The 455,290-nt window shown below is 56.5% G+C and overlaps 152 protein-coding genes across 152 annotated transcripts; 80 read left to right on the forward strand and 72 right to left on the reverse strand.

Moving 5' to 3' along the window:
• Positions 1-727: 727 nt before the first annotated feature.
• On the reverse strand, positions 728-1,988 carry BKCO1_250001 (uncharacterized protein; the record flags this gene model as incomplete). Its single annotated transcript, XM_020273202.1, has 3 exons — positions 728-1,643; positions 1,700-1,816; positions 1,867-1,988. The coding sequence occupies 3 exons, from the start codon at positions 1,986-1,988 to the stop codon at positions 728-730; spliced, it is 1,155 nt and encodes a 384-aa protein (XP_020130329.1).
• A 442-nt stretch (positions 1,989-2,430) lies between these two features.
• Positions 2,431-3,079, forward strand: BKCO1_250002 (ormdl family protein; the record flags this gene model as incomplete). The annotated part of the gene is made up of 3 exons (XM_020273266.1): positions 2,431-2,563; positions 2,609-2,967; positions 3,029-3,079. 3 exons carry the CDS (start codon positions 2,431-2,433, stop codon positions 3,077-3,079), a joined length of 543 nt encoding a protein of 180 aa, XP_020130331.1.
• A 4,244-nt stretch (positions 3,080-7,323) lies between these two features.
• Positions 7,324-12,842, reverse strand: BKCO1_250003 (chromatin remodeling complex subunit; the record flags this gene model as incomplete). The annotated part of the gene is made up of 4 exons (XM_020273277.1): positions 7,324-8,114; positions 8,483-8,756; positions 8,804-12,406; positions 12,591-12,842. 4 exons carry the CDS (start codon positions 12,840-12,842, stop codon positions 7,324-7,326), a joined length of 4,920 nt encoding a protein of 1,639 aa, XP_020130330.1.
• A 434-nt stretch (positions 12,843-13,276) lies between these two features.
• BKCO1_250004 (rna family) lies at positions 13,277-14,912 on the forward strand (the record flags this gene model as incomplete). The annotated part of the gene is made up of 3 exons (XM_020273288.1): positions 13,277-13,628; positions 13,685-14,010; positions 14,064-14,912. The coding sequence occupies 3 exons, from the start codon at positions 13,277-13,279 to the stop codon at positions 14,910-14,912; spliced, it is 1,527 nt and encodes a 508-aa protein (XP_020130326.1).
• A 505-nt stretch (positions 14,913-15,417) lies between these two features.
• On the reverse strand, positions 15,418-16,929 carry BKCO1_250005 (phospholipase d transphosphatidylase; the record flags this gene model as incomplete). The annotated part of the gene is made up of 1 exon (XM_020273299.1): positions 15,418-16,929. One exon carries the CDS (start codon positions 16,927-16,929, stop codon positions 15,418-15,420), a length of 1,512 nt encoding a protein of 503 aa, XP_020130325.1.
• A 500-nt stretch (positions 16,930-17,429) lies between these two features.
• BKCO1_250006 (exosome complex exonuclease rrp4) lies at positions 17,430-18,561 on the forward strand (the record flags this gene model as incomplete). Its single annotated transcript, XM_020273310.1, has 2 exons — positions 17,430-17,629; positions 17,709-18,561. The coding sequence occupies 2 exons, from the start codon at positions 17,430-17,432 to the stop codon at positions 18,559-18,561; spliced, it is 1,053 nt and encodes a 350-aa protein (XP_020130328.1).
• Positions 18,562-22,945: 4,384 nt separating this feature from the next.
• BKCO1_250007 (cytochrome p450 oxidoreductase) lies at positions 22,946-24,317 on the reverse strand (the record flags this gene model as incomplete). The annotated part of the gene is made up of 3 exons (XM_020273321.1): positions 22,946-23,149; positions 23,210-23,435; positions 23,494-24,317. 3 exons carry the CDS (start codon positions 24,315-24,317, stop codon positions 22,946-22,948), a joined length of 1,254 nt encoding a protein of 417 aa, XP_020130327.1.
• Positions 24,318-25,503: 1,186 nt separating this feature from the next.
• On the forward strand, positions 25,504-26,476 carry BKCO1_250008 (nadh-cytochrome b5 reductase; the record flags this gene model as incomplete). Its single annotated transcript, XM_020273332.1, has 2 exons — positions 25,504-25,732; positions 25,824-26,476. The coding sequence occupies 2 exons, from the start codon at positions 25,504-25,506 to the stop codon at positions 26,474-26,476; spliced, it is 882 nt and encodes a 293-aa protein (XP_020130333.1).
• Positions 26,477-28,052: 1,576 nt separating this feature from the next.
• Positions 28,053-29,152, reverse strand: BKCO1_250009 (aliphatic nitrilase; the record flags this gene model as incomplete). The annotated part of the gene is made up of 2 exons (XM_020273343.1): positions 28,053-28,926; positions 28,986-29,152. 2 exons carry the CDS (start codon positions 29,150-29,152, stop codon positions 28,053-28,055), a joined length of 1,041 nt encoding a protein of 346 aa, XP_020130332.1.
• Positions 29,153-29,926: 774 nt separating this feature from the next.
• BKCO1_2500010 (uncharacterized protein) lies at positions 29,927-31,207 on the forward strand (the record flags this gene model as incomplete). Its single annotated transcript, XM_020273203.1, has 3 exons — positions 29,927-30,070; positions 30,123-30,480; positions 30,543-31,207. 3 exons carry the CDS (start codon positions 29,927-29,929, stop codon positions 31,205-31,207), a joined length of 1,167 nt encoding a protein of 388 aa, XP_020130318.1.
• Positions 31,208-31,644: 437 nt separating this feature from the next.
• Positions 31,645-33,181, reverse strand: BKCO1_2500011 (15-hydroxyprostaglandin dehydrogenase (nad(+)) protein; the record flags this gene model as incomplete). Its single annotated transcript, XM_020273214.1, has 2 exons — positions 31,645-31,821; positions 31,886-33,181. 2 exons carry the CDS (start codon positions 33,179-33,181, stop codon positions 31,645-31,647), a joined length of 1,473 nt encoding a protein of 490 aa, XP_020130309.1.
• A 1,482-nt stretch (positions 33,182-34,663) lies between these two features.
• Positions 34,664-35,335, reverse strand: BKCO1_2500012 (acyl-n-acyltransferase protein; the record flags this gene model as incomplete). The annotated part of the gene is made up of 1 exon (XM_020273225.1): positions 34,664-35,335. One exon carries the CDS (start codon positions 35,333-35,335, stop codon positions 34,664-34,666), a length of 672 nt encoding a protein of 223 aa, XP_020130319.1.
• Positions 35,336-36,005: 670 nt separating this feature from the next.
• BKCO1_2500013 (5-methylthioadenosine s-adenosylhomocysteine deaminase) lies at positions 36,006-37,674 on the reverse strand (the record flags this gene model as incomplete). The annotated part of the gene is made up of 3 exons (XM_020273236.1): positions 36,006-36,798; positions 36,866-37,262; positions 37,455-37,674. The coding sequence occupies 3 exons, from the start codon at positions 37,672-37,674 to the stop codon at positions 36,006-36,008; spliced, it is 1,410 nt and encodes a 469-aa protein (XP_020130310.1).
• An 844-nt stretch (positions 37,675-38,518) lies between these two features.
• BKCO1_2500014 (lysine-sensitive aspartokinase 3 protein) lies at positions 38,519-39,298 on the forward strand (the record flags this gene model as incomplete). Its single annotated transcript, XM_020273247.1, has 4 exons — positions 38,519-38,567; positions 38,621-38,682; positions 38,738-39,043; positions 39,119-39,298. 4 exons carry the CDS (start codon positions 38,519-38,521, stop codon positions 39,296-39,298), a joined length of 597 nt encoding a protein of 198 aa, XP_020130374.1.
• Positions 39,299-41,373: 2,075 nt separating this feature from the next.
• On the forward strand, positions 41,374-42,474 carry BKCO1_2500015 (d-isomer-specific 2-hydroxyacid dehydrogenase family protein; the record flags this gene model as incomplete). Its single annotated transcript, XM_020273258.1, has 1 exon — positions 41,374-42,474. One exon carries the CDS (start codon positions 41,374-41,376, stop codon positions 42,472-42,474), a length of 1,101 nt encoding a protein of 366 aa, XP_020130320.1.
• A 528-nt stretch (positions 42,475-43,002) lies between these two features.
• Positions 43,003-46,186, forward strand: BKCO1_2500016 (glycosyltransferase family 90 protein; the record flags this gene model as incomplete). Its single annotated transcript, XM_020273262.1, has 4 exons — positions 43,003-43,040; positions 43,100-43,859; positions 43,922-44,071; positions 44,147-46,186. The coding sequence occupies 4 exons, from the start codon at positions 43,003-43,005 to the stop codon at positions 46,184-46,186; spliced, it is 2,988 nt and encodes a 995-aa protein (XP_020130322.1).
• Positions 46,187-47,158: 972 nt separating this feature from the next.
• BKCO1_2500017 (nrps-like enzyme) lies at positions 47,159-50,473 on the reverse strand (the record flags this gene model as incomplete). Its single annotated transcript, XM_020273263.1, has 3 exons — positions 47,159-50,029; positions 50,094-50,151; positions 50,205-50,473. The coding sequence occupies 3 exons, from the start codon at positions 50,471-50,473 to the stop codon at positions 47,159-47,161; spliced, it is 3,198 nt and encodes a 1,065-aa protein (XP_020130321.1).
• Positions 50,474-52,146: 1,673 nt separating this feature from the next.
• BKCO1_2500018 (general amino acid permease agp2) lies at positions 52,147-53,977 on the forward strand (the record flags this gene model as incomplete). Its single annotated transcript, XM_020273264.1, has 4 exons — positions 52,147-52,649; positions 52,703-52,963; positions 53,014-53,307; positions 53,353-53,977. 4 exons carry the CDS (start codon positions 52,147-52,149, stop codon positions 53,975-53,977), a joined length of 1,683 nt encoding a protein of 560 aa, XP_020130324.1.
• A 536-nt stretch (positions 53,978-54,513) lies between these two features.
• On the forward strand, positions 54,514-55,550 carry BKCO1_2500019 (phytanoyl-dioxygenase family protein; the record flags this gene model as incomplete). The annotated part of the gene is made up of 2 exons (XM_020273265.1): positions 54,514-54,772; positions 54,850-55,550. 2 exons carry the CDS (start codon positions 54,514-54,516, stop codon positions 55,548-55,550), a joined length of 960 nt encoding a protein of 319 aa, XP_020130323.1.
• A 1,482-nt stretch (positions 55,551-57,032) lies between these two features.
• On the forward strand, positions 57,033-59,235 carry BKCO1_2500020 (siderophore iron transporter mirb; the record flags this gene model as incomplete). The annotated part of the gene is made up of 6 exons (XM_020273267.1): positions 57,033-57,271; positions 57,329-57,546; positions 57,621-58,034; positions 58,125-58,377; positions 58,443-58,565; positions 58,656-59,235. 6 exons carry the CDS (start codon positions 57,033-57,035, stop codon positions 59,233-59,235), a joined length of 1,827 nt encoding a protein of 608 aa, XP_020130396.1.
• A 3,403-nt stretch (positions 59,236-62,638) lies between these two features.
• BKCO1_2500021 (uncharacterized protein) lies at positions 62,639-64,573 on the forward strand (the record flags this gene model as incomplete). The annotated part of the gene is made up of 1 exon (XM_020273268.1): positions 62,639-64,573. One exon carries the CDS (start codon positions 62,639-62,641, stop codon positions 64,571-64,573), a length of 1,935 nt encoding a protein of 644 aa, XP_020130397.1.
• Positions 64,574-65,484: 911 nt separating this feature from the next.
• Positions 65,485-66,422, forward strand: BKCO1_2500022 (uncharacterized protein; the record flags this gene model as incomplete). Its single annotated transcript, XM_020273269.1, has 3 exons — positions 65,485-65,747; positions 65,815-65,828; positions 66,094-66,422. 3 exons carry the CDS (start codon positions 65,485-65,487, stop codon positions 66,420-66,422), a joined length of 606 nt encoding a protein of 201 aa, XP_020130398.1.
• A 519-nt stretch (positions 66,423-66,941) lies between these two features.
• Positions 66,942-68,105, reverse strand: BKCO1_2500023 (uncharacterized protein; the record flags this gene model as incomplete). The annotated part of the gene is made up of 1 exon (XM_020273270.1): positions 66,942-68,105. One exon carries the CDS (start codon positions 68,103-68,105, stop codon positions 66,942-66,944), a length of 1,164 nt encoding a protein of 387 aa, XP_020130399.1.
• Positions 68,106-70,369: 2,264 nt separating this feature from the next.
• BKCO1_2500024 (glutamyl-trna amidotransferase) lies at positions 70,370-72,874 on the reverse strand (the record flags this gene model as incomplete). The annotated part of the gene is made up of 11 exons (XM_020273271.1): positions 70,370-70,503; positions 70,562-70,642; positions 70,691-70,779; positions 70,828-70,986; positions 71,036-71,151; positions 71,209-71,406; positions 71,462-71,558; positions 71,609-71,708; positions 71,756-72,174; positions 72,227-72,612; positions 72,662-72,874. 11 exons carry the CDS (start codon positions 72,872-72,874, stop codon positions 70,370-70,372), a joined length of 1,992 nt encoding a protein of 663 aa, XP_020130400.1.
• A 3,325-nt stretch (positions 72,875-76,199) lies between these two features.
• BKCO1_2500025 (phosphorylase superfamily protein) lies at positions 76,200-79,682 on the forward strand (the record flags this gene model as incomplete). The annotated part of the gene is made up of 10 exons (XM_020273272.1): positions 76,200-76,471; positions 76,526-76,745; positions 76,804-76,854; positions 76,915-77,229; positions 77,282-77,435; positions 77,495-77,860; positions 77,912-78,512; positions 78,570-78,893; positions 78,968-79,447; positions 79,499-79,682. The coding sequence occupies 10 exons, from the start codon at positions 76,200-76,202 to the stop codon at positions 79,680-79,682; spliced, it is 2,967 nt and encodes a 988-aa protein (XP_020130401.1).
• A 619-nt stretch (positions 79,683-80,301) lies between these two features.
• On the reverse strand, positions 80,302-82,210 carry BKCO1_2500026 (nedd8-like protein; the record flags this gene model as incomplete). Its single annotated transcript, XM_020273273.1, has 7 exons — positions 80,302-80,448; positions 80,508-80,699; positions 80,771-81,242; positions 81,302-81,413; positions 81,467-81,723; positions 81,779-81,820; positions 81,876-82,210. 7 exons carry the CDS (start codon positions 82,208-82,210, stop codon positions 80,302-80,304), a joined length of 1,557 nt encoding a protein of 518 aa, XP_020130402.1.
• Positions 82,211-83,265: 1,055 nt separating this feature from the next.
• BKCO1_2500027 (calmodulin) lies at positions 83,266-84,239 on the forward strand (the record flags this gene model as incomplete). The annotated part of the gene is made up of 6 exons (XM_020273274.1): positions 83,266-83,268; positions 83,338-83,394; positions 83,441-83,492; positions 83,622-83,747; positions 83,906-84,118; positions 84,205-84,239. 6 exons carry the CDS (start codon positions 83,266-83,268, stop codon positions 84,237-84,239), a joined length of 486 nt encoding a protein of 161 aa, XP_020130403.1.
• A 2,969-nt stretch (positions 84,240-87,208) lies between these two features.
• BKCO1_2500028 (uncharacterized protein) lies at positions 87,209-87,787 on the forward strand (the record flags this gene model as incomplete). The annotated part of the gene is made up of 1 exon (XM_020273275.1): positions 87,209-87,787. The coding sequence occupies one exon, from the start codon at positions 87,209-87,211 to the stop codon at positions 87,785-87,787; it is 579 nt and encodes a 192-aa protein (XP_020130394.1).
• Positions 87,788-88,216: 429 nt separating this feature from the next.
• On the forward strand, positions 88,217-91,252 carry BKCO1_2500029 (sulfatase domain-containing protein; the record flags this gene model as incomplete). Its single annotated transcript, XM_020273276.1, has 3 exons — positions 88,217-88,473; positions 88,529-88,855; positions 88,924-91,252. 3 exons carry the CDS (start codon positions 88,217-88,219, stop codon positions 91,250-91,252), a joined length of 2,913 nt encoding a protein of 970 aa, XP_020130395.1.
• Positions 91,253-93,028: 1,776 nt separating this feature from the next.
• Positions 93,029-94,706, reverse strand: BKCO1_2500030 (fmn-dependent dehydrogenase family protein; the record flags this gene model as incomplete). Its single annotated transcript, XM_020273278.1, has 6 exons — positions 93,029-93,513; positions 93,663-93,730; positions 93,819-94,096; positions 94,152-94,274; positions 94,370-94,488; positions 94,559-94,706. 6 exons carry the CDS (start codon positions 94,704-94,706, stop codon positions 93,029-93,031), a joined length of 1,221 nt encoding a protein of 406 aa, XP_020130315.1.
• Positions 94,707-95,864: 1,158 nt separating this feature from the next.
• Positions 95,865-97,853, forward strand: BKCO1_2500031 (tryptophan 2-monooxygenase; the record flags this gene model as incomplete). Its single annotated transcript, XM_020273279.1, has 1 exon — positions 95,865-97,853. The coding sequence occupies one exon, from the start codon at positions 95,865-95,867 to the stop codon at positions 97,851-97,853; it is 1,989 nt and encodes a 662-aa protein (XP_020130314.1).
• A 507-nt stretch (positions 97,854-98,360) lies between these two features.
• On the reverse strand, positions 98,361-99,773 carry BKCO1_2500032 (secretory lipase; the record flags this gene model as incomplete). Its single annotated transcript, XM_020273280.1, has 1 exon — positions 98,361-99,773. The coding sequence occupies one exon, from the start codon at positions 99,771-99,773 to the stop codon at positions 98,361-98,363; it is 1,413 nt and encodes a 470-aa protein (XP_020130313.1).
• Positions 99,774-101,098: 1,325 nt separating this feature from the next.
• Positions 101,099-102,158, forward strand: BKCO1_2500033 (rta1 domain protein; the record flags this gene model as incomplete). Its single annotated transcript, XM_020273281.1, has 3 exons — positions 101,099-101,285; positions 101,360-101,452; positions 101,521-102,158. 3 exons carry the CDS (start codon positions 101,099-101,101, stop codon positions 102,156-102,158), a joined length of 918 nt encoding a protein of 305 aa, XP_020130312.1.
• A 143-nt stretch (positions 102,159-102,301) lies between these two features.
• Positions 102,302-104,330, reverse strand: BKCO1_2500034 (het-domain-containing protein; the record flags this gene model as incomplete). The annotated part of the gene is made up of 2 exons (XM_020273282.1): positions 102,302-102,705; positions 102,755-104,330. 2 exons carry the CDS (start codon positions 104,328-104,330, stop codon positions 102,302-102,304), a joined length of 1,980 nt encoding a protein of 659 aa, XP_020130446.1.
• Positions 104,331-105,629: 1,299 nt separating this feature from the next.
• BKCO1_2500035 (uncharacterized protein) lies at positions 105,630-107,225 on the forward strand (the record flags this gene model as incomplete). The annotated part of the gene is made up of 3 exons (XM_020273283.1): positions 105,630-106,536; positions 106,592-107,090; positions 107,174-107,225. The coding sequence occupies 3 exons, from the start codon at positions 105,630-105,632 to the stop codon at positions 107,223-107,225; spliced, it is 1,458 nt and encodes a 485-aa protein (XP_020130445.1).
• A 508-nt stretch (positions 107,226-107,733) lies between these two features.
• BKCO1_2500036 (trichothecene 3-o-acetyltransferase protein) lies at positions 107,734-109,404 on the reverse strand (the record flags this gene model as incomplete). The annotated part of the gene is made up of 1 exon (XM_020273284.1): positions 107,734-109,404. The coding sequence occupies one exon, from the start codon at positions 109,402-109,404 to the stop codon at positions 107,734-107,736; it is 1,671 nt and encodes a 556-aa protein (XP_020130317.1).
• A 2,728-nt stretch (positions 109,405-112,132) lies between these two features.
• BKCO1_2500037 (pre-mrna splicing factor) lies at positions 112,133-116,491 on the reverse strand (the record flags this gene model as incomplete). The annotated part of the gene is made up of 3 exons (XM_020273285.1): positions 112,133-115,643; positions 115,728-115,821; positions 115,885-116,491. The coding sequence occupies 3 exons, from the start codon at positions 116,489-116,491 to the stop codon at positions 112,133-112,135; spliced, it is 4,212 nt and encodes a 1,403-aa protein (XP_020130316.1).
• A 604-nt stretch (positions 116,492-117,095) lies between these two features.
• On the forward strand, positions 117,096-118,158 carry BKCO1_2500038 (mitochondrial large ribosomal subunit; the record flags this gene model as incomplete). Its single annotated transcript, XM_020273286.1, has 2 exons — positions 117,096-117,957; positions 118,019-118,158. 2 exons carry the CDS (start codon positions 117,096-117,098, stop codon positions 118,156-118,158), a joined length of 1,002 nt encoding a protein of 333 aa, XP_020130311.1.
• Positions 118,159-118,478: 320 nt separating this feature from the next.
• On the reverse strand, positions 118,479-120,158 carry BKCO1_2500039 (small nucleolar ribonucleoprotein complex subunit; the record flags this gene model as incomplete). The annotated part of the gene is made up of 2 exons (XM_020273287.1): positions 118,479-118,814; positions 118,875-120,158. The coding sequence occupies 2 exons, from the start codon at positions 120,156-120,158 to the stop codon at positions 118,479-118,481; spliced, it is 1,620 nt and encodes a 539-aa protein (XP_020130407.1).
• Positions 120,159-120,453: 295 nt separating this feature from the next.
• On the forward strand, positions 120,454-121,032 carry BKCO1_2500040 (uncharacterized protein; the record flags this gene model as incomplete). The annotated part of the gene is made up of 3 exons (XM_020273289.1): positions 120,454-120,760; positions 120,820-120,912; positions 120,968-121,032. The coding sequence occupies 3 exons, from the start codon at positions 120,454-120,456 to the stop codon at positions 121,030-121,032; spliced, it is 465 nt and encodes a 154-aa protein (XP_020130387.1).
• Positions 121,033-121,125: 93 nt separating this feature from the next.
• Positions 121,126-122,466, reverse strand: BKCO1_2500041 (peptide chain release factor 1; the record flags this gene model as incomplete). Its single annotated transcript, XM_020273290.1, has 2 exons — positions 121,126-122,127; positions 122,197-122,466. The coding sequence occupies 2 exons, from the start codon at positions 122,464-122,466 to the stop codon at positions 121,126-121,128; spliced, it is 1,272 nt and encodes a 423-aa protein (XP_020130388.1).
• Positions 122,467-123,032: 566 nt separating this feature from the next.
• On the forward strand, positions 123,033-124,926 carry BKCO1_2500042 (gamma-glutamyltranspeptidase; the record flags this gene model as incomplete). The annotated part of the gene is made up of 2 exons (XM_020273291.1): positions 123,033-123,197; positions 123,265-124,926. 2 exons carry the CDS (start codon positions 123,033-123,035, stop codon positions 124,924-124,926), a joined length of 1,827 nt encoding a protein of 608 aa, XP_020130385.1.
• A 551-nt stretch (positions 124,927-125,477) lies between these two features.
• Positions 125,478-126,386, forward strand: BKCO1_2500043 (uncharacterized protein; the record flags this gene model as incomplete). The annotated part of the gene is made up of 1 exon (XM_020273292.1): positions 125,478-126,386. The coding sequence occupies one exon, from the start codon at positions 125,478-125,480 to the stop codon at positions 126,384-126,386; it is 909 nt and encodes a 302-aa protein (XP_020130386.1).
• Positions 126,387-130,041: 3,655 nt separating this feature from the next.
• On the forward strand, positions 130,042-131,945 carry BKCO1_2500044 (ap-3 adaptor complex subunit mu; the record flags this gene model as incomplete). Its single annotated transcript, XM_020273293.1, has 2 exons — positions 130,042-130,082; positions 130,142-131,945. The coding sequence occupies 2 exons, from the start codon at positions 130,042-130,044 to the stop codon at positions 131,943-131,945; spliced, it is 1,845 nt and encodes a 614-aa protein (XP_020130390.1).
• A 1,425-nt stretch (positions 131,946-133,370) lies between these two features.
• BKCO1_2500045 (bromodomain associated protein) lies at positions 133,371-134,495 on the forward strand (the record flags this gene model as incomplete). Its single annotated transcript, XM_020273294.1, has 2 exons — positions 133,371-133,671; positions 133,825-134,495. 2 exons carry the CDS (start codon positions 133,371-133,373, stop codon positions 134,493-134,495), a joined length of 972 nt encoding a protein of 323 aa, XP_020130391.1.
• Positions 134,496-135,475: 980 nt separating this feature from the next.
• Positions 135,476-136,948, forward strand: BKCO1_2500046 (rad51 family dna repair protein; the record flags this gene model as incomplete). Its single annotated transcript, XM_020273295.1, has 2 exons — positions 135,476-135,538; positions 135,629-136,948. The coding sequence occupies 2 exons, from the start codon at positions 135,476-135,478 to the stop codon at positions 136,946-136,948; spliced, it is 1,383 nt and encodes a 460-aa protein (XP_020130373.1).
• Positions 136,949-138,885: 1,937 nt separating this feature from the next.
• BKCO1_2500047 (ent-kaurene oxidase) lies at positions 138,886-144,519 on the forward strand (the record flags this gene model as incomplete). Its single annotated transcript, XM_020273296.1, has 9 exons — positions 138,886-139,185; positions 139,295-139,331; positions 139,400-139,491; positions 139,634-139,718; positions 139,780-140,293; positions 140,388-140,554; positions 140,644-141,047; positions 141,509-142,038; positions 142,095-144,519. The coding sequence occupies 9 exons, from the start codon at positions 138,886-138,888 to the stop codon at positions 144,517-144,519; spliced, it is 4,554 nt and encodes a 1,517-aa protein (XP_020130389.1).
• Positions 144,520-145,611: 1,092 nt separating this feature from the next.
• BKCO1_2500048 (phenylacetaldoxime dehydratase) lies at positions 145,612-147,397 on the forward strand (the record flags this gene model as incomplete). Its single annotated transcript, XM_020273297.1, has 4 exons — positions 145,612-146,798; positions 146,896-146,987; positions 147,036-147,104; positions 147,207-147,397. 4 exons carry the CDS (start codon positions 145,612-145,614, stop codon positions 147,395-147,397), a joined length of 1,539 nt encoding a protein of 512 aa, XP_020130393.1.
• A 207-nt stretch (positions 147,398-147,604) lies between these two features.
• Positions 147,605-148,205, reverse strand: BKCO1_2500049 (uncharacterized protein; the record flags this gene model as incomplete). Its single annotated transcript, XM_020273298.1, has 2 exons — positions 147,605-148,080; positions 148,139-148,205. 2 exons carry the CDS (start codon positions 148,203-148,205, stop codon positions 147,605-147,607), a joined length of 543 nt encoding a protein of 180 aa, XP_020130392.1.
• Positions 148,206-149,451: 1,246 nt separating this feature from the next.
• Positions 149,452-151,183, reverse strand: BKCO1_2500050 (uncharacterized protein; the record flags this gene model as incomplete). Its single annotated transcript, XM_020273300.1, has 4 exons — positions 149,452-150,336; positions 150,388-150,638; positions 150,687-150,725; positions 150,778-151,183. 4 exons carry the CDS (start codon positions 151,181-151,183, stop codon positions 149,452-149,454), a joined length of 1,581 nt encoding a protein of 526 aa, XP_020130414.1.
• Positions 151,184-152,427: 1,244 nt separating this feature from the next.
• On the forward strand, positions 152,428-152,703 carry BKCO1_2500051 (uncharacterized protein; the record flags this gene model as incomplete). Its single annotated transcript, XM_020273301.1, has 2 exons — positions 152,428-152,545; positions 152,600-152,703. 2 exons carry the CDS (start codon positions 152,428-152,430, stop codon positions 152,701-152,703), a joined length of 222 nt encoding a protein of 73 aa, XP_020130413.1.
• Positions 152,704-153,791: 1,088 nt separating this feature from the next.
• BKCO1_2500052 (fad binding domain protein) lies at positions 153,792-155,646 on the forward strand (the record flags this gene model as incomplete). The annotated part of the gene is made up of 3 exons (XM_020273302.1): positions 153,792-154,057; positions 154,107-154,301; positions 154,356-155,646. The coding sequence occupies 3 exons, from the start codon at positions 153,792-153,794 to the stop codon at positions 155,644-155,646; spliced, it is 1,752 nt and encodes a 583-aa protein (XP_020130308.1).
• Positions 155,647-155,754: 108 nt separating this feature from the next.
• Positions 155,755-157,501, reverse strand: BKCO1_2500053 (uncharacterized protein; the record flags this gene model as incomplete). The annotated part of the gene is made up of 3 exons (XM_020273303.1): positions 155,755-156,402; positions 156,461-157,008; positions 157,066-157,501. 3 exons carry the CDS (start codon positions 157,499-157,501, stop codon positions 155,755-155,757), a joined length of 1,632 nt encoding a protein of 543 aa, XP_020130307.1.
• Positions 157,502-158,666: 1,165 nt separating this feature from the next.
• Positions 158,667-160,708, forward strand: BKCO1_2500054 (major facilitator superfamily transporter; the record flags this gene model as incomplete). The annotated part of the gene is made up of 12 exons (XM_020273304.1): positions 158,667-158,898; positions 158,966-159,047; positions 159,102-159,148; positions 159,196-159,302; positions 159,351-159,420; positions 159,467-159,534; positions 159,580-159,682; positions 159,730-159,913; positions 159,964-160,026; positions 160,073-160,285; positions 160,359-160,610; positions 160,669-160,708. 12 exons carry the CDS (start codon positions 158,667-158,669, stop codon positions 160,706-160,708), a joined length of 1,461 nt encoding a protein of 486 aa, XP_020130411.1.
• A 1,128-nt stretch (positions 160,709-161,836) lies between these two features.
• Positions 161,837-163,919, forward strand: BKCO1_2500055 (c6 transcription factor; the record flags this gene model as incomplete). Its single annotated transcript, XM_020273305.1, has 5 exons — positions 161,837-161,899; positions 161,963-162,054; positions 162,116-162,985; positions 163,035-163,614; positions 163,668-163,919. 5 exons carry the CDS (start codon positions 161,837-161,839, stop codon positions 163,917-163,919), a joined length of 1,857 nt encoding a protein of 618 aa, XP_020130410.1.
• A 513-nt stretch (positions 163,920-164,432) lies between these two features.
• Positions 164,433-166,307, forward strand: BKCO1_2500056 (glycoside hydrolase family 32 protein; the record flags this gene model as incomplete). The annotated part of the gene is made up of 2 exons (XM_020273306.1): positions 164,433-165,894; positions 165,961-166,307. 2 exons carry the CDS (start codon positions 164,433-164,435, stop codon positions 166,305-166,307), a joined length of 1,809 nt encoding a protein of 602 aa, XP_020130306.1.
• Positions 166,308-167,002: 695 nt separating this feature from the next.
• Positions 167,003-168,675, forward strand: BKCO1_2500057 (sugar transporter; the record flags this gene model as incomplete). Its single annotated transcript, XM_020273307.1, has 2 exons — positions 167,003-167,215; positions 167,296-168,675. 2 exons carry the CDS (start codon positions 167,003-167,005, stop codon positions 168,673-168,675), a joined length of 1,593 nt encoding a protein of 530 aa, XP_020130412.1.
• Positions 168,676-170,640: 1,965 nt separating this feature from the next.
• Positions 170,641-172,207, forward strand: BKCO1_2500058 (glycoside hydrolase family 28 protein; the record flags this gene model as incomplete). Its single annotated transcript, XM_020273308.1, has 4 exons — positions 170,641-171,313; positions 171,398-171,460; positions 171,532-171,881; positions 171,968-172,207. The coding sequence occupies 4 exons, from the start codon at positions 170,641-170,643 to the stop codon at positions 172,205-172,207; spliced, it is 1,326 nt and encodes a 441-aa protein (XP_020130409.1).
• A 1,196-nt stretch (positions 172,208-173,403) lies between these two features.
• Positions 173,404-175,459, forward strand: BKCO1_2500059 (glycoside hydrolase family 79 protein; the record flags this gene model as incomplete). Its single annotated transcript, XM_020273309.1, has 7 exons — positions 173,404-173,632; positions 173,692-173,791; positions 173,853-174,299; positions 174,351-174,410; positions 174,461-174,492; positions 174,548-174,765; positions 174,866-175,459. The coding sequence occupies 7 exons, from the start codon at positions 173,404-173,406 to the stop codon at positions 175,457-175,459; spliced, it is 1,680 nt and encodes a 559-aa protein (XP_020130408.1).
• Positions 175,460-177,018: 1,559 nt separating this feature from the next.
• BKCO1_2500060 (amino acid permease) lies at positions 177,019-178,823 on the forward strand (the record flags this gene model as incomplete). The annotated part of the gene is made up of 5 exons (XM_020273311.1): positions 177,019-177,370; positions 177,429-177,709; positions 177,767-177,966; positions 178,029-178,606; positions 178,654-178,823. The coding sequence occupies 5 exons, from the start codon at positions 177,019-177,021 to the stop codon at positions 178,821-178,823; spliced, it is 1,581 nt and encodes a 526-aa protein (XP_020130379.1).
• Positions 178,824-181,151: 2,328 nt separating this feature from the next.
• BKCO1_2500061 (serine endopeptidase) lies at positions 181,152-184,258 on the forward strand (the record flags this gene model as incomplete). The annotated part of the gene is made up of 8 exons (XM_020273312.1): positions 181,152-181,649; positions 181,709-181,772; positions 181,823-181,925; positions 181,980-182,037; positions 182,091-182,147; positions 182,197-183,698; positions 183,757-183,844; positions 183,908-184,258. The coding sequence occupies 8 exons, from the start codon at positions 181,152-181,154 to the stop codon at positions 184,256-184,258; spliced, it is 2,721 nt and encodes a 906-aa protein (XP_020130380.1).
• An 878-nt stretch (positions 184,259-185,136) lies between these two features.
• On the forward strand, positions 185,137-187,507 carry BKCO1_2500062 (peptidoglycan binding domain containing protein; the record flags this gene model as incomplete). The annotated part of the gene is made up of 4 exons (XM_020273313.1): positions 185,137-185,341; positions 185,391-185,770; positions 185,821-185,914; positions 185,973-187,507. The coding sequence occupies 4 exons, from the start codon at positions 185,137-185,139 to the stop codon at positions 187,505-187,507; spliced, it is 2,214 nt and encodes a 737-aa protein (XP_020130381.1).
• Positions 187,508-188,140: 633 nt separating this feature from the next.
• Positions 188,141-188,532, reverse strand: BKCO1_2500063 (uncharacterized protein; the record flags this gene model as incomplete). Its single annotated transcript, XM_020273314.1, has 3 exons — positions 188,141-188,233; positions 188,301-188,366; positions 188,434-188,532. 3 exons carry the CDS (start codon positions 188,530-188,532, stop codon positions 188,141-188,143), a joined length of 258 nt encoding a protein of 85 aa, XP_020130382.1.
• An 871-nt stretch (positions 188,533-189,403) lies between these two features.
• BKCO1_2500064 (amp-binding enzyme) lies at positions 189,404-192,614 on the reverse strand (the record flags this gene model as incomplete). The annotated part of the gene is made up of 5 exons (XM_020273315.1): positions 189,404-191,098; positions 191,155-191,575; positions 191,634-191,737; positions 191,789-192,006; positions 192,056-192,614. 5 exons carry the CDS (start codon positions 192,612-192,614, stop codon positions 189,404-189,406), a joined length of 2,997 nt encoding a protein of 998 aa, XP_020130375.1.
• An 867-nt stretch (positions 192,615-193,481) lies between these two features.
• BKCO1_2500065 (enoyl-hydratase) lies at positions 193,482-194,557 on the forward strand (the record flags this gene model as incomplete). The annotated part of the gene is made up of 6 exons (XM_020273316.1): positions 193,482-193,668; positions 193,713-193,843; positions 193,904-193,933; positions 193,992-194,108; positions 194,165-194,342; positions 194,424-194,557. The coding sequence occupies 6 exons, from the start codon at positions 193,482-193,484 to the stop codon at positions 194,555-194,557; spliced, it is 777 nt and encodes a 258-aa protein (XP_020130376.1).
• A 337-nt stretch (positions 194,558-194,894) lies between these two features.
• BKCO1_2500066 (uncharacterized protein) lies at positions 194,895-195,737 on the forward strand (the record flags this gene model as incomplete). Its single annotated transcript, XM_020273317.1, has 3 exons — positions 194,895-195,062; positions 195,132-195,239; positions 195,312-195,737. 3 exons carry the CDS (start codon positions 194,895-194,897, stop codon positions 195,735-195,737), a joined length of 702 nt encoding a protein of 233 aa, XP_020130377.1.
• Positions 195,738-197,106: 1,369 nt separating this feature from the next.
• Positions 197,107-198,003, reverse strand: BKCO1_2500067 (inosine triphosphate pyrophosphatase; the record flags this gene model as incomplete). The annotated part of the gene is made up of 5 exons (XM_020273318.1): positions 197,107-197,178; positions 197,236-197,297; positions 197,389-197,570; positions 197,667-197,740; positions 197,821-198,003. 5 exons carry the CDS (start codon positions 198,001-198,003, stop codon positions 197,107-197,109), a joined length of 573 nt encoding a protein of 190 aa, XP_020130378.1.
• A 1,108-nt stretch (positions 198,004-199,111) lies between these two features.
• Positions 199,112-200,190, forward strand: BKCO1_2500068 (aquaporin rerated other eukaryote; the record flags this gene model as incomplete). The annotated part of the gene is made up of 3 exons (XM_020273319.1): positions 199,112-199,477; positions 199,529-199,829; positions 199,877-200,190. 3 exons carry the CDS (start codon positions 199,112-199,114, stop codon positions 200,188-200,190), a joined length of 981 nt encoding a protein of 326 aa, XP_020130383.1.
• Positions 200,191-201,720: 1,530 nt separating this feature from the next.
• BKCO1_2500069 (nad dependent epimerase dehydratase family protein) lies at positions 201,721-204,427 on the reverse strand (the record flags this gene model as incomplete). Its single annotated transcript, XM_020273320.1, has 5 exons — positions 201,721-202,623; positions 202,684-203,112; positions 203,330-204,080; positions 204,139-204,216; positions 204,279-204,427. 5 exons carry the CDS (start codon positions 204,425-204,427, stop codon positions 201,721-201,723), a joined length of 2,310 nt encoding a protein of 769 aa, XP_020130384.1.
• Positions 204,428-205,410: 983 nt separating this feature from the next.
• BKCO1_2500070 (uncharacterized protein) lies at positions 205,411-205,823 on the reverse strand (the record flags this gene model as incomplete). The annotated part of the gene is made up of 2 exons (XM_020273322.1): positions 205,411-205,691; positions 205,739-205,823. 2 exons carry the CDS (start codon positions 205,821-205,823, stop codon positions 205,411-205,413), a joined length of 366 nt encoding a protein of 121 aa, XP_020130303.1.
• Positions 205,824-208,059: 2,236 nt separating this feature from the next.
• On the forward strand, positions 208,060-209,110 carry BKCO1_2500071 (carbohydrate esterase family 8 protein; the record flags this gene model as incomplete). Its single annotated transcript, XM_020273323.1, has 2 exons — positions 208,060-208,579; positions 208,650-209,110. The coding sequence occupies 2 exons, from the start codon at positions 208,060-208,062 to the stop codon at positions 209,108-209,110; spliced, it is 981 nt and encodes a 326-aa protein (XP_020130302.1).
• A 741-nt stretch (positions 209,111-209,851) lies between these two features.
• Positions 209,852-210,311, reverse strand: BKCO1_2500072 (uncharacterized protein; the record flags this gene model as incomplete). Its single annotated transcript, XM_020273324.1, has 2 exons — positions 209,852-210,174; positions 210,239-210,311. The coding sequence occupies 2 exons, from the start codon at positions 210,309-210,311 to the stop codon at positions 209,852-209,854; spliced, it is 396 nt and encodes a 131-aa protein (XP_020130301.1).
• A 1,847-nt stretch (positions 210,312-212,158) lies between these two features.
• Positions 212,159-212,707, reverse strand: BKCO1_2500073 (cupin domain protein; the record flags this gene model as incomplete). The annotated part of the gene is made up of 1 exon (XM_020273325.1): positions 212,159-212,707. The coding sequence occupies one exon, from the start codon at positions 212,705-212,707 to the stop codon at positions 212,159-212,161; it is 549 nt and encodes a 182-aa protein (XP_020130300.1).
• Positions 212,708-214,266: 1,559 nt separating this feature from the next.
• Positions 214,267-216,390, reverse strand: BKCO1_2500074 (phytanoyl-dioxygenase family protein; the record flags this gene model as incomplete). The annotated part of the gene is made up of 5 exons (XM_020273326.1): positions 214,267-215,105; positions 215,157-215,670; positions 215,723-215,845; positions 215,896-216,136; positions 216,188-216,390. The coding sequence occupies 5 exons, from the start codon at positions 216,388-216,390 to the stop codon at positions 214,267-214,269; spliced, it is 1,920 nt and encodes a 639-aa protein (XP_020130299.1).
• Positions 216,391-217,752: 1,362 nt separating this feature from the next.
• Positions 217,753-220,598, forward strand: BKCO1_2500075 (p-loop containing nucleoside triphosphate hydrolase; the record flags this gene model as incomplete). The annotated part of the gene is made up of 6 exons (XM_020273327.1): positions 217,753-219,048; positions 219,100-219,466; positions 219,520-219,747; positions 219,797-220,000; positions 220,053-220,337; positions 220,390-220,598. The coding sequence occupies 6 exons, from the start codon at positions 217,753-217,755 to the stop codon at positions 220,596-220,598; spliced, it is 2,589 nt and encodes an 862-aa protein (XP_020130298.1).
• Positions 220,599-221,729: 1,131 nt separating this feature from the next.
• Positions 221,730-223,176, forward strand: BKCO1_2500076 (mynd finger family protein; the record flags this gene model as incomplete). The annotated part of the gene is made up of 4 exons (XM_020273328.1): positions 221,730-221,842; positions 221,958-222,175; positions 222,238-222,829; positions 222,897-223,176. The coding sequence occupies 4 exons, from the start codon at positions 221,730-221,732 to the stop codon at positions 223,174-223,176; spliced, it is 1,203 nt and encodes a 400-aa protein (XP_020130297.1).
• A 1,200-nt stretch (positions 223,177-224,376) lies between these two features.
• BKCO1_2500077 (uncharacterized protein) lies at positions 224,377-225,186 on the reverse strand (the record flags this gene model as incomplete). The annotated part of the gene is made up of 1 exon (XM_020273329.1): positions 224,377-225,186. The coding sequence occupies one exon, from the start codon at positions 225,184-225,186 to the stop codon at positions 224,377-224,379; it is 810 nt and encodes a 269-aa protein (XP_020130296.1).
• Positions 225,187-226,232: 1,046 nt separating this feature from the next.
• Positions 226,233-227,099, forward strand: BKCO1_2500078 (uncharacterized protein; the record flags this gene model as incomplete). The annotated part of the gene is made up of 1 exon (XM_020273330.1): positions 226,233-227,099. One exon carries the CDS (start codon positions 226,233-226,235, stop codon positions 227,097-227,099), a length of 867 nt encoding a protein of 288 aa, XP_020130305.1.
• Positions 227,100-228,379: 1,280 nt separating this feature from the next.
• Positions 228,380-229,287, reverse strand: BKCO1_2500079 (uncharacterized protein; the record flags this gene model as incomplete). The annotated part of the gene is made up of 2 exons (XM_020273331.1): positions 228,380-228,876; positions 228,957-229,287. The coding sequence occupies 2 exons, from the start codon at positions 229,285-229,287 to the stop codon at positions 228,380-228,382; spliced, it is 828 nt and encodes a 275-aa protein (XP_020130304.1).
• A 563-nt stretch (positions 229,288-229,850) lies between these two features.
• On the forward strand, positions 229,851-230,449 carry BKCO1_2500080 (carbohydrate-binding protein; the record flags this gene model as incomplete). The annotated part of the gene is made up of 2 exons (XM_020273333.1): positions 229,851-230,307; positions 230,370-230,449. The coding sequence occupies 2 exons, from the start codon at positions 229,851-229,853 to the stop codon at positions 230,447-230,449; spliced, it is 537 nt and encodes a 178-aa protein (XP_020130443.1).
• A 1,416-nt stretch (positions 230,450-231,865) lies between these two features.
• BKCO1_2500081 (alcohol oxidase) lies at positions 231,866-234,098 on the forward strand (the record flags this gene model as incomplete). Its single annotated transcript, XM_020273334.1, has 4 exons — positions 231,866-232,257; positions 232,416-233,264; positions 233,331-233,407; positions 233,461-234,098. 4 exons carry the CDS (start codon positions 231,866-231,868, stop codon positions 234,096-234,098), a joined length of 1,956 nt encoding a protein of 651 aa, XP_020130444.1.
• Positions 234,099-234,357: 259 nt separating this feature from the next.
• On the reverse strand, positions 234,358-238,422 carry BKCO1_2500082 (histidine kinase-group i protein; the record flags this gene model as incomplete). Its single annotated transcript, XM_020273335.1, has 4 exons — positions 234,358-234,659; positions 234,758-238,117; positions 238,170-238,312; positions 238,388-238,422. 4 exons carry the CDS (start codon positions 238,420-238,422, stop codon positions 234,358-234,360), a joined length of 3,840 nt encoding a protein of 1,279 aa, XP_020130441.1.
• Positions 238,423-239,975: 1,553 nt separating this feature from the next.
• BKCO1_2500083 (uncharacterized protein) lies at positions 239,976-240,950 on the forward strand (the record flags this gene model as incomplete). The annotated part of the gene is made up of 2 exons (XM_020273336.1): positions 239,976-240,494; positions 240,549-240,950. The coding sequence occupies 2 exons, from the start codon at positions 239,976-239,978 to the stop codon at positions 240,948-240,950; spliced, it is 921 nt and encodes a 306-aa protein (XP_020130442.1).
• A 3,154-nt stretch (positions 240,951-244,104) lies between these two features.
• Positions 244,105-245,244, reverse strand: BKCO1_2500084 (uncharacterized protein; the record flags this gene model as incomplete). Its single annotated transcript, XM_020273337.1, has 3 exons — positions 244,105-244,389; positions 244,452-244,646; positions 244,699-245,244. 3 exons carry the CDS (start codon positions 245,242-245,244, stop codon positions 244,105-244,107), a joined length of 1,026 nt encoding a protein of 341 aa, XP_020130439.1.
• Positions 245,245-246,937: 1,693 nt separating this feature from the next.
• Positions 246,938-251,209, reverse strand: BKCO1_2500085 (zinc finger protein; the record flags this gene model as incomplete). Its single annotated transcript, XM_020273338.1, has 7 exons — positions 246,938-249,029; positions 249,092-249,352; positions 249,405-249,510; positions 249,558-250,139; positions 250,198-250,599; positions 250,651-250,867; positions 250,919-251,209. 7 exons carry the CDS (start codon positions 251,207-251,209, stop codon positions 246,938-246,940), a joined length of 3,951 nt encoding a protein of 1,316 aa, XP_020130440.1.
• Positions 251,210-251,789: 580 nt separating this feature from the next.
• On the forward strand, positions 251,790-254,878 carry BKCO1_2500086 (helicase-like transcription factor-like; the record flags this gene model as incomplete). Its single annotated transcript, XM_020273339.1, has 9 exons — positions 251,790-252,020; positions 252,070-252,668; positions 252,728-252,832; positions 252,890-253,104; positions 253,163-253,196; positions 253,244-253,419; positions 253,475-254,318; positions 254,385-254,721; positions 254,789-254,878. The coding sequence occupies 9 exons, from the start codon at positions 251,790-251,792 to the stop codon at positions 254,876-254,878; spliced, it is 2,631 nt and encodes an 876-aa protein (XP_020130437.1).
• Positions 254,879-255,643: 765 nt separating this feature from the next.
• Positions 255,644-256,192, forward strand: BKCO1_2500087 (camp-regulated phosphoprotein family protein igo1; the record flags this gene model as incomplete). Its single annotated transcript, XM_020273340.1, has 2 exons — positions 255,644-255,667; positions 255,923-256,192. The coding sequence occupies 2 exons, from the start codon at positions 255,644-255,646 to the stop codon at positions 256,190-256,192; spliced, it is 294 nt and encodes a 97-aa protein (XP_020130438.1).
• Positions 256,193-256,599: 407 nt separating this feature from the next.
• Positions 256,600-257,964, reverse strand: BKCO1_2500088 (protein phosphatase type 1 complex subunit hex2; the record flags this gene model as incomplete). Its single annotated transcript, XM_020273341.1, has 2 exons — positions 256,600-257,407; positions 257,465-257,964. The coding sequence occupies 2 exons, from the start codon at positions 257,962-257,964 to the stop codon at positions 256,600-256,602; spliced, it is 1,308 nt and encodes a 435-aa protein (XP_020130435.1).
• Positions 257,965-258,567: 603 nt separating this feature from the next.
• BKCO1_2500089 (transcription initiation protein spt5 protein) lies at positions 258,568-260,210 on the forward strand (the record flags this gene model as incomplete). The annotated part of the gene is made up of 4 exons (XM_020273342.1): positions 258,568-259,116; positions 259,163-259,596; positions 259,655-259,778; positions 259,833-260,210. 4 exons carry the CDS (start codon positions 258,568-258,570, stop codon positions 260,208-260,210), a joined length of 1,485 nt encoding a protein of 494 aa, XP_020130436.1.
• Positions 260,211-261,195: 985 nt separating this feature from the next.
• Positions 261,196-266,599, reverse strand: BKCO1_2500090 (tyrosinase; the record flags this gene model as incomplete). The annotated part of the gene is made up of 6 exons (XM_020273344.1): positions 261,196-261,366; positions 261,536-261,863; positions 261,984-265,409; positions 265,472-266,160; positions 266,217-266,344; positions 266,401-266,599. The coding sequence occupies 6 exons, from the start codon at positions 266,597-266,599 to the stop codon at positions 261,196-261,198; spliced, it is 4,941 nt and encodes a 1,646-aa protein (XP_020130366.1).
• Positions 266,600-268,148: 1,549 nt separating this feature from the next.
• On the reverse strand, positions 268,149-271,586 carry BKCO1_2500091 (thioester reductase domain-containing protein; the record flags this gene model as incomplete). The annotated part of the gene is made up of 4 exons (XM_020273345.1): positions 268,149-268,953; positions 269,063-270,536; positions 270,589-270,817; positions 270,870-271,586. The coding sequence occupies 4 exons, from the start codon at positions 271,584-271,586 to the stop codon at positions 268,149-268,151; spliced, it is 3,225 nt and encodes a 1,074-aa protein (XP_020130365.1).
• Positions 271,587-272,515: 929 nt separating this feature from the next.
• Positions 272,516-273,688, reverse strand: BKCO1_2500092 (uncharacterized protein; the record flags this gene model as incomplete). Its single annotated transcript, XM_020273346.1, has 1 exon — positions 272,516-273,688. One exon carries the CDS (start codon positions 273,686-273,688, stop codon positions 272,516-272,518), a length of 1,173 nt encoding a protein of 390 aa, XP_020130368.1.
• An 813-nt stretch (positions 273,689-274,501) lies between these two features.
• On the forward strand, positions 274,502-275,341 carry BKCO1_2500093 (peptidase m35; the record flags this gene model as incomplete). The annotated part of the gene is made up of 1 exon (XM_020273347.1): positions 274,502-275,341. The coding sequence occupies one exon, from the start codon at positions 274,502-274,504 to the stop codon at positions 275,339-275,341; it is 840 nt and encodes a 279-aa protein (XP_020130367.1).
• Positions 275,342-275,965: 624 nt separating this feature from the next.
• Positions 275,966-276,661, reverse strand: BKCO1_2500094 (cell wall protein awa1-like; the record flags this gene model as incomplete). The annotated part of the gene is made up of 1 exon (XM_020273348.1): positions 275,966-276,661. One exon carries the CDS (start codon positions 276,659-276,661, stop codon positions 275,966-275,968), a length of 696 nt encoding a protein of 231 aa, XP_020130370.1.
• Positions 276,662-279,709: 3,048 nt separating this feature from the next.
• On the forward strand, positions 279,710-283,445 carry BKCO1_2500095 (uncharacterized protein; the record flags this gene model as incomplete). The annotated part of the gene is made up of 3 exons (XM_020273349.1): positions 279,710-280,784; positions 280,874-281,714; positions 281,765-283,445. The coding sequence occupies 3 exons, from the start codon at positions 279,710-279,712 to the stop codon at positions 283,443-283,445; spliced, it is 3,597 nt and encodes a 1,198-aa protein (XP_020130369.1).
• A 1,582-nt stretch (positions 283,446-285,027) lies between these two features.
• On the reverse strand, positions 285,028-286,095 carry BKCO1_2500096 (proline utilization protein; the record flags this gene model as incomplete). Its single annotated transcript, XM_020273350.1, has 1 exon — positions 285,028-286,095. The coding sequence occupies one exon, from the start codon at positions 286,093-286,095 to the stop codon at positions 285,028-285,030; it is 1,068 nt and encodes a 355-aa protein (XP_020130372.1).
• A 1,926-nt stretch (positions 286,096-288,021) lies between these two features.
• BKCO1_2500097 (major allergen alt) lies at positions 288,022-288,489 on the forward strand (the record flags this gene model as incomplete). The annotated part of the gene is made up of 3 exons (XM_020273351.1): positions 288,022-288,096; positions 288,146-288,324; positions 288,381-288,489. 3 exons carry the CDS (start codon positions 288,022-288,024, stop codon positions 288,487-288,489), a joined length of 363 nt encoding a protein of 120 aa, XP_020130371.1.
• A 1,076-nt stretch (positions 288,490-289,565) lies between these two features.
• On the reverse strand, positions 289,566-293,258 carry BKCO1_2500098 (uncharacterized protein; the record flags this gene model as incomplete). Its single annotated transcript, XM_020273352.1, has 3 exons — positions 289,566-292,447; positions 292,501-292,938; positions 292,997-293,258. 3 exons carry the CDS (start codon positions 293,256-293,258, stop codon positions 289,566-289,568), a joined length of 3,582 nt encoding a protein of 1,193 aa, XP_020130447.1.
• A 1,684-nt stretch (positions 293,259-294,942) lies between these two features.
• BKCO1_2500099 (reverse transcriptase) lies at positions 294,943-295,674 on the reverse strand (the record flags this gene model as incomplete). Its single annotated transcript, XM_020280097.1, has 1 exon — positions 294,943-295,674. The coding sequence occupies one exon, from the start codon at positions 295,672-295,674 to the stop codon at positions 294,943-294,945; it is 732 nt and encodes a 243-aa protein (XP_020130364.1).
• A 2,133-nt stretch (positions 295,675-297,807) lies between these two features.
• On the reverse strand, positions 297,808-299,667 carry BKCO1_25000100 (uncharacterized protein; the record flags this gene model as incomplete). The annotated part of the gene is made up of 1 exon (XM_020273204.1): positions 297,808-299,667. One exon carries the CDS (start codon positions 299,665-299,667, stop codon positions 297,808-297,810), a length of 1,860 nt encoding a protein of 619 aa, XP_020130348.1.
• Positions 299,668-303,608: 3,941 nt separating this feature from the next.
• BKCO1_25000101 (uncharacterized protein) lies at positions 303,609-304,241 on the reverse strand (the record flags this gene model as incomplete). The annotated part of the gene is made up of 1 exon (XM_020273205.1): positions 303,609-304,241. One exon carries the CDS (start codon positions 304,239-304,241, stop codon positions 303,609-303,611), a length of 633 nt encoding a protein of 210 aa, XP_020130349.1.
• Positions 304,242-304,935: 694 nt separating this feature from the next.
• On the forward strand, positions 304,936-305,637 carry BKCO1_25000102 (uncharacterized protein; the record flags this gene model as incomplete). Its single annotated transcript, XM_020273206.1, has 1 exon — positions 304,936-305,637. One exon carries the CDS (start codon positions 304,936-304,938, stop codon positions 305,635-305,637), a length of 702 nt encoding a protein of 233 aa, XP_020130346.1.
• Positions 305,638-306,587: 950 nt separating this feature from the next.
• On the reverse strand, positions 306,588-307,139 carry BKCO1_25000103 (uncharacterized protein; the record flags this gene model as incomplete). The annotated part of the gene is made up of 1 exon (XM_020273207.1): positions 306,588-307,139. One exon carries the CDS (start codon positions 307,137-307,139, stop codon positions 306,588-306,590), a length of 552 nt encoding a protein of 183 aa, XP_020130347.1.
• A 1,497-nt stretch (positions 307,140-308,636) lies between these two features.
• On the reverse strand, positions 308,637-309,797 carry BKCO1_25000104 (chromo domain-like protein; the record flags this gene model as incomplete). Its single annotated transcript, XM_020273208.1, has 1 exon — positions 308,637-309,797. The coding sequence occupies one exon, from the start codon at positions 309,795-309,797 to the stop codon at positions 308,637-308,639; it is 1,161 nt and encodes a 386-aa protein (XP_020130352.1).
• A 1,558-nt stretch (positions 309,798-311,355) lies between these two features.
• BKCO1_25000105 (uncharacterized protein) lies at positions 311,356-311,880 on the forward strand (the record flags this gene model as incomplete). Its single annotated transcript, XM_020273209.1, has 1 exon — positions 311,356-311,880. The coding sequence occupies one exon, from the start codon at positions 311,356-311,358 to the stop codon at positions 311,878-311,880; it is 525 nt and encodes a 174-aa protein (XP_020130353.1).
• Positions 311,881-314,042: 2,162 nt separating this feature from the next.
• BKCO1_25000106 (uncharacterized protein) lies at positions 314,043-314,492 on the reverse strand (the record flags this gene model as incomplete). The annotated part of the gene is made up of 1 exon (XM_020273210.1): positions 314,043-314,492. One exon carries the CDS (start codon positions 314,490-314,492, stop codon positions 314,043-314,045), a length of 450 nt encoding a protein of 149 aa, XP_020130350.1.
• Positions 314,493-315,854: 1,362 nt separating this feature from the next.
• Positions 315,855-317,453, reverse strand: BKCO1_25000107 (gpi-anchored cell wall organization protein ecm33; the record flags this gene model as incomplete). Its single annotated transcript, XM_020273211.1, has 3 exons — positions 315,855-316,389; positions 316,446-317,310; positions 317,366-317,453. 3 exons carry the CDS (start codon positions 317,451-317,453, stop codon positions 315,855-315,857), a joined length of 1,488 nt encoding a protein of 495 aa, XP_020130351.1.
• Positions 317,454-321,885: 4,432 nt separating this feature from the next.
• On the reverse strand, positions 321,886-323,169 carry BKCO1_25000108 (fad binding domain protein; the record flags this gene model as incomplete). Its single annotated transcript, XM_020273212.1, has 1 exon — positions 321,886-323,169. One exon carries the CDS (start codon positions 323,167-323,169, stop codon positions 321,886-321,888), a length of 1,284 nt encoding a protein of 427 aa, XP_020130344.1.
• Positions 323,170-323,733: 564 nt separating this feature from the next.
• BKCO1_25000109 (c6 zinc finger domain-containing protein) lies at positions 323,734-326,057 on the reverse strand (the record flags this gene model as incomplete). Its single annotated transcript, XM_020273213.1, has 2 exons — positions 323,734-325,389; positions 325,443-326,057. The coding sequence occupies 2 exons, from the start codon at positions 326,055-326,057 to the stop codon at positions 323,734-323,736; spliced, it is 2,271 nt and encodes a 756-aa protein (XP_020130345.1).
• A 1,044-nt stretch (positions 326,058-327,101) lies between these two features.
• Positions 327,102-329,969, reverse strand: BKCO1_25000110 (phosphatidylcholine-hydrolyzing phospholipase; the record flags this gene model as incomplete). The annotated part of the gene is made up of 5 exons (XM_020273215.1): positions 327,102-327,963; positions 328,024-328,766; positions 328,823-329,380; positions 329,437-329,538; positions 329,604-329,969. The coding sequence occupies 5 exons, from the start codon at positions 329,967-329,969 to the stop codon at positions 327,102-327,104; spliced, it is 2,631 nt and encodes an 876-aa protein (XP_020130418.1).
• A 924-nt stretch (positions 329,970-330,893) lies between these two features.
• On the forward strand, positions 330,894-333,367 carry BKCO1_25000111 (uncharacterized protein; the record flags this gene model as incomplete). The annotated part of the gene is made up of 3 exons (XM_020273216.1): positions 330,894-331,161; positions 331,217-333,162; positions 333,218-333,367. The coding sequence occupies 3 exons, from the start codon at positions 330,894-330,896 to the stop codon at positions 333,365-333,367; spliced, it is 2,364 nt and encodes a 787-aa protein (XP_020130417.1).
• An 815-nt stretch (positions 333,368-334,182) lies between these two features.
• On the reverse strand, positions 334,183-337,910 carry BKCO1_25000112 (outer membrane protein; the record flags this gene model as incomplete). Its single annotated transcript, XM_020273217.1, has 5 exons — positions 334,183-334,575; positions 334,682-335,871; positions 335,932-337,038; positions 337,109-337,427; positions 337,506-337,910. The coding sequence occupies 5 exons, from the start codon at positions 337,908-337,910 to the stop codon at positions 334,183-334,185; spliced, it is 3,414 nt and encodes a 1,137-aa protein (XP_020130420.1).
• A 922-nt stretch (positions 337,911-338,832) lies between these two features.
• Positions 338,833-340,999, forward strand: BKCO1_25000113 (uncharacterized protein; the record flags this gene model as incomplete). The annotated part of the gene is made up of 7 exons (XM_020273218.1): positions 338,833-339,175; positions 339,239-339,346; positions 339,398-339,568; positions 339,629-340,036; positions 340,204-340,330; positions 340,398-340,742; positions 340,831-340,999. 7 exons carry the CDS (start codon positions 338,833-338,835, stop codon positions 340,997-340,999), a joined length of 1,671 nt encoding a protein of 556 aa, XP_020130419.1.
• Positions 341,000-342,375: 1,376 nt separating this feature from the next.
• BKCO1_25000114 (sucrose transporter) lies at positions 342,376-344,278 on the reverse strand (the record flags this gene model as incomplete). The annotated part of the gene is made up of 4 exons (XM_020273219.1): positions 342,376-343,133; positions 343,230-344,010; positions 344,068-344,107; positions 344,160-344,278. The coding sequence occupies 4 exons, from the start codon at positions 344,276-344,278 to the stop codon at positions 342,376-342,378; spliced, it is 1,698 nt and encodes a 565-aa protein (XP_020130422.1).
• Positions 344,279-344,811: 533 nt separating this feature from the next.
• BKCO1_25000115 (exported protein-like protein) lies at positions 344,812-345,854 on the forward strand (the record flags this gene model as incomplete). The annotated part of the gene is made up of 2 exons (XM_020273220.1): positions 344,812-344,881; positions 344,986-345,854. The coding sequence occupies 2 exons, from the start codon at positions 344,812-344,814 to the stop codon at positions 345,852-345,854; spliced, it is 939 nt and encodes a 312-aa protein (XP_020130421.1).
• Positions 345,855-346,548: 694 nt separating this feature from the next.
• Positions 346,549-347,286, reverse strand: BKCO1_25000116 (uncharacterized protein; the record flags this gene model as incomplete). Its single annotated transcript, XM_020273221.1, has 1 exon — positions 346,549-347,286. One exon carries the CDS (start codon positions 347,284-347,286, stop codon positions 346,549-346,551), a length of 738 nt encoding a protein of 245 aa, XP_020130424.1.
• Positions 347,287-347,611: 325 nt separating this feature from the next.
• On the reverse strand, positions 347,612-349,519 carry BKCO1_25000117 (uncharacterized protein; the record flags this gene model as incomplete). The annotated part of the gene is made up of 5 exons (XM_020273222.1): positions 347,612-348,015; positions 348,085-348,377; positions 348,608-348,910; positions 348,975-349,089; positions 349,153-349,519. The coding sequence occupies 5 exons, from the start codon at positions 349,517-349,519 to the stop codon at positions 347,612-347,614; spliced, it is 1,482 nt and encodes a 493-aa protein (XP_020130423.1).
• A 6,515-nt stretch (positions 349,520-356,034) lies between these two features.
• On the forward strand, positions 356,035-357,421 carry BKCO1_25000118 (zn2 cys6 dna-binding protein; the record flags this gene model as incomplete). Its single annotated transcript, XM_020273223.1, has 4 exons — positions 356,035-356,365; positions 356,422-356,744; positions 356,812-356,903; positions 356,953-357,421. 4 exons carry the CDS (start codon positions 356,035-356,037, stop codon positions 357,419-357,421), a joined length of 1,215 nt encoding a protein of 404 aa, XP_020130416.1.
• Positions 357,422-357,455: 34 nt separating this feature from the next.
• On the reverse strand, positions 357,456-358,282 carry BKCO1_25000119 (acyl-n-acyltransferase; the record flags this gene model as incomplete). The annotated part of the gene is made up of 2 exons (XM_020273224.1): positions 357,456-357,703; positions 357,766-358,282. 2 exons carry the CDS (start codon positions 358,280-358,282, stop codon positions 357,456-357,458), a joined length of 765 nt encoding a protein of 254 aa, XP_020130415.1.
• Positions 358,283-363,390: 5,108 nt separating this feature from the next.
• Positions 363,391-364,065, forward strand: BKCO1_25000120 (uncharacterized protein; the record flags this gene model as incomplete). The annotated part of the gene is made up of 1 exon (XM_020273226.1): positions 363,391-364,065. The coding sequence occupies one exon, from the start codon at positions 363,391-363,393 to the stop codon at positions 364,063-364,065; it is 675 nt and encodes a 224-aa protein (XP_020130354.1).
• A 277-nt stretch (positions 364,066-364,342) lies between these two features.
• Positions 364,343-366,696, reverse strand: BKCO1_25000121 (kinesin light chain 1 protein; the record flags this gene model as incomplete). The annotated part of the gene is made up of 2 exons (XM_020273227.1): positions 364,343-366,290; positions 366,398-366,696. The coding sequence occupies 2 exons, from the start codon at positions 366,694-366,696 to the stop codon at positions 364,343-364,345; spliced, it is 2,247 nt and encodes a 748-aa protein (XP_020130355.1).
• A 686-nt stretch (positions 366,697-367,382) lies between these two features.
• On the forward strand, positions 367,383-368,407 carry BKCO1_25000122 (nacht and ankyrin domain protein; the record flags this gene model as incomplete). Its single annotated transcript, XM_020273228.1, has 2 exons — positions 367,383-367,816; positions 367,873-368,407. 2 exons carry the CDS (start codon positions 367,383-367,385, stop codon positions 368,405-368,407), a joined length of 969 nt encoding a protein of 322 aa, XP_020130356.1.
• A 2,554-nt stretch (positions 368,408-370,961) lies between these two features.
• On the reverse strand, positions 370,962-372,798 carry BKCO1_25000123 (uncharacterized protein; the record flags this gene model as incomplete). Its single annotated transcript, XM_020273229.1, has 11 exons — positions 370,962-371,382; positions 371,457-371,552; positions 371,608-371,687; positions 371,751-371,852; positions 371,903-371,996; positions 372,049-372,087; positions 372,146-372,174; positions 372,228-372,295; positions 372,354-372,390; positions 372,446-372,465; positions 372,519-372,798. 11 exons carry the CDS (start codon positions 372,796-372,798, stop codon positions 370,962-370,964), a joined length of 1,266 nt encoding a protein of 421 aa, XP_020130357.1.
• Positions 372,799-373,514: 716 nt separating this feature from the next.
• Positions 373,515-375,502, forward strand: BKCO1_25000124 (cytochrome p450 monooxygenase; the record flags this gene model as incomplete). The annotated part of the gene is made up of 6 exons (XM_020273230.1): positions 373,515-373,920; positions 373,995-374,168; positions 374,225-374,571; positions 374,662-374,777; positions 374,824-375,218; positions 375,306-375,502. 6 exons carry the CDS (start codon positions 373,515-373,517, stop codon positions 375,500-375,502), a joined length of 1,635 nt encoding a protein of 544 aa, XP_020130358.1.
• A 4,397-nt stretch (positions 375,503-379,899) lies between these two features.
• BKCO1_25000125 (uncharacterized protein) lies at positions 379,900-380,299 on the forward strand (the record flags this gene model as incomplete). Its single annotated transcript, XM_020273231.1, has 2 exons — positions 379,900-379,980; positions 380,036-380,299. The coding sequence occupies 2 exons, from the start codon at positions 379,900-379,902 to the stop codon at positions 380,297-380,299; spliced, it is 345 nt and encodes a 114-aa protein (XP_020130359.1).
• A 1,758-nt stretch (positions 380,300-382,057) lies between these two features.
• BKCO1_25000126 (uncharacterized protein) lies at positions 382,058-383,650 on the forward strand (the record flags this gene model as incomplete). The annotated part of the gene is made up of 4 exons (XM_020273232.1): positions 382,058-382,201; positions 382,321-382,357; positions 382,571-383,045; positions 383,104-383,650. 4 exons carry the CDS (start codon positions 382,058-382,060, stop codon positions 383,648-383,650), a joined length of 1,203 nt encoding a protein of 400 aa, XP_020130360.1.
• A 1,544-nt stretch (positions 383,651-385,194) lies between these two features.
• On the forward strand, positions 385,195-385,760 carry BKCO1_25000127 (uncharacterized protein; the record flags this gene model as incomplete). Its single annotated transcript, XM_020273233.1, has 2 exons — positions 385,195-385,326; positions 385,383-385,760. The coding sequence occupies 2 exons, from the start codon at positions 385,195-385,197 to the stop codon at positions 385,758-385,760; spliced, it is 510 nt and encodes a 169-aa protein (XP_020130361.1).
• Positions 385,761-389,717: 3,957 nt separating this feature from the next.
• Positions 389,718-390,950, reverse strand: BKCO1_25000128 (the record flags this gene model as incomplete). Its single annotated transcript, XM_020273234.1, has 1 exon — positions 389,718-390,950. One exon carries the CDS (start codon positions 390,948-390,950, stop codon positions 389,718-389,720), a length of 1,233 nt encoding a protein of 410 aa, XP_020130362.1.
• A 1,118-nt stretch (positions 390,951-392,068) lies between these two features.
• On the reverse strand, positions 392,069-393,334 carry BKCO1_25000129 (uncharacterized protein; the record flags this gene model as incomplete). Its single annotated transcript, XM_020273235.1, has 1 exon — positions 392,069-393,334. The coding sequence occupies one exon, from the start codon at positions 393,332-393,334 to the stop codon at positions 392,069-392,071; it is 1,266 nt and encodes a 421-aa protein (XP_020130363.1).
• A 478-nt stretch (positions 393,335-393,812) lies between these two features.
• On the reverse strand, positions 393,813-395,471 carry BKCO1_25000130 (peptidoglycan binding domain containing protein; the record flags this gene model as incomplete). Its single annotated transcript, XM_020273237.1, has 3 exons — positions 393,813-394,636; positions 394,713-395,147; positions 395,207-395,471. 3 exons carry the CDS (start codon positions 395,469-395,471, stop codon positions 393,813-393,815), a joined length of 1,524 nt encoding a protein of 507 aa, XP_020130432.1.
• A 1,125-nt stretch (positions 395,472-396,596) lies between these two features.
• On the forward strand, positions 396,597-397,946 carry BKCO1_25000131 (uncharacterized protein; the record flags this gene model as incomplete). The annotated part of the gene is made up of 1 exon (XM_020273238.1): positions 396,597-397,946. The coding sequence occupies one exon, from the start codon at positions 396,597-396,599 to the stop codon at positions 397,944-397,946; it is 1,350 nt and encodes a 449-aa protein (XP_020130431.1).
• Positions 397,947-398,518: 572 nt separating this feature from the next.
• BKCO1_25000132 (chromo domain-like protein) lies at positions 398,519-400,251 on the forward strand (the record flags this gene model as incomplete). Its single annotated transcript, XM_020273239.1, has 2 exons — positions 398,519-399,987; positions 400,059-400,251. 2 exons carry the CDS (start codon positions 398,519-398,521, stop codon positions 400,249-400,251), a joined length of 1,662 nt encoding a protein of 553 aa, XP_020130430.1.
• Positions 400,252-403,231: 2,980 nt separating this feature from the next.
• On the forward strand, positions 403,232-404,491 carry BKCO1_25000133 (uncharacterized protein; the record flags this gene model as incomplete). The annotated part of the gene is made up of 1 exon (XM_020273240.1): positions 403,232-404,491. The coding sequence occupies one exon, from the start codon at positions 403,232-403,234 to the stop codon at positions 404,489-404,491; it is 1,260 nt and encodes a 419-aa protein (XP_020130429.1).
• A 1,230-nt stretch (positions 404,492-405,721) lies between these two features.
• Positions 405,722-406,632, forward strand: BKCO1_25000134 (uncharacterized protein; the record flags this gene model as incomplete). Its single annotated transcript, XM_020273241.1, has 2 exons — positions 405,722-405,921; positions 405,984-406,632. 2 exons carry the CDS (start codon positions 405,722-405,724, stop codon positions 406,630-406,632), a joined length of 849 nt encoding a protein of 282 aa, XP_020130428.1.
• Positions 406,633-408,213: 1,581 nt separating this feature from the next.
• On the forward strand, positions 408,214-409,320 carry BKCO1_25000135 (glycoside hydrolase family 28 protein; the record flags this gene model as incomplete). Its single annotated transcript, XM_020273242.1, has 1 exon — positions 408,214-409,320. The coding sequence occupies one exon, from the start codon at positions 408,214-408,216 to the stop codon at positions 409,318-409,320; it is 1,107 nt and encodes a 368-aa protein (XP_020130427.1).
• A 693-nt stretch (positions 409,321-410,013) lies between these two features.
• Positions 410,014-413,117, reverse strand: BKCO1_25000136 (tat pathway signal sequence; the record flags this gene model as incomplete). The annotated part of the gene is made up of 7 exons (XM_020273243.1): positions 410,014-410,348; positions 410,408-410,623; positions 410,674-411,416; positions 411,486-411,688; positions 411,739-411,979; positions 412,063-412,951; positions 413,012-413,117. 7 exons carry the CDS (start codon positions 413,115-413,117, stop codon positions 410,014-410,016), a joined length of 2,733 nt encoding a protein of 910 aa, XP_020130426.1.
• A 1,513-nt stretch (positions 413,118-414,630) lies between these two features.
• On the forward strand, positions 414,631-414,921 carry BKCO1_25000137 (uncharacterized protein; the record flags this gene model as incomplete). The annotated part of the gene is made up of 1 exon (XM_020273244.1): positions 414,631-414,921. One exon carries the CDS (start codon positions 414,631-414,633, stop codon positions 414,919-414,921), a length of 291 nt encoding a protein of 96 aa, XP_020130425.1.
• A 794-nt stretch (positions 414,922-415,715) lies between these two features.
• On the forward strand, positions 415,716-416,920 carry BKCO1_25000138 (ubiquinol-cytochrome-c reductase cytochrome c1; the record flags this gene model as incomplete). Its single annotated transcript, XM_020273245.1, has 2 exons — positions 415,716-416,145; positions 416,205-416,920. The coding sequence occupies 2 exons, from the start codon at positions 415,716-415,718 to the stop codon at positions 416,918-416,920; spliced, it is 1,146 nt and encodes a 381-aa protein (XP_020130434.1).
• Positions 416,921-417,339: 419 nt separating this feature from the next.
• Positions 417,340-417,933, reverse strand: BKCO1_25000139 (uncharacterized protein; the record flags this gene model as incomplete). Its single annotated transcript, XM_020273246.1, has 1 exon — positions 417,340-417,933. One exon carries the CDS (start codon positions 417,931-417,933, stop codon positions 417,340-417,342), a length of 594 nt encoding a protein of 197 aa, XP_020130433.1.
• A 691-nt stretch (positions 417,934-418,624) lies between these two features.
• On the reverse strand, positions 418,625-420,391 carry BKCO1_25000140 (high-affinity glucose protein; the record flags this gene model as incomplete). The annotated part of the gene is made up of 3 exons (XM_020273248.1): positions 418,625-418,945; positions 418,996-419,811; positions 419,879-420,391. The coding sequence occupies 3 exons, from the start codon at positions 420,389-420,391 to the stop codon at positions 418,625-418,627; spliced, it is 1,650 nt and encodes a 549-aa protein (XP_020130340.1).
• A 3,891-nt stretch (positions 420,392-424,282) lies between these two features.
• BKCO1_25000141 (uncharacterized protein) lies at positions 424,283-425,005 on the reverse strand (the record flags this gene model as incomplete). The annotated part of the gene is made up of 1 exon (XM_020273249.1): positions 424,283-425,005. One exon carries the CDS (start codon positions 425,003-425,005, stop codon positions 424,283-424,285), a length of 723 nt encoding a protein of 240 aa, XP_020130341.1.
• A 3,266-nt stretch (positions 425,006-428,271) lies between these two features.
• BKCO1_25000142 (ankyrin repeat-containing protein) lies at positions 428,272-429,797 on the forward strand (the record flags this gene model as incomplete). The annotated part of the gene is made up of 5 exons (XM_020273250.1): positions 428,272-428,705; positions 428,755-428,959; positions 429,005-429,064; positions 429,126-429,398; positions 429,462-429,797. The coding sequence occupies 5 exons, from the start codon at positions 428,272-428,274 to the stop codon at positions 429,795-429,797; spliced, it is 1,308 nt and encodes a 435-aa protein (XP_020130338.1).
• A 679-nt stretch (positions 429,798-430,476) lies between these two features.
• Positions 430,477-431,709, reverse strand: BKCO1_25000143 (uncharacterized protein; the record flags this gene model as incomplete). The annotated part of the gene is made up of 1 exon (XM_020273251.1): positions 430,477-431,709. The coding sequence occupies one exon, from the start codon at positions 431,707-431,709 to the stop codon at positions 430,477-430,479; it is 1,233 nt and encodes a 410-aa protein (XP_020130339.1).
• Positions 431,710-432,478: 769 nt separating this feature from the next.
• On the reverse strand, positions 432,479-435,822 carry BKCO1_25000144 (aldehyde dehydrogenase; the record flags this gene model as incomplete). The annotated part of the gene is made up of 8 exons (XM_020273252.1): positions 432,479-433,055; positions 433,130-433,715; positions 433,777-433,973; positions 434,032-434,201; positions 434,502-434,723; positions 434,788-435,281; positions 435,532-435,740; positions 435,806-435,822. 8 exons carry the CDS (start codon positions 435,820-435,822, stop codon positions 432,479-432,481), a joined length of 2,472 nt encoding a protein of 823 aa, XP_020130336.1.
• Positions 435,823-436,893: 1,071 nt separating this feature from the next.
• Positions 436,894-438,561, reverse strand: BKCO1_25000145 (carboxylesterase; the record flags this gene model as incomplete). The annotated part of the gene is made up of 1 exon (XM_020273253.1): positions 436,894-438,561. The coding sequence occupies one exon, from the start codon at positions 438,559-438,561 to the stop codon at positions 436,894-436,896; it is 1,668 nt and encodes a 555-aa protein (XP_020130337.1).
• A 3,766-nt stretch (positions 438,562-442,327) lies between these two features.
• BKCO1_25000146 (uncharacterized protein) lies at positions 442,328-442,860 on the forward strand (the record flags this gene model as incomplete). The annotated part of the gene is made up of 2 exons (XM_020273254.1): positions 442,328-442,753; positions 442,849-442,860. 2 exons carry the CDS (start codon positions 442,328-442,330, stop codon positions 442,858-442,860), a joined length of 438 nt encoding a protein of 145 aa, XP_020130334.1.
• Positions 442,861-443,371: 511 nt separating this feature from the next.
• Positions 443,372-445,514, reverse strand: BKCO1_25000147 (iron transport multicopper oxidase fet3; the record flags this gene model as incomplete). The annotated part of the gene is made up of 7 exons (XM_020273255.1): positions 443,372-443,399; positions 443,515-443,970; positions 444,043-444,240; positions 444,293-444,513; positions 444,564-445,058; positions 445,108-445,304; positions 445,361-445,514. The coding sequence occupies 7 exons, from the start codon at positions 445,512-445,514 to the stop codon at positions 443,372-443,374; spliced, it is 1,749 nt and encodes a 582-aa protein (XP_020130335.1).
• A 723-nt stretch (positions 445,515-446,237) lies between these two features.
• Positions 446,238-447,528, forward strand: BKCO1_25000148 (high-affinity iron transporter; the record flags this gene model as incomplete). Its single annotated transcript, XM_020273256.1, has 4 exons — positions 446,238-446,265; positions 446,324-446,373; positions 446,498-446,958; positions 447,018-447,528. The coding sequence occupies 4 exons, from the start codon at positions 446,238-446,240 to the stop codon at positions 447,526-447,528; spliced, it is 1,050 nt and encodes a 349-aa protein (XP_020130342.1).
• A 1,479-nt stretch (positions 447,529-449,007) lies between these two features.
• On the reverse strand, positions 449,008-449,395 carry BKCO1_25000149 (cytochrome p450; the record flags this gene model as incomplete). The annotated part of the gene is made up of 3 exons (XM_020273257.1): positions 449,008-449,064; positions 449,113-449,256; positions 449,309-449,395. 3 exons carry the CDS (start codon positions 449,393-449,395, stop codon positions 449,008-449,010), a joined length of 288 nt encoding a protein of 95 aa, XP_020130343.1.
• Positions 449,396-450,385: 990 nt separating this feature from the next.
• Positions 450,386-450,812, forward strand: BKCO1_25000150 (cytochrome p450; the record flags this gene model as incomplete). Its single annotated transcript, XM_020273259.1, has 3 exons — positions 450,386-450,442; positions 450,502-450,657; positions 450,720-450,812. The coding sequence occupies 3 exons, from the start codon at positions 450,386-450,388 to the stop codon at positions 450,810-450,812; spliced, it is 306 nt and encodes a 101-aa protein (XP_020130405.1).
• Positions 450,813-451,873: 1,061 nt separating this feature from the next.
• BKCO1_25000151 (uncharacterized protein) lies at positions 451,874-453,271 on the reverse strand (the record flags this gene model as incomplete). Its single annotated transcript, XM_020273260.1, has 2 exons — positions 451,874-452,693; positions 452,763-453,271. The coding sequence occupies 2 exons, from the start codon at positions 453,269-453,271 to the stop codon at positions 451,874-451,876; spliced, it is 1,329 nt and encodes a 442-aa protein (XP_020130404.1).
• Positions 453,272-453,965: 694 nt separating this feature from the next.
• On the forward strand, positions 453,966-455,281 carry BKCO1_25000152 (acid protease; the record flags this gene model as incomplete). Its single annotated transcript, XM_020273261.1, has 4 exons — positions 453,966-454,045; positions 454,120-454,390; positions 454,439-454,621; positions 454,676-455,281. 4 exons carry the CDS (start codon positions 453,966-453,968, stop codon positions 455,279-455,281), a joined length of 1,140 nt encoding a protein of 379 aa, XP_020130406.1.
• Between the last annotated feature and the right edge of the window lie 9 nt (positions 455,282-455,290).

Genomic DNA, 455,290 nt, shown 5'->3' on the forward strand with positions numbered 1-455,290 from the left:
GGGGGGGGGGGGGTAGTAGTAGACGAAAAGAAAGAAGGATAGGTAGGTATTTTGGGCGTGTGTTGCGATGGTGATGACGAAAGAAGGAAGGTGGGTGGGTAGGTAAGTGTAGGGCTGATGGAGATGATGCGTGCCGCACGCGCTAGCAGGCATTACTCAAGTACCGATGCACCTTGTCTTGTGTTGCACGGCCACGCCCACGACCGCGGCGCATGGTAGTTAGTGCTGACGCCGTTTTTTTTTTTTTTGCTGGCGCGCGCGCGTGTTCGCGCGCTCTGTCGATCATTCCCCAGTGGTTTGTCGATCAGTGGGTGGGCGGACATGCTGCTGCAGCAGCACCGTTCCTGCAGGCTCGTGTTTTTAACCGGATGGACACCTTGCCGAATCGAGTCTTTTACATACGCAGAAAATTGGGCATCGGATTGATGCCTGCACGTTGCAATTGGAAAAAGGCAAAGCTAAGATGCCTGGTATCACTCATCTAATCCATGATCCTTTTCACTATTTGCTGTGGAGCAGCTTAACAATAACAAAGCAAAAAAAAAAAAAAAAAAGCTCTTGAGCATTCTGGCGTCCGCGCGCCATCCCATTTCATCCCCAATGCTAAATGGTATTCCTCGTGCAAAAGCCATTACCAACCAGATCATCCCAGTGATACCATACCATGCCACGCTACGACTACTAGTACAAGAAAACGCCATAGACAACCCAATTCTGCAACCATTCTTCATGACGCCGAGTTAGCGGCAGCGGCGGCGGCAGCAGCAGCGGCGGCAGCCCCTCCTCTAGCCGCCTTCTTCCGGCCTCCCCTACCGCCACCGCCGCCGCCCTCGCCATCTTCCCTCTTCCTCTTGCTTGGACGGCTGCTGCCGCCCTTCGGCCGGTACGGCTCATCATCCTTGTTCCTCTTGCCCCGACCACTACCCGTCTCCGGCACAAAGCCATCCTCATCATCCGGGTCGCCCTTGATTGGTGTAGCGGAGTTGGCAGCCGCCGCCGCAGCAGCAGCCGCCGCCGCCGCCGCCTGGCCACGCTTACCACCTCCCCTCCCGTTCCCACCGCCGCCCTTGGCAGGCTTCTCACCCGGCTCGCCCTTCTCGTTCTCCTTGTCCTGCAGGAAGACCTGGGGCTGGTGCTTGCGCAGCCAATTGTAGACCGAGTCCGGGTTGCGGATCTGCAGCTCCTTCTCGCTCGGGACGTCGCGGGCGGGCAGCCGGATCGGGCGGCCCGACGTGTCGTTGGGGTCGTACAGGGCGGGGTCGCCCAGGGCCGTGTCGAGCTCCTTGAGGTACTCCTCCTCGTGGTTCGGGCTGAGGTAGCCGGCGAGGCTCTCGCCCACGAGGTCGTCCGGCAGCTCCGCCGGCGGGAAGTGCGTGTGCGGGACGTGGACGAGCTCGGCGAGCGCGTGCCTGTCGTGCCCGAGCCCCGAGAACTTGGCCGTCAGCGCCGCCTCGCGCTGGGCCAGCTCCTCGGGCGAGATGCGCCCGGCGGCGAGGTCGGCGCGGGCTTCTTGGAGCTTGAGGTGGATGGCGTCCGGGTCCGAGGGCACGTCGGCGTCGCGCGAGCCCAGGTTGAGGTCGTAGCGGAGGTGCTGGGGCACTTTGGGCTGGTCGTTGATGTCGAGCAAGAGGTCTAGGAGCTGGCTGTGATGATGGCTGTCAGCAGGGCTGGCGATGATGGGGCGGGACGTGTTGCGTACTCGTTTTGTTCCTGCAGCCGGCGGGCCAGGGCAATGGCCTTGTGCTCCTCGCGGAAGAGCGTGTTGCTCTCGCGCATGCGCTCGTCGAAGCGCACGCGCATCTTGCGGTACTTTTTCCTGCAATGGTTCAGCGGCACGTCGGGCGGAGCACGAGCGGTGGGACGGACCTCCATGAGCGGATCGAGGGCTTTGCAGGCGCGTCGGCGGCATCGTGGTGGGCTGGGCGCAGCGGGGCGGCGGCAGCGGCGTCGTCGCGCGGATGGGCGGCCATGTCGTCGTGGGAGGCCATGCGGAGGGTGATGCTGGGGCGATGGCGGTGGTGTGGTCTGGACGTGAGGTTGCGGGTCTGGGTGCTGGCTGGGGCTGCGCGCTGGCGTCCGGGGCTGTGATCCCTGCGCGCTCGGCGTGGAAGCTGACGTTCACTTGAAGGGGGGCCTCCACCGTCTCGACCTACTCTTCCCGCCCCCCAGCTCCAATCCCTCTCTCGCCCACCACTCCCGTCGCTGCCTAGCACCTTGGCCGCCGAACTCGCCGCTCGTTACCCCCCGACCGCATTCTCCCGTCCTGCGCTTCCGTCTGCCGGCCAGTCACCTCGCGCATCCCACGCCCTTTGTGCCGACCCCAACGTCCCCTCCACCACCGCCAAACTGTCGCCCATACTCCTCAACCGGACTACCTCCTTCCAGGTAGATCCGCATCCCGGCCATTTGACCACCGCCCATGCCGAAAGGATGAGCCCCGAGAAAGCCGGCCGCCGGCGCCGCTCGTCGAGCCTGATGTACACGGAGCCCCCGGAGTCTCTGGAGCACATCAGCGACCAGGCCGCGCTGCCGAACCTCAACTCGCAATGGGTCAACGCCAAGGGTACGCTGCACGCCTCGACGGCACTCCGCCTGCTAACCTCCGCAGGCGCCTGGGCCATCCACTTCGTCCTCATTGTCTGCCTCAAGATCCTCTACGACATCATCCCCGGCGTGTCGCAAGAGACGTCGTGGACGCTCACCAACATATCGTACATGTTTGGCAGCTACATCATGTTCCACTGGGTGCGCGGCGTGCCCTTCGAGTTCAACGCCGGCGCATACGACAACCTGAACATGTGGGAGCAGATTGACAACGGTGACCAGTACACCCCGGCCAAGAAGTTCCTGCTGAGCGTGCCCATCGTGCTGTTCCTCATCAGCACGCACTACACGCACTACGACCTCACCTTTTTCCTCATCAACTTCATGGCCACCATCGCCGTCGTGATCCCCAAGCTTCCGGCGGTGAGTCTCTCTGCCCCAACCAAAATAGCGCCGCGTAGGACCGCTAACAATCTCGCGGCAGACACATCGGCTGCGCCTAGGTCTTTTCTCCGATCCGCCGGACGAGAGCTAGCCCTCCGAGCCGTACGTCTCTGGTCTTCTTCCTCCTGTATTCTATATTTGAAGAGGTGCTCAAACAGCATGTCATGCATTCCTTTTTTGTCTCCCTTCCCCTCAGCCAACGAAAAAAAAAAAACCACCAGCCCCGGAAGGAAAGAAAGAAACCTTTCCAGAACAAGAACGTTGGGTCCAGGGAAAAAGAAGCCGCCACACCTTTACTCACCTCCGCCTACCGCTACTACTTATTGCTACATAATCGCCGCGCTTTGACCTCGGGCCTTACTTTTGTTGTTGTTGTTGTGAACAGAGAGGGACAGCGCAAACGAAACCCCGCGAAAACGACAGGCAACACGACCGGCTCTTTTTGTCTTTTTTTTCGCGAGAGGGAAGGGGGAGGCTCAGAAATTACCGAAAGAAGAAAAGAAAAGAGGAGATCTGGGTCTCGGTTGTAGCTGTCCTCTTGTGGGGAGTAGATATCGAATCTAGTTCCCGCGATCTGCGATAAATTTTCTGCTTCCATAACTTTTCCCCAGCCAGTGCATGGTCGCAATTGCCGTCTTCCTCTCGTTCTTTCCCTCTCTGACCGCGTGACAACGTTTCTCTCTCTTTTTCCCTTCTTCTCCCGATCCATCCTCCGTCCACCACCATTCCTTCACCGCACCCCGCCGATAAAACATGCGCAGGGGGTACGGCCACTCTATCTGACGCAAAAACGATACCCGGACCACCGCCCGGAATTATTTCCATCAGGGTCCCTCCCGCGAAAGACAGAAAACCACCAAGAAGCGCCGAGAGTGACGCCGGCGCCATCATTCGAGAACCTTTTTCCCGCCTGATGAGTTCTAAGACTCCCGGGTGATCCGGGTGTCGTACGCGAGAGAGATAGTATACGATATGGACAGATATAACGACCGGGAACGGACCACCACCTGCCTGGCGCGCGCGCGTTGTATCAGGGACGCGTATAGTGGGAGGAGAGAGGGGGAGGGGGAGGGAAAAGGGTCTACGGGAACTTGTTTTTGCGTTTGAGAGCCTCGTGCTGTGTGTGTCGTTGGCTTTTTTTTTTTTTTGGAGGTTGCTGTGTCGTTCACTTCGTATGTTCAACCGGAGCTTTCTTGTTTCCTTCTTTCGTCCCTATTTATTTTTTCGGGGCGATGAGAGGGAGCGAAGCAAAAAGAGAAGCATGCGCACACTGTCCTGCCACCGGCATGTGAAAAAAGGGGACTGCGGGGATGGGGGTGGGTGTGTGCAGGCAGCTCTAGGAGGATGCGCTGATGAGGCGCATGCGCTCGAGCGGGCGCACATGAGAACAATAGCGATCGCCCGGAGAAAAACGACTGACCAACTGAAGTCGGTGCAGCAAAAGAAAAAAAAAAATTGCGTGATGATCTGACGAATCTCCGCGTGTTTATTTCCTTTTTCGGTAAGGCGGATAGCGTCACGTACGGTCGAGGGTGGTGCGGGGTGGGGTACGGCGAGGCAGTGTTAGTTTTTGTGGTATGAGGAAGACTGACTTTTGTAAGAGGGGAGGAAAGTGAGATGTTGCCGTGCTGTTTCGAGTCGAGGTATGGGAAGGTGTGTGGTGCGGTGTGGTGCGGTCCTGTGGTGATGTTTCGCAGGGATTGTGACAGCAACTCGTTTCGAGGGAGCGTTGTGTGGGGCAAGGGTAGCTCCATCGAAAGAATAACGGCGCATGGAGGGCTGTGAGTTTTTGGATTAATTGCCGCCGTTTCTCCTATTTCCTTTTTCTGTGCGCGTGTGGGGAGAAGGAAGGGATGCTTGGGCCACTGAGGGGCGAAGGATCTTGTCGGTGTGAGATTGTTGGTCAGGGAGCTTGGAGCGGAATTTGGTGCCTTGCTGCGGACCTGAGGTTCCTTGGGGGCGCGTCGTGACGCGCATTAGGATTGGTGTTCTTAGGGGTTTGGGGCGCGTGAAGTACTCTTGATCTTTGGAGAAGATCCGAAGGATGATTGACTGGGCGATGAGACACCGTCGTATGTACAGTCAGTTCGCAGCAAATGATGAAGAGAAAAAAACGTACTACTCCCGATCGGGCAACCGGTGGTCCGGTATGCTGGTATTCCGTGAGGCATTGCGCTCTTCGTAATCAACGCCAATGTCGAGACATGGCCATAAGCTTAAATTTACAGGGAGCTCGGGGCTGTTATTACCCGCCGTCTCCATCCTTCACGGCATTTGTTCTTAGTACAACTTTTAGTATAACCAGCAAGGGTTGTCTCGGATTACACTTGCACCTGCTTATATCAGCGCCACTGTCCTTTTCTCTAGGACAATCCCAGGTAGAAAAGCGTCAAAATCCCGGGGTATACAAACAATAAGCTCTGCTTCTCTAAGATTGCTACAACATCACTGGAAATCGGCAGTCGGGAACGCGTTCTAACCGTCAAGACTCAAGACTCGTCAGATGCCGACACCATTACTTAATATTACCGTTTGCCTCACTCTATCATGGTTCAGACTCATCAACTTCTCAAAAGCGATGCGTCACTTGACTGTCTAAAAGGAAGGGAATGCGAAAGTTATTATGTTCCGCGGAGTCGAGCTCACTCAATACTTATCTAAAGATCATGTAGCCTTTGCAGTCTTTACACGACCAGAGAGACGGCGTGCTTAAGCTCCTCCTATAATTCCCTTCAAATTGCTGCTCTAATTAATTACAAGCTGGTGTCGTTCTAGAGGTGGTGTGGAGTTGACGCTCACCCACATTCAGCCATTAACGCAAATCCCATGCTGGGTATGTTGGACGCTGGAGCATCTTCCGTGCCCATGTAGCATTGTGGATAAGTGAAAGCGTACGCAGCAAAAAGCTGAGTAGGCCCGAGAGGGCCAAGCCCGGTGAGCCTTCCAATTCCTTTCGGTCGTAGCGCTTTATATCCGCATTTTACTTTAAAAAGCAAGCACAGTTAAAACCCAGATAAAGATTTACGAGTCACAACAGGTCACCACGTTGAAGCGAGAGATTGAGATTAAGGTTAAATCAGTTGATTAGCCCCCAGCACTAAGTGCTGATAGCCCACCCAACCCCGACCTTTGTAGGTAGTCGTCACCAGAGCAGAAGCTCCGTTTTGCTCTCAAATCTAAGCTCCACCCGAAGGCGAAACCCTGCCCGCAAAGGCAAAAGAAGAGAAAGCGATTGATTTAAGAGTAAACCAAGTTGATTGCCCCCAGCACTAGGTGCTGATAGCCCACCCAACCCCGACCTTTGTAGGTAGTCGTCACCGGAGCCGAAGCTCCGTTTTGCTCTCAAATCTGAGCTCCGCCCGAAGGCGAAACCCTGCCCGCGAAGGCCAAAGAAGAGAGAGCGGATGAAGAAAAAAAATCCTGGAGGGGGGGAGGAGGGGTTTTTATGAGTGGCAGGCGGCAGCAGCAGAACTGGTGGCACATGGGCGACCGCGGTGGCGCTAACCGGAAGGGGAAAGGCGCCTGCCGCAGGTGTGGTACTTTGGGAAAGAGCGATCGGGTCTGTCACTGACTCACCAACTTCTCACTCACTCTCATCACTGGCTAAGCCTCGAGAAACCCAATTCGCCGCGAAACCTGTCACTTCACCTCCATCTCACGCTTACTGCATGGCTGTTCGAAACTCTAGTATACCATGGATCCATCATCCATCAACCGACTTTTTCTAAAAGACTTTCGTTACTCCATGGTTTGTTACCACCTCAATTTCTCCACCAATGGCCGATCGAAGCTGTAATAGTATACCGTGGAACCATCATCCACCAAGTAACGTTTCCGAAAGATTTTCATTAGTCCATGATTTTCTACCACCCACTCGTGATTGATTGGAAACGCCTGTATATACCATGGAACTATCATCCACCGAATGACTCTGTCAAAACTTCTTCACTGGTCCATGAAACTTTAACCACCTCCATTCCCGCACCCATGACTGATCGAAGCTATGATATACCATATGACCTTACTTCATGTAAGATTTTCATTAGTCTATAATTATTTCCCACCTCAATCCTCCCACCCATCCCTGATCGAAGCTCCGGAACCCACCCCATGGAACCGGCAACCCCCACCAACTTTTTCGAAAGCAAGCAAGCAAGCAAGCAAGCAAACGCCAAGCCCAGAAACCCACTCCAGTGACTCCTAAACGCCCACCGCCGTAACACGTGCATACGTGTGCAAAACCGCACGCTAGGTCCCCACGGTAAAGCCTCTGACGCAAAGAGCCGCTAACCCAATCGACAGCGTTTGCAGGAAAAAAAAAGTCAAAAAAACTCATCAAGAACCACCGGACCCGGAACCCGCCCTCGCGGGCGCCTGAGACAGAAACCCGCTCAAGGCCGCCGCAACCGCCTCATCATCATGTTGCTGGCCTCCGCCTCCGCCTCCGCCCGCGCTTCCCGCTCCACCGTTGTCTCCTGAAGCGGAAGCCGTCGTCGCACCCGGACGTGCGTCACTCAGCGGCGCGTTGTTAGTCGTCGGCGTCGGCGTCGACCACAACAAGCCGGCACCGCCCGACCGGGCCGAGACGGCATTCATGGCCGCCTGCTGGCTCGACAAGCCGTTGCGCTGGCGGCCGTGCTGATAGTCCAACTGGTCGCGCTGCATCTGCGTCTGCTGCTCGCCCCTCTGCTGCAGCAGCAAGCTCTTCTGATACTCCATCTGCTCGCGCTGGACCTGCGCGGCATACAGGGCGGGGAGGCCGGCGCCGCGGCGTTCCATCTCGGCGGCGAGCTTCTTCTTCTGGACGAGGTTGCCTTTCACGCCGCGGAGGTACTTGACGGCGGCGTCGACGAGGTGGCGGGGCTCGCTGCTGTGCTTGAGGGCCTGCAGCATCTCGCGGACCTGCGTCTCGGAGCCGATGTGCGGGCAGGTGCGGCCGGAGCCGAAGTGCGCGAGGCCGCAGAGGTTGCAGTGCTCGACGCCCGCGAGCTTGAGCGGGCACGCGCCGACGAGGTGCGTGCGCGTGCACGCCGGGCAGGTGCGGACGTAGCCGGCGGCGAGGGGGAGGTCGGACGGGTAGGCGGGGGGAAACTGCGGTTCGGGGACGCGTTGGAATCGTCGGTTGGCTGGGAAGGAAAAAAGAAGCGGACTTCGAGTTAGAATGACTGTGGGACTCAAAAAAAAAAGCATGACCGGGATGGGTTGGATATTATTGATGATGCTACAAGGGGGGCTGCTGAAGTGACACTGCGGGAAAAAGTGGGTTGCTGGTTTTGTGATTATTTTTGAGCAGGCGCCCGCTTGCCAGTAGACGCCTGTTTTTTTGTAGCGAGAGACTTCTTTGCTGCAGTCTTTTTGGCAAGTGCTCTGCAGACCGCGGACTCGAGAGCCTGGTTGAGCTCTGGTGTCAAGATCACCCCGCGCGATACGATCCGAGCACGAGCAGCAGTCATGGCAATGTTGAAGGCAGGCGAAAAAGTTCTAGCAGACTCACCAGTAGGGCTAGAGCGACGTTTTCGTTGCTTTTGCGGTGTCTGGCCAGCTACAGCCAGACCCGAGACCTTGCCGTCGCGAGCCGGTGCAAGCTCGCTAACGTCGACATGGTCATCCGCCTGGACGCTTTCCTCATCGTCGCCGCTTGCCGCTCCGTCTGCGTGGAAGTCCGTATCGCTGTCACTGTCCCCGCCACGTCGAGAGCGACCGTGAGCTTTGGCAGGAGAGCCGGCGGCAGCATCGACACCGTCTCCAAGATCATTGTAGTCGACAAGCTGGGGAATGTTAGTGAGGATCAGGCAAAGAATAGCGAGATACTTACACCACGGTTGCGTTTACCACGCCCGAGTGCTTCTGCCTTAGCTGCCGCCTCCGCTGCCGCTGCCTTTTCACGCTCTTGGAGGATCTTGTCCCAAACGGACGGATCAGGTGGGACCTCCTGTTCGTCGTCCCCGGTGGGCAATGTATCTTCCAGTGCACCGGCATCGTTGGCCCAGACACGAGCAAAGCTGAACTGCGTCTCTGCTGAAGCATCTGTGCCAGTCTTGGTGTTTTCCATCTGGGTACGATCCAAGAGCTGCTCGATGGAGTTATGATCGTATTTGATATCCTGGTCACCGCTGTCGGAGAATAGCTCAGCCGCACCGTGTCGAAGGACGGATTCGACGTCCTTATCCTCAATGTCTTCATCATCCAAGGACTCTACCACGACATGATCCAGGGCCATTTTCTTGCGTCCGATCTGGACGATCTTCTCTTCAGCGCTTGAGCGGGTCATGAGCTGGAAACACAGGACCTTCTTCTTCTGGCCGATACGGTGGGCACGGGAAAGAGCCTGAATGTCTTGATGAGGGTTGAAGTCGGGATCCAAAATGATTACTGTGTCGGCAGTCGCCAAGTTGATGCCGACACCTCCAGCACGGGTAGACAGCAGGAATGCAAATAGAGGCGAATCAGGGGCGTTGAATTCGTCAATCCGCTTCTGCTTCTCTAAAGAACCGATGGTACCATCAAGACGGCGGTAGCCCATCTCTAAGCCATCCATAAAGTCTTCGATGATGTCTAGCATGTCGAGAAACTGGCTGAAGATTAAAACACGGTGGCCCCGCTCCCTTAGCTTCGGCAACATCAGTTCAAGGAAATGGAGCTTTGCAGACGCTTCAACCAGATTCCTATGCGAGATTGCGGCGACATCCGTCCTCTCTTCGATCTCTTGACTGTAGATGAACGGGTGACACAGGCACTTACGTAACTGCATCAAGATGTTGCTGAGGTTGGCTCTCTCGTTTGGTTTAAGCTGCCGATCCGAAGAGAAAAGAGCTTTGAGAAGTTCGGGATTCTTCGCAAGAATGGACTTGTAGAGCTTTTTCTGAAGGACGCTCATCGAGAGTGGTACGATGATCTGTGCCATGGGCGGCAAGAAGGTAAGTACCTGCGCCTTCGTACGCCGAAGGATATAAGGGCGGATAAGGTCATGAAGCTTTAGGATCTTTTCCTTGGTCATCTCCTCATACTCCTCCTCAAGTGAAGCCGCGTCGATTTCGTCATCAAGGAACTGCAGGAGATTAAAGAGCTCGCGAGCGTTGTTTTGCAGGGGAGTACCAGTGAGCAGTAGACGGGAGGGAATCTTGAGAGCGTTCAAGGAGTTGTAGAGTATGCTATTGTCATTCTTAAGCCGTTGGCCCTCGTCAACGACCAGACCGGCCCAGTTGACGCTTTTAAAGAACTTCCTGCAGCTGTCGTCCGCGGCAGCGTCGTAGGAAGTCACCACGATATGACAGCAGAGGGTCTTCTTCCCCTCAGGGAACATCTCATACTGATATGCCATATTGCGGGCTTGAGACGAACCGAAGTAAGTGACAACTCGGAGAGATGGAGCCCAATGCTTAATCTCTCGCCTCCAATTCGGACATGTTGAATTCGGAACCACGACCAAGAATGGGAAGCAACTGTGGTCCTGGATCAAAGTTGCCAAGAACGCGATGACCTGGATGGTCTTACCCAGACCCATCTCGTCGGCCAAGATGCCGTTCTTCTTGGAGTACCACTGGTAGTAAAGCCAATTTAGACCATCGATTTGGTACTTCATCAACTCCATTCCAGACTGAAGGATATCCGGCTGCTTAGACTTCTCGAGCTTGGTAAACGGCTGAGCGCGGGCCTTCTCCAGGCGGGCCTGCAGGGGGCTCTTCTTAGGCACATTGGTGTAGCGGCCGAGCACCCAGTCGTTGTAAGCCGTGACGAAGTCAGTCCAGCGATCGCCGTCCTCAGGAACCGGCACTTTTTCCCAGACGGCGTCTTCGTATCCAAGACCCTTGTATTTGATGAGAGCTTCATCGACTTCCTTGATGCGCGCCTTGTCGATCTCCTCGCTGCGGATCTCGACGATGCTGGTGTACTTCACATCCAAGACGATATCAATACGGAGAAATTCTTCAGGGATTGCATCTTCGGTTCTCATCTTTGGGCCGGTCTCTTTCTTGGAGAAGGCCTTGCGCATGGTGAAGGCTGTCACTCCCCAAGTCCAGGCTCCTGGCATCCATGCTGCACGGAAGTAGGACAGCTTATCCCATTTGACGAGGTAAGCCTTGTCGTCCTCGTCCACGTTCTCGCAAGACGTGCCAGCAATGTAGTTCTCTTCATCCACGGGCTTCCAAGCGATCAACCCGACGACCTTTGCCGGCATCTCCATGCAGTCCTTGCATTGCCAGGCCTGAGAGTACTCCGAGAATCTACGCTCGGCAGTTTCCTCGTCATTTTCTTCAATATCCATGTGGTGAGGAGATTTTGGCGGGAGATGATAAAAATGAAACCCACGCCAGCAGGTTAGGCAGCGGAAGAGAATGTTGAAACGGCTGTTGATGAGAGTCGGGCTGACTTCAATGATTGGATCTTCGCCCTCGTTCTCCTCGCGCTCACGCTGTTCCTGCATAGCCGACTTCCGCTGGCGGAAAGCCTTGCAAGATTTGCTAGACTCTTTACACACTTGGCATCTTCCAAGATCGGGTGCAAGCTGGTCTTTCTTGTGATGGGCGTTGACACAACGACGGCATTGAAGGACGAAGCTTTCATCAGATACCTTCGTCACCAGATGATCGCGGCCGGTACGGTGACCGAGACAGCCCTTGTGGTACGCGAGAATGCATCCCTGGCAGTAAATGAGCGGGCCAATGGTCGTTCCCTGGCCACAAGTGTCGCACTGCTGAACATGCCAGCTTCGGAAGGGATCATTATGATCAAGTTCCTGGAATACCTCACGTGCACCAGTAGCCTTTGGCGGAACCGGACGCTTTGGCTCATCATTTCGGAACGTTTCCTGATCAATGCCCAGCTCTTCCATGTTGTCTTGGTGCCGAGTAGCCCGATCGGAGCGGCGTGTTCCAAAGCGAAGCATCTTGGACGATTGCCCCGTATCCGAGTTTCGCTTCCTCTTCCGGCGAGGGAAGACGTCTGACTGCAGAAGCGCATATGGGTCTGAATCCGACTCATCTTCGTCATCTTGCGAGTAATGCTCTCGATATGTTTGCCTGGTAAGCCGCGTTGCAGGCCGAGGGGCTGGCTGTGGTTTCTGACGGGTGCGCCTGCTGCGCCTCACCCGCTGACCACTGTCGTCGCTGTCTTCACCCATCTCGGCGTCCTCATCATCTTCATCATCGTCCTCGCTGGAAGCCAAGGTAATTGGACTAGCTAGGCGGCTCGTCCGGCGAGTGGGCTTTGTGAATCGCATGCCTCTCTTGCCGCGTCGCCGGCTCTGGCTCCTGCTTGTTGGAGCACTATCCTCACCCTCGTAGTTCAACCTCAGCTGCAATCTCATGTCGCTAGTGAGGTCGAGGTCGTCTTCCGAACTTGACGGTTCTGGATGTTGTTGGAAATGCTCAAGAGCCGTGGGGCCGTTGTCGAGTTCCAAGAGTCGCTCAAATGGTATCTTCAAGTAGATGGTCAGCAGGCGAGAAGAAAAAGTCGAGGGTAGGATCGAAGAATATCTGGTGGAGCAACTGGAATGGATATATTTTAGGCAAGCGCAGCAACATGAGCAGCAGGTGATATGTCAATACATGATCTAGTCACATGTGCTCGATCCAAATGGGCGAACAACTCGGCCTACTCACCCTCTCTGTGTGGGTATCGCCAAACATGACGGTATATTCCAAAGAATCTACGTCTTCATACTCCCTCAACACCTTGTAGATCTTCTCAGAGTCCTCTGGATATTTGTATTCGTGTGGATTCGATACTGGCGACGGTATCACCTGAACGGTGTGCGTCTTGGGCGTGGACGTGCGGGAGTATGGGCGCCGTGATCTTGGTGGAGAGGAGGGTTCCGCGGCGGACACTACCTCCACGTCTGAATCGTCCGACATTGTAGTTGAGCTTTTGGCGCTGATTTAGGAGTGGATACGTTCTCGGGTCGTGGAGTGTCGCTCGCGCGGGGCAAATGGTGTTTGGGAATTGTGCTTGGTGACCAAGAGCAGGCGGCGGGACGGGAGTCGTTGCGACTGGCCTGGCTGATAGCGGATGGTGATAGTAGCTTTCGGGGGCGAGGTGCGGCGCGAATCTTGGAAGTGCTTGTCGCGACCGGTTCACTCCATTGGTGCGTGCGTGGTGAGTGAACGCGGACGGTATGGATGCAGCGGACGTGGAGTGGGAAGACGCGTCGCGGCCACGACTTGTTCGAAATGAGCTATGTATGAGATCGCCGCAGCCGCCGCCGCGTTGCACCGTTATTGTCCGCACGTTTTCTCCAACGCCTCGCGCGCCACTTCCACGCGCTGCACAAGCCCTCGCACTCGGCGCAATGGTTCCATCAGCATCCCGGGCCCGCCAGGCTTGGTCGCGCGAGCTTCAATGCGTCGCAACAGCGCAATGCTGCCCGCGCGGCAATCGCGCAATTTCAACAAACTCCGCCATTGCCCGCGGCTTGCGCGAGACCTCCACGCTTGACCGACGCTACAGTGGAGAGAAAAGACGCCCTCTATTTCGTAAGGAGTTGGAAGAGTACGACAGGAGGAGGGATCCAGTATACAAGGCCAAAAAGCACGCAGAGTTTTTAGAAAAGAGGAGGCTTGAGATGGGTATTGCGCCGGGAAAAGAATTAGACCCCGACGGGGTAGCTAGGTTTCAAGAGTGGCAGATGGGCAGAAAACCAGGTCAGTACAGTCTTCAGGCTCTTGTGGACATACGCGCTTACTGACACTTCCCGTAGAACGCGAAGGAAATAACGACCTGGTCGCCATACCCTACACGACAGCGGCATCCAAGTTTCTATATGGAGTTTCTGCCGTGCGAGCAGCACTCATTGCCAGACGAAGAAAATTCTACAAGCTTTATATCCATGATCGTGCTATCCGACGATCACAGTTTGCGGGCAGAGAAGACCGGAATAATACAGAACATGCGAGGGAATCGAAGGAAGAAATATCGGAGACACTGGTCGATCTTGCGGCGAATATTCCTGGCCTTGAGGTGAAGATGGTCACAGATTCATTCCTGTCTGTCATGGACAAAATGAGCAACAACAGGCCACACAACGTACAACGGATCCTCTTCTTGCAGCAACGACAACTCCACTAACACGGCAACAGGGCGTAATCCTCGAAGCATCCCCACTCGCCGTCCTCCCCATAACAAACCTACGACCCTGTATACGAACCCGCCCCTCGTTCAGCTTCGAGCTCGACAGGCAAAGCCCCGAGGAAAAGCGCATCAACGGCACGAACAACCAACTCCCCTACAACAGCCACGGGTGGCGCTTCCCCCTCCTCCTCTACCTCGACAGCATCGTCGACGAAGGCAACCTGGGCGCCATCATCCGATCCGCGTACTACTTCGGCGTCGACGCCATCCTCGTCTCCACGCGCGGCACCGCCCCGCTCGACGCCATCGCCATCAAAGCGAGCTCCGGCGCCGCCGAGGCCATCCCCATCCTCTCCGTCGCCAACCCCCTCTCCTTCCTCACCCGCAGCGGCCTCAACGGCTGGCGCGTCTACGCCGCCGACGCCCCGCCCCCGCCCCGCGACAACTTCAACGTCACGTCCGACTACGCCGCCCGCGCCCTCGACCCCCCCAACACGTCGCCGCTCGTCTCCTTCATCCGCCCCACCACCCTCGCTGTCCTGCGCGACCACAGCCCCCTGCTGGAGCATCCCACCATCCTCATGCTCGGCGGCGAGAGCGCCGGGTTCCGCCGCAGCATTCGGGACAAGGCGAACTACCTCGTCGGCGTCAGAGGCACGAGGGGCCTCGATATTGGTGTGGATAGCTTGAATGTCAGCGTCGCTGCGGCGCTGATTATGCTGGAGTTGTTGCGGAAGCCGAAGATGGCGGAACGGCTGAATGGGGATGCTGAGAGGAGAGTGAGGGCGAGACGGGCGGACAACAGGGCGAAGGAGAATATCGATGATATGGTGAATAATGATGAGATGCTGTTCTAGACGTAGACAGTGGCGGTTGGAAGATGGAGAGGCTTTGTTGAGATAACTGCAGGGTAGTGTGTGTCACGAATCAACAGTCACTCGAAGTACATGCAATTTTCTGTTCTGTTTGCTATATTACGCAGTTGTGTGTGTGTTGAGGTCATGCTGAATTCGTTGAAGACAGTGTTCGTGAAAAGGTAGAGAGCATACAAATTGAAGGAGAGGAGAACGGGGCTCGGCCTCGTACGAAGGCTATCCACCGTCCTATAGCGAGATTCATACAAAATAAGAAAGGGCGCAGCAAACATCCTTACTCGAAACTTGTAACAAAGGCAAGATGTAGAAACCACGTGCCGCGCCGATACGAACTCCGTTGCTCTGTTCAAATCACACTGGCCGTTGTGCAATAGCACTGTATTACCATTACTCATTCGTAGTCGGAGAGAGGATCATCATCGCTGAATCATCGTCGTGGTGTTGGAAAACACGTCGCACAAGAGAAAACGCCATCGCTATGCATAAATCAATCAGTCAAAGTCCCCGTCCGGGGGAAGAACAGCTTCAGCCGGCCCTCCAAGTTCTTCCGCACGAGGGCAAACAGCTCGGCAGCCAAGTCTGTGGACCAAAACGCGACGCCGAGCTCTTGCGAGGTGTACCAGCTGGCCCTGTCCATGTTACCGCTGCCGAGCACGACAAACTCCTCGTCCACGATCGTGAGCTTCAGGTGCGATTGCACGGGCTCTGGCTTTGGGGCGCCACTGCGAGGTTGGTAGTATTCGATGTGTAGACGTCCGCGGATCGTCGGGTGGCCTGGTGGATCGCGCTCGGTATCGTAGATGGGCGTTTCAGTCGGTAGCTTCATGTACTTTCCGACTAGCGACCTGAGCCGGAGGCCGGTGGTCGTGGCGGCGGTGCCGAGCTGTTCCAGAATCATGAGGCGTTCGCTGGTGACGATATCGACGTCAACGCCGCGAGCAAGGGCGCCCAAGATGGCTTTCAAAACCCAGGGGCAGGTCAGGTTTGGAGTTTGGATGTAGATGGAGAACTTTGCCCTTTTGAAGAGCCTCTGAAGGAATAGGTTCAAAGGGGTGGGCGGCGGCTGCGCTGCGGGAAGGCATGGAATGGGTCGAAATCGTGGGTTGACGTGGTGCGGCGATGGCAAGAAAACTGTGGGGATGGACTCGCCAGCAGTACTGTTCAGGTAGGAGAGCCAAGGTGGAAGCTCCTGCACGACGCTAAGACGGCGATTGAGGGTGGTGACTGGATCTTCCTTGGATTGAAAAGGCGGAAGCGGAGGAAGTTCCCGGCTGCCTCGGCCCCAAAACTCGTGCCAGAACTTGATGAAGTTGTTCACGACTGGACCAGAAAGAGAGAGACAACCCTCGAACCACTCTTCCCAGCTGACATTGCAGCTTGGAAGAAAGACCAACTGGCGGTCTAAGCATACGAACTTTGGGTGCATGACGCTAAAGGGCCGGACGAAGACGCTTTTGATTTCCAGATCGAGACCCGAGAGCTCCTCCGGCGGGGGAAGTCCGAGCTTTGATTCCCATTGCTCGGGCGGATAGACGTAGCCTTGGAGGGAGCCAGTCTGGAGGAGCTTCTGGCAAAGCGAGCGAGAAGAGAAGCCAATGCGGACGCGAATCTTGGGTGCGCCAGAGTCGCTGGCGTGGAGAGATTTGCGCGATAGAATCTTCAGGGACTTGGAGAGCCTCTCCAGGGACGGCGAGCGGGCCCAGAAGCAGGTGACGAAGAGGACTTCGGACTGGGCATTCTCAATGCGCGTCAATGTTTCGGCGAAGATGCTGTCGCCGGTGCCAACCTGGAACGAGTGCACGTGTGACGAGGTCACGAGGCTGTTGGAGTCGTTGGCAAAATAGTTCGGATCGGCGCTGACATTCGAGGAGGTGTGTTTGGAAAGCGAGTACGACCAGTCGGCGATGAGGTCAGTCCAGTTGTTGCGCTCATTTGCGGCCGGGGGGTGCGTGTTGTCGGGTGGCGTCAGCGTGTGCGAGCTGTTGCAGGTGTCGTCCATGACGGAAGCGAGCGTATGGTAGCGAACGTAGGAGTGAGGAGCGATGGCTCCCTAGCTGGAGTTGAAGGCTTGGAATATATGAAGCATTAACATAGCCACTTCTGGATACGAAGCAGAGTGGGCAGGCTGCGCCCGTGAACGGATCCTGAAGTACCAAAAATAGCGACAGCCAACTAGGGCATATCGCGCGTGAGTGTTGCGCAGATCCTGGAGAGCTTGCGTAGTGTTTTCGCCACGGAAAGCGTGCTGCCTGGAGAGGAGCGAGCGGACAGGACAAGCTGGCAAGCGGGAGGTAGGTAAGCTAGGCAATAAGCTGGGCCTATGACGCGACTTGCCGCGTTGCCGTTCCCTTTTGTTTCAGCGCTGCTGCCACACAGCTGCCCCGGCCCGACTCCGGCTAAACTCAAGAATTCCAGCAACACCAGAGCTGCTATCCGCAACTTTCTGCTCTCCACTTCAGACCTGGCCCCACTCGCTCGCTGCTGCGCCCCGCCCAGAAAATGCCAATCACCATCCTGCCGCCAGCTGCCGCGGCGTCCGTGTACGCCCGCCCGGATTCCGACGAGGAGGACGGCGCCTTCGACTCCGATGGTGACGTCGACATGGAAGGTGCGACCCGTGCCTCGAAACGGGCCCGCACTTCGCACAAAAGCATTGTCACCCCTGGAGAGACGGTGACGAATGACCCCCAGTGGATGCGGTATGCCCAGATCAGGAGGCGCACAGCCGTCTCCGTGCTTATAGTGATTTTCGCGCACATGCTAATGACACTGCCACAGAGGTCACGGCACATACGTCCCCGACGACAGCACTGAAATCGTTTCCACGGTCGCTGGCACAGTCCTGAAGACGAACAAGCTCCTCTCCATCACACCCCTCCGCACTCGTTACATACCAGAAATTGGCGATCTTGTCGTCGGCCGCATCGTCGAGGTTCAGTCTAGGCGTTGGCGCGTCGATATCTCGGCCCCACAGCTCGCCGGTCTCCCTTTGTCTGCTATCAACTTGCCTGGTGGTATCCTGCGTAAGAGAACGGCGGTAGACGAGTTGAACATTAGGACTTTCTTCACCGAGGGAGACCTGCTGGTAGCTGAGGTTCAGACCATCCACCAGGACGGGGCTGCGTCGCTACACACAAGAAGCTTGAAGTACGGAAAGCTGCGCAACGGATACTTCTTGGCTGTATCCGGCACGGGCGGCGGCGGCGGTAGACAAGGTGGCGTTGCTCGGTCGAGACGCCAGGTCTTCACGCTAAGCACAAGCCGTGGCGGAGAGATTGACATTGTCCTCGGCGTCAACGGCTATATTTGGATTTCGAAACATGTGGAGCCTCCCAATGCGGGTAAGGATGTGAGCATCACTCGCATAGAAGAGAGCGTGTCGAAGGAAGTTTACTCGAGTCAGAACGATGACATCGACGTTGAGACAAGAAGAGAGATTGCCCGAGTTGCCGGAGTGATACGAGCCCTTGTCGAATCAGGCGTCCGTGTCGATGAAGACACGGTTGTGAAGGGTTACGAGGCCGCCCTGGAGCTGGAGTTCGAGGAGGCGGGCGACGGAAAACAGGGAGCATACTACCTCGGAGGGGAACGGGGAAGAAGGATTGTGGAGATTGCTCTCAGCAATGCTTGACGCTGTTGAGGAGCAACTTCGAAGAACCAGTAAGAACTGCAGGTAAGAGCTATACCCTTGCTCTCAATCAAGAAAAAAAAATTACCACCATCCACTTGTATGCACAGTGGAATGATATCTTCGTCGTACATCCACGTGGCTGGGGAGTGATGTGTCTCATGCAACACCCATGGACCCACGCGGATCCTTCAAGATTGATCCGTACATGTAACAATCTAGATTCGCGGCACAGCCGGCACGAGAGACAGCCATTCGCAATGACGCTCACACCAGTCTGGTTTGACGTCGTCTTACGCGACACAAAAGTTGACCTCCCACCCGTCTCCTCATTTTTTCCATCGGAATCCCTTTCATCTCCTGAACCAGTCTCCGGGGTTTATATTACCTTCGGCTTCTTTTTTTGGTGGCGTACTGCATCTCGATCCGAATTTCCCCGCAATCATTGTTCTTTTTTTTTTCTCGAGTCATTAATGTCTTATTTTTTTTTTTTCAAAAGATAGGGGAGCATCCTTTCTGCAAGAGACACGGGCATCCGCGCAGCCCTAGGCAGGGCAAGCACCATGACGCACTAGTACTTTAGCTACGCGGGGATGGTAAGCCTCAGAGGTCCCGCGCCCAAACTGTGGGGTCTGAACAATTCATCTTGTAGAGGCTGGCTGATAAGTCTTCTGCGCTCCAGTTCCGGACGTTGTTTCAACGGGCCGTCTTCCGCGCGGAATGTTACTGGCCAGCCTTGCGCTGCGGACCGGCCCAGGATGCCGTTTCTTGACAATCCTGGAGTCCCTCCGAAACTAGCGCGGATCTACGAGATCGGTGGAGGATGCGCTCACCGGGCGTCGTTGATCTCCTGCCGAATGCCAAGGGCCAGAGACAGCAGTGATTCCCGTCCGCTGCACCAGCAAGGGCTCATGACCGGATCTGACGAACGTCGGGGATGGCATCGGGCACACTTCCCATTGACCCACGCGACCTTGCAGACTGCAATCAATCTCAGCGGTACCGAACACCTGCACGTCCTGCACCACGTGGGTATGGACGACGAATCTTGCTCCGATACCCCACAGGAGCACGAACCATCCGGAGGGAGAGGCTCTTCGTTCCGCATGCCGCGTACTGCATCCGACAACGTTCCACCGCATGCGCTCCTCCCTCTTCGGGCGCAATAGGAGACGTTGCCGCCCAACGCTAACAGAAGCAACGCGGATCTGGCTTATCTTGACTGTGTTTCTTTTGCCCATCGTGGTGGCTCTCCCTGGTCGCGATCTATAGTTGACTTTTAGATCTGCATATCTTTCGTGCCATCGGCCTGGATTCTTGGCGTCGCAGTGAGCGATGAGCACATCTGCCTGGTGGGGCCTGTTTTGGATTTGCTGGGTCAGCCTGCCTCTTTGTCGCCACATCGAGAGCTCCCTTGCTGGGTTTCCGCTGCCCCGAAATACTTCCTGTGCCACATCCGGTCGGTGTTCATGTACCCTACAGCCCATTGTGCCCAACCGGATGTTCGCCCTGCTTCCCCGACTACAGCTGTGCTACAATGACTACAACACCAAGCCACGGCAAAATATCTAGTTACCGGTCGGCGCATGTCAGGAAAAAGAAAAGCAACGTCAGGGGCAGTGAGCCATTAATTCACCAATGATCGGTTCTCTCCATCGAGCGTCTCTGGCTTGTCTCAAGCCCTCAACCCTCTCAAGGGTCCTACCGGTCGACCTTAAATGTCGAGCAGGAAGCCACCCGTTAGCAAAATGCGCAGCCTGACTCGTCAACGCTTTCAACTGAACCAAACCTGCAGGCATGGCAGAACCTGAGAATGGTATGTGCAAACCACTTTCCAGTAGCTTGTGCTCCACTAACGGCCTTTAGATCCCATGGCTCTTGCCAGTGCGTCAACGCTCAGTGCGATCGTCTTGAGAGATGAAAGCGCACTGGCGTCCTTCCTTCGCACCGACCCCCTTCTTGACGAGACTCACATCGTCGTCGGCATTCGGAACTCAATCGAGTGGGACAACACAGTGCATGGTCGACCGATGAACAAAGGTTCGACAGCCCGGCGGAACTCATGGCCTACGGGAAAGGACCAAGCACGCAGTGTTAATACCAGTCTTCGAGCGTCTGCATCCACGTCGGGTCTCGATTGCCATTTCGTCGTTCCCTCGATGAGTCTGACAAGGCCGAAGAAACGGGCGATGGAGCTACGGCTTGAGCTGGAGAAGATTCCGATTGAGGAGGAGATAAGTTTTGTGGGAGCGTGGGCTGGGTGAGGGTAGGGTATCACTTGTTCCGTCGCCGAAAATGTTCATTGAAATCTGGTGAAATTCAGTAGAACGCCACTTGCTCCCGAGCAGCATTTCTATCGTATAACAAACTATTGCCGCCGTCCATCAGAATTCCAAGCCTGACTGATATCTATATGTTTGCGACAGTGCCGACCCTTGCGCGCGAACGCGAGTCTCCGTAGTCGTGACGGGCGGCAAGTAGCACACTGCATTCTTTCGATTTGTTTTCTGACGGCTGTGCCAAGTACGGAATCTCGGTGATACTCAAATCAATTGTGGCGAGCCTAGAAATCGCTGGCGCAGCTGGCGGACCTTAGGGGTTTTCGAGCGCAGCCGGCCACATCGTGTCTATGCAGACTTAAATACGATCGGTTTGCTAGCCATATTCTAGTGCTGAGAGAGCGACCTTTTTGGCGTTTTGATGGGGTATTGAAGGAAAAGAAGTGGTGCGAGGCTATGATGTATGGTTGGCGGCTACATGTTGGTTGCCTTGCCCGTTGCTTTGGTCACAAGAAGGCAATAGACTCCTTCGAGTGTTGAGTTGACGCTGGGCTACAAGATTCGTCTTTCACCACGGCCGAGTCCGGTAGACGTTGCTTGCATACACCTGAAAGAAACATGCAGAGTATGGATACAACAAGAAGCGGGAGACAAGAAGACAAAGAAACTCCTCACAGACACCCTATCCCCGCCATCTCCAGAAACTCCGCGATCTTCCTTCTTTTGCAGTCGGTACATCGACTACCGCCACCGCCCTCGATAACCTCGTCGGAAGCCCACCGATCATGCCTCTGCCTAACATCTTCCTACCGTCTCCTTCCACCACCAGCGCCAACGATGGCAAGAGTGGCAGACGTCGCCGTGGTGACGACCAATCCATACAGTCGCCCTCGCCGCGTAGCTTCCAAAAGCTGCAAACCCCAACCTCCATGACCCCGACCCCGAGGCCGATACCGATGTCGGCACAGCCTCCTGACACTGCATGGATACTTGAGCAGATCTGCGAGACTCTACAGACCCTGCAACTACAGCATGCGGGCAGCCCCAACCTTGCCCTCGACGGATTCTATCAGCGCGCTCTGGAGCACGTTCGGATGATCGGGGATATGCATGCTGCATGTGGCGATGATAAGGCGGAGCTTATATGGCCCGTAACTACGGAAGAATCCCCAACGTAGACTTCCAGTTGCTCAGACAAGCATACTTGGCTCCGATGCGAGACATGTTCCCCATTGTGAGGGCAGGCGGTCTATTGGGCGTATCTCCATCTATGTAATCGTCATCATCATCGGTCTCCTAGGCTCAACAGAGGGAAATTTTCTCCTTTCGATGGTAACCACACCGAAAGGCACATGCGCACCATAAACCACATCTGACAGCCAAAGGATGAGGTAATATCTACCAAACAGCCCCACCGCAATGAGACGCAGCTCAACAAAGACGTCGTTCATCTTTCGTGGAACAGACGTCGTCCTCAGTAAAGTGTTCATCCCAAAGAATATCGGCGTCTTTCAAGGACATTCCTCCACGCAAATGTCCATGTCCGAAAACTCCACATCCGAACCACACATCGGTCTTAACAGAGACCCCCCATCCCCCGAAAACGCCAGCCTCGCAACTGTGATCTTGCCTAGCAGGGCAAAATACCCACCTTTCGTCCGCCCAGACGGATTCAGCCCTCCCGCCGCACACTCCGCGCGCACCGCCTTCGCATCACCCCGCACTGCCACCGCATGCCATATTAAGGTAATGAACGCGTCTGCCTCGACTCCCTCGTCAATGGACGCCCACTACCAGCTCGGAGAGCCTTCGCTCGGCGGCATGTCCGACAGGATGCACAGACTATCACTATAATGGTCAAGCCTCTGGGCACGGGTCCACGAGTAACGCAGGGTTTACCTTTCAGGCCTACCCTTGTGCTTCACAGATTCCATGACTGTAGCAAGCCTTGGATACACTAAGGGTGAAATTGAAAAGAAAATATCTTTCGAAAAGTGTCTTCATGTCTACCGAACCTAATCGTCGTTATTTGTGCCAAGATCACACTGTGTTTCGACTTGACTTGGGGCCAAGCCGCCAGTGAGTCTATGGGCTGATGCAGCACGAGCTTACCAAGCCAGCTCCGACCCAGCTACGCAGCTTTCGGCCTCAAGTTTTGAACAAAACGCCTCCTCTTCCTCCAGCTTAGACGTTTTCGTCTCGCCAGCGAGCTTCGGAGTTGCAGGCCAGATTTCTACGCCACCCTGCTGTTCCTCTTTCTTCCGGTGTTCCATCAGCTCCTTTCTTACGGATTCCTGGAAGTGCAGCGGACCCTGTTGTTACGCAAATAACGTCAATGCCGGAACTCAACGTCTGAGCGAACAGCTCCTCACCTTTTCCTTGTCCGGATGAAACTCCCCATTCACATACACCCCCGCGTTCAGGTTCCGCTGTGCCCCAACACAGAGCTCTTTGTCCTCTTCCAGAACTTGTTTGTAGAAGTCGCACAAGTCGTTAAACTCCTTGTCGGTGGCGTTCCTATGGCGATACACCTCGTTCTCGATCCTGGTCGTCGTAGCCGAAACAGGTATCATCCGCTGTATGTAGAAAAAGTGGTCCCTGCAAAACCCAGTCAGAAACCACCGCAGACACACCCCTCACCCCGACCCCAACTTACGTGACCGTCACACTCGTACACGGCGGGAAAAACGTGATACTCCGCCTGAACCGGTTGTCCTCCGCGTCCTTATTCACAATCGTATGCTCCAAACACCCCCTCGCCGGCTCGACTCGATACTTGTCCACATCCGACACGCCAGCGATCAGCGGATGGCTCGTCGGGCAATGATAACACTCGTTATAATTCTCCACCACCCCCTTCCAATTCGCCTCCACCTCCATCTCCCACACATGATCGAACGCGAACTCCTCCCCAAAATCAAACCCCCTCAACACCTCCTTCTCATCCGCCCCCCCAAACTCCTCCTCCCACCCCCCTTCCCCCTCCCCCTCCTCCCCCGCCCTCAAATTCACCCACACGAAACCCACCTTATCCACATGCACCTTCACAGGCAGCAACCCCTTCCCCCCCCCCTCAAACCCAGGCACGCCCTCAAACCTCGGCGCCTTCGCCAACCTGCCCCCGGTCCCATACGCCCACCCGTGATACCGACAATGCAAGATCTTGGCGTTCCCCGCGCTGTGCTGCACGACCGGATACGCGCGGTGGCGGCAGTGGTTGTGGAACGCGTTGACGGAGCGCCCATCGCGGTCGCGGATCAGGAAGATGGAGAAGCCGGCGATGGTGAAGGAGAGGTAGTCGCCGGGCTGGGCGAGCCGGATCGTGTGCGTGAGGAGCAGCCATTTGCGGGAGAAGAGGGCGCGGCGCTCGAGGTTGTAGAGCGCCGGGGAGCGGTACCAGGAGGAGGGGAGGCCGCGGGAGGGGGGTGGGGTGGGAGGTTGCTGGTCGGCGGGGGACCAGGGGTTGAGGAGGCGCCACATGGAGGGGGTGTTTGCGCCGGATTTTTTGGGGGGTTGGTGGGTGTGAGGCTGGGCTGGTGGGATGGGTCGGCACGAGACGGGATGGGATGGGGTGGTGGGATGCGGGCGCTAAGAATGTTGTTGGTTATAAATAGCGGTGGTGGGTTGGGGTGTCAAAGGTGGGGTGGTGGGTGGGTGCATCGTGGGGTTTGTGACTCCTCATTCGGTTTATCTATTCACTTTTGCTTTATCTGATCGTCTCCGCCGTACCCCAGAGTTCCCCCACTCTAGCACAGATGCTTTCAAGAGTGCTCGGAAGTGTCGGAAGCAATTTGTTAGGTTGTTAGACATACCAAATAGGAAATTCGATCGGCACATGTGTCAGTTTTCCGAAGCTCAAGCAATGTTATATCGGTCCGGTTTCTAACGTTAAAGTGGTTTATTGGAACCGCCGCCACATGGTTCCGCACGTGAGAGGTGACGCAAGGCAGGTGTGAGATTTGGACTCGGGATGAAATAGACATGGATTCCTGGCGTTCGGGGGTTACGCGGCGCGGCCCGTGTAGATATATGCTCTAATTGGCTGGCTCGGGACGGTAGCACCGAGCACCGGAAGTGACATAAGCGTCGACGCCCGTCTCGCGTGCACCGAAACACCGGGACGCCGAACTGTACCTCGCCTGCGACCTTCGACGCCGGCAAAGGGTTGCACGACGAGATGGACCTATCCTCAGCTCGGTCACAGACTTTCAATGCAGCTGCTCGGGATACGATCGGATTCGCGTCAAGTGACGGTAATGCTGTTGTACTACCCGACGATGGAGTGCTCTATGCCATGCTCACCGCACACCTTTGTCTTTGGCGCAGACGACGTAGTCCACTGCAATGGGACAGCTACTTTCCAAACAGGCAGCAAGTTGTCGTCGGCCGGTCACACAGGCTGACGGTGTGCTGATCGAAACGCCTCTCCGCAATCCTCCAGCGTCCATCTGGCCCCACGCGGCCGACACGGGGGCTTATGGCTTCCCGGAACCCAGCCTCTCGGACCCTCGGCCGACCCGACGGGACGCCGCATGCACAACAAGCCATTCTCAGCCTGCAGCCCAGCTGAGGCACTTAAGTACTCTCCCTCGCTCTTTTCCAAAAATTCCAGCATCCATTGTGACGCCCGTCAAATCTCACCTCCACCCAAACAAACCACAACAGCATGTCTCAGATCCTCCGCCCCCTACGAGCAAACCTCGGCACCGTCGCCGCCCTCGGCGCCGGCGCCACCCTAATCTACGCCTTCGCGAAACCCAAGCCCGCCACCGTCTTCGGCGGCTTCAGCCCGCAATACCTCCGCCTCGAAGCCGTCGAGCAACTTAACCACAACACCAAGCTCCTGCGCTTCGCCTTCCCCAACCCCGACGACCTCTCCGGCCTCCCACTAACATGTAAGCCCCTTCCCCCCAATCCAACCAAACCAAACCAAACCAAACCCCACAACTAACACCCTCTCCCCCCCCTCGTTCCCCCCCCACACAGCATCCATCCTCACCCTCGCCAAACCCACCACCTCCAACCGCCTCCTCCCCACCCTCCGCCCCTACACCCCGCTCACCACCCCCTCCACCCGCGGCCACCTCGACCTCCTCGTCAAGCTCTACCCCGGCGGCCCCCACTCCACCCACCTGCACTCCCTCCATCCCGGCGACCGCCTCTTCTTCCTAAACCCCCTCCCGAATCACCCCTGGCAGCCCGGCCGCTACACCCGCATCGCGTGCATAGCGGGCGGCGCGGGCGTGACGCCGATGCTGCAGTTGGTGCGGGGGATAGTAGAGGGGAAGGAGAAGACGGAGGTGGATGTGGTGGTCGGGGTGCGGGAGGGGCGGGATGTGGTGATGCGGAGGGAGTGGGGGGAGGTGGTGGAGAGGGCGGGGGGAAGGGTGCGGGTGTGGTGGGTGGTTGGGAGGGGGGACGGGGAAGAGGGGGATAGGGAGGGGTGTGTGACGGCGGGATTGTTGAGGGAGTTGGGGGTCGATGGGGGGGAGGAGGGAGGGGGCGGCGGCCAGGAGATGGTGTTTGTGTGTGGGCCGCCGGGGATGGAGGAGATGTTGGTGGGGAAGAAGGGGGGAGGGGGCGGCGGGGGGGTGTTGGCGGAGTTGGGGTTTGGGAAGGAGAGGGTGCATAGGTTTTGAGGGGGGCGGGGCGGGGCGGGGCGGGGCGGGGCAGGGGGGGTTTGTGTGTGTGATGGAGATGCGGCGTGCGTGGGAGCGGGCTGGGGCTGGGTTTGCTGGGTTTTGTGAACATTTGTTGTTTGTCTGCTTTGAAAAGACGGAATGTGATCCTGATTGACACTTATGTGAAAAGTGGCGATTCACTAATCGAAACTGGTATTGTGGCTAACAGAATTTAGCAGCCCGTTGATGTATATATGCTTAGCAAGGGTGTCCGAAGCCCGATCCACGAGCTAGCGTCAAAATCCATGGGCGGAACGGCCTGTATATGGGCTGTTTAGTTAGGGCCGTAGCGTGTTACAGGCGTGGAGGGATTGGAGTTGGAGATCGTTTGCTTTCAAACGCCAAGATGGGATTACGGGGTTAATGGGGGTTAGCCGAAGGTGGCATTACTGGCGGATGAAGAAACCTGGGGATAAGTAGGCGAAAATGGCTGGGACGGGACCGACGGCGGTGCAAGTGTTTTCGGAACTGGTGAAGTGGGTTCAGAAGTGGAGCGCGCGAAGATTGCGGCGAAGAAGGGGTGATGGGAGACGTAGCGGGCACGGTGTGAGATATTCAATCCGTGTGTCGCAAACACGTCAGCGACATGCCTTCATACTGCGGCATTCTCGGGGCTCGGGGCGTCATCATACCGTAAACCACATCAGTGCACACGGCCAAGCTCCAGTCGTGTGACTGGGAGCGCGCGGACGGGATTGTGAAGGTCTAAGACAGTGGAGAAACCCAAAGCGTACCCTGCCGCTTTCCACGACAACCATCTGAGCCAAGCGTGACCGTGATCGACACTTACGTGGAAAGCGCCAATTTATTTGGCAAAACCGATACTGCAGCCAACAGAATCGAGTGTCCCTTGGCACGGAACTTCCCTCTCCCGCGATGGATGTTGGAGGCCCCGCTTCACAGACTAGCGTCAAGGTGCATGTGCAAAGCGGCTTGGACATGGGTGGTAGGTGGGTTCGACAGGGGTTCGTGGCTTTGCACGGTCTGGCTTCCCATGACTTTCCCAATTTCTTATTCCCCGGTCTGTCCCCGGGAATATAACGCTGAACCATACTCTCGGGTAAGAAATGCTTGCTTCGCATGTCGCTTTCAATCTGACTCGACCGAGGCCGAGAAGAGTGCGGACCAGCCTGAAAAGCTTAGTGTCGAGGTGGCTCGGAAGACAGGGGAAACCTTGTCCTTGAAAACCACAGAGACCGCAGGCTTGTTTGCTACAGCCGAAGAATGTACACCGAGCTACAGCAGTGTTGAGGAAGACAAACATGAGGCCAAGGGCTCGGTAAAGTAGGTGAAGCCAGTTCGTACACTGCCTTGGGGAGCGAAATTACAAAACTTTTTGAAGTCTTGCAGGCTTGGTGAGAAGAGTTCAGCCTGAATGAGTAATACTCCATGTCGGTTCAGCAACGATGGTAGACTTCACGCAAACACGGACGATCTAATGAAAAGTGAAACCGAAGTTTTCAGAGCTACCATACTCAACATAGTGCATATGTCTGTTCGCCTATAGGGTCGATCAGCTCGTATCCAGCGTCTATCAACTGGCCTCCCGCCTCGGGCCGGTGACCAAAGCCTTTTTCGGCGGCTCCTCGTCCTCCCTCGCAATAACATGGCTCTTCTGCTTCCTGTCCACGCCCAGCCACAGCAGATCCGGCCTGCTGTAGTGTCCCACATTATCCAGGAAAGCCCTGTTCGCAACGACCTTGGTCAAATCCAGATCGGCGTACACGATGCCCTCCTTGGCCGGGTCGCCACTATGCAGCGGATCCGTCAACTTCCTCCCATCGGGGCCAACAACGCAGCTGCTGCCCCCGCCCGGCGTGTGGAACAACAAGCCCTTGTGCGTGCCCATGACATCCCTCCCCTTCTCGGTGCACACGCCCGTGCAATGCAGCACGTATCCGCCGCCCTCGACGGCATACGTCTGACTCAGGTTCTGGCAGCCCTCGGCGCTCATGCTCCACAGGCCGGGATGCTCGACGCCGGGGTGGGCGTCAATCGGCGGCCAGGCGGCGATGTGGATGACCTCGCCCTGGCTGTAGGTGTGGTACTTGAGCAGCGGCTGCGTGTGCTCCCAGCAGGCCAGGGCGCCGACCTTGAGCTTGCCGACGGCGCCGCCGAAGTCGATCTCGGCCACGTTGCGCAGGTCGTCGCCCGACCCGTCGCCGAAGACGGCGCGCTCCACGTGCGTCGGCTTGATCTTGCGCCGCGTCATGACCACCTCGCCCGCCGGCGAGATGATGGCTTGCGAGATGTACAGGCTGTGCGTGTGGACCCGCTCCGAGAAGCCGAGCACGACGGCGATGGAGTGCCGCTTCGCTGCCGACTTGATCTCGTCCATCTCCGGGGACGTCAGGGAGAGGGAGTTGTAGATGTACTTGGTGGTGAGCTCGAAGTCGACGGGGCGGGCCCTGTGCGGCTGGTCAGAGCGGTGCTGGGGGGGGGCGTGGTTTGGACGGGGGGAACGAACCATATCCAGCCGGGGTAGCCGGTGATCCAGCACTCGGGGAAGGCAATGAGGCGGGCGCCGTTGGCGGCGGCGGTGGCGATCAGGTCGCACGTCTTCTTGACCGTGGCGGCGAGGTCGAGCCACTCGGGCTCGGCCTGGGTGACGGCTACGCGAAGACTGGACGCCATGACACTGTCTGGATACGGATGGGGTGAGATTTGGAGACTGGTGAGCAGGAGGGTCGGTTGGTAGTCCGGGTCCCTCTAATTCGGCTGCTTATCTAGGTATATTTATGGCTGAAGCCAAGGCGGTCAGTCCATGCGGCGCGGCTGCAGCGCCCATTTGCAAATTGGCAGTGCTGCTTGACGACCCTCCCGACGCTGCGGCGCGAACATGGGCGTTGATGCGGCGCAGATCTGCCCGGAAGCGTGCCCGGACCTGCGGTGTACGAGTCGTAACCTCGTATGCTCGACTGCATTGAGCAGCGACTCGGGACCGCTGTCGCCAAGCAAGCCTACCTCAAGGATTTGTGTCTCAGAGGCCCAATAATAGCCCAACTTAGCCTGAGCGCCGAGCAATAGGATTCGCTGCCGCATCTTGTACTGCATGCGAGGAATGGATCGCCAGGAGCACTGCAGCAATGGGGGCCAGCTTCCATGAATCTGGCCATCTCGTCTTCTGATGTCTCCTGATAGGAGTGCTCGGGAGTCGGAGCAATGCGAGGCCTGGTACTCCAGCGAGGTAGCCTCAGATCGAAACTTCGCTTGGAGAATCCTGCGGCGCATCATACGCCCAGTATGAAGTCCCCTTCCTTAGTGCTCGCCTTACGGCTCATGCATCCGGTAGCCGGGAGTTCCCTTATTGCTGGCGCCGCTGCACCGCACTCTCGGATTCCACAATCGCCAGCCACGTCTCATTCTACTCCGCAGTGCAGCGGTTGCGTACTTTGATCCACCACCGGCATGGATTTCACCCCGAATATTGTGGAGATCTACACGCTGTACGGAATCGGCAGCTGTTTGATCTTTGCCCGCATAGCCTGTCGAACGAAGCTCGTCGGTGTTCGCGGTTGGCATCCGGACGACTACATCATCTTCCTCAGCTGGGTAGGTCGCCGATGAAGTCGGTCCCATATCGCAGTTGCTGACCACCAGCCAGGCCTTGTACACGGCAGTCACAGTGGTAGCCCATGTCTTCATCATCGTGGCCGGCGGCAAACACACCTCCCTCCTCACTCATGACCAGCGCCGGTTGATGCCACCATCGCAAGTGCCAGCATGGGTGTACGGATCCAAGATCTTCATGCTGGGCCAGATGCTGTACGCCTCCATCGTGTGGTCGCTGAAGTTCAACATGCTCTTCTTCTACCGTCGCATCACGCGCGGGCTCTGGGTGGAGAAGCTCATCATCCCCACGCTCGCCTTCGTCGCCATGACCGGAATCGCCGTGCTCCTCGTCTTCACCTGCACGTGCCGGCCCTTTTACAAGCTTTGGCAAGTGTGGCCCGACCCCGGCGGTACGTCTCCTCCCCCGCACACTGACTGCCCCCGCCGTAGGCCAGAACTGACACCTCCTCAGACCACTGCGAGCCGCAAAACTACGTCTTCTTCCTGTCCGTCCTCCTCATGAACATGGTGACGGACCTCATCATCCTGCTCATCCCCGTGCCCGTCATCGCGCCGCTGCACGCCTCGCTCCCGCGCCGGCTCGGGCTCTACGCCCTCTTCGGGCTCGGCGTCTTCTGCATGATCGCCGCCGTGCTGCGCGTCGTCTTCGTCTTCGCCCTCAACCAGTCGGGCATCAGCGCCATGTGGTCGATCCGCGAGGACTTCGTCGCCGTCTTCGTCGGCCAGGCCCCCATGGTGCGCCCCATCTTCAGCCGCGGCTTCTGGACCGGCGGCGACCGCAACGACTCGTACGGCAAGGGCAGCAAGGCCAAGAGCTTCGGGAACCGCTCCGCCGGCATCGAACTGGACAGCAATCCCGATCACAGCAGGCATAGCCGCAAGGGCAGCTCCGCCGGCTTTGGCGGGAAGAAGAAGGATCCGTACAGCGTGACGCAGATTATGAGTGAGAGCCAGGAGGAGATTGTGGCGGGCAGAGCGGGCGATCTGGAAAGGGGAAGGGATGCGGCGGGAGACGATATGCATTTGACCGTCGAGGTGAAGAGAGTGGTGCATGTGGAGAGCAGAGAGACTACGCCGGAGAACAAGATGGAACAGAGAGTCGAGGGCTGGGTATAGTTACTGCGGGACGAGGGACAACGCACACGTTAATTTTTCTTTTTTGTATATATCAGCTCGGGGTACTACAGGAGGTGCGGGTTCCTTCCGGAGGGAACCGGCTTTGGAAGGTTTATACACAGCGCGGTCAGGGTGGTGGACGGACATGGGCGGGCAAAGTTTTAGTGCGAGGACCACACACGTCGGCAAAAGTCCGACGGGTGGGCCTATTATTCTGCCTAAGTATTCTGGTAGGATTCTGTTTCAGAACAACGGATTGGTGATGTAGCGAGTCAGCATCCATGGCTTGCCAAGGTGCCCCTGCAGACATGTCGCCCGGAGTTCGGGGGACTGCCTGATTGGGAAACACTGCTTCACAACACAACATCATCACGAACCCGAGCCATAAAGAAGACTACACCATGTCATTTTGAACCCCCCATAGGCCGTTCTGCAGTCTACTTGGTCTGTTCGATCCTCCCGCCCACCAGATAGTCCAGGTACTCGACCACCCCCTTGATGCTCTTGACTCCCTTCGTTTCCAAGACAGATTTGCCCGCCATCATCAGCATCCTCTCGGGTGCAGGCTGCGCCAGATACGGCACGATCCTGACCTTGTGCGCCGCTCTCCAAACCTGCGTCGGCACCAAACATCAGCGTTCTGCATGTCGAGAAAAAAACATCTCCGGAATCACTTACCCTGACCTGCTTCGCGATCGCCGCCATCTCGCGCTCCACCTCGTCGTCCCCCATCTCCTTGGCCTCCCTCCTGAAACTCTTCTTCCTCACCTCGGCGCTGAACATGCGCTGCCGCACCGACACGCTCGTCCTCGACTCCTCGGGTGACAAATACGCGCCCATGCCCAAAAACGCATCGACGACCTGGAAAAACGGCAACTGATTCCCGCTCACGCCATCGCTCTCCACATACGCCCCGTCCACCTCCTCGCCCGCCCCGTACGCATGAAACCCCTGCACCCACCCCAGCCACACCTCCCGCTCGATCTTGCTCTCAACCAGGTTGTCATACAACACCTTGACCACATCCCTCACCCTTTCCCGCATCTCCCTCAACGCCGCCAACACCGCCGCCCGCTCCCCCCTCTCCCACGCCCCCAGCGCCCTCACCACCTCCACATACACCGGTACCGCCAGTCGCTCCGTCTCCGCAAACATGAACGCAAACCAATACTCCGCCCTCTCCACCGCCGGCGCCACCCCCTCCCCAACATTCACCTTATACACCGGCCCGACCTCCTCCCCGCCCCAGTGATACAGGAAATTCGTCAGCGCGTTCCCCGCCTGGCTCCCGAACCCGTACCGCCGCTGCAAATATCCCCACGGCACCCCCAGCGCCGCCGGATACCCCACCGCCTTCTCCTCCTGCGCCACCCGCACCGCCGGGATCGTCGCCCACCGGTACGCATGCCGCGTCATCGCCACGCACGCGAAGAACGCATTAAACACGTCCGCCCGCACGGCTGCCGCGTCCGTCTCGCTCCGTTCCAGCAGCGCAACCACAGCCCCGACGTCGACGTGCGCCTCCAGCGCGGCCGCGAGCCGCGCCCGGAACGCGGAGCGCAGCGCGATGTTGGTGGCGTCGCTGGTGCTGGGATGCGCGGAGTAGAGGTGCGGCGCCCAGAGGTGGTAGGCTTCGTGGTAGCCGCGCAGCGGCGCGGGCCAGGCGGACAGGTCGGACGGGAAGCGCGGCGGCCAGGTGCCGCCGCCGTCGTGGGCGATCATGGCGTGCAGGCGGGCGGCGGGTTCGTGGTCGGCGGCGGCGAGGGAGGAGATGGTCGAGAGGAGGGCGGTGGTGTCGATGGCGGGGGAGGGGTGGTGCGGGGAGTGGTGTTGGGGGGAGCGGCGGGTGGTGCGGGTGCGGGTGGTGGTGGTGGTGGTGGTGGAGGGGATGGTTATGCCGGCGAGGAGGGTGAAGAGGATGGTTTTGAGGTAGCTGACGAGAGCTAGGAGGAGCTTTTGGAGGTTTGTGGACATTTTGGGGTGGTGGTGGTCCGGTGAGGGGACGGTTGTGTTGAGGTGTCTCGAGGTGAGTGTGTGGGTGTGGTCTTCCGGATTGGAATTCTGAACGCCTCTGGGGATTGTGTAGCTCTCTGCCTTGGGAAGTCCATAGCCATAATATAGGAAAATTCTCTGCGTCTTTTTTTCTTTCCATCCTTCACGTGTCAACATCTAGTGTGAAGACATCCGAGTCGTAGGCGCCGTCGATGAACATACAAAAGTCCAAAACAGGAAGCAGCATTCTGTCTGAGACGTCGGCACTCCACTGCCGCTCAGTGAAACGACTGATGTTGACGCGTCTCGGAGCGAGCCGTCGTCCCTTCCGCATTTTTTTGCCGACGTCTTTGTTGTTGTATGGGCCGTCCGGTATTGGCTCACTGATTCAACAAACGTTTCGATTTTGGCCCGTGCTGGGATCTTGCGGCATTGTGGCTCGCTCTAAAGACTCCAAGCGCCTTCGGTTAGCTGTCCAAGGGGAAAGCCCTTCAAAGTTTTCCCTGGGGTTCGTGTTAAGATGCTTGAACTTCTCTGGGCGTGCATCCATCCAACAATGGCTATGACTAGCGCTCCTGTGATTGGACACACACTTCCCCACCACCCACGGTGGACCACGCCACCGCCGCCATGAGTAGTGAGTCATTTCTGAATCGGGAAGACTCAGCAATATAAAGAGTGGAATAATTAGAGCACGCCTTGTCCGGCGCTCTACCATCCTGAATACAGAGCGATGAGGGAGTTTCGGTACGAGTCGGAACGGGCCCACATGCCGAAGCGGAGACTTGAAACAGAAACTAAAAATCCTTGACTCAGGGTCAAGTGTCCTTGAGCCCATCTTCGTTGACATTATTGGGGTTGACATGCTCTGCTGTGGCCTGACTGACGGGCGGCTTTTCTGATCTGTGGAGCTCCCGCGCATCTAGACTGAACGGTCGTGAGAACGCAACCCACCGGAGCGAGTACGCGAGCGGAATCGGAGTTTTAGACGCTTCCATATGGAGTATTGGAAACTCAGCTGCCGGGCTCATCGTCTCGACAACCTTCTCACTAGCAGTTCGTGTTAAACTAGTCGGAGTCGTCTCAAATGCTAGCGCGCTCCACTCCGACAAGGGTGAGAACCAAACTCTTGTCGAGGGTCATAGCCAATAGGAAATTACTGCGAACACCCTGGACATGATGATTTACGTCCAAATTGCGCTAAAATTTGAGACCCCTCCAACCACAGAAAGTCTGTCTAGCTCCTACGCTCTTTTAACCGGCTCTAGATATCTTATTCCTTTCAAGCAACTCCAGCCGGCAATCGGCATCTATCGCAGCAACGCAACGTCCCCACCACGCACCCACCCCGCGCCAGTTCAAAAAAAAAAAAAAGGCCAGAAAGAAAGAAACACCAGAAAGAAAATAAACACCACCCCAACTTCCCCAACTTCCCCAATCTTCCCCTCCCCAAACCCCCCTCCCTCACGCCAACCCCTTCACCATAACCCAATCCACCTGCACCACCCCGCCAACACTAAACCCATGCTCGCCCACCCTCTCAAACCCCCACCTCGCATACGCCCTCTGCGCCCCCCAATTCTCCTCCCACACCCCCAACCACACGTGCTTCCTCCCCTCCGCGCGCGCCATCCTCTCCGCCTCCCCCACCAGCAGCGACCCCACCCCCCTCCCCTGCGCGCCCCCCGCCACGTACAGCCGCTGCAATTCGATGCATTCGCCCGGGTCGAGGTGGGCGACGCTCGGCTCGGCGCGGTTGGAGTTGCGGGTTAGGAGGGCGAAGCCGAGGAGGTGTTGGTGTTGTTCGCCGTTTTTTCCCGTGGATGTGGCGATGATGGTGGTTTTGTCCGGGTGGGCGAGGTCGGCGGCGATGTGGGGGATGGTGTAGGCGGAGTCGAGGTAGGCGGAGAGCTCGGCGGGGGTGACGGAGTGGCCGAAGGTGGCGGTGAAGACTTGGGCGCCGAGGTGGGCGATGGGGCCGGCGTGGGTGGGGGAGGCGGTGGTGCGGATGTGGATGGTTTGTGTCGCTTCGTGCGATTTTGGTCGGGCTGGTTGGTGCTGGGGTTTTGGGTGGCCGGGGGGAGTGCTGCAGGCTGGTGGTGATGTGGCGGTGGTGAGGGAGGGATGCTGTGTCATTTTGGAATGTTGTTTTGGCTCGGGGGGGCGACTTGTGGGGAGTTTCGGATGGGGCTGATGGCTTCGTGGTGTGGAGAATAGGCTGGAGGTGGATGAGAAGACGAGCGTGGGAGTGATGCCTGAGGTATGAATGCTCCCTTTCTGGCGGCCAGTCGGGAGAGGTCTTATACAAAGAAACGGCCAAGGGTAAGGACTTCTAGAAAGCCGAATCCAAAGATGCAGTCAACACTATCGACTTTCGACACTCATGTATGACTGGTTAAGAAGCGCATTGTAGACATCTAGTCTAGCTCAAAGCGGTGTAGCGGACAGCGGCTCGTCAATCACAGGGCGTAGGGCGCAGGGCCAAAGCGTCGCCTTCACTATCGGCATCAGCAACGCTCCAATAATGTCCTTCTCGTCTGCTTGCGCCGGCTGTTATTCTGGCTCAGAATTGGGGCCAGAAATATTTTAGATGGTCTAGCCCTCGCGCCGTTGACAACTGGTTCCTATTCCGGCAGTTGCATGCGATGACATGGTCCAATCGGCATGACTCACCACTGCCCGCAAAGCTTATCATGGCGCGCAAACATCAATCCTGCAACATCGTGCATCTTCGACTTGCATCCCACGATGCCGCTCCATTTTCTGCTTGTGAGTCACAGGATCCCATCACCCACCATGACACAGCCTACCTCGTCGGCCACCTTCCACCCACCTTCCCCGCCAACCCAGCCCTCTCCACAACCTCCTTCCCCCTCCTACTCGCCTCCCGCCAAACGCTTTCCTCGTCCATCGACACCAACACCCCACCCCTCACCACCTCCTTCCCATCCACAACCACAAGCTCCACATCCCTCCCCGTACACGTATACACCACCGCACTCACAGCACTATACCACGGCCGCAACCCCACCCTCCTCGTATCCACCGCCACGAAATCCGCCTTCTTCCCGACCTCCAAACTCCCCACGACGGCATCCAGCCCCAACGCCCTCGCCCCGTTGATCGTCGCCATCTCGAGCACCGTCTCCGCGGGGACGAGCGTCGGGTCCGCGCCGTGATGCGCCGACGCGGGCTTGTGCACGACGGCGGCGAGCCGCATCTCCTGCAGGAGGTCGCACGTGTTGTTGCAGGGCGCGCCGTCGGTGCCGAGGGCGACGTTGGCGCCGGCGGCGAGCAGGCACGGCACGCGGCAGAGGCCCGACGCGAGCTTGGCGTTGGACGAGGGGCAGTGCGCGACATGCGTGCCCGACGCGGCGACGGCGGCGACGTCGGCGTCGTCGAGGTGGACCATGTGGACGAGGACGGTGCGGGGGGAGAGCAGCGAGACGGAGGCGCAGTACGAGGTGGGCGTGTGGGGGGTGGGTGTGCGGGAGGCGAAGAAGGCGCGGTCGGCGGGGACTTCGGCGCAGTGCATGGTTATGGGGATGGCGTGCTGCTGGGAGAGGGCGGCCATTTCGCGGTAGAGGGAGTCGCTGACGCTGTGGGGTGGGGGGTTGCTTGAGCGGGTGCGATGGTGGATGTTTGGGGTGGGGGTTTGTTGCATACCCTCCTGGCGTCCTTGCGCCGAACCAGACTCTGATCCTGCCGTTGGCTTTGCCGTCCCACTTCTCCCACATCTTCAGCGTGCCTAGCAGGCTCGTTTCGCGGTCCTCGATCAGGCCTGGATGCATGGCCCACTTGGGGTCTGCGGCGTAGGTACCGACGTCCATGACAATCTTGCCCAGGCAACCGCGGATGCCGCTCTCCTCGACGGCGCGACACAGGCCGTCGAAACCATAGCGGTCGGCGAACATGCTTTCCAGAAAGCAGGTGGTGCCCGACTTCAGCATTTCGGCGATGCTGAGGCGGGCGGCGGCGTAGCCATCGTCGGCAGTGAAGTTGCCTTGCAAGACCCAGATGCGCTCGCACAGCCAAGATACGAGCTCCAGGTCATCGGCAGCCCCTGAGCGCCATGTCGTCAGATTGGATGTCTGCAAGATTTATTCCCAAGCTCTTTTACGGCGGTGCCGTCTGCATCTCGACCATGTGTGCGAAGTGTGACTTGGGGATGGAAAGCGAAGAAAATGGCGCATTTTGTTGGAACAGAGCCAAGGGTGAGATGGAGATATGGTGGTGACAAAGGATGAGTAACTACCTCTGAGAAGGGTCTGGGCGGTGTGCATGTGAGTGTTGATCAAGCCCGGGATGACGATGCGGCCAGTCAAGTCCGTTCGCTCTTCGCCGGGGTACTTGGCAATCAGCACATGGGACGCGTCTATATCAGCGATAGTGTCGCCCCGCACGAGGATTGCGCCGTCAAGGATGATCTCACGCGCCGGGTTGACGGTGATAAGGGTTGCATGGGTGTAGAGCATTTCGGGCGGGCAGTTGAGCGAGCTGGGCCGGTGCACAGCGCGACCAGAGGGCGAGGGCCGGGCGAAGATATCTCCAAGTCGCGGCGGCCATCTCCGACATGTCAACCGGGGCGAGGCGAGCGTTGACAGCAACGGTTGACTGGAGTTTGGGTGAGAGCACAGGCTCAGCGGCCGGAAGCGGCCCGAGAGATGATCGGGCCCATCGCTATCAAGCGAGGACGATTGCGGCCGACAGCTGCGCTATTTGGGGGTGGCGATAAAGAAGGTCGGAACTGGATTTGGACTTGGATGTGGACGTGGGCTTTGTCCGCGGGGAAGCGTGCGGGGACTGTGCGTCTGAAGTAGGCAAGTGCGTCGCAAGGCCCAGCTGCATCGTCGCAGCCGTGGTGCAGCGGTCCTTGAGCGACCCGGCGGCGGCGACGGATGAGCAATTTTCGAATGCGATGCTGCAGAAGCGGTGCGAGAATAATGATGTGAAGCGGCTGGATTGGGATGGGATTTGCAGGCATCACGCGGAGCCTGGGCAGGTGGCAGGCAGTGTGGCAGTCTAGCGCCCGAGTCATGGCGGTGAAAAGCCCGGGTGCACCTACGTAATGCCACCTGCCATCGCCCAGCCAATTGCGTCCACACCACTGTTGCACCACCACGATCGATCCGCACTCGTACATATTGCTCCCTGCCGCCCGCGCTACCAGATCGCTCTCCCCCATTCCGCTGCCTGCGAGGGCCAGCTGCCGCCACCACACCCGTCGTTCCATCCGCCTCCAACCCCTCCAGGCTGCAACGTGCAAGCCACGGATCCCCCAACAAAACAAGCTCTCGACAGCTGCCAAACTTTGCCACAATGACCCGGCGCATTGTCTACGGCATTGGCCTGTGGCTCACGCTGGCCGGTATGTCTCTGACGCTGCCTGCCAGCGCCGCTCCCGCTGACTGTCCGCCACAGCGACCGCCATGACCATTGCCAGCATTGTCCAGCCGCGCTGGCTCGCCTACGATGTCGAAGGCGTAAGTCTGCAGATTGTCCCAACGCCTCAGCCGCCCCCGCTCACACTCACTCCAGCACGGAAAACATGGCAAGTCGGTCAAGGTATCGTACGGTTTGCACACGCTCTGCGACTCCGTCACCGGCACCTGTCGCGACTTCCCCCAGGAAGAGGACTGCCGTGGCGACTCGTGGTCATTCTGCAGCCGCTGGCGCACCGTCGGCTTCCTCATGTCCTTCGCCGTCGTCATCGAGCTCGCCGTGCTCATTGGATACGCCGTCGTCCTGCTGGGCGGCAAGCAGAAGCGCGACCAGGGCTGGAAGATGATTTCGGGCTGCCTCATGGTCGCCGGCGCCACCTCGTGCGCCTCCATGGCCATCGTGGTACGTGTTCTTGGGACGGAAAAGATTTTCCCCTGTGGGGTGATGTTCGTGCGCACGCTGACAGGGATTCTCCAGGCCTTCCTCTTCGACCACGACGACCGCTTCTTCCCGCCGGGCTGGCGCCTCGATAGCTCGTGGATCCTCTGTACCGTCAGCTGGTCCATCAGCATCCTGACTGCCTGCGGCCTCATCGGCGCTGCCATCGTCCTGCCTGAAGAAGGCGACTACGAGCTGATACCCGAGGGTAGGATGTAGACGACTGTCACGGCCACCTGCACGCGTTTCATAGACATGGGACGGAGTAGTTGGTTTCGTGGAGCGCCGAGTGGACTGGCTTCCACGCTCGCGGGCTCTTGTGCTTAGCGCGCATCTTTCTGGCTGCAAGTCCGCTACGTCTTCAGTTCATGCTGCCGATAATGCTTTCACGCGTCTCCCGGCACTCTCGCGCAATTGTTTTTCTCGACATATCCCACAAAGTATCATTGGTTGGCATTTGGTCCCTTGCAGCAACGTCGGTTCTCCATCGTTTTCTACTGTGTTTGGTCCTTTAATTGTCCGGGAACTCCAGAATGTCCAACAAAGACGCCATGAAAGCGGACATCAACGCTGCGTCACCAAAAAATATCATTTTTGAACACGTCGCTTTATTTCTGTGACTGTTCTCTCGTTTAACTACCCCATCCGTGCCTCTTTTTCTTCGGTCCGAGCTCCGAGCTCTAGCGTATCACGACCAAATCTTGTCTTTCGTACACCACAACTTTTATGGTATAACTGCAGCAGTCTTCAGCAGATATCGATAACCAGGAGTTATAGTGTAACACCTGACCAAGCGTCCAGTTGGCCTAGTTGGTTACAACGTGGTGCTAATATCGAGTTTGGTAAGAGCTGGGATGTTTGGGGATAGAAAGGCTGACGACCTACATTTGTCTAAACATGGCGTCGAATGTGGAGTACCTATAGGGGACCAGCTGGAACACATTGGGCCAGTTCTGACAGTGCGCTATCAGTGATAGGTGGAAAGCGGTGCTCTCTACCTGCACTGGGGTTCAGAGACCACCTACGTATGAAACGACCGCCTAGCTATATGAATGTTTTTATCTTCCTGTAGCTACACTACGCGTGAGCGATAGTCCGGAAAGTACGTATCTTAATCATTTCAATGGGATGTTTCCTAGCAGTATGATCGACACTTCAAAGTGCCAATGGCAGCGATAGCTTGACTGGTGCGCCCTCGTTCATTATACACGTAATCTCCAGTGTTTCGATCATTATCTTCTGTTATTTCAAAGATGAGTTGCTGCGAAACAGACACAGTAAAATAACGATTAGGGCTCTAAGAGGATAGAAGAAGTTGCTGGGGCTTACTTGGAATCTCGACATGGTGCAAGCCCAAGTTTAAAATAGATGAAAACACGTGTAAGCGCACAGAGAGAAGGTGTGAATGTATTACGGAGTGCGGAAGAGATTTGCAATCACAGAGCGAGGAAAAGGCTGGGACACTTTGGAAACGACTTGAAGGACAAACTGCTATCAGGGCCGCTTAAGAAGGACGGAGAGAGGGTCAGACTCAAGTATGTTTTTGAGATATTCGCGATGCCTATTAGTGGAGGTTGTGCTCCATGTAGGTGAGGCTGCGGTCGAAGAGTAGCGCCGTTGGCAATTGAGAGGCTTGATGGGATTGCCTTTGTTTTCAAGGTTTGCATGGGCTTATGGCGGCCCATATTATTTGTCTCTCGCAAATCAGTGTGGCATCGTCCACACCCAGGATTTACACACAGATATCGAATTTACGTCCGCTGCTATGGGCTATTATCCTGATTTTAGATCTCCAACTGTTCCTGAGACGATAGGTGCTCGAGTTTCTCGAAATGTAGTGATGAGGTGTAGTTGGCTAAAACATCTAGCCCAATGCCTGACCCGTCAATTTGCAGCACCGAGTAGAATAGCCATATACCTAACATACGAGTTGATTTCACAAGTTTTGTTAGATGAGTAATGCCCTGCTCTGACCGAGCTTGGGTTACATACGAGATGAATCTCCGGCATTGCGTTGAGCCGAGGGATATTTTCTTTTCCGTCTTTCTGCCCCGCATTACGCATCCACCTCCGATTGCCGCTGTGCCCCGCCATTTGACGTGATCACCGTTGGTCTGCTACATTCCTTTGCATCTAAACTACAGGTCCCCTCCCCAAAAAACTCACGGATGCAACACGCTCGACATCTTCTTCCACTGCGCCGTCTTCACCCAAAGCGGCTCACTCGGAGAGCCGCCACACCATATCCCCACATCCAAAGCATCGACCGCAGCAGCCTCCACCCACCCCCCAAAATGGCCTCTACAACACCGCAACCCATCAAAATGGCCATCCTGGACGACTACCAAAACCTCTCCGCCCCCTACTTCGCCAACTTCCACCCAACCGAGCTCCAAATCGACACCTTCCCCGACACCCTCCCCCCCAGCGCCACCGACGCCCTCATCGCCCGCCTCAAACCCTACACCATCATCTCCACCATGCGCCAACGCACCCCCTTCCCCGCCCCCCTCATCGCCTCCCTCCCCAACCTCCGCCTCCTCCTCACCACCGGCCTCCGCAACAACAGCCTCGACCTCCCCGCCTTCGCCGCCGCCTCTATCCCCGTCGCCGGCACCCCCTCCGACATCCCCACCGCGCCCTCCCCCACCTCCACCCCTCCCCCCCTCCGCACCGGCTTCAGCAAAACGACCCAACACACCTGGGCCCTCATCCTCGCCCTCACCAGCAACATCCCGCGCGACGACCACAACCTCAAACTCACCTCCTCCCCCTCGCCCTGGCAATCCTCCCCCCCTCTCAACACCTTCCTCGCCGACCGCACCTTCGCCGTCCTCGGCCTCGGCAAACTCGGCGTCGCCGCCGCCCGCACCGCCATCCTCGGCTTCGGGATGCGCGTCGTCGCCTGGAGCGCGTCGCTAACGCAAGACGGCGCCGACGCGCTCGCCGTCGCCGCCGGATTGTGGGCGGGGGCATTCGAGTGTGTGGATACGAAAGAAGAGGCGTGTCGCCGCGCGGACGTGTTGAGCCTGCACTACGTGCTGTCGGGGCGGTCGGCGGGGATGGTGGGGCGGAAGGAGCTGGGGTGCATGAAGCGCGGGGCGGTGTTGGTGAATACGGCGAGGGCGGGGCTGGTGGACGAGGAGGCGTTGTGGGAGTGTTTGGTGGGGGGGAGGATTGCGGGGGCGGCGTTGGATGTGTGGTGGGAGGAGCCGATGGGGGAGGGGAGTAGGTGGAGGAGGGAGCCGTGGGGGGAGGGGGGGAGGGGGAGGTTGGTGGGCACGCCGCATATGGGGTATATGTTTGAGGAGACGCTGGATCTGTGGTGGAGGGAGACGGCGGCGAATGTGAGGAGGTGGCTGGATGGGGAGGAGTTGGCGCACAGGTTGGTGTGAGGGGGTGGGTGGTGCGAGGCTGGAGCTGGGGGAGGACGGATGGGGGGTGTTGGTACGGCTTTGAGGGCTGGGTTTGGTAGAGATAAAGTCGCAGGGTCGCAAACTAGCTGTTTATACTTGGCCTAATCGGGAAATCCAGATGTGGTTTAGCGTAGCCTGCTTGTTGCTCTCTGTGGCATTCCGTCCAGAGGCTGAAAGGGGTGAGTTCGAGCGGCTCGAGGTCGAAAATTGGTGGGTCGCAAATACTGGAGCAATAGCACGGTCGGATAAGACTCCGGGTGAAGATCAGTAGGTATGACGCAACAGCGGGTGAAAACTCGGCCACAAAGGGAGTGATCGCCGTTAGGTACAAGCACAATCTCGTAGCTGGAGCGGTGGGCGCACAGCTTCAAAGTCGCACCTCGTCCGCTGGTAGCGTCGTCTATTCGTCCACCCCAATGATACCGCGGCCAGACCCGGCCAGGTGCGCATACTCCGCTTTCTACATCTGAGAGCCACACCGTCGCTCGGCGTCGCGCGGCATCGACCATGGACAGACTCGAGCCGTCTCAAGGATACTCTTCCCTGTAAGCGCGTGCGCATGCTTCTGTTCTCCGCCCTGCTGCTACTGCTGACACTCATGCAGTGGCTTGGTTGTCTGTGTGGCCTATCTCACCTCCACCATCGAAACTTCTCTCGTCTTTGAGCGTCCAACCGCCTCATGGGCCGTCATTCTCGCCGCCGTCTCCGGCCTTCTGTTGCTGCTGCGCCCGATCAGGCTGTTGTTCTCTCGCAACCGTCGCCAAAGTCAGAAGTACAGCGCCATCCCATTGAATGACGTCAGCGGAGATGGCCGCTCGTCGAGCCCGCCGCTGCTGGGAGGCCCATCCAACAGCCAACCGCGGTCGCGGCTGAAACGATGGCTTCATCGCGCATTCCTGGCCGTCGTTCTGACCATCCGCGTTGACATGTTTCGACGGACCGGATCCAAGGCCGCCGGCGGAAGCCTCGAAGCTCTTGTTCCCTTCTTCATCGCCCTTGCAGATCGCTGGTCGAAGGTGACCCGTGGCCATCAGCATCACAACCGCAGACACGAGCACAAAGCGACCAACCAACTGCTGGCTACCAAGCCATCCTCGAGCTTCTGGCTCAGCCCGCTCGCTTATGCCACCGTCTTTTCGTGGTACGGGGCTTTGGCCATATGGTATTCGCCTTCTTCCTTGGCTTCAACCTACATCTCGGACCAACAGCTTGGCTCTTTGACTACAGGGACCCCTCTTCAGATCGTTGGAGCTGCCTTGGATGTGCTTCTCGCCATTTATGTGGCTACATCACTTGAATTGTCTACAAACGCCCGTGTTGAGAGTAGAGATGAGTCGGTACACTCAGTTGGGCTGTCCTTCCTTGTGAGTACCGTTCCTTGCAGTAGCTACAAGTGTTCCCTTTCCAATGCTGATGTATATCCCAGATCGCCACAGCTGCGTGTCTTGTCTTGGGTGCAGCCGACAGTATCGTCCAAGAGCCGGCGCACGTATTCTATCAGCCTGAGAACTTCGCGCCCCGCATCGTGAAAATCGCCTTTGCTGTGAGCTTCATGACTTTTTGTGCGCTTCATACAGTCAGTACATCCTCGAAACTACTCTGGTTCTTTGCTTGCTATTACTCGCGGACTTCAATCACTGACTTTTACCAGATCAGTCACAGCGGGGCCTTGGATGCCTCCCTGCTGATTCTCTGCACCGGCTCGGCGGTCACTCTTGCCGTCAAAACCTGGAATCCCCCAACCCCGTTCTTGGATGCTCCCGAGTTCAGGGCTCTTATTCCTCTGGGATTTGTCGTGGGCTTGATACTCCACTCGCTTGCTGACTTTAGAAAACAATGGCCCGCGGATGCTCAGGGAAAACCTGACCGACCAAAGCGGCGCTGGAGCCTATTCCATCTTTACGGACTTTTCTTTGCCATCCAAACACTGTTGATAAACTGGGGACATGCCGAGATACATGTCCACCCAGTGGACATCTTGATCGACCAAGCAAAGCAGCAACATGACACATGGCTGAAGACAGCATCTGCTAGCACCTCTCTGGCCGACGCCACTCGCAACTACGTCGCTCGATACAACATGACACCGCCACCACTTTTTGACAAGTGGTACGAGTACGCCATAAATCAATCTTCGGTCATCATCGATGAATTTGATGCCATACACGAAGACCTCCTGCCATTCTGGTCGCTTTCGCCCGCCGAGATTCGAAAAAGAACCAAAGAGGCCCTGGCGTCTCCTCTAGGGATTGGGGGTATCCAAATTCGGAACGGAGTGGCGTCAATCACTGGTGACCCTCCCGGAACGCACCGATGGGCACTGGATGGCGTTATCGCAATGATCGAAAAATTCGGTGAATTTCTACCGGATATGGACCTCGCCTTCAATCTCAATGACGAGCCCCGTGTATCCGTTCCATACCAAGAACTCGGCCGGGTCCGGGAAGCTGCCTCCCTTGGATTGGCTAACCACAGAACCAAGAGCCCAAGCCTGAAGGAGTTCAGCAAAAACCGAACAGAAGGCTGGGCGGTGCTTCCCGACGAACCTCTTGATCTAGGCCGCTTCATCACGCTTTCCTTCCAGAACACCTGGGACTTCGGCTCCGCCCACTGTCCTCCCGACTCTCCAGCCCGCACAAACCGCCACCTCGACCCAAACACCTTCTGCGCCTCATGCGCGGCCCCGCACTCGTCGGGCATCTTCCTATCAAACTGGACCTACGCCACCACCGACATATGCCACCAACCGGACCTCGCCCACCTCCACGGCTTCTACCTCAGCCCCTCGGCCTTCGACCCAACCCAACACCTCATGCCCATCTTCAGCCAAAGCAAAGCCCCAGGCTTCAACGACATCCGCTACCCCTCCCCCTGGAACTACCTCGGCAAAGCCCGCTACGACCCAACCTCCGACTTCCCCGACCCGCCCTTCGCCGCAAAGGACCCCACCCTCTTCTGGCGCGGCGCCACCACCGAAGGCTACTCCTCGCACTTCACCAACCCCTCGGGCGCCTGGCGCGGCATGGCCCGCCAGCGCGCCGTCGCCCTCCTCACCAACACCAGCACCCCGCAACCGCTGCTCCTCCACTCATCCTCTTCCTCCCAATCCTCCTCCCCGGCCCTCCACTACGCCCCCATCCCCCCCGCCACCCTCCACTCCCGCCTCTCCCCCTCCGCCCTCTTCACCTCCATCACCCGCTGCACCGACCCCGCCTGCGCCGCGCAGCAATCCTTCTTCGCCCCGTCCGGCACCGGCGGCTCCCACACCCCGGACTTCCAGGCCCACTGGCGCCACGCCTACCTGCTCGACCTCGACGGCGCCGGCTTCTCCGGCCGCTTCGTGCCGTTCCTGCGCAGCGCTTCGCTGCCGTTGAAGTCGCAGTCGCTGTTTCGCGAGTGGTGGGAGAGTCGGGTGCGCGCGTGGTGGCATTTCGTGCCGTTGGATTTGCGGGGGCAGGGGGTGTGGGCGTCGTGGGCGTATTTTGTGGGGTGGGAGGGGGAGCAGGGGGATGGAGAGGGGAGGTGGGAGGGAAGGAGGGAGGTGGCGGAGAGGTTGGCGGGGGAGGGGAGGAGGTGGGCGGGGGAGGTGTTGAGGGGGGTGGATATGGAGGTTTATTTGTTTAGGGTGTTGTTGGAGTGGGGGAGGTTGACGGATGATGCGAGGGAGGGTGGGAAGGGAGGGGGGGAGTGATGGGGTGATGGAGGGGAGTGGTGGATTGCGTTGGTTGGAGTTTTCTTTCTTGTTTCTTTCTTTTTTTTTTCTGTTGGGGGGCTGGTTCTTTTGGGGCATGTTGGGGGGGTTATTTTTTCGAGAGAGAGAGATATTATGGCATCTCCTGGTCGCAGCATCTGCTTGGGACGTTTCACCCACTAATAAGAGAGAGAGAGGCTGTGTCGATTCCCAAATACACTGTAAACCAGACATCATTCGGCATTGTCCAAGAATCAATTACCCGCGCCTCCAATCAGCATTCTCCAAGAAAGGCGGGTCCCATATCACTAAACCAGGGTCAGAGTCAGAGCCGTCCAGCACGTGTAATAGTAGATCAGCAAATGTGGGATCCTGAAGAACAGGACACGAGGCCGCCAGCTGGTCATGCAAGCTCGAAGACAGACGGGACTTATAGGGGATGGTATGTTCGTCTCCCTTTCCGTTTCTTCTCGTGGCTCAGCTTGCGGTTGATTGGCCGAAGCTGCGTCCGTTGATCGGGGTTGTACCAATCTTCCGGTGCTGGATGATTCCGTAACAAATGGCTGTATTTCCCTTTGGTACCGACTTAGGGCTACCTTTGTCCAGAACTGAGGTTGACACTAAGCAACATGTTTAATCGCACGCATGCATCTACGGGTAAGCGACTCACCCTGAAGCGAAGCTTGCATGTGCGATCGTTACTCCCTCTTCGTGTCTGCCTCATCATTTTGATGCAAAGCGAGAAACGACCGCTTCGCTCCAGTCGGGCGTTCCGTAAAAACTTCACCACGGCTCTCAGGCATGTTGATAAAGTTGACAAGCTCCATGAACACTACCTAATCAAGCTCGATTACTACCATAGACTTTTCCCGCCCCAAAAAAACGCCGCAAACAAGTAGATACACACACACATCAACCCGTAAACAACTTTCCTCCTCTCCTCATCGCCTGCTCCGCTCCTCCTCCCTCATCTCAAAACCCCCACTGCCTCAACCAATTCTCCATCAACGCCGCATCCACCTCCCCCAACTCGCCCAAACACCTACTGCTCTCAACCGTATGCGCCGTGCACATCGGCGGCAACGCCCCGCCCTCGACCCTCAACCCCTCATAAAAGTCCAACAGCTTAACCCCCGGCTTCCGCTCCACCTCCTCCTTCGTCAACGGCGTGCGCCTCAACGCCTCTATCCACTCATCAAACGACACCGCCTCCAACCTTACGCCCTGCGCCTCATAAAACGCCACCACGACCGGCACCAACGCCCGCCACGACACCACCCGCGGATTGACGACGTGAAACACATCGAGCGCCACTTCCCCGCGCGTCCGCAGCAACCTGTCCACGCTGCACTCGAACACGACGCGGCCCGCCGCGTCCATGGGCACCCAGTCGACGGCGTCCTGGTTGCCGAGGGCGGCGGGGAGGCGGCCGAGGTTGCGGCTGGTGTGCACGACGGACGGCAGCCACTCGTGGCGGTTCCAGACGCCCTTGGGCGTGCGCGGCCCCGCCAGCTGCCCGCAGCGGACGATGCTGACGGGGACGCCGGACTGGTGCGCGGCGGCGGCGAGGATGCGGCCCGAGACGTGCTTGCTTTCGCCGTAGCCTTGGGGGAGGGGGGCGAGGTCGTTGGGGATGAAGCGTTCGGGGACGGGGGTGGTGGGGTCGCCGCCGCTGATGGCGGGCCAGTTGGCGACGGAGGCGACGGAGGAGATGAAGGTGATGTGGGCGCGGTGGCGGGAGTGGAGGGAGAAGTCGGCGACGCGGCGGGTGCCGGCGATGTGGGTGGGTTCGTAGGACTCGAGGGCGTGGTTGAAGTCGACGGCCCAGGCGTTGTGGATGAAGAGGGTGGTTGTGGCGGCGAGGTCGTCGTAGACGTCTTGCGGTAGGCCGAAGCGGGGTTGGCTGAAGTCGGTGCGCAGGAAGGTGACTTTGCTGAAGTCGGGGGAGACGTCGCGGTCGGTGAAGGATTGGGCTTGGCGCGCCGCGGCGGAGTCGGAGCGGTTGAGGCAGTAGATTTTGGAGACGATGGGCTCGGAGATGAGGTTCTCGAGGATGTAGTTGCCGAGGGCGCCGGTTGAGCCGGTGAGGATCACGGTCTGCTTCTCGGGGAGATCGGGCAGAGGCGCGGCGGTCTTGGGGAGGTCCGCGGTGTACTTCGCGACCATTTCGGCCATGACCTGCTCGCGCGGCCTCGTGGGCTTGGCTTCGGCATCGCCCTCGGAGAGCTTGCTCTGGAGGGCGGCGGCAAGTTTGTTGACGGAGGGGTTGGCGTAGATGTCGCGGGGAAGGACCTTCGCGCCACGATCCGCAGCGTCATCTTTGATGGCGTGGCTGATGGAGCTGGCGAGCGCCATGACCTGCAGAGAATCGACGCCCAGATCGAGGATGTCATGATCGTCGGAATGCTCATCCTTGAACAGCGGTACGGTCAAGGCAATGGCATTGCGGACAAATGTGCGGGTCGTGGGCAGGTCAGCGTCCTTGGCCAACTTTCCCAACTGCTCGTCGAAGCCTTCGTTGGAGTACAAGGCATCAAGCTCCGGCGAGTAGAGGTCGACAGTGGCACGCCTCACAACGGAGCCCTTTGGAGCACGGACGAAAGGCTTCTCCTTCTTCGTAAAGGCAACCTTGTTCTTCCAGACTTGCGCGTGGGCAGGAGCACCCTTGTTGGCTTCGTCGACCGAAGACCACACGTCAGCGAGGAGGTCGCCGAGATCTTGTCCCTCCTGGACCTTGCTCCAATCGGGTTCGATGAGAACGGCCGGCTGGAAACGGCTCTGGCCTACAACGAGAGCGCCTCTGATCAAGGGATGATCTTCCACAGTCTTCTCGAAGCTGACCGGGTTGAACTTCTCGCCGTTGCTAAAGACGATCACGTCGTCACGGCGACCCTTGTATCTCCACAGAGCCTTCTTGGTCGGGTGCTGCTCCCACAAGTCCTTGGTTCTCCATTCGGTGATTTCGGGAAAGTTGGAGAAGACAGATACGTATCTAGTATCGACGATAGGCTTGATGACCTGTTCGTAGAGACCGTCACCGGCATCTTCCATGACGACGCCTGAGTAGGGGTGCCATTCGAAATACTCCCAGTCGGCCGGATCCTCGGGCTCCAAGGCAGCGATGAGCGAGGCTTCCGTAGAGCCGATGATGGAGTTGATAGAGGTCACCTGTCTTACACGATCACCTGCTTCTGGAGCCAGGGGAGCTCCGCCAAAGAAGATGTCGTGGAGAGTCGATAGAGCCTTGAGGCCTTTTTCGGTTTCGCTCATCTCTTCTAGAAGAGCAGGAGGGAACATTCCGACGGAGGCTTTCCTGAGGAGGAGGATCTCACTGAGCAGGTCGGCGCTGAGCGCAACACCGACGGGGAGAAGTACCAAGGGGCCAGTGTAGACGCTGCGGAAAAGGCAGACCATGCCCATGGTGTGATAGAAGGGAGCAGGGATAAACATGGGCTTGCCGTCTGCTGTCGGTCCCATCCAGCCTTCCGAACGGTTCTTGCGGCCGGCGGGAGCCTTCATATACTTTTGGTGGTCTAATTGCGCAACCCACATGTTGGTCATGTAGATTGGCTTGGGGAGACCGGTGCTGCCCGAGGTGTGAATGACTATGACATGCTCCTGGGCGTCCTCACGGCCGTGGCTCTCGAAGTGGCCATGCTGCTCGCCAAGAGCGACCATCTCGTCGAATGTGGGGACCTGGTGGCCATGGATATCTTCCGAGTGCTTCTCGAAAACACTCAGATGGGATTCGATGCCATCGGTGTAGAGGTAGCACGAGGAGTCTGTGCGTTGCAGGAGGTGGAGCTGAGCTTCGTCGGAGTTGCGCAGCGAAAGCAGGAGAGCCTATCGATCATAGTGTTAGTAAAGGCGACGGCAGCACGGAGACAGGCAATGTGGGCAAGCTTACCCTGCGGTTGGTTTTCATGAGGGCGGTCACGACTACGGCGTAGCGAGCATCGTTGACGCTAGAAACATATCTCAGCGAGATTCTTCACCTTCTGATCAGAAAAGGTCTTACCCCAACCATGCTACAGTCTCACGCTGATCCGGCACGGGGCCGATGGTCCTCTCGATCCACTTGCATGTTCCGTTGACGGCGTTTGCGAATTCACCGAAGGTGATGGTACGCCATTCTGCGTGGACGTCGGAGGTACGCGGGACAATGATCCATGGCCTCGAAGGGCAGCTGGCGGCAATGTCATCGACGCGGCGAGGAAGAGGAGTGTCGGCGAAGGGAGAGTGGCCGGCGTAGAAGCTGGAGGGGGAAGTGTCTTGGAGGGAGCCCATGGTGGAAAAAATGGCAGGAATCGTGGCTGTGGTATCACTGAAACTAGGGGTATACGTAGAAGACAAGAAAGCAAAAGTGCGATGGTGGAAGACTGGCAAAAAGCGGGTGGATTCTAGACGTTATATACAGCAGCTCGTGCGAGCTCGTCGATGTGTGCGGTGATTTGAAATGGAATGTGCGAAGGGCAGCGTCTTCCGTGACGTGCCTGGTGCATGGAGCAGCTACCCAGGACACGGGCGACGTTCGGTGGTGAGGTAATTTCTGGCAGACCCATCGCCACCCGTTTCTCGAATCGCCGACCACGGAGAGCTTGGAAGGACCTCGGGCTGGACAGCAGGGCAGAGAAGCGCGAGCCGGTAAGGGTCAGGGTGCCAGGGAGCTCGATGGATGAAGGTCGGGATCAGATGCGGCTCGGAGTCGGAGGCCATGGCGCAACGGCGGCAGCGTCGACGCGTGGGAAGGTCAGGATCTCGCTGGCAACAGATGTCTCAGGGAGCGTTCGTGGTTGACCATGGGCGCGCCTGCGGTCCGTGATTGGGCGGCGGCGGGACAGTGCCACCGCTATCTCCAGGAGAAGCTGCGGTGGTTGAGGGCTAGCGCAGCGTCGGGGGTCAATTCTCCACCTCGGCCGAGAGAGACACGGAGAGGTGATCGCACGGTGAGGTGCTCGAGACGTCAGTAGTGCCGCCGCCCGAAGCTAGCACCTGGCGGGCGGCCACAACCCAGAATTGCAGTGCGCTGCGGACCTGCCAAGCAGCACAAGCAATAGTGCGTGGAGGCTTGAATCAGCCTCAGCGGATCGATCCTTCGTGCCGGCAGCCATGGTGCAAAGAGGCGCATGGGCCGTCCCGTTGTCGAGCTCGCATCTCGCGAGGCTCGAGATCAAGCCAAGCTTCTTCGCCGCGACCCACCGGGAGGGGCGTCGCACCCGCGGACGAGGCAAAAGTTGGCCTCGATGATGTCGCGGCGGGCGGAAGTCGGAAAAGGCTCGCGCGACGCTGGCATATACCTTGGGGTGCTGCTGCTGCTGCTGGGAACTCTCGAGAGCCGAGGATGTCTGCCCGTCGGCATGTAGAAAAGGCAGTTGGCGCCATCGTCCACGCACCCGCGACTTCGCCAGTCACCCTCGGTCACCCTCCAAGACCCCTCTCCGCCGCCGTGTCGCAGCCCTCGACTCTCCTCACCGGCCACCGCAGGACGACGACCCGAAAAGTGGAGCCGCACAGATGTCGGCAGCGAAGTCGAGCGTGCGTGGTGCGATTACTTATCGAGCGGACGTGAGAACGACGTGATGGCCGAAAGCGTCGCCGTGGTGGAGGGCCTGAGTTTGAGTTTTGAGCGACGCGGGGTTCCATGGGTGATGGCTTGGTCGATCCCGCCACCGCCGCTGCTCGAAACATGGCCGTCTTGTTCCGCGCCTCGCTCGCTGCTGTGCCGCCTCCGCCTCCGCCTCCGCCCGCCAACTATCGCCCCCATCTGAGCGTTTCCGGCCTCGCCTTATCTCCGCCGTCGCACAATTCGCTATCTCTCCAGCTCCCGCCCACCCGCCCTTCAGCTGCGCCGCCCCAGCCTCGCGCTCTTGTCCCTGCTGTTCCCCGCCGGCCATGGCTGTCGCCCGTCCCACCGCTCACACCTTTGGCCTCTCGACCGCACCGCCGTCGCAACCTCCGCCATGGCCGCACCGCCGTCCTCGCCCCCGCCGCCTGAGAAAACGTCCGATCTCGATGTTCTGGACCGAAAACCCTCGTTCCGGGCTGCTGTCACTGCCTCGGAAAGTGTCGACCAGCTCCATCGCCGTCTTTCCAACCGCCAGATTCAATGGATAGCCATCGGTGGCTCCATTGGCACCGCGTTGTTCGTCAGCATCGGATATGGCTTGATTGAGGGCGGTCCGGGCAGCCTGTTCATCGCCTTCACCCTGTACAGCTGCATGCTGGGTCTGGTCAACAGCTGCTTGGCCGAAATGGCCATCTTCTTCCCCGTCACCGGCTCGTGGATGCGCATGGCTTCGAAATGGGTCGACGACGCTCTCGGCTTCACCGCCGGCTGGAATTTCTACCTGTACGAGGCCATCTTGATCCCGTTCGAAATCTCGGCCCTCAACCTGGTTCTGGCCTACTGGAGCGACAACATTCCTCTCGCCGCCGTCATCGTCGCCTGCATCGTCCTCTATGCGTATGTCAGAACTAACCCGGATGCGGCCCCCCGTCTTGGCTGATTTCGACTAGCATCATCAACCTGTTTGCCGTGCGCTGGTACGGTGAGGCTGAGTTCTGGCTGTCGTCAGGCAAGCTGCTGCTCATCTTTATGATGTTCGCCTTCACCTTTATTACCATGGTTGGCGGCAATCCTCAACGCGATGCCTACGGTTTTAGGTACTGGCGAACGCCGGGATCCTTCGCCGAATACGTCACCACGGGCTCTCTAGGCCGCTTCGAAGGCTTTCTCGGCGCTTTCTACCAGGCTGCTTTCACCATAGTCGGGCCCGAGTATGCGCGCCTGTCCAAGACACGACTCCGTTGATTCTAACGCGCGCTAGATACATCGGCATGGTCTCTGGCGAAGCCGTGTATCCCCGCAAGACGATCAAGCAAGCGTTCAAGACGGTGTACTGGCGCTTCGGCTGTTTCTTCATTCTTGGCGCCCTCTGTGTCGGCATTGTCCTGCCCTACAACGATCCCAAGATCAACGGGCTCCTGGGAGAGGGCGCGACTGGCGACGCCGGTGCCAGCCCTTATGTCATTGCAATGCAGAACATGGGCATCACCATACTGCCGGATATCACGAACGCGCTTCTTGTGACGAGCATCTTCTCCGCAGGCAATTCTTACGTGTAAGTCGACATGCATCGTTCCATATGGCCTACTCATTTTTCAAGGTACGCGGCAACGAGATCGCTGTATGCGCTGGCTCTGGATGGCCACGCGCCAAAGTTCCTCAGGAAGGTGAACCGACAAGGCATTCCCATCTGGGCTTTCGCCGTCACCATGGTCTTCCCGTTCTTGTCGTTCCTGTCTCTTGGCTCAAGTGCCTCCGAAGGCCTAAAGTGGCTGGCTAACCTGACCCAAGCCGCCCAAATGATGAACTACATCATCATGTGCACTGTCTATCTCTTCTTTTACCGCGCCCTCAAGGCTCAAGGTTACAACCGCAACAGCCTACCCTACAAAGGCTGGTTCCAACCGTATACTGCATATCTCGGACTGATCTTCATGATTTTTACCGTCACCACCTACGGATACACCGTCTTCCTGCCGGGCTGGTGGAACACTGGAACGTTTTTTACATACTACGCCATGGTCTTTGTGTGCATTATTTTGTATCTTGGATACAAGGTGATCAAGAAGTCCAAGGTTATCCAGCCGCATGAGGCAGACCTGGTCTGGGAGAGGCCGATGATTGATGCCTATGAGGCGGCAATCACCCCTCCGCTGGGGATATGGGAAGACCTTGGTAGGGTGATGGGATTGAGGAAGAGGAAGGCTCGAAGCTCAGAGGATTGATGGGAGCAATCCCAAAGATACCACTCGTTCGATTTTGATACTACGAGTCTACTGGCGTCAAGTGGCGTCAAAAGGCAACAAGAGAAGCTAGACAGCATGTAGAAGATGCAAGGAGCAAGAAACACGCTTATTTCGTCGTGTCCATTGATCACCAACTCTCTTTCAAGTATGTGCACGGCAGGATGCAGAAGCTTCGCACCCTCTTAACTCCACCGGGGCGGCTACATTACTACGCGCACAGCTAAATTCATAGGTCTGAGTAGGCTCGTTTCCTTTGCAACCTGCTACGTGGGCCCGGCACAAAATTGCTGGCCAGTTCAGTGCTGGCGTTTCGGAAAGCGGCGCGTTGCGTGACCCCGCCTGGCTTATCGCAAGTCGCCGGCAGTGGGCGGCGGCGTCTGCGGGGCAGCTTCGATCTCTCGCGACCGCGGATCCCGCTACATCATCAGCACTCTAATTCGTCCTACATCCTGCTTGCTCCCCCCCTCACCCCCGCCCTCTTCACTGCGGCATTCTGTCCACGACCTGCGTGCAGCATGGCGGTCACCGAGCAACGCGGCCTGTCGCCTGAGCAGCTCCAGTTCTGGGAAGAAAATGGCTACCTCTTGATCCCGGACGCGCTACCGCAAGAGACGGTCACAGAGCTCCTTGCCGAGTCGCATAAGATGCTGGCAGAGTTCCCCATCGAATCACATCCTATGACGAAATTCTCGACTGGTCAGGGCGAGAATCAGCACGTCGGTGACGATTACTTTCTCGAAAGCGGCGACAAGATTCGTTTCTTCTTCGAAGAAGGTAACCCTACACATATGCCCTTCCCTCCCTTCAACAGGCCCCTGGCAGCTAACGTCCCCCCTCTACCCCCTCCTCAGACGCCTTCAACGCCTCGGGCGAGCTCACCAAACCGAAAGACCGCGCCATCAACAAGATCGGGCACTACCTCCACCAGCTCTCGCCTCCCTTCCGCTCCGTCTCGCTGTCGGCGCGCAACGCGGCAATCGCGCGATCGCTCGGCTTCCGCGACCCACGCGTGTTGCAGAGCATGGTCATCTGCAAGCAGCCCGAGATCGGCGGCGCGGTGCCGCCGCACCAGGACTCGCCCTTCCTCTACACGGACCCGCCGTCGGCCGTCGGCTTCTGGTACGCGTTGGAGGACTGCACCGCGAGCAACGGCTGCCTCAGCTTCGCGCCCGGCTCGCACCGCACGACTCCGGTGCGGCAGCGCTTCGTGCGCCTGCACGAGGCCGGCACGGGCGGCTCCGGCACGGGGTTCGTGCAGAATGCGGGCGAGGCGTTTCCGCCCACGATACGCGAGATGAGGGAGAAGGAGGGCGTCGGGGCGGGTGGGGACACGGGGATTGAGAGTGAGGTGGAGTACAGGATGGGCGAGGTCAAGGCGGGGACGCTGGTGCTGATACACGGGAACGTGCTGCACAAGAGCGAGAAGAACCTGAGCGAGAAGAGCAGGTTCATCTACACATTTCACTGCATCGAGGGCGAGCATGAGTATGACCGGCTCAATTGGCTTCAGCCGCCGGAGGAGGGCTTTTCCAAACTACCGGTAAGCGCATGAGCGTGGCATAGCCGACCTGGAAAGAATCTGGGAGGGACAGGCGCTCGGGCGAGCGGTGAAAATGCAGCACTGAAAAAACCTTACCCTCTCATGAATGTTTAGAACCTTTTCTACGACGCCGACCTCGCTCGCTCAAGATCGGCCATCCGGACATATACCAACAACCCCGTATCTCCGAAGCCGAGTCTGGTTCTCTACCTGTGAAATTTTCAGTTTTCTTTACTGATGGAATAGCGACTGCAAGATGATCGCCATGTTGATGGACGTATCCGTTTACCCTTCCGAACAGCTTGACGCACTACTTTAGCCGGCATCGACACGCAGTGCTCGGCATCATCCGGCGTGCTTCCAGCAAAGTTCGCTGTGGGAGACTTGCCAAAGGGCTAGCCACAAGAGGAAATTCTCGGCCTTACAGTGGGACAACCTGTACAGGCAGTAGTACCGCAGCGGAAGAAAGTGTGCCCAACTGCAACCGAGCTGGAAGTACAGGCTGCTGAATGCCTGGCCTAAAGGAGAACGGACACTTGAGGCTTCATGGTAGCCGTCTCCGGCCACCGACTTCGCGGCTCAAACGACCGTACGCCTTTTCTTCTGGTGGCGTCCATCCATGCGTCGAGCCTCCCGAGCCCTTTACACGGAACCGTGCTCCAGAACAGCTCGGGTCCGGCTCGTTCCTTCACGGATTCGGACGCACTCGGGTTCAGAACGAGGTGCGCCCTTGATCGATGTGCAGCTCGGCTATCGTCAAGCCACCCAATCCCCTTCGCCTCAAGCAGACGCAGCGTGGCGACTGCCGCAGCCCTCCTGCCCGAGCGTCTCTGCAGGAAGCAAAGGTTCGTTTCATGCAGACGACACTGGCAGGCAGCGTGGCCAACGGGAAGCCCCGCTGAGCGGTTTTACGTACCTCTGGGCTGCTCTCAAAAGCGGGGCGGCAGGATAAGATTAGATTCTCATGGATCAGCTGGGGCCGTGACGCGTCGGCGTGCTCTTGACTCGCGACTTGTTGCGGGCGCGACGACGGGCTGGCAACGTGATTGGCAACACTCACACGGCCCGACATCGCACCTGGGCCGGACTCGCCGAGCACCCAAAAATCTAATCAGATCAGATGCCATTGCTTCCTCATGGGGCAGTTCCAGCGCGTTGGACCCGGCCCTGCGGTAACGACCATGTTCGAATCAGCTGCGGGCGCTCAGCCAAGCAATTTGTCGTGCATAGCTCCGACGCGTGCATTTGCGGCCAGCATGCGGCGTGGGCTCTTTGCCTGCCTGTTTCCTGCGCCGCCTCCGCAGCCCGGCTCCACAAATGCTGCTGCTGCTTGTGGGCGCGCCCGGACTCAGCGATTCACAGCCTCCGCATGGCCCTGCCCATACATATAGATCTGCTGCCGCCTTCCCGTCGCCTTTGCTTGGCGTCAGTAACTATCCAGTCACCCTGAAATCCTAGCCCTTGGTATCCCATCCGACTTGAGCCACCGCCGCCATGGCGGACGACATCCACCCCACCACATCGTCTTCGCGAAACCACAATCTTCACAAGTCGCAGTTTGAGCTCCGCTCGCAGCCCAGCTCGGCCTTTGACGACAATGGCAAAGCGGGGTCGTCCATACTCTGGGCCGACAACGATGGAGACGAGCGCGAGCACGTCCAAACCGGCATCAAAGAGGTGGAAGCCATTACACAGACCTGGACGGTAAACGCGTTGGTGATATCTTACCTCATGTACGAGCACCCGGGGTATCCCTACAAAGAAGCGTGCTGACGGCTGATGGGAAAAAGGATTCTCATGGTTTTCTTCGTGGATTCCCTAGAGCAGCAGATCTCGAACAGCCTGCTACCTTACGTCTACAGCGACTTCAAGGCACACTCGCTCGTCACGACCGCCTCCATCATGTCGTCCATCATCGGTGCCGTCGTCAAACTGCCCATTGCAAAGATGATCGACATCTGGGGCCGGCCACAGGGCTACGTTGTTATGATTGTAACGGCGACGATTGGTATGGACTTCCTGAGCCCCCACCCCGTCGACACCCACCGAGGCGTCTCTTGTAGGACTGACGGTATCGTGCAGGCCTCGTCCTACTTGCTGTCTGCAAGAATGTCGAAACATACGCCGCAGCGCAGGTCTTCTACTGGGTCGGCTTCAACGGCATCGGCTACGTGCTTGATGTCTTCATCGCCGACACGTCCGCCCTGCGCAATCGCGGTCTCATCTTCGCTTTCACGACCACGCCTTACATTGTCACCACCTTCGCAGGCCCTGCAGCGGCGCAGACTTTCCTCAACCGAGGCCCCGAAGGCTGGCGCTGGGGCTACGGCGTCTTCACCATCGTCATTCCAGTCGTCACGACGCCCGTCGCCCTGATATTCTTGATCAACAGGAAAAAGGCGGTAAAGGAAGGAAAGATCGAGCCGCAAAGCTGGTGGGAGGACGACAAGCGAAGCTTTCTGCAGAGCGTGCAACATTATTTCGTCGAGTTTGACGGTACGTTTGATGTTCTTTCCCCTGTAGCATCCCTCCCACCGGTACCATTTGATATAAACGGCATATCGATATTGACGCGTTGTCCTACAGTCATCGGCATGCTTCTCATTTGCGCGGGGTTTGCGTTGCTGATCCTGCCGCTCACGCTGGCAGCATACCAAATGAACCAGTGGCGCTCCGCGTCGATCATCTGCATGCTGATCTTCGGGGGGCTGTCTCTAGTCGGCTTTTACGTCTGGGAGAAGTGGTGGGCGCCGGTGCGGTTCCTGCCCTTCCACCTGCTGACGGACCGAACCATACTGGGCGCGTGCTGCTGCTCGTCGGTCGTGTTCGTTGCGTACTAGTGAGTTTTTTTCGTGCTGCTCTTTTCGGCGATGAAACAGACGACTGACTCGAGAGAACCTATAGCTGCTGGGACTACTACTTCACCTCCTACCTCCAAGTCGTGCACAAGCTCGACGTCTCCAAGGCCGGCTATGTCGGCAACATCTACAACGTCGGTTCCTGCTTCTGGGCCGTCATCGTCGGACTGTGAGTTTCCTCTCCCCCCCACTCCCCCCCCACCCTTCCCCCCCACTCCTCCTCCTTTCCCCCATCTAACCCAAGCCACCCCAAACGCAGCGCCATCCGCCAAACCAACCGCTTCAAATGGTGCGCCATGATCGCCATCCCCTGGATGATACTCGGCACGGGCCTCATGTGCCACTTCCGGTCCGACGGCTGGCCCGTCGGCTACGTCGTCATGTGCCAGATCTTCATCGCCTTCTCGGGCGGCACCGCCGTCATCTGCGAGGAAATCGCCGTCATGTCCGCCGTCGCCCACGCCGCCAACGCCGAGACTTCCGGCTCCGGCGTCGCCGTCGTGCTCGCCCTGCTCTCGCTCTTCTACGGCATCGGCTCCGCCGTCGGGCTCGGCGTCAGCGGCGCGATTTGGACGAATGTTTTTCCGGAGAAGTTGAGGGAGTTCTTGCCGGAGGGGAGCAAGGGGGACGTGGAGAGGTTGTATGGGAGTTTGGTGGAGCAGTTGGCGGAGCCGGTCGGGAGCGAGGTCCGGGTTGCGGTCGAGAAGGCGTATTGTGTCGCCCAGGAGCGCATGTGCATCGCGGCGACGTGTATTTTGGTGTTGGCGATCCCGTGCGTGCTGGTGTGGAAGAATTATAATTTGAAGGATGTGAGGCAGGCGAAGGGGACGGTGGCTTGAGGGGAGAGCCGGGGCTTGTGTGTGTAGGTAGGCTTGTGGAGGTGGCGGCATCTTCCTCCCCCTGCTTGAATCCTCTACGGACTGTCTGCTAGGGAGATGGAGTGGGTGATGGGAGTGGGGAGGGTCTCCTCTCTACAAGCTAGTTCTCTCTCGGATGTAATGACCGCAACGAATTTCTTAGTAGATATACCCATGTCTTTTGTTTTCGAGCCTTTGCAAGTGGCAGTAGGTCGAAGAAAATTGCTATGTACATAATGTGTTTGACGGTGTAATGGGTTTGACGGTCTAATGGGTTGTCTAGTTATGAGGCTACCCTGAGTCGTCTCTTGTTGATGACCGAAGAATTCCACGAGTGCCGTCTCATAATCTCGTTGGCTAACCCATTACTCCGTCGAACACGTTACATACCGTCATAGTACGGAGTAGATGATGCCCGAAAGACGACGCAGTCGATTTCACGCACGCTGGATGCGCGTGGTTGAAGAAAATACACGGACAGACATGTGGGGACAAACCACCAGACATGGACATGGAGACGTAGTAGGCTTCAACTACAACCCCTACGGACGTAGGGCTAACGGAAGAACAGGATCAAGTTCCTCTGCTCCCTCCCCATGTACATATGCAACCACACCGTTGCACGTGCTCGTTCTAGCCTCTCAACCATTGTCATTGGCGGGATCACATGAAACCGTTTTTCCCTCTCTCTCCCCCCCGTCAGCCAGCCACGAGTTGCGCAAGCGCATGATATAATATATATGCTTGTTCGATCAAACCGAACCGTCGGGATTGCGGCTTTTCACATGGCCGGTAGCATGGAACCCTACCCCGGGCGGATGAAGTCGATGAGCGACAACGGGGCGGGTTTTCTTTCTTTTTTCGCGCCCTACCCTCCGGTACGCATGAATGCACGCAAGGAGGGAGGGGGATTTTTTTTTTCCCCGGCAGAAAGGATGAGACAGACATCTGCATGCGCTTTGGCCGTTTTTTTTTTTTTGGCTTCGGGGCTCTCCACTCCACCCACGCGAGGAGGAGGGGGAGGTACAAAGTGGCTCCTCATGCTAGGTACCCTCCCGCGGCGCGAAGCTGGGCGTAGCACCTAATCGCCTCGGCACACGAGAGCTTGGGCTGGGCGGCGTCGTCTGTGTCGAGATACACAACCCACCTATCTACGTACCTACCGCTTCCGGCAGTTCGACTCACCGGTACCTCTCCTCTGACACACGTTCCTACGTGCAGCGTATACAAACACGAGAGTACTTGCCTCCTCGGCTGCGAACTGGTCCCGGAGGTCGGTCGGTGATAGCAGGGATCTCGTCGGGGCACCACCGCCGCGATTGGCAGCATGCTCCGTACCTTGCATGCGGCATTGGCGGGTTTCTGCGTGTTCTCGATCGTGGCGCGAAGGATTTTTTTTTTAATCACCGCTGGTGCAGAGGGCGCGAGCACATACATATGTAGGTAAGCGCATGTACATATGCACCTCACCCTACCCCGGCTCGAGGTGATGATGATTCTCGATGGGGAGCGGTTGCGGTTGCGAGTGCGTGTGGAAGGACGGCGGGCGGGCGGACGGCCGCGGGACGTACCGGTGAAGCGATGGCGGCGCGGCGCGGGGCTGCCGTGGGCTGGGCTGGGCCGGCGTGAGCGTTGACCGGTTTCGACGGTGTTCTCCGGTCATTGGCGGGGGGGACGGCGGGCGGCTGGGATTTGGGGGCGGGGATGTGATGGGTGAGTGGACCGGTGGTTGATGCAGGAGAGTGAGTATGCGAGAGTGAGGCGAAGGGCTTGGTTTTTTTTGGTGGTTTCTGATTGTTGGATCATTGTTTGGAGGGGAGGAGGGTGGGCGTCTGGATTCTTCTGGGGTCGGCTGTTGTGCCGCCCTGTTGGTGTTTTCGCTCTCTCTGTTTTTTTTGTTTTTTTTCTTGCCCTCTGGTGCTCGGATAGGCTGTTGCTTCTTGCTTTTGAAATGCGGATGCTGTGCCTCCGCGAGGAAGCATTGGATGGTCAATGCGGCGCAGCTTGGCCTGTGCGCGTTCGGCTGGAGGCGGCAGGACGGCAAGCGTGAAGGGAGTTCGAGAAGTTCTTTCATAAGCTTTGTGCGTGATGCTGAGTTGAGAGAAGGCGGCATGTCCCTGGGCAGTGGGAGAAAGTCGCGCGGCTGGGGCGGTGCTGGCACACTAGGGCGGCGTTGAGGCGGTGCTGAGGCGGTGCTCGGTGTGGTGTGGCGTTAAGTTGTTGCCGTGCACCCGTGCAACGCTGACATTACATAAGCGAGCGCGTGCCGTTTCCCACTTCGCCCGCGTGGACGCGCGCTCTCCCCTTCGACTCATCCACCTCGTCCATCGCGCGCAACCCCCATCCTCATCAACTCGTCCTCGTCGCATCGGCGACATCTGTAACCCGTCTCCCTGTCGCCATTCCTGGCTCCCTTGCACCTCGCATTCGTCGTCTCCGTCGCTGGCGACTGCCCTCGTCGGTCGCGCTGCCCCCGTCGGTCGCGCTGCCCCCAGCCACCGCGTTTCCATCGTCGCATCTTCACCAACACCCCACCGCTATCCGCCATCCGCCATCCCGTCTGTCACCCATCTCCCTTCTTGTTTCATGTGTTTTTCTATCAGCCTCGAGATGGATGGACAAGCGGTTCTGCGGATTGCGATGTCGGACGGGTTGGGATGAAACGGGCGTCTCGGCCCTCTCGCCTTCAACTCATCCCCGACATGTGTGCAATACCGTGGTTCCGCCATCGCCGCCGAACAACAACCGGTAGAGTCTGCCTCCACGTGTCTGTCCTCAAACTACTCCGAGCCTCTTTGCAGCGGTCCGGTTCTCCATCGCGAGGACCACCCTCATACGCTTTGCGGCGGTCGGTCGCGGACAGACAATGGTGTCTGCTCTTAGAAACGCTACAGCGGTCCGGTTTGCTCGCCAATGCGCTGAATCGCCCTTGGACGATCTGCAGCGGTCTCGTTCTTGACGCCGAGTTGCGATCTGCCCCCAGATGGTTCTTGTAGCAGGTTTGTTCTCCAATGTGAGGACTCCTCTCGAGGCTTCTGCGGCGGCTGGATCCAACGGGTGTGGAGAAGTGCCCTCAGATGGTCTACAGCGGCCAGGCTCTCGTGTTGGTCTTGTGAACTACCCTTAGCCGTTCTACCGGTTTATCGAAGGCGTAGATGCCTTCTTTTTGCAGCTGGGTGTCATTTTCCATTATATAGCGTACTAGGTCGACACTGCTTCTGTAGAAGAACGGAGTTGCGAATCTCCGTCGCTTCTACCCAGGCAGTTTGTCTTAGTCTTGTAATAGAGTGGTTCCAAAACAATCACATGCTGACTTCTACAACGTGCCATGTGTAGTATTCTGCGCGTTTTGATGCTCCACATCTAAGCGCGAGCCATTATAGCCATGGAGAGTGTGAGCTTTGACCTCGTCGACTACGTCAACGAGCAAGTGCTGGCCGAGTGGGTGGACTCTGACAGCTGCGAGACTCGCACTCTCGGTTCGCTCTCTGCTATCAACAGGCAAGATGCTGGCTTGGCGTTCAGAGTCGGCCTTGATGCTTCCTTGGAACAGGCATTCATGCGCTTCTCGATGGACGTGTCAGTGAGGGTGTCTGGGAGGCCCCGTAGAAGGCAGCTGCTGCTGGTTCTTCCGCTCCATGTGCTCTCGTACAAAACCCCCGCTCTCGAGTACGATGTTCTCAGGATTTCAGACATCGGCGAGTCTGCCCCCGCCGTGCACGATGCCGGCTTCTCCGACTCGGGATTCGTCCTTCGTGCTCGGTTCGACCTCCAGGAGCCGGGCTACGTGCTGATGCCGAAATCGAATGCCAAAGCGCTGCGTCCAAGCACTTCGACTGCCGCCAGCCACCTAGCCAGCATCAAATCCCTTTCTCAGGCTCTCAGCTTTACCCTCTACATCAAGCCAAGCGACTACGCGCAGCAAGGCATAAGGATGATATACGAACAGCTTCGCAACGACACGCTCAAACAGTATCCCTTGCACTGGGATGCCATGTACGGCGACCACGGTGCCCAGCCGGTCGAATGGCAGCAGTGCGAGCTCGGCGGGAAGGGCAAGGCGGCGGAGCTTGCAGATGATGGCGAGGACGTGGAGCCACCGCCTCCGTACGTGTCGGAACGGCGCGACTTGGCCCCACGGACGCCCAGTCCGCCTTCGTTCGAATTCCCGCCGTCGCCGGCGTGTATTCCGCCATTCTTGCTGTCTCCAACGCAATGCAGCTCGCAGATGGCGTCGCCCGAGGTGCTCGTCGAACGTAGCGTCAGCTACTACTCCTCCCCGCGGGAGGCCCTGTCCGCCACCGAGGACATGTCCACCCATGTAGGCTCCGACGTCTACACCATCCCCGCCACGCCAGACTGCCTGCCCGAGATCCGGATCCTGCTCGAGGCCCAGGCAGCTGCGCGAGAGCGCGAGAAGGAGCAGATAGAGCATGCCCGCCATACGTCAAGCCCGCCAGAGACTTGCCGCAAGCGCCGCGCCTCCACCTCTCCTGCCGCCTCGCCAGGCACCAGCGGGAAAGAAACGAAGCGAATGCACACCGCAGCCGAAGACGAAGACCCGCAGTGCGGCATGGACTTCCTCGCCTCCGCCGCCTCGGCCCTCCTCTCACTGCACCACGCCCCCACCCCGCCGTCGTTCCCCGCGTCTCCCTCCCTCTCCTTCAACATCACCCCCGCCCCCGCCGCCGCCCCCTACGCCGCCCTCCAATCCAAACTCTTCCTCCGCCAGCCCGACCCCCCCATCACCGCCATCCCTCCTCCTCCTTCTCCTCCTCCCCCTCCTCCCGCAGCCCTCGCACCACCACTCCCACCATCCCCCTCCCCACCCCACACAACCCCCAACCCCAACCCCAACCCCACCACCATGGCCACAACCACCTCCTCATCCCTCCCAGCCTTCCTCGCCCCCGCCCTCGCCCTCAACCCCCGCCTCTACACCCACCCCCGCCTCTCCCCGCTCCTCCTCTCCTGCGGCGCCGCCTTCCGTGCCGGCGACTGCCCCCGCTTCGCCCGCCTGCGCGCCCGCCTCGCCGCCGAGTTTTTTTGGGACCCGCTGGGGACGGTGGCGGATGCAGGTCGGACGAGGTCCGAGGCGGTGGAGTGGTATGTTTGTGATATGGAGGGGTTGGTGGGGTGGGTGGGGGAGGTGGATGGTGTGTGGGGGGAACTGGTGGGGTTGGGGAGGGCGGCGAGGGGGGAGGTGCGTGCTGGGAGCTGGGGGGAAGGCGGGGATGGTGGCGGTGGGGGGGAGGCGTATCGGTGGGCGAAGGGGGTGGTTATTGCGGCGGCGGTTGGGGTGGGGGGTGGGTGTGGCTGAGGATTTTCTTTTTGTGCGGATATATACCCCCCTTTCTTGTGTTGGATGCGAAGGTGTTGTTGGTCATGCGTGTGGGTTTGCTGGGTGTGACTTGGCTTGTTGATGCTGTCTGTCCCTGCATCGGAAGCGGGGATCACCTGTATGTAGAGCAGGTGTGAAGCGTGGGTCAGGCTGAATGCGAGTGAAGACTCGTCTTGTCTAATAGATGGTATCGCATGGCTGGGACTGAGAGCGGCTGTCCCCTTGCTGGCTTGAAGCACTACGAGGCTCTCAAGATTTCCCACAATTCACTTTCTCTTTTCTATTTTGAATCTTCCAAGTCTCCGTCTTATCCATGTTCCGCCTTGCTGAGTTTACCGCTCGACTGGCCGTAACCAACCTTTCGTCCTGAAGCGATGGCACAGCCAGGCGCTCTGCAATTACTCGGTACTTGCAGGATCATCCGTGGAGCTGAGACGACGGGCGCTCCAACGCCAAACGTCGCCATCCAATGAATGTGAAGACATGGTGTTGTGACAGGAGGATCCAACAGGCGACGCGGCGTAAGCAGCCTAGTGCAACCATAATCTCTCAGCCACCAACAGAGGAAGGCTGGGCAGCACGTGCAGCGCGTCAATCGTATTATAAGCAGCCGCGTCTCCCCGCATTCTGACGCGTCGCTCTCAGGCACCACCACCATCCTCCTGCCAGCTCTCGCCATCTTTTCCCAACGGCTGTTTACATCACCAACATCGCCAATCACTCTCCCTTGCCACCCCAAAAGACACACGCACACGTGCGCCCATCTCCCTCCCTCCCGCCCGCCCGCCATCGTCCTACTCCCCGCAAAACAACACACCAACATCGACCAGCGTCTCGACCCAGGGTCCATCTCGCAAACACCACAAAAGAAAGAAAAAAACAAAACAGAAATGCCCCTCCCCACCACCCCCCTCCTCCACCCCCTCGCCACCCTCCTCGCCACCATCCCCATCCTCTTCGGCCTCAACGCCTTCCTCCGCCCCTCCCACGCCCTCTCCTTCTTCGCCCCCTTCGCCGACAGCTACGCCTCCCCTGCCGCCTCGCCGCAGCTGCTCGACGCGCTCATGGCCGTTTACGGCGCCCGCGACGTCTTCATGGGCGTCGCCGTGCTGGTGCCGCTGTGGAGCGGGAGCAGGAAGGTGGCGGGCGCGATGTTAGTCGCCGGGGGGTTGGTGGCGGGCGTGGATGGGTGGGTGTGTTGGAGGGCGGGCGGGGGGCAGTGGGATCATTGGGGGTATGCGCCGGTGTTGGGGGCGGTGGGGGGGTGGTTGGTCGTGGGGTGAGACTGAGGAGGGGGGCTGGGCTGGGCTGGGCTGGGCCGGTCGTGTGCGCGGTGCTTGGGATGACGTCGTTTTCTTTTTCTTTTTTTTCTTTTTTTGCGAGGGAGCGCGCGCGTTTGCGTGACAGTTGGCGGCAGCGGCCAGGGTTGTGCTTCGTAACTGGGTGGATGGTCGCTGTTTTGTGGGAGCCTGTTGTATGTATGTTTTGGTTGTTTACAGAATTCTTTGGCGGGAGCATGTCGTCGTTGGCTGGGTTGGATGGCTTGACGGGCGGCAGCGATGGTACACTGCGCACTATCAGGAAGTACACCATCAAACCGGAAATCAACAACTGGTGTCAACTAAGCAAACTCTACGAAAAGCGTCTTGCTTTCTTTCTCGTGTTCATCTGGCCTGATGCTGCGGTGGTGCTGCACCACATCGAAGACCGCACCCTCTGGGAAAACGGCAACATGCCCATGAAGATCAAGAACCAGTTCATGGACGACTGCACCTCGCTTCCAGTAGCCGTAAGCGGTCGTTCCGGACACAGAGATGCCAAACACTGACCCGGTATTACATTTGGCGCTGCATGGATGGCAGCCTCATCTTCCCTCTCTTCAGCCTCCAAGCCCAAGCAGAGACAAATAGAAGAATGTCGAAGAAACTAAATACGAGGGATCCGCCAAAGACGACTGAATGATATTTCCACGCGTCCTCTGGTGTGATTCCAGCCTTACTGACCACGATTGCCCATGGTAGCACCCAGAGGATGTTTGACACTAATGATTGATAGAGATACCAGAGCGGTCGGGTTGCCAACAGGGTTGTGGCCAGCTGTGTACTGAGAGCATAGAATATGTACGTCCAGTCTATCGTCTTTTTTTTTCTTGAGTTAATTGAGGGACGAAGATTTGGAAAATAGGTTCGACGTACCCTCCACATCTTTTCTGTGATGACTGACACCGTCTCTGTGCCAGACAGATAGTACGCAAAGCGGCGAGCTCCCCATCGAGAGAGAAAGATGCACAATGGTACCTCAAAGACCAGGGCTATCGCACAGGACAACAAAGCCGGACGCGTTATACCTAAAAGCTGTTAAGGTTGAGTTCGTTCGCCCATGGTTCAGGAGATGTTGACTGACGGAGTAGATGCTGCGGCGAGACACTCGGCCGTCGCGAGTACTCGCCGACGCTTGCTCTCCACGCACCCCATGCATGGCCAACAAAGGCCAAGGACGTAGCTTCCAGCGACTGGACGGGAACCATGACGAGACCCCATCGAATAGTCGTGAACACGCCCCAAGCCGTTGCGTAATCATTCCCCATGGCCACGATCCCGCTCACCAGCCACAAGTACAGCGCATTTCTCACCGCCGACTCGAGAAACGTCAAAGAGCCAGGCGGCAGCAAAATCGCCAGTGCTCTGAGCGAGAGCCTTGGTCGCTCTTCCGCCGCGCCCGCCGCCCGTACTACTGCTCCATCTCCCCTTCTCTTCCACGTGCGCAGGCTGCTTGCACAAAAGTACACCAGCCCTGCTCCCGCGGCGCTGAGATCGCATGTCAGCCGTATCGCAGCCTGCGTGTTGATCGTCGGTTTGTGTGTCCCGACGTGGAAGCGCGAGATGAGCAGCAGATCCAGCGCGATGTTGATCACGAACTTGATGCTGCTGATCAACAGTGGAACGTCAGGCCGGTCGAGAGCTCGCGTGCTGGCCGCCACGGCCACTTCGACGGCAGAAGCGAGCGCCGAGAACGCGCTGATCCGGACGTACTTGATGGAGGCGGTGCGCGTGCCGCGTGGCACAAAGGCGGAGGTGAAGGAGGGTGCCGTGGAAATGATGATGATGGACACTATCAGTCCTAAGCCCGTTTGAAACACGATCAACGTGTAGGAGAGCGTGAGGCGCTGGGAAAAGGTGCGTGATGTCAGGTTGCCGATGATCAGCCACGATGCACGCGGGAGTCCTTCGTTCAGCACTTCGGCGACAACGGAGATGTATGTGTAGGCGTCGGTGGTGGCAACAAGAGATGTTGAGATGTTGGCAACCCAGAGCTTAGAGAGAGTGGCGTATAACGCGGGAAGAGTAAAGGAGAGGAGATTGAACAGGAGTGCGCCTGAATAGCGCTGGCGGCTCAAGGGTTTGGGTGATGTTGAGTGCGTGGAGATGGGAAAGCGGGTGGTTTCACAACCGCTGCTACTAGCATGCCCGCGTTCCACTTGGATGGCGATGTCGGTTTCTGATGATGGCATCGTTGATGGCCGAGGCGAAACAATCGCACTTGGAGTCGAGAAGGAATCGCCGAGGCTCGAAGTGATGACACTAGCCGAGAACTGAATCTACCAGATATGCGCTCAACACAGAGATTGGCTATGTCGAGGCTTGGTTCGATTGTGCGGGTAGGCTCTGTGAGATGAGGATGAGGAGGACACTGATGAGGGGTCGGTTGCGTTTCGGCTCCCTTGGCAGACGCCACAAGAGTGTGCAACATAACTTGACATGACCCTCGTTTAGTCGTCAAATTAAATGCTGCATCTGGTTTGAGGACAGCGCCGTATAAACGCAGCCTTGTCGAGTCCCTCTGATTTTCGTCAGTGGAGAAGGCAATAGCGTGCAAGGCTGACTGCATACAGCACATGAGCCTTGTGTTTATTCATTTATTGGTGCGGCAGGCCCCATTTCGACTGGCAGCACTCCGCATTCCTCAAACTCTAGCACCCGCCTCGTAAATCAAACCTTGTAATTTTTTGGAAGAAACTGATGTGGTCCCCTCAAAACCACGTACCAGGACGTAGATTCATCTAGATGTTCACCACCCTACCTCAAGCCGTACTACACTTACATTGGGCCGCCGGAGAAGCTCCTACATGGGCATTCACCGATGCTACATCAGCGGAAGACAATCAGAGGATTATGAAAGAATGGATCTGCAGCTGTCCAATGCAGGGCTTGTAAATTCTAAAAACCTGGAAAGATATAGTAACACGTCAAGGGTGCAATAATGGCAGCGATCATCGTCGGCGGCTTCGCTGGGCTGTATGTTTTCGATTTGCTTGAAAGGGTGTTTACGATAAGACTGACCTTATCTTTATTATCGCCGTGGATCTCACGCCCCCATCCTTCCTCTTATTCTCCGTCCGCCCAATGATTGACTGATCCTCTTAACCATCCCTCCGGCCCATTGCTACGTCTGATGGTCACTGAAAATCTGCGACCGAGCGGCGTAACGAGTCCAGGAGGAAGTGCCCTTTGACTACTATGGACGCATCGTCGAGTCACGACATTATGTGTACAAACATCCTCGGTAGCACAAGCAAGAAAAATTTCAGGATTACCTGTTTGACAAAGAGGATGCTGGGAGCTGCTCCGGCTATCCACGGGGTGTCTGGGAAGAGGATGGCGCCGGGAATGAATGATGCGGGCGGCAAGGTAGCTCGACGCCACACCCCACGTTTGCCCCACCTCCCCGCACCTTACAATGTAGTCATGGCCAACAGCATACACCGAGCCATGTCATTTGCTAGCCGTACAGACTTTTGATCCCCCACTTGTATCCGCAACCCTGTAGCTGCCACCGTCTGCGCGGCTGTAGTAGCTTCGGCCACCTAATCACCCGGCTGCATCCTTCCTGCACCACAACGAGGCAACGAGACGCCGCATCTCACTGACAGCCAGATCCATCAAGACTCCCTGCTAATTTGGTTTCTAGAAAGCACTAGTTTTAATGGCACATTCGACAACTTTCCCATGCCGTCATGCAACGACTTCAAGCTCGAGGAGGCCACCATTAACAAACTCGACGATGCCTCGAACAGTGCCGTCTTGACCAGCGTGGAGCTTGCTATTTGCTATTTGCAAAGGATACAGCAGACCGATAACTACCTCTGCTGAGTCCCGAGTGGCCTCCTCAAACAAACAGCCTACTAAGCAGACCCAGGGGGCAACCATGCAGCGCAATTCCGGCCTTCTTCAAATTGCTGCCAGCCTCGACGCACGCCAAGCGAGCCGCACGCCGTGTCCGCGGCCCTCTCCACAACATCCCTAGTCAAAGACAACATTGGTCTATGGGGGGGGGGGGGGCGGGTGTGGGGGGTGAGTGCGGTGGAGGATGTGAGGGCGAAGGCGGGACGGGGAGGGCGAGGCCCAAGTGGAGGGCGTGCGAGGGCGAGAAATGTGACTATTAATGACACCTGAGTGGGTGAGTGGGGTGGGCGTGGTTCGTGGTGTTGATGGCGGGGGAAGTGGTCGCGCGCTCGGGGGTTGTGCACGAGAAATTGCGTTCGATATGGTAACCGAGATGTACTGCGGCCCTACTGATCTTTGGCCGTTGTATCATTGTTTCCAAACCCTCCGCGACCGGTTCAACACCTCCCAACACCCCTGAGCTTGACGCCATCGTGCAGTAGTGGGCGGACAAGGCCCGGCTGAACAAAGAAGATGTAGCATGTCTAGGACGGATAGGCCGTAAAATTGAATGAAGAAATCAAGTAAGAGGAACAGACAACATTGAAGCCGCCTACGCATATTGCTTGCTATCTCCATGTGTTGCGTGCCGTTGCTTGTATGCCAATTTACCAGTCTCCACAACCGTGTCATAACCCATCTGACACATCATGCGAAGAATCAGGTCAGTGAGATCGTAGTCTGAGCCTATTCGCCCCCTATTAGAAACTGCCACTATTTGGAGGCATACTGGTTAGTTTTATACCTTTTGGTCCCATGATCTCCATGTTCACAGGCAGGAGGTGGGCCTGCTCTGTGATCTTCGAGGTATATGGTGTTTGGCCGACTAAGGATACCGATGAGTATCAAAGACGGGAGTTTGGGCTTTACTTACTTGGAAAAGTCAATGCAGGAACCCCAGCCAGACTGGCCTGGTGATCCTCGCGTTGGGACCAGTCATAAGGCGGTAATTCGTCTGGCGGCCTATGACGGTAAGTATTTACTTGACAAACGCGTGGTCATCGAGCTTACGGTCGATAAACATCTCGATAGAACGGACTTAGATCACCGGATGGATAGATCATGACATGGCCTGGCAGTAAAACCTTGTTGTTCAGCCACTCTGCGTAGACTCGGATCCGGCGCTGCGCCTCTTCATGGTCTTCAGCCGAAACCATCTCGCCCCGTTTCCTGATTCGGCATTTCAGTATAATCTAAACGGCGGGGACAATAGCCATACCAGCAATGCTGGATCACTGGATTGACATAAGGCCGCGATCCGAATTTTCTCTCGTGCTCTTCGCGAAATTCCTTGGAAGCGTCCCAGTAGGTTTTCCAAAGGATGTTCATGAAAGCCTTAATCAGATTATAAGTGCAAATGAACCCATATTAGACGAAAGTTTAGATACTAACAGATTGTAGGTAGTCATTCATGGCCATGCCGTTGCGAGGGGGATCATCTTGTTCCCATCTTTCAGCAAGAGACAGCTCAATTCGATTCAACCCCAGGAATTTTTCGAAATCGGAAACGAACTTGTCTCGTAAGTCCAGGGTATCGGACGAAGGCCATTGACTCCAGTAGTCGATGGGGAAAAGCAGTGTCCTGAGTTCCTGTTTTGAGATCAGTGTAATCCAATCATAATTCAAACGTCAGCTATAGTTTCACCTTTCCTGTCTGAGATTTTGAACCCGAGAACCATTCTCTTGTGACTTTTCTGCAAAGCTTGGCGTCTCTGCAGATGAATCCCACAGTGTCCATAGATCTAAGACGGTATTAGTCAATACGACATAACGCGCACGGGTATCATCTTACTTGGCGGCTGGAAGCACACCTCTGAGGCTTGAAACCCCCACCGTCGGCCTTATTGCAAAGAGACCCATAACAGCGGCTGGGCCCCGAATACTGCCACCAGCTACATCGCTTTAGCGCTGGTGGAATATGAATAGATGAAGAACGTACTGTCAGTTCCAATCCCCACGTCCAGCCACGGATAGCCAGCGATCGCAGAACCACTACCTGCGCTACTTCCTCTCGGCGACAAGTACCCGTCCGCCCGCGGGTTCCAAGGACAGAGGAACTCAATCCAATCAGCAGTTGGCTGTTCGCTCGACGCGAATTGAGTACATTTAGTCTTGCCAACAGGCACCGCTCCCAACTCCATCAGCTTTGCCATACACTCTGCCGAAGTGTGGCAAGCCGGAAAGGTATTCAGCCACGCGCGACATTGAGCACTTGTCTTCACTCCTCGAAGGTCGATAACATCCTTGACCCCAACGCGTAGTCCAGCAAGAGGTCTACCAGAATCTTTTGGATAGTGGAGCCGTGATGGAACGGGAATCATGAGCTGCCCATCCCACATGTAGTGGACAGGAATGAACCTTGCATGTCATCAGCCATTGCTCTTCGGTCAGGACCTAACAGTGTTTTTACCTGTCACTGCCCGCTTCTTGCACCAGGGGAAGCTGAAAAGCTTCGAGTGCATCTGGGAAAAGCCTCCATGTCCGGTGAACCTGGAGTCCATGGATGAAGCAAGGTCCTTCGCTCAGGATACCGCTGGTGCTTCTACGATCGACCATGTATATCCGATCACAGCCCCGATTCTGCAGAACAGTACGAACTTCGGCATCTGGGAATTGGTAACCCTTGGCGGCCTTGTCAAGGAGAAAGATGGTGTGTTGAAGAAAGGCTTCCGAGAAGTCCTCATCTTCCAGAAGGCGGTCAATGTGGGACAGTAGTTCGCTACCTGACTTTCCGTGTTGGGAAGATATTACTGTTGCAGGGCAATAACGCCTTGGACCAGTCTCTTTGCAGGAATCCTGCTTTGTCGTTAGCGATTGATTGCACCAATGGACTTCGAATGCTGACAGCATCGTTCTCGTGCTTCGCAAATCCGCACTCCCTCAGGTCGCTATCCATCTTCAAGGGAGTTTGTTCGATCAGAAAATGCTTTTCTCCTAAGAAACAGCTGGTAAATTGGTGGTCCAGTTGAGGCCCTTTGTTGGAAGCCGCATCGCGAAAGTTCGAAACAACCCTTGGAAACCCAAACAAGGAGCTGATAAGGCTCGATAGTGCAGCCATATTGGCTGTTGGGGACAAATATATCACTATTAGTACGATTATGACGATAAAATGAGAGTATCGCTGTTCTGCTTCAGGTGAGAAATGATTTGTCTGCCGGGGACAGAAGCGAGTCCTATAAAACGAGATGACAGAAAAACTATAATTGACCGCACCAATAAAGAACTCTGCTGTTTGTAGTTAGTTCGAAGTGTGACGGATACCTGGAGAACGAGGCTAGGGTTGCACGATCGACAAGGCGGACAACGCTAGAATCTATACACGAGATCCAATACACGTGATGAGCGGGGTAAGTACAGCTGACGTGGCCCTATCAATATTGTATCTTGGTGGCTACCTGTTTCATTTTCGTGCCAAGAGAATGTGCATATGTGCATTAAGCCACCATGTGCCATGCTGATCCTTCGAAGAATAAGCGACCACATGGGTAAAACGAAAGTCCTGCAGGGATAGCCGAGGTTCTCCATTATTTCATATCGCTTGTGTTACAGCATCGAGACTTTGGGTAGCTCATATCAGGCGAAGGTCATCTCCAGATATCAACTTGCTCTGACGACGGTGCATTCCGAACAATTTGGTTCCATGATGGAGAGCCCTAATAGTGTTGGTTTTGACTTGATTACTGATGCAGATGACAACATCATCAGCTCAATCAATTACACAGCTCCACTTGAGCTGTACGACAGAGAGAAGCCGTACTATTGTAACATTCCCGCTCCGAACGGTCGGCAGTCGAACCAGGTGGTTCAGAGCTATCCAAATACCACATTTCACAACATCCGAGATCGACAAAGTCACTTCACGCTGGACCACCACGGTTTCCAAGTCGTTCGCTACGGTGGCATCAGCTTCTGCGAAAATTTCACCTCGGATGCATGGATCGAATGCAAATACTATCCAGTCGTGGAAGACATGTTGCGGAGCGTGCTCGGCTGCCAGATGGTGAAAATATTTGATCACACCGTAAGGTTTTACCCATCACTACTTCCATTCCTGGATCACATGCTGAGGATGCACAAGGTGAGGAAGCGTCAGCGACTACAGATGGGTCCGAAAAATGACAGCTCCATCCGCACTCCCAGGCAACCAAGCCTCTCAGCTCATGCAGGTATGCGCTATCTGGAATGGAATGATAGGCCGCCTCGGGTTCTGACCGTCAAGAGACCAAACATTTCTCAGTGGCGCGAATCGAGTGAAGCTGCACATGGGAAATGAGGCTTCCTCGCTCTTGAAGAGCAGGTGCCAAATCATCAAGTGAGTCGAACAAGGCTGAGGTGTCTCCCAATCGGTTCAAAGAAGGCTGACGTTGGAACAGCGTGTGGCGCCCTCTATTTGGCCCATTGCAAGATGCGCCACTTGCCTTTTGTGATTGGCAGACAGTCAACGTTGAGAGGGATTTTCTGGCTGCGGACCTTGTTTTTCCACACTACATCGGAGAACAGTTCCTCGTCAAGCATCATTCTAACCACCGCTGGTACTTCCTGGACAACCAAATGCCCAACGAGTTCACTCTTCTGAAGTGTTGGGATAACAGCTCCTCTGGCGTAGCAAGATGTAAGCTTTTCTACGTCTGTGCATTGCATACATACTCACATTTCAAGGTGTCCCGCATACTTCTTTTATGAACCCGAGATGCTCTCAGACTACACGTCTCCGAGAAAGCATTGAACTTCGATGTCTGGTGTTCTACGGGCCAGAATGAGTTGTCATCCACCCACAAGTTGCAAATCGTGGTGTAGTGTCTATGAAGACTTCAATGATTTTCCGTTTGTTGACAAGTTTCTCTTCATTTTACTTTGTAAGTCCTTTTCAAGAGCTTTCACAATACCAAAGCATTCTTAGATTGAAATTGAGTAATAAATTTGACTTGCATAACATATTCCACTGTGGTCCCTGGATTCCTCCTCATCTCGAAGATCCAGTAAAGTGGTCACCAGAACTACTTTCGTGTCAACCCCCTTCCGCGTTGGAACTCGTCGGCGGCTGCTGACTTCCAGGTCCACTGCCTCCGCTCCCACTGCCTCCGCTCCCACTGCCTCCGCTTCCACTTCCTCCATTCCCACTTCCTCCTGCGCCGACTTTAAAGAGATGATTGTCTCGAGGCACCCAGTCAAGCCAGGGCTTTGCATTGGGCTTCGAGGGGTCCGGGATCCATCCGATCCAAGGCTGAGCCTTGAGTTGTTCAGTGGACATCTTTTCGGTCTCCTTTGGTGGCCACCAGCTGCGCCAAGGCTGAATCTGACCTGGCTTTGAAGTGGGCTCTTCCATATCCATACTCTGCACACTGTCAGCAGACGGTTCATCAAAATGACAGGTCTTTGATGAGATTGCTTTCAGACTCTAACAGTGGTTGATTGTGGCCAGCGGCTAAAGTGACGGTATGTCTGACCGGTGTAATCGTGGCACAGACTTCGATGTTGATGGGGCAGACTTCGGAGTCTGTGATGCGGCTAGTGTCCACATCCGACCATTTATCGTTTCCGGCACTATACTCGCAATGGGGTGGGAAACGTGTCGCTACTGGGGTATGATGCGGGGTTGAGGTAGCACTGCAGGCACGCAGCAATAACCTTCTATGGTGCACAACTCCGGCAAAGAAGCGGTCAAGAAGCCATCACGCGCACAGATCCACCCATAGCCTTGAAACCTGCTGAAGGAACCTGGTGCAGTATATCTGCAGTCGTTCGGAAATATCAACCACTGATCGTATGTACATCCTGTAAGCGACATTCCTCCAAGTGGATGTTGTGGACATGACATGCACCAATTGCCGGCGAGAGCATTATCTCCCGCCGATCTACATACTGCTTTTCGATCACGAGGGAGCATAAGACGGTATGATTTTGATTCGCGTAATTGGGTGGTGGTGATGGGTAAATCAAGGCAGAAGGCTGCTCGCGTCGACGACTGCTGACGTCTGACCCTGTTGATCTGCAAACACGTAGCAATGGGTGTGCCATGGGTCGCGATAGATATGACCATGCAGATGTGAGCCAAGAGCTGCAAAAGTCAAAGAGCATCCAGAAGATGCGCAGCTTACGCATTTCTGTGGGAATTTGGGGTTCAGCCTCGTCGGGCGTCGGTCGCATGTGTGCCTTACGGCTGGCCCCGCTTCAGCCGCTGCAGGGTCTTCGGCAAATAGTGGCAGAGCACATGCTCTCCACACCGGCATTTGTGTCATGTGTCTGCCTTCTTTGGCTTTTGACAAGGCTGAAAACTCCTCCCAAATGTGATATCATGGCCGATACTAACACAAAATGGAACAATCGCACATGTCACCCTTTTGCTTCTCCAATTCTATTACGTGATCATCTTCGCGCCAATCATGTCCACCATAAACCTCCAAGGTATTCCGAGCGAGGAGGACTTCAAGAGGATCATGCATACCTTGAACGAACATTTCCCGGTTTTCGAGTTCGGTATCGCGCCGCAATCAGCGGGACGACTTGGGGCAACAGTAACATTTCGGCAATGGAAGAGTGACCAAAAAAGTATCGGCAAAGTCGAGAGGGTGATCCAAGCGTATAGAGATGTGCGCGTAAGCTCCGACTTCCGGGGCTTGACGGTGCTATATGCACCTCAAACCCCGGTAGTAGAGTATGTCCCTGGGCTGTTGCAGTACACAAGAATTTGGTTTGACCTGTAAGCTAGCATTGTGGCTGTCCATGGGCTTGGTGGTCACGCCGCCGAAACTTGGATATACAGATCGTCATCCAAACCAGTATTCTGGCTGAGGGATCTTCTCCCACAGTACATGGCGACTGCTCGTATCATGACATTCGGCTACAACTCCAACATCGTCTCACGATCCACTGCGAGCATCAAAACCGTAGCTACTCAACTGCTCAATCAAGTTAGTGCAGAAAGACAGGTATCCATTCTCAGCATCAGTTCAAACACGGGGTGCTATGCTGACATGATGAAATCAGGACTCTCAGCGACCATTACTATTCATTGCTCATAGCTTGGGGGGGCTTGTAGTCAAAATGGCAAGCACACGTCCATAAATATTAATTAGTCGCTGTGCTGACGTCATACAGGCCTTGACAACTTCCAGAAATGAGTCAATAAATCATGAAGTCTTTACCAGCACCAGGGGAATCTTTTTCCTCGGAACTCCACACCAAGGTTCCAAGAGTGCCGATTTGGCGAGGGTTATCACAAATGTTGTATCTGTTGCCAGGTCTACAGCAACGCAATACTTGGACGTCCTCAAGCGCGACTCGAATGAGCTCTTGGAACTCTCTCAAGCTTTCGAACCCTTGACGAGAGACGGCACCCTCGAGCTAAGGAGCTTTTACGAGACGGAGAAGACAAGAGTCATGGTCGGAAAGTTTCGGTGGAGGAGCATCGAGGTAACCTACCGCATCGACTGTGATAGTTTAGATCTACGCTGACCAATTCAAGATTGTTGACAACAGGTCTGCACTCATAGGTTCATCGGGGGAGAAGCGATTCCCTATAGCTGCGGATCATCGGTCCATATGCAAGTTCGACCATGAAAGCAACCAGGGTTTCGTCCAGATCGTGAGTCAAATGAAGGATGTCTGCAGGAACCTTGGTATAGATCTTTTTCATTAGTGTTGCACGTATTTATAGGGGGTTCTGACATGAGGATAGTTGTCAGCTCCGAGGTCAAATGTATCTTTGTCCCGCCCGGTCGCCTCCCTTTGGATGTGAATTTCTTTGGACGCGAAAGTATCTTGCGAGAGATTTGCGATAAAATCCGGCCAGAAGGTACGAATAAATCCCTCAGATGCCTTTGTCTACACGGTCATCCAGGCGTTGGAAAGACACAGTTGGCAGCAAAGACAGCGCAGGACATGACCGGAACCTTTCGACACATTCTATTCGTACAAGCAGACACAAGCCAGAAGCTGCTTCAAAGCTTTCTCGCCATTGGCAGACACCTCAATCTTGCATCTGGCGAGTCTCCAGAACCCACGACGGTTCGATCTCAAGTGCTGGACTGGCTTAGAAAACAAGGTAAGGCGCCATAAAAGGTGTTATGTATGCAGTCTTACTAACATTGCAAAGATCTCCCATGGCTACTCATTTTCGATAATGTGGAGGAAGCTCGTCCTTTGCTGCAATACCTGCCTGAGAATGGCCAAGGGTCGGTCATCCTTACAAGCCGGAATGGCAAGATTGCCAACGGTCTCTCGATGGCATTTTCGGAACGTGCAAGCATCCAAGTAAGTGGTATGGATCCGGATGAAGGACGCAACTTTCTGCTCCGCCAGTTGAAAGATACGAAGGGCGCGGTCAAGGATCAGGATGACCTCCGCGAGATCTCGCTCTCGGTTGCAGAAAGATTCTACTACCACCCACTGGCGCTTAGGCAAGCAAGTGCTTTCATTCGGGAGACCGAAAGCACCATCACCAAACTATGGGACCTCCTTCAAATCAATCCTGCAAATGACCTACAGGTTTACAACTTCCAAGACCAAAGCACACCATACGAAGAAAGCCTGTGGTCTGTGTGGCGAATGATCCTTGCATCCCTAGATCATGGGGCTGCCAAGTTGCTTACAGTATTTTGCTTGTTCGATCCAGATGGGATCCCTGATGAGTTATTCGTACCAGCGGGAGTTCCAAATCAGGGCATTGATGATAGGCACGCAAGTGATCCCATTGAGTCAGTAAGTCACTACTTGCAGTTTCGACATCTGATAGCTGACCGTGAAATATTCAGATACTTCATAGACCGAGCTCCATTGATGCGATATGAAATCCTGATGCAACGTGCCCCGAGCATCATCTCGGTACATCGCCTGGTACAGCGAGTCCGCCTCAACAACGTATCTACAGAAGAAAAAGAGGAAGCCTTTGAAGTTGCTTTGCGTTTGTTAGCGCGAAATTTCCCGAAACAGCATCTTGGGGCGCATTTGCACGATCAATGGGCCAGATGCGAGCTGTTTCTTTCTCATGTACTCGCCATTGACACCATGGTACACCAGCTGAGCCCAGAATTGAAGGATCCTGTGTCATATATCGACATGCTGTGTGATTGTACATGGTGAGTCTTAGTAGCCCGCTCAAGCTATTTTTACTTCCGTCTATTATACGATCCTCAGACTGATGACAGTTTAGGTATTTGTGGGAAATTGAGCAATACGATGAAGCTCTTGGTCGGCTGGAGCAGTTGGAAAAGCTATGCGCTGAGACCATTGGCATTAAAACACTACAAGGGGCGCGTATTTTGGTGAACAGAGGAAGTATCTACGCCAGATGCGACCACCTACTCGAGTCCGGTGCATGCTTTCGCCGCGCTTTGGAAATCCGCCAGCGTCTGCTTCCTGACGATGACCAACTCCTCGCCAACAGCTACATGCAAGTCGGCAACTGGTACACATCTCAAGGACAGTATGATCAAGCCGAACGTCACCTTCGGTCATCCATCAAGATAAGGGACGCTTCTATCCCCGGGCAAACTATAATCTCCCATCAAAACCTTGCCAGATGCTTGCAACTTCAGGGCAAGTTAGATGAATCTGGAGACATAGTCAACAAATCTGCGGAGGTGGAGCGAGCCATGGGAACTTCGAAGGAGGCCCAGTACCACAAATTTGGGTAAGCACAGGATTGCGCCGAATACGGTCTTTGGTAACTGACTTCTTGCAGACGCCTATACATTCAGGGAAACATCCACCTGGGACGCGGCGATTATCGCCTGGCGTTGGATTCTTTCAAGGCCGTGTTCGATGGGCGGAAATCACTGTCAATATCTGCCGGCCCTTTCTCCGCTGCCTGCCATAAAGTAGGAGTCGCTCACCAAATGTTAGGCAACTACGAAGAAGCCCGGTAAGAATTGCTCCCACAAGCTACATCTGGGGTTAAAGCTCACGTTTATAGCGAATGGTTTCTGAGAGAGATTGAGATTGTTGAGACAATTCCTCGCAGAGTCCCCTACATGTTGGTGAGACTGTCCCGGGCACAATGGAGCTACTCTGAAGTTTTAAACACGGCCGATGACTTGGAAAAATGTCAAGAAATGAGTCAGGAGGCGCTGCGGAACTTTCACGAAGCTACAAAACAAGACTGTACAAGGGGATTGACGGACATTGAACAACACATACCGTACATAGATCGCTAGGCCATGCACGTGTTCTCAACCAAATGGAATGGTCCTCACAGGGATGTTTCTGTAGTACCGATTTTGACGTCCTATGTCACTATTGTTGTGTACGGATATAGCAGCAATTGAATTGCATTTTTCTAAGTCTACTAGTCATTACAGAGTGACCTGGCCACTAAGATATCCCGTGAAGCAGTAACAATATAAGAGACAATCTGCAAAGAAACCCTCCTCCATCACACTAGTTACATTAGAGCCTATCGATGCTGTAGAAACACTTGATAGCAAGAACTTTCCCAACTTCAGTGGTCAGAGCCGCGGCGGGAGGCGGCGAACATTCGTCTAATCCTCAAAGAAGAACGTCCTGCCACGTAATGTTTGAGAACAAAGGAACGTCGGCCTCACAAACAGTCCCAGGGGCAGGCATAGTGCCGTTCAAGAAGTACGCCCGAATCGCGTTCGACGTACAGACAGAAATCTGCGCGCTCGATCCATGCTGCAGCAAAAACACATGTCAGCCTCAGACTCCAAGCCGGATAAACAGTTCGTACTCACCCCCGCGCCCCTATGCTCCAACGCCACGCTCCCTTCCAGACTATACGTCAAGTTCTTCGCCGACAGGAACGGCGTGACGGGATCCCACGTGTTGCCAACCAGCAGCACGGGGTTCTTCGTCTTGACGCGGAAGTCGCCCAAGTAGCGCTCCTTGGCCTGCATCTGCCACTGCGCGCACGTCATCAAGGAGCCCTGCAGGACCGCAAAGCAATGTCAGCACAACGTTCGCCCTCCTTTTCCCTGCACACTTCGGCAATACTGACCGCTTTCCAGTCGCCTCCGAGCCTGCTGATGGCTTCCTGCCCGTCCAGCGCCCACGCGATGTCCTCCTTGGTCGACTGCCGCTGCGTCTTGTCGCCGCATTCGATGGCGCTCCAGCTCTCGCCTATGGTGCTCCTCGACTCGCCTGACTGGATGGTTGCGTCTATGATGGGGCCGAATTCGGTGGCGTTGCTCGTGAGCAGGCCGTGGAGGAAGATGGCGAGGGTGGGGTAGTCGGCGGGGGTGTAGAGCGTGTTCATGGTTATGCCCTTGACGATGCTGTAGTCGACGAGGGTGTTGTTGTAAAGGATCGGGTTGTACTTGATGGTGTCCAGGAGGTTGTATACGGATGCTTCTAGTTTCTTCGCGGTTGTGTTCAGGCTGGCTAGGGCGCACTGGGTATCGCCTGCGTCGATGCATGCGGAGAGGAAGTGAGAGAATGTCTTGTCTGTGTCGGTGAACATTTCAATGTTTCTGGAGGAAGGAGAGGGCGGAGTTAGCGTCGTCACTGCAGAGAGAAAGGAAGGACGTACTGTCCGCGCCAGTAGTCGTGCGGGTTGTAGACTGCGTCTAGGAGCACGTTACCCATTCGATCAGGGAACATGGCAGCAACGGTGGCTCCTAGCGTAGTGCCGTAAGAGAGGCCTAAACATCGCGGTCAGTACGACTGCAGACACGTTTGCCACGGATTGTCTCACCCCAAAAGTTCAGCAGCCCGTCGGTGTCTCCGAGCGCATCCACAACCTGCATGAGGTCTCTTGCGTAAAAGGCCGTGCCGACGAGGCCTCCAATATCCTCCGCGTTCTCTTTGCAGCTATCAGCCACCGCTCTCGAGGTGGCCCAGATGGTTCCCCGGGCTACATCCGATGCATTTCCAAGAAGAGCAATTTGAATAGCCTGAGCCCTCGCTTCGTCGCTATCGTAGCAAGAAACAGGCAGCGTGTTTACAGTTCCTCTGCGAACAAGGACATGATCAGTACACTGAGCCTGGAGAAGACGTGTGACCTTACCTGGGGTCAAAGGTGATGAGGTCGTGGTAACCTCCTTCCATGCTATGAAATTATAAGCGCCCTGCACCGGTGAATAAGATAGGGGCTCTCATCTTACGCTTGCATTTGGGCCGCTCCGTATGCCAGCGACACTCTCCCAGGGATGCCGGGTCCGCCAAAGTTGAACAGGATGCTTCCCTTCGCGGGTTGGTTTGCGGCAGGCACCTTTGCCAGTTCGAGAGTAAGCGTTTCGGACGAGTTCGGCTGCGTATAATCAAGTGGGACATCCAGGGTCCCGCAGACCATGGGCAAGGTTGGTTCTTGCGATAGACTGCATGGCCCCCACTGGATTTCTTGGCTCGGATTCTGGGCGTAGCCCAATGCCTGCGGCCTGGCTTGAACCGCAATGGCTTGGACTAAGAGTAGTTGGGTGAGGAAAGGTGCAAAGAGCATTGTAGTTGTGGAATTTGTTGGTTCGAGTGAATGAGTGATGGGACTACAGTAGGTTCAAGCTGGAAGTTATATACCGGACTTTTACACAGTGAGGCTTAGAAAATAGGCTGCCAAGACATGTTGCAGATACGCGTATACAGAAAGAACAGGCAATCCAGTCAGCCGCTATCCCGAATTGGGTACGACACAGACCACCAGTCGGTGGGGTGAAGTCCGACTTGTGCAAGGCGAAGCAGGTCCGCGGACAGGCCCAATAGCTTCGCCCCAAAAGAGCGGCCAAGAAGCGGCGCTGCAGTAGGTCTCAGTACAGAGAGTGCCGAAAGCCGAAACGGCGATTCTTATAGGCTGGGTACTTTGTGGGTGATGCGGCTGAGCTATTAAACGTGATGTCACGGTAAGCTGAGCGGTTTGCGTTCCATGAACGGCACTGCTAGGCTGCAGTGGTGTCGCGTTGCAATCAGGTTCATCGCAACAGCCGACGTGGATGTGGTCTCGGTTTTGCGACTCCCAAAGCTTTAGGTACAGCCATCAGTGTATCCCGATATTAAGCGAGCCGGCCGCGCACTGTGCTGTGAACAGCCAAAACCACTCCTGGTGAGCGCGCCAATGCTGCAATACTGGCCGCCACGACAGGACTCATTGACCAGGCGTTCATGCGACCCAAAGCGGCAGGCAAAGCGCTGATGAGACCCTGCATGTGGTCATGGCAGGGAAAGGCCGAGATGGAACCAAGCCCCTGATCCGGGCTCTGCGCTGGAATCATTCGAAGCATCGATCCTAATAATAGTGGCGCATCGCGAGGCGCCCATTCGCCAGGCGCACTCCTCATGACGTCGGGGCTCGCACGCAATGCATCGTCGGGCACGGCGTTTGCGGAGTCGGTCGCGGGTCGGTCGCGGGTCAGCGCTAAGCAAGAGAAAAGACGCCACACCCCGGCATCCACGTGGAACCTCGACCGCTTGGCTTTCTCCACCGTCTGCCCCCTTCCCCCTCCACACTCCACCCCGTCCCAGAGCTGATCCCATCCCCTTTCCAACACATCAGAACCGCACACCATGGTTCGTATCGCCGCCAATTGCCTCCCCTCTGCGACCTCCACGCCCGCTGACTAGCCCCCCGCCCCCCAGTCCGACGCACTCTCCCCCGAGCAGGTTGAGGAGTACAAGGCCGCCTTCGCCGTATTCGTACGTCATCCCCTCCACCCCCGAGTCGCTTCCAGTCACATGGCAGCCTTCCGCTAACACCTCTCTCCCTCGCCCTCCGCAGGATAAAAATGGAGACGGTGCGACAGCTCCCCCCCGGGTCCCGCGCTTTGCTGCAAAGGCGCCTGTCCGCGCCACTGCACCTGCTGCAAAAATCCCATGATCCGTAACTGACATGCTCTGATATTTTTTCCTTTGCCCGCGAACAGGCGACATCACGGCCAAGGAGCTTGGCGAGGTGATGCGCTCGCTGGGCCAGAATCCCACCGACGAGGAGCTGAACGACATGATCAACGAGCTGGACGTCGACCACACCGGCTCCATCGACTTCAATGGTAAGGAAAAAGAAAAGAAAAACAAACACCATGCCCTGCCCTGCCCTGCACTGCCCTGCCCTGCCCTTCCCTGCCCTGCCCTGCCCTGCCCTGCCGCTGCCCTCTGCCCCTTCCACCCACGTGCTCCCCGCCCTGGCACCGCTGACCAAAGATGCCAGAATTCCTCATCATGATGTCCAAGAAGCCCAAATACGTCGACCCGGAGCAGGAGATCCGCGAGATCTTCAACGTCTTCGACCGCGACGGCTCCGGCACCATCAACTCGTCCGAGCTGCGCCACGTCATGAAGGCCATCGGCGAGAACCTGACCGACGACGAGATCGACGACTTGATCCGTGAGGCCGATGTTGATGGGAATGGGACCATTGATTGTGAGTTTCCTATTTTTCTGTTGGGCGCGGGGGGCCGACTGTTGAGCGTTTGTTGGTCGACGGAATGCTGACTTTTGCCTTTGTAGATGAGGAGTTTGCGAGGTTTTTCAAGAAGGATTAGGGGGGGAAAGGGAGGTTAGGTTGTTGGGTTGAGCAAGCGAGCAAGAGCGCTAAAGGTTGGTGTATCCGATGAAACTGCTGGAAATGCGCGGCTTGCTTTCCTTTGGTCGAGTATCATACCATGGAAAAGGATCGTTCATCGAAAGGCATGCCCTTCGTCTCGTCGGCCTGCGTGCGACTGACACGCAAAGGGCCTCAGCATGCGCGAGACAACCAAGCAGCCGCGTCCGATCTCACGTCTAATTCCCAGCAGCAGAAATAATGGCTGACATCGTGAGCGCTCCGTCTGCTATCAGAGCCGTTTCCTTCGCCAAACCGTAACAGGCAAGGGCGCTTTCCTGCCCGTCGCTTCGCGTGCCGATTGGCATCCCTTGCTCGTCTCCTCATCGTCATACCCTTCATGTTATTTCCTCAAAAGGCACTTGCCACTGCCACACCAGTGACTCTGTATTATCCCATACCAGAAAACACCATAAAAAGACAACTCGAGCCTATCCCCGCCCTTCACCCTCTCTCGCCCGCCCATCAAACAAATACCCGAAAGCGAAAAGAAACACCCCAATCGCAGACGGGCCGTAGCCACCTCAAGGCCAGACGCAGAGGAATCACGCAGACAGCCCGGTAATCCACTACCGCGCCACCAGGGTGTGAGATACTATAAAAAAAAAGGGAACGAAAAAAGCTCCAGCCACATGCCAAACCAACAACTTCGGACGTAGCAAAAGCCCTGCCCCGCCACGGGGACCCAGGGCATGGTGGCGCAGTCTGCGGGGAAGGCCTTTTCAAAAAAAAAAAAAAAACGGTAACGAGGAAGGCGAGCCAACGCCGTCGGGGCGCGGGTGACCGAAAAACGACGAGCGTTGCGGTCAAGAGGAACGAGAACGAGAAAAAGGAAAGCGCAAGTACATACGTAAGCACATACTATCCGCCCTGTTCTATTTTTGTGTCTCTCCGGCGCTACGTCCCGGTTCCGCACTAGGTATGTACTGTCGATTGGCAAGGAACTCGGCACGCCGCTTCTCCATCACCGTGTATCGGTACTCGCACCACCACTGCCACCAAGAGCAGCAATCTTGCCCCCGCCCGTGAGTAGGTAGTCGTGCCCGGCACTTCAAGCACCTACTACACCGCACCACCGCTGCGCTGCATTCCCGGTCCGTCAGTGCGAAAGCAGCGAGACTGCCAGCCCCGCCCGCCCGTCCGCCCCTCTCTGATAAACCGACGGAACCCACATTACTCACGACGGCATGTAATGTCATGTCAAACGGACGTCAGAGAAGCCATATGTGTGCGCGCGTGGAGTATTTTTTTTGTTTTTTGCCGCATCGCACGCAACGCTTCACTTTGGCGCGCACCTACGTGTGCCCTCCCTTCAACGCTTAGGTACATAACCCGCGTGTCGCGTGGACGGGCGGCGCGCGCTGGCTCCCATTTAGAGGTAGATGCTGATGGGAAAGTCACTTAACGCCCGCGGTGGTCGTACGAGAAGAGATTGTTGCATCAATTGCCTGACGGCGAAGAGTGAGGTGAGGTGATCCCTAGTGTGTGCGTGGCTGCGGGATACGGTATGTCTCACTCGCAGAAGGTCGTTCGTAGTAGGGCTAGTAGGGGGAGGGCTGCGAGTCGCCGTAGGTAGTTTCACATGACGGAGCGTCGCAGATGCCTATCGTAAGTTAGCCCGGACCACTGTCGCGGGCTCGGTGGTGCCGGCGGCGGCCGCCGCCGCCTGGTCGATCCGCGGGTTTTTTTCTTCCAGGCTGCAGCGGGTCGGTCAGCTATTTTCGGCGGTACCAGACCAGAGAGTTTTGAGATGATGATGAGAGGTTGCGTTTCGCTAGCGAAGCAGGCGGCGGAGGCTGTGTCACGCTACTGCAGAGATTGGGGGGATTGGTGGTGGAGACCACCCGTTGTGTGTGTGCTTTGGGAAGCGGGATGTTCCACGGGGGCTTGGCCAATTCGACTGCCGCGTATGGATTAAGCTTCTTTCTGTTCCAAGGGCCCCGTGCTTGCAGGAGCTCAGCTCGCTGGCTATTGAACGCACGTAAGATGGTCCGGCGCGGGGAGCTCGTGTTCGGCGGGAGAGAATGCTGGCGCTACTGACGCTGTGAGTGGTCCGGAAGCCGCGGCAAAGAATAGCACGATGACAGGGTGGAACGACACGAGAGGGTGCGGAGAAAGAAGATGCCAGATAACGGGGAGGCGCCGAATTAGCTCGTGCTTAAGCATGGCCAAGCTTTGTAGCGTGCGGAGATCCGGGCCCGATTCGGGCCAGTCCCTTCGCAGTCTCCCCCCTGATTCGTATCCGATTATTGCTAAGCTTTTCTAGCGGCTGCAGCTGCGGCTGCAGCTGCGGCTTTTTTCTGCCTCAGCCGCCATGGTGCAAGCAGCGCCATGGCCCGATGCCAAGTGATTCTTCGCTTGCCGTCAACCAGGGCCGCTCTGCTCGCCGTCTCCTTCGCCTAAAAACATTATTGGACCCCTAAGACTTATCCGTCGACCTTATCCGCGGCGTTGGTAAGTACGCCCAGCGGCCAGCGGCCAGCCCCGCAAAGATGGGTGTGGCCGCCGGCCGCCGCGGGCCTGGCCAGGGAACGAGGGTCCGGGGCTTAGCTCGCGCCCTCGTAATGGCCCAGGCCGCATGCGATCCAAATAGCCCGCCGTGGAGCAAATGTCAGCCACACGAGGCGTTCTTTGCCATTCCCTCGCATCCCCCCCGGGACGGGAAGTGAGGCATTATTGGCCGGCGCGCGAGAGGCCGGAGTCAGCAGGAGTCCAGTCGGGCCTCCTCTCGGAGCAGAGGGAGGGGGGCGAATAATGACAAAAAGAATGCATACATACCCTCCACATCCCACCTCGAGTCGCACAGAACGTGGTCTCTCCACAAACGAAACCTCACATCCCCCTCTGCAACACGCCCCAATTTATTTTTTTCTTTCCCCACTGTTCGCAAGCCCAGCCAGCCAGGCAGCCATGCACGCGACGACCACTTCCCTGCTGTTCCTGCTGCTCGCCTTGCTGGTGCGGCCAAGCCGGCAGGCTCCTTCTGCTCCCCGACTAGTCCGCGGCACCGGATGCAGATGCAGCACGACGGCCGCGGCGGCGTCGTCGCCGTCGTCATCGTCGTCGTCCTCGGTCGGTCAGCAGAACCACCACGTCTTCTGGCTGCAGCCGCCGCCGATGGAGAACCCGGGCGACACTTGCGCGCGGCTGGCGGCCGAACTCGGGCACTGGCTCGACTGGATCGACGGCCGCACCAACCTGCAGGTCGCGTGGCAGATGTACGACGACGTTGTCCAGAACCGCCGGCGGCGTGGCGGCGACGGCGGGCCCGGCGCGGATGAAGCAGCAGCAGCACCGGGGAAGGCGCCGCCTCCTCGCCGGGCGGGAGACGGCAGCGACGATGTGAAGTGCGATATTGAGGGCATGAGCGAGACGGACGACGGCGGGGACGACGACGTCACGGCGTGGCAGATGGTGGCGGTCAAGGTGGGGCTGGGGCTGATACTGGTGGTGGTGGTGTTCGAGTCCGTGACGGCGATATGGAGGTGAGTGAGGATTTAATCCATGCGCTGTGCTGTGGGAGCCGGGCGCTGATCAGACTGGGGAGAAGGCTGGGCAGGGGCCTTGGCGACAGCATCGCGGGGGTGATTCGCATATGACGGCGGGACGGCGGGCGGCGGGGGGTTGGGGCTCGATGGCGGCGGTGGGGGCTCGGGGGCGGGTGGGTGGTTGAGAGGAAGCTTGTTGCCTGTTCAGCCAAAATTAACGTTTCAGCTGCACCTAGCGAGCAGAATCCGGGTTGTGGGTGTGCTCAATAACGGCGCGGCCTGATCCTCAACCTGGGCTGCTGCCCTGCTGCACTGCTGCACTGCACGGGGCAGGCGCGGCCTGGCGAGCCCCTGGCAGCATGGCTACTGTGTACTACTTATATTTCTGGGCTGCCAGACGAATCAAGCGGCCTACGCGTGCTTCTTCACCATGATGGAGCTGTCGTCCATCTGGCCGGTCAGCGTGCTGCTGCGCACCCGGGACCAATTCGCCCTCTTCTTCGTCTCCTCGTTCGCGGCCAAGCTGCTGCACTTCTACAGCCACCGCCAATCGCTGCCCATCCTGCTGCTGCTGCTGTACACGCCGACCTTTTTCCTGCCCGACCTGGTGCTGCTGCTCGTCGGCCGCCTGCTCGTCTACCGCCCGAACAGAGGCCGGCCATGGAAGATTCTCGGCGGCCTGCTCGCGTGGGTGCCCTGCTCGAAGCGCGATTGCTGGCGTCCCGACTGACCGCGTGCGCAGGCTCCTCACGGCGTCGACGTCGACGTCCCAGATCTGCTTCTACCTGACCACGGGTGGCGAGGTGCAGTGGATGGCGGCGGGCAACCTGGCGGCCGACCCGGCGGGGCTGGCGATGCTGCTGTCGGAGCTGCCCAAGTTCGCCATGGTGCTGCTGGCCTTCTCGAGCGTGGCGTGGCTCATCGCGGCGCGCTTCTACGCGGGCGTCTCCTGGGTGCTGGTCGACGTGCGGCTCTCGTTCCGCCAGATGCATCGTTGCCTTAGAGGGCAGTCGCAGCTCAGCGGATACGAGCAGCTGCACGGCCCGTGCGCCCACGACGTGGAGCCGAGGTGCGTCTGATCATTTGCCAACAGGAACCTCCTCGTGTCTCACCTTGGTTGCTGACTTGCCGATCCAGTAAGGCCGACCGCGCCCAAATCCCCTCGCTGCGCAGGGCCGCTTTGGTCTCCGTTGCCGTCATCGCCGCAGCCGTCACCCTGCTGATCCTGCAGTGCGTGCGCCCGCGCTCCGCCCCGTACGCCCACATGTCCGGCTCCCTGCCTATCACCCTGTTCGAGTCGCTGTTCTTCAGCCCCATCAATGCCGATTTTTGCTTGCCCCATCCCACCCACCGCGTCGACTTCCCCTTTGAGCAGTACGCCAATGTCGTCGGCCGCCAGCCACCCCCGGACTGGAAGCCGCTCGCCCAAGAGTGCCGCCGCCGTCACCACCGCCCATCCCCACATCCGCCCCATGGCCATGGCCCGCCCCACCATCCTCCGCCTGGATACCCTCCGCCGCCTCCACCTCCGGACTGGTTCGAAGATGAAGACGGCTTTGGGCCTTGGGACCCGCTGGAGCATGGAGTGCCTCCTCCCCCGCCGCCACCTCCCCCGCCTCCGCCCCACGGTGGACATCACGGACACTACGACCCGTCTTGTGACCCGCTGAAGCTGTCCAATTTGGACGAGAGCCTGCTGCATCCCCTGACCGCCGCATTGAAGCAGGATAAGCCGTCCATCAGGAATGTGCTGCTCGTCACCCTAGAGAGCACCCGCAAGGACATGTTCCCCTTCAAAAAGGCCAGCCACGCTTACGACACCATCCTTTCCTCCTATGGGGCCCCCGAGGCCGCCGAGCAGTTGGACAAGAAGCTGCAGGCCCTCACCACCACGGCGTCTTTCTTGACCGGTGAGTCTACCGGCTTCGAGGACGACGAGGCTTTCAACAAGACCGGCCGTCTGGGCGCTTGGGCATCGCATTTTGCCGCAGACAAGGGCGGCATCAATGTTCAGGGTGCCGTTACCGGCAGTGCTTACACGCTGAAGAGTTTGATCACCAGCCTCTGCGGCATGGAGCCGTTGCCCGTCGATTTCACCGAAGAGGTACGAGGTCGCATGTACCAGCCTTGCATGCCCCAGATTCTGGACATGCTCAACAAGGCCGAGCAGAGCGGGCGTGGCCAGAAGGATGAGGACGGTTTTCTGTCGTCGCCATGGGACTGGGCGTTCATGCAGTCGGTGACGGACCAGTTCGACTCGCAGTACACGCTGAACGAGCAGATTGGCTTCCGTACCATTGTGACAGACGAAACTCTCGAGGACCCCGCTTCGGCCCATTACCCACCTAAAAACCCGCGCAACAACTACTTTGGATTTCCGGAAGAGGAGTCACTGCCGTACCTTCGTGATGCCTTCGCCAACGCGAAGCGCGACGGCCGCCGCCTCTTCGCGTCGTACATGACCAGCAGCACGCATCATCCGTTTGCTGTGCCGGCCGCGTGGGAGGGCAAGGAGACGTACCTAGCCAAGCGCCGCTTCGCGCCCGAGAATTACAACCACTTCGATCAGTACCTCAACACGATCAAGTACCAGGACGGGTACCTAGACTCCTTGCTGAGCATGCTGCACGACGAAGGCGCGCTAAACGAGACGCTGGTCGTCATGGTGGGTGACCACGGCATGACCTTCGACGTGACGGACGGGTCAAGGTCCAACTTCGAGAACGGCCATGTGTCCAACTTCCGCATCCCACTGCTCTTCCTGCACCCGGACCTGCCGCGCGTCACCCTCGACGCCGCCGACGCCGCCACCCCGACCTCCATCATCCCCACAATCCTCGACCTGCTCCTGCAAACGAACAGCCTCAGCGACGCCGGCAGCGCAGTCGCCCACGGCCTGCTGCCGCGCTACCAAGGCCCCTCGATGATCCGCTCGCAGCACTGGCACGTGCCGGTCGCCAACCACTCGTCGCCGCCGCCCTCGTCCCCGTTCTTCCACGACCACCACCCCCACAACCCCTGGGACGACGTCGTCAGCACCAGCTTCCTCGACACCACCGCCTCGTTCCCCACCGCCAACGCCTCCGCCAACACCCACCCCTTCCACTTCTCCATCATCAACCCCGGCGGCTCCCTCCTCGCCATCTCGCAGGCGCACTCCCCCTACCGCCTCGTCCTGCCCCTCTGCTCCACCCTCCCGCTGCGCTTCACCGACCTCGACTCGTCCCCGAACGAGGCGGACGCCCTCGTCGCGTGGAACGTGGAGACGCTGGTCAAGGACGTGAGGGGGAAGCATGGCGACGCGGCGGCGGCGTGGGCGGACCTCGTGCGCAGGCTGGGCGAGTGGTGGTTCTGGGAGCAGAGGAGGAGGTGGGGTTATCATTTGCCGGCGCGGAGCACGGATAGGGGCGTTGTTGAGGGGAGCATGGCGGGGAGGATCAGGAAGAAGCATTGGTGGGAGACGTAGGCTCTTTCTCTCTCTCTCCCTCTCTGGGAAGACCCGGACTTGATTTGCATCACACCGCACCGCACGCGCGCGGTGGTCGTGGGAGTAGGGTTTTGTTTTGTGGAGCATTTTCTATGGGCGTTTTTTTTTGGTCTTCGGAGAGAAAGGCCAGCGTACTACCGGTGCTGGGGAAAGGGCGTCATTGGTGGTGTCGAGCTCGCTTGCATTACTGGCGTATGTTACCCGGAGATTATTCTTTTTTTTTTTAGCGATTACCATGACTACCCACGCCTCGTCTATAGAGTAGAGCCTGACACGATAGAACCGGAATTGCCAGTCGTAATATTTCTTGTTACATGTTTGGCGTGGTGGATAGGCATCTCGAGAATGCACAGTGTAATCTAGTCGTTGCCGCACAACCACTGGCCGATCAACGACGTCGTTATTGAATGTGAGACACAAACGGGAACTTTAATTTCATGCATAACGAAAGAGTGGGGTACAAAGCGCGCGCCAGCCGCGGTGCTTTCTCGGCCTTGTCGTTTTGACACTCTCTCTCAACCGGTTTTGCTTTCGAGCTTCGTCTTGCGAACAATGATGGGGCAGACCGTTTTCCATCTTTTTTTTTGTCTTTTCCGTTTTCCTTTTTCTCGCTTGCTGGTGTCGGAGGACTCCGCGCTGCTGCTGTCTCGCCTCGCTTGCAAGCGTGGTAGTATGCATGCATGCATGCGGGTTGTAGTTAGCGGCGCTGGCGCTGGCGCTTTTTCCTTTCTTGCTTCCTTACCTCCGCGGACTCTTTTTTTGCTCCGCAGTAGTACTCCACATTTTTGCCCGCGGCACGGACACCAGACCAGACCAGGCCAGACGCCAGGGTCACAAAAAAAGCTGGCTGGCTTTCAGGCCCCCCGCGAATCGTGAACCGATGACGTGCGATACCCTTAGCGTAGGGTCGTTATACATGCAGTTTCTGGTCAGCGCGCGCAAAAAAAAAAAAAAAGGCAGGAAAGCACGCTCGGTCGCTCGGCCATGCGTGCATCTCGCGGGGGTTTTTTTTCGTTGCCAGGAAAAACATGGATGCGGGATGCATCGCACATGGGGGATGGGGGAGGGATCAGGACGTTGGATGGAGATATATACGGGGCTTTTGACGTCATTTTGCGCATGGCTGCCTGCTGCGCCCTGGGGCAGCGAGCGGCACGGCGGATGGGTTGACGATCGGTTGTCGTTGTCATACGGACGTATGGGGTGTGATTGGGTAGGGCTGCGGAGCGGTGCACGGACAGGAGGGGGGGGATGGTTTGCCTCTGTTGTTGTTGTCTTCCTTCTGTGGGTTTGTTGGCCGTTGCGTAAAGTAGGGTAATAGGGGCCCAGGGGTAGAAGATCGGGGTGTGTGTGGTGGGGAGAGGTTGTTTCGATTTGTGGTAGGTATACGCGGGTTCGGTCTGGGGACTGCTGCACAGCAAGCAATCTGTCTGTGGCGTTTTGCTTGTTTCGCGCGTCAGGTTCGTGCGACTCGGGGTATTCCTCTAACTACCTGTCGTACAAGGGGAAAGGTCTACTTCGCACCGCTTCCCTCTCACGATATAAACAAAAGAAAGCACTGCCATTCAGAGCCGGCCTCCAGGCCCAGTCCATCCCCGAAATCGTATCCACCGCACCCCATCATAACCACCACCACCGCCACCACACCCACCACAACACAACAACAACAACAACAACAACAATGACATAACCCCTCCTCTCCTCCCCCCCCCAATCAATCCTGATCCCAAAATTCCCCCATCAAGACCCCACCACCTAACCTCCCCCCTCGCCCTCCCTCTCCCTCAACCTCGCCAACCCCCCCTCCACCGCCGCCGCCATCGCCGCATCCTCATCCCAATCCCCCTCCCGCCCCTTCAACACAACCAGCCGACCTGGCGGCCGCACCCTCCCCCCCTTCTCCCCGCCACCTCCCCACCCCCCACCACTCTTTCTCCCCATCCCCATCCCCTTCCCCCTCTCCCTCCTCTCCTCCCTCCTCCCCTCCCTCAACATCTCCCTCACCACCGCGTACTTATCCCCACCACCACCATCATCATTTCCCGCAGCAGACCCAGCCGCAGCAGCCGCAGCAGCACCGTGCCCGGCAGCAGCACCATCGACAGCACTAGCCATGAGCCGCTCCTGCCGCCGCGCCGTCTTGAGGACGAACAGGAGGGGCATGGCCTTCGCGGCGTGCGACGCCAGCAGCGCGGTGGTGGGGCCGACGAGGGCGAGGAGCGCGAAGGGCGTGGCCGAGTCTGTTGGGTGGTGGTGGTTTTTGCGGGTTAGTTGGGGGGGGTCGTTGTGATGGCTGGGACCTGGGTGTAGTTGAGGAGGGGGCGGAGGATGAGGCGGGGAGGGGAGGAGGGGGGAGGGGAGGAGAGGCGGAGGGGCGAATACGGCTTACATGTGAGGTCGTCGAGGTCGGTCAGGGCGGGGACGTAGGTGATTTGGATGGCGGTGGAGGCGACGTGGCTGTGGTGGGGCGGGGCCCGAAGCGGTGGGGCGTGGTGGTTAGTCGGTCGGTTTGGATGAGAGAGAGAGAGGGGCGAGTCGTACGCACCTGAATGCGACGACGTTGAAGAGCCCGGTGATGCCTTTGCCCACCCATCCCACGTCCGGCCCCTGCCGTCGCCCCATCGCCGACGCCACGGCGAAGCACGTCAGCACCGAATCCGCCGCCATGCTCACGCCTAGAAATGCGTACCATGGGGCCATCAGCTCCGAGGTGTAGCAGGCTGCTTGTGCGGCGGTGCGGTCGCGCGACCAGTAGGTGGGGACGGGCGTGCATTGGAAGAGGAGGAGGAAGAAGAAGAGGATGCTGATGGCGGTGGAGATGATCTGTGGGGATGAGGATGAGTGCGCTTGGGGGAGGAGGGCGCAGGGATGGGCTGACCAGGTTGATTGAGACGAGGCGCCGTTTCGAGGGGAAGGCTTTGCGGGAGATGGAGGCGAGGCCGACGGAGGTGCGGCTGGAGGCAGCGGCGAGGATGTGGAAGAGGGTGGTGAGATACCAGACCTGTGTGGACATGGTCAGTTGCGTGGAGAGGATCGTGCATGGAACGGTAGGGGGATGTGAAAGCTGCTGAAATGATACATGTGCTTGGGACGTACTCTCAGGGCTTCGGTGACGTTGCCGTTGTGTGTTGGTGGTGAGTCGAGGTAGTGGAAGTCTTGGTCCAGATCTGCCAGGTGCGCACCGAACCCATTCAGGCATGCGACGATCTGGCATACTATGTAAGCAAGCCAGAATAGCTGTTATTGCGTCAGTAATGCACAGGCATGCAGGTGCGCGGGGTTTACTTGCATCTGCAAGCGCAATGATCAGATCGCTGGCTGACATGCGCTTCTCAATCCTCATCTTTGCATAGCCGTGGACCAATATCATCGGGAGAACGAGAGCAAGAGCAAGACACACGAAGATAAGCACAACCCATCTTCTGTCCTCCATCGTGCCCTTGGTGATGCGAAAGAAGGGCCGACATCCTTTGCATTCCCGAACGCAGGGACGAGCTAAGCTTTGTACTATGGATGGATTACCCCTGTTTGAGACGGCAGTGCTTTTGTGGGATTTAGTAAATTGGCGACACCTGGGAAGAGAACGGGATGCCTTTCTGATACGTCCCTCGCAACTACGCGCGTTGTGTCCCGCGCTCCCCGTGTCGCATCCTTTGTGGTGGGAAAAAGCAAAAGCAAATGTTTACGCGGCAGGTCCGCACTCATGCGAGGTGTCACTTTGCGGAGGACACTACCACGAATGCCATCTCCGAATAGCTGCAACGCCGTGTAACCGTCTTCTGCTTATCAAAGGTGGACTCGGACAATATTCTACAAAGGTGCATCGGATTATCGCAAAATGAGCTAGTGCTAATGTCGCGACACTGTCTTATTTATCTGATCATTCATTAAGCGAACTATGATCTATCATTTGTTACTAGTTCTCCAAACCGAAAAATTTGTTGTTTTTCTCCGGTATCCGCAGTAGTGCCAATCCTATAGGATCTATGATAGTTGATTATTGGACAACAGTGGCATTCGTGGTGATGCGGGGTCAAAAGCATGCATGCAAACGGTATCCCTCTCCACGCATCCCCGCATTCGACGTTATACAACCCGTGTTCAAGTTTATAAGGGGGCAATGACGTTCAATGATATAACCTCTACCAGAGTACGCACACGTGCCTCGCGGCGTATTTTCTAGTACGCAGGAAGATCTAGCCAATTATAGCCTTAGAAATAACACACCGCTGCAGGTGCCCTCCATCAAGCATGTGTCACCCCGCTCTCCACCCTGTCTTGAAGAGCCTATTACGCAGCTTTGATGTAACCACACCGCTTGCAAGGGAATGCAGACCGCCTGCAGATTTCTATCAAAACATACAAATGTTTCCCAAACTGTCGAAGTGTGTGCGCTTTCACTGACTCAACTTCATCTTCTCCGACAATCTCTAGAACACATAACTTCCCACAGCTGGTAAGGAATAGCCTCTCCTCTCCAGATACATCATCTAAACATTGACCAATTACAGTCCTCCTTCCAAGAGTGTTCCAGCCCAGTGCTCTTGCCTAACAGCTCATCCGAACGCTCTATTTCTTGCGCTGCGTCGTCATGCCGCACATTCCGAACCTTCGAAGCTATGAGAAAAAGACACCACATGGAATCCCGAAGCTCATCATTGGACCACCCAGAACGGATAGCACCGACTCCACCGAGAGAGGTTCCGTGTCGGTCAAGCCCCAGGGATACCTTGACAATCCCAGCGTGATCTACTCACAATGGAATCAAAATGCCGGCGGGATTGAAAAACGTCTGGGCTCCTTTGATTCGCCTCCCAAGGTCTGTTTGATTGGTGGAGGAATCTCCAACGTGGTGACCGCCTTCGAGCTTGTCAAGGCCGGTGCAGACGTCACACTACTCGAAGCTACGGGAAAAGTGGGCGGTCGCTTGAAGTCCCTCGCCATGCCGGACTCGAGTGACACCAATAATGTAGCCGAGATGGGCGCCATGCGCTTCCCGCCCTCAGAAGACTTACTGTACTATTATGCCGAGCAAAACGGGTTCACGTTTCTGCCTGACTTTCCAGACCCAGGGGTCAAGCCGACGGTCATCTCGTATCAGAAATCCCAATACCTCTGGACGAACCCCAAACAACCACCACCAGGCTTTGAGACCGTGTACGGCGGTTGGAATGAATTCATCTCCAAGGGTGTTACCGAACACAAAGGCACCGAACACGTGCTGATGCCCTCCCACCAATTGCAGGAAATGCTCAAGTCGCCCGAACTCTCGCAGCGGCGCGCAGTAATTCCTCACTGGCAGAAGTATCTGGAAGTGTTTGCCCACGACAGCTTCTACCAAGGATTGCAGAAGATATTCGGCAAAAAGCACCAATGGGACGTTCCGAACGGCAATGTGTGGACCCAGGATGATTTCTCACGCTTTGCAGCGCTCGGCGTAGGAAGTGGAGGCTTTGGCCCCATGTTCCCCATCTCATTCAACACGATATTCCGCATGATTCCGAATGGCCTTGAAACAGAGCAACAGGTCTTCGCCAAGGCGCAAGACAGCGGACCCCCGAGCCCAGCCGGCATTCAAGATCTGGCAGCAACAATTCTCCAGAAAACCATTGATCTCGAGCGCAAGTTCACGTTCAAACCCAACACTACTGGGGATGTCGTCAACTTGAAGGGCGATCCGTCTAGTGGAGTAACGCATATGACAGTCGACGTCAGCGAGGCTCCGACCAACGGCGGGTCTGCAGCGACCAACACATACAATCTGGTCATCGTGGGCACCACGACACGCGCAATGGACGTCAACATGTCCATCTCGAACCTCGACCCAGAAGACCAACCTTACTTCTCAAACAGCGTATGCGAGGCGATAAACGACATACACATGGCCTCCTCATCCAAGCTGTTCATCCGGACCGCAAAATTCTGGGAGCGCGACCCCCCCGACCCCAACTTCCCACGGCTCATCCTCTCCGACACCAAGCTCCCCCAACTATACACGCTCGACTACGGCAACCGCGACTACGGCATGGTCCTCGTCACATACGCGTGGGAGGACCTCTCCACCAAGATCTCCGCCCAAACCGACCCCATGGCGCTTCTCGCCGTCCTGAAGAAACAGGCCGCAAGCATCATGAAGCACACCCACTACCCAGCGTGGGCGAGCAACCTCGTCCCCGTCAACAGCGGCGACGACGGGTTCCTCGTGCACTGGCAGCTCGATCCGCAGATGGAAGGCGCCTTCGCGCTGGGCTACCCCGGCCAGGATGGCTTGACGCACCGCATGTTCTTTGACTTCACCAAGCTGGTGACGGGCAAGGAGGCGCTGGCGCCCGTTTTGCTGGGTGGTGACTCGATCAGCTTCACGGGCGGCTGGATCGAGGGCGGGTTGCAGTGCGCTATGAATAACGTTTCGGCTGTCCTCAAGGCGTATGGGACTCTTGAGCCGAGGGCGGCGAAGTTCGCGCCTGTCAATTTGATGAGGAGTGAGGACTATGGTTATAAGGAGCCGAGAGGGGGTGCTCGTGGGGCGGTCAGGGATACGAAGGGTGGGGGTGGGAAGGTGGATGAGTTTGTAAGGTAGTCTCGGCCGAGTAAGAGTCTGATAGACGCTGGGTGTTACGCTCATAGAGGCTTAAGGGTGCTTGAGCTCTTAGTATCGGCAGGCGGATAGCCTCACTTGACGATGATGCTCGGGAAAAACTACTAACCAATAGTATATCTGCCTGTTGCAACTCATTGCGATTATAACTATTCCGTGGCGTTGTTGTTTTCTACTGTCGATATAAAAGGGCTTGTTGACGATGGTATGATGTCGTGGTGGACAAGTACATTTGTTGACTCAGGGTTTAGCGTGCCAGTTGAGGGTCTCATTGTACAGCCAGGGATGACATGTGACAACATGTGGCGTGACATGGAGCAATTGCTTGATCAAACCTACTTCGGCTAGCGAGTCGTACATTGTCAAATAGCCTCATGCAAAAGAGATATTGTAACTTCAAATGATTAAATTGCAAGTATGAGCTTCAGCAGCACTTTCATCTACTCAAACCATCAATGCGTTTCTGTCAGTTTCTTGTCCCGGACAACTTTAGAGGCCCAACCCCGTGATATCGAGCTCTGGTGCTGCTCTGACAAATTCGTAATCGAACGGCTTCTTCGTAATCTTCTTGCAACTCCCAGAGGTCGCCTTACCAGCGAAGCGCTCATCGATCCACCTCAGCCACTCCGGCGCCGCTGCCTCCAACACACCGGAATGATCCTGCTTAGGATAGAGCAGCATCTTGATCTCGTTTCCATACCCACACGCAGCATTGAAAGCGCTGATGGTCAGCGGCGCCGGAACAGCCGTGTCATTGAGGCCCTGAACAATGAGAATCGGCCTCTTCGACCTCCCACCATTCGCCGGCGCGCTCATCTCCTGCCACCGCTTCAAGATCGACATGTCCTCGGCCGACCACGCCCTCGCAGGCGCCACAATCTCCTCGGCGGGCAGATCCAGCGTCAAGCCCGCCGTGCCCGCCGCGCACGTCTGCGCGCGATCAGCAAGGCCAAGCCGCGTCCTCATGACCTTGCCAAAAATGCTGTAGCCGAACTTGGGGAAAACGCGCTTCGCCGACACGGCCGCCAGCGGCGCCAGCCCCACGAGCGAGTATCGGTGGAAATCCGGCCTCGTCATCACCTGCGACGTGAAGTACATCCAGAAGTCGTACACCTTGGTCGCGGGGCTGACGGCGACGGTCCCGATGTAGTTCGCAGCCTCGCATGAGCCGCTGCCATGCTCGGCCGCGAGCTTCTCGATGTCCTCGCCGAGCTTCCACGCCGCGCCGCCGCCTTGCGAGTGCCCGACCGAGAGCCATTCTTTCGACAGGACGTCGCCGAAGGCTTGGCGCGCCGCCGTCACCGAGTGGAAGACGTCGGCGGCGTGCGCGTTGAGGGTGAGGTATTTGTGCTCGGTGCCGTTGACGCCTAGGCCGGCGTAGTCGGTGGCGACGACGGCGTAGCCCCGCTTGCTGAGGGCGCTCCAGCTGTCGGCGTACTCGAAGAGGTTGGGGCTGTTGGATACCGCGCAGCCGGGGTAGATGCCGATGGTGCCGTGGGCGAAGGCGATCATCGGGAAGGCTCCGGATTTTGGGAGGGAGAAGGGCATCGCGATGTAGCCGGAAACGGGGACCGGGGAGCCGTCGAGGTCCTGGGATGTGTATTGGATCTTGTAGACGGATACGCCGGAGATGGATGTCATGGTTGTCGGGTCCACGGGCTTCAGCTTCAGGAGATCGCCGGGCTTGGATCCGGCGAACTTTTTGCCGACATTGTAGAAGCTCTGGTCGAAGTCGGCTCCCGTGATCTCGAGGTCGGCCTTGTTTGTCTGTTCAAGGATTTCGTAACACTCTTTTCCGCACAAGAACTTTCCGGCTGTTGTACGGGAGACATCGAAATTGGAGCCCTGCGCTGATAGGACTTGCGCGGGATAGAAGAGTAGGGGGAGTAGGAGGCCATACATGATTGCGATAGAGCTATTAGACTTGTACTTCTTTCGCTGGGGGGATGGGCTGAGATTTATACATCATCCTAGGATCACTTCAATGACGCCAATCATCCCCGTCGCGTACCGGAATGTAGTATTTTTCCCAGGCGGGGAAGGCACCTCTAGACGACTAGTAGAGTAAAAGCCTGTTCACGGCCGCGGATGTGAGGTGGATATCGCTGTTGGTTCAGCGTATGTGACTAAGGGATGCGCTAGTTAACCCTGCTGGAGACCTTTCATGCCCCATGTCTAAAGAATGTGTTGCCCGCGCCTGTAAATTCTCTATCAAGTGTAGCGCCTGAATTTCCAGCTCCGATACCTGTCGATCCAACATCGCCAGCAACGGAATGCCCGCTATCCCTATCCGCACGCAGTAACGCTCTCACCAACAAAAGCATGATTTTTAAAGATAAATCTTATTCAAAGCTCAAATATGCAGCTTGCTTTATAAAATGCCAAAGAATCTGCTTCGAAGCTAATTCTCATACCACAAGTGACTGCTGATAAAGATTGGCAAGAGGTTCACGGAGATGAGCCGAAGTGATGGAAAGTATAGGAGTCCCGAAAAGCTTGCTAGTCTGAATAAGGAAATCTATCCGTAAGTGAAGATCACCGGATAACTCAACCCATTTTAAGTCAAGTGCTTGCTCGCGTCGTGATGACTTAAGCCTTGATGGACCGCATCAAGGGGGGTCGGAGCTCGGCCGTTCACGCGGTCCGGCAAGCTTCCATGTGCTCTAGCCCTAAGCCCTACCATCTTTGCGCAGCGTCTCGATGCTTCATATGGAATAGTTCGTACCTATGAATAACTAACACACTAAATCATTATCCCACTATGATTATACTCGCAAACCCTTTTGGCATATTTGAGTGAGCGGAAAGGAACAGAAGGGGATCTGTACGAACAATATGACTAGTTCGGCACTCGAAGCAGTACTGCCGGGACACATCACCGTGGTGCGGTTTCGAGAATCATCAAAATGTCGCAATTAGCGTGAAACGTTGCTGACGTTGCTGACGTTGACAATACTGATTTGGCCGGTCGGGAATTTGCGAGTACCATGTTTGCATCCGTCCCATTGCCTCAGTGGCTTGCTCGTGGTCAAGATTTTTGACATACACCAAAGAAATGACATAAGTCAAGAGACGCTCTACGGATCTCCGCTAGGCAAGTCGGTGAAATACTTCCGCGCACTTCCGCCAGATCCCTTTTATACTCTGTACTACGTTCCGTATTTCTCTTGTCATCGCTGAGATGTATTCTTCATCGCAATAGCAAATATCTCCAAGGACCACAAACCATGGACGTCGACACAACAGGCTGCGTACCATACCAGCCAGGCGTTGAAACCAACTACGGATACGTCCCGTCAAAAGCAGCCGGCATAACCTTCATAACTCTGTTCAGCCTCTCGACACTCCTGCACCTAAGCCAAACGATTCGAAGCCGACAGTGGTGGACACTCCTCTTCGCCATCGGCGGACTGAGTAAGCAACCCACCCACAAACCACCCACCCACCCCGTCCATCCATCCACTAACAACCCCCCGTCTCCCCCACAGCCGAAGTAATCGGCTGGACCGGCCGCACCTGGTCTGCCCTCTGCCCCTACAACACCGCCGCCTTCCTGATGCAAATCACCACCCTCATCATCGGTGCGCCCTACCCCCCACCCCCCTCCCACCACAACCACCCTCAACCAACCCACCCCACCCCCCCGCAGCCCCCACCTTCTGGACCGCCGCCCTCTACCTCCTCCTCGGCACGCTCACCTCCCTCCCGCGCGCGCCGCCCTCCCCCCTCCGCCCACACACCTACCTCGCCCTCTTCCTCTCCGCCGACCTCGTCTCCCTCCTCCTGCAGGCCATCGGCGGCGGCATGGCCAGCGTCGCCGCGGCCGCCCTGCCGCCCGGCGACACCGCGCCGGGGACGCGCATCATGGTGGGGGGGATATTGTTCCAGCTGGCTGCGATGACGGTGTTTGTGGGGTTGATCGTGGCGTTCGTGGTGCGGGGGAGGGGTAGGAGGCTGGGCGGAAGGGTGCGGTGCGGGGTGGGGGCGATGGCGGGGTGTGCGGGGTTGGTGTATGTGAGGTGTGTGTATCGGGCGGTGGAGCTGCTGGGGGGGTGGGAGGGGTGGGTGGCGACGCATGAGGTGTGGTTTTTGGCGTTGGATGGGGGGGTGATGGTGGGGGCGGTGGGCGTGTTTAATTCGGTGCATCCGGGGGTGTTTCTTGGTGGCGGGGCGAGGGGGGAGGAGAAGGGGGAGGGTGGAGGTGGGCGGGTGGAGTCTTGGGCGGCGGGGGTGGGGGATGATGGCGAGGAGAAGGAGGGAGATAGTAGGCCTGGCACGGCTGTTTGAAGGGTAGCTGGGTTTCGTGGCGGGTAAGCGGGGTTGACTTTGTGCTATCTGATGTATTCGTTTGAGCTCGAGGATGGGTCGACTTTGGTGTTGGGCGTTTGAAGGTGGGACGAGTAATGGAAGATTCTAAAAAGTAAAGCAGCCTACTTCAATGCAACGTTTCTAACCACTCGCTTTGCTTCAGCCCACTTTGTCATCACAACTTCTCCAATGCCAATCCGGTACGAGTACCCTTCCTCATCAGTCCAGACGAGCATGACGTTGACGACTGGGTACGGATACGAAGCCCTGCCATTGCAGTCAAGGAATGACCACTCCTGCCTCCTCATTTCCGTGGGGCTATCACATAAACGAGCCGGGGAGCATACCCATGTCGCCACAGAGAGTGCTAAGAACTCCGCGTCTGTACCGCCATCAAGGACCCCAGGGCCGATCTGGCTCTCTAGTGTGGAAGTGGGCAGATGGTTAATTAATCCAACGGAGTCGCCTCGGTGGTCAAGGATGTTGTAATCTTCTTTTACTCCTTCCGGCGGACGTGAAACCGACACTGCGACACATGAGCCAACATCCGTCACAAGACTGGCTTTACTACTCACCACAACTCACTCTCACGATCTTGAGAACAGCAGTCTGCACCCGACCACATAGTATGCCTGCTTTCCGAATGTCGAGCGAAGCGTATTTATCCAGTTCTGCCTTCTCAAGCGCGTCTTTCGGGAAATCGCGAGGCGAAGGCCATATCCGGGTCGTGATCTCGTTAAGTTTCTCAAATGAAGTTTCGTTGTGATCCAAGTACCCAGGACACGGTTCTTTGAAGAGTCCATTCGCCCACGCGATGGCCAAGCACGTGGCGTCCTTGATGAAGCCTATCCCCGGCCCACCTGGCCATTGACGCTCTGGAATACTCACCTCAACCAAGTCTCTCTCCGCCTCGCTGTATTGCGACCACCGGACCAAGGTTCCGATGAAATCCTGTCCTCCAGCAATGATCTGGCCGTGCATTGAACCCCATGACCAAGTTGGTGCACCCCGGCGCAGTCCAGGCGACACCGCATTCTTATAGGATGGTTTATCGGCCCAGAGAAGTGCCCGATCAAAATTCGCTAAAGGGAGGCCGAATGTAGTGCCGCCGTGGTCGTTGAACAAAGGGTTCAAGATGCCCATGAAGGCGTTGAAGATATCGCGATCATCGCCCAGCGTTCGTTGGGTATATCGAGACAAGTGCTGGTGGTACGACTCCCAGGGTGGTTGGTCGTCAGACTCATCACGCCCTGGGGCATGTAACGCCCCCAGCCATCGAGACACGGGTTCCCTGGCAAGTTTGCTTCCTCTTTTGATGTACTTTCCCTTCCATTTATCGGTGTAGACATCTTCGCGAACAACGACTTCTCCGCACTCGAACCATACTTCTCTGTCCATTATGTACAGCTTCCTACTGGGGAGAATTCCCTCTTGGTACGTCCAACCTCGGGTTGACCATATGTTCGACTCGAGCAGTTCCCACGGCTCCTTGGAAGTTGACTCTGTGAGGCGCAGTCCAAGAAATCTGGACTGATTCTTCTCCGGGCGGTCCAGCGACACTCCGGGAATTGCTTGATCCATACTGCTGCCAGAAGCAACCACCAGCACCGCTTGAGCTGCGGTGTAAATGCTGGCCATCATTCCTATCTGCTCGCTCTTGTCTTCCGCGTCGTCTTGCATGATGCACAGACAATCAGCCCAGAGGTATCGCTCAGAGAGTTCCCTGCACACCACCATCGCATCCGCAATGGTCCGTGGCAAAAGAGTCGGCTGGAGAGATCCGGGTTCTTGAAGGCTTTTGGCGTTAGAGAGCTTTGCTATCAGCTTCGACCGGTCAAGCCCCGAGCCCCAGACGTAGCTCAGCGCCAGGTACCGACAAGGCAGCGTTGGCCGCACTAGTTTGCCCTCATGGACGTCGATGACGCAGAAATTGGGCGACAGGCTCCCTGCTTCCTTGGGGCGGCATTCATCGTGGCTTTGGCGGCACTCGTGGAGCCACGCTGCCGTACGCCTCCAGTCGATTCTCCGAGGAGGGGAGCCGTAGTGGTCTGGCGAAGCACGACTCCCGACCGACGTCGGCGGCAGATCCTCGATGTTGACTTCTATTTGAACCTCCTTGCAGTAATCGTTGTCCAGGAGAACGGTAGCCATCAGAAACCCCGGGTTGTTGGCATCACAGCTACTTAGAATAAACAGCTGGTCCGGGAAGTGCGGCATCAAGGGCGTAGCCAACGCGGCCCAGAACCGACACGAGGGGCAATCCCCGGCTCGCCCAGCCACATCCCTCGTCATCCCGAGAGAGACGAATTTCCAATTTTTCAGTCGCGGAACTGGCTGGTTGTCCCTGTCCGGATCCCTCTCGGCGGGGCAAAGGAACAGGTGCCGCAGTCTCAAGTGTCGGCAAAATGCACATATGCGCTGGTCCTCTGTTGCATGTAGAGCGGCGTCATCACATGGACAAGGGGAGTGGAAAAGCTCCTCGCAGTCCGACCGTGAGAGTTGGTAATCGTCGATGACGTCTGCTCTCACGCTGGCGCAGTGTGTGCAGTTACGAGCCTCCGGGGGGCAGCTGTTGCTGTCGTCGCTTTGGTCGCCAACCATGCTGCCCAAGGCGTCGGGAACGGTCGGGGTTCCAAGAGTGGGTTGTGACTGATTATACGGCTGAATAGGGTGTCCGGCCGCAGACTGACCCAGCTTGTCCGCTTGCAGAGTCGTGGTGATTCTTCAAGACTTTAAAATGTTGTTGAAATATGTTGTGGAGAGAATAGGATTTGGTGAATAGAGCAGCGATGGTGCGAGACCACAAATAACACAGCAAATTTTTGGGACATATTGGCGTAAGCGGGGTAATGGCGAAGCGTTCAGCCCATGACGTAATGCACGCAGCAAATATCATCGCTGATGACCTTTCTTTCGTAGGATGATATGTGAAGATTTATGAGTAGTTCCTCTGTAAGTTTTCTCATGCGCCAGAATATTTCTGGTTTAGCATGATCCACGCGTCTATTTTTACATCACGAAGGGTGTCACGGCGAGGCTGGAGGCTGTCGGAATCGTATCACGGATGCAAGGCTTACACGTTCGGGTGACAATCAGGCAAGATCCCAGCATGCAGCTGTTACACAGCACCAATCTCTTGTTTCATGTAGCACCTGTCAATAATCAACAAAAGAAAATGTACCACGTGCATCAGCCGTATCCGCAGCAATTCAAAGTTCGAGCCCTTGCCATGTAAGACAGCAAGGCTGAAGCTCAGCTCTCTATAAGTAGTACCTCATATCGCGCACACGCCCTTCTGCTCCCGCTGATGTACAGCTCACAAGTATCAGAAATTTTCTCACGCAATCCAGAAGTTCAACCTCCACAGAAACAAAACCATTCAATACTCACTTGTCCTTGAAAACCGAAAGAAGCGTTAACAGATCGTTGGGCCACGTTATCGACCATACAATGGAAGCGCAACAAACAGAGATCCAGCCCAGCGACATTGCTGGAAGCGTGGCGGCGCCGCTGTTACATGATGAAATCTCAACACGGCATTCAAAGTCCACCAATCGATTCTGGACTATTGCGAACGTCCTGGCTTTGGTATGCGTCCTCGCTTCGGTCGCCCTTCCCATTATCCTCTTCGCTCCCGTCTCAGGAAGAATCAAAGCGCTCTATGGTATATGCCGTCCTGATGGCGCTTTCGATTATTTCTTAACCGACCCACAATACTACTCGCGCGGCTTCAGATATTACTTCGTCAGTTTTATCAACCTCTTTTCCCACACCAACATGGTCGCTATAACCATTGTCTTCGGCAAATACAGTTTCGCACAAGCAAAATCGATTGACTTGGCCTGGGACATCGGGGTCGGGCGTATTGGCCAGATGGTTCTGGCCTACGTGTCTTACCTCGTCATCACGCGGACCATGCTACACGCCATGGAAACCACCGCCATTCCTTATCACCTATTCGTTGACCTATCTTTTCTGGATCCATCGTCCATGGCAACACTGTGGAGCATCGTTACCGTCACACCGAAGTCTCAACTGTGGAAAGCTTGGAAAGGGCCTCTTCTTGTTGTCGCCTATATAATAGCCTATCTTACCGCATTTCCAACAATTGTAAGCGCCATGACTGGTTACATCACCACATTTTCTGCTAGAGTCGAGTTTGGGGATGCTTCCGTCGACTACGAGAGCGATGAAATACTCCCAGTGCAATTAAAGATTGGGAATTGCAGTATTTTCAACCAAAGCAATGGCTGCAATATTTATTATCTGCCCGGATCAACGCCGAAAAATGGTTTCTGGGAAATCATCGAAACCGGGGAAACGTTTGACGATACAATTTTCTATGAGCTAGAATCTGGTAATCTTAGATTTCTGGCCCTCCTTGGAAAGCCATTGGCTGATCTCGAGGACAGCATATAACTGCCAACTCGACCCCAACTACTCCAGATCCTGCGGAACGCTGAATATCAGTGATAGCATCCTCAAAATCGACCCACTAGATTCATTGAACATAACGTATTTACCCGGCATATGGGCTTACAACGGAGAGATGTACAACGGTGAGTATATCGAAAAGCATGGTCATTGTCAACCTGAGAAAGAGTACCAGTGGGGGTTTTCATTTCAATTGCTCTTTATATTTTCCATTTTGAACCTGATTTGGGCGGTTTCCTTGTGGTATCTATGGCTTAGCGCTAGGGGCGACTACAATGTCCAGACCAGATATGGAAAGTACCGGGCGGCGGTTGATTTGGTCGGCGTTGCAAAGGAAGCGCTTGGCAATCGAGTGGAAGAGATGTCGAACGCAGAGATTGAGAAAGAGCTCAAATGGAGAAGCACCGGCATCGTCAGATCTGACACTGGAACGCAACGGCTGATTCACTGGGACTGGGCTCGTTTCTATAGGAAAAGGTACAGGCCCCCGTTCAAGACGCGGATGGCTGCCATTGGCGATGGCGTTAAACGCGGCATGGGATACATTAGAACAATACCAGCAAAGATCAGGTTGTGGCGGCGAGGGCTTTGGTCAACACGCCGAGGGCCTAGAGTTGAAGGGAGCGGAATGGTGCTACATGCCCTACAAGCCAGAGAACACCGCTTATCCAGCAGTTCTCGTATGTAGATAGAAAAGCTGATTAGGGAGGACTTCCATGGAAAGAGGGAGCGAACACAAAGCAAGATGAATAGTAACATGTATCGTGAGTGTGATTTTTTAACCACTTGCAACTCTACCACGCCCCCAGTAATTATTTGCCAGCAGTGATGGCAAAAGCCCATGGCGTGTTTCGACCCCAAGTCAAGTGGGTTACTGAACAGTACGGACATCAATACCACCGACATGCACACCCATCAACCATAACAAAAGATGACGGCAAGAACCACTATCATCTCACGTAATTGCCTCCAACCCCCGCAGGCACCGGACCACACACGCCACTCGATCCCCCACCGCAAGAACAACAAAGGGACCACCACCACCACCACCGCCGCCGCCTCCCACCCCACCCCACAAGACCCCAACCCAACCCAACCCAACCAAGCTCGACCCGTCCCATTACCCACCCCTCACCTCCACCCACTCCGCCAACTCCCCATCCCCCCTCAACCTCTCCATACACCCCCTCTCCAACCCCAAATACACCTCCACCCCCTCATCCGCCCCCGCCCCCGTCCCCGCACCCCTCGTCGGATACAAGAAACAATACCCATCAAACACGGCGCTCGCCCACCTCAGCGCCTTCAACCCCCCGAACCCGAAATCCGCCCGCTCGTACGCCCGCAGCACCCGCCACGACGTCGCGATCACGTCCAGCCCCAGCACGACGTCGACGGCCATGTCGACGCTGCCGACGCCGCCGCGCGGGCAGGAAGAGATCCAGCGGAGGGCGCGGGCGAGGAGGGTGGGGTGGCGGTAGTGCGTGATTGTGTGGCGGATGGTGAGGGCGATGGGGCGGAGGGGGGAGGGGGAGGCGGGGCTGGGGGTGGGGGTGGGGTGTAGGAGCTTGTTGAGTGGGAGGGTGGCGCGCGAGAACATGACGCTGTTGCCTGGGTAGGCGGCGGGGACGCCGATGGTGGGGCTGGGAAGGGTGGCCGGGTCGGTGTCGCTGTCGCTGTCGCTGCCGGAGGGGGAGACGGGCGGCGAGGGCGAGGGGACAGCGGCGGTGTTGCTGGTGGTGGTCGTCGTCGTCGGTACGTAAGCGCGGACGTCGATGGCGTTCATGAGGGCGACGGGGCGAGTGTCGTCGGCGAGGGATTCGGGCGTGATGCCGTGCAGGGCCAGGCGCGAGCGGGTGATGCAGCGCCACATCAGCGCCGTCAGGGCGTCGTTCGTGGACACCCAGGAACCATCGTCGTCGTCGTCGTCGTCGTCCGGGATTGCTGCTGCTCCTTTGTTTGGTGGCGTAGTGGAGGAGGCGAGCGCCTTGAGGGCTTTGAGCTTCGACGCCGGCACGTACCAGATCTGGGACGCCATTTGCTCGGGCTCCACGCCTGCTCCTGGCGCAGTACCGTCAGGCATCCATCGCATCGAGGGGACGGCTGGGGTGCGGTAGTCGACGGGTGGAATGGTGGGGTTGGCCATTAGTGGCGTCCGGTCATTCCAGGATGGGTCGAAGGGCGCGGGCGCGGGACCATCGGGATGGAAGATGGACCGCGTGTGCTCGGCCCAGCGCGCGAGGATGTTGTCCATGCCCCGTGCGTCGACGAAGCGGTGGTTGATGGCGAGTCCGATGATCAGACCACCCCGAATTAGGTTCAATTGGACCAATGTGACGGGGATGCCCGACCCGTCTGCGGGTAGTTGGGGGAAAGGCTCAAACCCCGGAGCAAGCAGATCGGTATTCTCCAGCTCACTGACTGGGAAGTGTCGTGAAGCGAGCTCTGCATAGGACGGGTAGTTGGTGCGCCGGAGATCCTTGACGTGGACCGTGAAATGGGTTTGGCTACGGGTGCGCTTGGAGTAACTTTGACCGTTGTCGTCCTCGTGGACGCATCCCGCAAGGAAGCGGTACTCCTTCATGACCCTTTGAAGCCCCGTGCACATGTTCGAGATGATGGTGTCGTCATCCACGGTCCCGTCAAGCGAGTACGTCAAGGTGATGGGGTTGGAAATCTTCCGCATGATCGCATCGAGGATGCTGATGGGATACACCTCCTCCGGTGGGTCCGACGCAAGGTCGGCCACCTGTATCTGGATGGTTCTTGTCGAAGCGCTGCTGTGAGGCATAATGGCGGCTCGTGCTGTCAGTGTGGCAGTACCTTGGAAGGGTGCTTACCGTGGCATTAAATGAAGGTATCTTTATCTTCGCACACGCCAGGCGGGATCGCCCTGCTCTTGCGCGTATGAGAAGCCTCCATCTATGGTGACCGCTGTTTGTACGATAGGGGAAAGTCCTCCATTGAGCCATGGTATTCTGCGCTCGAAAAGGGCCACGATCTCTGAAGTCAGTCCACTTTCTTGGCCCGTGCCCTCATTCCCTCCTCATACCACGATGAAAATCATTCTTCAAGAAGATCTTTGCTTCTGTAGGTAACTGTTCGCTTACTTCTGATATCTCTGAGCCCTGGGCTCTGCAAGGTTTTAGGTGCATCTAGTATGTCAGCCTTGGTGCCTGGTGGTGACGACGCTCCGGCAAAAATTTGAAGCGACCGTTTCAGGGGGCTTGGGCGGAACGTCTTCCCGGATCATCCGCCGCGCCTGTGGCGCCTAAATCATCGATGATCTACAACATAGTACTAGTGGGCTCTCCGGAGCAAATTGGAACTCGTTCCGATAAATCCGAGAAGTTGATCGATGTCGTCTTGGGCGGTTATGGGAAAACGAGCAGACATTTTTGGGATGCTCAAGGGACCATGGAACCCGTCTGAAAGCGCTATTCGGTTGATGACGCGTAGTCACAGCGTTGCTTTGAAGTCAGAAGATTTGCAGTAGACACGTACGATACTTCCAACCAACCAATTACGCCATGAAGTTTGACCAAACTATCTTCCTTAACATCTCGTAGCAAGCCTCCAACTGCTCCGATTGCCATTGAACTTAGTATTCAACCGATTGATGTTGGCCAAACGGACAGCCATGGAGGAGAAGTAGATACGTGCACTGCGGGACTCTGATGTATGTCCACTTCGGGATTAACCCTGCCCCACCTCGAAATTAACTCCCGCCCCGCTCTCACCTGCTGGTGTACTGTGTAAGCACGATATCGAGGCTCTGACGCAAGACACAAGCCTGTTCCTATGGTGATGGTGTAGAACCTCGGCGTTGGCTGTTTCATCGAACAAAATTCGATATTCTTCTTTTAGTGGTATAAATCACCTGCCACCAAGAAGAGTGAGTACTCACAAAACTATCAACGAATTAATACTTGTTGGACTACATCATCAAATGATCGTGATACTCATCATCATTCAACAAGGATCGCGATGATCATGTCATTCAACAAGGGACTCATTCAACAACATGTCGTCATGAACACCTCCCTGGCTAAACGACAACACCTTGTTAAACCTCCCTTTCTTCGCGCGCCTATATAGACCTCATGTAGCAGTAGTATTCAATAATCATCCAGCATTCAGCTTCACTCTCTACAGCCGGCTGTGATCACACCGACCGACAATACTTCATCAAGACGATACATGGTAAGATGTCATCACGATGGCTTGACCTTCGACGGCATTTGGTCACCTCTCCAGCAGGTAGCTAGAGCCCAAACGTGAAGTCTTCATACACCAGTCCAGACAGTCACATCCTTTTAGAGGCCTGGTAGAAAACAACACCTTCCGCACGCACCGAAGGGTGACAAGTTTTTGTCAACCAGCCGAAACACAATAGTGAGAGGAAAAACGAGGGAATCCTCGACTGGCTGCCGCCTCGTTACTCTGCTTGCTATCTGCCTCGGTTCCACTGCCGTCACTCCATACACATCAACATCCACAAGACAAAAACACACATAGCAACCAAAGATACACGACAGATGGGGAGTCTCGAAGCAAACGAACAACCCATCAGACGAGGCCAGTATCGAACACACCGAAAAGCTCGAAACCTGGAATTCAGCCAAATTCTAAAGGAAAACCAGGTGCATCATCGTCGCAAAGAAACTCCACAGCCTCGTACCGGAGATTACACTTCTACACACCATAGCGACGAAAGACGAGTGAGGTGAGAGGAAGCCCTGACAGGAGGAAAACTGCTGCCCCCATGACGTCCAAGAAACATACCAACACGCTGGACAAAAGCACCCCCGTTCGTCCCCCATACCTATCGACATTGACAACACCGACATCAACATCCACAGCGCCGCCGGCATTACAAGTTTCCATCTCTCCCTCCTCCAGGAAACAAGAGTAAGACCATTAAAAGCCTAACACCTACTACCTCCTCCCCTTCGTTCATAAGGAGACAGGTAAAAGTCGAAAGGAAAAAAAAAAGAGAAAAGCCCACCTATTACTGCCCAAAGAGCCCAGACATTCTCCATCCGAAGGCTCAAGGAGAGAGAGAAGCAAACCGACAACCAAGGAAAAAGGAGGAGCGATAGAAAAAAAAAGGTAAAGGGCCTTGTAACACACAATGCACAGGCATTTATCCATTTTTGTACACACTCGACAGTTCTTTAGACGCAACTTCCCCACTGCTCCTTTTTGTGAAGAACCTCGAACGTGGGAATTTAATAAAGAAAAGAGGAAATAAGAGAAAAGAGAAGAAAAAAAGAAAAACAGGGGAAAAAGAGGAAATATAAAAGAAAAGAAGAAAAAGACGCATCGACAGATAGTTTATCCCTAAACACGAAAGTGTAAAGTAACCCTCATCCCAGAAACACCTAGCACGCCGGTCGATATGATTGCTGTGTATGTGGTGAATTTTCCTTTTTGCCCCTTTGATGCAGACAACACGAATAATGTTTCTTTCAAGTCTCCAGTTCAAACCCCAACCAACCTCCACCCCCCATCATCACTCAAGCCTTCGCCCCGCCATCCGGCCCATCGCCACCACCTTCGTCCTTCCCCTCTCCGTCCTTGTCCTTTCCTTTCTCCCTCGACGCCAAGAACATGGCCTTGAACTCCGCATTACTCTTGCTGCCCGAAGCTTCCGCCCCCGTCTCCGGCATCTCGACATCCTTGCCAGCGGCTGATGCCGAGGGGCCCGTGGCCCGTTTGATCCCGAGTCCACCCTTCCCGCCTCTCCGAGCACCCTGCAAGCCTGGCCGGCTGACCCGCGGAGCTGGCTGCATGAGTGCAGGCTTCGAACCTTCCTTCTTCTCGTCCTTCTTCTTGCCCGATGGGCCGCCGCCGCCTATGCGGTCGACCTTCTTCTCGGCCCTTGTCTTCTTCATCTCTGCCACCGTGTCGACGTGGATTTTCCGTCCGGGTTCGATCTCGTAGCCCTCGAGCGCCAGGCTGGCCTTCCCCACGTCTGAGACGTGAGCGAACTCGATGATGGCGCCCTGGTGCTGCGGCATGAGAATGATCTTCTTCAATGCTCCGTGAGACTCAACGATAGAGCGGATGCGTGCATCGTTGACGGTGTCCGGGATGTTCATGAGGGCGATGGTGCGCTCACGGCGGTCGTTCGCGGCTGACGCCGTTCCATTTGTCTCGGCAGAAGCATCTCCAGGAGCAGAGCCGGGTTCAGGGGAGGCCGAGGGTTGGCTGATGACGGTAGTGGCCAGGCGTTTGTTGCCCTTCGGCTCCGAAATGGTAGCGCGGAGGATACGCTGCTTGAAGTCCTTCGCATCCAGGATGTCGGCAGCCTTCTTCGCGTTTTCGGGTGTATCAAATTCCACGAAAGCAACTCCTTTCATCTTTCCACCAATGTTCCTCGGGATACGCACGTTGACGAAACCTTCCAATGCTGATAGAAGATCCTGCACTTCTTGGTCCGTTGCACCATGCTCGATGTTTCCAACAAAGATCTCCCGGCCTTCATATAGAGCTCCGTGGCGCTCTTGTTTGTGAGCAGGATCCGAAATGAGTGCTCGAAGTTTGAGACTCTTTCCCAGCGGCCTGCCGTTCAGAGCCTTCGATGCTCCTTCCGCTTGCTCGGCGCTGGCAAATGTGACGTAACAGAAGCGACGATGGGTGTTGTACTTTAATGACGGAAAGCGCACCGAGACAATCTCACCGTGTTCCTTGAAAAGCTTTCGGATATACACCTCATCGGCCTCGGGAGGATAGTTAGTGACCCACAATGTGCTGCCAGTCCCAAGGGAGATCTGAACGCTTTCGCCTTCGAGAGGCTTTCCGTTGCGGGAGACCGCGAACTGCGCATCTTCCTGCGTCTCGAATTCAACCGTGGCTGCTTGCGTGGAACCATTGGCGTCGGGGATAAGGCTGATGCTGTTAATAATACCGCAGCCGTTGAAGAACTGGCGGACTCTTGTTTGGGTAGCAGAAGACGGGATGTTCCTGACAATGACAGTCGTGTGCTCCCTGTCGCGTTTCAACTGAGCCGCTGCTGACGAAGACGCCTCGAGTTCCATCGGCTCTACGCTTGCCTCCTCCGCTTGCCTGCTCTTCTTCGTGGCCGTCTCCTCGGCAACAGCCTCAAAGTTCCGCTTTCGCTTCCCGTTCGCTGCAGGATCCTCGTAAGCCTCCGCAGGGGCCTCGGTGGTAGCGAGTAACTGCTGTGGGTAAGCTGCTGCAGCTTCAGCAGCTTCTCTCTGTCGTCTGGCCACTACTTCCGCTCTTGCTTTCTTCGACTCGAAGATAGCGACGCGGTACTCTTGAACGTTCTCGTTCTGCTCACAGTGGTTGATGAACATGTCGATGAGTGCCTCTGGCCAATCCATTGTAACGACCTTTGAAAGACCCTGGCGAAGCATGTTAGTAGCTTCCCGGGGTGACTCCAGCGGTTGGTTGTTGTCCTTGTCCCGCATGCACCATTTTGACCAGACGACCATTTCCCAAATGTAGTAGCGGTACCAGAAATCATAGCTGTTCTCCAGGCGGGGAACGAGGGCTCTCCAGCAGTCGCGGGCTGCCTCAGGATTGCCGCTTTGGGTGATGAACTTGATGTTGATCCTCTCCAGGCGATACTGCGGATCACCCTGGAATTCCTTTCCGTATCTCTTCTCGCCAATCTCTTTGACGTGTTCCAGGGCAGATCGGATGCCAACTTCGGCAATGTCGACGTCATCCTCGGAGGAACGAGCATCGAAGGCCTTGCGGCGGAGGAAGCCACACCACGCGATGTAGACCTTGAGAAGCTCTTCCAGACCGCCGACATCCAGCAAGCCGGTCTCGGTGGCGCTGTGCTTGACACTCTCCATCTCGTCGAAAGACCTGCCTTCTGCTTCGAGAGTGAGTAAGCGGTGCGACCAAAGCTCCCCAGACCAAGGACAGTGGCGGGTGCCCCTCTCAAGCACGGGAAGGACCTCGACGCCTGAGCCGGAGTGCTCCATGAGCAGCTCCACATAATTTTGCCATATGGCGGCATCAATGGAGAAGCGAAGGGTGGCACGCTCGAACAAGGCATTGATGAGGTGGAAGCTGAAAACGCCCTTGTTGCGGAGCTCCCATTCTAGATACGCTGAGTAAGCCTCCCACTCGGCATCCTTGTCTGCGGCTTTGACGGCCCTGTCAATCCTCAGCTCATGGTGCTCACGCAACGCAAATTGCTGCTTGGCCTGGCTTGCACGCTTGGTCATGGTCATCATCGTCTCCTCGTACTCGGAATTGAAGTAGCGCGAGATGAAGGTGGAGAACATCTGGAAGGTGTCCTCCCACGTCGCGTGGGGTTTGAGGAGGCGGTCGGTAAAGGCGTTCCGGAGGTGGTGGAGCTTCTGGGGTTCCGGCCGAGCTTCCTGGTCTCTTAGCATGATCTCCATCCAGCGATCCCACACGAGATGGCTGTCGTTCATGTGCCATTGAGTGGCCGGCAGAGCCTGCTCCCAAACGTCCTTCATTGCCTGCCACGAGAAGACTTCCCGGCCCAACATCTTGTCCTCCTCCGTCCAGTCCGCAGGCTCCACGTCGAAGGCAGCCGCCCAGAGCCAGTACATGTAATCACCGTACAAGCGCCAGAGTGTGGAACTGCTGGGCTCTTCCTGAACGGACTTCACGCAAAGCTCCATCAGGCTCACGCGGTCCTCGGTGGAGCGCGCTAGCATCTTCTCGTCGTTTATCCAGGCAACCCAGCTGTCCTCACCTATCGCGAATTTTGCATGCATTGTATGGCGGGCGCGGCGGAGCTCGGAAAGCAGCCCGTAGGAGAAGGGATCGCGGGAGGCGTCCGGCGCGTCGGGGGGGCGGACGTGGTCGCGCAGCCCCTTGGTGAGGAGCTCGACCAGGCGAATGTGCGACGTGTAGTCGTACGAGTTCTCCTTCAGCTTCGCAACCAGGTCGTTGATCTCCTTGTTGTCGGCAGGGGAGAGCGAGTTGGCGTGGAAGACGCGCGGCTGCTCGTGCATGGTGATGTCCTTGGCCGAAGTGGAGGACATGGTGCGGGTGATGTTGTGGACGTTGTAGCTGTGGCGGGGTCAGTAGAGGTTGGCGGGGGAGGGGGGGAGGGGGACAAAGCGCCCGGTGAGGAAAGACGGGAACGCTACTCACCCGACGGAAGGAGCCCGCTGGAAGACCTGTGGCGACCGCAAGCCCTGGCTGCTCTGGCGAGTAGTCTGCTGGTGATGCTGCATCGACGCGAGATCTGCGCGGGTCAGCACTGTTGCCGCCGCAGGCGCGCGCAGCGGATCGCTCGTTCTCGACTCACCTGCCAGCGTATCCATGCCGGGGGTGGAGCCGTGTCGGTGCATGGGCGGCTGCTGCGGGCGCTGCGACGCGGGCGGGGTGCGGGCTTCCGCTATGTGCGCGAGCGGACTCCTGATGTCGCTCGTCGGGGTGCTCGTCGCGCTCAGCATGCCGCGGCCATTGTGCGCCGGCGAGGGACCCGGCGACGGCGCATGCTGCACGTTCTGGTACTGCAGATACGAGTGGGACGCACCGGCGGCCGGCAGCTGGGGCAGCGGGATGTGCTGTGGCGGGGTCGGTTGGTGGTGCGGCGCGTGCTGCTGCTGCTGCAGCTGGTGGTGGTGGTGGGCAAGCTGCTGTTGCTGCTGCTGTTGTTGCTGCTGTTGCTGTTGTTGCTGCTGCTGCTGCTGCTGCTGCGGGTTTTGCTGATGCGGGTGCTGATGCGGTGGCAGCTGGGGCGGCGGCGAGTACTGCTGGACCTGGCTCAGGCCCGACGACTTGCGCGACTTGGCCGGGCGGCCGGGGCGCTGGAGCGGCGACTGCGAGGGCTGGGGGCTGCGCAGCGGCGGCGTCTGCGATTCCTCTTTGGCTGGCGAGTCCTGGGGACTGAGGAGATTTGCGATGTTCATCTTTGCTGGCGTTGAGGACAGGCGCGGTGGTCAGGTCCGGAAGGGGTGCGACATGGCCAGCTCGCCGGCGCGGGGAGGGATTGGAGATGCGTGGTTGTTGTCGTTGGATGATGATGGCTTAGGTCGCGCGCAGACGCCTCTCTGGAGCACTGGCTTGGGCCGAGTGAGGTCAATTGTGGAATCGCGCTAGCTGGGCCACTGCCACACCTGGCCCACTCGTCAGCGGCACACGGCGGGCGCTCACGCGATGCGGCACTCTGCGAAATGGGCTGCACGCGCGGGAAGGATGCGGCTGCCGGAGGTTGCAGCTGGCACGCCCGGGCTGACTGTTGCGCGGTTCCTGGGTCTTGCGAATGGAGATACTTAGGGCGCTCCCGGTAGCCTGGTCTCGCATCACCCGCCGGCCTCAGCAGCGGAAAATCTCTGGCTCAACCTCAGCACACGCGACTCCCACCACCCACCCCAGCCATGAACGTGAGGATGCCCGCGAGACGGCTGGCCCCGCCAGGTGAGCTGCCCATGCCCATGCCCTGCCCGAGCCCAATGCCATGCTCCATGTGGCCCCCCGCCCGCGTCTCCCAATTGCATCAACAGCTTCGCTCCGATGCCGTCGACTCTCCAGCTGACAGCCCTCCCAGCCGTCTCCCTCCCCCTCGCCCCCCGCCGCCCCTTCGTCTCCGACATGTTCAACCGCTTTCGCAAGCGCCAAAAGGACGAAAAGCCCAGAAACGACCCCAACGCGCCGAAGCCCAAGAACCCGCTGCTGGAAAGATACCTCCGCGAAAAGCCCACCGCCCAGGCCTCGGGCCAGCCGCAAGTGAAGCAGGGCTCCCTCTCCTCCGACTCCATCTTCACCGAAGCCGAGCGCGCGCCGACGGCGCCTGCCGCTGCCGCTGCCGCCTCAGCCCCGAAGCGTCACGAAGCCCCCATCACGGAGCTATACCCCGGCCGCGACCCGGCTGCGATGGCGATGGCGCTGCACCCGGACCCGCGGGGCGACGCGCGGTGGGCGCGCAAGATGGTGATTCGGGAGACCAAGTACCGGGGGCGGGTGCAGCGGGCAGTCGCGCTGAAGCGCATCGAGCGCGAGCAGCTGATGCAGTCTGGCCAGATCAAGACGTCGGTCAAGAAGCTGGGCATGCTGGCCCGCCAGATCCAGGACAAGCCCATTGAGGAGGCCATCCTGCAGATGCGCTTCAGCAAGAAGAAGGCCGCCAAGAAGGTGCTCGAGCACCTCGAGTACGCCCGCGACTACGCCGTCGTCTCGCGTGGCATGGGCCTGGGCGAGGCCCAGGGCACCAAGGGCGAGCCGGTGGAAATCGAGTTGAAGGATGGTCGTAGGAAGCTTGTTGAGGATAAGACTGGCATCTACGTCGACCAGGCTTGGGTCGGAAGGGGCACGTACGGCAGGGCGTGGGATGTCAGGGCGAGGGGCAGGGTGAATATTCTGCGGTTACCGACGACGAGTAAGTCACCGAATCAAGGATTCGTCCGTCAAGCGGATTGCAGAAACTGACGTGAATACAGGCATTTCGGTGCTCTTGAAGGAGGAGGCGACGCGCATAAGGCTGTCCGAGGAGAAGCAGCAGAAGCGTGCTAACCGTAAGGTATGGACACAGCTGCCTGACAGGCCAATTCAACAGCAACGCCAGCACCTGCTGTGGTAAATCGTCATTACGACAAGGGCTGATGGCGTACATTTACACGGTCTCCTTGGGTTTATGTCTCCATGTATAACAACACCTGAAACTTTGCAAAACTTCGTGGTATGAATTCAGAACTTTTCCTGCCTTGAAAGGATAGCATTGTTTTTTTGCACGCCCTCTAGATATCACCGGATATCTCGTACAGAAATGATGTGCCCGTCCAAAACGCCAGCGCTATGCAAGAGGTGTTGCCACACTCATTTATCCCGCACACTTATCTTCCACACTCCATGAGACATAGCCCAACCCCACCAGTAAAGAAGAAAACAAGGCCAAGTTGTCTATGCCTGGCTTGTACCGGCCATCAGCATCTCTAGCATGCCCTGCGTACTCCATGCCTGCTGGCTGATTTCAGCATTTCTTCTGACCTTATCGTGCAGTTGATCAACCAGAGCATCAATCTCCGCATTCTGGCCCATCTCCTCAGAGTACAGATCCAACAGCACGAATGCCACATCAGTGGCGAGTTGGATGTGGCGTGGATCGCCGATGTTCTTATTGAGCCACTTGAGGACGGGCTGAAGGGTCATTTCGTTACGGCCGCTCAGAGCCGTCCGCAGTGCGGAGCGGTGGCGAAGAGCTGTGAGGAGGGTGAGAGTATCTTGCTTGGACGGGTTCTAAAGTTGTCGTTAGTAGAAGTTCGAGGGAAGGCAGTCAGGACATCAATGATAACGTACCTGAGCCTCGAGGACAAGATCAAGCGCCTTTTCGAATTGGCCTTTCCGAAGTGCTGTCTCCCACCTGCTCATGTTCTTGATCTTGCCGCGCTCGTTTCCGTCGATGATGATGTCCGCGCCTTCACCGGTGAAATCCCGTCCACGCAGTCTCTTCTCCCAACCCTTGCCCCTCTTCTTGTTCTTGCTGTCATACTCTTCAATCTTCCCTTCCATGAGTGCCTTCATTTCCTTGGCACGCTCGCGGGCTGCCACCTTCTGCTGACCGGATAACCTCGTCTTGAGCGACAGAATACCGTTTTCCATACCGACGGCCAAGTGCTTGTCTTCCCGCTCCGTACCCGATGCGATGACTCCGAGAGACAGAATCGGCGAGGGATACTTGAAGCCAGCAACGACATTCCAGCCAGTCGTCTCAAAGACCTTGACATGGCCGTCCAACCCACCGCTGATGACTCGCTCGCCGTTGTTCGCCAGCGCCAAGCTCGTGACGGTCTTCTGATGGTTGCGCAGCAGCTGCAGAGGGCGACCACCAACCAAGTCGAGCACGGAAACGGTGTTCTCGGCCGAGGCGAGCAGGGTGGTGCCGGACGGCAGAGGCAGGACACTCTCGACAGCCGCGGCGTGCTTGAACGTCATGACGGCCTTCCCTCTGATCCTCGGGTCCCACAGGCGAACCGTCTGGTCATAACTACCGGAGAACAGCAGGCGGTCCGCCTGCCCCGGCATGAATCCACCGCACCTCACGTAATCTTGATGCCCCACGAAAGTTTGAGTGCTCCTGTCCGAGGGCAGATCCCATAGGCGCACGGTGGTATCGTCGGACGCGCTCATGAGCGTCGTCAGTTCGGCCGGACTCCATTTGGTAACATGGACGGGCTGCTTGTGTTCCTTCCAGGTCTTGAGGATAGCGCGCGAGTTGATGTCAAAGGCCTGGATGGCGCCACTGTCGCCTCCGGCCAGCAGCACGCGGCCATCGCGGCGGATGTCACCGCTGTGCGCGCGGTCCTCGACTCCGAAGCGCGTGATGGACTTGACGACCTTGCGCGTACGGCTGCTGAAAATCTGCACGCGGCCGCCCGAAGTGACGGCGAACGTTTCCGGGCTGTTGAGCTGGGTCGACGAGGGTGCGAAGAGGGGTGCCGAGATGTGGGTGACAGGCGATGAGTGCGGCGAGGGCAGCAGAAGCTGCGAAGAGAAGGTCTTCCAGTACTTCTGCTCCGGCGTCAGGGCGGACGGCGCCGCGGGCAGCTTGACGGGCTGTAGCGGCCGGACTTCTGTTGCCATTGTCGCGTGTGGGTGGGAGCGCGGGGCCGGAGATGTGCGTGCGTGCTGGTGGTGGTTGAGGGCTCGCAGCGCGGGAGATATTTTTCTGAGCAATGACGCCGGATCCCTGCAAATCTTGGCGGCGCGCGTGTCAGGGCTCGCGTTCGGTCCCCCAGTCCCCAGATCCACCGCGCACCAGACACCCGTGTCCTGCATTGCGGTCTCTCACGTCCCTGCTTACCAATTTCGCGCGCTATCGCTCCCCGGTGTGCTCGAACCCCCTGTATCATCACCAATACTTCTTCCATACAACACCATGGACCCCGGGGATCCAGCCATGCATGCCGATGAGCCTCAACCTTCCGTCTTCCGCTGGGTTCTCGGCTTCCTGCTTGTCGGGGCGGCATGGGGAATGACCACGCCATTCATGCGGCGCGCTGCCGTCAACTACACTCCACCGTCCCGTCCGTATCTGACGGATCCAAGTGTTCCCTGGTTGAAACGGAAGCTATGGGGTGTCATATTCGCAGTGGCCGATCTCTTGCGGCGGCCGGCGTATGCTGTGCCACTGTTAATAAATATTACGGGGAGCATTTGGTTCTTCCTTCTGCTGGGCTCGGCCGGTAAGTGGAATGCACAGTCAATCTACCAATCCTATGTTGACTAGTTGCGTGCGTTGTAGAACTTAGCCTTATGGTTCCCATCACGAATTCATGTGCGTTCTTGTTTACCGTTTTGGGTGAGTGGCTGGCGGAGCGCAAAGTTATTGAAAAGGGTAAGTGAAACACCGCCCAGCTGGCCTCCACAGCAACATTAACATTCATTTCTAGATACTTGGTTCGGGATGGCACTGGTACTCGGAGGCATTGCTTTGTGCGTGACTGCAAAGAGATAGAACATACTGCAAACCAGCTAGAGATTTGTTCGCCACTCTTATTTTCATCTATGGTATCTATTACTACAATACATCTACAGAGCATCTGCACACTCATTTTTTTTCCTCGCTCTCCTGAATAGCAATCATTTGCTGGACCTCCTGATCGCTCATCCACTGCCTGACACTCTCCATGGCTTTCTCCAGGTTGTCCCCTCCTTCGATCACATCGTCCAAGCCATGGATCGTCAGCCCACTGCGGTGGTCCGTCACGCGCTGCTGTCCCCAATTGTACGTTCTAATCTTATGCTCGCGGCCCATCTTGGCAACGCCTATGACGCTCCTCCGCAAGTTCAGCGCCTCTTCCTCCCTGGATTCCCGTCTCAACTGCGCTATCCTCGACCGCAGCACCTGCCACGCCTTGTCCCTGTTCGCTCTTTGTGACCTCGAATCCTGAATCGCCGCCACCGTCCCGGTCGGAACGTGCGTCAGCCGGACCGCCGACTCAGTCTTATTGACATGCTGTCCACCAGCTCCACTCGCCCTCATGATATCCGTCCGCACCTCCTTCGGATCAATATAGTAATCGCTATTCAGGTCCTCGAAATCCACATTAGCCGCGCCCCCTTCGGGAAAACTCGGCAGCACCAGCACGCTCGCGGAGCTGGTATGCGTGCGGCCCTTGCTCTCGGTCGCCGGCACGCGCTGGACGCGGTGCACGCCGGCCTCGCAGCGGAAGCGGCCGTAGGCGCCCTCGGCCGCGACCTCGAGGATGGCCTCCTGCAGCGGGGCGTCGGAGCCGCGCGGGTCGCCGCCGCCCTCGGCGTCCTCGTACTTGACGAGCTGCGCGCGCAGCCCCTGCCGCGAGCAGTACGCCTGGTACATGCGCAGCAGGTCCGCCGCGAACAGCGCCGCCTCGGACCCGCCCGCGCCCGGCCGGATTTCCAGCATGCACGGGAGCTGCGCGAACGGGTGCTTCGGCACCAGGCTGCTTGTCAGCGACTGCGAGGCGCGGTCGAGCTGGGCGGCGGTGTCGGGGAGGTCTTCGGCGGCGAGGTCGCGGAGCTCGGGGTCGGCGGCGGTGTCGTTGACGAGGCTGCGGAGCTCGGTGAGGGACTGGTGTGGTGGTGAAGGTTAGAGGACGGCGGGTTGCGGCGATTGGGAGGGCCGTTTGGGGTCGCAAACCTCGTTCGCCTTCTCCCATTCTTTTAAGGCTGCGGCGATGGGAGCGGCCTCGCCGGCCTTTTTGGCGGTGCGGGTGTCGAAGCTCTCGACGAGCTTCTCTGAGAGCTGGGCATGCTCGGCGGCGACGGCGCGTGCGCGTTTGAGCACCGCAGATGAAATGGAATCTAGAGATGCGCTAGTGGTTTGGTGACGCACGAATGCGGCGGACCTGGCGGGGAAGGAGGAGCGCAGCAGGCGTCGGCGGCAGATCCAGCCTACGGCGGCGTTCATGGTGGAGGACGGCGGAGAAATGAGTGTCGAGATAAACTACTTTAGCTGAGCGTCACACACAGCGGCCACAGCAGCACGCGTCGGCCCGTGTGTGTGTTTCGGCCGCCAGTCGGCCAGGGCTTGGCAGGAACCGCGGGGCAAGCACTCCCGCGGCCAACAGCTGCTCGTGCGGTTGGCATCACCGCATAGTCTCTCTTCTGTCAGTGCCTTCGACTCGATCCGGTTAATCACAGGTCTGCAGTCGGCCTGCCACCACGATGCCGAGGAACAATCCCGGTCGAATGGGCCGCAACCGTGGAGGATAACGTAATGACGAGGGACCCCCGCATAGGCAGCTGGACCGGAGATATCGAGCTCAAGGTGGGATGCCAACTCTGTGTCCTACCTATGACTCTATCGGTAGAGACGGCATAAACTTCCGCCTTAGCCCCCATCGTTGCCCGTTGCCGCGTGCCGCTGCTTTCATTTCTTCTTATTAGTCCCCACGCCTTCCAATTGCGTTTCTGCGTTGCTCGCTCGATTTGTCAAGATCGTAGACACTTGAAAGTCACTGTGCAGTCTTCAGCATGCCTCTAAATCCGCAGGCCATCTATCCGGCCACGGACCCGGAATTCATCCAGTTTCCCAGCCGGCGAAGCACCGTCCACAGCACCAAGGGCATCGTCTCGTCCACCCAGCCGCTCGCGACCCAAGCCGGGGTCCGCATCCTGCGCCAGGGGGGCAACTGCGCCGTAAGCCGCGCATCGAGTCCCTCGAACAGCAAGAAAACCGACCATCTAACATGACCAAACCACACAGGATGCCGCCGTCGCCGTCGCCGCGGCGCTCAACATGACGGAGCCGGGCAGCACCGGCATCGGCGGCGACTGCTTCTGCCTCTTCTACGACGCCAAGACGAAGAAGGTGCACGCCATGAACGGCTCGGGGCGGGCGGGCGGCAATGTCTCGCTCCAGACCATCCGCGAGGACTTGGGCATCGCGCCGGGCGAGATCGGCAGCATCCCTATGACGAGCGTTCACGCCGTTACCGTGCCCGGCGCGCCGGCCGGCTGGGTCGATGCCGTCGAGCGCTTTGGGAGCGGCAAGGTGTCGCTCGAGGAGATCCTGGCGCCTGCCATCGAGCTGGGCGAAGAGGGCTTCCCAGTGTCGGAGCTGAGCAGCTCCTTCTGGCACAACAGCGAGCAGACCATCAGGAACGCGAGCCCTAACTTTGCTGAGATGCTGAAGAAGGATCCCGCCGCCAAGGATGGCTGCAGGGCGCCGAACCCGGGCGAGATCTTCAAGAACCCGACGCTGGCGAACACGTTCAGGTTGTTGGCTAAGAACGGAAAGAAGGGTTTCTACGAGGGCCCGGTTGCGGAGGCGCTGATCAAGGTCGTGCAAGACCTCGGAGGGCGCCTTACTCTGGAGGACTTGAAGAGGCATGCGGAGCTCGGCAGTGAGCCGGTGGATGCGATTTCGCTCAAGTTTCACGGGCAGGGGGTTGGGGACTTGCACCAGAAGCACATGCACGACGGAGGAGACGAGGGCGTGGAGGTGTGGGAGCACCCGCCGAACGGCCAGGGGATCGTGGCGCTGATGGCATTGGGCATGCTGCAAGAGCTCGAGAAGACGGGCAAGATCTCCAAGTTCACGTCAAGGGACCACAACTCGGCAGAACACCTACACGCCGTCATCGAGACGCTTCGCATCGCCTTTGCAGATGCAGGCTGGTGGGTGACGGACCCGAACGTGGAGAAGGTGCCCACTCAGGAGCTGATTTCACAACCCTACCTGGCCGAACGCGCAAAGCTCTTCAACCCCGCGAGCGCCTCGGACATCCCCGACCACGGCTCGCCGGCGCACAACCACAGCGACACGGTCTACTTCTGCTGCACCGACAGCGAGGGCAACGGCATCTCGTTCATCAACAGCAACTACGGCGGGTACGGCACAGCCATCATCCCGCAGGGCTGCGGCTTCACGCTGCAGAACCGCGGGGCCAACTTCAGCCTGCAGCCGGACCACCCCAACGTCATCAAGCCCAACAAGCGCCCCTACCACACCATCATCCCGGCCATGATCACCAACCCGTCCGACGGCAGCCTGCACTCCGTCTACGGCGTCATGGGCGGCTTCATGCAGCCCCAGGGCCACGTCCAGGTGCTGCTGAACATGCTGGTGTTTGGCCACACGCCGCAGTCCGCCCTGGACGCGCCGCGCGTGTGCATCGGCGCGGGCATGCCGGATCAGCGGAACGAGCAGAAGGCCATTGACCGGACGGTTTATCTGGAAGACGGCATCAGGCCGGATGTGGTGGAGAAGCTGAAGGCGATGGGCCACCAGGTCGAGGTTGTGAAGGGACATCAGCGTGGACTGTTTGGTAGGGGCCAGGTCATCAGGTGTCATGTGGAAGACGGGCAGACGGTGTGGAGCGCCGGAAGCGATCCTCGCGGCGATGGAGCAGCGATGCCGGTGTGATTGATGTACAGTAATAAGAACATGAAGGTAGAAGCCGCGAGATTTCTGATAGAGATTGGTGTCCGTGATGTCCGCGAGATGGATGAGGATTGTGAAACAAGAGTGCAGACAAAGAGGCGCAGTTCTGGTTGCAGGATGACAGGGCCGCCACGTGCCTGTCTGGGGAAAGACTAGGGTTCAACAGGCCGGGGGACGCCGCTTGCGGCCCGTGCGCAGAGGAAAGTCAGACGGGCCTGCTTCTATCCTCTTCACCAGCCGTCCAACTGCACCGCCGCCGAAACTTCTTCAACAACACCACCCTCGCCCGATCCGCTTGTACAGCTATCCTTGACGGTCGTTACACCATTGCCCGTTTGTATCGCAGCAGCTGTTCGGTAAGTCACGCATGGCGCAACCTGCAATCTGGCGCCTTAAGATGAGGGGCATGCCAGGGCTGTGCATCATCATTGACTAACTCGGACCTCCAGCCCGGCGAGAAGATCTACACACAACCCCTGCGCCCCCAGCGACCGCAGGCCGAAGCTACATACACACCGAAACACGCCTGCCTTATGGACTCGATGCGCAGCCTAAACACGTCGCTGCCCTCGGCGCGGCGACGCCCGCAGCCGCCGGCTCAGCTTCTACAAGCCTTCAAGACGGCCGCCCTGCAGGTCACCAACCTGTACAAGGCCGCCGCCACCGACCGCGAAGCAGCCCACGAGGAGGGCTACCAGGCCGCACTGGAGGACATGCTGAGCTTCCTGGACAACGAGAACCTGGGCGTCGGCGACGGCGAGGGCTGGCGGGTGCGGCAATGGGTGACGGAGAAGCTGCAGGAGGGCATGGCGAGCGGCAACCACATCGACAGCGACGACGAGAACACCAACACCAACAACACCACCACCTCCAGCCACCAACACGGCGAACACCAAGCCAAGCCCGCCCCCCAGCGCAGCTCCTCGCCCGTCGTCCCGCACCGCACCGAAGAGCCCGTCGTATCCGTCCCCCCGCCCGCCGTCGCCTCCGTGTCGCCGGAGCCGGCACACGTATCGGCCCCCGAGCGGCCCGCCTTCGACGCCACTCTGCCCAAGGGCGACTTCACGTTCCGCGCCGCCCAGTCCCTGCCCGCCCACACCGACTTGGACATGGACCATGAAGCGGAGGATGAGGGCGACGAAAACAACAACAACAACAACGCCACCGCACCCGCCCAAATCAACGTCTTCCCTCGCCACCACGGCCGCGCCAACCACCACCACCATCGCAGCGGTAACGGGATCAATCGGTCAAACCACGCCAGAGACGGCAACCGCAACAATGCTGCCGCCACCGCCGCCGCCGTCGCCCAGATCAACAGTATTGGCCAGGGAGCGGGTTTGAAGCGGCGAGCGCCGTTTGGCGACTTCTTCGACATCACTGGGGTAGGGAACGGGAAGGATATCTCTGGGGGAGGTGGAAAGAGGGGGAGATTTACGTAATGAGGGGGGGGATTTTCACGTTTATCACCACTCAGCGCGCATGGAACGGTTTTAGAGCATGGGGGGGGAGGGGGATGGGGCATTGTAGAACGTGGTGTTTGCTGCAATGGGCCTTTTTTTATTTTCGGTTAGGGCATTTTTTTTCCGGGTGTTCTTTTGTGTTTTTCGGGGATCTCTATACAAGTCGAGGATATCCATATACCACAGGCAGCAGTGCCGGCATAGGAAGCATATTACGGGAGTTTTTTTTGTAAGGGGCTAACGTTATATTCTTTCTGGGTTGTCTTATTGCAATGTTTGGAGGGGAGGGTTCTGTTCACATCATGTGGGCTGCATTGACGGAAATGTTTTTTTTTTTCGTGAAAGGGACATTTCCTTGGCTTTTGCCCGGAAAGAGGACCCTTGCATCGAGGATAGAAAGGGATCATGGACTACAATGAATCGGATTGTTGGGTTGGAAGGGCTCGGCGATGTCGAACCTTCTTGCACCATGGGAGTCCTTTCAAGGGGCTTTCTTTTTTCTTTCCACCAGCTAGATGTTCGCTTTACCGCGCCACCTGGTTGGGGGATTTGTCCCTGGGGATTCAAATCGAGGGAAGGGATAGTCAGTGGTGGATCTACAATACCCAAATATGTGTCGGTCGACCGGCCAACACTCAACAAACACCATGCTGTCAAGTGCGATTTGGCACCGTCATCTGCACTTTAGCTTCCTATTGGGTAGTACTCGACTGAGTGAGGAGCCCTGTAACAGAAATGAGTATGTGTGTACGTTCCAGGCAAATCAGTGAATGTGAACAACCCGTCCTTTCTCCAATTACACAAATATTATTTGTCCGTGGAAGCATCAACCAGACAGCAGCAATCATCGCCACCCTCCCCCGACGAACCGTCCCCCAATTCCAACAAGCCGAGCCTCCACCGCAACAGAGCAAAAATACATCCCCCCCTCCTCTTTCCCCACAACCCCCAGAATCCCAGAACCCCCAAAAAAACGCCGCCCGCCCCGCCCCGCCCGCGCCCCCCAATAACCCACCACCCAACCCCCTCCCCTTCCCTCCCTTTTTTTCCCCCCTCTTCCCCATCTTCCCCCCATTCCGTCACCCACAACCAACCAAAAATCCAAAAACTCAATTCACGAGCCGATACACCCCCAGCCCGACCAACACCCCCGCCAGCCCCGTTATGCTCGCCCGCCGCGCGCGCAGCCCCAGCCCCAGCGCCGACGCCTTGGCCAGCGCCGCCGCCCGCTCCCGCCGCAGCTGCGCGTGTCCCGACATGTAGCTGTAGATGCCGAGGCCGATGAATGCGCCGGAGCCTGTGGGTGGTGTTAGAGTCGGGCGGTTGGCGGAGGGGGGCGGGCTGTGGTGGGGTTGGGATTGGAGTTGCGGTTGCGGTTGGGTTGCTTACCCATTACTCGGCATGGCGTGCAGTCGTCGATTGCCTGGCGGTCTTCTTGGAGCATCTTGCTGAGTGGGGGTGGTTGTTGTTCGATTGGTAGGTCGGTGGTGCGGTGTTGGCCGGCGGATGGGGTTGCGGTTGCGGTTGCGGTTGCGGCGTCTTTGGACATTTTGGTTTATTAATTTTTTTTTTTTTGCACGCGCTGAATTGCTCTTTGGTGTCGGCGGTTGCGGATGGAGGGGGGAGAGGCGCTGAATGCGTTGAGCGGGGAGAGAGGGATCGCGTGGCGTGGCGTGGTGTCGTCGCGTGGTGGGGAGAGTTCGGGTGAGGTGTGGGACGCGACGCGACGCGATGCGATGCAGCTGTATGTAGGTACTTGGGCGCGAGTCATGTCGGTCTCGGCTGGCTGCGGAGTATAGTGAACGAATGCTTTGTACATATCCAAGAGGCTGGAATTCATTATGACGTAGTTCTTAATGTCGTGTCATGTTGTGGTCATCGGGCACTTGGAAAAAAATATATTTGCTTGATCACTTGCCGGCATCGACAATGTCATTTTAGTGGATGGAATTCTTTTTCCTTTTGGAAGCCAAGAATACAACCCGAACAGAACCGTTTTTCTATGTTAGTCGATGACGGTGGAAGCTTAAGATACGCTGTTACCCCCGGGCCACCAAAGAGTATGGGCAAAAGAGAAGATGAAGTGAGGATGGATGATAAAAACTACAAATCATTGCCTACTACAAAAGAGCAAAAAGTCAGTTCCTTACGGAACCTATAAAACCCCCTTTCGAGGATTTCCCCCCTAAGTCCGAAGACAAAGGTGGTGAGGGTGCGCAACACCTCCATGCCCTAGGCATGCTCCCGCCTGCCAGAAACGGCGGCGGCCGCTCCTTTCGGCAATGCAAAAGCAGCTCTATGTGAAGATAACTGGGACAGTGTCCAGCCACTACTCCATACCTGCAGCAATATATCTGCAGTGCCCGTAGGCGAAAGAAGAAGTTTGCTGAAGTGTTCATATACAACAGATGGGACTCGGACAGATTTTATTACAGATTTGCTGGTGGAGATTAAGGAGAAAGAACGAACAGTGAGAGGAGGAAATTAGGCAGTTTTATGCCTGCACAGTCTCAAAGAACTCTACTCAGAAATGGCAGTTATATCCAACTCGGGCCCTGACGATGGCGACGTCCACGTCCTCTCAGTCACTCCACTCCCCCGCCGGAAGGACCTCATCGACAACCGCGCAGGATCCTCCCCCGACGACATCGACGCAGACACCAATGACGCAGTAGAGCAACCCACTGAAAAGACCGACACCGTCTGCGTCTGCAGCTCCACGGCCACCAAACAGTCCGCGCTGCTTCCTCCCGCCAGGACGTGCTGCCAATCCCGCCTCACCACGCCCTCGCCCACACCATACCCCAGCGCCACGCTGTAGTTCTTCTCCATAGAAACGATTCACCGTCTCCTGTGATCCGATAATTCTGGAAGCCCGACGTGACTTGGCGAAAAAAGTCGCCATCCTCCCATGTAAAATTCAAAGCCTGACGGTTGAGGTCGGTGGAGAATGCCTGCAGTCTTGTCGCTCAGACAGAGTTCTCATGGCTTTGGTCAGCGGAAGGCCGTGGTATCATCTCACAACCAGATCCAGAGCTTCCAAGCACACGGTAAATACGAAGTAGTAGATGACAAGAGGTAACGACCTGGATTTTCGCAGAGATGATGGGTCCAATGTTGGGAGACCTCTTTGTCTCGAGGGATCTCTCTGTCTACTTGTTTGATTGAGTGCGGGTTTGACTGGACCTGATGACGGAGAGCGGGGTCGCGTTCCCAGGCTGTAGATGGAGGGTTAGTCAGTCGGTAAAGCATGGTTGCAGACTTTACTCACTGAGCCGGACATGGTCTCTGAATCTCTCTGCAGATGAGGGTGGTATAAATTAAGGACGTAGGAACATAGCCGCGGAGAGGTGCGTTTGGGGGTATGGGGGTTCTTAGAGTGATCGGAAGCTTATTCTACGCGCGAACGGTCAAATGGCAATCGTCCAGTGGGCGCCGTCAAGATGGCTGCTAAAGGACGTCCTGTGGATGCACGAGTCATGGCGGTCGAGGGTCCAGGGCGGCGACATCATCGGCGGCGCAGCCCACCCAAACCACCAAGGCGAGCCATCTCGGAGAGCACTCCTGCAGCAACCCCCGCTCCTCTCCTCGCCCGGCGCATGCATGGGGCGCGCTCGTTCACCCGCTGCCCGCCATGAGCCAAGTCGAGGCTCTGTACATCTTCGATGAGCACAAGTACGTCGATCCACCGCCCCGCCGCCCCGTCGACCGCCGCGCTCACCAATACTCCCCAGCAACCTGATCCTCGAACACGTCTACTGCGCCCGCCCGCCCGCCGCCCTGCACCTCCTGCCGCTCTACCTGCAGCACCCCGCCCCGCGGCCCTCGCTGGTCTACCTGCCCTCCACCAATCCCCCCACCCTCGTCCACTCCATCATCCAGGACCGCCTGCTCTTCCTCGCCCCCTCCAGCGTCGACACCGAGCCGCTGCTCGTGCTCGAGTTCCTCCACCGCGTCGCCGATGCAATAGAAGACTTCCTGGGCTCGCCGCTGCTGGCCACCAAGATCGAAGCACACTACGATGTCGTCGCCCAGCTGCTGGGCGAGATGTGCGACGCCGGCATAGTCGCCAACACCGAGGCCAACGCCCTACGCGACCTCGTCGAGGCCCCAAGCGTCATGAAGAACCTGCTGGGCAACATGGGGCTCCCTTCGTACGCCCCCCCTCACCCTCTCCCCCCACAATCCCACGCTGACACGCCCCGCCCCGCCTCCAGCTCCTCCCCGGCCCTCAACCCCGCCAGCACCTTCGGCCGGCCCTCCCTCAAACCCACCCTCACACCCCCCGGCAGCAGCCCCACCGCCTCGCCCGTCCCCTGGCGCCGCGCCAACGTCCGCCACACCTCCAACGAGCTCTACGTCGACGCCGTCGAGACCCTCTCCGTCACCTTCTCGCCCTCGGGCGCGCCCATCTCCGCCTTCGCCAACGGCAGCATCGCCTTCACCTCCAAGGTCAGCGGCATCCCCGACCTCATCCTCCGCCTCGACGCCCCCGGCGGCATCGCCCACGTCGTCCAGCTCCCCGTCTTCCACCCGTGCGTCCGCCTCGCCCGCTGGCGCGAGCGCCCCGGCGAGCTGAGCTTCGTCCCCCCCGACGGCCGCTTCGTCCTCGCCGGCTACGAGGTCGACCTGCTCGGCCCGGGCTTCCTGCTCGACGCCCAGAACCTCAAGCAGGGGACCAACCGCCCCGCCCTCAACATCCCCGCCAACGTCGAGGTCAAGACGAACCTCGGCCCCGCCGGCGCCGACTTCGAGGTCCGCCTCTCCCTCTCCCCGCGCTTCCGCTCCACCGCGTCATCTTCGTCAGGATCAGGCGGCGGTGGCGCGTCCGGTCGACCTGGCGGCGGGCTCGGCAGCCGCACTGGATCCGGGTTTGCCGGCTTGGGCGGTGGTGGTGGTGGACACAGCGGCACGTCGGCCGCGCCGCAGCTGTCGGACGTCACGGTGCGCGTGCCGCTGCCGGCCGGTGTGCGCAACTTGGCTGACGTGCGCCCGTCGCGGGGGGAGGTGACGCAGTACGCGCCGGGGGACGGCGCGCTCGAGTGGCGCGTGTCGTCCAAGGACGTCGCCGCCCTGCTGCAGCTCGGCATGGGGGCCGTCGCGACGCTGCGGTGCTCGGTCGTCGGCGGCGGCGGCGGCGGTTCGCTGGACGGCGACGACGAGGCGGATGGGGAGGGGGATGGCGCCGCGGCGTTGGTGCTCGGCGGTGGGAGGTATGACTATGATGAGGTGGATGGCTCGGCGTCGGGGAGTGGCGGTGGTTATCAGTCTGGCGGCGTGGTGGAGAAGGCGAATGGGACTGGCGCGGCGCCGGACGTGGACGCCCGGGCGGAGAGGAGGAGGCAGGCCAACAGGCTGCTCATGCCGAGTAGCGCTGCGCTGAGCTTCCAGGTCAAGGGCTGGTTGGCGAGCGGTGTTAAGGTGGAGAGCTTGAATCTGGACCAACGGAAGTCGAGGGGGTTGGGGGCTGGTGTCACGCCGTATAAGGGTGTCAAGTATTTGACTGTGAGTAGGGACGGCGTGGAGGTGAGGTGTTGATGGCGGAGGAGGATATGGTTGAAGGCATGGCATTGTTTGAGTGGCAAGTGTACGTGTGATGAAGCCTTGAACCCACGGCCCTGATGATGCGGAGATGGCTTGGGAGAAAAGAGGCTGGATGAGGCATTGAATCGCGATTGAATCAAATGAACATATTTCTCGCTAAGATTATTGATCCAAACGGCCCTGTTTGAATTCAGGATACGATATCTGTGTGCAATGGATATGGTCCTAAGAATTCGCTGTTTCGGCCGATGGGAGAGAGATGCCGCGTGAACCCGGCAAAAGTCCCAGCTGCGGCGGTACCAACCACATCAATGGCCTACATGCAGCAAAACGCACACGGACCTATTTGCATCCAGAGGAAACTGCGGATATTTGTAATGGACTCGGAGTCGGGATGGTACAATGGCTTCTATACTGCTACTGCTGACGCAATCGGGGGTAATCTCCATCATCTTGATTGGTCCATTATTCTACAAGGTCGCAGACCAAAGGTCCAAATCTCCCCTTCCCTTCCTCCCCCAGCTCCTCCCAAAAATAGCTCCCGGCGTTTACATGTTGGGATCACTGGCGCGCGCGCGACGAGGAAATTGACAGTGGGGGGCGAGATGGCTTATTGGCCCAGAGCCTTGGCGCGCTCGTCTTCGAGCTTGGTGTAGAAGTTGTCGCGGTGACGGACGGCGGGGACGTGGTAGCCGTACCACCAGCCGTAGCCAGTAGCGGTGCCGAGGCCTGGATGCGCGGGCGGCGCTGCTTGTTAGCGGGATGGAATGATCTCGGGAGAGGGAGCTTCGTTTGGTGGGCTCTGGATTGCGATTCGCGCGCGGGGGGATTGGAGGATGGAGCGGCCGCGGGGAGGAGCTCGGTCCAGCGCGGGATGAGAGGGAGCGGTTCTACGTACCGAGGGCGACGGAGAGGTCGAGGACGAGGCCTCTGCGGAGCATCTGTTGCGGGTGTGCGGGTTAGCCCCAATTGCGGGGGGAGCAAGGACAAACGGTGGGCTGCAGGGGTGGGGGAGGCATACTCCAGTGATGGGCTTGACCATTTTGGCGGCGGGGAGCGGAGAGGTTTCGCGGAGAGCGGGCGTTGGGGTGTGGTTGCGGTGATGCGGGTGGTGTGACGCGCGATAGCTGGGGTTCGTTGGTCAAGGTCGCAGTTGCTTCGCACCGGCCACAAGTAATGCCGAATCGCGAAGGAACGACCTGGGCAAAGCAGGTGGCCCAAGCTGCGCGCCCGCCGCCCGCCGGCGAACTGCAGCTCTGCCTCACCACACTCTCAACCTGCACCATGCGCGTCACATAGCGCGAAAAAAACAAACATCTTCCGCCCGTTCTCGCATCCCGCCGGACTTCCGCCCCTTTGCACACCATCCGTCCTCAATCGCTCGACCTTTACACGCCCATTGCAACGCGAGTCTGCGCAATGATGCCCGGACTGCGCTACCCCGATGCTTCTTCAACGCAGAACCACGCCGCCGGCTCCAAGCGCCCGCTCGCTCCGGACGATGAACAATACGCACTCTCTTCGAAACGCCGTCGCGTCGTGCGCCACGGTATCCGACATAAGCAGGCCTGGCGCGAGGACCCATCCATTGCCGCGCCGCAGGACGAGGCCTTCTTCCAGGCCCAGATTCTACGTGCCTGCTCAATCAGCTTGACGGCCGTCGGATTTGAGAGCGCGAAGCCCACCGCGCTGGAGGCGTTTCGCGGCCAGGTTGACGAATGTACGTGTTTTTTCCTTATGTCCACAGCGGTACCAATTGGGGAATGAGCGCGCCGGCAGCAGTGCTTTGGGACGGACTCTTCTGTGTTGAACTGCGAGGCTTACGCATCTGTTTTTCCCCAAAAAAAAACAGTCATGCTCCACTTCCTCACAGATGTGCGCGTCTCGATGGAGCACGCGCGCCGCACAACCGCCACGCCTTCCGACTTCGCCCGCGCACTCGCCCACACCGGCTACACTGCGTCGGACCTTGAGCCGCAGCTCGCGCTGCCGCTGCCTGCTGCCATCGCATTGCCGCCCGTGCCCGACGCGCCGCCCGCGGAGGAGCCCCCGCCGCGCCTCGAGGCCGTCCTGGGCGCCGAGCTGTCGGGCGCCGCCGACAAGAACGCCCGCGCGTACATCCCTACGCATCTCCCTGCCTTCCCCAGCAAGCACACCTGGCAGGCCACGCCCGTGTACAGCTCGCGCGAGACGGACCCGAGGAAGATTCGCGAGCGCGCGACGCAGGAGGGTATTCTGGCGGAGCAGGCGCTGAGGAAGCTCATGGCGGCGAATCGGACGGGGTCGAGCAGGAGGCGAGGCAAGGATACTGGTGTTGCGGGTGATAAGAGGAGGTCGCCGCCGGCGAGTAAGCAGATGTGGGAGGATGCTATGCGCGAGATCATACGCGAGGATGAGATGAAGCGGGGGGACGTGATCATGGGCGGGATGGATGACGAGCAGAGCGGGGACAAGACAAACGACTTCGTGGTGGACACGGGTCTGCTGGTGAACTACGATAAGAAGTATTGGCGGAAGGGAGTACAGTCGACGGCATGGTCGTAAGACGGGAGATTCGAAACCAGCGGGTCGAGGCGCCGAGTGGGGATGAAGGGAAGTTCAACGAAGGAAGGCAATCGATGAGACAGTGGGAGATAAACATTTTTAGCGCGGCGTTCCTGGTGTTTGGTCTTGTGGATGGCGTGTGTCAGGTGGCGTACGGTCCATCATTTTCTCGGGACAGGAGAACCAATAGCTGCATCAAAGCGGACGAAGATACCACGGTCGAGGTGTGATGGTCTGTAGAATCAAGATATGCAGCGCGCTTGGTGAATATACCAAACCGATTTCTTTGTTTGCTGTCACAGAGTCATACGCTATCCTGAACGGGTAACGGCACAGTGGGTGACGGAAGAACTTGGTCTACGGCGACTTTGCTATGCTAACTCTGTGTTTTCATCGCGAACCTTGGCTGAGGTTCAGTGCAGGGAAACGTGGTTGTGCCTGCGTTGGTCGGGCGAAGACGTCACAGGCGATACTCCAAGTCCTCCCACGACGTCGTCTCGACCGTCAACCCATCCGCACATCTTTTCACGACAGCCTGTCAGCACCTCGAATCTCGACATCTCCTCGCGAGTGGAGGGGCAAAAAAGTCCAAACGCACCTCCGAAAATAGCGGATCAACGGGCGGCACACGACGCTGGCGCGCGGATCCTTCCGGTTTTTGACCTCACACAGGTACTGCACCATCTCCAGCGGTTTGCACTTCTCCAGCTCGACCGGCGGCTTCCTGCGCCTGCCATTGGTTTTGTACTGCACGCGCACGCCGAGCTCCTCCGGCGGAAAGGCTTCGACGGGCGGTGCCATCGTCGTTGGAGTTGATTTAGGTGGGGAAAAGAGAAGGAGAAGAGGGCGTCACCACCGTCTCTGCCTGGAAGGATCCTTGACCGCGAAGAGATGCCCTGCGCGACAGCTGCGGCTGAGCGGGAAGCTGGGTACTGGTGAAGGGTTCTGCCTTTGTGGACTCAACGACGGCTCGCGGCGAGATGGCAGCGCAGGTTTTGGGACGGAGGTTGTTGGGCGAGGTTGAGGAGGCCCGACTGGACGAGGTGTGTATGCTTATTTGATGTCGCGACATCCCGCGGCTCGACCATGGTCTGCCAGCGCTACAAAGGCACGATACGCTAACTCTACGTCAGGTTTTCAATTCCGTGAGGCTGTTCACGCACCCAGAGCCGAGCGAAGCGCGATTCGGTATTCCCCCGCTGGACCGCCTCTTGCGCTTATTTGAGCAATCACATTCACGCTACCACGACCCGGGCTCTCCACCCCTCGACCAGGCTCAGAGACACCGACCTACTCCTACGCCTCCGCTGATCGAGCTTACATCTGCTGGTCCCGGCGCGGGCAAAACGCAGCTGCTCTACCTGATCACCGCCCTGGCCATCCTCCCCCGCGCCTACGCCAGCATCGACCTCCAGGGAAAAGCGAGCGCCATCGTCGTCGTCGACACCGACGGCCACTTCTCCGTCTCGCGGCTCGCAACCGTCGCAAAAGGCCACATCGCCCGCTGCTGCCGCCGCCACGCACAACAGCAGCAACAGCAACGACGCCACCACGACGGCATCGAGCCCGACAACAATGACGACGGCGACGACGACAACCGTCACCCACTCATCAAACCCGCCGCCGTAGACTCCATCATCGCCGCGGCCCTCACCCATGTACACATCCTCCAACCGCAGTCGCAAGCCGCGCTCCTGGACGCCCTGCGCGCCCTACCCACCTACCTCTTCTCGCGCTCCACCACCTCCACCACCACCTACCACCACAGCTCCGCGCACCGCCCACTCCACTCCATCCTCCTCGACAGCGCCAGCGCCTTCTTCTGGCCCCTCCGCGCCGCCGAAGACGACGCCCGCCTCGCGAACGCCACCACCACCACCACCACCACAACAACAACAACACCAACGCCGCCACCAACAACCGCATCATCCTACACCGCCCTCGCCCGCACCCTCCTCACCCTCCGCACCCAACTCAACTGCGCCATCGTCGCCACCACCGTCGCGTCGTCGTCATCCGCCCCCCCTCATTCCCGCCACCACGTCGACCCCTCCTCCTACTCCTCAAACCTCAAACCCCTCCTCCCCGCCACCTGGCCTGCCACCTTCGCGCCGTCGCTGCGCCTCGGCGTCGGACGGGCGGCCGTGCGCGGCTTCGCACCGGCGATGAGCGTCGCCGAGGCGCGGCGGGAGCGGGGCTTGCGGCAGGGGGTGGTGGAGAGGGGGAGGTGCGGCGTGTGGGTTGAGGGTTCGAGTGCGACTGCTGATCAGCTGGTGCGCGGCTACGTCTGCTCGGGGCCGATCATGGGGGCTGAGGGGTGGGTGGTTGATGTGAGGGGGGATGGGGTGGTGGTGGTGGTTGGGGAGGAGGAGGAGGGTGGTGGTGGTGGGAGCGGGGGGGAAGGGGGAGAGGGGGAGAGGGAGGCGGAGGCGGAGGCGGAGGGGGAGATCTGAGGGATGGAATACTGAGGGCTGGAATATTGGGCTGGACTACTGGGCTGGACTACTGGGCTAGGCTGGGCTGGGCTTTTTTTTTTTCTTTTGCTCCTGCGGCTGGAGAGGGCTTGATTGGGCGGGTGGATGGGAACGAGATAAGGCTCGGGCCGCGCCTTCCTGCTTGCCGCTGCCGCTGCCGCTGCCGCCTGCGGGACGAAGGATGGGGAGGAGGCGGGAACATGGCCAGGATGAGGCCATGATGTCGTGGTGTGGGTGCGCGGTCTGGCACGTCGCGCGGGACTTTGGTGCATGGTGCAGGATGGTGGATGGAACCCTTTGGGATGGATGCAAGGGTGCGAAGACGTCCGGATGCAACACAGAGATATCGGCACTTGGTCACTTATTTCGACTTTGGGGTCCGCATGACTTGGAGTCGGCCTCGTGCTAGCGACGGTGTACAGCAAGCGCGGGGTGCTGGCCGGGAATTCCTGGATCCTGGCTTGCTGACTCAGGGGTAGCTCGACGATGCCATTGGCGGACTGGCGCACCAGATGCTCGAGAGGCACGTTCGTGCAACGTCCGGGCTTGGGAACGTGGCTTTGGACGAATCTACGATACGAAGTTTCGGTTGCCTGCTTGGCCGCCCGCATTGGCCAAGACGATCCGGCACTGTCAGTCGTCGAGCATCTGACTCCTCGGTCTGCTCATGGCTTGGATGTCGTCCGGGTTGTTATCTCCACAGCTCGTGAGGACGGGATCGGGCGGGCTGAAACCGATATCTGGTGACGCGACAGGGGACGCCACACGCCAGCCGCTGTTCTTGCCGCCGTTCGCCGAGCCGTCCGATGGTTTCATTGCGTGACCTCGACTAGCATTCGATCTTCACAATCAAGTCCCCACGACGATCACTCGGCTGAACCGCGGCCGCCCACCCAAGACGGCAAAAGAGAGACGAGCCATCAACGGACTCCTTTTTTTGCCCGCCACCACGGTCCCTCTAGCGTCCTGGTGGGCTGCGCGGGTCATCCAGAGCTTGGAGAGGACGCCCGAGGAGTACGCCATGGAGATTTGTGACACGCGGCCGACCTATCTGCGACGCCCGTCCGCGCTCTCTCGCTTGACCGCGCCAACATGAGATGATGGCGGCGCTCGGCCTCGGCAATAAAGTCGTCACCGGCCAGGGAATAGCACTTCAGCCGGGGCGTTTCTGGTGGCGTGGGCCCACCACCCGACGAGTGGCTGCGGGGGACGGGAGGGAGTTTTGCTGGTCAACCTTGTCAACCTTGCTCTCGGACCTTCTCCGCAGCGAACCCAAGGCTTACGCTACCTGCCTGGGCTGGCTCGAGCCACGTACATGAACGGCCCCGGCCCTGTTTTATCCGCACAACTCTAACAGGACCTTCTTCGTCAGTGCATATTAAAGAGCGATCATTCGGCACTTTCTGTGGCCTTGCTTTTTAGCCCTACGCACCTACCTGCCGCTTCCTTCCGCTCCATCCCCCTGCCATTGATTGCAACAACATCTCGCTTTTCTAACTCTGAGTTGACTTTCGGCTTCGTCTTCTGTCGTCGGAGAACTGTCATCCAGGGTAAAGAGTAGAACATGGGCCGTCAGTTCTTGACTGGAACAAAGACTAGATCGGATTAACCATAAACTGTCCCCCATTCTCCTCCTCGCCTGCGGCACAGGTAGAGAACCCATGTTGACTGAAGTCGACTAAAAGAGACATCATTCATTTCGGCCTTGGTCGATCATCTCCACCTTAGGTGCGCGGCTTGAGACACCTTCTCTTTCCACTCTCGCTTTTCTCTTCTACCATTGTGGAGGTCTCTCCTCTTCCTCGCCCTCATCTAGCACCTACCTACGCTCAGGCCCTCAGCTCCTTCCGCTATCATCACCACCACCCGCTTATACCGTTTCGACTCCCCCGGCCCTTCAGCCTCCCATCGAAACGATGGCGTCGCCTTCCAATGTCTCGTTCCTCCACGATCCTCTCTTCCTTGCCCGCCGCGATCTGCACGTCGAAATGCCTGGCTTCGTCCTCGACAACGTCCGGCTCTTGTTCTTCACTTCAACTCCCGCAGTCCTGGCCAGCATCATTGCTGCGGCTGCCGCCGTCACCGCTGCGGTGGTCTGGACAAGAGACCCGTTGGCCGCGTTCTCGGTCATTGGGCAGGAATGGGGGGACGAGAACAAGAGGAGGGAGAGGTTTGTAATGGACGCGAAGAAGATTTATTTGGAGGGTTATAAGAAGGTTCGCTGCCACACCGTTTCACCCGCACTCTCGCTTGTTGGTGTGTAGACGAGATGGAGGGTTTGAGGGTTGAATCAGTGTGCTGATAGTTGGATTATGTGTTGTGCAGTTCAAAGATGGCGTGTATCAGATCACGACTGTGAGACGTAAGCGCTGCCGTAAATCGGAAGGAGGGGAAAGTTCTGAGCTGACTCGTTCCGTGGGGGTGTCAAAGGATCCAAAACGATCGTCATCGCGCCCAAGTTTCTCGATGAGCTGAGGAAGCTGCCGGATGACGTGGTGTGCAACCAGTGCGCCGCCGATGAGGTGAGTGAAAAGACACCACACTTGTTTGTCCGTCAGTCGTCGTTGACGACTCCTCGTCCCCAACCGCCCCCTCCCAAGCAGACGTCCGACTCCATCCACAAACCAGCCAGCTAACCACCACCACCACCACCCGCCCCACCAGACCCTCGAGTCCAAATACACCAACCTCAACACCCACGAGCCCCTCCACGGGCACGTCATGAAAACCCTCCTCACACCCAACCTCCGTACGTTCCCCCCTCCCCCTCCCGCTCCCCTCCCCCCTCACCACTGACCACCCCCTCCCAGGCCGCCTCAACCCCCGCATCGCCGAGACCATCACCATCACCACCGCCATCCACCTCCGCCTCCCCGCCTCCACCACCACCTGGTCCCCCCTCAACGCCACCACCCCGCTCCTCCACATCGTCGCCGCCGCCACCGGCGCCATCGGCGTCGGCACCCCCCTCTGCCTCGACCAGACGTATCTCGACGCCTCGGTGCAGTACGCCAGCAGCGTCATGCGCGCCATGGCGGCCGCGAGTCGCGTGCCCTGGTGGGCGAGGTGGTTGGTGGCGCCGTGGTTGAGGGAGTGCAGGGAGGTGAGGGTGAGGGAGAGGGATGTGGGGGCGTTGGTGGGGGGGTTGGTGAGGGAGAGGAGGATGAAGGAGGGGAAGAAGGGAGACGGGGAGGGGGATATGTTGGGGTGGTTTGTGGAGAGCGGGGCGAGGTTTGGGGTCGATGAGGAGTGGAAGGTCGTGCGGGCTTATCTGGGGTTCGTGTTTGCGGCCGTGCATTCGACGACCGTGGTGGTGGTGAATGTGTGAGTGGGGTGTTTTTCATTTTTTTTTTTCATCGTTTCCCCCCTTTTGTTTGTCTCCGAGGAAAGGATGGAGAAAATTGACGTTGTGATGTAGGCTGTTCAACCTCGCCGCCATGCCCGACTTCACAACGGAGCTTCGCGAGGAAATCACAACCGTCCTGGCCCGACACGACGGCGTGATGACGTTCCAAGCCCTCCAAGAAATGACGAAGCTCGACTCCTTCATGAAAGAAACCCTCCGCCTCTACCCCCTCCAATTCGGTACAACCTTCCCCCCACTCTCCGACCCAGTCCCTGCTCGCCCCCTCCCCCCCTTCATCCCCATCCCGCTGACCCGCCCAAAAAAACAGCAAACTTCCAACGCAAAGTCCTCAAACCCTTCGCCCTCTCCACCGGCCCCGTCATCCCCGCCCACACCGTCATCGAAGTCCCCAGCATGGCCGTCTCGCTCGACCCCGCCCGCTTCCCCGACCCCACCCGCTTCGACCCGCTGCGCTTCCACCGCCTGCGCACCGCGCCCGCCGCCGACCCCTCCAAGCACCAGTTCGCCACCGTCGCCGAGGATAGCACCAACTTCGGCTGGGGCCGCCACGCGTGTCCCGGCAGGTTCTTCGCCGCGAATGAGATCAAGATGGTCGTGGCGGCCGTGGTGCGGGGGTGGGACGTGAAGATGCCTGAGGCGGGGGAGGGGGAGGGCGAGGCGGAGAGGGAGTGGGAGGGGAGGAGGTGGAGGAATTGGGAGTATGGGAATTTTGTGAGTGGTGGTGTCCCTTGCTCCTGTTTTGGTTTTTTTTTTCTTTTTCTTTTTTTTTATCGTGGTGGATCGCTCGTTGGGTTGCTAGAGAGCGGATGGCTGACTGGTGCGTGCAGTGTTTTCCTGTTCCTACGAGGGAGCTGTTGTTTAGGAAGATTGTGCCGTAGGACGTCCGTTATACGCAGAATGGTAATGCAGAGATTTGGAGGTACCATGCACCTTGCGATGTTTTGAAGATATGCGTTCGAAGTCGTAGGTACCGGGGCTGTGCATATGCAGTCATCGGCTTGGCGTCAGCAGCTGATCCAAGCGTCGGACCCCTCTCCAGGCAGCCACGGCACTTGGATGTGCGTCTGTAGGGAAAGGAATGCCAATTGGCGGATGCCACGCCATAGATAGCCGCCGGGTTGCGGATTTCCCCCTAAACCAATAATGAGCATGCATACGTCCGCAGCCTACAGAAATACCGAACCCCGCGCGCAAACCTCGCTCGGTGGTTCTCTTTTCCGTCTCTTTTCGCCAACGTTCATCGTCGGCTCGCTGACTGTTCGCGGGTTGTCGATGGCATGGATCCTATCAGCACATTCTCCTTGGCAGCAGGCGTCATACAGGTTGTCGACTACGGGACCCGTGTTCTCTCCACCACCTACCAAATCTATCAGTCCGGGTCGGGCCAGACTACGCGCGATGTCGAGCTGTCAAGCTTATCTCAGGATCTTTCCGATTTGAGCGAGCGGCTGAAGAAGAGGCCTTCGGGAACACCTGAGAACGCCTTGCTTCATTTGTGCGACCGCTGCGTAGAAGCCAGTGATGAGCTGCAGAGGGCCATCGATGCTCTCCGAGCGCGGGGAACAACAAGAATCAGTGTCGCCGCGAGCAGCTTAGTTTCGGCTCTGAAATCCATCTGGACCGAGGACAAGATTGGGAGGTTGCGCGATCGCTTGTCAGAGATTCGGTCTCAGATGACGATCGCGACTCTAGTCTCTGTCTGGTATGAGATCCTTGGCGGGGCTCCTAATGACTTGAGGATGCTGATAGGTGTCGTAGGGAAGAGACTCAGCTGGACAGCCAGAGACACGTCGAATTGAGAGACCGGCTCGATGAAATCGCCGAGAAGCTTGACCGTCGCGACACATCAGCTCATCGATTTGCAATTGAGCTCAAGGGAATGACATCGCAAGACGAGGAGAGCCAATCTTCACGAAAGAATCACGAGCTGGTCCGAATCATTTGGAACACTGATCGGTCGTTTTGGGCTCTCAATCAAAGTGGCCAGCAGTTCAATGCTCCTCAGTCTGTGGATCGATCTTCATACGACGACGTTCCGGTGGCCGCCAAGGTCTTGAGCAATCTATGGTATAGCGACATGGAATCCCGAGGAGAAGCTATCCCCAATGCCTATGCAGATACTTTTGAATGGATCTTCCGCGACGAACACGTGGATGAACACGGACAAGAGTTGAAGTGGTCAAGCTTTCCAGCTTGGCTTCGGCAGGACTCACGCTCCATCTACTGGATAACTGGCAAGCCCGGCTCGGGGAAGTCGACCCTCATGAAGTTCATCTTCGAGCATGAACAACTGCGGCGCCACCTCCAGGACTACGCCAAAGATCTGCCGCTGATGCTTGCCGGCTTCTTCTTCTGGAATCCCGGCTCCAAGATGCAAAAGTCCCACGAAGGCCTCATCAGGGCTCTTTTACATCAATGTCTGACTGTCCGACGGGATTTGATCTCCGTCGTTCTACCCAGACGTTGGGCATTATACAGTCTTCTCGGGCACGATTCAACCGCCCCAGATTGGTCCTGGGGAGAGCTAAAGGAGTCGTTCGAGATTCTCTGCTCTTATCACGGAAAGGAATTCCAGCTTGCTCTGTTTCTGGACGGGCTTGATGAGTTTGACGGAACTCACGTGGACCTCATACAATGGGCAAAGGACAACATTGCTTGTCGCGATATCAAACTTTGTGTCTCGAGCCGACCCTGGAACATATTCTCGGATGCGTTTGGCCAGGGCCACTCCTTGACGATGCAAGACCTGACGAGACGTGACATTGAACATTTCGTCAAGGCGGAATTCGACAACAGCCCCGCGTTCCAGGACTTGAGAGGGATCTACGAGCTTGAGACGAATCGACTTCTCAGCGAAATCACACGGAAGGCCCAAGGCGTCTTTTTGTGGGTCAACCTCGTCGTTCGGTCTCTGTTAGAGACTTTGACCGACAGCCCATCTTTGTCACATGTTGAGGCAGTACTAGCTGAGATCCCGGCCGACATAGCTGGCCTGTACAACTCAATATGGCGCTCGATACCGACCGAGAGACTTCCGACATCGTCCAAACTGTTCCAACTTTGCGTAATTCAGGATCCAAATGAGCACCACGTCACAGTTGAGATGTTTTGGCGCGCCACTGAAGGGAGCTTTGCCAAATCCCGGCCTGTGGCAATGGATGAAAACGCACGCAAACGCATTACAAATGTTATGAAACGACTGCTGGACGGGCATACCCGCGGAATCCTAGAGATATCTTCAAATCAGGTTCAGTTTCTACACCGCTCAGCTAGGGACTGGATAACAGACGCCGGGATTTGGGGAGAAATATGCTCCAAAGCGCCAGCAGACTTTGACCCACATATGGATCTGCTCGAGGCCTACCTGGCCCAGCCACCAACGGTCATAGGGAGTGAGACGGACCTATTATCAGGATTCGTCCATAAATTCCTTTTTTACGCACGCGGTGCCTCGAAGTCAATTAAAGTTACGGAAGATCGACTTGTACAAGCTCTCGACCGCGCTAATGAGCTGGCCTGCGACTTGAGCGTAGCCTCTCCTCATATTACCAGGAAATTGTCAGTCGATTCAACGCATCCTGACCGCGACGAATATTCTCTTCGACACTGGTCGACCGTTCAATATTTTAATATCGATAAGGAAAACTCGTTTGTCGGCATTGCTGCACAGTACGGTGTTTTTAAATATGTTCAAGCAAAGGTCTCGGCGAACAGACGTCTTTTGGAGTCGAAACCTAACAGAGTCTCACTGCTGGAAAACGCAGTTTTCCCTGGCCTTACTTCCATACAGCTCCATACGAGATATGGACTGTACGATATTCTTCCACAGGGTTCAGTAGGCGAGGAGCAAGCACGAATCGTCCGATTTCTTCTCGACGCCAGCAGTGCGCACTACAGGACGGCCTTCGGCCGCTCATTGTACGATACTCTGCTGGAAGTACAAGGTGCCAAGAGAGTGTCGATGATGATGCCTATATCTCCCGAGTGGTACGTTGAGGCTCGGAAAATTCTGGAAGAGTATGGGTATGGTCACGAGGCAGCCAGGCCCGAGATAGCCAGGCCTGAGGCAGCCAGGCCCGAGGCAGCCATGCTCGAGGTAGCCAAGCCTGAGGTAGCCAAGATTGTGAAGGCGAAAAAGCTCGGAAGGCTTCTGAGAAGAATGCGTACGAAGCTCGTGAATTGATTCGTGCAGTTGATTACGGAAGTATATCATGTAGCCTGTCTCTCGAGTATCCTGTCCAGTATTCAAGGTCCACGTCAGCGGCGCGTCAATCCATTTCTCCTTCAGCCGTGTCTTCTTGAACTGCCGTGTTCCCTCTTTCGTGAGCTCCCATCCGCAATTTTACATGTATCACTTATAGTATCCCTACTCAATCAAACTTGATATCCGGGTTGCAGGCTTTCTCGAGGCGAACAAGGATGCCTCCTACTCGGCCAACTCCAATCAAACTTGGACATCGGTGTTCCGCCAGGCGATGCAGTTCGAGATCAATGTGTTTGGTAGTGCTGTCGGAGTGACTACTGGATCTGGTTAGTGTTGGTCCCATAGCAGACGTACGTATGCAACGTCAGCAATAATGTCTCGCTCAAAAAAGAAATGAGCGTGTACTCTTCAACGTCGACGAGTCACTTCGAGATAGCCAACACTTCAAGCGATCATGTCGCGTGCACTGACTAATGCCTTCGGTTGTCAGAGATTTCTCTATCGGCAGAGCCAATGAAGAAAAACTAACGCAGTCGGTTGATTACTCTCACCTCGGCAAATAGTGCAGATCTAGTGCCTGAAATATCCGCTCCATCCACCAATCCCTCCGCGCCCGTTCCGCTAATTATGTAGCGCCCGCTCGATACGTACGGCTGTGGCGGCGTCATTCCGCGTCCGCGTATGCAGCATGCAGGGAAAACGGGCTTGCAGGCGCCGCCGAAACCTCCCTTATCCAACCGCGTACATCCGCTCCAAGACAAACAGCTCTTTCACAATGCGGGTGTAATCCGGCGTTCCCGCTGGACGGGATAGTAAGCCTTGGATGTGAGCCGCTCAGACAGAAGTATGTACATACATATAAAAGTGTCTGGGGTCAGCGCGGGGTTGGTGGCCTACCACAATGAATAAGCACACCAAAGTCATCTTATAATTGTGTCCACTCTCTCTCCTCGCTCTCTACCTCTCTTTCTCTCTCCACACCCACTCTTCCCTCATACGCACCAGTCCTCTCCTCCCTCCTCAGCCCACCAACCCACCCCAAAAAAACAACAACCCCCGCAAGGAAGAAAAATGCTCGAACCAGCCATCCCCCCGCACCTCCTCCTCCCCCGCACCCAACCCCCCCGCCTCCCCGCACCGGACTTCGCCCCTCCCATCGCCGCATACACCGCACGCTTCCCCCAATCCGTCTCCCACCTCGTCATGGCCACCGTCTGCGCCCAAGCCCGCGACACGCGCACCACCCTCGACGCAGCCGGCGTCCTAGCGCCCGTGCTCGCATGCCTGCAGCGCGGTGCCGCCTCCGCCTCCGCCTCCGCCTCCGCCGTTCCCGACGAAACCACCCACAACAACAACAACAACAACAACAACAACAACAACAACAACAACAATAACAACACCGACCAGAAGAACGACTCACCCACCAACACCACCACCGCCCCCCACCCCACCGCCCACGACCTCATCACCTTCCACGACGTCGCCGGCCGCCATACCGTCGGCGTCATCGCCTACTTCGCCTGCTCCCGCCCAGCCTTCGCGTCCTGGTCCCGCCGCAGCGGCTTCGACGCGTGGTGGCAAGCGCTCGTTCCCGGCGCGGAACCGGTCGGCTGGTTCAGAGAAGTGTTTTTCCCCAGCGTCGACAGGTACGAGACGGTGTTCTCGTCGAGCGGGGAGGGGCCGGGCGGCGTGGGCGAGGGCGCGGCGCGGGTGGAGGGGATGCGGTTGAGCGGGGCGGTGAGGGAGCATGTTTATTGGGGGAGTATGAGGGATCGGTTGCCGAGGGGGCAGGTGGATGGGTTGGTTGGTGAGGGGGGGGAGGGAGTGAGGGGCGGGGTGGAGGGGACGGAGCGGAGGAGGGTGGTGGTGGGGGGGAGGGGGAATTTGTGCGTGATTCGGTCGGGGCAGGATTGGTCGGGGATGGTGGAGGGGGAGAGGAGGTTGTATCTCGAGACGATGCATCCGGTGTTGGTGAGGGGGATGGATTTCTTGCGGGATGAGGGGCGGGAGGTTGGGTGTCATTGTTGTCGGTTTGTGACGGAGCTGGATCCGGTGGATGCGGAGAGGGAGACGGAGCGCACGTTTGGGTTTGCGTTTTTTAGGGACATGGAGGCGCTGGAGAGGTGGTCCAAGTCGCATCGGACGCATGTGGACATCTTTGGCCGCTTTTTGCAGTACGTCAAGGAGCTGGATGGGAATATCTCGTTGCGGCTTTTCCATGAGGTGCTGGTTCTCACGCCGGAGCAGCAGCTTTTGGAGTACGTGGGGTGCCATCCGCAGACGGGGCTTCTCGGTCTTTAGTGTGAGACTTGGATGATTCGTCTCTCTGTCGACATTAGCCAACGTCGGTTAAAGCGGTATCAGTCTATCCAACGGTACCTGGATTCTTTCCTTGACTATGGCTTCGACGACAATATCCTGGATGCATACCACCAACACTTGGAACCGTACATAAACCCTTTTCAATTAGGTGAAATCCACGACTCTATCTACAGTAGCCGCCTTGCTCGAGCTAGATGTGGAATACTGCGAGAAGAATGGTATCAAATTGATCTTCCATCCGGGTAAGCGCAATAACGTGCAACCAAGAGTGGGATTCTGTAATAGGGGCATCGAAGTTGGAGTAAAAGGTGACAAAGGTGATTGCATTACTGTTTCTATGACAGGGAATAATTACCCTAGTGGGAGTCTACTCTACGAGGCATTTCCTATTCCAGACGTTGACGAGGATTCAGACGATGACGATGACTCAGACCTTGACTATGGTCTAGAGCTTGACGAGATTTCAGATGTTGGGGAAGTCTTAGAGGATGATGAAGGAGAGGAATTACTATCTTATTTCATGTTTACGGTTTAGGTTCCTACAAATTCCATCTCCAGGAACGAATATGGAGCCGAGGCAAGATATCCAGGGCGATGGATGAAGGATGAGAAGCAAGGAGATCTTATGTAGGATTTTTGCATTTCATTCTAGTTGGTGTTGGAGCTGGCTACCTAGTATACGTCGTAAGTAAGGATTACCAAAGCAACCCCGCAGACATTCGTCTTTCGCACGCGGTAGTCATCAAATAGTCGCCGCCACAACAGCCGCCACGCCCCCCAGCGCAGGCAGCACACTCCTCACCCCATTCAGCCACATCCACCTCCCCAGCAACTCCTCCACCTCCGATTCCTCCTCCCTTGAGGCCGGTGCTGCCACCCCCTGCCTGCCGATCTCTTCCGAGTTCTTGATCAGCTTGTTGTTCGTTCCCCGCATCGTCAAGATCGTGTACGGCACGATTCCAATCGTCAGCGCCGCCGCGGCGCCGTATAGGTAAAGCGGCCGCAGCACAGAGCCATGAGGTGCTCCTACGTGGCGCGTCGACCACGCGAGGAATGATAACGACGCCGTGGTCAGGGCGGCGATGGGCGGGTTCTGCGCTTTGCCCCGTTCGTAGGTGTGGCGCCAGAGGCGCGTCAGGGATACGGTGGTCGCGGCGCCGTCGTGGAAGGCGGAGGTGCAGGCCGGGACGGAGATCAGGGCGAGTGCAGCGATGTTTCCTGTGGGAGGTGGAAGTTAGTGAGGGATGGTGGGTGAGAAGTGTGGGCAAGAACGTACCGGAGAGCCAGAATGCGCCGCCGATGCCGATGGCGCGGGCGATGAGAATTGTGAATGTCGTGGACATTGCTGAACTTAGTTGATGGAATTTGTTTGAGAGTTTTACTGGGAAAGTGACAGTGATGATAGAGGGATTCCTGGTGTGCAGGCGGGGTAAATTTTATATATAGACGTTGGCTGCCTTGGATCGGATGCAATGGTCACGGACATCATACGACTGGGATCGGGGAGTCGGGATTTCGGAGGACCGAATGCTTGCAACTCCGCATCCGAGTCGCCAATCCTACGACCGGAATCCGGGGACGGGCTCATAACCGCTTAGCGCTGACCCGAGGCGGGACACCGAGATCCGTGTCTTCCGTCTCCGGCTTTTGCAAAACTGCATTCGGAGAGACACTGTGAAGAGTCTTACGATCAGAGGGTCTCAACTCATCTAGTGTATGCACTTCGTTTAATCTCTCATCTTTCTGTCCGGCGGCCAATAACTGCAAGACTGAAAGCAAATCAAGAAAAAGAAATTAGAAAATGAAAACCTCCAGACTACAGCATTTGAAACAATCTCTTAAGGGATGTGTTTGGGACCAATCCCCAAGACCCGCATGACGAGCTACCGGAAATTTATTACAATGCTTGTTAGCGTACGGTCTATGATGAAAAGGGCAGCAATAGCGATGATGAGATAGATCTTGACTGAGCGGGCGTCTGTTAACCTGGTCTTTTAGTAGCAGAATAGAGCTGATCAACTGAACAGCATTCCTGAGAGGCGTTAGCAGGCTTCTTACTTACCGAAATAGACTAAATCTACCCAAAGGTAATGCTTAAAAGTGCTTGGATGCCTCCACCAAAATGGAGCCCGACTTCCTCAAGAGCTTAATCGAAATTCAAGATCAACGGAACTAAGGCAATAAAGTTCACGCAGAAAACAACATTTGGGTTTCCCTGAACACAGTAGACTACAAAGCCTGCTGGGATGGAAAGTAAAAGAAAATTGAGCCAGCTGCTGAATATAACATGGTTGAATTGGGTCCATGGAGCGATGACGGGCTCCTTTCTGATTCCCCTATAATCAAGGTTCCAACACCACGCATCATCAAACAAATTCCCATTCAAATACTTCAGCCCCGTATCACAAATAACCATGACCACCGTCTTCCCTAGCCCTTGCTCCTTCGCCAACTCCAGCGCGGCCACGACATTAAAACCCGACGACGTCACCACAAGCAACGCCTCCTTCGCCAACCGTCTCTCCATCTTCCTCACTTCAACCTCCGAAATCGCTCCGGCCTCATCATGCAGCTTAGCATCCAAGGTTTTTACCACCACGATTCCGATGACACCAGACATGTCTCGTCTACCACAGATGACCGGGATTGTAGCTGGCGGCGAGGCTCTCTGCAGAAGGCGTCCGTGGACGGGAACTGTGCGAGAACTTCCTCCAAGTCCTCGTAGCGCAGATCTAGCTGCCACATGAGTTGCGTGAGATGCTCTTCGAACCACTGCCGCGGCGATACGATGCGGCTGTCTTTCGTGGAGACGGCCCATCCAACGAAGAGAACCCAGAGCAAGCCGTGCAGATGCGCTGTCCGTATCCACTGGTCGATAAAACCGGGAGCGGACACCGTGGTGTGGAGTCGCTCAACGAGGAGATTATTCACGGCCGTTTGCAGCGGCATCTCTCTCAGCGCGGCAAGGAGGAAGAGCTGTGCTGTCTGAGCTACGGCGGAGCGTACTCTCTCGGCTGCCGACAAGGTCGGCGATCTCTCTTGGCGAGTTTTGGAATCCGCCAGGATAACTAGGAGCTTGTGTTCTGAGTCGTAGAAGGTTTTGCGCATCGCCGGCCTGTTCATGCGCGCATTCCATGATGGCTCCTGTGCGATGCTCAGGTGGTGCAGGCTGAGCAGTATCGAGTCCAAATCCGCTCCAACCGTCGGAAGCCGGCGCTGGCCCGACTGATGGCGAAGTGATGCTTGCCGTCGCAGCTCGGGCGGAAAGGCTTCGAGCCACTGCTGCACGCTTCGCGGAGAAAGCTCTTGGTGAAAAGCCGGGACCGTCATGTGGCGCATCGCATAATCATTCTCGCACCAGATGAGTCCGCTTTGTATGACTGGTGCGAATGCTTCGAGTCCGCCTCGAGCATGGGTGAGAGCGAACAAACCGGTGTAGTGCATGTCGGCAATCTCCCATGAGCCCTCGTTGCTCTACTATGTTGTAAGTAAGGATACAGCCCTAGACGGAAAGACGGCGCTTACTGCACACAGCGCCAGAGCGCCGACTGCACAAGCTATCGGGTCGGATATTGGACGTCCAGACGCGAGAAATTCCGTGACCATGGAATGTGCTCGTTGCTCCCATATTACGACTTCGGTGGTCATATCGACTCCACGCAATTTGCCGTATAGTATAGCGACGAAGTGGATTATTGCAAAAAACGAAACCGGTTCGAAGCCACTGACCCGCCAGAGAGACTCTGCCCACTTTGGTGACGTTACTGCCACGTCATCTGGTATTCATCAGTCGCGTGGCATAAAATCCCCCTTGAAACACTCACCGTAAGCGTATGGAGCCTGAGCGGGCATGTCGTGGAAATCTGGGATGCCACGTCAGCTAGGAGAAGGCGAACTCCCGAGCATTTCTCTTACAAAAATCCATCATGCTGCGATAAAAAGGCGTCTCCTTCACCGGCCGCGTTTCGAACGGGTCGAGCCGTCCCGAGCCAATGCCCCGAATTGTTTGCCGACCCAGACTTGTTGCAACAGCGGCTGACTGCCGGAGATTCCGGGTCCATTGTTGTATCCCGCTTCGCCGCTTCTTCTCGTTCACATGAAACTGGACGTGGCTTCGAATCTCGCGTTTGATTGAGCGCGCACGCGGCTTCGTCTTTTCCTGCTCGCTCGCCGCGTCTACGTGGACGAAGAGGAGAGGTCTCCGCGGGCTGTTCCCGCTTGCGGTAGCGGTGTGGAACGCTGGCGCCGCAGTGCGAAAAGCCAACTGGTGCGTTTCGGCAGGGTCGCTGACACCACTCGGGCCAGGTCGTTGCGGCGACATACTAGCTTCGGCCAGCCTTGGGTCGATCGGGTTACTTTGGTTGATTCGCGGGCTGGAGCTTGAGTTTGTCGTCAGTCCTGCTTCCCCGCATCTTATCAGAGTTGAGACTCGCTCAGCTTCGCAGGCGCACGAGCAGGCCAATCAGATAAGTCACCGAGCCCCTTGGCCGCAAGAGGACATTGTGTACGCTCTAATAGGTAATGATCGGCTGAAGTGTCATGCACACGAGCTCTCGATGAGGAAGGCGAAAGGTACCCGTTGCCACCAACTGAAGTTCGCAAAGAGTCGCACAAGCCGTAAGGGGCAAAAAACCTCTTTCGTGTTGGTACATACATGTGAAGTACGCTCTATCAGCTGGAAAATAGCTCTCCCTGCAATCGAAAAATGTGTTCGTCCAGCGCGTCTCGCCCCCACAGCCTTTACTATCTGCCACACCGACATTGTTCCGTCTCTTTTGAATGTCAAGACATAAGCTCTACCGCAGCTACATCATCTAAATACAACTGCAAATCACAACAAAATTTTCAGCTCGCTTCGAAATCATCCAGGTATGTTGACACTCACCACTTACAGACGTCTGTAGTTTATTGAGTAAAGCCCCACTGCGGAAAATAGATGAAGGCCGACACCGGTCAGAACCCAGGGACCGCAATGCACAAGTCTCATTTTGTAGCAAATTCGGGATTCCATGTTACCAGAATGAACATTGGCTAGGTTTGGTATTGTTGCGGGTGCTGCACCGGCGGGAATCGGGTCAATATGTGGGAATATGACTGTCCTGTTTGCGGCCACTCTGCTTGTGTCAGCTGTTCTTTTGAGTTTCACGGCAGTTGCCTAGGTGGGTGGGGCTGTGCAAGTGAGTCGAGGGGACAACTGGGACCGGGATATCCACCCGAGCGACTGTAATCGGCATCGAGGGTTTTGGGGAATCATAGATGATGGAAGAGAAGAACATGGCCACACCAATCCTCACCGGAATATGGAGGTGGGGCTGCGAAGAGTTCTACAAGGGAATGTTAGCCTATCGTAGTCGAGTGTTACCAGCACATTCTTAAGACTGGACAACATTCCGAGCTTGGTAAAAGGTAGTTATTCCCCCCCATAAATGTAGTACCATAGTTCATCCAAGAGCCACACGGTAGCAACATCCTCAGCCACGTGCCTCGAGACATTCCCTTCCGCGCACTCCACCCCGTTCCTACCCTGCGCCCCAGCAGAAACCCAACCGCACCACAACAACAAAAATGACTTTCACATCAACAATCCTCTACCCCAACTACCCGCACAAGAACTGTAACTTTAATTACTATCTCAACACGCACATGCCCCTAATCGAGGAGCTCTGGGTCCCGCTAGGAGCAGGTGTGTCCACTCCGATGCTTGCGTTTTGTTCAAATTGCTTAGTCAACCGGTTAGGATTCGTCGCCGAGTATAAGTACGTCATCTCCGCCGTCTCCCACAATGACGCCAATGCGCCCGCGATGCCGGATGCGACCGTACACAACGTTTTCTACGACTAATACTCTGCCATAGCAGCGACAGGTGCTCCAGGACTCATCTTCTGGTTTCTGTATGTCAAGCTTCCTGTGCCAGTGCGGACTCCAGATTGTCCGTGATTCGGAGAAGAGGACATGGAACAAACAGTTGAAGAGTACGGAGACAAGCACGTTTGTACGACTTACAAGATCAAGGATCTGTGGGATGCACGCGTAAAAGCATCCATGGTGCCGCTGGAAGAGGGTGTGCGGAAGAAATGATGGGCGTATTGTTCTGCAGGTCGGAGACGCAATACACAAGGTGAGTTTGATTCATCCATCCGCCGTGATTCCGCATTGGAGCATCACCTGCAGGCCACCATCAACGCCGGGATCGGCGGGAACACGGCATACAAAGGCATCGCGTGCTTGACCAACAGCCTCGTCGAGCTTCTGGCGAAATCGCCGGCACCGTCGCTTGGACAATTCGGTGCAGCCTTTGACAAGTTCGAGGCAACACATAGTCTACGCGCCTAGTTATCAAGCTGTCGTGTCTAGTCACGCGATACGAAGCCTAAGACACGCGGTGACTGAAGCTTGCGTCTCGCTGGTTGAGTCCCTGGGCAAGTGACTCGCGCAAGGCGGATGCCTACGTCTCATACTTTGGGAAGGCTTCGTATCTCACTTATCTCTCAAATCCGGATGAGATGGTGGGAGCGCAAGCCAAGCCGTGAGCAGGGGTGCTTTTGTCTCTCTGATCGGTCTTGTCATTGGCTGGCTGAACAGGGGTGCAACCTTCCCTTAAGAGTACAGGGGGTGGGGGTCTTCTGCCTCGGCAGACCCACATGCTGTGAGACGTGTCTCTGTCGAGCAACATCTTCATTGGTGATGGAGGGCTTGAGAATGTTTTCGTGGCAAAGGAACGAGGCGTAAATAAGCTCAGCATTGGGGGCCAGTCCGACGATAAGTACGAGGCCTAGAAGTTTGCTTGGATTTAGCCGTTGGGGCCTTTCCAGAGCGGGTAGCTGTCCCCGCATCCTTCATGCACACTAACAAAATGCTTAATATATAGATGCAGCCTATTCACCCACTGTCATTCCTCTACCTTTCTTCATCTTCCAGGGGCTGTCAGGATGATGCGCGTTTCATACTCTTGCACTGTCGCTCTCAACGCGCTTTTGTTTTCGGCAATTGCAGTCACTGCCCAAAACTCGACCGACTGTAAATGCATTCCCGGTGATGCTTGCTGGCCGGCGGCCGAGGCTTGGGCAGAGCTCAACACCACCGTGTCCGGCAAGCTTATCGCCAACAAACCGCTGGCACACGTCTGCCACGACCCGGACTACGACGAAGCAGCCTGCACGGAGCTCAAGTCGGAATGGGTTTGGCCACTCGTATTGTGAGTCCAAACCAGAAACACGCAACTGAACACGACTGACATAGTCCAGCCAAGACGCGCCCACAGCCATGATGGACCCCGTCTGGCAAAACTGCACTCCCTACACCCCGCGCGAGCAGCCGTGCGAACTCGGCCAGGACGCCGTCTACTCCATCAACGTGACCTCCGCCTCCGACATGGCCGCCGGCGTCAAGTTCGCCGCCGCAAACAACATCCGCCTCGTCGTCCGCAACACCGGGCACGAGTAAGTCCCCTCCCCTCCCCCGCACTCCACCCCTCCCTAACACCCCCCCACCAGCTTCCTCGGCAAAAGCACCGGCACCGGCTCCCTCAGCCTCTGGACCCACAACATGCGCGACATCGCCCTCATCCGCAACTACACCGACCCCTCCACCACCTACACCGGCCCGGCCCTCAAACTCGCCGCCGGCGTCCGCGGCACCGACGCCCTCTCCGCCGCCAGCGCCAGCAACCTCGTCGCCCTCGTCGGCAACTGCCCCACCGTCGGCCTCGTCGGCGGCTGGACCCAAGGCGGCGGCCACAGCGCGCTGTCGTCCACCCACGGCATGGGCGCCGACCAAGTCCTCGCCTGGGACGTCGTCACCGCCGCGGGCGCCCTCCTCACCGCGACCCCGACCGAGCACCCGGACCTCTACTGGGCCATGTCCGGCGGCGGGCCCGGCGCCTACGCCGTCGCCGCCGCCGTCACCATCCGCGTCTTCCCCGACCAGCGCGTCGGCGGCGCGGCGCTGGCCTTCGCGAGCCCCGCGGCTAACAGCAGCAGCAGCGCCGCTGAGGCCGACGCCTACTGGAACGCCGTCCGCGCCTTCCTCGCGGCGCTGCCGCAAATCGTCGACTTGGGCGGCCACGTCGGCTTCAGCCTGTCCGCGGCCGGCTTCCGCATCCTGCCGCTGACGCTGCCGGGGGCGGACGAGGCGGACACGCGGGCCGCGATGGCGCCGTTCGTGGAGGAGCTGACGGCGCTGGGCGTGCCGTTTTCGTACAACGTGACGAGCTTCGCGACGTTTGAAGAGCACTACGACGCGTATCTGGGGCCGATCCCGCGGGGGACGATGAACATCAACGTGATGATGGGGGGGAGGCTGGTTCCGCGGGAGGTGGTGGAGCGGGATAACGGGACGGCGGTGGCGGGGGCGTTGAGGGAGTTGAGGGGGGGCGAGGGGGCGGTGCCGGGGCTGATTCTGGCGGGGGTGGCGATGAGGGGGACGGATGCGCGGAGGGCGGTGGCGCCGAATGCGTTGTTGCCGCAGTGGAGGGGCAGTTTGGTTTCGGTGCTGGCGGCTGTGCCGTGGGATTTTGCGGCCGCGGACGAGGTTAATCGGGAGAGGGAGAGGGCGTTGAATGAGGTGGTGGTGCCGAGGTTGGAGGCGTTGACGCCGGGGAGTGGGACGTATTTGAATGAGGCGAGTTATCTGAATCCGAACTGGAAGGAGGATTATTATGGGGTGAATTATGAGAGGTTGAGGGAGGTGAAGGGGGCTTGGGATCCGGAGGGGTTGTTTTACGGGCCGACGATGGTGGGGAGTGATGAGTGGGTGGAGAGGGATGGGAGGCTTTGTAGGGTGTAGATTGTCTCTCAGCTCCCCTGCAGGGTTTTGCGTTATGTTAAACTATTTTGGCAATGGTGCCGCGCCAACGATTGTCAACAGATGAGTGGTCCCACTGGACTAACCACATCATTCCTCCTTCACCTTCACAAACTTCAACTCCCCACCCTCATCCCTCGCCAACCTCGTCCTCATCCCCTTCGCCAGGGCATCCATCTCCCGACCGTCATCAACCCCCAAATCACCCCACCCGCTCAGACCGTGAAACATCAACGGAACAACGTCAGACTTCCACCCAAACGTCGCGCGATGCCGCCCCGCCAGCCTCAAGCTCAACCCCAGAAACAGCCCGCCGAGCACGCACAGCGTTGCAGGCAGTATGATCCACAGCCAGCGGACCCCGACGTAAACCACCGCAGTGTACGCCGTACCTTGGTGGTGCGTCGAGTTTGGCCCGACGAGTAGCTGGAGCGTCAACGCATCGGCGACGGCGGCGACGGCGGCCGATGTGTTCTGCCGCGTCAAGAGGCTCAAGCCCGTGTTGAAGGACAATCCGGAATCGACGCTGGGGTCGACGCGGAAGGAGAAGAAGGCTCCCAGGTAGCCCTGCACGTCGAAGGAGTCTGTCACCGCGACGGTGAAGGCCGTGTCGGGGATGCCTGCGGCGGTGAAGGCGAGCGTGCTGTTGAGGGAGAAGGTGTCGTCGAGGGTGGAGTGTGCGGCGTCGGGGGTTAGTGGGACGCTGGAGACTGTGTAGTCGTTTAGGGATCCGTTTGCCTTTTGGTCGTGTCTTTTGTCAGTGGGATGCGGCGAGGGTGCTTGCGTGGAGGCTTACCACTTTGACGTTTCTGAATGACTTCGCGCACCATTCTATGGAACATTCCAGTATATCGGCGGCTGGGTTGTACACCAACGTCTTTCGCCCGTTGATGCCATTTCCAGCTGGTTCTGACGCATCGGGCGTTCTTGAGGTATTTGCCACGGCGAAAGTGATGATGCTTCCGTTCCAACTTAGGGCCCCGTTGAAAGCAGCTTCAGTCACATTACCGGTTATTAGAGAGCCTTCGTCGATCAGAAATGGAAGTGAATCGTCCGTAGTATTGATTTGGTATGGAGCAGATACGTTGAGCAGAACGCCCCCCGGTGTGGTGTACACATTGGCCACCGCGTCTGTGCCGTTCTCGTCCTTCGAGTGGTCTACGGCTCGAAGAACAAATTTCTCGACTGTGCTGTCTGCAGTTACGTTTCGGCATGTATTGCATATACCAAGCGTGTCAAAGTCTGGCCAAGAGCAGTTTCCCGTGGTGCAGACATATGTGAATGGAAGAGGCGACCCAAGGAGAGCCGTGACGATCGCGCTTTGGAAACCGACGTTGTCCGTCCCTACCAGGTGTCAATCAGATATGCCGATTCGCTAACTCGTTCGTGGAGTAGGCTCACCAACCACGGTGTGGCTATGGTCATAAGCCGTAGCTGTTGCTAACCAAGGCGCGACTCCGTCTTGGGGAACATTCCGTGTGTAGAAAGTAATAAGTTGCTGAGAAAACGGATCCATGGCGAGTGAAAGGAGTATCACGAACGCTCCCAAGGTGGCAGTAGCCGTGCCATTTCGTGCTCGCATAGTGTACAGGAAGTCGAGAGCGCCCCATGGGCCCCTAGTTGCTTCGTCGAAGATGCTCAGCTCGTTGAGTGGCCGCACATGTTGAAAGTGTCGCCATTTCAATTGACCTATCCCGGCTGCAACCGCGAGTAGCATGGATGTCTTTCCGGTGGTAACGAGTATCGATATCACTGCATTGGGTGACACAGAGTTAAGCGCCCATTTAGAAAGAGGTTGGTCGTGTAGGTAGCGGAGAATGATGAGGATCGCAACCATGCATGATATGCTGAGGAGTGATCCACCTATTTCCCAAAGCCACAAACCCTGCGTTCGTGTGGATCTTCTGTGTGTCTTCAAGGGGACAGGTTTGCTGTGTTCTGCCGAGTTGCTGCCTTCCAGTCCGTGCTGATTTGTTGAATGAGGATCGGAGGTATCGGACGGAATTCTCGAATACTCTCCCTGATCTTGTTTTGATTCATGCGTACTTGTGCGAGGACTGCCAGTCCCTGATCCAGGTGCTCGATTGAAGGTAGGTGCTGATTTAATCTCCGGCGAAGAAGAGCTTGAGTGACTTGATGTGGCCATCGAGACTGGGGGCGGAAAGCACAACTCCCTCGCATCGCTTGCGACTGTCGAAGTGTAAGGCAGAGCGGTTGCACCATGGAGCTTTGTACTGTAGCTTTACATCTAGCCCCCGGTCTGCGCTGTTCATAGTCTGTTAGCGCCACTGCTGTCATTTAACACAAAAACAAGTTTTGCTTCTGTTTTCACTTGGGGGCCATTGGTTGTCGTGAGCACCAACACAAATTGCTGAGGGGTGGGCAATGATTGGTTGACCAACATCATGATAGTTCGCAAAGCACCTAGAGCGATAGAAACCGCGCCCATACTATATATTACTGCTGCGTGTTAGACCACAGTTGTAGGACGGTGTGGAGTGGTGCAAGATGTTACAAGCTCAATGGGTCCGGGACAGGATCCGATGCGGCGACGGAAGTGAACGCAGGCAGGGAAATACTTCTATGCAACACAGTATGCAAGTGCGGGATGAGTGTACAGAATGGTAAATAGGTTTGGCGGATGTATGTACAAGATGATCGAAATATGATTTCTCAAATCAAAAATCGGATTAAGAACAATACTGTAATTGAATCATAGAATTTCCGTATAGTTATAAGAACATACAACTTATCAACGGAACGGAGTACTGAGAAGCTTACGACAGCAGCCCGAACATCCACGACGTTCCCATCGTCGCCCAATCACATGGTCGTACCGGCCACGATAACCCCAAAACATCATCCTCCCGCATATTGCGTGCTCCCAACACCCCACGGCACCGCCAAACAATTGCCGAAGCCTGTCGTTCGAACAAGCTTCCCCTCTTGCCGCGGCACTTCGCCGCAATCTTGGACAAAGTTCTCTAACAACAGAAAAATCTATGTCGCCGCCTCCTCCCAAAGTCGGCGCTGCCGCAACCGCAGTCACATCGATACCTTCCTCGCCCATCAACAATCAATGCAAGCCTCTGCGGCGCCGCGTCCGAGAGCTCGTGTGGGACAGCTTCGACCGCAGCCCGGAGGAGCGCCGGTTCATCGCCAAGATCGACTTCTTCATCCTCACGTGGGCCGGCTTTTCATATTTTTCGAAGAACCTGAATTCGAATAATCTATGTAAGCGAGCGTCCCGGGAGCCATTGAATCGGTGTCGTGTCGTGTTGTCTGATTGGACTGATGGTAGCGAATGCGTATGTGTCGGGGATGAAGGAGGAGCTGGACGTCGTGGGGAATCAGTATCAGACTTTCACGACTATGTGGACGATGTAAGTGTGGGATGAGGAATGGGGTCATGTGTGGTCGGCTGACAGAAAGCGCAGTGGCTACGTCGTCTCCCAGGTCCCTTCGCAGCTGATCTGCACAAGAGGTAGTTCCGCTGTTCACAGTGGAGCTGCGCACGCTGACGCTGTTCAGTGCGCTTGTCGTTGTGGTGCCCAAGCTGGGAGCTATTCTGGGTCGTCGTGACGTTTGCAAGCTCTGCCGTCAAGACCCCGTATCAACTATACGCTTGCAGGTTCCTGGTGAGACGGCCGTCCGATGTTGTGATTTTGTTGACTGACGTTGAGCAGGTTGGCCTGGCGGAAGGCACATTCTACCCTGCAGTGCATACGGTACTCGGCGGGTGGTATACCAAGCAAGGTCCGTTCACTACTGCCCTCAAAGATCAATCCTAATGACTGGACAGAACTTGGTAAGAGGGCATGCATTTTCTTCGCCTCGGCCTTCATCGGATCCATGTTCAGCGGGTATCTTGTAAGCGAGTGACCATGTCCCAAATGCCCGGGCTGACCAGAGCAGCAAGCTGCATTGCATACAGGGATGAATGGCGTCCACGGCCTTGCGGGGTGGCGGTGGCTCTTCATCTTTGACGGGGTGATCACTCTACCAATGGCTGTGTGGGGTGAGTTTCAAGGCCCAGTTCGCTTGGAAAAGAGCTGAACGCTTTAGGCTACTACGCTCTTCCGGATCTGCCCAGTAACACTCGTGTCCATTGGCTGAAGCCGGCGGAGAAAGAGCTCGCGCTCGAGCGCATGAGGAAAGCCGGGAAGCACCTGGAAGAGCCGTTCACGATGAAAGGCCTGCGGCGCATCCTCAAAAAGTGGCACTTTTGGGTGTACACGGCTTACTACACGTGAGAGCTCACCAGTAGCAGTTTGTGCAGATGATGCTTACAGCCACCAGGTTCTTCATTTGCAGCGAAAATATTGGAACTTACATGAACCTCTGGCTGAAGAGCCTTGACCGGTAGCTGCCCGAAGGACGCCGGCTGCTCATTGCTAATGCCATCCAGATACTCGGTCTCCGAGATCAACACTTACCCCACTGTCATCAATGCAATCACCATCGTGACGACGCTGTGCTACGGCTGGGTCAGCGACGGGCTTCAGGTGCGCGCGCCAATCGTCTACTTTTCGCTGGGCGTCTGTTTCTTCGCCGCCACGAACCTAGCCGTCTGGGACGGCGTGCCGTTCGGGCTCAAATGGGCCTCCTTCTACCTCACCGGGTATGCACAAGAATCCACTCCAGCGCCGTTCGTTTTCACCGCGTTGCCTCAGAGCCCGCTGACTTTGAACCAGATTCGCTCAAGGCTCCGGCCCCGTCTTCCTGACTATGGTCAACGAGCACTGCGCCGGCGACAGCTTGGAGCGCAAATTCATCCTCGGGACGACCAACTCGGTGGCGTATGCGTTCAACGCGTGGATCCCGCTCATCACGTACAACACCAACTACGCGCCGCGGTTCCTGGTGGGCAACTCGGCTACCGTCGGCTTGATCGTGTGCGCTGCAGCGACCCTCACACTGGCGGTGTGCCTGCAGAGGAGGGATGCGTAGGTTTCACACGCTGATGATCTCTGCGAGAGCTGTGACTGCTGACTCATTGGCCAGGCACGCAAAACAGGGAGGCGATGCAGTGGGGGATGTGTAGCATCAATGCGGGCCCACTGCTTGCGAGATCGGATGGGAATCACCGTGATGCTGCAGGCGGTTTGATGAGGGTGTAGTCATTCACTCATGGGACACCATGGCCAACAGAGACGAGAGTCATGCTAGAGGACTAGAAAGCGCCGAGCAGCAGAAAAGATGGACATGGTTCCTATTCCGATCTTCAAGCACAGCACGGACCGTGCACAGAGCGTGGCTGGGATGACGGCTGGTCGTTGCGTGAGGGAGGCATTTCGCGGATGAGCGGGGACTGTTGCTGCGATCGTTGGCTGCCTCGTCGATGAGGCGGGAAATGGGGGTGAGAGAAGAGGGAAGCATTGAGGCACAGAGCCAAGGCACTGGTGCTGTGCTGGGGCCGTTCGCCGTACATGGTTGCCCCTGAACGCCGTGCGGATCTGCAACTGCTAAATCAGACTGCACGTTTCGGACAGGCGTGGATGATGCGGGCCTAGCGCAGAGCTTCGTGCATTGTGTGTAGACCATTGTTATTGTTTGCGCGGCACGGGCATGAGACACGGCGGCGCGTGCCACGATCGAGCTGCCATGCTGGCCTGGGCCGAAGCAGCGCCCGCTCACGGAGTGTATGGGCGTGGAGCGACTGTGCGATGGAAGAGGAGCGACTCGAGCATGGGCGACGCAGCGCACTGGCAGCGGAGGATCCGTGGGCTGCGGGGAAGGGCGGCGCCGGTGGGCGTAGATGGTGGCGGATGGCGGATGGCGATGAGGCAGAGTGGCAGCGGTCTCGCGGGCGACGCTGTGACGCGGGCGACGGACGCTGCGACGCGGGCTTGGCGAGGGGCACGGATGACGCAACTTCGCACACGTGACTCCGAGTCGCCGCGCAGCGCTCGCCAGGGCACGTGGGAAGCGTGGCGGGCGGGCGCAGGCTGCATGTCTTGATGCGATGCACGGCTGCTTTGCGGGCGGGGCGTGCGGGTTCAGTGGCATTGGATCGCCGGGCGGACGGCTGCGCGTGATTCTGGCAGGCAGAGGTGTGGAGGCCGCGGAGCCAGCTAGCGGCAGCGGACGCAGGCCGGGGCCAAGAAATCCTGGCTCGAACCGCTGCGCTGCGTCTTCCCTCCTCCATCGCGACCCAGCGCGCGCCCTCGCCATGAACCCGACCCAGCCCGCGGCCAAGAAGGCGTGCGACAAGTGCAGGCTGCGCAAAATCAAGGTGACCCAGCCTCGCGCGCGCCGTATCCGCCCCGGCCTCACTAACGCAAGTGGCCTGTGGTAGTGCGACCTGACCCAGCCCTGCGCCAGCTGCACTGCCCGCAACTTTGAATGCACATATCAGACCCCGCACCGCAAGAGAGGCCCGGCCGGAAGGTACAGCGCTGCAAAACCGCGAATGCGGCCACTCCCCCCGCGTGCTGACCCCGATCCGCAGACGGCTAGCCGAAATCCGACAGCAGCAGGGTTGGCGGAGTGCCGAGCAGCTGCAGACTCCCACCATCTCGCCCGGCCGCTCTGTCGACCACCTCGCCGATGGCGACCAGCTCGACCCGCCGCCCATGGTGTCGTCGTGGGACATGCTGGGCTGCCTGCCGCACCAGCCCCAGCCGCCCCAGGACCAGTGGCCCCAGAGCGAGGACGAGTATCTGATGCCCGCCTCGCAGCCGCAGTCCGCCCAGCAGCAGCCCTCGGCCAACGCCTTCGACGACCCCATGTTCTCGCTGCTCGCCCGTCCGCAGCCCCCCTCGGCCGGCTCGCTGCAGCAGCAGGGCCCGCCGAGCCTGCCCGACCCCACCAGCATCTGGCCGCTGGGCATCACCGACGAGAACCTCATCCGCTGGATCGACGTCTACTTTGAGCGCCTGTACCCGACCCTGCCCATCCTCAAGCGCTCCTCCATCTTCGCCCGCCTGCTGAGCCAGGAGCACCGCACCAATCCCGACTTCGGCGCCATGCTGCTGGCCCTCAGCGCCTTCTCGCTCATCCAGCCCGTCCGCATCAGCGAGTGGTCCTCGGCCGCGTCACGTGAAAACATGGTCAACTTCATGTTGTCCGAGTCGGTCAAGATGCGCGCCTCGGTCGAGTTCGGCGAGAACCCCTCGCTGGACGCCATCCTGACCAGCGTCTTCCTCTTTGCCTGCCTGTTCCAGCGCAACCAGCACAACGCCGCCTGGTTCCGCCTGAAGGAAGCCGTCGAGCTCGGCTCCGTCTTCGGCCTGGGCCGCTCCGAGTGCTACGCCAACTGCGAGCCCGAGCAGAAGCAGCAACGCCTCCGCATCTACTATCTACTTGCCGTCACCGAGAGGTTGGACCGACCCCGGGAGATGCACGTGTGGTGCGCTAACTGTATGCAGGGCCTACGCACTGGAGAAGAAGCATCCCATCACCTTCCTCGGCCACCCGAGCATGGAAACCCGTTCCCTGCTCGAGTCGGTGTCGGCTGCTTCCGACGGCGACGACCTGGGCATCGTCATCCACGACGAGGCCGAGTCGAACGGCATGCTCGGCCTGCTGAGGCTGATGACGCTGTTCGACCCCATCGACGAGAACTTTGTGCGATGCTGGAACAACCAGTGCGACAAGACGGGCGGCAGGTGCCGCTTCCTGGACGAGCAGATGGCCATCGCCATCCACGAGAGCCTGACGAGACACAGCATTCAAAACACCAGCGGCCATTCCTCGCTGTTCACCAACACGCCGCCCAGCTGGTTCATGAGCGCGACGCTCAAGGACACGCAGATTGCCGACCTCATGGTCAACGAGCAGTGGCTCCAGAATCGCTTCTGGAACCTCTGTCTCTCGCACAAGATCCTGTCGCCGCAGGCCGAACATCCCGCCCTGCAGGTGTTCCAAGCCGTGACCATCGCCGAGAACACGCTGCGCGTCTGTTCGGGCTTGTCGCTGTCGTCTTTGGAAGTCCACGGCGTCGGCCTCGTGAGTGCATGAAACGACGTATGCGAAAGGTTGCTGGGCTGACGGGAAAATAGATCGAGAAGCTGTACTGCGTCGTCGAAAGCGCCGTCGCCGCCAAGCGTTATAGCGAAAGTATGAGCTACGGGGCCCAGGTGGCAGCGCTGTCGCCGCATGCCTTCAACAACACCAGCGCGTCACTGTCTCCGTCGGACCCGCTCATCCACGGCTTCCTCGAGTTCTTCAAGAAGATCCGGGCAGGCCAGCATCCGTTTCTGAGCAAGCTCTCGGCGCTGGTGGGGCCAGACATGGGAATTGACGGCATCTGAGGCTCTTGCCACGGGAGGCCTGCCAAGCTGCCGGGTCTTGGGCTCCGCGGTTATGGCGTCAGTCCCGGCGGTGAGGAAGCGCCGCGGCTCCAGGCCCCCAGACTCGCGCGGCCGTGCGGGGTCGGCTGATATGGCTCGACGTTGCGGGATCTGGGGATGTTGGACGTGGAGATTGTAGCGGAGGCTTTGGCGGAGGAGCAGCAGAGGGAGGAGGAGAATCATCGGGGAGACTTGGCCTGAGTTTCCCCGGCGCATTTCCCCGTTCGGCGCTCCCGCTTGCAGCCTCGGCCCCTGCCCATCGTGAAGCTCAGTTTGGCCACTCAGACAAGGCGTGCTGTTGTTCCTGCCGACGGTGGGCAGCACGTCGGCGCGTGTCTGGCTAAGATAACTACGTCACCCAGCGCTTCAACTCTCGACAACTCCTCACAACCCCGTCTTGCTGTCGCTCTGCCTCGTCGCCCTTTGATCCAGAGCCTGTTTCACGCGATCTTGCCCCGCGCCCGCCCGCCGAAAATGTCTAGCACCGTGCTCATCGAGCGCATCACCAACTGCCTCGCCCCAGCGCCCAAGGACGAACCCGAAGTCACCACCACGCCCGAACAAGACGACTACTCGAGATGGAGGCCTTCTTACCACATCATCGCGCCCGCCGGCTGGATGAACGACCCTTGCGCTCCCGGCTACGATCCGACCACCCGTCAGTATCATGTCGGTTTTCAGTGGAATCCCGACGGTGCCGAGTGGGGAGACATCGTTTGGGGCAACTCGACCTCGCGGGATCTGGTTTCCTGGAAGGTCGCACCCAAGCCCACCGTCAGCCGGGACACTTCGTATGACCATGCTGGCGTCTTCACCGGCTGCTTCCGACCCACGGCACCCAACGGCGCTCAAGATGGCACTCTGACCTACATCTACACCGCCGTCAGCAAACTTCCCATCCACTACACGCTCCCCTACAACGTCGGGAGCGAAAAGCTCGCAATCGCAACGTCCACCGACGGTGGCAAGACCTGGAGCAAGCCTCTGGGGAATCCCATTCTAAACGGCCCCCCGAGGAATGTTCCCGTGACTGGTTGGAGAGACCCCTACGTTGCATCGTGGGCAAACATGGCCCGAGCGCTTGGTGGAGAACACGCTGATGGAAAGCTGTTCGCCACCATCTCCGGTGGTCTCGTTGGAAGAACGCCCACCGTTTTCCTCTACGCAGTGGATGCCTCAGATCTGAGCAAATGGGAGTATCTTGGCCCGCTGATGGACGTTGGGCTGAACAAGAGGCCATCGCACTGGTCTGGCGACCTGGGCGTGAACTGGGAGGTCACCAACTTCATGACGTTGACGGATGGCGACGGTGCAAGCCAAGAATTCCTGATCCTTGGCGCTGAGGGATGCAAGTCCGTCTACCGCCAAGAGGAAAGTAAGCGGACGCCTCGCGGTCAGCTCTGGGTTGCTGGAAACATTCGGTCCCGGGAGGGACAGACGACCACGAATGCGCTGGTGGATTACGCATATGGCGGCGTTTTCGACCACGGCTTGTTCTACGCCGCCAATGGCTTCTGGGACCCCGAGACTCAGCAGCAGGTCGTCATTGGCTGGGTCACGGAGGACGATCTCCCCGTTGAACTCCAAATCAAGCAACAGTGGAGCGGCTGCCTCTCGTTGCCCAGGATCGCCGGCCTCATGACACTCCGCCACGTCCGCAAGGCCCGCAAGTCAGAGCTCAAGTCCATCACATCGATTCAGACCGAGTCAGACGCCCACGGAACGTCGACTGTGCGCACGATGAGGATATCTCCCGACCGGAGGCTGCAAAAGTTACGCCGCTCCGCGCAGCAGACGGATCTCCCTACCGCGTCACTCGGCCCGCTCGACGGGAGAACCCAGGTGCCCCTCAGGAGTACGAGGTGGGAACTAGACGGCGAGTTTGCAGTGGCACAGACCTGCACGCGTGTGGGTATCGCCGTTTTTCACTCCGAAGGTTGGTCACGCCTCCGCTCTCCCCCGGCCCCGCCATGCATGTTTCCAGAAGCTAACAGAAGCGCAGATGTGGAGTGCCGCACCGAGCTGTACTGGAGCCCCGCAGAGGAGGATTTCGCCGTGGAGCGTCCCGACCTCGTGGGAGGGCAGTCTGCGGTGAAGATGCAGACGGAACATGCTCCCCACACCCTGTTCACGACGCGGGACGTCTCGACGGGGGCCGAGTCGGAGGAGAAGCTGCGGGTGCAGGTCTTCTACGACGGCAGCGTGCTGGAAGTGTTTGTGAACGAGCGCACTGCCATCACGACGAGAGTGTACACGTCGGACGCGCGGTGCGTTGGGCTCGCGTTGTTTGCTGAGGGCGATGCCCAGGTTACCGGGTGCTCGGTCTGGGACGGCTTGTCGTGCGCATAGATGTTGCTTAATTTGGAAGCGGGAGCCCGTGACGAGCGAGGGTACAAATGTAGATACTTTAGACGGCTTTGGCCGCGCATGGACGCACGACGTAACAGTGCTTCGTTAATTTCTCAAACCGATGGCATTCACACACATAATTTCCCGAGCGCCGGCCGCTCTCATGCCCGTCGTCTTGGATGCCGTTTCGAGTGATATCCGTACTATGTAGAGAGGCGCAGCGCAAGCTCTGGATGGTCAGACATGTGTCAGCAGAGGCGAGCGCCACGGTTGCGGCTAAGGCTGAAGTCAAGACGGCGGGCACCCCTTAGTTTCGCCGTTCCTGGGTTCCACGGCGTAACTTTCTGGTGCAGCGCAGCGGACTGCTCTCCGAAATTTCTCCTCTCAGCCGTCGTGACCCCAGATCCCCCGGGCGTGAGGCAACCGGGTCGTCCCACCACGTCCCAACCCCAGCTCCGGCCCCCCGCTTGGCGTCCAAGTTGGCGGTTCCCAAGCGCGTCGTCGCATGCGTCGTGGATCTGGAGACCCAGCTCTGTCTCGCCATGCGTCTGGTGTAGCCCCGCGTATATAACCTCGTAGGAGCCTACCCCCGGATCGTCTTCCCCTGCGTCATCCAGCCTTTGGTCCGCTTCCCGTGGTCGACTACTAAATAAGCGGAACACCCCGCCCGCAGTGCTGCGCACCCACCATCCCCCATGTCTAAGGAAGCCGATCAGACGGTCATGACGGAGAAGACGCCCGTGGAGTCGGACGGCTCGGTGCAGTACCACGAGGATGTCAGCATCAAGCCGCAGGGCAGCGCCGTCAACGCCTTCCTGGTCGCCACATGCACCGTCTTCGCCGCCGCCTCGTTCCTGTTCGGATTCGACGACAAGGTCATCTCGCCCATTGTCGCGCTCGAGCCGTTTGTGAGTTCCCCGCATGCTGCGCCGTCCCCACCCCCGCAGCCCAGCCAGCAGTCACTGACCGGCGATACCCCCTGAAACAGGTCGACAGGTACCAGGGGCCCAACCCGACCACCAACAAGCTCGTCTTCACCGCCCGCAACCAGAACCTGCTGTTCGCGGTGCCGCTGGTGGGCTCCATCCTCGGCGCGCTCGCGGCGTACCCGCTCAACAACAAGTTCGGGCGCAAGTGGCCGCTGGTCGGCTCGTACTTCATCTCCATCGGCGGCTGCTTCCTGCAGCTGTTCGCGCCCAGCCTGGGCGGCTTCATCGCCGGCCGGTTCTGGAACGCCTTCGTCATGGGCATCGCCAACTCGACCGCGCCGCTGTACCTCGGCGAGACGGTGCCCGTGGCCATCCGCGGCCGGGTCGTGGCCTCGATCAACATCATGAACCTGCTCGCCGGCGTCGTCGCCACCCTGGTCGTCTACGGCACGCACACCCGGCTCGACAAGCTGTCGTACATGGTGCCGCTCGCGGTGCAGTGCTGCCTGCCCGTCGTGCTGATCCCGCTCACGGCGGTGCTGCCCGAGAGCCCGCAGTGGCTGATCGGCAAGGGCCGCATGGACGAGGCCTTCGCCAGCCTGCGCAAGCTCCGCGGCTTCAGCGACGCCGAGGTGCGCGACGAGCTGCGCATGATGAAGATGTGCGAGGACAACGAGCGCAACCAGTCGCTCGAGGTGTCCTTCTGGAGCATCTTCGACCGCCAGAACCTCAAGCGCACCATCACCGCCGGCTCCTTCTTCTCCTTCAACCAGTGCTCCGGCGTCTTCCTGTCCACCACGTACGCCACCGTCTTCCTCGTCGACATCGGCGTCGCCTCGCCCTTCGCCCTCACCATCATCGCCTCGTGCTGCACCCTCGCCGGCACCATGGTCGCGCCGCTCCTCATCGACCGCTTCGGCCGCCGCCCGCTCGCCCTCGCCGGCATGGCCATGCTGCTCGCCATCGACGTCGCCGCCGGCGGCCTCGCCTTCGACATGGGCGACAAGACCAAGGTCCTCGGCATCGCCGCCCTCTCCTTCATCTTCAACTTCTTCTGGGCCAGCTCCTTCTACTCGCTCTCCAACGTCATGCCCACCGAGATCGCCACCATCAAGCTGCGCTCCTACACCATGTCCTACACCATCGCCTGGGCCCAGACCACCGCCGTCATCACCACCATCGCCGTGCCGCAGCTGACGGCCGCCGACGGCGCCAACCTCGGCGCCAAGACGTATCTCATCTTCGCCGGCTGCATGGTCGGCATCATCTTCTTCGTCTTCTTCCTCATGCCCGAGACCAAGAACCGCACCTTTGCCGAGATCGACGAGATTTACGACGCCAAGGTCCCCATGTGGCGCTGGGCTGATTATCAGACGACGACCGAGGCGAAGCAGGCCAAGGATTTGCCGCCCGTGGTGGCCAAGATGCTGGAGGAGTAGAAGGGCCCCGGGCTGAAGGAGCTGGTCGAGCTTTCTGTATATACTCTTTTGTTTTATATCTTTTGGTGGGGACATATGTGTATGTAAAATAGAATGTGTCAATGTCTAATGAACCGTTGAAGAATCGTTCCAGTTTAATGATGCAGTGGGCCGTGGGCCTGTGCCGAATCCTTCGAGAATCCCATGTAAGACATTGACAAGGGTTACACAGACTGCCTAGCTGCGTCAGTGAGTAAGTAATATGCCCGATACGGAAGGTGGGAGATGCGGCGGCGTAACCGTTCCGCGTACTTCAATCCGATTCCTGTCATGCTCTGCTCAACACTTGACTTCCGCTCTCTCCCCAACGTTACCTTCTGCCCAGCTGCCCTCTTCCGTGCCCTCCTGCTCTTCCAAAATGAGGTTCATTGCAGCTTCAACCCTTGGGCTGCTTGGCATCATAAGCCATCCGGCCTGGGCCGAGGTCTTGCTGTACGAGCCCACCGGTCCATACTACGTCTTCTCGAGACCAGCAAGTCTTCAACCACACAACCCCCAATGACCTCACCGCGCCAAACGGCACCGGCGTCGGAACCGAGATGCTCGTAGCAATCTACTACCCGACCCAGTCCGCCCCAAACACAACGCTCCCCTACACGGACCCCACCAACATCGCCATCTTCCGCACCGCCCTCGGCTCCGACCCGCCCTCCGCTCTCTCCTTCGTCGTCACTAACCTCCAACACCGCGCCCCCCACCTCTCCTGCCCCGCCTTCTCCACCCTCACCTCGCCCTACCCCTCTATCCTCTTCCTCCCCGGCGCCGGAACAACTACACCATGCCCCAACTCGCCGCCATCTACGCCCACAGCCTGTCCGACGCCCTCTCCGCCCCCTTAAACATCACCACCTCCCTCTTCGTCGTCTTCGGCCACAGCCTCGGCGCCCCCGCAGCCGCCGCCACCGCCGCCAACAACCTCGACATACGGCCGGCACTACTCCGACCTCGTCCTCGACCTCGACCTCGACCTCGCCAGCGCCCCGGTCGTCAACGCGTGGACGCGGTTTGCTGAAACGCAGACGGCCCACTGGCTGCGGGAGGTACTGGCGGTGCGCGGCGCGGCGCCGGGCAGGAGCCGGGCAGAAGCCGGGCATTTTGATTTTGGCGACTTGTCGCTGTTGGTGGAGGGGTTGGCTGGGCAGAATGGGGGAAGAAGATGGCGGAGGTGGTGGTGGTGGGGGTGTTGAGAGGATTTTTTGATGGGGTTGCGGCGGCGGGCGAGGATGGCTATGGGGGGGGTTCGATGCGGTGAAGAGGGGGGTGGATGAGACGGGGGTGAGGGAGGCGAGGGGTGGGGATGGTGGGGGGTTTTGTGAGGGAGCTGGCGGGTTGGGGTTGGGGCTGGGGTTGGGAGGGGAGGTGGTGCGGCGGAAGTTGATGATGGCCGAGTCGGATGTGCACGTTTGGATGGGGGTGGCTGCGTTTGTTTTTTTCGTACCCCCTGGATTGGTTTGACGTGAAGACATAGATGTTGGCTCCCACACACTGTTAGCGACAATAATGAAGAGTGTAGCAGGCAGGTACCTCGGCTGTCCAGGTTCGTGACTCGATAGGTAGCTTTTCCGGCAACACACATTTCCGACCTGGATCTTTTCCGAGGTAGGGACCGCTTCACCGTTCTTTCTCTGGCCAAGATGGCCAAGATATCGTGTTTTCCCGCTGAAGAACGTGCGGCGCGATCCTTGACCCCACAATTTAGGGATAAGAGCGGGGAAGCGGGGTGAGCCGCGGACGTGGGGCGGCCTTGGCCACCCCGAATTTCCCGTCCAAAGCTGCGGTTTCATTTGGATTGCTTGAAGTACACCGGGATACCGGGAGAGTCAATATATCTCGCGGGGCCATGGGTCTCTGCAGCTATAAGTTGGTCGGAAGTCCCATGGTCGAGGGCCAGGAGGCTCTCCGACGAGTTGACCATCCGCCGACACGATGATCGCTTCACGATCTACCACGGCCCTCGCCCTGGCCTTGTACGCATCAACCACGTGGGCCGCAACCGTGTCGGAGATCTTCCTCAGCAGCATCAAGTCCGCACGCCCCATCGCCGCGAAGCCCTCGTTTGCGCGAAACAGGACCTGCATCGTGGACAGCCACAACGACGGGACGACAGACGACTCGGAATACATCGCGGCGGCGCTCGAGTCGTGCAACGGCGGCGGCCACGTCCTCTTCCCCAGGACGCAGTCGTACGTCATCAACGAGCCGCTGGACATGACGGGCCTTTCGAGCGTCGACATCGACATCCAAGGCTACGTCAAGTTCACCGACGACATCCAGCACTGGCTCGACAACACGTTCGACCTGGGCTTCCAGAACGCCTCCAGCTTCTTCAAGCTCGGCGGCTCGGACGTCAATGTTTACGGCGGCGGCACCATCGACGGCCAGGGGCAGGCGTGGTGGGACAATTACGCCAAGAACAAGCACGACCGCCGTCCGGTGCTGTTCGCGATCGAGGACATGCACGGGGGCTCGGTGTCGGACCTTGCGCTGGTCAATTCGCCGTTCTGGCACAATTTCGTGGCGAACTCGAGCGAGGTGGTGTTTACGAACATCTCGATCCGCAGCGTCAGCAACAACCAAAATTTCGAAAAGAACACCGACGGTGCGTTTACCCCCCCAACTCTGACTGCTCCTGCCCTTTACCGGGGAGGGGGGGAAGGGGGCTTGGCTGACCTCGTGCGTCCAGGCTGGGATATATACCGCTCCGACCACATCACCGTCCAGAACTCCACCGTGACAAACGGCGACGGTGCGTAGCAGAACCCCACCCCGCCCCCCTCCCACCTCCCACACTAACCCCACCCCTCCCCTCCCCGGCAGACTGCGTATCCTTCAAGCCCAACAGCACCAACATCCTCGTGCAAAACATGTCCTGCAACGGCACGCACGGCATGAGCGTCGGCAGCCTGGGCCAGTACCCGGACCGCACCGACTTCGTCGAGAACGTGCTCGTGCGCAACGCCGACATGTACAACTCGTCCGAGGGCGCGCGCATCAAGGTCTGGCCCGACGCCTTCTCCGAGAAGAGCGCGACCCTCGTCGGCGGCGGTGGGAGGGGCCGCGTGCGCAACGTCACGTATGACGGCATGTGGCTGGACAACGTCGATTACGGGTTGACCATCACGCAGTGCTATGGGCAGGATGATGAGGAGGAGTGTTTTAAGCATCCGGTGAGTGAGACGGTCCTGGTGTTTGAGAGAAGAGAGAGAGAAAAAGAGAGCGTGCCGGGCTGATGAAGTGGGGGCGGGGGGTGTAGTCCAAGTTGAACATCACGGACGTCACGTTCCGGAATATTCGGGGCCGCTCGAATAGGGTGTTTGCGCCCATCGTGGCCCATCTGGTTTGCTCGAGCCCGGATACGTGCGACAACATCGTGGCGGAGAATGTGGATATCCGCACGATCAACGGGTCGAATCTGGTCACTTGCCGCAACATGGACGAGGGTCTGCTGGACTTGAACTGCGTGGATTGGAGCAAGGGATATAACCCAGCTTGATGGGGTTCGGAAAATTGTGTAGAATAGGCTATAGGAAAAAAGGTTGCCGTGTAAGTCAAATGAAACGGAAGCCTAAAAGATAGATAAAGGGGCTATAGCGGTTTCAAGACATTGGCGCAACCCAAAGTAGGAAATTTGACGGAAAATGTATTTTTAGACCTACAGACGAACCATAACCTTCTCGAAACCTTGTTTTGTGTTTCGCATACCGAGACCGTGGCTGAATATGTCTTAGAGTTTGGCGCGGGGCACGAATTAACCAGAGCACAATAGCACACGCCGATTAAGCATGATAGCTGCTTAAGACACGCCTGTTAAGTTAACAACGAGGCTCGGAGGTGGTGAGACAGATCTGCAGGAGGACGGATTCGAAAAGGCCGAAGCCAGAGGAGACGGTCGCTCGAGATGGACCGAAACGTTTAGCTCCAACTCAGATAGATGCTGTTTGCTTATTGCAGCAGAGGATCACGGCGGAATGACACCCCTGCAGGGGCGGATGGTCTGACAGCGACTGCTGGGAGCGATGCCGTTGTTCCGGTGCCGTGGTCCGACAGCTGCTCGGAGCGATGCGGGTCACCTGGCTGTCGTGCATACAAACGTCGCACTCACGATGGGCCATTCGGAACCACCACACTCGGGAAGAAGCGACCACGGGTCTGGGCCAGGGCCAGGGTCTTCCGGTCGGGATCGGGACCAGCGGAGGTGGGGCAAGACGGGAGCGGGGGATGGGCAACTAATTAAAGAGCTGACGACTGGGCTTGGGTATCCCGTCCCTGGTGAGCCACGTCATACGGCGCTCCGTCCTCGAGACATGTTGCGCAACGGTGCGTCTTGACATTGCCGGATCCAGCAGCCGGCACGAGGCCATTGGACGAAAAATCGATATTCCTCCTTGCTGATTCACCGCCGTGGCGCACGAGAGTTGCATGCTTCTATTGCCATGGCCGCCCAGCTTGGCGCCGTTGCCGTGATGCTCCCAATTTCCAGCGCCGGCGTAGCGTTGGGCTCGTTGGAGCCGCACACGCTCGATCCACTCTGGTCCATTCCCCTTACCTGCCCCCAAGGCCTGTTCCCCGCCTTTCCTTGCCGATGGACTCGAATCGCCGACGGCATAAAGCTGCCAGCTTTACCTCTGACCCGGAAACATAGCAGCCGGTGCACTCTGACGCCGAGGGCCCTGTTCGTGTCTCTTCAAGATGCTGCCACGTTTCTTTCCAAAGGCTCTTTCCGGCTCGTTCCAGCGTAGAGAAAGCAGCGCGGCATCGTCCTGGATCTCCACCACAACGCAACTGCTCCTCATGCTGCCGCCGGCAAGCTGCATTCGACTCTCCGTGCCCAGCAACGTACCCGAAAACGCCAGTGCGATCCTGGACCAGGCATTTCTGAGTTTTGCCATAGAAGGCAGGGACTTCCTGGACTACAGCGGTTCGTTCCTACCTTGACCGGCACCAGTAAGCACCGCGGCTTCGGTTGACACTGCCCAGGCAACAGCTCGGTCCCGAACGAATATTCGGTCAACATGCTCTCGACATTCTCGCAGAAGACGGGCGCGGCGACCTACCTACGCGTGGGCGGGACAACCCAGTAAGGCCGAACGGAGAATATCCAGCACCCAAGAGCGCGAGACACAGGCTGACTGTCGCAGGGATCACTTCCGCTACGACGCGCACCAGAGCGAGGCGATCCGCTTCGAGGAGCCCGGGCTCGCGACGTACACGAGTCTCTTCGCGAACATCACCGTCGGCAGCGCGTGGCTGGACGGGTTCGGGCAGTTCCGCGACGTGGTGTGGGATCTGCAGGTCTTCCTGGCGCGCAAGAACCTCAGCAACGCGGTCGAGTTTGCGCGGGACTGCGTCGGCGCGATCGACGTGGGGAATCTGAACGCGCTGGAGATTGGAAACGAGCCGGACCTGTATGGCAGCGTTGGCTTCTTCCCGAATCAGACGGACCGCCCGGCGGGGTATTCGGTCGAGGACTACGTGGCCGAGTTCACCGAGTTCGCGGAGGCGCTGGAGGGTAGCATCACGCTTGGTGACGGGCCGAATTTTCAGGCTTTGGCGCTGTCGAATCTTGTTGCGGATCCTTGGAATGAGTGCGTAGTAGGGCTTTCTCTTGCTCGGAACCCGTGAGTTGACCGAGGTAGGGAAAACGCCTTCGACGCTGGTCTCTCGCCAGACCTTGTGAAATCCGTTTCCGAGCACTTGTAAGCTCTCCGAGGAAGATGACCCGGCCAGCGAATTGACTCAATGGCAGCTACCAGTCCGAAGATGGCGAAGACCTTGGCGGTGCCGAATTCCTGATCCCACGCGTTCAAGACCAACGAACTGACGAAAGCCCTAGCAACGCTGATGAACAAGGCCGCCATCCGCAGCAAGACGGACGCCAGATTCAAAGACCGCATCGCCTACATGAAAAACGCACACCCCGACATACCTTTCCTAATCGCCGAAGCCGCGAGCGCGCTCGGCAACGGCACCGGCATCCGCGACTTCGACCTCACAGCCAGCCTGGGCACCGCGCTATGGACCGTCGACTGGCTGCTCTACGTCGCCACGCTCGTAAGCCGCCCTGTCTCCCCCCCGCGCAACGCACGCACAATCAAAGAGAAGCACGACTGACGGGGCGGGCGGAAACCCTCCCCCCACCCAACCGCAACAGGGCGTCACCCGGGTCAACATGCAGCTCGGCTCGCGCTTCCCGTTCTCGCCGTGGCTCGCGTCGCCGACGACCATCAACAACGCGACGCTGGCGCCGCAGACGCTGGGCAGCTTCTACGGCAACGTCTTCGTCGCCGACTTCATCGGCCGCGACGGCGCGCTGCAGGTCGCGGAGCTCGACGTCGCCGCCGACGACAGCGTCACGGCGTACGCGGCGTACAGCGGCGGGCGGCTGGTGCGCGTCGCGATCGTCAACCTCGAGGTCTGGCGGGCGGACTCGGAGTCGGGGGGCTCCGTGCGGGGGCGCAAGACGGTGGAGGTCGCGCTCGACGGTGCGTCGATGGATGGGTCGCGGTTCGAGGTGAGGCGGTTGACGGGCAGGGACGCCGGGGCGCAGGCGGAGGACATTACGTGGGCGGGGATGCAGTGGACGCGCGAGAGCAACGGCTTGCCGGTGGTGGTGCATCGCGACGGCTACGCGACGGCGCCCGTGGGAAATAATGGGTCGGTGCGGGTGAGCTGCCAAGCCTCGGAGGCGCTGCTGCTGCAGATAATTACTCCGGCGGATGGCAACTCTTCCGACTTTGCCGGCTAGTGGTAGGGCGTCGCAGTCGCAGTTCAGAGTAGCATTTTTTGGGGGGTGGTTGTGCGTGTCGGGGCCAATTATCACGGATCTGTTGTCCTTGCTTCGTCAATTGATGCGTGCTGCTCTGGAGAGCCCAACTGGTGCTGCCTTCGCCGCTCATTTTTGCCACGACAGGATAAAATAAGGGTGGCTTGCGGACAAGCGATTGCAGGTAGGCGAAAGGCGGGGAGAGCGGCGGGGAGAGGGCGCGAGGTTGTCGTGTCGAGGTGGTCCTTTCATCGGACACTGCCTGATGGAGCATGGGCTGGGGCTAGCGCTGCAATGGTGAGGCAAGGCTGGTGGTGTTTCACTGACGAGGGGGACCCGCAGAGGCGCACACCGACACCAGCGGCGCAGGAAGGGGGTCCCAGTTATTTCGCGCCGTTGTTGTGCTGCCGATTTGTCGCTGGCCGTGCCTTACGTAACCCGGCTGCACGAGAGCGGCGGCCATGCGAAAGACGGGAGCTGGGAGCTGTGGGAGCCGTGGTCTGATGAGGTAAAATTCTCTCGCTGGGAGAGACGACGGTTATGCAACGGAATCGCAGTCGGAAATGGCAGCCAATCAGAATCCCCGCACGCCGAAGCTACCTGGAGCGCCTCAGCCCTTCAGCCCTTCAGGTTCGCGCCGGCAGCTGCGCCTGCGCCCTCGGCAGCTGCCCGCCGCCGGCTGAATCCTCTGCGATCCTCTGGCATCCTGCGTCTTCTGCGTCTTCTGGAACCCTTCGCCAACACAACCGCCCGCCGCACCCTGGTTTCCCGCTGCCGACGAGCGACTCACTGATCACGGTGCCAGCGCGGCCGCCGTGTCATGTGCGGCGATCCGATTGCCGGCCTCGCCACGTGCTGCGCGCCATGCTGGATACACAAGCACAGCACCCAGTGCTCCGCGGACGCCGGCGCCACCTGGCCTGATCAGACGGGCCTCCGCAGCCACCGGGGCTAGTGTCGCGCCCCAGACCACCTGGGCCCTCGCTCGCGGCGCGGCAGATGGTCGCGAATCCCACGGACGGGGGGTGCCGCCGCACTCGAGATACGGGAGGCGTTGAAGAAGGCGAAGCCGGCCGTAGCTGGAGGCCTGAGGGCCGCTAGCCGTTCTGCGCCGGCTAGGCTCTGGGCGGTCGTGGGGGGGGCATATCCGAACGCACAAACGGGGTCGTCGCCCATCAGCAAACAGCATCCGCCAGCACCTGGCTCCCGTCCGCATCACAGTGGAGGACGGCCCCAATAATGCGAGACGGGCCGAAGGGGGGCTCGCCGACGCTGCAGAACAGGGCGTGGGGAGCGTTGACGTCACCCCGGGCGTAAACCGCCGACTAAAAAGCTTTTGACACGCCTAAGCCGCAATTTCACTCTGGCCCCGCTAGCGCCCTGCCATAAGGACCACCGCGCCGCCGCCAAAACCCGCCCCCCAGAGCTCTCGACTCCTCGCCAACTCGACAGTCCCGCGGCTTGCCTGTCCACCGAGCAGTCCGTCACTGTCCGTCGCTGTCGTCGCCCGCCGTCCCTCGCCGTCCCCACTCTCCGCCATCATGGCCGCCTACGATCACGCCGCCGGCGACGGCCTCAACCGCAAGCTCAGCTTGACCGGCAAGGGCGTGGACAAGACGTCGCTGCCTGAGGATGCCGTCGGTTCCGCCGACGCCGTGCTGGAGGCCATGGGCTACGCCCCCGAGCTGTCCCGCAATCGCTCCACCATGCAGGTCGCCTTCATGTCCTTCGTGCTGGCCGCCATTCCCTACGGCCTGGCCACCACCTTCTACTACCCGCTGGTCGGCGGCGGCCCCGCCAACATCGTCTGGGGCTGGATCGGCGTCTCGGCCATTATTCTCTGCGTCGCCGCCTCCCTGGGCGAGATCACCAGCATCTATCCCACTGCTGGCGGTGCGTTATCTCCAGTTGCCGATATCCCGTGAACGAGCCAGCTGACAGCCCGTGCCAGGCGTCTACTATCAGACCTTCATGCTCGCCCCGCCCAGCTACCGCCGCCTGAGCAGCTGGACCTGCGGCTGGCTGTATGTCGTCGGCAACGTCACCATCACCCTCGCCGTCAACTTCGGCACCACCCTGTTCTTCGTCTCGTGCATCAACATCTTCGAGTCCTCGCCCGGCGTCGGCATCTGGGACGCCAGCGCCTGGGAGATCTTCCTGACCTTCGTCGCCATCACCTTCGTTGCCAACGCCACCTCCTCGCTGGGCAACCGCTTCCTGCCGCTGATTGACGTGCGTGCCGTGCCGCCCTTGGCCTGAGTCGTTGCCTCCGCTGACCTTTTGGAACAGACTGCCGCCATCTACTGGACCTTTGCCGGCGTGCTGGCCATCATCGTCACGGTGCTGGTGCGCGCCAAAGACGGCCGCCGCAGCGCCGAGTGGGTCTTCGCTGACTTCGAGCCCCAGTCGGGCTGGACTCCCGGCTGGTCCTTCTGCGTCGGTCTGCTGCAGGCCGCGTACGCAACCTCGTCGACGGGCATGATCATCTCGTAAGCCCCCTTTTTGTGCTGCCCCCCCGTGAGTGCCGCTGTAGTAATGCTCGTGCCCATAGCATGTGTGAGGAAGTGCAGCACCCCGCGACGCAGGTGCCCAAGGCCATGGTCGGCACCGTCGTGCTCAACACGTTTGCCGGCCTGCTGTTCATGCTGCCGCTTCTGTTCGTCATGCCCGACCTCACCGAGCTGATCAACCTCGCCTCCGGCCAGCCCGTGCCCGCCATCTTCAAGGCCGCCGTCGGCAACGACGTGGGCGCCTTCATCCTGACCATCCCGCTGTTCGTGCTGGCCATGATCTGCGGCATCGGCTGCACCACGGCCACGTCTCGCTGCACCTGGGCGTTTGCCCGCGACGGAGCCATCCCCGGCGCCAAGTGGTGGAAGCAGGTCAACCACAAGCTCGACGTGCCGCTCAACGCCATGATGCTCACCATGGTGGTCGAGATCATCCTGGGCGCCATCTACTTCGGCTCGACCGCCGCCTTCAACGCCTTCTCGGGCGTCGGCGTCATCTGCCTGACGACGGCGTACGCGGTGCCCATCGCCGTCAGTCTCGCCGGCGGCCGCACCCAGGTCGCCGAGGGCAGCTTCTACCTGGGCAAGCTGGGCGCCTTCTGCAACGTCCTCTCCCTCTGTACGTGCCCCGTCCCCCTCCGGGCCCCCCGTGCTGACTTTTTCCAGGCTGGTCGCTGCTCGCCATCCCGCTGTTCTGCATGCCCACCACCATCCCCGTTGCTGCCGAAACGATGAACTATGCGTCCGTTGTGTTCTTCGCCTTCGTCATGATGTCTCTGGGCTGGTACGTCGCCTGGGGCCACCGCAACTACCAGGGCCCGCCCACTGTCGACTGAGAGAGAGTGTGTGTGATCAACATCGACCGACCCTTGCAACAAACACCGAATGCGACTTTAGAGAGAGACGACCAAACCAAATGCGACAACTCCCCGATTGCGACAACAACCACCAGATGCGACAACACAACCTCCCCCGATTGCGACAGAAACCAAACGCGACAAGTTCTCCAAATGCGCCAATAATTCGACGTGTAGCAGTGCATCAGATGGTTCCGGAGTAGTGATGGAGTTGGCTAAACAACAACAAAAACAGCTATAGACAGATACCCCTCATGCGATCAAAATAAAAAGTTCAAAGTTTTTTCCAATCCGCGCGCATCACATCTGCGCCATTATTTCTTCGTTCCTCCGTCGTTTCGTGACGAAAGGAAGCATTGGCCAAGGACGGGTGGGTGAGTGAGAGTGGGCTTGTGGGCTCTCTGATCAGTGCACACTACTGCGAGATCCGACATGTGTTCTTCGATCCCACGGCCGGGCTGATCGTCAAACGGTCGGAACGTTGCGGGTGCCGAATTTGATTTTTTTTTTTTGCCCATCGTCCCATTGCACGGCGAGAAGAGCCCACCCTTTCTTTTCGGTGTCGACGGAACGGAGGGGCCCACCGCATGGAGCCGGATTTACCATTGATCTAATGCACACTCTTCTGCTGAGCCCACAAAACGCCATTGTAGTACTTGCGAACGGGCAATAATGCGGTAAACTGGACCGCAGCTACGCCTGATCCACCACCACTCGCCGTGCATCTTCCGACAGACAGCCCTCGATCTTCTCCCTCCCAAGAAAAGAAACAAACAGAACAGAACAAACGCTCCATCCACCACACCATCAAAAACCGCGTTCTAAATTTACCTAGGCCAGGGGGGGCGGGGCGGCCGGCGGGCGGGCGGGAAGCGGAGCCTCCTCCTCCTCAGCCGCGCTCTGCATGAGATCGATTGGGGAGGGATGCCATGTCTCCATCCCGACAAAATCTCCGATCCGACAGGATTGGTGCTAGGTAGCATGTAGGTGCCCAGGGCAAGGCAGGGAATCATCAGCAATCGTCTTTCCTATCCGGGACAATTTTTGCATTTGCGCGGCCACGCGAGCAACAGCCCGAATCGGAACGATGGGATTCGAGTGGGCGCGCGTCCAGGCCGGGAACGACGCGGACACGCGATGGGGGAGGGAGGGATGTGGATGTGGATGATGCGTCACAAGCGCGAAACGCGAGACACGCGAGACGCAGGAACACACGGCCGCCGATCGTATGATGCATGAGGCAAGCTGCCGCCGCCGCCGCCGCCGCGCCGGTTAGATAAGACGGTTGTGTGTGGACGGTTTACCTAGTCGCGAGGGAGATGATACTTACTCTAATCTTCCTTCGGGCGGGTGGCGGGGTGGAATTATCCGGTGGGTTTCGTCAGCCACGGATTCCTAGGTACTACTAGGTGGATGGGATGGGATTCGACTGCCTGAGTAAGTTACAAGGTGCGGTGTGGTGATGTCGGTATCTCTGATGATAAGAAAGGGGGTCGCTTCTTTTCGCAACGCCCCGGCGGGAGAGGGGGCGGCGAGGAAGGGGAAAGGTGGGGGACGGGGGCGGGCGGAGGGACTTGCCGAGATTGAGTTAACCATCAGCCAAGCGAAAGGGGTGCAAAAAGCTCCGGCCAGCCAAACGCTCGCTATTATTGTTGCTAGCGCCGCGTACCTACCGGAGTGGAACCCTCGAAGCAGTTCGCTCCCGGCTAACATGCCGTCCCTGCGAGCTATCGACCGCCTGGAAGAGGAAGGTTGATACGTGCATGTCTCGCCCCGGCATCCGCCGCCGAAACGAACGCCTCTCTTCGGACCCTTTTACGTGCCTAGCGATCCAATCCCTGCGATAGCGACATTATTGTAGCGCCGCATCGGGGGTCGTTAATATTAATGCTATATTGCACTCTCACCAATCAAGCTGCCCTATACACACGAGTACGCGCTGCCCGGTCCATTCGCCGGATCTATATCCCCCCGACGCCTCTCTACTATATATATGCGCCAAGCTCGCAACCCTGCCGTGCCCAAGACCTTTCACCTCATTTCTACCGCGTCGCCGGATAGATATACGAACCATGGGCTCCTCGAAAAGGAAGGTTGAGAGCTGTCGCGAGCCTCCCACGCCATTTCGACCGCGATTGTAGCATTCGTATTGTTATTTGCCATGCGATTGCGCGCGTCTCGCCTTTGATAACGGCATCGCGGTGCCAGTAGCGGTGGTAGCAGTCGCAGCAGTATATATAACAAATACCACCGCGCAGAAACCACCGCCGCGTGTCCAGCCGGGTGTTGTCGTCGTCGTCCCTAACCATGCTCCTCCGCCACATCCTCCAGACGTCGCTCCCCACACTGCTCTTCGCGGGGGGCGCGTCCGCGTCCGCTCTCCACCGCCGCCAAGACGTCGCCGCCGCGACCACCAACACCACCGCCGCGCCCGCCGTCCCCAAGCGCTTCATCATCGAGTACCGCCAAGACGCGGCGGCGGGCCTGCGCGCCGCGCCCGAGCCCGGCATCACCGTCGTGCAGACCTTCGACAGCGACGTCTTCGCCGGCGTCAGCGTCGCCGTCGATGGCCACAGCATCGACGACCTCGCCCGCCTCGCCGGCGTGGCTAACGTCTGGCCCATGAAGTCCATCCGCTTGGCGCCCCCCGTCGACGGCGTGCAGACTTTTAGCGATGATGCTGCGGCGGGGAATTATACGGTTCATACGTCGACGGGTGTGGATAAGTTGCATGCGGCGGGCGTTTTTGGCGAGGGCGCGGTCGTGGCTGTTGTCGATACGGGGATTGCGTATAATCATCCTGCGGTAGGTGTTTGGGCGTGGGGGGTTTTTTTTGATGACTTTGTTTCTGATTGGTTGAGTAGCTTGGGGGTGGTATTGGCGAAGGGTTCAAAGTGAGCGGCGGGTACGACTTCGTGGGCGATGGCAGTGAGTTTCTCTGGACTCTGAGTCGGCCGGACGAGACTGATGGAATGCAGCATGGCCGCTTGATGATCAGGAGAAGGTGCCGGATGATGATCCGAACGATCAGATGGGCCACGGGACTCACGTCGCGGGGATCATCGCTGGCGAGACGGACTAGTAAGTCGAACACGTTTTGTTTGCGGCATGTGCCAATGCTGAACTCGGTTGCAGTTGGGTGGGAGTGGCACCAAAGGCAACGCTTCGGGGCTACAAAGTCTTCTCCACCATCGTAAGCTTTAGTGTACTTCCGTGGTGAAGCAGTGACGCTCATAGCTGCCTTAGGACTCTACCGATGAGGACACGCTCATTCAGTCATTCCTTACGGCCTATGCCGACGATGTAAGTGTTGGAGTTTGGCTTGATGCGAACGATACTGACAGTGATGTAGGTTGATATCATCACTTCTAGCATCGGAAGCGCAAGCGGGTTTGAGGACGGAGCCTGGGCTGAGGTTGCATCACGCCTCGTGAACAAGGGAGTGGTGGTGACCATCGCCGCGGGCAACTCGGGCTTTGCGGGCCCATTCTTTGCAAGCAGTGGATCTTCCGGCAAAGACGTCTTAGCCGTGGCCTCTGTCCAGGCGGATACCTTCCCGGCTCAGGCTTTCTTCGCCACCTTCAGGACCAACAGCTCTTCGAACACCACCACCGCTGGATACATTCCCGCGACGTACAACTTCCCAACCACCATCAAGGACTGGCCCATAATTCCTCTCAGCTTGAACACGTCCGAGGCCGCAGACGCGTGCTCCCCCCTGCCGGCTGACACCCGAAACCTGTCACAGGTCATCCCACTTGTGCGCCGCGGAACCTGCAACTTCGCCACAAAGCAAGCCAACCTCCAAGAGTTCGGCGCCCAGTACATCCTGTTCTACAACAACGACAGCCCCCTGATATCTCTCTCGACGAGCGAAGAAGGAAGTCTGGTCGGCCTCATCACCGCCGAAGCCGGCGCCGCCATTGTCAACACGGTGAAAGCGGGCGGCGAGGTCCTTGGTGACTTCTCCGCCGAAGCCTCCGCCGTCGGACTCTACGATGCCTCCGGCGGTAGACCGAGCACCTTCACGTCCTGGGGCGGCCTGTACGACCTGTCCCTGAAGCCGGACATCGCGGCCCCGGGCGGCAACATCTTTTCCACCTATCCGAACAACAGCTTCGCCGTCCTCAGCGGGACCTCGATGGCCACGCCGTACGTCGCCGGCATCGCAGCTCTGTACATCGGCGCCCTCGGCGGTAGGAAGGTACATGGAGCCGAGTTCGCCAAGGCGCTGCAAAGGCAGATCGTGGCGAGCGGCGGTGCACTGCCGTGGGCGGGGACGACCGAGGACGACGGCATCGTGGCGCCGGTCCCGCAGGTCGGTAACGGGCTCGTGAACGCGTTCAAGGTGCTGAACTACTCGACTGCATTGACCTTCGAGAAGCTGGAGCTCAATGACACGGTCAACTTCCGGGATACCCACACGGTGCAGATCACGAACAACGGTGATGTGCCGTTGACTTACAACTTCAGCCTACAAGACGCCGCTGGGTTTGAGGCGCTGGAGGAATTCGATGCCGCCGTCTACCCGTCTCCAAGGCTGAGGGAGTTCGCTGAACTGGTTCCCATCGAGGCTGTGCCGGGCATCTCCTTCCCGGACGGGGACTTCACGCTGGCGCCCGGAGAGAGCAAGGACGCCACCTTCACCTTCACGCTGCCCGAAGGCCTGAACGCAACCGCGCTTCCGGTGTACAGCGGCAAGATCTTGATCACGGCCACCAACGGCGAGCAGCTGTCCGTCCCCTACTTCGGCCTCGCCTCCGACCTGAAGAAGGAGATGACCCCCATCTTCGAGAACACCTACCCGTTCTCCACCTCCGGCATCAACAACGAGAGCATCAACAACAAGTCTTCGTGAGCACTCCCACCGAACCGAAACCCCACAAACCATCCGCTAACCCGCGCCCCACAGCTACACCTTCAACCTCACCCTCGACTCCCAAGACTTCCCCAAAATCTTCGCCCAGCTCAAATGGGGCACCGAAGAAATCCGCTGGGACGTAAGCAGCAGCCCAGCCCCCCCTCCCCTCCTCCCTCCCCCACCCCACTAACACTCCACACAGATATACGACCCCACCTTCACCGAATCGCAATGGCAATACCCGCCCGTCCCGGGCGTCAACGGCTACGTCGGCGCCGCCACGAGCTGGAACGACGCCGAGTCGTCCAGCACCTTCGACCCCGCGACGCAGAACGCGTCCGACGTTTTCGCCTTCCCCATCTACGACATCATCCGCAACGCGCCGACCGAGACGTCGTACCGCAGCTTTTGGTGGTTTGGCCGCTTGGCCAACGGGTCGGACATCGCGCCGGGGAGTTACGTGATGCGGTTTGCGGCGCTGCTGCCGTTTGGGGAGAGGGCGGAGAGTGCCGGGTGGGATGTTTGGCAGGCGCCGGGGATTGAGGTGCTGTAGGGTGGGCAGCGCGAGGGAATGGGGAGTATGGGGGTGTGTTGAGTTTGAAGTTTGTAATTAGGGAAAGGTGCTCGAGTTTTTTCATGTTTTATAATTACGCCTTCGCCAGAAAAAGTACGATCGGTTGCCTCGGTGCGATGTGATGCACGGCTCCCTTGCCGATGGAACGATCCGCCGTATGAGACGCTTTCCTGCAGCTTCGGCCCGAGCTACCGTTCACGTAAGACCCTTTGCAGATCGTCTGGGAAAGGGGACAGCTAGTGGGCGAGTGGGCGGAGTAGAGAGGAGAGAGAACGCAAAGTGGTAATGCGCGCGTCTTTAAGAGACGGGTGGTCTAGATTGATAAATGATACCAACTGAAATGTCCCACGGCTGTATGTCTCGAGAATTCCAAGCAATTTTGCAGAATTTATATCTGTTTCTCACAATTAAACGTCGTCACGGGAATGCAAAGGCCACAAGGCCTCTGGCTTAGCTTGCAAATTTCGCTGCATTCGTCTCCCATGTGATCAGAGGAATGTCCGCTTTCGGTAAGCTTCGAGGTCAGCTCCTGGCATGGAAACATAACTGGTGTAACTCACATGGATAACATGTTAGCCACCTATGTAGATCGTTGGGGTTCAAGAGCTGAATATGCGAACTGGCGGCGCAAATTCGCCTGGTCTCCCCATGGCAACCATAGGTATTCTCTCACATGCAAAGTGCCGTCAATAATGTTGCGTGAAGGATCGACTCAATATCAGATGAAGATCGATCGTGCCTTCTCACATGTTGATAGCGGCACTCTACATATAAGCTGCTGTTCTGTCCCGAGCGGGCCGCCTGTGTCCACAGGTCCCAAGAGACATTGCCACACATCACGCCGCACTCTTTGAAAAATGCCCGGAACACAGAAGAAGCGCCTCATCGTGTGCTGCGATGGCACCTGGCAAGCTTCAGACAAGACTTACGGCACCAGTCCCTCCAACATTGCCAAGCTCAGCCGCATGATCGCCCGCGAGGATGGAAATATCCCACAAGTGGTCTACTACCAGTCTGGGGTGGGAACTGGATCATGGGGGTTGATGGACATTGGCATTGCAGGTTTGAAGCCAGATGCGTTGTGAGAGACTTGTCGCTGACCATGCCAAAGGCAGTGTCGGCATTGGACTGTCGGAGAACGTCTCGTCAGCATATCACTATCTGTCGACCAACTTCAACGATGGCCAAAGCGCCAATGATGAGATCTTCATATTTGGATTCTCCCGTGGAGCTTACACTGCCCGCGCGCTCAGTGGACTGGTGACTGAGATGGGACTCCTCAAACCCCAGTATTTGGACAAGTTTCCCCGGGCCTTTGAAATCTACAAGAGGCTCAGCAGCAAGGCGGCAAACAGAACCGACAACTTCCTGAAATGGAAGGATTACTTTGTCGGAGGTCTGTCTGCGTCGGACAGGAATTTCTGGCATGACCTCACGAACAAAAAAATGTACAGGGACGTGAAGGTCAAGGTAGTCGGTGTCTGGGATACGGTATGGGCCATTGAGATGCACTCTATAGCTTCTGGCTAACACGTATGTAGGTTGGTGCGCTCGGGATTCCCGAGAGTTTCTTGTCCACCATGCTTCCCGGGTTCAATAAACGCTTCCAGTTCCACAGCACCGGCCTGAATATCAGTAAGTGTGGACTTGTTGCCCGTTCAAATCTCGTTCGAAAACTAAACGTCACCTGCAGAAATCGAAAACGCCTTCCAAGCCCTGGCGCTTGACGAGCATCGTGGTGCATTTCCGCCAACTTTGTGGTATCTGCCCAAGTATCTCCTTCGCCGGGCCGACTGCCCGAACCTCAAACAGTGCTGGTTTCCGGGCTACCACGAATCCATCGGGGGTGGGGGCGTCAAAGTCCAGTCCATGCTTTCAGACTGGTTCCCCCACATCATGAACTGGATCATGCCCGACACTTCGCAGATCCACGAGGTCACGCTCGCTTGGATGTGCGACCAAGTCAACGGCCTTCTCAAATTCGACGATGATGCCGTGCGAGACATGCTCCTCAGGAACGGCGAAGCCCGAGGCGACTGGGCCGCCTGCAAAGAGACCGACATGCTCAAGTACCTGAAAGTCTTCAACCTGAACTCGTTCGGTGGGTCCCGCACCAGGACTCCCGGCCGCTATTTCGAAGAGCAGACCAACGAAACCATCCACCCGTCCGTGTACTTCCGCACGAGCGAGGTCAAACGTCTCCACTACTCGGCCAGGCCGCTTCGCGAGCGCTTCGTCTGGGCCTACTGCGCCTGGCTCCCGCAATTCCACGTCAACTTCGCGACACCCGTTTGGGCCCTGGGCACGGTATTCCGCTTCCTAGGCACGGTGCTCTTCTACCTGGGAGCGCCGGTCCGGGCCTTCACGCCCTCGCTCTGGGAGGTCGCCGTGGATCTCTGGGACATGGGCGGCGACCTCGTGCACATGGCGGCGGCGACGGTCGCCCATCTCGGCCGCCTCGCGCAGATGTTTCCCTTCGCGTTTTGCTACCTCGACGAGCCGCTCTGGCGGTGGCAGCAGCGCTCGACGGACCCGGACAAGCCCGACGGCGCGAGCTGGGTCCGCCGCAACGTCCCGTGCTCGGTGTTCCTGCAGAACGGCCAGGAAGAGGTGCGCATCCAGGAGTGGGTCGTGCGGGCGTCGCCGGACCACAAGTTCAACTTCGAGAAGGACGTCATGCCGGAGAAGGTGTGGGACAGGCTGGGCGCGAGGAACCGCAAGTCCATCCGCCACGCCGAGAAGTCGCCCGACTACCGCATGCAGTTCTGGACCAGGACCGACTGGGAGCACCGCGACGACCAGCCCAAGCTGTCTCACGGGCCCGTCCACCAACAGGTCACGATTCCGCACCCCATCCACGCCCTGCACGACACGATCCACCACGCGTTCGGCGACGCCCGCAGAGTCCACGAGACGGCCCACAGGATCGACGAGAGCGTCCACGATAATCTGCAGAGTCTCCCCCATAGGATCCAGGATGCGCTCGATAACAAGACGGATCTCATACACAACAGGCTTCATGGGGTTGAGGGCGCGGTCCTTGGTGCTGTCGACAAAGCGCATGATGGAGTCGAAGGCTTCCATGACCGTGCGCATAAAAGGCTCGACGACCTGCATGACCAGCACGAACAGGCTCGCCTTGATAAAAAGAACAAGAAGCACCTGGACAAGAAAGGACGGGACATGGATGATGGGTTGCACTATGGTGGAGCGGTTCAGGGTGTCTGATGGCACATTTCCCACTGGGTAACGAACATGCTTTGGTCAAATGTTTATTGGGGGGTTTCTTCAAAGTTCTTCCGCTATCATGATTTCCCGTTATGGTCTAGCTCAACCTTAGTCACAACTAAAAAAAACATTCCCTCCACGTCTCCTTTAGTAGCTAATGCGCCAAGGCACCAGAAATTTCTTTTTCTTAGTGTGCCCTTAACAACTAGTAGAGTCAATCTCCCAGTGAAACCCATGACCTTAGTAGCTCCATCCGCCGGGATCCGAGTCCCTCAAAGCGTCTCACCACCGACGCTCCGGTGTCATATTGCCCACAGGAATCCGCACCAGCATATTCTTCACCATAGAAGTCAACGGCCATTTCATTTGGCCCATTCATCAGCTCGTGTCTACTAGCCACACCTCTTCACCCAAGCGTATGATGTCACCGAACCACCAGCCGCCACCGGCTTTGCTCTCCGCAAAAAAAAAAATAAAGATTTCCCACGCAAAGCTCCAAGCGCACCGGTACCATCACCACTTCTTCTCATACACACAAGACAATCGATCGCACTGGTATCCTCGCCCAATCAGTAGATCCCCCCCCAAACGCAAAAACATCTCGCAAAAACGTTCGCCAGGCTCATTCGACTCCTATTCCCCCGGCGCATAAAGGGTGCAGTAGTAACACTCGGCGCCCGCGTCTCTCGCCCAGCAGTAAGCGCCCTCCCCGCCACCCTTCTTGCACTGCGTGGAGTCTGTCAGCGTTGCCAGCAGGCTTGGATGGCAAGCGTGTGTCGTCGGCGGCGCTTACAGAAGTGTCTGGACAGCACTTTTTGGATTTCATGTACCCGAGGTAGCACCTGTTGGCGTAGCATTTCTAGTGAATCAGGATGGGTCAGTTTTTTCTCTCTCTTTTGCGTGGATGGCGAGAGATGGCGACGTACGCCGCAGGCGGCATCGTCGTCGAGGCATTGTTCCTGGGATTGGGCGGCGACGCCGAGGAAGATGAGAGAGAGGGTGCAGAGGGTGAGTCCGAAACGCATTTTGTGGGGCTTGGATGGTCTTCGAATGTGTGTCCTGCTTGGATGGTCTTCGGATATGTGTCGTCTTGAAGAAGATGTCCGGAGGAGGATGGTGGGGTTCTTTCTTAAGATCTGGAAGGTCCGTCTCGATATAAACTCGTTCATCAGTCGACTCACCGTTATCATAGCCGCTGTTCCTTGGGTGACTGCGAAAAAATTCTAGCCATGGTAGCTCCCGTTGGTCTCGCATTGGCCCGGCTAGTATAAGCCGTATAAAGGCGTACATTGGCTCATAATCTGGTTTTTCGCGCTAGTTTTGCAATGTTCCCCCGGAACGCGAAGCTGCAATGTACCTACTAGAAGCCGTTGGGTAAATTGTACCACAGTACCACTACTGAAGTGCTGAGGCTGTGCAACAGTACGTTGCCGTTTGCAGCGCCCGACGCGTGCGACGTGGAAGATAGACCGCAATTGAAGTATCGCCCCTAGCGGAAACAAAAACAAAAATAGAAACAAAAAAGGAGAGCGCGCCCTTCGCTAGCACAGATTGCATCGCATCAAGAAGCTTGTGATTGAGAGCAGGGTAGCCAGAACCGAAGATGGGAAGGGGAAAGCCGTTACGCTACGCATAAAGTTCAGACCGAGGGTGCAATTTAGTCGTCTACCGAGATCCGAACGGATGGTTTCGAGGGTCCAACCGGTACCTAGAACATGGACAGAGCTCTAGGCCATGGCTGGAAACAACGCCAAGGCCAGGAGGAAGAGCCGCGGTGGAACGATGAGGACACGTCAGCACATGATTCAGCGTTGGGTCGAAGATGTCGGCAAAGGGATGCGGAGTAAGTAAACATTAATTTTCTTTTAAAAAGCCAACCGAAACAAAGAACAACGATCAAGAATCAAAAATAGCACCATAGGCGGGAATGCCACGGGCCTCCATGGCATAGACGACCTTCTGGGTCAGCTTCTTGTTCGAGATGATGCACACGGCCTCGGCGCCGGACTCCTTCCACAGGTGATACGAGATGGCGACCATGTCGGGCTTGCCCATAGTGCGGGTATTATGCACGACGGCATCGGGGTCCGTGTCGTAAACGGCGCGCACGATTTCGGAGCCAAACGTCTGCTCGGGGTGCGGGGTGGACCAGAAGATGCGGCACGGCACGCGCCTGGCCAGGATGACGGGCAGGCAGGGGCCGATGCCGCTGCCCGTGGCGACGAGCACGACGCGCTTGAACAGGGGGGCGATGCGCAGCACGCCGCACGCCGGGATGCCGCGGACCCAGAGCTCCGTGGGGCAGCGCTCGATCTGCCGCCTGGTCCAGTCGCCGGCATTTGAAACCACGAGCGAGAAGCCCTTCTTGCCCGGCGCGCTGACCGTCGCGAACGCGTGCCACTCGAGCAGCGGCCGCTCCGAGAGCCGCACCGCCGTGCCCGGCACCGTGTCCGTGTAGTCGAAGTGCAGCCGGATCGCGTGGTCCGACAGCTTCTCCGGCCGTACCTTGACCTTGCGGAGACGCGTCCACGGCAGCACGATGCTGATGGTGATGACCACGACGAGCCAGAACCCGGCGCTGCGAGCGAGTGCGTCGCCGAGCGGCACCGGGCCGCGGAGAGAGTCGGTCGTGAGGACTGTCTGCACCCAGATCAAGGCCAAAGCCACCCAGCCTGCGAAACGGTGCACGATCTCAAACGAGTCATGGTGCTTGATCCGAATCGCCGGGTAGGCCATGATGATCATGCCCACCAGCAGCAGCACCACGAGGTAGCTCACCACCAGAGCCGCGAGGCTGATCGGGACGCTCGGCTCACCCATGGCGTAATACCTCGTTGCCGACACGACAAAGGCTGCGAACCAGAGCGTGGCCATCGTGGCGCATCCGCTGTGCAGTCCCCCGATGTGGAAGACGCGGGCACACTGGCGGCGGATGCAGAGAGGAACCGAGGTTGGAACAGCCGTGGCTAGGTCGAACAACAGGTTGATGACGTACTCCTGCCGCATCAAAACCGCAAAAGTCAGGTTCGCCGCCGTGGCTGTTGTCATGCTTTGGAGGCTCAGCGTGTGCGTTGTCCAGTAATCCGAGGCCAGCACCACGACGGGAACGAGGTTCGCAATCCACACCACCGAGAAGAACCTCCTGTAGAGCGAAAAGAAGCGATGGCGGACCCAGCGCTCTCCGTGCATGCCGTTCTTCTCTGGAAGCACAAACTTGTCCTCCTCTTTCTCGTCCAGCGAATTCAACGAAGCAGCTGTGACAACAACTCCCTTCTCGGCATCTGCGTTCCCCAGCTCCTTGGAGTCTGCAAGCCTCAGCGACTCTGGAGGAGTTTCCGGTGGAGAGACTGGAGGCTGGCCAGGGGAGCGCTGGGCGGCCAGCTCCTTCAGCTGTCGTTTGTCAATCTTGCCGTTGGCCGTAAGGGGCATGCTAGCCATCACGATCCACTTTGATGGGATGGCGTAGTACGGCAGATACTTTTGCGTATGCTGGGCCATGGCGTCTGCATCAATCTCGGTGGGTGTCGCACAAAAAGCCCAGAGTGCATCGTCGATCAAGAGAGTGCAGGCTTTCTCGATGTTGGCAAATTTCTGCGCCAGTCAGCGTGGCCCCAAGGAAGGCGGGCAGTGTGCATTTTTGGACCGACCTCGACAACTGAAGATATCCCATCCAGCTCAACACGGAATCCACGGATCTTGACCTGGTCATCCGCGCGACCGAGAATCTCGAGTGAGCCATCGTCGCGCCAACGAACAAGATCGCCCGTGTTGAACATCATGCTCCCATCGTCCGAGAAGCGATCCCGCTTGAACCGCGATGCAGTCAATTCAGGAAGGTTGAGGTAACCACGCGATACGCCTTTCCCGCCGACCCACATGCAGCCGACTTGGCCGGTAGGAACGGGCTGTTCATCTTCGTCGAGGATGTAGACGTTCGTGTTGGGAATTGGTTTTCCGATGCTCAGCTCCTGTCCCGGAACATGGACGTGAGCAGTGTTGAGGATTGTGATTTCGGTTGGGCCGCAAATGTTCACAAAGGTCGAGTCAACCGCCCACTCGTCGGCCAGCCTGCTCAACGTCAGCATGCCTGGTAGAAACCGGCTTGCACCAGCACACAAATGCTTACGACTGCGGGCATCGTTCTCCCCCGACGGCGATGGCCTTTAAATTCGGATAGTCGGCCTTTCGGTATTTCCCCAGGATGGATGGAGTGCAAATCAAGGTGTCGGCCTCGGCGTGGTTTAGCAAGGGAGGGACACGGGAGGCGCAATCAGAACTCACCTCACGAAGGCAGGCAGCCCAGTCGGAAGTGCGCAAGACCAGCGTGCCACCATTCATCAGGCAGCCAAGGATCTCCCAAGCCGCCATGTCGAATGAAACATTGAGCACTTGGCATACCCTGCTACCGGGGCCGATTTGAAGGTTGGCAGGCGAGAGGCACAAGGTGTTGGTGACGTTGCCGTGGGCCACGTCGACGCCCTTGGGCATGCCGGTGGTTCCTGTCTCGCGTGAGCGGGCTTTCCTGGCGAATGAGTGGGGAGAGCGTACCGCTAGTGTAGATGATGTAGGCTCCATCCTTCTCATCCACGTCTACAGCAAGTCGATGATCCGAAGTGGCTGGCTGGGCAGTATCAATGGCGCAGACGTGCTGATTGTAAGCCGCCACTCGCTTCACCTTGTCTTCGAACTTGCTCAGACAAAGAACGACGGGCGGCTGGGCGTCTCGGAAGATGTGCGACAACATCTCCTCAGTGACAACGCCGCCATCAATGGGGACATACTGGCAGCCAGTCTTGAGAACAGCAAGGATGGCGACGAGCATGGGGATGGACCTTTGAGCAACGATGCAGACGCGTTGGCGCGGACGAAGCCCCTGTAGGACAAGAAGATTGCCAAGGCGGTTGGCCTGACGGTCGAGTTCGCCATAGGTGATGGTGGCGCCGTTGTGACTAGCTGCCGTGTGGTCCGACTGAATGTCGGCAAAGTGTTCGAAAGCCTTGTGGACGAGGGTGAAGGGGCGAAGTAGGCTCTGTCCCCGGCCGTACTTGTTGAACAAAGCTCGGTCTTGTTCAGAGAGGCCTTGGGTCCCTTGGAAGACGGGCTCCATGGTGGGATGAAGTTGATGCAAAAGGCAAGAAAGAAAAAAAAGGCACGGAGGTCAGAGTGCAGAAGATGGATGGTCAGTCGGATATATACTCGGACGGAGCCAGGCCAGCCGGGTGCAGCACGGCTTGACAGAGGTCCTGGGCATCACGGATAGCTTCTCCCAATACGGTGGATGAGACAGTCGAACCACGGGCGCTGATGGCGATGGCCTCGAGGGCGCAATGGATGGTGCGACCAAGAAGTCGGCTCCAAACGGCCAGGAGGGGCCATTGAGCAGGGCATGGCCTGTGGAGCCCAGGCGAAGTAGCTACACGAGGAAGCAGCAGCAAGGCATAACGGAAGCGGAAGCGGAGGCCGAATTGAACGCTGGGTGTTACGAGCATGGGCCCGTATTGGCATTGATGCTGCGATGGGTCTGGATTTTTGGCAGAGCTGCCCGGGTGGGCAAGGCTCTGGGTTTCAGAGCGGCTAGCGATGTGGTGGTGGAGCTCCCGTGGGCAGATGATTGACAGTTGACAGCACGTGGGCATCGGCGGCTAGGGCAGATGGGGCAGGCGCATTGATGCAGCACGGGCGGTGCTACGGAGGGTGCTACGCAGGCTGCAAGCTGTACCACGCCGGGCTGGCGTAGACGAAGACGAGCTGGAACGTGGAAGAGGCGGCCCACTCATTCAATTAGGGAGATTGGGAGAATTGGAAGGTGCCGGGAGACAGTTTCATTGCCGGAGTTGCGGTCCGGGAGGGAAGGTCGCGGCGGGCCTGACGCATGTAGCTCTGTTTCGCGCGAGTCAGTCGAGGTCCTTCTTATAGCTGGCTGGCGCCAAAATACACACAGCAAGCGCCATCGCCCAGCGCGCAGTAATCGGCAATGACGACAGTTCGCACCACCACCAGGGAAGACGGCGTGGCCGTCGTCGAATTCAACCGGCCCAGCAAGCGCAATGCCTTCTCGCAGGCCATGATCGACGAGTTCACTTCGCAACTCCGCGCTCTCGATGGGGACTCGCAGGTGCGGGCCGTCGTTGTCACCGGGTCGCCTGGAGGGCCTTTTTCCGGTGCGTCGTCCTGCCTTCTAGGTGCAAAGACTGACGAGCTGCAGCCGGAGTGGATCTCAGAGAGCTGGTCCAGATGACCGAGGCCGAGGCGCACGAGCGACGATTCCTCCGGGACCTGACAGACGCGCTTGCAGCTTTCAGCAAGCCGCTCGTTGCGGCCGTCGTGGGGTTCGCGGTAGGCTGGCACGCAATGGCTTCAGCATTGGAACAGTGGAGGCTGACATGGGATGCGCAGCTTGGCGGCGGGTTCGAGGTTGCGTTGTTGGTAGGTGATTAGCATGGGAGTGGTGATGGAAGATGGAGTCGAGCTAAGCGATCAGCAGTGTGACATCATCTACGCCGCCGATGATGCCCTGATGGGGCTGCCCGAGATCCGAATAGGCACCATTCCGGGCGCCGGCGGCACCCAGCTACTTGCCGCGCTGCTAGGCAAGCACAAGGTGAGCGCATGGCCGAATGCTTCGAGCCACCGCCGCTAATGATGCCCGTCCGACAGGCCATGGAGTTTATTCTCACCGGCGCCTCGACCAGCGGCCTGGAGCTGGAGCGACTGGGCCTGGTCAATCGCACCTTCCCTGCCGATCGCGTGCTGCACGAGGCTCTGCAGCTGGCCGCCCGCATCGCATCCATGTCGCAAGCCGTTGCCAAGCTGGCGAAACGCTCCGTCCTGAACGGTAATGCCTCCACCTGCTCCGCTGCACCGCTGCTCCGCTGCACCGCTGCACCCCAATCACACTACTGACGCCGCTACCCAGCCTCGGAGAACCTACTTCCCGCCGGCATGGACAGAGAAAAAGACCTGTACTACGCTTCTTTCTCCACCCACGACTGCAAGGAGGGCATGGCTGCCTTTTTGGAGAAGCGCCCTCCGAGGTTCGAGCACCGATGATGACATTCCTGCTGTGTTTTGCATCGTGGCCTTGTCGGCGACGGAGAAAGAAAGTAGCCTCAGCAAATATACACCGTCACCGTTATGGCTACAAGTCGCATTCTGGACTTGGTATGCATTCAAAAACGCTGGCTGACGCTAACATGGTACACCACCACGCCGGCTTCTCCCGACCGCAACCGGCCGTGTCACAGGCCGGTGCCTACATTTCCAACTCGAGTACTCCTTCCTCGGCAACCTAGCCCGTCCATGATACGCACTTGAGTCTTTGACTCCTGTAGCCTTGCCTTTATTTCACAAACCTCATCGCTGTCTACTGACACATCCATGTCATATCATGCCCTCAATCACTACATACGAACTCAACGCGTCGCAACATCTCCTTCGCGCCGCCATCATTGCCTCGTTCTCCGTTACCGGCACTTTCGTCGCAATCCGCTGCTGCGTCCGCTTACGCCTACAGGCCCGCTTCAGCTTCGATGACTATCTTCTGGCCATCGCACTGGTAAGCATCTCTACTGCCAGCGTCTCTATCCGAAATCCAAAACAACCGGCCAGCCAACAGGAATCACAGGCCATTTATGCCCTACAGACAAGTTTCATCGTCTGCGCCATCGACTACGGCGGTTTCAACCGCAAAACAGCAGAGCTACCCCACCATGTCTACCTAGTAGGCTTAAAGGTATCGCTCTAGCCTTCCCGTCAATAAAATCGTAACCATCTCTGACCCGGTCCTTCTTTCCCATTGACACAGTGGACCATCCTCACACAGTGCGCCTATCCACTCGCCTTGATGTTCGCCAAGCTTAGCATCGCCTTCCTTCAATTACGCGTGCTCGGCCTCTCCAATGCTCCTACCGTCCGCCGCCTACACTATGTCTCTATAGCCGCCTGCATCATCGTTTCCATTTATGGTTTCTTCACTGCTTTCTTTCAATGCTACCCGGATACCGCTCCGTCCACCTCTTCCTCATCCTCGCCCCACCCAATCCTTATTCCTACCGCCAGCTGCTCTCCCCGTATTGTGATCCTCGTTTCCTCGTACATCTTCTCCGCCATCAATATCCTGCTCGACTGGTACTACTCACTCGCCATGGTGCCGTCCATCTGGAACCTGTACAACACCAGTGTCCTAGTGCGCGTGTCTACCATTCTGTTTCTCAGCTTGGGATTCCTGTAAGCCATCTTCTTCTCCTCCCTCTTCCTCGTCCTTGGCTCCAATTTCCGGTCCAGAAAACATCGAGGCACGCAGCCGCTGATGCCACCCTCCCCTCATAGAGCCTCCGTCGCCACCCTCGTGCGTATCAAGTACCTAGGCGGTTTCGGCGACTCCAAGGATCCGTTGAAGGCCGTCGTTCAAATCGGATTGTGGAGTGCCGTCGAAGAGTGTCTGTGCATGTGCGCCGCCTCCATTGCGACCTTTCGCCCGTTGTTGCGGGTCATCCCGGCGGCGGTTTCGTCGGCATTGTCGTCGTTTGGGGGGAGATCGGATTTGTCGGGACAGACTCAAAGGCCGAGTGAAGCGGGAGTCGGCGGGGAAAACAGCGCAAGCCATGGCAGTGGCAGTGGGAGAAAGAGAACCGAAGTCACGGATGTAAGTGTAACGACAGTATGCCCCACCACGGAGTCATAAAATACCATGAAAAATTCAAAGGCTTCCCCACGTCCACGTCCCCGCCACCTTCCAGCTGCCGTTAAGCATATCCTTCACGACGTCGAATGAGGGCTCTCTGCACGGCCACGCCCGTCATCCGCAACTTCACCAGCCTCTCATCGCAGTCCGGCCTCCCCGCCGGCAGCAAGCTCCAGCGCATCGTCGTCGTCGTCGTCGTCATCGCCGCCGCCGCCTACGGCACCCTGGAAATGACCTTTCTGGCTGCCGGCTCGTTACACCCCCTGAAGAACCTTACCTGGAACGGCAGGCCAGGGCTTCTCCGCGCGCCTCTGCCCAGGCCTTTCGCGTCCCACGCTCGGTGGCCATCTGGCACGGGCGAGCTCAGTCTCGGAGCGCGGACGGACATTCTGCACCGCCCAGCTGAGCGGGCACACGAGGTGCTACCGGCATTACCAGCCCCATGTTCAGGCAGCTCGAGTTCTTGCTCGGGCGAGTCACCGACCTCGGTGTCGATGTGGGGTTAACGACAGACGGAAGGCAAACGCGGGGGAGAAGACGGAGATGCTGGTGGTGGAGTGCGACTAGCCCACTACGAGATGGATTCCTTCACTTGCCAGCTGCTCACTTTTCTGGCCTTCCATCCCGCGCCCTCTACTGTAGCTGCGCACACCACGCTCTAGGCTTCTGTACAACATGCCAACCACAGCCAGACAACCTACTGATGTGGGCCTGAGGCGGATTGCTACCGCCAGCTGGGAAGTCCTGCTCCTCAGGGCGTACATGTGGACGGATAGTGGATAAGTCAGGATTCTATTCCGGCTAGCCGCACCGTTTGAAGGATGCAGTCTACTGTGAAGAGTTCCCACGGCGACCACTCAAAAACCACGTCCATGCAGAGACGAGAAGAACGCCTCGCCATCCAACCCGAACACAATCAGCTCTCCGGCGCGCCGTCCAACCACAGCCTCAGTTTGTTCAACGCCTCATACCGGTCCGACACCCGATTCTGCAACAGATGAGCCAACTAACCGCGCCCGCACAATCCAGGAAATCCCAAACCCACCTTAAACGCGGGATCCATCTCCGCAAACGTCTTCCCCTCATACTCAAAAATCGGGTCGTACGCTGCAAGAAAGAAAAGCCGCGGCGGGGCGAGCTACACGTCAGTCAAGTCACATCTCCAGCAACCGCACATTTCCCCCAGCCTCGAACGCACCGAACCCGTTACTCCCCCTCGGCGCCACAATCGCCCCGGTGCACCGTCCCTCGAAGATGATGGGCTCCTCCCCCGGGCCGTCGCAGTACGCGAGCACGCAAACCGACGTCGCGGCCTTGTCGTCGTACGCGGCCAAGAGGCTGCGCAGCCCGTCGTTGCCAATCGCCGTGAAGAACGGCCGGCTTTTTGCAGCTCATCAGTCGTCAGCCATTCAGGCGCGGGCAGCCAGCCAGCAGGGGAAGCGGGGGCGGCGGGGGCGCAATGGGGAAGCAACGCACATGTACGGCCCCGGCATGCCGTTGAGGGCGTGCAACTCCAAGGCCGTGTCCTCCACCAGAGCTGGGCCGTTGACCTGTCATCCAGCGGGAGAGCCCGAAGGGAAAAACGTCAGCAGGTGCGGTGCGGGCGGGAATCGACATGGGGGTGACGCACAGCGATGGCGGCGCGGCGACACTTGTCGGCTGCGATTTCCTGCGGCGTGCCCTGGATCTCCGGCACGTCGGCTGCGGATCGGCTTCGCAGCTCGACGTGGCCGCTGAGGATGGCGGCGGCTTCGCGGAGCTTGTGCCGGTTGCCCGTGACGAAGTTCAGGACGCGGGGGCGGGTGGAAGGCATGGCTGGGTGTGTGTGTGTGAGGTGGGCGCGGGTGTGGCTGGATGGTGGATGGGTGGATGGAGGGAGGAGTGACACGGTGCGTGGGAAAGGGCGACGGGTCGGGTCGGCTAGAGATGGGGTGCGACGACTCCTGCATGCAAGGGTTTCAGGGCACTGCCGGCCCCCGCTATTCCCGTGGGTGGGCCGAAAAAGATGGCTGGGAGGTGGACGGGGTAAGGACGAATCTGTCAAAGCAATGGCGTACGCGAAGGGAATCGTGCCCCGCATAAAGACGGTCCAGTTCATATGTGGAGTCGAATTGCTCGAGCGGCCTCTTTTGGAGTGTGCTTCGAGTGGCTCTGTCTTTGAGACAAATGCTTTGACTGGCTATAAGGATAAACAAGCGGAATTGGGTTCTATCCGTCCATCTAGAAGATCTGATACATTGCAAGTTAGCTTTCGGCTGCGGTTGCTTCCTGTATTCGCATTGGTTTGGGCCCAGTGGTTAGTGGGGTAGGCTTTTGGCAAGAATACGATAAAATCAAGAATACCGTTGTGATACTACTCTAGTCCGTCTATCCAAACTGTGACTACTGCACGACTTTGCGTCATGATGTCTCAGATGTAGCTCGAGCATAACATTGCAGTGTCACTCACGAAAGGAAAAAGAAAAGGTTAGCCCGGACGCTTGGGTACGCCGCTCAAGCACGTCGTGGCCTGAGATTACATCATTGTCGTCCGGAAGGGCGTGCATGCATGTGCAGCCTTCGTTTGCGCAACCGGGATGGTGGTGGGACATCAGCGATCGGTCGGCTATCGGGCTGCATCATCACCCGCTTCCCGAGACATCGGCTCTTGGGAGATACAAAGGCCGCGGGCTGTACTACACCTGTATATGTATACTAGGAGATCCCTGCCAATTTCCGTATCACTAGACTACACCATCATCCATTGTACAGCAGATGCTCGTTTTTCTTGGCGAAAAGAACTAAGCGTACACGATGACGAAACCGCCTAGGCCCCGCTCCAATATCCATACCCGTAAGGGAAGGTTCACCTATAAGTGCAATATCGCTTTTCATTCGCTTCATTAGCTCTCACCCTCTGGACCACGTCTTATTCACTCACCATGAACATCAACCAGCCCGCTGAACAGTACATCGTCATTCCCGGATGGCGGAAACGGACCGACGTCCGTGATGTGGAGAGCCAGGCCTCAAGCGATCCGGTCCGCCGACTCCCCGGAACACGCTGGATGCCGACCAGGGTGAAGAACCATTTCGTCGCTGTGCTGGGGGAGTTCGTGGGAACATTCTCGTTCCTCTTCTTTGCTCTCTCTGCAGCACAAGTGGCCAATGCAACTGCCGCCACCAGCGCCGTCGCCAACACGCTAGATACGTCCGACTTGCTCTTCATCGCCTTGGGCTTCGGCTTCTCGCTTGCCGCCAACGTCTGGGTCTTCTTCCGCATCTCTGGTGGTCTGTTCAATCCGGCAGTAGGTCCCTCGTGTTCTTCTCTGTGCTCCCCGGGCTAACTGCATGCGCAGGTAGCGCTGGGCTTGTGTCTCATTGGCGCTCTTGGTTGGGTCCGGGGCAGCCTTGTGATCTTCGTACAGATCGTCGGAGGCATCGCCGCCGCCGCCATCGTGTCCGCCCTCTTCCCAGGCACGATGAACGTACGGACAACACTGAGTGACGACACGTCGGTCGTGCGCGGCCTGTTCATTGAGATGTTCTTGACCGCCCTGTTGGTCTTCACAGTCTTCATGCTGGCGGCAGAAAAGCACAAGAGCACCTTCCTCGCGCCCATCGGCATCGGCTTGGCTCTCTTTGTTGCCGAGCTGCCAGGTGAGTGCCACCACGCCGGTTAAAGGTAAAGCTCACCAGCTTCGCAGGCGTCTACTTCACCGGAGGCAGTCTCAATCCCGCCCGCTCGTTCGGTCCCGACGTCGTCCTCGGAAAGTTCGACGGCTACCACTGGATCTATTGGGTTGGCCCCGCATTAGGCTCCATACTTGCAGTCGTCATGTACAGGCTCATCAAGTCGCTCGAATACGAAACGGCGAACCCGGGCCAAGACTTCGACGAGAACGAGATCAAGGCTTTCCAGCCCGCCAGAGACCCACCAAGCACCCGCGAGGACGTCCGCCGCCCTGGCGCGCCCTTGGTCCAGTCGGGCAAGTTTTCCCCTTGTGTTCGCCGGTCTTGAGATTCCGAGCTGACCGCATGGCAACCCTGTAGATGAGCCCTGCACCAATATCGCGTTGGTGCCGACGGCGACGAATCATTCCCACACCGTGACTGCTGATCCAAACCATCACTCTCCAGAAGATACGCTGCACTCGTTGGGCAAATAGATTCGGGATGTTTGTTAAGGTAGGCGCTTTGGACACAACAGCGGCCCGTAGCAAGATGGCAGCGACAGCATATTGGCGGTAGTATAATGGTGGATCCTCACGTAACGTTGGGTCTTTAGTGTATCGGCGAGTACCCTATGGCGGCCATGAGAGTTTTCGTTACCTGTGATCGTGATTATCCCTCTTAGTAGTTCCTCGTAGCCTGGGCGCGGGCGGCCATACAGGCCGTAGTGAGGGTAAAAACGCAGATTTTATTAGTCAAGTTCCAGGGCCCACATGACATCCAGATCATTATCCGTGATGTCTGCGAGAGGATAGCCGTGTACATCAAGTATTTTTGCCCAGTCATGGATACTGCTGTCCAAGCTGACCCCATCCACGCTGCGCTTCTGTGGGCCGGTGTGCGTCTCGTTCCTGAGGTGAGTATAATACACCTAGCAAGAAAGAAAACGTCATTCAATTCGTTCGCCCACTCATTCGAGCTAGTAGCTATTCATTTCGAGTTCTACAGCCTTCCGTGCTATGATTGAGGGATTCAAGTAGCTTAGAGGACCCGTAGTTACACGGTATACGTAAGTGTTCTACGACAGTTATTGGAGCTGCTAGCTCACCATGATTATAGCTGGGTGTGGAAAGACTAACAGCGTAGAAGTCGATTCGTTCAATGATGAGGATGAATCTGCTCTCACGAAGCGTCGGTGTCTATCTACAGGGTTTTGCGAGTCAGGCGTGACCGGTGTTGTACGAGTCCTTATTGCCGCTGGTGCCCATGGCTCCATGCTGAGGAACCAAAGGCATAACCAAGAGCTGATAAGATTTCTTTTCGATGGGAGGGTGCCGAGACCTTGACCGCTTTCCGAGCTCACGGACTGCCCCTTTTTCCCGAGGCCGACCGGTATGTGCGGACGTTAATACAGGCAGCCCAAAATGGGCAAGAGCACATGGTCCGTTACTTAACTCAGACTATCAAGCCAGAAATAAGGGATGCTATGGAGCAGGCGCTACTATCTACTACGCACAATGGGCATAAACAAATTCATGAAGTTCTATGCGGTCTCAATGGGGGGTATGGCTGTCTTTAAAGGAAATTCACTTACTGTCGCGTCCGCAGACGAATATGCTTAGCCTTTTGACCTGCTACTTCCTCACAGATTCGTCTATCTTCTTAATTGGGAGTACCATACTTTTTCCTTGCGAATCCCTGTCTACCGAAGTGTCTCAAAAATTCATTGATAATAGTAGTATTTACTCAGTTGATTTACAGCACCTGTATTTTAGATGTATAAATGAAAATAGAAAACAGCCCTATCTTGAATATTTCTAGACTTCAAAGGGCCGTTGACCAAAATAGATAAATAACTCCCAGTAAACAGTACACCCCTTCACACCACCCTCGCCATATACGCACTCGTCCGGTCCGCCTCAGGCCTCGCATCCCACTCCCTCAGCACCGCAGGCAGCTCGTCCTCCTCCCAACTCTCCCAAATACCCTTCTCAACCGGCGCCCATCCCATCTCTCTCAGCCTCACAGCCCTACTCCTCGAATTAAGCCCGATGGCCGGCCCCGTCCCCGCCGCAAACAACTGATCCCAATCCCCGGCCTCGCGATCGAACTCGCGGACCAGCTCCGCGCCGTCGTCGTCGTCGTGCGGCACTGGCAGCCTCCCCGCCTTGACCAGGCTCGCCGCCACGCCGTCCGCGACCTCCTTCCACGAGAACTCGCGGCCGTTCTCGCAGAAAAAGTACGGGTTGCGCCGGAGCCAGGCGCCGTCGTCGCCGGCGGCGTCGTCGCGGCTCCGCTCGAGCGCGTGCAGCAGCACGACGTACGCCCGCGCCAAGTCTTTGACGTGGATCTGCGACTCGACGCTGAAGCCGCGGCCGACGTGGCCGGCCCACCCGCGCGCGAGCGCGAAGCGCGCGATGGTCGGGAGCTGGATCGTGAGGCGCTGGTGGGACGCGTTCCAGCCGTAGATCTCGGGCGGGATCATGATGGCGAGTTTGGCGTTGGGGGTGCTGAGGAGGGCGTCGTGGCGGGCGGCGTGGGCGATGGCGAGGTCGACGAAGCGGTGGGGCTGCGTGGAGGGGAGGGCGTCGATGGTGGAGGGGGAGGCGTCGGTGTAGATGGTGGGGCTTTTGAAGGCGCCGAGGGCGTTGTCGTCGAGGAGGGAGGTGCCGGACGTGTGGATGTAGATGGTGTGGTTGTTGGTGGCGGCGCGTTGGCGGATCCCGTCGAGGATGGCTTCGACTGAGGCGAGGTGGTCGGCTGTAGCCGTGTGGATGACGATCTGGGAGTGGAGTTGTTAGTTGGTGAGGATGGGGCGGTGGTCGGCTGGTGTCTCTCGTACGTCGGACTCTGCTGTGTGCTGGGTGATGAGCGGCTTGTCGTCTAGGTCGCCGAAGACTGCCTCCGCGCCCGACTTTTTGATTCCCGCGGCGTGCTGCTCGCGGCGCACAAGGCCGGTGACGTGGTAGCCTTCGGCGACGAGCAGGTCGAGCACGTTCCAGCCGATGAAGCCGGGCCCAACGATGAAGACTTTCTTGCCAGACATTATTGTTGTGAGGGAAGCGTGCCGCAGTTTGCGACTGGCTGATGCGGGGTACGCATTCGACATGAAGAGGAAGCTGACAGCTGATTGGTAATCATATGTTGGCGGTGGTATGGTGGGTCGCCGGATATCGATTGCCTGTCCCAGTCTTCTTCCCCGCCACCACCGGGATTTTACCGCCTCTGCCTGCTGATGATCCTCGTCCCAAGCATCGAGCATTTTCCCTTCCTATCCCGCCGTTTGTGGTTTACGCAGAATTATAACCTGTTGTCAAGCACGGTAGTGAAGATGCAAACCTCGCCGTGGCCAATCCCACCAGTCAGACCCAGAAAACCAATCGTCACTGCCTCCATTATGGACATTCTCACCCGCACGCTCATCATACCTCCCTCCAGAATCGACCCCCCCACCACCCATCTCAAGACGCAAACCCCATAAGCCTAACCATCCCCTCAACCTGCACCTCCCAGCCCTTAATATCACCCCCCAACATCTCGACCCCCATCGCCCTCCCCGCATCCCACCCCTCCACATCATCCCCCAAATCCAGCACGCGATGCGGCCCCACCGCCAACGCGCGTCCGACCACGCCGGCGTCGCTCGCACACCTCAGCGCCGCCCCCACCGCCTGCTCCATGCGGCCCTCGGGCGCGCCGACCGCCCGCGACAGCGGCATCCATTCGGCCGTCATGGGCGTGGGGATCGCCCACGGCGCGAGCAGGTTGACGCGGATGCCGCGCGCGGCGAGGAGCGGCCGGATGCTGCGGAAGAGGCCGCGCACGGCGTATTTGGAGCTGGTGTAGGCGGCCATGAGGGGGATGTCGACGTAGGCGGCGAGGGAGGCGACGAGGATGAGGGATTTGGGGTCGTTGTTGGACTTCTCCTCCTCCTGCTGCTCCTTCTCCTCCTCTCCTTCCGTGGTGGGGGGCGGCGGGAGCTCGAAGTAGAGTTGGGAGAGTTTTGCGGTGAAGCCGGTGCCGATGGCGTTGGTGTCCCAGGCGATGGTGGGAGGTTCGGGGGGGTCGTCGGCGAGGGAAGTGAGGGGCTGTTCGTCGCGGCCGATGAAGGTGGTGGAGAAGTTGCCGGCGGCGGCGACGACGATGTCGAGGCGCTGGGCGGGATGGAATTGGATGGCGGCTTTGAAGGCGGAGACTTGGGCGCGCCACGAGCGGATGTCGGCGGGGGCGAATTGCACCCTGTGGGTTGGGTTTGGGGGTTAGATCGGGGATGGGCAGAGGCGAAGGGCGGTCGTACTTTAGCCCACGGGATTGAAGGTCTGCGGCATGTTTGTTGCCGGCTTCTTCGCTGATGTCGACCAATGTGACATGGGCTCTGCGTTGGAAAGATTGTTAAAACGTCACTGTTCGCCTTGGTAGTTGTGGTTTCTGGCATACCCCTTCTCTGCAAACGTTGTCCCGATGGCGAGGCCAATTCCTGAAGCTCCGCCAGTGACCAGTGCGTTCTTTCCTGCAAGGTTGTCTGCGGACGGGAAGGTGTTCACGTCCTCGCTGCTGAGAGCGGGAGATAGAGGGATCGGTGCCATTGCGTACTTGCAGCGGTGGTGTGAAGGAATAAAACCTCAGAGTGAGAAAATGATTTTCGCGCCTTGCAGAGGTCTCTGGAGGTGTAATGAGTTTTCCCGTGGTGCCAGCGAGCTGTGACGTGGCTGAGTTTAAGTACCCGAGAGCAAGGAAGCCCGGATACACTTAAGCCCTCTGATACCAGATAGAGATGTTGTTGTATGGTCTGAAATGTGGGCTGGCGGGAGGGATCCCTGTCCGTACCGTTCCGGCGGGATTCAATTTTAGGGCTCTTGAACTACTCGATCCAGCCGATCTGCATCAAATGTGGGGAACGGAAAGGAGCCAGGAATTGGTAAATCAGACAAGAACACGGTCTGCAGCCCGCTCCATCCACGCCTTCTATCTCTCGAATCAACCACGCAAACGTTTGCCCATCACCGATCTACGCCAGTTTGCAGCTGAGCACCAGAGTCAACCTTGAGCGCTTGCACCAGCCCGATTCGGGTAGACGACATACTATGGTAAGTAGCCAACGTAGGTATAAGGTCAGTCCGGTCTGGTGGCTCTGATATGGGATGGGTGCAGCTCGGCTGCTCGTGGCCCGCATAGACCCGGAAGATGTTGACTCAGATCACATGATCCGGTTATGTAATCGAGACTCACTGTCTTGAAAATAGGCATCTTGTATCCCCACCTTCTTGGAAAATTAAGCCGCCACTCTTTTCCTTCGGAGTTCAGCAGAAGAATGACAGCAAGACCCTCGCGTCATGGCTGGCAAATTGTCCGTCCCTTCTCCGGCGACAAGACAGGGATAATCCCACCTAGAGATGTGAAGAGTTGCTCAATTGTCGTGTCAGACAATAAAAGGAGGTCCTTGCTTGGGATGCGAGTACCCGCTATCCTCATACTGTCGGGAAAAAAGATCGATCGAACCGAGGTTTTTTATGGCCTCTGACTTTTCTTTCTCTTCGGCCGCGGCAGCATCAAGCTTATCTTGGCCATCCTACTCTTCCTGAAACATCTCAATGTTGTTGACCGTAGTCAACATCGCCTGGTCTGCCTCATCGGCGAAACGGCCGGCGGCTTCGGTGTCAGTAAAAAAGTACGGAATCAGAGCCTGTTTGCGTTGCGCCTTTAATGTGCCCATTTCCTGCAGGTCGGTCGTCGACAGGGTGTTGCGGCGCTTGCGGGGCGTTCGCGGCGTGGGGTCATGGCCGTTGTTGTCGTGGACGCGGGGCCGCTTGGCCAAGCTGTTGTCGCCGTGGAAAGGCGGAGGCGGCGAGGCTGGCGAAGAAGGGAGCCTCTCGAACTAGGCGAGCATAGTGGCGGACGGTGGCGATGAGCATCGTAAGCGTATCCGGCGCGTGAGGCGATGCGGGAAAGACGAGGCGGAGAGTGCGGCGGCGCGGAGCTCATAATGCGGAGGTGAGATGCGGGGCGGCGGCGGTCGCGAATTTATCAACTCGACCAACGCTCACTACCCCACTTCATTCGTAAAATCCGTAGTGGCGCTTCAGTCATGAGGAGATTTGTAGGAAATTCCAGTGCATAGTTTTGCGTTAGTCGTTTTCCAGAGCCCAGCCGTAGGCTTTCCGCACCAAGTAATCCGTAAATGCTGACAGTAACGTGGCCGTCCACCTATGCACGGTTTAATAATGGCAACCGACAGCCTTATGCGCACTCCCTCTGATAAGTGAGGATGACGCCATCTTTGCATAATGTGGCACGTGTGCGGAAGCGTCCCGTCCCGCTCCGCCTACCCGCATCGTTATAGCCACTCGCTATTTTCACCACAGCCTTCGTCTCCCTGTAGTGAGGTTTTCCCAACCCGGGACGGCAAGAATGGTGCTAAGAATAGAGCTGTTGGCTGATTTTAACTTGCACTTCTGTGTAGTGAATGTGTGAGAGCTTCAATAAATTAAAAGTTGATAGCCAAGGACAAGCGCAGCTATTGCTCATACGGCAACTTCAAACGCTGGCTCAGATCAACTGGCAAATACTTACATGCCGCCATGGTGGGTTGCGCGGAATGGATTCTGACGTCATCGTCCCTGACACTCTCCTCACTGCACGTCAACCGCGTAGCAGCGAATCCGCGACGCCGAACTCTAGCCAGCCCAGAAACTAGAAGTTCTTCCGAAAGCGAAGAAAATAGCTTTCCCCTTTTGCTCATAGAGCCCGTGTTTCACCGGTCAGTAACGATTCGTAGCCAAGTGCGCCCCTTCGTTGTCCCCATGCCAAATTAAAACCGTGCCCCGGAAGCACCTCCGATAATCACTCAATGGGTGGACAATCGTCGAATATCATGGGCACAGTTGATAACGGCTTCCACCACTGGCTGCGGCATCCTCCGCAGTAACACTACTAGCTGGTGTAACCAAGCCGTCTCAATGACGCTACGGAGGCATCGATACGTTGTAAGAGCAGAAGGAGAGAGCATGTTGCTCCAGTCAAGGACTCATGTCTAGATCGATAGACTCAAGTGAAAGCGCTCTGTGAAATATGGGGGGACATCTGTGCGAAAAGCAGCAGGCTGTAAATTCCGAAGTGTGCATTGAAGCTGGTAAGGTTAACATGAGAGTGAGCTGACTCTCATCTAAGGAGTCTAGGCTGTAGAACGTTTTCGGGATCATTGTGGCTGAGAAGACTTCCATCGGCTGACACTTTGCAATCCAAGATTCAGCTGCTCACGGCAGCTCCACGTATCGGACAGGTCAAGCGATGGCCTATGCTGGCACCAAGGAATTGGCACTGGGCTTCTATTCTTGTTGCAGTCTTACCGTAGGCGTCAATTTATAAGCTTCTTTTTGCGGCAAAACAATATTGTGAATTGTTCACGTCCTCGTCCGTTCACACCACTGGCCGATATAGTTATAGGCATAACGGGCCGTTCCGCCCGCTCGTATATACAAGCAACTCGAGGAAGCAGGAAGGGCTTGGATGCATCTCAATTCCTCCATAATGTAGACCTGGCCTTCAAGCGGCTCGGGGAAAAGTAGCTTTGAGAATACGAAAGTGTCAGCGTGGTCAAAAGAAGTTTGTAGGGCCTGCAGGGAATTTGGGGTAGGTCGTGGAGATATCTATCGGCAACATGCACAGACGTCTCACGAGCCTCAGCTTCGCGTGGCACCTTTGACTGAATAAGTTCTTCGCGGCATGACTTATACTTCACATTGGAGCTTGTGCTCATCGAGTCATTGCGGCTCAAGATGCATCCGTGCATACGAACCTAGTCCAGCCGAACGAATCAAAGTGAGCATCGCTTAGTATTTACGAGCACAGGCAACTGTGATCCATACAAGACGCAAGACTAGAAAACCTTAAGCTATGTTGTTGTTTCAAGCGACACGCCAACATTCTTGCCGCAATCTTTGGAAGACTCATGTTCCGATGGTTCCGGCTGCTCTACCAATCGTATTGCCCGAATCACAGCAACTGAGGCTGAATTCAGATCATCGTTAGGCGAGAAACAGGAGAAGCTCGGCGTTTCGTTCCTTCAGATAGTCATGTCAGCCGCTTGCGTGATGTGAGCAGCGTTCGAGAAGCCATCAGGACCCAGGCCCCTGCATGAGTTGCCTGAATTGGGTCCATATTTAAGTCTCAGCTACCACTGTTTGAAAGAAGCAACCATCTACACTCGTTTACCACAACCATGCGTCACTCTTTCATTATCCCGTGCCTTTTCGGCTCCGCTCTCGCTTTGACGTCACCCCCCAGCGGCGCCATCACCGTCGGCGGGTCTGACGGCAAGTTCAAGACGATCCAAGAGGCCGTCGACGCCCTGTCCAACACGACCGAGACGCAAAACATCTTTGTCTGGCCCGGCACCTACGAGGAGCAGGTCTACGTGTCCAAGCACGTCGGCACCATCAACATCTTCGGCTACTCGGCCAACGACACCTCGTACCAAGCCAACACCGTGACCCTGACCTCCGGCCTCAGCCAGGCCTTCAACCTCACCAACGACCTCACCGCCACGCTGCGCGCCCACTCGCCCAACTTCAACGTCTACAACCTCAACATCGAGAACACGTATGGCGAGGGCAGCCAGGCCGTTGCCGTCTCGGCCATGGCGACGCACCAGGGCTACTACGCCAGCAAGCTGACCGGCTACCAAGACACGCTGCTGACCCACATCGGCAAGCACTACTTTGCCAACACCTACATCGAGGGTATGTCTTTCCTTTCTCCCCCTCTCCAAACACATCAAGTCCGCCACTAACACCACACTCCCCCCCTCAGGCGCCACCGACTTCATCTTCGGCATGCGCTCCAGCGCGTGGTTCAGCAACTGCTCTCTGCGCGTGCCCACCCCCGTGTCGGGCACCGGCTGGATCACGGCGAGCGGCCGGACCACGGCGGACGAAGGCTGGTACGTCATCGACGGCGGCAGCGTCGAGGCTGCGCCGGGCGCCAACGTCACTGCCGGCGCGTACTATCTGGGGCGGCCGTGGCGCAGCTTTGCGCGGGCCGTGTTCCAGGGAGTGTACTTGAGCGATGTCGTCAATCCCGAGGGCTGGGCCATTTGGTCCACCTCGCAGAACAACACGGAGAACGTCACGTTTGCTGAGTTTGGAAACACGGGTCCGGGCAAGTGGGATGATGCTACGAGGGCGAGCTTTGCGCAGGAGTTGGCGAAGAAGGTCGAGATTGAGGAGGTGCTGGGGGCCGACTACAAGGAGTGGGTTGATGCGAAGTTTTAGATGGGAGCGGCAGGTGGGCGCTGAGAGGGAGGTGTGCTCGTTCAGCGCTCCTTCCATGATTTGTAGATGCATACGTAGCTGTTATGCAATAACTGCGCATCATTCGTTCTCGTCCTATATTTCTCAACACCCAACCTAATCCGGAAACGTACACGAAATACTCCTGAAAATTCCCAACTACCTAAGCTCTCGCAGTCACGCCGCCGCCCGCTTCTTCGGCCGTGAGACCAGCGCGCAACGCACGGAATCCCAAAACTCCTCCACTCATCCCGGGATGTGGAGATTAAATTGCTTGCATGTGGTAGCAGGCATGTGGCTCTCGGGCGACTGGATGCCTGTCGAATGAATGGGCGTTGTGGTTGAGACCTTCATGCTCATGAAGCGGTTTGTCCTGAAGGCATATTAGCTGCTGAAATGCTTAGCGAAAAGGAGTTAGTGGCCTCTCATCGAAATAAAACCAAAATGTCCAGATGGGGTTACAGCACATCAAGTTACTTACAGGTCCATCACAAGAGCTTTACTGTGAGTCTGAGTGGTGGTCAGCTGATCACTTCACCATTATCCAAAAACCTAAAGTACTGAAAGCGATTTAATCAACGAGCGTAAAACTTCCAATGACAAACGAGCGAATCCCCATCTAAGTAAAGCAATCTATAACATACCCATCACCACAACTCACCACAACTCACCACACGACCCGCCCCCAAAAACGACCGCCCTTCCTCACACCCGTCCTTCCCCTCAAACGTGGCATCCCCACTGATCCGCCAACTTGTCCCTGAAGGCGCTAATGACGCAATCCTCCACACTGTCGCCCACACCCGCAACCTGGTTGTTGTCGATGACCCAGCTCGAGTCGGCGGAGCTGTAGTAGCACGAGATGTTGTTGTCGATGGCGCTGCAGCGCGTGATGGCGTCGCCGCCGAAGTTGCCGCACGACTGCCCCAGCGCGTCGCTGTTGACGTCCGGCCGCGTGATGGAAAAGGCGACGCGGTACCGCTGCAGCGCGTCCTCGCTCCATTTGCGGATGATGGCCGCGTTGGCGACGCAGTCGACGCGTTTTTCTGTGCCGGGTGGGTTAGCGGGATGGCTTCGTGGGTGTGGCGGGCGGATGGTTGGGGTGTTTACCGAGGGGGTTGGCGGGGGCGGCGGTGGCGAGGCCGAGGATGGCGGCCGTGAGGGCGGTGGTGGTGAACTTCATGATGGAGGGGCTTGGGTGGTTGATAGTGGGAGAGGTTGGGTTGGCTGGTGATGGGAAGCTTGTGTTGAATATTTGTTGTGGTTGAAGTTTGAGTGCAAATGTGGATGCGAGTGGTTGTGATGAAGGCAATCTTGGGCAGGTACTTTGTCTCTTTATATATTGATCTCGACGGCGCTTCGGTCTGAAAATTGACCGCAGAGGCTGTGTCAATTACTGCCCTGGCTCACTGATTTGGTGGTGTTGTTGGTGGCTTCACTCTCAAACTGCTAAGTTCCTGCCCATATACCGCTTTTGGCTACCTCGGAGACTTGTACCTGGCTGTATAGAATCCTATTCAGACACGATCCTGGTGTCGGATTGGATGTAGTGCCAGTTTCTATTCCTGGTTCCAACAGCCGCGCTCATGGTGCATTCTCCTTTGACCGCGCGCTAGAGTGGACAGAAGAGGGAATTTTGTTTTCCTGAAACGCCAGCGCAGAGGGCCCAAGCTGACATTTCGTAAGTCGTGGGCCATGGCCGACGTGTGATCAGCTTACAGGGTGGAGGCGCGGAGAGTCCAGCGGCCCGGTTCATTGGTGGATGTCGGCGCGGGGGTCGACATAAGCACACCACAAAAGGCTTAGCTGCCCATCATGAAACTAACATCGCATGGGTCCTATGGCTCCCCAGATCGATGTCATCTACGGTGTTTTCCGGTCTAGCCCACAGATCTAGCCTTTTTGGGAGCGGTTGGACCGATGAGGAAGGATGTCAGATCTGTTTGTTCTCTTCTTTCGTTTAATTCGGTGCGTACGTACCTGTCGCAGTCCTGCTTGTGCCACGCCATACCAGATTTAAGTCAGCTTGAAGATGATCGCTGACGGACGCAACAGTGGTCGTGCCAATTACGCTCATACATCCCTATATCCAACACCCAAAGAGCAACAAATCACTTATACAGGCCTTCCACGTCACACACAGGAGTGCTGCGCGTGCGCATCCTTTCAGGGCATACCAGGTACTAATTAGGCCGCCAGGCGTGACAACCCCCACCGAAAGGAGCGTTAGGGCTGAATCCACTGTACCCATTGCAGTAGTCATACATTCCCTTAAGGAAGTCCCGCAGACGTGACGTTAAAGGACAGAAAGCAAACCAAAGAGCCAGCCAATCGACTCCCATATCATACTCCTCCAACACCAACGACTCCAGCATCTGTCGTAACCTGCCTCTATCAAGCCTCTGAAGCAAACACCCCAGCTTCCAAACAGCGCCAGCGCCTTGCGACCAACTCTCCTCCCTGACCAACACACGCACGCACTCCTCTTCCCTGAATCCTTTCACTTCGCCACGACTACCTTACTCCGTCCGACCCTCCTAACCCGTGCACTACACGCCCCTCATCCAGCCTTCTTCCTCCTTCCTCCGCTAATCGCCAACATCCTTCTTCCGCACTCGGCCGGGACGCTGATGCGCGCTGCGAAGCATGACCACGCGGATTTCTCCTTGCCCAAACCACTCACTTAGTCCAGCACTGACCGGGTGTGTGAAGAGACACCAGCAAAACCCGCCAACAGCGTTTCGTGTCATATGAGTAAGATACCGGGTATGATCTATGCCCGATGGCACAGTACGTATCAAAAGAAAATGGTCTATAGCGATTTTCTGTAGGTAATCGAAGCAAGCATATATATAGATTCAAAGAATCTGTCCTTTGGGGTCGTCGATGTAGATATCCGGATATAAATACGAGCATTCGAAATGTTCGAATGCACTCAGAAAGACGATTCCACAACCCATACAAAATAGATGCAAGTAGGCCAATCTCTTCGTAATCCACCGAGACGGCATTTCCCAACCGCGCACCCATCTACTCAATCTTGAACCCCACATCCTCCTCCAACCTCTTCCCCCCCACAACCGGCTCCTGCGACCTCATCATGACCAACAACATCCTCGCCCACGAATTCGTCTCGTTTTCCCACCCGTGCATTGTCGCCTGTTGCACCACCACATCATTCGCCCTGACCGTCGTCCTCGATCCATCATCCAGCGTCAGAACCACCTCCCCTCTCACCACATACACGTAATCCAGCGAAACCGTCCTGTGCAAAGGAAACTTCGCGCCGGGCGGAACATCCAGAATCCTCATGATGGCCCCGTCGTTGGTGAGCCCGGTCTCGAGCTGCGCCTTGTCCTGTGGAGAAGAGACGTCCGCGGGGAGTTCTTCCGTGGCCCAAAGGGGCGTGACCGAGGGACCGATCTGCAACGGGATGCTGGGTATGGTGTCATCGCTTTTGACGACAGCGGTGGCGTCGGGCGCGTGGCCCGTCACTACTCTGCGGACGGGCGGGAGGGGAGAGTCCGGGGTTGAGGGGAGGTCCTTGGGCGGCGGGGATGGTAGGGCTTTGTCGCTCATCGTGAAGGGTGCGTCCTGGTGGTGCGGATTAGCTACTGGGATTGGTTGTACGGCCGGTCGAGGCTATGCGTACGTGATGGTTATTGGCGTGTAAAGGTTCGCGTAAGACGGTGAGTTCAAATATGATGTTCACGCTAAGAAAATCCACAGGTGTATGCTTAACTTATATAGTCGACCGCTCGGACGGCCCGCTGTTACCCGGGGCTATTTGAAATCAGTATGCTTGGTTGCGTGGTATGAACAGCGGAGGCTTGGGGAAAAGAGGCTAAAGATGTGCGTAAGGGGCTCGAACACGGCCCGATTTGGGAATTGGTTGATCACGCTCCGCACCGTGCCTGGTCCGGGACATTGGGAACCGCTTTCTCTGGCGTAACGCGCAAGCTCGCCTCATGATGCTTAATCCTACGCTTCCCCTGAGCACTTGACACCAAATCGCACTTGGATCTGCTGATTTCGGTTTGGAGATTAGGAAATCCTCCCGGCAGCCCGGTAGCATCCAATACCTATGCCGGGTTGAAGCTTTGCTCCATCACTGGGGGGCGCAGATCATTCAGGAGTATCGAGCCCGTTGCGTCTCAGGATGGTGCACGTCCTCCCCACATCCGACGCTCCGCATAGTGTCTCTGTGACCATTCCGGAGAAAGAGTGAAGATCGTGGCGTACGGACTATGCGGAACGTTGCTCGGTTCCGCTTGCCTCTCTTCATCCTGAAAGATCGTCTATCGATGCTTGCGGCGCCCTTACTCCTTTACCAACTTCGTTCACGGCTGGGGTTACTTTAGGCTAAACTCTAACCCCAGCACACGGCTCTCAAACAACGTGGGTGGTGGAAGTATATCTCCTGGCAAAAATACGAAAGTGAATTTATGCACAAATGTGTCCAGATGTGGAAATCTACTACGAACGTATGTTTTGGGTCAACGTTCCCGTTTTCCAAAGAAAGAAACTTGTTACAAAAAGTACAGGTAAACGGTTCGGTCCATGGCGGCAACTAAGGAGATCAAGATAAAAGGAAATATCAGCCTAGAGTCCAACTCGTGCCACGCTTACCATCATACATGTCTTTCTGTTACAAAGAGATAAAACACAACCACTACTCCCCCCTACCTCCCAGCCGGTCTACCTTCCCAACGCCTCCAGCATCATCGGTAAATCGTCTTATCCAAGTACATCCAATGTACATTCGTATGATCACTCGCATAACCACGGGCCCACGCCACCCCCGCACAATAGGCGCTCCTCCTGATATTCAATCTAGACGCGCGCCGACAAAACCTAACCACAACACCATTCCCCTCGCCCTCATCTAAAGAGGCTTATGCTCCCCAAATGCCAAGCGCTCCAACAAGTTCCCTGTCCCAGTGGCCCCCGCTCCCATACCAGTATGATCCTTATTTCGCCATATACAGTTGCCGCCAAGGCAGGACCCCAAATTCTGACCGAGAAGTCTCCTAACAAATTCCCTGAAAACATGAAAAAAAAGAATTTGAATACTTGAGGGCCACTGCATCAAGACGAGATGCGGTCAAACTCAACGGAGCGGAGCGTACATGGACCGCTTACTCGAGCATCCGGGTTCTGAAATGTTGGCCTCGCCTCTGTGTCTGCACGAAAGTCTGGTCGGTGACAACCCTCTCTCCCACCTGTACATATCTATGCAGGACCCGTGACTGTCCAGGTGTGGTGAAGAGAACCCGCATCGGAGAATCAGCAGTGCGAACATATGCGAGTACTTTCCTGACCAGCCCCTCACACATCTTCTCTCCAAGCTCGTCTGTCTCAAGTACGTTTATGCTGTCGATGATGCAAAAGCCCACGACTGGCGTATGCGTGAGGAGAGTTTCAAGCACTTCGAGGCCCAACTCCCATGCATTGTCCTGCCGAGCGAGCCGCTCGAAAGCGTTGATGTCGAGCTCCACGGTATCATCAGTTGGGTTGAACCTGATGAGCTGGCATATGAGGCTATAAAGCAGTGCGATGCAGCCCGCCTCTTGCGGTGAACTATGTCCGGAAACATCTGATCTGTGTGGTCTTTTGCAGATAGCGGCAATAAAGGACGCGTTGGCCTGTGCTGCAGTCTGAATCGTCCCCAGCGCCGCGAGCGTCGCGCTGCTCATGTCCTGAAACTCCATTGGCGTGATGATCCACAGGAGTTCGGAGGTGCCGGGTGTAGCCGCCATCCAATTCGCCAACCTGTGTATCACGAACGACTCGGCCACCAGAGGCCCGGTGCTCTTGCTAAGCTCGATGCCATCTGTGATACCAGTCCGGTCTACGAAGTCCTTGAGCTTCTCGCAGTGAGGTTCGACATCCGATCTTTTTTTGGTCTTTGACATCATGGGGCCGATGGCCTTAGGACCTGCGATAGCAGATAGGCCAGGCAATGCAGGTCCATGATCTGCTCTATCGTGTCAACAACTCTCTTAATGTTTCTTAGTGACTTGCTTACTCTTTGAGAAGTCTGCTGTCTGATATAGAAGGAGTAGCACCATTGGGTGCCCCATGGCACCCGGCGGAAGTTGGTCATTGTAGTTGGTCTGCCGCATGGCATCTATTCCGTCCAGCTTCGACTCGATCCTACTCGTACATCCTTCCACGCGACTCAGCGCTTTTTCAATATCTTTAGTCGTCAGAAAGGTCGTCGCATCCATGGCCATGTGACCCCGTCTGCTCGCCTCTATAATTTCGAGGATCGCGTCGTCTATCTCTGCCCTGGCGCTCTCAACCTGTTGGGAGAAATTATCATTGAAAGAGTCCAATGACCGCGAGAACTTTCCCTTCAAGAACCATTGGATTGTAGAGCAGAGAAATTCAAAGTACTTGGAGTAGACGTTTGCTAGTCTCGCCCGCATGTCTTGTGTCCTGATCATGTAGAGCAGGCTGGAGCAGCCGGAAACCTTTTCGGAAAGTGAAACCACCGACGTAAGGAAAAGGTCAGCAATATGACTGTGGTTTACGGATGCCTAGAGAAGCTTTGTTAGTTGATGGAATCGGGTGTGGAAAAGGCACCAATACCTGTACCAGCACTGTCAACGCTCCACACAGCGTTGAAGTGTACAGAGTGTCGCTAGGGAAGATCTTGAAGACGGGTGCATGCGAGTCGACCGCTTTGCAGAACCTCTGAAGAGACTTGAAGGCCTGAAGAAGTTTTCAGTAACGATAATCCACAGAGGCGGTGCGGAGAGTACTTTGGAATGAGACCGCTCCCAATCCGCCTCCATGGTCTGGACCAGATCTTGTAGTCCTTCCACCCCAGAAGACCCCACTTGCTGGAGGAGTTGTTCTAACTTTTCTTCGCGAGATTCGGAGTTGTCAAGGCGTCGAAAGGTCTGATGCCGTCGACTTTTGCGTTTTTCTCGCATTGCTTCCACGTATTCAATGCAATGCTTCTCCAGAATCTTGCGCTCGAACTCGACGTGGTCGAAAGGACTTTACGGATTAGCGCATCGTCCATGACCGCTTGCAGAGGGTGGGACCAACTCTTGAGTACTATCGCCATCATCGTACAGTTTTTGCAGGCGATCTCGGGTCGCGGCTTGGATCATGGCATCAGCCTCGAGCTGGGCCTGTTTTGTACCCGTCTCCAGTGGGGTCGTCCCGTCAAGAGTCTGTGTAAAGCGGCGTACGAGTTTCAAATTGACGTCCTCGTCAATCACGAGTGGTCGCGGATGTTGGCGCTCCATCCGACAACGATGCTTGGTGGTGGAAAACGAAGCTGGGCGAAAGGCAGAGGTGGCCGTCTCCCAGGCGAAGGGGGAGTTGCTGAGACCCTGTCAGATGGGGCTGAGCTTCAGATCATCTTCAGCCTGCTGTGGGTTACACAGCCGCAGCTTGGATCACTTGCCGCGCGCATCTAGAGCCACAGATGATCTTGATATCCGACAAAAGCGCGCGGTGAGGAACGCCGATTATTCGAAATTGCGCGACGAGTGCACCTTTACCTTGCTGTTTACTGTCAGCTTAAGGACAAATACCCGCCAGCCAAAGATTACAAGCTGATCTGGGTGTAGGAGATCAAGAAGAGAAAATGGCAACTTTTCCGCCCTCTTTTACTATTTAGGATTTTGCTCCGGGAAAAAGAGCGCAGGAGCGAATCCATGCCAGAAGCAGTATGAATGAGCGAGGCTCAATTTTCAAACAGCGTGCTTGCAGCGAGGGACATGCGTTGTCGACCCTTTATTGGTGGAGGTAAACCATAGCCCATCATGGGGGTTTGCCTTGGCGCCTGGAGCCTGGAGCCTTGCCCCGCACTGCGGCCCCGCAGCTTCCGAGTATGTAGGAAAGAGTCGAACCGTAAGCAAAATGCGACCAAAGAAGTCTTACACATGTCGCACATTGTTAAAGGAAGCTCGGGTTTGTATATCCTCTACTAGTACTATATCAAAAGAAGACCAGCTCTTATCCTACCCAGCGTCCTGATACTTCCCCTGCAACGTACGCTTCGAAGGTGCAAGCAATGAACACGGAAAACTCTTCTCCATCGAACCAAGACGATACCGTTTCAAAACACGATGAGGCTGAAATTGTTGAAGTACTTTGTACAAATGATGTCATATCAGGGCTCAATCTTCACTGCTGGGTATATATTAGGTAGCACAACGCCTGTAGTCTAGTTCAATAAGCGACCCTCCTTCTTCATCTTACGTCACGTGATTCCTCGGAGTTCAACACAAATACCGTCTACCAGTCCTACGGGAAGCATGGAAGGTATAAACTCTCCTGGTGAATCCCAGAACATGTACTCAAGTTTCGGGGAGTAGGTCGCAGCGCACCAACCGTAGAGGGCACAGAGAGCGGCTTGGACTCTCCTGCCGAGGAGCCTGCTGTAAGCGGAGATCGCCCAGACGACGAGGCAGACGCAAATTGCTTTGATCATACGAAGCAATTGATTGGCTCCAGCCAAACCGAACAGGGCGCCGCAAAGGGCCATGTCCTGTTTCGAGACTTTCAGGGCAGCGTGTGGACGTTTCCATTTGATCGTTGCAGGTCCTGGCGGGTGAGGATTACAATAGTCTGTTATGGCTTCTGTTGACCAGTCATAGGGAATGAGCGACCTCGTGAAACGTGTCGCTTCCGTTCGAGATTTTCCACAGCGCTATTTGGAAGTAACCAAAGACCTTGACGCGCATCTAGGAGAGTTCATCATCATTCGAGCGAAGCCCGACGCTCCTCTGTATATCTTCCCCGATCACTGGGAAGATGTCGTTAAGCCCGGATGGGAGGTCATGATCAACGTTCTGGGCTTGCTGCCGACTGTACTTTTGCCAGAGGCAGGCCGGAATGGACCTCTATACCCACCCCCACCCCCACCCCCACCCCCACCCCCATCCCAGCCCCTGCTTGCACCCCCACCGACAACCGGCAGCGAGCAGCCTATAGTCGATGTATCCTACGTCGTGGACTTCTACGAAATGATCCGTTCAAATTACAGCAAAGTTTGGACAGAGCGTTCCAGTGATCCAATTACCAAAAATCTTTCCAAGAAGAGCAACATGGCTGCTTCAATCTTGGAGGAGGTCCGGAAGGTCTACCGCGGTAACAAGATGTCATCCGTCAGAGAGAACTCCGAAATTGAAGCCACCGACATTGTTTCTTCTCCTACCCTCTATGTGCGGTCCAAAATGCTACTCAACGCTCTCAAGGCGGTCATAGAGTTTCAGTCGATAGTTCCAGGACGTGTGACAGTAGTACCGGGCTGGACCGAGAAGAATGAAGAGGCGAGCCTGGACGAAGGAGTATTTGTCTACCCTTTCCAGGATCTTTACCACTGCAAGGATGACTTGCTTGCCTATCAAGGTCGACTCGACTCGGAAGAACGACACACCACCGACTACAATCACACGTGCAAGCAACACATCGACGTTCTTGTTCAATACCTGTACGCTCAGGAGGGCATGAACTTGAAAGAAGTGGAGGGCCTATTTTCCGCGGGAAAGACAACGTTCAACTGCTACTGGTTGCTACTGAAACCCGGGAGAGATGTCTATGTCCGGGACGAAAGAGATCAGCTCAATGCCTATGTCATCGAGACAGTGATAGGAGGTCCAGGCGTAATTTCAGGCCGACAATGGGCCGAAGCCTACACGTTGTTGGTTTGGAACATGGAGTTCAATGGAGAGCGCCTGAGCCGATCTACCGAAACAGTCACCGTTCCCATCTTCAGCGGCGAGCGTGAGATCCACACCTTACCTGTCTTCCCCACTGACAATCACAAGGACGACGAATGTGGAGAATCCCTAGAAGAGAGCCTCTTCAAGCGTGGGCAAACTTACGTCGAGGTGGTTCGCTCGCCAAGCTTTCAAGAGTACACAGGAACGAGCCACTTGCTGTCTGCTCGGATGGTCAGTGCTGCCCAAGCAGATCTTTTCAAGCTTTAATCTAATTATCACCAGTATGATCGAGTAAGAGTGATTACTGACCACAAAAATCAACCCTGGAAACTTCCATCTATCGAGGAGGTAGGAGGGCATCAACCTTGCAGTCAGGAGGCGCCTACGAGAGGCCCGGGGCACCCACGTCAGCACGACTACTCGGGACACCCGCTTCTAGACCACTACACTCTGGGCTCTAAGACAAGGGTTCCTGAATGCGAATGTCAGGCTTGCACGAATGATGGACCACCAGTTGATCACATTCGCCGCCGCGCCTTTGATGATTACGACAACATCATGCTCAACCCCAAGGATTTTCTGTCTCGCCATCAGTACTTTCTGTGCTGGTCTCATGTCTATGCGTTCATCCTCAAAGATCGCTTGTGGGGTAAGTGACCTCATTCCATCTCTGAGACCAAGCATTCTCACGCGGCACGGCAGATCTGCTGGACGTGGGCAGGTTGAGTCCACCAAAGATCAACCCTAATATCATCGATACCCTGGTCATGAAGCACGAGGGCAACAAAGACATGGTCAAGGCAATCTGTGACACTTTCAGTGCCGGCCAGGCGCAGAACCTTTATTTCGCCGATTCAATACAGGGCAAGGGAGAAGGGCAGATATTGCTGCTGCATGGCCCTCCCGGCACCGGAAAGACTCTGACCGCAGGTGAGGGTTTATTCGACACTCTCGCATACCTTTACCTGACACCCTCTAGAATCCGTCGCCGAATATACCGGTAGGCCACTGCTCAGCATCACTGCCGCTGATCTTGGGCATGAGCCTATCGAATTGGAGAAGAAGCTTCTTCGGTTCTTCCGAGACGCAAACAAATGGAACGCCATCGTGCTCCTGGACGAAGCAGACGTGTATCTCGAAAGGCGATCAAGGCAAGATCTGACAAGGAACAGCATTGTCTCTGGTAAGTTGCAAACAGCCCCCTACCGATGGAACGAGCTCACCCATCGCTCAAGTCTTTCTGCGTGCTCTGGATTACTTCCAAGGCATACTATTCCTAACGACCAATCGTGTTGGGTCCTTCGACGAGGCCTTCATGTCCCGGATTCATGTTCAGATCGGATACGACGCGCTAGACAATGAGTCGCGGTTCCAGATCTGGAAGAATCACTTCAAGAAACTGGACCATAACCATGAATTCGGTGGCCCCAGAATCGGGTACGAGTCGAGTGCCGAGTCTTATGTGATGGTGTCTGAGCCGGTGCGGGATCTGAAGTGGAACGGTCGAGAGATCCGTAACGGTAAGTCTTATCCCAAGTCGAGACTACGACTCAATACGCTAACAGTAGAAAGCTGTGCAAACTGCTGTTGCGCTGGCGTCATTCGAAGCACGACAAAAAGGTCGGGATGTGCCACGGATCACCAAAAGCCACATCGAACAGGTCGTGCACATGTCGCAGAACTTCAAGAACTACATGGAAGCTACCCTTCAGGCAGAAGATTCGGCTGTGGCTCATCAGGACAGACTTAGAGACGATAGGACTAAGGCTGCGGGACCCTGATAAGACTGATCTCGCAAGAACGGACTGCATTTCATCCCGTGTATCCTTTTCACCATTGATGAATCAATTGCTATCCTGCGGTGCAGGTAAATCCGGTGCGTTGAGTTATATCATGCCAGACTAGCATCCTACAAGCATTTTCGGTCAGAGCGAAGCACGAATATAGGAAACACGACTACAAGCATGGCAGATATCTTGTGTTTTGCTGATAGCCTTCAGCCGTGACATATGCCAACTCAGGCTAGCACACCAAAGTCTCCTAACAGAGCATTGACTGTTCTCAACCCGGCTATAAACCTGTCATAATCAACCATCACCATCCCTATGCGGTTCTTCCTCTCCCCTTCCACGATATGACAGCCTCACGCACATATCCGGACCGAGTCGGACGCGGTGATGCAGCGGGTTGCTACGGCACAGTAGCTTCGGCGCCTACCTATCCTCCTTGTCGTCGCGCTTTTGTCGGGGAATAAACGCTGCTGGCTCCATCCCGCTTCAACTCGTCCTCTCCGAAGATCCTGACGTCTTCAATGGAGAGCAGGATGTTGCCCAGCTCCAGGTCGTCGTGCAATAAGGTGAGACCGCGCAATGGATGGAGGAGAAAAGTTGTACTCACCCACTTCGGCCACATGTCTTGATAATGTTAATTGCTGTCCCTAAAAGGTAGCTTAACCAACTAACACTATATGCTATAAGGGTATACACTAGTTGATTCACCGAGATTGCGGTTCTATTCGCTGAAAATTCCTTCACTCTTGCACAGATGGCAGGATAAGCTCTTTGCCTGTGTGGCCACGGTATAGAAGTCATGATTCAGTCCAGTCGTGAGGTCGCTTGCAAATTCAGAATCTTCCATCGGCCTGTTCTACAGCACCGACCCAGATTGTGCCTGAAGATAACAGCGGATGCCCGCAAACGCAAACTGATTGATGTTTTCGTAGCAAATACCAGACAATCTCCAAGTACAAGTTTTTTACTCCTTCTTTTCGTAGTAGATAGTTATAAGGCTGCCCATTCATCTATTTACACCCTCTCAACCAAATCAAAATTTCACTCACGTTTGACCTCTGAGATAGTGAGACTTGGATACTTAGGGCTTGACAATGTCGCACCTGGACCCGACCCCGCAAGATGAAGAAGAATTTTTCCCCACCTCTCGCCCTTGTGCAAACACCAGCGCCGCTGGGGGCACATCATGCCGGAAGGGCGGACGAGAAGCCTGCTCCAACTGCTACCTCGTCCTCGTAAGTCCCAATAATCTGCACCCCGCATATCAGCAACTTACTCATCCATCCTACCAAAGTACTGTAGCAAGGAATGCCAAGTGAGCCACTGGCCGCGGCACAAGCTCGACTGCAGGTCCGAACTGATGAAATCCACATGGCGCCCCTCCTGGGAACGCGAACAGCGCAAGCCCCGCTTCGTGAAGGACGAACCCATCACCACCGCAGCAGGATCAACATCCCCATACGGCAAGAAGCAGTACCTATGGGGCAACGTCCCCGCCCTGGACATCCTGCATCTCTCCCACAACGAAGGCGCCGCCCACACCCAACCCATCCACCTCCTCTTCGCCGGTACGCACCCCTCCCTCCCCCCTTTCCTCCCCCTCTCAACTAACCCGCCCCTTTCCACCCAGCCTCCGGCGACCTCCGCAACGCCATCCGCACCACCACCGCCCTCCCCACGGCCACCCCACACCCGCCCCTCACCGCCCTCCTCAACGACCGCGCCTTCCCCCTCGCCGCCCGCAACGCCCTGCTCCTCCTCGCCGCCCTGCACGTCTCGCCCCCCTCCCTCGCCGCCGCCACCATCCTCCACACATGGTACTCGTTCCTCCTCCCCGCGGCGGTCGCCGGCGCCCTGCGCAGGGACGTCTTCCCGCTGGTGGACGGCGTGTGCGAGGAGGTGGCGGACGAGCCGCCGCGGTCGGTTGTGAGTCGCGTGTTTGCGAGGGGGGAGGCGTCGGTGAGGGTGGTGTTGGAGAAGGAGGGGTGGGTGGCGCTGAGGGGGTGGTTGGATTTGGGTGGTGGTGGTGGTGGGGTGACGGTGGAGGAGGCGAGGGGGGTGAGGGGGGAGACGGTGGGGGCGGAGGCGCGGAGGGATTATGTGGAGAGGATGTTGTTTTGTCAGCCGTGTGGGGGGTGGAGGGTTGCGGTGGGGAAGTGGAGGAGGGAGGGGGTGTTGGTGCCGTTTGGGGCTGGGGTGGCGGGGTTTGATGTGCCGAATCCGTTAGTTTGGCTTCTTTTGTGGCTGAGCGTTTTGGGGTGAGTTGTGCTGACAGGTGCTGTGTGGTAGGACGATGTTTCAGGAACGCGGTGTGTGGCCGATGATGGATTCGGCGGATCCGCTGGCGGGGTGGCCGTTGGACGAGGTGTTGAGGAAGACGGGGGTGGCGAAGAACGACATCTACGGCGGTTTGTTCTTCTATTTGATAGAGGTATTCGTGGACTTTTGCGAGAGGATACTGACGCGAAAGATTGATTTTGTGCTGCTGAACGTGGACGCCGTGGACCTGCCTGAGACACTGGCAAAGGATATGAGCTTGCCGCAGTCATTTGACCGAATAGAGGTTTGAACCCAGCCATTTTGTTGATACGTCGACAGGCGCTTACGGTTGCAGGTTTCGAATCTTACCGATGGTGGCTATCTCGGACTCAGATGTCTAAACATCTTCGCTCCCCTTCTACGGCCGCTCCATGACAACGCACACGCGACGCTGATCACGCTTTTCCTGAACGCCATCACTGAGGTGGAGACTTATGCAGACATGTTGGAAACCATGTCTCGTAGGATGGGACGTGTTGTTGCTTATCTACCACCAGCGAGAGAGGTCCCAACGGTCAATAGCAGCGGCGACAACATCAACGCAGACTCGATGAGGCGCCTTGTAGCGTATGATCTCCTGAAAGAGTTTGACCACCTTTGGGAGCGGTACACTCATGTTTGTTCTTTTGATGCCGTTGCTAGCGGCGCTGGACTGAGGGCTAAAATGGAGCACACTATCGTTGAGCCCTGGCCACTTCGTCTGGGCAATGATGCAACGAAGGTAGAGTTTGATAGGTTACTTGCATCGAGCCATACTGGAAGCGAACGATATGTCGAGTGGCAAAGATCTCACTAAACTAGCGCTGGGATATCGTAGCGTCACTGCTTCAGAGGTACAATGCTTCCCCTGATTATGGATTTGATATGAGTCCGGAGTGGGTGTCAATTGAAGGGCTCATTATTTCTGTAGAAGAAAGATATGATCAGATATTGATTCGATTGACACTAGCGGAGAGGAGAATGACCATCAGCGACGTGACTATAAATCTCCTTGCGCTAGTAATGCAACGTGTTTTGAAAGTTGACCTTGATTCGCTCCTTTCGAGAGACGCTTGTTCGAGCGAAGTGGGATGTCCAGTGTGAGACACTTGCATGTGTCGGTGCTTGCTACCAATCAGCAACGGAGAGACTGACACATGGCTGACAACGTCTTCATGTGCTAGCACACCTTGCTGTCCAAAGCTCTGGGATCCTTTCCAAGGGAACGATCGACCCGACAAAATTAATCGCGCTGTCCTTCCCAGAGCGCCGGTAGATGTGGATGCAAGGGCGGTTGCTTGACGACAGTCCCATACATAGGTTGATAGTTTCAAGGCATGGGGTAGAGGGCGTATGCATTGTTCTCGTGCAGTTGGGTTTACATTACGCAATGGATGTACCCCTGACTTGGCTATGCTTTTATGCTAACAATTTCAGGCGACGTGACAGAAGATTGGGCCACTACCCCAGCTCAGCTAGGTACATTACAAATCTTCCATCCACTCTCGGTCCGCTGAAAGGAAAGACGCTCCGCACCGGGATCCAGCCCGGTCAACGCATCGTCAATGACGTCCATACCGCCTTCATCGCTCACGAACCCTTCCTCATCATCACTCAACAGCCCGTGCCCGTGCCCCTGGCCGTAATGGTTGTGATGGTAGATGCTCCTCACCCACTTGTACGCCACATCCGCCGCCGCTCTGTTCGACGCGAACGCCCTCGTCAGAGTCACGGGTATCCGCCGCGGATTGTTCCACACGGTATCGGAGATGGTCTTGAGCATGCGGTTCTGCTGCTCGACGACGCTGCTCGGGGAGTCGAACGAGGCGGTGAAGAGGCGCGACGCGGGATCGTGTTCTGGCTTCGGCAGCTGGCGGATGATGTTCTTGCCTTGGTCGTGGGCGCGGGCAAACACTTCCTTGTTGTGGCCGTGGAAGGAGTCGACGAGCTTCTCTGCGGCCTTCTCGAGGCGCTCCGGCTGCCGCGGGTGCTTGTGGGCGATGCTCGCGAAAGCATCGAGTTGCGAGTCGAAGTAGGTTTCGATGCTGTGGATGAGCTCGAGCCCGACGTTCATGAGGTCGTTCTCCGACGGGTGGCTCTGGGCCGAGACGGGGCTCCGCAGGGAGAGGAGCTCGTTGAGGGGGTCGGAGCCATCGGCGACATTCTGGGCGATGATGGCGTGCAGGGGGCCGTAGTTGCCAGTGGTGAGGCAGAGATCGATGAGGTCGATGTGGCGGTCCACGCGGGCGTCCCAGTCGGGGGGGCTGGGGCGCGAGAACATGATTGTGTTGTGTGCTGCCAGGTCTAGGTGAGTTGATGTGGTAAAAGGAAGGTTTGTCTGGCTGACACCGAGATGAACGAATGTGTTGTCAGTGGGAGGAAGCGAGGTGTGTATTGGGTGATTTATAGATATGGTTGCAGTGGGAGTGGGCTTGGAAACGCAGAATTCCCGCTCGAGAACGGGCTGCTGAAGAGCTTCCTGATCGGTTGTCAGGATGCGTCACGTTCGTTTGGATGGGTAGTCATGATGACGTCCGTGAAGCTCTGGTGCGGCGTACCTTGTTGAGCACATTTCCGCATCTGGTCTTAGCGTACCCGTTGGGTTTGGAAAGGCAGTGAAGGGGTTGACGGTGACAGCGGGAACAGGCAAAGTCTAGAATGCGGGGGATCGTCCGCACCCCGCCCCCGCACCGTATCGTTCCAGCGGCCCGCTCCATTCTCAACCTTAGTTTCTATTTCCGCTTTCGCTTGCATGTCCGTTTCCATGCTATGCAACCAACCGCTTCCGCCATCTCAATCCGCTTTCGTGCCCTCCGTTCTGAATTCCATTAGTCATAGTTTTCCTCACTTCAGGACAAGGGGCAGGCACCTTGCTTTCGTTTTCATTTAGCATTTCCCCACGTTAAGGGATGAAGCGATTTGCGGGGAAATTCCAGGGCATTGGCCTGGGGACCTGAACGTTCCGCTGCCACATGCTTCTATCTAGAATGCAGCCAAACCATTTCCTAGCATTCCATCAGTCTGTCATCGTCATAGCCGTGCGCCATTTGCCCGTGTTCCGTATGTCTTTCGACACCTGAATGGGGAGTTTGACTTGAAGCAGAATGCAAGGCCTGCACAGGAGAGAATAAACAAGCCCAGCATGTGAAGACAGGAACACGAGCTGATGCGTATATATACGAGTGGATGTTGCCTACTTGACCAGATCATCAGCTTCCAACTCGACTCCAAAGATCCACTCTACTACAATCAGGAACACCCTGCATTCAAAGTAAGCCCCTCATGTTCACTGCAGCGCTCGGAGCAAGAGCTGACTTGTATAGCAAAATGGCCATGTCTTCCACGTCTTCGTCGCCCGTCCGCCCCGTGATGCGCAACTGGGAGGAGCTCCTTGAGCAGAGGATCGATCTCCTCCACTACGCCGTCGACCAGGGCGAGCACCTCATCCCGGCCATGTTCGCTAAGGACCAGTTGAGCGCCATCGACTGGCCCGCCACCTTCCACGAGCAGCTGAGGGAGTCGGAGCCCAAGGCGTCTGGACAGACGTCCGAGATCATGAAGGACCTCGAGAAGCGTGTTCTCGAGACCAACAGGGAGATGAAGGAAGACACTGACAGGATCAGGGAGAACCTTGAGCGTGTCTCCCAGAACCCGAACCAGGACTCTCCCGAGGAGTTCGAGCGCGTCCTCGACGAGGGTGTTGACCAGCTCCACCGCCAGGCCTCCAAGCAGCTCGATGAGCTCAAGCACTACGGCAAGAAGCGCGTCCAGGACCTGCCCAACAAGGTCCGCGGCTCCGCCATCCAGATCTTCGGCGCTGCCTTCACCGCCGTCTTCAGCTACGAGAACAACGCCGTGACCTTCCTCAACGTCGCTCGTGATGACGTCGAGTCCTGGTACCAGCAGCCCCAGCAGAAGATCCAGGAGTTTGACAACCTCACCAACCGCTGGTACGAGGGCTCTCGCGACACCATCAAGGGCTGGTTCAACACCCACATCCAGGGCGGCGGTCCTCTGGCCCACGCCTCGCGCAACCGCCACCGCCACCACGGCCGCCGCCACCACCGCAACGAGGCCGACAACCTGTCTGCCATCAAGGACATCGCCACCAAGCTCCAGTGCATGGGCCTTGACTCCTTCACCATTGTGAGGAAGGGCAACGGCTGGGCTCTCGAGATTGACTCTCCCAACTAAGAGGTCCTCCGATCAGGCTGGAAACCAGATGTGTGTCCGTAATCCGTAGCAGTAGTCCAAAAATGAATCGAGACGCTCCCTTTTGTATTATCACAATCTTCCTCGTCAAAACAAGTCTATCTTGGCGCTGATTCATTTGCTTATCGTGATCCAAAAGGGCGGATTCCCCACTTCTCGTACCTCGCCAAATGCATGACCCCTGCCAAGTCGTTCCACCAACCTCGTGTCAGCAATAACCCGGTGACCCCGCAGAAACGCTCATCAAGAAACCTGCCGCGTGCTACCCACAAAGCTTACACAGACTTCCGCACAAAGTTTCCCCCGCGTTTATTGCAGGCCCAGTTTCTTTTCGTGTAGAGACGCCGTGCAGATACACCGGAAAGCTTCCGCGAATACAAGGGCTGTATGTTGTGCTTTTCTCGGTCGGTCATGTCCTTTGCTCGGATCGTCTTGCTCTCCCCGGTCACAGGGACTCATTCGGCCCTGAAAATCTGCAGCAATCCAGCCTCACTGGATCCGCCACCTACGTATGTCTCCACTGCTGCGTGCTTGCGCCCACGCCATTCGTCCCCAAAGTCAGCCTTGCTCCTGCAAACCTGAGCAATAACAGGTATATGCAAGGTGGAGTAAATGGGGCGCAGGCTCAAGTCCACCACTCGCAGGGTCAATGACAGTTTATCTTCTACCATGTGCTCTATTTCAAATGGGAGTGGAATGTTCCCCTTGCCTTCGTACCGAACTTGCTTTTTCCGAAACAGGGACTGCATGTTGTGGTTCGTCAGCAGAACACGAGCACGCACACATGTGTTGCAAGGACGAGGTTGGGGGTCAAAGGCTGCCTTATTTGGCTGCATCCAAGCCCTAAAAGGAAGTGGCAATGCAGCCACGCACCAAAGTATCATTCAGACCGCATCGCGTGGTTCCCCACACAGGAGCGTTGTCCAGGGCCAGTCGGACCCTGGATGACACACTAGTCTCACTCAACAAGGCAGGCAACCCAATTCTTCACAAAACACGACAAACGCTCCTCTGCATGAATAAAACACAACACCGCGCAGCACCAACGAGCGAGAGACGTCCCCGTCTGGGGGTGGGGAACACTGGAAAGCGAATCCCTTGCCCCACCTGCCCAACCCTCCCCCGCCCTCTTCATCACTCCATCCTCTGCCTTATCAACCCACAGCTTCGACCCCCCACCCATAACACCCCCCCTCCCTCTTCCCCCTTCCCCCTCCGCCACCCGCCCCGCCCCACCCACTCCATCCAACCCTCCCCTCCCCCTACGAACCCCCCCGCAAAAACCGCACATCCCCCTCCATTTCCGCCGGCGCCGATCGCTCATCCAACAACTCCGACGGCTTACTCTTACTCGGCAACTCGTATTTGGGCTCATCGCCGCCCGCCTGCAGCTCCGCCCTCTGCTCGCCGGGCAGTTCCTGCGGCGGCGGCTCCTCATGCCGTTGCTGGGGCGGCGACTGGCGTTCGCGTTCGCGTGTCCGTTTCCGCCGTCGGAAGAAGAATATGGCGCCGAGGATGGAGGCGAGGAGGGCGACGGCGCCGCCGACTGAGCCGCCGATGATGGCGCTGGCTGAGGAGGACTGGTTGGTGGGGTTGGGGGTGGCGGCGGTGGTGGTGGTGGAGGGGATCTCGTCGGGTGGGGTGCAGTTGTCGATGCTGTAGTAGAGCCAGGAGGTGTTGTAGCAGTGTGCGATGTCGGCGATTTGCTTGGCGGTGGAGGAGCAGGACAGGCTGTCAGAGTTGGGGCCGTAGATGGTGACTTTAAAACTCACGAGGGGTTGTTAGAGCGGGCGTGCTTTCTTCCGGCCTTGCGCGGATGGGTAGGGAGGTACTGCTTACCGCCGCATTCTGGATCGAGGTCAACGACTTGGAAGCTCGAGAAGTTGCTGGTCGTTCGTTCGCTGAACAAGGTGCAGGCGCCGTCTGGGTATCCGTTTGGGCCTTTGATGTCGTCTTGGGATATTTGGCATTCGGCGTCTCTGTATGTCGTGATGTCGGTGGCGGCGACGCTCGGTGCCACGAGGCTGTGAAGTATGGACGACGCTGCGAGGGGGAGCCATGGCGATTTTGAGACGCAAAAGTGTCGGAGTAGGAAGAGTATAGGCCTGGCTGTAGCCATGGGGACACGATGCGGATCGCTGCGGTGGTGAAGAGTGCGGATGAGAAGCATTGTTGTCCGTCCCGCCGGGGGCTGGATCTCGCCGGGCTCAGGATATGAGGAAGAAAGAAGGCAACGAGGCAGATGAAAAGGCTAGCATAAGCCGCAGGAGATGAGCCTGTGGAATTCTTACACGCTTGACTGCAGCGATGTCTCGGAAGTGCGGGATCTGCTCAGCTGTTGCCAGCTCTCGCTAGTTTCCTGCCCCGGCATTGGTTGCCTGCAATGTAAGCGGTTTTGTGCGCCGATTTTGTCTGCCTTGTGCCCCACTATAGCTTGGGGAGCCTCGGGTGGATGTGAGTAAACGTAATGGTCTTATTATATCTTTATTAATAACTTCAGCTGGCCTTTTGGGCCCATCGCCCCCACGTGCCTTCCCACCGAGTTTGGAAACTGCACGGAGCCTTGCACCGAAGCTTCTGCTCAGCTGGGCTGAACTATCATCTACAAACATGTCCAGTCAGCCTCAAATCGAATATATAAGCATCCAACTCACGACCCAACGCAGCCAGCACAGAACCTCCCACAAACGCACCACATCCCCCACCTCCTCTTCCATCGATTCCCAGCCCACCATGCTCACCACACTCGCCACCATCCTCTCCCTCGCCACCTTCTTCCTCCCCTCCGCCACCGCCTGCACCACCATGGGCTCAATGACGCACACCTTCTACGGCTACCCCGACAACGACCCTCCGGGGGCCGGCATCGCCTACGACTGTGGGCGGGGCTACACAGCCGGCGGCACGGGCACGTACGACGACCCTCTCACGTTCGCGTCGGCGGCGGGCGAGTTCGACGAATGCGAGGTCATCTACGACCCGTACCTGCGCAAATACCTGCGCTACGAGGACTACTGCCAGGCGTGCACGGACGACTGGAACGACGGGCAGAAGGGGCACCTGGACGTGTGGACGGGGAGCACGAGCGTCGACGGCGGCGACGCGCAGATCGCGTGCGAGAACGACCTCACGCCGGGGGATTCGTCCCAGACGGTCGTGAGGCAGCCGGCTGATGACTTGCCGGTCGATAGTGAGTATTTGACGTCCTTGGATGCGGAATGTGTGGCGAGGCTGACGCGTGTGGGGTTGCAGCGACGGAGCTCTTCGCGGATGGACAGTGCCGCACTGATCATGTGTATGGGAGCTACAACATTGGGGACTACTGCTCTTAGAAGCTGGCTCGAGCCTGGGACAGTTCAACTGGTGGGTGGTTACAGGAGGAGTCTAGTGCGAGGTGCGACTGAGGCGCGGTTGCGGAGATTTCTATGTCATGTTGGTTTTTGTGCTGCAATCCGACTTCTACGCCACTCTTTCATCTATCAGCATTCGTTGGAATCAATAGTCAAGACGCTTTCCTATTCGCGTGACAGTATTCATGACCTCCTGCGGAGCAGAGCCTATACGGAGCAGAACCCTACGTTTAAAAAATATTTCTCAGGGATTACTTTTGCACAGACTTTTGCAGAAAAGAAACTAGAGGAGAAACCTCCTTAGAGAAGAATCAGTGCCGCAGTGATAGCATAGAGCCATTGGTCTATCTACATCTCTCACAGCTATTACAATCCTACATCTGGATGCGTTTATATAGATTCGATACTTGCATCTACATGCGGATATCTGCTCCACCTTCTCACGAGAAAAAGGTGGTTTGAATCGACAGATATGTCCAGACATCTGCTTTGAACTGTTGAAGAATGAGAAGCCGCACATATCCAGAATGGAATGCTTAATTAGGCTTAGTCTACCACACAGCATATATTTGTCTTCTATCGTACTGCGCCTTAAAGTGAATCCATCAGATTCAAACACGAACCCCGACGAAAAGAATTGCGATAAGCCAATTTATTTCAGTGCACACAGTGGGGCGTCAAAGGCAGTGCGAGGCCATGATCATCGCAATTGACAGACTGGGAGGGGAATCCGATGTTGACAGGTAACACTTGACTTTGACAGAGAGGGCTAAAGGAATTGATGGAACGCGCAGAGAAACAAGGGTTATTCGTCGAAGCACACCAATACCAAGAACACTAAAACATAGTGACATTGGGGGCCGCGAACGAAGAAGGACGAGACGCGACGGAGGAAGCGCCGTTGGGTCAAAGGTGGGGAACAAGCGCGGGGCAGCGGGGTTGATTGGGCAGTGTTTTGTGGGGGCCGAAACTCGTTGTTCCTATTCAGGCAATACCAGATAGTAAACCCTAAAGCGATCTCGCATTCGGCCCGAGGTCTGCCGCCGGTCTAGGCGCCGTGCGTTGTGAAGTAGGATTGCAGGTGGATCACGCGCGGAGAATTGCTGCCACATTGGGCTTGGGCAGTATGTGATTAGACCGGCGAACCCCATACCTAGAGCCTCAAACGGGAACACGCCACGCTAGCTCATGCAACTGCGGGGGTATGTCAACGGACGTTGACCCTCTGCCCTGCGTCGCCAGAGTCAGGGTCTACCGCGCTGCCCGTCGTCAAGGCAATTGGTCCGGAAACATGCAGCTGCCGTACCCGCTCCATCGTGCAATCGAAACCGTATAAAGCCTCTGCTGTCCGGCAACTGTCTCACAGCCAAGTTCAATACGTTTTCCCCCTCCGTCTCAATGGCCGACGCACACCACCCCCCCACCAACGGGACCGCCCCGACCAACGGCACAGCCAATGGCACAACCACCGCACACCTCCCCGCCCTCGTCACCACCGCCGCCGCCTTCCTGTCCGTTGACTACGACTACCTGATCGTCGGCGGCGGCACCGCGGGCCTCGTGCTCGCCGCACGCCTGACCGAAGACCCGAACGTCACCGTCGGCGTGCTCGAAGCCGGCAAGAACGCGCTGGACGACCCACTCGTCGACACGCCGGCGCTGTTCACGCACATGCTGGGAAACCCCGAGTATGACTGGTGCATGAAGACGACGCCGCAGAACGGGGGACAGGTGCACCACCTGCCGCGGGGCAAAGTGCTGGGCGGGAGCAGCGGGACGAACTACATGATGTGAGTGAGTGAGTGAGTGGAGCAGGCGGCGACGGCGGCAAAAAGAAAAAGAAAAAGAAAAAGAAAAAAGAAATAAACGCCCCCTCTCCCCTCCCCTCCCCTCCCCTCCCCACCCCCAACGAACCTCGCTGACCGGAGCAAAAAACCCCCCCACACAGGTACGTCCGCGGCTCCGAGCGCGACTACGACGACTGGGCGACGCTGACGTCCGACGCCGGGTGGTCCTTCGCCCAGATGCGCCCCTACATCGCCAAGCACCAGACGCTCTTCGCGCCGTCCGCCGAACAGCACGCGGCGCTAGACCGGGCGGGCATGGCGACGGTGGCGGCCAACCACGGCTTCGCGGGCCCCGTGCACACGACGTGGAACACGACGCGGCTGCCGCTCGAGGACGCGTGGGTGGCCGGCGCCGACGAGGCGTTTGCGGTGGCGGCGAAGCCGGCGGACGCGTGGGGCGGCGACCACTACGGCTTCTACAACGGGCTGGGGTCCGTGTATGCCGAGGGCGAGTGGAAGGGGAAGCGGTCGTATGCGGCGAGGGGGTATTTCGCGGGCCCGGGAGGTGCGGCGCGGAGGGGGAACTTGCGGGTGCTGTGTGAGGCGGGGGTGGAGAAGGTGGTGTTGGAGAAGGACGGGGGGGCGGAGGGGGGGATGGAGGCGGTTGGGGTGGCGTTTAGGCATGCGGGGGAGCGGTATGAGGTCAAGGCCCGGAAGGAGGTGTTGGTTTGCGCGGGAGCGATCCATAGTCCGGCGGTGTTGGAGCTGAGTGGGATAGGGAATCCCGAGGTTTTGGAGAGGGCGGGCGTGGAGTGCAAGGTCGAGCTGAAGAGCGTCGGGGAGAACTTCCAGGACCACGTCCTGTCCGGGGTAGGATACAAACTGGCCCCTGGCGAGGTGAGCGTAGACAGTCTATACGCCCCAGAAGCCATGGCAGCCGCGCAAAAAGCCTACGTCGAAGCCAAGGAAGGACCCCTGGCGGCGGTGGTCAGCGGACAGGGATTCGTCAGGTACGTATCCAGCCCCACCACACCCGACTCGAGACGAAAACACAGCCGAACTAACCCCCTCCCCAGCTACAAGCAAATGGCCACCGACGAGGAGCTCGAACAAACCATCGCCAGCATCCGCGCCACCCAAAAGACCTCCACCCGTAAGCCACCCCCCACAAACCTCCAACCAAACCCACCCACTAACCACCACCAGCCTTCCAACGCCGCCAACTCGACCTCGTCATCGCCCACCTCCTCGACCCCCGCTCCGCCAACATCCAATACATCCTCGTCCCCACCAGCGCCAACTTCACCTCCTCCGCCATCGCCAACCAAGCCACCCTCTGGCCCGCCGGCGACCCCTCCAGCCCCGGCGCGACGTGGGTCACCTGCCTGCAGTACCCCGCCTCGCGGGGCTCGGTGCACATCGTCAGCGGCAGCAGCGACGCGACGCCGGCCATCGACCCGGGCTATCTCGCGCACCCGGCCGACGTGGCCGTGCTGGCCGCCGGACTGCGGCACGGCGACCGGATCGCCAGGTCGCGCGCCATGGCTGGGCGGTTGGGGCCGCGGTACCGGCCGGCGCCGGAGGTGGATTTGGATGAGGCGGCGGCCGCTGAGCGCGCGGTGAGGGAGTGGAGTATTGGTGAGTATCATGCGTGCGGGTCGTGCGCGATGGGGGACACGGTGGACAGCCGGCTGCGGGTGAAGGGGGTGGGGAGGCTGCGGGTGGTGGATGCGAGCGTGTTTCCGAATCATGTGAGCGGGAATTGCCAGAGTTCGGTGTACGCTCTGGCGGAGAGGGCGGCGGATTTGATCAAGAGCGATGGGGGGGCTGGGCACGCGGTTTAGTGGGGTTTAGGGCCGGGGTGGGGGAGGGAAGACGGGGTACGGAGGCGAGGAGTATGCGTGCATCGAAAGACTATACTGTGCGTGGCTATAGTGCTAGATTATTGTTCTACTCTCTATCAGCGTTCGTTTCATACTTGAATGTTTTATGAGTACCGTTGCGTCTGCGTATGACGGGCACAGCCGCTGTCGACAGTCCCACCCACGCATTTTCACTTACACTTTCCAGTTCCCACGGCCTTTCTGGCCCCACAAGCCTTCCTTATACCTTCTCCTTCTCTTCATCAAACCGTCCAAGCACCCTCTCCCCCCGTTGCCACTTCTCCAACACCCCGCCCAACTCCTTAAACTTCACCGGCTTCGTCAACACAAGATCCACCCCTGCCGCATACGCCCGCTCCTCGTCCATCGTTCCCGCCAACCCCGTCAACGCAACAATGTACGTAGGCGGACGGATCGTAGCTAGCGGCGGGTGCGCAGCCTCGGATTCGTCGCGGCGTTCGCGTTCGAAGGCGCGGATGGCCATGGTAGCGGCGAAGCCGTCCATGACGGGCATGGAGATGTCTATCATTTTGTTGGCGCGGGTCATTTCGGTAAGGGTGGTCAAGGTATATGCGGAAATGAAGGTAGTGGTGGTGGGAATTGGACCGAGGTTGACTCACCCATGAAAATAACATCAAACCCCCGGTTTCCCTCGCCCAGCGTCACCACCTCATTGACGGCGATCTGGCCGTTGCCCGCCGCCGTCAATTCGGTGTAGCCCTGCTTCTTCAAGAAGGTCTGGAGTAGTTTGAGGTTGACCGCATTGTCTTCGACGAGTAGAAGGCGCGGCGATTCTTCTCCTTCCACTCCTGGCTTGGCCGCGACGGTCGACGACGACGAAGAAGAGTTGGTTATTCCAGGAGGAGGGGCGGAAGGAGGGGCGAGATGAGGAGGAGGGGAAGGGCGATGGGGTCTTTCCGGGATTGGCGACGGCACCAAGTCCGTTGGTGGTCTCATGGGGAGCGAAGAGGGCGGCGCGGGTGCTGAGGACGCTTCCTCAGCAGACGAACTTGGCTGCGGCGTGGATGCCGGTTCCGGCTCTGTGTTGTTAGTCGTGATGAACGAAACCTGACGTTTCGGCTGCCGTGAATCTCTAGCCGCTGTGTCCGCCTCACGAACTGTCTCGCCCAAGTCAACCTCAGCGAGACGGGCGAGACATACCAAAACGGCCTTGCAAAGTTTGAGAGGCCCGATCGGCCGAGTTGTCGTGACCTCGATGTGACCTTGGCTCCCTGCCGCGAGTGAATTTCGTCTCTTCGTGCGTGCAGGTTTTTCAAGAGCCGCAACAAAGAGGTACACACTCGCGTCGAAGCCATGGCGGATTGCCTTTGTCGCAGCATCTCCAGTGCCATCGACGACGACAATGTCTGCCCAACACCGCTCGCCTTCCCCAGACTCCACGACGTCCCACTGGAACCAGTCCCGAAAATACGTCAGGAGCGATTCCCGCAACATGCTGTCGAATCCGAAAATTGCAACCTTCCTTCTCCGCTCCCTGACCCTTAGGAGCGCCTCAGTAAGAGCAGCGGACGGTTCCGACGTCGGTACATCGTCCTTGTTTTCCTGCATCGGAATGCTTACGGTGAATGTGGTTCCCTTGCCAGGCGTGCTCGTCACGCGTATCTTGCCACCAAGCAAGCCCACCATGCTCTTCACGATGGACATACCCAAGCCTACTCCGTCCGTCGCCACTGCGTTTTCCTGCGTGAAGGGAGAAAAAAGATGCTTCTGTAGAAAATCCTTGTTGATACCCCGGCCAGAATCTGCAACGGTGATGAATAGAAGCTTTCTGCCATCGTCGTTGGGCGCGGCGAGATCGCTAGGGTCATTTTCCGTGTCGTCAATGTGCACAGATACTTTGACATAGCCAGATTCCGTGTACTTCAACGCGTTGCCGAGGATATTGGACAGGATGCGCTTGATGATTGCAGGCTCCGTGACAAAGGTCCAGCGCGGGCGTGGTGCGATGTTCAACACGATAGCTACGTCTTTGCTGGTCTCGTTGCCAAAGGAATATCCGTTCGCTGTAACCTCGACAACGCCCTCGCACAGCGTCGACACATCGGCCACACAGTACATTGTACCCTCCGTGTCCGCCGTCTCACGGCCGAGGTCCTTGTCTTCCATGGCCCATGGCGAGGGCTGCTTGAGGGCGCGCCGTCGAGCGACAGGCTTGTCGCTTCGACGTTCGAATTGATTGATCTTGGCGTAGGCGAGCACGCTGCTGAGCGTGTCGTGCAGCGTGGTGCTACAGGAGCGTATGGTCTCGGCAAGCTCGCATTGGAACGAGTCGAGGGACGTGTCGGATAGGAACTCGACTGCGCCCAGAATGCCATGAAGAGGCGTCCGCAGCTCGTGGCTGACGGACGAGACGAAGGCTTCTTGTTGCTTCACCGCCGCGATGGCGTCGATGCGCGAGACTTCCGACTCTACGGACTGGAGAAATGTCCTGACCGGATCTAGGTCTGCGGCCCTGGTGAAGAGCGGCGTAATGCGGGTGGTCCACGCGAGGCAGCATGCCAGACGTTTCAGGCTGGTCGGGTCGGTGAGCGGCGCAAAGAAGAGCTGGCGCACGCCGGGGAACGACTTGGACACGTGACGGAGGTCGTCGTCGTCGGCGACGCTGATCAACCTGTCGTCTTCCAGAGAAAAGGTGTACAGTGTGTTGTCCTCGCCGAAGTACCAGACATTGCCGTCCGGAAATCGGCGTAACAGCCGTTGTAAGAATCCTTCATCAAGAAATTTCAGCCCCACCGTGCCCTTCCCCAAGTGCTTAACAATGGGCCACTTGTCGTGGACGACGGAGAGCCCGAGACACTCGGCTGGCCGTCGCTCGAGGACGGACCTCTCATATGCGGTGCTGATGAATGTCCGCTCGCCGCCGGAGTCACTATCGTCAGGATCTTGCTTCGACTGAGATGCCGCAGAGCCACCTCGCAGCGTCTGACTCCCCTCCGCATCTTCATTCCCCGGCTCTGTGCCTGTGTTGTCCTGGAATTCTCCAACAGTCTGCGCATCCATCTCATTCTCCAGCTCAATCTCAGCCTCCCCGACGGGATTGCTCAAGCCGTGGAATCCAACAAGGCCATTGAGAAACGTCACGCCCTCGACATCCAGCCCGCAGCGCAGGCCCTCCGCCGCCCTCGCAAAAACCTTGCGATACATCGTCTCGCCCTCAGTGCTGCCGCGCCCGCGGTTCCCACCATCCGACCTCCCCGCGTCATCCACCGACACCGACGCCGCATTCTCCACATTATCGTGATTCCTCCCCAGCGCCCCGGCCTCGCCCTCGTCCGACCCCTTCAGCATCCCCCCCTCCGCCATATCCTCCTCCCTCAACACTTCCTCCCTGCGCAACTCCGACCCCACCTGCCCGTCGCGACGACGTCTCCGCACCACCACCGGCGGCTCCTCGCTCATCAGCGCCACCACGTCCTTGAACTTGACAAACGCCTTCAGCTTCCCGTGCAGGGCCGCCAGGCGGTCGCGCGACCGCACCGCCCGCGCGACCTCCAGCTGCGCCATGGCTTTCGCGGCCGTCGCGTGGAGCAGCCGCGCCTGTGCGTTGCGCTCGCCGCCGAGCAGGCGGGGTCGGGTGTGGAGTGTGAAGACGGCGCCGATGGGGACGCCGCGCGCGGAGACGATGGGGGCGGCGGCGAAGCGGCGGGCGTGCGGGGCGGAAGTGACGCAGGTGAGGTGGGCGGTGTGGGGGGCGTCGGCGAGGCGGCGGCGGGTGATGGGCGGCGTGGGGGTGGGCTTGTTGAGGTGGTCGGGGGTGTTCTCATTGTCGTCGTCGTCGTTCAGGCCGAGGGTGAGGCGGAAGAGGTGGAGCCAGGCGGCGCGGTCGGCGGGGGTGGGAGCGAACCATTGCGGCGTCGGGGGTGGGTTTGGGTCGTCGGAGTCGTGCTTGTCGTGCCAGCTGCCGGCGAGGAGGTGCTGGGTGCTGCCGTCGGTGAGGGTTATGAAGGCGGCGAAGGCGTCTGTGGAGGTCAGAAGGGCGGGGTGTTGGGGTGGCGACGGGCTGGGACGTACTGAGGCGGACGGCCACGACTTCGACGAGGGCGTCGAGGGCTTCGCATAGCGAGGAAGCTTTGGCGAGGGCAGGGTCGATGGCGAGGGCGCGGTGGGCAGCCCCTGGCGATTGGGGGGTTCCGGGATCGAGGGCGTCTGCATATCTGCGGCGCAGGAGGACTTAGTGGGCGTGCAAAGACGGCGACCAAGCTCGGGTCCTGGCGGCGAGGCAGACGAACCTACGGAACTCGTGGGTGGTGGAGGCGTCGGACATGGTGGTTATTATTATCTTGTTGGCCGCAAAGACGGTCTCCTGTGCATGTACATCGGGCAATCGGCCTGCTTGGCAAGTAGTGACGGGAGCGCGACACGGCAGCCCGTTCTTGAGCGAGCCCATCTGTAAGACTGTAATGACGTCACCCGTTGACGCGGCCGCCCCTGCCGCAAAAAGCAACGCCGCACCGCCTGAGACTCCACCTCGCCGACCCCGGCAGCAGAGTGCAAATGTGCTCGTGAGACATTCGATTAGCAATCTGCGCCGGATGCGACAATCATGAGCGCAATGGCTTGGTGGGTCGAGCTCTGCAGATCTGTGGGGAGATGGACCCCGAACCCTTGGCCCCTGGCTCTAGCTTCAGTTCAGAAGTCATCTCTTCAGTGATTATTGGACTGACCCGAGAGGTTCTACAGATTTTTGCACTGTCTCACCCATCGACAAAGCGCATCATTATGCCTTTTTCAAAGCTCAATACGTACCATGTCCTCCACGGACAACCTTTGAGCAGACATTCGCGCGCTATTTCTAAGAAACAGCCCCACTCTTTAGCATACTTGAAACGCCACCACCAGCATGCGAAGCCGCGAACAGGAGCTGCACCGCACTTTGGCCCGAAAATCCCCGAAAAATCTCTTTTTCATGCATATCAATGCGGAAAGCCAGGCCGAGCTACAGCGGGCGGTCTAGATGTGAATCATGAGGCTTTCATGCCACTTCTGGGTGAATAGAGCTCAAGCGGCAGAGGGATACTGAGCACCACGAAATGGTCGCACCAAAGGCCGCTGCACAACGTGGATGATTGGTTATATACATGAAGTAGGAAGCTATTAATAGAAAGCGTTTGTTCATTAGCACATGTATTTTGATCGGCCAGAAAATACCCGAACGCCTGTTGGTGGAGAAGTCGAAGGAGGCGGCGTGGGTAGGAAGGATCTAAATCCTACTGCGCACGGAAGACTGTAGTAATTAAAAGACGTGGGAAGGCTTCATTACCCAACACTAAAGAACGTATTAAGAAGCACAATCTTCTGTCCTCCTTACCTCAATTCTGCGGACTCTACCTTAACTTCTCATCTTCCCAATAAGGCGCAGTTTCCGGATAACATGCGACGGTCATACACTGCAGAGTAGGCAGAGTAGGCAGAAGAGAAGCTGTTACGACGGCGACGGTAGAAATTGGCCGAGCAAGCGTAAGCGCTAGCCGCTCCAGACCAAAACTACCACCAATCTGGCAGTAGAACCTGAGCTAATCTAAGCGAATCTAGACTTTAGAGCAAGGTCTACCAGCACGTGTCCAATTCAAGAAGTCCAAGCATTGAGACTATCCCATACTAAATTCGTGTGATGCACAAGTGTTGGGTCTTGCTCTACTTAAAAGATTCGGGTGGCACACTCCCCTCCTGAGAGGATTTTCGCTCTGTTTGTCATCGTCCACGTCCAAACATCATCACTTTACTTTTTTTCGCTCTTTTTCTCCTCATTATTATCGACATTGCCACTGCTTACTTTGCCCGGCTGCGTGCCGCTCAGACGGCCCCTAGTTTCCAGCCATGACCAGCTTCAACAAATCAAAATGGTACCAAATATCCTCACCCAACGGCGTCCTATCCTTCGTCGGCACACCCACCAGCACCATCGACAACAAAACCTCGGTGCAGCCCTACGGCCCCGTCTTCCTCCGCATCTCCAACACCTCCGACCACGAGCAGCAATGGCAAGTCTACAACATCAACACCTCGCACGCCGTCCTCCGCACCCGCGCCTCCGGCCCCGACAACTACCTCAGCGCCGCCATTGCCCAAAACGACGAAGGGGATGTCGTCGCCGGCAACACCAAGCCCATCATGGGCAACTACTCACTGCTCGACGACTCCATGTACTGGAGCGTCGGCGCCTGGTCCGACAGGCTGTTTTGGTTTGAGAATGCCCAGAATGGGAGCGCATGGCACTTGAATGCGACGGGCGCCTTTTTCCTCATGAGCATGAACATCACGGCGCCGCAGGATGGCCAGCAGTTTAAATTTACGCCAATTGGAGATATCGATGACGACAGGTATTCTACTTATAGCGTAAGCGCTCCCGCGCGCCTCTTCTCCTGCCTCGTGTGCTGACAAGTTACCTAGGCTCCCGGCGCGGTGGCAACGGCCACAGCAACAGCAACAGGCAGCTCGCCGACTTCTACGACTACTTCCCTGTCGCTACCGTCATCCAATGGCCGTTCAGCCGGCGCCAAAGGAGCTATCGGAGCCGCTGTCGGGGGAGTCTCTTTACTTGGGTTAGGTTTGGCATTACTTTTGTGTCTAAGGAGACGAAGAAAGCGACCAGCAAAGGACGCTGCGGTCGAGCCGTACAGGACCGAGCCGGTGCAAGAACCGCAAGTCCTGGAGCTTCCCGCAGAGACGGCCGCAGGGGCCGTGACGAAACACCAGGACCAAAGGTATTCGGAATTACCCCCAGGTTCATCGCCATCGGAGCTAGGGAATCACGAGATTGCTGAGCTGGATGGTGGTGGTAGCTGGAAGTAATCAGGTTATGTGGTGGCTCGAGCGATGAATATTCCCCATAATAATGTAAAGATGATATTTAATGAAGGATAGAGTCAACACTACTGAAGTTGGTTATTAATTCACATAAATTTCCTAGATAGAGCCTTCGGCAGGACTCATAACCCCATTGCATGAGCTCAGGAACTGAGGAGGCTCCCATGTCCCTTCGGACCCCCTTCGCCTTAGGAATACCTGCTGCAACGAGATCAAGATACAGTGTACGAAATAGCCTGAACTGGTAAAACTTTGCAGGCGTGGCCCACCATGACCTTGCCATTGACTACGATGAACTAGTGTGAGCTTCGGACTACGTCGCTACGAAAAGTGGAGAGACGCTTACACGAGTTAGGAAAGACTACATCTTGTTCGAAAGCCTTTGCGCTCTTGAATGGTGGTTGCAGGAAATCGACTGTCTCCGTGGAAACGTCGGGTAGGTACTAGATGCCGTTTAGGCATGTCCAGATGAGCTACCGAAATTGATGATGCGGAGGCTGAAGTTTGCAGCTCGTACTTCCAACCGGAAGTTTCGAACAGCATTGTCTAAGCCAATGCCTAGTGTGGAGTCGCCAGGAGATATATAGCAACAACACGGGCATGACCGATGAAGACAGAATGCTAAAAGATCCAAGTTTGAAGATCCAAGTTTGTTCAAGTGCGGGGCCGAATGAAGGTGCGTTGCAGCATTCGTTTCTCTCCGTTAGATAGGACACCACGAGGATTCTGGGATGGAACTCGTGGCGGTTTCCTTACATCAGTGTGACAGACGGTGGAGAGTAGTGAAGGTTACGGGCTGGAACGTATTGGGACTAGCGGCACAAGGTCCAACGCTGAGATTTCTCGAACCTTGTGCCACTAGACCAGAATAGGACTAGCCCCAGCTGTGCGGCGAATGGTGACTAGCACAATGGCGCTTCTTACTCCGGGTCCACATAAAGATTATAGAAACCAACAGCATAGTGCTTATGATGGCCACCGGGTAGTAGCGTTGGTACTGCACACCCCTCGGCTTGTTCAGATCCGGTTGCTGATTGAAGGTCCCATTCGTGGAGCTCGCATGCATCTGTAAAACCCCGTCTACTTGTACATACAAGTTGAGCACACCAATGTTCTTACCGAGATGAAACATCCAAGCCAATGAGCCGCAGACCTACCAAACATACCATAGAAACTTTGCCCTGCCCTCAAGTACCTCACACAAATTCCCGTACAACTCAAGAGAACGTTTGATACGGTACTCGTCAAACTTGTCCGGCCGTGTTTTAAACAAGCAGCTCTCCCGCCACCAGACGTTCAACCACCTCCACGATGCGCATGATACTATATCGGTCCAAAAAGCCAATTGATGTATCGCCGACGTTAGTGCCTTCCATCGCCATTCTACGGTAGACGTCTTCAAACCCGCTTGCATAGCTGTCATGTGGCTCTTGCTCCAGGCTTCGCCCAACTGCGGCCTCGATGAATGCCGCATTGCGAGGGTCCTTCGCGTGACCCATCCAGTCACAGTCCGTCCCTTGAGTAGACCGGTCACGCTGAAGGCGTTGGTCGTGATCAAGATCCCAGAGTGATGTGAGTAATTTGCCTGCTAGAAGTTGGTCGCGCCAGAACGCTTAAGGGCTCGACAGCATCGACAAAGTCTAGTGCGATGGAAACCACTGCTGGAGAAATGACCACCAGTGTAGAAGGAGCGACTAGTACAACGGCAAGCAGTACCCCAACTCCGCCTTCGGGCTCAAAGTGTCACAAGCAGTGCTCATCGGGCATCAACCACTTGGGAATTCACTGGTGTGAGGAGCACTGTCCTCATTTTTGGCTACAAAGAAGGACAACACGTACTATCCTCTGTTATTCGAGACACGGAAAGGGATTCTGGATGCAACGAGGACTGGGCTCGGTGTGGGCTAGACAGATTGGAGATAAACAGAAAAGATTCCTTTGTTTCTTCCCAAGTGGATTTCTTTCCGTTTGAGTACTGAGGGCCCAGAGCTGCTACCCGAAAACAGGCTACATGGTAGAGAAATGCTCATGCTAGTTTGAATGTTCCGTTTCTACCAGCACAAAGTGGACTACGCCTATCATTCTTACCCGCACCCGCTTTCCTCATTCTCCTGACCTGCCCGCGCTGGCCTGCCATGCATAGCTTTTCCAGAGCGGTTCAAGCCCCTTCCAATAACAGTACATTGACTAAACGCTATTTTTGTTTCGTTCGAGCCGTCCCCGAGCATGGCTTTTTTTTTTTTCGGACGCCCGCTTTGCACGACGCCAGGCTTCTCCACTCGAAATTTCTCCTTTCCGCCACACTCTGGTGCAAGCCAATATCTGACCCCCGTCTCAGCGGCTATCGTAAGTATTTCCGTATCCATCGTCGAGACCTCGCAAGCCTCCTCTCCAGACTCCAAGACAGCAAAAAGCCAGATCGTACCCACCGCACCGCACCGACCCAACCCCACCCCCTCCCCATCCCCACCCCCACACCCGCCTCCCAGTCCCTCACAGGGGGCGCACCGACAGAGTGGCCCGGCGGAACGGACTTCCGCTACTTCCGCTCCACCCGGCGGGCCCGGGCCCGGACCGCCGCGGCGGCGGCGGGGGCACAGGCACAGGCACAGGCACAGGCACACAGGCACACAGGCACAGGCGATCGATCGGGTCTAGATCGGCTCACGGCGGCCGTTGAGAGATCGTGCGTGCGTGCGTCGTCTGGCGGGCGAGGGGGCGGGGGAGGCGCAGAGGCGCGGAGGCGCGGAGGCGGATCAGGCGGATCAGGCGGGGCAAAAACGCCTCGTCCGCGGCGGCTGAGCACGGACAGGGGTGGGAGGAGGATTGGCGAGGCGTTGTGGGCGTGGGTTCTGTGGGGGGAGAGTGGCTGCGCCGGGGGGCTTGGGCTTGGGGGTGGGGTTTTTGGTGGTGGAGGTGGGGGAAATGTGTGCGTGGCGTACGTGCGGCGGATGCTGCTGGCTGGGTATTATTTGTGCCGCGCCGGGGCCGGCCCGGGCGCTTGCTTGCTTGCTTTCAATGTACATATGTGGTATCTCAATAAGGCAATCTCTCTCTCTCTGGTCGGTTCCCTTTGCTCTTTCGTCCTTTCTTTCTCTCTTTCTCTCTCTCTGCTCTTCTCCGCGGACCCTCCCCCTCATCAGTCCATGGTAAATCTCCGCGCCTTCATCGCATCCAGGCTGTACTCCTCGTCGCTGTCCTGGAGCTTCTGGGCGCCCTCCTGGCGCTTGAAAATGGGCTTCAGCCCGTGGTTGAAATTGACCATGCACTGTATGGCAGTGACGAGGGTGGCGAGCACGAACAGCCAGGCGACGATGGCGAACAGCATCATTTCGTCTTTCAGAAGGGTGTCGGCGCGGGCGCCGTTGCCTCCCATGGCGGCGACGCGCGACATGAGGTAGCCGACCGCGGCGATGAAGAGGAGCTGGGGAAGCGGGGGTCAGGCGGGCGGGCGCAGGAGAAGGGAAGGAGGCGGGAGGGACGTACGATGACGACGGCCATGCCGGTGCGGATCTCGGAGCGGGTGCACCACACGGCGAGGGAGATTTGGAGCAGGGCGGCGGGGATGAGGGCCATGACGATGGCGAACTCGGGCATCTGGTAGTGCACGTTGATGACGCCGTAGAGCACGAGGAAGGCGATGAAGAAGTAGACGCCGAGCTTCATGAGGACGAGGAAGACCTTTTTGGAGATTAGGAGAGCAGGGCGGCGGGGGTGGCGGCGGGGGGGTTACTTGGTAGGCGAGGTAGCGCTTGCGCAGGGCAACGTCGGCGCTGACGTGCTTGTAAATCTCCCAGGCGAAGTCGTTGTGCAGCTTGTAGGCCAGGCCGGACATGCCGAGGGTGGAGACGCCGACCCAGCCGATGGAGGTCTTGAGGGCGGGCTTGACGACGGGCCAGTAGCTGACGGCGGTCTTGACGAGGCTGTCGCCGTCGTCGTCGGTGGCGGTCTTGAGCAGGTCGTTGGTCTCCTCGGTCTGGTAGTAGCGCATGATGTTGACGCCGAACAGGCAGGCGTTGGCGAGGCACAGGGCGAACAGCTGGATGTTGTTGCGCAGGCGCAGGGCGTCGGTGGTGAGGAGCAGCTGCCACCAGCAGCCGAAGACGAACAGGCCGACGTTGAGCGGGATGGTGTAGGAGCGGACGGTCTCGTAGGCGCTGGGGTTGACCCAGCGCTGGTACTGCACGAGCATGAAGACCTCCAGGATGGTGATGACGGCGGCCTGGGCGGCGACGATCCCCAGGAACCCGCTCTCCCACAGCGACCGCGGCTTGTACATGACGATGCGACTTTTAGGGCGAAGATCTTTGGCGAGCGTGGCGGCATATATGCCCCGGCGGCGGCAGCAATAGGGAGATGGGCGGGGGCGGTGCGCAGCCCTACTGCCGATCAGGGGCAGCGCGAATCTGGCGGGTGGGGCCCTATACACGACGGTGGCGCTGCTGCCACGCCCGCCCTGCCCGCCCTCTGCCCGCCTCTGCCCGCCTCTGCCCGCCATCGGTCCTGCCGCGCGCGACTCCTCTCCCTGCGCCCCCGCAAAGTGCCATGTGCGGCGATCCGGGCGCAAGCGATGCTAGCGGCGCCGCGTCACGGCGTGCATTGGGGTCGTGTCTGCAGAGTAGTCATCAGTAGTAAATAGTATATTCATTGCTGGCGCACGGGACGCGCGTCGCAGCCGCCCGCTTTCGTGCCCTGCGCCGGCCAGACCTTTGGGACCTTGGGGCCCGCCCTCTCGCTCCGTGTATTTAACTCGGCCTCCCAGCCCGCCTTTGCCTTTGCCTCCGGCCCGCTCCACTTGGAAATGAGCGTGCTTCGTCCCATGCCCCGTTCCAGCGTCCGGCTATTAATATCCCGCCTCATTTCCCACACGAGCACCGCCAAGCCCGCCCGTTTCGCCTGACCGTCGCCTGTCGCCACGAAACCCACCGCCGTTTATGCGTTCCAGGAACTGAACGCCTCAAAATGTCGAGCTTTTTTTCTTCTTTCGTTTCTCCATCTTTAGACACTGCTCCGTGCCCTTGGTGCATCAGGCTTAGCCTCCCCTCGGCCTTGGGATACTTTCGTCGGGTTGATTTTTGGCGCCATCGACACGTCGTCTACCACTCAGAAAGAAAGAACAAGGGAAAAAAAAAGCCGGAGGAGCAAGAAGCAGAAATGGAAGAGAAGAAAGGGAAGAGAAGCAAAAGATGAGAAAGAATTGGAATGGAAGAAAAGGAAAAGAGGAAAAGGAAGGGAATAGAAAGAAGAGAAGAAAAAAAATAGAGAGAGAAAAGAAATAGAGAAAAAAAAAAGAGAACAAATGGTGTAGAACAAACCGACAGGGAAACCGAGGAAAAGGAACCCGAAAATAAGGAAGAAAACCGAATAACAGGAAGCCGTGTCTGTTGTCTCTCAGGATCCCCAAGCAGTCAGCCCGGCGGGAGAACTCAAGAGTAGTCTAGCGTAGTCTTCAGTCGTCATGAGTGCGTCCATGTCAACGACACCGAGCTCACAGCAACGCACAGGCCGAGCGTGAGGCCAAGAAGATCGTCCAGTCCCTTGAAGGGAACAATCCACTGAGTTCAAACAAACCGAAGCCGCTTCACGCCGGTCACGGTGCCAACGTCGACACCTCCAAAGACCAAGGAAACGCCGCCTGTCGAGACAGCCGCACATAATGACAGCTGACGTGCCGATGCGGTCTGAACTGGATGTCGTGGGCGACGCTCAAAGGCGGTCTGATACCGTACGTACACGAGGATCGTTGCTCCAACTGGCGTGGTCGTGACATCTGGTTGATCGTGTGGCATGGAAACCTATTGGAGTCGAGGGCGGTCGTGCGAAAGATTCAGGGGCCTAGGAGTGCTGAAGTCCGTGGAATCACGTGACGTAAGACGGAAGAATAAGAATGATGATTGCTTATTGAACTAACTAGAGGGGCAGCTAAAGATATATACAGTCTCTGCAGTGAAGGTTGAACCCGTGATATGACATCATGGAGTACTATATACGAAAAACTCCGACAAGGAGAACGGCGATGTTGAGACGTCGACGTCGCTTGCTGCCGGGGAAGGCGCTCTGGAATCTGGAGTCGACGCTTCTCGTGCTGGTGGCTCGGCGTACGGCGGCTGCTTTGGTTGCCGGTTTCTCAGCGAGCTCGTATACTCTTCGATTACTTGAGCAGCTGCTTCATGGCCCATTTCTTTGGCGAGTTGAAGCGGTGTTACCCTTCCATAACCCATAATTCCACCGGACCGGTCGAGTTCCGAGTCGAATTTTGAACTCTGGAGGAGAATTCGTAGAATTAAATCAAATCCATGGAAGGCAGCGCAATGGACAACACCACCGCTATTTTTTTCATCATAACCCGTTCTGTACCTCCTCTTGAATGAGACTTTAGACGTCTCGCGCCTGTCGAGGAAAATTTCCACGATCCGGGCGTGGCCTTTTTTGACCGCCCAGAGCCAAGGCGAGTTGCCCCCCGAGTCCACTTCATCGACGTTCAAGTCTCCGCCATCAAGAAGTTCCAAAACCTTTCGGTCATCGCCGTTGCAGACGGCGGAGCGAAATTGTGCCGTTCTTAACCATAGGCGAACCTTTGGTTCCTGCTGCTCATCGCGGAAAATTGAGAGAATGAAACTCTCGTGGCCTAGCCGACCGGCCACTGAGAGCGCATCACGGCCCTTCCTATCCGTTGCCCATTTGTCGCACTGCATTGTGTCGGTGAGATATTTGGCCATGTCCGTCCGATTATACTCTGCTGCTACATTCATCGAGATGCGACCTTTATCATCTTCCAAGTTAGGATCCACCCGATATGCAGTGAGTAGTTGTCGCTCAATTTCTCGGCGCTCATCTCGAATAGCGAGGTTCAGATATCCGGTGTGTCTTTGTTTCTTCTTGGGATTTGACAAAGCTGACGAAGGGTATTTCAACAGCTCTGCGGCTGTAGCATCTAAGCCAAGGTTCGTAGCCGTTCTTAGGAAGCCATAGATATTGGCTTCGGTGAGATTTCCGTAAACCTTCAACAATCTCTCCGCCGTTCGTTCATCGCGGGAGTGCAGGGTCCGCTGGAAAAAAAATTTGGCATCTCTGGGTTCAACCAAGGACCAGTCAATCTTATCAAACATCTTCTCTAGCATCTCTTGCTGCCCTGATTGACGCGCCGTGTGTAAAACCCCGCTATCCTTACCAATTTTGTAGTCGTCAAACCATAGGTGGGTGTCTTTTCTGGTGAGTTTTCCTTCCCATTGTGATATCCAGAGCTCGAACGCTGCGAAGTTGCCGTTCCGGATTTCTTTGCGGATATCAAGCGAAGCCAAGTTGCCGTTCCAGGGAAAGGTGGTATCGTCATGGGATTTTACATGGTGGCTGTGCTTGTGCTTCTCGAGTTCTCCCGCGGAGCTGAAGCCGTTGACAGATGACGGGCATCCGGACCAGGAGCAAGTCCATGTTCTTTCGTGGTCCCAGCAATGCTTATCGCGGGCCGCTTCTTTAGAAAAACCTTCATGAAATGAGTGACACTGCATGTCAGAGCACTTGAAGATTTTCCCTCCATAAAGCGGTTCCAGATGATCACCTAGACGAGATACGGTGATCATCTTCTCCATGACACTGCGAACGCATTGTAATTGTGCCTGAAGCGCCAGAGTCAACGGCCCATCGTCAGTGGGTCTGCTTTGTTTATCAGGAAGCTGCTTTGTGTCCGCAGCAGCATGTCGGAGATCCTGGAAGAAAGGTTCCGATTGGAATATAGCCAGGCAGTTGTCGACTGATTTCGCCGGTCGAACTCGCTTTGTGGATGCGTTTACGCGCCTTGCGAGAAACGTTCGTAGAGTAGCGCAAATATTGGTGTAATCCGAACATGAACCTGCGGTGAATTGCAAACACAAGTCGTAAAGATGGTCGAAAGCGTGCAAGATGGCGTACTCAGTGAAGGCGTATTCTCCTCTGAGGACGCATTGTCGAGTAAACTCGTTGGAGATGTCCGGGTCATGTGAATTAAGAGTCAGGCATGAGAAGCAGATGCGGGTCATGTTGAGCTCCTCAAGTTGTCGAGGAAGGGCAGCTTGATCCTGGAGGAAGCTAGCAACAGTCTCTATCAGCAGGCCGTACAATAAAAGACAGATATAACCGGCGTAGCTTACAAACGCGCAGTGAGGTGCACAAAATCTATTGCTCCCCCTTGACGCAGCTCAACCAGCGATCCGCAGAAGTGCTTGATATCCCTGACGAGTCTTCTGTCCGGGTCGAACGATCCGTCATCCAAATCCAGGCACATGGATCCTTGAATTTCGTGCCATTTGAGGGGTCTTTTGGCGCACAACAGCCAGCTGAGCAGTGTCTTGGTTATCTGTTGATCTGGGGAGCTGGATTCGTGGAGTAGTCGATGTAGTATGCGGTCGTAACTAAGCGCTTGTCTCAGCCAATGTTTGAATTAGCTCATAGAGTCAGACTTACATTTCGTTGAGAGTAGGTGGTATCTTCCCCATTTCTTTCTTCAGCATAGCTCTAGAGACCTGGTTGGAAAGATTCTCCATGACAAGCTTCGCGTAGAGAAACATTCCTGAACGCCGTTAGCCTGTTCTCTTCGAAGGAATCAAGTGCATTTACCATCAGCCTTTTCGCAGACAAGCGCCGCCAAACCTCTAATATCTTCAGGCTGGAGTCTGAATGTCGTACCAATCTCTTGCACCTGTGTACGGCAGTAGTGGGCAATCTCTTCGTTGTTGTGTTGAGTAGTGATTCTCAAAGTGGGGTATGCTTTGAAGAGTCTTCCTGTTTCCTTGTCATCCTGGCTAAGAAAACAGCACCGCAGGCTCTCGGACTGATTTGATAAGGAACTGGAGAAAGAGGAACGAGCCCATGACCCTATTTCGTTTTTCTGTGCCTTAGGACACTCATCGATACCATCTATGATGAGGAAAAAGCAGTCAACAGCCTTGAAGGCGACCTCCAAGATTTCTTTCGCAGTCTTGGGTGACCTCAACTTCTCAGTCCCACTGGATGACATCTTTTCCACTATGAAAGCTTGTAGTGAAGGCATCAGGTAGGAAAGTTGAAGGATGAGGCTGCATGAGAATGCGACGAAGTTGTTACGATCGGGCCGATCATGTTTGCAGTAGAAGTACGCCACAGCAGCAGTGGGAATGCTGCGGCACTTTTCAATGATGACTGAAGCGAGTATTGTCTTGCCTAGCAAGGAATTGTCAGCAAATCGAGCTTGGATGCTAGGGAATCCAGCCGATCGTACCAGCTCCCGGCTTGCCATTGATCCACAAGAGCGGCTCGGCAAAAGATTGTGGATCGAGCCAGTCCCTTATCAGATCCTGCTGGAATAGCCACGAACCGCTTTGTGGGTTCTTTTCGAGCACCGCGAGCGCGTCGTCATGATCAATCGTGATGTCTTCGACGGAAAGCCACCGTGTAACTGCGCGTTTTCGCCTTTCGGCTTCTTCGTTCTGGGTTTGCTGCCACTGGGCCTCAAGAGACCTTCTCATCTCTCTCAGCTCTTGTGTAGCCTTCGCAGTCTCCTGTACCCCCACTAGTGTGACCTGACTATCGAGAAGTTCCCGGTGGAATCGTAGGTTGGACAGTATGCCGTCGAAGTTGGCTCTAAAGGTCTTCCATGTCGCGTGAAAGAGTTGTTTCCACGCTTTGAGGCTTGTCAGCCTGTCGACTCATGCCCGGGATACATGCTACAAACCTCGCTGTCGGAAATGTTTCAAAGCCTTGCAATGAAACTCCAGAATGTCCGTGTATAGAAAGCCCAGGACTTGATGAAGATAAAGGCCGCTGATGGTGAGAGACTCATACTGTGGAAGTAGCGGCATGTGCTCTCCGATCTGCTGATAGGCTTCGAGGAGCATGTTCAGAGCATCTGCATGGGATCCGGCGACCAGAAGCATGAACTTGGCGGGACCCTAGAACCTGGGTCAGTACTAGAAGAATCCGTATTTTCCCGTAGACCGCACCCAAATGAAGCCTAAGTAGTCTGATGCGTTGAGAAAGACCTGGACAACTTTGTCAAACTGGTCCATCGCCTCAACGAATGCTGTGAGTCGGTGTAGATTTTGCATGCGCTTCTCTCCTGCTTGAGTTTTCTGAAGTTGAAGGATGGCTCTCTTGAGGTCCTCAGCCGAAGTGAGCTGGAAATCGACGATTTCCTTGTCGGACAACTGGCCCTTGAACCTGGCGAGAGCCTGGTCAAAGGGCGATGTCGCTGCCGGCAACGGTGTCGGTAAAGCACTGACCGGAGCCGCCATTGTCGTAGAAGTTCAAGTTACTGGTGGTATGAAGCTAGGAGCAGACTGAAAGATTTCCTGAGCAGTTGACGGAGAGGAGTGCATGGGCAATATCCAGACGAAAGCGGGGCAGTAGCACGGTGCAAGTAGTGCTGCGCTCCACTTGTGCCTTGCTGCGCCATGTGGATTTGCATGACAACAATGCGTTCGACGTGGCGCATCGGGTATGGGTAGCGATGCAGCGCCATGTCACTCGCACGCACCAAGTTTAGCCAGATGCGCGGCGAAAAGTCAGCCTCGCTGCGCCCGTCACTCGCGTTGCATGGGTGTAGTAAGTACCATGACGTCCGCCCCACCGAGGCGACACTGCAGCCTAGCTCGCGACTGCGCTACACCGCTCTGTCTGCTGGTGCTGAAAATTGCCGAGCGCTGCAAGACTGACGGTTCGTGGACCCTCACTAGCTGATGGCCCGTCTCAGCCTCGCGAGTTACACTGGTGTCGCTTAGCCCCGCAGCGAGATGCGCACTGTTCTCTGCAATAGAATACTTCCCCTTCTCCCAACTCTCAATTCTCTCATACCTGCCCAATTCTGTCCGCAATATGGCCCAGAAAAGGACGGCATTGCAAGTTCCGCTGGAGGATACAAGGCTTGCGAAACGCCTTTCGCCGTCAGCAGGTTTGGATGTCGACTCAGCCTACTGCAGCCCCTCCCTGTCGCCTTGGACACCTAGTCATGCTACGCTGGGGTCGCCTTCAGACCTCAACACCGACACCCCCAGCACCCCGTTGCCGACGACACTCGGTCTAGAGGATGAAGTCTGCTATGGAATGGTATATGCACCACAGTTATTGGCGCGCAAATAATGCTTACAATCGATAGCTCTGCGGCGTCAAGACGCAGTTCCTAGATGACCCGCACATCGCATCAGTAGACGCAAGCAGCGATGGAGCTTCGAACAGCCACTACCTGCTCCAGGTAGTGATGAAACGCGTATACATGTTGCAGGCTCAGGACGGCACTGACATTGCCCTCATCAACACCGGGGCCGCAAAAGCCCTGCAGCGGTTGGATAGTGGGAGCCTGGCCCGGTACTCAGCGTACGTCAGCGTCTCTGAGTGGAACGAAAAGATTCGACTATTTAGGTTGAATGGGAAGTCGGTCCTCCTGGAAATTGACATCTACCTATTCGGAAACCCTACCGAGGCTCCGTCCGTCGGGAAGATGCTGTCCGACATCGGCCTCTTTCTCCAGCGTCCCGACTTTCTTCATGGCTCCATGCGGTATGAAAATCCACAAGAGATCGGGTTTGCATCCATTCGCGACTCAAGTCCGGGCTTGAGTGTCCCGGCCCTCACTCTTAGCTCCGTGGGCGACCTATCGGCAGATACCGTTACAGCAATGCTGAGCAACCTTGATCATGCCGATGAGTTGACAAATGCTAATGTGGACACTTCCATGATTGTTACTGAACTGAAACCGTAGGTTTCGGCCTTGTCGATTGTCTTTCCGGTGGATGAACTGACTGATCCGACATCAGATACCAAAAGGAGGCCGTGGACTTCATATACCAGCGAGAATCATCCAACGTCCCGAAAGCATTTTCACTGTTTAGACACCGAGTCGATGCTAGAACCCGAAGATAGTTGGTTGCATCCACTTCTTCTCTCTGAGAAACAACTTTGACTGATGTTCACCGTAGCTGGGAGAATATTGTTCTCGGGTGCAAATTGGTGGATGTTCCCAACGAGAGCTTTGGAGGCATTGTTGCCGATGAGATGGGTCTCGGCAAGACTCTCATGACAATCGCAGCAATTTGCATGAGTCTAGGACGCGCCCGGGTCTTCGCGAAAGCGGACGCCCGCCACGGAGCAAGAAGCAGAACGAAAGCCACCCTGGTCATCTGCCCCGCTGTTTGTAAGAAATTCTCATTGCAATTATCCATTGTGGCTGACTGACAATCAATATCTCTTAGTGCTTATGGACAGCTGGGCGGCAGAGGTTTTGAAGTGCGTTATTACACGACGAGCACTACCACTTTGGCTAACAGTCACAGACATACTACTCCGGGGTCACTGAAGTGCACGAGATATCATGGGACATCCAAGGTATCCACTGCCATGCTGATCGAGTCAGATATCGTCTTGACAACATACGCCACGCTTATGGCGGACTCCAATCGTAGTGGCATACTACACAGTATCCAGTGGTTTCGCATCGTTCTCGATGAAGGTGAAGCCCAATATTTCCCAGTTGATAAAGAAATACGCTGAGAAGTAACCACTAGCTCATTATATCCGCAATCAAAACACCAAACAATTCCGGGCAGTGCACGCTCTTTCCGCCAACCACCGCTGGTGCCTCACCGGCACACCCATCCAAAATTCCATCGACGACTTTGGGGCTCTGATTCGCTTCCTCCGCGTGCCCGACATGGAGCAACCCTCTAGTTTCCGCACATACATCACTGGTCCCATCGAGGACCGTGCCCAAGCAGGCGTCCAGCGCCTACGAGCTCTTCTCCAATGCATCTGCCTACGCCGCACCAAGCACTTGCTCGCCGACTTACCGGATCTGGAGGAACACATTGAGTCGGTGACGCTGACCGAGGACGAGCGGACGGCGTATGACCGCATCGGCGAGGAATACAAACGCGCATTCCACGACGCCTTGAGCGGCAGCAACCCCAGCGCAGCCCATAGGGTATTCTTTACGGCCATCATGCGGCAGCGCATCTTCTGCAACTCGGGGCTTTTCGCCAGCGCTGAATGCAGTGAGATGGGCCCCACTGAAGACGAGGAACTGTCACTGCTTGAGCAAGGGGACAGGGCGACATGTGCAAACTGCTGCTGCGTTGTGAGGTCCATCGGCGACGAGAAGTCTCTTCACTCGGGGATATTCCTGGAATGCTCGCACCTCCTGTGCCACGAATGCGTTTCGCAGGGAGAAACGCACACAGCATCGCTCGATAATCTGGTCAGGTGCTTGGCCTGTGACGCGTTCCGCCGACCGCATCAGACAGATTCGCAGGAAGAAAACTTCTCCGCAGCTACCACGAACCTCCCACAGGGCCACAGCTCAAAGCTAGCAGCCCTAGTCCACAACATCCTACACCACCCCACCGAAAAATGGTAACGCATCTTCCCCCCACCCCGCCAGCTCTCCCACCACACTAACCCAACACCAAACCCACCCAGCATCGTCTTCTCCTCCTGGAAACACACCATCGCCCTCGCCTCCGCCTACTTCTCCGCGCACAACATCCCCAACGCCGTCATCTCCGGGTCCGTCTCGACAGCCGAGCGACGGCGGCGCCTGGAGGCGTTCCAGCTGGACGCGGGCGTCCCCGTGCTGCTGATGACGCTGGGCACGGGGGCGGTCGGGCTGAACCTCACGGCCGCGAGCCGCATCCACATCCTCGAGCCGCAGTGGAACCCGAGCGTCGAGAAGCAGGCGGTGGGGCGGGCGGTGCGGTTGGGGCAGCGGAGGGGCGTGGTGGTCGTGCGGTATGTGGTTAGGGATACGGTTGAGGAGGTGAGTGTTCTGGTGTTCTAATTTCTGGGGGGGTTGTGTGCGTGGAGACTTGGGCTGATTTGTGTAGTATGTTCAGACGAAGCAGAAGAAGAAGACGTATTTGGCGCGGCTGGGTTGGGGGAGTGGGGTGGAGGGGTTGGAAGAGGGGGGGAGGTGAGTGTGGGGGGTTGCTGGGTGACCTGTGTTTCAAGCTGGGATGTGTGTTTGCTGCGTCTAGCGCCGGGTCGCACAGACGGTAATTGCGAAGGTTGGGCTACGAGACAGTCAAGGTGATGGAAGGCCAGATGGTGCATCTTGATGACATCTAGACGAAGACCCTAACGCTATGGGTATTTCAATGGCTGCTTGCTTTCTGGGAGACGGGGAACTGGCGCCAGCTTAAGCGTGCAGCGTTACAGTGGGTGTAGAAAAAGATCCAGCCACCTAGATCTATGTTTCATAAGGACAGTGAGGTCATATCTGGATGCATTTAGACGGTCTAAAATTCGTATCTACATCCGGATGTTTCCTTTCGCCACTTCTGAGCAAAGGTAGTGTAAGAAAGAATCTACGTTGGTATATTTGCTTTGATTATCAACGTATAAGTATTCCCCTAGGCCGATATCTTCGTCACCCAGTAAGGCATCGCACAGGAGACTGCACAAGCAGTAGTACTACTCAGCGAGCGTCTCAGAGTAGCCGTACTTCTGCCGTCCGAGAGCTTGTCCACATGCGTCGTCTCCTTTACACGTATTTGAGTGTCCGCGAGGATTACTCAGCCCTACGTCGATGGGCGAAACAGTCGAGCGGGGTAATCAGGCAACACAAAGGACCAACTACGTACGCCAAGAAATTAATAAATTTCAAGTCATAGAAGGTAGCTATAAATTGCGTAATGTTTGTCACTTGCCGTGGGTCCGCTTCGCCCCGCACCTTTCCAACAATGGCATCCAAACAGAACGAACAGGTAAGTACAGCCACCAATACCAGCACACGTACAACATTGGTCGCGTACTCACCACCACCGCTATGTCAGCCCTACTCCGAACAGGAGAAGCGCCTACTCCACCTCTACGGAAAATTGCCTCGCAAAGGCGACCTCCTCCATCACCAGCTCGAAGTACCACGCACCCCACACTGCGCACCGCACCGCCGCCCTTCTCTCGATCTCCCAGCCGCCCTCCCATAGGCTCACTATCACTAAACACCTGCCGGCACACAGTCCCGCCAATACTTTGACTCGGGCGATTTCGCCCTCTCGCAAGCCAGCGAACCGTCCAACATCGGTACCGTCCAAACCGGCACAGAACACCCCACCTCGAAGACGGTGTCTCATCCGTCAGCACCCGTCCCGAGTGGCGGAAACGTCGCTAGAGAGGCGAACGATCAGCACCGGGACGGGAGGACAATGTGCGCAGCGCCCGAGTCTCACCTACAGCAGCAGTCGTACGATGATGGTGCTGCTGCGGGAGGAGAGAAAGGAGTCAAGTGAAGATGCGGCTTCGCTGTCGATTGTATCCCTCCCCGTGGTTATTGAGCTTTGAGAGAGGTCCATTTTGATGATTTACGAAATTGACTTGGGATGGGAAAGTATGGCGACCTTGTGATTTTTTCTTGTTAGGATCCGGTGTTGAATCTGCAAGGGTACGACTCTTTGCATTGCTTGACCAGTGCTGCTGGACGTGTCATTATATACACCGATACACTGCTCACTATCTATGCACTAGGTCTAGTTTCGAGAAAGGGAAAAAAAAAAGGAAACAATATAAACAGTGAACAACAACAGTCGCCGTGCCTTCCAACAGACCAACCCCGGAAATGCCCAAAATGCAAGAACCAACGAGCAAAAACCAACAACCACCCATCTCCCACAACAACAACAACCCCCCTCCCCCCTCATCACCGCCTTCCCGCCCCCTTCCGCCCCACCGTCCTCAACAACCCATCCGGCAACTTCCTAATCGTCTCCAACCCCCCCATCGCAGCCCCCGCCTCCAGCGCCGGCCCCCGCGCCCTCCCCTCGCCCCGCCTTCCCCTCCTCCCAGTCCCAGCCCCCTTCATCACCACCCCCTCATCCCGTCCCCCATCCTCATCCTCATCATCCGCCAACCCCTCCTCCTCCACCCCACGCATCGCCGCATCCCCATCCAGCGCGGCAAGCCCCCGGCCTCTCTTCCGCTGCTCGTGCTGCGCGACCTGCAAGTCCTTCCGCCGCAACGAGATGCGCTGCTCGACGACCTCGTTGAAGCGGATGTGCGGTTTCTCGCTCTTGCGGGGCGGTTTCGCGGGTGCTGCGGAGATGCTGCTGCTGCTGCTGTTGCTGCTGTTGCTGCTGGGCGAGGAGGAAGAGGCGAGGAGGAGGAGGAAGTCCGGGGTGGAGTGGCTGCGGCCGAGCGGGCCGCCGGGTCGTTGCGAGGGAGAGGACTGTTGGGGGAGAGCGGCGGCGGCGGCGGCGGCGGTGGCGGCGTGTTGCGTGCGGAGGACGGAGAGGCTGAAGGAGGAGCGGCGCGTCATGGTTTCGAGGGCGTTCATTTTTTTGAGGATGGAGCGTGGACGCGGCCGTGGTGCTGCTGCGGCGGCGGCGGTCACGAGGGGGTCACCGGCGCGGACGAGGACGTCCCTGCGCGTCGCGGCGCCCGTGCCTGAGTCGCGGGTGGTGGATTGCTGTAGCGGGCCGTAGAGCCAGGTGATGTCGCGTTCCTTGAACCTGGGCGGGGTTAGGTTCGTGGTGGTAGTGAGGGATGGATAATGGGGTTCGGCTTACCAGTTCAGCGTCTCGGGCAGGACGGTGGCTAGCTGGAAGCGTGACTTGGCCCACGCGCGCCAGGATGCGTTCTCCAGCCGCGATACTTGGCCGTACTGGTGGCGGTTCACGGTGATGTGGCGCCACGACGAGCAGATGTCGTCTTCGTGCCAGTCTTGCGAGAGGTAGTCGACGTGGCGGGACGGGTCGGACCGTCGCAGGAAGAGGTCGTCTCGCGTGTCATGGGTATTTGCGGGGGCGGGGGAACCGTTTGTGAGACTTGTTACCGCACATGGGGCGATGGACTCGGGGCTTGAGAACAATGGAGGCGGCGAGGGCGGGGTGAGGTCGTCGTCATGGTTGTCTGCAATGGATGGTGGTTGAGGTGAAGGTGGGGTGGGTGTCGGTGCTGAGGCGGGTGCTGGGGTCGCAAGCAGGTCGTCGAACAGCGATCGCCTTAACTCGTCCAAAGAGAAACGTGACGAGGGATGGGAGCCTGAGATAAGGCCGAGATTGTCCATGTATTTGGTCGGCGTAAACGCGGGAGCCTGTAACGATCGTGTACCGCGGAAGGAGGGCGCAGAGTGTTAAGCATGCGATGGTGAAAAATTGCAGCGAAAATTACGAGCGACTCGGGCGGTCGTACGTCATGGTGGCGGCGTCACGTCATCCCGTCGGCGCAATCAAGGAAATACCGCCCTCGTCCGTACCGCGCCGGGGGCCCGTTTTCAACCGGTAATGGCGAACCGCGGCGCCGAGCGAATCAGAGCTGCTTTGTAAGCGGGCGGCCGATACGGCAGCGGCGCCATGTGGAAGCCAGGGCGGCGGTGCATGTGATTGGGCGACGCGGCGAGAGAGGGTGCAAGTCGCGTCTCCCGGCAGCTGCGGCCAACGCCATTCCGCCAACTCAGCTCTGCACGGAAAACACTCCGACCTCCAGGCTCAACAGTCATCTTGCCTGCGCCAGTGGGGCCACCGTCTTCACATCACTTTGTTGAGCGGCCGCTTTGTTGGGCCTCGGTTGCCTGCCCTCACACGTGTTTCACCAGCTATCTACTTATCCCCGGCACCACCCGACTATATCGCATGTCACCCGCGGCGCCTTTGCTCGCCGCCGCCCAACTATGATCGGCACCTCGACCGCCGAGTACATTTTCATACGTGCCTGCATCCTGGGCCTGCGCTCAGTCACCCCGCTTGCCCTGCTCTACTGTCTCGCCCGTGTTGTGCGCCCCCACGCCTTTCACCTGCCATTGATCTTCGACATCTGGGCCGCCGCCGAGGCCGCCTTCTACTTCTTCTTCTACCTCCCGCGCAAGCGCCAGCTGCAAAAGGCCGCCGTGCACCCGCCCGCCCCGACCCGCGACCAGCGCGCCCGCCTGTTCAGCCGCTGCAGTGACCATGTCCCCGACTTCGAGCGCTACCTGCGAGGATGGTTCATGGGCGCCCCGCTGTCCGAGATCAAACGGGAGAACTTGAGAGAGTTCCTTGCCTGGGCCTTCCTGGACACCGCCGACGTCCACTCCCTGGACGGCGACGAGTTTGACGGCTACATGCGTGACGTCGAGGCCCGTCTCGGGAAGCCCATCGAGAGCGGCAGAGGGAAAGCAAACGCTTTGCGCCTGTCGCTCGACCAAGTCCGCATGACACACCGGTCTTTGCTGTGGTACCTGGTACGTCCACCCCCCGCTCGTCACCACCTCCACTAATGCCCTGCAGTGTGTCTTTGTCGTCGACGCAATAGCCTCGACCCGCCTGTGGTACTACCAGTTCGACTACCACCGCACCCGCCGCCGCCACTGGTACTCGGTCCTACCGCCCCGCCCCCACAACCTCTTCGCCAAACACATCTCGCCCTCCCGCTCTATCACCTACTGGCACCGCCCTCACGCCGCCAAGGACATGCTCCCCATCCTCTTCATCCACGGCATCGGCATCGGTCTGTATCCCTACGTGAACATGCTATCCGAAATCAACGTCCCCTCCAGCACCCGCCGGACCCGCCACGACATCGGCATCATCGCCATCGAAATCATGCCCATCAGCTTCCGAATCACCACATCTCCCGCCCTGCGCAAGCGCGAGATGTGCGCCGAAATTGCCCGGATCCTTGCCTTCCACGGCTGGGAAAGAGTCGTCCTGGTCTCGCACTCGTACGGGCCTCCCCATCCCTCGCCGCTCTACCGCTACTCTACTGACCCGACATCACAGATACGGCAGCGTCGTCACAACCCACATGCTGCACTCGCCGCTCCTCTCCCCCGCCATCGCCTCCCTCCTCCTCATCGACCCCGTCACCTTCCTCCTGCACCTCCCCGACGTCGCCTGCAACTTCGTACGTACCGCCTGCATTCCCCCTTGCCTGGCTCACGCTCACACTCACCCGCAGATCATCCGCAAGCCCCGCCGCGCCAACGAGCACCAGCTCTCGTACTTTGCGAGCCAGGACATGGGCGTCGCCCACACGCTGTCGCGCTGCTTCTTCTGGAGCGAGAACATCATGTGGAAGGAGGACCTGGCCGGCCGGGACGTCACGGTGAGCCTGTCGGGGAGGGATCTGATCGTCGACACGGAGACGGTGAGGGGCTATCTGAAGGGGGAGGGCAAGTGGGAGGGGAAGGCGAGCGAGGGGAACGGCGTGGATGGGAAGAGGAGCGAGTTGGATGTGCTGTGGTTCGAGGATCTGGATCATGCGCAGGTGTTTGATACGGCGGGGAATAGGAGGAGGCTGATTAATGTGCTGGAGAGGTATTGTGCGAGGGTGTAGACGGGGTGGTTTTGTGTGGGTGAGGGAGGGGCGGCTTGAGTGGGCGAGTGCTTGGGATTAGAGGTTTTTTTGTCTCGGGGTTAGAGGTTGGTTTAGTAGGGACGCTTAACGATTTATAATGTCCACGTTTCTTGCTCTAGTTTAGACGAGATTGAATTAGCGAGGAAGCTAGGTATAATAGCGTCTTCCATGGCTTTCTAAGCAAACTTAAATTAGACCACCTTATAACTTCTTCGCCCAGCGAGCGTCGTTAAGCTACTGATAGGCTGTAAGAAAACTCGCCAATCTGGACGTCACTGAGCCTTGGCCTCGACAAGTCCCAATCGTCCCGCCTCATCCCTCGCCGACCTCATCCCCATCCCCCTCGCAAAGCGCCCATATCTTTCTTTTCATCAACGTCGCCCGTCTAGCCACTCACGCCATAGAACAAGAGCGACATAGATCCAGCTTTCCAACCCCGTGACGCGCGACGCCACCGATTGGCTGCTACGCTCGCCGCTAGAGAGAGTGCACTTAGCACCGACAGTAGGGCGGGGAGGATGAACCATCTCCAGTGAACCTTGACGTACGTCTCGGACATGAACACTTTACGATTTCGCGGGTTTAATTAAAGTTGGCGCTATAAATGTTTTGAACAACGAAGAATGGGGTGAACCCGTTGCATTAATAAGAAATGAAATAAGTTACTAGATAATTATAAACAACTTGTATAAAGAATACTAATATCAACAGACTTTAACGTCCCTAGCGAATATACCTGGTATTCCATCCACACAAACCCGACTGACCCAATTAAAATCTGGCACAGCCTACACGCCTCGAAGGCAAAAGAGTGGCGCGTCTTACCGCAAAGCTGCGGAATAAACCTAATGAAATGTAAGCAAGCAACAATCACATCGCACTCGTAAGCTCAAACAACCAAACTGTTTCCCACAACTAAAACCTTCTCTCACACCATTCGCCTCACAGCTCTCCCTCCTCTCCTCTACCACGCAGCCGGGGGATCGCCAGACCGGCGGCCGTCGGTGACCTCCGGGAAGAACATGGCCTCCTTGAACTGCGAAATAGTGGAATCGGGCCTCACGACGGAAATCGTCGCGCTGACCGAGATCTTCAAGCCAGCGACCTGCGCCGGATCCGCCTGACAGCGGTTGGCCTACAAACATCACCGTCAGCATACCGCTCGACACACACGCCCAACGCAAAAAGGGAAGAGAGAGAGAGAGAGAGAGAGAGAGAGAGAGAGAGAGAGAGAGAGAGAGAGAAAGGGAGAGAAACAGAAACAGAAACAGAAACAGAAACAGAAACAAAAAAAAACCACTCACATCCGCAACCCTCCACGCCAGCCCCCTCCTCAAAAACGGCACCACATCATTCGGGCTCAAACTGCCCAACCTTGGCCCCCCTCCCCCTCCGCCCTCATACCCCGCCTCGACGTAGTCCAACAAAATCGGCGTGACGACACTCGTCCCCGTCACCCGCAGCCCCTCGTCCGCCTGCAGCGCGCAGTTGTCGCACGCCTCGCGCGGCGCCGCGAAGACGTGCGTCACCCCCGCGAACACGGGCGCGGACTGCCACTGCGCGGGCGCGGCTGGGATGGCGCTGGCTTCGCCGACGAAGAAGTAGATGGTGAAGGCGCCGTTGAGGGCGTCTCTGTGGGCGGTGAGTGACTTGGGTTAGCTGGGGGGTCGCGTGTTGGGGAGAGTGGGAGAGTGGGGGAGTGGGAGAGGGGCGGATTTGTGTGTGGTTTGGGGAGGGGAGGGGAGACGCAACTTGTTGACTTCGGTGTCGATGTACCAGTTCAGCGAGAGGCGGCTGCCTGGCGGCTCTTTGCAGAGGATCTCGTCGCCCTTGCGGAACGAGGGGATGTGGTCTGGGCCGTGCTGGGGTTGCGGGCCGCGGTCGTCGTTGAAGCCCTGGTTCTGGCTCTGGTCTTGGAAGCCTTGGTTCTGCGATGATCCTGGGGCGCTGAAGTTGCTGATCTGCCGTCCGGCGTTTTCGAATCCGGGGGTCCAGCCGTGGTTGTTGCTGCTGCCGCTACCGCCGTGGAAGCTGCTGCTGGCCTGGTGTCCGGCGTTTTCAAACCCCTGTGTCCAGCCGTGGTTGGTGCTGCTGCTGGTGTTGCTGCAGGCGGCGTTGTTGCTGCTGTTCCAGCTGCTGGCTTGGTGTCCGGCGTTTTCGAACCCGCCAGTCCAGCCGTGCTGTCCGCTGCTGTCGAACGCGGTGCTTCCGCCGGTGTTGTGTGCACCTCCACCGCTGCCTCCTGCGTGTTGTCTTTCACAGCCGCAGTTGGTACAGCGCGTGTTGGCGCCGAAGCCGTGGTTCTGGTGTGCGGTGCCGCAGTTGTGGCAGTGCGTGGTTTGGCCGCCGCCGCTGCTGCAGGCGCCAGTGTGGTGCGCGTTGCTGCCGCAGTGGGTGCAGTGGGAGGTATTACCGCCCCAGGTGCCGGGCTGAGGTCCACTGCTGTTGCAGGCTCCGGTATGGTGGGTGTTGCTACCGCAGTGGTTGCAGTGTGAGGTACCCTCGGCAGGGCCATGACCGGGTTGCGGTGCAACTGGCCCGCCGCAGCCCTCGGTGTGGTGGTTGTTGCTGCCGCACTTGGCACAGTGGGGGGTAGTCCCAGGGCCAGACGGGCCTGGCTGAGGCACGTTGCTGCCGCAGGTCTCGGTCTTGTGAGTGTTGCTGCCGCACTTGGTGCAGTGTGTGCTCGTGCTGCAGCCTTCGGTCCGATGGTCTTTGCTGCCACACTTGGTACAGTGTGAGGGGCTGGTGCAGGTCTCGGTGCGGTGGTCCTTGCTGCCGCATTTGTTGCATTGTGTCTTGTTGTCGCAGGGCTTGTTCTCGTGGTGAGGTTTGTTGCAGGTCTCGGGCCGGTGATCTTTACTTCCACACTTGTGGCAACCCTTGTTCTCGTGCGAGGGCTGTCTGTTGCAGTTGTCGCCCCGGTGGTCCTTGCTTCCACACTTGTGACAACCATTGTTCTCGTGCGAGGGCTGTCTGTGGCAGTTGTCGCCCCGGTGATCTTTGCTTCCACACTTGTGACAACCCTTGTTCTCGTGCGAGGGCTGTTTGTTGCAGTTGTCGCCCCGGTGGTCCTTGCCTCCACACTTGTGGCACTGCGTCCTCTCATCACAGTGTTTCTTTTCCTGCGGGCGTCCACCAAACTCCCCCCTCCTTTCGTGATGACCTCTACCGGCGTCGCCGTGGCTCTTGTCTTGAGGTCCCCGACTTCCGACAGCCTCGTGAGCGCTGCCGCCGACATCGACAAAGCCACCGCCGCTGGGTTGGTGTGCAGCACCCGGGTTGAATCCTTGATTCTGCGACTCCGAGGCACCTCCATAGCCGCCGCCAGCCTGGTACTGGCCGCCACCGAACCCCTTATTCTGGGACTCTCCACTTCCCCAGCCGCCGCCCCCGCGAGCCTGGTACTCACCACCACCCTGGAACCCCTTGTTGTGGGACTCGGAGCTGCCGCCGCCGTAGCCACCGCCAGATTGATGGGCACTGCCGCCCTGAGGCTGGAAGCCCTTGTTCTGCGGCTCGCCGCTGTAGCCGCCGACCTTCTGCAGCGGACTGTCCCAGCTGCTGCCGGCTTTGTACTCGCTGCTGCCCCAGCTGCTGGTCTGCTGCGCGGCATTCGCGTAGGCGCTGCTGCTGCTGCTGCTGCTGGCGTGGTACGCGCTGGTGTTGGTGTTGTAGCCACTGCCACGGCTGTCGTGCGCGGTGCTTGCGTAGTCGCCGATCTTGCGCACCGCAGCGCCGCCGTCGTAGCCGCCGACCTGGTGCGAGGCCGGGTGATAGCCCTTGTTCTGCGGTTCCTTGATTCCGCCATAGCTGCGGCCGGGTTCTGGTTTCTGAGGCGCGGGCTTGTTGGTGCAGTCGAGACAGTGGACGTTGCTGCCGCCGCAGCTGCGGCAGTGCATGCTTTGGGCGCCGCAGTTGGAGCAGTGCACGGTGGCGGTGCCGCCATGGCTGCTGCTGGTGGTCTGCTGGTGGGCGGTGCTGGTGCTGCCGCCAGTGTAGCTGCCGGCTTTGGTCTCGCTGCTGCTGCTCGTGTTGTAGGCGCTGCTCTGGTGCTGTTGTTGGTGCTCACTGCTGCTGCTGCCGCTGCCGCCGCCGGTGTAGCTGCTGATCTGGCGCTGCTGGTCGCCACCGCCGTACTGGCGTCCCTCGAAGCCCTTGTTTTGGGATTCGTTGCCACGGTAGCCGCCAGCCTGGTGTCCTTCAAACCCCTTGTTTTGGGATTCGTTGCCGCGGTAGCTGCCAGCCTGGTGTCCCTCAAACCCTTTGTTCTGGAACTCGCCGTGGCCGCCACTCTGCTGTTCTTGGAAGCCCCTGTTCTGGGACTCACCATATCCACGACTCCCATGGCCCTCAAAGCCCTTGTTCTGGGACTCCTGACCGCCATACCCACCACCACCGGGCTTGCCGCCGCCAGAGTAGTCCGTCCGGGGCGTGTCCCTGCCACCACCATACGCGCTGCTGCTGCTCCCGCCCCACGCACTGCTGCTACCATACGCGCTGGCCCCACTACTCTCACTATGCTCCATCCGCCGCTCCTCCGACGACCACGTACTACCGCCTCCCCACGTCGAGCCGCCGCCCGCGCCATCCCCCCCTCCATACGCGCTATCCCGCTTCCGATGGCCCTTGATCTCGCCGAGATATCCCGAGCCCGTGTAATCCGGCTTCGGCGTGTGCGCGCCGTACCCTTCCCCACCGTGCGCCGTCAGCTGCATCCGCTGCTCCTCCTCCCGCGGCGCCGCCGCCGCCTCCACCACCCTCACCCCCAGCCTCGCCTCCCACCCCTGGAACCGGAACACCTGCGCGCCCCGCACGTCTCGCGGCTTCATCTTGCTGGGGACGTTGTTGTTGCTGCTGCGGCCCCCCTGCTGCTGCTGCTGATGACGACGTCCACCAGCCGGCGCGCGCTGCAGGCTCCAGCGGTAGTTGGCGTCGAAGTTGGCGAGGATTGTGGCGCGGTCGGCACCGCCGTCGAGCAGGTCGGGGTAGGTGTAGCCGAAGGATCGGGTGTCGCGGGCGTCGGCGGAGGTCCAGAAGCAGGTCTGGCCGTTGACGATGGCGCGGCGGAAGGGGTAGAGGTTGGTGGTGGCGTTGGGGAGGGAGGGGGTCGGCGAGTGGGCGGGGAGGAACTCGGTGTGGAGCGCTTGCCAGATGGTGAAGATGCGGTCGATGTTGCTGGTGGGGGGGAGAGGGGGTGTTAGCGGTGGTGGGAGGGGAGGGGTGGGGACGAGACGCACGCGTGGTGCAGCCAGAATACGGGGTCGAATGCTGCGACTGGGATGCGCGACATGTGTCCTGCGCCGCCGATGTTGACGTGGTACGAGCCGTGGAAGTCCTCGAGCGAGCCGCTGGTCGCGTTGGGCGCGTCCGAGAAGGCGGATGTGGCGAAGTTGCGGTAGTCGGCGTATGGGGCCGTCTCGATCAGGTCGAGCATGATGCGGAGCTCGGCCTCGCGGTCGCGGTTGAGCACGAGGTCCAGCGCGTCGAAGTCGTCGACGTTGTTGTTTTCCGGCCGGGCGTGGCGGACGGTGTGGGTTTGGGCGACGGTGAAGGTCGGGCCGCCTCTTGCCGCGGCTTTCTCCTCGGCTTCCATGACCGCCCACTCGTTGGGGGCGATGCTGCCTGTGGTCGGGAAGACGAAGGACTTGAGTGGGTTGTCCATTGGCACGGGGCACGCCTCGTCGTTGGGCTCTTGCGTCTTGGGCCTGTAGACCATCAACTGCGGTTCTTTCAGCACCGAAGGGAGGCGGAAGTCGTAGGGGAAGCATGTTTTTCCGCCGGGACCAATGCCGGGAAAGACGGTGTTCTTCTCCTCACGTGGGTGGAAGTAGTCCCAGTATGGGAGCCGGAACTTCTGAGCGGCAACGCGGTACTTGGGGTCGTCGAACTGCGCAGCGAGTTGCTCCATGGTGTTGTAGATGGTTTGCTGGACCGATAGTCAGACGCGGCTTTTCGCAGGCAGGGGGGAATGGGTCGACCTACCTCCATCATGGCCAAGTAGGGACGGTGCCATGTCGGGAAAAGAACCGAGTTGTGGGTGCAGTATCCCCCAACCTCCTTCTGGTCTCCACGAACATTATCCCATTCACGCTTAGGGAGTCCATGGATACCTGATCGTGTCAGCAAGGACTGGCTCAATGGGAAGGATCATGAGTATAGAACAGACCGGCTACTTGGAAGTAGGACATCTTGTCCTGCCAGCCTCCATAGTCCCTTTGAAGAGCCTCGAGCGCAAGCAAGAACAGATTGAACATTTCAGGCTCGTTCACCACGAGATCATCGATCTCACGGCGCGGGTGGACGTCCGAGGCCGTCTTGAGGCCGGTCACGACGCCATAGGCCTGGGCGTAGCCAAGAGAAGTCATGGTGGGCAGTGGGTTGGCATGTGCGCGGAGATGCAAGCTCACTTCTGGTCCCAGAGTACCGTTTGCACTGGCTTTATAGACATCCGCACAAGGAGAAAGCAAACCCCATATCGTCCCAAATAAACCCCGCTGACAGTCAGCAGGCCCACTTCGGCATGGCACTCTCTCAGCTGGGACGGTAGCTGCATATTGATTGTCTTCGATAGTCTGGGTGCTCTGTGGCTCAGATACAGTGGCTGCATATCCCTTGGCTTCAGCCAGCCATGCTTCTAGACCACGATTCCCCCTTTCACGTGGACTGTGAAATGTGGTTGGGCGTGCCAGTAGCTGGTCGGGAGTGCATCAAGCAGCCCAATAACGGTTCCAGTTTACCGTCAACTAGCTGAATCCAACCCGAATCCTCCAGAGGGCGGTGCGGGGGAGATGGAACACTTGGGCAAACGGAATGAAATTCCACGTGCTCTGAGTAATATTTCTAAGTTATCTGCGTAAGCGGCACTAGCCGGATCGTCGTCGGGGTTGCGTTCCAGCTGAACCCTTCCCCGCACCAGCCGTGCCGTTAGCGCTAGATGCAAGCCCGATCCGCTCGAATCGAAGCGTTACACTAGCCCGACGCGGAATGATGTCGAGCGTTAGCAGCGATAACCTTTGTCTAGGCCCCATTCTCGAGCTTGTTCCCCGGTCAGATTTCTTATCCAGCAAAATCCCACATGCATCGACTCCGAATCTGTCTTGGTAATTGTATCAGGCCCTGTCATCTCGTATCTCGGAGGTGTTTCCGTCGTGTGGGGAGGGCCACATCCTGCAGCTTCGTAGCTGGAATCCCGCATACCCACCAATTTAACACGAGCTCATGAAGCCGTGGGTCCGACGGTCTCGCAGGCGGGAGGACCTGTATCTCGTCACCCATGCTTCGTGCGGGGTATTCGGTGGCTATTGAAATGGCCAGTAGCCGGTGGTAGCGGCTGGCCGTGCAAAGGAACGCTTGGCAAACTTTGCTGTTGTTTGGTATGGCAGATGGCTAGCACTGAAAAGGGCTAGACGCTATCAGTTAGTGGGCGGAAGTAGATATATGAATAATGGATCAAGGATAAAACGTAGATGATGATCCAATCACCACACACTTATTATATCTTCATCCACTTTCGAGTTCAATGCCGGCATATCATATCGTATCTTTTCTCGATTTAGTGACTTTGAGCATGTATTCCGGTACCTCTGGTTTACTAGCACCACTGCTAAATTATTTCCACGTTCCTTTTGCAGTAGACGAGATTTTATTTGAACGTAGTAGACGTGCTCGGTTCAGGAAAGGCCAGAATATTAGTTTTACCATCATCAGACTATTGAGCAGTTTTTGACTGAGAACCGAGATTGCATTCCAGTGAAAGAAGCAGCCAATACCCACTGATGTACGAAGATGGAAAAAATGAAGACCCAACGACAACGAAAGCTCTCTGAAAGCAACAGATACGCACAAAAAGCATGGTGACAGCCCAGCCCCCGACCGCTGTGAGGCTGCTGGCCGCCATCTCCAAGGATACAGCCTCTACAGCCCCCATCCCTCGCACCAGATGTCCACCCAGTCCGCTCCCACCGGCTTCAAGTTCCTCAACGTTTCGCTCCTCTTCACCGTCTCCTTCGTATCCAACCTCAGTCCAGCAAACGGCCCCTTTTCCTTGGCCTTCACCTCCTCGCCCATGCCCTCGAAGAAATCCAACAGCTTGATCCCCGGACACTTGTTCGGATCGGCATCCGGCTTCGCCGCCTCGTCCTCCAACCTCCTCAACCACTCCGCATACTCGACCGCCGGAAACAACTCCCCCTCCCCCTCCCCCAACCTCCTCCTCAAGGCCGGCAAAACAACCTCCGGATACGAACTCACCCTCGGATTAACCAAATGATCAAACTGCACAAACGCCTCCCCACCCCCTTCCTTCCCCGCACCCCCACCCAACCTCCCCAAATTCTCCCCCACCAAATCCACCACCACCCCCGCCACCACATCCACCGGCACCCAATCCGCGCCATCCATGCTGCCCAGCCCCCCAGGCAGCGCCCCCAGATGTTTCGACGACCGCACCAGCGACGGGAACCACTCGCGCTCGTTCCACTTCCCTCCTCCTCCTCCTCCTCCGCGCCCGCGCCCCACCGGCCCCGCTATCTGCCCCGTCCGACACACGGCGACGGGCACGCCGCTGACGCCCGCCGCGGCCTCCAGCAGCCTTTCGCCGACGTACTTGCTCTCGCCGTAGCCGCCGGCGCTGGGGACCGCGACGTCGTGGATGGGGCGTTCAGGGACGAGGGGGGTGCCGGGGTTGACGCTGGGCCAGTTGCGGGTTGTGTCGATGGTGCTGGTGAAGAGGATGGGGACGGGGGTTGTGGGAGGAGGTGGAGGCGGCGTGGGAGAGGTCGATCATGTTGCGCACGCCGTGGACGTGCGGCTCGAAGGAGGCGAGGGACATGTTGAAGTCGACGGCCCAGGCGTTGTGGATGATGTAGCGGGTGTGGGCGACGAGGTCGGCGTAGGCGGTGGGGGTGAGGCCGTGGCGCGGGAGGTTGGGGTCAGATTGGAGGTGGGTGACGCGGGTGTCGAGGTCGGTGGTGGGGAGGCCGCGGGAGAGGTGGAGGGCGTGTTGTTTTTTGGCGGTGGAGGTCGGGTCGCCGCGGTTGAGGCAGTAGATGTGGGAGATTTTTGGGGAGAGGAGGAGGGCGCCGAGGATGTAGGAGCCGAGAGAGCCGGTGCTGCCGGTGAGGACGACGGAGATGGCGGAGGAGGAGGAGGAGCCGTTGTTGTTGTTGAAGGGGGTGAGGGAGTCGGAGCGGGGGGCGTCGGCGTCGGAGGGGCGGGGGCGGTGCGGCAGGTCGTGGGCGTAGCGGAGGTAGAGTTCTTTCATGGCTTTGGCGCGCTCCTCGGCGTTGCGCAGACCGGCGGTGCCGTCGTCGCTGGCTGCGGCGTGCAGGGCGGCGGCGAGCTTGCGGCACGAGGGGTTGGCGTAGACGAGGGACAGTGATACCAAGTCGGGCGAGACGGGGGCCTGTTCGGCGGCCAGCTGCGACTTGAGGCTGCGTACGACGTTGAGCACCTGCAGCGAGTCGATGCCGGCGCTGAAGAAGTCGTCGTCGGGGCCCAGCTGGCGGTCGGTGAGGTTGGCAAAGAGGTCCTGGAGCGCGGCTTCGGTCGAGGCGGTACTTGGGTCGTCGACGTGCAGCGGCAGGGCTGACGACAGGGCGATGCTGGAGCGACCCGCGTACAGGTCGTCGATTTCGCGGGCGTAGGCGGCGAGGGTGGCTTTGCGGATGATGGTGCCCTTGCCGGCGCGCGTCATGGGCTTGTCGGGCGAGGTGAAGAGCACGCGGTCGCGCGACAGGCGGGCGTGGGCGGGGGCCGCCTTGTTGGCCTTGTCGATGAAGGTGGTGATGGCGGCGAGGTTCTCACCTGGCGTATTCTCCTGCTGGGCCTTGTCCGACAGCTCGACCAGGGCCGCCGTCTCGAAGCGGCCGTGGCCCAGCACCACGACGCCCGACACGCTGGGGCACTGGGCGAGCTGGCCTTCCATGGGGATGGGCACCACCTTCTCGCCGTTGGACAACACGAGCACGTCGTCGGACCGTGCCCGGTGCTGCCACATGTTGGGCTCGGTCGGGTGGTGCGCGAACAGGTCTTTGGTGTGGTACTCGTTGTCGTTCGGAAAGGTGCTGAAGGTCGAGTGGAAAGCGTCCGTGTCTGCGTCGCGCACGATGACCAACTCGGCGAAGTCGTCCTCCTCCCGCGCCCGCATCTCGATGCCTTTCATCTGCGGCGGTACCAGGATCCAGTTCCACTCCTTCAGCGGCACGAAGTTGTACGGCGGCAGCGCGTTCTCCGTCGTGCCCAGCAGATTGACAACCGGCGTGTGTTTGCTGATGACATCGCCCAGATCTTGCGAGAGAGGCCCTGCAACAAGTCAGCCGACGTGTCAATCCAATCCGTGTCTGGACTGCCCCACCTCCAGAAAAGCAGACAAACCGCAGCTTCTCCAGCTTCGGCAGCATCCTCTGCTCCAGCGCCACGTCCTCAATGACGGACGGCGGCAAGAACATCCAGTCAAACCGCAACTGATCACTATCCAGCGCCTTCTCGACCAACCCCGCGTTCAGCGGCTCCCCCATCGGCGCATACACGACGTGTATATCAAAATACACCGCCGCAAACAGATTCCACATCAACCCCGCAGCCTGTCATACACCGTCAGCCCAGCCTCCAGTTCCATTCCATCCACCCACTCACATGAAAACACGGCATCGGATTAAACACCGTCGACCCCTCACTCGCCCTCAACACATCCCTCACCCCCTCCGCCGGATCTTCCACCAAATGATGCGCATCCAACGACGCCATACTCCGATTCGTCACCACAATCGGCTTCGGCGGCCCCGTCGACCCACTCGAATGCAACACCACCAGCGGCTCGTCCCTCCCCTCCTCCCACGTCCTCTCGTACGGATACCGCTCCACCTCCTCACCCCCCTCCTCCTCCCCTCCCAGCAACCCCTCCACCGGCACCGTCACGCACCGCACCGTCCCCCTCGCATCCAGAATCCCTTGCACGAGATTGCTCCGCGGGCCCCGCAACAGGACATCGCACCCCGTCGCGTCCAGCAGGTGCAGCTGCGCGTCGATGCTGTTGCGCGTCGATGGGAGCAGCAGCTTGTACCCGACTTTGGCGCAGGCCAGCAGGACGATGTAGTAGAGCGGCCCGTTGAGCCCGATGAAGGCGAGCGTGGGGTGGGTGCCGCGCGGGGGCGCGCCGAGCGTGCGGTCGAGCCACCAGGCGGTTTTGTCGATGCTGTGGGCGAGGGTGCGCCAGGTGAGGACGGTTGGCTGGGGGGAGGAGGGCGAGAGGGTTGCGGGGAGCGTGCAGTAGATGCCGGTGGGGTTGGTGTGGGCTTTCTGCTCGATGAGGGGGATGATGAGGCGGTGGCCGTAGTCGGGGGTGGTGGGCATGGTTGGTGGTGGGGTGGTGTTTGGTCTTTTTGGGAGTTGCTGCTTTTGTGGCGGTGGGAATTAAGGCGGTTGGTTTTGCGGCTGAATGGGTGGATGGTTCGTCGGCCGGTTTGTAGCAGATCATGGACTTCTTTATACAGGAGGGCGAGCGGGATGGCCGGCTCGGTGAATGCATGCTGTCCAGCATGGTGCTTGGTTCCTCGCACGACGGACGCGTCCGAGACGCGGTATGACGGCAGCGATGGGAGCGGGAGGGCGGGGCGGGCGTGGCGTTCATGCCGCCGCGGAACATGTCGTCCAAGGCCCTAAGGCTATCAGATGCGGCTAAGGCAAAGATTGTCGTAGCTAGAGTTTGTTGCTGGCCCGAAGCGGCTAGCTTTGCGCAGCTGGCTCGGCCGATGCAGACCGATCGTGCTTTCCAACGGTCCGAGCGGCACGGCAAACCGCTTCCTGAGCCAAAGTCACTCCCGACCGACGCTCCTGAGCCAATGGACGCAGCTCAATCCACACAGGGCCGCCGACTAAGCGGGCGACCCAGCAGCGCTCGCCACTCGGGTTGCCGATGTCTCAACCGCGGATCCTGAGTCCGGCAGACGGATCGCTCCTCAAGTACTCACTGTCCCCCGTGCTATCCTGGGTGCTACTGGCCCAGTGATACTGACCTGTTTGCGTAATTTAAGATAGAGAGATGGTGCACTAGACTTTATATTGTGAGTAGATCTGGAGATAATGCTTCCCAGCTGCGCTTAATGCGTCGCCGTTCAATATGCATAACATACCGGCATTTGAGCTCATATACGCGTACGTAACTAATGATACAAACAATTAAAGCACATATGATAATGAGACGCCGTAAACCACCAGATTGATCTTTGGAAGAGCAGCAGACGATCAAAGTACAACCTTACCCTGAAACGCAAACATCAAGCTCAATCCACAACATCGAACAAAACCGGCTCATTCACCTGCTCGACCGGGATTGATGGCCTTCCCCTCGGTCCAGGCTTCCACCTCTGCACCTTCTCTTCGACCGTCCCCTTCAACAACTCCTCCCTCTTCCCAAACATCCAGCGTCTGAACCCACTCTTCGCTCCCTTCGACAACTCCACTCGGTACCTACTCCCCTTCTCCAGCGTCTCCAGCCCCTCGTTCGGCCCCCCGAGCGTATACTCAAACCGCCACGTCGCACCCGGCGCAATCTCGACAAACTGATCGTCGTCGGGAAACTCCCCCCACGGATCTGAATCAAAACACTGAAACGCCCACGGCCACTCGGGCTCCTCGCCCGTCTCCTCATCAACGCAATACACCAGCTGCTCGACGCTGCTCAGCCCACCCCCCACCGGCAGCATCGCGCCAAACGGCGTGCGCTCCGTACAGAACGTAACCGGCGGCGCCTCAGCCCCAGCGGCGGGAGGAGCCTTATACGTCAACTCCGCGACGAACTTGAACGGCGGCTCGCCCGACAGATGCGCCACCCCCGGCTCGACGCCAAAGATGCATTCGAACACCGGCGGCGTAGGGTCGTCGTACACGGCGAAGCGCACCGCCGAGTCGCGGTCCAACGCCACGGGAAGCACTCTACCCGCCGCCTCGTCGTTGGCGTCATCGTCGTCGTCGTCGTCGTTAACAACGTACTCGCACCACGCCTTGTCGTCATCCGCGTCCGCCGCGAAGCGCAGCACGTACGCCGCCCCCGCGCGCAGCTTCTCGCGCCACACCGGCGCCGTCGAGTCGAGCACCAATCCCGCGGCGGCCTGCGCGCTGCGCGGGCTGGGTTTCGGCGGGACGAGGTGTTGGCCTGCGGGGACGGGTTCGTCGCGGGGGAAGTCGACGACGGTGTTGGTGGATTCTTCTGATAGTTCGAGCAATCCGGCGCGCAGGGCGGCGAGGACGTCCAGGCGGCGGCGTTCGGTGGAGGTGAGGCCGCGGCAGGAGAGGAGGATGGGGCGGGTGGAGGAGAAGGTGGTGATTTCGAGGTTGTTGAGGGCGGAGAGGGAGGGTTGGTGGAGTTGGAGGATGTCGGCGCCGGCGGAGACGCCTTGGCGGAGGGAGAGGGTGAGGGTGGGGGGTTTTCGGGTGGTGGTGGTGGGGGTAGACATTTTGGGAGGTTGAGGGTGGAGTTGGGCTTTCGAGGCTTCTTCCTCGTGTGGGGTTTTGTATATTAGTGGTGTCGTGAAGAACAATACCTAGGCAGAAGGCGTGGTGGCGGTGAGGTGGGGGCGGGCCGCTGCGGCTGCTGCCTCGTGCGGGCCGTTGCGGGTCCGTTGACGTCATGTGGTCCGTTTATAGAAACCTGGTCGCCTATTTTTGGCAGTCTGTTATTTTCAGCCGCAACTCTCAGCTTAACGAAGCAGACCCTCTCGATCGTCAACAGCCCCCATGAAAATCAACGGTCGGCTCTCGGTAAGCACTCACGCCGGCTGTACCTGCATATGTCGTGTGAGACCAACCTGTGGCCTGGCGGATTTGCTTGAACCAGGTCTTGGCGTTGCTTCTCCCCGCGCTTTTCCTGACTCAGTGCTGGAAACGTCGATCCATCTCCACATTCTCAACCTGCTACTGCGCCTCAGCCGCCTTCCTTCCAGCCAACACCCTCAGCCATCCTTTGCAAAAATATCACTCCCGTGCGACAATGTCACAGTGCAGACCTGGACAACACCAACTGCGCCCCAATCTCCCAACATCGAAGGAACTCGCTTCGCTCAGGTCGGCTTTCCGCCCCCAGCATCTTCACCGCACGGATATCTTTACTCGTCCGACGACATGTATAAGATTCAGGCTTTGGTCCATGGAAAAGGACATCAAATCAATCCAGTAACACACCATCACTCCAATCAAACATCACCAGTTCCACAAGACCCATCTCGACACCAAGAAACCCAACCTCTCTACCTCTCCAACTTCCACGAACAATGTCTCTTCTCAAGTCTGTGATGCTGGGTGCCCTCGCCCTCTCCCAGTTCACCCAGGCCTACCCTGCTCCGGACCAGGGTCTCGAAGCCCGCAAGCTGTACCAGGTGGAAGACGCCATTTCCGGCCTCGAGAGGCGCAAGCTCTTCAATGTCGACGACATCTCCAACGACGACCATAAGAAGGCCCTCAAGACCGGCCTGAAGGACGCGGTCGAGGTCGCTTCCACGGCGCTCGACAAGATGGACGACGAGAAGTACAAGTCCTACCTCTCGGCCTGGTTCGGCGACGACGACAACCACCGCGACACGGTGCGCCAGGTCTACAAGAACTTTGTCGGCTCCAACCACAACAAGGAGGGCGCCGACGTCCTCGGCAACGTCATCGTCCACAACGACGACTACCACGAGATCAACGGCCAGAAGTTCTGCTCCATCAACAACAACGGCAAGACCGGCACCGCCTACTACAAGGTCAAGGACAAGAAGCCCGGCATGCACTTCTGCCCCAAGTTCTTCGAGCGCAAGAGCAAGGACGAGTACATCAAGGACAAGTGCGCCGGCATCGCCCAGCACATCAACACCGGCAGCATCGGCCGCGTCTTCCAGGGCGCCAACGTCCTGCACGAGTTCATGCACTACTCCAAGGTCGGCAAGGAGGCCACCGGCACCCAGGTTGCCGACCCGGCTTACGGCGCCTACAACTGCTACAAGCTGAAGGATACCGACAAGACCCAGACCATCCTCAACGCTGACAGCTACGTCTACTACGCCATGCACATCTGGCTGACCGAGACCTGCGGCCGCGACTTCTCTTACCCCCGCGACGAGCAGGACAACTAGATTTTTGAGATGGACAGGCGCATTTTGGTTGGGATTTAGAAAACTCGGAGTTGTTTGTTTGCAGGGATTGGGAGCATCGCACGGATGTGAATGATTAGCATGAGCATGGGAGCATTGCATTGGTTCAGGAGCATTGCATGGTTATGGGAGAAATCTTGGCTTGTACTTTGGTACCACTTTCGTTTATTGAGGTTTTCAGTCTTATCCCTGCTCACTCATGCATCGTGCACCCGAGATATTTGTCAATGCTTGCTAAAGATCGTGCTATGAATTTATAAGTGATGGCTCTTCTGACTAGCCACACTACGAACAATTCAAGGACCGGCGAGGGTTAATGTCAGAGCAATGCTCCATAACCACGAGAGCACTCCATGTACCGGGAGGTCACATGGCCAACCCACATGTCGTTGGGACCAGTAAGAGTGTTACCGACGTGCACTAAGCGGGCCAGGACATGATCGAATCGATGTGTACTTGTGGGATGAGTCTAATGAGTGGAGACAAAAGGGAGTGACACACTACATTCATGATAGGCCGGCCCTGGCACGCTTGTAGACATTATTCATCCGAACCATTCCCACCCTTGCCATAATCCCAGGCAGTGTCGACTTTAGTGGCACCATCTCACTTTCCATAGTCCCAAGCAACATTGACATCAGCAGCGTCGGCGCTCTCCTCGGCTTCGGCATCCCTCTTCCCGTAGTCGCAAGCAACATCGGCATCGGTGGCATCGGCACTCTCCTCCCTCTTTCCATAGTCCCAAGCAGGCTCAACGACGGCATCGTCCGTCACCTCCGCCTCGGCGTCCCTCTTTCCGTAATCCCAATCAACGTCGGCATCGCCGGCACCCTCACTCCTCTTCCCGTAGTCCCACTCCGGCTCAACGACAGCATCGGAACTCTCCTCGCTCCTCTTCCCGTAGTCCCAAGCAGGCTCGACGACGTCATCGCTGCTCTCTTCAGCGCTCCTCTTGCCATAGTCCCAGGCCGGCTCGACAGTATCATCGGTGGCCTCTGCGGCGTTCCTCTTCCCATAATCCCAAGCGGGGTCGACGGTGTCGGCGGGGGCGTCGACATCCCTCTTTCCGTAGTCCCAAACGGGCTCAACGGTATCGTCGGTGCTCTCCTCGCTCCTCTTGCCGTAGTCCCAAGCAGGTTCAACATCGGCGTCTTCCGCTTCGGCGGTCCTCTTACCGTAGTCCCATGCGGGTTCGACGGTATCCGCGGAGGCGCCGACGGCAGTGGAGTCGGGGACGGGAGTGGCGATGGCTCCCGTGGTCATGAAGCCCAGGAGGGCGCCGAGGGCGATGGAGGTCTTCATTGTGATGGGTGGAGCGGTGAGTAGGGTGTTGGACTGTCTGGCCTTAGCGTTTCTGTAGTATTTCGGAACCGCGAGAGGTGGTTTACCTGAACGGATGGTTGTGAAGGGGCTTGTGTCTCGTTTCGATTGCGAGGACAACTGAACTTTTATCCCTAGACTGCCCGCTCACTGCAGTCAGCTTACCGGTCCGAAGGGCACGCTGATGCTTCCCTTTCAAGGACATGTCCATATTACACTGTGTTGCGTGATGGATCTGGGCCGCCACTTAGCTAAAAATTGCAACAGCAGTGGATTCCTCCGGGCTCCGCCTGGCTACTGCTTCTCGGTTCATGGAGCCGGTCATGGTTTGCTCCGAGCGTTTGCATACCAAACAATATGGAGAGATCCAGAAATGAGACTCGCATCTCGTTCCCTCGCCACGTTGAAAGTCATCGCATTGACTCGCTACGGAGGAATTAGGGCTTCCTTCCCAAAGAGGAGATATGTCGCTTAAACTTGCCTTGTGTGGATCACTCCAACCCGGAATCACATCCGACAGGATCCACCTGTCTCCAGACAAGAAATCGCAGTGCATCCGGATGACAGCAGTGACTATCTCATTCCTTTGCTATTGTCCACTATCTCCACTACATGGTAAGAAGTCTCTCTTTCTGCCTAACATGCTCAGTCTCGAAAACCTCTTTTTCTGCCCGATGCGCGCTATGCGAGGCGTGGGGGCCGAGTCTGCAGAAGCCGGTTCTCGCGCCAGAAAAGGCAGGTTCCGTGTCATTCGATCCAGCCACCAACATGGTCATCGCTTATCTATTCGCTCGGGAGGATCTCGCTACGGACGTTGACAGCAGTCAAACACAGATTTCCGATTGGAAGTCTTCGGTAAAACGGCGACTAAACATTCGCCATGGCGGTGGCTGGCGCCACATAATCAGCGCCACTCCACCGACTTCTACAACAGGGAAATCCAACCGTATGGCCTAATGTCATAAGTAGGGCAAATGACGGAATTTATTAAAAATCGACTCACGCGTCCACTTTTTCTTTGCGTAGGCGCAGGATTGCGTTGCAATGCAGTAAGCCCGGCGAGTCGAATAATGGATGCCGCACGGTCTGAATGCAAGCCCGCAATTTTGCATGCAACATCTTCTCTGCAAGGTTCCACCATGTTCTGTCGGATGGGCAAGCACGGCATTTGCGAATTTATAATGTCGAAACAACTGAGCCGGCCAGAATGGACCCAGTCCATTGGTGACTTACCCGGGCCGCAATATTTGGTCATTTCTCACCGCAAGCCGTTCATGTCATGGCTGAGCCATGACCTTTAGATATGAATAGCCGTTAAACGGGCAACAGAAGCCGCTTCTACTCCGGCTTCTGCTTGAGAACTGTGCCCAGCGGGTGTCACTGCCTGAGCTCCGGTTTGATAGCGTATAGCGATCGATCCAGCAATCCTTGACTCATGATAGGTTGCCAACGCCATGCTAACAACCAGGATACCGCTTGCCGTCATTCGAGGCTGCGCAAAGTGCATTTCAAAAGAGGTCCTTCGGGCGTTCCTGGTACAGATGCTGACTTTCAAATGCAGGAGACACTGTGTATCGTCATAGAGCCCTGGTGGTGAAGTCCGCAACGGCCTTCCTCGTCTCGCTTTTTGCAAAGGGTTTCTGGAATAGCCGGTTGGTTTTAAGCGGTTAGCCCCCGATTTCGAGGCCTCGCATGCGGCTCATTAGTCGTTGTGTTGCAGGCAGCTGCAAGAAAGGGGGATTATGGGGACTTACTCAGGCGAGAGATGGAAGATAATTCTCGAAGTTGTCTACGGAATGCGACGTTGAATGCGATATACAAATATAGAAAAGCACGTTTACAACGTCTTTCCAACAATCACCTCACTCCTTTCGTTCAAGTTATTTAGGAAGGGCCCTTTTCCTAGCTTATGAACGCAGCCTGGGCATTTGTTCGTATTAAGAAGAAGGATTACCGTAGGTGCGCTGTCGTTGCAATATATGAGCACTCGATGAGTGGTATGAGAAGCGAAGGGGCGACCTGAGCGGTGTTTCATAATATCCTTCTCTGCCGACAAATCTACCTTCGTCTATGAAGGTTTCACCCTACCCCGGTTCCGCTAAGTCAAACCCACGCCAATCAATCAGACATGGGACTGAGGAGTAGATGGCTGACAACTTCAATAGCTGGGTCAACAAACTTGTTGATCGGCAGGCTGGCCAGAAACCTGTCTGGAACGGGCGCGCACGCCGCGATGGTCATCACATAAGCAGCCACCTGCGTAATTCTGTGACTGACGATTGGCCACTCCGTTGATTGGCGTCAGACAGAGAATGCACACCACTACCGTCAGCATCTCCATATTGGCCAGATGATCGAGCCACGCTTGTGAGAAGCGAAAAGCCAAGTGTGTATTACATCAAATCAGATTGGCGCACATCACCCATGCAGTGAACCGAGCTGAGCTCCACCCCCGCCTTTTGAAATAGCGACTAGCATCAGAGCAATTTTGTGACCGGCGACTCGAATTCTGTCCATGCTGAAAAGTTGGGTGGAGGTCGGCCATCCTCAGCCTTTCCATCAAACCTGCTTCCCATACTAAAATCGGTGTTGTGGTGAAAATCAACGGAAAAGGTATCACTATCTCTTAATGGTTAGTAGGGGTCCAACGGTGCTCATAGTAGAATTTCAGCAGTGCACAGCTGAGTTTATGCAAGCGCATAAGCCGTTGCGGATGACCCTAGCCAGACGAGGCCTCTCTTTACTTATTGTACGACATTTTCGCTTGTAACAACATGCCCACCTCAACAGCGAATAGCCAAAAACCAATAGCAGACCAGGATTTCGGCCCCACGCCGTGATTCGATGGCAGTTCGGCCGCCACTTCTCGCTTAGATGGAGCTGAAAGGTGGTCAGACGACGAGGCTGGATAAGCCGTTTCCCCACCATCTCGCCTCAAAAAACCTTGCAGTCGATTGTTTTCCATCGTCTCAACCTTTTCCACATTCTCTCTGGACACTCTGCACCGTCAGTGGTGGCAAGACTTTCACGATGACGTCTCAGGACATGCAGCCAACCCTGACTCACAACGACTACACCGTTGGCTGGCTCTGCGCGCTGTCCAAGGAGCAGACCGCGGCAACGGCCATGCTTGATTGCAGACACGGAGATGTTCCCAACCCGACGAAGGACGGAAACACGTATACACTCGGATCAGTCGGCAAGCACAATGTCGTTATTGCCTGCCTGGGAAAAGGCAGATACGGTACCAATCCAGCGGCGACTATGGCGACTTGGCTAATTGGGACTTTTCCATCGGTCAAGTTCGGACTCTTGGTTGGCATCGGCGGTGGCATCCCCCCAAAGGTCAGACTGGGCGACGTTGTTGTCAGTGTACCGGTAGCCCAGTATCCGGGGGTCGTTCAGTGGGATTTCGGCAAGGCTGAAGACGGTGGCCACTTCAAACGAATCGGCGCGCTCAACAATCCGCCAACTGCACTCCTTACGGCGTTGGGCAAATTGGAGACGGAACACGAGATGAAGGGATCCAACATACTATACCACCTAAACGAGATGGAGACCAGATGGTCCAATATGGCGTCCAAGTATGTCTGGTCGGATTCCTTGGAGGATCCCTTGAACGTGCCGACTAGCTTCGACCACGCCGAACGCAGATGGTGGGCTATACTTTTATGGCTCTGGAAGGCTTTGCTGGAGACAGTCATGCTTCCTTTTGGCATCTTTGCACCCTCACGGGCGGACCGACAGTCTGATAGAACTCCAAGCACTCCCTGTAATCCTTCTGTTGGGGGAAAGCAGAACAAGCCACACGAACCGCACATTCACCATGGCCTTATCGCATCAGGCAATCGAGTCATTAAAGACGCCAACCTTCGTGACACTCTCAACGCAAATCTGGATGACCATCTATTGTGTATCGAGATGGAGGCAGCAGGGTTGATGAACGATTTTCCTTGCATCGTCATTCGAGGCATTTGCGACTATGCAGACTCCCATAAGACCAAACTTTGGCAGGAATATGCGGCAGCCGTAGCAGCGGCGTTTGCAAAAGAGCTGCTCTTGGTGGTACCGGTACAGGAGGTGGAGGTTATGGCCAACCTGAAAAGTAAGGCAGCATCTGTATACTAAAGACGTAGAAACGTACGCCGGCAGCTTGAATGTCTATCGTTTGCTAACACTGCAATGACTTTTCAGGAGCCGAGGCACAAGTAGACGAAATTCATCAACACATGAAAGCATCTCTGCTGTGCAAAGAGCGCAAAGCTATCATGGACTGGCTCACTCCTGTCGACTATACTCCTCAGCAGCGTGGCCTTTCCAGGAGCCGGCAAGCTGGAACCTGCCAATGGTTCCTAGAATCTCCAGAGTTCAATAGGTGGTTGAAGCACAGCGGAGAAACAATGTTCTGTGAAGGTTTCCCTGGAGTTGGGAAGACATTCCTCACATCCGCTGTGGTTGATTACCTTCAGAAACTCCATCCTCGAAGCCAAGATATCGGTGTCGCTTTCATCTATTGCGATTTTGCGAAGCGGGACCAACAGAGGCCGGTCGACATACTGGGCAGTTTAATAAAGCAGTTGATTCAACAACATCGGGTTCCAGACAAGCTTCAGGACTTTTACGAGGAGAACAAAGAAACACCGGCTTCGTTGCACTCGTGCCACGATAGAGATGATTTCCTGGAACTACTACAGCAAGTCATCTTCATCAATTACGCTGGAGTCTTTCTCGTTATTGATGCATTGGACGAATCTCATCATGCCCCGGACCTGATACAGACAATTCTTGCGCTCCAGAAAAAAACAGGTGCAAACATCTTTGCCACCTCTCGACCCGAGCAGGGCTTCAAGAAACAATTTCCCATTTCCCTCTCCCTAGAAATACGGGCGAACGGCGAAGACGTGAGAAAATACATCAGGGAGCGCATTGTGAGCTTCGACCTCTTCAGCGATGCGAACCAAGAGTCGAGCGGTGAAAGAAAGAAGGAGCTCAAGGCCAAGATTGAGGAGAGAATTATAGAAGCTGTGGACGGAATGTATGGCAACTGTGAGAAACTTCGGTGGCACTTGGCTAACATCATCGTAGCTTCCTCCTTGCAAGATTCCACCTCGACTCTCTCGCGGAGAAGACAACTCTCAACCATTTGTTCAACGAGCTGAGAGCACTCTGCAAAGGACCCCACGCATACGATCATGCATACGGAAAAACCATCAAGAGAATTCGAAACCAGGGTACAGACCGACGAGACCTTGCAAAGCGTGTCTTGTCACTTCTCACCTGTGCGATGAGACCTTTGACGACTGAGCAACTTCGTCACGCTCTTGGCATAGTTGTTGGAAGCTCAGTACTTGACGAGGATGACTTCCCAAGCACCAACATGATTGTCTCCGTGTGTAGAGGCCTAGTGACAGTGGAAGAAAAAAGCGGTGTACTCCGGTTCCTACACTACACGACTTTGGAATACATGCAGACAAATCTGGGCTGTTTATCATCTTTGGGGGACTCAATGAGCTCCGAGGGCCCAACTATCGCACCCGCAGAAAGTAATTCCAGGACTAGGATCGAAATTCATCGTTTTATCGCCATGATCTGCATCACATACATCTCATTGAACGTCTTCGATGCAGGACCCTGCGGTACGGACGACAAGTTCGAAGAGCGACTAGCTTCCTACTGTCTTTACCCATACGCATCAGAGTGCTGGGGCCATCATACTCGCGAAGCGTTGGCTTCAGATCGAGGAATTCTACGTTTCCTAGAGTCTGACGAGAAAGCCACAGCGGCAAGTCAGGCAATGATGGCCATGAAGCAATATCAAGGCCGTCCAGGCTACAGCCAGAAGTATCCGGGAGGAATGACGGGAATCCATCTGGCAGCGTATTTCGGTTTGGAAGACGCTGTGAGAAAATTGATCGAGAGGGGCCATAATCCTGACCTTAGAGATGGTTACGGTCGGACACCGCTCATACTCGCCGCCGACAAAGGACACGACGCCGTGGCCAAGGTACTGCTCGAAACCGGTAGAGTCGATGTCAACCATAGGGATGATGCCGGGCGATTCTGGAACACATGGTCTCAGCAGACGCTTGACTGGATATTCTCATATTACACAGGCCGTCGGCTCCTGGAACGTATCGCACAGGGCAATTACGATGAAATAGCCACCTTCCTGGCCAAATGCGGATATGATGGTAACCGTGTAAATGATCTTATACGGAGCTTGGGGGAAACACATGACATACTCGGGAAGCTCGAGAAGATATACCATTGGCAGCATTCATCCTCCGATCTGAACTTGGAGAATCGGGCAGCCAGAAAGTTCGACAGGCTAATCGATGGACAAAATACGTCACAGAGGGGGTCCGACGATGACGTATGCGGCGCCACGGCTCTGTGGTACGCGGCTAGGAAGGGGCATGAGGCAACGATCCTCAATATCCTGACTGAACAAACCATCGAACCGGATCGAAAGGACCTCATGTATGGCTCTACACCACTATGGATCGCTTCAAGGAATGGGCACGAACGGATAGTCAAGCTGTTGCTCAAACAAAAGGGCGTAAGCCCCGATTGCCCGGACAGTTGCGGCCGCCACACGCCTTTGTCTGCCGCCGCTTCGAAAGGCCACGAATCAGTAGCAAGCTCCCTTCTTGCTATAGACGGTGTGGATTCTGATTTTATCGATCATCTCGGTAGGACGCCATTAATGAGAGCAGCTGCTCATGGCCACACGGCGGTGGTGGAACAACTCCTCGCACGTGGCTGAGTGAACCCTAACCATCAGGGCAAACACGGTCACACGCCACTCATGCTTGCAGCGTATAAAGGGCATGCAGAGGTGGTCAAATTGCTACTCGCGCAGGATGGAGTAGACGTGAACGTCAAAGACTCTCAATTATACCGCACACCGCTAGATTGGGCTTTAGAGGCTGAGCAGCACAAAGTGGTCCTCCTACTAGCCGCGGACGAGCGAGTTATAGTCACCACAAAAGCAACTCTTTCGATACGATGGAGGCTACATACAATGGCTAGTTGTAAGCCGCACTCTTAAAAGATGGAATGGAAACAAGCGATGAACAGGAAGCTTTTAACGATTTTATTTCATAGTGACTGGTTTTCCACTAGTTCAATTCTTCTATGAGCGTTACGTTTTACTTTTCACTCGTTATACGATTACTATCTACGAAAATTTATCGTGAACCTTTTGCTGTACCTGTTGAGGAGCATCAAAGAGTGAAAGAAGACTTAGTTATTCTATGAACGGGCATGAGCTGATATATATATACACCAAGGAGGCTCGTCATGTGACCTGAACACGTGACGTTATTCAGGTGACTTCAACAGTGCCAAGCTGGCAGGATGGGTACGCTATGCCTATTATGGATAATAAGCGCTCTAGATGATGTGGATTCCGAAATCGGACATGGAAGACAAGAGCCCTTCTACCACCCTCTCCACACCCCGCACCATGCGGCTAGCACCGGCATCCGACACCGGTGGCTACTAGAACTAATATAATTTATCAATTTTGTCAGTCACAGGCGACGGTGTCCGATTACAAGGTTGTGCCATGGCTGTTTGAACCGTAGATTGCTTAGCACATCGTAGATTACGTTGTTACCACCAGAAGACTTTGGAACTCCACAGACACCTCGATCTTTCCTCAAAAAATTGATATTCATACGGAGATGGCATCAAAGCCACCAGATGTAGGAATAGTCGGCGGAGGGATTACCGGCCTCGCATGCGCACTACTCCTCGTGGAGGCGGGCTACACAGTCACGATCATGGCCCGAGAGCTGCCCGGCGACACGACCACAAGCTGGTGCAGCTCCTAGTGAGGCATCACAAGACATAGTACGGCTCCACCGAATCTCCCCCAATGCTGACATCAGCATCAGGGCGGGTGCGTTGCTTTCGCCCCACCCCGACAGCGACGAGCAACAACTCCAACGCGACTCCCACACCTACTACTCGCTCCTCGCCCAAAACCCACCCCGCCTCAGGCATCAAAGTACGTGTACAGCCAACCAGCCTCGCCCCAGCCCGCCCACCTAAGGGGGATGTTTTAAGGAGGGTGAATGGGATTACGGGGGGTGCGTTTGGGTGGGTGGATGTCGAGCGCGATGTGGAGGATATTGTTGGGTTTAGGCCGGGGCGGCGGGGCGGGATGAGGGTGGAGAGGGAGGGGGATGTGGTGCATGCGTATGGGGGTGGGTCACTGGGCTATGTGTACGCGTTTGGTGTGGCGGGGCGCGTGAGGGATTTGGTTGCCGGCGGGGGTGGTGGTCGTCCCAAGCTTTGAGTAGGTAGGAGAGATTGCATTGGGGGTATTTGTTTTTCGATGGTTAGAAGCCGTCCACCGTGACACCCTTCCCCAATTGCGCGGCAAGCTCCAGCAGCTTGTCTCCCATGACCAGATCCATCAGGCCAAAGCCGACGCACTTGAACAGCGTCAATCCCTGCTCCTCGACCCGGGCCTCTGCACCCTTCAGAAACAAGTCGCCCACCTCGGTCAGTTCCTCGGGCTTCGTCCCGGCCCTGATCAGCTCTCCCGACTCGATCAAACACTCCTCCTTCGCATCAACCCAAATCCTCGCCGCTGCGCGCAGCGTCTCCGTGTCGATTTCTTGCATCTCGGGCTTATACGAGCCGATGAGCGACATGAACCGCGGTCTCTCAGTACCACCCAACAGATCGTTCTTCTTGAACAGTGGCTCGGTCGACGGGGTGCAGCAAAACACGGCATCCGCCTCCCCCAGCCTACTCCTCATCGTTTCGCCGTACACGTCCTCCGCGCCCTCCCGCGCCACGGTTTCAAAGTCAACATCGGGATACGCCTTCCTCAGCTCGCCCAAAACGGCCTTGTCCAACTCCGCCAAGCGCGCCTTCCCGCGATTGAAGACCGACACGCGCGCCAGCTGGCCTTGAGGCAACAGCTTCAACGCCAGCCGCACATGCCACTCGACCTGCCTGCCGGCGCCAAACACGACGACGCGGCGCACGGGGTGGGGCCAGCGCACGAGCAGGGTCATGGTGGCCAGGGCGGTCCGGAAGGCCGTCACCTCGGCGGCGTTGAGCACGCCGCGGAGCTCGCCGTCGGGGGCGAAGACGGACAGCGAGCCCTTGACGGAGCCGCCGTTGGGCAGGGTGACGACCTTGACGACGGTGGCGGTCGCGGTGTCGGACACGGGCATGATGAGGGTGGTGTCGCGCGCGGGCTGGGTCACGATGGCGGTGCGTTGCGGCTGGTGGATGGCGGCGGGCGGCGCGGTGGGGTCGCCATGTTCGCGCTGTTGGTTCTCGCGGGTGAAGGCGGCGAGGGCGGCGGCGAGGGCGGAGAGGAGGGCGTGGGCGTGTGGCGGGGTGAGGGTGCAGAGGATGGTGGAGAGTTCGGGGCCGGTGAGGACGAGCATGTTGTTTGCAGGTGGATGTCAATGCTCGGTGGTTGGGGTGCGGGGTAAGTATTTATTTGCATCGCTTTTGGCCGCCGACATCGCTCTGCCCCGCTCTCCGCTCATCGGCCACGTTTTATGGACTGCTCGCCGCCGACCCCTTCCTTCGCCCGGCAACCGTGCGCTTATCTGCCTTCCTTTCATTCTAATGCGCCTCGCCCGTCCTCGATACGATGCACCAAACCCTCCAGACGCTTTTTCCAAACGTAAGGCCGTAATGTCCCATCTGCCTTAACTGCGCTTACCACCACATCACTACTTCAGCCCCGACCTGTCATATGACGCACTGCAAACAGCTGACTGCGACCTCGTCCCGCCAGACTGCTTGATCCCTCTCGAAACCGATTGTTAGACACGGGCATATGGAGCAGTTTTGAACCACCGCGGTGAGGCTTTCGACTCTCCTCTAATAGAGGTAAGGAAGGATTTATCCTCGGCGCTGAAGTATTACGGAGGTTAAAATGTTGCTTCGTCCCCAGCAGTGTCCTGCTGCCGCCGGGAAAGAATGCCCGGGAGGTAGTGGCAGAAAATACGTCTTCTTTGATGTGAACCATGTGCCATCTGCCGTCAACGCTGATACTGTAGCTGCCGAGGATAGGCTCTATCTCGAGAAGGAGAGGCGGTATGTTGACTCCCTGCAAAGGCGCCCATTGGGAAAAAAAGAAAATAGGGGCCAAAGAGCAAACTTTTGTTCGTGAATCATCACTCGTTCTCCCCAGTCCCCTATTCTCTTCTCTTCTCTTTGCTTTGCAAACGGGGCTTCGTACAGTGACGTCAGACTGGTCGAGGTCACAGGAGCTATTGCGGAGTATTCCACTAGTCACGATGCATTCGTATCTATCACAGAGTGGCTATGTGATTTGTATTGGGTTTGCATAATGTCAGTCTCGAAGATAGCTTTCGCATGACATGTGATGCTCCGTCTACACGTTGCGTACATGCGACCTTGACGCACCTGTTGAGCTGTCACTCGGACACAGTCCTCATGTTTGTTCGAGCGGGCCAAACTCACCTCTCAGTGTACCTCTACCTCGTATTACGACTTCTATCTCGTGTTTGTGAGGCTCGAGCTTTGTCCAATAGGTGAAGATCTGCACTGCGGTGTTTCTGAAAGACCGAGCTGCGACTTCACGCACAAGCCCATACCACGGGCGGAGCATGTACTAGGATACAGCCCCTTTGTGCCCCGATGCTACTATTTTCGAAAGGTTCCCGCAGTAGGACCCACGATGCAACAAGGTTGGCATGACCCTCGCGAAATAAAAGGCATGTGGCTAACTTCGAACAAAGGCATGTCAAAACGCCGTTGAAGAATGCTACGCATCTTGAAGCCATCGGCGATGATAGATCGGAAACTAGACGCGCGGTAGTCCAGGAACTTACCGTCTTTCAGCCCTATGACAGCCCGGAGACTATTCTCAGCCCTGTAGCTGTGATCGGCGGCACCGTGGAGGCCCGGGTGCCGCACGGTCCAAGCCTTGGGTTTGACCGGTGCCGTCACTGATTGGCTGCCTTGTGTCTTTATCGAACTCTGATCCGCCCATGGTTGGTGCGTCTTCTCGAAAGGTCGTAAACAACCCACCGAACGTCGTACGGTCTGACACGAGCAGTGCTGATCGTGCAATACTTCTGGATGACGCCTTGTTTCGTGCTCCTACTCATCAGTCTACTGGGTATTCCGACTGTCTATCACCCGTATCCCGTTGATGAGCCGTCTGGCGGTGCAGGGACCATGTATAAGGCGCATCCACGAGAGGGGGCGTAAGGATTCGAGTATAAGAAGGCGACCGGCAGCGGCCCTCTACAGCTCACCATCACTCCAGCTTCCATCCTCACAAAGACAACAAACACCCTTCCCAAAACCAACCACCAACCCCAAACTCCAAAATGAAGTTCTTCGCCGCCGCCGCCATCCTGGCCACCTCCGTCGCCGCCACCAGGACCATCGTCGTCACCGACACCGTAAGCACCATCCCCTCCACATCCTCTTCCTCGCTAACCTCCTCCACAGACCATCCGTGACAACGCCGGCCTCCAGTCCGTCAGCTTCACCGCTCTCGGCATCAAGTGCTCCGCCGAGGGCGCTGCCCTGGGCGCCCGCCAGATCGCCTGCCCCGGCCTCGACTACTCCTGGCACGCCGCCGGCTCCAACTCGGAGTACACCCTGACCTTCTTCGCCGGCACCAACACGTATGTTCTCCCATCCATATCCGATAAGCCGCGAGTGGTGCTAACGGCTCAAACAGCGATGCCGCTCAGGCCGACGGCAAGGTCCCCGTCAACTGCCGTGCTGGTGGCAACGGTGCCAACGACAACGTCTGCCAGCAGACCGGCGACTTCGCTGTTACCCTCTAAGCGCTGGGAACCGGTGACTCGTCAGAGCTTTCTTGTACATATCTAGATAGAAGGGGAGTGGTTTTGTGTTCAGTTGAGAGTCTTTAATAGTGTTTTATCTGAACTATTACTTCCCATTACCTGCACGTTCCCTGAAATACTTACTGTTACGACTGAAATTGAATGTGACTTTCGCTGTTCATCGATGATCAGAGTCGCGCTATCGAGGTCCAAATACCTCTCCCTTATCGACGGTATTGTACATACAACCCGCATTAGATGAGAGGTTGCGGGCGCACTGAGAGGCTTGGAAAATTCAATTTGGAAGGGGAAGATATTTGTGATTAAGCGGGGGTGGCATGGCAGGGTATCGAATACTGGTGTTGGCCTCAGGCTCTATTGGTAATGATCGATAGCTTCGTGCGATTGCAAGCTCTACTCTAGATTCTATATAAAGGTGTAAGCCAGTTTAGCTTCGTTTAGAGACACAATCTACCGTTGTGGAAAAGCTAACGTGTTACGTGGTTTTTCAAGGTCAAGCAACGTTTAAGAGACGAAGCCGAAAATACACTAGACGACCCCATGACAAGGTATTCGCGGTATTTTCCATAATTTCTAAAACCAAATATTCTAGATACATAAATGACGACAAACTACAATACATTAATCTAGTAAGCCTAGAGTAAGTGTGCAGTTAAATATTTCTAGGAAATTTATCGTTTATTTCTTCATTCCTTTGTGGGCAACTGCGGTATGGGTGGAAAACCTATCCATCCTTTTCTTCGAGCTCTACCCGGCGCCTACTCTAAGATATCGACCTTACTAAGCGTTTCCCATCATGGGTGCCAGATCTCACCGGCTCAACCCCGCTCTTACCCACGGTGTAATCACTCGCTCGGCGGCTTCAGGGCCGGTAATAGTATGCTGCCGGCGTTCGGAGTATATAGCCTAATTCACTTTCTAGAGACCAAGAGCTGCCAGCCTGGATATTACTACCGAAATTAGGATATTCCTAGGAAAAGAAGTCAGACGCCGATATTCGTGACCGCTATAAAATGTCATCATCACCGTCAGCCTATTCACCAGTAGCGGCGCGTCTACTCATTACGCACTTCATGCCACTCAGCAATCCCAACATCAATCCCAAACCTTTCCCGTTCACCCTGCCCTCTCTCGTCTGCGTCACTGTTGCCCCACCAACCCATACTAAACCTAAGCCCTTTGAACAAGCCCAATCGCTCAAGCTCTCTATCTCCACACCACTCCGAGCCAGGCGGTATGACCCTCGCCTCCAAAACTGACGATCCTGCCAAAAGACTAGCCACCGCTGCAATCGAGCGCGGGTTCTTCGGCAACACGTGTTCCAAGCTACCGAGAGCGAAGGTGGCGGCGGTGCTGAGCGCCATGACTGCGAGGAGGGCTTGCAGGATGCGTGTGGGAACGGCGTTCTGGGTGAGCCTGAGTTGGTTCGCCAACCGTGCGGTTCCGTTGCGTGGGATGGGGTCGGGCGCGGTGACGCGGTTTAGGTTCATGACCTGCGCAACGACGCGGGGATACATGTCTTCGACGGCGGACGCCAGCTGCGAGATGTTGGTTGTGAGGGCCGTGATCGGTGTCCCCTGCTCGAGGATCGTGCCGAAGAAGCCGTCCACGGTGACGTTGTTGGGGAGCTGGATCTTGTAGTCGAATACCGTATCGTAGGTCCCGACTATGTTCTTTGACAAGGTTTCCGAGTTCGTTGTGTATGGAGCAAAGAGGTTATTGCCGATGCCAGGGATTTCAGCCGTTGTGGCGAACCTGCGGGTTGATTCATCGAGGATTGGCGTGGATGTGCGGACTTGAAACAGATCGGGGTATGTTAGCTCGATACTTGCATCAAGGGTTTCTATGTACGGCTCGCAGTAGAGAGCAAGTGGCTTCCAACTGCTGTTCGTGTGCTTCATATTGCCGGCGACAACGAGATATTCAGGGCAGTGATAAATGTCTCCGCTCCGGTCATTCCAAAATGCAAACTCTCCCGGGACAATCTCTTGAATAACTGTGGAGTCAATCGTGATAGGCTTTATGGATCCGTTTCCGCAAGGTGAAATACTATCGAAGTATACGATTGTTGCGTTGGTGCTATTCGAGAAGCTGACTTTCGAAGGCTGAATCTGTGTGCAATTGGCGACAGCGCGCGTTGCAGGCACAGTAATGCTAATGGTCTGATAGCTGTTTTGATGACTCAGGTGCGTTGGTATGCCCATTGCAGGAATTACAAGTGAGTCATAGGTCCATCGTGGAAGATCCATGCGCTCATCAAGGACCAAAGTGGCGGCCATCATTCCAGTTGTTTGGTAATTGACACGATCAACGTCACTGAATGTACCCATATCGAAATGGTCAAGCTGTTGCAACTGAATCGGCCTTTCACGAACGGCGTTCTGGGCTGTGAAAAGGCCAGCAACGATGATGGTGAGGAATTGTGTAGACAACGTGCCCATAAAGGTAGCGACAAGGCAACAATGCTTTCTCCGAGCTGCAGTCAAAAGCCCGTGAAAGCCAACAAGTCCGAGGTAGTTCTCATTGATGCTCGTGCTACCTTTCGCTGAGCCGCGTTTTAGGTCCAAGAAAGGTTGAAATGTTTTCAGTTCGAAGTCAAGTGCACTGTAAAAAAGGCCGTAGAGAACGAGAACGGTTGCCGGAATAAGTCGCCAAGCGTATTCTTTGTACTGATAATTCGTGAATGTTGCAAATCCGTCATGTCGGCTGGAGAACAGGTACACAGCCTCTAGGGTGGCAATGATCAGGACCGCGACAACGATGATACACAAACGGCCTAGGGCAGTGACAATGAACGGGTAGTACCAGGTGACATTGCTTTGCTTGCCCAAGGCCGTTTCTGCTTTCTCAGCGTCGGAAATCGTATCCCGATGAATACCAAATGCCTCTGTCGGGTTGGAGCTCGTAGCAATGGCCTTTGTGTGAAACCTATCCCCAGAAAAGGTGTGATGCAATGTCTTCAGAGTGGTCAAGCCGGAGTCGTGCAGGCTGTCAGCAAGTCCCTCGCTGCGGGCTAGGATAGTTGCAATCCCGGTAATTGATCCAGGGTCCCTGGATGTGACAGACGGCTTGAAGACATGACTAAGAGCAACAGAAATGACCGTGAGAGACATAAGTGTGACCTCGGTGATCCAGAAGGCGTATCCACGCAGCTGAAGCCTGTTCTGTGCTTGCGTTTCCATGACCTTACACTCTTCATGGCTATTTGTGAGAAGGTGACGGTTCGCGATCTGTGCAGTGGTGGACTCGTATAAATTGGTAAAAGTTTCTTTCAGCACGTCGGGGTCATGGAGAGAGCGACTGTCTCCATCTGGTGCTAAGGAACCCAGTACTTGTGTTTTGTTTATGCCCTTGATCGTTGTGAAGAATGCATCGGATATATTTTGTGTAGTGAGGGCGTCAAGGCTTCGGTCGTTGTAAAGATCTCCGATGGCCCATCTACCTGCTTCTGGAGATACATGGTACAAGTACGTCATGTTTGCGGTTTGGAGCTTATATCCAGGTTTGCACACAAGGAATGGCGACTGGTCATCCGAGAAGAGAAGTCCAAAAACGAACCGATAATCACTGTCGTTACAGGTCAGTCCCGGGGAAGTGTCGGCAATTGGATGCGGAAGTCCAAGTTCGGATCCGTGTGCTGATATGAAGGAACATGATTTCGAAGACAGGTTGGCATCAATCAGAACAGACCCGACAGATTCTCCCGAAGCTACTAAATATGGCAGCACCGTGTAGATGTGGGTATTCCCTTGAGCATCCGTAATGTCGTAACCGCCTCCGTCATAGACCTCCACTTCACTGCCATCCGGTTCGTCATACTGGTACATTCCGGCGTCAACCGCCATATAGGAAGGCTCTGACAGGAGATGCGCAATCTCGCAATCTGCGTACGCGCTGAAGATGTTTACCTGCGCAGAATTGTCCACAGTAGAATTGCCTTTCGACAAGGTCAGTGGGGGTATGAAAAGTGAACGGTGGCATCTTGCTTACCGGTGCGAGATGGTGGAATTTCACTCGCGTAGAGCTCAGTCGTGCCAAAAGGGTAGCTCATGTTCAAACTCTCAATTCCAAATACTCGCGCCACCGGTAGTTGGCGGATCAATGATGTGTTGAATCCCGAGCTTGAAAAAGTCCTGCCGCCCTCTGTCGCCGTGGGAGCGAGAGTGACATTGACACTGGCATATGTGAAAAGACCAGTTGATACGATTATCAACAGTTTGTTGAGCAATGTGCCGGATAGCGCCAGTGCGACTTGAAAATCCTGTCCTTTGACTGATTTGGCAAGAGCAGTGACGATGTTCGGCGATATGTAGTCTAAAAGGACGCTTCTATCTGCGATCTGTGCTTCGTGTGCCATCAGTATCCAAGGCATCATGAGCCTGGCGCGGTAATCAACTTGAGCCCACAACGTGGACATCAGAGTAAACGCTGTTACCAGAATCAGCACTCCATGACTCGTAATAAAAACGTGGGCACATCAACTTACCTGCGGTTGGAGCGTACTGCCAGAAGTAATGATCCGTAGGATGTACTCGACAGATTCCTTGATGTTTCGATGAGTACCAGGCCAGTAATGAAAGTGCAATCGCTACTTTCAGATAGACACAGGCAAACAGGGAAAGGGCGAGGCGCCGGAGACAGAAGGGAGACCAGAGATTTCTTGACTCCAAGGGCGTCGAATAAACGGCGGAGGGCTGATTCAACAAGCCTGTCGTCTCCGGAGAATCCGTCGTTCGATCTGGTTCCATATGTTCTGACATGCTGCTACCGCACGGCTATCAAACCACCGAGTAAATCAGTGCGAGGATGTATTGCAGAATACGAATGGAAGGACAATTTCCCAGGAAGAATTGTGTAATGTCTGCTGCATGCAGTCATGCGTTGAAGAGCGAACAGCACTTGAATGCGCGTATAGATATTGTCCGAGAGTCAAGGATTCCCAGTTAAATAGCTCCAAGCCACCATGTGTGTCACAAGATAAGCCCACATGTGGCCTCATGACCGACCACGGCTGCATAAGCCAAGCCGCAACCATGTCCAACGACGCTACGCTCAGCCTGACCTGATATTTTCCATGGGCACAAGGCTGTGGTGGCGAAGTACTTGTGTCAATGTGATTGGATTGGTGATCAACTTGCCTAGCGCCGTTAATGCTTAGCGTCGGGCTGAAGAAGGATCCGGCCGGCAAGCCACTACCCAGGAATGGGGCAGTGTACATACATTGTTAGTCGCACACATGACGCTGTGTAGTTATTAGGGTAAGACCGTAAGCCGACAATCCTGGCCGTAGGCTGTGGACGAGATTACCGTCCAGCTACACAGCGTGCTGCGGCAACGATTCAGAATTGGCTTTTGCTTTTCGATATATTTTTGCGAACAGATACGACACATTGATGTGAGGAAGTAGTAGGTCCATAATGTGTGGGGCGAAGGGTGGTTGCACATTGTGCAGCCGAGACGACGCGTCACCACCGGTGGGATAGTGAGGCGGGAGGGAGGTGTGGGTGCACACCAGGGAGAGGGGTAAGCGTGTGTGTGGGACGAAGGATTCCCTGTTGAAACATTTCGTATCTTGTACTCCATGATGTCATACTAGGAGTAGTTGTTATATTTGGTACCCGCCGCCGCTGCTGCTAGTGAACGCTCGCCGCCGCCGTTATTGGTGGTGATTCTCGCCGCCGCTGCTGGTGGTAAACGCTCGCCGCCGCCGCTGCTGGGGGTATTCGCTCGCTGCTATAGGTATTCGCTCGTCGCTGCTGGGGGTATTTGCTCGTCGCTGGTGCGTTGGGGTACGCGACGCGCGGAACGGGATAACCTTAGAGAAACGCGAAATCACATGATTTTTCTTTTAAACGACTAATAGAAAGACTGCATTTTTCGCGCTAAACCCAATCTTGAAGCTGGGTTTACCCGAAGATTCTATGGCTCACCATACCGAACGTAATTCACCAACTTCGCTCCGGACCTTCGGCCCTCCGCTTCGCCGGGGGATCACGGGCTCAATCTTCATTGTAGAGACTGTATATATCTTCAGCCGACACTCCAGCTAGTTTAATAAGCAATTCTCATTTCCATCCTTCTCGTCTTACGTCACGTGATTCCTCTGACTTTAGCATTCCCATAGATGGCCCAAACTCTTTAACTCCACAACCTTACTCTCCATCCCGCATATCGTCAACACCAAGGTAAGTTATAGCCAATGCTCCATTATCGTGAGCTGTAAGAACTCGAATCACCGTTAAAGTTACGGTCGGATAGTAGAGTCCTTTCTCACTTTGGAATCGTACTGTTTGGATTGGACTTCCTTTTTCGAAGACCGAAAAAAGACGTTTGATGTTTTTTCCAGTCTACTCCCAAGCAATGTCTGGGTGCCCGAATGACAAGTGGAATCATCTTTTGTATAGAGTTGTGAAGGGCCCATCAAACAATAGATTAGCAAGTAGCGGACATGGGCAATCTGTGTCTCATACTTGTGTTGTCCCTAGCTCTTAGATCGTTGTCATGATACTGCTCGCCCCTTGCCGCTTCTTTTGCAAGCTTGTCTGCCTCCACGTTCCCTGCGATTCCCTTGTGACCCGGTACCCAGTGTAGTTCCATTCGAACCCCACCGCCACGTAGCTTTTGCAAGTTCTCGGCCAACGCGTCGACGATATAGGGGTTTGATTTTTGCATTTGCTGCTGGATCGCTATCAGTGCAGCTTGGCTATCGCTGAAAACCAAAAATTCAGGGAGTTCGGTATCGATAGCGATGTCAATAGCCATCGCGATGCCCATCAGTTCAGCTGTTTCTACCGCAGTCGAAGACCTCGTGTCGAGGTGATCTTGACGGTATGTGCCCAAAGACTGTGCAAATGCGGATGCGCCGACTCGTGTGTCGAGTGCACTCCCGTCTGTGTAGATAGCGGGCGGGGCAGAAGGCTGGCTGATTTTGCGGTCGTGGTTGGCGATAGCTGATGACGCATCAGGAGCTATGACGACTGGTGGAGGTAACAGCGCCGTCGGTTTCTCTCTGTCTACTGCCGTCGTATGAGTATTGTTGACATGCTTGTCCTTATGCAGTTGGTTTTGAGAAAACGCATTGGATTTTGCAATAGGGTTCCGTCTGATGTGAGTTGAGTGGTTTCCCATCGAGCAGACGAGTGGCTTGCCGAGAGTCTTCAACATTGTTTCGTCGATGAGGAGGACTCTAGGCCCTAATAGAGAAGATGTGATCAAATCGATGCACTGATTGCGCCTTGCCAATGTTCAAAATTAGAGTCATGAAATGCCTGTGGGTTGACCAGGCGTACAGCCCTTAAATAAACTACTGGTACCTCGCGAGGGTTGCTGGTGGAATAGCACTTCTTGTCACTCTTCGATAGGACCTTGAAAAGCCTTACGTCTACGATGCAGGGGCTTGTGATCTCGGACAATATCGTACGTCTGTGTCGCTCTGTCGTCCTAGGTTCCTCAACGATCATGGTATGACAAACACAAGAATTCTTCGACCGCTCTCTTGCTCAATGCCTCGTGCTTGTAAGAAGGATGACAGAATGGGAAAGTCTCCCTTCGTTTTTCCTTCAACGTGATTAAAGTAGACTTTAGCCCGGAAAGATTGGCTGTGCTCGAAGCACAAGATTCTCGAAAGGCGTACGTGGAACACGCGGAATCACTTGATTGTGTTTTTGGATGGCTGGGCGTACGGAATCTGGCAGCCGTTATCAACGAAAAAACTGTAGGAATCAAAGTGGCAAGCAACGTCGTGTAATAGACACAGGGCTGGCGGGCCCATGGTCAAGAAGTGAAGGCGGCTTGCATTATGATGTTCTCCTTGTGACTCATGTAGCAACCAATAATCTGCTATGCGGTTGCGTCGATTCTTGTCTTATCTTGACCCCTTCAGGTGACAGTCGTTCCATCTTCTCACTTCCCGGAGCCCTTACACGGGCCATACCAGCCAGCTCCAAATTGGGTGACTGGAAGGTAAGAACAGCTCGCCAGTTTATTTGCATTGGAATCTGTGTACAACTATACACAACAGTAGTGATGTCCTCAAGAAGATGAAGAATTATGAGTCAATCGGCCAAGAATGCGATTGCACGAAATAGTTTTGGTGGCTTTGGCATTTTAGTCGTACAAATCTTATCGGTTGGAATTTATGCCCTGCTTGCCACTTGCGTATTGCGCTGTAATCTAGCGTGAGGATGGCTGGTAATTCTTTACTTGCACACATTCCAACTGTCCGCAGGTGTCAGCCATCGTCGCCTCGACATGCTTCTCCTATCAATGAGAAATGTCACATATAATATTTTAGATGCCAAAAAGCGTTCGCAATATATATCTTTAGAAGCCTGTCATTATTTGTTAATCATTACTACCTCTTGAAGTTACGGACTCCACCTACTCACCTCCCCAACGATAACAGCCTCCATCTCCCCCATCTCATCTATTCTGTTCCCCTCAGGAATACTAGAAGCTCTCCTAAGCAGCCGAATTAACCACTTCACCCGAAAACACGCTACGTAGGTGCTTTGACAATTGTGGATCATGCCTTCCGCTGCAGTCATTACCAGGCCTGGGGCCCTCTTTAAAGGGGGAGGAGGGACGTGGCGGTCAAACTGTCGAGGCGGAAAGACCTTGTCGCGGGGGAGTTGTTTAGCAGCGGCGGTGGTGGCTCTCCGCGGCTATCGGTATCCAATGGGGCAATTGAAGGGCGAGAGAGACTCTGGGTCACAACGCAGAACAACGCATGACAAGTAGGGCGTGGCAATGAACGCTATCTGTTTAACAAATTGAATAACATTGCTTTCCAGGCAGGTTAGTATCTGGCGTGGAGAAGGCCATGCGGGTTTATGTGGGCGTTTCACGCGGAGAACTTCCCGCAGTGGTAGGCTGGCGAAGATCGCGCGAGATGAACGGATGATGACAGAGGTACTCTACCTCATCAGCTATATGACTTTGCCTTCCAGCGGTCAAGCACACGGTGTGGAATATTCAAAAAGCCGCGTACTGCTTCTCCTTTCGAGCTAGAAACCATGAGGCGAAAGAGCGAATCGGGAGCACTAACAGCACGAATCGTGCGATATTCACATACAAGTGGACATCTTTTGTATTCTTCGGAAATGCTAAACAATCCTAGTTTGCGCCCATCGGAAACCCGCAGTGCCCAAGAACTCTTCTCCATAGGATATTTTTCATCAATCGCACTGTTGTTTAGTTAGAATCATTAAGCCGTTCCCTTGGTAGCATTTCAAAGAGAGCCGCTCTACACTTTGACTGTTCTCTCATGATGGTGCATTGAATGATTGTGAGTTGTGGCTAATTTTCGTGCCGATACAGAGCCTCAATATCACTGAAGCAGCCGGAGCTGTGTTCCGTGTTGCCCCAACGGTGGATCTCGTTGATCCAGTCGATATAGTGCTTGATACCGCACTCCGTATCAAGACTGTCCGCATAAACCTGTTTCATAACACAGCCATTCCAGCCGCCGGTAGAACAACCATGTTTGTCAAGAAAGGTTGGCTCCAGACACCAAAATTCGTACTGCACTCCGGCAAGAAGCAGCCCATAATGGCGTACATCCGAAAGAGCACCCGGAACGAATGATTCGTCCTTTGTCCGTATGGCCCGCTGCCTAAGCCTCCAACGATTGTAGAGAACGATAGAGCCGGCAGTCACAATTTGCTGACGGCCCTTTTTTCTGCCCGTGGGATCTTTCTTGACTTCAACCGTGAGGTATGGGCACAAGGCGCGATCGAACCGGACCGAAGCGTAGAGTGATATTTTGCAACGAACTTCTGGACGGAATCCACCGGCCCAAATCCAGTATGAACAGTCCGGTTCAACATTCATTGGATGCGTACGATTTGCAGGTAGGTCCCCATGAATGATGGGAGGCATCTCCCAGAGGCCGTCGTACTGTGGCTGAAAGCTCTCTTCTCGCATTCTCACTGGCCGCCACTGTGACGGGTTGTCGGAGAAGGTCGCTATCCTCTTCCGAGATTCTCTCTTGAGTAAGAATTGGATGGCATCGTCGACCCATTCGGGCTCACATAGTGGGCCCAGTCCCTTTTGCTGCATCTCAGAATAGTTATTGAGGATACCGCGTACAACTTCACTTCCATAGTTGATCCAGACAGTGTTGCCCTCCAATCCTTTGAGCTTCCTGTAATACTCGAAACGAGTTGATGAGGCTGGTGGTACCACGCTTTTAAAGTGCTCGAAAGCGCAGTTTGCCTTGTTTGGCATGTCGGAGTCAATTATAACGCCCCTGGGCTTGAGGACGCCAGTCAGAAACTCTAGCGTACCAATTGCCGTCTTCCTCGAGGAAGAAAGTGTGTCTGGTGATTTAGCTCTATCCGCGTTTGGCTTAAAGAAAGTCGCTGGTTCTGTGAGAAATAATTCACTTTTATCAGTCCTCGAGACATCTTCTCGCAACGGTGTCCGTTCAAGGGTAGTATCTGTGGTCTCGGTCAAGCAATTCTGGACGGGGAATGTAGCGACTTCTTTCGCTGACGTGCTCGTGCTCTCGCTTGTCCTAGCATGTCCAGCGGGGTCCGGAACGTATTTTGCAATCCAATCCATAGCCGATGTATCTTTGGCGCCTTCGATATGCTTTGCATCTTGGTCAACTGTTGAAAGGGCCTCGGCGTGCCTGTAAGGGGTTTCAGCAATCTTGTTCGTAGCTTTGTCGTGAATGTCGCGGCTAAGTGAGTGTTGAAAGGTTGCCTCTTCCCTTTCATGGTCACCAATGTCTTGTTTGATGCCTTTGACAAGTCCCTCAACGATCTCGAGTTTTTCCTTCATATTGCTGAACCCTTTCCCAATGGCTCTCGCTCTGATGAACTCTACTCCTTGGATATCCTTTCTAGAACACGTGCCCGTAAAGTATTGGATTGCGCCTTGATCCGATTCCAGTGGAGCATGGACCTTCTGCCATCGGCCCTTGGTATTGCGACCGGTGATGAAGCTCCAAAGAAGCTGACGGGGCAGTCTTTTGGCGTTTCGGAGCTCTCTATAGCGATTGAAACATTGTTTTAGAGCCGTTCGAAGGTTTGTGGTCGAGAAGCTGCGAGATCGGATGGCATTTTGCTGTGTTTTTGAGCGAGCGAGAAGTGGACGCTGGACGTACGGGAGCATCCGATTGCCGAAGCTGCTTGCACTGCGTAGCAAGCCCATGCCGTGTTGGTAATGGGTGACTATGAGACCCGTCGCGGAGGGAATGTGAGGCGGAGGTTCAGACAGTGAGGCAGGACCGGCGCAAAGTTGAGTTGAACGAGTGTAAGCCGCGGTGAAGCGGAAGAAAAGAGCGTCCCGGTGGTCTCCCGTGCTGAGCGGCAGGTCGTTGATCCGGTCCGCCGGTGAGTGACGCGGCACAGCGGTCGGAAGCCAGCGAACGCTGCATATTGGTCACCTTGACCATCCGCTTACCTCGTTTGTACTAGTCCCGAATCCACTCTACCACCCTGTCTTGATGGAACAAAGCAGCCAGCGCAAAGCATATGACGCACTCTAGTAATTATCATGCCCCGCATCTCTCGCTCCCTCCCCCCCAGCAGAAACTCACTGTCGCCTCAGTTGCCTCACCCGCAACCACGCCGAGTAGTTGCTCTGGTGGCGGGGTGAGAAGAGGCATAGTGGGCAGGCAACAGAGCATGGTTGATTGGTGGAGTAAATAAGTGTCGAGACGGAGTGAGGTGGGAAGAAAGTAAGCGGAGACGCTAGGTGCGGCCCGGTCCGGCTCATCGCTCACGTCACATCATGACGGCGGCTGTCAGATTGGCTCTCGCTTCTACAACTTGAACTCTCAACAAATGCTGAAACTGTACAGTCACGTTCTTTGTTCGTAGGCTTGCCAAATGGGCACCCTGGTTATCCGGCTTCATACAATGGAAAACCGTCGGCCGCTCTTTGTCTACCATTGACGTCCTCCACCCGCTCTTTGCGGCAGCCAAATATTTGTCATTTCCCATCAAGCTGCTACCCAAACCCTATAGCTGGCGTTATTTGATACTAACCGCCGCGTGCAGCCTTTTGGCGACGCCACTCTCACCACCGGTTCGCCGGGTCGGAGTCTATGCCAATGAAGAAGCTAGACACTTTTGGCCTGGACGTTGCGTCCTCTTTCGCCAACCACCAGCTAAACCTCAGTTTGCCGACAACATTCAGCCACATGTACTCCCAGACAAGTGGTCATCCCAAAGCGTATGTTATCTTAGAAGCATGGCGGGCGTGCGCGTCTGACGGTGTAAAATAGGCCAGAGGATGACGAAAGATCGGGCTGGGTCGCATCGGCGGTGAGGTGGATGGCGCTGTATGGGTGGGTGTGGGTAAATTGCTTCCAGGCTCAGTCATGGCGTTGGGAGTTCATGTAGTGAGTACGGTGGAGCGCGAGGAGCGCGTGGGTGAGGGATTTGCCAGGGTCGAGTGAGGTGGGGAGTCGGTCGGTGACGGGCGGGAAAGCGGTTGTTATAAAACATGTCGGATGTAAGGTTGTGGAGTAGGTTGCGCCCGGTGAGATGAGTGGGTATCATCAAACTTGTGCCACTGTTGAGTGATGGGGCTTGAGATGGATGTCGGCGCACCTCACCTGCGAGCCATCTCGTCGGCGACGCCCTCAGCGTCGTTGTCAGTACGGATTGAGCATCGTGCTTGTCTGGGCGGCACAATGGTCGACATGAGACGCGGAGACATGGCCTGGGATTGCCTGAGGCGGCGTTTGGAGCCCGTTACTTTATAAGTCCGACCCGGCTCTTTTTCCGTCACCGATAGCTCAGTTGGTAGAGCGACTTCTGGCGTATTAAGTAAGGCCTGCGCATAGCGTGCAATGGTTTAATAGCGGCTGGAGGGAGGTCCCGAGTTCAAGCCTCGGTCGGTCCAAGACTCACCTACTTTTTTGCCCTGCTTTCCTTTTTGTTTCGCGCCTCACTCATGTCCCGCCACTACGTCTTACTCCATGACGTCATTGAATTAGTTTTTGCTTCGGAAAGCACGGCGTGCCTCTTTCGCCCCGGGCTTCTAAGCATCGTAGACGGCACCCGGCAAAGTCGCCACCATTCCTCCAACTAAAGCCGATTCCTGCGACTCCCTCGTTACAGTATAAACGTCACTCACTCCCTCTCTAAACGCCCTGTCGCATCATTGCGCCCTCTATCGACACTATCGACGCCAGCCTCGCTCGCACGATGAGCTTCCGTGAGTCATCCTACGCTGCCGCAAACAGCAAGCAACCCCATGCACTGATATATTTAATACAGGTGTACGAGGCCACCCGCAATAAAGGAACTTAGTCCAGCTATTCCTTCGTACCAGCCGTAGCGTTAGCTGTCGCCGTTCAACGGTGGTCGGTGCTCACCAAAAGGAAATGGACTAAAGTATTTCAGCTCCACTCCCACCTAGCGGCCGCTCTCTGTTGGAGCACAACCCCGATTTGGCGCAGGAACTGTAGTATGATACCAAGTCAAAATCGGATCCACTAGCTTGCCACGTAAGTCCCCATCTTCCCCGGTGAGGAGCACCCAACGGATCACAGACTGGCGGCTTGGACACTCCAAGGTCAATGTCCCACAGCATGCCTGTCCCACTGACCGCCTCGTTACATGCAGGAGTGATTGCTTTTCACGGTATGTATGATGGAGGCTTCTCAATGCTGCCCTACCACCGGATGCCCACCTCACCCCAATGTCATCGCCAATCGAACCACGCCCTTTTCCCGTTCACATCTCTGCACCGCGCGCCCCTGTGCGCGTCATACAGCCTCTGTACGCCCGCCAGCTTCGCTACGACTGTCAAACACTTTTATATTCAAAATCAGAGAGGCGTGGACGTGGCTCAGCAGATACCAAGCAGCCCGACAGTGGACGGTCGCAACCGTCAGGCGGGGGTGAAACACTGGAAATGCGAGCCTCCTCCACCCAAAGGCATGGATTCGCCGCACTGCCATCAGCATCGGTCCATCTAAGCGAATAGTGCGTCGATGCCTTGGTAAGACCAAAGAGCAAGTCTTTCAGCTGCTAACGGTTCCCCACAGCCCCATCAACTGCTGGTCGATGCCTCATATCCATCCTTTTCAGCTCGCGTATCTCGCCCTCTTTTCGGCTTCATGTACATCACCGCTGGCCTGAGGTCAACGACCTATGCAGCATCGCATCGTATCCAGGGTATCCTCGTTTTCAGGCATGAGGGTAGGCAGATCTAAACGTACACCCGCTTGTCATACTGTGGTCGCCATGGGAGCTGCAGGAAGCCCAAAAATTGCTGGCTGCTGAGTGAAACAACACCAAATAAGACATCCAATATGACAGGCACGTAAGACACGGCTGGCTGCTGGTGGAAGGTGCTTACCCGATCTTTCTAGACGAGTGTCGTTGATGGCACATGATCAACTCACCGCATCTTAGCTCGTATCGTCGTGGCTTGCAAGGCTCGCGGCACAGCGTTGACAGGCAGCGTAGAATTTGGATATTTGTCAGAAATTCCTAAGTTGAAACAGCTAGACAAAACGGAGACGGTCTCGTCTCGTGTGGGATCAGCATGGAGCCGCTTGAGCGTCAGCATTCGCACGGAGCGACGAGCTTCGGCGGTTGAATGGGAAGCTGAAAGTATATTCTTATCCGTAGTAGTGTGCCTAGCATGGTTTTAACTAACCAGCATTCCATGACAGGTCTCAATAACACGTCACCACCATTCCTGGACTGCCGAAATCCATCTCGAAACAGTAGACGCAGGTAAGTCTGCATCCGATGCTGGGAGACAACTTACGAAGCTCAAGCCTTGTGACTACTTTGGAAGCGGCATTCGAAAAGCATTATCACTGTCTTAACTTCCGTAGCAGTGGAAGTGCTACACGCTATAGATGTTGGCACAACGAACCATGCGAAGCTGTATGGTACGCATCACACTTTAACTGATCTTGGGACACTGTTAAGTCTAGCCGTTTTTGTTTTATCCTCACCATTTAGTTATAAAGACAATATCACACATATCAGAGTAAATCGTAGATCATTATGGTAGTTCAGGGTTTTATTTGAATCAGTCTGGTCCGTAGTATGGCTACGCTTCCACCAGCACTAACAATATTAGCGATACCTATCAAACCCAGCCCAGGCATGCTCAAACCCCTACGGCTGCTGCTTGAGGAACACCCTGCATTCCTCGGCCGTCTTCTCCAAGCTATCAACAACCTGGAGAGTTGCCTTGACCACAGCGCGGAACTTGTCCCAAGCTTTCGGATGGGCCCGCTCAGTGTGAACATACCAGGGGTCACGCTTGTACATCTCCAGCATGTACTTCGAACCCTCAGCCTTTCGGGAAACATCCTTGTCCGCCTTAATCAGCTTGATCAGTGTACCACAAACACTGCGAACACCGCCACCAAATTCGTCGAGCAAGTCATCGAGGCGCCCGAGATGAGTAGCAAGCTGCATGCCCAGCTCCTGCATGGCGTGCTTCCTGGTGAGTGGGCGCGGACGACGGTTGAGCTTCATGAAATCATCCTCAGCGGCACGCTTGAGCTTGAAGAGGGGGCGCCGTATGTAGTAGCTGGCGTTCGTGTAGTGCGTGCGGATTTTCGGGGGGAACAGGGTATGCATGGGCATGCGCTCGGGGTTCTCTGTCATTTCGGTGAGGTGATCAATACCTTCGCTCATCATGGTCCGGATCAATCTGGCAAGGTACGGAATATCGTACTTCATGCGCTTGAGGACCGTCGGCAGGTCATCGTGAGGCGGTACAGGCCAGGAAGTGGTGGACATGATGTCGGGAGAGCAGCGCGTTCGTCCCAAGGCTTACCGTGAGTTGAGAATGGTTTGCGGTGCTTGTCTTGTCTTCTTTTAAGGTTTATATAGAACCTAATGCCTGCTGTTGCTGTTATACAATGCATTGTTTCGTACATTGTTGAGTTTAACATATGGCCGGGATCGTTGCATGCAGCTAACACATGTCTTTAACGTACTTCCTTCCTGAGTACATGCTGGAGCTTGCTGTGCTGAGTGCATCCTGAGCCTATGTTTGAGAAGAACCGCCGGTTCAGCTGTAAAGCGACTAGCGAAATGGATCACCGCGGACACTATATACAAGCGGCTGGATCCGAATACTGTGATCGTACAGAAGCAAGGCATTGGCAACTTGTATCACGACGTGTTGTGTCCAAACAACCCCAGCTCTTTCACACTACTTAACTCTCAACTTCCTTTGTTGACCACATCCGGCACAAGCAGTCATTGCTGCATACTCCGACTGGGTACCCGCTACATTTTCAACGTCAACACGAACCCTGAGCAGCTCCGGGCCGCCACTGGAGTCGGAGACCAATCCTCCCATAGATCGGCCATCTCCAACATCGGTCTTTGCAACAGTCACTTTCGTCAGCAACGCCAAAGCCCTTCCGCCTTCCACCAGGCAGACCCCTTCGGACCTACCACTCCTACTCCTTCCAACAGATTCGACATGGCAAATGCACCAGACAAACCATCGCCCACCCCGCGTTTCGCCGCCCCCGCAGCAGCCTTAGCTGCACCACAACCGCCCGCCGTCTACCACCCTCTCGGCACTCCCACCATCCCTACACGCAACCCCAACAGACCATTCCCACCTTCACTCGTCCACCAACCCGCTTCCGCCACAAATCACCCAGCTTTCCGAGCTATCGGCAGTCCCGACCCCAACGCCCTCCACCACATCTCGGCAGCGCCCCGCCGCGCGCCGCCGCCGCCGCCACAGCTCGCCGACCACCCCGCTCTACGCGCCCATCCCGTCGCCAGCGGCGCGGGACAAGCAGGCGTGCCGGCACCGCCCGTGTACAGGCCGTCTGGGGCTGCGGCTCCTGATGCCTCTGCTGCGAGACGCACCGGGGTTAATGTCGGAGCTGTGCGGCGACGCTATCGGCCGCAGCGGGTGCCGCGGTGCAGGAAGGTGCGTTTGGATGGGCGGGAGTGCGGGAATGTGGTTATGGGTGGGAGGGAGTATTGTTTTGCGCATGGGGTGGGTGGTGGCGTGGTTGGTGGCGATGGTAGCGATGGTGGTGTGGTTATCGTGGGGGGGCGGAAGCGCTGTGAGCGTCTTGGCTGTGCGGGCGGGGTTGTGGGGGAGAGTGCGTATTGTCAGGATCATCAGTGGTTGTTGAGGAGATTGAGGGGGCTGAACGGCTAGTCGATGTAGGTGGGAAGAGGGGGGTGGGGTTTATTGGGGTTTGAGAATTGTGGGATGGCTGTGTAGGTGTGGATATTTTTCGGCTGCCGTTGTAGATAAAATGGGACCTACAAATACGAATACAAATAAGAAAACGGATTTATTACGGATCTTACTGTAAACTTTTATTTATGTGCTTAAGTGATGGTATATTTTTGCTTCTTAACGGTGATATATTTAAATTGTTCGTATTTGCGAATAGATACTTCTAGCTTAAGATGCGAGCTCCTTTCTCTCCGGTACCTGAATACCTCGCTAAAATACCTCTCTCTCCGTATACTAGCATTATTCCATAGTACTTCTAGTGTCGCCCGTGATAACAGGCGTCAGGTAATCTACTAGTATTTGTATAATCCGGATCGTTTCCTACGCCGCTGGAATCTGGGACTGTTCGCACCTTGCTGGACTAAGAAACAACGGAAATCACTTTAAGGGAAGCCTTGCTGAAACAGATATATAAGGCTATAGGCGATAAGAATTCTTCGCTATTTGTTTAAAGAACCCTCCTCAACGTAAAGATTCCTCGTTTTAAGATTTTACTCCATCTTCTTTCTTTGTTCGTAACGCCTCGCGCCACGATCTAACAGATTTCTTTACGTTTACCTCGACTCAGGTAGGAAATAGGTTGCATATCCATCATAGTGATTTCAGGCGGCCCACGACATCCGGACCGATCCATTATTAGCATATCACGGTTCGAGGCAAAAGGAGATTAGGTTGCCATATTTGAGGTGACATTGTTGCAACTAGCTATTCTTAAACCTTGTTTCCACTGTCAAGATAATATTAACCACATCGAGAGGATACTCGAGCTACGAGTCCAATGTCCAAATCTTCTCACGCTTGTTGAGATTACATAAAGTCTTAGCAACGCATGCTTGATCCTATAGATGTCTACATCAGTACGACTCCTAAGTTCTAGCTGCAAGAAGCTTCTCAAGCTCATCGATCCGGGCCTTATCCTCCCTCCGTTGCCTATCGTTCGCTTCGTCAGCCGCCTTCTTCCCCTCCTTTGCCCTTGCAAGCTGAAGCTCTAGATCCTCCATCCGATGCCGTGCATACTGATACAGAGTCTGGAAGATTCTGGCCTTGTCAACAATGCTAGAGGTTCCCTTCGACGTGGCCTGGTCTTGCAAGAGGACCTCGGCCGTGTGGAAGAGATGGGAATTGTGCTCCCGAAGCCGCCTGTTCTCTCTCATAAGGCGCACCTTATCGCGCACGGTTTTGGTCCAGAGTTGGTGTAGACTCTTCGCGTGAAGGGTGGCACCGTTAGCCTCTTTCGCGGCAGTCTTGGCCTCGTGCTCGAGGTCCTGACGCTCCTTGACCCAGGACGTCCGCTCCTCCTCAACTATTTGCTTCAGACCTTGACGCTCTTTCTTAAACTGCTTCTTATCCACAAAGACCATGTCTATGGTGGGGAATTCGGATGACGCCCTTGAAAAGTCCGAGCCATCGTCAGACATGTCTGCAGTCTTTGACCTGTGAAGAGTTCACTAAGCTGGCTCCTCCGTGCAATGATTAAGGCTTGAAGTGGCTTCGACAAGTAATCCAGATCAAATGCCGACGATGAGTTAATGAGCTAGAGATAGTGGTATTCACTCGTTATATAGCCAAGTTTTGGTCAGCCTTGTTCTGAGACTGCTTCATCTAATGGTCATGTACGATGTCATTGTGAGTGAACAACACGTCGGGTTGCTTTCTATATTTATTCAAGACAATGGCTTTGTCTGTCCCAAGTTAGGCTGCTGCCGGTAGCATGGTTAGTAACAGCAGGAAGCAAGATTGACGAAGACATGATCTACCACGAAGTTCTCTCGAAGTGACCTCTTGGAAATGTAGCGCGTTTAGGGAATACGTACTAAGGGCACAGAGAGTCCTCTCTATGGGGAGTGGTATAATTTTCTTGACGACATGATTGTTGCAGTGGATGACCAAGTCATGCAGCTGGCGCCCACCGTATGCGCCATTGACTACGGTGGGCGAAGCGGCTTCTTGTGTTGAACCTCCGAGCACCGCCGTCGTTGCAATTGTCGGCCGTCACCCTTTGCGCGGCGTATCTACGGAGAAGCAGTGTCCTCCTACTCCGGTCTAATACCAACGTCAGGCCTCCTCGGGGTGCGTTCCTCCAACATGTTCGTACCCAAAAAATAACCTTCCAGTGCACCGTCACTTGAGCCGTAAAAAGCATTTTCCGTCTATCGAAGACAGTAGATATGCTTGTAGCAAAGATGTTCAAATATCACCTACGCAGCAGGCGTATCTTTGCTGCGGGAGGTGCGGATGTGGCGAACGTGAAATAAGAGTAGGTTCGTCGCGAAAAAAGAAAGAAAGAAAGACCGGAAAGGAACGAACGAGCGGAGTGATCAAGCAATGACCAAACAGATTGACATGTTAGACAAACGGCTCATACGAAGGTCGATGGAGAAGCGAGTCATACACCACCAGAGTCAACACATGATGGCATTGACGGTACATAGGCGTTACATTCGTACAAAATCCGAAAAAGAAAGAAAAAGCGGCATGATGTAAAACCTGGCAAGAGAAACTGTCTACAGTCTACGTGCAAGATATCATTAACGCGTCTATCAGTGCTGGTCGTTTAATGGTTCGCCCCAGCCCCAACGCGGGCTTGGCCAGCAACCAGACCAGCCCAGAAGCCGCGGAAGCCGTAGCGCAGCTCTTGTGTAATTTGATCGTTGAGCCGCTGTAGGATAGTCCCGCTCTAACCCGGAAGGTACAGGGAGTAGATGTTATCGTGAGCAAAGTGCTGGCAAACTGAAATCAAAAAACAAACTGTTGGGAGCAAGTTTCGCGAAGCCGTAGTCGTAAACGAGATCGAAACATTTGGTAGTCTCCAGAAAGCACGACGATAACATATCGTACAGATGGTGGGCTTGCGGCTCTTTCCGAAGTAGGCATCAGAGGGGTTCGTAATCTTGCTCGACACCGCCCGGCTGCCCTCACATAGCCCCAGCCCCCATCATCCTCTCTTCCGCCGCCTTCACAAGCAACATAATCTTCCTCTGCTCCCACTCATCTACCATGAACGGCATCACATAGCCCTTCGGCTCCCACGTATCCGCATACGCCTCTCCGGTCACCGGATGTGGCGACCAAGACACGAGGTACTTGTCTGCGGACTCATCTACGATGCCACGTGACGGGAAGTACGTGTCGGAGTCGTGAGTCTGCGCGGATTGGAGACGGTGAGCGGGCTTCTTGGTCGCCCAACGGGTGGCGGGGCGCCTGCGTTTCTTGGGGGAAGAGGAAGAGGTAGAGGTTGAGGCTGCGGTGGACGAGGTGCTGAGGGAGGATTGGGAGACGCACGAGGAATAGAAGGTGCTGGAAGATGACAGACTGGTCGATGAGCGAGCTATGGTCGAGCCGGACGGGCAGAGGCCAGAGTGCCCAGTGGCCCTGCCCTCACGCTGCGTCTCGCCGTTGGACGTCTGACTCTTGATGTATTCTTGTGTGGGCTTGTGATTGCGTCGGCTCGTGGCGATGGCCGGTTTTGTGGAGGTAGAGCCCTCAGTAGTAGGCGTAATGGTTGTAGATGACGCAGTGGAGACGGACTCGGTGTCGGAGATGTCAATTACGGGAGGCTCATTGGCAAGGAGGTGGGATGCGGACGGCTTGGCGGTGACGACACGACGTGTTGTAGTCGCTCTCGCGCTCCTCGCCTTTGCTAGCTTCTCTGTGACAATTCGTCTGGTGGTGGCCTTGCATGCGGATGGCTTCTCGATGGCGAGCTTGTCAGTGGGTAGCGGCTTAGTCAAAGGTTGCTCGGCGGTGGGTGTCTTCGCGACGGACTTCTCTGCAGATGGTCTGAAGCCGACAGGCTCTTTGGGAGCGTAGTCGCTTGTAGAGACAGAATTTTCGGTGCTACTTGGCGTTTGCTTCATGGCCCGCCTCTGTTTGGCCTTCTTCTCGGCCCACTCGTGCTTGAGGGCGGCATTGGCGTAGCGTTTGGGCTCCCATGTTGGCTCGTAGGGGGCGCCGGTAGCTGGATCGATGCCCTTCCAGCCAATTCTGTAGCGGTTACCCTTCTCGCCTAGGATTGCGTAAGCCGCAAACGTCTCGCGTTTGGCGTGTGCGTCCTTGGCGAACTTGCTTCTGGGCATGGTGACGGCAGCGATGGAGAGTACCGCGGGAGATGGATGCGAGTCGAGACTCTGGTGGGTTGGGATGAAAGGTAGAGGGAGTGAGTGGAGGTGGTTTGCTGTGGATATGAAGCGCGTTGTTGTGCAACGCGACCTGACGTGACGCAACGCGTCAGTTGTGAGACGCGTCTGTCCCCCGTTGCACTCGCGTTTCTGCAGGGCAGGTCTGAAACTCAAGAGAATCAAACGTCCTGGCTACACGACGAGAAATCTTCAAAGGGGTAGAGCCGCAAAGCCCTCGTCAATGCCCAGCCCGATTATTCGCATACTCGAGACCCCTCTCCAGCTTGACCCAATGAGCCATCGATATTTTCTCACAGCCTGCTGTGAGTCTGCAGTGATGTTGACAGCCCACTCCAAATGCAACGCGTAACTCCCCACCAGTTTGACATTCCTCCTAAAGTGCCTTCTTTCGCAGTCCGTCTCTGTCGCTAGCCTCATCCAGAATTCTGCTAACACACCATGTGCATACGGAATGATTCCAGGCCTTGTCGCTAATCCAAGCAAGCCCAAGATGTGTTCGATGCGCTTATGTGCAGTCTACATGACTTAGAGCGTCTGGTGTAGCTGTTTCAGCACGCCAATGAGCTTGGAGAGCTCCCATGTGTTCCACTCTTCTCTAGTCAAGAAGAGCTTGTTTGGGGCGGTGGAGCGAGAGAACAGACTAGGGAGTAGGGCTGAATCCAGTGTCTTGTATTCGGATCGCGGGGAGGAGAACGGAGGGGACGGATGGAGTGTTTTGGTTTCGAGTACCAAGGGGAGAGGGAGTCTTGCGGGTCCTTGGCGTGGCATGGCGGCGGGCAGTGACATACATACAAGTTCTGTCTTGATGAATGCTATCGAGAAAACCCCGACATGGTGATATTTCTGTTGCAAGCTCTGGAGGACATCTTTTCTGCCACAACTCCATGCGGTGCCCGAGCAGTCAGCATTTTGGAATTCTCATTCTACTTTGTGGAAAAGAGAAGTATAAAGCTATGTGAATAGGTCATTATCATTCTACGTTATCGAAAGCAGGATGGTATGTACAGTCCATCAATAGAGAAACTGATCATCCGTGATTTTGCTTGTCTTACTAACTGTGATCCTTACGGCGGGTTGCTTAAAGAAAGCCCACGTACATCTATCGAACCGTAGTGTCGCATTAGAAATTTAGAAGATACAAGACAATATTCCTGAGGACATTCCTATAGTTTAAATCTTGTATTTTCGCCTGCGTGCTGGGCTCTATCACATGGAGGTGAAGCACCGCCCTTTCTTGATACAAAAGCGAAAGGTCCTTTGAGTCGTCATGAGTCAAAACAAAAATGGTATTTTCGGAACAATGCAATTGTTTTCGAACGCATTGTTAATGAACAGTCCCATACAGCAATACTCACAACGTATATAAGTACGCACAGAATACGGTAGCTTTCCATTCCCCAGCTCGTGCCGGAAACTCGAAAGCCCCACGAACGACGCATCAACTACGACTCGAAACAAAGCTTCATCACAAACGGCAAGGCCTAAGCTTCTCAACATGTCTGACGGTCCTCCCGCAAGCCGAAATGTGGCTGATCCTATATCGCCAAGCAGGTCGAAGGCTGTTGGGGCGGATGCCGTGAGTGTGGCCGAGGCCCTACAGGACCAAATCCTGAAGCTCCTCGAAGACCCTCAAGCTGCCCAGGGCACCACCACCACTGATGTCCAATCGGGCTTTGCTTATCTGACGACCGTCATCAAGCTCCTTGACAATAAGGCACGCGCTTTGGACTCCCTTGAAGCCATGGTCCCGTATTTCACGCGGCTCGAGAACGAGAACAAGCGCCTTAGAGAGGCCAACCGCATCTTGCAAGCCCGGGATGCCCTTGCAGCGGACCGTGAGAGCAAAGACCATGATGAACGTTGTGTCCGCCATGGATTTTGCTACAGCATGATCCGCAATCTCCGGGAGGATGTTGCATCCAAGGACAACATCATTGCCTCCCTGAAGAAGGAGGACGCCCAGGAGCATAAGTGCAAGCATCTCCGTAGCGATCTTCTTACTGACAGGGCGGGAACATAAGAGATGGATGGAGGGCGGCTCATTGGTAGCAGACATTCAAGAGAACGGCAACCTTTGAGCCGGGTAGAAATGTAGAGAAAACTCAAGAAAACAATTTAGTTGATCTGAGCCTGAACGTACCAGTATTTCCTTTTGAAAGACTCACCTCTTTCGTCCTTGTGCATACCGCCAATTGTAGTTTTACGCCAGTTTCATTGATAAATCTTCTAGTAATGACGCGACCCGACGTTCCTACATTTCGTACTCCTCTATTCTAACCTAGTCAGTATCATCTTCGGAGGGTATAGAAGCTAATTTAGCTGCAGTCACGTTTCAGCACCTGCACAGCATAGTAACAGGGCCGTGTGAACAGTTCATTCTACGCAAGGCGCTGGACGTTCCCATCTTTTCTAGCCCACAATGCAAGGGCTCCACAACAGACTGCTCTAGCGCTGATGAAACTTCTCATCTGCAAAGCCCCGCGGAAAGAGGGCTGGTTGCCCAAACGAACTGAATCATCTAGCGGCGATTTTCTCCTCTGCAACCCATGCAAGAGTCTTTCCGACAATTCAGGGCAGATTTAGCTATGCGCACCCACCCGTAATTGTTTCTCTTTCTACATAAGGCAAAAACTCGACCCAAACGCCATCAATAATCCATCAGCTCCTTCAAGGGGTTCTTCATCTTCGATGGTCTAGTGGTGATGATTTCCGCTTGTCAAAACAGTCTGTTCTAGCAAGCGCGGGAGACCGGGGTTCGGTAAGATTCCATGTTCGATTCCTGTCTGCAACCAAATACTAATGATTAATAGATTCCCCGTCGGAGAGAATATCTTTTTTTTTCTTCCATGATGGAACTGCGTAGCAGATTCAGAAGTCTTCGTTAGACTCTTGTGTTGTAGTTTTTTGGCATTGTGAGGTCCGTTGCTGGGTGTCGAGAGCGGGAGCGGTGGATCAGATGCGAAAATTTTTGGTATCGGGAGCCGAACCCGATCTTCGGGACCGACGCTAACCGGAGTTGGTAAGTCCGACACTCTGGTACCCGGGCGCGCTAGCTTTTTGCGCTGGAAGGGTTTCATAAGGCGCTGGGATGGGCTGTGGGGCAGTTGTGCATGGTGTTGGGCCGGGGTCAGGTCGATCCGCTGGATTGGTTGCTGGACCCTAGGCAGTCGAATCGGTTTCATGATACTCCTTTACGTGGTGTTTGCAGCTTCAATCTCCTTTCTGCAGAACAAAGAGGAAGCACGCCCCCTACGGCATAGTTCGTCGAGGTCAGCTTGAGAATATGTAGCTCATGAGTAGGACCAATCGAGCCAGGACAGAGTATGCAGTCATTGCCAACGAATGAGGACGCCAAGAACGCTCACATCTATATCTGCCATCTAATATGACCGTTTTCTTTCGTCAACTCGACCTTTCAACAGTCCGCCTCAACCATTACCGCATAGTCGTCTCTCGGGCTGAGGGGTGACGTTGTAACCACCCCTGCAACCTCGCCTGCACACCATCGCTTGTGGATGCGATCGGCAATTTCGAACAGAGCGAATGCTGCGGCACGGCCCGCCCCGCGAAGATGGTTACACAACAGCTGCCAAATACATACTCACGCCAAGCCTTTCACCTGCCCTGATCCGTCCCGACATGTGGCTTCAAGATACGCCCCCCACTGACCGTTGACCATGACCGTTCCGTATGGCCATCCCTGGGTATTCTTGGATCCAAGCTTTCCTTGCGCAACGAACACTTCTCCCAGCATGAGCGGTTGTTTTATATTTAACGATGATGATCGACCTTCCTTTTTAGCACCGATTTATCTGCAGATAAAGTGGCAAATGGACGAAGGCATTCAAGGACATAGTGAAGCCTTCCTAATGAATTGTATAAGCTCTATGAGTGCTTTCCGCCTCACATTTGGCGTAAATACAGCGCCTCGCATATCCTCACCCGTAATTATACAAGCCACCCGACTTCATTCGTACCGACGTTCCACCCCGCGAAAAGATCTAACACGGTCCTAAAAACCACAACCCCAAGACCCAGCTTTCCAACAGGCGCGCTGGTATCAACCACGCGGAATGCATCCCAACAGCCACCTCACAGCATCGTCTCATCCTCCGCATCAGCCTCTCTCCCTCACCACCCGGCAAACCCAGCTCCATCCCACACCCAAATCAAGCACACCACTCAGCACGCCCTCTCCCCCGCCCTTTTCATCTCCCCCAACTCCCTCAACACCCCCTCCGCCACACCCATCCCATCCCTCACCCGCCGCAGCGTATGCACCACATACGCCCACTCCTGCCCCGTCGCCGGCACCACCGGCACCAGCACCTCCTCCATCCCCCGCAAGCTCTCCACGTCCGCCTCCAGCTCGTCCACGTGCGCCTGGCACGCGACCGACGCCGGTGCAGCACCACCCACGTTGTTGCGCATCTTGCCGAGGCCGAGCGAGATGCGCGAGTAGTCGGCTTCGAGCTTGGGGGTGTCGAGGTATTCGAGGTCGGTGTGGGGGTTTTTGTCGGCGGGGGAGGGGAGGTAGGTGGAGAGGTGGTTGGTGAGGTGGTTGAGGTGGGTGGGGAGGAGGGCGGTGAGGGCTTCGAGGAGGAGGGCGAGGAGGAGCTTTTTGGGATGCATCGTGGGTGGCGCTGGTGGAGTGGGGGGGTGGTTGCTTTTGGTTGAGGACTTGGCCGATTGTTATGGGGGGCTTGGAAGGATGAGTGATGCTTGTGTTTAAAGTCGGATTTTGTATATGAGGTGTCGTTGATTCTGTTTGAACAAAGACAGAATGCTTCGCGCTAAGTGCATTGTTCTAGGGTGTCTTGGATTCGCAGGTGGCCCGTATTGGCGAATTTGCGATATGACCGACACCGTGAACAAAGCATCTCGTGAAAAGCAAATAGGCCGAAAGGTGTCGAGCAATCTAGGTTGTTCGCTTTGCTCACAGAAAAAGGTCTTAAGAATTATACTCTAAGAATAAGTTTCTATGGTTTAGTTACGACTGAAAAAAGGCTATTGACTGGCCGGATTTGGTGGTGGAAGGGTCGTCCGAATCCAGTGGCCCAGGTGAATATTGGCAATTCCTGTTAAAGATTGTAGGCCACTCGGGATTCCGGGGTTTCAAAATGCTGTGGATGGGGATGTGGGGAAGTATGCCAAGCAACATTGAGTATATTAGAGTCGCTTAGGAGGTCAAAGATATCGTCGAACGAGCGTAGGCAGCAACGGCTCCGTTATTTCGGTTGGCTACTTTATATGCTAGCATCCGGGGGTTGGAGCTCCACGACAATGCGAGCGGCGTGACCATGTATGTATAGGTGTTCCATCTACTAGGGTCACATCGCGCCCTCAAGTGCGACGTCACGATACCGTTGTATATACTTTCAACCCACCAAGTAAGAATGAATCGGCTATTTTCTTCGGGCTTACCTTGCTTTTGTTATAGCGTCTGCATCTGCCGCGCCCCATTCCAGCTCGAATTTCGTCTTTCTCTCATGGTCAACACATTCACATAAATGAAGTCTGACGATTTGATGCACGAATAACTTACGGGTAAATCGTAAATCGTGGAATGCAAACATCCATAGGGGGTTGGGGGAAGTATTCTTAACATGAAAGGGATAACTGTTAGCTATCTCCCGCTCTCTCTCTCTTTGTTTATTTTTTCCTGTCTCTCGTTGTCACAAAATGAACCAAGACTTGATACAAGGTGAATGTGCCAGCGCGGCCGGAAGCTGGCAAGCGTATGCCCTAAGCAAGCCACCACCGTCTTGGGATCTACTTAGCCTACATACTTGAACCGGGGAGTTATCGAATCATAGTAATATACTTCTTGCGTGTAGTCTGGGGCAGATGACTGCATGATTGATTAGTCAAGATGGTGACGTTCTCAATCCCAGGACGGCATTTAATCAAGCCCAAGCTTTTGAGGTTGATTGACCTTGTCATTGTAAATTCCACCCCAGTATTGATCTTGAAAAAACCCTCCACTCGACAATTTCAGCCTCTCCTGGCATGATCGCCTGCAAGTTCTACAAACTCGCGATTCGATTGAAGTTCAAAGACGGGATTCGTAGCCTCCAGCTCGCCCGGGCCTCGCGACATTCCACCCCTTTCGCCTTTTGCGGTGGATCCACGCGTTGTATTGCTGGAGAGCTGCGCGAGGCTCTCGTACATCGGTGGAGTCTCGCCTCCGTGCCCAATGTTCGCCATGGTTGCACTTTCTCGTCTCAGCTGCTCTTGCGTTGGGGCTGCCCACCGTCGTCGACAACAGTAAACTAATATGAAGACAAAAGTGAGAATAGCGGCCGCACCGACGCCCATGCCTATTCCAATCTTCCCGCCACTTGATAAGCCATGGGAACTGGGCGTCGATGCGGGCAATGACGAGCCGTTCTGGCTGCTGGCGGTGCAAGTCAATGCCCCCGTGATGATGTTCTGATTCTTGTAGTCTTGGAACGGCGAACAGTCGAAGTCCGTCGCAGTGGTGTTAAGAATGAACCGGCCAGCTTTTTGGAGGCTGGGGAGCGAGACACTTTGAAACTCATTAGTAACGAATGCCATTTTTCAGGAGAAGGGAAGTGGACTCACTTGGCCAAGTTTCCCTGTAGAACCACTCCTTGGGGCGAGGTTTGTAGTTTTGGAAGTGTCAAGTCTTGCAGCCGGGCGTTGTTCTGAACAGTCAAGCCACCGCAGCGAACCAGGACGGGGAATTCGAGATCGGTCAAGCCTTGGTTGTCTTGTACGAGGATGCCCAGAACGTCATTGCCCACACTCTCGAGCTTGGGTGCGCTGTACTCGGTAAATGCATTGCCTGCCAACACGAGTTCGTATGCTGTAGTAAGTGAAGGAAAAGACACCCCAGTCGCATTTTCGATGTCGACTTTCTGCGCAGTGGACAGATTCGGAAAAGAAACTTGAAGCCCAGGAGCGTTATTGGTGATGATTATCGTGGAGGAATCGGAGGCAGTCGTGGATGCCACCGACATAGTGATGTTCGCCAAGTCGTTGTTGAACGTGGCGTTGAAGCCGTTGGTGGTGCCGTCCGGATCGATCCCGTTGAGGCTAGATAAGGCCGTGTCACTTATCACGAAAGATGAACAGTTGCTGATGGTGGCGTCGAATCCGAGGTTTGACAGCGCTGGCAGTTTGACCAGCCTCAGCTGCTGGCCCACGGTTGTAAGCTTGGGCATGTTCAAGGTCTCCAGATTGCCAAGCTCTTGCAGGTACATGTACCCCTCGATCACTTCGAGTGAGTCTGCAGACAGCGAGCTCAGTCCCTCGGAAGACTCGGCGAGCAGGTATCCATCGAGGTTTTGGATGCCATCGAGGGCGATGTCTCCGGTTGCGTCGCCGGGAATCTCAATGTTTCCGGTGAAGGTTTTGCAAGCAGCGAGCGGCGTGGCGTCGGCATGATTTCGAATGGTTGTGATCGCAGTTGAGCACGACGTTCCCTCTATACCGTTGGTTCTTAGCGTGGAGCTCGTCTCACGTGCCGCGTGCTGACTTACGGGCTGTAGCTCCCTGGCCCACGACGAGGGCGGAGAGGACAGCAGTAGCTGCCACTGACTGTTGAAACAAGCCCCGGCGTGGCGGCATGTCCTTGTTCCATGCAAGTATACCGGTGCCTGTTTCGCATCGGATCACGGTATAGGTGCTTGGTCTTTATTACGGAGAGGTGAGGGAGAGCGGGGACGGCGAAAACCCCGTCAGCTTTGCCCGTTATTGCTGGCTCCCGTGTCCATCACCTGGTGCGGAATTCGCCCCCCTTCCCGTGGTGGGCTGTTCGCTGGCATGTCCTGGGGGAGCACTTACCTAAAAGGGGAAGTGGTCAGCACTAAGCGTGCCGCGCCGGATCCATCTGCGGGAGCCGTACGCGGGTTCCTCATGCGGATTCCGATGGCGCAGCAAAGCCGGCGCTACAGCCTTGACGGGGACCCGTCCAGTGGCGCCCGATGGCTTGCCGTTTCTCGGGTCGCTGTTGCAGCTTCGCCTCATATATCCCTCTTCACATGCATTACCCCGCACCCGATCGTCCGCTGCATTACGGTGTTGTGCACACAGCGGCTGGTCAATTCAGAGCCACCAAACGACCCGGATGGACTCGGCCACGTGCTGATTTTGCGCATAATCTGTTCGCAGTACATGTGCTTCGGCCTACCGCACACTTGTGCATCGCAACCATGTCAAACTTCACCTGTCCCGGCTCGGTCGCAGATGCCTGGCGGTCTTGTCTCTCGGGCTCCAGATTCGTGGGGTGCTGTCAAGGCCAGCCGGTCGATCCCTGCGACCTAGGTTGCAATCCGGGGAACTTGTTTCCGGCTTCTTTCAACTCCGACTTGGACGGGGAAATCCCGCCGCTCGAGTGCAATAATCCAGAAGCGCAATTCTACGTCTGCTCAAACACCAGCCCGTCGTTTTTAGGCTGCTGCAAATCAAACGCGTGTGCCCAGAGTACTGGCTGTCCCCGCGAAGACCTTTTTCCCGCATTCCTGGCCAGCAATCCTGACGCCACATCCGTTTTCAAACCGACCGGAGTACCTTCTGCCTCTGCAGCCGCACCGTCTGAGGCATCTTCATCACATTCGAACACAACCGTGGTAGGAGCCGCCGTCGGCGGAGGTGTTGGCGGTCTCTTAATCCTTACTCTCCTGGCTCTCTTCCTTTGGTGGAGAAAACGGCGGCGAAGCATCCGGGGCCATGAAGCCAAGAGACCTGTGACTGTTACCAGCGATGGGCTCCCTCATCACGATCACAATACCACGGTCGACGATACAAACCACCAGCCGAGCGAGCTCTCGGCGACCAAAGCGGTGCATGCAAACGGTAAGTCTTCCCCACATAGAGCACAAAACGCACTCACTAAACCACGCAGTGTGGCAAACTCCGCCGCCGAGATATATCTCTCCTCCGCCCCAAAGTCCCTCCGGAGAAGAATATGTGCAAGCTCCCGTTGAACTCGAAGCGAATCCACCCCGCGAACCCGGAAAGGGAACGAAGTGAAGAGCTGCGATGCGCCGATGCGTTTCTTCGGTATTCTGCGGCTTTCGAATTTCCAGACCGATACATCGTAATTAGCCTGCTCAACCTTTTAGATAGACACTTGCAATTACTGCAGGTGAAATGTAATCATACCAGATATCCAACAGACATGCAGCGTGCCGATTGAAGGGTTCTCGATCTCATCTGTATTTCCTAAACGACACTAGACCCGTTGTATTCAAACCCCAACCATCAGTCCTATCGCGGAGAATACTATCGCAAGGATGCCGCCTGATGAAAGTACAGTAGTCTTCCCGCCAACACCCTTTGAGGTGGCTGCCGCAGCCGCGGACCCTGTGGCGGTGGAGGACGAGTTTTGAACGCTATTTCCCGTGCTATTGTAGCATGTTCCGCTTTCGCTTTGGCACCCTTTGTCCAGACTGCAGTGTTCGGTAGTGTTACCGCAGTAGCTACGCACATCAGTCAGCTTCTCGCTTTGATATACTTTTTATCGGGGGCGGTCTTTTACCCTCCACTGCTGCAACACGGGCCATACTGATAGACTCCAAATTGCTTAAATGCATTTGAGGCGGCGTGTGGGGAGCAGATGGCATTGTTATACGCAGAGCCGCATCTCCCGTCGCAACGGGGACTGGTTCCCACTCCGAATGCCCAGCTACATTCTGGCTGGTTGAGGGTCAGGTTGTTGGACTCGCATTCCCCGTAGTCGGATTGGCAGCTGTCTCTGCTACAGTAGTCCGGCCCAGTACCACAGTAGCCTCCCGAGCTGCGAACAGTCAGAGTCGGACGCAGCGAGCTGGAAGGCAAGGCCATACCTGCAGCAAGGAGACGTGCCGTTCAAAAGACACATTTTCCCATTTGATGGGCCACATTGACCGTCTGTGGTCAGCGGGTAGCTCGGGCTGGGTGGCTGTCCTGCCGTCGAATTCCGTGTTGTTGTCGAGTTCTGTGCTGCGACGAGACCGAGGAGGAACGCCTGGAAAAGTATGAATGCAAACATCGTGGCCGTTCAAATTCACGGATTATTTGCAAATGGTAGCGTCAAAGGATGTGCACAAGGATTGCCCGTACTGGCTGTCTACCACCATTTTGCTACACCATTGAAACACACAAATTCATCGTTTCTTATAGGGCTTAAGTCTCCCCGGATCCCATAGTGTTACCTGTGGCTTATTGCGCTTGGCTGAACAGCCGTGGTACCTTGGCCTATTGTTGTAGCCGCTGCAGTACGGTATGTTCCGTTTTCTAAAGCTGTAACTACGGACTTCGGAAAGAAGCCTAGCGTGGGGGCAGTGGTGAGCTGTCTTGCCAAGAGGAGTCGTGTATGGTCCGGTATTATTAGCGATTGTGTTAGTGCTTAGCGACGTACCGAATGTGGGGTTCTAGATTCGTCCATGATATTGACACGCGACAATTGTCAGCCTGGCTCAGCCGCACTTTTGGCCGTCAGGATCGATAAGGTCTATTGATCTACATGGTTTAGCGGATGCCTGTAAAGTCTATGTACGTGGTAAGCTTACCTTCTCTTGGAGTTGCTTTTGGTCGACGGGTGATAAGTTCATCGAGTCTTCCATCCATGGAAATTTATCTCCAACCGTATACGATATACCAGCACCGTCGTTCTATACGTCAAACATCAGTGTACATGCTGAGCCTGGAGACGTCGTCGGCGCCATTCTGGGCTACTCGATATGCCGCAATGCGCACCTTTCCGAAAATCGCCACATTGGAATATTTTGGGTGGATCTGCATACGATGCATTTCACGTGAATGGAGCTACTCTAGAACCAGGCAGATGCACGAATGGCCCGTCGCACATTATTGCGTTCCCCTGTCAAGTCAGCACACCATCCTGCTGTAAGAAGTTGTGGTCTCGGAGATCGGTCTTCAGCTGACAGATTTCACCTCTTTACCGAGGACGCAATGCAATGATTAGTGTGATTGGAGGGAAAAAGCAAAGGACCAACGCAGGCGCTAGCATTTCTTTTTTCCACTGATGAGGATACTTGACTCCGGATAATCAGTAGTACTGCCGTCAAATTCATGTAAGGCGAACACTCAGCTGCGCGATAGAGAACAGAACAGACGCAATCGTTCCGGCCCGCAGGAAACATGCATAGGAAAAGTAACCATCACGCGAATGTGTGACCAGCAGTGACTTGGGTCAGCATCTGTCCGTCTGTGTGGGGAGACAACATTGGAGTGGGCAGTACTGAGACAGTTGGACAGATGTCGAGCTATCGGAGAGGCTTCTCCGGAGTCTGACGGGCCAGTGATGATGAACAAAAAAAAGGTAAACTTTTCTCAGGAGAAGGTGGCAATTCGAAGCAAGGTACTCCCTGCTAATCGTGCAGTAGCGCATCTCATCGATGATGCACCTGTTCACCTTCTGCCATCACATCCGACCGTGATCAACTAAACAGAGAGACAAAAAATTGCAAAGAATCGGTCCCAGTGCTTGCCGTTGGCCTTCGTATGTGGGCAGTCAGACTACATATCTAGGCTTTAGTATCAGTTTTCCAAAGCATCTCGCTACCTCTACAAGCAGTGCGATATCTCCCCAAAGAAGATGCCGGTGGGTCCATTCCTTCGGAACATATCCTGCTGATCTGGTCGAGCGTTGATGCTGGCTGATGAATCCCGCATGTTTATGTCCCCGAGGCTTGTCATGCACACTTGAAAATCCGCACGACAAGCCTACCCAATCATCCGTCTCATAAATTTTCGGCCACATTAAAAGACGAAATTTATGCCCTACCACTATGGGCTCTAGGTTGCAATGGTCGTATGTGCCGTCGTACCTGAGTTGGCTTGGCTAAAGAATTATTGGGCCATATCGACATCCGCAAGGACAATTTATAAGTATGATATTCTAGAAAAATAGTGGAAATGGAAGCGGCGGAGGTTGAGAGTCTAGGTTCTTGGTGTAAAGAGGGGGTTACTGCATTTACACGACGTAGGAATAAGATATGAGTGAAGGGTATATCTTGCACACCGAGACATCTCGTAACCAAAGTACACTACATGCTTACTGCTGCAACAACTCTTTGTAGTCCGGGAGATCCCATCCTTTGACGTCTTCACGGAGAATCCAGCCAAAAATATTGATCTTTAACAAAGCAGCCGCCCACAAGAAGAAGTTTATGACAACAACACCAAACGACGTCGATGACAGCATATCCCAGACCCCATCCTTCTTCGGCAACCCTTTCTGCACCTGGTCCATGAAGGGCCGAAACTTTCTCTCATAAGCCTCGAGCGCAGCTGCGAGACCATCCTTACCACCTCCCCGTCCACCAGCGTCCACTCCATCAAAACGTCCACAGTGTCTCCCGATCTCGCCGGCGAGGATGTAAGCGCCCACCATGGCGGAGGAAGTGCCCATGCCCGTGTTTGCCGACGGACAATAAGCGGCGTCGCCAACCAGGGCCACGCCGCCGCGGGACCAAAAATCCAGCTTCACGACACCCATACGCTCGCAGTAGAAATCGTCGACATCGTCAAGAGCCTTCACGATCTCTTCCGTCCGCCACCCCGCGCCTTTGAAGATCTCCGCAAAGGCCGCCTTCTCCTCCTTGGCGTCTCCCCGGCGAATGTTCTTGAGCTTGTCCGACTTCGTCTTGCTGAAGAGGTAGGCCTGGATCGCATGTGGGCTGTGTCTCCGAACGAACACGGCCCGGCCGCCGGGCGCCATGTACGACGTGGCGATGTAGTCGTCACCCTCTCGCATCGGCCGCGGAATGGTAAAATACGCGACGTAGACGTCGCCGAACGGCAGGAATCCATCAGCAGTATCAGATCCGAGCATCATCTTGCGGGTGCGCGAGCCCTGGCCATCGGCGCCGATCACGAGATCGAACCCGTCCGTCGTCCCGTCGGCGAAGCGGACCTCGACGCAGCGGTTCTTCTCCTCGAAGCTCTCGATCGACGTCCCGAAGATGTACTTGGCCCGGCCTCCGATGGCGTCGGACAGCAGCCGGCACAGATCGCCCCGCATGATCTCGAAGTCGGTGGTGAAGCCTTGCAGCCCCTTGCCGGACTTGTTTGCGGGGAAGTAGGCCCACCGCCGTCCCGAGCCGTCGACGATTTGTAGGCCTTGCTCCGGGGCCGACCGGGAGCGGAATGCCTCCTCGAGGCCCATGCGTCTCATGACTTCGATTCCGTGGCCGCGCAGATCCACCTGCAGGCCCGTGGCCCGCAGGCTGGGGAACCGCTCGACGATGGTGATGTCGTGGCCCAGGTTTGCGAGCCAGAAGGCGAGGGCGTTGCCGGCGATGCCCCCGCCGCTGATGAGGATCTTTAGCTGTGCCATGGCGTCTTTTGTGTTGTGGGCCGATGGGCGTAAGCGGATTGAGTACTCGCGGGCGGAAAGGACGCACTGCGTACCTGTGAATGATGACAGATGTAAGGACAGCTTCAAGTGTTCGATGCTGATGAGGAGGGCAACTGGCGGTACGATGAACTTGTTAAATAGGACCGGTACACTCGGTGTTTTGACGCGCATCAACCCGACTATGTCCGGAAAGTGAAAACACCGTTAAAGCCCGGCTCGGCCGTAATATTTGGTCGTCCGCTACATCACCGAAATCCTTCTCGGTAAACACAGCGGCAAACCCCGAGTGCGTGCTCATCTGTTCAGCAATTGAATCTCAAGCTCTTATGATGTGTCCGGTTCTTTTCCGATTCTGTCATGTAATGAGGCCGCCTCTGAAACGTTTATTGGTCGGAAGTCCATGTGATTTCTTATTGGTTTGTACGGAATAAAAATTGTGCAACGAACAGAAAATCATGAAAGGGAAATATTTCGAGGCGAAGACTGTAGCTCGGTCCGCCGAAAAACGAGCCAACACGCAATGGAAAAAGATAGCTCAGCACATCAGGAAAAGCCCGCATCTGGGAAGGAAAACTCAAAATCCAAGTCGAATCCAAAACCAAAGCCCCCTTGTCCGCTACCTGGACTAGCCGACAACGGGCCTGGATCATTGTTGTCCGATAGAGCAAGAAAGTCAGCCCGTGTCTGTAACAGATCACGGCAAAATTCAAGACTGTCCTTTGCACTCTGGGCAACCTTCAACTCGCACGCTGTGCCTCCTTCTATCGCCTCGACCTGAGCCACAACCATGCTCAGAAACATGTGACTCTTGATGTTAGTCTCGCCTTGCCGAATGCGGTCCAACGACAGCCACATCAAGTCTTTCACAGCCTTCCTGAGAAGGTCCAAGTATTGGGAGTTGCGGTGAAGCGTCCCGTCAAGCCGTTGGGCTTCAGCCTGGGCAATGAGCTCGAGGCTGATGACGGTGCACGCGTACCTGAAGCCTTCCCGGAACATGCCTCCGCCGATGGCCATGAGATGAGAGAAGCCTTCGTCCGGCTCGGGCGAGACGATAGCCATGGCGGTGTCCAGGCTGGCCTTGAGCGAATAGTGGAACAGCGGGTTCGTCCGCGCTTTGCTGGCGAACGGGCAGTGCAGGGGGACCATGAACCGGCGAATCAGGTAGTCTAGTAGATTGCGGTGGAACGGCGTTATGCCGGATCGCTCGTTCGCTCTCATGAAGCTGCTACATGCGCAGTATGCGTCGGTGATCTCTGAGCTCAGCGCGAGAACGTCCAAGTAAGAGAGTTCGGAGCGCAGGCCGTTTAGAAGGTGGAGGACGCGGAGGCGAGTTGGCAGGGAATCGAGTAAGAGGAGCTGAATCGAGGTCGTGGTGTAGGTACCCTTGGGGTGGGGTTGAAGCGTTGTGGTCGAGTCGTTCATCTCATCGTCGTCGTTGTTGGAGGGTGCCTGCGTGTCAAAGTCGTCAAAAGAGATCCTGGGCGGCATGGCCGAGTCCAAAGACGACTGCACGACCATCTCGAGTATGGTCGCCCACAGCCTCCTGCGGAGTTCGGCTTGCAGCACGGACATGGCCGGAAGATGTTTGGGATCACGGTGCAAGCCAATCTGCATGGCTCGGTGGATGACCGATCCCATTGACACCCACACCAGGTCGCCGCCGATTGAGAAGATCTGCCTCGCCAAGATCGACAAGCAGTGGATCTGTAGGCCGGATACCTCCAGGCGGTCCTTTTCCAGTGGCCCGGAAAGCCACGACTGAGCGGCATAGACCCATTGATGAACCATGTTGCGGAATCCGGCGTCTGCGTCGCCATGCTCGTGCAGGCTTGATCCGATCCCAATGACGAGCAGAATCTTCAGGCGCAAATCGATTGGGGCACTCTCGGGATCTCTCCAGTATCTCTCGTACTCGGCCCAAAAGGTAGAGACGTGGAGTATCCGGTGGGTGGACTCATAGGACTGGAAATACAGGGATGCCATCTTGTCTGATACCTCACGAGAAGGGAATGCAAGGCTGAATCCCGGGCGCGAGAGACGCCGACTTGGCCGTCCGACCTTGAGCTTCCTTGCTATCTCTTTGCATTTCAGGAGGAGGTGTCCCATCTGTGCAACCAGCGCTCCAGTTTCGCCGCCCTGGAACGAGGGCCCCTTTCCAGTACCAGTCGCTTCGGCAAAGCATGCATCGATAGTTGCGAACTTGGATGATAATCAGTAGGGAGCGAGGTGCTACAGGTTGACGCACACCGTACCTCCGGGGCCGTCCCCAACCAGTTGCTCCATCTCAGCGTCCTCGTTTTGTTCAGAGTTATCTGAGAGTCCTGCAGACCAGACTGACGCTCAAGTATGTCCCGGCCAGTCTCTGTTAGTGCTTTGATCGGACTGGATGCTGTAGGTTGCTGCACTGGTTCGGCCTCTGATGTGGGCGCACGTGGTGGGGTATCGTTACGGGCGTCGTTGCCAATATCGGTCAAAGTATCGTCCTGTCCTGCCGCTGCTGCCACGACTCGGGAGCCGGATAGCTGGCTATGAGGCTCGGTGATTGGCCTGTCTTGGGTCGAGGTTGACTCGGGCGGGTGCGGGGTGACGGGGCTATCGCGGTAAACCTTGTAGGTACACGTATACCTGGCTGAGACGCAGTGTGTGCAAGGGTCCTTGCGGTCGCATTTGATCTTGCGACGCCGACAAGCAAGGCATGACAGAGCCGGCCGGCGGCGGCGTCGGGGTTGGGGCTCCATGAAAGCTGGCGATGAAGTCGGTCGGCCGTATGGCAGCTTGTTATCTCCGCTGGCGGGGTAAGTAGTCGTAAGCCCGAGCTGAGTCATCGGCCGTAAGCGAAAATGCCGGGTTTTGCTGGAGTCTGCCATCCTGGCAAGCTTGTGAGGGCTCGGCGACTCGCTGTCTAAGTTTGTGTGCTTCGTATATGGTCGCCGGGTCGGTGTATGAGAAGGTAAGAAAAGCGATCAGACCCATCGTGAGCGGTGGCCTTTCTTCATCACAAACCCCCGAAAAATCCGAAGATGCTGTGGAAGACCTGGCAAGGGGGGGGTAAGGGTACTGTTGAGAACACTGGGTGCAATCGTGTCTTTATATTAATCAAATCTTCCCTGACCCGGCGCCTTGCATCCTCGACGTCGGTCTCACTGATCGCCATCAACGCGTTCAGGTTTTTTTTTTTTTTTTTCGCGAATTTCGATCCTGCTGATACCAGCGACGGACGCGGTCCTTTAGCTCATCGGCCGTCTGGACCACCGTTGTAGATAAAATGTGAATGGGGTCAAAAGTCTCCGAATCGGTATCAAGCGGTTTTGCATTGTCATCGATGAGCTTGGACGATGCATCGGACACGAGGTAGTTCTACCTGGCCGATAGAACACCTTGAGGCGGAATTGAGAATTGTACTGACTGGCCGTGACCAGCTTGAGGCTCATCTTATTAGTGGTAGACGTCATCTGCAAGTTGTAGTGCTGTACGATAGAGGTAGCCGCGTGATGGCCAGTAAAAACAGATACGCCTCGCCACTCATTCCTGTGTGTAGTAGATGCATTGCCGTCATGTCATCGATCTTTACGGAAGATGCTTCCGGCAATTTGGGATAGGCCTAAAAGATTATATTAGTGTAGAAAAAAAAGAGACAATTAGCTTGCCTACAAGGAACGTAGACGCGAGTATTAAATTACACAAATACATCTAGATCTCAGCTTCCACTGCCTGTATGTGCAGGTGGCGAGTTTTCGACAACAACTGTGGTGTCACGATGCACTGCCAGATGAAGAGCCATTCGGGTGGGTGGAAGAGGACAAAGAAAAAACAGAGAAACGTAATGAAACTCTAGCCTACAGCCCTAAGCATACTCCAAGCAAACCCCAACCACGTCCCCAACCCTCCACAAACCAACCAATCCATCCGCACTACTCAACAAACAGCCCAACCGGCGCCCTCCCAGGCCTATAACTCCTCTCATCCCACCCCAAGCCCCTCGCCAGCTGACCCGCCACAGCCGGAATCTGCCCACCAATCTCATACGCCAACGAGCCCGCCGGCGCCGAAGGCCTGACGACGCGCACGCCCAAGACGCCATAGTTATCAAACAGCGACAGGACGGCAGCGGACGTCTCCTCGCCCGAGCGGGGGAATCGGTAGCGGGCGGGGAAGGCGGCGACGGGGCGCATGAAGGCGGCGGTCAGCTCGGATCCCTTGTCCGAGGCGCCGATGGGGCTGCGGGAGACGGTGCGCTCGAAGAAGCGCGGCGGCGCCGCGCCGGGGACGGCGAGGACCGTCAATTGCCCGTCGGGGGCGCGCACGAGGCTGACGAGGTCGGGGTGCCCGTTGCGGTTGACGTCGGCGAGGAACCAGGTTAGGTAGTGCGCTTCTGGTGTGGCGGACCCGGCGGCTGGGAGGTGGATGGTCGTGTCGGTTACGGGTTGGTGGTTTTGGAGCGAGAGGACGTCTAGTCTGATGGTGTCTGCTGTGGTTGTGAGTTGGATGGCTCGTGTGGGTGGGGTGGGGTGTGTTGGGTTGGATGTACAGTACGTACCTGAGTTCTGGCCGTAAAAGAGGCGGACGAATCGGTGCGGGCCGGCGTGGCGGGTAGGTAGTGGCAAGATGCGCTGGGCCCTCTCGCCGATATCTTCTTCAAACGTCTGCGAGTTCGGAGTTCTGTAGTTGTCGCTGAAGCTCGTAAATGTCCACACAGTCTTCGCGTCGCTGACAGAGCACGTGACATATGTCTCGGATGCATCCATTGGTTCCAATTTGGTGCAGAATGAGGCACTGTGAGGCTTGTCAGATGATTTGCATGCGCGAAAGATAGAGCAGGAGGGGTCTCCCTACTACGGCGCAGAAGAAGGTGGGTTCGGCCACGCCACGGAGCGCCTTGTCGGTGGCTCCTCGACACCTTGGTCGAAGGTCCAAAGCTCAAATTTCGGCTTCCACGGGGTGCTTTGCCTATACCAAAACTTCACCATGGAAAGCGTGTCGCTACCAGCGCAGAGCCTCCCGTAGTGAATGTCTCCAGCCAGCCATGACTCATTGGCGTCCTCCGAGTCATGGAACGACACCTGTTCAACGCCGCTGTCGGTTATGCGTAGCCCCAGGTGGTACGCAAGTTGGCCTGTTGCTCTTTGCCTGTCCACCTTTCCGACAAGGAAGTAGATATCGCTGTCGATTTTGGAGGTGGCGAGCCATGTCAGCCTCCCCTCCGGGTTGGGTATCTCAACCATTTGCTGCGAAACCATGTTCCAAGATTCCACCTTCGCGCCTTTACTCACTGCGCTGCGCGAAAAGGTTTGACCATACTTGGAAATGGCTAGTTGCGTGTCGGAGACGTGCCGGAAGTGCAGAAGTGAAGAGGGCGAGAGCAATGGGAGACTAAGTGGTAGCTGATGCTGGTGCTGACCCGATTCCTTGATGCGATTGAGGAGCCTCTGGAATGGTGCCTTGGGAAGGGGATAGTCCTCATAGGTGGGGACGCCTCGCTCATCCAGGCTTGCTCTGAACGACAGAGTCTTGCCGTCATCGCTCACTTTAAACAGGGGGAAAAAGTTTGCGGAATCGAGGCTGGTCAGGTCTGGAATCTGGACGGCAGTGAGAATCAAGACGGTTGGGTATCAGGACCTGAAACACTGCTTACCATGCTGAGAGCCGCAAAGTGGGAGATGTCGCGGTCTTTGCCGTCCTCATACATCTTGTAGATCTCGTGAGCTCCAGCCTGCACCGCGTCAAGAGCGGCGTCGAAGCTAAGGTTACCCTTGGTCGAGACCAGCTGCTTGTCACCGTACGTCGGCCAGCAATGCCCGTGCAAGCTTTTGGCCCAGAGACCGCTTGCACAGTCCTCGTCGTGCATCGCCTGTGCGCATTGATCAGCTGGCCAAAACGTTGGCCATGGGATCTTCAGCTGCTCGGAGATATCGTCGGATTGCATGTCGGATATCTCGTCTGACGGTAGGCCGGACATTGCGTCGGGCTGCATGCCGGAGCTGTCCTCGGACTGGAAAGGAAAATAAGTGTAATGTAAGGCACGTCGTGGGGTCCTCAAGTGTCCTGAAGAGAAGAGATCGGTGAGGAAGTGGGCAGCAAAAGCCTCAAGGAAGTATGCATGTCTCAAGTCGACAATGCTTCGCGTATTGTGGGCCGTCTTTGCCTGGCGCAACGCGGCCACGTGGCCAGCTTTGTAAGCTTTGACGGCGTCCTGGAAAGCTTTCAATGGTGGCACAAGATGAAGCAGAGGGTTGCAGTGGAACCTACTTCGCCAAAGTGATCCCAGTTGCACAGTGAGAGCCATAGGTACTGCATACCGGTGCATCGAGCCCACAGCTTATTGAATTTGTCGGCGATGCTTTTGTATGACTACTGGTCCGTCAACTGCATCCGGCGAAAGCGAAGACTGCTTCGGAGCGTTTGGTCGGACGTACCTGAGCAGGATCCCTCCCTTCCCTCAGCATGTTTGAGATCTCACGCTCCTGGGCCATCAAGATGGCAAGAACTGGCTCAAGATAGCCGGCCGTGTCTAGCCGAAGAAGGTCTGCGTTTCCAAGGAAACGGGAGATGCTCGCCTCGCGATTGGTGTCCCACTGATCGCTGATCTGCTCGGCATCGCCGGTGGTCTTGCTGTTTCCATAGAAATCGCCGGCCAAGGACACGATTTGGCCGAAGGAGAGCTCGACGTTTTTCCCCACTTGATAGGAAAATTGGCCACCGCTGATGTTTCCGTCGGGAAGTCGCAGCAAAATGCCATCGCCAATTTTCTGATGCTCTGGGCCCTCGAATCTGAAACTCATACTGTTGGTGAAGTGGATAAGGTGCCAAAATGAGCAGAGAAGTCTCAGCAAAAGACGGTTCAGTGAGCAGGAAAGCACAGAGAAAGGAACAGCCTTCACACTCTTCCTTCGGGGATTTATGTAGCAGTACCGAATGGCGCTGTAGAAACAAAAGGAAGAAGTTGAATTTCGTGCGGAAGGTGGCGTTGCACCCAAGAGCTGAAGGCCAAACTTGGCGGCAACGTGGTTCAAAACTTCCATGGCCTATCCAAGAGAGAAGCTAGTTTGCACGAAAAGGATGACGTCGACAAATGTGGGCGGTTACCGTTCGGGCAAGGGCGGTGTGACGCGAGGAGGATGCTTCTTACAAGGCCATTGGTGCAATGTTCAAGTGGGACAAGAGAAGCGTTAGGTCCGTAAGTAGCACACCATCTCCATGAGACCCAAAACGGCGAATGCTCATGAGGCTGCAAGAGATGGGCGGTAGCTGAGATGAGTTGATCAACATGATGCACACGACGGCATGCTCTTTCAGCCACCCCACAGGATCTCAGCTACCCCACAGCACCTCAGCCAGCCCTCAGCACCTCGACTAGCCCACAAGATAGCAGCCAGGGCCCACCGGCGCGTCAGCGGCCTTTGGACCCGGAGCCTCTCCCGCTGCGCAGCGGTCTCGCAAGGGGGAGGGGCAGATGCACGAACGGACCCGTATTTAATGGGTGAGGCTGCCAACCAGTCCAGGAAAGCAGCGTTGCAATCCACGGCCAGCAGGATGGACTACAGCTCGTACATCAGCATCGACAACAAGCTCAGCTGTTCCCTGACACGGGTGAACCACGGAGCGCAGCATGGAGAATTTGCAGTCGGGCCTCCCGATGTCATCAATGCCAGAACGAAGGGGGCCCAGTTCCAGGTCAAGGACAACGCAGGCATGTACTCACCCGGATGCCGCGGCGCTGGTTGCAGCAAACTGACACGACAGCTGCAGGATGGAGCGGAAGCCAGGGCTGGGTGCAGTACAGGGTCGATCTGCCGGACGTGGTCAACGACGACGCGAAACCGGTCATCTGCGTCAATTTCGAGTGTCCCACAGGCTTCAACGATAATAGACTTTGGGCAGATGCGACTGCCAGCGCGGATCCCAAGGCTCCGGCGTCCTCGCTGTTCAAGCTCACAGCGAGCGACTTCGTGAAGCGCGACCATCCGCTGACCGGTGAGAGGGCGAGAGGCGTCGCGGATGCAGATGGCGTGGCTGACGCGACGAACAGGGACGCTGACGGTCACGTTCAACGAGAGCCTCTCGACACGCTCGGCGGTCACGATGGTCAGGGTGGCTCGGCCAGTCACGTGCGTGAGCAACTCGCGGGGCGAGAAGCAGACGGGCAACAACCGGGTCGTATGGGAGGCGGGTTCGCCGACGAAATACGAGGACAACGGCGACGCTAGCTGCCCGGGGTCGTTCTTCCCGGTGGGCTTCGACGTCACTGACGGGTCGGTGAGCGCGTGGGTGTTGGACTTGACCATCGAGGTGGACGCGAACCTGGCCGGCGTGCCAGTGACGGTGCACGGCGGCAACGACGCGGCGGCCGAGGTGGCGGCCAGCGACGGCGACAGCGCATACGTCTTCGGCAAGACCGGGACGCAGACGGTGCGGGTCAAGGTCGACCCGCCGTGGGCGCAGGTAGAGAGGCGGCCGTGGGGGGTGAGCGGGAACGTGGCGTGGAGGCTGCGCGTGTGCAGCACCGGCCAGACGCTGCCGTTGAACGCCACGCGACTGGAGCTGTACGCACTGGCGCCGCAGCGCAGCCTGCCCGCCTACTTTGAGGGGGCGGTGCCGGTGAGGCTGGCGCGCAGGGCGGTGCCGCGGGGCCACACGGGCGACCACCTGTCCTGGCTGGAGTACTGCTACGACAACGTCTTCACACGCTTCGACTTCCGCTACGATGCCACGTACGGGGCGCCCGCCTACGTCGCCAGCCACCTCGGCGGCAACTTCCGGCTGCGGGCGTACCTGGCGGCGGCCGGGCGTGGGGCGTCGCTGGTCAACTGCTACGACCAGGCCGCAGCCATGCAGATCTGCCTCGCGCTGGCGCCAGGCACAGGCCGCAGCGGGGTGAGATGGGCCTTCATGGACGCTTTCGGCTTCATCAAGACGACGGAGCTGGTGGGCTGGGGCGCCTGCAACAACCCCTTCTTCCGGAACCCGGCGTGCGCGAGGACCCGCGAGTGCGACAACGACGACCCGCGGCGCTCGCACTTCGACAACCACGCCTTCCTCGTCCTGCAGCCCTCCAACACCGTCGTCGACGCCACCTGCTCGCCCCACCGCGGCACTGAAAGCCCGCAGCGGTACCTGTGCGCCGCCGTCCAGACGCTGGACGAGACGACGCTGTACCGCCAGCACGGCCTGACCCCCGGCAGCGAGACCAACATCGACAGCACCTCGCCCGGCATCGTCAGCCTGGACGCCGCGGCCATGGTGCCGCGCTCGGGCGAGCCGCTGGTGGGCGGCCCGATCGAAGCCCCACCACGTGACCGGGCCGTCGCCCGCCTTCTGCAGCTCGCCGCTCCCGCCAGCCTGCACGCCCCGCCCCCCAAATTCTGCAACGCCGACATCACCGCTGCATTGTTCGACGCCGCTGCCGCCGCCGCCGCCGTCCCGCCCTGGGACGCGGTCCGCTCCGACGTCTACCTGGGCCGGGACGCCACCACGGCTGAATGGGTGCTGGGCTTGCGCGGGAGCGAGGCCGAGGTGACGGTGCAATGCACAGTGACCGAAGACACGGAGCGCGCAAGCGAGCAGATGACGGCCCATCTGCGCGCCTACACCGGTCCGCTGCGCCAAGTCTTCGTCCGCCCGGAGCAGCGCCACGCCCAGTGCGAGCTCAGCCTCGAGACGGCCCCCGGCCTGCCCCGGCCCACGTCTCTGTGGGTGTTTGGCAACGTGTTTGTGCGCGCCACCCAGAGCCGGCTGGGTGCCCATGACGACGACGATGGCGGCGACGAGGCGACGGCCGTTGCCCACGCGGTTTCTGCCGCCAGCGGTCTGCTCTACGCCCGCCTCGAGAGCACCACCGTCGCCACCAGCGCCGAGGTGCTGCGGCCGCGCATCCTGGACGTAAAGTGCCCTGACGAGGTCAAGGTCGGCCAGGACTTTGTCGTGCGTGTCTCGGCCAACGGCGGCCCTCGCGTCGACATCCGCACCAGCGCAGCCGTGAGTTCAGCCCTCCCAGCCCTTCCTCTCCCCAGCCTACTCACCGCCTACACAGAACGTCGTCCTTATCGAGGCGAACCACCAAGTCCTTACTTACAAGTTCACCGCCGTCGAGCCTGGGCCTGACGAGCTGCATTTCTACTTCGCCCACCCGCAGTCGCTCATGCCGGCTTCGCACCGCCACCAGCTCACCGTGGTCGAGTAGTAGGGGGAGAGGGATGCTTTTGTGTGTGTTTGTGGTGTTGGAGTCCACTCGTTATGCCGTTAATTACATGATTGGTCCATGTCCATCTCGCTTCGTGCGTTTCATACTTGCCTATGTGCGTTAGCGCCCGCTTCATCCTCGCTACAATCGGCGATTCTACGCATGAATAATGCTGCGCCTCTAAGAAGACCTACCTACCTAGCCAAGCATGCACGCTGTAGTTGCTGATTTCTTAGCCTGGGGTCCAGTCGACACCTAGTCACCAGACAGCACAATTGCCACCCGACGTCTCCACCCGCACCTCATATTTCATGTCCCCTGCATTCACGGCGTCAGCCTGTGTCGATCCGCAGCAGACGACTCATGCTCTGCTGAAATCCCGGCGACGACGCTGCTTGGTCAAAGCGCAGATGCGCCCAATCCCTGGAAAGAGAAGCGGAGATCTACACGGCATAAGCGCCATTCTCTCGCCACAAAGCAGGCACCGCCGGAAAGAGCTCCGCGACAACTGCACAGTGGCTGCCATCTCGGGGCTACTTCGCGACGGCCCGCGCGGAATCGCTTGCTTGCGTTGGCCCTCTCGAATGCGCCAAAGTGGGGATGGCACATCAGCCCAAACAGAAGCCAATCATGCGGGTGCTCCCTGCAAGCGCCGCACACTGGAGCCCACTGTGATATTCTGCTAGCGCCAAAGTTTTCCTGATGTCGCTGAGCTATTTCCTTTGCTGGTCTGTCACGCCCCTAGTCCTAGAGCACCTGCATACATGTCTGCTATTGTGTAGCTGAGAAGCAAATAGCGACTTGCTACACCCCAATCACAATCCCTTCTTCACCACCTCCACAGTCTTCATCGCCACCTGCCCCCCGATAGCAAGCCCCATGACGACAAGCCCCGCGGCCGTGATCTCTCCGTCGATGTGATCGGCCAGCGCGGCGACGACAAACCCCACGGCGCTCATGAGCTGAAACGTGTCCCCAGCCACGTGGAGGGTGACAATGTCGTTTGTGTCGTCCTTGTCGGGATCGTCGTCGGGCGCGCCGAACTCGTTGGCCGCAATCGTCAGCTGCAGCGCGTAGATGGGCAGCGCCGTCACGATCTCGAAGGCGCCCACCAGCCGCTTGGTCTCGTAGCGTGGGATCTTCGCCTTCCACCCCCACAGCCGCGACACCACGAGCACCACGCCGTTCGCCGCCTCCATCGTCCATACCTGCGAGGGGGAAGGGGGCCCCCACCATGTCAGCGTCATCGATCACGGGGGAGGGGGGCCGAGGGACAGAGGAAGGGGGGAAGGAAAGAGACGAATCGGGACTTACCGTCCATCGCAGCATCCGATCGTGATGGTATCTGGCGGGCCAGGAGAAGACCAGCTCCAGCAGCAAAAAGTCGAAAGTGACGCAATCGACGACGTTGCCGACGAGCGGGCTCACGTCGCCCGCCCCCGTCGAGTCGGAGACGAAGGCGATCAGGCTCAGCTCGCCGGCCATGCCGGCCAGGACCGCCTGCACCGCCAGCTGCGCCTCGAGCATCTGGTCCGCCCGGCGCGGCGCCAGCGCCGGATCGCGGTCCACGTACATGCGGAACGCGTCCGCGGTCAGCCACGAGCCCAGGTCCGGCGGCTCAGGCTGGCTGCCGGCGGCGGGGTTGGCCAGCTTGTACAGCACGCTGGCGGGCACGGCGACGGCCAGGGCGACGCAGTTGGAGAGGGTGCAGCGGCGGCCGCCCGAGACGAGGCGCCAGAGCGGCGTGAAGACGGGCACGTCGATCTCGCGGTGGCCGAGGCGCTGGAGCTGCTGCAGCACGTGCTTGAGCCCCTTGAGGAAGGCGTCGACCATGTTGCGCAGCGTCTGGCACGCGAGGTGCAGCGTGGCGTCGGTGACGTGGGCGAAGAAGTCGTCGGAGCTGCCCTCGCCGCCGAACAGGGCCTTGAAGGCGTGGCCCAGCTCTTCGGCCCAGCCCACGACGGCGTGCATCTCGTTGCTGAAGTCGGCCCATACGTCGGCCAGGGGGTCGTCGTCGTCGCCGTCGGCGGCCACTGCCGTCGGCTCCAAGCTCGCCGAGCTCGCCATGGATGAGTGCCGGGCGAAGCCGCCGTGGCGCAGCTGATACGACGACCAACCGTAGGCCGGGCTCTGCTGGACGGCATCGCTGGCCGGGGTTGCGAGCTTGTCGGCGGCGCGCGGGCCTGCGGCCACGGGCGGCGGGGCCTTGCGCGTCTTGAGCCTGGCCTCGAGGTCGTCGACGAAGCGGCGCACCTTGGCGTCGACGTCGTCCAGCAGCGTCATGCCGTGCTCGAGGCCGGCGTTGGCGAAGGCGGCGATGGAGTCGGCAAAGCGCAGCATGTACTGCCAGTCGAAGAGGTAGCCGATGAAGGCGATGACGTCCTTGATGAACAGCTTCACTTTGGCAAACACCCAGCTGACGGCCTTGCCGATGGCCGACGCCGTGTCCAGCACGAACCTGTAGATCTTGCCCGCCCATTCGCACACGAAGTGCACCGCGTCGCCTGCTGCCGGTCAGTGTGGGAGGGGGGAGAGGGGAGAGGGCCGGACATGAGGGTACGTACCGATCTTCTGCAAGAACCACGCCGCAACTTCCTTCGCCCCGTCAAAGATGTGCTTGAAAAAGTCCCACGGCGATACGGGCTGGCTCGCGTCGCGGGCCTCGGCCAGCAGCGCTGTGTCGTCGGGCAGCTTTCCGGCGAGGTATACGGGCTTGTCGTCGCCCGCAACCGCGCCTTTCCCGGCGTGCGTCGCGCTCAGCTGCTGCATCATGGCCGCCGCGTGCCCCGCATCCTCCTCCGACACGCTGCCGGGCTCGATCAGCGGCTTCCCCGCCTGCGTCTTCGCGTCGAGCAAATCGCGCCCCGTCCGCACCCCGGACAGCCTGGCGACGACCTTGGCCGTGGGACTGAGCACCGGCACGTCGAGCGCCTGCTCGCTGCCGTTGCCGGACCGGAAACGGTCAATCCGCAGCGTGTGGCACGCCAGGTCCTCCGTCGGCACCATCAGCGTGACGACGCCGGCGTGGTCTGCCGCGTGCCAGCCGCCGGCCACGTCCACATGCGCCGCCACGCCGTTGCTGAGCACCCGCATGTGGCCCGACGCCGCCAGGTGCAGCGCGCCGCCCGCGACCTGCTCGTCCGGGCCCGTCCCCGTCGCCGCCGCCTGGATGCGGATGGTGAAGGTGTCGAGCTCGACGTTGCTGCGCGCCGTCGACACGTACAGCCGCCGCGCCGCCCACATGCCCGTGTCCGCCGCCTGCTGCAGCACCGTGAGCTGCCCCTCGCCATCCACCGCCACCAGCGTCTTCTCCAGCAGCCCGCCGGCGTCCCCGCTGCTGCTGCTTCTGCTGCCCAGCATGCCCGAGATCCGCGCCCCCGCACCCTCGCCCAGCAGCGGAACCAGCAGCCCGTCTTCCACTGCCGCCGTCGACGCCGCGTAGTAGAATGCCGCGTCCGCTCGCGTCGTGTACCATACGGTGATGGTGTCCTCTGCCTGCGCCGTGTGCATGCTCTTGACCCCCAGGCTGCTGCCCCCCGCGACTACCGTCGTGCCGGTGCCGCCGGCCCGCGTGTAGTCACCGAACTTGTACTGCGTGACGGCGTCGCCGCCGACCAGCAGCGCTGTGGCCTTGGTGTCTGGGTCCAGGTAGGATGCTAGCGACGTTGCGCCTGCGTTTGTTTGTGAGTCTTTGTCCCTTTCTCTTTTCCTTTTTGGGAGGGGTGGGGGGAAACTGCTGACCAGCTGGCGCGTTGAGCTCGACGCTGAACTCGTGCCCCTGGAAAACGCGGAACTGCATCTTCAGCCCCGATGGCGTCGTGTAGAGCACGAAGGCGCCGTCGCCCACCCGGCTCGTGCCAAACGCCACGCTTAGAATGCGGAGCGGGTTCGTGGCCAGCTTCCAGCTCGTGTTGAGCGCCATGTCGAGCGCGCCACTGCTGCCGTTGACCGTCATGTCGACGTAGCCGAGCTGGTCTTCCTGCGTGATGCGGTCCGCGGGCTGCAGCGCGAGGAAGAGCAAAGGCACCGGCTCGCCGGCTACGGTGCGCGTGAAGTTGCTCTGTGAGCGGCCCGATTGCCGTGGTTAGCCTGATGGATGTGTCTGGTCTTGCCAAGGGCGGATGCTGCTTTTCCTTACCATGTACACTTCGTGGATTCGGGAGAAGGACTTGCTGGCCCTCGTCAGCTTTTCCGCGGCGAACGCCAGCAGCGCCGATGGCTGCACGTTCTGGATAAGGCTGAAGTGGCTCTTGCCTCCATCGTCGGCGGCCGTGGCCACAGCGACCCAGACGCTGAGGTCCGCTCGCTGCGTCACGTCAAAGGCGTGGACGCGGCCGGGAAGCTTCCATATCGCGCCAAGGTCGGCGAGCTGCGGCCGCCCGTCGACGTTGATGATGAGGTTGAGCTTGTCGTCTTCGCTGTGGGAGAGGACTGCCGGGTTGCCCTTTTCGTCTCGGATCACGGAGAAGCGGTTGCTGGCTGGAACCGGATTTGCTGAGACGAAGTTGCTCATGAGCTCCGCATCCTGAGTGATCTTGACCATGGTTGCGCCGGGATGAAATCGATGTAGATGCTAATTTTTGGACTCTTTACAAAGTGAACACCAGAGACATCGCGCCGGTTTTATGTCCTCTTGCGGCATCGGGCGCTTGTGGTTGACGTCCCGGGATCGACCTTGGCGGCCTCGTCCGTGCGGTAAGCACATCATCTACATACAGTAAACCCTGCTTTGAGCGATCACCGATATCACCAGCCGCCGATCGCAGTGTCCAGGTAATCGCTATACTTAATACCATAACTCAGCCGAATCCTCGCCGGGTAAGCCCGGAGGGGTTCCTAATCTGGCTTAGACTCGGGTTAACCCCCTTCCCCCCTTCCCTTTTCTAGCCAAAATCCGCTTTGGATATAGCGATTTGGCGGGTGTGACCGTAACGATCACGGTATAACCAGAGAATCGTCAATTCCCTAGTAAATACGGACGGGAGTGGGGGTTCGATCGGTAAAACGAGATGATCGTTATGCCACGGGATCGCCCAAAGCAGGGTTTACTGTACACGCGGAGCTAAATCAGACCGGGTGTGGGGCAGTTGATCCACCGGGGATCCACAGCAGATCATTCGAAGCTGTGCTGTGATCAAGCTGAATGTTGGCGGGGCTGAGCGGGCACCAAGGTTTCTCACAGCCAGCCACACTCAGTCCTTCAGCTGCCAATTGATCACCGCGCCGTTCGCTCTGCATTCAGGAAATCTCAGATACGCGGCAACGGATGATTGGTCAGCCTACGGCCGCAGCAGAGCCGTGCCTGTGAAGTGTGAGCTTGCGCAAGCGCCGAAAACGGGGGCCTTCGGAAGCAGCCCAGCGTCCCTTGCACGACGCCTGCCTTACCCAAGATATATACCAGTCCCGTCCAGCATGAGCATAGCCAGACCACATCGTAGTGCCCTCGTCCCTTTGTTACAGTCACCATGGCGCAACTCACCCCCGCCTCGTCTTTTTTTGACAACACCAACCCTGAGCCATTCGACCAGATCGTGGTGCAGAGCCAGAAGATGGTCAACAATGCTCTTTGGAACATGTGGGCTCTTTCTGACGATGACTCGCCGGTCCGAGGTGTCGACGTTGCGGTGCCTGGATTTGGCAGAATCAGCGGCAGTCTCAGCGCGCCGTCCGTGACGCTGCATGTCGAGTCAACATCTCCGACTCTGTATTTTCTGGTACCTTTCAGCTCTGGGACTCTGCAGCTCGGCCCGGATAGCAGCCATTCCTGGAAAGTGGACGGATGGGTCTTCGCCTTCCCGGTCGAAGTCGGTAAGTGCCTGCAAAGCATGCCGTGTGGTGGCCGCTGCTGACCGAATACCTCAACTCTGGCAGCTTCCAACGAATTGGCACCTGGCACCGATGATTACGCCAGATACGTCAAGCGTATGGGCATATCTCCTGGTAGCTTCAGCCTCGTCGAACTTCTTATCGACATCTCTCGTGCGCTCTTTGTCCTTCCATGCGTCGACCAGCTTTCTAACATTTTTGTAGGAGCAAACACTTGGGACAAGAAACACAGCTCCTTCTCGCACGATTGGGAAACCGAGAGCCCCGCTGTGCAGCAACTTCTCAATCAGTTCGTCGCCGGCTGGCTCCGGATGATGGCGGCCGATGACCGCACCGTCATAGGCGTTTCAATCAAGGCAGCACGGCCTGAATCCGGTGAGTCCTTGCTCCATCCGCCGGTCTCGTGAAAACACCGCCTGACCGCCATCCGAATAGTCAACCATAACGCACCAACCTTTGTGCCCACCTCCTGTGAGTACGCAGTGTACCCGTGGCTTGGCTCGGGCGCTTTGGACAAACCTTCTGATGGTGCGAATGAAAATGCGCTCTGCTATCTGCTCATGACGGACAATGCTACTCCGCCAGCAATCCACAAGTTGCCACACTCGGGTAATTTCGTAGATGCGACCAGCAATCATCAAGGAACTTTTTGCATGGACAGGGCTCAGTTCTGGGAGCGATGGCTGCTACCACTACTGCAGGAGGTCAATGCCTTGACGGAAACGTACTCGACCACTCCGTATGTCGATGCCAATTGGGATGGCAGCGGGTGCGTTGGCCCACGATACTACATCGGCTACAACCCTGAGCACACAAGCTCCGCGGACGAATACTTCCAATTTCGTGAGGACTCTGACGGATGGACTTGGTCAGGAAAAACCATCAAGTCTGGGGCAGAGCAGAGCAGTGATTGGGGTTCTTGGTGGAATCACATCACAGTCAATGAGGCTGGCAAGTCTACCCTTGACACAATACGTGAAGCGAGCTGACATGATGGCCGTGTAAAACAGCCGATTCTTCCACATACGTTCGCTTCGCACCCGGCGGCCAAGCAATCAACGTATCCGGCCAGTCTGACTTCCAATTCAAAGTGTACCAGACCGGTGCAGTATCCGGCCCATTCAAGACTGAAGCACAGTAAGCATCAGGAATTTCCTCAGCCAGGCCACCAGCAACAGCATCTAACCCCTCTCCTCAACCACAGCTACACCATCACGACAAAGTGGCACCTCAACTTCGCACTCGGCGTCGTCAGCGACGGCGGGCTCCAGATCGCGCGTATCGAGGACCCCAAGGGCGTTCCAGCGTGCACATCAACGGGCCACGGCTACAACGAGGGCATCGACGCCCCATGGGATGACTACATCAAGAGCTTCAGCGACACCGTCAACAAGCATTTCACAGAGAACCTCGGCTTCGTGCTGAACCGCCTGCAGTCGGCGCTGGCCGAGCAGCACAAGCTCTTCCTGCCCGCCAGCGGCACCTTCCTGATGCGCGACGCCCTCTTCAACCGCCGCGGCGACCTTATCGCGTCGCTCTTCTACAACGGGTAGGTGCTCTCCTTTCCTCGCTGCGCTCCCTGCATCTCGTGTGCTGTTGCTTTTTGCTGAATCGTCCCTTTCCTCCCCTCCGAATAGCAACCAGCCTCCAAGCTACGGCGGCGACCTGCCCGACTACTTTGCATCCCTGCCGGACCGCTTGCCCCTGCACGAGGAGGTGCCTCGGGCAGTGCCTCAGGAGCCTTTCGGCGGCCCCGACTTTGCCATTCACCGGAAAGCCCCTGTCGGAGCAGAACCGCCGGCGTAGGCTGAGATCTGAGCGTAGATGTAAGACAAGAGGTGCACGTAGGAGGAGTGGTCGGTCGGTCTGATGGCACGGAGGTGAAGGTTCTATATGGATAGGTTGATGAATTTCAAAGAGTCTTATCGCCCTAAGAGACCCTAAGAGATACTTCTACATGGCTCGTTCTTCCAAGTGTCCCAGTTGGCAGCATTTATCCGTTCTCCTTGGCTCTTACTATCGTCAGATTGCTTGGTATGGGAGCCGAAGCAAATGGCGTGACGTGGATGTAGGTTAAGAGAAGTTTCCATCATAAGGAGCTGAAGCAGATATCCGGACGTAAACCAGCCGGACTAAGCACCACCTCACTTCGTCTCAACTTCACATACCCCTCACCCGCGGACGATTACTGAATGAGTAATGTTCAGGCTAATGTTGAGGCTTATGTAAATGTGTTACCCCCTCCTTTTTGTCTCATCATCGCGCTCTACTCTCTATTCTGTTCTTTTCTCTTTTTTCCACAAGGATATAATCGCAGCTCGCTCTTACTGCTGTAGCTATGAGCGTCGAGCAAGTTCAACCTTTAAAAAGGGTGCAACTGTCGCCATTACCGGAACTGCCGCCGTCGCCGGTTTTCGAGCCTCTGCCGACTTTACCACCGCCGCAGATTCCGGAGCTCCGTCACCGTTGTAGATACCGGAGCTCTGCCACCGCTGTAAATACCGGCTCCGTCAGCGATATCATTGGGCTTCGTTGAAATTCAAGGGGTTTATCAGTGTTTCACTCGGAGACTGGAGGCACTCCGTGTAAGTCATTGAGAAGAGCGGGAGAGCGCTGCGGCGCTTTCTGCCGCTGGATGTCCGAGTGATACCGCGATCGGGGAAGTGGAGCAGTCTGGTCCCGCCACTGGACTGCCGGCTGAGAACGTGATCACCGGAGTGGGACAGTCCGATCCTGCGGAGGGAGCATCGGTTCATCCCACGGTCCCGGACGAGGAGCAGCTAAAATCTGTTGCAACGTCTGCTGGCACCTTGAAGCGGGGCCGTGCAGTTGTCAACAACTTATCGGACGGTGCCCAACGGGCAGCTACTCTTGAGTGGTATTTTGCCGAACCTAATACTACAAGAACGGAACAAAATGAGCCGGGCGGTACCCCTACTCCCCTTTTCACATGAGACACGTACTATTTTCCATATAAATTTCAGGTAAGCATTGGAGAAAAAGTAACTTTCCCCGGGGGGAGTTGAAATACGGATGGGGTGTGTTAAGGAGTGGGTGGGAGGCGTTAGAATTGTAGACATTTAAAGAAAAACATCGGGGTTCATATTTTTTGGATTTATTTGATAAACACCCCGAATTATATAGCCAATATAACACAACACCTCCCCCATCTACCCACCCCATCACTCCAAGTCCCTCGCCATCCACGCCGCAGCCGCCGCGGCGACTCCCGCAAGCTTGAACGCATACGCAGCAGGGTCGTCCCTCCCAGCGGCCTCGACCACCTTGAACAGCGCACTACACACCAACGCCGCGCAGATCTGCGGCACCGAAATCGCCATATTATGCACCGCCATAACAGCCGCCGTAGCATCATCACCACCGCTCCGCTCCTCGCCCTCCTCTCCGCCCACCACCGATCCCGCACCCTTCTCATCCCCGCTGCTAGAACCCTCCCAGTACTCGCCACTCCCACCCCGCTCCTGCATCTCGCCCCAGCCCGCACGCCGCGCCGCCGCCTCGCGCAGCCCCGCGATCTCAGCGCCGATGAGCGTGTACGGCGCCCACGAGGCGACGCCCCAGGCGAGGCCGAGGGCGGCGACGATGACGATGGCGGCGGGCGCGGTCCACACGAAGGTGGTGAGGAACATGAGGGCGGCGAAGAGGCAGTGGGCGAGCAGCCACGCGCGGCCGACCGAGGGGCGCCACGACGAGGTGGTGGTCGCGGCGTCGTTGCTGCTGCTGTTGTCGTCGTCTGAGAAGGTGGATGACGACGGCGGCGAGGCGACGACGACGAAGGGGAGGATGCAGGCGGAGGCGAAGGTCACGCAGGCGAAGTAGAAGGAGGCGCGGGTGCCGGCTTGCTTGCCCATTTCGATGAGGCGCGGGTCGGCGCTGCCGAAGATGTTGGGGTCGAGGTGGATGTGTTGGTCCATGACGACTGCGGGGGTGGTTGTCAGCGGGGTGGGGGTGGAGAAGGATGAGTGGCTTCTGCGGGGGGGTGGGGCGGGGAGGATGGGGTGTCGGTAGTACTTACAGACTTGGTATACGTAGGTGGTTAGGTAGTAGAGCACGGAGAACCAGCCCAGCCAGGCGCAGAACTGGATCTTGCACACTTGACGGGTTACGGGGGGCAGCGAGCTGAATCGGCTCCTTGCGCCAGCTAGAAGCCTGGTCACCGTCCCCTGTCGTCGGCCCGGCATCGTGGATCTGCCGCATCCGTAATCAGTGCTGGCTGGGGCGTCGGCAATCAGGAAGCAGGCCGGGATAACAGTGGCGGCCAAGGCGAGCACGGCCAGCACGCACAGCGCCTTGAACTTTGTGTCTCCCAGCAACGGCGCCCATGCCGAGATGTCGGAGACGGCCGAGGCAGAGATGAGCACGGCACCCAGGCCGTTGAAGCGCGCGCTCCACGCGGCGGCCTCGCTCTGCTGGTGTGGCGGACAGCTGTCGACGGTGAGGGCGCGGACTCCACTTTGCAGCGGCTGCACCGCGACGTTGATGGCGCACGCCCAGAAGGCGACCAGAAGCTTTGTCAGCGTGCTGGACTTGGGCGGGCCGGACGCGTAGACGTGGTGGTGAGAAGGGTGCGATCCGGTGAGCCAGTTCGACACGTCTTCGGCGCAGGCGAGTCCGAGGAGGGACAAACAGACGAAGCTGGCGCCGCCTGCAATGTACGGCTTGCGGCGGCCCCAGGGGTGAGTGGTGCGGTCTGAGAGTGCCGCGAAGACGGGTTGCACCAGGGTGCCGCTCAGCGGGCCCGAAAGCCAGATCAGCGCGGTGAGAGAGGTGGGCATTCCGAGTCCGGCCATGTGTGGCTGCGCAGTTGCACGTTAGCGACTTGCTCTGCGGTGCTTGGGGTAGTCCCAACTTACTGTGCCATACGACATGACAACCAGCCAGAGCATTTGGATTCTACGACAGTGTCAGCGAGCCTTCGAATGAGGGACGACGACAGGAAACCCACCCCAGGTTCGGCAGCGCCAACACCAGAATCTGCCACTTTCGAACGCCATCGCGCAGACCGAGTCCTGACTGGCCGTTTCGCTCAAGCGGTTCATCTTCTTGTATCACCGGCATTGTCATGGACTGACGAGGGTAACTGTCCATCATCGTGGAGGGATCTTTCCCTTGAGCCCGATGGAAGAAACTGCGTGCTTAAACAGTTTTCATCAACCATCCAGTAGCACCTCCGTCTTCTCCCATCTTATTAATTGGACCCGGAGACGGAGCTCGCCATGATGGGGATCCGTTCTCAGTGGTGTTTTTCCGTTCCCGGAGTTCGGAGATGGGCCAACTTTCGGCGCTTCACTTTCGGCGCTTGAACCCCCTCCGCAATTCTGCATCTCCGGAGCAGCACGGGCCCAGTTGCACTTCTGCACTCCGCCCTCCTATTCGGGAAGCTGGAATGGTTGACGAACGCAACGTTAGGGAGCCGTCGAGGGCAAGAATGGGGTGCATCGCAACATGTCGTCCTTGTGGAATGAGTATATATCCACGTCGAGGCTTCACGACACCAGCTTCTTCCCTCCATCGGCCCACCGAGCAGTCTTCCTCTCCTTTCGACCACCGCCAAACTCTCCCGACGTGCTGCAACAACAGCATCCAAGACCGCAACGATGAAGTTCTCCTCCGTCGTCACCGTCGCCCTCATGGCCACTTCGGCCGCGGCCTTCCCTATGAGCCCTGGTAAGTTTTGCATTTGCCTGTGCAAATCCCGGTTGCAAATCCCGGTTTCGCTCGTCCCAACAGCGCGAGAGCATTGGCTGACAAAGATGACTTTCGATTTCCAGCCCAGCGCGACTTGGAGCAGTTCGACGGCCTCGACGGCCTGATGAAGCGCGAGGCTGAGCCTCAGAAGCTTAAGGTCGACAGGCGCGAGCCCCAGAAGCTCAAGGTCGACAAGCGTGACCCTGAGCCCCAGAAGCTCAAGGTTGATAAGCGCGACCCGCAGAAGCTCAAGGTCGACAAGCGCGAGGCTGAGCCTCAGAAGCTCAAGGTCGACAAGCGTGAGCCCCAGAAGCTCAAGGTCGACAAGCGTGAAGCCGAGCCCCAGAAGCTCAAGGTCGACAAGCGTGAAGCCGAGCCCCAGAAGTTGAAGGTCGACAAGCGCGAGCCCCAGAAGCTCAAGGTCGACAAGCGTGAAGCCGAACCCCAGAAGTTGAAGGTCGACAAGCGTGAGCCCCAGAAGCTCAAGGTCGATAAGCGCGAGGCTGAGCCTCAGAAGCTTAAGGTCGACAAGCGTGAGGCGGAGCCTCAGAAGTTGAAGGTCGACAAGCGTGAGCCCCAGAAGCTCAAGGTCGACAAGCGCGAGGCCGAGCCCCAGAAGCTCAAGGTTGATAAGCGCGAGCCCCAGAAGTTGAAGGTCGACAAGCGTGAAGCCGAGGCGGATCCCCAGAAGCTCAAGGTCGACAAGCGTGAGCCCCAGAAGGTCAAGGTCGACAAGCGCGAAGCTGAGCCCCAGAAGCTCAAGGTCGATAAGCGCGAGGCCGAGGCCGATCCCCAGAAGCTCAAGGTTGACAAGCGTGAGCCCCAGAAGTTGAAGGTTGACAAGCGTGAGGCCGAGCCTCAGAAGCTCAAGGTCGACAAGCGTGAGGCTGAGGCCGATCCCCAGAAGCTCAAGGTTGACAAGCGTGAGCCCCAGAAGCTCAAGGTCGACTAAACAGCCTACATTTTTGCCTTTGGGAACTTCATCAAGGCGAGAAACGGGCTGAGCGAAGGGTTTTGGCGACCGATGGCGATGGGCACGGAACCTAACGTGAGATGTACATAACAAACACCATTTCTCGTTGCTTGGAGCATGAAAGTCGCCGGGGTTTTGTTACTCTATGAATACAAATTGAGTTATTGTTCTCTCTATCTGTTTTGACTCGGCGGGCTGCTTAACGGCCCCTTGAATTTATTTATTTTCTACTAAAATCATCACAACACCTTACATTGTCCAGGAGCAAACGCTATGTAAGAAACAGGATTACAAACAAAATTACGATGCAAAATGCATTCAGTCTCCTCAGATAAGAGCACACAACCCCGACGTATAACATACACGCCAGAGTATATGTCATGGAAAGAAGCTTATAATTGAACATTACAACCTATCGCCGCTACAAGTTCAACGCTCCCAACTACTCGAAGGCTCCTGGACCCAGTATTCTAGTATGATGTATGCAAAGACTCCATTAAATGCTAAAGCGGCTACGGAAACCAAAGTTCATACTATAGAAACACCACATCTGCCATAACCAAAGAGTCCCTCTCAAGCTGGCACTTGCATAGAGATCCCGACGAGAGATCCGCCCCACTCCCCCACCATTCCTCTCACGCCCCACCGACAACCAGAACAAGCACCCATCGAATCAGCACGCCGGGTAGGACAGATCGACCCTCGTGATGACAGCATCCATAGGCACGGTCGTATTGGCCAAGGTATCGGCGCAGTGCTCAGTATGATGGTAAGAGGTGAGTGAGCTCTCCATCTTCCAGCCGCGCTCGATGGCGCGATGCATCATCTTCCAGCCGTAGATGCAGTGGTAGATGTGGAAGCGGCGGTCGGTCCACATGAGGTCGGTGGTGCGGCCGATGGCCTCGAGCGAGGGGATCAGCTCGCGCTCGGCGGGCGGGGCCTCGGGCAGGGTCGAGTTGGACAGGTAGAAGAGCCACGGGCCGTCCTCGAGGAACTGCGCCGTCAGCTCCGCGTCGTAGCACTCGGGCGCCAGCCACGACACCGTCATCAGGTCGAAGATGCAGCCCGCCGCTTCGGCTTCTGCCGGCGAGTTGCCGCAGGGCGTGCCGGTGCCCGATCTGTACCCGCTGCCGGTGCCGGCGCCGCTGCTGGTGCCGCTTCCTGCTGGGCTAGCGGCGCGGAGGGCCTCCAGGGACGAGGGTGTCAGGATTCGTGGGAGGATGGCGACCAGGAGGATGCAGAGGGCGAGGAGGAGGACTAGTGTGGCGGCGAAGGCAAGCAGGCCGAGGGCTATGCACGTGACGGCCTTGCCGATGCGTGAGCGTCGGGTGGTAGGGCGCTGTTCGCCGCCAATGGTCTCATCCAGAGAGGCGAGCTGCGAGTACTTGGGCAGGGATGCAAACAGAGACATGGTTTGGGAGCTGGAGAACAGTGGGGTGCGGCGGATTCAGCTTGGTCGCAGGGCGCTCGAAAGCGACGCGAAGTCGTCAAAGGTAATCTCGTCCATGGCGGGGAGGTCGTTGGAGGGGTGCGTGGTAGGAAGATGGGTTGTTGCGGCTCCGGACTTTGCAATTCTCGGAGGTGCAATTTTCGGAGCTTATTCATGTACATTCATAGATATGTAGATAGATAGCCCCGGGACCGGCCGCACCGGGCGCAGGGACCGGGCCCTTGTGTCAGCCTTACTCGCAGCGACTGGGACCAGGCGCCTGGGTCAGCCTTACTCGCAGGTACCCCTACAGCCGCCGAGTCGTGTTAAGCTTTTCCGCGCGATCCCTCCGCCAGCGATCCAGGCCCCCCCAGTCCACGCAGCTGTGCTTCAGGCCCCATCCAAAGTGCGCCGCGTACAGCTCGCCCCCCGCCTCCGCCGACCCGGGCAGCAGCCGAGGCTCGACGGTCCAGTGCTCGCCGCACACGGTGGTCAGCCGCAGATACTCCAAACAGTACTCGGTCATGGTCTTGCCGCCGCTGGCGTCAGTGGCGTCGCCCCCAGCCCCCAGACGCAGCCTGATGGTGTTCAGGCACCGCAGCTGGCGCAGCGGGGTCAGCACGTACTCGTTAGGGCGATACGCCGCTGCCGCCGCGCCAAAACGCTCCTCTTCGGCCGCATGCTCGTCGGCGAAGACGGAGTCGGTTTCTGCTGTCTCGTCGTCAGCGACACGTCCCGGACGCTGCATCCATCGACAGGGCCATGGACGTAGGTGCTTACCTCCGAGAAGATCGCGCCAGTGCTTGTCCACGGCGTCCGAGTTGCCGATGAAGTCCCAGTCCGGGCGGAACTCGAGCTCGTGGCGGGCGGTGAAGATGTCGTCGGGCACGGGGCGTGCGGGCACGATGCCGTAGGCGGAGAGGGTGGGCTCGGGGTTGCGGCAGAGGTAGCCGATGATCAGGCCGACGCAGATGTAGGCCAGCGCCACAGACGTGCGGAAGAAGATGGACTGCCGGCCGCCGCCCTTTGCTTCCGGCGATCCCGGCGGCGTCAAAAGCGGGTCGTGGCATCCGCTATTGACCGTGGGCAGCTGCCCACCAAGATTCGGAGACGGCATGGCGACAAAGTTGGCCAGTGATTGAGCAGACGTAGCGTGCTTATCTATGCCCGCAGCCCGCCTTAGCTAAGCCTACATACTCTAATTACCGGATGTTCGTTTGCAGCCCGCTTCCGGTAATGCACTTCGGCACGACCTGCACGACCTGCCCATGGGGATCCACAGCACCTCAACTCCATCGCTTACAAGCCCTGAAAGATGGCCCTCTCCTGCGCCCAGTCGACGAGGCTATCATAGTCCCGGCATTGATGCGTCACTCCCCATCCGCTGGACCCACGGGGCTGCAGCGTGACCCCGTCCTCTTCCAAAAACGGCTCGAGCGTGCCGTCGGCGAAGCACACGAGCGCCTGCCGGATGTAGTCGAAGCAATGGGTGATGTGCGGTCCTAGCGCCTTCTTCGTCGACGGGTGGCCCGGCACGCCTGACGGGTCATCCAGCACCGAAGGGCCGCGCTCGAGCACCGCGAACCAGGCGCTGCGGATTGTGCGTCTGGCCATGGGGTTTCCACCGTCAGCAAAGGTGCAAAATGCGGTCGGATGCGGGAGGAACTCACAGGCAGTGGAGCTGGTGGAAAGCCGAGACTGCGTAGGCGCTGACGTTTCCGTACTCTGGCGCCGGCGACGTGGGAGGGTAGCCTTCTTTTGCTGGGTCTTCGATGCCTACGTAGCCTGTCCGCCGGTGAAGCTTGTTAGCAAAGGCAGCTCTATCAGTTGTCATTGCGGGAAGCGTACGGGAATGCATCGTGTCCCACGCAGCGTCGCTAATTTCCGTGTGCTGGCCCATGACGGGGTCAAAGTCTCGATCCGGCATCCATCGTCGAGACACTGGCTTCTCCCATCCGCTTCTTGCCACCGCCGCGGTTTCGGGGTGCCGGGCAGATGCAGCCTGCCAGCCTCCGACAAAGACTGCGAGCAGCGTTGCGAGGCATATGGCGGCGTGCAGCAGGTGCAGTGGCCAAATCCGGTCGTGTACTCTCCGCTTTGCCTTTCCCGTTCCGTTCATGCCCCTCGGTCCCGGCAGCGACATGGAGCCATCGTCGACGTCGTGTGTCAGGAACGGCGTCTCCTCTTGCGATGCTTTTTGGGCCGAGGATGCCATCTCCGGTGATTATTCTTCTTTTCCTGTCCTGAAGTCGCCACCCTGGAAAGGTAGCTAAATATAACCGCCTGCTGCCTATGGAGATTGCTGCACCGAACATCCAGTCTACTACTGTAATGAGCAGTGTGCCGAGGCCGGCGGCAAGGAGAAGTAGCTCGGTGGCTCCGATGTTCGTCGCAAAGTCCGGAACCGAGCGATTTCGTACGAGCAGAGGGACATGTGCACACGACAGCAGCGTCGACAGGAGTGTTGCGACTCGCAGTCCCCTTTCTCGGAACCCCGCTACCGCCCATATTCGAAACGGCGGTGTAACGGCCACCCGTCGACGTGGCGCCCGAGCTATCTTTAAACCGGCATCGTGAGGATGGAGCACGTAGTGGAAAGAGTCAGCAAGCACCCGAAGCCGTCATGCCTGACTCGTTTTTCCTGGGCGGAGAGTCGAAGCTTTGAATTGGATGTCTTGAAGTGATCCCGCAGCAAGGGTCTAAACTTTATTCTTTGGGGCGCTGCCAACTACTAGGTAGTCTCTGTTGCCATCGAGTAGCGCCCCGAGCACACACCAAGTTCCTTATCTTATCCTCCATGCAGGACGAATCATGGAGTGAGACAGTCTAGAGCGATCTGGCATAGCCAGTGAAACAGTAGCACTGACGCAACCGCCATGGCGATTGGCGAGAAGACCGAGCACGAGCGCAGTAGGGTCGTTAATCGACACAAGGTCATTAGATAGCCCTCTACTCAATCTACGAGATAGAATTGTACTGTCGTCATCTGCGTGTCCAGCAATTACCCGCAGGGCCGCAGGGAGCCGCTTGTGCCTCCGGGGGTCTAGCAAATGGCGACACTAGTCATCAACGTTTCGACGCCCGACGCCGCATTCCGGGTACCTGAGACAAGCATCCTGTCAGTAAGCGGGCTGCGATCCGCCGTGCTGGGCTTCAGCCTTGACTGTTCATCACCGCTGTTCCACGACGCGCGGGGTATGGCGGCCCATGGCGCTTTCGGCGTTTCTCCTATCTCCGCCACCCTCGAGTCATTGACTTTCGTCGTCGTTTACCGTAACCCGAATTTCGTATCTAATGGAAGCGGATAAAGGGAAGCGATAACGTACCACCCTCGAAATCTTAACGTACTACCCTCCCCACTTTTTAGCGATTAGTGTAGCACGTTCGATAATAACGAATATAATAATAATACTTACTACTATAATTATAGTATTTTAAACGTATATACCACGCTATAAATTCTTCTACTCTACTTCGGTACGACCGAAGCTATAGTCCTTATAGCTTACGGTTATTAAATAACGTAACCCGTAAGCCTTAAGTCTTAAGCCTCTAGTAATAATACTTCGTTTATACTAACTAGTATATCCGACTACGTTCTAAACGAAGCGATATACTATATTATACGTATTAGACGAGAACCGCCTAGATAAAAACGTATACGTATCTTAGATATATACGTCGCCCGCTAATTACTACTACTACCTAATCCACTTAGTTCTAACGAACGCGAAGACGCGCCTTCTATCTATACTACTATAGAGATTATCGATTTCGAATCTACTAGCGAGTTCGACGATAGGTACTAGCTCGTTAATAATAAAGCTAGTATTACCGGTAATAATATCTTCGCTAGAAACGAGCTAGAGTTCGGATCTAAGTTCGAGAAGAATATTATAGCCCTTAATAAAACTAAAGAGGACCCTAATACCGCTATTAAGAATAATAGAGTTCTACTCTAGCTTCTTTATCCTTCGTTTATAACGGACGAGGGCGAATAGATCTTTATTATTAAGCCTCTACCGATAGAGACGTTCGAGTTCTTCGCTAATAGTAAAAGGGCTTATTATAACTAGAATCTTACGTATAGTATAGACTTCTATAAGCGTAAGTAGAAGAAGATAAATAGAGCCGTCTATTAGATACGTATTATTTATAATTATAAGAGGCGAAAGAATAGTACCCGTAATAACTCTAACCCGGACGATAACGATTATCTAGACGAATACTATTTATCTAGACTAAATTAGCTAAATAGTCGCCGCTCTAGAAGAGGTTCTATTCGTATAGATTATAAGATAGGCTTTCTCTTCGTTACTACTAACCGTAATAACGTTAATAGCGAATAGAAGATTCGTTATTAATAAGAAAATCTAAGCTTCTATTATAATTATCTATCTAGTATTAATAGCCGTATCTTCGCCTCTTAGCGTCGTCGGTAACGAGTCGAGATACTATAGCTTACTAAGCTTATTTAAGAGTAGTAGCTTAGTAGTATTCGAGCGAACTAGTCTCTTACGTCTATTATAAATAGATATCCTACTACGCTTATAACGTAATAAGATATCTATAATCTTTAATAGACTAATCGCCTTTAGAAGCTTATATACGAGAATATAGTAAATATACTACTCTCTCGTTTTTAACGAAAGAACTTTACCTTCTACTTTATCGTTAATAACGAGTATTAACTAGATTTTCTATTTACGCTTTCTCTCGAGACGATTAAGCTCTAACGTACTAATCTAGATATTCTACTTATTAATCTTACGTTTAAGACGAATAGATATAACCGGCTATTACTAAATATAGTTAGTATAATAGTAAATAACTAAATAATCCCGCTTAGTATTAGCCTTCTTTCGTCTTAAACGAAGAAGGTATATTACTAGACGCTCTTAAGCCTCTATAAGATCCTCGTTAAAAACGAAGTACTACTTCTAAGGGTTATCCTAATAGACTATAATATTAGTTATATTAATATAGTAAAGCGTAGCTTTACGGGTATTTTAATTATTCTTTACTACTAGTATATTAATAAGAATATTCTTATCTATATACGAAAGAGGCATCCTTAATCCCGATAAGATATAGAGTAGATAGATTCGGCGAGGGCGAAAGAGATTATAGATCGTTTTTCTATATACTATAACGTCTAGACCGAAGAGGAGTTTACTTCGGCCGTAGCGAGTATAGAGAGACTTAATACTCGTATTTCCGACTATCTAGAGGCGAAGTAGTAGCCGTAGAAAAAGATATTTATTTCGATATAGACGAAGGTCTATTTATATTTTAATAATATTACTACGTCTCGTATTAAAGGCGCTTATATCTAGATTAAGAAGTAGATTATTAACTCTCGTAGTAACGTCTTTACGCTTATCCGTAGGCTAGAGATATAGTAGACGCTTACTACTATAATAATCGTTTACGACGAAGCGAAGAATAATATCTAGCGTCTAACCGCCGTTCGTAGCGAGTTCTAGAACTACTATTAAAGTTAAATTTACCGCTACGCGTTAATATAAACCTCCCTTAAGCTTACTAAGACTAAGTAAAACTAGATTAAGAGCTAGTCCAATTCTCGTTTCTAACGAAGATAATATACTAGTTCGTTTAAGGCGATATATAGCCGACTATACTACTAGATACTCTTTACGATTCTATATAAACGAAGATACTTTCTTAATTCTCGGTTATTTAACCAATACTAGTAGATTAATAGAGACTCGGTACTAATAATAGAACTAAAGACGCCCGTCTACTATAAACCCGCTATTATTCGACGTCGACGAAGGGTAGGACTAAGAGTAATAGTACGTCTAATAGAATTCGGAGTAAATAGTATAAGAAGAGACCCTCTTCGTTCGAAACGAGTAAATCGAAATAACGTAGTATTACTATTAATTCTATCTTCTATCCCTACTCGGTCTAAACGAGTCTATATTATTTCTTCTTTATAGCCTTTATAGCCTTCGTAGTCTTTATAGCCTCCGTAGCTACTAGCTACTATAATAATATAGCGGGAGGTCTAGTATCTTCGTCTAGAACGAGTATAAACTCTAATATAACTAGCCTAGTAACGAGCTCTACTACTCTTTTAAATACCCTTCTCTTCGCTACTAACGATATCTATATAATACTACTACTTCGCTAACGGCGAACTATAGTATTATTTCGCCCCGCCGATAGTATTCGCTTACGGCGAACTATAGTATTATTTCGCCCCGCTAATAGTATTCGCTTATAGCGAATTATAGTATTATTTCGCTCTACTAGTAGTATTCGCCCGTAGCGAATCTACTCTACTAATATATCTAATCGTACTACTATAATAGTATTAATAGACGTTCGTCTTAGGCGAATAGTAGTTCTTCTATAGCCGTATACTAGTAAGGGCGTATAGCTAGTTATCCCGCTCTTCGTTTAGTATAAATACTATATAAGTATTTATTATTAGCTAGTCTTCGGTAATAGCGAGTATAAGTAGCTATTCAACTATATAGTCTAAAAGTACTAGCTACTTAGCTATACTACTTACGCTCGCTATTAACGAATACTATACTACTTACGCTCGCTATTAACGAATACTATACTACTTACGCTCGCTATTAACGAGCGTTAGCTATCCGGCCGTACGGTCTAGAAACGCTATTAACGAATACTAACTACTTACGCTCGCTATTAACGAGCGCTAGCTATCCGGCCGTACGGTTTATAGGCGCTAGCTACTAGGCCGTATAGCTTATACTCGCTATTAACGAGTGCTAGTAGTATAGTTAAATAGCTAATTTTATAGCTAAATAGCCGAATAGCTAGCCCTCGTAACTAGCGAGTATAAGCTATACGGCCTAATAGCTAGCGCTCGTAAATCGTACGGCCGGATAGCTAGCGCTCGTTAATAGCGAACGTAAGTAGCTAGCTAAGTAGCTAGTATTTATTAATAGCGCTTCTAGGCTATATAGCCGGATAGCTAGCGCTCGTTAATAGCGAACGTAAGTAATACGACCGAGTAGCTAGCGCTCTTAGGCCGTATAGCCGAATAGCTACTTATACTCGCTATTACCGAAGGTTTACTATATAACGAACGTCTCTTATAGTCTTATTTCTCTTCTTTATACTATACTAGTTTACTTCGTTATTAACGATAGCTATACCTTTCTAGTCTTTTTTTACTCTTCTCGGCTATCTAGCTAGTACTAGCTTCCGTAGCGGCTTTAGCTAAGCTAGCTAAGTTCTAAGATTCTATATAGCTAATTAGGCTAGGCGTATAGACGGTTTATAGTAGAGCTTAAGTAATCTAAAAAAGGCGTAAGTTTAATCCCCCCTTCGTTATAAACGAACTAACTATAAAGAAAGTTAGGTTTAAGCGTATACGGCTCGCTAGAACCCGTATACGAAGCCTTAGAATATCTAAGATAGAATAGAGAAGTTTATTCGGTAAGAACGAGCTCTTCTTATTATAATTCGTTACTAACGAGTAAATTATAGTATAATCTTCTAGCGTTCTACGGATAGTTCGCTAAAGTATTATATCTACTAGGCGTTAAATACCCCTATATCTACTAGAAATAATATTATCTACGATACTTAAATTATTCTAGACGAAGATATCTTACCCTATAGCTACGTATATAAAGATGCGTTTTTAGAGGCTTAGCTAATCTTAATTAGTAGTTAGACTAAGCGGTAAACGGCTTTAAATAAGTTTAAGATACGTAATATTAACTCTAAATCCGTTCGTTACTAACGAAGCGCTAGGCGATAGATTAAAAGTAGCGTAATCTTATAAAGAATATCGTTTACGCTATTCTAAATACTAGGCCTACTCTAACGGCCTTAGTTACGCACCGTACGCCTACTACTTATTCTTATTAATTACTATTTAGGCTTCGGTATAAACGAAGAGATTAGGTTAGCGAGTAGATAGTAAATTATATAATAAATTCTCTCTCTTCGTTAATAACGAATAAGTATAATAATACTAATAATACGTATAAATACTACTAAGAACTCGTCTATAACGAAATAATAAAGGTATATATTATATATTCGTTATTACCGAGCGATCTGCGCTAATTACTACTAAGTGGGGCGGGGTGGTACGTTAAGATTTCGAGGGTGGTACGTTATCGCTTCCCGCGGATGAAGTATAATGCCCCTGTCCGTCTCCCGCATGGCATTTTGAACCCTCTACCGCGCCCATGTCTCTCAGTCATCATAGCATACAGACATGTTGCAAAAGGTTGGCCTCACCTGGCGTAGCGCCTGGCTTTCTCTAGAAGTCGAGTGCTAAGGGCGACACGTCATTAGTCATGGTGTAGCGCGCGACCCATCTCGTAATCGCTTCCAAACTTCTTCTCCGCACCCCCGTAATCAGCAAGGTCGGCGAGCACCGTGCTGCAGGGCCCCGTGCCCTACCAGATGCACGACTCTTAGGCCACCCGGTCTCACCATCACCGTAGGGCGTCGTCGAGCACGCGAGCTTCGATAGCATTGCTACAATCACGTCTCGCTCCCCCACGTATGGCTGCACTGTGAGTCAGTATGCGTTCGTATACCTGTTCAGGCAAATGGACGTCCGTGTTGGTGCACGACATCAAACGCCTCGAAGCAACTATTATATGGAGGCAGGGCATTCAGGAGGGACCGCGGAAGAGAAAAGCAGAAGAAGCACATTATTTCCAACTATATCTCACACCCCAGCCGCGCGCGCGTCATCACAATCCAATGGAGTCGCTCGGTTCAGGAAAGGTTAATTCAAAGGCCTGCGACCAATGCTACCGATGCAAGGTCAAGTGCACAATGGAGCAGTCGGGCTGCGCCCGGTGCCGGATGACCAAGGGCACATGCACCTACAGCCTTGGCAAGTGGATGGGCCGGCCCAAGAAATCGACCAGCAGCAGCCGCCGGCCGACGTTGACCAGGGCGAGGGATGAAGCGGGAAGCAGGAGTCGGCCGCACAAGCGAGCTCGAAGCATCTCGTCTGCCGAATACGTTAACGACGACGACGAGGATGATGACGACCACGGCGAGGGACGGTATGCGTTTGGCATTCAAGGTTCGTTCGTTCCCCATGACCCCAGAGAGGCTGCTCGTGTGCTGACCCGGCGGAAGATGCAGACAGAAGACGCCATGGGCCCCCGACCCCGAACGACTCCCCTCATTTCTGGGATGTGTTTTCGCCGGCTATGCTGGGGATGAATGCCTCACAAAGCCTCGTGCCATACCAGATGGACGACTTTGCCAATTTGCATGTTGACAACGGTGCATTTGGCTCGCCAATGCACAATCGCCCGATAATGATCAGCCCGGCGACAACGAACGAGGGAGAAACAGCAGACGCAGCCACGATTTCCAGAATCGCACCCTCGACTGCAAGCTCTTCCTCAGCAAGCCAAGAGCAGGGCGAGGAGGGCCAAGCATTTGCCCCGCTACCGGTACGTCGTCACGGCACCCTGGTCGAGCAAGGAAGCGGCACTGACTGGGTTGTTGTTTCGGGAACAGTCGAGATGTGTTGGGGACGGGAACGGCGCTGCTGCACCGGCGGGCCCGGAGCACCAGACGTTCCAGCCCACGCCGATGGAGCCCATTAACTCGTAGGTAGCTGCTCACGGGTTGACACGAGAGTTTGCTGACGCTCGGCAGGCCGAGATGCGAAGCTCTGCGAATGCACTTCTCGCACCATGAAACGACGCACCGCTGCAGCTGCTCCCGGGCGGCGTTGGACTCGCTGGACCGGCTCTCGACGCGGCGGGATGGAGCGGGGTACGTCCAGTGTCTCGAAGCGGTGCAGCTGGCGTTCAGGACGGCGGAGGAAATGGTGCTGTGTGCCCTGTGCGCGCCGGGACTGGTGATATCCAAGTGCTGCCTGTTGCTCAGCAGCGCGTACGAGCTGCTGAACGACGTATCCATCGGCAGCGACCACGGCGAGGCGGCTGCGCGAAGCAGGGTAAAAGAGGACATCCGGAGGGTGAAGCGGCGGGCCACGATGCTGTTTGCGGGCTTGGGGACTCTGCAGGACCTTGACGCTCCGGCCAGCCCGGTCCTTGCGGGGGCTCAGGCCGAGTTTTTGACGGGGCTGGCCAAGGCGTGGGGCATGCTCTCGGAGCCGTGACACAGATATCAATATGAAGCGGTTGTAGTATTTGCTATGTCTTGGGGTGGCGGACGAGGATGGTTGACGTGTACGGCTCGGACCATCCGTACTGCGGCCGCTGCTGCTCCACAACCTCGACGACGCGGAAACCGTGATCTTGGTACAGCCTCACCCCCGGTGTTTTGGCCACGACCAGCACCTTGAGAGACTGCGCGTCCGCGTAGGCGAGGCCGCTCTGCAGGAGCATGCTTCCCACCCCGCGTCGCTGGTGGTCGGGATGCGTGGCCAAGTAGTCGAGGGCTGTGTCGCAGCCGCGGTCAGCATTGCTTCGTGCAGGCGTGGAGGGTGTGTGGATTGCATACTCAGAAAGTCGTCGCCACGGCCCCGCACGCGCTCCTCGGCAGCTTCGATGGCCACGCTCAGCTCTTCGACCATGGCGCCGTCGAGGTTGCGGATGCTGCCGTCGTCGGTGACGCTCTCGAACAGCTGCTCGAAGTGCTGTCGCGTCGCCTCGTCGACTGCGGGCACCGCTGCAGCCGCCCAGGCTTCTTCTCCTGCTTCGCCCGCAGCCGCTCCTCCCGGCAGAATCCAACGGGCGTAGCCCACGGCCTTACCGGTGGCCGTCTCGACGGCCTTCTGATGGCGCTTGGCGCGGCCGGTGACCAGGTTCCGGGGCAGCCGGCGTTCGCAGTCGCGGATGATGTCGTCCAGGGTGGCCGGGGGCTTCCAGAGCGAGGCCCAGTGCGGATCCCGGTAGAAGGCGCGCATCATTGTCTCAGCCAGATCGGCGGCATCCTGGGCGGGGGTGGACACGGGGTGGATCGCGTAAGCGGGCGGGCGAGTGGATGGCGCGATAGGGTGTCCGGGGGTGCAAGCCATGGCTGTCGGCCTCGTTATGGCTCGTTATGCTGGCCCTGTCGCGTTCTTCAGCACTCGCAGCTTTTCTGCCTCTGCCACACGTCGTGTTTTGGCCCGGAGGAGGCTCCGTGCGTGCTGGCCGAAAATCACTCTCCGGCCTTGTCCGGCTCCGGACTTTTGCGCCTCGCCTCCGAGAATCGTTGCGCTTCCCTCTGCTTTCTCTTAAGAGGGGCCCCATGTCGCAATCCATGTATGTAAGCTGCAGGAGCCGCATCCCAAAAGCACATCTGTTCGATTGGTCGACGCTGAAGTTTCCACAACCGTCATTTGCAATAATGGTGCCCAAGCTAGTAAAGAACATGGCCTCGTGTGAGTTCCACCATCCGCGACCCGTCCCGCGACTATACTGAATGCGTGCCAGGGGGCGGTGCATCCAACGACGTGGCCTACCAGGACCTGCCCGTCAGCCCCGGCGAGGAGAACCAGCCCTCACTAGGGTACCCCCGGCTAATGGTGGCGCCATTATTAATAGCGGTGTACCCAGTGGCCGTTTCCGGGCGTTATAATGGCGTCATCTATTATTATAATGGCATAATCACTGTATTCAATGGTTTCTCAATAAGATTATATGGAAACGGCAGGGGTGACGATGGTAATATTCGTATTTTAAATGGAAATATCACGATATTACATAGTGTTTCAAACTGACCCGCCGCCACCGCCGCCGCCGCCTGCCGCCCTAATAATTACCACCAACACTACCCCCGACACCCCCCCCAATACCCCCCCCACGATCGTGCTGCTACAATAAGCGCGCGATCGGGCCAACTATTATATATATCTGTCCTCCGCGTGCATTCGTATAGGTCATAATACCTATAGGGCATACGATATCGTTTACTAAATAGAACCTCCGCCGCCCGCCGCCATTAGCGCTCGTAGTAATTAGTAAGCCTCTCTTATTATCGCTTCTTTATATATCCCGGAGGTTTTCTATGTAAGCGTAGTAGCCATAGTTGGGGATGCTTAAATAATAGTGGATACGGGTATACTTATCCTCACCCGACACCCTCTTGTTATAGCATATACGGGTATTATCACGATTATCCAAGCAATCGCGCTGCGATGAGATGCTGCCGTATGCCACGGTATCCTTTGAGACAAGATACCGCTTGAATCTAGTATATTCCTCTACGAAACGGGTTATCTGGGTGTCCTCATCTTCACCAACCGTGATGAAGAATCGTAGTACCTTCCCTAGTATACGCCTCTTACGAGGTGTTATCGCCGCGTGTGGTAGTTTGCCTAATAGCCGTGGCTATAATAACGATACGTTGTTATTATCGTCTATTAGGGGTTTAAAGAGCTCTAATAGATGCATCTACTTCTATATAATCACCTCGTTCGTTATGCTTATGTCTAACTTCGCCTTATTGCGGGCGAGGCGCTTCGTAAGGCTATAGAGACGTTTAAACGGGAACTGCCACTAATAACGAGCTAACCTATAATTATAAACAGCTTCAGCGAGGTGTAGGAGGCTGTGAACTTATAGGGTGCATGCCGGTAGGCGCCTGTCGTTATTATTATAGTAGATCCTCTCATGCTCGCGCACGAACTCGCGGTAGCTGGTGTTAATATCGTCGATTTAGTGTTAAGAAACGTCTCTCTAGGAGTAGAGGGCGTATATCTTACTTAATAGTAATAGATGCTTATAAGGTCGCTCCTATAGGTGTCTAGCGAGGTACGGAGGACCCTAAGTAGTTAGCTAAGCTTTCTATTTAGCTGCTTTAAAGTATTTATAGTATTTGATAACGTCTCGTGGTGGTGCATTTGCTAGTGATCGGGGGAGAGTCGCTCTTAGGCCTTTATAGGTAGCAGATATCTTATATTAATCACCTTATAATAATATAAAGGTTCCAACCGCCTAAGGGTTATTGCGGGCGTTTATTTAATCGCTCGGCTTGCCTCTCGTGTTCGTCTAAAGCCCTATAAGCAGTTTGGTAAGATTGAGGAGTATATTATATATAGTGTTAATAGGGAAGCTTCGTGGGAAGTATATCGCTTAGAGCCTTAGCAGGTAGGATTCTCGTTCGACACCTACGGATATATTAGCGAACCCAATACCTATAGGAGAACATCGCGTGTCCACGTAATATTTTGCTGGTAAAATCGCGAAATTAACACGAAATCAACACGCCCTTCCCCATAGTATATTTCTTACCTAAGGTTCTTTGCTCCTCTGGCCCGAGAATTATGGCATCGCGTATATCGTCCCTTAGGCACGATCGTTGAGGGTGGTTAAGGGCTGGGCCGCTATAGGGATAATAATAACCGTTATTCGTACACCGCCGTGCCTTAATCTTATAGTATCTATACGGCGAAATGGCGTTGCCGGGTATCTTTAAGCCTATAATATTAGCAATAGCAGGCCCGTCACCCGTTATAAGAGATATAATAGCTCTTAAGCGGAAATGACGGTGTGTTGAACCGTCCCATGCCTTAATACTATAAGGTAACTCCAGTTCTCGCAGCTCCTCGATTAGTGGCTATAGATAGCTATCTAGATTCTTATATTTCCTTGGCCCAGGTATAATGAAACTTACGAGGGTGTTGCTACGCTTATAGCGAAGCTGCGGAGGTAGATTAAGCACTATAACGGCTATTAGAGTGCTCGAGTGGGTATATCGATCGGTAACTACCGGTATGCCGTCGAGAGATAGCTGCAGGGCGAGATCTAAGGGCTGCTTGATTATGTTGTCATCTTATAACCCCCGCAGCACCCTACCGCTCCAAACGTCTTATATAAGCTAAGGATGCATTTTTATAATATTAGCACGCTCCGCGCAGCGGTATTGTGCCCTCAATCTGGGTATAATAGGTATATACGCATATATGCGGCGAGGGCGGCGGCGGTGGGGGGTCCCGGCGTAATATCGGCTCTTGGAGTAGTATCTATAGCGCTTATCGGCGGCGAACGGTCTAATAAAGGCCATATAGCTATCTTTACAGCAGTCGATAAGAGTTGGATGGATGCCTATAAGCTTTTTAAGCCACTTGGGAACGTATCTTCGCGATAGGAGGGTGTTTGCTAGCAAGTGCCGGCGGAGGTCGTTATATACGCCCCGGGGTATATTGCGTGCGTAGCGGAGGAGTTAGAACTTCTTAAGCGTTGTCTGATCTATTCTATATTTATTAGCAGATTATATAGCAAACGAGAAGAAGAGGGACTAGGGGGTTACCCTTAAAGAGAATCTCGAGTGGTATACCGCAGGGCGTATCGTTACTTATATTAAAATTATTATAATAATTATCTTCGCTATTAGAATCGTGTTTAAACACGTTTAGGGTGTTAAGATTATCTAGCGCCGGCAGCTCTTTATCGTATTCGGTGTTATTATCGTCGTGATATTCCTCGTTGGGATTCTAGGCCGTAGGGGAGCGCTGTCGCGGGCCCTAAAATTGTTCCACGAAGGCCTAGTTATGTCTACGCTTAGTACGATGGCTAGACATCTTTAGAATAGTATTAAGAAGAAGCGGCGAACTTACTAACGGGTATTTCCTATTGGTACGGGCATAATAAATTTTTTAGATGTTAGGGGGGGGCTCCGGCGGTCTCGGCGGCGGCGGCGGCGGCCCCCGCATTATTATTATTATTGTTGTTATTTCTTGGTATATTACCCCAAGCATTCTATATTATATATAAATACACACCAAACACCGGAATTACTACGGTATAAGCGTTTATTACCACAAACTTAATACTATGCCAAACGACGATATACCCCGGCCTAGGAAGAAGAAACCGATATGGGACGATGTCTTACAGGTAGTACGCGAGTATAACGTCTACGAACTAGTACGATCTACCGCTGTTTTAAAGCGTTAGGCCCGTAGTGCTGTTAATTAATACGTGCAGCATAAGCTTAATAAGTACGGGAGGCTTTACCTACGGCTATAGCGTGATCTTCGCCGCTAATAATAGAAGGACGTCATTATAGAGTTTATAAAGCGCTAGGAGGTCGCCTTCCTACGTCGCTTTAAAGATGATTGGGCAGCTATCGCTATGATCGAGGCTGTGATACAGTTATACCGTTGTAAGGCCAGCCGAACGAAGCCTCGCATAAAGAAACTGGGTAGGTTGCAGTATACCGAGCCCTTAGAGAACCCTCACCAAAATACGCCCGATTTAGTAGAGGATTCTCCGCGCTATAAGTCGCCCGCGACCGATAAGGCCTGCGATGAGGCCTGCGATAAGGCCTACGGGCCAATAACACCACCGCCGCGGCCGCCGCCACCACCGTTACTACCACCCCCCGCACGATCGTTATCGCCAACACCCGCACCCCGGAAGCGTAAGATGTCCGGTAAGGCTAAAGAGACGTAGTAGCTACTGCGTAATAAGCGCTAGAAGAAGGTTGCCAAGCAAGATCGTGCGATAAATAAGGCTTATAGCGAATAAGCGAAGGCGGCGGCGAAGAAGAGGCTCGAAGAACGCACGGCGCTCGAGGACGCAACGGTGTAGTTCCAATCGCTCTTATAACGTGAGCGTAATAATTTATTGGCAATCGTTTAATAGCGTCACGAAGCGCAGAGGGTTGATGATAAATAAGAGAGTGTTGTTTATTATAAGATTGTTTATCGTGAGGTTGTTCATCGTAAGGTTTCTGCGAAGAAGCCGAAGAGGGGCCGGCCCTTTAGGAAGGCGGCCGTGTGAGGGCGGGGGACCTCTTCTTATATTAGTAGTATTTGCCTTACAATAACATAATAAATCTCTATCACCCACCCTTCTATTCGCTTAATACTACGGTGGTTTCTACAACCCCCGACCAAACCCACTGTATATATACCATGTCAGGACTATCTAAACGAGCTACCCAGCGTTCCCCCGGGCGTACGAAGGTTCTTTAATACCCCGCGAAGCGATCTGCGACCGCAATTTCGCAATACAATAGCACGTCTATATAAAACCTCGGCATCACCCCTCCAGCATAGGTAAATCATACAACGAAATGCTGTTGCCGTTGCAATAATAATAATACCATACCGACCTGGAAATACCATACGGCGTTTCGCGTTTCATACGAAATATATGTGTAATCCACAAACTAAGTATGGTGGACCCATAGATCATGGGGTTTCCATGTACATATATGAGCCGGGGGTACCCTAGTGCCTTCATCGCCAGCGGCGCCCAAAAGGCCGGCGAGAAGCTCGACTGGAACACGCGCAGCTCCAAGCGCTCCAAACTGTGCTCCGCCCTCGTCCTCCTGTCCGCCGTCCTCACCCTCGGCGTCCTCTCGTCCGTGCTCGTCGTCGCCCAGCGCCGGGAAGCCGGCTCGCTGGTGCCGCTGTGGCCGTCGTACCAGGGCGGCTCGCGCGTCGTCGAGCACTGCGGCAACTCGCCCGAGGAGGCCCAGGCCCTGGGCTGCGTGTGGGACCTGATGAGCTTCGGCTGGATCCACCCGCGCTGCTACAACCCGGAGCAGTCGCAGCTGTGGATGGACAAGTACGGCCCCTGGAAGTGGTACTACGACCTCAACGCCACCGCCGAGATCCCCGACGACCAGCTCACCTCCACCCGCCGCGTCTACACCGAGCAGGGCTACCACGTCGTGCACTGTCTGTACATCTTCAAGCTGCTGCACCTCGCTGGCATGTCTGGCCACATCGTCACCGACGAGGCCATCCCCCTGGCCCACACCCAGCACTGCGTCGACATGATCTCCGCCCCCAAGTACACCGATTTCAAGCACGTCAACACCAGGGTGGACATGCTGTTTGCTCGCTGCGTCACCATGGATTGATGGTCGCTGGTCATGTCGGAGAAGGAAAATTCAGATTTTGTTGCTCGCAGAGATTGTGAATGGAATTTTTAAAAACGCATCTACTATCCGAAATCAATTGTAACGATAATCTCAATACACCCAAAATCGTCTTTTCTTTTGTGTTGTTGAGCGTGAGCAAGGTCATCTTCCACGCCATTCCCAACGCCGCTGTCGCCTTGCCCACAGCACAATGCTGCTCACCTTCCATCCATGAGCCGATCCTGAGAAGACCTGTAGTGTTACACTCTCCAAGATCCTACAGCTTATCCTCCATTTCGAAGGATCTCTTCCAATATTCAAGAAATTCCCCATGTTTGCGCCACCGAGCGTCATCTTTGGGAAGACTCCTCAATACACCGTCGACCTCGATCACTACCTCTTTCGCTTTTTCGAGCTGCCCATTGGCCAGGTACAGACGTGGGAGCCAAGTCAGCGTTGCAATCCGGTTTGGGTTACCCAGAGGAAGCGTTGTTTTCTTGATTTTTGCAACATACTCGAATTGTTTCAGAGCTTCCTGGAGCCTGTTGGCCGTGGTATAAGCGCGCCCAAGCTCATGCTGTGATGCTAGCAATACTGGGGAGTTCTCCGCGAGTATGCTCTGCCGAATATGAACAACGTGTTCGAGCAGATTGATTGCCTTCTCTACTTGTCCATCGTCTAGGTAAGCGCCCCCAAGGTCATGCTGTGACTTTAGCAATCCGGGATCATCAGCCGAGTGTTTCCTCTTCCTAAGTTGAACGATACTCTCCAACTGCGCGATCGCTTCCTTGAAGGCTCCACTACTAGCATACGTGCAGGCAAGATTGTTTTTAGATGATACAAGGTCTTCTTCGTGGAATGAATTTGCCTCTTGAAGACTGACTATTCGCCGCCACAAATCCAGACTCGATGGGTATCTGTTGAGGTCCCCCCAATTGCGTGCCATTTCTTTGTAAAACGGCAGCAGGTTGATATCCTCTGGTCTCGATGGTTCTGCTTCAAGTGTTTCGAAGATTGCGAGCAGGAAAAGCTCCAGCTTTTGGTCAAGCCGGAAAATATGAAGTAGATATGCGATAACACGATTGACTTGGAGATACTCAACACCCCATGGGTCGCGGAAACTGCACGTCACTCTGTTATCCAAGAAAGAGCTGATGTGAGATTGGAGTTGTCTGGTGCGGAGCCTCCAGTTGCTTGAGTCCCGATAATAGTAAGATTGTGGAACAGACTTCATGGAGAAAGCGATGATTGAGCCAGTCATCATCCAAGCCTGCTCTTGCAGTTTCTGATCCAGGCGGTCTTTTGCCCAGGCATGTGCCAGTGGATGCATTGACACCAACTTGACGCCGTCTCCGTTGTCGATAGTGGCTTGTTTGATGAGTGAAAGAGCTTCCAGACAATCGAGCCCTGCTTGAAGACGCAAAGTCAAGCCTCGGCTCTCCGACAGAAATGCAGGTAAAAGATCCGCAAGACTCGTTGAGATTCTGCCAGTGTCGTTGCTGAATCCTGTTATCTTCATGTGACGGATTCCTCTCAAAGCGTCCTCGAAGATTGATGTGGGAAACCCGCTGTGATGAAACATCGCGAAAATCCCCAACAAGCACAACGCGTCCTCCGCCTCGGTACCCCCATCGGATTTGAGTGCACGGGCAGAGACCTCGAAGGTCGCGTACACGTCGCCGTATTTCGATCGTGCCTGTTTCGGCGAAGTTGTGAGAAGATGTTGGCGGTTGTCCTTGAAGAATCTGGGATATTCATTCCAGTTTCGGGCATCTCGAGATACGAACGCACCGGCCTGAATCAAGGCCAGAGTGTGAAAGTCGAGAAGCTCTACGATCGTCTTCGCTTGTGGCCGGTAGGAGTCCCAGTCCTTTGGGGGCAATTTGGCAGCTTTGAAGAGGAGCAGCATGGAGTCTTCAAAGGAGATTGGCTCGAGTTCTCGGCTGCCAATAGTCTCATGTTTTTCACATTCACGATTGCGCGACGTCATAAGAATTGAACCACTAGAAGCGGACGGGAAAAATGGTGCGTAGTCCCTCAGTTCGTCGGCGTTGTCCAAAACGAGGAGCCATGGGTAGGTGTTGAAATCAAGTTCGGCGAGAGCGCTTAAAGCGTCTCCCAGAGTCTGGTGTGTGTTGCCAGGGCGGATTTGATCCGCAATCTTCTTGAACTCTTGCTCTGCAGACACGAAGTCGCTTACATCAACCCAAAAAAGGCCCCAAAACCTTATACAGTTAGCATCTGCAATATACATATACTGCGGTGTGCGCAATGAAAGCCCAACTGTGCGCACTATATTTTCAAAAGAAAGATTCTTTTGTATAGTACTTACTCGTTCTGCATGTCCTTGAGAAGTTTCACACAAATCTCGCTTTTTCCAATGCCAGCCAAGCCATAGATGACATATCGTTTCTGTTCTCCAGCGGTGGCTCCCCTAAAGGCAGCCTTGATCTCCGCTACCTCAGCTTCACGGCCGAGAAAGTTTCTGTTCGGCGGTGGGTAGTTGCCATGTCGAAAGCGTTTCCGTTTGAGAGCAGAAGTCAAAGGGGCACTTTGGTAAAAGTTACCCTGCAAGATGGAATTTCTGTCGCCAGCCGTCACATCACCAAAGCTCTGAGAGGTAGATGCCATGTTTGATCATGGGTTATTTCGTTCATCTCCGCGAGGAGTTTGCGATATTGCAGGTAATGGACAGCGGGCGAAGTCCAAAATAAGAGGAGTGGCAAATGCGAGCAGGCAGCCTCGTCTGGAGAGAAGCGGGGTTGTCTACTCATGCATAGCCGGCTTACTGCACAGTCAGCCCGCATGTATTGATGCGACCATGACTACTGCATGTTCAGCTCGGCTCTTCAACTGCTGACGCGCGATTCCTGTAGCCTAGCTTGATCGGTTCCCTTCAGACTTGCGTACGATTTCATTACGTAGAAAGCAACGCGGCATTCGTCCACACACAAGTACACTGAGAATGTCCGTGTACGGATATCCTCATAATTAGTTTAAGCTTTGATTCCAGAGAATAAGATGCCGAAACGTTTTATTTGATTAATTCGGCTCGCTGGGCGTACACGCCTCGTACTGCCTAGGCTGCAGGTGTGATCGTGAGTGTGATTCGCTGTTTTCACGTCGCGATTTTCGTGGCGTTCATGGCAGTGCAGACGCTTGTGACGTGGCTCCACACTTATCGGTCCCCATCTCTTCGCTGAAGTGCTGGGATAAAGGAGAGAGCCCTGGAACCGAACCCAACTGAAGGATTCGGAAATCATCTAGTACAAGGCTGAACTTCCGTCTTCTCAGGATCTCGATCCTCTACAATCTCGATGCCGGATCCTCTCAGCATTTCTGCCGGCATTGTCGGCCTTCTACAAGCCGTGAAAAGCCTTCATGATTTCATGAACAGTATGAATGATGCCCCCGAAACTCTTACTCGAGCTAGAGATGATCTCAAGTCAACCGAGAGCGTCCTCGAGGACTTGCGCCAGTATCTTGAGATGCACGCGCAAACACCGCCAGCAGCAAAGGCTCTTACTGACCAGAAGTCAGCTTTGAGCTCCGTTCTGCCGCAGTTTGAGAAATTATGCAGGGACTTCCACAAGAAGCTGGATAGTTGCGTTCGCCGTTCAGCTGAAGGCAGCAAACTGGCCTGGACAGACCGGGTGGTGGCCAGTCTGAAGAAGGGAAGCATCGAAAAGTTCCGAGAGGAAGTATCAAAAGCCCGGCAGCTCATCAGCTTGAGAGTTGATATGGTCTCACTGTAAGTTCGCTTGGCCTCATTGCGTAGCGACCGCTAAAAGGTCATCTCCACCCTAGCCTCAATGCCGAACAAAACACTGCAGCGCTCCACGATTTCCAACACAAGAACGAAACGACAATGGCGAGCATCATCCAGCAACTCGGAGAAATTGACATATCCATGAGGAAGTTCCAAGAGCTTTCTGACGAGTCTTCGGAGGCCATGGAGAAAGCCCTCAGGGACCAAGAAGTTGCGCTGAAGGAACAACTCCTCCTGTGTGAGGAGAACCGTGTCGCAGCCGACAGCCGAGTGCGTCACGAGCAAGACTTTGGTAACACAAAGGCTGGAGACAACGCGCGGAACCTGCAGATCTTGGATTTAGACAAGGTAAAAGGCTCGTTCAAACAGAAGTATGGCAGTCTGGAAATTGGCAATGGCACGTGGAGCGCCCAGGGTGCCGCCAGTGCGACTATGGTAGAGAGGTTCTTCTACGGACCTACTGCCGCCTATCAGCCGGAAAGTTCCCGAGGTCCTGGAAGGCGGCTGGGTAGTAACGTCGCTACTTTGGATGGCATTCGAAGCGGGTCGGCACCTGGATGGTCTGGATCGTAGAAGTAAATTCTGTGTCCTTGTTAATTCCTTTTTGAAATTTCAGTTTCCTCTTCTACCATTTGTCTGAGAGTTCGTCGGGCCAGGCTGAGGTCTCTCCCTGGCTGACGTGCGCCTCGGCCACAAAGTCATTCTCTTATGCTCTGCCGAAGCCTGCCGACCCCCTGAAGGATTCTCCTATCCACCAATTGAAACAACATCGCTATCACGGTAGTGCACTCGCTGTTCCGCCTTCGTGTGCTCAAATCCTGTCCGCCGTCTATGCTACGTTTTGAGTGCAGCAAAGAGAACGGCCTCGAGACGCTGCACAATCCTGTCGACATTTTGATTGATCTGATTCGATGAGCCGAAAGCTGGAATGGTGCGAGATGTTCCGCGGGCTTGCAACTTTCTGCGTCCCTTCGCTAGCCGAGACAGCCGCGAATGATGGATGACTGGCCGGAGTCCGCCAGCAAGCAGACCGACTGCCCGCCTTTCCTTGGCACCAGCCTCCAAAATTGAATTTTTTCGTGACTGCTAACCAAAACATCCATGCGCACCGCCATGGAGATTTGTCAGGTCGATGACCGCAAGCAACGACGGTGGGGATGTGGGAGATGATGAGTGTGATTTGTTGCAGGGGCGTCGATGCATTTTCGCAGCCGGGTGGCGATGTCGGGGTGCAATGAGCGGGGGCTATGTTAGCACGTGCGAAAAAGAAAGTTCGCGGCATTTTGAGGTGGTAATGATAACTGCCCGGGTAACTGTCTCTAGAGGGAGCCTGTGGGCTTCCATAGCCGCAAAGCTTTCGCGTGGGTGTGGAGACGGCGTGCCTATCTACTTGAGGGAGTGCCAGTTATATTATGTTGCACGTACTGGTCTCATAAGGGACGTGCCCATGTTGTCGACACCATCAAGGACGTGCGGGGTGATGAACGCGCCGTGTGGATCGACCAGCACGTGTTTCAGCGAATCCTTGCTCCAAAGAATCGACGAGATGCGCTTTCGACGCACGGAGCGAGTCCACTTATTAGGGAGTTACGGACACGGTTGAATAAAGCGGGCGGAGTGCAAGGGGGCAAACGGAGGTGCTGGAGCCTTTGCGGGCTGATGTCGAAGGCCGGCTCTGCTGCTGATGCTGCTGCCTTTGTTGCCCGTCGATATTACCCAAACCCAAAGTCAGTTTGGGTCCCGTCGACGGCCCGGCCCGCCCCGCCGCTCGGGAGATCAGTGTGGGCCCGAGCCGGATCCCGAACATTACCGCCGCGGTTTCGCAAGTGGGTACGGAAGCGCGAGGGAGCAAGATAAGCGAAACAGCGGCGCCGCGAGCGGGGAAGAGCGTGGGAGGGCGAGGGGCGGAGGAGGCGGTGTGTGCGAGGAAGAGGCTAGGCGGGCCGAGTGCGCCTGCCAGCCGAACCGGGGTGGTCAACAATCAAAATTTGTTTAAAGCAAACCACACAAACATCGGGGTTGTAGCTCAACTAAACAAAGAAACAGAAAGGACTACCTTAATTGGAAGCGTACTTACTTGTTTACTTGGCAAGTACACGGACCACTATCGTAAGACATATTATAGTGTTTCGTCCTAATTTGGTATAGCTATGGGAGGCGGGGGGTACGGTGGGGCGTTAGAGGCGGGTCGTAATACCGAGGGAATAAAATACTGTACGAATCTCACGATGGTCCGCATATACATCAAGCAAACATATATGGTTGAATTTGTTTGTTGACCGCCCTGAGGCGAAGGGAGAATGCCGGGCGGCGCAGCGGTGGTGGCTCCGTTCCAGGCTCTAGTTAGACTTGGTTAGTGCGTATATGGGGGCAAGCGGCATCTGCCATGGTCGTCGTTGTAGTCATAGGGCTAGTTGGCAGGGCGATACGTAGTGTTTATCAGTCGCATTTCCAGCCCTGTAGAACCCCCAGGCAGTGCGGGTTCGATGCAAGTCACCTAGAAAACTACGTCCCCGGTGACACGGCCGGCGCCGACGAGGATGGAGATGTTCTCTATACAAATTGCGCGGGTGAAGTTAGAGCTGAGAATATGAAAGCGGATCACACTGATTGCTCTGGATCTGAACATGTAACGAAAGGAAGCCTTGGTTAAAGCGTTACGCGAGCAACGTCTTTTTCACCTCCGAGCTACCATGATGTCGTTTCCTCCTGCAGTAATCTTCGGCTTAGCTGTGCCATGGACTATGAGAACAAATGTGAAAGCTTCTACGAATCCAGGTAGTAGTCAAGGATAATCAGACAACATCTATACGTATCGTTGTATTTTTCCGAACATAAAACGTAACCCATGTGATGCTTTCCAAAGCCTTGAAGAGGGAAGGGCTTTCACAAGGATTGAAAGCGGCAGTGGGCTTCTTGAAGCGGGATCGGTTGGGCTGTTCTTTAAAAAGAAATGTATTAAAAGCTGCCAGCGTATGGACTTTGGGCTCCCCCGATACTAAATCTTGCGACGCCAGCATCGGTGTGTATTTCAGAATATGGAAAACTCCGTGAGACTCCAATGCTTTCTATTTCAGCATATCCCAGCCCCGAACCGTTTCTCGGCATGTATCTCGTTCGAAACCAATCACACCATCTCAACCGTGCCACGCCCTCGACTGCGGTTTTCTCCCTTCCCCATTATGCTATCCGTGCTTTCTGTGCTCCCAGTCCGCACACCATAAGCGCTTTGAACGCTGTAGGTGCTCGTGATAACAATGTCGTCATCGTTCGTAGCTCTAGGCCACTCAGTATCGCTTTTCACTTCCCTGGCTCTACTTGCTTTCGAGACCGTTACTCCCCCTTCAACGGAGCCAAGTGGGATGCTATCTCCTCGGCTGCGGCCCCGAGTGCCACGTGATCTGCCTCGAGAGGAGAAGAACATGTTCCAGATGGACGTCCCAGATCTGTCGCTCGAGTATCCGATCAACTTTGGCGCAATCTTTTTGGCGAGAGGCTTGAGCGTGACGATGCACTGGCACATGATTCCAATCATGATCTCAATGGATCTGGACCGAGGCGCCACAGTCGTCAGTTAGGGAATGTGTTTGCAGAAAAGGGTGAGATATCACGCGACACTTACGACCAGTTGCAGACTTTTGCTTGCTCGTATGTGAAGTCTGGTTTCCCGGGCAACCTTTGGATGATGACGAGACGTACGATACTGGCGATGATGACGCTGCAAACGGTGTTAGCTTGAAAGCTGACGCGGCCTGGAGCTTATGGGGGATTACAAAGAACCGCCAGCCAGCACTACCCCGAGGACTACACGCTGTCCGACCGGGAGATGTAGCTTATAGATCATGGGAATGGGCTACTTCTGTTAGCATCTCTTGTCTTGTCTTACATGGATAAGAAAGTGTCTTGCCATCAATACAATGATTGCATCCGTCACGATGTTGGAGATGGCTTGCGCAACAGCCAATGTTGCAATGCAATCGGCTTTCGTTGGATCTGTAGGCTTGCATCCTGCACTGGTCTACAAGATGTCAGTTCAGAAGGGGACTCGGTGGCTTTGGGAAAACAGACAACGAAGGTAGTCGCCAGAGTGTATGCCATGATGATGACCATAAGAACATATATGGCAATCCGGAAGAGCTTGTCCGGATTGACGTGGCGATATCTGTTCATGTGTCAGCGACCCCCAGCATAGTCTAGTGGAGGGCGAGACACACGTGAGCAGGATGGAGAACTTTGAGAGCATGGGGGCCCAGCTGCAATACGAATGGATGAGCGTGTCGAGTCGGTAAATCAGCGTTTGAGATATCGTACCAGTAAGTAGTGACCACTGGTATGCTCCACTGTAATTCATTTAGTACCAGGAATGCAAGGAACTTTAGGTAGGCGTTCCTACTTCAGCATATTTCACAACCTGTGCAAGACTGGTATTCCATAGGTGATCTCCGAAACCGTATTCCATCCCTACAGACTGATTAGTGTGTTGCTTGAGCAATCTTTCGAACGGGAGAGGGAAGCGCACATTGGATGCAACAAACGATGAAGCCGATACCCATCAGCTATTGTTTATCCCTCTTAGCTTGCATGAATCAGATGCGGGGACATTATATTTACCCATGCTGCCACAACTGCGTCTACAGGAGATTAGCTTGAGCTCAGATATGGTGGACCATCCATGTTAACTTACAGTCATCCAACCCGATATGCTTGACCACTACCGCACGTGTCCACACCCTTAGAGCCACCGTGACGGTGGCGCCAGCCGCGACTCCACTGGAGATGATGATGAAGTCCCTCTGTACAGAAGTCATCGCCGGATCAAGGTTGGATGTCTCGCCCGATGGCGCCGCCATGGCGGGAGTGTTTTCCAAGTCCATATCAGCAGTGATGGGCTTGGCGGAGGCAGTTTTGTCGTCCGAAATTTTCTCGAGGGAGGGAGAACGACAGATGGCGGAGCGAGATGACATAGGGCAAAGGGTGATCAGGGGTAAGTATAAGCGATAAAAGGTCTCACTGAGACCAGAACGTGAGTGGGGGCACGTTCATACGTGGACATGGGCGCCCTGCATGGGCGGCATTCGAGTCAGCGGTACTGCTCGAAGGGGCCAAGTGCAAACATGTTGTTTCGAAACGGTACCTGACTCTCGGGTCTTATGATTCAGGAACGAGCTGCAATGCCCCTTCTTGCATATACTCCAAGTGCCGGTACACCAACGTATCTTTCGTGCCGGCACAAACCTACAGGATGCGTAGGCACAGGCAGAGGAGTAGGATCACTAGTAAGTGGTCAGTTTTACTCTGCAACTAACGAGTCATGCACCGGGCCCTTGTATTATTCCTACGCCGCACCATCACAGCCAAAAGATAAGAACAAGGGCACTTTCGGCCCCAGTGTCCAGGAATGGACAGCGTACCGCCATAGGCCCCCGTCTCACCAGACACGAGATTCATGGGTCTGTACGTTTTCGGAACACGGCTTGGCCAAAAAGCCTGGAGCTTTACGGAAAACCAATTCGGCACACAGTATGGGGATAAGCGCGCGCAGACGTCGAGCTTCGGGCCGCACCCATGAATAAGTGAAAGGGCTGATAAAACCCCGAAACTACAGACTCCCCGTCCTTGCCCTGCATAGAACGGCATTTTCACAGATCGATTCGTTTCTGCGGTCCAAGGAAGGGAAAACATGGCGACGTTACTCCTCGCGCTTGTCGCCACCACGAGCGTTTCCGGCGTTTTCGCGCACCAGCTGTTTTTTCGCCGTATCCATGTCGACAACCACCCGTTTCTAGTGCTCGCTGCTTCATTCGGACTGTACCTGGCGCTGGCGTCATTTCTCCAGGCCCGATTCGCTCAGCAGGTCTCGGCACCTTATGGTGTCGCTTTGCTCCTTATGTCCTCCTTCGTGGTGTCGATATGGGGTAGCATGTTGACATACCGCGCATTCTTCCATCCGCTCCGGAACTTTCCTGGCCCGTTTCCGGCACGGTTGTCCAAATTCTGGGCTGTGGGGCAGGTCTTGAGTAGCGGGCTGAAGTGGTACAAGGTTGACGCTGAGCTTCACAAGAAGTACGGGGACTACGTGCGCACCGGTACGTTCCTTTCCTCGGTGGCACGCAAGATTGGATCCGGCGAGATCGTGAAACCTAATCTCAGGACACTACAGGTCCTCGTGAACTTTCCATCCGTGATCCCAAAGCGCTGAGCGCCATCCTGGGTTTCACGTCCAAGACGCTCAAAGGCCCTTTCTACGACGGCATGGAAGATTCTGTAAGCACCACTCGAGACAAAAAGCTGCATAAGTCAAGACGCAAGCTCTGGGACACTTCGATGAAGTATTGTAAGCAACCGCCCCCTGCATCAGTGTTCCCGCTTGCTTATTGACTCCGGGCTCAGTGCTTTCTACGTACACTCCCCAGCTCGAGCAGTTCACCGACATCCTGCTGGAGCGAATCGGTAAGAATGTTGGCAAGCCGGTTCCTATCAATGACCTGGCCATGCACTACAGCTACGACGTCATGACGCAGCTGGCGTTCGGCGAGCCCGGCGGCTTCGTGGATGGCAGTGCGGACGACGTGGCTACCGACATGCTCGACGGAATGCAGAAGGGCATCGACGCCATTGGCATCCTTTGCCAGATGCCTTGGGTCTTGGGCATCTTGATGGCTCTTGCTACGGTGATCCCCACGCCGATGAGCACCTTTAATGGATGGGCAGCGAAGTCGTTGGAGCGGAGAATGAAGGTACGTAACGCTCTGACCGATTTCACGCTACAGTGTAGCAATAGGAAAAGAACGGGGAAGGACAGCAAAACTAAACGTATGGCGATACAGATGAAGAACCCGAAGCCGGACCTCATCGGCCATCTCATCGCAGAGACGGCCCCTGACGACAAGAAGGGACAACACATGCTCTTCACAGACTCGCGTGTCATCGTCAGCGCCGGAAGGTCAGTCTCCACCATCGCCCTCTAAAACCAAAGCTCATGGTCGCAGCGACACAACCGCCTCCGCAATCAGCGAGATTCTCATCATGCTCGCCCTACGCCCCACCTACGTCTCCGCCCTTCGTGCCGAGATGGACCCAGTCTTCGCCGGCACCACCGACGAGTACTCGTGCCAAAAGGCATACCCGGTGCTCGACTCGCTCATCAACGAGACTCTGCGCCTCTACCCGCCCGTCCTGTTCGGCTCTCCCCGCGTGACGCCGCCAGGCGGCCTCAAGATCGGCGACGTGTTCGTGCCCGAGGACACCGTCGTGTACGTACCCGGCTGGCAGCTGCACCACGACGCGCGCAACTTCCCGCAGCCGGACGAGTTCATCCCAGAGCGGTGGACCACACGGCCGGAGTTGATTGTGAACAGGAGCGCGTTTATTCCATTTTTGATCGGTGAGTTTGAAATGCTTTTGCTCTTCTTCCTCTCTTCTTTTCCTGGCTGGACGTATGTTGGATCGCGGACTGATTCGTTTCCTGCAGGCGAAAACAACTGCCCTGGAAAACCCCTTGCCATGATGGAGATCCGCTCTGTGATAGCGAGGACCCTCCACAAGTACGACGTCAGCCTGCCCGACGGAGCATCGGTGACGGAGAAGGGCTTTTTCGAGGGAGTCAAGGATCACTTCATTGCCGGGGTGCCGAAGCAGAACCTCGTCTTCACTCAGAGAGTCATGTAAGGTGGTAGAGGTCAAAGCGGGTACTGTGTGCGGGCCCGTCGTGTTGTTTTTATTGGAGCAGAGGGCGTCCTACTGATTCTCAAGTCGAGGTGGCTTACTGAGTAATACGGCACCAGTTCTATCATATTTAATTGAATTCCAGCCCTATAAGTTGAACTTGATCAATGGGCGTGTTAAAGCCCACTATTCAAGTAGAGTTTGTGTACGTAGCACCTGTGTTGGAGCATTCCGTCATTTCGGGTAGAGATTTGTTGATCGTGTTTGTGTATAAAACGAAGCAAGCGAAAACAAAGAGCCTCATCCCATCTCAGGGTTGTCCATGCTGGCACCGCAATAGGGCAAGGACAGGGTTTCCGCACGACGCTTCTCCTTTCAAGCAAGCAAAGCCCCGAAAAAAAAAACAAATAGGGGAGCTTCCCTCCTAAACGGACGTACAGGGGCTTTGAGAAGGAGTGGTTCATTTGGGGGCGAGATTGCCCAAACTCCATCATCTACGCCCTGGCCTTCAACGTCCGCCGATCTCCCCTCAAGCGAGAGCTCGGTGCAGCTCGCTTGCAAGCGAACGAACGACACAGATCCGGGCCAATGACACGCATCCCAGACACGCGCCGATCGTTGTTGGAACAAGCCGTTCCGAACGGATCCGCCGGCTAAAATCAGTCGGCCGCGTCGGGTCTCGCATCCCTCTCGGCACCGCTACCGCATCCATTCTCCTCAAACGTTTCCCACCGCCAAGTGCTCGGCGAAATCAGGGCAGGCCAGCGCCCCACCCTCTACCTCAGCCTCACCTCCCACTCGCCCCACCCTTCCGCCTGCCTGACCGACGCGGACGAATTTCTTCTCGTACCCAGCAGGTGCTGGCAAGTACGACGATACGGGCATCTTTGATCAGCCAGACTATGACCCAGCGCGCGAGCTGAGTTCCATGAGCCACAGCGGGAGATGACGCGACGCGACGCGACGGCGGACGCTCCGACGCATGTTGACGGCAGGGGACGCCCAGAACGCCACGCCGGCGGCACAGCCAAATTGCCAGCCAATCACAACACTCACTCGCCGCAGCTTCCCAACGCCCCGGCCTGACCCCTGGCGTCGGCCTGCCGTCCGCGGGAGGCTCTCCATCCCGTCTTCACCGCCGGTACGCCCCTGCATTGGTTCCCTGCCGAGGCGGAGCTTCCGAAAATCTAGTGCGATTGCCGGCCTATCTCCGCCATGTACGGACGTAGCTTGCTGCGTGTAGCTACTGAACGCAACTGCAAATGCCGTGCATGTATGGGTCTTCGGCTCCGGACAGGCACACATCTCCAGCGACATCAAGGCGCAGTATATAGATATCTGGAGGATGTGAGCTTCGGTTTGAATCGGTAGATCAACTTTACGAAAGTGTTTTGAAGGAGGGGCGGGGCGAAGCCGCATTCGGCGGTGGTGTTGATCCAAGGACTGATATCAAGGCGCCTCTTCGATGATAAGAGGCTAGAGGATCATGAAGGAAACAGCTGTAGAGAACGCCACATCCCGGACAGTACAAGAGGTTCTTCCCGATTCTCCAGATAGCATGATACTTTACGCCGCCGTTGCCTCCAAAGACACTGATCGAATCAAGGCGATCTCAGGGCAGAAACTGCCTCTGGTCGAGATAACGGACAAGCCCGGTCGGACAGCCCTGTGTCTGGTCGTTAACGATTGCAATTATCATCCGGAAACCCCGAACTCATATCCGTCCTTGTCCAGCTCCCAATTCCCCATAGCAGCTCTCTTTTGTCAACCACGAGGACTGATTATGGGGCACCATGCCTTCCACAATAGGAATCACCTTGCGCAGGTTGTCCGGCTCGAAGAATGCGCCGCATACGCCGAGCAGCCGTACGGGGACCTGAATTTTCCTCTTGGGCTGGCCTTCCATTAAGGAAAATCTGAAGTCATGCAAACTCTATTCGGGAGGAGCGGACGAGCTTCAAACCTTAGCACTCGTGTCGGACCAATAGCTCGCTGTCTGAGGCATTCATGAGGGTTTGAGAAGGTGCAGAAAGCGTGTAGCAGAGGATGAGGATCTCGGCTGGGTTTTTACTCAGCTAAAATGCACCCTTCTTCCTCAAACCAGGCTACATGAGCAGCGATGGAAGAGGTTAGTTGACCCCATTCATGTAGATCAAGGGTCAGCGGCGCGATACGACATCTCAGGATCACTGGTTGCCGTACTTCGAGGGCTCTCTGTAAGGCAAAGGGTAGTTTCTCCGCACTGATGAACTTGTTATATCATGAAATGTAATCCAGTGCATGTCTGCTTCTGGCAGTAACTGAGTTATAGGCAGATCGCCATTGAATGTGCTAGTGATCCATGGTACTTATCTGTCTGCAGGCCTCCAATTGTCGAAGAAGGCCAACCGACAAATGAACTCGTCCACAGCCAAGATTTCATCCAGATTCTCGTCTGCACGGGCGGTTTCCGTGTGCAACGAGGCATGTCGTAGTCGAGCCAGCTCGTCCATGATGTACATGTTAGCACTTCGAGGTACATCGGTGTAAACGAGGTCGACCAAGTCTTTGATCTTATCCTTAAGGGTCAAGGGCAAGCTGAAGTGTTCATTGTTGTCTGCAATAGCGTTCTCCAGGACTAATTGCTGGTGATGTCGGACCCTTAAAATGTCAAAGATGCGGTAGTTGCACGTTCGGGCAGCCAAGGCGAGCTTCTATGAGTGGGAATAGCATGTTCTATGCGCAACCGCGTCGTACTCCCACGCGAAGTAAAGCCACTAGGCCAGATATCCGACGAGTTTCGTTTGCCCTGCATGTAAGCATCTTTCGTACGACTCCTGGGCGAGCTTTGTAAATAGTGTACGAGTTGCCTTGTTGCGCTTCGTTCGCTCGGGTACGGAGTCTTTAATTCCCAGCTCATCAGTGAAACAAATACGTGTAGACGTTTTCAAAGAGGCGGGGCTTATCGCCTCTTTAACGGGTGAGGAGACAGTTTGCGGTGATTTGTGCGGCCGAAGCCTAACATCTGGGTGTGTCGGAGCCTGTTCGGACACTGTAGCAGGACGGATCTCATACGGAGGTGGATTAAGCAACGGATTCCACGTGGGCCTCGTCAAGGCACCATCTTCGGTTGGAAACGCATCCTATTTGTCCGTGAGCAGCCTTGGCTTCAAGCTTCGAAGAAGCAAGAGGTGCATACTCGAGCACCGACACGATTGATGGCGACGGCGATGGCTTCCATATGTCATGTAACGGCACAGCCATTACATCAGAGTGCACCACCGAGTGTGCTGCTCGCAGCATGGTGTGCGGCGCTACGGTGATCCCACCCGCCCGGGCTTTATGAGAGCAGTCCTGACTCTGAACGAAGAAACGAATAGGTTGCACATACCAGCCAGGTTTGCGGGTGAAAGCAGGTTGAGGGCGTCGAACGATCAGTTTGCAGGTCGAGTTCAATGGTAGAGGTGGGCGCGGGTGGATCTAAGGGAGTCAATGGGAGTGTAGATAGACGGTAACCCGCGGGGCTGCGGGCAGTCTTCCATGGCCGTTGAGTTCGAAGAGGAGCGTAGACAAAAACAGAAGATGAAGTGGGCGAGAAGTGATAATGCAATGCGCGGCGGGGTTAAGCGAGAGAGCTAAGCGAAATCGGGTTAGTGGCGGGCGTTGTCGAGCCTGCGGGGGTGACCCGAGCTTCGGTCTGGCTTCCTCCACTCTTCCTCCACCCTGATTGACGCTACCGACCAATCACGTCGTCACCAATACGAGGCTGATCCAGCATCACGACCAGTCGCTCTCAACGCGTTGGCAGTTTTCTATGTCGCGAGTGAATTTCGGTCGAACCTTCTCCCATTCTTTGTGCACAGTAATCCCCGGTCCAATCGAAACTAAGCATGCGGCCGAAGTGCGAGACAACCGGTCATGAAACGTTGCAACGTGCATTACAGCAGGAGCCGCTCGGCTGATCACTCATGAATTTCAGCGCTTGTCCCGTTTCTCACCCTTCTCGCGCGAGACTATATGCCTAGCAATCGATAAGCCAATAGAAAGGAGCTCCGGGGCTGCGCGATATAGCCCCATCTGTACCGGCGCTACGACGAGTGTCTTACAGCAAGGGTTGTCTGGTTCAGGCGAAGCGTTTCTCCCATTCTCGCCGTTCTTGCGTGACACCGTGATCGACGAGCCAATAGGGTACCGCGTACCTGCGCCGCGCCGCCCCCAACCTGCCTCGACCTCCGACCGCCCAAACGCACGACGTCTTCACTTTGTGTGCGTACTGGAGCACCATGCATATCGGTTGCTTGGTTGGCTCCGCCGTTGAGCCGACGTCATATTTACGCAGCCTCAGTCCCCCCCTTCCACAGCCTTCACAGCCCCTCCTTCTACTGTTCGCTTTGCCGCTCCAACGTCTGCGGTCTTCAGAAATGGAAGTCCACGCCAAGATGAAAGTCGACGAGGTCATGGAGATTTACGGATGGAATACCCACCAGCAAAAACGATTCCGCGTAAGTTCGCCCGTTCATTGTGACAGTACATTGGCTGGGCCTTACTAGCTGCTAGGATGCTGTTTTCAAGGAGGGGAGGAAGCTCCTCTATAATGACGAGTACTGGAAAAACGAGCGAAGACCAGACCCGTTCGATTTGGCCGAGCTTTCCAACAGCGTTATGATGCATGTTATAGAGAATCTCAGGGCTCAGCTCTCCATGGACGATCTGGAGGCCAAGAGAACCATGAGCCCAGAGCTCGTGAAGTGGAAGTTGCAACAGTGGATTAGCGCCGAGAGAAGTACGTTTCAACCTACCTACTACCCACGTCACAGCTGACTGAGGGTACAAAGAGAGAATCTCCCAACGCCCAAGTAGTTCGGAGCGAAGCCGGTCTAGAACGTCGGGATTTTATGACCCGGTAGCGGATGCCCTTGGTAGGAACTAAAGTTCATCTTGCTTTCCAGTTTCCACTTTCGCAGATAGGGATGGAGGACTGAGGTTGGAAATATCGGAATTGCCGTTGGTCCTGCCTCTTGCCATCAACATCGCGGCGTCGCAGTCATCCAGGCCGGGCTGGGTCGGGAGACTACAGATTGCCTTCTGGTAGAATCGGAACGATGGGCATCTAGAACAGCCGGGCTTGAGAACGATACCCCGAACTCCTCCGTCTCTCAGCAAGTCGGCCAGTGAACGGGAAAGCGAGAGCCCCAAAGTAGCGGTTCGATTGTGGAGCAGTGAATTCCAGCATTCAAAGTGAATTATGGTTGTCACGAATTGAGCCTGTGAAGTTGCGAAAAGAACCATCATTGGTAAAAGTATGCACTCGCCGGCGGGCCATTTGTGCATGCGATGGAACAAAAGTCGGTTCTCGTCAACGGACCTGTCGATCTGATTGGAGGTGGTCGAGGCTGCTGCGGTATGAGAATAGCGAACGTGTGTTCCAGCGTGTCCGTCAATTGCGTTGGCATAAGCTGATGGCCATGGACCGTTGCGCGGGCAGGCCTTGCCAACTGCTTCAACTCATCGGAACATCCCGTTGCCACTTCAGGTGATTGTCCCCTTTCTCTTCGTCGTACGAATTTCCGGGGAACATAGCCGAGCACCGCTTTCCATCACAAAAGCTATTTGCAGTGCTCGCCGGCGCCAGCAGCGCTGCTCAAGTCGTTATCAGGGCCGAAGATGGTCGCATCGCGGGAGTGGGGAACAGGGTACGGTGGTCGCCCCGCCGTAAGCCTCGCGTGGGCTTCGTCGATCTCAATTCTCCGGGGTGGGGACGCGCGAGGTACCGGGGTGACGTTGGAAGCATGCCTACTCTGACTCATGCCGGCTGAGTGGAGTGGAGCACGCGCGGTTTCTCTGTGTTCGCTTTCGTGGGTCTCATGGTTGGAGATGTATATATTTCGAGCCATCTGGGCGGGCAAAACTTTCAGAAGAAGTCGGAGAGAGGTTTTTTGTAACCAAAGATTCCCCACAATAAGGCTGAAATGCACGGCACTCTCGTTCCCTTATGGCGGCGGCTGCTTTCCGCCAAAAAGCATACAAGCGAAAGGGCTTGCAGATCGCACAACAGCGGCCAGAACGCTCAGATAAGGCTGTTTCATAGGACGAGGTTCGCGCTAGTTTCAACAAATCCCCGAGCGTCGTTGCCACCAAATATGCGTACGCGTCAGATCTCGTATAGTGGTCCCGTCTGAATCTATGTCCTTGGCTCGGAACGGTTAGGCGTCCTCTTTTAGCTCAACGCTAGCTTCTCTAATATAGCTCTGGAACGATGCCCTCCTTTACTTAACGGGCTTAGCGGCCGCCATCAGCCAATTATAGAAGAAGTCCATGTACGGCCCTGAAGAGGGTGGAAATTGCGTGGGGTGATGATTTTCAGATCGCCGTTCTTGGGCTGCGACCGACTGAGCCCCGAGTCGCGTTGTCGGGGCAAAGGGAGCCAAGTTTCAGCTCTCTGACTCGTCATGGAAATGCAGCCGCTGGCCTTTTACTTCAACTAAGCCCTGGTTTCCCCGGCGCCGTGGGTTTCCCGCCTGTCTCACCCAACACCGAGTGGTCACGCAACAACCACGTCGAATAAACATTGCTCCCGACATGGGCGGCGGCCTCAGCCCCCCAGTAGCTCTTCTCATCCAGTGGGCTACAGATCGAGTCCGTTATCCATATGGCGAGAGGCATAGTCTCTTCATCGTCGTCTTGATGGCCACGCTGCTTGCTATGACGCTAGTAGTCGTGGCCGTAAGGCTGTGGGCGCGCTGCAAAATCCGACGCAACGCCGGCCTGGATGACTGGCTAGTCGTGATATCCATTGCAAGTAATCTCTACCTACCAAAGGTACGTCTGCTAACGAAATTCAGCCGATCCTGCTCGTCTACGATGCTTGTCACGCCTTCGGTAGGTGACGCATTTACTGGATTTCAACCACTCTTACAAGCCACCCCGAAATGCAAAGACGCGTGCATGACTACTTTTACCCGCTCGTTAAATTCACACTTCAACCGAGAGAAAAGTGTGGACAAGCGTTGCGGGCATAAAGCAGTGATATGATATCCTACTTCGGGGTGGCTTACCTCTTGACAATCGCCTTGGTCTAACTGTCTCGTCCAGGCTATTTCCTTTACGGCCTCGATCGCCATGCGTGGGAGGTAACGGTTTCCCAAGCCGTTGACGTCCGTATCATTACCTGGACGATTGCCCTTACCTACATGCTTATCACGGCGCTGGTCAAGATTTCCATTCTCATCTTCTACCGCCGCTTGAGCAAAGGCACCTTTACGACGTCGTGGATGTGGACCGTCCGCATCTTTATTCTTTTCGTTGCTTCTCTCGCCGTTTCGTTCACGATTCTATTATGCGTCGGGTGCCGGCCACTCGATGCTTTCTGGCATAAGATGGATTTCATATGGGCTCTGCAAAACAACTACACGTGCATTGATGAGGCCGCCAACTTCATTACTTACGCCGTCATCAACGTCATCACGGATGCAGCGGTCTGCATCCTGCCGCTGCTCGTCGTGTCCCGCCTACAGATGCCCCGCAAGCAGAAGTGGGCTGTGGGCGCGCTCTTTGGCATCGGCTTCTTGTAAGTAACATGACAACCACCTCCGTACCCAACCGAAACTGAGCATGAACCCCGGCAGCCTCTGCGTCTGCGGCGTCATGCGCTTGGTGTGGATGTACATCACCTACTACAAGACCTACGACACCACCTGGACCGCCACCTACATCTGGTCCTGGACGCTGGTCGAGACGCATTTCTCCATCATATGCGCGTCAGCGCCGGCGCTGAACATCTTCTTCCGCCGCATTCTGCAGCCCACGCACGCCTCGGACAGCGACGCTTCCCACCAGCGCAAAGCGTTGGACAATTTCGGCAGCTGCTCCAACCGTAGCGGACGTGCTGGACCCAGTCACGGCAACGGCGATGTCGAGAGCGGCATATACATGGCTGACATGCTTGCCTATAAGGCGGCCAAGGCCGAAGCGGAGAGGGATGACCCGGTCTTTTCGATGCGGGAGAGCGAGGCCAAGAGAGAATCCATGGCCATCTGCCGGGAAGTCGATGAGGCGGCAAGTGACGGTGATGAGCAGGGAATTGAAGAGCAATCAAGAAAGAGCAGCAGGGGAAGCAGGGGAAGCACGGAAAGCATACTGGAGACCCATGTTGCGATAGGATTTCATGAATGAGTCTCTTTGCGGTTGGTAAATATCCTGCTGTTGTGTTTGAGAAAGCCTCGCCTGAACTTCTACCCTCACAGTAGCATTTTCACAGTCCATGATCTACGATTGGCGCATCGCTTTGGGGCGCACTTTGAAAAGGACTGGAAAGCGGTGGCCAGCGGAATCGTCATGAATCCAGCCTCAGTGCTGCCTCCTCGAAGGCAGGTTTCCGTCAAGGGATCAGCTCCCTACGCATGATTTCGGACAACCGCCGGGAGTCAGCAGAAAAGGCTCTTTTCTTTTTCTCGCCTCCCTGCTGTTAAGTACGGAACTCATCGAAATTGCTTCCAGCGATCGACCAGACATACTGCCTTCAATTCGCATGATATCGAGGCGTCATTGTGAAGCAAGTAAGTAGGGATATTCCCCCATTGATTCAACATGCTCAATTGGAAGGCGCTGGAAAACGTGAGCTAGTATCCCAGTATTCCACCATATCGCGTACTGAACCCGTGATGCCTCGTCAGGCCTGAGGCGGGTCGAATTGCCGGCTTCCATCAAGGGACCAACGCCAATTTGAATGGAGGAGAGAAGGATCGCAGCGACCGTCTTGAAACCCATGGATGATGTTGTGCACGCTGGCCAGAGTGGCTTCTGCCGCGGAGGATCGTCGTAGCGCTCTTTCGGAACAAGGTTCTCAACTCGGGCGTCGGCCGTAAAATAGTGGTTGCGCAAGACCTGAATGGTTGCAGAGAGGGCGTTGTACCTGGGCAGCACACCTTTCGGCGCACCCAGGTGGGACGACGGAGATTTTCATGCGCACAGTGCAGAGCGCGCAGTGAAACAGGCAGCGGGTGCGAGACGCGTCGCGGTCGCGTCGTCATACTCGGCGCACCTTCCCTGGGTCCTGGCACTGACGTCATCCGCGCCCTTCAGATTTCGCAGCATCGGGGTGATATCTACCTACTCGTCACCCTTCCCGTCATCATCACTTGCCCGCTCGCCCGCTCTCAGCTTGCCTTCTTCGCCGAATCATTAATCTTCCCAACAGCCCTTGGATAGCCCACGGACGAAGGGCCACACTCCCCGTTCTTCCTGGACACGACACGACATAACACGCAACGCTGGCATCTTTCGCGACGCGCACGGTCATACCATGGAGCCATCCTCTCCTGTGAGTCCCACTTCTGGCACGCTCATCGTGGTGCCGATCTCCGCCAAGCCACTTGGAGGTCAGTATTGCAACGGTTTCTCGGTATAACACTGTAGTCAGGCTACTTTCTCCGAAACAATTTCCAATGGGATTACAAGACTTTCGTCGGCCAAGGCAATACTCATGTCAGCGGCCTTCCAGAGGAGCGGCTCCAACAAAGCGGTGGGTTCCCGTCGTAGGACGTCACTACGGAACTCGGTACGCTCCGTTGGGTTACATGCTATACGCAGGTGCTCGAGGGAGTGTTAGGTCGCCTTCCTCTCTACCACCCTCGCCCGTCTTGAGTCCCCCCTCCGCCGAACTTCCAGCTACTCTATGCTTCAATTGCAAACCGAGACCGTCTCAGAGCCTCAATAAGATGTCTCGTGCGCGCTATGCTATTGTGCTGACCGACAACGGAGAAATGCACATGGATGGGGCAGAGGGCACCAGTTTGAAGGGCGATGGAATTTGGAGATACTCAACGGTGCAGAGCATGCGGGGTTTCCTAGTTGCCAACATCTCATCCACGTTGGCCACGTCTTGGTGGAGGTGTCTTGTCGTCAGGGCGTGTTGTGTTATGACGGCGTGTGTTTTCTGGAGACCAAGACCGACTTCACCGAGAAGAAGCTGACTCGCAAGAGCCAGGTGTGGCTGAGCTCGAAGAAGATTGGATACAAGGGAGGAGGCCAAGGAATAAGGAGATCTGCAGAAGTGGAGGAGGAAGAGAAGAAGAAACGTCGACACGGAAAATATCCTAAGCGGACACGTCACCCTACGAACCATGAACGCCCGAATTGCGAAAGAGACAGCAGTATGTCAGTCACGAGCGTGGTCAGTCAAACTTTCCAAGCAACCCGGCGCACCCTCGAGGCGTTGGAGCGGGAAAGGCAGAAGAGCAAGGTACTGGAGAAGCAAAAGGCTTCGTTGAGCACCGTGATATGAGTCGCGGGAGCGATGCGAGTGAGTTTTTGAAAAGGTGGAGAAAATAAGCGACGGGGCGCGTGGGAGGGCTTGGGGAGACGGTGCTGGCGGTGGACTGTGTGTTGAAGTCTATCCGCGACCAGGAGAGTGAGGGGGTGAAAAGATATACTCAGAGGCATACTTCTGAGAGTGACGGATGGCCTTCGATGACGCACGGGAATGGCGTGTGGTGACGGGAGCTTCGGCACGGGGAATTCGTCTGCCTTGGTTGTTTGGGTTCTCACTGAAGATGGGGAGGGGTTTATAAGTTAAATCCGCGACTTTTTCTCCCATCCAGCCGATAAAGGTTACGTGGCTCCTGGCTTTGCCTGCCCACGACTCCTAGGCAACGCTTGGGGATTAAGCGTCAAGGATACCGAAAAAAAAGGTGGTGGTCCCCCGTGTCACCTTTCTGCAGCGGTCCGGTTTACCGGTGCCGTACGGCCGGCTTAGGGAGTCCTTCGGGGCCTTGCCCATGTAGCCCAGTGCCATCCCGTCCCAGTGGCGTGGTTGGTGCTGCTGTACGGTCCTGCGGCCCGGGGTTCAATCCTGGGCTGCAGCAGCTTCAGTTTTGCTTCTTTTTTGGCCTTTTCTTTTTGCTACGCCGTACTATAAGGCAAACCGGGCTTGTGCTTAGAATTCACTGTCTCTCTTTTTCTTCATTCTGATTCTGAGCTCGACTCCGCGCTCAGTGTCCTGACTCTGGCCGCGAGACATGTGCATATGCATCAGAAGCTCACTCAGAAGTTCACCGGTCCAATGCCGCGTAGCGTCCGCCTTTCGACCACCCCCGCCGCATCCGCTTCACCGTCTTCGAGACGCTGCCCGCTCACCCGCTCACCCGCGGCCAAAGTTTTCCAAACACAGTCCAGACTACGGCGCATGGCCATGTCTCACACTGACCTCACAGTTCCGCTCGCGCACCGCACCGCTTGTGTAGAGCGCCCAACATTTCACCTCTCGGTCACCACGATTAGGCACAACATCCGTAATGGATCCCAATCGCAGCCCACCAACACGGCTCCCACCCAGAGTTGCCCCGCTCCCCCGAGAGCAACGCCATCAGCTGCATCGATCTCACCCGCGAGCCCAGCACCCCCGCTGAATCGGCATCCTCATCAAGCATCCCGACACCCTGCCCCAAAAGGCACTCGCCCCCGCAAACCAGAATCTCAAGTCCCGAACCAGACTTCGAAATGCCGGCACCAGCTGGTTTCCGCTTTCCCACGTGGACTTTCTGTCAGGCCCACGCTGTCCCCCTCATGTCATCTATCTACCGTCACTGTAAGGTTGCGTGAGTCTAATCTCCTTGAGACGCGGTCCGTAGTGACAAAAGGATGCAAGGCATGCATCAAGCGTAGGGGTCCCACGTCACACCAGGCCGAGACCCACGCGCTGCATCTGCCGCCGCTTTCGCACAGACACAGACGGCCATCCACATGCTCGCTCAGATCGAGCTGCTCCAGCAACGCGGCACTACATTTTCGGGAGGGTGCTAAGACTGGATTGTCGGTCCGCGACTCAGCATAATACTTTCAGCGACCTCACTGCAGAGAACTTGGAGCGCGTTGGGGTGGAATCATGGTCATATGGAGCGATTTCGGGTATTTCTGTGAACACACGGCACATAGACTGGCACACTGCCCGTGAGCGCGTCAAACAGGTCACTTCTCAAATTCTGTCGGCAAGAGAGCGGTATTGAGGCTCGTACGAGTAGATTGGTGTTTGGTTTGGATACTCGGAGCGGTGATGCTCTCACCAGAGTTGTTTGGGACTGCGCCTGGATGGTCGTCAGCTGGTGTCTTCTCACATGTCATAGAAACCGGCGACACAACGGAATGCTTCAGTGGAAGGGCATCGTACACCGGTCGGCTGGACGCTGCCATCCCTACTCTGCATCCACCGCTCGATGACCATTCCTTTGGCCAAGTACTGTTTCACGGTGAAGAGATGGTCTAAATTAATCGTATGATTACATTCAAGAAGGCTCTCTGCATGTTGCAGCCGATAGGTCATGCTCTGTGCTACAGCCTCCAATGGCAATATTGGCTGGGGAGCGCCATCCTGAGCGTCGAGCGCGGCGAGTCAGGTGGGTCCGTCGTTGCAACGGTGGAGTTGGAAAGTGGGAGGGAAGCGGACGATGTGGAAACGTGAGTGATGCCAGCGGCCACGTCACCAGCCACTCAGAGATGCTGTTCAGGAGCTCTTGGATGTCACTCCTCCAAAGATGACGATAGGGCTGATCACGGGATAGACCGTCTTTCCATCACGGTCTGCCTCTCAGACCCTCGCATGCCCCTCTGGTTATCTTGTGTGTCCCATGTTTCGCTTCCGGCGACCCTGTCTGAGCACGGCGGCCACAGAAGGCAATTTGGGAGTAATGTGCACTGGTGAGCGGGCGGTCGCGGTCGGCATTGAGGCGGCGCGAGAGGCGCAGGGAAATGGTAGGTGAACTAAAAGCAAGTGGACTCGGTGAGGGCGATTGCGCAGTGAATGTTGTGGCCGGCGGTCGCAAGGCACGAGTGTTCCACCGTCGCCAGCGCGGCCACTCAGCTGCCAAACCTACATCTCTCAGCCAGGCACAACAACCGCCCACCATTCTCGCGCCACTCGCCACCCACCCCACCGAGCTCCCGTACGACGTTTCCAACATCTAAAAAACCGAGCCATCACATCTCTCGCCCGATGCACAAGCCCACGGTCAAGCGTAGGTGACAGCCGGAGCGGCTTCCGACGCGGCCTCCGACCCAGTCCCAATCAGTCCCAACGCGGCTCGTCGACGCGCTCCATGACTTGCTCGGTCGCGTTAGCCGCTCCCCTCTAGTCGCGCCCTAGCGACGACTCTGTCCAGACTACCTCTGCTGGAAAGTTGTGCTCAAGCTCTTTTGGTCTTTGTCGACCAGCTCCTCGAAAACGCGCGGCACGACCGTTCCCAATCCCTGCGCAAATCACAAAGCCGTTGAATCACTTTGACACAGGCTGTCTTCACATGCCAGCCTCCGGCGCCATTTGCCAGGGACGCGCACCTCGTATCGGCATCCCACGGCGACCCGACCAATCATGGCGACACAAGCCGGCTGCATCGCTCGAATGTAAGAGAATCTGCAAACCGCGCCGCACCCAAGACGTTTGATGTTGCCCGCTCAGCCACCCGCCGATCCGGACACGTGCAGCCAGCTTGGAGACCTTCCTTATACGTGCCCTCGACCTCAGCCAATGGTAGTTCCACAAACCCGCATCTTTGCTTGTCTGCGAAAAGGGAAAGGCAACTGGTGGGCGTCAGTAGCCGCAACCAAGGCGTTTGATGTTACCGCCTACGCCACGCACCCATGCAAGCGCCTGCAGAAGGGCCGGGCCTCTTCTTTTATTGGCTGGAGATAATGTTGCAACACGTGCGACTCCGCGCGTCCCCTTGGATCGAAGGTGATCTCTTCCTCTCGATTTGGCTGCCTCTTCATCGTGGTTTCCGAAACGGATGGGAACCATCACAGGCTGTATTGTACGTCGACAAGCAACACTAATGTAGTGTCATACATCGTTCGCTCAAGGCCGACTAACAACACACCATTTGGACAGAACAAGTATGAGATGGGCTGGGAGACGGTTGGTCCGGTTACGACTCTGCACGGCTTCCTCTGGATCGCCACGGCAAGTAGTCGGACGGCTTCAACTCGGCAACGTCACAATCGCGCGATACTTCACACATTATTGGCCGAGCGACTTGCATACTGAGCGATCTGCGGTTCAAGTAACCATTGCTTCTCGTCTCGGAGTCGCGGGTATGGATTCGCGCCCATGAAGAGAGAAGCCCGAAAAAGAGTCATCGGACGTCAGATGACTTGAGTTTCAGCCCAGAACTGTATCTCGCGGCGCAGAACCAAGAAAACCCAAGAGACTAAACAGTAGCACATGAACAAACTCATTTATTCAAAGAATCGGCTACCGTCTTCGACCTCCCCCCGGCTTTCGGGCAAGCATCGCGGTCATGGACCTTAATTTGTTCGCGTAAGAATCCTTCTCCTGTCCGCGACGATTGTAATATTTGTATGCCGGCACTGAAGGGTTTGTCACCACCCCTGGCAGGGGCCGAGTGTTTCTAGACTTCTCGTAATCTTCTGATGTCTCTTCGTCGCTCGACATCTTCCGCTTGGGTGTCGCTACTTCCTTTTTGGGATTTTTCGTGATACCCAACATTTCGTGAAGGTCCATCGACTGCCGGCGCTTGACATGTTTCGTTTTCTTTGCCCTGGGGGGCAGCCTCTCCAGCATGCCCTTTTCGGGGTCGTCCGACGCTTCCGCACCTTGTGCCTCTAGCTGACGACTCATGCTTCTTGTGCGCCTGCGTGAAGTAATTCCATTATTCTCTTTGTCTTTCGTACCGCCGTCGGACTCATTTCCGGTGATCGTTGACAGTTTCTCCTTACGGACGTTGATGTTTGTTCGCTTCTTGAGGGTCGCAGTTTTTCCCTCTTTTTTTACATCCACCGATCTTCTCTTGTCGCTCGTTGCCTTCGTGGGGCTTGATCCAACCCGGCGCTTCTTGACTACTTTGGTTGAATCGGCAGTAGTGATGGATCTCTTCCTTGTGGCTTTTTTGTCGTCAGACACGGTCTTTATGTCATCCAACTTCGGAACTTTGATGTTATTGGTTGGCTTGGCAACAGAAGACACCGATTTAGTCCTTGTGGCTCTCTTCTCGCCAGACGTCGTCTTTGTACCGTCAGACTCCGGGAGTTCGACGCTAGCAGCTGGCTTGGTACGAGAGACGGGTTTTTTTCTCATGGCCTTCTTGTCGTCAGATACTGCTCCTTTGTTGTCCGACTTCGGAATCTTGACGCTTTTAGTTTGTTTAGTAGGAGAGACCGGTTTCTTCTTTGCGTCTTTCATCGCGTCTGGCCTCTTCTTTGTATCTGCCAGCTTCGAAATTTTGACTTCTTCAGTCGGCTTGGTAGGGGAGGCTGATTTCTTCTTTGTGTCGTCTCTCTTCTTGGACAGTGTCTTTGTGTCACCCAGCTTCGTACGCCTGGCGTCTTTGGTCAGCTCCGTAGGAGCAGCCCGCCCCTTCTTCGGGTTCGTCTCATTTTTGTTCGATGAGTTGTCGCTCATCGGAGATAGCAGTTCAGGAAACGCAAGCATGGCCATCTGCCACCCGGAGAGGTTCTTACTGGACATGATGTTTCGTTCGTAGATGTCTCTGGCCGGCTGAGGTTTGGTTGGATCTTTGTGGGATGGGACGGGGTCGTATGGCCTTTATCAAGACCCACCGGGACAATGCGGTTTGTAGCCTTTCACCAGCTCATACTGTGGCGTTGGCGACTACCGGGTTCATGGCCGAACACGGCACTGGTCATTTCTTTATTGAAAACTCACCAGGCATCAAATCAAAGTCCTAAGGCGGGGCCCCGGAGACCGCAGAGCATTGGCGGATTACGTCATTTCGTTTCCGAGACATTATGCTTTTGGACAGCCCATCCATCTCGCCGGATAGCCTAGTGCTGGGAGCCGTCACGTTTTCGCACAGCCCGGCCCTAAGGGAGCGCAGCTCGCGAGAGAGTCCGGCGGTAAGGGTTTTGATGGCTTCGATGGTCTCTTTTGAGCGGCCCACGAAGCCACGGTCGGACAATTCAGCCTGGACGGTGGGGTATCGGCAGCCATGATGTTCGTGTGGGTGCGATGGAGCTCCAGGATGCATGGCTCAGGGTGCAGAATCGATAGTGGTTGCCAGTTCTAATTGGTTGCCGCACTCCGCGCCCACCGACACGCCTGAGCACCCAGGCAGTGCCTTCAACAACGTCTTGACCTACGTGGCTGCTCTGACCTTGGCCCAAAGGATGCACTTCTGATGAATGATGCTACATGAAATGACGACGAATTATGAGTGGGCGGGACATTCCACGTTGCTCTGGGAGCAGACATGTCGGTATTCTTTTGATTGCGCCAACGGAACCAGGTTCACTCCAGGAGGCTTCAGGCAGAAGCGAGGAGCCTGAGATGGGTACAGACCACATTCTACTTGGGGTGCACCGGCCAGCTGCACGGTCCAAGTAGTTTTCGGGGTCTCAGGCAGCAGCGAAATCGGTCTGCGGCTCTGTATTTTTAGATCGAATTCTCTTCCTGTTTCGGAAACGTTTCCCGACGATCGTGGGTATGATGGCACGGCGCGTTGGGGGCTGAGCCTGAACGTCGTTCTTTTTTGTTTTTAGAATGTGGCCCGTCGCCACAGGCGATGCGGCCTCGAGAATAAAAAAACGCTGCTATCTCTAGGGGTGGAAATACCCCAAAATGAATCACTACCCTTCCAGCTTCACGTCAATATCCCGACCCGACACCACGCGTCCTTCTCGAACTGCACCAGCATCCTTCGGCATGTCGGAGACGCCGTCCACACTCTTGTTTGTGAATGCCGAGGTCGCAACGAATTCGGCCTCTAGACGCACCAAGTCCTCTACTTCTTCTCTTCTTATCTTCTTCTCTTCTTGTTGTCTCTTCTTCTGCTGTTTTCTTCTCTCCTCCTCCTTCTGCCAATCGACTCGCGGCAAGCCGTACTGCCGGCCAGAGTCTCGATATTCCCTATAAATGTCCAAAGCGATGTCCAGAAGATAGCGGACAACCGGACCCGTTTTCAGCTTCCCCCACAAGTCGCGCTTCAGCTGTTCATCCAGGTACTCCTCCGGGAAGCCCTTTTCCGCAACTTTCGAGTATCGTTGAAGCTCTTTGACCGACCCAAACACCATGACCTTCTTGCCCGGCACCTCATGGCACTTCCACTTCAGCCACCACGCCAGATCAAGCAGGTTGACGTACTTGCCCCTCATCAGCTCGCGACACGCGTCGACATCCGCCGGCAGCGCCTTCTCCGCGACGCCGACGGCCCTGCACAGCTTCCGCCAATCGGCCAGCACGCCGTCCGGATCGGTGTGGCCGAGGTTGTCGACCAGCTCGCCGACCAGCGCCTTCCCATAGAACAGGCGCGCCAGCCTCAACTTGCGCGCGCCGGGCTCCCAGCGTCTGAAGAAGTACAGCCTCTTGAACGACAGGGACGGCGGCAGGGCCCAGTCGTAAACCCAGTCCCCCGGCTTTGGCATGTCCCACAGCCTTGGCTCGACGTGTTTCTTGAAGAAGAGGTCGAGCGGCGAGGGGTCCTTGTACTCTTCGAAGTACAGCATCCGGAAGCGGTGTTTGCGGTGGATGTGGTCATTTAGCTTTTTCGTGTCCTCGGCGCTGAACAGGCGCAGGCAGTGCGGGCACGTCAGCAGTTTCGGGTTCTCGTGGACTTGCTTCACGTGCAGTGAGAGGCGGGCGGTGTTGGTGAAGGTTTGGGTGCAATGGGGGCAGGCGAGGCGGGGTGGCCGGGAGGGGGGGGAGGGGCCGGTGTTCTCCTCGTGTGCTGGATGGCTGCGGCGGGCGCTGGTGGAAAAGGCCGGGGTGCTCGTGGGGTCATGTGGACCCGGTTTCCTCTTGGTGCGGTTTGTCTCGGGGCGAAGCAGTGGGTGGCATGATGAGACGAGTGCGGTGATCTGGCGGAGAGGGCGGAGTCTGGATGTGACGAGTGCCATGGGGCCAGTTTGGTGGTTAGACCGCCCGGTTGGGCTTGGGGTTCAACGTGGTTCAACGTGGTTCATCGTGTCGGGCGGATAAAAAGTTTCCGGTGGCGGGCGGGCGGGGTCGATCCGATTGGTGGTTGCCTAGGTTTGCGCGATGGGAACCCTGGCATCGTGGTGCGCGCAGTCACGTGCTCACGCGCCGGCTTTGCAGCAGCGATGCGACCATCAAGGACGGTTTAGCGCCGCCGCATCTCCGGTCTGACGGCAGCAGCCTCGTCCTCGTTTCGTCCTCGTTTCTTCTCCATCCACTACCATCTCCAACACCCTCACACACTCAATATTCTCAACATATATCGCGGCCTTCCAAGCATGCATGAGTATCGTCAGCTACATCACCGGCGATCATTCCTCGGCGTCGCACTCGCTCGTGAGCAGGATATGGCTTTCCATCACGTGGCAATCTCGCTGACATCATTACAGTAAACAACATCTACTTCTCCCAGCCCTGTTGAACATCGCTGTAATAGGCCTGCACGTTCCACGATCTGTTGATCAGCCACTGCTCGACGCTTTTGCTCTCTGGCAGCTCGCCAATCTCAAACTCCCACATGCTCTTCTCAATCACCGGCTTCTGCTGCTCGTCGAGCACCTTCTTCCCCTTGGCGTCTTTCTTATACTTGGCCCACACCCAGCCCTTGCGCTGCTGCAGGTCCTTGCCATAGCCGTGCTCATCCATGACGCGCTCCCACCCACGCATGGCAGCCGGCTCGTACACCACCAACGACTTGTCCGTCCGCTTCAGCTCCCGGTGGTACTGCTGCCGAAAGTGCACCGTCGGATGGACGCGCTCGACCGTGTACCCCGCCTCCCTGGCGTGATACTCGCGGGGCGTCCGGTCGGCGGGCGAGCCGAAGATCTTGTACATGGTGGTGTAGCTGTCCTCGATCTTGCCCCAGACCCAGTCCTGGCTGCGCTCCCACGCCGAGACCTCGCCGCCCGCCTTCTCCGGGTGCTGGAGCGTGGCCTCGATGTCGGCCAGCTGCGCCGCCAGCGCCGCGTCGTCGACCGCCAGGTTCGGCCGGATCCGGTCCAGCATCCACGCGTACGTGATGCTGGCCAGCTGCTCGCGGTCGCCCTGCGGGTTCTCGTGCCCCGCGTTGGCCGAGTTGCCGCCCCCGACGTTGATGTGCGCGCCTGGGAACCAGCACTGCACGAGCTTGGTCGTCTTGTTGCCTTCCTTGACGCACCAGAGGCATGGGGAGAAGGGGGTGCGGCGTTCGTCGAGGGCGAGGGCCTGGTACGCGTGCTGGACGTCTGGTTGGGGGTGGTGGTGGTTAGCGGGTCGGCCGTGGCGTGGCGCGCGTGCGGGGCCCGGATGATGACGACTTACTCGCGCTGAGGTCGGTGTTGTAGAACTGGTACGCCTTGCGCCAGCCGGAGTTGTCCTTTTTGAGCCAGTGGCCGAGGTCGGGCACGCCGAGCGAACCGACCGTGTCCCACACGCCGATGATCTGGATCACGACGTCCTTGGCCGCCGTGACGACGGGCTCGGGGCTTTTGGATGTGAAGTCCTTCCAGAACTTGGTCTGCGTGAATGGCTTGGAGAAGTCTTCGGCTCGGATGTAGTTGCCGTACTGCTCCAGGAAGTAGGGCATCAGGTAACCCTGGATGATGCCGACCTCTTGGGTCAGACCAGCCGCCGCGCGGACCGTGTAGGCGCCGCGGGAAAAGCCGAAGAAGTAGAGATGGTCTCCGGCACTGTAGTTGGAGGCGATGAAGTTGTAGGCCTCCAGCACATTCTCGAGGAGGCCGAGGCCCTGGGAGCCTGCCGGGCGATTGTCAGCGCCGAGCCGAGGAATCCGGCGTGGGGGGTCGGCTTCGTACCTTGTCTGGCGGCCTCGACGGAGGTGATGTCGCCCGTGCCGACGCCCGAGTCGTAGTAGACCAGCTGCTGCCACTCGTTCTCATCGCGATCCAGACCCGCCCTTGCGAGAACTCGGCTGAGGCGGGCCACGTTGGAGGGACACCCGTTCTTGGGGTCAATCGACGTCGCCGACTGCCATGTGCCGTCGCAGCAGACGACTATCCTTTTTGGCTTGGCTGCCTGGGCGGCGTGTGAGAAGAAGTCTTTGTCGTACGTGCGAACCATTGCAGCGGGGTGGAGGAGGACGGGGGATGGACCTATTTGGAGGAGGAAGCTCCTGTATATATACGACGAGCTAGAGGCGCAAGGGCTGAGGTCGACGCGCGATATATTCAGCTGGGCAGAGTTTTCATCGTCTAGCCGCGAGCCGTCTGGGGTGCGGCGTGTCGATAGGCGCCGTGGCTGATGGGCAAAACAGTCGACGACAACGCCGAGACCGACGTAGAAGTGGGGTAGACGCGTGGAAGCAGCGGCAGCGCGGGGCTATCCGTTGCTGTGGCGTCCCGAGATGCCGGCCCGGAGATCTCCCCGGGAGAGCGTCTAGCCAGAGGCGGTTGGTTCATCTTGTAGGATCGGTCGAGACTGGCAGATCATCCAAAAGTGGCTGGCTGATTTACCCTGTCCCCGCGTCTAAAGGATAATGCTTGAGTAGTGCAGCGTGGTCAACAATAATAGAGTGATTGGTAAATGCGTGCTTATGGGCTACTCTGATTGGCTGATGAATGAATATCTTGACTGCTGTTTGACCTGACTGGTAGTAAAAGCCGGAACTTCGTCATTGTCAGTGTATGGCCAGGGAGGGACGGGCTCTTCGTTTGGACTTTTCGGCACCTTTGGCAGCTTTCAGCAAGGCAAGCTTTTAGCGTCTTTCCGGTACTTTTAGACTCTGTGTGAGTGTCGCCAAAGAAGAGCTTCGTGCCGCGATAAAGTCGGCGACTCTGGATCTAGAAGCTGATCGCCCATCTGGGCCCATTCGGTCTGCTGCCGGTGTTTGTGACTGGCTGCTGAGGAGAATTCGTTCGATCGCGTGTCCTGGATGAGGTAGTAGGCCAGCAGCTCTTTGATGAAGCGCGGCCACTGGTGCGGGCCGAACATGCCAAGGGAGGAACACCTGCCTCAATGCCTGATGCCTAATGACACGCAGCCTCTCGCTCGCATTGCTCAACGTGAATTTTGTGTTGACGTCATAATAGCAAAATGGAAGACCCTGATGACCCAACCAGCCTAGAGGTGGCTGGTTTGTTGAGATCTAAATAAGCCACGCGAGTATATAACCATCAACATTCCCACACTTTCCATCCCTCCCTATCGACTCCGTACATCTCGCCTCGGCTTCGCCCACCAATCGACATGGATTCTCAACCGGATCCCGGAATCCAGCAGATGGCTTCGACCATCTGCCTTCCGTACGACGTCATGGCCCTCGTTGTTGGAAAGCTAGACTGGGAGACGCTGAAGCAAATCCGATTCTGCTCCGACTGGCTCGCCAGGGAGGCCGCGCGATACTGCTTCTCCACGATCCATGTGTCGATGCATCTCGAAGGCCTGGAGCGCATCTCTGGCATTGCGAGGAGCAGCAGGACCGCCCATGCCGTCAAAAAACTTGTCTTGAGACGGGCTAACACACCATCCGAGACGGTCATTTCAGATACAACGGCTGAGGCTCAGAGGGAAGAGAAGCAAGACGAGACGGAGGCTTTCACGTGGCCCACACCAAACCTCTCCACATGGCTACGCGCGTCGGGCGCGGTCCAAAAGTCCCGAGTCCACAAGGCTTACATTGGCTTAGAAGAAGCCCTTGTCCGGCTCCCTAATCTACAGACGCTTGTGACAAAGTTTGACTTGTATTGGCCGGAATACAGCCCCCTACATCATGCAGACTATGGATTGGAGGAGTGGCTAACGGTTCGAGATAGAAGCGCCCATTTGGCCTTCATCCTACGAGCTCTGGGCAAGCGCAACTCGTTCAGCAACAGTCTAACCGAACTAAAGCTTCGCTCACCTGGGTATACGTGGTGGGGACTCGGGGATCTTGACCGGGCTTTGGAACCAACGGACGATACGGCTTCACACGAGAACCGGAGGCTGATGGAAAATGCCTTCAGCAGTCCAAAGCATCTCCGCATTTCGATAGGAGGGAGGCAATCCGAGATGGCCACATGCATCGAGGCCGTAGCAAGGTTTCTTGGAAAATGCAGCAACCTCACTCGTCTTAAGTTCAAGATCCTCTTCTCGCATGGGCTGGCATACAGAGCGCCGGACATGCTTACCGGAATCAATGCTTGCGTGTCGTGGCCAGCGCTCAGTCACCTGAGTCTGGAACGGGTTCGGTTTCGAAAAGAGTCGATTCTCCGCACTCTTTCCCTCGTTTCACCGACGTTGAAGTCCCTTGTCCTGGATCTATGTTTTCTGATGGATGAGGAATGCTCGTGGTCCGACGTTCATCGGGAAATGAGGCTGATAGATTTTCATCCTCTACTACATCTTGATCTTCGGGTTTGTTATCAAGAGATGGGCGTACCTCCCGGAGCCCTCCATGTGTCACCGCAAGACCTCTCGGTCACATACATCCCTGCCGGCCCGAGAGCTTCCTATGGAGCGAATGGTTACGATCTGCTGGGCTACCCGTCGAATGTATGCGACTACATATTGAAAAGAACGGATTCCATGCCTCCCCTTCTGGGATATCGGAGAGGTTAGAATGGTTCTAGTAAGCCTAGTGACTGGCCAGAGCTGTATGACATGGTTATCCTGTGCGGCTGGGCGAAGAGCGGAAGGAGAGGTAGGGGTGCATGGGATTGCGGGTAACGAGACTACTCAGTATTTGCACGGCTTTCAATGCCCACTGGCACACATCCGACTCTGGGATGGTTCAGTCAACACGAATTATGAGAATGCCGTATGTAACCTCTGAATCAGATCTCCTTGGGCGCCGAAATGAGCTTGAGGCTTGTAGTGAGTTGTGGATTGGATATATAACGGCCCGTGAGCGGAATACTTGGAAGTAGATTTTCTGACCCGCGCAACAACCCTACCTGCCTTACCTACCTGTCAGCACCCGCTCTGCACGACCAACTCTCCGTCACCCGTAACAATGCGTCTGCGTTGACCTGATTGGCCGACAGCCGAGCCCGCGCGCCCGTCACCCCCACAAGCCACACCCCACAAAACACCCACACGACGTCACCTCCACAACAACGCGTCCAACCCGCGTCCGTCTCACCCGCGACACGCCCAACCACCATCAATTCCCCCCTCACCACCCGCCTCCCATGGCGAAACTCGCCCCATCGCGCGGCGACACCACCGCTGCGCCCTCCTCCATCGCCAGCCGCGTGGCGAAGCGCACACGCAGCGCGTCCGCCCCCACCGACCGCCCCTCCCGCGCCGCCCGCCCCGAAAGCGCGCCGTCGACCGCGCCACCCAAGGCCGCGAAAACCAAGGTCACGAAGAGGGCGAAAGCGAAGGGCAAGAAGAATGAATTGGCCGCCGCCGCCGCCGCGAAGTCCGGGCTCTTCACCGCGCGCGCCATCGTCGACGAGGACGCGATGCGCGGATACTTGATCGACTGGGAGGGCATTGATCCGGCGACGGGCAAGGCGTACGCGCCGACGTGGGAGCCGAGGAGCTATGCGAATGCGGCGCTGAAGCGGGAGTGGCTGGAGAAGAGGAAGGCGCGGGAGGAGGGTGGCGAGGACGGGGCTGGGGGAGTTGAGGGCGTGCGGGGCGGGAAGGGACGGCGTCGAGAGGGGGAGGAGGGCGGACGGGCTGGCCGAGAGAAGACTGTGGCTGACGGCTCCAGAAAGGAAGGCGCTCCGAAACGAACTGCGTCCGGCAACTTGCTGTCCATGCGTGAGCGCAAGTCTGGCACCAGAGATGCGGCGCAGAACATCGGAGCAAAGGACGGTGGCAAGCCTGACAAGTCTACGGCTCCTGACCGCAAAATCGAACTCGACGCTGCCGACGAGTCTCAACACGACGAATCACACGAACCGTTGAGCCTGAGCACGAGCCCGAGCACGAGCCCGAGCCCGAGCCCGGACCGCAAGCGCAAGCGCGAAGATGACCCCGTTGATGTCCAAAGCGGATCTGAAACAAGAGCCGCAGGCCCTCGGCCTCACAAAAAGAAGCAGCGGAGCCAGGCGGCGAACCACGAGCCAGCGAAGCTAGAACCAGAGCCTCAGGACGAAGGAATCTTCCCCGCAAGGGCCATTACTGGCGAGAAACCGCGATACTACCGCGTCGCATGGGAGAAGGATCCAAAGACCGGAAAGGAGTTTGAAGACACCTGGGAGCCCAAAAGCTACGTGTCACGGGATTTGGTGGCTGAATGGAAACAGCAGAAGGCAGGACAACCACAGAAGGCGCCGAAAAAGCAGCAGAGACGGCCGGCGAAGAAAGCCCATGAGGACAAGCAGGCAGAGAAGGAGCAGGAAGATGATGTGTACTCCGCAAAGGCCATCGTCGGCGAGCGACACCGCCACTTCCTTGTCTCGTGGGAGAAAGATGCGAAGACTGGAGAGGACTTTGAAGACACGTGGGAGCCGAAGAGCAACGTCTCGGAGGATCTCGTGGCTGAGTGGCGGCAAAGTAAGGAAATCGCGCCGAGCGAGAAGCCCGTAGCAGAGGAGCAGGAACAGCCGCTAGCAAAGCCGCGTGAGGAGCCAGAGTCTGTGGATGCGTCGGAGCAGATAGAGCCGCAGGCCGAGCAGGGAGAGCAGCAGGAAAGGTCGAGCTCCATGTATGCGACCTCCCTCCATCCGTCTCCCGCTATAAAAGATCAAGAACTGACATGCGTCCCCCCTCCCGTAGGCCCCTCCCAGCCGAGCCTGTAACTCCGCGTCGAGACGAGGACGAGGAGGAGGAAGAGGACGACGAGGCATCATACCCACCGTCGTCCACCATGAAAACCAACACCGTGCCGCCCGTCGCCGCCGCCGATACCCCCACCACGGACATGCTCGGGAGTGAGGAAGAGGGCGTCGCAAGCACCACCAAGTCATAAGACAACACGGCGATGACGCACAGGAAATAAACTGAAAAGGCCCCCGCCGTCGGAAGCGAGTCGCCATTCTGGGAAGTGAAGCACAAACGCCACGAGAGGATCGTGATGTACGGATCGCAAGGTAAAGGGATGCTTACCGATCTGGAAGGATTAGTCGAGTCTCGAGACGAGACGGCGGTGGAGGGAAGGGCAGGGTGTAGCTTGGCTTTGCCTTTCGATATTGGGTATGTGGGAATGGCGGGAGACGCACGGCACCGGGCCGGTAGGGCGTTGATTCGAGATCTGATGCTCGGTGTGATAACACCGTCACTAAGGGAATCTTCTTTTTCTTCTTCTCTGATTCCCCCATCTTCCCCTGGGAATTGGAATAGCTGGTCGTACAGAGTTTGCCGTTGGCTATGGACCTAAAGGGAATGGTTCGGAGTGCTGAGCGTTAGCGGGGAAATGATATTGTGAATACAATGGTGCCGTCGGAAACTCTGATGGCTTATATAGCGAGTACAGCACTGCTAAAAACTATCTCGAAATACTTGAGTAATCGAATTTCACTGCTATGGAATCCATTACTTGGGCAGCAGTGTAAATGGTGTGCTGGCCATTGTGATATAAGTCTATATATAACTCAATGCGCTTTTGGGTCATTCTGCGCCATCTACTTGATGTTTGTCGCCAAAGTTGTATTCACTGCGGCTACGTTCGCTCGTATTTCTGGTATCGAGCAGGGCTGGAGGTACGCTGGCGCACAAAAGTTTGATTGGAATGACTGAGGCAAAAGAGAGGCAGTGTTGGAGACAAGTCCAACCCAATCCAAGGCCTCAGGCACCCATGAGCGAGCCAAAAAAGATAAAAAAGATGGCATTGGCCTGGAATCGAACCAGGGTCTGATGGTCCAACCTGCGGAAGGCATGGCACAGCCGGGGCGCCTCCGACTGCACCATGCCCCCGTGACAACTACGGAGGGACCACCTATGCTATCACTACACCACCAATGCTTGAAGGAAAAACCACCTTGGCTACCTATATAGTAACAGCGTCTATTTCTCACACGGGCTATTCTACACCCAGGGATATTCGGCGCGCTCGGCCCGGCATTGTCTGTCAAATAGCCGCCGACGCGCAGCCTGGCATCATCCCGGCCTTTGCAGAAAGGTATCATGGTGTCCACTGAGACAGAACCACTTCAACTGACCTCACCGCGACCATCCACTCCACACACGCCGGTTGGCCCAGCTTCACTGCTGTCGACGACTGGCAGACCCCTCCTCTCCCTGCTCATGTCATTCGCATACCAGAGCCCGTTGGCTTCTCGCTGCGTGTTTCACACTCAGCCCACGCATACGCTCACGCCCGAATTATGGGCGGCATGAAGCACAGCACGATCCGCCACGCCAGGTCAAACACTTCTCGAGTGTGGCTGTCACGAGGCACGAGTCCCATGCACATAATTACAGGTTTGGCTCACTCTCACAGATACAGACACAACCACTTCCCGAGCCTTTCAAAGCCATGTTCAAGCTATATATAACGAAGTTTCGCCCACGACATACAAATCGACATGTCTCCAGATGTCCCTCCTGCCAATCCAACAGCCTCACCCCTCCTACCCGACGCAGATAGCGGTTAGCCACTCCTACGCCCGCCCACCGCAGAATCACATGTCAAGCGCCGGACTCACAGCTGAGAGTTTTCCCGTCCTTCTCTCGTCGGTTCAGCGAGCGATGCGCAATTTCTTGGCCCTTCGCAGACCTATGGCATTGGTGACAAGGAGGTAGGACTTCTCGCGGCGTCTGCCGTTCCTCTCCGCTTTCCGCGACCAGAAATGCTCACTTGGTCCGCGTGCAAGAACCTCTGGTATCCATCCTTTCCTTCTATTCGGTAGACGAGTTCGGTAGGAAGAAGGCGATGCTGCGCTGGACTCGTGTGGTAGAGCTTTTTGGTGAGGTAGTGTCGCTCGTGCGGGTATGAGTATGAGGCCGAGATGGTGATCGGCGATGAGATGTTTGTGGTTGTACAAGCGTGGAAGAGAGCTAGGGAAAGTGGGTGGTGACGGAGGCGGACGGTCAAGCGTTGCAGATTTGGGGGACGAGAGGCGCGGCGGGCGCGGAGGATAATCAGGAAGGCCAGAGAGAGTGGAACTCGCGGTGGGATGAGGATATGAGATACGATGTTGCTTGAGGAAGGGGACTACGGAGTCAGACATGAGTATTGGTTTGGACATTAGGCGGGAGCTGAGCGGTAGCCTCGGATCTGATAGCCGGCGGTATTCTTGTTAGGCAGCAAGCCAGCGGTTTTGGTGCGACCGAGTGTTTTTGCGTCCACCGCTGTTCGCCTTTTGGCTTCGTCCTCGCACCTTTCTCGCTTCTTCCCTCGCTCCCATTTCACTTCCATCCAGTCACGCTCGCCGCCAGAGAACACGCCAGCACCGATTACACTACGCGATCGTTGCCCCATGGCAAGCCTTATACAGACGAAGTTATCTCTATCCCGGACCCCAGCTTCACCGCCGGCTCACATTTACTCCATGCTTTCGGCGCACACGCACACACGCACACACACATACACTCGGGCCAATTGGACGTGTGGCTTGCGGCTTCGTAACCAGATGGCTTGATAACAGTGAGTCGGAATTTCCGCTCCTTGTGCACGACGCCGCGAAGACTGGCCCGGGTTGAATTGAAAACTTGCGCTTCTTCAATTTGGTCGCGGTGCGTGCCAAATGGCGCTGGGTGTTGCAACATCAGACTCGACCTTTGACGTTGAGGATCAGATGGCTGCTTTCGGTCGATCAAAGGGCACGTGTTACGGTTGCAGAGCAGGCAGCGAGGAGGTCAAGCACAAAGGACGCGAAGCATTCATTGTTGGTTTCTTTGACACCCTCACTGGTCCCACATTACAAGAATACCTTCTCTCACCAAAACCCGCCTAGCCCCATTGAAACCCGCACTCTGTAGGGTTCCTACGGTCACCCCAATCTTCGAATATGGTCGCCAACCCCAAAAGACGCACCGCCATCGAGGGCTACACCATGGAAGTACCCAACCCATCCAAGCGCGCCCGTTCCACCCGCCTCCCACCCGATCCCCAAGCCCAACTCGCCGACGCACCCATCGACCAAGTCTCCGACCCCGACTTCACACCCGCCACCGCCGCCGAAAACGACGACGCAACCTCCATCACCACCACCACCACCTCCTCCACCTCCACACCCCCCACAACCCCCCGCGCCCGCGCCCCCATCTCCCCCACCACAACCCCCACCGCCACGACCTCCTTCCTCCTCTCCCCCTCGACCTCCCTCCCCCTCCCCACGCTAACCTGCTGCACCACCCCCCTCCACCACACGCGCCTCAGCCTCCTCACCACCGAGCGCGCCCTCGCGACTTTCTCCGCACAGCTGTCGTCGCTGCTCCTCGCCGCCGCCGACGACATCGCCACCGCCCTCTTCCAGCAGCACACCCTCGCCGCGCTGCCCGCCGAGGCCTTCAGCCCCGCGCGCGGAGGCGAGGCCGCGGCTTGGTTGAGGGATGTGATGCGTGGGTTGGGGGTGGGGGTGGGGGAGAGGATGGCGCAGACGAGGTGGGAGGTGCAGAGGGCGTGTTTGGAGGCGCATGTGAAGGGGGTGGAGGAGGGGTTGGTGGGGGTGCTGGGGAGGGTGGAGGTGGCGGTGGGGGAGTGTGAGGGCGTTGTTGGGGGGGTGGGGTGGGTGGAGCGGGAGCGGGAGCGGGGGAGGGGGAGTGGTGGTGGTGGGTGGTGGGAGGTCCGTGATGATGTCGACATCGAGGACGAGGATGACGATGTAGAGGCGGATGTCGACGCACATCAATGCACTCCTTGGTGGCGACGCTGGCTCCCTGGCGCTCCTGCTGCTCCACCACCTTCCCCACCGCTCACGCCTCCTGCATCACCTGCACAGCTGCGTCTTCGGCGTCGCCGCCGTCGCCGCGCCCGTCTAGCCCAGGCCGATACTCTTGCAGGCCAATCGCCGCTGACACACACATGCGCGCACCTCGCCGCCATCCGTACTGGGCTGCGTCGATTGAAGCAGCGCATGGAGTTGCTACGAGAGGAGCGGCAGCTGCGGGCGGACGACGACGAGGTGGAGGGACGGTACGGCAGGCGGGGGTCGGAGGGGGTTGGAGGGGTGGAGAGAGTGTTTGGGCGGAATGCTGAGCAGTTGGATAGACTGAGGGGGGCGTGGGTGGGGTTTGCGAGGGGGTGTTGTCGCGGTGTGGTGGGGTGAGGAGGGGGAGGAGTGGTTTTGTCGGAGTGTGGCACATGTCCGTTGTGGCTCGATATAGCCATTTATCCTTGAGATGGTATTTGCGCTATGTTTTTGCGAAGAGAGGTACAGAACTGATTTAACCTCGCGGTCTTTTTCGTTGGACAGTTCTGCAAGCTCCAGCACGGGCTGGGTACATGCTTTGACGCAAGTGTAGCAGCTAGTCCTGTTTCTGTAAGGAGACAGGGTGACAGTCATTAAACCTAAGGGAAACCCTGAAGCCGGGCAAATGGTTTACAATCAACCGACAATCAACTCTAGCTTGACGCCCGTCGCATCTTTCAGAACGCTGAAGCCGGCGTAGTGCTTGTAGCGATAGTCGTACTGTCCTGTGTAAATAGAGATGCTCAATGTAAAACAAATTCAAGAGGCGCTCGGTAAGACGGGAAAGTTGCATGGGGATGGTATATGTGCTATACGCCATTCACAAGATCGGAGGGCGGAAACAGGTCGCCGGAGGTCGTCAGGCGTTCCACCGGCGACCCTCATGCGGCCCAGGCGCACAGAGGCTAAAACTATGCATACCATGGGTGGTCGAAGCCTTCCGCTTCATAGGGTCGTTTCTCGTTCTGTATGAGAAATCACTCTTTTTCGGTTCGGTTCCCCATCTACCACCATGTCTCACGACATGCTACATTCACTGTCAGAAAATTGAAACCATCGCGGATCCTGATGCATAGCAGATGTTTCACTTTCCAACCTTGATGGTTAAGGTTTTCCTCGCTTAAACACGACTCATTCTCATTATCGTCCTCGCTCTCACTTAAGGCCTCATAGACACTTATATGCCAGAATCCGTCGGTGCCGTTTCACGTGATAGGGAAATACTTGCAACTTCTTCTCAAAGCTCTCTCGATGCGGGCGTGTATTACAACGAGGTAAAGGGTGTTGTAACATTCCTTGGTGAAAGACACCATGTCTTTGACCGGCAATGTAGAATGGAAGTTTAACTCGTAAACCTGGCTCGCCTCCCGGATGCCAAAGATGTAATGCCGATGGTGACTACAAAGGCAGCAGAGAGGTTGGAGTGGGGATCCGTCGGGCCGGTCATCTTACTGGTCAGTTTGGCAGCAGTGTGGAAAATCACTGACGGGCCACCATCTTATTGGTCAGTTCCGCCGTCGCTGCTGTCAAACTGACGAATCCACCATCAAAATCACCATTGTGAGCGTGGTTGTTCCGCAGTCCAGAATGTCCAAGCCCGTCGAGTTCCAAGTGTTATTGGCCAATTTGGAGCCAAGTAGGAGCCATCCAGCCGCGTATAAATCCGGCATAACGTCCAACACTTACTCTCTCTCCTCCCTCCAGACCAAAGTCCAATCTCACATCTCCGAAACGCACCCCAAATCTCCCAGCAACATCTCACCCGCCTTCCAAAACACAACCCTCCAGTTCGTTACCCCCAAACTCCACCACCATCCACCCACTCACCCACCCACTAACCCACCTGCAGACTACCCAACACCATCAACCAACCAACTCAACAGACGAAAAACCCCGCCACCACCAACGCCACCATGTCCTCCACCACCACCTCCAACATCCCCCTCCCCCCGACCCTCCGCTTCCGCCCCCTCCCCGCCCCACTCCCCGCCAACCTCTCCACCACCACCGCCGCCTCCAACAACAACAACCTCCCCATCATCCGCCAAACCCCCACCACCCCCGTCCCCTGCCGCCGCTGCCTCCGCGACATCCAACCCGGCACGCCCGCCCTCCTCCTCTCCTACGACCCCTTCCCCATCGCCACGCAGACGCCATACCGCGGCGCGACCGCCATCTACCTGCACGCCGAGGACGGCACCGCAGCGGAAGAAGGCGGCAAAGACGACGACGGCAGATGCCGGCTCGCGGACGTGGCGCGGGATTTCGGAGGCATGGTGCCGCAGCAGCAGGCGGGGCGGAGGGTGGAAGCGAGGGCGTATGATGGGGAGGGGATGATGGTGGGGTGGGAGGGGGGCGTGGGGGGGAGGGATGTGGTGGGGGTTTGTGAGGGGTTGTTGTTGGGTGGGAGGGCCGAGTATGTGCATTTGTATTATGCGGGGCCGGGGTGTTTTGCTGTGAGGGTGGAGAGGGGTGGGAGGGAGGGGGACGGAGTTTAGCGGTGGGTGGGTGGGTGGATTGATGGGGCATGCGTGGGTTTTTGTGGTGCGATGATTTCTGTGGGAATGCTTTCGACTTGTTAAGCTTTGGCTCCATACAAGGCACCGCTCGTTATTAAAATGGAATTGCAGGTGTATCGGGTTCCTGTGTGATATTCCGCAAAGCGTCAGAGTCCTCTCTGGCACAAACAAGGTAGTGGACCATTACTCGCCAGTTGGAATAACAATATAGAAACTCACTTCGCGGTTTGCGTGAGTCATGGCACAGCTTCAAGCCGGTGGTGATGTATGCAAGGCAGTGCCCAACCGTCGATCGAAAAGTGCAGCAGAATGTTTCCACAAGGTTGGACATGAAGTGGATCTAGTCAGCACGGACTCCAATATACACTCTGGAAACGTCTGCTGAGAAAGCGGCCCAGTGTCTGCCGCCACAGCCCTCGACAAGAGGAGAACGGCACGGGAAGACTGTGTTCAATCGCCACCCTGGCGAGGCCTTCGTACGGGAAGTCGGCCCTGCTCCCACGGCTGCCGCCTTTTTTCCTTCCCACCCGTGTCTGGTGTGACAAGGAGAGGGTGGCTTGATGAGGGGCCACTTGTAGCGAAAGTAAGAGGGCCATCTGAGTCGGATCGATTGACCCCGCTGCTCTCCTGCTTGTGCACCCGCTTTGCAGTCTCCATCGTGTAGATCGCTTTTCCGTCGGGATCCGAGCCACGGCAAGTGCCCGTCAGGGCCCCTATTGAAGTTGCAATAAGCTGTAGCGTTTGCACGGTTGAATGCTTAGCGGCGAGGTCACAAGGTTGGTCGGGAGCCGGAGATAGAAGGTGGTTCGAGCCGTGCCGGGCGCCTTGATGGCTGATGGGCGCCGGAAGAATTAATTCATTTCGGCTCTATTCAGCGGGCGGAATCATGGACGCTGCGCTCCGCCCCGCCCGCAGAATCTCCGCTCGCCTGCTGCACCAAAGCCACCAATCTCGTATTCGCCTCCGAACGTTGTTTCACGCCGTCCCTCCAACTCCCTTTGCGGCACCTGCTCCGTCCCCTCCGGCCCCCTCGTTTCCCAACCGCTGTCTGCGAGCTCCAGTGTTTCCTTGATGCGATCGTCTTTCCCCATACGCCAAGCTGGACCGGCAGGCCAAGCTTCGCAGATGAAGCTTGACGATGTTGGCTGCCTGCAACGACCCTCTGACGGCGCAGACGAGTTGCAACGCCCCGCGCAACCCAGGTGGTGCCATTTCGGTGCCGCGAACGCCCTGAACGCCTCAGACGTTGCTGAGTCGCAAACGGCGGGTGCTCTCGGCCGGTGATCTAGAGCAGGGCGCACACCTCGTTTAGACCTGGCGATGGCGCGCTCCACCCTGATTCCAAACGCCTAGCCGCAACCCTTGCGCGCATCATGTCTTAGCAATCTTAGCTCTCACACTACTCACCACTGCCGCCCGCGTCGTCGATATATAAGGCTCGCTCCAAGACGCCCAGAGGTCTTGTTTCTCCCAGCATCGCACTCATTCCTTCGCTTCTTCTTCCCTCGCAACCACCAGCAATCCAGCATTCGCTGCTTACATTCTTTCGCCGTCTTCACCATGGTCAAAGTTTCCACCCTCCTTGCCGGCGCCGGCGTCGGCGTTGCCTGCGTCGCCGCGGCCCCCACTGAGCTCGCCGAGCGCGCCAGCTGCACCTTCACCGACGCCGCCTCTGCCATCAAGGGCAAGGCTTCCTGCTCCACCATCACCCTCAACAACGTCGCCGTCCCCGCCGGCACCACGCTGGATCTCACAGGCCTAAAGTCCGGCACTTCGGTCGTCTTCCAGGGCACCACCTCCTTCGGCTACAAGGAATGGGAAGGCCCTCTAATCAGCGTGTCCGGCACCAACATCCAGGTCTCAGGCGCGTCCGGCCACGTCATCGACGGCAACGGCGCCAAGTGGTGGGACGGCAAGGGCAGCAACGGCGGCAAGACGAAGCCCAAGTTCTTCTACGCCCACAGCCTCAAGGGGACCTCGTCCATCAAGGGCCTGAACGTCAAGAACACGCCGGTGCAAGCCTTCAGCATCAACTCCAGCTCCGGCCTGACGCTCGACTCCATCACCATCAACAACAGCGCGGGCGACAGCGCGGGCGGCCACAACACCGACGCCTTCGACGTCGGCTCCAGCGACTCCATCACCATCTCCAACTCCAACATCCAGAACCAAGACGACTGCCTCGCCATCAACTCGGGCACCAACATCAAGTTCACCGGCAACACCTGCTCCGGCGGCCACGGCATCAGCATCGGCTCCGTCGGCGGCCGCTCCGACAACGTCGTCAAGGGCGTCACGGTCGAGAACTGCACGGTCAAGAACTCGGACAACGGCGTGCGCATCAAGACCGTCTCGGGCGCCACCGGCTCCGTCTCGGGCGTCACCTACTCGGGCATCACCCTCAGCAACATCGCAAAGTACGGCATCGTCATCGAGCAGGACTACGAGAACGGCAGCCCCACCGGCACCCCCACCAGCGGCGTGCCCATCACCGGCCTCACCCTCAAGAACATCAAGGGCTCCGTCGCCTCGTCCGGCACCGACGTCTACATCCTGTGCGCCAAGGGCGCTTGCTCCGGCTGGTCCGGCTCCGGCATCAGCGTCACCGGCGGCAAGTCCAGCACAAAGTGCTCCAACATCCCCAGCGGTGCCGGCATTTCTTGCTGAGCGGCGAGCCTGCTTGATGGCGGTCATGGGAGAGCGACGGTGGCTGTGGCGGCTTTTTGTTTTTCGATTCGTGAGGGCTGGTCGGTTGCTTCACTCAACCGGGACGCAGGATTTGCGCCTTTTTGCCTGTCGGCTGTCTGTCTGACCTCGTCTCTTATTTTGATAATATATCTTCTTGCTGTGCATGTTTTGCTACCTTTTGCAATCTTCTGTGCCACTGAATGCTGTGATCGTGAGGCGAGAAGACGCGTGAGCTGTAGCAGCCATGGCGATGCTCTTGTCAAATCCGGAGAGCTCTGGCAAAGAGTTGTCATCACCGGTACAAGCACCACGGTTGTGAATCTTCACGCAGACAGCCAAGTCTATGAGATGAAACTATGGTCAGGAGCTCGCTATGTATTACCTGCTTTTTATGAACTTGCGCAGTCGATGCTGGAAGACCACTGAAGAAAGAAAGCAATTTTCAAGAGTGGAAGAATGATCAAAGGGCTGATTAGTGAGGCTCATCATCTGAACTTGATGATGATGAACCAAAAAGAGAAGTGACTTTTGGAGAGGCGGCCGAACTCGGGGCCATGACTTGAGTGAAAGAAAACCGGGCACTTTTGATGCAAGAGGGCTGTTGGAGGTGAGAGGGCTGTTTGAGGCAGGAGGGTTGCTACCTGACCATTTCTCGATTGACGACTTGCTTCGCTAGCCACGCTGGGCATATTCCGCGCAGGTGTTCAGATGGCGAGCGACGTCATCGCTCAGGACCGTCCGCCAATCAGCAACTTTGTAACGAAGCACTTCCCTGAGCGCCTTTACCTCTGGAGTGTCGTCTTCATCCGTCTTGAAGCTACGCATGAAAGTTCGACTGAATCTGGCGAAGATCTCCATAACCTCCTGGGTGAGTTTCTTGGTGTGTTGCTGGATGATCTTCTCGCAATCGCTCTTGGCCATTTTGAAGAGCTCTAGAAAAGGCCCGCGCACTTTTTCGGCGAGCTTGTTCTTCATGAGGTTGGCACGGTTCTCACGTGCAGACTTCCCTGTCATGCGTGTCAGTGTGAGCTGTCGTCATCTTTTTGTTCGAATGGGAGGTGCTTACCGATGATGGAGCCGCATTCGATGTAGGTAGAGTCCATGATCTTTACAAAGTAACACTCGGTCGTGTCATCTGTGTCGGTGATTCTCTCTTTGATGATGCCGAGATCTTTCTCGACCTTCTCCGCTCTCTCCTGGCACAGGAGGTCAAGTTCTCTGTTCTGTATGCGGAGCTCATCGAAGTATAGCTTCATTGCATTCTTGGAGGATCCAGCGGCCACTAGTCACGATCAGTCAAATCGAAGGACATTGGTCTGGAACGTAGCTTACCTTCCAGACGTGAGATCAGTTCATTAACAATGGCGCAAAGCCTTTCAGATAGGCTGGAAGCTAGAGAAGAACTTGCGTCGTCCCATGCACGCATATCTTTCTCGACGGCCTTTATCAGCGGCTCCAGCATTTCCCGGTTCCAATCTTGTTTCCCGACTTTTTTCGTGCGCCAATTGCCTTTGTGAAGGCAGAAGGCCTTGTGCGTCGAATTGGCCCAATTCTTCCAGTTGGAAAGCTGAGCTATCGCATGCTCGGCATATGCGATCTTGTTCGTCTTGATGGCTGTGATTCCGGGGATGATTGCGGTTTCGAGTAAAACTTTGAAGACGTTCTCAATTTCATCCGCCACGGGCTCTGGGGCCCCCGACAGGATCTTCTGCAGCTCGTCGCGCCTCATGAGCTTGGTCTGTGAGCAAGTCATCTCGAGGTTGTTCAGGAGCGACGGGAGGACCACTTTGCGGTGATGCTCAAACGCGCGGAGCTTTCGTAATGCCGGCAGAGCGTACAGGTAGGCTCGCAAGTCTGGTATGCCGGTCACACTGACAGACATCTTTGGAGGATATTTCTTGTCGTAACCCAGAGCGTGAGTGGCGTACTCGGAATTGCTTACGCAGAACATCGGGAGTGATACGGGGTCCTTGGTTAGCTCCAAGTATTTCTCTCGGACCTTGCGCGTAACCTTGAGGTTACGCATCTTGATGCAGTACTCGGAAATACTTGCTTCGAGTGACGCCTTCTGGAGCCTTCATGGCGAGACAGACAAGGTCAGTATGAACGCGCGGTGTATGAAGGGTTTCGGGGCTGGAGCTTACTCGAAGATGCCCTTCCGCTCCGACAAATCCTCAACGGCATCTCTGTCCCTTCGACTCCGGGCTGCGTTCATCTCCTTGGTGATGTTTTTCAACTCAAGGTCTGACATGTCGAATTGCTCTTTGAGTGTTGTCAAGTTAGCTGCGTCGACAGCGTTTGCCGCACTAATGCGCTTCATGAGTTGGGTGGGCCGGATATTGACCGACTACACAAAGTAAGCGGACGTAATGAAACAGACGGCTGATTCCAACATACGTCTGAGCCAGTAGCAACCATCAAGACACTCGCTCCTCGTTTGCGCCGAAACGCATCGATGAGGTACCTGTGCGTGTCGGCGTCGGTTTCCACTCGATCTACCTTTGCAACGACACCAATGAACTGGACGTCCTGGAGGTACTGTAGCGAGGCGCGCACACGGGTTTGGTTCGTGTCGGACGTTCCTGGAAGGTCTACCAAAACAATGTCTTGGGAGAGGATTGGGGAATCGAAGTACGTTCTTCAAATCGCGCGTGAGTGTTGTTCATTAGCGGAAGAATAGAAGACGAAATCAAGCAGAGGAGCGCTTGGGAGGGAACATACTTCACAAGCTTGACAAAAGGCCAAGGCGAGGGTACGCAGCAGCCGCTGTCGTGGTCAGATACCTCATGTTGGAGGTACGGAGCAATCTTATGCTGCATCATTTCTGGAGAAGTGTCGCTGATGACGACCTTGCCAGGGGAAGCTTGCAAGTTTTGTAGCAACTCCTCGGTCCATCCCTTCAATTTTGAGATGATTCCAGCATCGTCCTGGCTCTTTGCAGTGGCGACGAAGTTCCGAACGGCGTCTTGAGATGAGCATTCGTCATGGTTGCAGAAAAGCGAAAACAAGCCCTCGACAGCGGTCGAAGCTGCCTGTTCCACCCCTTCAAATGCATCATCCCCGGGCTCTGCGTCTGAATGCTCAAAATTGTAGACATCTTTCAGCCATTGCTGAAGAATTGTCAGACGGACAGCGGGTGTCAGAAAGAAGATCTCGGCCTCACAAGCGTTCAGCTGATTGGGACGGGGTTTGTGGAATTCTTGCACCACAGAGGTACAGGCTCCACCATCGTCACTCTGTGGGGCAATGTTGGGCATGCCAAGAAGCGAGTTGATGAGACTCGACTTTCCTGGTGGACAGTCAGTAACGTAGAGCTGCAAGGGAAACATGTAGAGCTGACCAGTTCCAGAGTCGCCTCTGAGTCCGACCTTCACACCCTCGGGGTAGTTGGGTGATATGGCCTTTTTTGCTAGGTCCTTGATGTAGGTGATGTCTTCGTTGGTCCGATGTTGCTCGTCGATGATGGCGAGAATCTCTGCAGGTATGCCGTTCGCAGCCTCTTCCGCTTCCGCAAATGCCCTGTGGTTCACCTCCTTCTTTGGGAGCGCCTCTTTCGCAGGATCGTATGGTCTCTCCGACTCGTCCTCGTCGTGGTCAATCAGAAAAAAGCCTGGGTTGAATGTTAATGGAAGATCTGGTTGAAGGGCTTGGTTCTCGGAGCGTCACTCACTTCGTTTGCGCTGAGATGACTCACTTCCCAACACTGGAGCTGGTGAGCTTGAAAGGGTGATGGGCGCATCATGCCGGTGACGCCATTCAGTTTCTTCGCATTCCATTTTGATATGGGGGGAAGCGAAGCCGGTAGGCTCCACCTTGTGAGGCTCTGTAGGTGAGACAGACGGCCCTTGGGCTGAAAGCTCACTTCGGGTGTTCACTTCTTCAGCCATAGTACACTAGAAGTGAGGCATGAAGTGAAGAAGGCTTCAGCAGAGATGACCGACCTCCACAAAAGACTCGGGCAGAGGCTCAGGTTGGCGACGGTGAAGTAGAGGAACTGAAGGCTGGAATGTGGGTGGAGGATCAGTTTGGCGATGTTGAAGTAGAAGAAGTGGAGGCTGGACGGTGGGTGGAGGACTTTATGTAACTTTCCTCAAGGTATTCGGCGCTAAGCCCGAAGAGGACAAACGGCACAAACGAGGAAGGAACGAGTTTCTCAGAGGAAGCAGCAGAGCCCGCCATCACCACACTCGCCGATTGAGCCAAGTGATGACAACTGAAGTTTCTTACGTCATGTGATTCCTCGGGCTTCCATCAGCACGGTGATGAAGCCTTTCCAAGCTGTTATTCCAACCCAGATCCAAAAATACGAGCAAAATGCGTGACCTTAAGCTCGGTGAGACGTGTTTAATCCATGCATGCCATGTGATTACACCTGCATGTTTAGCTATCTAATCCCGTCCCGCACCTCATAAGATTCTCCTCTCGTACCGTGATCGGCCAACACCACAGCTACTTAATCGACGATTATATAGAAGGCCATATCTTCTGGTTTCTTTTGTCAAATATGACAAGACCTTCCGCGGAGTTCAGAACGAGATCCCCCGCTGTCTCAGCGACGAAGAGAAGCAGAACGTGGTAGAAGGAATTCCAGGATGGTCCCATCGAAAGGAACATCAAGTTCGGTGAGATGTAAAGAAAAAAACCAATTATCGACAGTTTTTACAGCTCTTCCGTGGTTTGGTTTCAGCAAATTGCACGCCGGACAGATCCATCACCATCAGTGATGCTACACAAAGTGAGTGAACACAGTAGGAGTGTGCGTGTGACTGGCTGTAAGAAGTTCAACGCCATCTCAGGTTATGGCGGCAAGAGTGCCTTTGAGACCGCAGCCACTCTTACAAGATCCATATTATGCTCAGAACTCTACCAGACCAAAAATAGCCCTCGGACCAGAGCATCGCTGCCATATTCCGAGAATACAGGGCCACCGGCGGGACCGCGTAGCACAGATAGTGGACGCCGGCCACAAAGAACAGAGCTTAATGGCGTTCGAGGCGCTTCTCCCCGAGTTTATTGCCATCCGTATGATTCCACTGGCAGGCATGGAAGGAACCTTTGAGCATTTCGCCAACGTCACACTCACCGCCAAGCGGCTAACCATGGTTCCCATGTAAAAGCGGCCTCACTTCGCGCCATACGCCTCTCGGAATCACTCGGTGGCGGCGGCACACCCAAGGCCGTCATCGCCACCATCTTCGCTGCCCTCTTCATCCTCGCCACTTGGTGAGGCCTCGATCTACTCAGCACCTCCACGTCATCCAATAATACCGTCTCACCGGCCTTCTCATCATGAACACCATCCTCCGCGCCATATTCCGCGATCCGGCGAACACTTCTCACCTCACCACCTTCATCTACACTATCAAATCTTACCACGCTGCCAACGCGGCCACCCTCACTCAAACATCCCTGTACGGAGCCCCTCTTCTCACCCCGCATCCCAAGCCGTGCGTCCTGTCCCCCCGCCGACCTGCCGCCGAAATGATACAAACCCGACACAAGAGCCCCACTCTCGTCACCCTCGCCGCTGCCACAACCCTCACCTTCACTCTTGACTTCGATGCCGTCACTCCGGCCTAACTCGGCCTCATCGGCCACCCCGTCCCTCTCGCTGTCATTAAAGCTATGTTCCCTACAGTACTAATCACTTACGTCGTCATCCCCGCCATCGTCGTTGTCCTACTCGGTCTTTTCTCCATCCGACCGGACGGCGATTCGCAGCAGTGGAGGGACGGATTCGTCGTAGCATGGAAGGCGGTGGCAGCGGTCGTAGAGGCGATGTCTGCCAACGGGTTTGGGGTGTTCTCCGCTGGGCTATTACCATTATTGGTCATCCACACTGGCTTGCATGTTGGCAACGAAGATACTAATCGGAATAAGTTCGGTCTGTACCAAGCTTCGTGCGCGTTACTTTCCTTGTAACAAAAGAAAAAGCTCAGGTAGGTTGCTTTCGCAACCGGCGATAAAAGCTGTTAACGGACGACATGAGAACTGTACGTTCTCTCCATCCCTATGGACCGTTATTCGGCTTGCACGATCATGCGGCCACCAGGCATTAACTAACGCGATCGCGAGGAATGGGAATGTGCTCCAGCGTTCCAAAGGCAGATATGCATTTTTTCCCCACACATCTTATTCACTAAAGACTTCGACTTGAACTGTGCAAGCGTAGTTGGAATGTATGAGAAGGATTCTTTAACTTTCATCCCAAGAATGAAATCCACTTTGTGATCTGGAGTACATCCGCGTGCAGTGCGAGTGTATGGCTTTTGAGACCAAACGAGAAATAAATATCGAGAAGGCTCAGCAATAAAGGCTGACATGCAGCAGGCTGCCAGCACCATCTCTTTCGTGATCCTGACGACCATTTCAGCATGGATATTGCCCCGGCGGACAAGCGCCGGATTTTCATGGCCTACAGATCCGTTTTCTCATCTACCACTGCGCAGCTCCGAAAGCGAAAGAAAATCAAGCAGGTGGTTCTCAAGCATGGAGGGCGATCGCAGGACTTAGTCAAGGAACTGGGCCTTGAGAAGGTTGTCTTCATATTGACCCATCTACTGGAGAGGCATTTGTTTGAGTCTGAGTTGAAAGCCAAAGTCGAGTTCCCTGAGCTCTATGACGCAGAATCATCCAGAAGCATTCGGAGAGCTGCCTCGGAGGACGTGGCAGCCCGTTCAGAGAGCGAGGCACTCGACGCCATCGACGCCGAGATACACGACGCTGAAAACACGACTGCTGGGCCGTCATCAAAGCAGTGCATGCTTCCAGCGCCACCCCAAGATTCCTTGGATACGTCACATGGTAAGTTAATGTCTGTTGCAGCAGCGGAAGTTGACTTCACTAAGAGTATATTCGCACAGGAAACGCGAATGCGTCGGCCGACGATGACCCCGATCTCACTCTTTATCCGTCTTACGTGCCCTACAAAGCACAGCATCTCATCCTTACGACAGCTCAACGTGTTTTGGAAGAATGTTGCTTTGACTTCGCAAAGATGTGGTTGTCAGACGTGTTAATCAGCCAAGGATGGGACTGTTCGGAGGCTGCAGAGCTGACAGAATGGCTCACTATACTGAACAATCGTTGTGACAAGATACCAGCCTACGCATTCGCCGTTCAAGGTACTACGATAAAGGGCATCATCGCTTCAACCAGGCGATTGCGTCACACGGCCGTTCATCGCCTACCAATGACCGCCCGAGGGGTCTGTCAGCTCGTACAGAATGGAGCAAAGCTCTCGGAAGCCTTGCGCGATCCACTACGTACAGCGCAGCTAGAGGCCGTTGCGCAGATGCTTGGGTCACTGACTCGGGATATGGAGTTGCACAAGAACTTCTTGGAGAACTCCCTAGATATAAACCTCAAGACGATTCGGCAGCAGCGGGAAGAGTTGGACCAACGCGAAGCGACCCTCATAGCCATGACGAAGAAGGAGGATGCTGAGAAGAAGAAGTCGGTGGGCTCACTAATTGAGGACTCGGTACGCAGGATTATGCATGGGAAATCTGATCTTTCGCATCCCCGTGAGGAGGAATTGGGCTCCTTCGACGAGATCAGCAGTGCTGGAGAAACCTGAACAATGGTGGAGGAAGTGCATGATCACAGCTGGTCCGGTTATCTAGATTGGTACGAATGTGAATTCCTCAAGTCGTTCGCTCACTTGCTCGACATGCTTGTGCACGGCACAGACATCACACTCTAAGAAGCGTGAATATGTTTTGTACTTTAGCGGTTAAAATTATAAGCGGTAGGGGAAACGTCTTACTTTTAGGCTACCGGAGACCTCCTATCACATTGTACATATCAAATTTACCGAACAAGACACCATGTAACAAAATACCTGGATGTGTTGAAGTTCAGTTTCACCTAGCAAAAGCAAAATACTGGAGCCATCTTCCTTGAACGATTACTATCCAGTGTAGAGGCACTGAATGCTTCAACACTCAATTCAACAAAGCCGCTGTGAGCACGTCTTCATTACGGAAACCGACATTGTCATGTCTTGGGATACCGTCTCCAGACCATCCCAACGCGCTGGAAGAACGCAAACAAAGTCCCTCGCTCCACGTAGCCTGCGTATGATCTTTGCCATGCCGCTGCGAAGCTTCCTATACAGAAACTGGTTGTCAGCCAGAAACTCATATCCTGCTCTCCGAGGACAATCTCACCTCCGATCGGGCCGAGTTCACCGAACCCAAGCGCCTCAATAACCCAAGGCGAGAGCACGGCCAGCACGCCGATGGCAATCAGCGTTGTGTAAACAGGGTGTTCCTTGGCGAATCCCTCTGCTGCAGCAATGCTTTTGTCCAGCGCCTCTTTCATTCCGGAAGACATTTGGGCGCCAATGACGATGGCGCGCTCGAGTTTGGCCAGTATGGTTTTCCCCAACTTCTCTCGCCAGTTCATGCCTGTGGTTCCCATGACATCCTTCAGTTCATCGTCAAGACTTTTTCCCGGCTTTTCTGCTTTGAGAAGCGTTTCGACAAATCTGTCTGCAATGTCACCGTCTGCTGTCCCGACGTGCCACTGTTGATCTGGTGGCTCCCCAGTGCACGGAATGCAACATATCATTGCATTTACCGTATCCATAGTTCTTTCAGTGCCCTGGTAGGGATTTTTGACAGTGGCGAGTTGAGGTGAATGGAAGATCGAACAAAGGTGATGAGTGTGAAGGCGATCAATTAGAATGGATGGGAGGTACTGACATATATGGCTAAGTAGCAAAGCAGCTGGACAAATAATGCCGGATAATATCATGGCAAACAAGTTCAGTGGCCTAATCAAGCAGTGTGACGTTTTCAACATTAGTGTTTTGGCAAACTTACTCGAAAACAGCTTTTACCCTTGATCCTATCCGCATGCAGGTTTTCCACTACACTGAAATTAAAAATTCCGGCAGGTGCAGTCGCTTGTCACGCAAACAATATAGTCGAGTTGGCAAGACTTAAAGCTGGGCATATCGATGTACGTGCGGCCTGGCTGTTGGTGACGATGTAGGTGGCCGATACGTTACTACATCTGCATTGGCGAATGTTTGCTCCTATGCTTGCCACATGGTTCTGTTTGATGGATTGCTCTTCTACGGGCCTACACGATGAACTACGTTTTATGAGGAACAGGGTATGTACGCTAAACCACTTTCAGATTCCCGGTTAGGCTAGCTACTTGGCAGTGCTGTGAGGAGTCACACAAATGTAGATAGGGGAATGCCAGTGAACCACAAAACGCTAGGCGTCAATTCATTGAATGTATCGTTATTTACAGCACGCTCTATCTCCGCTCACACCTCAGAAACCATGGTGGCCCTGGTCTGTGCCATATGTTGCCTCATGATCTCCTTCTCCTCTTGCGCAGCAAAGTCTCCAAAGACCTCGTCCATCTGCTCCAGCGTCTTGCCCTTCGTTTCGGGCACAAGGAAGAAAGCCCAGACGGCAGCGCAGTAGCACCAAAAACCAAAGAACACATAAGTCCCGAACCCGAGGTTTTCCAGCATCGGCGGCGTTGCCACACCAACAATGAAGTTGCACAACCAATTCACCGCCGTCGACAAGGCCACACCCTTCGATCTCATTGCGTTGGGGAACACTTCGGCGGGCAGAGCCTAAAATCCGTTAGCACAGTGCAAGCAAAGTAGAGCACGAGGAGACTTACCCATCCCAATGGCGAATACGACACTCCAAACACCAGAATGAAGCAGAAGGCCATGGCCGCCGCCGCCCATCCCGCCGCCGGGTTGGCGAACCAGTTCTTGGAGTACAACCCGGTCAACACGGCCATGATGGTCCACGCGACACCACCGCCAGCACCGCCGAAGATGGCCAACGGCCGCCTGCCCACCTTATCGATGATGACGAAACACAGGGCCACGGCGACGAGCTGCAGAGTGTTGAAGACACCGGACAGAACCAAACTCATCTCGGCGCTCTGTCCGAGGCTCTGGAAGAGGGTGGGCGCGTAGTAAATGAAAGCGTTGATGCCGGAGAACTGCTGGAAGAAGGCTACGCCGACGCCGACAGCGGTGCGGCGCCACACCTTCTTGCGGAAGAGATCCAACCAGCCGAGCACCTCGAGCTTGAGGCGCTTCGCGCCGGGGTGGCGCTTCTCCTGCACGCAGCGCTCGATCTCGACCTCGCTGAGAATGTCGGCGTGTTCCATCTGCACGCGCACGTCCGTCTCGGGCAGCCTCCGCAGGCGCGACAGGCTCTGCAGCGCTTCACGCGGGCGGTCCACCAGCGCCAACCAACGCGGCGAGTAGGGGTAGAAGTGGATGCCGATTCCGAGGATGGTCGAACACACCATTTGGAGACCGAAGGGCACGCGGAACGAGGCTTGGCCTTCGAGGTGGCGTGTTCCGTACGTTATCCAGAAGGAGGAGACGACGCCGGTGACGATGGAGATGGATTCGAGAACGAGGAGCGTGCCGCGGAGGTTCGGGGGTGCGATTTCAGAGATGTAGATGGGTGCGCCCTGGAAGGTGGGGTGTCAGTAAGGTTTGGTGGGGAGGCTGAAGCGTGGAAAGGGGATGGCGACTCACCATGGCCAAAGTGCCGACGCCGATGCCACCGATGGTCCTGCCCGCGACGAGCACGCCGTACGACTGCGCAGCCGTCTGCATGATGGCGCCGATGTTGAAGATGACGACGACGACGGTGAGGGCGCGCTTTCGCGAGATCATGTCGGCCAGGGTGGGCATGAAGAAACAACCGAGGAAGGCACCGAACTCGAGCATGCCCGTCATGAAACCCTTGCCGAATGCCGTGTTGGACTGCGGGAAGGTCTTGTGGAATTCGTCCATGACGTTCACGATGGAGATGACGCCCTGGTCGTAGCCGAACGAGAAGCCTCCCATGGATGCGAGGAAGGCGGCGCCCAGCACGTAGGGGGACTCGACGAGACCCTTCATGCCGCTCTTGCCATAGGAGACATGGCCCTCGGCGTTGCTGGGGATGGTGGTGAGCTCATGGTCGGGCAGGTGTTCGATCTTCTCAGTCGCCTGGTCGTGAGCTTCGACAGCCTTGAAAGGCTGTTCACTGGGCTTCTTGTCCATGGCTGGTGGTGGAGGGAGTGGCAAGTGACACTGGTTGGTGTTGGACAACAGCTCTCACGGTTTGGATATTGATCAACTATATACATTTCCCAAATCTGGGGTAATGTGGTAGCGAGAAGTCTCGGAAGTTGAATTCCACAATCTCGGGATTTAGCGCCTTGAGCCATTTAGTTTGTCTTTTTCCGGGTGGCGATCGTGGAGGCGCCGATCCCCCAGTTCTCCGTGGGGAAAGTATTGCGGGGTGAGGCGGCGCATAATGCGGGGGCTGGCTAGCTTCGGGCCATTGGCACCCCGTGACGTGGGATGCAATTTCCGACGTAGAGGGCGCCTGATGTTTCAGTCCAGCCTGCCCTCCAATCACACGCACTGCTTTCATGGCCAAGAGCCCGTTTTGCGTTACTCAGCGGATCTGCCTGCGGATAGCTGCTTCCGCTAGCTCCTGAGGCAGCAGTTCCCGCACGGACTCTGGGCCTCGAGTCAGTCAAAGTGCCGTTAGCGGTAATGCAAGGCGAGAGCGTTGAGCCTGGCTACGTCAGTGGCTGACGCGTGGTTCGGTACTTGGGCTGCGGGGAGAATGCCGCGCCATGCCATTTCCCCCACGGTGCCATGTCCAGCATCAACGAGTGGCTCAACGGGGCGGCTCAGCACGCCTTGGGCGCCGAACGGCTCGCAGAAGCCACCGTGTGGTCGAGACCTTGGCCGGCTGGTCTCACCCGCATCGCCACACGCACCGGCACCCGCACCGGCACCCGCCGCGTCCCCAGACCGCCATCGATGGCTACCGGTTCTGTCCGGAGCCGCTATCGCGCCGCTGACGATTCCGCAATTTCGTTCTCGGTAAGGCAGGCGAGTGGTGGTTAGGAGCAGGGGCTCGATCACTTCCATGCAGGGTTCGACACGCTTTCAACTGCCGGCCGGTTTCGACACTGCCCGGTTGGGCACCGCTGGACGAACGTCGTGAAGCACAGATCGTGTTTTGGCACCGAACCATGGTGATTTCGTCATAATATGCGGTCACAGAAGCGTTTACAGATGGTGAATACCAGGCAGCCGCACTATTTCGTATGGAATGTCGATGATGCGAGATGGAACAAGGTGAAGTCGAACCTGCAGCCGGATGAACATAAGCCCAAATAGGATGACGCGGGGCTAAAGCTTTTGCCAGTGATGCGGACCCCAATCCAGGAGATTATGTAAGCTGCGCTGGAGGCGAGCTTGAGTAGGCAGTTAACTGTGTCAGATTCCCCCGCAATTTCCTATCACCACTTCTCTGCTTCTCAGCACTGTTCCGTCCAACATGCGCCTTCTGAACTGTCGCACATTCGAACTCGAGCCCTTCGTTGGAAACGCACCTCCTCTCGCAACCCTTTCTCCAGATAGAGAGTAGAAGAACTATTTTCGACCACTTCCCCCCTGACGGGTCAGCCGACCGGAAGACAGGCTACAGAACTATTTGCAGAGAAGGTTGAGAAGAGCAGGAGTGTGGAAACCTCCGAGGCTATAGATTCAATGCTCACTGTACAGCGCGGCCGCGGTGTGCTACGCGTGCCTCTTTCACCTTCTGGATCGACCCGACGGCACGGACCGCAACAAGACGGATGACGTCGCCAGAAGCGAGTGGTACTGTACCACAGAAGATCAAGTTCTATTCAGAAGGCTGGAGAACGATCGGTCACGAGTCCACTCCCACAAATCCTCGGTCCGAATTACGGGCGTAGATGGGTGTGCCTTGACGGGAAACAAGAGAGCGGTGAAGGACACACGCCGCAGACACGAGGGGCAAGGGTTGTGGATTGGCGCGGTATCAGGTGGGGTTGGTAGCTTGAGCAGTCCGGATAGTTATCAAGTACAAAGATAAGCTCGTGAGGGAGAGTGGGGGGGAGCAGATCAGATGAGCAAAGCTGGATATGTGGTGTTGATAACGGCGGTGGAATCATCAACAAACGTGATCAGCTGGTTTATGACGATATTGCTTTGTCTGATACTACGAAACGTAAGTCTTTCATCGTGACTTCGGAGGAGCAAGTCAAGCGGTGCAATCAGCGGTGGACGTCGAGTGTTATTCGACGTTAACCGAGACCATCCTTGCCTTTCCTCAACCCCTTTTATTCTACCCGCTTTTTCTTTGCATCCTCCCAAATCGTCACCGGTGAGATTTTCAAAGCTTGTCACAGATCTGGAGGCAACTGCAGATGGTGCTAAGCATGGAAGAATGGAGTAGCGGGCATGCTCTTGTCGTTGGAACTTGAGATGCTTCTACAGTCCGGACAGTTCGCAGCAGGATCACAATGGCGTCCGGAATTACTACACCTGACGAACGACTAGGGAGGCTTAATCCGATTTGACCCGTCGGGGTCCATTGTCAAGAGCGCGAGGTATGCGAGTGGCACTCAACATTCTTGAAGCTCATTACGTTTGCCTTTGGGCCAGTGGCTGCCAAGTTACCATGTCCAGCGTAGAATTGCCGTGGCGTTCGTCGCTTAATCGCGTAACCCTGCCATCTCTATGCCGAGGTTGCTGAATCGGTCTAGTGATCCTAGAGGCGCAGATACGGCGGGACACAGCTTGCGGAAAGACGTACCCGAGTGAGAAGATGTCTGCAGCCCTTTCTCAACCAACGCCATCCTTGGAAAATTCCGGTGAGGCATACGTTTGCGTGAACGCCCCAACGCTAGGAGCGGTGCTTTCCGGACTGCCAGCCGCTTCCACGTCCCTCATGACTCCGAAACCCGTCAGAACGACATCTGTCCCATCAATGACGAGGCTATTTGAGGGCTTGATGTCGTTGTACTTGTTGCCCATATCGTGGACTTGGTTGATAGCGTGAAGCAGGCACATGAGACAACTCAAAATAAGAGAGCTTCGGTTCTCGATCCGGGGCCCTGTCCGACACGCGCGACCTTGTCCACATGTGTCCTGAGCACCTCCTGGAGTCGATAAGGCTCGGAAGTGGATGCACTGGAACACGTACGGAAGATGTCCGATACGATGCTTTAGAGTTCCTTTGGAACTGACGTGATATGTCCGTTCGGTGGAGAGGTGTCGTGGTTGGTTCATCTGCGTCTACCTTGCCAGCTGAAACAACTGTTGCGGCGCAGCAGTGCTGACTCAGGATCCGAGCCTTCCCGCGGTTTAGCTAGTACCGTCTATGGAAAGGATTCGCGGAAGAACGTTTATTGTACACTGTGGTTGATGCACTAGGTTCTCTCTCTGCAGTGTTGAAGCACAAGTTTGAGTCAACAAAGGGTCGAAGGTACACTTGTTTGCAAAGCCCGAACGAGTATCATCGTCGATCCAGGGCTTCCGTAGCTCTTTTATGACAGACTAAACGGCTATGCCGTGGAAGGCTCATGTAAGGACTATCCCTTACCCACTGCACCATGCGTATGCAGGCCCTCCGGGGGCTAAAAGAGGTACTGGAATAAACCCAATTAGAGTTTATTCAGGCATGGCAGGCTAATATATCTTTATACCCTGACAGCTCACTTCTGAAGTCGTCGAGTCCGGCGGCTAGGGTATCAAAGCTACGAATGGCCATCACGCAGTAGAACGGCCTCTGAAGAACTTGAGATGTAAATCTTTAATTCTCGACTCAACATGGACTATATAGCTAGCTACTCATCTTCAAGATGGAAAGATGACTCGACCAGGAGCAAAACAGCAAGGCTCGACCTCGGATATTGTCGCGTCCGTCAACGGCGCCGTGCATTACCGATCACTCGGATCCGGCAACACAAGCATTTCGATCGCTGGGATCTTTCTCCTCCACAAAAAAAAAGCAACCGATCTCTCGGATCGTCAAAAAAAAACAGCACAAACGCGCCATCGAAAACCCGACACGGTCTCTGGGACATCCGAACTCCAAGAAAACGACCCACGCACCGCAACCCCCTACAACCCCAACAAACTGTGCAGCGTAGCAGGCAAGCTGTTGACCAAGTTCACAACCGCGTTGCTCAACCCCGCGGTCTGCGTCTGCGCGGGCGGTGCGGCAGCCGACGACGACGACGAAGCACCCGCGCTGGACGCCACAACAGCGACGGGCACGGCCGAGTTCGCCACAGCCACCGTAGCCAGCGTCGTCGGCTGCTGCTGCTGCTGCTGCTGCTGTTGCTGAACCGCAGTCGTCGGCATAGCCGGCAGCTTAGTCGCTTCAGTCGTCGCGGAAGGAAGCGCGCTGGTGGGGACCTCAGTGGGAGCCGACACGGAGACGGAAGTTTGCGTCAGGCTCTTCAGATGGTAGGGGCCGCCCATGGCCGGGGGCGGGACGAGCTTGAGGAGGGAGCTGGTGGAGAGCGGGGCGACGACGGCGGTGGAGGTCGCGGCGTCGGCGATGGAGGCGGCGTCGGTGGTGAGGGAAGTGGCCGGGTCCTCGACGGCGGCGGGGACGGTGGTGGGGGCGGAGGCCTCGTCGGAGGTGGGGGAGGCCTCGGCGAGGGGAGTGGCCTCGACGATGGTGGAGGAGTCCGCGGTGGAGGAGGCCACGGCGATAGAGGTCGTCTTTATCTTGTACGCTGGGGGAGGGGCGAGCTGGGCGTCGCGCTTGTCGACGGGGGCAGCGAGGATGGGAGCGCTGAGGGCGAGGACAGCGAGGATGGTGTTGATGGCGTACATCTTCGGTGATGGGTGAAGGTTGGATGGAAGGTGGAAATTTAAGGTAGTAGTGTAATAAAAGGTTGATCAACAACGGTGTGGTAAAGGGTTGTTCAACAACTTCCTTTGTGAGCGGACCGGACGCACGGTGGAGGTGGAGGAGTGGTGGTTGTTGTTGGGATGATTATTTCCAAGTCGTCGTGGTGGCTGGATATATACTGCCTCGAGTTGAACGCCTAGACTCATTGTTCCACGCGCTTCGAGGGTCTACTCGCCCACGAGGTCTACCATGGATGGTCCTTCGAATAGTGGCGAGCACCCTACAACAACGAGGGTCTCAGTAGTGCCCGTAGCTAGCGACCTCATCAACACGGGAACCGCGGGGAGCGGATCCAGCCAACAGCTACCAACTTCGAGCACCTTCAGAACTGCTTAGCAAGAGTATGCCTGACGGGCCAAAGTTTCACGGAACTCTATGACTTTCGCACATCATATTGTATGAACTACCTGTAGCAGTAGAAGTTTACATCTTTCATTCAATATCAAACACTTCACGAGGCTGATGTATCCAGTTCAATGCACTTACCATACCATCTAACCGTGGGATGCAGCTATCTGCAGAAAACCATGTCCCACTCGTGGCGGACGATGCCTGGATGCTCGTAGGATCCTCGAAGCTCTCTCTCCAAACGCTGAAAGCAGCGATGCGATTATCCCTTGCTTGGGGAAGACGTTTTCAGATGACCGTATTCCCGGAAAGAGTTAGCGCAACGAAAAGCTGTGACTCAAGCTTTTGGACCCAGGAATCAAGAGACAGCAATGCATAAACTCGCATCACGACCACTTTGATGCATGCATTTGACCAATCACAGCTGGGAAATTATTATGCATCAGAACAATGAACATCGAACGTGGTACTCGCGCTTCGGGCTCGAATTTAGCACGTTGTATTCACGTTGTGCCGAACGCATGCGGATGAAATTCAGCCGTGATCTTTCTGTGCCCAGGGTTTGATGGCAGCAAGGGATACCACAAAAACGCCTCCGGGGGTCTTACCGTGGATAAGATCTCCCTGTCATTCGAAACAGCCATGTGGATCGTGTTTCCCCTCCTGAGCGCCCCATGATTGGTCGGAACAAAGAGCCTCGGAATATATTGCTTAGCGCATAAGTGTCGGAGCCGCCGGGTGGGCGCTATCTCCGCAGCGAAGGCGAGGATAAGCTTAATTCAGGGTCGGCCCTCGTACCGTTACCGTGTTTCCTTCCCCGGCCGCTAACACGTCGCGCCGCTCTGTCAGAGGGAGCTATCCCAACCTTGGTCTAAGTAGTCGCTTGCCTCATCCTTATATCCGTTTGCCTACTTCTGAAGTCATTTGCCTACTTTGAACCTGCTGGTAGAAAGGAGTGGCTGCCTCCGGATGGAGAATCCATCGTGACCAAAGTGTCGAGATCCACGCGGAAACCTCCTTCGGCCCTTGCCGTGCAAAGGTCACAAATCCCCTTGCTTATGGCTTGATCACTTGACCTGATAGTGTATGTGTAGTTCTACCACTGTGCGAATTCAGAGAATCGGTTAGTCATAAAGTGGTGCGTTTGAGGTATACAGTTCTCATGCACCACGGAGTGGGACCGAGAAGACCAACGGCGAAAGTAATGCTGATCTGATTGGATAAACGTCGAAAGTCATGGATACGTACAATGGTGAAAGTCAATGAGTAGTGAAAAGTCAGACACAAGTATCCCAACTCCTCAAAGAGCCTACAGCTTGTCACCGACCTTCGCTCCACTCGGTAGCAGTGCGGCCCTTGCCATGTACCGAAGACAGAGTTCCGTAATTTTGCCAAGTGTCCCTGGCCCCTACACAACCCCCCACTCCTATTCCCCACCCCCGCAAAATATGCAGCGCTGCGTTTGCACATCTCCGCATCCCTACTGGGCTGCGTATTGCCGCTGCTGGTCCGCGAAAATGACGCCACGGCCTGGGTCTCTGGTTTTATCCGTTCGTTGCGCGGAGTAGAGTTAGCTGTTTCTTACGGATTCACTCAACTCAATTGAGCGGCGTGGCGCGCGGTGGGTGAGAAAAGGTGATTGAGGAGCATGGGCAAGACATGGGTGGTGGAAGCGGGGGTGGCGGATATGGGGGTGGCGGAATCGAGGGTGGAGGGGTTAGTGGGAGAGGTGGTGACATTGTGTGCCACACACGTGATTCGTGATGGGGGCGGGGTGGCGAGAGTAGTAAAGACGGCGTTTCATAGGGTATCGACTGGGGTGTCGCCGTGTCGGGCTTCCGTGCATAACAACAAGTGCAAGTTATCACTTGACAGAGAGACGGAGCCTTCCACTCGGTTGGACAAGTGCCCGATTTGTCCTTTGGGAGCACAGCTATCTTCCGTACTAAGGTATGTTGTTAAGATGACGCTCACGCCTTTCAGGTCGGACCAATAGTGTCCTTGCTCAGACACCGAGCAGTTACCCATGGAAAAAGATGTTTCTTCTCCAGAGAGGCATTCCGGGCGCTTCTTCTTGGGCCTGGTCACGTCTTTTGCACGCCAGTATCACGCGTTGAACAGGCTTGTTTGTCCCAGCAATCTGTAAATCACACTCTATGGCCAATCACCAGCGTATACCGTAATTCGTGAGATCGGAGATTGACCGTGGCCTCATCATATCATCCTCCTGGCTCTTGTGCCGTGGGTACACAGTGACCAGACCCCCATCGATATGAGAGTATGGCGTAGCGTGGAGGATTATTCTCGCTGCATTCGGTGAGCAATATGTCGATACATCGGTCCCCGGAGCTCTCTTCACAATATAAGAGGCACATGGTGAAGGAAGAGAAAAATTTGCCGATGGTGAATAAGGGTTTCGACTCGAGAAACCCAAGTTCTATTTCCGGAGAATCTTTCCCTCTTTTGTCTAAGACATGTGGGGACGAGTCTCCACCATGCTTCCAGCTTCGTGAAACTCAGCGGCAGTGGAGAAGAGATGTGGTTGCCTGCAGGCAGCAGCGTGCTACGCCGCGCGCTTAGACGGTGGAGGAGGCGCAGCCTGTGGGCCACTCAGCTCACCATCCAATCACAGTGTTGCAATAGCCGACCACCTGCATAGCATCACACTTAATCTATTCATTGTAGTAAGTGATTGACGCGGACTCGCGGTAAGTGAACCATCTATGTGCCATGGTGTATTGGCGAATGTCTGGGCGCAAAGTATTAAGTCTTGCCGCCTGCTCGATGAGTTCCTTTTCTAATCCCCCACTCAAACGCCCAGCATCAACACATCTGGTTTATGACAGCGGCAGACCGGTTCGTTCCCGACACGCGTGGTCCAACTCAGCCTCGCACCCAAGCAGAAACGTATCCACCGTTCGAGGAACACAAGCGTGTAGCCTCAAACTTCGAAGCCACCGAGAAGATGACTACGACATACAGGCTCCAAGGCATCAGCAGTGATGTTCAGCAAAAAGAAGCAATTCCAGGTCTTCTTCGTAAAGCTTGGGGCTTGCCCGGATCGACTGCAATCACCGCGCATTCGCTCGCAACAGACCCTACTGGGCCCGGACGGAAGACTGCCACCGTTACCTTTGAGGAAACACCTGGATTCCTTCGCTCAGGAGATCGAACTTCTTGGAAGTCTCCGGGTGACAGTGGCCTGCATCTGGATACAGACTTCCATGGATTAACACCTCTGCATTCTGATGTGGACTCCGACTGCATCTTGGAGTAAGCAATGAGATTTAGATATTATTGTAACCCAGCTGACATTCCATAGTGTCATTGCCGTGTCTGGCCATGCGTTCGGATCGTTCAACTGTAAGAAATACTCCTTCATGTGGCTTCGTGACGGCCTTCCCAGAGACCTACGGCAAACACGGATTTTTGTATACGGATATGACACGAAGAAATCCTCTCAGAGCGTCATGGATCATGGAAGCAAGCTTCGGGACGCGGTCAAAGGCCTCAGGCCCAGCGGAAAAGTAAGACTTTGAAGCAATTCATTTGGCTCTTCTAATATGTAGCAGGACCCACTTAGGCCACTGATCTTTATCGGTCATAGTCTTGGAGGCATGGTTGTTAAACAAGTTCGTCAGATCCCTCAATCCCATATTCATATCTCAATACTGACCATCAACGGAATAAAAGGCCATCATTGACCTGCACGGATCTTCAGAGAATGACGACAAGATGAACTTCGAGTCATTGCGCGCAATTTTTTTCTTTGGAGTCCCAAACTTGGGAGCAAACACGGAGTCATTCATGGACATGGCTGAGGGGAAACCATGTGAAAAGCTCGTACAGTTTCCTCACCCGAGAGGCGACGGATTGCGCTGGCAGCAAAGATATTTCGCACCCCTCTTGCGGAAGTTCGCGCGGTATTGGTACTACGAAACAACAGGAACCCGGACACCTGAAAAGGTATGTACATATGCGCTTGGTGATGCACTTCAACTAAAACAGTTTATCTGACTGAATGCTTAGACTGGGTCCGGCTGGGCTATGACGGGTTCGCCGCAAATACTTGTGGACATGCAATCAGCTACAAACGGTCTTCCAATGCCGTGGGAGCAGGATGAACATTTTGTTTATCCGATCAACCACAACCATTCCGAGTTAGTTCGGTTTCCCGATCGGGGTTATATGGACTATGGGGTAGTATGTAGGCATCTGGACCGCGTGAAAGAAGCGGTTTTGCAGAGTCAAGGTGATACATCGCTGAGTGACGACGCGAAAACTGTGGACTGGGGAGTCAGGCGGGTGATTGCTGATAGGGAGATGCCGCTTCCCCATCGTGTCCTCTCATTTGGGTCAGAGTAGCAAGAATGAATATGTGAGAGTGTTAGGGATGATGGATTAGTAGTGTTGGTAGGGGGTGATATGTACCCAGTAGCAAGCTTCTTGAGCTTAGTCAAATCGAGAGCGAAGTCAAACAATCCACTATAGACCGAGTAGAGCATCGAGTATTTTGCGATTGAGTGCTAGGAGTTCTGAGCGCGAAGCATCGATGGAATCCGATACACGTAGATGGATTGATTGCCATCCGAGATACCAGCCGTGGATCACACTGCATGGGCCCTCTTTGGATGCGAGGACCACTAGAAGTAGGGTAATCAGTCATAACGAAATACCCTACTGACAAGTTTGGTTACGAAGATCTAGGCACGGGAGCTGACTTCCAAACTATTCCAGGGGCCTTGTTTGTGAAAGGAACCTCTGCTCCTATTTACTCATAACGTGCTCCCGTACTGGTATCAAGAGAAATATTTGCATTGCCACGCCATGATACATCGCTCTTTCCAGCTTTATCAACATGTGCGCTCCGGTACCCAAAAATCCTTGACTGATCCTTGAATTTTCGTTGGCGGCCTTTCAATCAACCTATTGGCCTGGTTGGTGATCGTGTAACTCATCAATATGACTGAACCGGAATTTGAGAAACACTTTGGCGCAAAAATCCTCCATAATTCCATATCCCAACAAAGGTCGAAGAGTATCCTTACCCCAGAATCGATTTTCCGAGCCGAGTTGGATTGACCTTCCTCTTTCTCTCCGTTTGGAGCCTCTTATTCCCACTCGAATCCGTCCGAGCCGTAAAGGAATACTGACTCGACGTACGCTTTGCCTCCGCCGAGCGCTCCAACGATGAGGAATCTAGCAATGGCACCTCCGTAGACACGCCACTGTCGCGCCGCCCATCCGCCTGCTGCAGCTGCTGGGAATCCCGCTGCTGCGGAACCCAGTAGTCGCCGACGAGAGGCTGCGGCGGGCCACAGCCCCCCTCAACACGCCCTCTCAGCCCCTCACACTCGCCCCGCAGCCGCCTCATCCCATCCTCCGCCTCCTCGGCCCTGTTCCTCAACGCCCGCTCTCTGCGCTGCGCCTCGTCCTTCGCCTCATCCAGTCGCGCCTGCAGCGCCCTCTCCCTGTCCTTCGCCTCCTTGAGCCGCGCTTCCAAGCTCTCCACTTCTTCCTGCGTGTCGTGTAGGAGACGCTTCACGTTTTCATACTTGGCTTGCCACTCGGCGATGGCGCCGGCGTCTGCGTCGGCGAGAGTTGCTTTGATGCTGCGGACTTCGGCTTTGAGGGCTTCGATCTCGTTGTCTTTGGCGGAGATGGAGCGTTGCAGGTCGCCACAGATTGCGTGCTGGGCGGCGAGCTGGGATCGGAAGGCTGCGATGGCGGGGTCGCCGCTGGGCGGGCTGGGGGTGTCGTCGGGTCGGGGGGCGATGGAATCGGTGTCGTGGCTGGGCGGAGTTGTGGGCGTTTCGACGGAGGTGCTGGGTCGGTCGCCCGTTGCTGCTTTTGGTGCCGCGCCTTGTCTGAGTGGCGGCGATTTTGAATCGTTTGGAGTGGTGGCTGACGAAGACTCTTGTGTGTGGTCATTTGCCGGATGAGCTGTGCTAGACGGGCGTATGATCGGAGTGGAGGCAGCTTTCGGGGCAGTCGAGATGCCATGAGTTCGACATGCTACGCAGCCCCGGCACTGATAGTGAGCTTGGAGAGGCAACGCGCCTCCGGCGTGGCCAACTTCTGTAGCCGCCACCTCCTCTCCCTCAGGAAAGCGTTGGTTTACTCCCCTTTGGATGACATGTAGCTCTCTCGAGATCTCTTGTTGTTTGGTATTGCGCAGGGCCTGCTCCCTTATAGCGCACTCCTGCCTTGTGGCTGCTTCGAACTTCTTGCCAAGACCGAGCCGACCGGGTGGAGACGGTGGAGAAGTTGAGGCCATTTTCGCAGAGGATCTTCTTGGGTAGTGGGAGATTGTGAAAGGACCGTCGAAGAAGAAGATAGCAGCTCCACTGCAGACTTTGTTTGTTGTTGGAGTCGAAAGCAGAGGAAGAAGCGGAGGATTGAGCTGACGAGGTGCGGGGTCGGTTGGAAGGGCGAAGGGTAGTATCATGCATGTAAGCGCCCAACCATAGCGTGGCGATCCACGATTGGTTTCCAGATACCGCAAAATGATAGCGAAGCTAGACTTTCCATTCTCTTATAGAGTCTCTCACGGTCATTCGGGCTACGACGAGGAAAATAAATCACTTTTCAGCAGCTGAAGGCCTCAATTTGGCACAACTGCAATGTTCGCATTCTCAGCATTACAACGTCAAATTTTCTGCAACATTTCAGCTCGCTTGTCCTGGAGCTACGACCTACCCAGCTTTCTTACTGTACGGTGGCCTACGAGCGGGGATGGTGCACGTATTGGTGGGTACGGTGGGCGCAGCGGCCATCTGCGTTGAACCTCCGAGAACCGCCATTGCACGGCACCTGATCAACCTAACCTAAGTATTAGGTCAATACATTGGCAATAGATGCTGTAGAGGAGAGGAGGCTGAATCTGGCATAAGCCACAGGTAAGTGTGTTGTTTTGGTCGGAGTCGGCAAGAGATTGACCATATGCCGACGAGATACTCACGAGAAAGATGACTTCACAAAGACGCAGGTCACAAAAAGTCTTCCACTTCCAATAACTTTCAACAACAGGAACCCTACCTCGTAAACTACTCCCCCAAGTTCACATGCACAGCCTTGACCTGGGTATACGCCTCCAGCCCCGCCTCGCCCAACTCCCTCCCCACGCCACTCTGCTTGTACCCCCCAAACGGCACCCTAAAATCGCAATCATTACTACTATTCACCCACACCGTCCCGCTCTTCACCCTCCGCGCCACCCTATGCGCCCTCTCCAAATCCTTCGTAAACACGGCCGCCCCCAACCCATACGTCGTCCCATTCGCCAGCCTCACCGCCTCCTCGTCGCTCCCAAACTTCGCCACCACGACAAACGGCCCAAACACCTCCTCGTGCCAGATCCGCATCTCGGGCCGCACGTCGGTGAAGACGGTGGGCGCGACAAAGTACCCTTTATCGCGGACGCGCGTCCCGCCGAGCGCGAGCGTCGCGCCTTCGGCTTTGCCGACGTCGACGTAGGATAGCACGCGGTCGAGCTGGGCCTGCGTGACTTGCGGGCCTTGGAAGGTGTCGGCGTGCCACGGGTCGCCGACGACGCTGGTCGTCTGCACGTGGGCGATGAAGCGGCGCACGAAGTCGTCGTGGATGGTGGAGTGGACGAGGATGCTGGGTGGGTCAGCGAGGCGTCGAGGAGGGAGGGAGGGAGGGAGGGAGGGAGGGTGCGTCGTTCGTGCACTCACCGGCTCGTCGCGGAGCACACCTGGCCCTGGTTGCCCATGATGCCGATGTGGGCCCAGCGGACGGCCTGGGCGATGTCTGCGTCGGCAAAGACGAGGGCAGGGCTCTTGCCGCCCGTCTCGAGGGTGATGTTCTTCAGGGTGCCGGCGGCGGCCTTCATGATGCCCTGGGCGGTGGCGGTCGAGCCGGTGAAGGCGACCTTGTCGACGTCCGGGTGGTTCGCCAGCGGGGCGCCGGCGTCGCGGCCGGTGCCGTTGATGATGTTGACGACGCCGCGGGGGAAACCGGCCCGGCGGATCAGGTTGCCCAGGTACAGGATGCTGAGGGGCGTCTGCTCGGCGGCCTTGATGACGACGGTGTTGCCGCAGGCGAGGGCTGGGCCGAGCTTCCAGGCGGCCATGCTGAGGGGGTAGTTCCAGGGGATGATTTGGCCGACGACGCCGAGCGGTTCGCGGAGGGTGTAGGCGAATTTGGAGTTTGTGGTGGAGATGGTCTGGCCGGCGACCTTGTCGGACCATTCGCCGTAGTAGCGGATGGTGTTGAAGGCTTCGGGGAGGTCGTCTTCCATCATGACTTTGTAGGGTTTGCCTGGTGGGTGATATGTACGTCAGTGCGGGCTTGTGGTAGCTGGCGGCAAGGGTTCTTGGACCATTGTCGAGGGTGTCGATTGTGGCAAAGAGCTCGGCGTTCTCTTCGATCAGGCTGGCGAGCTTGACAATCATACGACCGCGCTCTGTGGCAGAGACTTCTTGCCATGGGCCGTCGAAGGCTGCTCGGGCTGCGCGCACGGCCTTGTCGACGTCTTCCTCCTGGGCGGCGAAGACGGAGGTGATTTCATTCTCGGTGCTGCGAGCTGGTGTGAGCGGGCAGCTTGAGCTGGGCGGCGTTGAAGTCGGAAACGTACGCTGGATCGATAGTTGCAAGCTTCTTCCCGGACTGCGAAGGAACAAACTCGTTGTCGATGAACAAGCCCAGCGGCTGGGTCCATTTGCGGCCGTTGGGGGCGGTGATGTCGACGGAGAGAGCCATGGTAATGCGCGACAGCAATTGCACAATCATGTCCAGCGACGAGCTCTGTTTATGAGGCAGCCAAAACTGCAGTGACCATTTCGCATTACGCCATTGAGCAGGGCGTATCGGGCACAGCGTCGGCGACACAGGCGCTTGTGGAATGGCGGAGCGGGCGATAAGCAGCAGCTCGACGCATCTGCCCCGCGCTGCCCCTCAGTCCCGCGTCGAGCTTCCCGATTAGGAAATGCTATCTTTCCGAATCTCGGAGCGCCTCGGCAGCACTGCAGCACTGCAGCACCATCGACACAGCTCGATGCAGCCCTACAGCTGCGAATTCCCCAGCTTCGCCGCCTCGTCCCTCACCGTCTGCTCAATCGCCTGCTGCAAGCTCCCGTGTTTCGGGCTCCACCCGAGCTTCTCAGCCGCCCTCCTCGCATCGCCACGCGCATTCGTCCCCAGCAAGACGCTCGCGTGCCCCACAACCTTATCTGCCTCCTCCGCCGCCAACGCCTCCACCTCCTCGTCCACATCCAGCCCCAGCTTCCGCGCCGCAGCAGCAACCCTCTGCGCAATCTCGCCAAAAGGCTAGGTAGCAACGCACCGTCAGCAACTGTACTCTGACCAAAAAGCAAGCCACCAACCGACTCACCACGCGACCGCCCGCACCCCCAGCAAAATACACCCCATCGACGCCCCACACCCCGCCAGCACCATCCACCCGCCCCTCAACCGCCCTCTCCACCAGCCTCACCACCAAATCGCTCACATCCCCCACGTGCACGCTATCCCACTCCGCCAGCCCCCTCCCCACCCTCCACGCGCGCCCCCTCTCGACCGCCGTCCGCGCCAACTCCGGCACCTGCACGCTGCGCCCATTCCCCGGTCCGCGGCCAGCACCGAAAATGATCGGCCCGACGAGCAGCGCCGTGCGCATCGTGTCTGCGTCGCCGCTGAAGGCGAGCGCGCGGATGTGGTTGTCGACGGCGCGGGAGGGGTATTTGGCGATTTGCGTCCAGATGGCGGGGGCGCCGTCGAGGTCGTTGTAGGTGGGGGAGGTGGCGGGGGAGGGCGGCTCGCCGAAGCGGTGGAGTAGGATTTCGGTGGTGGCGAGGAGGGTGGCGCCGGAGATTTGGAGGAGGTGGGCTGTTGGGGGTGGGAGTGGTGGTTAGTCGGTGAGTGGGAGGGGAGGGGAGGGGAGGGGAGGGGAGGGGAATTCGAACCGGGCTGGCCGCTTGCTGCTGTCCTCTTCTTCATTCCCTCGTGGATCGCCTGCACGCAGGGTAGGTGGCTCGTCGACGCGAGATCTGTATTCTCTCTCGCTGATCAGCACTGCAAGAACACAACACCAGTCCGTCCTATCATCGCGTTCTGCTCGCACTGCCCCCAGACGTACTTATCACAACGTCCGCCGCCGCCGCCTCCTCGGCGATCAGCTCCCCATCATCCAAATTCCCCTGCACGGCGCGCACGTTTGGATACTCCTTCGCGAAGGCCGCCGCCGTCTTCGCCGGGTCGCGGACGAGTGCCGAGATGGCGTATTCCGGGTGCGCCCCGTACAGCGCGTGCAGCGTGTCGCCGCCAATGAAGCCGGTGGCGCCGGTGCTGGTTGAATTTGGTCAGTTTTCATCGCGTGCCGTGTGGGGGCGTTGATGCTGGGGCTTGCACACAGGAAGATTTTGGCCATGTTTTTGGTCGCTGGGTGTTGTGGGTTTTGGAGGGTGGTGTGGTTTGTTTGGGAAAAGGTAAGTAAGTGGGGGGTTCAAAAGTTTCTTGCGATGGAGGTACGCGGAGGAAGGAATGCGTTGGGAAACCGAGTATCGTGGAGGGGCATTGCAGGCCAAGGCAGCTCCGCGCTACTAGGTTTCTTGGCTGGCTCTTTTGTAAGCAAATTCGTCATTGTAAGTTGCTGTTGCGTCCGACCCACCGGAGGGAGCACACAATCGTCGAAAGAGGCAAGCTTCGGCGGCGTCCAGTCAGAGCTGTTCGGCTGTGGTTGATGCTTCAGGAAGGCGTCGCCGGGAGCTGTGGCAGGGCTGCGACCGGGGGCCCCTACCTGCGCCACCGTGCTTGGCCCAGGCCCTGGACCATTGTTCCCACTGCAATTACGAGACATCAGATGTTGTGCACGCCGTCCTCCTATGAATACTTACCGGCTTTCCAACAATCGGACTGTCGAGAAGTGCTTGGCGAAGTTCGGGATATTTTTAGCAGTGGTCACATTCCAACAGCTGGCGTGCTTTCACAGTCTATCCCAGAATGGTCATTTTCAGCTGTAAATTGGATTTGACGTGCGAAAGCGCAGAAATTTGACTTCTGAGAGCGCCAAGGATGACCGAAAATCGCGGAAGCATGGTGACTTGTTGGATGGAGGCAATCACCGTTTCCGCAAATCAACTTCGTCATGAGGGTGTCATCTGAAAATTGCCTGACAATGTAGAGCCCTGGCAATTGAACATTTTCTATCTAGCTCGAACCCGTGGAAGACGAGTTTCCGAATCACGTCTGCAGCGGTTTTGGCTTCGAACCTGACCAGGACAAAATTCAGAACTCTATCTCAGTCGGGATATTTGGAGGAGCCCCGTTCTAGAGCAAAATTGTAGGCATGCCTTTTTTGTAACTATTCACAGCGCGGTAGAAATACTCGCAAACAAAATCAAATGTCATTATCAACATAGTATCGAACATAAACATAACGCTACCGCACTCATGACCCTCAGTGATGCAATCGTAGAAAGGGCAGGGATTCCAACCTGCCTCACCACTCGTGCAAGGTAGAGTACCAGCGCTCGATGAAGCTGATGCGCTCCTCTACCTCGGAAATCGGTCCCGTGCCCCACTTGTCACCCAGCCACATGGTCTGCTTCTTGTCCTCGGTCGACGGCTCCCACGTGGCCAACCCGTCCCCGTTCGGATCACCCGTCTTGATGAAGTTCGCCCAGTACGCACTCATCTTCGACTCGATCTCGTAGTCCTCGGCCGACCACGTCGCGTTGTCGTAGGCGGCGTACGGAATGTTGTTCATGGCGTACCAAAGCTCCGCGCCGTGATACGCGCCAGCCTCCTCGTTCTCGGGCGGCCCGTGGGTGAAGTAGTAGGTATACACGTTGCTCTTGGCGCCACCGGCAGCCCAGTCGGCGCTCCAGCGCCAGGTGCCGATGCGGCTGAGGTCGCGGAACAGGGCGTCGCTGCTGGCGCTGGCCTGGGTGGCGTTGCCGCCGGGGTAGAGGGCGAAATACTCGCTGCTGAAGTTGCGGAACATGGCGCCGTAGTTGGTGGCGTAGTCGGCGGCCGAGACGGACGTCGTCGTCGACGCGCCCGACTCGTCCTTGTTGTTGCCCGTCATGATGGGCACGTCGGCGTGCGAGTTGAGCGCCAGCGACTCGCCGTAGCCGTGCGGCAGCACGTAGCCGTCGACCACGGGCCGCCACAGCGGCGGCTCCATGAAGGCGGCCGTGACGTTCAGGAACACGGTGCCCTCGTACGTCGAGTCGTTCTCGTTGCCGTTGTCGATCAGCGTCTGCGTCGACACGCTGCGCAGCTCGTCGATGGACGACACGTTGAGCGTCTTAAGGAACTCGACGCCCGACGCCTCGGCCTCGTCCTTGGTGCGGTAGCTCGTCGCGGCACCACCAGTGAGGGGATCGTGCGTGCCGCGGGCGCCGCTCTCGGCGATGACGCCGCTGATGAGCGACTTGGACAGCGGGGACCACATCATGTCAAGCGCAGAGGCCGAGCCGGCTGACTGGCCGCCCACGGTGATTTGGTCGGGGTTGCCGCCAAAGTGGGCGATGTTGTCGTGGACCCAGCGGAGGGCGGCTTGCTGGTCGAGGATTCCGTAGTTGCCCGACGAGTTGTGGGCGTCGGCTTCGGCGGAGAGATCCGGGTGGGCCAGGAAGCCGAAGGCGCCGAGGCGGTAGTTCATGGTCACGACGATGATGTCTTTGCTGGCGAGACCAGAGCCGTCGTAGGTCTTGACGTCGCCCGAGCCGCCGGAGAAGCGGCCGCCGTAGATCCAGACGTAGACGGGCAGGTTCTTGGATGACAGGTCCGACGTGCTGTTGTACGTCGGGTGCCACACGTTGAGGTACAGGCAGTCCTCGCTGGTGGTGTTCTTGCCGGTCGAGAAGATGCCTGCGGACGAGTATGACTGGGCGCACTGAGGGCCGAACTCGGTGGCCTCCAGGACGTCGGTCCATGGCTCAGGGGCGGATGGGGCCTTCCAGCGGTTCGAGCCTGTCGGAGGAGCAGCGAAAGGAATGCCCTTGTAGACGGTGATGCCGTCGCGGTATTCGGAGCCGGTGCCGCGGACGTAGCCGTAGGTGGTGTTCACCGTGGGGTACTGAGATGCCACTCGTGGCAGGCTTGCACCGGCAGCCAAGGCCGGGACCGCAATGAGGCCGGCGAGAAGAGGAAAGAAGCCCATGGTGGAATGAATGTTTCTGTCAAACGAGCGTGCGGCGGGCTGTGCTACCAAACATACCGGGAGGCGGCCACAACGGCGCCCTTTATACAGCGGCCATGTAGATGCTCCTGCCCGATGAGGCTGTGTTTCGACTGTCCACGCAACGAACCACGCAACTTGGGCCTAGCCTGCGCAACTCGTGCCGCTGAACGCGCAGGGCAGGCCTGGACAGCGCTCTCTGGCCAGCAGTGTCCACGGTCTCGGGCTGTCGGCTAGTCGGGATCAGGTCCAGCCGCGTCATGGTGCCTGTCGACTAGAAGCAATAGTGGTGTGCGATCAGGAGGCGCAGTAGGCGATTTGGGGACGGTTTAGAGTTTGCCGAGCTACAACGGCTCGGCGATTCGGACTTTACGCCCGCTTTTCCGAGCGCCACCCCCAACCACGCCACTGCCGCACGCTGCCGCACGCCTCCAGTGCCGATTTTTGGGGCTGTGATGAGGCCATTGGTATGCCATAGCAACTGCCGTCCGCCGTCTGTCAATAGTCCTCGTTGCATTCCCATGTCTCGCTCCGCTGAGAGAAGGCTGGACTTCTCCAAAGACCGTTAACACCGAGGATCAGGCCTACAAGGCCTCTGCCTGAACCTTGCTCTAGCCGATTACGAAGGACTAATACGAATCATCTGTCTATATCATACCAGCCCAGCCGTTCTTGGTGAATACTGGCAGGTGGATTAGTAAGCTCAGCTAAATCAACGACATGGAACTTTGGCTTCCTCCCTATTTTCCTTGATTGAACAGTTACTTTGGCATGATATCAAGGTTGTTCTTCCGGATTGGTTATGTAGCGAGCGCCTGTCCAAGAATGGAAGAACATAATATGCTCACTACCAATGTACAACTCGCGCGTTTCACACTGCTACCGCATGGATTTCGAAGTCGGATCAGGCTAAACATCTGTTCCTCAATACGAAGCCTCGCATAAAAAGACCCTTTCGACCGCCGTGGGTGAGGAGCATGTAGATGCTCGCTATGACATTCCTTCATAGAAAAAAAGAAGCACCTCTCTCCCTCTCATGCAAATTCTGAATGATCTGAAACAGTCTTGTCGCCTTCCTTTCTACATCGGCCCTGGCTTGCGTGTCAAAAGGCGCAAACCTGTCCGGATGCCAGTACTCTCGCTCTTCTTTCAGAACCTTGACGTAATCATCATCGCAGCCGCGATACAATCTCTCCAAGCTATGCTCACACCATCCCAGCCCGTCACTTGCGCAGCCCGCCTTCAGACAAAGTCCCACAGGGGGTTCCGGAAAATGCATTACACGGCGCCTCGCCTCCCCATGAGGTCTCCGTTGCTTCCACCTCGAAAACGCCACGCGGTCTTGTGCTCGCCGCTGCTGCTCGACGAACTCTCGGCGCCTCCGTTCCTGTTCCTGGCCGTGGCGCTGCCTCTCTTCCTCTTGCTCCGCCCTTATCCTTGCTTCTTCTCGCTGCTGTGACCTTTCTCTCGCTTGACGTTGTTCTTCTCGGACTTGGTTTCGAAGCCACTCCCGGTTTCGCGTTTGCTCTCGCTCCCGGTTTTGTGCCTCCTCCTGCTCTCGTCTTCTGGCTTCTTCTATTTCGCTCTGCCAACCCTGATACAAGTCGTACAACCATTTAGGAAGAAGGATAGGAAGAAGGAAGAATCCGATCACAACGTATAGTGCTGTGACCAGAGCGTTGGACGCAAAATTGAACACAAAACCGCACAACAAGCAGAAAACATCAATCACAATCTTTAGGGCAGATAACAGAAAAGGAGAGACTGAGATCACAATGATCGTGGCCGCGCCCAAATATGCTACTACAGTCAACAGAAATATCATCTGAAGGCGCTACACAACGAACCCGACCCGCTGCTTCGATGCGTTACCCCCTGATTGCCGCAAAAAAGATCTTGTCCCGTTTCCACAGTCCAGAAACTACTTGCAGCAGCGAGCGGAATCCTCGCAGCGGATAGTTGTAAGCCGGCTCGGTCGCTTTGCCAGTCGTCAACGGGGTATACGATGAGCGCAGATGCGTGCGTCGTTGTCGAGACAGCAAGCGCAAGCGATGCGTCTTTGTGAGAACGCAAAAAGTTTGTCAGAGGCTGATGCGTGTGCTATTGAGGGTACGGTGGAGCTTTGCGTTCAGCTTGGGTCTGATTGTGGGCTCGTGGCTTTGCAATAGGCTCGGAGGTGGTTTCGTCGGTGGATGTGGTTTGTGGGTGAGACTTCAAGCATGGGGAGGAGCGTGTAGAAGTGGAGGGGGTCAAAGATGGTTGGTAAATTCCTTTTTGCAGCCCGATCCTTTGTGCAACGAGTGGATTTCGACTGCATCCCCACTATTGGAACACGTCGCACTGGAAGACACTTTGTCACTGTTACGATTTTCAAAACAGCGAGTTTCCACCATCACAACTAGATCGAGTATCTTTAGAGTCGTCCTGGGCCGACACGGAAGCTTTCCAAAAATTGGTCAGACCAAATGGCATCAAGCAATTACATCCCATACTGCGCGATATAAAGAGGTGACGTAGTAAGAATGCGTTGAGCTTCCCACAGCTCTACTCGTGTTACCCTGTTATCTCCGCCTGATGCTGCCCGTCTCCCTCGCTCTCCCGTCACACCTTGCCTACGGCAGTTATCCCTACACGTGTCTTCTAGTCCTGCTTATGCTCATCGACTCGCAACTCTGTGATCGGAGAGATATTACTGTAATAGTTGTAGCCATTACACCGGGCTTTTCTCATCGTTTCGCACAAGGCTAAAGAGAGTCAACCACTCCCTCCCCACTGATTGGCTTGTGCACAGTTAGGCTAGGCCAGGACAGGGAAGACCTGCTGAAACCGTACAAAAGCATGTCTCAGATTGGATTGCTAGATCTGTTGGGCCCTGCACCTATATAAAGTCTTTTCTACGCTGCCATTGCATCCAATCGGTGCATGCAGCCACTCAAGTTGCTCCACTGATGCCAAGATATGTTCGGCATCAAGGGCGTCTCTCAAGTCGGAAGGTCTCGGAGATCAAGGAGGCCGAGTGCAACGCTGCAACTCTCCGATGCGGCCCCCCTTAACCCAGCCAGTGTATGCATTGAGAAATTTTGCCACACCACGCCATTATCCACCGTCGCGCATGTGCTGCGGGTTCTCAATCTGCAAATAAAATATGCTTCAGTGTCGCTTGAACGCCCAAAAATGGCTGTGACGGCGATTAATATGCGAGAATACGCGACCGTACCCACGGGCGCATAGTGGATAATCTCTTCAAAGTCGCCTCTCTCGACTGTAATATGGGCGCTGGCTGCTCCTCCTCGCTTCGCCAGCCATTGCTGGAGAATGGAACCAAAGATTGAATCGGGAGCCGACATGTCTACGTTTGCGAAAGCGGCCATATGCTTGACTTGGCCTGCGTCGACACTGTGGATGTTCAGCATGCACGTAGATTTAAGTCTGGTAAGACTGTTCGAGAAAGCCGCAAACAGCTCGTTGGCTATGAAAATCAGGCCATGTGGGGTATCACACACTGTGTTGGAGCGTAAAGTCTAGTCTCCTGTCGTGGAAGGACGTGGGGATGGCAAGATGCAATGGGACTTCATGCTTGCTGCCGCTTCCGTGTGATGAGGGAAACATTTACCCTTTTCAACTAACGTTGTACTACCGTGGGTTGTAGTACAAATACTGTTGCGAGAAGGTGAACAGTAGAAGAACAGCAACACGCATTTCGCAATTTTCCCTACATCCTGAAGCTCCTTATCCTTCAGATACCATCATGGATTCGACCAAGGCAGACACCATCGTGGTCGTTGCACACGGAGACCAAAGGCCTGGGGCCTTTTCGAACCAAAACGTCAAGATCATCACCCGTTCGGGCCAACCCTTGTCGTTTCAAGAGGCCATCGACTACATGGAAGGAAAGAGCAGTCCTGGAGAATTCGCGTCTTCATCACTAGGTGACTACTATCCGCTGTCTGACGAGGACTGCAAAGGCCTTTTCCATGGCAATGTCCCTGGTGAAGGGCCCCAGAGCGCGGTTGGACTAGTAGCAACCGGATCAAAAGTCAAAGTCAAGAATTGGCCAATCTTCGCGCTTCGCGGTGATGGCGACAAAAAAATGTCTTTTGTGGAGCTTTGCCTGGCAGCCAAGAAAGAGGGGACCAATGTCATGATCCTTGCGTGCCGTGTCCCCAAAGATCCGGTATGTTCAGTGGAGCGTAGGGTAGACCTGGTTCTGCTGAGCCCATGCACAATCCGGTGTCCTGAGATACATTGCTAACTTCAACGTCTCATTAGGGAGAACACTAGAGTAGCTAAGGGCATCCGAATGGCACGCTTTGCCAGCAGGCCACAAGCCTCGTTTACGGTCACATGGTGTAGCTACTGGAATTCATGTTCAGACTCCAGATTATTCGACCCGTCATACTTTGACGTCCCATCTCTTTCAAGTAAGCCAGAAAATCAGTTATATGTCTGTGTCTTCTCACCAAGTGAGGACGTCCGTCGTCATTACAGACAAAGGTCTAGCTCATTTCTAATAGTGTCTCGCACAGTCTTTGTGAGATCATCTAGATTGGATTCGATAAACATGAAGATAGCAAACTCAGTCACCTACATTCAATAACCGCATTTGCTTATGTGGCACTTAGAAGTTGATTCTCCATGATTTGCTACGGGGCTTATAACTGGACCCCCACCCCCTCGTTCCAACTCAATAAATATAACCACAATAGTGATTTGGACAGGAAGCCAAACCCTCAACGCCCTGATGATCCAAGCTTCAGTCTTACACCGAGTCCTGTCCCTGTCGTAACCTTCCTCACTTGGTGATAGGAGCCGCACCATACCTGCATCAGTCAGCCTCAAATTCTCCCAGCTCACCCCAACAAGTGCACATCCCCGACTGCGCACTCCACCCAACCAGAGCAAGAACCAGGAAAAAGAAGAAGAAAAAAAACTCACCACGCGACCGCCCCCATCCCCAGCACCCCCGCCACACAACTAAACACCAACGCCACCACGCCCCGCGCCGTGAACCCGCCCGGCAGCGGCGCCACGCTCGCATTCTCCCCACCCAAATCAAACACGTCGTCCACATTCCCCGCCGCGTTCCCCTTCGTCAACGTCCCGCTCGCGTCGCACACCTCGTAGTGGTTCGCGGGGACGTCCAGCCCCGACGCCTGCAGCGCCAGCGGCGCCTCGATCATCGTCGCCGCCAGCCCGCTGTCCATGTGCCATTCGATGTGGCAGTGGAATAGCCATGCGCCTGGGTTGTCAGCGGCGAAGCGGATCACGAAGCTGGATGAGGGATGCACGAGGAGCGTGTCGCGTCGGATGGGGACGGCGGGCGCGGTTGTTGCGTTGGCGGCGTTGTAGTGGCCGCTGTTTTCGGGGCTGCGGTGGATGACTTGGAAGGCGCTGTTGGGGGGAGGGGGGCGGGGTGTGAGCGGGGGCGGTGGAGCTGGCGGGGAGGGTGGACGCGGGACTTACTGGCCGTGCAGGTGGAATGGGTGGCGGCCGGTGTCGTCGTTGTTGAGGACGATGTCGATGATGGCGTTGTGCGGGAGGACGAAGGGGTTTGTGTCGTGTCCGTAGACGGTGGCGTTGGCGGCGGCCGGGCCGGTGGTGAGGACAGTGTAGAGGGTTGGGACCTTGGGTTTGGTGTAGGTTATGCCGTTGAAGAAGGCGCTGTGGTGGGGGGTTAGTTGGGGCGAGGAGGTTGCTGGTGGGGTGGACGTACTAGTTGGCGCCGTCGCCGAGGTTGTCCATGGTGAGGTCGAGTGTGATGGTGTAGTCTGCCTCCCCGTAGAGCTCGAGGCCGTCGGTGGGTGTCAGGTCGAAGTCGTCATACTCGTTGAACTCGTCGAGAACGGCTGGGTTGGGTTTGTCCTTTGAGTCGTCATAGACAAGCCATCCAGTAACGTTCCAGTTGAGGTCATCCGGTATTGTGTCGAATAAGGTCTGGAGAGCCGTTAGTGTTTGCAGTGGAGTATATGAAGAGAGCAACCAACTGTATCCATGCTGGCGGCCATTGCATAGTTTGCGCTTGTGTCATTTTTCGTCGTAAGAAGAACGGCGTACCGCTGAGCGCTTGCAATGTAAATCAGGTCCGCCTCAGCCGGCTCCGTCCAGATTCCGTCAACTTCGACAATCTTCATGGTGTGGCCTTCGATCCAGAAATACTGGCCGGCAAAGGCACCGACATTTGCCAGATGCAGAAGGTACGTCTTTCCAGGCTCAACATCGAGTGTGAAATTCTGGGTATCATTCATCAATGCAGCTTTGGGGACAGGCTCCGCGCCGGTGGGGTTGGCGACGCTGATGAACTCCTTCAGAAGCTTTGGCATCTGGTCATGATACCAGTCGGACAAGCTAATAACATACTCATCATCATACTGACCAGCGTAAGGGCTTTCAGGGTCTTGGATGATGAGGGCTTGTCGGAAACCATCGGGATACTGGCCTCTCGTGTGTGAGTGGTACCAATAAGTACCCACTTGGTCAGCCTGCGGATCGTCAGTGTCGATTGCGCTAAGATTCATCGCTGAGGCTTACTGTGAAGTTGTAGATGAAGGTTGATCCGGGAGAGATTTCGCACGCGACAACGCCTGGAGGCCCGTCCATGTTGTTTGTGCCATTCTGATAGAAGCCGTGGAAGTGTAGACTGGTTGTCTCATTGCCAAGGCCATTTGTCAGTCTCGCAACAACCCGATCACCCTTGGTGATGTTGAGCAGTGGCGGCGGCCATTCACCTGGTTCAATGTGAGCTTGCAGGCGGCCTCGCGACACGTGACTGAGGAAGTATTACCGTTTATGCCGATCACTGGGCGCTCCAACATCCCGTCCGGGTTAGCCGTGGTCCACGTAACATTCCAGTCGAGATCAATTGTGGCCGCTCCGGCAAGCGAGCTCGATAGCAGCGCCGCCAGGAGAGAGGCTGACTTGGACAAGAACGAAGCCATTGCAAGGGTGAGCGGCAACAACGAAGCAAAGAGGTGGGCTCACGAGCGCGGTGACGCGACCGACGTCCTTTTCTGCGTCTATCAGAGGGAAAACCGGTGTGACTCGTCTCAAATAGCTTCTGTCCCCTGCTGACGGGCGACCAAAGGCAACGGCTGCGATTGCGGAAGCTGACCCCAGTGGCAGCCAGACCCGGTCGAACACGACAGATGAACTGATAAGATCAGAGCGAGGCAGAGATTTTCCCGCAGGCGTGTCAAACACGTTAGATGGAAACGATAAGATTAATGCAAGGCGGAATCAAGGCAGAGATCTTCCCGTGGTGAAACGTTTCTGGCTAGAAGGCCTGCACGCCCCGGTCAGATGCACGGACGGTGGTGGGGTCAGCAGCCCAGGGAGAAAGCTTGTGGCACGAGCTTGATCCTATCAAGCCTGTGCCCACTCGCGGGATAGGCTTCGACATGAATGCTGACCCCACCAAGTGATACACTTCCTTCCCTATCTCGACGCCTTGTGCCCGGCCCGAGCCCAGCCATTGGCCCGATTGGCCGCCGAAGTCGGCTTCGATGGCCATCTGTTACAGCCAAACGGAATCCCTGTCTGTCACACCATCGGGACACTCGAGTCCAACATTTGAAGTGTAGAGTCCCGCGTGCTGTTCTCGGTTTGCTTGCGGCAAGCACATCGATCCCCCGCTACCGTTCCCCAGCAGCCAATCCGCGAACATGACCGTCAACGTTTTCGCTGTCCCAGGTACGCCGTTTCCACCGCCCCAAAACCCCAGCTGATCTACAAGCTAAGCCCCACACAGTCTTCTTCATCGTCTTCCGAGAATGTCTCGAAACCGTCATCGTCATTTCCGTTCTACTCGCCTTCCTCAAGCAAACCCTGGGCGCCGAGGGCGACACGCCAACTTACAAGAAACTTCTAAAGCAGGCACGCAGAATCCCTCCCACACCAGCCATCAACCGCTAACATCCCGCAGGTCTGGCTCGGCGTCGTCCTCGGCCTCGTCATCTGCCTCTGCATCGGCGCCGGCATGATTGGCGCCTTCTACGGCTACGGCAAGGACCACTTCGCCTCGACCGAAGACATCTGGGAAGGCGTCTTCGGCATCGTCGCCGCCCTCATCATCTCCATCATGGGCGCCGCCCTACTCCGCGTCAACAAGCTGCAGGACAAGTGGCGCGTGAAGTTGACTCGCGCTCTCGAGCCGACGACGATGTCATCCGGCGGTGGCAACGGCGGCGGTGCGCGCACGCGGCTGAAGGCCTGGGCGGAGAAGTACGCCATGTTTCTGCTGCCGTTCGTCACGGTGCTGCGGGAGGGGCTGGAGGCGGTGGTGTATGTTGGTGGCGTGAGTCTCGGGTTGCCCGCGACGGCGTTTCCGCTGGCCGTCATTTGCGGTTTGGCTGCTGGGTGCGCGGTTGGGTATATCTTGTACCGGTGTGTTCGCCCGACCTTACCCACGTTGATGGATGGGATTCATCTGACATTCCTCGCAGCGGCGGCAACTCGACTAAGCTCCAGGTCTTCCTCATCATTTCAACCTGCTTCCTGTACCTCGTCGCCGCGGGCCTTTTCTCCAGGGCCGTGTGGTACTTTGAAACCAACACCTGGAACCACGTCATCGGCGGTGATGCCTCTGAGACAGGTTCTGGCCCGGGTTCGTACGATATCCGGCAGAGCGTGTGGCATGTCAATTGCTGCAATCCCGAATTGAATGGTGGCGGGGGCTGGGGCATTTTCAACGCTATCTTGGGATGGCAGAATTCGGCCACGTACGGTTCGGTGCTGTCGTATAACCTTTATTGGCTGGTGGTCATCGTTGTGTTCGTGTACATGCGCTATAAGGAGAAGCATGCCAAGGTTGCGCCGGTGGCTGAAGATACGGAGAGGGCCGCGGATAGGGAGTCGAGCTCTAGGAGCGAGGCTGAGGGGGTGGTGGCGGTGTCGCCTGAGAAGAGCAACTGGGAGGTAACGCCTACAACTCAGGCAAGGGAGCTGAAAGAGTAGCGCTAAAGGATACCCGTCCCGACTCTTTGATAAGTATCGCTCGAAGCCTGAAGTCATACGCAACGCTGAATGTAGCTCGCTGTAGTAGACGTGAGTGAGAGATCACACTGGGTTTTTGCCGGCATTGGCCACCTTATTACTTCGAAGGTTTCATTACCATGTAAGGGTTATATACTTTACTAAAGGCGAGTTGAAAGATAGATACGCTAAGCGTAATGGGCTCGGACACCGCATTTCCTGTGAGGTCGGAAGTTTTACAGTAAAAACCTCCAAACAGCCGGCAATTCGCGCTCCTCGCGTGGCTTACATGTATAAAGGAGCACCTTCCTAGAGTTACGAGGTACGAATGGTCCTGCATCACGTCATCAAGCTGAATGCCAGTTGCTGTGCGTTAGAAAAAGAACGATTTCTCATTTATCCCGTCCACATCAAGGCACAGGCAATCCGACGTGGACAACACACAAGCTTACACTCGCCCTGCCAAGTCATCGAACAACATCTTCTCTATACCTCAGCAGTACTTAATCTTCCCGATCCAACCGCTTTGGCTTTTTCGGCGCCTTATTAGCTGCTGATCCACACACGCAAGCAAAACAGTGGTTCCGCGGCTGGGTTTTCGGACGCAAAATCGGCCCGCCGCTCACGAACGTCGCGTTCGGGTCATTCGCAGGTTGTTAATCTGACCCAAGTCTCCATCTGGCAGGTATATAGACCAGACTCCCGACACCAAATCTCGCGTCACAAGCCACTGCAACCGCTGCGGCGGGTTTGGTGGTGCTGTATACAGCTGCGTTGATCTTTACGATTGATCATGTGCTGCTAACTGAGCATGAAAAAGTGAGGAAAGGTGTAGAGGAAAGGGTTGATTGGAAGGTGATCATGAGTTATTTGTAGGTGTTGAAGCATGGTAATAGTCGCAGGGCGGTGTTGCTGCATCTTGCAACGTTGGCTAGACTGCTGGGGGTTTCAAGGTCGGGATGTGAGATCTATAAGCAGGGAATGTGGGGTGGCGATTTGTTGATGGCGGTAGGAGCTGAGATGCTGCTGATACTAAGCTTTCTCTTCTCGAATCATGTTCAGTATCCTCATTCTATGTTGGAAAACCTGTTGTGTTGACTGGAAGCATCTTTGGGGATATCCGAAATTAGAAGGGGGCAAAAGATAATTCAGTGATTATACAAACTCTCCTCACCCAATCAACATAGAGATCCGTTTATGGCAGCCGATATACATAAAGTCTTTGGCATGGCCATGAAATTTCATGAGGAAGATTATTTTCAAAGGGCTAAATGCGGACCAAATGGTACTAAGATTCGGACACATCTAGAATAATTTATAGGAACTGCGGGTGGGTTCACGTCTTTAGATCTTGTGTTCAGGATAAATTATGCTGATTTGCAGATTCCATTATGAGTTGCTAGTTCTATTTCTGCTAGAGATGGAGCCGCAGGCACCGCCAACCCATGAGGGTTTCATCCCTTATTTGCCAGGGCAGCCACGACCCCAGCCGGTCTTGATGTCGCAGCAGTCGGCGTTCTGGTCCGCGTCAGTATTTGTTTGAAAACGTTGGTCGGTATGACTTACGCATTGGGCACGGGTGATGCCGAAGTCCTTGCAGTACTTGTGTCCAGGGCAGTACATCTGGGCAGTCAAGAAGTTGGCCCAGCCACCGAGCTGCCTGTTGCAGGCATCCCTCGAGGAGTAACAGCAGTTGTATGCCTCAGTGCACTAGAGGCGGTCAGAAATGGTTGAAAGAGGATTTCGAGGGCTGGAAGCATACCTCGCCGTCCTTCTGGCGCGTCTCGAGGACGGGGTTGGCGGTGGCGGCTCCAAGAAGGAGGAAGGTGAAGACCGCGGTGAGCTGCATGGTTGTAAATGAGTGGAGTTTGGTAAGGAGAGAAGAGAGTGAATGTGATGGTGTGGTGAGGAACCGTCAACGAGCTGTATTTATATCCAACGAGGCTCGACTTGATAGGCGAGTCAACTGCGGTTATCAGAGAGGCATCGGCCGTCACCGTTAAGGATTGCCAAGGGGCGTACCTGGGGAGCGGGAGATGGCGGACACTCTAAAGCGATGACTGACATGGAGATGGCGCTAACGAGTCCTTCCACAGAGTGCGAAAGCTCGTATCGTGTCCTGCAATATACCGTGACCGGTAACCGCGCTAGGCTTAGGATCAAACTGTATTGCCCATCTGATGCAGCCCTGCGCAACGCCGCAACTGCTCAAGATGGGGAAAGGTCAGGAGGGCTGAGCGCCAAGACGCCAGGCGCAGCCAGCACCGGCCCCATCGTGACACCGACTTCTACGGCGAACGCCCACCATACTACGTGGAACCCAATACCAATCCGCTGCAAGTAAGCGGACCTTCTCCTTCCTGAGCACTCTGAACTGCAGAGTATACTAAGAAATTCTAGTTCTGTGCGGAGGGTTCTTGTTTTGTCCAAATGCTTCGGGTACCAATAAGGTAGCTTCGCTGTGTTCTGGAAGCCCAGGGGATCGGCCCGATTCATCGTATTGACACCAACAACATACTCCACGCTAAGCGCACTACTAGTCTCTCGTCCCTCCCGTTTTGCCCTTAGAGAGCTGAACCATCTAGCTCATATCTCACGCTAGTCGTCATTCAAGCTTTAAAGTAAATATGCATAGCTCGTATACTATCTTTAAGTCCAGAACAAGGCCTCCGGCTGGGCTGAGATGACAACCATCTGAATCGAACAGACAGGAGATTGAGCTCGCGTTGAATGCGTATAAAAGTTATCTCTCGACTGGTGCTCTGGAAACCAATACCAACTGCCCGACGCTCCTTCATCCAGAACACCATCACCCACCTCCGTCCTCAATACCACAAACATGAAGTTCACCAGCGCCATCGTCGCCTTCGGACTCGTTGCCAGCGTCTCTGCCACCGTAAGCCACCACCTTCCCCGCGTTTCCCCTCCCCCGCTTCCTTTACTGACCGCCAGTAGTGCAGGATGAGCGCAAACAGCGAGGACCCCAACTGCTGCTGGGGCGGCAAGGCCGGCATTGATGCGTGCTTCCGTCAATCCAAGAGTCAGACCTGCCGCGACGCTGCCGAGCGCAAGAACTTCTGTATCAACCGTAATATTCCGACTAGCAAATGCGTAAGACTTCCATTTCCTTCCTCTCCTTGATCTGCCTGATGCTGACTACACTTCTTCTGCAGGACGCCGATTGCTGCGACACCAGGACCGGCTGGGGCAAGCCTTGCCCGAAGGGAAAGAACTCGTGCGAGGACCCTACCAACTGCCCTTATTAAGTGGGGCACAGGGTGTGGGGGGAGGATGAATGACGGTTTTTGAAGCATCTCGGAGCTTTCAAGCACGATGCTTTTTTTTATGATGTGTGTAGTAAACCCAATGAATATTTGCTCCGTAGCCACATGTGCGCGTGAAATGGTGAATGCATGCGCCTGGTGGTCATTCGCTTGAGCAGTGAGATGCAGGGCCATCCAGGTACCGATCATAGGGCTGTCATACTGAGTCAAGCTGGTGAGCGCCACATCTCGTACAGCCAGTCGGTAGTCACGGTTGCCAAGCTGCCTTGCCGGCCGGCTTGCGAGTCATCATGAAGACCGTGCTCTTCCCCCACGACGAAACACCTTGTTTGATGATGATTTTATTATTAGGCTGTTTACATCTCGCGGTGGCTTGCCAAGTGTCAGCCCTGCGGCGAGTAGCCTGGGAGTCTAAAATTACACGAACGACATGGCGCACCGTGCTCGATTCATGGCTGTGCTACTGCAACGGCGCTGAGGTGTTGGAAGATGAGGCCCGGTATATTTTACTTGGTATTGAGGAGACTAAAAAGAGACTTACGAGTCACGTTCTTGGATGATCATGAGCCAGCAACCTTACAGGTGGTGAAGGTCTGAAACCGCCCGATCTGAACGCCACGACGCACATACGTCAATCGGCCTGCATCATTCCACCAGCGCAAACCCAATGGGAATGAGATCATACGACTGACAGATATCAGTTGGCGGTGAGGTGAAACCCATCTTGAGTCCATGTCACGAGACTTTTACTGATAATCGGGCTAGGGTCACGCCGGCGGCTCAGCAGTATGGCAGAATGAGTTTTCCTTGTCGAGGCCACGCATGGCAAGTGAAAGAAGAGATGGTACGACTGTATATCAACTATTATGAGCTCGGGTACCACCGAGCCTTTGCGGTACAAAGCCAACAGATCGCATCCAATGATTTCAGAAAACGCTTACAGATCCACCACGGCAACCATTCACAAAAACAACCAGACATATATTAAAACCTCAACCAAACCCCCGGCAGCCCCCCCTCCTCACAAACACCAACCCACCTACCTACAACCCTCCCACCGCCTCCATCACCACCACCACCGTCCCCAACCAACCACCACCCCACCACCCGGCACCCCTTCCCGCCGACGCTCTCCCCACCCCCTCCGACCTCGCCGCCCCACCCGTCTCGCTCACCCCCCTCCCCACCGTCCCCCCATCCACCACCACCGCCCCATCCGTCCCCACGCTCATCACCGCGCCCCCCACCGTCGCCGCCGGCGCCCCCGGCTGCAGCGTCGTCCACACGGGCACGACGACACCAGCAGCGGCAGTGTACAGCGGGACGACGCTGGCGCCGAGCGTCGCGACAGTGGCGCCGGTGCCGGGGGGGATGACGTACGAGACTGGGGGGTGTGTGGAAAGGGTGGAGGATGAGGTGGCAGTGTGGGAGCAGGACGAGCCGAGGCCGCAGAGGATGTAGGAAGCGAGGGAGCCGAGCTGGAGGGCGGCGGAGCTGAGGGCAGCGGCGTTGCTGGCTGGGGACGTCGTCGGCGTCGGTTTCTGGAGGTCGTTTGCGGCCGAGACGGTGCGGAATGCGGTCGTGGCGTCGACGACGACTTTGGGGCTCGGCTGCCCGGTGAAGGCGGTGAAGGTGCAGTAGGCGAGGGCTGGGTGTAGGGCGTGGAAGGCGTCGTCGAAGCCGGGGATGTTGGTGAAGTTGACGGAGGCGCCCATGGAGAGGTAGGGGAGCGTGGTGGGGAGCGGGATCGGGGCGGGCTGTGCGAACCAGGCGGAGGTGGTGAAGGTGCTGCCGTTGGCGCAGCTGCCCATTTGGTGGACGTGGATGCGGTTGAGGATGAGGGCGTAGGGGGTGGGGTAGGTTCTGTGGGGTGGGAGTCAGGGTGTGTCGCGGTGGGGGTGGGGGAAGGAGGGGTGGGGGAGGATGGCGTACAAGGTGGCGGTGCCGATTTCCTCGGTGGTGTCATAGATGGGGTCGACTTCGTAGATGTCGTAGGGTCCAGATGGTTGTACTTGGGCGGTCGGGATCAGGCTGGTGTAGCTCAGCATGTCTACGCCTGTTGCGTTGTTGGTGATGGTTTGGGTGGCGGTGGTGGTGAGGGTTGAGCCGTGGCCGACCACGTCATACTGGACGGTCTGTATGTAGAAGGGTACCCGAGTGGTCAGCCAGTAGATGATTCTGACTTCGATGTCTTTCATATGCTCCACCGAGTCGTGGGTACCGCATGATACTGAGGCAGTAGGTTGAACTCCGCACATGTCGAGGAACCCGCTTGCGTCGGGCGTGGGAGAAGCATCTGCCGTGGGTACCGAAGAGGCGGCTGGGTAGCTGGTGTGTAAGCGTGCTGTATTTGACCTTTCGCTGTATTGAGACTCACTGCTCTGCGAAGTAGCCAGAGCTAGACCCGCACCGCATAGTAACATACCACACCACCTCCACATGGTGGAAAGCAAGACGTGACTTCGAAGAAGATGGATGTGCTGTAAAAGTATAGCAGGCTGGGCAGATAAGCACTTACAGGGTCAAAGAGGGCCCAGCCGTCGGCTGAAGACATATATAGAAGAGCATGTGTGGAAGCACAAACCAGCGATTGCGTATGCGCGGCCATGTTCGTATCTGCGCCATGCTCGGCGGACCGCCACGCTACCAGATTACTGGGCTTATGGCGTGGTCTGGCGCCGCGTGGGGGGCGGGTCAGCCAACCCCGCCCTCGCCAACGCACGTGTCAAAGCAAGTCTAGCCGTGCTTGAATGTTCAGCCTTGCATAAAGTGGCTTTGGGTAGGATGAGGAGGCAAGACTGCGTGCTCAGCTCCCGACGTGTTTTCTGGTCCGGCCAGTGAATTTCTGCAGCAGTCGGAAACACGGCCAATCATGGGCTGGCTTAAACCTTTGGTTCGATGTAGCGAATCGCTGTTTGGCTGACGCTGTTGGGTGCAGTCAGATGGTCGAACCCGAAATAAGCAAAACATGGCCACTGCCGTTCGCCGGGCGGGGCTAAGTAAACCGACTGCTGCAAGAGCAAAGGCCGCCTAAATATCTTGCGACTCAATCGACGCGAGCCCAGCTGAACGCTCGAGTGTCGAAATGCTCACGAATGAAACCAAAAAGTCGCACACGACCCGATCCTTCCCGCGATGCACGTGACGGGTAAGCACTCGATCGCGAAACGCGAGACGGAACCAGCACCAGTGGTTGTGCAATCAAGCCAGGAATGGTCAGTCTCTGCTTTTTCCACCGTCGTTCCCCGGCATCTTTCAGCACTGCAGCCATGTTGACACGCGGATGCAGGGACGGGATTGACGGACCGTGGTCAAGCTTTGTACTGCAAGTGGGCACACCCGCTCAACAGGTCCGCGTCGACATTTCCATCGAAGGACAGGAGACATGGGTTGTCGCTCCAACAGGCTGCTCCGGGTCGACATCCGACTGTGCCAAGCAAAGAGGGGGAGTGTTTGACAGCGCCGACTCCTCGACATGGCAATCCACAACCACCATCTGGAACAATTCCGGGATCTATGAGCTGTCGGGACTGATTACCGAGAGCCTGGGTATCGATGGGGTTTGTAGCACCGTAAGATGCCGTGTCCATCACACTGACATTGATTAGAATGGGGAGTACGGCTTCGACACTGTTGGCCTATCGTTCGGCGGAGAATCCGGTCCGGCCTTGGATCACACAATAGTCGCCACATTCAACACAACCGACTTTTACATAGGCCAGTTTGGTGCTAGCCCCAACCCCACGTATTTCACAGTTTCGAACGACAACTCTTCTGCTCTGGACGATCCTGTAAGTACGCATCGCAAACCATGTGACTGCCGTTAGCTAAATTTCTCATCAAAGCAAGAGAGTTTCCTGTCGATGCTGAAGCGGACAGGAAGAGTCCCGAGCTTATCCTACAGCTTTACAGCTGGCTCATACGCACGCCGCAACACCATCAAAAACGCCCTGGGCTCGTTTATCTTCGGCGGCTACGACGCATCACTGAAAGGCCCCGCCGACCTATCCTTTGACTTTGCTCCCAACCAGGGAAGAGAACTAGTTGTCGGCATCCAGTCCATCACCGCATCCAGCCAGAATAACGGGACCGTCGACCTGCTCCCGGAATCCGTTTTTGCCGCCCTGGACTCTTCTCAACCCAACATCTGGCTGCCCCTCGCTGCGTGCCAAAAATTCGAATCCGCCTTCAACTTAACCTGGAATGCGACTGCCGAGCAGTACCTCGTCGACTCCACTCTGCACGACCGCCTCGCCACCGAGAACCCCAACATCACCTTCCGCCTCGGCAACGGCGGCTCCGGCGGCCCAACGACGGACATCGTGCTCCCCTACTCCGCCTTCGATCTCACCATGACGAATTCGACTTCAGACGCACAACCATACTTCCCGCTCAAGCGCGCAGCCAACGATACGCAGGTAAGCCTCTCCACCTCCAACCACCAGCACTGAACCCCCCCC

Source organism: Diplodia corticola (assembly GCF_001883845.1).
Source record: "Diplodia corticola strain CBS 112549 chromosome Unknown scaffold25, whole genome shotgun sequence".
NCBI lineage: Eukaryota > Fungi > Ascomycota > Dothideomycetes > Botryosphaeriales > Botryosphaeriaceae > Diplodia > Diplodia corticola.